The sequence below is a fragment of the Lepus europaeus genome, chromosome 7 (assembly GCF_033115175.1).
Source record: "Lepus europaeus isolate LE1 chromosome 7, mLepTim1.pri, whole genome shotgun sequence".
NCBI lineage: Eukaryota > Metazoa > Chordata > Mammalia > Lagomorpha > Leporidae > Lepus > Lepus europaeus.
The window spans coordinates 57550569-58127284 of NC_084833.1; the positions used below are offsets into that span (position 1 = coordinate 57550569).

Below are 576716 nucleotides of genomic sequence, written 5' to 3' on the forward strand. Positions count from 1 at the left end.
TAACCTTCAATGTCACTGTATGTGACCTTATTTGGAGCTAGGGTCAAGTTAAAAAGAGATCAATGTGGATCCTAATTCAGTATGACCAATGTCTTTATAAAAAGGGGAAATTTGGACACAGGAACATACACGGGGGAAGGCTATGTGAAAGAGAATACACCATCTACAAACCTAAAACAGGGGGCCGGCGCTGTGGCGCAGCAGGTAAAGCTGCAGCCTGTGGTGCCAGTATCCCATATGGATGCTGGTTCGAGTCCCGGCTGCTCCACTTCCTAATCCAGCTCTCTGCTATGGCCTGGGAAAGCAGTCGAAGATATCCCAAGTCCTTGGGCCCCTGCACCCACATGGGAGACAGGAAGAAGCTCCTGGCTACTGGCTCCTGGCTTTGGTTTGGCGCAGCTCCAGCCATTGTGGTCATTTGGGGGGTGAACCAGCGGAGTTCTCTGTAACTCTGTCTTTCAAATAAAATAAATAGATCTTTAAAAAAATAAATAAATAAATAACCTAAGACAGAACCAAGGAACAGATTGTTCCTGACCATACCTTGTTTTGGACATCTAGCCTGCCTTTGTCCATTTTCTATTGCTTTAACAGAATATCTGACACTGACCAGTTTACAAAGGAAAGAAGTTGGGGGGCCAGCACTGTGGCGCAGCACGTTAAGCCTCAGCCTGCAGCACCAGCATCCCATATGGGTGCCTGTTCAAGTCCCAGCTGTTCCACCTCCAATACAGCTCCCTGCTAATGTGCCTGGGAAAGCAGTGGAGGATGGCACATGTCTCTGGGTCCATGCACCCATGTGAGAGACCTGGAGGAAGTTCCTGGCTCCTGTCTTAGGCCTGCACAGCCCCAATCATTGCAGCTATTTGGGGAGGGAACCAGTGCTGGCATCCCATATGGGCATAGGTTCAAGTCTCGCTGTTCTACTTCCACTACAGCTCCCTGTTACTGTGCCTGGGAAAGATGGTCCAAGTCCTTGGGCCCCTGCACCCACATGGGAGACGCAGATGATGCTTCTGTCTCCTGGCTTTGGCCTGGCCCAGCCTGAACATTGCAGCCATTTGGGGAGTGAACCAATGAATGGAATCTCAGTCTGTCTCTCTTTCTGTATCTCTGCCTTTCAAATAAATAATAAATCTTTAAAAAAAAAAAAAAAAAGGTTGGCTTTTGGCTCCTCATTCTAGCAAGTCCAAGGGAATGGCCTGGTGCCTGGTCTGCTTGAGCTGCTTCATGCTAGGGTAGGAAGCTGAGGGCAAGAGGGCCGTGTGCAAAAGACCAAACACGCGCCTTCCAACCGGCTCTGGCTGTAACTACTCCAGTCCTGTGTAAGAAAGAATGCATTTCCACAGGCCATCATCACTCTATGAGTGTTTCACCCTAATCCCTCCCACCAGGCCCTGCCTCCTAACGCTGCCGCATGGAGGAAGTGAGTCTCAGGATGAATTTTGGTGGGGACTAACCGTTTGTAAATCATAGCATACCCCTCGTGCCTTGAGGCACTAGAGGCCTGTTTAAGCCACCCGGAGTGCAGTCGTGTGTTACACGGCCATCCTAGCAAACTACAGTAGGTGGGGGCCGTGTCTTTGCTTCTGTCTCACCCAAGCCCCAGAGGCGGGGATTTACCTTTACCAGTGGAAACTCACTGCCAAGAGCCCGGTACCCACACCCATGCCTCCCGGCTACTGGCCACGCTCCACAACTAGGAGGTGTAGGAAGGGCTGAAGTCTGCACTTCATCACACCTTCCACCTGGGCCCCACCTGGCAAACACCTGCGAGGCGGGTTGAATGAACGGGCGGGCGGAGTGCTCGGGCCCTTGGCCAGCACCCCCTCCTCCAGCCTTGCCACAGCTTCATCAGGCCAGGACCCGGGGAGCTTGCACGGCGGGGGCCAACTGATAAGGTGGCACCGCGACCTGGAGGCCCGCGACTCACCGCGCTGCGCTCTGGCCCGGTACTGCGCGCGGCCCTGGGGGCAGGGCTGGACGGGAGCCGGCGCCACGCGCCAGAAAGAACCTTCCGACCCGGCCCCTCTGCGAGGAGAGTCAGCCGCCGAGGTCCAGCCGCCGCCGCCGCCGCTGCCACCCGCCTCCGTCGGCGCTGGGCGCGCGTCTCCCGGCTTCGGCGCCGCTCGCCGTCCTCCAGGCGGCGCTGCCCGCGCCCAGGACTCCCCGGCCCGCCCCGGCTCGCCCCGGCTCGACGACATGTTGGGCATCTCCCTCCGGGTGTGTCCGGCGAGGGCGGCGCCGGGGCCGGGCGGGCCGGGCGGGGGAGAGGCCAGAGGCGCGGAGACCGGCAGGGGCCCGGCAAATGTCCGACGGGACCCCCGGCAGCCGGAACGGGGTTGGGGGGAGTGAGGCGCAGGCCGGCGTTGGCCGCGGGCGGGCGCGGGCGCTGGGCTGGGCTGGGCGGGCGGCGGACTCCGAGGAGGCGTGGTCCGGGCCACGGGCGCTCGCTCCCGGCCGGCATTGCCCACAGCGGTCGGATCTGACTTGGGTCCGGGAATGAACTGGCAGGCCTTGCGGGGCGCGGTGGCGTAGCTGGGGTCGGATGCGGGGAGGCTGGTTGAGCCCCTGGCAGGTGAGTGCTCAGGCGGCTTCCTCGCCTGGCCTGCAGGAAGAATGTAGGTGAGCCCAGGGCCTTAAGATCCTGGAGCACCCGTGGTCAGGGCTGCCCATCTTTCCCGACCCCTCCCTAGCCTGACCGGAACTGGATTGGGAGGGTGGGAGAGGATGAGTCCTGTCCCCAGCGCTGCTGTGGGCCACAAGTACCCTGGGAGGGCACAGCACCCACATGGGGTCCTCATTCCAGACTGGAAGTCATGTAATTCGCCTCTCCACCTCAAGGAAGGGACTCCTAGCGTTTGTCCTCTCGGCTGTCACCCAGATGAAGGGATATGGGCAGGAGGGGCCTGGTGACGTTGCTACTCCTGGGCCATGTGTCTGCCCTGGTCCAGGGAGCCAGAAACATCTGGTCTGTGTGACCTGCAGCTGACCGTTCCCTCGCGCTCTGCCCACCCTAGGCTCTGCTTGTCTAATGCGGCAGTACCTGTCGCTCTGCCTATTTCTCCTATTTCTATCCTGCACAGCCCAGCTTCTGTGCGTCTGGCCTGACCCCTCCCCTGCCCCCAGCAAGCGAGCCCTGAAGTCCTTTGCTTACCCTGTCTGCAGGACCCGACCCTGCTCCTCGCCATCACTGTCATTGGGGTCACGGTGCTGCTGGTGGCTTTGAAGACCATGGGCTCCAGGAAGAAAGAGCTTATCACCTTACAGGACCCTGATGCCAAGTACCCGCTGCCCTTGATTGAGAAAGAGGTAACGGTCAGCCTGCCCCCTGCCCTGGCTGAGGAGGGAGAGAGGAGGAGTGCAGCCTTGGAGGCAGGGTGGGCAGTCAGAGGTGTCATGGCCTCAAGTTTCCTTTTTGTGTGCTCTGGGAAGGCTGCAGGTGGAACTCCTCTCCCAGGGATCCGAGCTGCCCATCAGGGCTGGCTCCTGGAAGGCTCAGAGTCAGCCTCTGTTTCCTTTCATTAGCACATCAACCACAACACCCGGAGGTTCCGCTTTGGACTGCCCTCGCCGGAGCATATCTTAGGGCTTCCTGTAGGTGAGCCGGGTTTGGGGTCTCCCCTGGGACTGGGGCCTTTGGGGGCTAGGTGCTCTGGTGCTGTCAGCTGGAAAGCTGCAGCGTTCCAATTTCCTGAGGTTTGGAGGTTGCGGTGTGAATCAGGGAGGTCAGCCTCGGGGGTGGTACTGGCCCTTTTGGGCTGACACAAAAGTGGTATTTCAATGGACGTTGAGAAGAAGTGAGCCTAAAGTCAGAAAGTCTAAAGATCTCATCAGAGGTCCCTTGCTGGGTAACCCTAGGCAAGTCCCTCAACCTCTCTGAGCCTTGGTCTATAACATGGAATTGCCCAGGCCTGCCAGCCTGTATCACTTGGGTTACGGTGAGGGTCATGTGATTGACAGATGTGAACATTCAGAGATGGAGAACTGCTGTTGTGCTATAAGTCAGGGGAAAGGCCCAGAATGGGTGGGGCTGCAGGAGGGAGTCGGGTGCCCAACCACTGCTACCACACGGATTCTCTGCACTGGCTTCAGACCCACAGGAGGAGGGGCCCACCGTGGATACCGGGCCTAGCAGGGTGAGAGCTCTGATTACCCATCTCTGATCTGTAACGCCGCTAGACAGCTGAGTCCGTCTTAGTGAGGCAGAAAACCTGTGTGAGACCCAGGGTGGAGGAGGTGTCCAGAGCAGCTTTGTACAAATGCCACTGCTGCCTCCGAATCCACAGCGTGCCTGCCTTAGACAGGGGCCCTGAAAAGTTCATGGAAAATGCGTATTATGAAAAAACTATGCATGGCTTTCACACTTTTTTTGCACCAACATAAACTTGTTTATAAAATATTTGAAAGGAAAAGGGAAGAAATGGAGGGAGGGAGGGTGGGAGAGTGGGAGAGTGGGAAGAAAAGAAAAGAAAAAGAAATGAGAAGGTCCTGCATCTGCTGGTTCACTCTCCAAATGGCTGCAATGGCCAGGGCTGGACCAGGCTGAAGCCAGGAGCCTGAAACTCCATCCTAGTCTCCCACATGGGCGGCAGGGGCCTAAACACTTGAGCCAGCCTCCAGTGCCTTCCCAGGCACGTTAGCAGGATCAGAAGAGGAGCAGCTGAGACTTGAATTGGCGCCCATATGGGATGTTGGCATTGCAGACTGAGGCTTGATTCCTGAATTACTGATTAGCCCCAACTTCCCTGTTTTCAATGTTTATTAATTTATTCATCTACTTGAAAGGCAGTGACAGAGAGACAGAGAAATTGAGATCGATCCACTGATTCACTCTTCACACGCCTCCAACAGACAGGTTTGGACCAGGGCAAAGCCAGGAGCACAGAATTCCCTCTGGGCCTCCCATGTAGGTGGCAGGGCTCCAAGCACTTGAGCCATTATCTACTGCCTGCCAGGATGTCTCAGCAGGAAACTAGATCAGAAATGACACTACGATATGGGATGTGGACCCCATAGACTTATCTTTTAATTCTATTTTCCACAAACTTTTTGAAGTGCCCTCATATACACAGGAAAAAATCTTGACCTTAGTTCTGTTGACATTACACCAAGCAGCCAGCCAGGCCCCAAAGCCTCCTTGCAGCTCCTTCTCACTCCCTCTCCAAGTGTGAGTGCTCAGTGTCATGCTGCCTTCCAGCCCTCTGCCTGGCCTCCCAGGCCAGTCCTGCTGCCAGGAAGCCTGAAAGACGGGGGGCCGGTGCTGTGGCAGAGCAGGTAAAACTGCTGCCTGCAATGCTGGCCTCCCGTATAGGCTCTGGTTCAAGTCCTGGTTGCTCTACTTCCAATCCAGCTCCCTGCTAATGGCCAGGGAAGGCAGCAGAACTGGCCCAAGTGCTTGGACCGCCACACCCATGTGGGAGACCTGGAGGAAGCTCCTGGCTCCTGGCTTTAGATCAGCCCAGCTCCAGCAATTGCAGCCATTTTGGGAGTGAACCAGCGGAAGGAAGACATACTCATTCATTCTCTCTCTCTCTCTCAAATAAATAAATAAATAAATCTTTTAAAAAAATGAAAACCCTGGGTGGGCATTTAGCACAGCGATTAAGACCTAGCTGGGGGTGCTTGCATTCCTATATTGGAGAACCTGGGTTTGAGTCCTGGCCACAGTCTCAGTTCCAGCTCCCTGCTAATGCACACCCTGGGAGGCAGCAGATGATCACTCCAGCACGGTGGTCCCTGTCACCCATGTGGGAGACCCAAACTGAGTTCCTGGCTCCTGACTTTGGCCTGGCCCAGCCCCAGCTGTTGCAAGCATTTGGGGAGTAGACCAGCAAATGGAAGGTCTCTGTCTGCCTTTCAAATAAAATATTTTTTAAAAAAAAATTTTAAAGCACAAAAAACCTTGAGAAATAAGGTGTCTTAGAAATTGCCTTGACCTGCTTGCTCCTCAGCCCTGGTGCACGCAGTGCAAACCAAATTAGCGGAACGAGGTAATTTTGAGGCTTCTGGGAGTCTGATGTGAGGGCTCAGAGATTGTCCATGCTTGCCAGCTTGGCTGCAGTGACACCAGTTAGATGTGGGGTCCGAGGGACCTGCCGATAGCCCCACTTTCCCTGGGGGCACTGCCAGGCCAGGCCCAGGTTGGCTGCACCTGAAAGAGCTTTCCAGGCAGCCGGCTTTAGGCTAACTGTCCTAGGAAGGCTCTGCCTCGGGCACTTGTTCCTGCGTCCCTGGTGATAGGCACACCCTGGCCAGTGGTGGAGCCAGTGTCTGGACCTCAGGCTTTGGGCCAACTCAAAGGCCGTGGCTGTGCTCCTGAGGCAAATTCAGGGGCCCCCTCAGTGCTCCACCTTACCTGCTTTCCTCCCTTCGTCTCAGACTCCTAGGTCTGTTTCTGTCTGCTCTCTGTTCCATCTTCCTTGTCTGTTGACCAGCTTCCGGTGCCTACTGCCTCTACTCCCTCAGAAACTGGCAGAGTCTCCTCTGGCTTCTAGCCCTTAGCATCTCGATTGCAGCTCCAGCCCTTGTCGATAACTGCCTTCGTCACTGAGGTCTCCATCTCAGATGTAGCAGCCCGTCACCTGGCCCCGGGCTGCAATCACAGCCCACAGGTCTCTGGCCACACCTAGGCTGGAGGGGCAGAATTTCATGGTTCAGACTTCACTGCTGCCCCCCAGAGGAGCCCTGGGCCAGGAAGACACGATGGCATGGCTGTGTCTTAGCTGTGAATGTCCAGCCCCTCGGTCTCTTGCAGGGTCTGTGGGCCTAGACCTGCTCCGTACCAGGATTTGGATGAGGTAGCTGTGATGTATTCGCAGACCCCAGCGAGACACCCAGCTTAGGAAGAAACGGGTTTGTGAAGGCAAATGTGTTTTAAGGGAAATACTCCTTTTAGTTGTTTTTAATACTCTCCAACTTTTTTTTTTTTTTTTTTTTTTTTTTTTTTTAGATAGGCAGAGTTAGACAGTGAGAGAGAGAGAGAGAGAGACAGAGAAAGATCTTCCTTCCATTGGTTCACCCCCGAAATGGTCACTACGGCCGGCACGCTGCGCCAATCCGAAGCCAGGAGCCAGGTGCTTCCTCCTGGTCTCCCATGCAGGTGTAGGGCCCAAGCACTTGGGCCATCCTCCACTGCCTTCCTGAGCCACAGCAGAGAGCTGGAGTGGAAGAGGAGCAACTGGGACTAGAACCCGGAATGCCGGTGCCGCAGGTGGAGGATTAGCCTAGTGAGCCATGGCGCCGGCCCAATACCATCCAACTTTAATTAGCTCTTCTCTACCCACAAATTACACCATGATCATGTCTGGATGGATGCATCATCCCCATTTTACAAAGGAAGAGGTCAAAACCTAGAGAGATGAACTGACTTGCCTAGGGAAGCACATGGAGTGTTGAGGATCCAGGCCTCCTGATTTGGGGCTCCTTCCCTCTCATCCACCCCACTCTGTGCCCCTCACCAAAGCCCAGTCCTTTATGGGATCCGGAGGGTTCTGTAAGCCAGCCATGCCCACACCTAACACTTGATGCCTTTTCTGTAGGTAACTATGTCCACCTCTTGGCCAGAATTGATGATGATTTGGTGGTGAGGGCGTACACGCCTGTCTCCAGCGATGATGACCATGGCTTTGTGGACTTAATTATAAAGGTACACTGTGCCCACCACGTCCAGCTGCCTCATGCTCATAAGCCTGTGGAGGGTGGCAGGGTGGAAGGGCAGTGCTTTTTCCCTGGGGGGATGAATACCCTGTCCCTTTCCAGCAGTGTTACCTTACAGTGAAGCTACAGTTAACCCAGTGGTGCCTTTGGGGATTGCTTACACCTGCTGGGAGCAGAGCAGCTGCTCCACAGGGCTTCACGAGGCAAATGCACTTCCCAGTGTGTGGGTCTTGTGCGGACGGTGCTGTAGGGTGTGAAAACTGCACTGTCTTGTTTTTCAGATCTACTTCAAAAATGTTCACCCCCGTTATCCTGAAGGAGGGAAGATGACTCAGTATTTGGAGAATATGAAAATTGGGGACACCATTCTTTTTCGAGGGCCAAATGGGCGCCTGTTCTACAATGGGCCAGGTACTGGGGGACTGCCAGTTGTCAGTGGGGCGGGGCAGGGGGGGAGATTCCTGCAGTGGTTCCATTATTCTAGAACATTCCTCAGATCTGAGTCACATAGGCTTGTCCTTAAAGTCTTCATACAATCACACATAAATTCATTTACAACCACACCTATCATTCACACACCCATGTCATGAGAGTCTAAGCACAGTGCCTAGCGTGTGAAGGGTGCCAGCTAAAGCGAACAACAGATGCATGGGAGACGTCCACACTCGTCCATTTTGTCAGAGATTCATCACTTACTCATTCCCTGCTGCAGGTGAAGAATGTTCTCTGAGGTTCCATATTGACCTCGGTTTGCTGCTCTACTTGTGCGGGGGTGCACTGGGCTGTCCAGGGAGATCACAGTGGCCTGCTTCTATGGCTGCAAATGGCGCATCCAATCCCCTGGGGGGACACGCCTCCTGGGAGTCCCAGGGAAAGTCAGTGACCTTTTGCAGGCTCTCAGGCAAGAGCTGCAGAGGTCAAAAGCATCCTCTATGTCTCCAGGGACTCTCAGAATCAAACAATACAAAACAAGCGAGCCTGAAAAGAAACTGGTCCATCACCTGGGAATGATTGCTGGGGGTACAGGTAAGAGGCATCTGGGGGTTTCATCCAGAGGGTGAGCTGACATTGGAATCATCTGGTGCTGGGAGGGACAGCATGAGAGGCTTCTCCCCTAACGGTGGCGGTGGGAATGTGGAGTCAGTGACAGGTCTTAAAACTGCCCGTGTGCCTTGCTCCGCTTAACCAACAAGGTGACTGCCCAGGAGCCAGGAGGGGCCTCTCAAATCATGCTGGGAGTGGGCACAGGCCTTCCTGTAGCCTCCCAAGAGCTCATGGCTCCAGTTCCAGCCTGACTCTCCCATCTCTGAGAAGGAAGACCTCTCAGAAGAGAATAGGCCTTTCAGGAGACTTGTAATGTGCCAGACACCAATACAGGCACTGGAAAAACAGTCACACTTACCAGCCCTTAATTCTGTTTTACAAATGAGGACAACAGAGAGCTCAGAATGCTCTTTCCATCATGTAAAAATGAGAAAGTGTTTCTGACTTAGGGTCACGTTAGGCAGGAAAACCGAAATGAGGGGCTGTGTCAGGGACTGAAGTGAGAAAGTGTCACTGGGACCATGGCAGATGGTGAAGCCACTGCACACAGGCCAGGGAGTGTGGCATCAGAGCGGGGAGAAAGCTGGCCTGCCCGTTCACTGTGTTGCAGGCATCACGCCCATGCTGCAGCTCATTCGCCACATCACCAAGAACCCCAAGGACAGGACCAAGATGTCCCTCATCTTTGCCAACCAGGTCAGTTCTGCTGAGTCAGCCCTGAACTTGCAGTGGGAGCATGGAATGTTCGCTGAGCTGGGCTCTGCATTCAGTCCTCTCCCATTGATTGGGCGCACGCTGCTTGGGTGCCTGCGGCTGTGGGAGGCCTCTGTGGGCTCAGCTCGAGCCACTGGCAGCCGAGGAAGCTGAGTCCAGGCGCATTTTTTTCTGCTTGTTTTTATTTAACTCTTCTGTCTCCCTGGCCAGCCCTGAGCACTGAGCTCGCCTTCCTAACCTGCACTTCTATGTTCCTCTCAGTATAAAATCATAAACACCCTCCGTGGAAATGTTGGGAAATACAGAAGAACATAAATATCTTACTTGTCTTTTTTCTGTGAATGTAATGTATTTGCATGTATATATATGTATGTATATATATATATATGCATCTATACTGTTGATAGATGATTTTGTTTTTACTCAACATTACTACACAGGCAATTTTTTTTTTAAAAACACTTTGTAAATATTTTCTTAATAGTCTCTATCAATGCATTCTAAGTGACCAAAGCTCTTACATTCGGGTTACTTTCAGTTCTCACAGATATAAATTGTAGTGATGAGTACTTGTGCCTAGTCTTGATTACTGCTAGATTTCCTTAAACAGAATCCCAGGAGTGGAACTATTGGGCCTGGAATCCTGAAGCGGTGTACGGTCCAGGTCCTCTGTATACTAGCTCTGAGCCTGTGATGAGTGACTTTAACTTTGCTCCTCTTTTCTCCAAATGGAGCTCCACACGCCTTCCACCTCCTTCAGATCTCTGGTGTCCTACCATGTGGCTTCCCTACCCCCGTTCATGCCTGGAGGGCCCCAGGCCTGCAACTGTTCCCATTGGGTTTGCCACGTCTGCTGCTCGGTGTGGATGTGGGAGGGGGGATTGGGCCCTCTGGGCAAAGCCAGCCCACTTGTGCAGTCACCACAGCTCTACAACTCCATCCTCAAGAGGGGGTTTGATCTGCAGAACAGCTGCCTGAACCCTGGTTTCCCAGGAGTCTGCGACCAGCACTCAGGCTAAAGTGGTGACAGCGTGGGCAGGAGGTGGCATCTCGTGTCATGCGCTCAGCCTGGGAAGCAAACAGGCTGCCCCTGGAGGAGCTTGTCTAGTGTTCCTTTTTTTTTTTTTTTTTTTTTCTAGACAGAGGAGGATATCTTGGTGAGAAAGGAGCTTGAAGAAATTTCCAGGACTCATCTAGACCAGTTCAACCTGTGGTACACCTTGGACAGGCCGCCTCTTGGTACTGGGATTCCCACTGCCCTCACCTTCATGGCTCAGCTCTGGCCCTTTAGCAACTTCAAGGACTGGCTTCTGTTGTTTTGTTTTTGAGGATGGGGCGGGTGTGTGTGTGTGTGTGTGTGTGTGCAACTCTGGGCTCTGGCTGCCCATGGGAGATGGGAGGATTTGGGATGACCTGCTTATAGGGGCAGTCAAGGGCAGGTATCTGCTATCAGCAGCATTCTACCCATTGCACTGAACATCAGCAGAGACAGTGAGCCACTGGGCTGCCCTGAACATCCACCCTTCACAGTCATCACACACTGCATCCAATAGGACCACTGGGCCCTTCACTCACGCCACCATTCATGCCACCACACCCTCATGAAGCACCTCAGTGGCCAGCAGTCCCCCATGCTGAGCTCTGGACAGCTGCTGCAGCCCCTCACCAGCAACCAGCACGCACATGCACAGTGCACCCTTCCCCTCGCACACTGGCTCGTCATCCAGCTCACTGCCCAGAAGAGGGCGCTGCCTGACTGGGTGGTTCCACAGCACCACAAACTACCCTGATTGCCACCACCCCATGGATCCTGGGGGTACGGAGTTCACCAGCCTTGGCAGTACTTACAGCAGGCAGACACCAGCAGGGAGCCTGGTGTTGGGTAAATGCTTCAGGTAGAGCTGAGATCCCCCCATGCCTCACATCCTCTACTTCTTGGGCTGAGAAACAGCAATGCCACGATTTCCAAAACTTTGTAAGTCAACAGTGCCTCCTGCCTGGTTGAGCAAGGAAGCAAAGTTGGGGGGAAGGGGTGGGCGGCAAGAAGTTGCAGTCAAGGACTTGACCAGGCACCCACAGCCTTTTCCTGCTTCCTTTCAGGCTGGAAGTACAGCTCGGGCTTCGTTACTGCCGACATGATCAAGGAGCACCTCCCCGCTCCCGGGAAGTACACACTCATCCTGGTGTGCGGCCCGCCACCCCTGATCCAGACAGCCGCTCAGCCCAACCTGGAGAAGCTGGGTTATACCAAGGACATGATCTTCATCTACTAATGCTTCCCGCGCCCTTCCCACACTTGTCGGGCCCCTTTCATGTGCTTCGCAACGAGGCTGGCTTCACCACGTTAATCTGGGATATTTTCAGAAATGCCTCGGCATTCCCCCTAGCTCTCCTCAAGATAGGTTCCAAGGGCTGGAAGCAGAGCGTCATCTGAGGCCTCCTTGTGTGGAGGCTGGGAAGAGCTCCGTTTCTGTATCTTTCTCCATGGTTTAGTGAAATAAACTTAAGCACATAGCAGGTAGCCCACGAGGCACTGGCTCTGTGGAGAACCTGCTAGGCCATCAGGAGGCCTTGGCCTGCTCTGCCTGGGAGTTGGCTCCTGCAGACCAAGGAGGGGGTCAGAACTAGCACCAGTGTTAGAGCAGAATTCCAGAAGAATCCAGGGCTCTATCAACTCCTAATCACCTCTCGAACTCCCTGGCTCCAGGGTACTCTGCTTTTAAGGTCATACGTAGTAGAGGACTCAGACACCCTCCATGGGCACACTTCCTTTGGTTGTGAGAGGCCCTTGGGATGGGAATGGGTTTTAAACACACATCAGGGAAGTGAATGCACAGGGTAGGTGGGCTTCAGGATCCATTCCAGACTCCCTACACGTTGCAGGGGGATGGTGGATGCAGAGAGTGCATTTTTTTAACATCCTCTAAGTGCAGGCTGTGTCCTGGAAGGCCAGGGTAGAGATGGCAGTGGTTAATATGGAAGCTTCTCAACTTACAGTTAGCTCCCCAAACATGTGCCATAAATCCTTCCTAATAGCAAAGCCCAGATGATAGAGGTGCCCGCTATTGCTATCTGCTGTTCTTGGCCAGAGGACACGGCTGCCCTCCACCTGTGAGTTCAGAATCCGGACAAGCCAGAGATTCTGTGGGGAATTTGCTCATTCAGCCAGCAGGTGGCAGAGCTGGCTTAAGCCTGAGTCTGCTTCATTCCAGGTCATTGGCCTGTTCACAAAAACTGGCCTAATGGCAGCAGTGTGAACTTGACACCACTGGCTTTTTTTTTTTACCGTGTGTGTGTGTGTGTGTGTGTCTGTCTGTCTGCAGGCATCTGTCTGTCTGTCTGTCTGCAGGCAGAGCTCTAGGGAACTCTCTGCAGGAGAGTGTGTCTTGCGCACTGTAGCCGAACACAGGGATGGTCTCACCCACAGCCTGTGGGAGGGCAGGAGCAGCCAGCTTTCACCTTCCCACCTGTTCAGTGCCTCCTCAGGGAAGATCCTGCCCTCAGATGTTTTCTGAAATGCAAATCTGAGCACACTTGTCATTTGCTCACTCTCTCTGCGTTCACTGCAGTCCATCTCCAGGGCGCAGCCCCGGCCCTGGCTTACGCAGCCTTTCTGGATCTGGCTCCTGCTCATCTCAGCAGATTCTCCTCTTCCCTGAGCCCCCCATACTCATCCCTTTCTCTAGCGAAGTGGTTCTCAAATGGGGGGAGTTTTGTCTCCCCAGGGAACATCTGACAAAAACTGGAAACACTTTGGCTGTCACAGCTAGAAGAGGGTTGCTGCTAGCATCTAGAAGGTGAGGACCAAGGCTGCACTGCCTCCTTCACAGAGTTACACAGCCCAAATGATGGGCGCATAGAGGCTGAGGAACCCTGCTCTAGTCTCTCCAATTGCTGACAGCTGCTGGGGTGCGGGGGGCAAGTCCATCTGCCTGGATGCCCTGCCCCTCTGGCATACCTGGGGAAGCATGCTTAGCATGCACAATCCAAGTGTCACTCTTCTGTAGAGCCTTCTCAGACTGCTACCCCAGACCTCCTTAAACATGACAACTTGCTCCTTCGGGCCGCAGAGACGTCTATTAGAGCATCTGTCACATTCAGCATACTCCCGTTGGAAACAGGCCTGTGCTCCCCTGGAAGCACCAAGGCAGGGACTTTGGCATTCATGCCTGTATCTCCGGCCCCTCCCCAGCCTTCCCAGGAGTGGAAGGTACTTAGCACACCTGGGAAGGAGTAGGTGGGGCCCTAGGAGCATGGACCTCCTGAGCAGGTTGAGGACCAGGACTGGGCCAGCCCACAGCTGGGACTCAGCGAGTTGGTGCTGAGGGTGGACATGGAATGACCACAGCTCACTTCAAGGTGGCCTGTGATGTCTGCCTCAAGGGCAGACGCAGCACTGTGACACAGTCGACCTTCAACTGGAACATGCATGCAGGCCTCCCGAAAGAGAATCTACACAGGGCCTGGCCTCATGAAGGGGACCAGGAGGAAAACGCATTCCACAGAGAGGGTAGGGCTTGAGGAACGGTCAGAGGGAGCCAAGACTAGACCATGGGTTCATCGAGGCTGCGGATGGTCAAGGGCCTCGGACTCTATCTCTGGTGATTCTGTAACTGAGGAGTTCTGAGCAGAAAGGCAACCGACATCCAACAGTGCTGCGGGGAGGTCCCTCTGTTGATAACAGCGCTGACCAATGTGGGGTTGGGGGGCACAGAGACCAGCTGCAGTGACCCGGTGAAAGAGGACATCGGACCTAGAGGGTGGGGGTAGAGGCAGGGGAGGGAACTCTCTGGGTGCTCGGTGGTGCCTCTCCGGTACAGGACTCTGGAGAAGGAACAACGGGCTTGTTTGGGAAGATGCTGAATTGCTATGGTAATGTGTTGCATTTGGCATCACCAAGGGCCTCCCACTAGGGGGAGCTGTTTAACCAGACATTACACCTGCAGCTGCTGAGGGAAGGCCTGGGAAACTGGGTGTGCTGTGTGTCAGCTGTGTGCACGTGTGTTGGGGATGCACACACACACTGCAGATGCGGGTAGCTGGGGAGCAGCCAGGGCAGCAGGAAAGTAATCACAGTGCTCTTGGCCTGCTGTCACCCTAAATACCCCGACGTGGCCAGGGCTCCGAATGCAAACACACCCCCGTGGGAAGCAGCCCCGAAGGTCCCCGTTATTTCACCCAGCACAGTCACTGCAGGACATCAGAATGCCTGTTTCCAGCAGAGGCTTTATGAACTCACACTTCCTCCCCTTTGGTGTGAGAGCCTCCCGGCTGTCCCTGGGAACAGAAGCAGCCATTGAGTCTGTGTTGACAGCTCACTGCTCTCCCTTCAGAAGTGGGCTGTGGTCCACATAGAAAAGTACAAAAGGTATAAAAGCTGCGGTGAGGGGCACAGCACGACTGTAAACACACAGGGACACGGGGGCACCTCCTGGACACCTGTCCACAGCTCTGCTTCGCTCCTGTGGACACCCCGTCTTGAAAGGCCCAGCCTGCAACTTCCAGGCTCTATGGGTGGCTGCGCGCCAGCTCCCACTGAAGCCAAGACGCGGGGCCCTGCACGTGCCTCTCTGGGCTCTCGGCCACGAGGAACGTCATCTCCACTCATCAGAGTCCGGAGCAGCCAGGCGAGAGTCGTTCAGCAGCTGGTCCTGGCTGAGCAGGGTCTGAAAGGACACAGCCAAAGGAGCGGTTTAGCAGGGTTTTGGTCATGGCTGTCCGGGGGCAGCCATTGGGAAGCAGAGGGCACTGGGTGTGGTCTCTGACAGTGGGAGCTGTCAGGTCATGGCATCTCAGGGACCCTGGTATTAGGTCAGAACAGATACTACTATCAAGATAAACAGCTTGTCTTAGAGGTAAAGTTGCTATTTCAAGGTCACCAAAGACCTGTTAAAGACTATAAGGGCACAAGGTAGACAGATTCATTTCAGTGTGTGAGTCAGAAACAAATTGTATACAAATGATCTTGCTTGGGTTCAGGGCCACTCCTGTGCTGGCTTTGATATAGGCTCCATGATCCTTAGCACAGCAGCCAGCAAAGAGTGGAGATGGGGCTTCCATGTGTGCAGACAACGCAGCTGATGGGCTCAGTGATGGAACCTCCAGGGATAAAAGGGCCCTGGGAAGTTAGGGGGCCTCAAACACACATCACTGCCAGCCTGAGTCTGCCTATAAGCATTACCAGGAGGATATTATTTGACTGCCTTATGGGCAACTATGCCACGACTCAGAAAGAGGGAGTGAGACACACACAGGCAGGGTCCCAGAGCTACTGAAAATCAGAGCAGGGGCTTGAACCAGGTCTGCTTCCCTCCAACCTACTGCTCCTCCTCCGAGCCCAAGCTGGCCCCTGGCATGGTCTGCACTCTCAAGCACACCAGGATGCACCCACATGCCTGTGATCTCCATGAAGTCAGTGACGTGAGAGGAAAGGCACGTCTCATGGGAAGAGGGCTGGGCAGCAACCGCTAGGCCAGAGTGCAGGCCTGTCTTCGGGCTGACTGGCCAGTGATCCAGAGCTTCCGAGCATCTTGGTTTCCTCAAAGCTCTGAGGCTGTGGCGAGGACCCAAGACGCGGCACGCTTAGCTGGCTTCTGCTCCGGCCCAGAGGGCCGCTGGGCTGCTTTCTGCCTCAGGACCGGCTCAGGCGCAGGCTTTGATCCCAGCGCCCAGCACCGTCCTGTGCTCTCCCCACACCATGGCACCGCCACACCAACCTCACTGCCCACACCCCCGTGCCCCAGTCCTACTGCAGGGAGAGGGTGACGGTCCTACCGTGAGGCGGTGAATGTCTTGGGAGAGGAGCCCTATCTGCGTCACAGTGCCTTCCGAAGGTGCCATCTGTAAAATGGGCACAGGCTGGTCAGCACCATCGAGCCAGCTTGCGATTCAGAGATGGCATGCAAGTCCAGTCCTGCCGGGCCTGGCTTCTCCAAGGCATGCTTCCCTGGAGGGATGGGCAAGAAGGGTGCCAGGCCCCTGACGAGTAACGGGTGGGTGGGGCACATGCTGTTTCTGTCCCTGGGGAAAGGCACCCAGCATCCTGCATGCACTCTCTCTCCTTGGGCTCCACTTGTCGCCAGCACTTGATACAGAGAGGCAGGGCCCAGGCCTGTCAAAAGCAGCTTTTCTGTTAATATTCAGGGTCCCAGCTATTTCCAGGAGCAGAGAGCAGTGGAGACGAAGGCTTTCAGGATGCTGAACAGGCTGTCAGTTCCCGGGTACCAGTAGGATTCCAGACACCAGTGCCCAGACACTGGCATAGGTGGGCATTCTCAGGAAGCTGCTCATGGGGGCGCCTCTCGCCTCCTGTATGCCTGCTCCTTCTTCCCTAAACGCACTTAGACACTGGAGATTTGGAAGCATCCTCTGTAGACTTCGAGGACCAACTATAACCCCTTGTTTTAGAGGTGGGAAAATTGACATCCACGAAAAACATGACGTGCTCAGGGCAGCGCAGAGAACTCGTGGCCAAACAATTCCATGCAGGGTTTGCAAACAGGCACATGCACAGACTCTCTCACCAGGACATGGAAAGAAGTAAGGGAGAAAGCCCATCCTGGCTGGCTCTCCAACTACCATGGCCAGGTACCAGCCCTGAGGAGCACATTGCTCATTGGCCCTGGGTACCAAGACCAGATAGCAGAGACGCCAGCTGCTGAGCCTGTGTCCACATCTCTCAGCAGCTGGACTTCAGGGGAGGTGGCAGCCTGTAGGACCAGGTCAGGCCCCAGGCTGCTCATCGTTGAAGAATGAAATCTCTTCTATCCTTCTGGGATAGAATTGGAGTGCCACGGTGAGGTCACCAGGCCCCGTCTCGCCATCTAGACGATTATGACGCCGTTATTCTTTCACAGATGAGGCCCAGAGGAACTGGGGAAGCCAGAAGCCTCCCTGGGGCAAACTGGAATCTTAAGTGCAGAAGCCCAGACTGGCACGGTGTATCTCTCCGTCAGTCCCTAGCCAGACAGGGCCCATCTGGAGGACCCATTATCAGCAAGGCAGCCTCTAAATTAAGAGGACAGATCGGTCCCAGCAGCGACGGATCAGTGGCTGCAGCAGTTATGGAAAGCTGGCAAAGCCCAGCAAAGACCAGAGCCCGGCACAGCCGCCCCGCTTCTCTCCCCCACCACCCATTGCCCATGTGGCCGACACAGGACAAAGGCGCCCTGCAGTCAGGCTTGTGTGAGACTTGAGGCTCCCCTCTGCTTCAGGGAGGGAGGGAGTGCCTGAGGCATGGGGCCCCAGAACTCTGAAGGATGCAAGGTGTGTGTGGGGGCTCTTCACTCTACCCACGCCCAACCTCTGGCAAATCCTGAGTATGCCCCTGGCCAAGGACTCTGCTTGGTGCCACTGGCTCTCAAGCTGTGTGATCAGTAAGGATCCTTTGGCAGACACACCCAGCTCTCTTCCCCCAACCAGATTAAGGATATGTGGCACTTATTTGCTTTCTACATAAATATTGTTTTTATTACCAGAAGGAAGCGACCGCCTCTGTCATAAGGCACAACACAATTACACTGTCACCGCGGCAGAAATCCCTGCTGCTTGTTCCTTCGACCTTGGCCAAGACTCTGTGACCCACAGGCCTAAGGCACTTGAACTTTTCCCTCAACAAAAGCACAGGGAAGGAGCCTGAGGGTTGAGCCCCTTGGGATTGTCCATGGTCTCTGAACCTGGGTCCGAGTTCACGTGTTTCCACTGGTGCTGGAGATGGGCATTAAGAATTACTAAAAATGTCTGTAAAAGCATCTTTAGGAGCCTTTCCTCCTGAGTCCACCTTTGGTGACAGTCCCCAAAGGAGCTTGGCTCCTTTGCAGAGGGGTAACTCCAGAGTCTGGCCACCCTCGGGGCCGGAAGAGAGTCTTATCCGGGGGGATGCAATTGCTGGAATGTTCTCTGCAAGTCATGCACGTGTGCAGGGGGTGAGATGCAGTTACATGGTGACACACGCAGTGTTACTGTGAGCTCTCAGGGTGCACACGGGGCAGGTGACAAGGGCATCAACTAATCTGTCCCACCTGGTCCAGCCCATCCAGTTCAGGGGAATCAAGGGGACTGAGGCCCCGGTAGCCACTGTAGACTCTATGACTGTCACCGACGCCAACACTGGGCTCCATTGGGCAAATGTAGTCTGTTGATTCATCAAACTTCTTTTTTCTTATGTTTCCGAAATGTGAAAATCCTAGTTTCTTTGGCTGAAACAGAACAAATGCAAGATTTTGAGAAGCAGATGACCAAGGCAGTGTGCAGAGATAACCTATGATGTTATTTAAAAGTGGGCCCAGAAGAAAGGAATAAGCTAAACTACTTCTAGAAAAACAGAAGAGAATAGAACTCCCATAGGCAGCTTCTGTGCTGGGGAAAGGCTCCTCCAAGACCCTGTGCCTGAAACTCATGCCCTGCTGCCCCAACAGATGGACGAGGAGTCCCTGCAGAATGTCACGGTTGGTACTCATGCTGAGCAAGAGTACTTGCCTCACCACCGCTGCCGGCACCACACAGGGGAACACTTGCTTCCCCTCTATGCACCTGTGCCCTTGAGAGCCACACTGGATGGCCCCAGCTTGGCTTTCCTCCTTGCCTGAGTTTGCCCAGCACTGTCTGGTTTCACTCCCCAGTCACTTGCTGTCCTGCTCTCCTAGGAAGGATGTCTGGTTATGAGACATAGCTGGACCTGCAGTGCCAACATGCTACCAGGGGCAGGCCCAGCCTGGCCTCCAGAGACTGTCTGTAGGCCTGTGGTCAGAGAGGGACATGGCATTAGCACAATGTAGGCCAGGCAGGGGTACCTGGATGACTGGGAGATCTCCACACAGTTGCATGTTTACCAGCTCACAGGACAAGATAAGCAAGACCAAGAGCCCACAGCATGGGAGCACGCTGACAGGAGGCACTGAAGGGCACCTGGACTTTGCAAGATAAACCCCAGCAACACTGATGTGACGGATGAGCTCCCAGCCACCTATGAACTGATGCTTCCTTAATGTGGTTTCTGTGCAAAGAAACCAGCACTGTCTTCCTTGGACTCAACGACAGACAGTGGGACCTGCAGCAGAAGCTGAGGGTGCCCCTTGTCCAGGCTGCACCTGCTGGTGTGGCTCCCGATGTTGGGCCAGCAACATGAAGACCAGAAGGCAGGCCGCCAGGGCTGCTCAGAAAGGGTCTCACAACTCACCCGGACTTTGGCTGTGGTGGTCAGCGGTGTGTAAGCCGGGGAGGCCATTTTCTCACGCTTTTCCTGTTCAGCTTCGGGACCGATCAGGGCATTGAATTTGGTGGTCAGGTGGCGCCTGAGAAGCGTCTTTTGTGGAGGAATATTCAGAAGCATAGCCAGAGTGTCCCCCGTGAAACGTGGCTCCAGGATCTAAGGAGAAACATTAGACAAACTCGGCCGTGGCGACCGTTTGTGGGTGGCACTAGTGGGTGACACTGGGCAATCGGGAGCAGGGCTACAGCTTCTCCACCTCCTCTCTGCCCCATTCCCTTCTGTCTGTCAGGCACCAAGGCTGGCTCTGAGCGGACATCAGTCCATTTGTTGACCGGCCAACTCGTGCTCCCAGACCGGCAGAGAATGGGGCTCTCTTTGATAAATGTCACCTCCCAGAGTCTTCTCTGCATCACACCCAAGCCACCCTCCCTCATTGCCCCCTGGCTCTGCCACTTGACAGAGCTGAGTGGTAATAAGAGACCATCTCAGGGCAAGCAGGAAGTTATATTCTGATGGCCTGTCCCTTACATCCCCGGCCTCCATGTGCCTCTGGGAACAAGTAGAGCTGCCTTAGTTAAGGGTTAATCCTCCTGCAACCCCACTGTGGTGGAATCCTCTAGGTCTCTTGCTTCAGAAATCCTTCCACAAGCCATCTTGTTTCCATGAGGTTTATTAATTCTCAACCACAAATTATCAAACACTTGAGACTCTGAAGTATACAAGGGTTTCAGATAACCTGCATGGGATTTCTATCTGGTCCTTTAGAACTGAGTTTCCAAAGACTCCCACGAACACCAGGGCAGATGGGCATGCCCAAAGAGCCACTCACAATGAGACCTCCATGGACGCCACTCCCTCGAAGATTGGGGGCATACTCCGCCAGGTCCACTGATCGCAACCACTCCATCACCCTGTGGTTGGACCACTGCACCACTTCTGAAGGAGAAAGGTTACTCTGTGAGAGGGATAAGGAGAAGAAAGTTAGGCTTCACAAGGTCTCACCAATGGTCTTCTGTGGAGTCAGCCCCAGATGTCTCACCAGAAAAAAAGACCCCTCTGCCTAGTGACCCAGGGCAGCCAGATCATCAGCCTGAGAGCCTTCCCTGGGTCCAAGGGAGAGAGTTCTCACTGAATCCTGTGGGATCTTCCTGACTGAGATTTCTGAATCCAGAATTTTATTTCTCTCTCAATTTCTGGTTAACTTTGAGACAAATAAAGGAAGGCAAACAATTCAGTCATTCAAGGAGACAACAGAACTCTAAAGATGATGGTCAATTATGAACTGAGTTGTTTGCACATTTGTAAAAGATCTCCCTGGTGTGGCCAAATGTGTGAGGGAGCACACATTAAGATCAACATGCTCAGCATTGTGCCGGACACACACAAGGCATTCAACACAGATTTGATGAACAGGGAGAAACAGGAGATGGTGGGCAGAGGCAGGCATTTTTAATCCCTTAGGAAGCTGAGTTAATCTTTTTTTTTTTTTAATTTATTTATTTTTTTGAAAGGCAGAGTTACAGAGGGTCTGTGTACCTGGCCTGTAGGTCAGTTACTCTTGTACCTACAGATAAGGAAACCTACTGTGAAGTGCCTGGCTCCTTACTGGCCTCTCTCCCCTCACTCTCTTCTGGCTCTCCTCTCCTACGTCCACCTCGACACTCAACTTTCCACTGACTTTCCATTTCCCTCTCCTTGGCACCATTCCCTCAACTTCTTTAATGGTTATGATGACTTTGACAGACCTGTTGCTACTGCCTGCTAGCCAGCCCGCAGTGTGTGTCTCCCCAAGAGAGGGTGGCAGCCAGGAAGTCTAGGAGCTGCTAGGGGACACAAAAGACATGCATCCAAGGGAGTCTTTGGCACCACAAAGCACTAGCACAGGAGAGAATCCCACGTACTGAGGTCCAACGTGAAGCCATTTTGTGATGACGCTACCCTTGCTGCCTCACACCGCATACTGCAGGTGTCCTGGCTCAGGGCTACCTGGATAAAGGCCAGCCAGCCCTCACCTCATCCGCTGGTCGCCGGTGCAGGCAGTGCGGGTTGAACTTGTTGACATGCAGAACGTGAATGGCACACTTGATGCTGAGATGATGTAGCTGGCTGGTGACTTTTAAGAAGAGTAGATCATTCTGGAAGAGAAAGTTTGGCTGGTGAAGCAAAGTTGCCAACGGGAAGGTCTTTCCCAAACCAAACACAGCAAGTCTGAATCCAGAATCATGTTATCGTGTTGACTCCCTCATTTTCTGGTTAACTTTAGGTTGAACAAATGAGGGCATATAGTTCTCATTCAGGAAAGGGCACATGGACACACCAAACACTTTCTCATCACAAAGATTTCTATTCTGTTGCTGGGGACCTCTTACATGACAAATGATATAAATTCAAGGCTGTAAGAATATGAGGGAGGAGGTTGAGTTCAGTTTCAAGCACCACCACAGTTACAACTGAACTGAGTTCTCACAGGAACAATGGAAATATTTACAGAAAAAGTCCTCACCACAGTTAGATACTGCAGCATTCGTCCATCAACTCTGGATTCATGAAACTGGTCCTTGTACTGGGGTAAGCCTATGTCATCAAGCCACCCTGCAAAATCAGGACTCATGAGAATAGCAGAATGCGGATGCCTTGTGCTCCCATCCTGACTCCATCACCAGAAAAACCACAAAAAAACAAAAAACCTAGCCAAGCGTCATTTTGAAGTTTACTTCTATTCCCCAGAAGGTTTAGTAATCAGCTGCCTTTCATAACAAAAAAGCTGGCTTGAATACATTCAACAGTGAAAGACTTTACATTTTTGGGAACTGCCAGAAACCTACTTAATACGCATATGCCTGTCCTTACGTGTCACCCAGATGTGGTCTAGCAGCGCAGACTTCTCCTCCTGCTTGGTGTTGATGGCTTTCACTGCCAAAACCAGTTTCTTTCTGTGAAGTGGGTGCTTAATTCCTAGCTCCTGAAATTAGAGCAGGAAGACCACAGGTAGAACTCTGGCAGGTAGGTTGGCCCTGAGCAGATGCTGTGGCTCAGTGGAGATGCCGGGACTGGGTGGCAGTGCACCACTGCACAAAGGCCCAGGAGGTCAACCTTCAGTTCTGGGGCTCTCTCAGTCTCCTCTTCCTCTGTCCAAGCCCTTGTGTGTGGTGGAGAGGGACCCTCACCTCCCCATGCACTGGTCTGGGGAGAATGAGGATCTTCTCACCCAAGCTCAGCCCTTACCTTTTCCATGTCCTGAGGCGTGGCTGTCAGTAGTGTGTGGCCAGAAGTCACCCACTGCCTGGCAAAGATCACATACTGAGCCAGGCCGAAGTCCTCCAGCCACGCACATACTCGCTCTGTGCTCCACTGGGCAAAGGGGGCATTGGCGTCACTGGGAAGCAAGAAGACAGCAAGCTACTGTCAGCAGGCAAGCCTGAGCTTCTAAACATAACAAAGTCTCATGAGGAAGGGACTATTTTTTAATGAACTGTGGGATTGAGCTGAACAACATTTTATTACAACTCACCCAAATGAACTATACAGGCTGTAAAATTTCCTCACTAACACATGGTCTTAATTTCACATCTCCAGCTCCCTGGAGCATGGAGAGCCTAGACTATCCTCAGGAGTCTGCATTTCCGTGCCTCAGGTCCACGTATGCACACACATATCTCAGACTCGGAGTGTGGGCCTTTAGGAGGAAGACCCACAACTGAATAATAATCCTTCAACAAGGATCAACACTATTTTTAGGAAAACTCATAGAAAACTAGGAAGAGGATCAGTTCTCCAATATTAAAAAACAAAACAACAATGAAAAAAAAAAAATCCAGGGGCCAGCATGGTGGCGTAGCAGGTTAAGCCACTGCCTATGATGCTAGAAGTCCATGGGAGCACTGGTTTGAGTCCTGGCTCCATTTGTGATCCAGCTTCCTGCTAATGTGCTGGGAAAGCAGCAGATGATCAGGCCTTGGCTCCCACGTGGGAGACCCATATGGAGTTTTAGTTTTCTGGCTTCCGTCTGGCCCAGCCTGCGCCGTTGTGGCCTTTTGGGGGTGTGAACCCATGAATGGAAGATATTCTCCCCCGCCCCCCCCCCCCCCAGTCACTTTGCCTTTCAAATAAAATAAATCTTAGAAAAACAAAATCAAAGCATAAACTCCCTCAATCAACAATTAGCTAACACCTAATTTATCCATGAGACACTAGGGGTATCCACATTAAAGTCAGTAACATTAAAGTCAGTAACTCATTATTTTTTTTTTTTTTATTTTTGACAGGCAGAGTGGACAGTGAGAGAGAGACAGAGAGAAAGGTCTTCCTTTTGCCGTTGGTTCACCCTCCAATGGCCGCCGCGGTAGCGCGCTGCGGCCGGCGCACCGCGCTGTTCCGATGGCAGGAGCCAGGTGCTTATCCTGGTCTCCCCTGGGGTGCAGAGCCCAAACACTTGGGCCATCCTCCACTGCACTCGCTGGCCACAGCAGAGAGCTGGCCTGGAAGAGGGGCAACCGGGACAGGATCGGTGCCCCGACCGGGACTAGAACCCGGTGTGCCGGCGCCGCAAGGCGGAGGATTAGCCTGTTGAGCCACGGCGCCGGCCAGTAACTCATTATTAAAAATGAGTTCTAGTTCTCTTCTGATCCAGCTCTCTGCTATGGCCTGGGAAAGCAGTGGAAGATGGCCCAAGTCCTTGGTCCCCTGCACCCACATGGGAGACCCAGAAGAAGCTCCTGGCTCCTGGCTTTGAATGGGCGCAGCTCCAGCCGTTGCAGCCAACTGGGGAGTGAACCAGTGGCTGGAAGACCTTTCTCACTCTCTCTGCCTCTCCTTCTCTCTCTGTAACTCTGAGTTTCAAATAAATAAATAAATCTTCTTTAAAAAATAAGTACTAATAGCACTGGTCTGAGAGTTGAAGCTAGAATAGGAAGTAAAATAAAAATAATATATAGAGCTCTTACAAAGGTAAAAATTAGACAATTTTTCTTTTGATAGGATTGCCTACCTAGAAAATCTAAGAGAGCTCAACAAGGTAGCTAGTAATAAAACACAAACACAGACATGTACATAGCATTATATCATTTAAAAATTGAGGATTTTCTACATACCATCAATGTACAGTTAATCACTCTTGTTAAATACTTTTGGCAATGAAAATTACAAGATGTCTAGGAATTCCCTTAACAAGGAATGTGTGGGCCTTGTGTGACTGTGTGTGGGGTCTGGGGCAGGGGTGTGACAGGAGTAGGGTGATGTGCCAACTACAACACTCAACTGAGAAACAGAAGAAAAAAAAACACACATGAATAAATGAAGAGCAGATCATGTTACAGACACGATGACTTCGTATTGAAAGCCAGCCATTCTTAAATATGTCAATTTTTCATCTAAAGTGTGACTATAATGGAACACTCAAAATCTCTACAGTCTTTTCTAAGGGAGGGGGGGATCGACAAAACAACTATATATTTTTTAAGTAAATGGGGATTTACAGAAGACTAGATATTCAGAAACATCCCTTCCAGAAAGCACAAAGGACGGGTTCCAGGACACTCGACTCTATCCCACCAGATACCAAAACTCACAGGTGTTCAAGTCCCATATATAAGATTGTGTAGCATCTTTATGTAACCTACACATTTTCTCATACACTTTAAATCACCTCGAGGTTACCTGCAATATCTAATACAACTTCCAGGGAAACTACTGTTATGATGTAATATTTAGGGAATGTTGATAGGAAGTCTTAAAGTGTTCAGTATAGACAACCACCACCACTGTAAGCCTAGCTATATTTTGGTGCATGACTAGTTGAATCTGTACATGCAGAACCCACAGATACTTTGGATTAATAAGCTGGATTTAAAAAAACTTAAGGCCTGACTGAGCTATTCATAAAGTGAGGGCATTCCTTAAAAAACAAGGATAACAAGAAAGCACCAGTCTATAACAAATGCTAGAGATGATGTACACCCTGGGGCAGGTGCTAATCATGCATAGCCCAGAGCCCAGGCATTCATGGGTAATAAATAGGTAGTGACCCAGGTTTTATGAGATCTGAAACTTACCGAATGTGGGGTATTCACTTTAAAAAAAAAAAAGCATAAAACTTTAGTATAAAATTAGGAACCAAATGAATATTCATTTAGAATGAGAAAACTAATCGTAAAAAAATCACAAATTTAACCAAACAGAAAAACACCACAGAATCCAGAAAAAGTACTTTTATTAATTAATCCCTAGACATGCCCCTACAGAACTATTTTACTTTCATATTTTGAGTACATAATCTTTGATTGCTTCTTCACAATTCTATGTCCACAATTCTATACTATTCTCTATGAGAAAAGGTTGATTTGGTTTTTCTTCTAGCATGACTGATCAATATTTTTATTATGGTAGCCTAAAAAATGTTTCATTTTCACAATTTATGATTGGTATTGTAAAGTGCATTTTTAGAATCACTTAAATTTAGGAAAACCTCTTTTCTATGTAAGTGGTAAAACTACATAGTAGGGGCCAACACTGTGGCGTAGCAGGTAAGGCTGCCGCCTGCAGTGCTAGCATCCCACATGGGTGCAGGATCGAGTCCTGGCTGCTGCACTTCCGATCCAGCTCTCTGCTATGGCCTGGGAAAGCAGTGGAAGATGGTCCAAGTGCCTGGGCCCCTGCACCCGTGTGGGAGATCCAGAAAATCTCCTGGCTCCTGACTTCAGATCAGCACAGCTCTGGCCGTTGCAGCCATCTGGGAAGTGAACCAGTGAATGGAAGATCTCTCTCTCTCTCTCTCTGCCTCTGCCTCTCTGTGACTCTGCCTTTCAAATAAATAAATAAATCTTTAATTAAAAAAAAAAAAACTCCACAGTATTCAGGTTTTCTAGTGCTGTGGCTAATCTTAAACATTCTTTGAATTTAGCATGAACTTTAAGTTCTTTTGGGTGCTGCAAATGAATAAAAATTTCAATCAAGAAATTTCAGCCTTTGCCCAATGTGTTCACATAATTCACTTTGTATGAATAACTCTGGGAATGTATTAATTACTTCTGATTGACATTTATCTCTTGTTCTCACTGCTATTGGCATGATTTGGAATATTTCTGCTTATAATTTCTTTTTTTAAAAGATTTATTTATTTGAAAGGCAGAGTCAGAGAGGCAGAGGCAGAGAGAGAGAGAGAGAGATCTTCCATCTGCTATTTCACTCCCCAGATGGCTGCAACAGCCAGAGCTATGCCGATCTCAAGCCAGGAACTTCTTCCACGTCTCCCACATGGGTGAAGAGACCCAAGGACTTGGGCCATCCTCTACTGCTTTCCCAGGCCATAGCAGAGAGCAGCACTGGAAGTGGAGCAGCTGGGACTTGAACTGGTGCCCATATGGGATGCCGGTACTGCAGACAGCAGCTTTACCTGCTACCCCACAGTGCCGGCCCTCTATAATTTCTTTCATAATAGGAAAATAATTTCTAATTTCAATGTTCACCTTATTATTTTTGTTTCACATAAAATTGGGTTTTTATTTCATTTATTTTCTTGTTCCTGGAAGTTGAGAAAACACCAAACATACTTATTTAAGAAGGATATTTCAGTTCTAAGGTGAAATAAGTGTTTTTGAGATTTTAATTTGAAAACCTCTGTCTTGTGCAGTCCTGGTCCTCATCTTCAGTAGTTCTCACATTTCCTGTTTGGTGCACCCCTCCTTCTCCTCCTAAGCCTGATGTTGTTCCCAGAGTATCAGATCCAGCTTCTGTACCTCCTCAGTTTCTCTCAACACCAGGGTCTCCCATATCATCAGCCACAGTCATGGTTAAACATGCTAAAAAATTATTTAGTGATGACAGGGAAGGTACCTTTCACATATAGTCACACCTCGTGTTTTATTGACGTGTTCCGAAACGCCTTTCCAAATTGCAACTAAAATTACCTGAGATTTAGCAGATACGCCGTTCCATTGGTAAGGGAAGAGCACATGGCACAGTTATAACGGTATTTACTTCATTAGCCAATCCTGGCAGGAGAGAATTTCAAACCAAATCCCCTGCTTAAAATTTTGTAGATCTCATGACTGGAAAGAATTTCCATACACTAGCGTCTGGATTTCTACATTCCATATATATATATATTTTTTTTCTTTTTTTCCTGCTACTTGTATGTAGTGCTGGAAGACACATTTGTACTGGGACATGACCTCTGGTGGTGCATCAGTGCTGGGAAATCAGAACAATGGGAAAAAGGAATAACCCTGGAAATGCTTTGTGTGCTAGGACGGCTAGTTGACTAAGCCTAATAAAATAAACATGCAATGACTGCAAACCACATATACACATTACACTGAACCCAAACTAAATGGATCCCCACCTAACTTTCCCTCAGGCAGTTCCCCAAAACCCCCATGTCTACTCCAACATCATCTAACAGAAGGAAAATTACAGATCAAGAGAAAAGTTGAACTAAAAAGAGCCAGCAGTCTTTAAAACAGCTTTGTTTAAAATATCTTATTTATGTGAAATTTTCAAAACACCTGGCCCTGTCAGTATACAGACTGGACCTTCTCTGGACCTCATAAAAGTAAGGGCCCTGGAAGCTTAACCTTCCTTATGGTACTAGGAAGCTGATTCTGCCCATGAATGTGCGGAAAAGGCAATAAAAACAGGCCTGAGGAGGGGAGGCGGCTGACTAGAGACCTGTCAGGAAGGGCAATCCACTCCGATCAGCTCAGAAAACCCTTCCAGACAGAGGGGAGATCTAGCCATGTGGCTCTAGAACCTGCTGGCTTCAATATTACACTACTGAATTTTTCTTGAAAAAAGAAATTAAAAAGAAGAACTCCCGTATTAAACTCACATAATAAAATCTGTCCCCAAATAGATTAAACAGTTTTTACAAAACATGGAAAAAATTTAAAATGATCAAAGAAATCACAAAGGAATCGTTGATGACTCTCATTATACATGAACATAAAAAGTCCATATATCAAAGTATACAAACAGAAGTAAAACTCTGCCATAAACTTAAAAAATACTATGTCAAAACTGATCAACTAGGGGCCAGCACTGTGGTGCAGCGGGTAAAGCCTCCACCTGCAGTGCCAGCATCCCATATGGGCACTGGTTCGAGTCCCGGCTGTTCCACTTTCAATCCAGCTCTCTGCTATGGCCTGGGAAAACAGTAAAAGATGGCCCAAGCGCTTGGGCCTCTGCACCAGCATAGGAGACCCGGAATAAGCTCCTGGCTCCTGGCTTCCGATTAGTGCAGCTCTGGCCACTGTGGCCATCTAAGGGAGTGAACCAGCAGATGGAAGATCGATCTCTCTCTCTCTCTCTCTCTCTCTCTCTCTCCCCCCACTGTGGCCATCTAAGGGAGTGAACCAGCAGATGGAAGACCTCTCTCTCTCTCTCTCTCTCTCTCTCTCTCTCTGCCTCTGCCTCTCTGTGACTCTGCCTTTCAAGTAAATAAATAAATCTTTAAAAAAAAAAAAAACTGATCAACTATGACTTAATGTCTTGGTCTGTAGAGAAGAGATATTTATGAGAAAGATATTAATAATTAAATAAAATGAGCAAAATATATAGATAACTCACAAAAGAAGAACTCAAATGACAAACATGAAAACTAAATTAGCAATATAAGTGTAATTTTGTGGAGGTCTGTAGAAGTTGAGAAACGTGAATAAAGAAGAGTTTAAATACTAAATGCTGACAAGGATGTGGTTGTGCAGGTACTCTAGACTGACTGGAATGGAAATCAGTAAAACTTTACCTGTGGCAAAAGACAATAAAATTTTCCTTCCATAATCTGAGAGAATCCCTATAAAATGTTATTATCAAATATTCCCTATTTTTTCAAAATCGCTTCATTGAAAAAAAAAATTGCAGCTGGAGGCTTTCAGTGACAAAGGACTTTTCCTAAAGAATATTAGTGACAATATTTTCAGACGGTTATACACCTAGATAGTAACCACATAATTCCATCAAATTTCTCTTACAAGTAATAAGGCCTTTCTTTTCCACCAGCAAACTCATTTTTGTTAGCACAAGCACACTTAAGAGAAATACAACAATCTCATTAAGACTTCTTCATTGGCATTCTCTTTATCATCTGTTGTTATGGTTAACAAAGCACAAAGACATGCAAACAAAGCAGCCCTGTGGCTGGAACTGCAGTTTTTCCCTTTGGTAAGAGAAAGCTCCTGACATTGGTTACCCCAATCCCAGAGTGACTGGAGGAATGCAAATGGACTCCCTATCCACATAGTTAACCCTAGGACAAAGGCCCAAGGGGGCTAGGAAAATTCTTCTACCCAGACCCAGGGATTCCCTTCTGGAATCAGTATGTAAAGAAATAGCCAGAAGTAAAACAAAGACAAATCATTCAAGCTTCCTGGAACTTGTTTGTTTGTTTGTTTCTTTTTTTTTTTTTTTTTTTTTTTGACAGGCAGAGTTAGAGAGAGAGAGAGACAGACAGAAAGAAAGGTCTTCCTTTCCGTTGATTCACCCCCCAAATGGCGGCTATCGCTGGCGTGCTGCACCGATCCAAAGCCAGGAGCCAGGTGCTTCCTCCTGGTCTCCCATGCGGGTGCAGGGCCCAAGGACTTGGGCCATCCTCCACTGCACTCCCAGGCCACAGCAGAGAGCTGGCCTGGAAGAGGAGCAACTGGGACAGAAACCGGCACCCCGACCGGGACTAGAACCCGGAGTGCCAGCGCTGCAGGCGGAGGATTAGCCTAGTGAGCTGCGGCGCCGGCCCTGGAACTTAATTTCTTCCAACTCAGAACAATCAAACACTAATATCTAAATTTAAAAATTACAAATTAAAATATCTAATTATGGAATATATATATGCATATGAAATTGTGGAAAATATATAAGCTTTCTATAGTTTACTTTTTTTTTTCCCAATGCTTGCTTGTAAAGTTTATTGACAACTGTTTGGTCCCAACACACAAAACAGCACTTGAACCACAAAAAAAGTGTTCTAACAAAGGAGACAGTTAAGAAAAAACATGTCTTCCACCAAGCCCATTTATGGTTCCCTTTCTATTGGCTCTGAATTGGTCTCTGACTTCTCAGACCATGTCCTAGATTCTCTGGGCTCTGACACATCTGCTGAGCATTTCCATATGTGATTACAGACATAACCACTGCCGTCCTGGAGGCTGGTGAAGCCTGTGCAGAAGGGAAACGTATTCTCACCTTTCTTTTCAAGGTACCCAGAGTATGACAGGTCTAGGAATACCCAGCACATCATCATTGGATCTGGTAAAGTCGTAGGTCTCATACAATGGGAGGACCTGGTAGAGCCAGGGTTGGCAAGTATCACACCCACGTGCGAAATAAGCCGAGGCTCCTTTCCTTCTGCTGGAACCTAGATTGCACTGTTTCTGAAAACTAATATTTCAGGTGTGTGTACCTTATCTGTACTGTGCACTGGTGGATGGCAATCTTGAAGGGACTAACTTAAGAATTAAACCCTATTTTTCACCTTTCGGTTATATTTAAAACGCAACAATCCATTCCACAGAAGGCCCTCTGAAGAACTGGTCCTAGCTGAGCCACTCAAAGGCTAGCAACTATTCTGCTGCAGATGATGGTTAATAGGGTCTGCCGGCTGGGAGGAGAGGATATGTAAAACAGTTTCCCAGAAACACTCTTTCTCCAAGCAGGGAGGGAAGGAAAGAGAGTTCAGGGCAGTAAGTTGAAAGTATTCACCGGGGACACCTCTGGACAAGCTAAATGTTTTTTATGCTTTTTTTGTCAGTGCATGATGGGAACAGTTGTGTGGAACTTAAACCATTTTGATTGCAGCACCACACATCCTTTCACAGTCCCTTTTAGGTAACGCCCTTCAGTAAAGTCAGGCACAGTTGGGTGATAAGGCACGAGGGCCCTTTGTAGGAGTCTGTGTGGAAGGAAGGCGCTGGCCTGATGGCCCCAAGTAGATGAGAGAATGTGGACGGCAGACAGCTCATGTAATCCTCAGAAGAACTTTGGTGAAATACCTCGTTTTCATTTACAATCCACAAACAAGGAAACGGAGCAATACAGAAGAGATAGAAACGCACACATGCATGCACACTTGGCTTAGGACTTGCAGCTCAGAAGTGACTGACCAGAGATTCCAACCCAGCTCTGGGATTCTAGAGCCCATACTATTTATTTATCTATTTTAATTTCAGAGGCAGAGACAGAGAGAGAATGTGAGTTGCTATCCACTGGTTCACTCTCCAGATGCCTGAAGTGGCTGGGTCCGGGCAAGGCTAAAGCCAGGAATTCAGTCCAGATCGTCCATGTTGTTGCCAGAAACTCAATTACTTAGCTGAAACTGCCTCCCAGGGTTTGCATGAGCAGGAGCCAGAACTTAGAATGCAATCAATGTAGTCCATGTGGGATGTGGGTACTTAACCAATGTCTTAACCGCTGGGCTAAACAACCACCCCAGAACGTGTATTTATTTATTTATTTATTTGACAGGCAGAGTTAGACAGTGAGAGTGAGAGAGAGAGAGAGAGAGAGACAGAAAGAAAGGTCTTCCTTCTGTTGGTTCACCCCCCAGCGGCCGCTACGGCCGGTGTGCTGTGGCCGGCGTACTGCGCCGATCCGAAGCCAGGAGCCAGGTGCTTCTCCTGGTCTCCCATGCGGGTGCAGGGCCCAAGCACTTGGGCCATCCTCCACTGCACTCCCGGGCCATAGCAGAGAGCTGGCCTGGAAGAGGGGCAACCGGGACAGAATCTGGCACCCCAGCTGGGACTAGAACCCGGGGTGCCGGCGCCGCAGGCAGAGGATTAGCCTAATGAGCCGCGGCGCCGGCCAAGAACGTGTATTTTTAACAGCTGCACCAGAACTTCTGAATCCAGTGTGCAAAGGCATTGCTGAGGATGAGTTACAGGTGTGCAGAGCTACTGCTGGCATTCAGAAAACGATGCCTCAAAAGACTGGCACTGTGACCCAATGACAGGCTTTAGAACCAACCTCAGAATCAAGATTTCTCTGACCTTCCCTTGTTTACCTTCCTCCCAGCACAGCGAGAGGCTTTCTGTGAAGTTCCTTATCTGTCTGAAGTCTGAGCCCAAAAGGAAGAAAACAATTCCCTCTGGTCCCTTGCCTGAGCTTTTCATCAACTAAACGTATCACAAGAAAAAGACCGAAGTCTGTCAACACACCTGGCAATACCTTCCCCACACATTATTGTTCTCTACTTTCATCCTATAATTTACAAACACTGTCCATTTTGTGGGCCATTGTATGTTCTCCAAACCCTTCAAAACCATTTCCTGCCCCCATGACAGTCTCTGTTCTCCCGTGCCTACAGAGAAAGTGGTACACAAACATCTGAATAATGAGCCTAACCCAGTGGCTACCTACACTTCTGCAATTTTCCCCAGAGCACATTAATAAAGTTGTATACCTTTTCTCCTATTTGATCATTGTCAGTTTATTCCAGCGAACCTTCAGAGGATGCAGGCTCTGTGCCTACAGGTATTGAGGTGCTCAGGGAGGCCCTAGGGCTCCGAAATCTCCAACTGTATGATGCCTCTTGCCTTCACCTCTGTGTATCATGAGCATGAGCAATGCCTATGTGTGTCAAGTGGGCAAGTTGAGCAGTTCTGCACTAGGGGCTTCTGCCTTCCATCTCTGGAGATAGACATCCAGACCTCCTTCCTTACTCCACCTTGGCCAGGATTTTATAACATATCTTTGTAGATGGACTGGAGGGGGCCTTACCTTTTCTGTCCCTTGGAGTCTCTGGTCCTAGAGAGCCTTGGCCCTGCAGTTGCCCGGAGTCCACCTCGTCGAAACTCTGCCATCCCTGGTGCATCAGTGTTGAAATTTCCTGACTGAGTTCTTCGGATTCTGAGTGGAGAGAAATCCACAGAGACTGTGAGGGAATGGATGCAGGGCACCCCTTCCCGTGAAGGGCCTTGAGGGCCAGACGTTGGGCCCCAAGATGTCCAGTGCCTCCCTAGAGGTCAAGGTTCACAACCCATAACAGTTCTTCCATCAGACTCAAGCCTCAATTCTAATCCTGCCTCTGACACTGGGGCACTCCCATGAGGGCCAAAATCAAAGTCTATGCCTGGTAAGAGGCCCTACTTTCTGCCTCATTTCACAGACTAGATCAGTTGGGCCAGCAAGTAGTCAGTTTTCTGTATTCAAAGATTTCTTAAGTCACAGATTGACCCTTAAGAAGGAAGAATCCAGACTCATCCTCAAGTCCATGTAAGGTAACCAAGAATGTGCTTAGAGTATGTGGGATGAGTTCATCCCTATAATGAATAATATGTAAGACAACTGGTTATATTTAGTGAGTATCTTTCATACTTGTTGACCCTGAACAATATCTCAAAATATTCTCTTTAAACATGACTGCTCTGTTTTTACTGTTGTTTCTATGTCTGGTGGACTAGGGGCTTACAAAGACTCTTTTCCCAGTCAAGAAAATTAACTCCAGACATACAATTAAGATCATCACCACCAACTTACTTTCCCCAGAATTTCTTGATGCCTTTGGGGCTCCGTTTGCCATCTGGTGTCAGGGGAGACTGGGGTCCTGACTCAGTACCCGATGATGTGGATGAGAGGTCATTGGCCATGGCAGTGTCATCCCAACCACTTTCTGTGTCTCCTGAGGTTGAAAGGATGCAATGATATGGGAATGAGAGTAAGGGACATGGCCTTAGGGACCCTTCTCCCCCAAGCCTGGGCCATCCTTCAGTGGGAGTCCAGAAGAATCTGCCCAGTTCTACCTTTAGGGCATAACTTCACACCAAGACCCCACAGACCACCAGGGACTCAGGCACACTCCAGGTTTTCTCTCTGAGGAGTTAGTGAGCTCAGTGTTTCAAAACTGGGTCAGCTGATGTCTTCACATTCTAAGGGCTTGGAATCCAAGTGCTTGTGGATGATTCCAACAAGGAGCTCACTCCCTTTTCTCAGAGAGAGATGCAGGAATGCAGGCAGGAGGGGACCAAGTGTTAGGGTAGGGAAACAAAGGCATTCTCACTCTCCACCTCACCTGGTACAGGTACAGTACCTAATACGGGGGCACTGGCACTCCTGCCACGATCTCCAGCCAACCAAGAAGCAGAGAAGCCACATGAAGGAACAAGAGAGGCCAAAGTCCAGCCCAACAGTTATGGGGGAAGCAAAGAAATAAACAAAAGAGAATCATCGAGCAAGAGAGAACAACTCAAACAGAAAGGAAAATAATCCCATGAGGAAAAGGACGGGTAAGTGGTCACTGAGTTGGCCCATCGGGTCAAGTGTACTGAGAGGAGGCCTCATGTGAGGGAACCAAAAGCTCTTGGTGTTACTTTGTGGCAGGCTGAGGTGTCCACATACAGGGAGAGAAAGGGGAAAAAGATGAACCCACTTGGCTATATGCACTTCTTATGTGGGTGCCAGGGTTCACTCAGCTCAGACTAGAATGAGACAAAGCTGTGAGTCCAGTCCAAATGTCATTGGTCACACTCATTCAATAGTTTATCTGGAGCTTTTGTAGCCAAAGGCAGACTTGGCCTTTATGAAGTTCCTGGGCTGGCCCAGGGAACAGCTTAGGCTGAGGAGTCAGGGTAAGGAGAACTCTTCTCAGACCAGAACATTCCCTTTTGAGCCCCGCTGAATTTGCTGCTGCTGCTGTTGGGGGAAAGACAATCTATTCTGAAAATGATGAAAAGCTGTAAAGACCTCTGTGGTTTCAGGTCCCCATCACCAAAAGGATACCTGTGGCCTTACATCCTTGCTCCCTGGCCACTGACGCCTTTGCCTAAGGAAATGCTCTCACTTGGAAGAGCGCATACTATCATCCTACTGGGAATAGGGAGGCTGTAGAGAAGACAGAGACAGGAGAGAGAGATCAGAACGACAGAGGGAGGAGGAGACACGGGAAGGGTGGAAAGGGGTGTTCTAAGAGGGAGGGAAAAGAGGAACCCTGGGAAAGGCAGGCAGGGGTTCAAGAGAGGTAGAATAGAAGATGGGAATTAGAGTGGAGTAACCGCAGCTGGAAACAGGATATGCTCACAGCCTGGTTTTCTGGGACGCTGAAGTGTTTACCTTAGAAAATAGCTTTCCCAGATACACAGCCTCTAGAAGTAGGACCACCCTGAAGTCCAACTTGTCCCAGCGCCCACCCCCTTTGTTCTCCAGCTGTGGGCCGTGGCAGTAGGTACTGGGATTTCACATAATGATTGGAAATATCAAGGCTGCTGCTCCGGAGGCCACCGGCCCAGGGGCTGGACACTCACTCAGCTTCGGCAGGCTGCTCCCTGCGGCGTCAGACTGGGAAGCGGTGGAAATGGATTTGGTAGCGTCTCCATTGGGTGTGGCTCCTGAAAGCTTCCCAGGTAACGTTGGGTATTTGTGGTCTGTGTGAAGTGGGTTATCCTGGTGGGAGAGGAGAGGGAGAGTTGGCTGAATTAATCCTCAGTCCCAGACTGAATCCCAGTTAGGAAATCTTTGGATACACGAGCCATTTGCACTTAGGTTGATTCACAGATCTTTCAAAGATCATTTAGGGCAGGCGAGGGGACCAGAGTTCTGAAAAATGAAGAGACTTGCCCCAAGACCACAGACTGAGACAGGGACAGTTAAGCCCAAATCCAGGGCTGACTACAGTTGCCTCTAAGCAAGAAGTAGAGGTGTCTTGCAAAGCGGTATAAGAAAAAGTTCACAGAAAATGTACATTATTAAAAAAGCCATGGATGAGTTTTAAAGAAAAATGTTTGCACCAAATAAACACACTTTAATTCCATTTTCCACAAACTTTTTTGAAGCACCCTTACCTATATGTGTATATGCTCATACACACATGCACAATACCACCAGAGAAGACTAAGGTCAGTGTGGTCTGAGTTTCCCTGCTCTCCAGACTGGTATTTCAGGCCAGGGCAGCTTTCTGCAGGGGTTGGCCAAAGGTATAAATTGTATGGCTCTCATCTAAACAAAGGCTATGCTATGTCACAAGGATTAGCGTGTACATTTGAAGCAGCAGAGACAATGTCTGTATTGTGTTAACAGTTTTTCTAGAAAACATAATGTTAAAGCAAACCAAAGAAAGCACATACTTGGGAGAGATAACAACAGGAAGTGGGCTACAGAGCTACATGCCAGGGCCAGTGCTGTGGTATAGCAGGTAAAGTCACCATCTGCAGCACCAGCATCTCATATGGATAAGGATTCCAGTTCTGGCTGTTCTACTTCTGATCCAGCTCTCTGTTAATGTGCTTGGGAAAGCAGTCGAAGATGGCCCAAGCACTTGGGCCTCTGCACCCACATGGGAGACCCAGAAGAAGCTCCCGGCTTTGGACTGGCCCAGTTCCAGCCATTGTGGCCATTTGGGGAATGAACCAGTAGATGGTGCACCTCTCTGTCTCTCCCCCCCTATCTCTCTCTAACTCTGCCTTTAAAATGAACAATCTTTTAAAAAAGATTTTATTTATTTATTTGAGAGGTAGAGTTACAGTCAGACAGAGGGAGACAGAGAGAAAGGTTTTCATCTGCCGGTTTGCTCTCCAAATGGCCACAATGGCTGGAGGTAGGCCGATCCAAAGCCAGGAGCATGGAGCTTCTTCCAGGTCTCCTATGCAGGCACAAGGGCCCAAGTACTTGAGCCATCTTCTACTGGTTTCCCAGGCCATAGCAGAGAGATGGATTGGAAGAAGAGCAGCCAGGACTAGAACCGGCACAAATATAGGATGCTGGCATGCTACAGCACTGGCCCCTAAATAAATAAATCTTAAAAAAAAAAAAGAGCTACATTCTAACGAGAATTCCCTAAGGAACTTAGGATAATCATCTGCATGAGATACAGTTTTAATGCTATAGACCCTTTACTTGGACCTTGGCCATGAAAAGGGTCCTAAATGAACAAGCTGATTGGTAAAAGAAGCATTTAATCGGTCAAGAAGCATATAATGGTCCCTAAATCTGCAAACCTGAGGGGAAAACATTGTGAGAATGAGAATAAAAGAAAAGAGAATTTGAAGCAATTTCACCAGAAAAGCAGCAGGAAGACACATTTCAAAACTGGCAAGTCAGAACAGAAATGGAAGACTTGCCATGACTGAGACAGGTTTTGAAATTTCATTTAGCTAAGGGTTAAATGTCTAAAACACTTCGGAATTCAGCTTAGCTTATAAATGAAAGTCTTAGAAACCAAACTTCAGTTCATTCATTGAATATTAAACATAACCCCATACAAACAATTGCATAAAGGAGAGAGATGAAATCACTAAAGAACTGACCAGTGACACAGAAGTAATGAGAATCTTAAAGGATGAAGACTCTGAGATTTTCAAGTTCATGATGACCCAAGATGTAGATTTTGGACATGATCAAACATATGGTCAATTGGCCGGCACCGTGGCTCACTAGGCTAATCCTCCACCTGCGGTGCCAGTACACCAGGTTCTAGTCCCGGTGGGGGTGCCGGATTCTGTCCCAGTTGCTCCTCTTCCAGGCCAACTCTCTGCTGTGGCCCAGGAAGGCAGTGGAGGATGGCCCAAGTGCTTGGGCCCCTGCACCCGCATGAGAGACCAGGAGGAAGCACCTGGCTCCTTGCTTTGGATCGGCGCAGCATGCCGGCCGTAGCAGCCATTTGGGGGTGAACCAACAGAAAGAGGATGACCTTTCTCTCTGTCTCTCTCTCTCTCTCTCACTGTCTAACTCTGCCTGTCAAAAACAAAAACAAAAACATATGGTCAAAACCAATATTTCCAAATGCTAAGCCCTGCACTGGATGCTCATATTTACCTGGGGCACTTGCAGAACCAACATCAATTTCAGGTTCCTCCCCAGTCCCACGATCAGCCTCTCTGGATGCACAGCCCAGAGGTCTCTTTTTTTTTTTTTTTTTTTTTCAGTTGTATGATTTATTCAATCATTCATTTGAAAGTCAGAGAGAGAGAGAGAGAGAGAGAGATAGGAATGAAAGAACTTATATTTGCTGGTTCACTCCCCAAAGGCCCATAACAGCCAGGGCTGGGCCAGGCCCAAGCCAGGAGCCCAGAACTCCATCTGAGTCTCCCATGTGGGTGGTAAGGATCCAAGTACTTGAGCCATCATCTGCTACCTTTCCAGGGACATTGGAAGGAAGCTTGATGAAAAGTGGGAAGCCAGAACTGCGATCAGCACTCTGTGATTTGGGACATGGAATCCCAAGTGGTGGCTTAAACCTATCGTGCCACAATGTGCATCCCCAGGAATCTGTATTTTTAACAAGCATCCTAGATTATTATGACATACAGGCAGTGTTGGAAACACTGGCTATGGAAAGACCCTGTTCAAAAAGTTTAGAGAATGAAAGGCCGTGTTTCCAAGTTCTGTATTACATAGGAAATGCAGGAGGGAGAAGGGTTCTCATGAACACATTTCTGGTTGTGTCATCACACAGCTCTCCCAACACAGAGCAGAGACAGTGAAAGAACCTGGTGTGGGCCACCTGGGGAGCTCCCGCAGGAGCTGAGATGCAAAGAGAATATGCACCTAACAAGGGATGGGGTTCAGAACAGTTCAGTGAAAGGAAACAAGGGCGTCCGAAAGGCCTCTTTGAACTCTGTTCAGGTCAAGAAAGGAAAAAAAAAAAAAAAAAAGCTGGGAAGAACTCACTCACTGCTGGAGAAAGTAGTATGTTGTCAAGCATGACATGGAGGAAACAAGAGTGCTCAAACACAGCCTTGTCTCTCCTGTGTCCATGAAGAGTAACTCTGGCTATGGGGAACAGATATGGCAGCCATGGGAGCAGCACACAGCTGATTATCCAGCTGCTGTAAACTAGAAGGGAGCAGCCTGCCAGAGTGGAACAAGACCAGGCTTAGAGTCAGACATGGGTAAGGCTCTGTAGGCTCTCAGAACCTCTGCTTTATCATTTCTGAACAGGGAACAACAATCTCTGCCCCAGGACTGCCATGAAATAACCTATTCACAGAGCCTAATGCATAGTGGGCTGTGTGTGAACAGAATCACATAAAATATCACTGTCTTGAGTCCTAGAGTTACAGCAACATGGAGGAGCAGTGCCTAGATCAAGGAAAGTACAAGTCAGACTACATCTTGACGGTCACACTCAAGTCTGGCCCAGAGCACAACCTAAAGAATGCATTGAGAAGCTGGTGCTGATCCTAAGCTGACCAAATCAGAGCTCTGAAGACTGTGATCCATATACATAAGGGGATGTGCAGTCCAGAGAACAGAGCACTCAAAGGGAGCTCAAGGGAATTAAACTGCAGAGCAGTCAGGACTAGGGGAGACAGATTGACTCTAAAGGCTCCACAGAGAGAGCCAGGATCAGTGGATACACACTCTAGGGAGCACAGGGGACATGTCTAATAGAACTGGAAAAGATTCCAAGGGTGTCCTACAGGCTCTGGGTCACAGAAGGCAATGGTCAGACCCCAAGGTGAGGGGATGCAGCAGATAGATTCGTGTATCTGTGGGACAGTTCTGGGGAGGACAGTGGTATATGCGCATGTGAGTAGAGGGGTGGCCACATTCAATGAGTTGAGGTTGCACGAGATTGTGATTATAGTCAAAGCCATAAAAAAAAAAAAAATCAGTCTTTTAACCTGAAATTTTTTTCTTCATACACAGAACCACATCACTTGTATTCTTTGGTAATCAAATCAACATCTTAAGCTCGAGCCTGTGAGCTAGCTGTGCTTGCAAAGAAGCAGGAGTCGCTTACAGATGAACTTTAGAAGCAATATGCATCTGACAGGGTTAGGGGACTGCTGGGTGAAGGATGGAACAGAGCAGCCTCCATAGGAAGCTGAACTTTCAGTTCATCAGGGGACCTTTCAGTTTAACTTCAGGCTCAAAGGAATGTGTGTTCAGAGCACCTGGACAGGGAGGCAGACAGAGGACTTTTGCTCTATAATCCAGATAGTTTAACCAATAGCTGCTCCAATGAAACACCAACTACCATGAATATGGAAGTGCAGAGAAGCCTCTTCTATAGGTGTGGAGTGCAAGAAAGACTTTCCTCTTACACAGAGTTGCACAGGCAGAGATGCTCCATTCTGTCATATTAATATGAAATCATAAAGTGACCCTTGGGCAAGGCTGGCGCTGCGGCTCCCTTGGCTAATCCTCTGCCCGCGGCGCCGGCACCCTCAGTTCTAGTCCAGGTTGGTGCGCCACATTCTGTCCTGGTTGCTCCTCTTCTAGTCCTGCTCTCTGCTGTGGCCCGCGAAGGCAGTGGAGGATGGCCCAAGTCCTTGGGTCCCTGCACCCGCATGGGAGACCAGGAGGAAGCACCTGGCTCCTGGCTTTGGATTGGCACAGTGTGCCAGCCATGGCAGCCATTTGGGGGGTGAACCAATGGAAGGAAGACCTTTCTCTCTGTCTCTCTCACTAACTCTGCCTGTCCAAAAAAAAAAAAAAAATGACCTTCGGGCAAATGTCCAACTGCTGTGAGACCCTATGTCTCACATAGATGGCATGTCTCACATAGGTGGCAGAGGACACAGAAGGGACATGTCATTGGCCTCAAAATACATTTCCCATAAAATGCTTCCAATTGTGTTTGGGTGTGACTGAAATTCTGCTAATTATATAAGACTTCAGTTCATCATGAGGTCAACATTTGTACATGGACCTGGAAACTTAGTCCTCTTCTACAACAGGCTTCCTGGGAGAAAATCAGCTCTAATTAAAAAAAAAATTTTTTTTTTGGACAGGCAGAGTTGGACAGTGAGAGAGAGAGAGACAGAGAGAAAGGTTTTCTTTCTGTTGGTTCACCCCCCAAATGGTCACTACAGCCAGTGCGCTGTGCCGATCCAAAGCCAGGAGCCAAGTGCTTCCTCCTGGTCTCCCATTCAGGTGCAGGGCTCAAGCACTTGGGCCATCCTCCACTGCCTTCCCGGGCCACAGCAGAGAGTAGGACTGGAAGAGGAGCGACCGGGACAGAATCCGGTGCCCCAACTGGGATTAGAACCCAGGGTGCCGGCACTGCAGGCGGAGGATTAGCCAAGTGAGCTGTGGTGCCAGCCTCTAATGGAATTTTTTACAACATGACTTGTTCATTAGAGGGAGACTGAGTGTACTCTGTGTTTTGTAAGCATGACATATCAGCGCAAAAAGGATGAGAGCTGTCACAACCCTCTAATTGTGTGTTGAAGTCATAACATCCTCCTTTCCAGTAATTAAGTGTGGACTGCTTTGTTAAAGATTAATTTTTTTGCACTTACAAAATGGAGGTGATAATAATAAATCCTATCCTACATATAATGGTGGTAAAAGCACATTATACAGTTGGGTGACATAAAAATAAAGTGAGGAATAAGGTTGTATGTTTCCTCTTGCCTTCTTACTGCTTGTGATTAACATATTCTAAAGTTACAAAAGTTGCATCTTGCTAAATTAAAACACTCTAGAAAACAATGCAACCATAAATAAGTGATGGGGACATGAATTTAATGTACCTTGGATCCTGCCACCAGGGAGAGTTGGTTCCCATCGACACTCTATGGAGTGATAAGAAATGGTTCCAGTGATGTGGAGACAAAGAAACCTGTGTTAGTCACAAACAACATCTACCCAGGACCACCAGCCTGCTTCAATCCTCATCTGCATGTCAGAAAATCCCCATTCATGGGAAGAAACACGAGTCCTTTTCCAATCCCAGGGACAGATGTCCTGGGCAGTTGCCAGCAACGTGACCAGGGGGAGCAAGAGGCACATGACCGTGGGAACAAAGACACTGAATGAGTCTGTGGCTCCTGACTGGAGCTTATGCAGTTCTGGCTGGCACGTTGCTGGAGACCAGGGGAGGGTAGGCAGCATGGGCTCACTGAAGGATTTCTATCAGGGCAGGATTCCGTAGTGTCTCATGACTAAGCTCAACAGCCTTTGACCCTTCCTTTCTGCATGGAGTCCACCCACATGATCAAGGGCTACCCTCATATAAGGAGCCACAGAGCCCTTCTGTCTCTCCAGACTCTTAAAACAACTCCCAGTCCAATATTCTAAACTAATCCAGACCTTAATCCTGGGGTCATTTCCTTTACCCACATCACTTCCTCACTCCAAACCTCTGCAATGCCTCCAAGGGCCCTGGAGAAGTAGGAGAAGTATTTAAGATCTCTCCGGGTGTGATCTGATGCATGCCTCTTTGTCTCCTGCTCCCCACCATTTCCTAAAACCTGCCTGTGTCCCTGCACTTCCCCATGCCTTGGCCTAACGTAACTTCTCTCATGAACTCCAGGCAGCCATGCCTCTACAACGTCTTGAGCCAGAGCTGCCTGGTTTTCTCAAAATGTTCATGTGACTGCTGTCTCCCCAGTAACCGTAAAAAAGCTTCACAAAGTAGGGACCAAAACCTTGTCTCCATATCCCAGCATTGTGCTGGGCCTAAAGAAGTCAGTCATCCTAACAGATAGATGTATGAGCTGACCTTATCCATAGATTCACTTCTCAAGTCTTCTAGGCTACAGGAGAGTTTTCTCTGAGCCCTGGAGAAACCCAAAAGAAAATAAAGAAATAGTTACTAGAGAAGGAGGTACAGTACATGGGATCATTCACATTGATGACATTTCAAATGCTTAACCAGTAGTTTTTCTTAGGTTTAGGGACAAGGTCAGGAAAAACATCACCCTCTCACAACGGCCATTCTATGTAAGATGGGTCCACTCTGACAGTGTATTATTGGTGAGGCCATGTGAACATCACTTAAATCTCAATAACATGTCCTTGGCATTGCTCAGAAAGCTAGAGTATACTTAATTCTGTTGCATAATGGGTGGTGACTATTAAATAGTTATAAAAAAGATTTATCTCTTCAGAGTTAAAAACAAAAACAAAAACAAAAACAAAAAAAAAAAAGGAAAAGCAACGATACTGGCTTGTGTGTGTCTAAGAATTATCCAGGGAAAAGGGAGCTTAGCATGGAGATGAGCATGTAAGTCAACCATAGCTCCAAAGCAGCACTTGCTGGGATCTCCAACCCTCTGCTCTGGCTCTGCATGTCCACAGGAATTCTGCTTACATGGGCATCATTTGGCAGAGAAGGATACCAAATGGGGGGAGGGGGTGCAGAGAAGGGGCAATGCCACCAATGGTCACAAGGGTCACCTTGTAACAAGTCTCCTTGGCCGTCATTGTTCTCAGTTTATGTGAACTTCTGTTCATACATCAGTCTATGGGTCTGATCAGCATGAGTCCCTCAGTGTTGACTTCTCCTGAGTGAACTCATAAACCAAATTTCTTACTGTGCAAAACTAATGACTGGCCAGTCACCCTCTGCCATTGCCATTATTCTCTGAGGAACAACCACTCTCAGGGTCAGCACCATTTTGATGAGACTTCTGTCATGCTTGTGGCCATCTTCCCCAGACACCTTGGCTGAAAGAGCCTGTTGGTGGTGGTGAAATCTCCATAGCTTCCTTACACAGGTCACAACTTGGAAGCATATTTCAAGGAGGTGACATAAGAACTGGAAATGAAGTGATCCCATGAGCCCGTCCATTAAATTCAATGCTTTGTGAAGCATCCCCAAAGCAACTGGACTCACTTCTCTGGGAGGAGACTTGATCCTCCCTAGAGAGCCTGGGTGGTCAAATGTCTAGATTTACTCTGGGAGTGGGAAGGATAGTACCAAGGGACTGATGGAAAAGACAGACACATATCACAGGATGCTCTCAGCTCCAGAGAGCCACTCAGGGGCGGGTTGCGGGGAGGCATGAATGAGTTTGCAGCCTCCAGTCCTTTGAGGCTCCAACCCCTTTCCCTGGCCAGTTTTTTCTCAGTGACAATGCTCCAGACCTTCATCCTGTGGGAAGGGAAGTACCTGTGCAGCCAGGAGAGAGAGACCTGGCTGGTGACTATGAAAGGGCAGGTGGGGACAGGGTGCCTGTGCTCATCCTGCATGGCCAATATCTACTTCAGGAGCCCCCAGAAGGAGCCTAAGAACACAGAGGCTCCAGAGAAATGCCCAGACCTCTTACCTGGTTTCCAGTGATTTCTGTGGAAGTGGAGGAGGCCCCACTGCAGGGGAGCTACATCTTGGAGGTATCTGCACCAGAAACAGAAATGTTACCATGGAGTAAAGTTACTGTTTGGGAAGTATCTATCACCCTTTCCCCTTCTTTGGAAAATTCCTTTGGGGAGCCACATTCTGTCCCAGGGTGGATACATCAATATTGGCACCTGGATCTTTCAAGATGCCAAGGGGTAGGCATATCATTCTAGCTAATTCCGCTTCTTCCTGGGCCCCAAACCTTAGACAAGGTTCATATCCTAGCAATACAGTCCTGAGACCTAGGTTCCTGGGCTTTTGCTGCTCCTGCCCTTCCCGTAGTTTTGCTTTTCCTTTTATTCCATGAGTCCCTAAATACCCTCCCCAAAACATTCCCTTTTGGCTTAGGTTACTCAGAGTCAATGTCTATTGCTTGCATTCAGAGAATCCTAACTGATAAAAGTCACTCAACAAACAAGAGCAACATCAACTGCCTGCCAGGCCCTGCACTAGGTGTGCATCAAGCACTCCCCACTGCTGGAAGTTAGATAAGCAAACAGGATAAATCAAATAATGTAACATGTCCTTAATGGCTTTAACACTTTTAACATAATATAGGAATAGACGAAAGGGGCTTCCTTCCACTCCTCACTCATGGGAAGGTTGTGGAGGCTATTGGAAGGGAGAAGACTTGAGATGAATATGGAGAAATGAGAATGGCCTCACCAAGAAGGCAAGAAAGAAAAGCGCAGCCCTAGTGGAGCCGGCATGAACAGTGGTTGTTCAAAGAACACAGGGCTATGTCTTCAGTGTTCTGCTGACCACAACGACTGCTTCCTTACAGCCCCGGATCTTGTTGATCTACTATAGAAAGAACACTGGCAATATAACATAGTTATTAAAAGCCTGGGCTTTGTGGTCAGATAGCCCTAGGTCCAAGTCCAAGTTCTGCCATCTACTTACTGTATGGTCTTGGGTAAATTACATACCTTTCTGAATCTCACAAGGACCCAAGTGGGGTGTCATTAGGAGAATAAGAGGTGAGCCACATACAGTGCTCACTGCGGTGACCACACAAAAGCAGTAAGCAAGGTTTGGTTCCTGCTATTTTGTAATCGCCAGCAACCTGGGGTACTTGTTCTGATTTGTAATTAGGTCACTGGATGACACATTTGCTCCTCTCTTAATTAAAATGCTTTGAGCTATAGCTAAATTCTTTTTCTGTTTGATCATTCTCCATATTTACAAATCTTTTTTTACAAGTTGACCATAAGCTGAAGCCCTTCCTCTACCTGAGGTCTGGATCTATTAGCTTGTTTGCCTATTGTGAGATTCATACAATAAGAGTCGATTTTAAATAAACAAACAAAAGAAAGAAAAGTTGTATGTTGGTTATCAAGACTGCAAGGATATGTGCAAAGCAGAGATGTCTCATTTTAGCAGTTAATTATCTCTCTATATGAGCAAGATGCATGGTTAAGTCAACAAGTATGTGTTACATCCTACTGAGGAGGAGGCAGTAATGCAAACCATAAAGAAATGGTGGTAAACAAAACAAATGCTACCTTTGGTCTAGATTTACATTCCAGAGAAAAGAGACAAAAATAAACAACCTGATTGAAAAGGAAAATTACAATTCTTGACCATTCCACCATCTATCATGCTGCCCCAAACTAGAATACAGGCCTGAGTCCTGGTCCCTCCCCCCATTTTGCTCCCCAAGGCTTGGAACCACTCCCTTGACTTAATTATTCATTGGTCAAGATGTGTCCCTGACAGATGTCTGACTAGATCTTCCCTTCACCTAAAGGCAAGCTCTGACAACTGATGAAACCCTACATTATGGATGGAAACAGGTACCTCTTGTTTAAATAATTCTTCAGGGTCTTTATTTGAGGTGTTCCACTTTCTGAAGCTTCCCTCCAGATCTTCTTCATTGATGGAGAGAGTTCTCTCTGAGGGCCCTGGAAGCATTAATACAGATGAGGTGGATCATTATTATGTGAACGATTCAGAAACTGTAGTTGTCCAACAAAATCCCCAACATTGTTTCTCCTTCATTAAGAAAGACCAAGAAATACACAGAGGGACATCAAGAGTTTGATTCATTAAATGCTTGAGGGCATCTGAGCAAGGCCTGTTATGAGAGTCATTTCAAGGTCAACACTCACCTATGAAACTAAGGCAAGGCCCCTTTGGCCACAGGCAATTAGGTCCTAATAGTGACTTGACCCAAGATCCCAAAGGATTAGAGAAAAGAGGGCTAGGATGTGTGTGTGGCAGTGGGCAGAGATCCTGGGCACAGACTAGTCAACCACAACCCTGCAGAGGCTTGGTTTCTTCCCATGAAGAGGCAAAAGCTCAGCCAGAATCAAAAGTTCCTGAATAATCCCTACCTAACAAAGCAGCCCTCTTCTGTGAAATAGCTGCTTCTGCAGGATCTGCAATGGGATCCCAGGTCAAAAGCTTGAACACCAAGCTGCACAGCCTGGTGTACATACCATGGTATCACAAGGACATAGATGACGCCTACATATCGCATTTCGTTGAGCCAGAAAATACAAAACACAACAGCTATCCCTGTCTTATGACATCCTGTGGGAACCCAGATACACAGAGACTCAAGCAGGGGTCCCAGAATGTCATCTGAGCTGCTGAAGATTTAGATTTTCTAGGAGGGGCCAGTGCCGTGGTGTAGAGGGTTAAGCCAACACCTGCAGAGCCGACATCCCACATGGATGCCAGTGCGAATCCTAACAGCTCCACTTCCAATCCAGCTCCCGGCTAATGGCCTAGGAAAGAAGTGGAAGATCGCCTAAGTGCTTGGGCGCCTACAGCCATGTGGGAGACCCCGAAGAAGCTCCTGGCTCCTGGCTCCGGTCTGGCCCAGCCCTGGCTGTTAGTGAACCAGCAGAAGGAAGGCTTTTCTTTCTCTGCCTCTGCCATTCTCACTCTCTAACTCCACCTTTCAATAAATAAATCTTTTTTTTAAAAAAAAGATAATTGAAATTCTTCTTTAAAAAAAAAAAAGGCTCTCTTGGAAGAGAACAAACTCTATCCCCCAGTGAGAGTTCTGAGTATATTTTTGATCCAAGTTTGATTTTACTTGCTGTTTGTAAGAGATATCCTGGAAGTTACAATAGAGGATTCCCACCCCCCGCCGCAAGGGGATGAAATTGTGACCACCACAAGGGGATGAAATTGAAAGTTCTATTTTCAGGGTGATACGGATAGTCCCTGGAAGTTCTGAGCTGACTACCACTTGACAAAAACTTCTGGAAATCTAGCCGGCACCGTGGCTCAGGAGGCTAATCCTCCGCCTTGCGGCACCGGCACACCGGGTTCTAGTCCCGGTCGGGGCACCGGTCCTGTCCCGGTTGCCCCTCTTCCAGGCCAGCTCTCTGTGGCCAGGGAGTACAGTGGAGGATGGCCCAAGTGCTTGGGCCCTGCACCCCATGGGAGACCAGGATAAGCACCTGGCTCCTGCCACCAGAACAGCGCGGTGCGCTTACCGCGGCAGCCATTGGAAGGTGAGCCAACGGCAAAGGAAGACCTTTCTCTCTGTCTCCCTCTACTGTCCACTCTGCCTGTCCAAAAACAAACAAACAAACAAACAAACAAACAAAAAACACTTCTGGAAATCAACAGTGGCCAATTTCCCACCATCCATGGATAGTGCAAACAGTCTCGAGTAGGGGATCTTCTGCAAATGGAGGTAAAGAACTTTCTCACAGGACTGCCCTTAGATTCAACACAGTAACAAAGTAGATAGACTATGTTTGGGAGAGAATGGTAGGACTGCCTTTTGTCTTACCTTGAGTTGCCATCACAATCTCCTTCACCCTCCGGTACTGGTTTAGCAGCCCAGTGAGCTCTTCTATCCGACGATCCTATCATGGTGTGAGGGCAGATTTAAACACACTAACTTAGATGCTGGGGCCCAGGCTATGCTCAGCAGATACCCCATGTGGATCTAAAGAGTACCTCAGAGGATGTCCAGGGCCACCCAATGAACTGAAGTCCCAGTGGTCTGCCTCAGAGGCAGCTGTCGGCACTCATGATTAACTGAAGGTTATGAGTCAACAGTCACTGTGTAAGATGTGCTTGGTGGGGCTTAACATTCCCAGAAGCATGAAACTCACTGTCTCCTTACCTTTCTGAAACAGTCATTGAAATTAGCCTCCTCGTCCTGGGTTACCCTCTGAACCTCCCCCAAACACACACACACACAGACTACAATAAGGTTGTCTTCTTTATCTTAATACACCCACCTATTCCTCAGGAGTCTGAGAGACCTTATACAACAAAGGAAATTCCCAGAGGAAATTCTTTCTTTCAAAGAAGAGACCTAGGAAGTTGAGAGGCCACATGTATCCTGGCATTAGACAAATGTGGGTATGATCCCTGGCTCTGCTGTCTACTCATGTCCATGCTTCAGGCAAAATTACTTAAGCACTTTGAGTCTGTTTCTTCATTCATAAAATACAGGATTGTGATCCTTAGAGATGATGTTTATGTCAGATAGGAGCTCTATATTTAGAGATGAATATTTTATGATTATGCAGGAATTCTATGGGAAGAATACAATGTGGTACGGTACTGCATGCTTCCAAGTGTCTCTATGATGGTTCTACACCAGATTATATATATTGAAGGTTGGTGGCCTATTCCTGAGTTTGGCTAGTGGTCTCAACAGGAGCTATGATACTGGCAATAACCAAAAGAGTAACTTTTCCCCAGACTAGCAGGAATAGGCAGGGATCTAATCTGTTTTTGGAAGATTCCATTTAGGCAAAGTTCCCAGGCATCAAAGTCACAAACAGGTGAGTGAGGCCAAGTCCCCAGGATGTAGAAACCATTCTCCTGATCCTTGTGTCAATGGTTTGATGGGCATGGCACTATTCAGAGTATTGGAGACCAGTGGGGACTATACAGAGCCAAAGCTGTCAGCACAGGGAAAGGACAAAGCTGATCAAAGACCATCTTACCTTATCTTCATTGGCAACAAGCAAAGTTTCCATCCCCATTTTCAGGCGTTGAATTTCTTGGTCTACAAGAATTGAAGTATAGAAAGAATCACTGACATAAATGCAATCCACTGATCACGCATGCTAAAACATTACTTAAATTCAAACTTGAAAATCTTCCATCTGAATATGGGCTTCATTATTTCTCTAAAGTGCTTAAGATAGTATCTGGCATAGGGTCAGTCTCATTACATGCTTTTTTGGACTATTAAATGAAAGAACCTAATATTCTGCCTACTGTTCATAGACATTTAACAGCAAAATCAAAATGCCATTTACTCAAGTTGACACAGAAGAACCCAAAAATCATTCACAACCAACATCTCCCAAGAACACAGATAACATAATGTCTACTATAGAAGAAGACAGTTCTTATCCTTTATAACTTGAGTAGCCATGTACATGGACTGATTATGGAGAAAATCATATAGGTCAACAGAATTATAAGCAGAAAATTTCAAATAAAAAAGAAAATTCTACAACTGAATAAAGATTGGGAAAAATTATTTAAAATAGTTTGGCAGTTGGCTTAATATAGGCAGTTTGTATAGTCAGAATTGACTAACCAATGTTTAGATGTGTCAATAAATGTTAAAACAAATACTATGGTTAAGGGAAAATAAATTTATCATAAACTCACAGAACTTCCCTGTGGTCTGAAGAATCTGTCAGTCTGTGGTGAAAAACTCATTTGTTTTCTCTCACTTTGGACCCAACAGGGGCTCACTGACTTCTTCCCAGACTGGTCCAGAGATCAATGTCAAAGACCAATGCTTAAATGAGCAAGAGGTCATCTGCCATATACTTAGAGTCTAGAAATTGGCACACAGCTTTTTTCAAAGAAAGACCTACACTTATGCTTAAAATGAGTATTACAAAAGGAATATGGTTGTCTACGCGAGTGTAAGCGAAGTACAGAAGACAAGGAACTAAAGTATAGGCACCAATTTTCTTTTGGAATGCTTGTTACATCAAACAAGAAAAACAAGAGATCTATGGTCTTTGTGTACATAGCTGTAGGCACTCTTTTTCAGAGTGAAATGGAGAGTACTTGCTCATTATCTTAGGTTTCTGGCAGATGATATCAACTCTGTAGTCCAGTTTATGGGGGGCAGAGTGATAAGCTCCAGATAGATGGACAAATCTCAATTAATTGGTCAGAACCCAGCCTAAGCAGCAAATGGCCAAAGGACCAGTTCCAGGAGGTACCCAATGATGGAGTAGGGTAGAGCCCAGATGGCTTGGAATGTCAGGGAGCATGGAGTAGACTTGGAAGGCTGCCTGACCTAAAAGTCACAGCACGGGGAGCTCTCTGCCCAGATCTGGCATTTCAGATAGTGTAGGATATCTCTGTGGGACTCAGCCTCCACAGGTAGGTAGGTGACACACCCAGTGGTTTGGGAAGACACTAAGAAAGGCTGGGAGAGGGATGAGCATGGTGTTCACTAATTTCCCTCTCTAGCCTAAGCCATCATTGTATGGCTCCCACAACCCAGGTGGGGATCCAAGCTTAGCAGCACTAAGGCCAAGAAGAGACTGTGTTGTGGCACCAATTCATGGGACTATATGATCCCTTCCAGCATTACTCTGTAGTCTCTTAGAAAAAGTTGAAAGATGTATGAAAATTTCTGTATACACAGCAAATAACCATAAATATAAAACATTTGCTAATCAGCAAGACTTGAACATCTCAGAGACCACTCATCATCCTTTCCCTTATCCAATAAGTATTTCTTAGGTGCCTAGCATTAGTTAAATATTGTGCCGGGCTCTGCAGATATGGGAGACACTCCCTGCCCCAGAGTGGTAATGACAGTCTGTACTGTAAGATCTCCCAAAACAGAGTACTGAAAAGTTAAACTAAGTGCTATGAAGGGGAAAAAAAAAAATAGGAGGATGCTGAGATAAGAGAATAGGACAAGGGGCATCTACTGGAAGTAGAATGGCCAAAAGGGTCTCTCTCAGAGATAACATTTGAGTTGAGATCCAAAACATGAAAAAGAACTGATTTGTTTTTGTAACCTCAGGGCCTTGTATAAGTATCAGGCAGGTATCCATGAAATGACTGAACTGCTAAAGCCCGTCCTTTGGTGATAACATGGAAGCAAGGGTTTTCAATTAAATGAAAGTTGTATATTTCCTCCATTCTCAATAAAAGCTCCAGAGATGGTTGCGCAATTAACAGAGCTCCAGTGAACACTGTGTACTTAAGAAAAGTCTTAGTAGCTGTCTCTTGGGTAAGGGAGGGGGTCCGTAGCCATGACTCTACAATAGAGCTATGTTTTATAATGATAAGTGTGCACACACACACATGCATCCATTAATTCACAGTGCTTGCACACATACATACATGGACATATGTAAAAGCATACCTACTCACACAACCATACACACACTCATTAGTAGACATACATGCCCACTTTTAAGAGAGGGTCCAGGACAAATGTACTTAGTCAGAGTCAAGCCAGTCACCTCTCTCTGCGTGTTCACCATGGAGAGCTGCAGTCCGGGAGAGCTGGCTGTGCAGACGCTCAATTTCTGCATCTTTCAGGGCCACCTGCTCTTGCAGCTGGGCTACCTCAGCCTGGAAGAGCAAGAGGATCCCTATCAGGTCAGAAGGTGTGGTCAACCATGATGAAGTGGCTTGCGTCAGAACCCAAGACTACTTATCTACATACCCCAGGACACATCAAAGATTGAGAGCAGAGGGGAATAGTTAGAGGGGCACACTGCCTCTCCCCAAAGGGTGGAACTCTGCTGAATTATCCTTCTCAGTTCTTCTGGCCCTGTCTACAGATCTAGCCATCAATCCGAACCTTCCAGTGCAACCTGCTACTTGACCAGACTTTTTTCTGCCCTGCCTTATAAGACTCAGACATCAGTGAGACCAGGGGGCTGAGGCTGAATGCCTTAGGAGTGCTGTCCTTAGTATAGAGGTTCTTTCTAAATATGGGTTTCTTTCTCCAAAACAGCCACACAATAGCATTTAGATACACTACTCTAACAAATGCATGCAGTTTTCATCTTTCCACCCCATACAGGAAATGCAACGGAAATCAAATCACTCCTGGTGGTGGAATTCTCCCTCCCTCAATGCTCCCCCACCTTTTGTGCATAGTCACTGCTTCTGCATCCTCACCCATATATAAGTACACACAAGAATTCAAGTGTGCTTGCATATATACTTTCACAAAACAAGTATGCACGTGTAGCACACAAGGGTGCACACATCTTCGTCTATGCATCCACGCACACGGGGAGCTGCATTACATGATGTTCACGTCTCCATTAAATAGAGCAGGTTAGGTTTCACACACAACACTAGGTGTGGTTGTGCATGCTTTCCCATACTCATTAAAGATCAGGACTGTGTAGAGAGGCACCTTGACTTTGGCATCAGGCAAACCTAGATTCTCTAATTTTCTAGTTAGGTAACTGTGGGCAAGTAAGATAACCTTTCTGAGTCACAGCTCATTTGTAAAACAGGGGAAAAGAACAGCTACTTCCTGAGACTGCAGTGAGGATTAATACAATAGTAATGAGCAAGTTAGTCTAATATTAACCGTATATCAAGTGCTCAATAAATGCTATTACCATTGTTCTCTAAGTCAATGGAATACAATACAAAGGATCCTACTCTGGCCATATCTCCCTGTGTGCTAACAAACCAGTTGTCAAGGTTTTGATATGGACTGTCCTTTCCCACAGAGGCCCATGTTAAACGCTGAATAACTTCAAAGTACCAAATGAGCACTGGTCCTGTCGGTGGTTCCTTCTGCACAAGGGGCGTTGTGTTCGGTTTAGCACCTCTGCCTCAGCCTCTGTGCTCTCTTTCTTATATCAATCCTCACAAGAAAGTAACCCCTCACTGGGAAGAATACAGAATTTGTGCAACATTCAATGTCAAAGTGAAAGAACTACTCAGTGACCAGGCCAGGATGTAAGCCAGGCCGGCCGGCCTGCCCAAGGCAAGGGCTCCACCAACCCCAGATGTAATGGGACAGATGAGGGCCATTCTTATAAAGCTTGGGGTCCCTGAGGCCACTTTCTCTAATGGTCCCCCAAATGGGACAGAGACAAGCAAATAAAGGAAAAAAGAGCTGAGGGGTATGTTTGCTTACTCCCCTATTCACTGTAGAGCCTTGTCCCTCTGACCTGCTCTATTTTATTTTATTTTTTTAAGATTTATTTATTTACTTGAAAGTCAGAGTTACACAGAGAAAGAGAGGCAGAGAGAGAGAGAGAGAGAGAGAGAGAGAGAGAGAGATCGATTGATTGATTTCTATCCACTGGTTCACTCCCCAATTGGCCATAATAGCCGGATCTGCGCTGATCTGAAGCCAGGAGCCAGGAGCTTCCTCTGGATCTTTCACACAGGTGCAGGGGCCCAAGGACCTGGGCCATCTTCTACTGCTTTCCCAGGCCACAGCAAAGAGCTGGATCGGAAGTGAAGCAGCCGGGACTCAAACTGGTGCTACACCATGGCGCCGGCCCCTGACCTGGTCTTTACAGAGGCAGACAGCCAGGTCTCTGTGCTAAACTGCTTGTTAAGACATGCAGCCTTGGAGTAGTCTTTCATAGCTCACTCGGGGCCCTGGTGCCCACAGGTTTACAATTAACAGTGACAGTGGCTTCTGAAAACCCTAGCCTAGGGGCTCTCAATCCAAACACCTATTTCCATGAGAGACTCTTTGGAAGATATTACCATAACCTTCCTTATGTCTCTCTATGCCCATTTCTCCCTTTCTTTGCAGACTGGATGGATGCTGGTCTCTGTTAGGAATCTACACGTCTAATGCTTGCTGTAGGTCCCGTGGTAAGACTTTAGTAAGTGGGACTGTTGAGGCAGCCTAGCACCTCGTACTAGGAGGTTGCTTCCAGCCCTGCCTCCAGATGGAGTTACCTTTGTATGTACTGTGGATCTACAGACTATGTGACGGGGCCCAACCTCCCTTGTACCGATGCCCACAGAATAGGCCAGAAACTACCAGATGTTCTGTTAGAAGTCAGCTGCCCACACTGCTAGGATGGCCAACAAAAGCCCAGAAGCTCTCATCTGAACATGAGGACAAAGTAATGCTGCTGCCATCAATGCCACAGTCACTGAGGCTAGAGCTGTGTGGCAAGAGGCTTGACACAGCCACAAAGACTGGCAGGTAGGCAGGTACAGATGCGTGCTCTGGGTCCCCACCAGTGCTGGGCCTCATTAAACTCATGGACCAGGGCTGGCGCCGTGGCTCCCTTGGTTAATCCTCTGCCTGTGGCGCTGGCATCCCATATGGGTGCAGGGTTCTAGTCCCAGTTGCTCCTCTTCCAGCCCAGCTCTCTGCTGTGGCCCAGGAAGGCAGTGGAGGATGGCCCGAGGGCTTGGGCCCTGTACCCGCATGGGAGACCAGGAGGAAACACCTGGCTCCTGGCTTCCAATCAGCATAGCTCCAGCCATAGCGGCCATTTAGGGGGTGAACCAACGGAAGGAAGATGTTTCTCTGTCTCTCTCTCACTGTCTAACTCTATCTGTCAAAAAACAAAAACAAAACAAAAAAACTCATGGACCATGGCCTACTGACACTGTACTGGAAGATGGTTCACCTTCAGGGACTCAGAAGCCTTCAGCAAAAACTGAAGAACTTTCAGAAACAGTGTAGGTTTTTACTGCAGGAAATTGGAATGATATAGAAAAGAGCAGGAGAATAGGGGAGCAGCATAGACTGGATCTGAACCTCGCCTTGACCACTCTGAGCCTCTGTTTCCCTACAGGTAAAAATGAGAATAATGAAGTATACTTAACTGAGATATTTTATGGATTAAATGATAAAATACATGCAAAGGACTTGGTATATCCTGGTATGTAGGAAGTGCTTCACACCTGGTAATTATTAAATAACACTTATCTTTTCAAATTTCTACATGCTAAGGCAAAGAGTTTATGTAACTTAAAAAGAAAAGAGTTATTTGGTCTTCTAACAGAGGTATGTACACTTCAAAGGTTTCACCAAGACAGGACTTGGTTGACTGAAGCACCATAATGGAACAAAGTTCAGAGACAATGAACAAAGCAATGCATCCGAGTGTGAAGTACAGCACACACAAGGGTGTTTCAAAAGATTCTAGGAAAACTGGAATTAAAGATAAATTTGTTTGTACAGAAAAATTGAGATCATATATAGACAAGGTCTTCAAAAATTTCATGGAAAATGAGTATTATGATAAAAACTGCATGAAATTCAAATTTTTTTTACTAAAATAAACATTTTACATATATACATATTTTATGTCTTTATACATAAACATTTTAATTCAATTTTCTACAAATCTTTTGGATTATCTTCATACAAGGCTATATTCAGCTGGTTGGTACTATCTAGCTATCAGTTCTTGAGAAAGTTTATCTGTATCTCAGTTTTATCATCTGTAAAATGGTTAAGCAAATTATTTTACATTTATTTTCTGGAATTCTAAGTACATATTAACATCATGTTTAGCATTTTAATAAAATGGAAATCAAAAAAATTTAAATGAAAAAAGCATGGTATAAAACTGCATATAATTGGTAAATACCAGAAATTAGGAGAGACAGAAAGACCACAAAGACAGAGAAAAATACATGGGAGGAAAAAGTAATAATGACCGCTCTAAGGTGATTTAGTCCTTTAATTTTCCTTTTATGGTTTGAAATTTTTCTACTATGAGTATTAGGCTGTGAGAGCTTCCTCTCTCAACTCCACCCAACAAAAGAATTTATTGTGTCCTTTAAGCAGAAAGCTTCCCAGGTGAATTTGATTGGGGAAAAAAAATGATTTAAATCATTTTTAGGAATGCATCAATTGTCTAAAATAAAGTATGCCTATCTTTTTTTAAAAAACTAGTTATAAAAGGGACTGCTATACTTAGCAAGATGAACCCAACATAACGCCGAAATTCATCTGTCCAGGACTCATCACCGCTGCACACTCCCTAGCTCACTACCTAACGGTGTGCCCACTGGCTCATTTGCTTGATCACTCAGCCCTCCTTGGTCCACCTTCAGTCAGGTGCTGTGGGACTCGGCAAGGGGAAGGAGACTCAGTTACTGCACTTCAGCAGCTCAGAATCTCTCAGGCTTTCCCCTTGAGGAGTGTTCGTGGATCAAGCCTTGGTGCTGCACTACCTGAGCACCACTGCATGTCCACACAATAGGACTGGCTTGCACTCTTCCTCCCTCCCTCCCTCCCTCCCTCCCTCCCTCCCTTCCTTCCTTCCTTCCTTTCAAAGATTTGTTTATTTGAAAGACAGAGCTGCAAAGGGAAGGAGAGACACAGAGAGAAAGAGATCTTCCACCTGCTGGTTTGCTCCCCAAATGGACACAACAACCAGGACTGGGCCAAGCCAAAGCTAGGAGCCTGGAACTCCATCTGCATCTCCCACATGGGTATCAAGGGCCCAAGAAGTTGGGCCATTTTCTGCTGCTTTGCCGGGTGTGTTTGTGGGGCGCTGGATTGGAAGCAGAGTGACCAGGACTTGAACCAGCACTGTGAAATGGGATGTTGGCGTCACAGACAGCAGCTTGACCCACTGCACCACACTACCAGCCTAGTTTGCGTTTTTCAAATTTAGGCTCCTGGAAACTCTGAGTCTGACCTTAGACCCTCCGCCACAGGGCCTCTGTGCTGTCCCCATGAACATCAGCCCCGCCTTTTACCTTAGTGGCCTTCAGCTTCCACTCGTACTGATTCCGTTCATTCTCCAGCTCTTCCACTTTGATTTTGAGGTGTCTGAGCTCTTGCAGTAACTCCTAGAAGGATCAGGGAGACAAAGTCCTTATGGTTAAAAGCATGTGCTAGGTCGACAAGCCTGGTAAGCTCATGCACATGGGATGCCGGGCAACAGCCACGTCAAGCTCTACACTTCAGCCTTAATCTTGAAATCTGGTCTGTGTTTCAGAAGCACTGACAAACACTAGGGAGTTCCAGACATGAGAGAAAGAAAACGGTTCTTTTTTTAAAAAAAAACAAAAAACTATTCCACCTGCCCCTTCCTCTGACATCCGTGTATGCACACATCATGCACAGGTGTGCTGGGGGCCAGAAAGGTAAGGATTGGAAATGGAAAGACAAGAAGTCCTAATGAAAGGACACAGATGGAGTCCTCTCTCTGTGCTAGGGGTAGAGGAACCTGGAGGAGGAGGTACGTGATTGTAGAAGGCTTCCCAGAGGAAATCACAGCCAGAAGCACATAAATGAATCAGTAAAAGAACAAATGCTAGGTGCCATATGTGGACATCAAAATAGGTACTCCAGTTCAGAGGAGCAGGTTGATGAAAGAGGGCGGGCGAGGGCACACAGGGAGGGGGAGAGCAGGAGACAGCACAAGGGAGGACTGGAGGATGAGGTCAGCACGAAGTGGAAGATGGGGTGGGGAGGCTAAGCTGGGGGCTCTGTGCAAAGACTTTTATATGAGAATATGGATTCTGATGCTACTCACTGGACAACAGGGAGCCAGGGAAGGTTGCTGAGTGGGGGAAGTGTTACTAAAACAACGTGAGCATGTTCGTGCAGCTAATAAATGGAGGAGCCAGAATTCAAGTCTGTATCATCTGACTCCCGAGCCCCTGCTTTTTAAACTCCCCTTTCAATAAAGAAGATTCCACTAAGTATGGTGGCCGTGAATCAGGATTCCCTTAACCAATATTTGCTTCTCCTGACCAGTTCCTACCAGAATTGGCCTAGAGGTAATTATTTACACAGGCTTTCTGAACTCCAAACTCACACTGTTGACTTCCTGCTCAACATCTCTTCATGGATGAAACCCAGCCATCTCTGAACTGTCAGGTCCCAAGTGGGACTCTCAATTCCCAAATCACCCATCTCACTAACTGGCATATTTAAGTTGTCTAATCGCCTGGGCCAGAAACCTGAGGTGCATCTGTGGCCTCTCTCCCTCTTCCCCTATATATGATTCAACCCCAAGCTTTATCAATTTGTATCTCCAAGAATATAACCCAAATGTCTCATTTCCTTCTCATTCTACCACCACTACTCTGCTCTAACAATGAGTGTTGGTAGCCTAGGCAATCCCTTCATTGGTTGCTCCTCTGCCCTGGCCCCTTCAAATCCATTGACTCTTAGGACACCAGGGGAACAATATGATTTAAAAAAAAATCTGATTCTGGCATATGAAACTTCAACCCATGACCATTACTGCTTGGCCTGTTCCAGGTCCCTGTTTGCTTCTTTATCATCCTTTCTTCCTAGTTACATTTCAGACAGACTGCAAAGTTTTTAGTTCTCTTTCCAATTTGCATCTTCCATCTAGAACTATCCACCAGGCTACTTCCCGTCTATCCTTCAGGTCTCCCTGAGCAAAGCTACCCGACCTCCACATTATATCAAGTCCCTCTGCTAGGCCTTCTTTTTTGTAATCTGTGTATCTTGTACCTAACTTGCACTCAAACCTTTATGTATATGATTGCTTATGGTTAATTCTCCCCCTCTTTCTGTAAGCTCCTCCAATCATCAGCAGTGCCTGACACAGCAGGTATGCGTCATACATCAATGATCACCCAAAACTCAAGTCATTATTTATCTTGCCTGGGACTCTGAATTCTGAACCAACACACCATGAAGTGCCAGTGCTTACACCTGAATGTGGTAATAAATTATTAATATTGCCTTAGAGTTAAGGTGAGCATCTGCTAATGCCTGTTAAAATTTTTTTTTCTAAGTTAAGGTTAATATACATCCATGATCTGTGTCACTGGACTTCAAGGCCTTGGTCACCTATTTTGGCTATCAACTGATTAAGGATCATTTTCTAGGAACTTAGGTAGCTCTGCCTGAGGGGCTCCAACACCTAGAAGTTAGGGGTTCCTCTGTCCATGCTTGTTTCCTTGCTCAGTCCTGAGACTGAACTTGGCCTATTGATGGCAGAGTTGTAAGTGTATGGGTTACCATTGCCTGAAGACTGTCATTGTGGGGACACACAGATTATGCCCTCCCAGTTCTTATGCCTTGTCTGGTGCATGGCTTAGAGGTTGTGAAATCACCCTAATATGATAACATGGGGGAATTTTTCCTTGAAATTCAGATGATGACTTAATTGTTCACAGCAAACGTAAACTTTTGTTCTATTTTTCTCACAGGGCATAAATCTCTTTAAACATAAACTTGAAAGGATTCTTTTCCATGATCCTTTTTTGTGGCACATAATTTTATTTGATTAGTACATATTCTTGTGAAATGTTATGTCAGTTTTTTTGGCAATTCAATTTGTATTTTTAAATTTATTTATTTATATAAAGGGAACTGATTTCAGGCATTTTATATCATGATGCTTTCTTATGTAAAATAAAGGATCATGTGAAAATGAAAGTGCATTTAATCTAACCATCCAGGAGAAAAAAATCTCATACTGGGGTTTCTTTTGCATAAATGCCCCATCAGTCTTAGCATCTGACACACTTCATCTCCGGTCCTAAGGGAGATGAGTACTGCAACCTGAACAGGGGTTGGCTTCACCTGGTCAGATCCTGGTCAGTAAGTGTCCAGAGCTCACCTCACATCCCAAGAGGAATGAGTGAGTCCAAGCTCTGCCTGTAGGTAACAACAGATCCATGCTAAACCACAGCACTCGGTTCTGGTTAGTAAGAACCCCAGCCCCTCCATCAGGGAAATGCCCCACACACGCATGCTCTGATATACTTAAGTGTGGTTCCTACAGGTGACCCCTCCCAAGGGGCACAGTCCTGGCTGCATGGCTGGGGCTCGGCTGCACCGTCACCAGCCGCTGCCTCCTCGGGGTTGTCCCTACTGAGTAACAGGCGCTCTTGAATCTGCCTGTGGATGTCCAGCTGCAGCCTACACATCTGCTCCTGCAGCTCACTGATCACATTCAGAACCGACTGTAGGAAGGAAAAGAAAGGAGAGAAAAGCACTGAAGCTCAGTCAATGTTCATACGCACCAGGCTTAAGAGAAAGCACAGAAGGAAGGAAGGAAGTGTACAGAGGCTGGGCAGCTGCTGCCTGGTGGCCCGCAACAGTCACCTCCCATGGCCAGCCACTTTCTTCACAGGAACCAAAAGCATGGCATTCTCCCTGAGGCTGCCCCATCCATGGCCTGCCCTACAGCTTGGACAAACATACAACAGATCCCTTGTGCCATACTCGACGGCCAGCCTTGCAGGTTGACATCAGAGGTGCAGGGAGTAGAAGAAACTCTTTATCTAAGCAGAAACAATAGCAGATATGGGTGCACAACATGCACATACTGACATATCTCCTCCACACACATCTATACATACATGCTACCTCCTCCACTCATACATCAATGAATGATGTATGAGATGACACATGTGGCACACACCACATTTGTACATGATAACACATCTCCAACTCTAAAATCATTCAATAACAACATGCCTATTTTAGCATTCATCCTGTATTTTTCCATCGTGTCCACAAGACTATGTTAAGCAGTGTTACTGGACCACCTCCCTGAAGTATGAATTTACCAGATCTACTGCTATACAGTGTGGATTTCCATTCCTGGCCAAATCAAGGAGGTCAGTCAGAGGCAACTCACTTGTGGTGGGCATGGATTCCTACTTTGTCCATTACGTTTGGGCAAACCATCATAGAGTTAACCTCAAACTTAAGACTCACATTTTATAGAACTAACTTGTTCTGTCATTTTGAAGATAAGGAAAAGATGGCTCATTTCCAGTTTTTAGCAACTCATTTGGTTTTCCTGATTCCTTAAAATCTAATTACAGCAAGCATTCTAGAGACTGTTGTTGTAAAGTCTTTGCACCAGTCACAGGCATCAGTGGAATCAAGTCTATTCTTTTTTTAATCTTCTTATTAAGAGCTTTAAAAATGGCTTTATGGGGGCCAGTGGCGTGGTGTAGTAGGTTAAGCCCGCGCCAATGGTGTCGGCATCCAATATGGGCACCAGCTCAAGTCCTGGCTACTAAACTTCTGATCCAACTCTCTGCTAATGGCCTGGGAAGGCAGGGGAAGATAGCCCAAGTTATTGGGGCCCTGCACCTGTGTGGGAGACCTGGAAGAAGCTCCTGGCTCCTGGCTTCAGATTGGCACAGTTCCAGCTGTTGTGGCCCTTTTGGGGAGTGAACCAGCAAATTGAAGATCTCTTTCTGTGTCTTTAACTCTGCCTCTCAAATAAATAAATAAATCTTTTCTTTAAAAAAGTGGCTTTCTGTTGTACCTAGCATCATACTCTTGTTTGGGGTTTGTCCTCCCTGATACTGGCCATGCAGGTGCATTTTCAAGTGTCCTTATTACACGTCCTTTCTATCCTTTCAACAAGCTCCTTTGAAAATTAGTTTTCCTCAAGGTACTTCTAAGCTTCTCCTTTTTACTAGTATTATTTGTGAGATGTCACAGTCAGAATTATTTTAAAGCAGTTCAATATTCTTGAGTTTACTGTACCAACATTATGATTTACAAAGCCTACAGTGTGTGTCCATCTATGTCTAGTTTTCCCTTTAATTTCAGGAGCCTTCAAATACATTGACCACTTTGTCTCAACATACCTATCATTTTATTTCATGAGCTACTTTCTCCCTTTGCTTCAATATTTTTTTTAAAGATTTATTTATTTATTTTAAAGGCAGATTTAGAGAGAGAGAGAGAGAGAAGGATCTTCCATCCATTGGTTCACTCCCCAAATGGACACAATGGCCAGGTTTGAGCCAGATCGAAGCCAGGAACCTGGAACTCTATCCAGGTCTCCCCATGAGTCGTAGGAGCCCAAGTAACTAGGGCCATCTTTCATTGTATTCTCAGGTACATTAGCAGGGAAATGGATCAGAAGTGAAGCAGCCAGGATTCAAACCAGCAGCCTATTATTTGCCAATGTCACATGTGACAGCTTAACCCACTGTGCCATGATACCAGCTCCTGCTTCAATATTGGAGTTAAAACAGCAGTTTTCTCAAATTTGTTTTCTGCCTTCTGAGTAAACAAGAAGCAAGTGATTGGGCTGGTGCTGTGGCGAAGTGGGTAAAGCCGTGGTCTTCAGTGCCGGCATCCCATATGGGCGCCAGTTTGAGTCCCAGCTGCTCCACTTCCGATCCAGCTCTCTGCTGTGGCCTGGGAAAGCAGTAGACAATGGCCCAAGTCCTTGGGCACCTGCACCCACGTGGGAGACCCAGAGGAAGCTCCTGGCTCCTGGTTTCAGATTGGCACAGCTCCAGCCATTGCGGCCAACTGGGGAGTGAACCAGTGGATGGAAGACCCCTCTCTCTCTCTCTCTCTCTGCCTCTCCTTCTCTAACTCTTTCAAATAAATAAATAAATAAATCTTAAAAAAAAAAAAAAGCAGCAGCCGGCGCCACGGCTCACTAGGCTAATACTCCGCCTTGCGGCGCCAGCACACCGGGTTCTAGTCCCGGTCGGGGCACCGGTCCTGTCCCGGTTGCCCCTCTTCCAGGCCAGCTCTCTGCTGTGGCCAGGGAGTGCAGTGGAGGATGGCCCAAGTGCTTGGGCCCTGCACCCCATGGGAGACCAGGATAAGCACCTGGCTCCTGCCATCGGATCAGTGCGGTGTGCCGGTTGCAGCGCGCCGGCCGCGGCGGCCATTGGAGGGTGAACCAACGGCAAAAAGGAAGACCTTTCTCTCTGTCTCTCTCTCTCACTGTCCACTCTGCCTGTCAAAAAAAAAAAAAAAAAGCAGCAAGTGAGGAAAACAAACTTTCACATTTGTCAGTCTTTATCTGCAGATTTTAGGGTCCATCCAAGTAGTTGCTGCTTCTCTCCTTCCATTACCACCCCTGGTCTTCATCAGTCTGGGATCTCTATCAGATATGCATCCAGGTTCCTTGTCTGTTCAGTGTAACTACATGGTGCAACTCCAAAACTCCTAGGCCACTTTTCCTTAATTCTCCATAAACATAATTGCTGTTTTCCAGGATGTGCCTACTGTCAGGCTTGGTATTTCACCTGACTTTGTAATTCTTATCTCCAGGGCTAACCACTTCCGGTAAGGCAGGCCCCTTTGTAGCTCCATTCCATTTTTGGGTCCCTCATCGTGAAGTCCATGGGATATAGATTTGAGGTTATAATTGTTGCTCTGTGTTGTAATCTCAGCTTACTTTGTTAAAAGTGCTCTTTTGTCAATCATTAAGGATTTTTCTCTATGTGAAACTCCTAGGCACCTCCCATCATCTTAAGTTGTTTTTACCCTTTCCTATTTCGTACACTTGTTCATAATTTTACACAGTTCTTTCACTATGGCATCATTTTTTAATTTTTTAATTTGTTCATTTGAGAGAGCAAGACTGGTAGACAGAGAAAGAGAGAGAGAGAGAGAGAACAAGAGCAAGTGTTCCCATCCACTGATTCACTCTAGAAATGGCCAAAATGTTGAAGTTGGAATTGCAATGAGGTCTCCCACGTGTCTGGCAGTAACCCAGTCATTTGAGCCATCACTGCTGTCTCTTACAGTCAATATTAGCAACAAGCTGGAATTGGGAGCCGGAGGTGTGAACTGAACCCAGGTACTCTGATATAGGACATGGGCATCCAAACCAGGAGCTTAACTGCTACCAAACACATACTCTAAACATTTTTTGTAGTACCAAAAACTTGGAAACAACCATAACGTCCATTGAAGGAAAACAAGTCAAGTTAATTAGGGCACAGTCAGAGAGTGGAATATTATGCAGACATAAAAGAATGAAGGAGTTTCTTTTTTACTGTTCTTGGTATGAAAAGAACTCCAAGACCACTGCTAACTTTAGAAAGAAAGGTCTAGAATAGTGTGTACTTGCACAAAAATAAGGGAAAGAATGTGGGTGTGTCACACACACACACACACACATGCAGAATATATATCCACATGTGTTTGCTTGTCTATTCCTAAAATAACTCTGGGGGATACAAGCATATTGATAGCACTGGTCCCTGACTGCTGACCAGAGAACAGATGTAGAAGATTTTTGCTATGTATATTTTTGAACTCTTCATTTTAAAAAAAGTTCATTTATTTATTATTTTCATTTGCTTAAAAAGCAGAGTAACAGAGAAAAAGAGACAGAGATAGATAGAAAGAGAAGATATCTCCCATCCACTGGTTCACATCCCAAATGCCCAAAACAGCCAGGATGGGCCAGGCCAAAGCCAGCAGCCAGGAACTCCATCTAGGTCTCTCATATGGGCGGCAGAGACCAAGCACTTTGGCAATCACCTGCTGCAACCCTGGGCACATTAGCAGGATGCAGGATTCAAGCCGGCACTCCAATATGAGACGTGGGCATCCCAAGCAGCAGCTTAACTCACTGCACCACAATGCTCTCCCCTGAACTCCTCATCTTTTAACTGCAGGAGTATATTTCCTATACTAATGAAAATAAGTAAACAAATAAAACAAAAACAAGAATAATAAAACTCCCTGTCAAGCCAACCTCTCTGAACACACACAGTCTTTTTAGTCCTTGCTCTGCACTACACACCCATCCTCTGGTTGCCTTAGTTCAGAAATTAGAATCCCTAAGGGGAGGGTTGCGGTGGGGGGGGGGAGTTATTGGGGGAGAAGCCATTGTAATCCATAAGCTGTACTTTGGAAATTTATATTCATTAAATAAAAAAAAAATTAGAATCCCTTCCTTCCAAGGTCTTCACCACAGGAAGAAAGAAGGGATGACGGCACCACCACTTGGGTTGAACTAAATTCCATTTTCTGCCAGGAAGTACTAAATAAATAGTCTTTCTAGGTCTCTTCCTGCTAATGTATATCCTGATCAACTGGGAAAACTATTGTTTCCAGCAAATCCTGGATTCCTGCTCTGGGAACCCTGGGGTCCCACTCTGGGATCCAGCTGCAGGCCCCCCACCTCATACTCCCAATGTGCAGGAACCCCAGACCCCCTCCCCTGAGGACAGCCTTCTGCTCTGTGTGCCTTTGATCTGGTGTGCCACACAGAAGTTTTCCTTCACTTCTGCATCTTTCTTTCAAATTCTATCATCCTAATTCTGGTATTCATTTTCTATGTAAATCACTATTCTGCAATCTAGCTTTTCAAGAGTAAATACAACTGATTCAAGTTTGAGTACCTTATGGCCCAGAACCATTGCAGCTGACAAGACAAGTAAACAGGAAATCCACTATTTACCTGTATCTCATGTGAGTCACTATTAACTAACTCCTGTGCAAGACTGGACATCAAGAAATCTGTGACTTGGGGCTGGCGCTGTTGCATAGAGGGCTAAGCCTCAGCCTTTGGTGCCAGCATCCCATATGGGCTGGTTCATGTCCTGGCTGCTCCTCTTCCAATCAAGCTGCCTGCTAATGGCTTGGAAAGCAATGGAAGACAGTCCAAGTGCCAGGTGCCCCTGCACTCGTGTGGGAGACCCAGAAGAAGCTCCTGGCTTCGGATTGGCCCAGCTCTGGCTGTTGCAGCCATTTGGTGAGTAAACCAGCAGATGGAAGACCTTTCTGTCTCTCCCTCTGTAACTCTACATCTCAAAAAAAAAAAAAGAAAAAGAAATCTGTGCTTCCAAGTTCTCAGGTGCTTGAATGACCACACCACAACCAACCATTTTTACAACCCAGCTGGCTTAGGGTGTGATCATAACCATAGCAGAAAGAGCAGTCTGCAAAGCTCTTGTTTACAGCATCCTCTTTTTTCATTGAAACATGAAATGGAATTTGAGGATAAAGCCTAAGCTACACTGAGTAAGTTTACTTTGGATCTAGCTACTTCAAAGGGGAAAAAAAAAAAGTCCTGCTTTTTTAGCCCTTAGGCTAAATACATTCTCCAGGAAAACAAACAAACAAACAAAACCAGCAGCAACATAAGATGGGAGGCAACATTCCCTTTATTCATGCAACTGCAACCCCTAGTGACCTTAGGAGAAACATCTCCACGTATGCTACAGTGGTGTGGCTTAAGCAGTACCACATGGTGGTAAGCCCCTGGTGCTCCTGACAGTCACAAACAGAGGCAAAGGTTCTGGGCCTACCAGCGAAGACTATGCTCAACTACAAGAATGAGGAATTTGTTTCAGGTCATGTGGCTGCTCACTGATTATCACAGGTTTGAACAGCCTGCAAAATTCCTGCACATGGAAACCTAATATTTGTACTAGCAACTGGGAAGGGCTGTTATCTGGTAGGGTGGAGGCCAGAGGCCCAGGATCTATGTTGTCTCACGTAAGAACAGCCAGATAGAAAACAAAAAATTCAGCTTCAAAAACAACCTTTCAGAAAATAGAAGGAAAGCAAACACTAAAATGCCTGTTTAGCCCCAGAAGCTACTGATGGCCATCTTTGTCACCATATGGGGAGAGCCTTCCTGAGAGTAAGGCTAAAACAGAACCAAGTAACACAGCAAGACTTACTCTGGTCACACTGTGTGATTACTTGGACTCATACTGGTTATTTTAAACACTGCACTTCCAAGTCGTGTGATCTAGCAACTCCCCTCTCTTTTTAAATGTGGTTTTGAGTTATCTTTGCCTTCTCACATAGTTTATTGAGTTCTGCCCCCCAAAGCCCTAAAGTATATAAACATGTAATCAAATATCTCGCAACACCGGCAAAATAACTCCAAACCAGGAGAAAAGTCACTTACATCTCTCTGAATGTCTTAGAAACAGTCCATTCAACATTTCACACAAATCAGCTTTAATCTGTGTGATCCTGGAGTGTATAAACTATGAATCTAAGTCTACATTTCCATTTCCACCACACTTAACAACATGACCAGTAAGTGATCAATAAAAGCTGGTTATTGCCACGTGTCCAGCACTATGCTAAGGATTGTACATACTCTACAGAACAACCAAAGCAAGGGGAAATACTACTATCTACATCTTAACAGAAGAAACAGGGTTGGGAGGTTAAATAACTTGTTCAAGATCACAAAGCTAATGAGTAGCTGAGTTGGATTGAAGATGGAGATTCATTAGCCTGCATTTTTATCATGAGAAGCTATTATCTTCAGCTCACTGGAGATTATCTGTTTTGGCAACCACACAATTTACTAATGATCATGTTCTCAAAAGCAACATAAGGAGTGCGCCTCACACATTAGAAGTGTCCTAATCACCAGCATTTCCCCAGTCAACAAAGAAATATGGCAGGTGTCAGTGAACCATAATGTTGGCACTTATCAGAAAGGAACAATATCCATCTCTAAATTTTGGAGACCCTTAAATGGAGGAAGGAGATGACCAAGCACCTATGAAATGTCAAATATGCCAGGTACTTAATTTTTGTGATTTTATTTGGACTTGACCACAGAGCAATTCATTTTACAGACAAAGAAATTGAAGTTCAAAGAGATCAAGTAGCTAACTTGTTGAGGTTCACAGAGCTATGAAATAGTTACGCCATGGAGTAAATGAGTCATGGGGCTCCAAGCCTAAAACTTACCTCCTGTCATATCTCATATTACCAGGAATGAATATTAGGATCTGAAGGTAGAGGTACAGGAAGAGAGTTATCTAGAGTTAAAACAGGCTGCCTTCTCCCAAACAAAGGAGGCTAAAACTCTCTAAATATTTATTCAGAAAGGGGTTGGGCATACTCTAGCCAATGGCATACAGAGCCTGAAATCCAAAAAGCAGACCCAGGAAACATTCTCTATGAGAAGGTCTGTGTATGGGCTTACCTCTTATCATCCACCATGAGAAAGGAAACTCATCCCCTGGGACTTCCATCTGGGTCAGTGAAAGGTTCATCAAAAAAAGTGTTGCCAGAGTCCTTGGATATGGTGACAGTGACCTACTGGGCAGCCAACCAGGTTCCTGGAAATCATCATTACCTTGGTTCTCACAGAAGATGTCCTGTGTCCTCAATGTTTTGCCTGATCCTTTCCTCACTACTGCTTCCCTATCCATCCTTGTCAGCAGTTTGAGGGAGGATAAAGCCTGAAAGCCAAAACTTAGTGGTTTGGGTATTGCTGAAAAAGTTGCAGACATAGCAAAACCTAATAACTTGGTATTAACCAAACATTCTTCCTCTAGTGCATAGATATTCATGGCACTCAAGGGCTGCCAGGCTTGGGGTTGATCAGATGGCCTACTCCACATTAGGATAGCCTCCCCAGGTCTAAGTTTAGGACAGAATAGACACTCCCCAGAATTTGGCACATCACACCCACCTCTGCTTTTCTTTGCTTCTCCTCTTGCTCCCTCTGCTCCTTCTCCATGCCAACCAACTTGAGTTTCAGCTCAGACACTTCAGTCATCAAGTCAAGCTTCTGAGTCTCAAGAGATGTGCGACTTAGCAGCTCCTGCAAGCAAAAAACTGAACATGAGATCACCAACCATCATGTCAACAAAGACAGCTCTAGCTCTATTTATCACACATAAAGCAACAGCCAAGTCATATGTTGGACAATACAGAATTGAAACCTCTGCGGACTGGCTACGGGCCTATTATGGATGGGCCTGCAATGACACTGGGTCACTCAGATATAGCATAGCCTCTGACATTACCCACTGTGTTTTGGAAGACAAGGTGAGTTACATTTCTCAAAAGACATATTTGTCCACAGAAACCATTATTCATTATTTCCAAGTAAAGAGAAATGGATGAATACTGTCAAAGAACAAATTTCTCCACCTCTATTTTTCAGAAAAAGCAGTAGATGTTTTCTGATTAAACAAACAAATAAACTCATGTTGACAATATATTTTCAAAACCAAAATTTCTAGATCTTCTTCTGAGCTCAATAAATATTCAGCCCAGTCTTTGACACATGTCAATATCAGATCTTACTGCTATGAACCTAGACAGGAGTTAAAACATAAAGCATGTATTCAATGAGTATTCATTGGGTGACCATTTGGAAATTTTATTATACGAACTTGATCTTCCCTAGACTGTGCCAAATTTAAAATTTGGCCACTTTGGGAGGTAAACAAGAAGATAGTTCTTTCCCAACTGTGGGGAGAAACAAGGGAGGTTATTACTAGTCCTGTCATCACTAGAACAGTGGCAAGATACATCCAGAATATCCTGGGTCCTCAAAAACACACTTGTCATAAATATATACTTAGTAAGCATAAACAAGGAAAAAAACAAAGGTGATAGGCAAGACATCTGCTTAAACTAAATAATTATAAAGGACTTCAAAAACCAGGAAAATTTCCCAAAGTCCAGAACTATGTATTTTTTCATTAACAAAGCCAATGTTCTGTAAAGTCCAACATCCCAGCACATGGTGGACACTGGCTACACAGGTGCCAACAAAAAGAGTATATAGGAACTAGGTCAAGTGAATACGTGGAAAAGACACAATATCCTGCCATGTCTGAACATTTTGTATCATCTTGCAACCCAACTCCAGTACAGGAATGGTGCTCTCAACATTCTGACTCAATAGCTCTGACTTCACAAATTCGGAACTTTCCTCAGATCATAAATCAAATCACATAAGACAGAGATCTGTTGTTTTTTTAAACTTGGAATACATGATTCCCCAACTCAAAGGCCCTCAGGACTTGGAATAGCTAGGCTACAAACTTTCCATCTGCTAATCTGAGGGGCAGATATCTAAAAGTACAATAGCTGAGCACAACGAGTTCTCTGAGCACTGGGCCAGCCAGACTTGAAACTGGCTCACAAGGCAGAGGCAGCAGCACTGCCGTGCCAGAATTGTGGGCTACTTGGCCACATGGAGCCAGGCAGATGAGTATGTCCAATGCAATGAGGGAACTTGGATGTATCGAGTGTCTCCTCTGTGCCAGACACTGCCGCGTGCTTTAACATACATCGCCTACATAAACCCTCCCAAGGATTTGGCAGTAAATATTATTATTATTCTGATTTTACAGATGAAGGGATAAGTGCAGAAAGGGTAAATAAATATTTTGCCAGGGGTCACATACCGATCAGCAGCAGAGTTTGTTTTCAAACCAAGTATTGTTTGACTCCAGAATTCATTTCTGCCTAATGTATCATGTTGTTTACCAAACAGAGAAAGGGAATTTAAATATATATTTTTTAAAAATACAGGGAGAAAAGGCAATCAACAAAATTTTCACTGAGCCCAAAAAACATCCACTCAAACTAACAAGATTTCATTGAGTACAAGGTATCTACAAGGGCCTTGTGCTAAGGTTATGTAAGCCATTCCTCTCTGGCTGTGGGCACACAGACATGGTGAGTTCTCTGGGTCTTGAATACCCAAGCACCTTAAGATGTAATTCTCCCCGACAGAACCTATTCTTTTCCAACCTTCCTTCCTAACTTTCTTATCTTCCTCTACCACTTCATTCTCTCAGTCTCACCACACTTACATCTACCTGCTTGGTTCTAAACACGATTTGAGACAGTTTGCAAAACAGATATTTCAAGTTAAAAGAAAAATCATAAGGCTGGCGCCATGGCTCAACAGGCTAATCCTCCACCTTGTGGCACCGGCACACTGGGTTCTAGTCCTGGTTGGGGCGCCGGATTCTGTCCCGTTGCCCCTCTTCCAGGCTAGCTCTCTGCTATGGCCCCGGGAAGGCAGCGGAGGATGGCCCAAGTCCTTGGGCCCTGCACCTGCATGGGAGACCAGGAGAAGCACCTGGCTCCTGGCTTCGGATCAGCGTGATGCGCCGGCCGCACTGCGCTGGCTGCAGCGGCCATTGGAGGGTGAACCAACGGCAAAAAGGAAGACCTTTCTCTCTCTCTCTCTCACTATCCACTCTGTCTGTCAAAAAAAAAAAAAAATTTAAAAAAATCATAAAAATTAAAGCAGCTAGGAAAAGAAGTTGAAGTCAGAGTTACAGTAGGTAGAATATCACACTGTAAAGTTCTATAAACAGTTAGAAATGGACTATAATGTATATTTGGGATTCTCAGCTGCTAATGCAAAGAGGAAAAGGAAAAACTACACAAATTAAGGTCCATAAGATAATAACCATTACTTTGGAGTATTGAGATCTAAACAACAAAAAACTTCATTACACTTCATTTATTTAACAAATATGTTGTTAAATACCTCCTACAAGCCAGCATCTAGGGACATAACAATTAATAAACACAGCCCTGTTGAATTCTGCTATATATTAAGATAACATTTGTGCAGTTCTGCCTACTGATCAGCATTCAGCCTTTTGCTTTGATAGATTCAAAAAGCCCTCAGAATGTATTTCTCCCAAAAGCTAAGTCTGTTCTACTTCCATTATTGCCAAAAATCTCTCCAACTATTTTAACTACCGGGTTTTAACTGGTCATGCCAATGTTCTAGCTGATGAAGATAATTTTTAATTGATTCCAATAGCCATTTCAATTGGTCATATCAACATTCCAAGTGGCAATCCAGTTGAAGACACCACAGTTTTAATCAGAAACCGGAGGTGGCTTAATTTCATATAGTTAATAATAATAAAATGTACACTTAATGTCTCCTAGCTTATATCTATTAGCATGTGCTTTTACCTTTTATAATCATCTCCCCTTGGTTTTTGTCATTAGTAATTACTGTTCTAGTTCCTGTACTCAAAAGCAGCCTCAACAGACTTATCCCAACCCAGCTTGACTTCCCTACCTTCATCCCAGCAAGGCCCCCAGCACTTACGTATGACAATCCCTAAGTGTGTGTCTCAGCAGGAATTTACCCTACATCCTCAATTACTCCTACCTCCAACATAAACTGGATCTTGCCTTCTGTGCATTAAGATGCGTTCTTCCCAGTCATTTCAAGTGGACAGCTCTCTGCTTCCACCAACCCAATTTACAGAACAACTTTGTGTGTCACGACTGCTTCTAGACCACTCTTTGTCCCCACCAATGCTCCACATCTACCCTGCCTTTCCAAGGTAGCCCTAGCCAGTCAACCTGTTATCCCCAAATACCCAGCACCAAGACAGTCTTACGTTTCTTGAGGCTCTTTTCTTTTGATGAACAGCTTCTCTACCTACTGTAGGCGCATTCTGTCTCCTCAGCTACTTCAACATCCTTGTTAATGTCGCTTCCCCTCAGTATCCACTGTGGCTTCACATGGATCCCGGCGCCAATAGCTTTGCTTCTACTTCCTCTCAGCCTTTCAGCAGCCATGTGGCCGTCATCTTTACCCAGAATGTTTTCTCTGCTTCTAAAATTTCAGCTATGAAATTCTCTCCTCTAGATACAATCTACTGACCTTTCAACTGTCCCACTTGCTTATCCAATCTTAAATTTCTCCTTGTGTGGCCACTGGTTACTTAATAACTTCCCATTTTCCTGGTTTATCAACTTCCTTTAAGCTATATTTGTTTCCTTATCCGCTCTATACCTTAAAGTTAGTCATTTCAGTTGTACTCAAATCTATGCTGGAAAAATATTCGCCCAGCTCATCCCTGTCCCCAGGCAAATGTATGTTTGTTTACCAGAGTCTAGTTCAGCCAAATCTCATAGTCTTTTTGTCCATGTTTTCACCCTGCATGGCCTGAGAATAGCTGGTGAAAGTCAATGAATGATGCCAATTGGTTTCAATACAAATTTATGCTATCTAATTACAGCTTATCATCCAATATTTCCTAGTAAAAGTTGTACTTATCTCTGGGTGATTCCCTTCAGAGATTGTTCCAAATCTTTTCTATTCTCCTCAAGTCCTAAACCCCAGCCTACCCCCTTTCTATTCTCCTCAAATAACCTCTCCTCCTATTTACTGAAAAGATAAAAATTATCTTGTTATTCACTGCATTTAAGTTCCATTTCAAAGTTTCCCAGAATCCTCTTATTCATCTCTCTTAAATCCCTGTCTTACAGAAAGCGAGCACACAGCTCCTTTCTAAGGCAAATCTCCAAAATCAGACGTTTCCATCTTTACTGTCAGGTTCTCTTGCCTTTCAGAGGTGTTTCCTAGCCCAGTAAGCTTCCAGGTCACACATAAAAAGTATACATCAAAGGACATAATGCCTCCAGAATTTGTTCCTGGTTGCCCCTTGTGAATGACCTTCCTGTTTATGAACAGTTCTCAGTCTCCGGGTTCTTCATATATCTTCACACAACACGATGAGCCGTAAGGTTATCTTTCTGGCTGAGCAGCAGCCTTTGGCTTTGTTTTCCAATGCTCCAGTCCTGTTTCTTCCTCTGGCTGTTCTCCAAATGACTCTCCCTCACCTCTGGACCATCTCGGGAAGTTCCCACCAAGCTCTGCTACTCTAGGGTGGGACCATCAGTCATGCTCTCTGACAGGCATTAATCTCTCCCTTACCATCAGCTTCCATTCCTCAGGCTATACACATGATCAAATTTCTGACATTCTAAAGAAATGTCCCTCGTGACCTTGTCTTCCCCTTAACACCCGTGTCCTATGCTGTGTATGTGTGTTTCACCTTCTGTACATTACGATGTGTAAGTACTGTCTCTCTCTGCTTTCTGTCCCTTCCTTCTTCTCTTCAAGTTAAGCTCTTAAAAATGGATATTTTATTTGTTTATTTGAGAGGCAGAGTTACAGAAAGGGAGAGGAAAGACAGAGAGAAAGGTCTTTTATCTGTTGGTTCACTCCACAAATGGCCACAATGGCTGAAGCTGGGCCTATCCGATGCCAGGAGCCAGGAGCTTCTTCCAGGTTTCCTACACAGGTGCAGGGACCTAAGGACTTGGGCCATCTTCTATTGCTTTCCCAGGTCATAGCAGAGAGCTGGATCCAAGAGGAGCAGCCGGGACATGAAGCGGTGCCCAATATGGGATGCAGGCACTGCAGGCAAAGGATTAGCCTACTATGCCACAAAGACGGCCCCTTCAAGTTAAGCTCTTAAAAGAATAATCTACCCCTGCTGCCTCGTCTTCCTACCACCCTTCAGCAAGATATCTGTCTGCCCACAGCTGGCTTATGCCTTCACCAAGTAGGACACAGAAATAATTTTGGTTGTGGATACCAATGTCCAGACTCTCAGATGTAACTTCTACTCCTCAGTTCTTAACTGACTCATACTCCATCCACTCCACATGAGCTACTTCTTGTCATTCTATCTTGCTTGTTCCATATATTCCTGATCTTTCTTTCTTCTCCTCCATCTCTTTTGCTAGCTGCTTTTACTCTGTCTATCCTTTAAGGAGAACACTCTTCGGTTCCTAGATCTCATCCCCAAGACCCATGTCAGTGCTGGATCCAACCTGTAAGTACCCTTGGCAAGCAAGGCAGCATAGGATCCTGCTGGGATCTCTCAGAGTCAGGCAGCCTGGGGAAGGAAGGTGAGGGAGGCAGTGGGCCCAGGGAAAGGGCTAAGGTTTCATAAGCAGCTTTCTGCTTTGGTTCCCAGTTGTTTCAAAGTTGCTTGTTTGATGGTACTTGAAAAGGCTCGTGGAAAAATGATATTACAAGGTAAGTTTATTTGGGTGAAAAAAAATTTGAAATCTACATATAGTTTTTTTCGTTATATGCACTTTCCGTGAACTTTTTGAAGACCCCTCATATAAATAAGAGATGGACAAGGAGGGTGGTTTGTTTTACTCACTGCAAAGTCCCATGAAACTGGGTAATAAAACTTTATGAAAAACCAAAGGACAAAATTATCACTCACCCTTCTCACTTCATCACTACCACTAACCGCTTCCAGAAGGCCAAATACCTCTCCTTTCTCGGAGATGAAAGAAAGTTTACATCTCAGAAAAACCCGCCATTTCCTTTTTCCAAAGCTCAGATTCTGACCGGAGCTGATAAAAATAATTTGCCTTTTAACTTACTCTCTCCTTAAAGGGCCACATCTTGAAGTAATTACCTCCATCTTCAAGTGTGGAATATGACCCAGGGAATTACTGACCAATGACAGAGGACTGTAGCCAGACTGGCAATCTGAAACCAGAATGAAAGAAGGGGCCATGGAAAGACATGAAAGGGAAAATATGTCCCTTTGCCCTTTGAAGTAAAAGGCCCAGGCCTTGCCTGCCGGAAAGCCCTTTTCATGCAAAATACCCTGCAGACAAGTGGGGCTTGTAGTCAACTTAAGTTGGAGTCCAGACTCAGCCCCAGTGAACTAAATCACCTCTGAACATCAGCCTGATCTGTAAAAAGGGGTGAAGGCATCTGCTCCACACCGTGATCCATAAATCCAACATCAAATGAGATAAACTTGAAGAAACTGGTTATTCCAGTCTCAGAAATCTTCCAGAGGGAGTTTGAGGGATGACTTGGAAAATTCATGTTTTCTTCACTCGTGATTCAGTGCCTCAACTCCTCAAACAGATTTGTGCTTCCATGAGGTCATGTCCATAGCTGTTTAATATTCTCTTTGAGAAAATAACACCCTAAAGGTTCTGAGAAATTTCTTCTGGGGACCAGGCCTGTGCTTAAGCCCCATGATCCCTGCTGGGTGTCTGACTCACACTGACCATTAGTGTGATAGTTCACTTCTTGTCAAGCAAGAAAACAGGTTCATTGACTTTCCCAGACCAACAGCATGTGGTCAGTCTGCAGAAGCCCATTCCCCTGGCAGTCAAAGCAGTGAAGTTGCCTACAGCCTGAAGCTCTGGGTTGGGGGGAGACTGAAACACAGGCTAGTGTCCTCATCACAAGGACGTCTGCATCTTTTCTTCCTCCACACTGTGCTCCTTTATCTTGTCTTTCCGCTGACAATGACATCATTTCTGTTCTTTTTTGAAGGTTTATTTATCTATTTTAAAGGCAGAGTAACAGAGACAGGAACAAGTACACATACACATGCAAATACACACACACACACACAGAGAGAGAGAGAGAGAGAGAGAGAGAGAGAGAGAGAGAGAGAAAGAATCTTCCAACCATTGGTTTACTCTCCTAATGACTGCAACAGACTTAAGCCAAGAGTTTGGAACTCCTTCAGGGTCTCCCACATGGATAGCAGGGGCCCAGACCATCTTCTGCTACTTTCCTAGATAAATTAGCAGGGACCCAGATCAGAGCAGAGCATCCAGAACTCACAACAATACCCATATGGGATGCCAACATCGGAGGTGACAACTTAACCTGCTATGCCACAATGCTAGTCCACGTTTCTGCTCCAGCTAGCATCTGGGAAATGCTCCATTTGACTACCAGCTGCGTAAAACCTTGTATCGACTGAGTAGTGTCAGATTCTTTCCTGAGATCATCAACCTCTGGACCCAAGAGAGTCCATTCAAATACCCCAACAGACCAAGGAGGGCTCTCTCCATGATGCTGGTCCGAGCCAGTCACAAGGAGGTCACTGGTCCATATCTGCACTCCTAAGGTGTGATTCTGTGTCCTGAGCTCTGATGGCCTCAGTGAACAGATGGGCAATGTTTTGACCTACTTAAGAGCCAGAGAGGCACAATCCAGCAGTGTGAGCTCAGGAACCCAGGCTCAGACACCTAGACCCATAAAAACTGACTCAGCCTGTACCCCCTTAAAGATCCATTTTTAAATTTTCTGAGGAATGCTTTTAATGGAGAAGGTTTTTTGAAAATCAAGGCATGCCCAATAAATCTGAGAGCATGTCCGTGTAGGTGCTTCCAAAGGCAGACTTGCAAGAAGCTTGTGGCTGCCCTTCCTCACTCCATATCCTGCAGAGAGCTGCAGACAAGAAACATGAGTTCGCCCACAAATGTGGTCACAATCTATGTGTGCTCATGTGGACCTGCACTGATTCTCTGTTCCAGCCTTGCCTGTCTAATCCAGAGAGGTCTCCAGAGAAGAGAGGTCTCTTCTCTCCTTCTGGAGGTTGGATGAGTTTATGTGTAGATGAAAATACTTGCGAGCAAGATCAGCACTGAGCAGGAGCTGGGCCAGGCTCAGCCATGCTGAGAAGTGCATGGCTCATCAGTTTAGGCTACTGGAGGGAGGTTAACATTGGTCAAGAGGACAGCGAAGGAGAGAACTCAGTGAGTTTGGTAGAGGCCACCCAAGCACAGGGTTTAGGCCAAGCTCATTGGATTTGAGTTTCCTTAAGTCCTCCTAATGCTATTCAGTCACAAGGTGGGAGTGGGGTGGGGTGGAGGCTGCGAAAATGTAGAGCAGAGGTTGCAAACTGGAGGCCTGCAGGCCAGGCGTGACTTACAGATGCATATTATGTGATCCACACAGCCAATACTTTTTTTAAATGGAAAGACATCTTTAAATCTGGATTACCCATATCTTTTAAAAAATAGGAATATCTAGCATTTGGGGACAGCCAACTGGAGTGGAATAGTAGCTGCCACCTTTAGATAGGACGCATTCAATGTGCAGTGTTACCACGAGCAGCACACAGGGAAGGTCCCAGGCTGAGACAGGGAAAGGATCTCATTCTAAGTTCCTTAGGCCTTTGAGCACTTAGGCTAGGCTTGGCCTTGGGCAGGAATGGACTCTGAGGCTGACAGAAAGAGGCAATTGTTTGCCTCCATTCTCTGTCTGTAGGCCATGAGTCACTTCTGCTCCTACCACCAGTGGCCAAAAGCCCTGCAGCCCAGGATATCTCAGTCAAACCAGACACGTCTCTGCCTGCCCTTCCTGCAGAGGACTCTTTATACTCCAAGCTACAGATGACACTGCATCAGCACTGAGGTGTAAGATCATCTCCTTACAAACAATATCAAGCAAGTTTCAGGAAAGCAGTAGCATGCGCAGCTGAACACTCAACTTGGGATTTAAAACTGGGAACTCAGTGATCTCAAGTTCTGGCAACAACAAGCCTAGCAAATGAATGAGGGAAAGCTGAGGCTCAAATGCATCCCAAGACTTGAACTCATAATTTACATTCCACATACATATCTTTTTATCCTTGAAATATTGAGAGGATACGGTGAACGCTTAGGAACATAAGAATACCTTGGTCAAGTTCAGAAAGATCTTTAAAACCCAGATAAGGCAAACAAAGAGCTACCATACTCCAAAATATACCAGGTCAAAACATCCATCTCTTTGGCACATGACACTTGCAAACTATATGTTTGATACCTCATTCACAGAACACAAACAAGAGGATTTAGGAAACATTAATTGTGAGTGCTAAGCTATAATTAGATAGGAGAGAGAAGTTCCGAGGTTCTATTGCACAGTAGGATGAATATAGATAATTATAATATATCATATACTTTCTTTTTAAAAAGCTAGAAGAGGGGCCAGTGTTGTGGCATAGCAGGTTAAGTCTCCACCTGCCTGCAACACGGGCATCCCACATGGGTGCCAGTTCGAGACCTGGCTGCTCCACGTCCAATCCAGCTCCCTAATGCACCTCCTAATGCACCTGGGAAAGCAAAGAAAGAGGGCCCAAGTCCTGGGCCCCTGTATTCATGTGGGAGAACCAGAAGCAGCTCCTGGCTCTTCCTGGCTTTGAGCTGGCCCAGTCTTAGCTGCTATAGCCATTTGGACAGTGAACCAGCAGATAGAAGATCCTTTTCTCTGTCTCTCCTCCTCTCTCTGTAACTCTGCCTTTCAAATAAATAAAAAAATAAATCTTTTTTTAAAAAAAGCTGGAAGAAATGACTTTGAACATTTTCACCATAATGAAATAATAATGAACTGATTTGAACATTATATATTTATGCAACATGGCAAAACAACATATGGTACTCCATAAACATGTACAATTTTTATGCATCAGTTAAAAATAAAAAATAATTGAGAAAGGAAAGAGAACTGAGAAAAAACAGGATATAAAAAGTAATTGAACTTTGCACTTCCTACAAAGTCTAAAATACCATCATCCATGGATAACCCCTGAAGGGACAAGATAGCCTCTTAGGTGGTGCTGGGCACCAGCATTGGACTCCTTGTCACAGTCGTTCTTGACAATGGAGCAGAAACACTGCCAGGGAGAGATTGTGCAGCACTCCGGAAGAGAAGCCGGAATGGACAGACAGGTAACCCAAGGAAGCACAATGCAACTATTCTCTGTCCTCCTCCCATTTCCTTACATGGCCGCTCTCCAGGTTCCCCTTGCCTGAAACATCAGCCCCCTGACATTTTCCTTGTATCTTCTGGTCTACATTCAATTTTTCTTAGCCTCTTTCTGGATTGCTTACAACACTCCATGATCTTCTTCCCTTACCCTTCCTACTGCAAAACCACACCTAGTACAGACAATGTGGTGAGTTATTTTACGTGTTCTCAGTGAAAATTATTTTGTGCCCTTTGAGATTGTTCCCAGTGGGCTATTTTCTTTTCTGGGCATTCAAGATATTTGATTTAGAAAAGAAAATTCAAGCCCTTTTGCTACTCAGATTTTTGGGTTTATCATGAGCAAGGGAAATGGAATGCAATCTAAATAGAAAATCAAAAGGAGCCAAGCATTTGGTAACTTACTAATCAACGATGAAAAGATAACAAACAGCTTCTCAGCTGTTGGATCTAGTTTTTATGAAAACATACATACAAAACAAGACTGACCTGCCTTTTTTTTTTTTTGAGTTGTCCGAATGCACTCAGTCAAAACTAACAAATACCAGAAGTAAGACATTTACCCTACGACCAACTATAAAATGCAAAGTTCATTAAATTGCTGCCAAGAAAAGAATTTTAGTCTCATGTTGATCACAACAATAAAAAAAAAAATCACTGCTTTGGAGAGACAGATTATAAGCAATCCTTTAAGTGAATCTATTCATTTTAAGAGGTTGACTTTTGTTCTTATATAACTGATGAGCATCTTCTGTGCCAGGTATTATATCAGAGGCTATGAAGTATACATTTCAATCATGGTTTGATTTTCAAAATAAGAGAGCATATGCAAGACTGATTTAAGTTAGGGAAATCTATTAGTTCTAAATGTCATATTAATAGATTTCATTTAAAAATCTACTTAGCTTCTCAACAGATTTTGGAAAGACTTTAGATAAAAATGCAATACCCCTAAAAAGTGCAACTCATTATTTACAATACAAGAATGGTTACTTCAATTATGATACTGTCACTTTAAAAAAAAAGACAAAACAAAAAAGCCCCTATTATACATGGTAGTAAAGATAACTGTACAGGGGTAGGTGTTTAGCAGTTAACATAGTGACGTCCCTTATAGACTACCTAGGTTCAATACCTGACTCTGGCTCCTGGCTCCAGCTTCCTGGGAGGCAGTGGTGATGGCTCAAGTAACTGGATTCCTGCTACCCACGGGGGACACCTGAATTGAGTTCTCGGCTCCAGGCTTCTGCCCCGGGTCAAGCCTGAGGGATTTTGGGGGAGTGACCAAACGGACAGGAGCCCTCTCTCAACACATAAATAAATAAGAAAAAAGAAAACTGGGGAAAAAAAAAAAAAGAACTATGCAGCAAAACTTAAATCTGGAAAAAAAGTAATTCTATCGTATCAAAGATACCAGATGTGAGAAATAAATTGCACCTCTGGTGTGACTACAACTTTGTAAATTCTACGTACATGTAACAACTAGCAAAATGAAACAAGTAGAGTGGTAGAGAAGCGGCTAAGTATTTTTTCATATTGCTGTCTACTAGATTATATTAAAATAGCATGTATATCATAGTCTTTATCAAAGAAAACTACAGAGTGGAAAGAGGCAGAATGAGACTGGGAATATGGGCACCAAATAAGCTGACGAATGGACCGTAAACTGCACATGCCACCAGCTGTCAAAGCGTGGTTCCTGTGATAACACCAGGGTGCCAGCCCAGTCAAGCCTCTCTCCGCACCAAGCCTGGAGAAAGTGCTGCCTGGGAACTGTCTAACCAGCTCAACAGGTTATTTGTCTTGGGCCAGCCCTTCCCTGCCCTACCCGCTCTGCACTCAATGTTCAGACCTGGTTTCACCTGCTGTATAAACACTGCACACTGAGCCACCAGTCTCACCTCTAGCCAGCATGAGAAAGCAAAAAAGCGCGAGCTGTAGCCTGGGTACAGAAAGGAACTTTAACACATGAGCAGCTTCAAACTCAACAGCCTTCAGCCCCACCTGCCCTTACCTGTTGAAGCATTTCTTCAGCAGCATTGAGTTTCACCTGATGTCCTTCCAGACACACTTCCAGGTCCCGAATCTTCTCTCCTTGGGCTTCCACTTGATCTGTGAGCACACTCACCTGTTCCAGGAAACAGAGCAATGGTGGAGGAGCAGGGACTCTGCCTGGGGCAGGACAGCCTCCCTACTTCAGGTGAGCGCTGAAACCACAGCAGTGACTTGCACATGCCAGGAACAGCTTTGCTTTCCGGTGAGCAGCAGGTCAGGGAAGTGGTCTGGGCGAAGGCAACTCCAGCTGGATTCTCACCTTACCAAGGAGTTCCAGTCACTGTCTGAATGATGTGATCACATGTCCTGCTCTTGACAGACTCAAGAGAAAAACAGCCAACAGCCACAAGAGCTGCCTCTGGGCTGGACTCCTGCTCCTTATTCCTCTTATAGGGCGGCCAGACCTCAAGGCATATCTCAGTTGGCTTGCCAGGGCTTCTGCCACCTCACGTGGCAGTGCAATCCAATGACCTTACCTGTTTCATAAGAGTATGAGGACTGCTCACCTATCAGGCAAGTGTTTTGAAGCAATTAAGGAATGTGGGACGTAAAGGGCATGTAATAGCGCTGTCAAAACTTGGCTCCAGAGAGGCTTTTGTGCTTCACAGGCCAAAACATGACTCCAAGTCATAAATACACAGAGGCCACATTGCACATACAGTGGCAGAAAGAAGTTCTCTTTCTGAAGAACCCTGAGGATCTGTACTGAAACATTTAAAAGACAAAAGTTTCAAAGTTATACTTCCCCCAGGATTCTTTTGTCCTTTTTAAAAGAAAAGTCAGGGGTGGACCTTGTGTCACAGCAGGTTAAGCCACTGCTTGGGACGACCACATCCCATACTGTAGCACTAGTTCATGTCCCAGTATCTTCACTTCTGATCTAGCTTCCCGCTGATGTGCCTGGGAAAGCAATGCATGACAGCCCAAGAGCTTAGATCCCTGCCACCCACGTGGAAGACCCAGATGGAGTTCCAGGCTCCCGGCTTTGGCATGGCCTAGCCTTGCGTGTTGTGGGCATTTGGGGAATAAACCAGCAAATGGATCTGTCTGTCTAGCTCTCTGTATCTCTCTGTGTCACTCTGCCTTTCAAGTATATAGAAACAAACTTTTTATAAGAAATTAAAAGACAATTGATTTAAAAAGAGAGAGCTTAAAACAGAAAAATGAAGGAGAATGAGTGGTCTCCAAATAGTAAAACAATGGTTGGTAAACTGAGATCCCTCAGACCCTTTTGGTCAGAGTCACTGCTGTTCACATATGGACCACCCTAAATTATTCCTGAGTCTATAATGGAGTGATAGATGGAGCAGAAAAGATTCAGTGTGAATTCATTTATGAGTGTTTGAATCAACTTCATAAATTTTAAGGCTCGTGTTAAAAAAGGAACTAAATTAACATTGGAACTTTAAGTTTTTCATTTTTATGTTCCCAAATCACACATGAATTATTGAAGTATATTCCTGGAGTTGATGCATTATGTGCTAACTTTTCAATTTTAAATTAAAAAAAACAAATGGGCTCTTTCTGTCAACTTGTCACTTAAACATAACCTCCGTGAGTTTTTCGTATTTGTTTTTGTAATCCTTGTCATCCAACACTATCAGTGGTCCTGGCATTTTCAACTATTAATTCCACTTTCATTAGGGCAGGATCCTATAAGGTAGGCCCTGCTCCTTGGGATCCAGGCTTTCTGTCTGGGAAGAATGTTTCCTAAGGACCAGCACTTACAAGGTCTGCACTACATGCTGGGGCCATGAGCTGGTGGCAGACAGGGAACAGTAGCACATGGTCTCCAGCATTCTGTAGTTCCTAGTTCACAGGGCCAGAGGGGCCTCGAGAACCTCAACACTGATCTCTGTGTTATGAATGGAGGGAGTAGAAAATTGAGACAAAATGTACACAGATGCAAGAATGTGACCTTCAGTCTATAAAAAACATTTTTGAGCCTCTTCTGCTAAGCATAATTTCAGGCACTGGAAGAAACAGACAAGAGAAAAAAAGGGGGGGGTTATAAAATTTCTTGCCTTGAGGAGTCATAAGATATAAAAGACTTTGCTTCCAATTTTAACTAATATTGGAAACAAAGTATTTTATTATGTGTGATTTGCCTTGTTCTTTCCCAAGTAGACTGAGGGAAAGAAAGACTCTGGGCCAAAAGCTCCAATTAACTCAGCTTGGGAGAGAGGCTGCGAGAATTGAGCAAGAGTTTACCCTGCTCTTGGGGGCTGGCCACTCTGGGATGGGAGTGATCACAGAGCAGCAGCCTTGAGAGCTGTGCATGGTCTTCTGGAGGGGCAGAAACCACTGGAGACAACCTTTGGCTTTACTGCCAGGATTGTGTTAGAATTATTTAAATAGGGTTCATTCAGAATTTTACAGAATTCAGAATTTCACAAAACCATGACAATCAAAGAGAGTTTTATGACATGCGGCTTCTTTATTAAATTATGATCCTCTCCAGATACGATCCTGACTCGAAAGTTGGCAATTTCACACTGTTTGCTGCAAAATCCTAACTTGGAAACCCTTTCATTAACAATGTCATCAGGATCAAGTTTCAAATCACACATCCTTCAAAACACCTTGAGATATAATGTGCTCCCACCAAAAAAAGAGATATAATGTGCCCTAAAATCTGTGCCCCGCTACCTCTCTGAAGGCAGCTCCTGCCGCATCTCTTCTTAGGCTCCCTGTCACAACGGCCCCTTGCTGTTCTTGCCACACACCAAACACCCTCCTGCCTCAGAGTGTGGGCAGGACGACCACCTCCTCTGCCTGGAATGCACTTCTCCACTATCTTGTGTGGCTCCTGCACTGGCTTCCTCTTGCTGGCAGGGAGGCCTTCCCTGACTGCACAATTTTTACAAAGCTTGATTTTTCTCTACCATATTTACCACTGCCTGAAGTACTATACATACTGGTTTGTTCAATATTCTCTCTCTCTCTCTCTCTCTCTCTCTCTCTCACACACACACACACACACGAATGGAAGTTCTACAAGCACAAGGACTGTTGTATTCATTGTGACATCACCAGCATCTAAAACCAGCACCTGACAAGTCATGGACATTCAATTACTTTATAATGAGCAAATCAATGAATTGGGAAAAAAAACTAGGATACAAAATTGTATATCTGGTATGAACTCAATTATTTAAAACAGAAGGATAGGAAAAACTTCTGGACAAATGGCCAACATGATAACTTGTTTCTTTAAATTCTCTTAGTATTCCAAAGTTTCTAAAATAATTTATCACTCTCATGTTTTTAATATAAAATGAAAAAATAAATAAATAAAAGGAAACAAGCACACTGCTACCTCACAATTCTAGTGTTCCAAGTCTACAGCCTGGGGAAGGTGTCAGCCCCACCTCCATTTCACCACAGTCTTATTCACTACCCTTTAAGCTCTTTAAGGAGTTGGAATTAGGATATTAATATTTATATTACCCATATAGTGCATTAACATCTGATGTGCACGAGACCTGAGTAAATACTTCCTCAACTGATTTACACATTTGAGAGCTAACACGGCAAAGAGCTCCTGCCTCAGTACTTCCTGTGAGGATGCCTAACTTTCTGTTCTACGGAAGAACACCAGCTTTCAAGGTAGAAAGGTTCCTTTGCCTGTCTTTCTCCATGGAAGCTGTGGAGTTTCTCTCCTTCAAGCAAGAAAGCCATCAAGGCTTAGTTAGCCCATGTCACTAGCTCCAGGGGATCTGGCATTCCAGTGATCAGTCTAGATAGGCTTCAGAGGATTTGGACTTGACTTCATTGGCAAGTCCCCACGGGAACCCTTAGGCCCATATCACAGCCCTTTTCTATTGGTGACATGAGGATGCATCTTATCTCCCTTACAAGGCACCTGGGCTCCCTGAGGAGGACATTGTTCATTCCTAGCAGACAGCAATCAGCCTGGCCACAGGATTTCCAGTGTGTAGAGGCAGGTGCATGGTAATGCATGACAAATAAATAAAATCGTGATTCCCAGAGCCAATCCAGTGTTAAATAGTGCCCTCAGTTACTTTCTTCTTTGTTTTAGGAAAAGTCTACTTTGAAAACACATACTTTGGGAACAGGAAAATTGAGAAAAAAAAAAAAACAAAAAACAAACAAGAATCCTGTACTTCCCTCCCTCTTAGGGAAAGCAACAGAGTTTGAAATAAGAGAATAAAATGGGAGCTAGTGTTGTGATATAGTGGCTAAAGGCACTGCCTGTGATACTGGCATCCCATACGGATGCTCGTTCATGTCCTGGCTGTTCCACTTCCAATCCAGCTCCCTGCTAATGACATGGGAAAAGCAACCGAAAACAGCCCAAGTCTTTGGATGCCTGCCATTCACATGAGAGACCAGGACAAAGCTCCTAGCTCCTGGTTTCACCCTGGACCAGTTCTGGCCACTGTGATCATCTGGAGAGTGAACCAGCAGATGGAAGACCTCCACTCCCCCCTTAACTCTGACTTCAAATAAATAAATAAATAAATCTTTGACTAGATATTAAAAAGAGAATAAAATGATTCTCATCAAAAATGACTCACCTGTAATATGAGGGACTCTTTATCTCCTTCTAGACGTGCCAAGCGTTCTTGGTAGGTTTCATTACTAGCAGCACTGTGGTGATTTACCTGGGAATAAAGGGAGGGAGGAAAGAAGATACTTAAGAAGTTGGCTCTCTCTTACCAACTTCCAAATGGAGTATGCAATGTATGCAATTTGTGAGGACAGTTTCACTGATTATATGTGCAAAACCATCCACCATAGCAGGAAACCACAAGATTTCAAAACTACTATAAGGAAGACCAGACCACATGCCATTGAAAGGTGTGTCCTGGAAATTGGCACAGCCACCTTTCAGATGACCTCATCCTTGGCCGGGAGGGTCTTGATGGAGCTTCAGACCCAGCAGTGTTTGACTTGACTGGACTTGCCAGGTCTGGTTTAGCTAGAGCTGCAGAACAGTAACAACGGGGGTGGGGTGGGGGGTGGGGAGGGTGGTGGTCTCCTTTTTGAGAAGACCAAAGAGCTGGTACCATTCACCAAGGAACCCCAAGGGAGCAACTCCTAAAGAGCAATCACTGTTTCCAAACTCTCATACCAGAGTTCTCTGTTCTCCAGAGTCAGGCACATTTTGTAGCATGAATGCCCATTATGAGCATCACCGTGAACACGGAGAAGGCATGATACTAAGTACAAGCCCCTTCATCTGCTCAAAGATCCCTTCCTACCCAATCCTACCCCAGACAGGGCTTGGGCAGCCAGGCTGGGAGACTATTTTTATGGAATGAGACCTGAGAGATGCAAGCTAAGATTAAACACCTTGAGAAGAACCTAAATAACAGACAGAGGAATTTCAAAATGTAAGCAGATGGCAAACACAGGAAATGTGAAGTAGCCAGAAAGTATAGAAAACAGGAAATGGAGAGGGTGTGAGATGACAGAGGAGAGAATGCCCTGAACTAGAGATGGGAGCCATCACTTTCTAGGCATGGCTGACCTCACTGTAGGCCATGATGAAGGAAGAAGCTGATAGCTGGCCCCAGGAATATCAGCGCTCCATTCCTCCAGGCTGAGTGGAAGGTTGAGACCAGAGGCCCACCATAGGCCATCCAGAGGCTGGGCAGGCTGAAAAAGTAAGTAGATCTTATTGCTAAATGTGAAAGCAATTATCATGATAATGTGGGCTGGTCCAGCGAAACCAATGCTACAATATTCATGAGGCAGGTGTCTACCAGCCCAGAATAAAGTCATGAATGTACAAAGGAACAAGTCAGAGAAGCCCAGAGATGACCCACCCTTGTCTTGAGCCCATTTTTCTTTTTTCAGCTTTGATCATGGATGCTTCAACCTCCTATCATGATAGAAAGGATAACTCTTCCTATATACTATCCCTTCCTAATATACCACCCTAGGTGAGGGCAGGTGACAGAGCCGCACCCAGCTCTAGAACAGAAATGGGAACTAAACATCCTGCTTCCAGCTTTGGGATTTCACTGGTGAGAGAAGAACTGGTTGTCTTTTGATGACACAGTGAGAGGGCAAGTCCAGAGACCAAGTCCCAAAGCAGCTATGCCAGGTAGTCTGGACGGCACCAGGTCCCACAGCTATGCCACTGTCTGGTACTCCAGCCTCTCATAAGGCAGTGTCCTGTTCATTATTGTGGGTACTATTTCATAGCACAAAGGGCCTACTTAACGATCACAAGCCACTTCTTTGCTGATGATAGTTTATTGTTGTTACAGCAATGAATATTCTAGTTCTCACATGGTCAAATTCTCTGACTAACATACAAGAAAGAAAATCAGAAAATCTTTTTTTTTTTTTGCCAGGCAGAGTTAGACAGTGTGAGAGAGAGACAGAGAAAGAGTTATAGACAGTGAGAGAGAGACAGAGAGAAAGGTCTTCCTTCCGTTGGTTCACTCCCCTAATGGCTGCTACGGCTGGCACTGCGCCGATCCGAAGCCAGGAGCCAGGTACTTCCTCCTGGTCTCCCATGCAGGTGTAGGGACCCAAACACTTGGGCCATCCTCCATTGCCCTCCCGGGCCACAGCAGAGAGCTGGACTGGAAGAGGAGCAACCAGGACTAGAACCCAGGGTGCCGGCGCCGCAGGTGGAGGATTAGCTAAGTGAGCCATGGCGCTGGCCAAAAATAATTCTTTTATAGCAGATTCTTGTCTGCTAAAGATAGTGATTTTTAGTTGGTAGCAAGAATAGAAAATAACCCATGCATCGATGCTAAGCTCTACATGTCAGATCCCAGGCCCAGAGTCAACGTGTGCATGAGACTGCCCACCACTGGCAGTGTCATTTCTCCAGCAGGAAGTGAAGGAGCAAAGACCAAAGAGAAGATCCTTCCCCAAGACTCCAGCAAGCCACTCCATCCACCGTACCTTATTCATGTCATGAGGTGCAGTAAGCCTCTCACTGTAATAAAAGGTCTACCCATACCCAAAGTGGCAACTGTTTTTACTAGTTGACAAAAATAAGGATAAGAAAGTAAGCAGGGATCCTAAGTTCAATTAGTACACAAAATGTATGCCATAGAGCCCATAAAAAAAATCCAGATCTACTCTAGCAGCCAATGGGAAAAGAGAAGCATGATCAGTTAAAAGATGGAAAGATCAATACAGAAAATCAAATTGACTGCTTAGAAGAAGCATAACTATTCCTCAGCAAGGAAGAAACCACTTTGTGTAATGGGACAACAATATCCATGAGGACACCTTTGCAGCACAAAGACTCCACATTTAAGACATTGGTTAGGATGCCTCTGTGTCCCACTGGAGTATCTGGGTTCAGTTCCCAGTTGAATCTTCCAGTTTCCTACGAATGCAAACCTTGCGAGGCAGCTGTATTGGTTCAAGTAATTGGATTTTTGACAGCCAGGCAAATGACCTGAATGGAACTCCCAGCTCCCAGCTTTGGTTTGGTCCAGCCCCAGTAGTTGTGGATATCTGGGGAGTAAACCAGTGGATGGGTGTTCTCTCTATATTCATCTGTTTCTCTTCTCTTCTTTTCTCTACTCTTCTCTAATAAGTAAATAAGTAAATATTTTACAAAGAGTTAGGACATCGATGTTTTGATCTAATTTAAATGCTGGGTGGTCATTTGGAACAGTGGTTAAAAAGCTATTTGGGATGCCCACAGTCCATAACAGAGTGCCTGAATGTGAGTCCTGGTTCCTTCTTCAGATTCAAGCTTTCTGCTTAATGTGCACCCTGGGAGGCAGCAGATGGTGGCTCATGTACTTGGGTCTCTGCTACCTACATGGGAGACCCAGAATGAGTCTGGACTCCTGTCTTTGGTCTGGAGCTGTTGCAGGCATCTGGAGAGTGAACCACCAGATGGAAAATTTCTCTACCTTTCAAAATTAAAAAAAAATTAAAAATACAAAGAGGTTGTTTTGCCAGAGGGTTTGCATGCTTTCTTAATTCAAATAGTGGAATTACAATAGAAATCTTGGGTCAGTACTGAGTTTATATATCTGGGTTCCTGAGTAATCAGACTTGGTGAATCTCTGACAAGTCTTGTCTATATTCTCTATGAGGTAAATCACTTGAAAGAGCAGTTGTCCAGCATGCAGTCAGATTTACAAAATCATGCCAGAATTCCATTGAGCAGAAGAAAGTCAAATCCAATTCTGAAGGTTGCTAATGCTAACTTTCTATTTCTGCCTGCAATGGAATGGAAAGTGAATGCAAAGGTGAATTTGACCTTGTTAAGGATGCTTGTTCCACAAGCAAATATAAATTAGAGTTTTTTTTTTTAACTCACTGGAGGATGTAAGTCCTCAGTTAGAACTGTCCAATGGACTGATTTTGTAAACTTTATTACCGATTAGATCAAATACTTTTCTCTTCAGTTTGGCTGTTATTGCTACAAAGGTGACAGAGGGGAAAAATCAACGTTCTCTTTTAAACATTCCAGGATTAGAATTGCTCTTCATACTAAAATTCAGTCTACTTACCTAAAAATATTATGGAAGCTATGTGACTTGTGTACCTATGGAAGTAAAATGTTGATTACAAACTAACATTTCCATATCCTCTGGCATTTTGGTTGAAGAATAATGGAGTAAAATACCTCTCTTGTTTGCAGAACTGAACCAGGACAAGGAGTTCTTGAATGTATACTACCAAGAACTCAAAAATTTAGCAATGATTATTAAGCTATACCACTTTTGTCTCTATCAAGCTTGGCTCTCAAGAGACTAGGAAAAGTCTGGGATACCAGGAACCCATACTCTAAAACCCAGATTCTTGAAGGCAAATATAAAATACAGACCAGAATTGTCCAATCAAGGTCATTCCTAGGTCTTGGAAGTGATGTTCGAGTGCCCTCAGGAGCAGTAACAACATAGCTCCCTGCCTCTTACAGGTCATTTCAGAATTGTGCGCACACACACGCACACACACAGATATATAAATTGCTATGACTACCACAGCTGGGCAGACCTACTGCAAAAATTGGGCAACGAACAGCCTAAAGTGGGGCTATTTTCTAAGCCACCCCTAAGTGAGAGAAGCTTTAAGAAATTGAAGCAGCTGTGTAGGGTGTTCTACTCCCATCGTTGGGGATCTTGGAGTTGATCACACCAGTTAATCATCTTCAGCAATTAGGAGAACAAAGAGAGGAGACAGGACTGTGTGCAGCCGGGAGGGACAGGGCTGACTAGCAAGATTACAGCTGGGGCAGCCTCTACATACAGGACAGTTTAGGCTATACACAGACATGAACCTAATTTAAACAGAGTCCTATCCCACTTCTCCCCTGGGTCAATGAGTTTACTCTTCATAAATTCCTCAGACACAGAGAGCTGGATATTGGCAGATTCAAGGAACACAGTAAATCTTCAGATCTTGGGTAACACCATATTTTACTGAGGGATGAGATTATCAGGGACATTTAAGCCCCAAAGAAGAAACTTTATCAATTGTGGAGAACCCCAGACTAGTCAATTTCCCCTTATTCTCTTGCTAAGGCAAAGGAATGGAGAACAGTACCAGTCCTGGTGGGGCACCCTTCTGACCTATACTTTAATGGAATCCATTGTTTGTCCAGAGTAGGTTAGGGTCATCACCTTAACTGTAACTATATGGTACAAATGAGGGCTCCATCCTCTTATAGACAGACTCATCTCCTAGCCATATGGCCCAAGCTTAGCTGGTTGAAATCTTTCTTCTGAATTTTCGAACTTGGGAACACAAGTTTGGGAACTGTGGTGCTAGAAGATTCTGAGGTTGTTGTGGCCAAGTACTCTCTATGTGGAAGAAGCTGGTTTGCAGCGGATGTCAGTTATGAAGATAACATGCATGGAAACGCAAACAAAAACCAAAGAATTCAAGGATGAAGATCAATGACATTTTCAAACCTGGTTCATGCTGTCTAAAGGCAGAGAAATATCCTGGTCCTCCCTATTGGTCCCCTATAAACCTGTACTAGTTTAAATTCAGTTACTGTTATTTGCCACCAAAAGTTGTTTGCTCATTGGCTAATTCATTTGTCTCAAAGAGGGATCAATTGTCTAAAATTTACTACTTTGGAAATAAATGTAAAGCAAAGCATTCCTATCTGGATACAGTATCAAATTACAAAGGAATTCTACCTACCATTGTTTGACTGCTTGAACTGTTAATTCTAAGGCAACTATAGCTGAAATCAGGATTATCATCAAGGGCTAATGAGGATCTACTTTGTGGCACAGGATATGTCTATGTGGGAAGTACTGGGACAAACAGGACACCCAGGCTCCTGTGTGTGTGGAACGGATGGCTTTCTACCCACCAGCTGTTTCTCTATTCTTATTTCCCACAGAAAGCAAGAAATCTAAGACAGGGAATGAATACAACATGTGACAGGCCCATGGGTGCCACCAAGGTGGTGGGACAGAGAGGGGAGGATGTAGGATAAGGAAAATTAAGTTAAAACAAGAAATAAATAGTAGTCAAAGTCTAAAAGACAGGGGCTGGTGCTGTGGTGTAGTGGGCTAAGCCTCCCACCTGCAGTGCCAGCAGCCCACATGGGCACTGGTTCTTGTACCTGCAGCTCTTCTGGCCCAGCTCTCTGCTACGGCCTGGGAAAACACTGGAAGGTGGCCCAAATGCTTGGATCCCTGCACACATGTGAGAGACTCAGAGAAGCTCCTGCCTTCTGGCTTCGGATCTGCCCAGCTCCAGCTTTTGTAGCCATTTGGGGAGTGAACCAGCGGATGGAAGATCCCTCTATAACTGACTCTCAACTAAATTAATAAAAGATCTTTCAAAACAAATAAGTCTAAAAGACATAAGGGGGAAAGGGAGAAAAATAAATGAGGGAGTAAATTACAGCACAAACATCTTAACAGCTATTTTAAGAGTTACGTATCATACACGACAGTTTACATGGCAGCTCTGGGTGCTGGGAGGCTTAGTGCCCCTGATTTCCTGCTCCCTACTGTTTGCCTAGCTGGGCTTCAATGTAGAGAGGATCCATGGAGACTGCGTTGGGGAGCTTTTGTTATCATTTACAGAATTCCTGCAGAATCTCCTCCCTACAGCACAGTCTTCTCTGCAGAGAGAATGATTAGGAGTCTGGGGCTGAACTCAACCCTGTGTGAGATTTCCAGTAACTTACCTCACTTCAGGTTTTCCATCCTCCCAGTAGAGAAAAGTTAGATCTCACAGCGCCTCAGAGAGGATCGGTTAGGTCAACAAACATGACAAAGTACAGAATGCTCTAATAATTCCTCTGGTTATATAAACAGTTTTTGAAGGATCACAGGAATGTAGAAATCATAGAAATGGCTTTAAGCTAAAAGACCAAAGTTCGGCTAGAACTAGTTCAATCTTTCTACTAAAAGTTTTTTCAAATTCTCTCTCTTTTCTTTTAAAGATTTATTTAATTGATTTGAAAGGGCAGAATGAGAGAGACAGGGAGAGAGATGATAAGAGAGAGAGGGAGAGATCTTCCATCTGTTGGGTCACTCCCCAAATGGCCACAACAGCTATGAACCAGAAATTCCATCTTGGTCTCCCCCTGGGTGAGGCAGACCCCCAAGTACTTAGAACGTCTTCTGCTGCTTCCCAGACACATTAGCAGGTAGCCAGATCAAAAGCAGAGCAGCCGGGACTTGAACTGGCACTCCGATATGGGATGCTGGCATCACGGTTGGCAGCTTAACTTGCTGCATTATAATGTCAGCTCCTAAAAGTTTTAATTTACTCATTCTTTTTGTCAAGAGAACAAAAGAGGCAATATTTCTGGTCAGGACACCTAAGAATTATCTATAAAACTCTGTACAGACTACCTAAGGGAACAATAGCTGAACTATTTTCAGACTGTAAAGAAAAAAAAAAAAAAGAAGAAGAAGAAGAAGAAGAGAAAGCCTGTGTGGCAACACACAACCCAGTATTAGCCAACAGCCCTATAATCATGCCCTGGGCACACACAGCTAAAGATGTGTTCACTTTTCCATTGTCCCTGAAAAGATGCCCACATTTTGAGTCATATCTTCATAGCCACATTTTTTTTCTTCCTCGTGTTTTACTACATGTTGCAAGTACTATGCATGCATGTTCATAATGAGTGCATTGAGAATTTTAATAGCTAGTAATGACAAATCACAAAATCTTGGACTTCTATTTCTTCCAATCTAGTGGTTAGGTCAAATTTAGGTTAAACATGAACTTCTGAGACAAATCTGCTGACAGCTTCTGCAAAGCCATTGCCCCTGACTGTAGCAGTTGGTCAAGTTCCATGTTGCCTGGTCACTCCTGGCCTCATCTCTCCATTATAAAGCTTGGCCATGGGATAGGCAAGTTAGGCTCTCCAGAGTTCTTGATGGGGTGTGACTGCTTGATGCTATCATGGAGGGCCATGCAGAATCTCTTACAGCCTGGCTGGCACCTGTGAGGAGAACACATCCTCCTATAAGTTCTGGTATACTTGCAGGGATGCTGGATGAGGGCAGTTCTGCTGCATTTTCTGACTAGTATGTCCCAGGAGATTTCCTGTAAGTACTGTTCTTCCCTGAACTTGGGGAAAGGATGGGTTCCAGAGCAGTCAAATAGAGCAAGGGAGAGGTCACAATGGGAGTATCATCTGGCATGCAAGCAAGGAGTGTGAGAAAATCCCAAAATAGCCAGATCACTGGTATGACAGCTCTAGTGATCATGTTGGTTTTCTGAGCCAAGAGTTGCTTCTCAGAGTTCCTGCCTTGGGGTTCTCAAAATATATCTGCCCTCCTTTTTTAATACCAACTTCATTATGGCCAGGTAAAAGAGTAGACTGTCCTTCAGTATTTTTTTTTTATTTGACAGGTAGAGTTACAGACAGTAAGAGAGAGAGAAAGAGAAAAAGGTCTTCCTTCCATTGGTTCACTCCCCAATGGCTGCTACGGCCGGTGCTGTGTCGATCTGAAGCCAGGAGCCAGGTGCCTCCTGCTGGTCTCCCATGCGGGTGCAGGGACCCAAGCACTTGGGCCATCCTCCACTGCCCTCCCGGGCCACAGCAGAGAGTTGGAATGGAAGAGGAGCAACTGGGACTAGAACCCAGCGCCCATATGGGATGCCAGCACTGCAGGCAGAAGATGAACCAAGTGAGCCACAGTACCAGCCCTCCCTTCAGTATTTTCAATAAGCTATGGTTTCCAGGTCCTTCACTATCTTTGCTACAGTACACACTCTGTCTCATCTGGTTGGAGCATGCTAAAATACTATGGCAGCTCTTTGCCTATAAATAGGCTGAGATTTTGGACATACATACTGAGTAAGCATTGTCCCTGGATACACCTTGGAATGGTTCTTCCTCCGTTAGCCACTTAGAGGACATGCGCTTTTAGCTGAATAACAAAATGTATAGTATTTCTAGGCTGCGTTGTGAAGGCAATCTTACCAAATCCAGAAAACCAACTTCAAGTGAACCATGGCTTCTAGGTACAGGGCTTCAGGGCAGATGTCAAAGTCACTAAGGCTGTAACTCAAGTTCAGAAGCACCACTCACATATTAGCTTTTTAGAAACTCTGAAAATATATATCTTAAAATAAAATGGCCAAAATAAAAAAGTAAAAATAAGTGGATCATAAAGGCTAGTCAATTCATATTATATGGCTCAGGTTACTCATCACCAAAGAAATAAGCAGTGTGAGTATAAGCACGTGCTTGTAAATAGGCAAACTGTCTAGATTCTTTAGTTAAGGAGTTTTAGGGCTTTCTGGCAGTTATTACAAACCTAATCATTCCCAACAGAAGTTCTACTTTTTTTAGGTGAGAGATGCTCAAGTCAATCTACTCTCTTTGGCCTAGAATTAAAGAAGTTTCTTCTAAACCCAGTATGAATAAAATGCAAGCAGTAGTAGGAATCCAGCAAGAGAGATCCCATGCTGCTCTCCTACTCTTGGTTTGAATTATGTACAAAGATGGAGTAAGTGTTGCTGATGGGGTTATCATTACCCAAAATCTATCTGTCCACTTTTAGAGAAGAACAAAGAGGAGTTCACAAGTAGTGAATTAAACAGCTTCTTGATGCATGCCGCCATACTTTATTCATGTATTTATTCAATGACTTGAACATTCCCAATTGCCTACCAAGTTCCATTCTCTGTACTAAGCAATGGTTTGGTCCTGACTCTCAAAAAGCTCTGTAGTCTTGAGGGAAGAAGAACAAAAATGCAAAATAAATCAACCTTTAAAGTAGGATGTAATAAGTCTATCATACATATTTGTATGTACACCACCAGCAGGGGCACAAGGGAGGGACAACTGAATTTTACCTTCAAAAGAAAGGAGAGACTTTATAGAGGAAGTACCACTTGAATGAGTCTAAAAGCTATAGAGAAATTCTCCCAGGAGAATGGGAGAAGAGCATCTTTGGAAATCCTCTGCCCAATAAAGACAGGCTATCTGAAAAGCCATGACCATCACTACCCTTCAGATAGGTGGGTCTGCCAGAGCCAACAGAATACCTTGAAGACAGAGCTCTGCAACCAAGGGCTGCTGTGAGGCTTGTAGCTATCTTCTCCGAGAGCTAGACCTGAAGAAATACATTTGATTTACCAAGATTTTTTTTCTCAAAATTATATCGTTGGCTAAGTTTCATCACAGCTAAACTCTCTTTATCAGGCAGTTGAATATATAAGGAGCTTAGAGCACCAGGCTGTAGAAGCGCTATGTGTGCTGCTATCCTGTGATGGGAAATGTGAAAGCCAGGAGGGGAGTATAAAGAGGAGACTCTTTGAAGAGTTTTCTCACCTTGCCAACTCCAAGAGACACACTGACTCATTATTACTGAAGATATTTGCAGAGACAGAGTGGCAGCATCTGGTACTAGAACTGGGGGTGGCGTGGGCACGGTGACTATTGCAGCTCACCTGGAGGCATTTGAGCTAATTGTCTGGTGCCTCTTAGACTGCCTATATCTCCCATGTGAGGAATCAACAATCAAACAGGCAAGAAAGACCCAATACTGGAGAACACAGAACGAGGCCAGGGTCAAAGTGAGGACCTACTCCTTTGGACACAAGAATGCCAGCAACCTGACAAGATTCCCAAATGGGAATGAATTCTAGGGAAAATGGATGGGAAGGATTGCCTGGGAAGTAGACACAGTAAAAACAGTGTAGAAGGAATTTTAAAGCTGACTGTGGGGACAAGCACAGAGTGCCGTGGGTTTAGAAGTGAGCAGAAGGAGTACACATGGTGAATTTTAGACTGCTTTTCCAGGAACACTAATGGTGAAAGGGAGATGTTATGATGCAGCATGAAGAGGAAAGCACAGGTCATAGATAGTTTTGATTTGTTGTTGCTTTCTTTTTCTCCCCTAAGAAATCAAGGAGAAGCCTTTATTTCCAAGGGCAAGAGGCAACTAGGCACAAAAAAGTTAAGAGAAAACATGAGAAGAAACAGTCAGTGGATAGGAGGAACTGAACAAAATTAGGTCAAGAGAACAGGATGTTGGGATATTCCCTAACAGAAGGGACTCTTTGTTGGTGGAACAGAGGAAGTTTAAAAATGATACTGTAAACAAAGCTACACTTTGGGGTGAAGGGGAGGGAAGATAGGAGAGTCATCTCAATTTGGTTATTTTTTTCTCCAGTGAAATAGGTAGTCACATCGATCGAGAAGGGAATACAAGGTTGGAAACAAATGGTAAACCATGAAAAAGTGCTAGAGTATGGGAGAGAGGAATGTGGGGTTGAGGCAAAGGGTATTGCTGCCAGCTCACAACTGCCAAGGCTGTGTTGCCCTGGGTACTCAACCAGCTATTCAGCAAATGACCTTTATATGATGTCATGTAATTAAATGCCACTAAGTAAAAGAGGCCCAAGGACCTCTCTTCAAGGAGCTTGCAGATAGGATTCACAGGTGCTAGGGCTCAGAAATGGTAGACTCATAGCTTCCAGATTATATTGGGGAATCTGATGGGTAGGCACATGATGTGTACTGGCTAGAAATGGGAGATGCCCACAGGAAACTGGACAGCAAGAGAAAGCTCTTGAGTAACCATTCCCATTGTTGCCCTCCGTATAGTCTTGGAAAACCTTTCTACTCAGAATCAAGGCTGTGTGCATGGCTCTGGTGTAACAGGGGTTGTCAGTCGTGACTGATGTCCTCAGCCCCATAACATAATTACAAAGTGCTTTTTAAGCATTTTGCATTTATTGGATTACTTATCCATATCTGATAGTCAAGGAAACTGAATCTCAGGAGGTTAAATAAATTGTTCAAGGTCACATAAAGCTAAGAAATGGACTCAAGGAGTCTGGATCTATGATCTGTACTCTTAACCAGGAGCTTTCACAGAAGCTACTGCCTACTTCTCCAGCATCCACTGCAGTTCAATATGAACGCAAGGTGACGTCTGGAGTTAGGATGCTTGTGCTGCTATTTGTCTTCCCACCTGAGCGACCAGCACCAGATGACACAGAAAAAAATCCCACATTACTAGCCTGAGTTCATTCCACATTCTACTGCAGAACCTGAGCCAATTACAAGGTGGACCCATGGCAAATCCATTTTCTTCATGACTCAGGTTTTGAATTTGGCTTAAAACACACACACACACACACACAGAGTGGTGGAAGCCAGTGAGCAATGTGAAGATGCAGACAGTGCTGTGGTTTCTTTTCCTGGGAAAATGAGCTCCTGCTCAGAGGGCAGTGCGTGGGCCCCAGAGACCCTGCTGGGAGCTATTTTTAGAAACTCTCTCAAGGTTGTGTGGGTTGGATCCACTGAATTCAATGCAGGACAGGTGGGAGCTGTTTGACTCAGGAACCAAACAGGCAAGAGAGCCAAGACTGTGGGGTACATGTGGCAGGAATTACCTGGTTCCAAGGCTTTATCTGTTAGGAGAATAAAATGAAGGATGGGCTGGAGCCAGGCTTCATCCAGCAACCACAGCCAAGCTGTCCAAAGCCAATGGGGCCTCTACCCACCAACCAGGGGGTCAGGTTACAGCTGCCTCTTCTATATGCTGGGTTTGGGACATCGGGTTGGAATATGGGGACTGAAAAGGCTAACATGCACTGCTAGGAGAGAACCAACCTGTGCTGCCTCTTGGTCTTTCAATCCTTCCCCCTCTTCCTGGAAATAGCCAACAGCAGTCAAGAGCAGTGAATAGTAGATGTTTCCTACCCGCATGATACTACACTCAGCATTTTACATGCATTACCTTAATGCTCACAAAATCTGTGCATGGCAGACACTATCGTCCTCCCTATTTCACAGACTTTTGAAGTAATCTACCTGAGACCACACAGCTGGAAACCGTGCAAAAGCCAGGATTCTCATGTAGGCCTCACTCCACAGTGCGTGTTCTTAACCGTAACAGTACACACTATCCTGTCCCTCACAAGCCTCAGAAGGTGTTTTTTGGTGCTTGGGTTTTCTCCTGAGCAAATATTTCTCCTCAAGCTCTGTGCCTCCCTAAACATAGGAAATGTAGGTACCTCCCCCTTGGTCCTGCCCTTGCCCTTCAACTAGTCCAGTAAGGATCCTGGTGGCACAGCCTGCGGGTCTTTGTGGACCAGTCAAAAGGGCCCTGTGCACCAGGTCACACCTCATCCAGGCATCTCTTCTCCTAGAACTCACTTCCCTCTGTAAGGATGAATGAAGATGACAGTATTTTCACTTGAAAAATGTGGGTCCAAAGAAACCTGCTCTCCCTAAGGAATCATGTGAGAAGGGGTGGGTGAATCTGACAGATGGGAAATGCTGCAGACCTGGGCAGGAGGAGCCCCCTGGAGGGATGAAGCCAATAAAAGATTCATGGCAAAGTAGCAGATGAGATTGAAGGGGTCAGATTAAGATGGGAATTAGGGGGATGGAGAGCTTCTGGGTTACAAGCCCCCAAATGGGAGGGAGCAGGTTCGGGACCTCGAGCAAGTAAGTATGAAAGGTAAAATGAAAAAGTTCAGTTGATCCTGGGTTACAAAGGCTTTCAAAGGCTAAGCAAGCTGAGCAGCCTGTGTTTTCTCTTTCGGACTAAGGGTGAGTCCTAGGGGTTCATGATCAGGGTTACAGGATGAAAGGGGAATTTTTTAATTTTTAAGGAAATTTTAAGTCTGGCAGTAGTGTAAAGAGTAAGGTTAAATAAAAGAAAAAAAAAACACACCCAGAGCATACTGCTTACAACAAGGTCCAATATTTTATTCTGCTTTCTACTAATACTCTAAAATTCCCAAAGGTTTGGCTTGTTAAGATGCCAGTTAAGAGGCTCTCCTCCCATTTTTGATCACCTGGGTTCAAGACCGGGCTCCACTCCTGACTCCAGCTTCCTACTATGCCCTGGGGTATGGCAGTAATTACTCAAACAGTTGGGTTTCTGCCCCACATGGGACCCAGACTGCATTCCAGACTCCTGGCTTCAGCCCCCCAGTCTGGGGCTGTTGTGGACATTCGAGGAGTAAACCAAATTGGGGTGTGCTCTCTTTCCCCCTCTCTCTGTGCCTCTCAAATAATTTCTTTTTAAATTTATAAAAGTAGAAGACAAATATCTGTTTTACTATTAGTCATCCTGGAGGATTCTAAAGTCTCCTTGCTTAGAATTTCTCTCACAAGCTTCTTACTGTCCATAGAAACCAGGGCTCCAAATCTGGCAAGCACACCATGGCTGAATGGACCTGTTAGTTAATAGCTGCTTCTTTTCTTCTTTTTTATTTATTTTTTAGATGAGAAAGACTAAATGGTGGGAGGCACACTTCTCACATATTTCTCCCTAGGATCTCTCTCACTGGGCTCTTTTAAAAGCTTAAGATTTTGCAAACCTTTGCCAAAATGTTGGTGATCTCAGTGTGCTCTCTGCTGGTTGTGATGTCCCCATCCCTAACTAGGCAGGGGCTGAGTGCACGCACAGGGTTGCCGCTGGGTTCTAAACCAATAATTTGCTACATATTTGGCAGAGGACATGAAGAAAGAAAACTGGACTGAGAGACAGGCAACAGAGTTCAAGACCAGGCTGCACCACTAATAGCTATGACACTAATAACAACGAAGTTCTTAGCCTCTCTTGGGCTTTGTTAAATGAGGGGTTTGCACTAGTTGGTCCCTTCAAGTCCTCCAGCTCTCTAATTGTGTTTAGCTGCCTTACTTTTCCTAACATAGCTAACCATATACCACATCACAGCTAAGATAATTTTCTTAACACAAAAATCGGACCCTCCAGTGCGTCCCAAGTCACTTTCCTGCTACAAGTCCCCCATCATACATGCCACATCACCCACAAGCCTTGCGGCAGCCGTCACTGTCCTGCATGGCCTGGCACCGCCCGCCTCTCCCCACTGTCGCTGAGCTGAGCCACGCCGGCTTTCTTCCGGTCCTGAAACCTGCCAGGATCCCTCTTGCCTTAGGACCTCTGTACATAACATCTCCTCCGCATGGAATGTTCTTCACCCTGCTTTTCACCTGACGCATTCCTCCTGCTCTCTCGTGTTTCTGTGAATTGCTATTTCTTTGAGACTCCTTCCCTGACCTGCCTTCTCAATCAATATCGGTCCAGAGCCTTCTGTTGCTCTTTGTCTGCACTTATCGATTTGTAACCTGAGGTTTATTTCCTGGGACTGTTTAACCTCCATTTCCTGAATGCTTCTACTTTGTCCGCCACTGTATACCCAGTGCCCAGAACTCAGTATTTCCTGAGGAAGCTCTGCAGAGGGCACACACAAATACCATCCTGCCCAGTGTTTGGGAGCTGGGGTCTGGGCACCTGCACCCTCTGCCTGAGCCAGATCTCCCCTGGCCCTCCTCCTGTCCTGCCGCAGTTACAAGGTCAAATCTCTAATGCTGTCTGCTGCTTTGCCCTTTCCTGCCTCTGAAAAACAGCCTAAAATTTCTCAGCGTGAAAATAAATGCAAATCTGTCTTAGCCAATTTAACAGCAGCCAGAAAAAAAGGAGTCTGAGTCCTGTGAGCAAGCTCCCAGCACTCACTCATTCATTCGTTCATTCATTCCTCGCTCCGACCACACATTCACATTCAGCCCCAAAAGAAACACCAGCAGCTTGCAGCCCAAACCCTCGGCTTCAGAACACTGAAGAGAACTGGCCTAGAGCCTTCCTCTGGAAATACAGACGTCCCCTCCACACCGGGTAGCACCGGAGCTGAGAACGAGTTCAACAACTTCCGAATTCTGCACGTAGTGAAAGGCTGCAGCTTCCTCTCTGGGTCCCTACACCGAAAAGCAGTGGACACCTTTGCTTCCCCGGCCACAGGGTCGTCTGGAGTCTCCGACTACTTAACCGGCAGCATGAAAATAACTCAACTTTCCTCACTTCATTCTTGCCTTTCTGCACAGAGGCTCATTCACCAGACTGTCAGTGGAGAAACAAAGACAGCTGCCTGTTTTCTCGCCCTAGTGCCTATAATTAGATTCTCATGAGTCCGGACAAATAGCTCCCCTACCACACACACACACACACACACACACACACCCATACCCCACAGCCCAGAGTGTCTCTCCCCTGGCTCATCTCCACGGAGACCCACACAAAGCCGCCAGTCACTTACCCTCTTCAGCCAGGAGAAATGCTTGTAAACATCAATGTCCCCATCCATGCTGGGCACCCATGTCAGCAGTTAGATGCCGGTGGAAAAGGCCCTTGTTCTGGCTGGAGACCAACTTCTCTCCTCTTCCTTGTCGCTGCCCCCTCCCCCCGCAGGAACGCCAGGCTGTGTTCAAGTTTCCCCACTTGCCTGGCCCGTGTCCTTCAGCCTTTCCCTAAACAGTTTCAGATACACAAGAACTCAGGCAGACGGAGCCGCTCGCCTGTCCTCCCCCACCGCCCCCACAGGCACGCGCGCGCACACACACACCCTAGGACTGGGGTTCAGCGCCCCGAGGAGCAATAAGAACTAACAAGAAGGTAGGGGGAACGACTTGGGCAGAGTTGCGCGCACACACACACACACACACACACACCGTTCCCCTCCATGATAATACCAGAGCCTGCCAGAGGGAAAGAGTCCTGAAGAAAATTCCTCGTCTGCCTTCCCCCTGCTGGAGTGGCTGGAACTCATTACCGAGAGCCCCCGATTTCCTGTCTCTGCTTCACTCTGCGTTTACCCACGGGCTCCCAGCTGCTCTCAGTTTATTTGGGACCGGGGAGAAGACTAAAAATAAGTGCTGCTCTTGGAGGAGCTTGCTGGTTCCCACACACAGCCTGACCCCCCGCCCGAAGCGGCGCCTACCCCTCTTCCAGGCAGCAACAGGCTGTGCCCCGAGGAAAGCTGTCCTTTCCAAAAAGGAAGACTCAGAAGGAACTCCAAGTCCGGGTTCCTGGCCCTGTGGTATGCCAGGTCCCGGGCAGGGGTTTGCTCTCCCTGGCGCTGCTGGCGCTGTCCTCCGGAGGCCAACTGCTGCAGCTCGGAGACCTTCGCCACCCGCAGGGCTGCCAGCAGCCGCCACCACAGGGCTCCCTGCACCCAAGGGGGTACTGCTTCTGGCTGTTCTCAGCCTGGAAAACCTGCTCTACACGTGAAGGAGGTGGACAGCACGTGTGTTTCCACGAGACTTGGGGAGCAGCTCTGGGGGAGGAAGGAGCTGTAGACCAGCTGGCGGGGGCAGGTCACAGGCTGGCTTTCCAGGGTGCCCCACTGCCAGCACTCCCCAGATACCACCCCCTCCTCCACCCTCCCATCTCCTTTGAGAGCTCCCCTAAAAACTGCTTTTTTCCTTTGCCTGGCCCTTAGTGTGCGGCCCTTGGCAATGGCTGATTACGAAAGTGAGCTTTGATGTGGGTGCAGCGGCAGCTGTGGTTACATGCAAGGGCCCTGTGCTCTGCTCTCCTAAATGGCTTGCAGACGCACATCTTGTGACTGCCATGGGCCTCGCAGCTGACCAGGGCATTTCCTGGAAGACCCAGCCTGCAGAGGAGGCTACTAGGTGCCACTGTGCCCCTCGGCATGGCTCAGAAGCAGGGCCCAGTGCCCAGCAGTACTGTCCAGGCAGGCTGGCCCTGCCCCCAGAGATCACAGAGGCGCAGGGAGGGGAGCTCTGGGCAGCAGCTGGCATGAGGGGAGGAGTAAATTCCTGCAGGCACACCCAGCTCAGAGGCCAGAAGGGGAGGGAAGAGCAGGCTGGGCTGCCCTGGCTCTGAGCTCCAGAACCTCTTCCTCCCCTTTGGCCCACTTCCAGGGCACGGCCAGGACTCACCCAGCAGGGTTCCCCGCCCCCAGACCACAACACCATGTGCCAGTGAGAACATCTTTCAGGGTGCAGGGGGAGGTATGTTTTGTTATTATTTCTCTTCTCTGTCTAGAAGCCTGGGAAAGTCAAATGAAGTAACGCATTCAGTCAACACACATGTGCCTAGCATTCAAGGCAAATGAAAGCGACTTCCTACCCTGGGTAAATAAAGAATGACCACACAGGATGTGAAGAAGGTATACCTGGGGCTCCAGGGAAGGAGGCTCGGAGCTGACGTGGGGGCTGGGCTGGGTGAGGAGGGCGGAGTCTCTGTCCCTGGAGGGTAGGAGAAAGCCTTGGGGGAGCTCAGGGCCCTTCTTTAGGTTCTGGCACAAGAGAGGAGGACAGGGGTGTGGAGGTGGCCACGTGACTGCCCATCACAAGCCTGCTGCCTGCCCCAGCCCTGCAGAAATGGCTCAGGTACAGCTCCTGCAGGAAGCTTTCCCAAGGGATTCTCCCCTACCCTCTCCTGGGCATCCACTCTCCTCTTCGCTCCACCTCTTGCCCTGACACTGAAGCATGGCTGACGGTTGTCACATCTGACTGCTGCCAAGTGCATCTAACTTCTGACTCACTTCTCTAATTTCCATGCCTAGCACAGTTTCTTGGTACACAGTAGGAGCTTAAACATTCTCTGAATGAAAGAATGAGGTTCAAATGGTATGACTGGCCAAGTAGAAACAGATTTTACTTGGAGAAAACAGACTTGCAGGTCTGCTTCCCCAGGGAAAAGGTGCTTCACTCCAAGAGGAAAGAGGGGGCCAGTTGCATCTCCTAGCTCAACTCCTGTGTGAGGAACAAAGGGCAGAGGCCTGGAGGGAGAGAAGGGGAAGGAGCAGCGAGGGAGGCAATCCGGCCGAGCTGAATTCTTCACATATTTTTAGGGTATCCTCAAGTAGAAATTCTTACTTCAGCCTTTTTTTTTTAAACACCCAAAGTACATTTATATTATAATTTAACTCAGCAACCCACAACATAACACTCTAAAGCTCTAGGAGCAAGGCAGCACCATCCATCCCTGTAGCTGGCAGGAGGGAGAAGGGTGGGGAGAGGGAGATGCAATGAACTCAGGAGCTAAAGGCACCTCAGCATCCAGACCCGGTTCTGCTTGCCCGTCACGCTGAGGCCACCTCACAGCTGTGCCACGCTCACCTGCAAGGCCGTCCTGGCCAGGGGCTCTTCCTGGTGGTCCACAGATGGGCTTCAGGGGTAAGTCGCTGAAGATGTTGACAAAACAGACACAAAGTGCTATTTGTCTGTACAAATCTCTATTTCTGCGAAAACAGAGTTTTCATCAGATTCTCAAGATGACCCCCGATTCCCAGGAACTGAAAAGCCTGGGTTTTATCTGGCCTAAGCAGCTTCTCTGAACGATGAGCGCTGCCCCTCCTGTGGGGGGAGGAGGGACGGAGGGCTTCAGGCTTCCATCACCCTGCTCCTGTGAGGGGGCATCTCAGAGAGCCATCTCTGAAGAGGAATCCGCAGAAACCTAAACAGGGTACAGTCACAGTGACCCTGATATCCACTCATCTGCACCCAGACTCCACTGAGCACCGTCTAGAGCATGAGGCAGCCAACCGAGGGCAAAGGGCAGAAGCTGAGACCATGTCCTGGGAGAAACAGCACAACCAAGAGGCCAAGGTCAGGTTTGGACAGAGGGACCCATGGTGACCTGCCCCTCCCTCATCCTGGGTCTGGAACAGAGCCCCGGGAGTGTCACCTACCTGAGTGGAACTCCAGGTGCTGCTGGCACTGGTTGAGAGTCCCTGAGGTTTTTTCCTGCTGTATGTCAGCAGGCAGGACTGTGGACTGAGAGAAGTCTTGTGGGTCATGTGCCATTCTGCTGACCTATCACCCACACCCTAGTCTCTACTCAGCCCTGAGCCTTGGCCTTTGGGCCACAGCGATAGCTCCCAGGACACCTCCCTGTAGGCTCAACACAGGCCCATGTCCTTGGGCAGATGTGCTGCCCCATGGGCCTTGCACTAGTGAGAAGAGGGAGTGGGGAGGCAAGAGCCCAGTGCATGAAGCCCTGACCAAGGAGTCATATCCTGATCACCACAGTGCCCAAACTTGGAGACCCCACCTCCAAAATGGGTTAGGACAAGGGTCGGCCAACTTTTCCCATAGAGGACCAGATGTTAAATATTTCAGGCTCAGTGGTTCATGAAATCTCTGTCATAGCCAAGTCTGCTATTTACAGTGCAAAAGCTGCCAAGCCAACATCTACACGGACAGGTGTGACAGCGTTCCAGTAAACCTGTATTTATCAACATTGGAATTTGAGTATTACAGCATTTTCACATCACAAGATCATTTTGTGACTTTTCTTCAAAATGTAAAAATCATTATTAGCAGATGGGATGCAAGACACAGGCAGCTAAGCAAATGCAGGCTGTAGTCTGCTAACTCCTAGGTCAGGACAAAGCTTTCCCACCTACAATGAACTGTCTGGGCTGGGGGGTTTCTAGTACAGAAGTAGATTCTGACCCAGTAGGTTGGGGATAGGGTTTGATATTGTGCACTGCTACCAAGTTCCCAGGTATCGCTCCTATTGCTGGAGTAGTAAGAGGGTAGGCAACTGCTCTCAAGTGGGCCTTGGATTGTTGGGTCGGAACTGAATAACTCTGCCAAAAAGCATGAATTCCCCAGAGCCCACCTGCCTGCCCACTTAATAGGAGTGCCTGAAAGGGCAGAGACTTTTGGTGGTGTGGTGAGTGGATGTCTACATGCTCAGACCTCAAGTTATGCTAACCTGGCAACATTGCCCACCGTGTCTCCTGGGCATGAAGCAGGAAATTTAGTGGGGAAGGATTTATTTGCTCTTTCACAAATGTTTGCACATTTGCGGTCATTTATAAACATTGATTCTTACAGACTGAAGTAGTCTCCTTAGGTCAGGTCTGAAAGAACCCAGGTCACTAGAATTTAGTAGGTCACAATTTGGGAGGAAAAAAAAATCAAAATCCAGGAAAATTAAAATTGCTAAACTTGTAGTGGTCGAAGGCCCCCAAATCTGGGCTTCTATATGTGAAAAAGAAAAAAAACAAAAGAAAATGAATGGAAAATCCTCCAAGACACAGGAAGCTTCTGTAGGGCAGAGCCTGACAGATACCTTGGGCCAGGAAATAACCTCCTGGAAGAGAGACAGACTGCCCACTGGCACCCAAAGGCACTGCACTCAGGAGTTTGGAGAGGTTTTCTTGCCATGGACAATGGAAGGTCTGGTCTGTGCTCCCAGGACCAGCACTCAGCCCTCCCTGTCTCTTCTCCCAACTCCAAACAGTGGAGGCCTCCCCCTGCCTGTGCTTTGTCCACTGCTTTCCAAGAATGGAAAGAACTCTTTCCCAGATGACCCAGGTGCACTGTCCAGCAGCTGCATCAATGAGAGGTGCTTATGTCATCTTTCTAATCTAAAAAAGAGAGGCAAGAGGGAAAAAGCTACTTTCTTATATAAAGCCTCTACCATATTGCTTGGGATTTAACTTCCCAGCATTTGTCCGTGACTCCCATCTAGTGGCTTCTCTCAGTACTGCACAGGGACAAAGAACTGCCCCGGGGTTCTGCCTTGCCTGAGAAAGAAAGCGCCCGTCATAGGGACAGGTAGGAAATATGCTAGACATTTGCAAACTCAAGCTCTACTTTTTTCTTTTCTCAAAAAATAGGCACCAAATTTCCTCTTATCTTGTTTAAGATCCAGAGGAAAGGTCTTCTTACACAACTCCTGTCTAGTTTTTGGGGATTAAACTGTTCCCCCCCAAAAATATATATATATGCATATATATATACATATATATGTTTTTGTTCCCTACCCTAGGTGAAGAATGGAGATACAGAAATTAATCACAAGGCAAGGAAAACTCAAGCTCACATTTTATAATTCATAAAACAGCTTTAGCTCCCCACCTGTTTTTCCCAGCTCCTCTGGCTTTTCAATATGGTAAACAGATTTGTCTCTTTGGCAAGAATGAAAGAGTGCGACTGACTCTGGCAAGAACGCATGTGCTTTGTTTGAGAAGCTTGGAGCTGAAGAAGCCACCATCTGTGACAGGGTGGTTTGCAGCTGAGGAGTGGGGTGGCCACAGTCCCTGCTCTCGTTCTTTGTCCCTTAAAACACTAGCTAAAAAGGTAACAGAAGGGGCCTGAGCTGAGTGCTGGGATGCGAGAGGTGAGTACACACCCTGGATGGGGCCTCTTCTCCAGCCTGGCAGGGCCCGAGGGAAGCTATCCATTCAGGACAGGCCTCTTCACGGCTCTTGAGGTAGGAGCCTCAGCTGAGCCCTGATGTAGGGCAACAGTACTTACAGATGCTTCCTAACCTGCCTCCACTTTGGAAACCAAGAGGCCTGGGCTGAGAGAGGCAAAGACTGGTACTTACAAAGAGGCCTCTGTGCACAGCCCCTAGAAGAAACTGCAGATTTGGAATGCTTGGCCAGATCTTGCAGACTTTGTCAAACTCAGCTGCCAGTTCCAATAGAGAGACTGAGTCCCAGCGGGCAGAAGTCCACCCAAAGCCACATGCAAGTTAGTGGACAAGGCAGGGTAGAACCCTGGCCTTTTAACACACCCTTGCCTTCTAGGCTGCCTTGCCCTGGTTCAGTTTGCTCACACCTGTCCTAGCACTCTGATCAGGACACCTGCAACCTTGCAAGGCAAAGCCTGGGTTCCTGCTGGGTGGCCCAGCCTCCTCCAGGTTCCCTAGCTCCAAAGAAGAACCCCAAGCACGGCATCTCTATAGGTTCTCCTGCCAAGCACTGCCCCCACCCCAGTATCTGAGTGCTGCATTGACTTGCTCTTACTCAGCTGCTATTGCTAGATTTGCCTGTCCTTTCTTGGACTTCACCTTGGACCTTCACCAAGGATCCTATTGGCCCATATCCAACATATTAAAGCAGCCAGACAGACGGGTGGCTGGGGAGTATGTACCAGACTGTTGGAAAAGCATTCATAGCCACTCCATCTGGGCACTCATTTGGCTCTGGTATCTTTTGAGCATCACCCAAAGACCTGAGCCACTACCGACACTTTGCACTAGGCTGGGTCTACTCCCTCCAGCTTGGTGGTTGCCTCCACCCTGTACAGCTCATGTGAATCTGGCTAACTAACCTCTTATGGGCTCCAGGCTAGCCCTGGATCTCCTAACTAACTTCCACCCAGTCAAGCCAAGCAGATGTAGAGGGGTAGAGACACCCCTTCCAGACCATGGGAAAGCCCTACTCACAGCCCAGCCAAAATCCAGTCGGTGGTTGTCGTGACACCAGCTCCTTCTTGCCCATGGGACATGTCAGGGCCGCTGATGACACCTCTCTCCTTCCTGGCCTTCAGGAACATCTGGTGAGGTTCAGGGGTTCTTGCCTGAAGCAACCACACTCTCTTGAGGGTATCACATGCTGTACTTCACTGCAGCAAACGATGGGGGTGGAATGGATGGGGGTGTGCAGGGAGGAGAAGGAAGCTGCTCCTTTCTGGAACTTGGTTCCATTCCAATCACAACAAAGACTCCTCAGGCATCTACCCAGGACCTCAGCTTCATCCTCTGTGAGCACTGACCCTGAGCTTGGCCCCATCTCCCAAACATGAAAGACCACCTTCCTTCCTCCTGAGAATAATGCTGTTCTGCTGCACAAAAGGGCAGGACAGCCTCACGGACATCTGTCTGCAGGCCAGGCCCCAGCTCCCCTTAGACTCCAGGAAAGCCCCTTTAAAGAGCCTTATCCTCCAACTTTCCAGGTGGACAATCCAGACACAGACACTGCTCCTAGACCAAGAGAATACAGACCCTTTGTTCCTTGCCTCCCTAAAACCTCAGAGGGTGTCCTCAGCTTGGAGAGCCCCCACATGCCTTTCCAGGCCTGGAGTCCACTTCTCCCTACTATACAGCTAGCCTCTGTATCTGTGGTTTCAACAACCCACGGGTCAAAAATATTCAGAGGGGCTGGCGCTGTGGCGTAGTGGGTAAAGCCGCCGCTTGCAGTGCTGGCATCCCATATGGGCTCCAGTTCAAGTCCCAGCTGCTCCACTTCTGATCCAGCTCTCCGCTATGGCCTGGGAAAGCAGTAGAAGATGGCCCAAGTCTTTGGGCTCCTGCACCCACGTGGGAGACCCGGAAGAAGCTCCTGGCTTCTGCCTTCGGATCGGCACAGCTTTGGCCATTGTGGCCAATTGGGGAGTGAACCAGCAGATGGAAGACCTCTCTCTCTCTCTCTCTGCCTCTCCTTCTCTCTGTGTAACTCTGCCTTTCAAATAAGTAAATAAATCTTTATTAAAAAAATTTCAGGAAAAAAATGCATCTACACTGAGCAGATACAGACTTTTGTCATCATTCCCTACACATTATAGTATACCTACTTATGTAGCATTTCCACTGTATTAGGAATTGTAAGTAATTTAGAGGTGATTCAAAATATATATCAAGGGATGACTGTACTTATTCTCAAGGGACAGAGCACCAGTTTAGGCTCCAGAGCTTTGAATACTCATTGAAAACCCGGTACCACTGAATCTTGGGTAAATCTGTTCAACTTGGCCATTAAAAAACAAAAAAGAAAAATTTGCTTATTTTAAAGGCAGAGTTACAGAGAGAGGTGGGGAGAAACACAAAGAAATCTCCCATCAACTGGTTCACTCCCAAAATGGCCGCAATAGCCAGAGAAGACCAAGTCGAAGTCGGAACCAGGAACTCCATCCTGGCTTCCCATGTGGGTCAGAGACCCAAAATTTGGGCCATCTTTGCTGACTACTGAGGTTCATTAGCAGGGAGCTGAATCAGAAGCGGAGCAGCCGGGACTTGAACTGGTACTCAGATATGGGATGCAGGCATTGCAAGCAGCGGCTTAAACCACTGGGCCACAATGCTGGCCCCTCTACTTGGTCTTTAGGATGAGTCTGACCTGTTTACACCCATCTCCAGATAGTGAATCCTGGCCAACAGGGTTCCTGTTTCAGCTTTGCCAAGACCCAGCTGAGAAGGAATTAGCCTCATTCCAAGGAGATAGAGCCGCCTACAATGATGCACTAAGACCAAGGGTGCCCTGGTCCCCGTAAGACACAGAGAGGGCCTGGGACTAGTGTTCTATCTGTCCTACCAACCACACCCACCACTGTCTCCTTGCAGCCCGTTTTTCTTGTGGCTCACCCACATCTGAGGAGCAGTAACAATGGGAGACCACATTTCCTACCACATGCTCCTACCCCTCTGGCCATCCTCGATGGGCCTTTGAGGGTCACCTGACCCTTCCCCGGGCAGCTCATCCATAGCTGTGCCAAGTTAAAATAAAAACCTTAAATTCTGATTTCTTTTGCATGGACCAGGAGGGCTTAGTTTAAAAACTGAGTTAGGCCACTAAGTTCTTTCCTTTAGGAATCTGAAATTTTGTTTTTGTTTTTATTTAAATACATATGGAGGAAACATGGCCAACAATAAAAAACTGAAAGACTGTGGTGACGGCTACTCCAGCTGTCTTCCTACGGGCCCCTCATTTCCCCCACCTTCATCACCACTCTTTTCTGATACAGCCCACCTCCTGCTGTGGCAAATGGATGTGGCAACAGTTCTTTCCCCAGACTCCTATGCACATGCGAACAAACCCTGGCCACTGAGACTCAGTGGAAGTTTGCTGGGCAGTTTCTGAGGAAAATTTCCCTACCTCTAGACACAGCGGTATAGTTGTACCTGTGTGGGGCTGCCTGGAGCTCCAGTAACCATCTTGCAAACTGCGGGAAGCTTTCTGAAGAAAAGCTGACATCCTCTAAGGAGAATGAGACGGAAAGATAGGAAGAACCAGAGCCCTTAAGGTCATCCAGAGCCACTGATTTAATCCTGGGACCACCCCAGCCTCTGGACATCTTGTAGTGATGTACAAGCCTCCTGACTATGTATACTACTTTTCTAGATAAAGTACCTCACTGATAGAGACATGAGGGGAAGAGGTGGACTGCGCAGGCAATGTTGTAACAAGGGATTCACTCTGAGACACACAACAAAGTTGTCTATAGAGGAGTCTATAGACAAAGTGTCTATAGAGGAGAATGCAGCCAACATGTAAGATTTGCACAGACATTACACATGAGATGGCACTGGCCAGTCCTGCCCAATCCCTCAAGCTGCCTCATTACTTCCAACTCCAATCTTAACCCACATGTGGTTTTTTTAAAAAATAAAATACAAGTGAGTCTCTGAGGTTTAAGGGGGTTCAGAAGTATATGGTGGGGATCCACATTGTTTCACAAGCTACTAGTGGATACCAAAGTTACTGGGACATAGACCAAAGTTTGAGTAGCAAGGGTTTCAGATTGAAAGTACCAATTTAAAACACAGCTCTGAAATGTTTCCATATGGATAAGACCTCGTGTGGAATGTGTACACAGCCAGAGAGTAACATGACTTTAGGTCAAGGCCTGTAACACAGGCCATTTCTGTTGAGAGTCAAAACCTTAACATTAGCCTTCCTATCTTGGAATGTTTATATGAACTTCTGACCCTCTAAAAGTATACCATTCACAGGTTTCTGATGGCCATGATTACTCTAAAAGATTTATGAATGTGATAATTGTCAGGGAAGTCTTCTATCAAAAGGAAGGCATCCCTAAACCATTGCAAATAACCCCCATAACAGATCTGCAAATCTAAACAGCTCTGCAAATCTAAACGCAAGATGTTTTCTGGAAGGCGTATTGGCTGCCTTTGGCTGAAAAAACTATTGCTAAAATTTTTCAAAAATATTTCAAAAGTTTGATCCATTTTTCATACCACACACTAAAAATATTGTTGATGAATCTGCATTAACTATGAGAAAAAAATTAAATGATAAACCTACTGGAGGAAGATACAGATGAATAGTAACTTGATCTGAGCTTGGCCTGTCTAGTGTTAACAGGAAAAGAGGAAACCAAAACAGGAAAGCCCCTTAGAGTTAATCATAATCTAAAACCACACCTCAAAAGCACCATAAACAGCATTTTTAAAGCAAAATGAGAACAGTCTATGCCCCCCAAAAAGAAAAAGACAACATGGAGGTCATTCAAATGCATAAGAAAAGCACTAATGGAGAAAAGAGCACAGGATGTGAACAGACTAAGTGAGGTAGGCCCACCCAAGGGGGTCAACGTGATCTCTGGGGGTGTGTGGGAAGAAGATATTATAACTATTTTTTAACCCATCCTTTAAAAGACTTCCATCTTGGAATGTTTTTTATAATTTACATTAGGAAAATACTGCATATGTGAACATGTAAAATAGGAGATTAAAAGTTTAGAGAACATACAAATAATTTAGCTTTCCTACTAAACAAAGAAATGAAAACACAAGCAGAAAATAGTTTCCCTGTGAAATTAGCAATGCTTTTTAAATTTCAGTGACTGTTGTTGATCAGGATGCACATGATAGACTTACCTCACACCCTGCCAACAAAAATAAACAGATAAAATCTTCTGAAAAGTGGAGAATGTGTCAAAAGCCTTAAAGTTATTAATACTTTTGGATTAGAGTTGTCAGACTTAGCACAGCATATGTGGCATGCTTTTAAAATTTACTTGGGGAAGCATTGTGGTATAGTGGGTACAGCTGCTGCCTATGATCCCAACATCCCATATAGATGCTGGTTCATGTACTGGCTGCTCCACTTCCAATCCAGCCCCCTGCTAATGGCCTGGATAAGCAGTGGAAGATAGCTCAAGTATTTGAGGCCCTGTCACCCAAGTGGGAGACCCAGATGAAACTCCTGGCTCTTGGCTTTGGCCTGGCCCAGTGCTGGCCATTGCAGCTATCTGGGGAATGAACCAGTGGACAGAAGATTCTCTCTCTCGCTCTGATTTCCAAATAAAAAATTCCTTAAAAAAAGTATTCAAAATTAATCTATAATCAACTTCAACTGGGCATCTTATATTTTACCTGATAATTTAACCTGAATTCTGTACTTTTAGGAAATATCTAAAGAAAAATATTTCTGGACAAAGATTTTGACTGCAGCAATGCCATATACTAGTGAAAGATTAAAAACAATCTGGGACAGGGAGCTGGCGACGTAGTGTAGCAGGTAAAGCTGCCGCCTACAGTACTGGCACCCCATATGGGCACCGATTCGAGCCCCAGATGCTCTACTACCCATCCAGCTCTCTGCTATGTCCTGCGAAGACAATAGAAGATGGCCCAAGTCCTTGGGCCCCTGTACGCATGCGGGAGACCTGGAACAATCTCCAGGCTCCTGGCTTTGGACAGGCCTAGCTCTAGCCACTGTGGCTACTTAGAGAGTGAACCAGCAGATGGAAGAGCTCGCTCGCTCGCTCTCTCTCTCTCTCTCTGCCTCTCAAATAAATAAATCTTAAAAAAAAATAATCTGGGGGCTGGTGCTGTGACCTAATAGGCTAAGCCTCTGTCTGTGGTGCCAGCATCCCATATGGGTGCTGGTTCTAGTCCTGGCTGCTCCACTTCCAATCCAGCTCCCTGCTGATGGCCTGGGAAAGCAGTAAAAGATGGCCCAAGGGCTTGGGCTCCTGCACCCGCCTGGAAGACCTGAAAGAAGCTCCTGGCTCCTGGCTTTGGATCAGCTCAACTCTGGCCATTGCAGCCATTTTGGGAGTGAACCAGCAGGTGGAAGACCTTTGTCTCTGTCTCTCCCTCTCTCTGTAACTCTATTTCTCAAATAAGTAAATACCTCTTTTAAAAAAAAAATCTGTTCATTTAGAGAAATGGACACATAAAGTACATCCACATAAGACAAGTAAGGATAGTCACAGGCATGATAAACCGTTCAGTGAGGGAAAGCCACTATGTATTCTCTGCACTACAGTAGTTGGGGCTTTTGTTTGAGGAGGCAGTTCAATGAATCTCTTGGTTTTTTGACCAAGGTCCTGAGCAGACAAGGTCCTCAGAGAAAAAGATCAGGTTCTGCAACTCTATAAAAGGGTCCAGGGAACAGTACTGAAGGGTCTTACAGGGTCTCTTGTGATTAGGTTGGGCACATCTGCAAAATCCAAGCTGCTTCTCTAATTAGCTCAGCTAGTTTGCAAACTTGATACCATCTGCAACCTTCCAACTGAGGATGTAAACTAATATATTCACAAATTCTGGCAATCAGTAAACAGACATCTTTGGAGACATATCACACTGGTACAGGTAGATTATACAGAACACCAGGCAGACAGCCCATCTAATGGAAATACTGAATAACACATATAATGGATATGATGGAGAATTGTTCAGAGTTCAGAGGAGGCATGGAGATGAGACTGTCTTGATAGAAGTGCCCAGAACAGAAATGTCGGCTGCAACATCTGGAACATAGCCTATCTAATCACAAGTGACAAGGCCTCGGAACAAGAGTGTCTAAACCTCCTTATGACGTGATCTGCAGCATCAGCCTTTCCCTCCCAATTTAATGCTCCTGTTCCTGCTCTCCTGCCTCTATTCAAACTTTCCAGTTTTGAATCAGATGTGCAGGACACTAGCTTTAGCAGACTGAATCCCAGTCTTCATCCACAACTCAGTTCAGGTAATCACACACTTTCTTCCTCTGGCTTCCCAGCTTCTTCCCCTGAGCCTTCAACTGGTTGCATTCCAGATCACCGCCTCAATGGGCTAACCCCTCACCTTGTCCGTTCCCAGACAAATGAGTCATCAGACCTGGCCAGGATGGCATTCCTGGTAATTCATGATTGCGTTCCCCAGAGGTTCCCCCAGTCAGGCCATGGGCCTACTCACCAAGTTCCCCTCAAACCACTCCTTTATGTAGGCAACTGTTGGGCCAGGGATCTGGCTCAAGAGGGCTGATCTCTCCTGAGGAAGTTCCAACATCTCCAGGGCCAGCCTCAAGTCCTCGACGAGATGAAGCACTGGGATGGGGTTCATGTAGGAGGCTGGGGAAGACAGTCCAGGATCACAGGTACCATCACTAATATCTGCACCTGTTTTAGTGCCTGAAATAAGAGAGAAAGGTGGGGACCTCAGTAAGAAGAGAGGATTCCACTGATGAAGAACAAAGGTAGTAAAAGGAGAAGGGAAAGGACCAGATAAGAAGCCAGGAAGACCACTTCTGCCTTGGCAAAAAGTCACTCACAATGTAAACTGTGCCGAAATCATCTTTTTCTAATCTAGGCTGAGCATGGTCAGAGGTAGGTGGCTATGCTTATTGAGACTCACCTATGAAGCACAAACACTTAGGCAACAGAGCCAGCCCTTGCCAATGACCACAAATGTGCTGGTTAAGACAATAAGATTCTATTCTTCAGGTTTTAGATTAATACATATGTTTTATTTTAAGTTAATGTGGTAGACTGCACAGATGGCCTCCAAAATATTCCTCCCACCTGTGTATTTAACACTCCTCGCATGCTGAAATGGATCTTGATCCCAGACTGGTCTAATGACTTGCTGTGATCACTAGAATGCAGTGAATGTGAGTGTGCCCATGCTGGGCCTGGCTCTTCAAAGGCCTGACAGTTCCCATTCTTCCCCTCCTCTTTGACCTAGACTACCATGTAACAAAGCTCGGCTATCCTGCTACAAAGACAGCCTCAACTGCTCCAGCCCTCCAGTTGCAGTGGCAGATGTGAATAAAGCCATCCTGGGCCCTCTAGCCTCAGCTGGAGCCATGTGGAACAGGGAGGAGCCATCCCTGATGAGCACTATCCAAGCCACAATTCTAAAGCAATAAAAGGGGATGGTTGTTCTAAGCCACTGTGTTTAGGTTAATTCATAGACAACAATTACTATATTCACTATACTATACTGGAATCTTTCTGGATGTTTCCAGTTGGGAGATCTGTATACCCCCTGACATACTCATGCTTTTAAACTTACATTCATTATTACTTACATCCACATCTCATCTCACTCTTAGAGGGTGTGAAGTCTCTGAGAGCAAAGTTCATGTCCTACTTAGCTGAGTTCCCATCACCATGCCCTCCATTCAGATGTTGATATGGAATCTGACTGAATGCTTCCACATGAGTGATAGCTAGAGAGAACACTTGGATTTCCTCAGAGATTTGGGATGCTGGGTCAGCTCATTCTCACTTGATATGCCCCATATAGAACTGTTCCCTTCTAAACCCCATCACTTAACAACAACAAGTCTTCTTTCCATTAAGTACAGTAATATATTTTTCAAACCCAAACTGGGGCAACATGGACTAACAAAGGATTTCTGTGCTGTTTTTTTTTTTTCATCAGTAAGAAACATTTTTAGAAAATTGATGGAGGCATTTCTAGGGCATTTGGATTGTTCATAAGGCAAACAGGATAAACTATTTGAAACCAGGACCCTGCTGGAAAATGTGAGCTGTAGGGCCACCACACTGGTGGCAGCCTATGAGCCTGACGTCTAATTCCAGGTCACTGTGTTTTTCTAGAGGCCAACTTCCACTTACCAGGCAATTTGGGAAAGAGAAATCCACACAGAAGGAAACAATTACTACAGTATTTGATTACTAGTTAGCTTTCTGAAAATGCATGATGGAGGGAATCAGAGATCACAATCCACAAACAAGTCAGCGGCTCTGGGATCTAGGGACCTGTCCAATTTACCCACATTCTGAAGTATGCTCAGTACTTTCTGGCTCCTACAAACACAATTTAGAGTTGACTGGGAAAAGCCACAGCCAAACCTCAGGGAAGAAAATGGACAAAATCTAAGCAAGACCTTCATTCTCCAAACATTTGCTGAGGAATCTCTCTCCATTCTGGACACACATTAATTTCAAACAGCCATACAAAGATATATAATAAATTAACACATATACACTTCGTACATGTAGAATATGTCAGGCTAGAAGGTGTGGGGAAACACTGATGTTTTCTTACATTTAAAAAAAAAATTTAAAAACATAGATTTGACAGGCAGTGAGAGAAAGCAAGAGAAAAACAGAAACAGCGGCCAGCTCTCTGGTGTAGTGGGTGAAGCCGCTGCCTGCAGTGCCAGCATCCCATATGGGTGCCAATTTGAGTGCCGGCTGCTCCACTTCCGATCCAGCTCTCTGCTATGGCCTAGGAAAGGAGTAGAAGATGGCCCAAGTCCTTGGGTCCCTGCACCTGCATGAGAGACCCAGAAGAAGCTCCTGGCTCCTGGCTTCGGATCGGCACAGCTCCAGCTGTTGCGGCCAACTAGGGAGTGAACCAGCGGATGGAAGACTTCTCTCTCCCTGCCTCTCCTCTGTGTAACTCTGACTTTCAAATAAATAAATAAATAAATACTATTAAAAAAAAAAAGAAAAAGAGAAACAGAGGAGATCTCCTATCTGTTGGTTTATTCCTCAAATGCCCACAACAGCTGGGGCTTGGACCTACTTAAGCCAGAAACCAGGAACTCGAGGTGGGAACTCAATCTGTTGTTTCTCAGGTAGCAGGGACCCAAGTATTTAACCTGCTGCCTCACAGGTATATTAGTAAGAAGCTGGAATTGGAAGTGAAGCCAGAACTTAAAGCCAGAAACTCTGATATGGGATATGAGGTCCCTAGTGGTATCTTAACCACAGTGCCAAACATCAACCTCTCATTAACTTTTTATCACTGTGCAGTCTTGAAAAACTGCTTTCCTTTCCCTGTGATCCTCCCTGCTCTAAAGCGCTGGGATTCTTCCCTGCTACTTCAAGGGTGTATATACCTGTATATGGGTGCACATGTAACTGTATTTATCTTTACAGGTATATGTGTATATGCATAACATACTTTCATTTCTATTTTTTGCAACTTATATTCCTTTTATTACTCTATCAAAATAGCCAATAGATGCTAGATGAGGGAGGTAAAAGATAACAATATATAATCTTTCCCCCAGCTACCTGTAATGGAGTGACAACAAGGCCTCAGATGATAAACTCCACTTGACTTTAAATTTAAGAGTCAAATATAGTCACAGTACAAAAAACTGAAAGAGGTAGCTTCCAGAACTATCCTTGGGTTTGGGGCTGTAAATGACAAAATGATATGGAGCAGGGAGGCATGATGCCAGGGGAAATAGAATGACTGTAAATTTCCTCTCCTACAATAAGAATGTGGTAACTAGCTGCCAACATGCCTCTTAGTGTCCATACTTCTTAGAGAGTTCCCCTCCCTTATTGTATCAAGGTTGCTTTGTGTGGCCAGTAAGTATGGCAGAAGTGATGGAATGTCACATCCAAAGCTAGGTCACAAAAGACACAGTGATTTCTGCCTTGTGCTCTCTCAGGTCACTTGTTCTGGAGGAAACCAGCTGTCCTGCTTTAGGGATACCTCATCATTGTTTTGGTGAAGAACTATGAATATCTGACAATAGTCGGAGAGCTGAGCCCCTCCACTAGCAGTCATGTGAATGAACTGGTTGGGAAGCAGATCTGCCAGCCCCAGCTGAGCGTTCAGGTGACTGTAGCTCCAGTCAATATCATTATATATTTTAAATTTATTTATCTAAAAGTCAGTGAGAGAGAGAGAGAGAGAGAGAGAGAGAGAGAGAGGTACACAGGCAGACACAGAGAGATCTGCCATCTGCTGGTTTACGCTCTCTCTTTTTAAGATTTATTTATTTATTTGAAAGCCAGAGTTACACAGAGAGAGGAGAGGCAGAGAGAGAGAGGTCTTCCATCCGCTGGTTCACTCCCCAGATGGCTGCAATGGCGGGAGCTGAGCTGATTCAAAGCCAGGAGCCAGGAAAGACCCAGAGGAAATTTTCGTGGGAGACCCAGAGGAAACTCCTGGCTCTTGGCTTGAGATTGATGCAGCTCCAGCCTTTTGTGGCCATCTGGGGAGTGAATCAGCAGATGGAAGACCTCTCTCTCTCTTTCTCTGCCTCTGCCTCTCTGTAACTCTGCCTTTCAAATAAATAAATAAATCTTTTTTAGAAATAGGGCTAGAGACACTCTTTTAAAAAGATGTAAGTAACTGAGCATCACATAAGAGAACATAAGTATGTTGACATAAAAATAACTTCTGGACATTAAAAACAAAAAAAGAAGACAAAGTACAGCCAGCAAAACCTACTTGTAACAATAAAAACAAAAGATCAGTATACTCTTCATGTAAAAAAAAGACAATATATCAATAAGAAAAATGTTCCAATCCACTTCCCACACACAAAGTAGAAATCGGATTTTATATGGGCATTCTGGGGGAAAAAAGTAGGAAATATAGGAAGGATATTTTCTCACTAATAAATTGAATACTTAAAATGATACTCAGTTTTTCACCTGTGAAGTTTTTCAAGTTGAAAATGCAATGATATTCAACATTGGCAAACGCGCAGGTAGATACCTCCTACGTTTTTAACAGACATAGAAACCAACTCAATCTTTCTGAAAAGCATTTAGGCAAAACACAGTAAAAATAGTCCTAGTAATTCCACTTCTAGAAATCTAATCTAAGGAAATGAAATCAGACATGGAGTCAAATATTTATATATAAGAATGATCACATGGGACCAGTGCTGTGGCATAGTGGGTTAAGCTGCTGTCTGTAGCACTGGCAATCCATATGGGTGCCTGTTTGAGTCCTGGCTGCTCCACTTCCAATCCAACTTCCTGCTAATGTGCCTGGGAAAGTAGTGGAAGATGGCTCAAGAGCTTGGATCCTATACCCACCTCAGAGATTGGAATGAAGCTCCTGGCTCCTGGCTTCAGCCTGTCCCAGCCCTGGCTGTTGCAGCCATTTGGGTAGTGATCAGTGGATGGAAGATCTCTCTTTTTCTCTTTCTCCCTCTCTGTCTCTGATTCTGACTTTAAAATAAATAAATCTATTTAAAAATTTTTTTAAAAAATGATATCAGCTGTGTCTTAATTGTGAAAAAGTAGGGGAAGGGGAAATGTCCCCCAAAAGGTGAATGTTAAAATAACTTCTGGGACATCCAAAGAATAGAATGAATACGCGATATAGAAAACAAATGCCCAAGATTCAGTATCATGGAGAAATACCTGTCTTACACTATCCAGTAAAAATAGCAGTATAATGAAGACCTATAGGAGTCTTCGTATAAAGAAACACACATATAAAAACGTACATAAAGAAATATACATATATAAAGAAATGCAAAATGTTGATAAAGATCAATTTTCATTACTTTTATAATTTTTTTCTTTTAAATCTGTAGAATAAGAAAAAAAGTAAGCAATTCAAATTTGGCATTTAATTCGCACAGCTACTCTAGGTTCTACTGTGCTTTGAAAGCTCCTAAGGGGTCCTAAGCCATCTGGGAGGATTCAGGTCCTTCTTTGGGCAAGAATTAAGGGAGCCAACACTGTATTCTCCTCGTGCCCTCAAGAAACTCCTTCACCCAGTAGTTGTGCAGGTGAAAGGGGGAAAATACCCTGATAGTATTTTCATAGAGCAATTATTTCAGAAAACCTCAGACCAGACCACATAATATGCTAGAAAAAGCGTTCAGTGGTTAAGGGGAAGACTTCTGGCAACAGGACAGATCCAACTGCCAAGCTTTGCCTTCACCACAATAAACAAATAGAAAAGCTGAAAAGGGTAACAGCCACCTCTCTGCCCCCCGCCACCTTTTTTTTTTAAACCTTGTGTGCCAGAAACAAAAAGCAAACTCAAGGTGAAGTAAGTTCAAGCTGACTCTGGAGGAGCCCAGGGCAAAAATGGAGGTACAGAAAGATGTGGAGTTGGGGCTGGGGCTTGGGGTTTTAACAGTCCAGTCAAAGCAGTAAAGTCAAAGTGAGACCCCCTATGGAAAGACAGTAGTAAAAGTAGACACAAGTACCACTGTTTTATAAAGAGGAGTCTGAAAAAAATTCCCTCTATAGCAGGGAAGTGTGCAGTATGCAAGGGAGCCCCCTGTACGTTTATAAAACCACACACGCATGTACATATACCTTGTGAGAAATCAAAACTAAAGGCCTCTGCATACCACAGGTGCAGTATCAAATTTCCACCACGCACTTACTACTAAATCCCAAACCTAAAATGAATGTGTGCGCGCGCACACAGGTTCAGGATGCTGCAACACCCAAGGCCCAGCACTCACAAATGTAAAATCTTCCTGAAGGCTCAACTCCACGCTCTGCATGTACTCCCTGTACAAATGATTGGCTCCCTGTACAAATGATTGTAAAAACTACAACCACATAGGGAAGCAAATCAAAACAACAAACAAAACAGAGAGGCACGGCTGTGGTGCAGAGGGTTAAGCTGCCACATATGGGAGGCCCCTATCAGCGTGCCAGCTGAATCCCAGCTCCTCAGCTTCCTATCCAACTTCCTGCTAATGTGTCTGGGAGGCAGATCACGACCCATGTACCTTTGTTCCTGTCACCCACATGGAAGACCTGGATGGAGTTCCTGGCTCTCTGGCTTCGGTCTGGCCCAGGCCCAGCTGCTGCCAACCAGCAGATGGAAGATCTCCCCAGCTCTCCTTTCTCTCTCTGCATTTCAAATAAACAAATAATCTTCAAAAAAAGTCTCAAAAATAACAACATACAACAAATAAGAAAATGTATGCCCTAATACCTGGGATTAACAGAACAACGTAGGCCAGCGCCGCAGCTCAATAGGCTAATCCTCCGCCTGCGGCGCCGGCACTCTGGGTTCTAGTCCAGGTCGAGGCGCCGGATTCTGTCCCGGCTGCCCCTCTTCCAGTCCAGCTCTCTGCTGTGGCCCGGGAAGGCAGTGGAGGATGGCCCAAGTGCTTGGACCCTGCACCCGCATGGGAGACCAAGAAAAAAGCACCTGGCTCCTGGCTTCGGATCAGTGTGATGCGCTGGCCACAGCGCACCTGCCACAGTAGCCATTGTGGGGTGAACCAACGGAAAAAGGAAGACTTTTCTCTCTGTCTCTCTGAGGAAAAATTAACACTGGGCATGACTAAATCTAAGGCAAGAAGTGAAGATTAAGATTGAGTAAAGAGAGAGACTAGATGGGAGACCTCTGCACAAAGTCAGGATGCAAAAGGACCAGAGTTTCAGTAAACCAACTAGAAAAAAGCCACCCCCAACAAAGAAATTTGGGTTTAGATCTGGAATAAAAATGTACCACAGGCAATTCAATGCTTTAAAAAAGACAAGAAGGGTAGAGGAAAGTACAGAGTGACTCAAGAAGAAACAACAAAATAAAGTGGTTGGAAAATGTTCAGATAAATTAGCAATCAAAATAAAGGTGACAGGTTAAACAGATCAGTTAAAAGAATAACAGCAAATTGATTAAAAACTAAAATTCGGGCCAGCATTGTGGGATAACCCATATGGTCACCAGTTCAAGTCCTGGCTGCTCACTTCCAATCCAGCTCCCTGATGATGACCTGGGAAAAGCAGTAGAAGATGGTCCACGTAATTTGGCTCCCTGCCACCTACTTGGGAGACCTGGAAGAAGCTTCTGGTTCTTGGCTTTGGCCTGGCCCAGCACTGGCCATTTGCAGCCATCTGGGGAGTCAACCAACAGATGGAAGATTTCTCTCTAACTCTGGCTTTTAAGTAAGTAAACCTTTAAAAAAAAAAAAAAAACTAAAAATTAATCCACATTCCATTGACAAAAGATATACCTAAAACAAAAGTACACTGAAAGGAAAAGGGCGGATGATTATAATATCAAGGAAACAACTAACCAAAAGAAAGCTGAAACAGTCAGATTAACATTAGGCATAATATTCCTTAAGGCAAAAAGCATTACTAGACTGGAAGAATGATGATGAAAGATTCCATTCTCCAAGAAATTATCATTCAAAAGATGCATTCATATGATAAAAGTACAGCTTCAAAATACATAAGGCAAAATATCCATAATTATTAGAGAGAACTTTTACCATTTGTTAGCATAATAGCCATTTTTCAGAAACTAATAAGATCAAGCAAACAAAAAAAGAACAGAGAAGATTTGAACAAGTTAATTAATTAATTGAATGTAATGGGCAAATAGAGAAAACTTCACACAACATCTGGAAAAATGGACTGGCCTTGTAAGCACACATGAAATCTTACTGAAAAATGGCAGTGTTTCAGTCTAGGTTATAAAGCAAGTATCAATAAATCTCAAAAAATAAATATCAGAGCCCATTTAAACCACAACACAATTTAACTTAGAAGTCAATTTAAAATATATATTATTGTTTGTTTTTAAAGTGGGGTTTTGATAGAGGATAGATTCATCCAAGAGAATAGACATAAAATGAATATAGAAATGAAATATGAATATATATAAAGTATAACTATATAATATATACATATTTATATATAATTATCCCTTAGGATCCATAGGGGATTGGTTCCAGGATCTACCACAGATACTGAAATCCACAGATGCTCAAGCCCCTTACATAAAATATTATAATATTTGCATATAATCTATACATATCCCATGTGCTTTATTTTTAAATTTATTTGAGATGAGGCCGGCGCCGCGGCTCACTAGGCTAATCCTCCGCCTTGCGGCGCCAGCACACCAGGTTCTAGTCCCGGTTGGGGCACTGGATTCTGTCCCGGTTGCCCCTCTTCCAGGCCAGCTCTCTGCTGTGGCCCAGGAGTGCAGTGGAGGATGGCCCAAGTCCTTGGGCCCTGCACCCCATGGGAGACCAGGAGAAGCACCTGGCTCCTGCCATCAGATCAGCGCGGTGCGCCAGCAGCAGCGTGCCTACCGCGGCGGCCATTGGAGGGTGAACCAATGGCAAAAGGAAGACCTTTCTCTCTGTCTGTCTCTCTCTCTCACTGTCCACTCTGCCTGTCAAAAAAAAAAAAATTTATTTGAGATGTAGAGAGTGCTTCCATGCCCAGATTTATTGCCCAACTGCCTGCAAAGGCCAAGGCTGGGCTTCAGCCAAAGCTGGGGGCTGAGAACTCCATCCAGGTCTCTCATGTGGGTGGTGGGAACCCAATTACTAGAGCCATTTCCACTATCCCCCAGGATCTGCATTAAAAGGAGGCTGGAGTCAAGAGCTGGAGTTGAGCATCAGTCCCAGCTACTCCGATATGGGACATAAGGTCATCTGAACCACTGGGCCCATGTTCACTCCCATGTGAGTCACCTGCAGAATAATTATAATACCTAATACAATGTAACTATTATACAAGTGGCTGTTATTCCCTAAACAATAGGGAATAATAAGAAAAAAAGTCTATACACGTTCAATACTGGTACAATTCTTTCTTTAATATTTTCAAGCTATAGTTGGTTGAAGCCACAGATGTAGAATTCATGGATATGGAGGGATAACTGTCTCTCTCTCTCTCGTGTGTGTGTGTGCGTACATATCATAAATATGTGGCTGGCATTGTGGCATAGCAGGTAAAGCAGTTGCTTGCAATGCTGGCATCCCATATGGGTATCAGTTCATGTCCTGACTGTTCTTCTGATCCAGCTCCCTGCTAACGGCCTGGGAAAAGCAGCAGAGAATGGTCCAAGTGTTTGGGACCCTGCCTCCTATGTGGGAGACCTGGAAGAAGCTCCTGGCTCTGGCCTGGCCCAGCCCAGGCTGTTGTAGCCTTCTGGGGAGTGAACCAGTGGATGGGATATCTTTCTCTCCCTCTTTCTGTTTTTCCCTCTCTCTCTGTAACTCTTTCAATAAATCTCTTTACAAAATAATACACATACACACACACAAAAAAAATGAAGACTAATCAACAAAGCCAAAGTCAGTTCTTTGTAAATAACAATAAAGAAGATAATCTCTGGCAAGAAGGATTAAAAACAGAGAGAAGGCACACATAAGCAAATTTCTAGAAAAATATAACTTGCCAAGTCCCAAATAAGAAGAAATTAAAACCTAAACAAAAAGAAACAAAGAAAGAAACTCCTCCACAAGAAAACACTAGGTCTACACAGCTTTGCAGCTTGGCTCCTATACCTACAACCATAGCAAGTATTTAAGGACAACATGATTCCAGTTTTATCCAAAGTCTCAGTGAATATACATGACAATACACCTCCCAAATGGAATGGGCTGTGGGCTCTGCAACAAGGGGAAAAACAGGAAGAAGGCTACTGAAAGCAGTTGCCACAGTAGCCAGTCTGACCTTTATATAGAGGGCGGTCTTTGACATTCCTGGTCCTGGACACCTTTGACCTCTACTACAACTTTCTTCTGAACAAATGGTTAGTGGAGCTCTCTCAACCTAAGTCCTGAATGAATAACAGGCAGGTTTCAGCTCTACTACTCTCACTGATGACTGCTCTGTGCTGATCCACCTCAGTGAACAGAGCACAAGATCAACTAAGGACTGTGGGTAGCATGGACTCATCCCCAGCCTTCCACCCTGCAGCTGACATCATGCGTGAGCCAAGGTGAATCTCTTCTTCTTGATTAGAACTTTCTGTGCCCCCATTTTTCCCCCACTTTTAACCAACCCAGACAGTAATCAGAGTTGGCAGAAAGACCCAGCAGACAGGACAACCTTGTTATTGACTGTCATAAAATAGACTCCTCTTAACTATGCTCCTCAATGAGCACAGCTTGTAGATAATTGCATGAGTAGCATCCTGTCACAGCAGAGGCCTAAGTGGCTCTCTGTGTTCTATGTGGTTCTCTGGACCTCTGCCAGAAGTGGTCTGATAGATTAGCCGCTGAACCTGTTATCTACAAATTAAGCCCTATGCAAAACTAGTATTTGTGGCAGTTGCTCTGGGCCATCCAGATAGACATAATTAAGCAATATATAGTTCAATTTCAACTGCAGACAGTGTAACTCAATTAGAGTGTTATTTGTGGGCAGAATCACAGGGACTAATCAGCAGGAAGATTAGATCAAAGGTTAACATCCTATTGGAAGCTGTAACAATGGTCTTTTGTATTAGAAACAAATCATTATTGACACAGGTCCTGGGTGGAGGCTTTAACAGTCACCTCTTTTCTGGAACCCAACATTTCTGGGGTTCTAGGCAAACCCAGATACACCTGGAATATACCCATTCAGATTTCAAGGGTCCAACTTGATGAAGAGTTCTGTTTCTAGCTCTGCTTCTGTTTATAAGGCATTTCCTTTTGCATTTAGAAGAGCCAATGTCTATCGCACCTCCCAAGCTGCTGACTACCTTGAGATGAAGGCCATCTCGCTGTCTCTGGAGGGCTATTCGTTAGGATGTCTTCTCAGAGCACTTCTGGTCTGTTTACAGCAGTGACAATCCCCTGCACTGTTTGCACTGACTGGGGAAGACAGACACTTTTTTTGCATTAAAGGCTAACTATAAAAGCACTGATATCATGTGCCCGATGTGCACCATTTTTTGGAAAGAGCTTTGGAAAGTGAATAGTAATTCATATTACAGAGTAAAATAAAAGAGGAAAATTCCTTGTTATGTCATGTTATGATTATCAACAATCATTGAAGAAATTGTGTCCATTTTAGTAGGGTTCTGTGTTGTTTTTATGGTTACTATTTGGTGAAGGTAGCCCACAAAAATCTTTCATGGAAACATATATTTTTAAAAAATGAGAGAATACAATCCTTGGGTTCATGTTTGAGTACTACAACAGATGCAAAAACAGCTATGTTTTGGTATTGGGCATTCCTTGACATTGTTGAATCTCAAATAAATAAGAGGAAATAGAGGGAGATTCAGATGTCCACAAAATGTGTTATTTCTGCAGGATCTGTGGCATCATGAGGTAGAGTCACAGTTTTCAAGCTTTCTTTCAACTGCGCTACCCTAAAAGCAAAGAAACCCTTGCTTAAAAGGAACATTGTATAAGAGAAATGGGAACAAAACCTTTAGGGTTAAGGGAACGTGAAAGAGGACAGTATTCTCTTACCTCCTCCCAGTAAGCTCCACACTCTAACATAAAATCAACACAAGAGTGCCTCAGTTCAAGTCCCAGCTCTGCTTTCAATCTAGCTTTCTGCTAATGCATACCCTGGGAGGCAACAAATGATGGCTCAAGTACTTTGGTCCCTGACGCCTGTGTGGGAAACCCAAATTGAGTTCCAGTCTCTGGGCTTTGGCCTAACCAAGCCATTGTTGCTTTGGGCATTTGGGAAATGAACCAGTGAATGAACCAGTGACAGAAAGATCCATTTTTGTCTCTCTTTATAAAAAAAAGATTTATTTACTTATTTGAAAGGCAGTTATAGAGACACAGAGAGAGAGGAGAAAGAGAGAGAAACTATCATCTATCTGTCTGCTGGTTCACTTCCCAAATGGCCTCAACAGCAGGGGCTGGGCCAAGCCAAAGCCAGGAGCCAGGAACTCCATCTGGGTCTCCCACATGAGTGGCAGGGGCCCAGTTATTTTAGTCATCTTCTTCATTAACAGAGAACTGGATTAAAAGTGGAACAGCAGGATTCAGATGGGCACACATGTGGGATGCTGGTGTCACAGGTGGTGGATTAACCTGCTGTGCCACAATGCCAGTCCCTCTGTCTTTCAAATTAATATAAAATTACTAAGATAACTATATACATACATACCCAGGAATGCCTGCAAGAGACTCTGATGGTCTTACATTCAAATCTTAGCTCTGCCATCTACTAGCACCATGACTTTGGGTGATAAAAATATTATTATTAATACTAGAATCAACAAATAGTAACTTGTACCAACTGACCACTTATTCAGACTATTCTAAGTGCCTTATTTGCATTAACTTAATTGCAACAGTAGTATCGGATAGGTAATTTTAAGACCACTATTTTGGAGCTGGTACCGTGGGTTAAGCTGCTACCTACAGCACTGGCATCCAACATGGGCACTGCATCGAGTCCCAGCTATTCCACTTCTGATCCAGCTTCCTGTTAATGTGCCTGGGAAAGCAGCAGAAGATGGTCCAAGTGCTTGGGCCCTTGCCAGCCACGTGGAAGATTCAGAAGAAGCTCTTGGCTTTGGCCTGGCCCAGCCCTGGCCATTGCAGTCATTTGCGGAGGGAACCAGCAGGTGGTAGATCTCTCTCTGCCTCTCTCTTTCTGTAACTCTGCCTTTCAAATAAATAAATAAATAAATCCTTAAAAATGTAACTATTTTATCTATAAAGAAATTGAGCAATTTGCAAAGGCCAAATTAAGCAATTTGTCTCAAAATTTGAGAACCAGTAGTAAATCCCAGGAGTCTAACTCCACAGTCCATATTAATAGCTACAAAAGTTCCAGCATAGCAGGTGGAGGCTCAACCTACTATGCCACAGCACCTGCCCCCTCAGCTCCATTCTAATCTACCTTTGTGTAGTAGTACATGGACTGAAACCTCAGGAGTCATGTGGCTGTTGTGTCTACTTTTCTCTAATTTCAGGGTAAAGGTTCTCAGGAATGAGATATTTCTTGGTTAGCTAGCCATGAAAGTTGTTTTATTGCTGGACTTGAAGTAACTTTGTCACAACAGTTTTAATGTTGTTATTTGAAAATATATGCATGTGGGACAGGCAGCACTGTGGCATAGCTAGTGTCGGCATCCCATATGGGTGCTGGTTGGAGTACTGGCTGCACCACTTCTGACCCAGCTCTCTGCTATCACCTGGGAAAGCAGCAGAGGATGTCCCAAGTCCTTAGGCCCCTGGACCCTTGTGAAAGGGAGAGCTGGAAGAATGTCCTGGCTCCTGGTTTTGGATTGACCCAGCTCTGGCCACTTGTGAACCAGAGGATGGAAGACTTCTTTTTCTCTCTGCCTCTGCCTCTCTGTAACTCTGCTTTTCAGATAAATAAATAAATCTTAAAAAAAAAAAAAAAAAAAAAAAGTTCCCAGCCTCCTTTTCTCAGAGTAGCCCAGCCATCTTGAAAATGAGAATGATGGAGCCGGCACTGTGGCGCAGTAGGTTAACGCCCTGGCCTGAAGCACCAGCATCCCATATGGGCACTAGTTCAAGACCCGGCTGCTCCACTTCCAGTCCAGCTTTCTGCTATGGCCTGGGAAAGCAGTAGAAGATGGCCCAAGTCCTTGGGCCCCTGCATCTGCATGGGAAACCCAGAAGAAGCTCCTGGCTCCTGGCTTCAGATTGGCACAGCTCTGGTCATTGCAGTCAATTGGAGATGAAACAGCGGATGGAAGACCTCTCTCTCTCTCTTTCTCTCTCTGCCTCTCCTCTCTCTGTGTAACTCTTTTAAACAAATAAATAAATCTTTAAAAAAAGAAGAAAATGAGAATGATATTAATAATCTTGAGGAAAAGTATCCTGAACAATGGCAGTCACAGATTAGAATTCTTTTCATCAAGAATAGCATAAAAATTAAGTTATTTGTCACTCCAAAAGAATCATCCAAACAAATGTATAGATAAAATAAATGAAATTCAGTGTGCAGCCAGATAGAGGATATATACAGAAACCAGTAATTGCCTCCTAACCAATGTCAAAGAGATCCTATTCTGAAAGTAAATAAAGTACATGAGGAGTCTTCAAAAAGCTCATGGAAAATGCATATTATGAAAAAAAACTTTCCAATAACTATGCTATTTTGTACCAAAATAAACCTATCTTTAAATCCCATTTTCTATGAATTTTTTGAAGTGCCCTTGTACATGTGGTAAATAGTTTTTAAACACCTTGTATGTGCCACAGGCTAGTGGAGGCACTAGAGATAGGGCAACAGAGCCTCTGTCCTCTTGGAACTTATATTCTGGGGTAGGAGGCAGACAATAAACAGACAAGCATGAACGTAATAGGCCAGGGGGCGATAAATGCTATAAAGAAATATAAACTGGAAACCAGGACACAGTAAGGTAGGGATGCTATGTCAGACAGGCTCAGGGAAAGCCTTCAGATATGGAGAGAGCTGAGCAGAAACCTGGGTGCATCTGGAGGGGAGCAGTCCAAGAGAGGACCTGAGATAGGGCGCAAGGCCAAAGTGAGAAAGATGAGGAAAGGAGCTGCAGCCACAAAGGCAGCAAAGGCCAAATGACATAATGACACCGCTGCCCAACATGAAGACTCTGGATTTTATCCAGGGATGGGAAGCCACTGAAGAGCTTTGGAGAGAAGAGTGATACGATTTAATGAACATTTCTGGGCTTACTCTGCCGCTCTGTGGAAGGCAGTCTGTAAGGGGCAAGAACAGAAACAGAGGGCAGTTAGCAGACTATGCGTCAGTCTAGTAGAACCCTGGCACGTCTAATGAATATTCAAGTCTTATACAATGAAGACCACAAAACTCGGATTCAGAGACATAAAGACTTGAATGAATGAGAACTCTGTTGTGTCCCCAGAGAAGACTCAACATGATTTTTTTTTTTTCTCCTCATTGATTTACTAAAAACGAATGATTCTTAGCACTTACTAAATGCCAAGCAGTACTCTAAGTACCTTACATGAGTTAACACAAGTGACTCTCTGAGCTGGGTACTATTATTATTCCCACTTAAGTAGGAGGAAACTGAGGCACACACCATGCCAGTAACTTGTTGTAGAGCTGGGATCTGAACTAAGTCTGGCTACAGCATTCCTCCCTATCAGTCAGCAAAGGACACACCTGCAAAGAATTCTTCTCACATTCATTCCAGACAGAGAAGCCCAGGGAGCCCCTCCTGATGGAACCTCCAGCTGGAGGACTAAGGACATGGAAGGAAACGCGCGTTGTGGTTCAGCTGGCTAAGCTGTGGCTTGCGATGCTGGAATCCCATATCGGAGTGCTGGCTTGAGTACTGGTCACTGCATTTTTGATCCGGATTGCCACCCACATGGGAGATCAGGATGGAGTTCCTGACTTCTGGCTTCAGCCTGGCTCAAATCTGGCCGTTGAAGCCACTTGCAGACTGAACCACCAGATCGAAGATCTCTCTCTCTCTCTGTCACTCTGCTTTTTGAATAAATAAATAAAATATTTTTTAAAAGAGGAAACGAAAGAAGTAAGAAGCACTTTGTGTTGAGGGGTCAGGAGGATAGGTCTTTTATATTTCAATTAACCTATATTTAAGGTATCTTCCTACACACCTACCCCAGATCCTAAATTGCCAATCCTGGGTAAAGGCAAGGCCTTGAGGATCCAGCTACATAATCTTTCAGAGACACAAAGGAGCATGGCAGAGGCTCTGTCATTTTAGGAATGCCCATGTGGAGAATTAGGAGGCAAGAAGAGGCACTGACTACACATAAGGCTGACTTCTTTCAGAAGTGTATCATCAGAGGTTCAATATTATCAGTATGTCAGTTCTTCTCAACATGATCTATAAATTCAATGCAATCCCAGTCAAAATTATTTTATGAATATCAACAAACTGACTCTGAAGTTTATTTGGAGAAGAAAAAGACCCAGGCTAGCCAACACAATATTGAAGGAGAAAGAAAAGCTGGAGAACTAACATGGTTTGATTATTTTCTTTAAAAAAAAAAAATAAAGAACTTATTTATCTGAAAGGAAAAGAGATAAAGGACACAAAGATCTCCCGTTCACTGGTTTACTTCCCAATTGCCCACAATTTCAAGGCAGGGACAGGCTGAAGCTATGAGCCAGGAACTCCATCTGGGTCTCCTACTTGGGTAGCAGGGACTCAAGTACTTGAGCCATCACCAGCTGCTTCCAAGGTAGTATTAGGAGGAAGCGGGATGACACGTTCTGATTTTAAGAATTATAAAGCTACAATAATCAATAGTGTGATACGGTAAAAGAAGTGACGAAAAATCAGTGGAAGAGAATAGAGAGCCCAGAAATAGACCCACATAAACACAGTCAGGTGATTTTTGACAAAGGAGCAAAGGCAACGTAACAGAGAAAAGATGACTTCCCATTCAGCCTTCACAACCATCCAAGAGCTCTGCCAGAGGCTCACTCAGTCTCCTCCCGGCTCACCGGCTCGGGGATCAGAAGTGCTGGACATTAGCTCCTGGGAGCTTCCATGGCAGCCTCTCTAAAGGAGTGCTAGGAACCCACCCTCTTGATTTTCTTCTCCATAATGCATCAGAGTCTGTAACCTAAACAGGATTTCCCAATCTATGAAGCCTCTGGAAAGCAGAAAAAAAATCATGGCCTCTTAGGGGCTCTTAAGCTTACTGAAAAATTAAAAGCTTGATAGATGAAAGCTAGACCATGTTACAGTGGCAGGAACAGCATGAAGAAGTTTGAGACCGACAACCTCACTCACCCCCCCATCCAAGCTCAAAAACCCAGAACCTCTGGGAGTCAGATGTACCCCTATAAAGGGACAGTGTCAGGTTCCCTGTGTTCTCCACAGTCGCCCCATACCTTCCTCCCCCATCTCCAGCCATAGCTCACACCACAAGGAGCAAAGTCTCAAAGAAGCACATCCTCTCTAAATCAGACTGCTGAGCTGTGCCAGGTTAGCACAGGAAGATGGCCTGGTGCCTTTTGGGAAGATTTTCAACAGCAGGTTTGTTATCACCAATGTGGGCTTTGGCTGCCTCCGTCAAGGAATTAATCAGCCTGAGCAGCCCATTCCAATAACCACAGTGTTGCTGGGTCTTTTCTAGACAAAGTCCCCTACCAGCTAAGGCAAACATTGAAAGCAAACACTTGAGTTGCATTTTTTAATGGCATAATGAACATTATAATCGTTAGATGAATCAATACAAAATTACCTCCCACCTCTAGAACACACTGGAGATCAGCTGGGGAAGTGAGCTGACACCTGCCTTAGTTGGCAAAGTCTGGTAGATTTTTAGTTTCAGCTCAGCTGTAATTAGCCAAGATGTGCTCTGAAAATTTTAGAACAGAATCAATCTCACTGCACACAAATTGCCTCGCAGCCAGGATCCAAACTGTGACAGTTACAACCATGCATGTGGTACATCCACAGTGTCTCCACAGAGACATCCAAACTATCACACCAAACAGCACAACTCTACAAGTCTTTAAAGTGAAACAGACGAAGACTGTTTTGGGGAGGGGCCAAGATGGTGGTATAGAAACAGGATGTTCCAAGTCATGCAGGGTAAAATAGATAGTTATCAAGGAGAAGGGATCCAAGCCAGTGACAGAGCCATGAGACATTCACGCAGAGAAGCCCAGGAGTGCAACAGAGCCTGGGCAGCCATGCTGAGGGAGCAAAAAAAAAAGGGAAGTGGCGGAGGCACAGCAGTGGCATGGCAGAGCAGCTGAACGGGCAGACTGGCGCCACCCCTCCAGTGGACCAGGTGAGACGGGAAATCATGAGTCCACGGAGCTGCAGACAGCTGCAGACAGCTGCAGCAGTTCAGCAGAGCCTGCTGAACTGTGTTTGAAGTTCCAAGCGGGAAGAAAGAGAAGGTGTAGGGGAACAAACGTAAAGGTTGGCCATGCCCCTGTCCATCTATGTTTCCTCCCCTCCCCTCAACGGGACCTGCAGCCAGCTGCGAGAAGCCATGTTGACTGTTTATATCTTCGAATGTAAGCAGGGGACTACCACATTTACCTCCTGTGCACACACCCATCAATTGAGGGGGACCACCTCACAATACCCCTGACTCAGGAACAAAGATCACAACTTTTCAAAGTCCTTTCCTCCTCACCACACAAGCTTTACAACAAGGAGAAGTCCTAAATTTTGAAAACTCGAGCTTGTTCCATGCACCAGTGAGAAGCAAACCTGAACCAGTAGGCAGGGCTTCGTGTACAAGTGCTCGCGTACCCACCCCATCACGATCTAGAAGCCAGCAGGACCCCTGGAGGTGTGGCGGCATGCTACCACTTGCAGTGCACAGACATAGCAGCTCATAACAGAGGGAAATCTCACCACAACCACAAAGATACAAGTTAAAGAGAAAAGCAACCAGAGATGCCAAAAAACAAAGAAAAACCCTAAATAAGGATAAGGAAGACACTACGAGCCTCTCAAAGGAACACTACACCTCTTCAGTAATAAAGCTGAAGAAGAAGAGATTGAGGAAATGACAGAAATGGAATTCAGAAAATCAATCATCAGATTACTTAGAAGCAACCAGAAACAAATTCACAATCTAGATGAAAAGAGCTCCCAATAAATTGAGATATTAAAGAGAAGTCAGAATGAAATACTAGAATTGAAGAACTCAATAGATCAAATAAAGAATGCAGTGGAAAGCCTTAACAATAGAATAGGTGAGACAGAAGAAAGAATATCAGAACTAGAAGACAAATTTATGGAAATAATACAGTCAGACCAAATAAAAGAAGAAATTAGGAAATTGAAAAACATGGTTGGAGAGCTACCAGACTCTATCGAATGACCCAATATATGGACCCTAGGAATTCCGGAAAGCATGGAAAAAGACAAAGGATTAGAAGGCCTTCTTAATGAAATAATAACAGAGAACTTCCCCCATCTGGAGAAAGAGAGAGACATCCAAATACAGGAAGTACACAGAATTCCCAATAGACAGGACCAGAAAAGATCTTCACCACAACACACTGTAGCAAAACTCTCCTAAGTAAAACATAAAGAAAAGATTTTAAAATGTGCACAAGAGAAAAGACAGATCACATTCAGAGGAAACCCAATTAGACTCACTCCAGACTTCCCATCACAAACCCTACAGGCAAGGAGAGAATGGCGAGACATACTCCAAGTCCTAAGAGAAAAAACTGTCAACCCAAAACACTGTATCCTAAAAAACTATCATTCATGAATAAAGGAGAAATAAGGAATTTTCATAACAAACAAACTGAAAGAATTTGTAACTACTTGCCCAGCCCTACAAAAGATGCTCAAGGATGTCCTAAGCACAGAAACACAGAAATAGGAACATTACTACAAAAGTAGATGAACACAGAAAATGACCCAAAGTACAAATGAAATCCAAAATATATAAACAGGACTATTTACAGAAACATGGCAGGGTAAAGTCAGTACTTAACAACAGTCACATTGAATGTAAATGGTTTCAACTCCCCAGTTAAAAGACACAAATTGGCTGAATGTATTAAAAAAGAAAACCTGGCTGGCGCTGTGGCTCAGTGGGCTAATCCTCCGCCTGTGGCACCAGCACTCTGGGTTCTAGTCCCGGTCGGGGCGCCGGATTCTGCCTCAGTTGCTCCTCTTCCGGTCCAGCTCTGCTGTGGCCCAGGAAGGCAGTGGAGGATGGCCCAGGTCCTTGGGCCCTGTACCCGCATGGGAGTCCAGGAGGAAACACCTGGCTCCTGGCTTCGGATCAGCGCAGCGCGCTGGCCATAGCAGCCATTGGAGGGTGAACCAACGGAAGGAAGACCTTTCTCTCTGTCTCTCTCTCTCACTGTCTAACTCTGCCTGTCAAAAAAATTAAAACGACAACAACAACTATTTGCTGCCTACGAGAAACACATCTTGCCAATAAAGATGCATGCAGACTGAAAGGAAAAGGGTGGAAAAAGATAATCTATGCCAACAGAAACCAAAAAAGAGCTGGTGTGGCCATCCTAATATCAGACAAATATACTTTAATACAAAAACTATTAAAAGAGACAATGAAAGACACTATTAAGGGATCAATTCAACAGGAAATTTTGACTATTATAAATGTATATGCCCCTAATTACAGGGAACCTGGCTATAGAAAAGGAATCTCAAGGGATTTAAAGGGTGATATAGACTCAAATACAATAGTAATGGGGGACTTCAATACCCTACTTTTTAAAATGATTTTATTTATTTATTTGAGAGGTAGAGTTACAGACAGTGAGAGGAAGAGACAGAGAGAAAGGTCTTTCTTCGGTTGGTTCACTCCCCAAATGGCTGCAATGGAGGAGCCAGGAGCCAGGAGCTTCTTCCAGGTCTCCCATGCAGGTTAGGGGCCCAAGCACTTGGGCCATCTTCTACTGCTTTCCCAGGCCATAGCAGAGAGCTGGATTGGAAGAGGAGCAGCCAGGATTAGAACTGGTGCCCATAAGGGATGCCAGAACCGCAGGTGGCGGATTAACCTAACTGCACCACAGCACCAGCCCCTCAATATCCCACTTTTAACAATGGACAGATCAACAAGACAGAAAATCAGAAAAAAAAAAAAAAAAAAAGCAGAGTTAACGGGCACTATAAACCAAATACACCTAGCAGTTATCTACAGAGCCTTCCACCATGCAGCCACAGAGTACACATTTTTCTCACCAGTACATGGAATTTTCTCTAGGATTGACCATATGGAGGCCATAAAGCAAGTCTCAGCAAATTCAAAAAAATTGAAATCATACCATGTATCTTCTCGGACCACAATGCAATGAAGCTGCAAATCAACAACTCAGGAGTCTCTAAATCATATGCAAACATATGGAGAATGATCAACATGTTCCTGAATGAACAGTGCATCATAGATAAAAATCAAAAGAGAAATTAAAAAATTTCTGGAAACAAATGAAGACAACAACATACCAAAATTTGTGGGATACAGCAAAAGCAGTGTTAAAAGTTTATAGCAACTCATGCTTACATCAAGAAACTGGAAAGGCACCAAAGAAAAGAACTATCTATGCACCTCAAAGATCTAGGGAAAAAAACAAAAACAAAAAAAAACATCAAACCAAACCCAAAACTAGTAAAAGAAATAATTAAAATTAGAGGAACAATCAACAAAATTGAAACAAAAAAATACAAAAGATCAGCAAAATGTAGAGCTGGTTTTTGAAAAAATGAACAAAACGGATACAACATTGACCAACTAACCAAAAAAAGGAGAGAGAAGACCCAAATCAATAAAATTAGAGATGAAAAAGGAAATGTAACAACAGACACCGCAAAAAAAAAAGAATCGTCAGAAATTACCTCAAAGAGCTGTATGCCAACAAATCAGGAAACCTAGAAGAAATGGATAGATTGCTACACACATACAACCTATGTAACAGAGCCATGAAGATATAGAAAACCTAAACAGACCCATAACCAAGATGGAAATTGAATCAGTAATAAATACCCTCCCAACAAAGAAAAGCCCAGGTCCAGATGGCTTCATTGCTGAATTCCACCAGACATTTAAAGAAGAACTAACTCCACTTCTTCTCAAGTAATTCAAAACAATTGAAAGGAAGGAAATACTCCCATATTCTATGAAGCCAGCAGCATCTTAATTCCTAAACCTGGAAAAACAGCAAAAGAGAACTACAGACCAATTTCCCTGAACATAGACACAAAAATCCTCAACAAAATTCTGACCAATCTAATCCAACAACACTCATTCATACAGACCAAATGGGATTTATCCCTTGTATGCAGGGATGGTTCAACATTCGCAAAACAATCAATGTGATAGATCATATTAACAAATTGAAGAACAAAAACCATATGATTATCTCAATGGATGCAGAGAATGCATTTGATAAAATACAACACCCTGTCTTTTTTTTTAATTTTTTTTTTGACAGGCAGAGTTAGACAATGACAGAGAGACAGGTCTTCCTTTTTCCATTGGTTCACACCCCAAGTGGCCGCCACAGCTGGCGTGTAGCGGCCTGCGCGGTACGCCGATCCGAAACCAAGAGCCAGGTGCTTCCTCTTGGTCTCCAATGCAGGTGCAGGGCCCAAGGACTTCGGCCATCCTCCACTGCACTCCCGGGCCACAGCAGAGAGCTGGACTGGAAGAGGAGCAACCGGGACAGAATCCAGTGCCCCAACCAGAACTAGAACCCGGGGTGCCGGCGCCACAGGCGGAGGATTAGCCTAGTGAGCTACAGCGCCGACCACAACACCCTTTCAAGATAAAAACTCTAAGCAAATTGGGTTTAGAAGGAACATTCCTCAATACAATCAAGGAAACTTATGACAAACCCACGGTCATTGTCCTATTGAATGGGGAAAAGTTGGAAGCATTCCCACTGAGATTTGGAACCACACAAGGATGCCCACTCTCACTACTGCTTTTCTTTTTTTTTTTTTAATTTTTTATTTATTTATTTATTTTTTTTTTGACAGGCAGAGTGGATAGTGAGAGAGAGAGAGAGACAGAAAGGTCTTCCTTTTTGCCGTTGGTTCACCCTCCAATGGCCGCTGCGGCCGGTACATCGCGCTATCCGAAGCCAGGAGCCAGGTGCTTCTCCTGGTCTCCCATGCGGGTACAGGGCCCAAGCACTTGGGCCATCCTCCACTGCACTCCCGGGCCATAGCAGAGAGCTGGCCTGGAAGAGGGGCAACCGGGATAGAATCCGGCGCCCTGACTGGGACTAGAACCCGGTGTGCCGGCGCCGCAAGGTGGAGGATTAGCCTGTTAAGCCACGGCGCCGGCCTCACTACTGCTTTTTAATACAGTCCTGGAAGTTTTTGCCAGAGCTATTAGGCAAGAAAAAAAAAGGGATTCAAATCAGTAAAAATGAAGTCAAACTATCCCTATTTGCAGATGACATGATTCTATACATTGGGGACCCAAAAGACTCCATCAAGAGACTATTGGAACTCATAGAACAGTTTGGTAAATTAGCAGCACATAAAATCAACACACAAAAATCAACAGCCTTTGTATACACAAACAATGCCACAGCTGAGAAAGAACTTCTAAGATCAATATCATTCACAATAGCTACAAAAAAATCAAATACCTTGGAATAAATTTAACCAAGTATGTCAAAGATCTCTATAATAAGAATTATAAAACATTAAAGAAAGAAATAGAAGACGCAAAAAATAGGAAACCATTCTTCCAAAAGTAATTTATAGGTTCAATGTGATACCAATCAAAATACCAAAGACATTCTTCTCGGATCTAGAAAAAATGATACTGAAATTCATTTGGAAACACAGGAGACCTTGAATAGCTAAATCAATCTTATACAACAAAAAACAAAGCCAAAAGCATCACATTACCAGATTCCAAGACATACTACAAGGTAGTTAAAATCAAAATGGCCTAGTACAAAAATAGATGGATAGACCAATGGAACAGAAAAGAAAGATTAGAAATCGATCCGAGCATCTACATTCAATTTATATTCAAACAAAGAGCTAAAATCATTCCCTGGAGCAAGGACAGTCTCTTAAAACAAATGGTTCTGGGAAAACTGGATTTCCACATTGCAGAAGTATGAAGCAGGACCCCTACCTTATACTTACACAAAAAAATCTATTCAAAATGTATTAAAGACCCAGATCTGCTGGCGCTGCAGCTCACTAGGCTAATCCTCTGCCTGCAGCGCCAGCACCCCAGGTTCTAGTCCTGGTTGGGGCGCCGGTTCTGTCCTGATTGCTCCTCTTCCAGTCCAGCTCTCTGCTGTGGCCCAGGAAGGCAGTGGAGGATGGCCCAAGTGCTTGGGCCCTGCACCCACGTGGGAGACCAGGAGGAAGTACATGGCTCCTGGCTTCAGATCAGTGCAACGCGCCAGCCATGGCAGCCATTTTGGGGGTGAACCAACGGAAGGAAGACCTTTCTCTCTGTCTCTCTCTCTCACTAACTCTGCCTGTCAAAAAAAAAAGACCTAGATCTACGACCCAATACCATCAAATTACTAGAGAGCATTGGTGAAACCCTGCAAGATATTGGCACAGGCAAAGAATTCCTGGAAAAGACTCCAGAGGCACAGGCAACAAATGCCAAAATTAACAATTGGAATTACATTAAATTGAGAAGTTTCTGTACTGCAAAAGAAATAGTCAGGAAAGTGAAGAGGCAACAGATAGATTCGGAGAAATTATTTGCAAACCAAGCAACTGATAAAGGATTAATAACCAGAACATATAAAGTGATCAAAAAAACTCGACAACAACAAAACAAACAACCCAGTCAAGAAAATGGCAAAACATTTAAACAGACATTTGTCAAAAGAGGAAATCCAAACGGCCAACAGATACATGAAAAAATGTTCAGGATCGCTAGCCATTAGGGAAATGTAAATCAAAACCACAATGAGGTTTCACCTCACCCCGGTTAGAATGGCTCACATACAGAAATCAGCTAACAACCGATGCTGGTGAGGATGTGGGGAAAAAGGCACACTAATCCACTGATGGTGGGAATACAAACTGGTAAAGCCGCTATGGAAGACAGTTTAGAAATTGATTATAGCCCTACCACATGACCAAGCCATCCCACTCCTTGGAATTTACCCAAAGGAAATTAAATTGGCAAATAAAAGAGCTGTCTGCACCTCAATGTTCATTTCAGCTCAATTCACAATAGCTAAGACCTGGATTCAACCTAAATGCCCATCAACAGAAGACTGGATAAAGAAATTATGGGATATGTACTCTATAGAATACTATACAACAGTAAAAAATGCAATCAGGTCATTTGCAACAAAATGGAGGAATCTGGAAAACATCATGATGAGTGAAATAAGCCAATCCTAAAGGGACAAATATCATATGTTCTCCCTAATTGGTGACAACTAACTGGCACATAAAAGGAAACCTATAGAAGTCAAATGAACACTGTGAAAAACAATGACTTGATCAGCCCTTGTCCTGTCAAGGAACAACTTACTATTTTATTCCTTTGAGTATTTTTTTGTTCTACTTAATACCATTGGTTGAACTATTTAATTAACACACAATTATTCTTAGGTATTTAAATTTAACTGAAAAGTGATCCCTGTTAAATATAAGAGTGGGAATAAGAGAAGGAGGAAATGTACAGTTTGGCACATGCTCACTTGGATTTACCCCTAATGGTAGAGCTAGAAACATGCCAGGGGATTCCAATTCAATCCCATCAAGGTGGCATGTACCAATGGCATCTTCCTAGTCAAAGTGATAGGTTTAAGTTCATAACTCATCATAATGATAGGATTAAGTGTCAAAGGGATCACATATACAAGACTAGTGTCTGCTAATAATAACTGATAGAATTAAAAAGGAGAGAATGATCCAACATGGGAAGTGAGATACACAGTAGACTCATAGAATGGCAGATGTCCTAAACATCACTCTGGCCTCAGAATCAGCCCTTAAGGCGTTTGGATCCAGCTAAAAAGCCCATGAGAGTTTCTCAGGCATGGAAAGCCAAGACACTGTGGCAAAAAAAAAAAAAAAAAAAAAAAAAAAATGTAAATGTAAGATCTCCGTGAGTGAGAGCCCAGCGGAAAGAATGGGCCATCAAAGGAGGGAGGAGAGAACTTCTACTTTGACTATGACCTTTTCTAAAGAAGGTCGAAGTTTGTGAACTCAAGAGGCCTCCATAGCCTTGGCAGCTTGTGACAAGAGCCTTGGGTGATTACTGACATCATAAATAAGAGTGTCAATTGTTAAATCAACAACGGAAGTCACTGTACATTTACTCCCCATGTAGGATCTCTGTCCTTAATGTGTTGTACTATGTGAATTAATGGTAAAGCTAGTACTCAAACAGTACTTTATACTTTGTGTATCTGTGTGGGTGCAAACTGTTGAAATCTTTACTTAGTATATATACAGAAGATCAACTTAGTATAAAGACAATTGAAAATGAATCTTGATGAAGAATGGGATGGGAGAGGGAGTGGATGACGGGATGGTTGCGGGTGGGAGGGAGGTTATGGGGGGAAAGGCCGCTATAATCCAAAAGTTGTACTTTCAAAATTTATATTTATTAAATAAAAGTTAAAAAAAGAGCCTAGGGTGATCACTGACATCATAAATAAGAGTTTTAATTGTTAAATTAACAACAGGAGTCACTGTGCACTTACTCCCCATGTAGTACCTCTGTCTTTAATGAATTGTACTATGAGAATTAACTGTAAAACTTATTCTCAAACAATACTTTATACTTTGTGTGTCACTGTGGGTACAAATTGTTGAAATCTTTACTTTCGTATAGAGTTGGTATTCTGTATATAAAGTTAATTTAAAATGAATCTTAATTAAGAACGGGATGGGAGAGAGAGTAGGAGGTGGGACGGGAGTGGGGGTAGGAGGGCAAGTATGGGGGGAAGAACCATTATATTCCTAAAGTTGTACCTGTGAAATTTGTATTCATTAAATAAAAGCTTTCTTAAAAAAAAAAAAAAACTACACTGTATCCTTGAAATCTGTTCTCTTTATATTAATGAGTCATTTAAATAAAAAAAATACGAGACAGAAACAGAGAGAGTGTGTGAGCATGTGCAACTAAACTATTTGAAAATAAATCTAACCAGGAGCTTCTCTCTATTCCAAAATAAGAAGGTAAAATGAAAGAAAGTTTCTGAAATGTGAGAGATGAGACATTAGCCAAAGGGATTCCCTAGGCACACCTGCAATGATCCCGTCCATCTGTTCCAGGGCAGCTTCCAGCGCATGACTGGCATCAGAAGCCATGATTCCTTTTGCCTGCGTAGTCTGCTCCTTCTCTTACTGAAAATGTGAAAACAGAACAAAGGAAAATTACAGAGAGTTTCTCATTATTCACACGAGACAGAAAACACTTTAATTCCACCATCATACAATGCGCTTTCACAAAAAATCCTACTAGGAGCAGGAATATAGTTTCCTATATGTCTATGGTCTCTCCCTTGTGGCATGGGTGCTCTTTTTCATGAATCTTCAGCACATGAGCCCATTCACTTCTGCAGTGAAAAGCCACCAGAGCTCTCCAGAGTCACTGCAGCAGCCAGACAGATTGTTGGGAGGTGCAGGCCCAGGCTCCAGGAGCTCCAACCACCCCCTAGGCAAGGTTCTGCTGTCTGATCTCTGCATTTGCTCCACGTCTGCAATGCTTTCCTTGCACAGGTAAGATCCAAGCTGAGAGGCTTCCACTGCCACTTGTGCTGCTCCAAGTGGGCCTGTGTGCTCCACCTAGGATGGTCTCGGGCACAATGATATGAGAAGACACTGTCCCAGGAGCACTGTGTCTGGCCATCTCATTTGTAAAAATTTATTTTAAGATCAGAGAGACAGAGGCAGACAGATGAACAGAGTTCTCCCATCTGCTGGTTCACTCCTTCAAATGCTCAACAACAGCCAAGACTGGGCCAGGCCAAAGGTAGGAGCACAGAACTCAATCAGAGTCTTGCATATGGGTGGCAGGGGTATAAGTCTTCTGCTGCCTCCCAGGGTACACATTAGTAGGAAGCTGGGATCAGAAGCAGAGCAGGGACTCAAACTCAGGTTCTCCGAGGTGAGACAGGAATGTCCCAAGCAGGCTCTTAATTGTTACGCTGAACACCCACTCCAAATATCTGACCATCTTATATCCTTTGTACCCAACACTATTCAAGGATCAGAGTCCCATCCTCTCTGGGATGAAGAATATCTCCAAGGATACATAGTCCATCCACTCCCAAATGCTGAGTCTCACATGAGGAATGGGGAACTGCCCACACTGCCCTGCGGCAGCTATTTCCATCTCTGACAACTCAGACTATTAGAAAAGTCTTTTTTTTTTTTTAAAGATTTATTGTCGGCTGGCGCAGTAGCTTAACAGGCTAATCCTCCGCCTTGCGGCGTCGGCACACCGGGTTCTAGTCCCGGTTGGGGCGCCAGATTCTGTCCTGGTTGCCCTTCTTCCAGGCCAGCTCTCTGCTATGGCCCGGGAAGGCAGTGGAGGATGGCCCAAGTCCTTGGGCCCTGCACCCGCAAGGGAGACCAGGAGAAGCACCTGGCTCCTGGCTTTGGATCAGCACGATGCGCTGGCCGCAGCAGCCATTGGAGGGTGAACTAATGGAAAAAGGAAGACCTTTCTCTCTATCTCTCTCCCTCACTATCCACTCTGCCTGTCAAAAAAAAAAAAAAAAAAAGATTTATTGTCTTCATCTGCTGGTTCACTCTCCAATTGGCTACAACGGCCGGAGCTGTGCCGGTCCAAAGCCAGGAGCCAGGAGCCTCTTCCGGGTCTTCCACACGGGTGCAGGGGCCCAAGGACTTGGGCCATCTTCCACTGCTTTCCTAGGCCACAGCAGAGAGCTGGATGGGAAGTGGAGCAGCTGGGATTCGAACCGGCGCCCACACGGGATGCCGGCACTTCAGGTGAGGGCGTTAACCTACTGCGCCACAGCGCTGGCCCCCAGAAAAGTCTTTAAGTTAAACTGTCTTTCTGTAGCCTGCAGCTGGGTAGCAGGGAGGAGCTTACCAGTATTTGTAATCCCGAGACTTAGCTTATGTCTCTAAACTGGGCACAGGGCTTGTTTGCTTGCTCTCAGCCAAATGGGCACTAGTGCTGTGGGGAAACACAGGCATGGCTCCCGTACCCAAGCATGATCCTAGCCAGGAAATGAATGATTCTAGGGTTCTTCCTTGTTTTCCCTGTGAAGCTGGACTTTGCAGTGAAGAGAAGAAATTGGGCACCCATTTGGAGGGACTTTGGGGATTGTGTGAAAAAGGATCTCAGGATCACAACAACCATATTGGACTGTACCAGGTAGTACCGGTTACATTCCCTGGATCTAAAATCAGATAGCCTGGGGCTGGCACTGTGGCGCAGCGGGTTAACACTCTGGCCTGAAGCGCTGGCATCCCATATGGGCGCCAGTTCGAGTCCCGGCTGCTCCACTTCCAATCAGCTTTCTGCTATGGCTGGGAAAGCAGAAAATGGCCTAAGTTATTGGGCCCCTGCACCCGTGTGGGAGACCTGGAAGAAGCTCCTGGCCCCTGGCTTCGAATGGGCACAGCTCTGGCCATTGCAGCCAACTGGGAAGTGAACCATAGGATGGAAGATATCTCTCTCTCTCTCTTTCCCCCTCCCCCGCTGACCTCTCCTTTCTCTGTGTAACTTTCAAATAAATATATGAATCTTTAAAAAAAATCAGATAGCCTGAGTTCAGACCAATTTATTATATGACCTATGAGCCTCAGTTTAGCCATCTATAAAATGGGACTAACAGCAAGTAACTCACAGGACTGACGTCATGACTGAGGGGTATATCTCATAGAGGAGACTAAGCACATTTCCTTACAGTAAGTACGCAACATATATTAGCTTTTCTTTTTCTTCTGCTTTTAAGAGGAGATAACCTCAGAACATGTTTTTTCTAGACAGTTCACCAGATGAGAGTTTAAACCAAAATACAGTAGTCGCAGAGGGCTTGTCCATCTGGAGGTGAGCGTGCAGAGGACGACAGGCAATTAAGTGTGGAGAGTGCAGAGATTCACCACTGCGAAGGCCAAGAGAGGTTCAGAAACAGGCATTCAGCCTGAAAACCACTGCACAGCTTACAGGGAACTTGGGGAGTGGGATGGGGTGCTGGGGGCCTCGTGGGCATCAGAGGCCCCTAACAGGAGCAAAGCAAAGCTGCAACAGGACCAGAGCAGCTCCAGGGTGAGAAGAGCAGCTAGACTGCTCCGAAACATCCATGATGTGGCAATCTTGGGGTCTGAAAGAAGTGAGCATGGGTCAGGATAAAAGAGGCTGCAAGAAAAAGGGAGGCAGCAGAACTAAGGCAAAATCCTGCAGATTCTGACCTGCTCATCCATAAGGTGGATTAAAAGTTAAAATACTTTCCCTTAAAAAAATTCCCATTGCTCTTGAGTAAATAAAAAAATAAATCAATCAAACTCTTAAAACTGGAGGCACAAAAGAGGTGCTGCAGGCTCTGGCTGGCCAGTCTCCCATGGCTCTCTCCACGGCTCCTTAGCTCAGCAGCGCTGGTCCTGTCTACTGGTCCTGAATACTCCCAGACCATTTCTTCTCCTGCAAGTTTGCACCTGCGAACCTCTGTGCCCTGCGCTCACTCCCAGCTCTCTGCACGGCTGGTTTATTCTCATCCTTCAGGCCTCAGCTCCAGAGCACCTTCTCAGAAAGGCCTTTCGAGCACACTCCCCAGCTAAAGCAGCTCCTTCGAAGCCCAGTGATTCCAAAGTACCTGATCCGTATATTTGTTTCCTTGACAACTGACCACCTTCTCCATGGGGGCGTGGGGACTCGGACTGCTTTGTTCACTCCTGTGTTCCCATTTCCTAACGGAGGGCCTGACACAAGGAAGTTTATGACTAAAGTCCCGCAAATAAATGGATAAATCCATGCAACCAATATCCTCTGAAACCCTGATATGCTGGGTACTGGGGGGAGGGGAGAGCCTGGTAAATGATACCCAGTCTCCACTCCCACGGGCCATGTGGTCTAGTGGGAAGACAGATGTATGAAGAAATAATTATGACACAGCGTGAGGTGTGCCAACATGGGCAGGAATGCAATTTCCCTGGGTCCTGAAGGGTGAGTAGGAGCTTTCTCAGACACTAAGGAGGAGAATGCTATTCTACACAGAAGTGGAGGTACGTGAAAGGCAGGGGAGCATGTAAAGGCAGGATGCACTTGGCAAAGGTCAAGGTAGCTGGCAAGATTATACAGGAGTATCCAACTGCTCAAGATGAGTCAAAACCTTCCATGGAACTCACATAAGCGGGACAAGGGCAATTAATGAGAGCGGCTCGGGAATCACACCCACTACTCCAGGGTTCTGGCTATCAGCGCAGAACAAAACACGAGGCCCCAGATGAAAAACCTCACAGAGATTTTGAAAAGAAAGACCTCCTATCTCAGCAGACTGGGGCCACTGGTGAGCTGTGCCTGCCCCTTATTTTGGGGCCTTAGTCCCAGTGCAAAAGGTGGGAGGGAAGTTAGCCAGTGCTAAGCCCGGACAGCCTAGGCTACGTACACCCCCCTACAATGGAAGAGCCTTAAAAGACCATGGGCCTGCTGCCCAGTGATGAGCTCGTACTTGGCACACAGCAAGCTGGGTGGAACCGTGGGACCTGGCCTCAAGTAGAACATGAGTCAAAGGTGTACCCTAGTCACAACCCAGGAGCTGAGCAATGAGATTGGGAGTTCAAGCCTGGGAGCTGCTCTGGGCAGAGTTCTAGAGCTGCTGGGTCTAGGGTGACAGCAGGACACCTGGGTAAGAACACGTCACTGCCAGCTCAGCTGCAGGGCGGCTGTGAGGCATTGGTGGTGCCAGGTGTGGACGGCTTGATACATCAGGCCTCCTGCCCCCATCTGTGGACTTGGACAATCTTACTGTTAAAAAACAGAACAAAATAATACTGTTTCTTCTACTCACATTTCTGATAGCAAATATGAGTGGGGTTTTTTCCCCCATAGGAAGCAATTCTCTGCTTCTTGGCAGACTCCAGCTGAATGTGCTACTACTCCCACACTATTTACCTGGGGTGAGTGTTAGATCTCACAGGCTGAGGGCTCAGTCTTCCAGACCCCTCCAACACCCCTCCCCATACGCTTCAGAATCCAATGGCAAGTCCAGGCCGCCCTTCTAACTGGCGGAGGGCTCTTACTGAAGGTTCCCACACCCACTTCCTTGGGTTTGGTAATTTGCCAGAATGGCTCACAGAACCCAAGGGAACATATCACTTCTCTTTACGAGCTTATTATAAAGGGTACATCTCAGTAACAGTCAAGTGGGAGAGAGACACACGGTAAGTGGTAAGCGATGGAGGTGGGGATGCATGGAGCATCCATGCCCTCTCCAGGGGCATCATCCTCCCAGCGCTTCCATGGCTCAACAGCCCAGAAGGTTTCCAAGGTCCTTGGTTTAGGGTTTTTTTTTTTTTTTAAATGAAGGTTCCAGAGCTGGTGCCGTGGCTCAACAGGCTAATCCTCCGCCCAGCGGCGCCGGCACATCGGGTTCTAGTCCCGGTTGGGGTGCCAGATTCTGTCCTGGCTGCCCCTCTTCCAGGCCAGCTCTCTGCTGTGGCCTGGGAGTGCAGTGGAGGATGGCCCAAGTGCTTGGGCCCTGCACCCCATGGGAGACCAGGAGAAGCTCCTGGCTCCTGCCTTTGGAACAGCACGGTGCGCCGGCCGCAGCGCGCCGGCCACGGCGGCCATTGGAGGGTGAACCAACGGCAAAAAGAAGACCTTTCTCTCTGTTTCTCCCTCTCACTGTCCACTCTGCCTGTCAAAAAGTTAAAAAAAAAAAAAAATGAAGGTTCCATTATGTAGCCATGGTTGATGAAACCATTGGTCATTCAAACACTGGCAACTAAACTCTATCTCCAGCCCGTCTACTCTCCCTAGAGATATGAGATAGAGGGTTGCAGAGGGTGCTGAAAATTCTAGCCTTCTAGTACCAGGATTGGTTCCTGTGGTAGCCAGCTCCCATCCTCTAGCTGTCACTTCATTAGCATAAACACTGATAGGATTTGAAAGGGGTTTATCATGTGGCACAGAGGGTTATCAACCTGACCTGAAGCACCGGCATCCCATATGGGTGCCGGTTCAAGACCTGGCTGTTCCACTTCTGATCCAGCTCTCTGCTATGGCCTGGGAAAGCAGTAGAAGATGACCCAAGTGCTTGGGCCCCTGCACCCGCATGGGAGACCCAAAGAAGCTCCTGGCCTTGGATCGACGCAGCTCTGGCCATTGTAGCTGACTGGAGAGTGAACCATCAGATGGAAGACCTATCTCTCTGTAACTCAAATAAATAAATAAATATTTTTAAAAAATTAAAAAGGGGGGTTTATCATATCATGAATCAAAAAAATGGTCTACCACTGTCCAAGAGTTTTAGGAAAAAGACTATACACACACACACACACACTCCCAATAGCAGACCCGTTATCTGACACATGTAATTTGTTTTTTTTGTCTTCCATGTCTGTTCCTCCCCACAGGGACCCAACATCTTCCTTCCTTGGGAGCATGAGTTTATCAGGGAGGTTGGGGCTCAAGTGCAAGAAGCCCTAGAGGCAATATACCTGGAGCCCTTCTGGAGAGAAGTAAGGTGAAGAAGCCAGAGAGAGCACTTAGAAGAGACAACAACAGAGAAGCCAGCAGAGAGAGCCAGAACCAGGTCAAAATCCAAAAGAAAGAGTCAAGAGCGACCTCTAAGCAGATACTAACAATGAGAGGAGCTATAGCATCCAGTAGGGGGCCTAACACAGCAGACAAAACAAAGGCATGAACTGTGGGGACTCCATGGAGGGGCACCAGACAGCCCAGGAAGCTGAGAAGGCCCTTGCTCTTAACATGCTAAACACAGTGACAGTTGTTATGTGCACAAAAGCAGTTTTCATTCTCTCTAGACACTTAACACAGCTCTGCATTTGACCCTGATGAGCAGGCAGGCTCCTTGGCTCATCTCCAGCCACAGAGATAAGGCAGGGTTTATTGTTTAGGAAAAGGTGCAGGGGCCAGTGCTGTGGTGCAGCAGGTAAAGCCACCGCCTGCAGAGCTGGCATCCCATATGGGTGCCAGTTCTGAAACCGATCTGCTTATTAATATTTCTGAAATTAATAAGCTGTGTGGGTTCTTGCCACAAATTCAGAGAAGAATTTTGAATACTGGCTCAAATAGACCAGACGACATGGTACGTTTGTAAGCTTTTTATTCAGTGAGAGAAATGCATAGGAGAGTGAGGGCTCTATGTAAAGGAGAAAGGGGAATCTGGAAATGAAGCTGGAATCCATACTGAGCAGAAAGCAGGCCAAGCGCCACGTGCAGCAAGCGTTTGGTTATTAGCAGCTACTAGCAGCTTATCACAGGCAGCGAAGCAAGGGCAGAGAGGTAGGTGGCCCGAAGGCCACACACCCTGAAGGCGCCGGGCAACAAGGGGACCCAGGGCAGCGAGGGAAAATAAGGGCCAGGCCCACCATGTTCCAGATCTTTTATCCACTTCCAAAGTCACATAGCCTAATTTGTAGGTGGGCACACAGGTAGGATCAGGTAGGGGGATGAGATCACACAGAGGGCGTGGTGAAGGCGTGGTCTTCCAGCTTACAAATCTAATCAATTTTATCCTATCTGCCTGCCTACATCAGTTTGAATCCTGGCTGCTCCACTTCCAATCCAGTTCCCTGTAATGCATCTGGGAAAGCAGATAGATGATGGCCCAAGTACTGGGGCCCCTGCACCCCCATAGGAGAACTGGAAGAAGCTTCTGGTTTCTGGCTTTGGCCTGGCTCCGCCCTGGCTGTTGCAGACATTTTTGGAATGAACCAGCAGATGGAGGATAGATCGATCTCTCTCTCTCTCTCTTACATTCTCTCTCTTCTTCTGCCTCCCTTGGCTCTACCTTTCAAATAAATAAATCCTTAAATGTATATATAATAAAATAAATTTCAAAAAATAAGAAAAGGTACAGTCCATTCATCATTCGTCTCTCACTCACAGGCCTCTGAATGCTGTCTTATTCCCCATGTGATGGTGTCTGGGGCCCCAGCTAACACAGGCCTTTACTCTACTCTTTGCTACCAATCAGAGAAAAAAATGAGGAAACCATGGCAGTGTGAGGTAACAGATGTCAGTCACAGCATCTCAGCTGTGCCACACACAGGCTGTGCCACACACACAGCATCTCAGCATGGTTAGGTAAGAGCATGTGCTCTGAAATGCAGCAAGTGAACCACCACTGGCCACCCATCATCTGTCATGCTCTGAAACAAACAGTGATTTAGATACTCTTTGAACTGCTTTCATGTTCAGCAAAAGAGAATCAAAAGTAGGCAGGAATCACCAGACAGTATAAGCCTGGGGCAAGTAAACCTGACTTATCTTACCCTCTTACCCAGTGCATTGTAAGTTTTCTTTTTTTTTTTTTTTTTTTTTGACAGGCAGAGTGGACAGTGAAAAGAGAGAGAAAGAAAGGTCTTCCTTGGCCGTTGGTTCACCCTCCAATGGCCACCGTGGCTGGCACACTGCGGCCGGCGCACCGCGCTGATCCGAAGGCAGGAGCCAGGTGCTTCTTCTGGTCTCCCATGGGGTGCAGGGCCCAAGCACTTGGGCCATCCTCCACTGCACTCCCAGGCCACAGCAGAGAGCTGGCCTGGAAGAGGGGCAACCGGGACAGAATCCGGTGCCCCGACCGGGACTAGAACCTGGTGTGCCGGCGCCACAAGGCGGAAGATTAGCCTAGTGAACCGCGGCGCCGGCTCATTTTCTCTTTAAGATTTATTTAATTTATTTTAGAAAGCAGAGTTACAGAGAGCAGGAGAGACAGAGATCTTCCATCCACTGGTTCATTCCCCAAATGGTCACAATGACTAGGGCTGGGCCAGGCTGAAGCCAGGAGCCTGGAACTCTATCTGTGGTCTCCCACATGAGTGGCAGAGATCCAAGCATGTGGGCCATCTTCCACTGCCTTCTCAGGCCCATTATCAGGGAGCTGCATCAGAAGTGGAATAGCTGGAACTCAAACCTGCACTCATATGGGATACTGGCATCATCGGCAGCTTAACCGCTGTGCCACAGTGCCAGCCCCATTTTCTTTCCTTTTTTGATTTATTTATTTACTTGAAAATCAGAGTTACACAGAGAGAGAATGGGGAGGCAGAGGGAGATATCTTCCATCTGCTGGTTCACTCCCCAATTGGCTGCCACAATGGCCATGGCTGTGCCAATCCAAAGCCAGGAGCCAGGACCTTCCTCAGGGTTTACTCATGCAGGTACAGGGGCCCAAGGACTTGGGCCACCCTCTACTGCTTTCCCAGGCCATAGGAGAGAGCTGGCTGGGACTTGAACCGGCACCCATATGGGATGCCGGCACTGCAGGTGGCAGCTACGCCACAGTGCTGGCCCCATCAGCCCCATTTTTTAAGCTACTTTTCTATCAGCAAAAATGGTTAGCATTGTGATACTGTTTGGGACAGGCTCATACAGGCCCAAAAGAACAAATGCATTGGGAACTGATCTAGGAGTCCCCACTGCCTCCTGCTCCTCTATTTCCTGTGCCCATCTTCCTCTATGTCCCACATCTGCTAGTCCTGACTCAACAGCTGCACCCAGACAGCAGCCAGCATCCCTGTGCAGAAGACAAGGCCTGGGGGGAGGCAGTCATAGCCAAGAACCTCACTTGTACCACAGAATGTGGATTCTTCTCCCTCTTCTCCCTTCCCCAACTGGGCAACAGGTAATAATGAAATGTTGGGGCCGGCGCTACAGCGTAGCAGATAAAGCCTCTGCCTGCAGTGCCGGCATCCCATATGGGTGCCGGTTAGTGTCCCTGCTGCTTCACTTCTGATCCAGTTCTCTGCTATAGCCTGGGAAAGCAGTAGAAGATGGCTCAAGTCCTTGGGCCCCTGTACCCATGTGGGAGACCCAGAAGAAGCTCCTGGATCCTGGCTTTGGATCGGCGCAGTTCCAGCTGTTGTGCCCAATTGGGGAGTGAATCAGCAGATGGAAGACCTCCCCCTCTCTCTGCCTCTCCTTCTCTCAGTGTAACTCTTCCAAGTAAATAAATAAATCTTAAAAAAAAAAAAAAAAGTAAATGTCACCATATCACAAGAAACTGAAGTCTTCCCCCATTATGTACAAGACCCTATAAACCACAGATGCTCTTAAAAGCTTATTTTAAGAAACACCTTTTGCTATGCCTAAGCTTGGGAAACAGCTTCCTTTTAAGGATATAAGAAACTTGTTTCTTTGGGACAGTAAGAGCAAGAAGGTGTTTCGTGGTATCAAAAGGAGGAAGAAGTGGAGGAGGAGGAAGAGGAATGGGAAGAATAAAGAAGGGAAGGAAAGTGATGGCAGTGCCTAAATTCTCAACCACATCCCATAGCAACCAATAACTACTTTCTTATTTTTGTTCAAGATGTTGTGACCAATTTAAGAAATTTTTTTTTACAAAATTATTCATTCATTCATTTATTTGATTTATATGTAAAAGGGAGAGATGGGCAGACAGACAAATGCCCACCACAGGCTGAAATGAGGCAGGATGAAGTTAGGAGCCAGGAACTCAATCCAGGTCCCTAACGTGGGTGGCAAGGACCCAATCACTTGAGCCATCACCTGCTTCCTCCCTGGGAGCACATTAACAAAAGCAGAACTGGGACTCAAACCCATTAACTCCACTATGAGATGCAGGCATACAAAGCTGTGTCTTAACCTCTGCTCCAACTTTCTGTTTAAAGAACAAAGGGAAAAGAACATAGGTTTTATAGCCAGACAGTTGGGAATCAAAACTTGGGCTCTGCTGCCTAACGGCTCTGAGTCTTCAGACAATTGATTTAACGTCTCTGAGCCTTAATTGTGTCCTGTATAAAATCAATACAAAACCAATCTCACTATGGGCAAAAGTAAACAAGAGAGACTTCAGGTAAATATAGCAGACTGAATCCAAACATTTAATTTAGCTACCCACTAAAATAACAATAGAGGAATTTACTTTGAAAAACAAAAACCCACAAGTGAATGGAGAATGCTATAGGGCGCTTGGGTGACAGCTATGTAGCAAGCCTGGAAGAGCAGCCTGTTCAAAAGCTCTGGGGGAGACTATTTTACTAATATAAAACAGCAGAAACACCTGATACATCTGAACCTCTTAAGAAACTTAACACAGTGTAGAACTGTTTAATTCAATGATAAGGAAACAAGAAAACAAACCAAAAAATGACAAAAGGACTCCACGGAAACTAAGAAGTAGGTAGAATCATGATCCTTATAACGAAATGCCACATACTGATCTCACCAAAATCGCACTGGCAGAATGCAGTGGTTAGCAAAGTGCTGTGGGTGAAGGGGGTAGGAGTGGAAAGAGTGCCGGATCCTCATCTTATAGGGTTCTAAAACACGCAGAAGTCACTAGATAGCGCAATTCAGACAAATAGCACAACATTCTTTGTTTGTTTTAAAGATGTAGGTGACAGATGATAATACTACAAGAATTTTAAGTGGCTGTATCTGAGGAAGAACAATGGGGTGACAGGTGCAGAGATGGACATTTTAGCAAACCATGTGCAATTATTTGGCCCTTTAAATTTATGAATATATAGTAATTATAAACATTAAAACAAACATGTTTTATGCAACAGGTTAAGCTGGTGCTTAGGATGCCCTCAACCCATACTGGAGTGCCTGGTATCAAGTCTCACCTCCACTTCTTTTTTTTTTTTTAATTTATTTTATTTATTTGAAATTTAAAGTTACACAGAGAGAGAAGGATAGGCAGAGAGAGGTCTTCCATCCACTGGTTCACTCCCCAATTGGCTACAATGGCCGGAGCTGCGCCAATCCGAAGCCAGGTGCCAGGAGCTTCTTCCAGGTCTCCCATGCAGATGCAGGGGCCCAAGGACTTGTGCCATCTTCTACTGCTTTCTCAGTAGAGCAGAGAGCTGGATTGGAAGTGGAGCAGCCGAGACTCGAACCAGAGCCTGCCTATATGGGATGCTGGCACTGCAGGCTGCGGCTTTACCAGCTATGCCACAGTGCCGGCCCCCACCTCCACTTCTAATCTAGCTTCCTGCTAATGTATACCCTAGGAGGCAGGAGATGATAGCTCAAATACCTGTGTCCCTACCACCCACATGGGAGACTCAGATGGAACTCCTCGCTCCTGGCTTTGGCCTGACCCCCACCCTATTGTGGGCATTTGGGGAGTGAACCAATGGATGGAAAGTCTCTCTTGCTTTCAAATAAAAATGAAAAAGAAATACATTTTAAAGAATTAATGCAATAAAAATGATTTTAAATTATAAATGTTATGTGCATTGCACAAAGCCAAGATTCTATTACTGTGTGCTCATTTCTCCTCTCTAGCTACCATATTCATAAATTGGGCATGTATACATTAACTATTTACAAGGATTTAGCCAACATTATCTCACTTAATCCTCACACATTATTTAGGACTTACACTTCTTATTTAGCAAACAGATTAGGAAACTTGCCTGAGGAAGCATGCCTTTCTTCCTCTTGTTCTTCCATTTCCCTGAGACAAGAATCCACTTTGAGCAAGGAGTAACATGATCTTTAAAAGGGTCACACTGGGATGATTGGAAAATAGACTTCAGGGGACACAGCCGTGAATACAAGAAAAAAAGAAATGAAGGCAGCTTGGCCCAGAATGAACATGTAGATGTATTAGCTCTTTGTTACAACAATGAACTATCTGAGAAGCTGCTTATAAAGAAAAGAAATCTATTTTAGTTCGTGGTTCTAGAGATTCACAGTCTAAGATCATGTGGCCCTACTGGTTTGACCTCTGATAAGGTCAGAAGGCAATGGAGGAGCACTTGTAGAGGAAGGCCCACATGGTGAGCCAGGAAGCAGAGACAGCAGATGGGTTCAACTCTCAAGCTTTTGTAACCAATCCTATTGCATGAACTGCCTTCCCATGGCATACCACCAACGACCTAAGAACCTCCCATTAGACCCATCTCCTAAACACCATAATTGGACTAAGTTTCCCACCTTCTTAGTATGACTAATTTTTTTTAAATTTATTTATTTATTTGAAAAGGTAGAGCTACAGAAAAGCAGAGAGAGATTGAGAGAAAGGTCTTCCATCTGCTGGTTCACTCCCCAGATGACCACAACGGTTGGAGCTGCACTGACCTGAAGCCAAGAACCAGGAGCTTCTTCTGGGTCTCCCACATGGGTGCAGGGGTCCAAGGACTTGGGCCACCTCCCACTGCTTTTCCACGCTACAGCAGAGAGCTGGATCAGAAGTGGAGCAGCTGGTGTACGAACCGTTGCCGACATGGGATACAAGCACCACAGGAGTCGTCTACCCGCTATGCCACAATGCCGGCCCCAGTATCACTAATTTATGACCTTGCAGTTTAGAGTTCCCACCTTCTTAGTACCACTAATTTATGATATTGGAGTTTGGGGATCAAATCTTAGTCAAACCATAGCAGTAAATGTTCTAATTCCTGGTATATGTTGAGGGCAAAGCCAGTAAGATTCACTGGTAAATTGGATATGAGCATGAGAAAGGAGTCAAGAACAACTACAAAAGCTTTTCCCTGAGCCCTGGAAGCAAGGAGAGGCCTGCAACAGTGGGGGAGGGGGTGACATCAGGGGACTACTTTTGGAAATTTCCATTAACAATGACTAACTGTACCTGGAAGATACACTGAGTAGTCATTTTGAAATATAAACTTGATGTTCAGATAGAGGTATGAATTTAAAACAAATGCATGAGGTAACTTAAGACACAGAGGGTGGGGGGCCAGTATTGTGGTATGGTGGGTAAAGTCCTGCCTGGGATGCTGGTATCTCCTAGGTGCACTGGTTTGAGCCCCAGCTGCTCCACTTCTGATCCACCTCCCTGTTAACAGCCTAGCAAAAGCAGTGGAAGAATGCCCAAGTGTTTGAGCCCTTGCCTCCCACATGGGAGACCTGGATGAAGCTCCTGGCTCCTGATTTCAACCTGGCCCAACCCTGGCCATTGCAGCCATCTGGGGAATGAACCAGTGGATGGAAGATCTCTCTGTCTCTCCTTCTTTCTGTAACTCTTTCAAATAAATAATAATCTTTTAAAAAAAAGATATAGAGGGAAGGAGGTTGGGAGGAGGGGGGAAGGGGAGAAGGGGTGAGGGGGAGAGGAGAAGAGAGACAGAGAGATAGAGAGAGACTGTCCCCAGGGCTCTCTAGAGCATTCCAACACATAACCACCAGAGAGAAGAGGAACCAACAAAAGAGACTGAGGAGCAGCAGCCGGGAGGAGTGTGGTGCCCAGAGCCAAAGCAAGGGCTTCAGGACAGAGGATGCAGCCAGGTGTGCCCAATGCTGCTGAGTCAGACCTGAGAACACCTCTGCACTCTGGTGGTGATCTCATCTACTCCTGTTGCCTCACTTGTCCTGGCATTACCTCATCTCAGAGGACTGCAATCACTGGCAAACTGTCCTCTCCACTCACCGGCACTGAGGCGTCACCTACTTCCGAGGCCTTCCAGTACCATTGGTTATCAGACTCACCTGGAGAGCTCACCAAGCACTGAGACCCAGCCTCGCGTAAGTAAAAAGAAGGTCTGGCCTTTTTAGTTGACTGAGCTACTCATGTGACTCTGATACCACACAGCTGGGGCACTGGATGCAAACACAGCCCTGCAGCAGGCATTCCTACCTTTGGAAAGTCTCAGGGGCTTGCCACCAGCCACAGGGTAGACTTCATGGCCTTTTATCATGCAGACTCAACAGTGATAACTTCCCTCAGATCCCTTGGCAGACCTCTGCCCCATCCCAACCAAATGCCTTATCATTAAAGGGCTGATCCTAACTGCTTTACTTGGCTGCTCTCAGTTGCCTCCAGCTTTTATGCTCTTTCCAGCATCTTTCCCAGTTACACTCTCATCTTCCCATCAAGCCAATTCTTCCAGAAAATCATGCTCCATCCTGCCCACCTACATCTCATCTCCTCATCTCCTGCATCCTGTAAGAAAGGGGATGACGAGCGTTGTACACAGATACCTCCCCTGCAGCCCTGCTGTGTGTCTGGGGTGCTTGCAGATACCCCATTCAGAAAACCCTGGAGAAATGTTTGCAGATTTATTGATGATATAAATTGGTCACTGGCTGTGGGATGCTAGAGCCTGAGATAGTGGGTACTGGAGGGAAGTAGCAGCAGGTAAACTCCCACTCCTGCCTCCACTTCCTCCCACACCTGATACTCACCTCCCCTGTCCCACCCTCACACTTGGTGGGCACCAAGGTCAGGCCACCACAGTCACCAAGCCAGAAACCTGGAGGCATCCCTGGGTCTCTGCTTCCCTCACCCACATCCAGTATCTGGTAAAAGCTCCTTCTTTACCCCTTCTCAGATCTGCACCTGCCCTGCTGTCATCTCCAATTAGAATGAATGCTCTGCCTTCCTAGGGAAGAAGGTGGGGCTCTGTAGTCAGACGCACTTTCAGATCCAAGTTCTTCCTTCAAGAGCTGTGCCCTGACAAGTTCCTTAACATTACAGAAAGTCATTTGCCCTGTTTATAAAATCTGTGTGAAAATACACACATCGTGGGATAGCAGAGACTCAAAACTGTGTGGGAGTTCACAATGACAGCAGTTAGAGTTCTCCTAGCCTCACCTGGCTCTTGCCCTGAGCAAGTCAAGATACTGTCTACAAGCTATTGCCAACTCTTGCGCTTGGGGCTCCCTCAGTATGAGTTAGCACAAGATCCTCATTCCACCTGCTCAACTCCCAGTCCTCTTCTGACATCCCATCCCAGCATTATCTTCTTTAGGGGTCCTCTTCTGTCCCCCATATGCACTCAGTCCCTTCTCCACTCTCACAGCTTTCTCGGAGCACACAGACCTCTCTAGGACACTGGCCACTTATCTCACTCCTTTATCTCAGTGGTATGCCCCTCACGGGCAGGGCTATGTCTCTTACATGTCTCAGCTCATCTATGCTGTTGGAAAGGACATACCAAACAGCTGCCTAAATTAGGAGGCAGCTGGAGGCTGAGCAGGGGCAATTTTTCTCTACTTGTAGAACTGAGAGACAAGTTATCTGCCTCCAATATACAAAGATAGAACAGGTGTAGGGTCAACGTCCACATTCTAAAAGGGAGAATATAAGAATCAAGAGATCACTGTGGCACACTTGAAAGGCTCTGGGGTGGTAGCCTGTGTCCTCTTCACCTTCTGCCAGGAGCCATAGGCTGTCCCTGGGACCTCGAGGCCTATCTGAGGTCCTACGTGGTCTTGAAGTCATATCCCCACAGGCTAAGGCCAGAGGCTGAAGAGGAGCAACAATACAGCTGGCCCAAGAAGACACCCTCAGAGCGAGAGCAGAGGCAGGGATAGTAACTTTGTGTCGTGATCCAAGGACAATGCCACAGTCTTGCCTTTCCATCAGGACAGAGGAGCTAGACACAACTAGACACTCTGTTGTGACAAGGAGTTGGGGCCAGCGCTGTGGCACAGCAGGTAAAGCCTCTGTGACACTGGCATCCCATATGGGTGCCAGTTCATGTCCCAGCTGCTCCACTTCTGGTCCAGCTCCCTGCTAACAGCCTGGAAAAAGCAGAGGAACGTGGCCCAGGTATTTGGGCCCCTGCTACCCTTGTGAGAGACCTGGAAGAAGCTCCTGGCTCTCTGCTTCAGCCTAGTCTGGTGGGGCAGTTGTGACCATCTGGGGAGTGAACCAGCAGATGGAAAATATCTCTCTGTGTGTAAATCTTTCAAATATAAATTAAAAAAAAAAAAAAAGACAAGGCTTCACAGCAGGACAGAGGGATCAGCATGCTGAGAATGTTGCTATCAGAGTCACTGAATGCCTTCAGTAAGTATCTGAGCCTAACAAAACTGAATGGTCAGAGCTTTAGTTTCTTCTGTCAATGAATAGCACTTCAGCAGCCTAAAAAAAAAGCTGAACAGGAGCAATAAGAATGTCATCGAAGATGAGCAAGCATGCTCAACTTGTCCCCATTTAATCATGGTGTCAGCAACTCCCAATAGCAAATATTTGTTTAAAAGCTTTACATTGTCAAAACTGTTTTTCACACACAAGGCTTCTCATTCCCACCTGAACATCCCAGGTCAGACTGCTCTGATTAGTTAGGCAGCTAAGCAGCAGGCAGTGGGACCTGAGATCCACCAGCATTGCTGAAAGGGCCCTAAACCTGGGTGCAGGCTGGCAGTGCTGGGTGGCGGCAGGGGACTAATGCAATATTTCTTGCTTAGCGTCTTTTTCTCGCTGGACCAGGTTACTGAGCTGAATGCACTGGGCATTTCCAGCCACTCCCTGCTGGGTGAGTTCCAAGAGATCCCAAAGAACATTTGTGCAGGATCCCAGCTCTACCGAACCTTCTAGGATTCCTTTCACTTTCTGGCTCTTCCAATTAAAACCCAGCCCAACTCCCATCACATGTCCCTGCTCCACCACCAGCCACCTTTGGCACAGCCAAGCCCAGGTGCTTCCACTTAAGCACTCACCCAACAAGCTCAAGCCCTTTGCACCAAACCACAACCTTTAAACAAAGCTCCACGATCCCCAACAGCTTCTCCAACAGCAGGGCTCTCGGTCACAAAGCTCAACACCCTCCTTGAAGAGTGCAGAGGACAGTACCACGCTCTGAGACCTCACCTCCAGGTGCCACAAGGCCAGATGTCCTACCAGTCTCAGAGTCCCACAGCCTCAGGAACAGGAGTGACATCCTCCATCCTACTGGAAACAGCAAGCTTCTTAAGAGAAACACCACCCCAAAGATATGAGCAAGAGACACTGCGAGTGGAGCCCAGCCCACAAGGAGGAGCACAGGGTCTGGCCAGGAAACGGGTGTCAGCTAGAGGTTTGGATGGCTCACACCCAAACAGCACGTCAACCTGGCTACAGGGACACTGAGGAGCTGATGTTTCCTTTAATGTCCTTGCTAAGTATTTGCAAACACTTGTTTCACATCCCTCTGACCATTCTCACCTTGCATTTCTGCTCTTGACATTCTGCTTCCGTCCCCAAGTTGGTCATTCTCCCCAGTTTAAGTGCTAGCTGTGGTAAAGGGGCCACAATAATGTCAGTGATCAAGGCCATGGGTCTTACCCCCAGGCCTGCCTAGGAAAGCTTTGGACAGACCTCAGAGGAGTGGCAATGCAGGTGCCCCAACAAAGGCAATGCTCTGGGGGACTAGGAGAGAGGTAGGAAAGCAATGCAGGAATCTGTGCCTTTGGAAAGGATGAGGCAGGGATCCAGATGCTGTCCAGGGAGCAGAGCACCAAGTTCCCCATCAGCTTGACCTTACATACTGTTAAGACAAGTACATATGTGTTCTCATGGGGCTGGGGTTCACAGAAGACCCCTTGGAGAATTTAAAGTGGAAGGTTCTTTCCTTTCCTTCTGAGTCTCGGGAAGAGTGGATCTGAGAAGTAAATGCAAATCAGAGTTTACCCTTCGAGGCTGAGATGTGAAGGACCAGGACAGAATGAACAACTCACAAACTCTGAGATCTAGCAGTCTGCCCCTAGCCATATGGTTGTTTACTATGTATCAAAACAGCGGCAGGGGCCAGACGTTGAGGCGCAGCAGCTACGCCACTGCTTGAGGTCCCCACCTGCATCTCCTGAGAGTACCTGGGATCAAGTCCCACCTCTGCTTCTGATTCATTTCCTGGTGATGTGCCTGAAAAGCAATAGGTCATGGCCCAAGTATGTGGGATCCTGTCACCCACGTGGGAGTCCTAGATGGAGTTCCTGGCTCTGGGCTTAGTCCTGGCTCAGCCCTGGCTGTTGCAGGCATTTGGGAAGCGAACCAGTGGATAGAAGATCTGTCTCTCCCTCTCTCTGACACTCTGACTTACAAATAAATACATAGATAAATCTTGTAAAACAGTGGCAAATTACTTGGCGCCTGGAAATTTCCATGCCAGTAAAAATGGTCTGGTCTGGAAGTTCACAGCAGGCTTCCTGTCTCCTATGAGAAGAGTAGTCTCTGTCAAAGACTTCATCCTCATTATCTCATAATATTTGTGATAGTTCTGTGAGGGATATAGTCTGCCCTCTGCAGCTGCACATTCAACAGCTATGGCTTGAAAATATTAAGGGGGCTGGCGCCATGGCACAGTAGGTTAATCCTCCGCCTGCAGCACCAGCATCCCATAATGGACACCGGTTCTAGTCCCAGCTGCTCCACTTCCAATCCAGCTCTCTGCTGTGGCCTGGGAAAGCAGTGGAGGATGGTCCAAGTGCTTGGGCCCCTGCACCCACATGGCAGACCAGGAAGAAGCACCTGGCTCCAGGCTTTGGATCGGCGCAGCTCCAGCCGTTGTGGCCATTTGGGGAGTGAACCAATGGAAGGAAGACCTTCCTCTCTGTCTCTTCCTCTCACTATCTGTAACTCTACCTCTCAAATAAATAAATATCTTAAAAATTCAGAAAAAAACGGGTGTCCTGAGCATACATAACTGTTTTCTGGTCAGCATTCCCTTAATAATACACTACAGTAACTATTCACATAGCATTTACATAGTAGTATAAGTAATCTAGATGGCTAAAGTACATGCAAGGCCATGCACAGTTACATGCAAATATTACACTAGTTCCTATATGGGACTTGAGCAACCATGAATTTTCACATCTGCAGAGGCCACAGAACCAATCTCTTGAGAATACTGGGGGATGACTGTGTAATAGTCTTCAGTTTTACTTTACAAAGATGTAGCTCTGTGGCCAGAGAACAGGGAGAGAGTGACAGCAAAACAAAACAAACAAACAAACAAAACCTGGGACAGGTTGGGAAGGGTTACCTCCTCTCACCCTCAGAACTTGGCTGTATCCTTCAGGGAACAGGCACCAAGGGAACTACCAGAAAGCCACCCACTTTCCCCAGCAAAAATGTAGGAGGGGGGCCTACACTGTGGCATAGCAGGTAAAGCTGCCTCCTGCAGTGCTGGCATCCCATATGGGTGTCGGTTCGAGTCTCTGCTGCTCCTCTTCCGATCCAGCTTTCTGCTATGGCTTGGGAAAGCAGTGGAAGATGGCCCAGGTCTTTGGGCCCCTGCATCTACATGAAAGACCCAGAAGAAGCTCCCGATTCCTGGCCTCAGATCAGCCCAGCTCCAGCCATTGCAACCATCTGGGGAGTGAACCAGCGGATGGAAGATCTGTCTCTCTCTTTCCCTCTCTCTCTCTGTCTCTGTAACTCTGCCTTTAAATAAATAACTAAATCTTTTTTTTAAAACTGTAGGAGGATGCAAGGAGCTAAGGAAGCAGCCTTCTCAGGCAATCTCAACTCTCTGGATTACCCCTCTCCAAGTATGTTCAGGCATGGCAGCCCGTCCCCTCTAATTGCCTACCTCAGCTCCCTGCCTGTACCCTCCCCACACCTCTCTTTGACCCCATCTTCCACCACTCCATTATTTTGGACAATGTGGGACCTCTCTACCCCTGGCTCCATCTGCCCTGCCTCATGTCAGCAGTCAGTATGTAGGGTCCTCTGCTCTCTCCAGCCATCTCGCAGCTCACCCTGACCTGCTCCTTAGTGCACTCTGCCTCCCTGGACTCAATCTACCCTTACTCTCCCTCTATTTAGGAACCAAGAGTCAGCTGTCCCTTCCTTCTGCCCTCAGGATGCTGCACTTTAGACACCAGTGTGCCCAGGATGTTCTTTCATTTATTTACAAGGCAGAGAGACAGATGAGAGGGAGCTTCTAATCTGCTGGCTCACTTCCCCACCCTAGATGTCTCCAGTAGCAGGGCCAGGCCTGGGCTGAAGCCAGGAGCCAGGAACTCAATCTGGGTCTCCCATGTAGGTGGCAGGAATCCAATTACTTGAGCCATGACTGGGTCCATACCGGTAGGAAGCTGGAGTCAGGAGTCAAGAGTCAGGAATAGAACCCACGTACTCTAGTGTGGAACCCATTTTAATCCCTAGACTAAATGCTTCAGCCTCTGCCCCACCCAATTCATGTTTAATTTCATGTTTCCTTCTCTGCAAACCAACATGCAACTTTCTTTGATGAGAAACAGAACTCCTTGATTCTCTTTCTCTGCACTACAATCTTCCCTCCAACCCATGGAGGAGCTGCCTCTCCTCCCTTTGATGCCCGATTTATTGTCACAGAGATCCAACCTCTCGGTTACCCACCTCTAGGCTGAATCTGCACCTCTCCTGCTCCTGTCTCTCAACCCACACAGGTACTAGGGTACCTCAAAAAGTTTGCGGAACATGAAATTATGAGGTGAGTTTGTTTTGATGCAAAAGAATTTTGAAATCCATGCACTTGTTTTTGGTAAGATGCACTTAGAACTTTGTAAAGATCCCTCATATGCATGGATCTTAAATTATTTTGCACCAAAATAAACTTATCTTCCAATTCCATTTTTCCAAGAACTTTTTGAAGTGCTCTCATATTAAAACCTCTGCTATCCTCAAACACTTCCTATGAGTCCACAGTCGCACTCCCTGATTACTGTTTCATGTTTCTCCTTGGCGTCAAAGCCCAATGGCTTACTTCCCATTCGCTCTGATATTAGAGCTGTGAGCACTCCTGTATGCACATGTGCACGCCGCTGCTCTAGTGCTCTATCTAGCTGCTGGCATCCTTACTCCATTAAAAAAAAAAGTTTATTCAAAAGGCAGAGTGACAGGGAGAGACAGAGAGAAAGAGATCTTCCAACTGCTAGTTCACTCCCTATATGCCTACAACAGCTGGGGTTGGGCTGGGTAGAAATCAGGAGCCAGGAGCTCCAACCAGGAGCACTTGGGCCATCCTCCATTGCTTTCCCAGGCACAGTAGCAGGGAGCTGGATCAGAGGTGGAGCAGCGCTCTGATGTGGGATGTTGGTGGTGGCTTAACCCACTGTACCTCATGCTGGACCCAGTTCTTTCTTCCTTGAGAGGCAGTCTAGGGTTGGGTTAAAAGTGCAAGTTGGAGTTGCCCACCTGGGTGAGAAGCCTGATTCTGACAATCCGTAACTATATGCCCTAGGGTGAGACATTCAACCTCTGTACCTCAGCTTCCTCATATACAAGATTGAAATAATAGAAGTACCTACCTAAAGGGTAGTTGTGAAGGTTAAATGAGTTAATTGGGTAAAGCTTTTAGGTCAGTAATCAGGCAGCACCAGCTAGGATTGTCTTCCTTGGCAACTCCGTGAAATACCGTCCTCCTTTGGCATCTGGGACAAAGCACTCTGGGTTCCTTCTGGAACCATGTACACTACCTTCACCTGTGACCCTTCCCCTGGCCCCTCTGTCACCTTCAAACAATGTCCAGGCCTCCCTGGATCTCTCTCTGCAAGGATACTCTTCTCTACCCCATCCTTCCCACTTCCACTGCACAGCCTGGGTTCAGGTACTCATAACCTGGAGACCTGAGGGTCTCCTTTCACTTGAGCAATACCTAGCCTCTCCCTCAGTGGTCCAAACTCAAGAGTTGGCACTAACACATTCTCAACTAACCCAAACCGTCCTGGACTAGTGCTGGCAATGACAACGACAGTTACTTATTAAGCACTCACTCTGCACTGAGCTAAGTATATTTATGTATTTCATATCTCAATATCCATAACTTTTCATCCAGATTTTACAGACAAGGAAACTGGAGAGGTTACGCAAGTTGGCTAAATCACATATCCAGAAAGCAGCAAAGACAGAATTGAACCCAGGGAGCCTGATCCTAAGGTTGTGTTCCTAACCACTGTGCAGCTCCCGGTTACCAACTTCCACATTCTTCTGAGTCCCGGATGCTTTTAGCCACAGGACAGCAGTTTATGTTACTGCACCCTTTTCATGCTGTCACCTCAGCCTAACAGCCTTTCCTCCACTCTCTGTGCAATAAAACTAAACATTCAACAGCCAATTCTACATTCTCTACGACACCATCCCCAACCGAATCTGTCCAAATGAACTTCTGCCTTCCTACCACACAGACTCAAGTCTTCATTTAGTTTGTTTCTTGTTGTCATGGAGATATCTAAGGGGAAAACACTGACATCCTCTCTTTTCAAGACTTCCTCCCCTGGGAGACAGTAGGAAGGACTAGTAGGAAGGAGAGAAGAAACTGAGCATGTGCAGTAGAGGCAGGCAGGTGAATTCAGCAAAGGGATATACTGGGAACCCTATGGACCACATTCTGTAATTACCTTTATTAACCAAAAAGCTGATATCTTGGTCTCAGAGGAATCTTGGTTTTGTTTTGCAATTGATGCTAAACTCAAATGGCATTTATTTGAGTGGTATGAACAATTGCTATACACCAAGCCAAGCCACAACTAGTGAAGGACAAAGCAAGAGAGTCTAGAGCAGGACTGGTCAGTGTTGGTCTGCATGGCACACTGGTTTGAGCACTCTCACTAGCTAGGAGGCCCACTCGCAACCTGGGTGACGCACCTACAGTCTACATGGTGCCCTCTGTCAGGAGCTTGGCTCCCCAGCAACCTGCAGATGATGCCATAATTCACTTTTCCATATAGGGCAATGTCAAGAGGGTGGTGTGGGAGGGCAAACATTTGCATTGTCGCCACTGGACAATGCCTGCCAAAGTAAATTAGTCCACTGGTGTCTGGTTTATAGATCAGCATTGTCAGGTTGGCCAGTGTGAGTCAGGTCCTGGGAAAAAAGCACCCTCCACAAACTGCCCTACCAGCAGCCATTACCTCCATCCTCTCCCCTGTCCACACCTCACCTGCCCCCACAGCACCTGCCTGCCATAGAATACAATCTTCAAAGAAAGCGACCCCCATTCTCCTTCTCACAACAGAGAATACACACACACACAAACACCATTTACCTGCAGGGCAGAACCAGTGGATATAAAGTCATTTTACTGTCTCAACCTAACCCCAGTAGAATCAGATAAATGTTTCAAACGCAACCTAAAACTGAATGCTTCCCTAAAGCTTCATCTCAAAATACAAGCAAGAAGTTATTGTTGAAATTGGGTGATGGATTAGAGGATTCATTATTTTTGTAACTTCAGTGTATTTTTTAATAATAAAAGGTTAAGCTGGCGCCGCGGCTCACTAGGCTAATCCTCCGCCTTGCGGCGCCGGCACCCCAGGTTCTAGTCCCGGTCGGGGCGCCGGATTCTGTCCCGGTTGCTCCTCTTCCAGTCCAGCTCTCTACTGTGGCCCGGGAGTGCAGTGGAGGATGGCCCAAGTGCTTGGGCCCTGCACCCCATGGGAGACCAGGAGAAGCACCTGGCTCCTGCCATCGGATCGGTGCGGTGCACCGGCCGCAGCGCCAGCCGCAGCGGCCATTGGAGGGTGAACCAACGGCAAAAGGAGGACCTTTCTCTCTGTCTCTCTCTCTCACTGTCCACTCTGCCTGTCAAAAAATTTAAAAAAAAAAAAAAAAAAAAAAGGTTAAAAGAGGGAATGGTAGTGTGGCACAGTGGGTTAAAGTCATGGCCTGCAGTGCCTGCATACCATATGGGCACCAGTTCAAGTCCCAGCTGCTCCATTTCCAATCCAGCTCCCTGTTCAATGCACCTGGGTAAGCAGTGGAGGTTGGCCCAAGTGCTTGGGTCACTGCACCGACATGGGAGACCCAAAATAAGCTCCTGGCTTCTGGCTTCAGCAGAGCCTAGCTTTGGTCATTGTGGCCATTTGAGAAGTGAACCAGCAGATGGAAGATCTGTCTCTCCTTCTCTCTCTAATTCTGCCTTTCAAATAAATAAATACATCTTTTAAAAAAAAAAAAAGCTTAAAACAAAATACCACCATCCCCCTTTTGAATAATGTAGATATTTAATAATATACTTAATAATCATACACTTTTTGGGAGAGGATATATTCTATCTTCCCATCCAGCAGAAACTGAAATTTCCAACAGACTGAGATTCGAACCTAAATTCTTGGTGACTCAGTGTTCTTTCCATAGTGCCATTTCAGATTCACTGAATAGGTTTTAATATCCAACTAAACCTTCCCCACCTCTCATCTCACCGTGGCTTAGATCTTCATCACAATACTGCCTCCTCTGAGCTTCCCAACTCTAACCAATTCCCCCTCAAGCCACCTTTCCCAGTACCTGCAGGGCACGCTCCACAGGGCTCCTGATGTTACTCCTCTGATCCCAAATGTTCCATGGCTCCCCACTGCTTGTAGGATAGATGCTGCATTTCGTAGCTGGGTCAGAATGCTCTGACACAGTCTCCTTTCCAGCTGTACTCCTCACGAGGCTCCGTGTTCCAACCACACTGGACTACTTCCTAGCCCCAAAATATAAAGGTTTTCCTGTCTCTGTTTTCTCTATTTCCTCTACTTGGAAAGCTTTTCTCCATCCTTACTTTCAAACCCACCCATTCTAAGGCATTATCCAAATGCACTGCCCAGGGAGTTTTTCCTGACACCACTAGGCCCAGTCCCTGAAGATGCCTCCACTCTGCACCTGTCATACCACCCTTATCACCTGAGCTGTCTACATTATTCACAGGGATAATAATTTATATTATTTCTCAATTGATCTGTTCCCTGTTCTAAATTTAGCTGACTGAGAGGAATATGTTTTATTCACCTCCGTATCCTCAGAGCCCAGCAAAACAAACCTCAAATAGGTGGACACTCAGTAAATGTTTGCAGACAAAAAAAAGATTGTTTAATGTTTGGGTATCTGAGTGGAGAGTGAAAGGGAGAAGGGATATGTGACCTTGGTGATCTTCTGAAATAAGGGTTGTGGACTGTGACAGCCTCTCCTGACAACTCTCTCCTAACCTGAAGTTCCTTTCTTACAGTCTGATATTCAGAGGCAAAGGCAATTCCATCATAATGGAACTCAGCCATGCTTGGGCCTGGCATGAGCATAAATGATGGATGCAATTATATTCCCAAAGGACAACAAGAGAAGAGGATGTATCTTTCCTTTGACAGATTATAAAACCAGGCATTTCTCCTCATTCTTTTATTTAAAATTGCTAAGCAACAAGGAAAAAGAAAAACAGATCTGAATTGGCAAGTTTTCATTTATTATCTAGAGTATTCAGGGCTTCATGCATAACTTTAGCCTACAGTCAGCTACATCCTACAAGTCTCCCTAGCTTCCTACATCGGGACAGGCCCCAGAATTTGGTAGGCTTGGGGCCAGCGCTGTGGCATAGCAGGTAAGCTGCCGCCTGCAGTACTGGCATCCTATATGAGTGCTGGTTCAAGTCCCAGCTGCTCCACTTCCCTTCCAGCTCTCTGCTATGGCCTGGGAAAGCAGTAGAAAATGGTCCAACTCCTTGGGCCCACACACCCACTTGAGAAAACCCGGAAGAAGCTCCTGGCTCCTGGGTTCGGATGGGCGCAGCTCTGGCCACTGGGGTCACTTGGGGAATGAACCAGCAGATGGAAGACCTCTCTCTCTCTCTCTGCCTCTCCTTCTGTTTCTGTGTAACTCTGATTTTCAAATAAATAAATAAATCTTAAAAAAAAAAAAGAATTTGGTAGGCTCTAGGTAAATACAAATTGAATTCATCAAAATTTATTCTGTATTTTGAACCTTCATTTTGGCACTTCTTGCACAGTTCAATTTTGTTTCAATACAATAGATTTTGTTTTGCATTTAAAAAAATAAACTAGTAGGAGATCAAAGAATGTCCTTAAATACTGGCCTGTGTACATTTTCAACAACTGCTTGACTCTTGCTTGCGCCAAGGAAATGGGGGCTTCCCCTGCAGGCCCTGGCCTAGAGGGTATTAGCAGCTGTCTTCACCAGAGGGCCACATGGGAGCCACATGAAGATACTGCACAGAAAGCCAAACTACACATAAACAGCTTGGCCAGAGCTTTTCTGGGCTGAGCCCTTGGACCAGGCTGGTCAAACCTCCACTGGCTGGGCTGGGCCTGCCCTGCTGGGCTGCTCCCAACCTTGGCAGGACTAGCAGTGAGTACCTCTCCAAATTCACTATCCTCCTGAGCCTTGTTCACTGAGGATTCTGGAAACATCTCATTATGGGCTGAATGGTGTCCCTACCTCCCAAATTCGTATCTTGAAGTCCTAAGCCCAAGGACTTCAAAATGGCATATTTTGAAATATGGTTTTTAAAAGAGGTAATTATGTTAACACAAAATCATCAGGGTGGGCCCTAATCCCAAATGACTGAGATTAGGATACAGATGGTAGCAAGGGAAGGCCATGTGAAGAGAGGAACAGGGAGAAGAGCGCCTTCTGCAGGCCATGCAAACAGTCCTCAGAGGAAACCAACCTTGCAGACATATTGACCTTGGACTTCTGGCTTCCATAATAGGGAGAAAACACACTTTGTTGTTTAACCCAGTCTATGGTACCTGGATGTGCACACCCTCATCTTATGGACATAACTGGGCAAGTCCTTGCGCTACTGGTGTCTGCCCAGACACACCTGTGTTCCCCTTCCCTCTCAGTCCAAGAGGCAGCCTTAGACCTTAAATGGCATCCAGGTAAGGGCAGTTCCTAATATTCATTATCAGTCAGCTGAGAGTGAATCACGCCCGATGACCAAGACCACTTAGTGAGGCCAGATTTTAGGATGCTATTGGAAGGAAACCCTAAGACCCAGCCGCCTGGCCAGGGGTTCAACTGCAAGAAGGAGGCAAGAACCCTGGACCCAGCCCTCTTTCCTCCAGCACAATTCAACAGCTTGAGCCTGTGAAGTGAGCAGGCAGGAAAAGGCAGACTGGTCCCCTAACCTCAGTCACGAGACACCTGCCACTCAGATCACTTCCATTCTCTGGCCTTGAGGCCAGAGGGTGGTTTAGGGACTTTCCCAAGAAGGACCAGTCTGCAGAGGAACTACACAGCTCTCATGTCTTCTCCCTGGGGGCCCAAGCAGTCTTGTTCCTAGAAGTTTGTCAGCTGGACCCCAGGGGAGTAGGAGTGTCTAAAATTCTCCTGGAGGTCTTGTTCTGATCTTTCTCACTTCTTCTTTTACATAAAACAAGGCCTTTATTCTCCTATAGAAGATACCCAGTTTCTCAGACTCAAAGGAAGAAGTGAAAGGTGCAGTGGTCCTTGTGACTCAAAAAGGGCCACAGAAGGGTTCATAGTACAGATATCAGGTCCCTGCCCCCGAGTCTTCTGAGGTTCATTTTTTGCCAAATGAATTAGGGCTTCTTCTATCGAAGGAGAGGAGCAGGTGCCGTAGAAAAAGTCTCAACTTAGTCCATCCGGGCTGCTATAACAAAATTACCATAAACTGGATAGTTTATAGACCACAGAAGCTTATGTCCAACATCAAGGCTTCAGTAGCTTCAGTGTCTGAAGGCCTCCATTCCTGGTTCATAGATAACAACTTCTACCTGTGTCTTCACACAGTGGAACAAATCAGCTGGCTTTTTCAGGCTTCTTGTATGCAAATGCTAATCCTAATGATGACAGCTTCACTTTCATGACCTAATCACCTCCCAAAAGGCCCACCTCACTCTATACTCTTGGGGTTGGGACTTCAACACATAAAGGCACTTCTAAAAATTCATGGAAACTGGAATTAAAAGATAACCAACATTTCCATGGAATTTTTGAAGAGCCTGCATATGAATTTGTGGAAGACATAAACATTGAGGCCGTAGCATAGTCATGTGGGCTTGAGTTTAAATCTCTCTACTAGCACTTACAGAGTGGGTTAGTTTTTTATTTTGGGTAATATACATTAACCTCTCCGGTTACTGTATAATGGACATAAAACCTGCCTGCACGGTGCTGGTCAAAGGGTTAAGAAAGAGGAGAGAATAAACTACCCAGCTCAGTGCCCAGTAAATATGCAACACCTTGCCTCTCCCCACCTGGAGAATATAATGACCCAAACTGCACTATTTCAGAAGATGGATTTGTCAAGACCTTTATCAGGGCCTAAATGTTTTTTCTTTGAATCTGTACCATATTTTCTCCATGGCTATGACTGCCTCCCTAGGTGGTCTTCTCAGGCCTTCTCTCTGGCATTAGGCAAAACTTCCCTTTAGAAAGCCTGAAGGACCTAGGTCCACCTGAAGACAGAAGCAATCTGGGTTCTGGGCTCCAGGAAGAAGGCCAAGCTGGACAGAGGACTGGGTCCAGGGCAGACCTGCTCAGCTGTAAGGGCTGGTCAGCTCTATAGGATACAGGAATAACCCCGATTTGAGCAGGCAGCCCCCACAAACACCCACCTGCTCAGAACCTGAACGTGCCCTCCATGGAAACAATGCTCTCTTCTCATGCAGGTGTCCCAGCCCACTCCACAGCCCTGTACAAACAGGACTCAGCAAACACTGACTGAACTGTATCAGTCCTTCCTCTCCACCCCACAGCACTGGGCTACTGCCCAGCTTTCTCTGACTCCCACATCTCACCACACCCTCCCAACCCACTTGGAGCACAGCTCTAGCTAGATGTCCTTCAAGGGTTCTCACCTGGGGCCCTAAACACGTGAGGCTGCTGGTAAGTAATGTGTTACTAACAATAACGTCGTGAAAGCAGAGGCTTTCCATATAAATTAGAGATCAGGGTTGTCTTGCCCCATTCTAATATACTTTGAGTGGGAGAGAAAATAGAGGAATTCCATCAGGAATTCAGAAATTGCCAATAGCAGTCAGGAATTAATAATTTCTATGATACTGTGAATAATCATGCAACATCCTGCTGTATTAGAGCTTTCTGTCCTAAATACACGCGGCTATGCATATGTGTTTCCTAAAGCCAGCATGTGTGCCATGACTACCTGGCCAGGCCCACACATGCCTGTCAAAGGTTGAAACGGCCTGACACACACTGACGGAGGTCTTCCTACCTCATCATGACAAAAATCTGGACTTTAAATGTGGTAGCAAAACAGAGTGGAAGGAGCATGAGTCTGGGTCGGGGAGACGGGATTGAACCTTGTTTCAGTCACTCACCACCCAGGGAGCCTCGGCAAAGTCGTGTATCCTCTCAGAGCTGTTTCCTTCTCAGGTAAAGCCCCAAGGGCTGCTGGGAGGCTGAAGGGAATGCAGAGTCAATGCTCAATGCCTGATGCATAGTGGGTACTTAATAAAGGGTAACCCTCGATCTCTGGTGCCCTGTTCAACCTCATTTATTCCTCAGCACCTGTTTCCCACACAGTTGCCCTTTAATTTACAACCCCTAGGCCTTTCTTTGTGCACAGCTCTTCCCTCTGCCAGGAGTAGGAAGGGGTGTCCCCGGTTCCTGTCATTACTTCACGACACACTTCAAATGTGTCCTTCACAGCAAGCCAGGTACCCCAACCTCGTTTCTCTGAATACTCACTGCATTTCTCAATGGTTATTGCGGCATGTTTTGAGCAAGGGGCGCATCCCTTAAGTTTCATTCAGGCAGGGGACATGTCCTATTAATCTTGTGCTCCCACCACCCCAGTTCTCAATACAGGATGGTTCAAAAATTCTTTAGCGACTGAAATAATTAGTGAGGTCTTGAGTCTCCTGATTCCAGAGTACTTAAGAATGATATTCTGCCGGTGTCATGGCTCACTTGGCTAATCCTCTGCCTGCGGCACCGGCACCCCGGGTTCTAGTCCCAGTTGGGGCGCGGTTGCTCCTAGTTCCAGTCCCAGTTCTAGTCCCGGTTGCTCCTGTTCCAGTCCAGTTCTCTGCTGTGGCCCAGGAGGGCAGTGGAGGATGGCCCAAGTGCTTGGGCCCTGCACCCGCATGGGAGACCGGGAGGAAGCACCCAGCTCCTGGCTTCGGATCGGCACAGTGCTGGCTGTGGCGGCCATTAGGGGAGTGAACCAACAGAAGGAAGACCTTTCTCTCTCTCTCTCTCTCTAACTCTGCCTGTCAAAAATAAATACATAAATAAATAAATAAATAAATAAAATTTTAAAAAAAGAATGATATTCTACCTCTGCTCCAAAAAGGGTGGGAGTTTCCCCAGACTTGGTGGACTGGTTCTGACTTTGGGGTTGCCATGGCCTCCCTACAATCTTGCAGAGCTGTCTGTCACCCAGACCAGGAAATCATGCCCTTCGGGCATCCACAATGCTTAACCACAGCACTCTCCATTCTCCCATCTGCTGCTCCCCACCCAAAACCTCAGCCTACTTACTAAATGAGGCCCTGGGTACTCACAGCCCTTCCACACCTCCTCTTAGTGCTGGAACTGTTGTCAGTGATCCAGGTTGCACACAGTCAGACTTCCCAATGCTCTCCTGGATCGTACCCTCTATACCCACCACTACCTCTTTTTTTATTTTTTTATTATTTTTTTGGACAGGCAGAGTGGACAGAGAGAGACAGAGAAAGGTCTTCCTTTTCCATTGGTTCACCCTCCAATGGCCGCTGGCGCACTGTGCCAATCCGAAGCCAGGAGCCAGGTGCTTCTCACAGTCTCCCATGTGGGTGCAGAGCCCAAGGATTTGGGCCATCCTCCACTGCACTCCCGGACCACAGCAGAGAGCTGGACTGGAAGAGGGGCAACTGGGACAGAATCCGGCAGCCCGACCGGGACCAGAACCTGATGTGCCAGCGCTGCAGGCGGAGGATTAGCCCATTGAGCCGTGGCGCTGGCCACCACTACCTCTTGAATGCTGTGAGCCATGTGCCTCAAACCACATACCCTTGTTCTCCCAGCCTCAGAATGCCAAGTTCTCAAAATCTTCAAGGGGTGGCCCGGGAATCTGAAAGAGCCCTCATGCCCCAGTCAGGTGATTAGGCCAAGCAGAGAATACTGTATTACTGTCTCTTCTAGGGGGAGATAACCTCAGAGGTATTTGCCAAGAGCCTTTCCAGCACTAAGTGGGATATCCAGCCTGTGACTTGGGACAGAGGAGCTTCTACACAGCTTTCAGGTTGCCCTTCCTCAGCAGCCTCCCACCCTCATGTTACAAGTCATCTTTGCTCAAAAGCCGCTAATTATTCCTTATGAGCAACAGCAAAAAGTCCAACTTCTTAGTTTGGCATTCAAGTCTTTTACCCCTTATTGTCCCAGCTTCTTTGTTCAAATTTTAACCATGGTAGGAGCTACTTAAGCTGGTTCTTTATTAGTTCTTAAGTCCACTTTGTAGACCCAGCTTTCTATGCCCTTAACAAATGATGTTTTATCAACTGGGATCCTCACATTTTCATTCCACACGCACACACACAAACCCCACCGGCCCTAGTAGGTGCAGCTGTGGTTCCAACTCCTCGGGATCCAGTAGAAATTGGTTGATCCACAAAGCCTTCTCTGTGCCAAAGTTCTACAGTTCTTTTAGTCAGACCTTTGGCCTTTGAGCAAACCCTGCTTCTGTTATTTCATAACTTGCTTTCTAGCCAATATAGCTGACAATACCCTTTTCAAGTAGACATAAGTCCATGCTCTGAGACAGCTGCTTGGCCCAAGAGAAAAGCTTGAGTTATTTGGAATGCCTTATATCATGAAAAACTAAATCTGTCTCTTCTTTAATCCCCTCTACTATCATTATGTTGAACCCTCAATCATCCTGAGCAACATAAAACATAGTGGTTCCCTCGCCCCAACCCTCCCAAAAAGAGTAGTCAGGATCCTCCAAATTCTGCAGGATAAGGACCCCAACCTTGCAGTATTTGGAGTCCCTCATCTACCTGTCTCCAAAATGTGTATGTGGGAGGTTGGGAGCATGGGACAGGGCAGCATCTCCAGGTGTGGCCATTCTTGGCCAACGCAAGGAAAAGATCCGCTGCTGTCTAAAAATGATACTTCTACTAATGACAATTTATGTGGGCCTTTCCACATGGGCAGGTAGGATACACACAAATTGATTTTGGAAGCCTAAGGCAGGACTTTGCACTTACCTGCCACGTCTCATCGAGCTGGTTTGGGCTCTGAGCTTTGTGTGCGCCACCCTCATCCTGCATGCTGGGGTTCAGTCATCTGAAACCAGGCTGTTCCCTCCCATGTTGTGCACTTTTGCCTCCTGGACTTTCCACTCACTTATCTCAGGGCTGTCTTTCTGCATCACACCTAGAAACCAAGAAAATACTCTCTCCCCCATGAACTTCAGGGCAAGCCCTCTGCATGTTAACCACTGCTCCTAGCAAAGTATTTTTCTCAGGCTTCCTGAGGAGAGAATAATAATAAATTCTTTATTGACCGCCTAAGTTGTGCCAAGCACCATAGTCACCATTTTACCATCTCAGTTAGTCTCCACAGCAGCCAAGGGAAGTGGGCTTGTTACTGCTCTGCCACCTCTCCCTGCCAAACAAAGAAAAACACAGATGAGGAATCTAAAGCTCAAGGAAGTCAAGAGACTTGCCCCAGTTAGCAGCAGCAAATCTGTTCAGAAATGGGATTGAAACAGAGGACTGTCTGATTTAAAGCCACACTTTACAGCTACCAGGGTCCTGGAGGGGCAAGGAGGCCAAATCCTCAAGATGGAGAAAACCTGCTGTCTGCCATGAAAGACTGAGAAGGTGGGGTGGGCAGGAGTCAGTTTCCTCATTGCCAGCAACACAATAATCCCTGCCTGAGGCATTGTGCAGCTCCAGTGAGCCAGGGCAGTGAAAACCTAGACAGACCCAGGGCTGTTGTTGCTGTTACCAGGTAAGCAGCACTGCGTCAAAGAACCAGATGTCTTGGCTGGTCACAGGAAGGGCTTATGTAATCACTTTTTCATGACATCCAAAGTCAGGTGTCAATGCCAAGAACGATTCCTTTGCTTTGCTAAAATGTTGAATTAGAAGAATCTTCCATTCCCATCCCAAATCATTCTAACCACTCCCCTCTCCCTGTGCCAGTTCACTCTCCCCTGTCCACCTCCCTTTACTGCCCTGTTGCTCTCAGTATTTGGAGTTTGAACACTGGTTTGATAACACACACCCAAGTGTGCCTGAGAGTCCTATCCCACAGTCCATGCAGTTTAGTTTTCATCCACCTTCTTTCACTCTCAAAAGCACCCAGTTTGGACAATTAAATATAATGCTCTTAAAACTTCAAAAAATTCTCTTCTCTGGCACTTCTCTCCCACAAAATGAGAATAACGCACCTCCTACCACAAGAGGCAAGTCCTTTGTCAAACCCACCAAAGCTGGAAGTTCTGCTCTATCCTCCCCTCTGGCAGCAGCTTTCTGTGGGGCCAATCTGTACCTCTGTTGCCTCCATGAAGCAGCACTGAGCTAGCTATTCATGCCAAACCTCTTGGATTCGGGGGAAACAAGGCCTTGTGTTCCCTCTGTAGAGAAAGGAGTTGCCATGTACACAGGCAAGGAACACAGGACACACGTTTTTGGTTCTTCTAGCTTAAGCCGTGGCTTGGCCCTTTTCCTTTAGTCCTTACAACAGACTTCTTGGCTTCTACCCAACGCTGCCTCTCTCTCTCTCTCAAACATACACACGTGCACACACACACACAGAGAGAGAGAGAGAGAGAGAGAGAGAGGGAGGGAGGGAGGGAGGGAGGGGGAGAGAGAGAGAGAGAGATGTCAACTGAGGAGTTCCTTTTGGCAAGGTTCTCAAGGCCCTGCTGCCAGGAGTAGGCTGGACAAATTTTCTAAGAAGATCTCTTGGAATACTCAATATAATCACAGGAGTGGCCCTCTAGGCTAGAGAGGTCCCTGTCCAGCCTGAGAGGCTCAGCTGCACATGACTGGTATATTCCAACCATGCACACAATTGCTATGGAATTACATCTCTACTTTGCATAAACAGGACATGAGTTGTGACTATGCCCTCCCAGTGATCAGCAAGCAGATAGGCAGAAAGGATCACCTCTTTCTCTACACCTGTTCTCATGTCAGGAGGAAACAGATCTAACACAGTGCCACCTGTGAATGCTCCAGCAGCTGTAGGCCAGGGAAGAGGTCATGCAGGATCGCTTCCCTGTAGGTAGCTTCACCTGGGCTACCTAATCTCTTCTTGGGAATTAACTCACGGGCTCTCCACCTGACTGACTCTGCATAAGTCTTTTCTAAGACATGGACAACCCAAATCTCAAGTCTGCACTCCATGGCTGTCTCTGAGACTTCACCATGAGCAAGCAGGCTAGTGTATACATTTTTGTCTCAGTAGGAAAAAATAAAACAAAAACAAAAAAATTTCAGAACAACAGGAAGTAGAAATTGGCAAGACCCAGCTATATAGATCAAACATAGGCTTGACAAATTTTCCCTTGAAGTTGAATGGCAGTACTCCAGACAGTAATCTATATGTTTCACACGTATTCACCCAGCCCTGCCTTAGCCAATCGAAGGGACCTCTGTGCCAGAGTATAAGACAAAGGCAAGACTCCATCTGGGGAAGCTGGAAGCTGACAGCTTGGTTGAGCAGAAGTGTGAAGGGAGGGGTGAGGAGGTGAGGGGAACTCCAGTCTCAGAGCCATTGGGTCTCTTGGCAGCAATGCAGATTCTAGATGAGGCCCTCTCTGCTCATCTGACATATGTGGCCCTCACTCAACCATCTGGACCCCTGACCTTGGATCCATACAGGTCTCTGCTTAAAGGACATTCTGGCTAATTGGTCGCCTTCCCCGGCTAACTGTTCCCCTACCCCATTTCCCTCCCCCAATCTATTACCATACAGGCAACTTCACATGTACTGGCTATATCCCTAAAGTTTGGGGGAAAATGGGATTTAAGTCTTGGAATACAACTTCCCACAGGGATGATAAATTGATTGCGGGTTGCATTCCCAGAAAAATCCAAGTAATACACATGTAACCACCATAATCATCAGGAGTATAAGTGCTGATACCATACAAGCCCTCCCCACCTGCACAGCCCCATACAGAGCTAGACCACAGAACCCAACAACAGATCTTTAAGCCTTCAGGTCCATATTGGAACTGGCTACCAGCAGACACTTCCCCTCTGAGTCCTTGACCTTGAATGTTGTGCCGACTGAATTCACCCCAAACATGGTTTCATTCCCATTTTTCATTGCCTAATGGAATCTCCATCTGGACCTTCTGGCAGCTTTCTTCTGGCCAAATTCACTGCCACTATTCAGAGGCCTGAATTCTGCCACCAAGAACTGACCTTGGCGACCCTGGGTAGATTTCTCTGGGTTTCATCATTCGCGTAAGTAAAAATACAAAGGACAAGCAAAAACCACCCAAAGTTCCCTTCTGATCCCAAAAGGAATCACGCACCCCCACGTCCCTTCCCCCCTCCAAGAAGCTCCTCCGTGCTCTCATGCCACTAACAATCGCCTCATTCTTCTCCCAGAAAACTAGCACAAAATGTCAATGTCCAATTTGATTCTTTTCTCTCTCCCTCAAATCCAATCAGTCACCAAATCCTGCTGGATTTCTTGGCAAGCTCACGGGCCTCTGTTTCCTCCTCTCCATCTTATGGCTGTTGCCTTGATTTAGGTCCCAACTACCTCAATAAATCACTCCAGCAGCCTGTTCTCACTGCAGTTCCTTCCTGTCCCTCCAACCTGCCCACCTCACTGCATAAGCCTCTTGACGACAGAACCTTCAGATGTCATCAGAACAAAATTTAAATTCTTTAGCTCCAAATTTCAAGACCGTCCATGACCTCTCTCTAGCCTGAGGCTCCAACCTGTCCTCTCCAGTGTCCCCTGCCAAAGCCAAGACTCTCGTCTTATGGGCCCACTCCTGTTGGACCGATCCTTCCCTAGTCTTTCAGCTTCTGCTTCTATTCCTCCCCTCATCTTCCACACTAAATAACCCTCCTCTTTCCCTCTATACTGAGACAAACATTGCAGTGTCAACCAGCTCAATTCCCTTGTCTACCACAAACTTTGCCTGGACATCTGCAAAGTGTGGAGCCACACAGGCAAATGGATGCAGCCCCAAAATAGTTCAGAGACATGCAAATAAAGTGATGAAGTACATAGCAGAGATCTGTACTTGTTACAATATGTCTACAATATTAGAAGAGTAAAAATGACTTCAAAAGTTTGATCTGCATCTGAAAGACTAACACGAGTTGATCCATCTTGCAGAGCAGAGACATAAAGGGCCTTCCCAGAGGAGGAAATAAGTGTATGCAAAGGTGGGGAGGTGCCAAAGAATGGAAATTGTTGAGCTCCTCTCTGGGAGAAACAGTGGAAATGCAGCTGATAGCTAAATTAGGGCTGGCTCCTACAGAGCCTTGAATGCCACACAAGGACATTATACTTCATCCTACCAGAGAGGCAACCCTACCCCCTCTGTGTCTAGGCCTCTCATCTACAGACATGGTATAGAGGACAAGATTACTATATACCATTGAATAAGGTGATTAAAAGCAGCTCTTGGTGTACGTAAATGTGTCTGCATGAATGTGACAGGGAGGAAATGAAAGTAAGAATTACCAAGGAGCACCAAACCAATGACCATAAGGCTAAGAGAAACTAAAACTAGACTGAAGACAGAGCTCACAGTCAGCAGCTCTGAGCTGGAACTCAAGAGGCCTTGAGGAGATCTGGGCATAAAGCTAAACAGATTGGTCCAGGGCAGCATTTCCTCTAAGATTATTTACCAGATGTGTGAGGTGAGAGGGGACCATGTGAAGATCCACGAGGTCAAATAAGACCTGGCTTTAAGAGTCTAAAAGGGATGCCATCCATTTTTCTTAGACTGTGTAGATTTTTGTGAAAAGACACATAGTTGCCTTCAAGTACTGAAACCAAGAATGATGCTAGGAAACACATAGATGAAGGGAAGAACTCCCCTAAGGAAGGAGGAAGAAGGAAAACAGTGACTCAGGACAAAACAAAACTGCCAAGAGTTTTCACCTAGCTGTGCCCACACCAAGTGGTGACTCTCAAGCTTGAAGCGGGGAACATAGTCTGTGGCACTTAGTGTTTAAATACCTCCCCAGTTGTGTTTATATTAGCTCTTCCTTCTCATATTTTGTATTAGAAGATCCACCAATGGATTTTTAAGCAGGAGACCATCATGAAATATTTGTATTTTTTGAAATAAACAAAACAAACAATCCTAGGGCCACGTGAAAAACAACTTCCAATTTTTACCCCAAACATAAAGGGCACACCATTCCTCACTGTTCCTCCCCCTCCCTTCTCAGCCTGTTCAATCAACCCTGACACCTGACATCTCCCACTCTCCAGTGCTCCAGATTCTCCTACCGGTACCATAGTCACCTCTCTCACAGGCCCATCACTTTGACTCTGAATTGGCCCTCGAGGCTCCAACTGGCCCCTCTCTCCAGTGTCTCTTTGGTCATTACTTCCCATAGCACTGACACTGCTCACCACAGCAAATCCCGGCTGACTATCATCAGAGTCACCTGGGGGAACTGTGAAACAACATCCCAGATGGAACTAATCTGAATGGTTTACAGAGCTCCCCAGGCAATTCTGAAGCATAGCCAGATTTGCAAGATACTGCTCTAAACCCTTGCTACATCGAAGTGGTCAGCACCCTCCTGGGAACCTGTTAGAAATGCAGAATAGCAGGTCCTTTGAAGGAGATTTCCACAGGTGATTATCGAGCTTGTTAAAGTTTAAGAAGCACTGATCTAAAGTGTTGTCTTACCATTCCTTTCACAAATATTGACCAGATTTTCTCTGTATCAGGTTGGAGGTTGGAAGGGTCAAGGGCCAAGGTCTCTGAGTTTGAGATGATCACGGGACCATCAGTCAATTTCCCTACTTAAAACTAGTTATTGACTCCTATGCCTTCAAAGTCCAGACTCCTGCACTTGGCCTCCAGGGCTGCCAGGACAACAGTCCCTTCTAGTTACCAGCTTAAATGTCCACCATTCACCACAGGAACCAAACTAGACCCCTGGCCACTTCCCAAAGGCAGTCCAAGCTTGCCTGCCTATACAACTTTCAGTCAGGCCATGCTCTGCCTGCCTCTGCCTGGAGAAACCCAGGAGCAATCCTTTGAGTTCTAGCAAACACATCCGCCTTCTTGAAACCGTCCCAGATTTCCCCTGTTCAGACGAAACCCAGGAGTTCCCCACAGCTGTTTCTACCTCTTTCATGTCATTTATTTCATGTCATTTAGTATTAAAATCATAGCACATCTGCCTTAACTACTCCATTTGAGAAAAGACCATGATACTCAACTTGTCTCCCAAATAACAATAAATAACTGGCACATCATTATATCTCAAAGTAGTACTACTAATAACTAAAATATAGTAAAGAAAATCATGGGTGAATGCAGTAAGTAAAAAATTTGCCAATCTCCCTCATCACCCACTTCAAATTCAGTTAAATATGAATTTAAGCAGAATCATTAAATATGAATTTAAACAGCGGGCTCTCTCTTAAACCTGAGAGAAATAATTTCTAAATGGGATAGCATTCAGTGTTTCCCATATGCCAGTGGAACATGCTGGAGATGAATTATGACTATGGCAACTACTTTTCCGTAGTTGAGCATCTAACTTTACAAAATAACTATAAAATTTGGAGACATTTTGGATTTGTATTATAATCAATTACAGAAGGGTGGAGGAAGGAGAGAGATGCAGAAAGCAAGCCAAAACACAGAAAGGGAGATGGATCTACACCAAATAGTTGCTCTAAAATTAAAAATAAAATGGGATTTTTTTTTTTTTTAAAGAGGATTAAACACTGGCTAGAATGCCTGCTTCATTCCTACCCAAACTTTGGAAGTTCTGGTATTTGAGTATATAATCATCTCAGGAAACACTGTGGGTGTGCAGTCGGGATGTTCTGAAAGAATTTTTTAAATAGGGCCATGGCATTTTGTAGTCCCTTGGACCCCGTGGCTGGAGCTTTAGAATAGCTTGCTAAGGTTTTGCGATTACAGTATAGAATTGGCTTCAGACGACGCACTGCAACTGACCCACGCGCTGTGGAAGAGATTTGCCTGGGCTAACAGTCCCACGACACCATGGGCTCCCCAGTTTTCACCACCGCTCCCAGGCCGTGCAGGGCTGGACACAGCCGCACCGCACTCTGAGGCACCAACCACCGTGCGCATCTCCCCGGCCATCCTGGCACCTGTGGGAGCACGGTCCGCCTGCGGATCCCGCGCAGCGTGGGGTCGGAGTCCCCGCAGATACACGGGAGTTACACCCCCCTCCCATTCTTCTCGCCAGAGAAGGGGAGGAAGGTCCCCGTCCTCGCGCCTGGGGCACACTTCGGGGCCCCAAGAGGCCCTGCTCCTCGCGTCCCGTGTGGTTCTTGGGGTTGGGGGCTCCCGGTTCCCCCAAGTAACGCCCCTGTCCCTACCGTGCGGCGAGCCGGGGCCGTGAGGGGAGCCCACTGACCTGAGCGCGGGGCTGCGGCTCCTCTCCGGGTGCCTCAGGTGTGTGGGCCGCTCGCGTGTCCCCCCCACCTTGGAACATGAGCGCGGAGAACCGAGCCGCAGGCCACTGGCCCCTTGACCAACTGCCGGACCAACCAGCGGACCGACCGGCAGCGGCCGGGCCGGCGCCCACGTGACGGAGGCTCGTCCCGGAGCACCCGCTCCCCCGCCCTGAGACCCTCCCTTGGGACCGCCCCGGGTCACGCCCCCTGCCTCTCGGGCTTCCCAGGGTCCCGCCGGAGCCGGTGCGCCACCGTTCCCGTTCCCCCGGGCCCCGTCCCATCGGCCCCGCCCCTTCCAACCTGCCTTCTCCCCACCCCCTGGCCGCGCTGCGAGTCCGGACCCAAGCCCCGCCTCCCTCAGAAACCACGCCCACCTCGTAGCCCCGCCCCCTCGCGGCCCCTACCCCGCCCGCTCCCCTTTCGCTGCAGGGAGGCTCGGGGCGGTTCTCAGCGCTGGAGCTCCTAATCTGCTGGGTGCCTCCAGCCCTTCGGCACTGCCCCCGGCGCGGACTAAGGGCAGGAAAACGAGGAAGCAGAAGGAAACTTATGTCGAGGATTGTGGAGAAAGAAGCATCCGAAACTCGTGTTAGAGGCACCCCCGGAGCAGCAATCCTTCCGGGCTGTGGGACTTCCCGGGCCCGGGTGCAATTCCTTCGAAATCGAAGCTGGCCTGAGGGCAGCCTCATTCCTTGTCTCTGAGCCTCCCCTTCCCCCCACCCCCCCGCCCGCGCCCGAGGTCAGAAGGGTCGGAGTTACCCTAGGTCCCGCCGCGCCAGAACCCGCGACCTGGAGCCTGAGGTCCCTCTAGCGGTTGGCGCCGTCGGGTGAACACAGGAGACCCACCACCATCACCTCCCTGTGCCCGACGCCAAATCAGGTATGGGCAGGCCTGAGAACAGAGCTGTCGGTGTCACCACCGGAATGGATTCTGGAATCTGGGAGGACTGCGCCCTGGAGCCCTAGTCCAGCACCTACCCCCAGTGCCTGACCTGAATCCGCTTTGGTTGCCCTGCTAGGTGGGTGCCCTGCCCGGTCCTCCCCGGACCAGCTGCTCAGTCGGGCTGATTAAAATCCCTGTGGGCCTCAGGTGGCAGCGACACCAGGGACTCTGGCACAGTCCCCAGCTCTGGCAAAGTCACCACAGCGCCGGCCTCCAGTTCTCTACGGGCTGGAGTGCTGACAAACCAAACTTAGCATCGCGGTCTAAGTTGCCAGTGCCCGGAAGACTTTTCTATGTGAACACAACTTAAGCCACCCTGGCAAATGGCAGACACGTGGCCGCTGCAGGAACCCGGCCAGCAGTGGGCGAAGGGCAGAGCCGGCAGAGGAAGGCTGGGGCCCACAAGAGTTGTGTTACAACAGGACACCCTTCAGTCCTCTTTCACTTCCTTAAAATAGCAGCCCAGAGGCTCCTGTCGACCAGCCCGCCACAGTTCACACAAGTTCATGGCTGTTTCCAAATCCTATATGTATTGCCCCAGCCCTCAGAGCACTAGCCTTTCTTAAAACTATACAGTTACTTTTTGAGTTATTGTAAGTCACAGGCTCTCAAGCTTATTTGCACTTTAGAACCACTTCGGGGGGGAGGCTTAAAAAAGCAGTAACACTGGGTCCCATTGCCAGAAATCCTGATTTAATGACCTAGGGATACTGCCTGCCTGAGCATTAAGACTGGCAAAAGCTCCTAAGTGATTCTTATTTTGCAGCCAATTTTAAGAACCACTGGTGTAGGCTGCAAATGTGTTAATCCTCACTTACATGCAAAAAGAGACCTCAGAGCTGAAAAGTTCACCTGAAAGGGACCCCAGAAAGTGTCCCCAGGCCTAGGTGGCTGCCCTACCCTGGCTCTCCAGAAGCAAGTGCACATTAGCAAGGGGCTTCCTGGAAGAAATGTCTTAACCTAAAAGAGTGATTCTAGCTGCAGGGATGTAAGGTACCAGGGTGAGTTGTTAGGGGCAGTGTGCTCTGCAGAGCTGTCAAATCAAAGCCTGTCACTGGGACCAGCATTGTGACACAGCAGGTTAAGCCACCGACAGCAATGCTGGCAATCCCGTATGGACTCCACTTCTGATCCAGCTCCCTGCTAATGCTCCTGGGAAAGCAGCAGAAGATGGCCCAAGTGCTTGAGCCCCTGCATCCACGTGGGAGAGCCAGATGAAGCTCCTGGTTCTTGACTTCAGCCTGGCCCAGCCCAGGCCATTGAGGTCATTTGGAGAGTGAACCAGGGAATGGAAGATTTCTCTCTCTCTCTCTCTCTCTCTCTCTCTCTCTCTCTCTGACACTGCCTTGCAGACAGAAGCCAGGCAGTACATTACAGGCATTCTCTCCTTTGTGCCTCCAAAGGATTCACTCCTGTTGATAACTCCACTCCACCTCCCTCAGTGAGGCAGGCCACATCCCCTAGAGCTGTGTAATTGGTAATGTTGTTTTATCCATGGGGTAGGTAATGGCACTGAACCCCTGGAGTGGGTAATATCACAGTTATTTATTCAACTGTGCCTCGTTCCATAAAGGATTTGGGCTTTCTGTGCCATTCTATTAGAACTGTGGGTAATTACCTGTATCCATAGGCTGAGTAATTCCATTCTCCCATTGATCTGACAAGACCAAAAAAAAAAAAAAAAAAGAAAAGAAAAGAAAAAAATCTTTCTTCCCTGCTATGTCTCCGCCTGGGCTTGGCAAAGAAGGGAAAACAGCTGCAAGCGCACAAAGCAAATCCTCTCATGTGATCAACCTGGAAAGACGGAGGCCTCAGCACATGACACAGGCTGGCACCACAGCCTGTGCTTGGGGCCTGCACTCAGCTGAAGCGGACACACATGTGGGAAACACTTTGCAGCAGCCCTTCTGGAGAGGCACACAGCATGCCTGCCGTGACAGTCGCTTGCCTGCAGTCCGGCCCCCATGCAGATCCCAGGATATTTACCAAGGGCCTCAGTGCGTTGGGGATTGTTCACAGGAAACTCAACGCAGCCAGCACTCCCTGAATGCTTTTATAGTGAGGGTATGTAGGCAAATATAGCCTGATGAGGTTATTTGCTTAATGTCACTTTTATTGTATTTATTTAAAGCAAGAAAAGAGAAGCAGAGGACAGTAGACACGATGAGGCTAGAGGTGAAGTCCTCAGCCTCGGGCAAGTTTTCTGGGGGAAGTGGCTTTTCAAAGGCCTATAGGCAGGACAAGTGCAGACACGAAAGCTGACTAAAGGGACATACTGTTGTTTTTAGGCTGAACTGATGAACACATTGATTATAGAAGGCTGGATGAACAAACATACATATTTGATGCTTCCTTGGGCAATGGAATTACTATGCAGTGTGTAGTATTTTCTGGCTCGCTTTTTCATCTTACAGTTGTATTACTTTGAATAACTCACCTAAATGCCCCTCATCTTTAAATGACAGTTATAAAGATTTTTGTGCATATCTCACAAGGGTGAGATGAAAATTAAATGATGTGCAAACACTTTGTAACTGCAAAGTGGTATTTAAATGTTAATGTTTTCATTGCATTATTGCATCCACCTAGCTTGGAGGAAGTGCAGGGTTAGGGAAAATAGGGATTAATCATCAATAAGAAATAGTACTTTAGTTGGGCAGTAAAAGTGGGAGCATATCAATAGACATTTGAGACCTAGAAAAGAGCTTGAGCAGAGGCCAGAGGAGAGAGATGCTAGTGGCATGCAATCCCAAATGTGGTGTGGAGGAGAGCAAGGAAAGGCTGGAAGGAAACTGAATCAGAATGTGGAAAGCCTTAAAAGGCAAAAGGTTTGGATGAGTAATGGATGCTGTTGAAAACTGATAGAATCTTATCTAAACTCTTGGAAGACACCAAAGGCAGTGGCAGCTGGACAAGGATGCATGTGTATTCCCACTTCCAGACCATATTGCTGTGGTGGTTAAGGGGGTACTACATAATGAAGGGGCCGTGTTCTCAATGTCCTGGACAGCAGCTGCCAAAGCAACCATGCTGTCCCACTGGCTGTGATGCATTACTCCAGAGGCAGCTTTCTCTTTGTCTGGAGTTTGTAAATGATCTGGTTTCCTTCATTCCAGGCATAGAGCTGCTTATCTCTGGGGTTGTAATGGATCATGGAGTGACTTCTTGGCCGCCTGGGGAAGAACAATTTGGGCAGGTCTTCTTCGTTAATAGTGCCTAGTGGATCATAGACACAAGTGATGCGATGAGGGCCCTGGCCCCCAGAATTGTAGACCACATAGAGAACCCCACACAAGAGGAACGAGGCTTCAGCATCCTGGCTTCTGCATGGGGTATCCCAGGAATGCTCTACTCCCAGTGTCCCAGGATCAATTTTTGTGAGAACCAAATGGCCCTGGGTGCCTGGCCCTGTGTGGATGGCCCAGAGCCCATGCTCATCCACAGCCAGGTCAATGTAGATGGAGGGAGAGTGCTGGTAGGCTGGTGCTCTGCCTGCCCCTCCTGGGAGTAGCATTCGATCTTCCACAGTCCTCTTCTGCAGATTATATTTGATGATCTCATTAGCAGTCCCTTGGTTATGAAAAAAAAGAAAACCTTTGTAGATCACTTGGCCTGATCCCTGCCAGGGAAGAGTTAGGATTAGCTTTCGGGGGGCTGGCTTGGTGCTGTCCTCCATGAATGCTCGCATGTTTGCAAATTCCCAAACCGTGTTGTTTCTGGATCCAATTAAGAAATACACCTTTGGAGAGTCACTGACAGTATCTTTCATCCAAGAGCCATCTGTGTTCATAGTCTTCTTTACTATTTTCAGAGACTTGATGCCCATCAGCATGTTGTCACAGCCTGGCCAGATAGGAGGGAAGAGAGAGATTACTTTAGGAACAAAAGATGTCTGCTTTTTGGAAGGCTCACTATGCCTGGTACATTCTGTTTCCTTTCAGCTCTAATACTGATAGAGAACATTCTCAATTCTACTGTGAAATGATGGTCCTTAAGGAAGAGTTTACCTCAGAAAATTCTGGAGTGAAAATAGAACTTCAGTATGCATTTCATCTTTTTGAAATAAAGGGCACTTAAATCCCAGCAATAAGCCAAATTATTCTTGCACTTCCTTATTCTTACAGATTGCTTTTCTTCCCTAGTGTCTAGAATAAATTTATTATACATGGATAAATCATAGTTTGGGATATAATTCAATGAATCAAAGAATGAATGGGTCTCTTTTAAGAGAGTTGCAATGCAGTTCTACAAGTTAACACTGTATTCACTTCAGGATATAAACAGCTGTTTGCTACGACACAGACCCCATTCATTCTAGAGAGAATTTGGGATTGACACAATAAGAATGACTTAGGTGTGAAGACACCTCATTCAATTCCATTCACCAAGATTCAATATGATTCTCTTCTGTGTACTTAGCTTACAGTGTTCCTGGAACAGTGCTGAGTATTGAGGATAAAAAACGCAGTATTGACCCTAAACCTTCAGGAGATAGTCTTCTAGCAAAGGATTCTTGCCTTTAGCACTACACTATAACATTGAAGAGCTCTACTCATCCTTTCTAGATGGAATGCATTTAGTCAGCAGACATGGGATAAGATAAGGGGGTGTCATGGGCAGGGGTGCAATGATAAATTAGGCATGGTTCTTTCTTATTAGGTACATGACCAACTAGTATATAGTGCTTCAAATGGAACTTTTGTAAGTGAGGCAGGGAAGAATCAACATTGGCATTAGCCCTGAAAGAACAAATGGAGTTTGAATATTCCAGAGGAGTGGCAAGAGCATCACAGATAGCTAACAAAACCATTTTCAGGAGACCTCTGCAGACTTAGGTAAAGTAGTCTAAAATGTAAACATATACAAGATAAATACTCGATGTTGCCTGAAATAGATGCAAAGCAAAAACAAACAAAAAACACAAAGCAGTAGATGGAAGCCATCTCTATGCTGGAATCTTAAAGGTGGGGCTAAAGAATTTTAATTTTATTCTAAAGGTAGCTAAGGAACTACTGAAATTTTTGAGCAGGAATGAAGGCCATCAAAGCTGTTCTACAAGTTTAAGCTAGTAGTCCTGTGTGTATAAGGGGATAAAGACCAAAATCAGGCAAACCAATTAGGAAGTTATGTATTTCTGCAATCCAAACAGGCTCATAAGGGTTTAAACAGGGCCAGCATAGTGGTAAAGCATTTAAAGTCACCACCTGCAATATTGGCATCCCAGCTGCTCCACTTCTGATCCATCTTCCTGCTAATGACCTGGGAAAGGCAGCAGAAGATGGCCCAAATGTTTAGGCCCATGCCATCCACATGAGGGACCTGGATGAGGCTCCTGGCCCCTGACTTTAGCCTAGCCAGTGCTGGCTGCTGCAGCCATCTGGAAAGTGAACCAGAGGATGGAAGTCCCCGCCCAACTGTCTTTCCTTCTCTCACTCTGAGCTCTGACTTTCAAATAAATAGATCTTAAAAAAAAGGGGAGGAGGGTTCTAAACTAGATAGAGGAAGTGCAAAGAAGAGGTTTACATTCTTACATTTTTCTAGCCCCTCATTGACTTCAGATGCTGACTTGAGACAATTTTCTTCCACCTTCAAGCAAAAACTCTTTCTTCGTTGTGCCTTATGCTTTGTGTCTCATTCTACCACCTCCTCCTAGTCTCAGTTACTGGTTTTCTCCAAGATACCACCTTTTCAACTCCTTGGAGACTTACATTCAAAGGACTTCAGCAACCCCCTCCAAAGCCATGCTCTCAAGCCCCTATGCCCCAGCACTGTTCCATCTACAACTCCAATATTCCACCCTCTGCAACAGTATATTTTCCTTCCATATTTCATGCCTTTGTTCTCATCTCTTCTGCACTTCTACTTCCTCATGGCCACCAGTCCTTGGCCTCAACTTTCTTCTAGGCCATCAGTCCTCTTTTGACTTTACTCCCTTTCTTATTTAGCCTAGGCCACTATAACAGCTCTTACACTGGCACCATCACCCCCTCAACACCTAGCTAAATCACAATATCCACCATAAAAAATCCCTTGGTTCTCAGTCAGTTCAAACATCCATCTGCCTCTGTCCTGGAGAGTTGAGGGTTGAAGAAATCCCACAATGGTGCATACTGGTGCCACTACACATAAGTAGCCTCCAACCTCTGTTGAATCCTCAATACCACACTTCTACCCATAGTGAATCCCCCATCTTCCATATAGTAGCTACTTTATATCCTTTCCTACCCCAAACCCTGGCCAGTCCCTTCATTAACAATAGACTAGGCTGATGCCGCGGCTCACTAGGCTAATTCTCCGTCTGCAGCGCCGGCACCCCGAGTTCTAGTCCCGGTTGGGGCGCCGGATTCGGTCCCGGTTGCTCCTCTTCCAGTGTCCAGCTCTCTGCTGTGGCCCGGGAATGCAGTGGAGGATGGCCCAGGTCCTTGGGCCCTGCACCCGCGTGGGAGACCAGGAGGAAGCACCTGGCTTCTGGCTTTGGATCAGCACAGCACACCGGCTGCAACGCGCTGGCCGTAGCGGCCACTTGGGAGGTGAACCAACGGAAAAAGCAAGACCTTTCTCTCTGTCTCTCTCTCTCTGTCTAACTCTGCCTGTCAAAACAAAACAAAAAAAAAACAGACTAACTCTTTTGAACAAATAAATACCATTGGATATAAACTCCCTCCACTTTCGTGCCTCAGTTATAAAGTTTTCTTCAGTTCTCACCACTGCTGTCCTACACATCTTAGAAAAAGCTATGCCACTTCTCTTGGCCCTTGGCCAAAACTAATATATTTACCTTTGCTCTGATATTATCCTTTCCTGGCTTCCTTTTTTTTTTTTTTTTTTAGGATTAATTAATTAATTAATTTAAAAGGCGGAGTTACAGAGAGGGAGAGTCAGAGACAGAGGCAGGTAGAGAGTAGTCTTCCATCTGCTGGTTCACTCCTCAAATGGCCACAACTGCTGGAGATAGGTTAATCTGAAGCCAGGAGCCAGGACTTTCATCAGGGTCTCCCACTTGGGTGCAGGGGTCCAAGTATTTGGGTCATTTTTCCATTGCTTTCCCAGGCACGTTAGCAGGGAGCTGGATCGGAAGTGGAGCAGCTGGGACTCAAACCAGCACCTATATAGGATGCTGGCACTGTAGGTTGTGGCTTAACCAGCTGCACCACAATGCTGGTCCCTCCTGGCTTCTTCTAGAGTTCCTCAATAGCTTATCCTCTTTCTATCATCTTTATTTCTCCTTCAGTAGTAGCTCCTTAACCTTAGACTGCAAGTGTCTTGTCTATATTAAGGGAAAAATTCTCCTTCAACTTGGCACTCTTAAGCAGTTACTTCACTATTTTCATAATGTTATAGTCAGCTTCTCCTACATACAAGTCTATACTCTCTGTATCTACTTCCTCACTTCTTATTCTTTTACTTTACTATCACTCCACAGGAACTACTCTTCATTATGTTACCAGAGACACTAACTGAAAACTCAGATAAGCCTGATACATATGTCCATATCTTACCTGGCCTTTCTGCACCATGACAGTACTGATCAGTTCCATCTTGAAAATTTCTTCTCCCTAACCTGTGTGTCACCACTGTCTGGGTCTCCTTTTTTTCCTCCTCTAAGGTACACACAAAGCTCTGATAATCAAAAGCCACTTTCATTTTCCTCTTCCTATTTACACATAAAACTACATTTCACAAGTCTCATTCATTGACCTGTGTTCTGTCCAACAGGATGTGGACAAACACGAGAACCATTTCTCCTCGTCCTTAGAATCTTGAAATTCTCATGGTTACCAAATTCAAGAGGGATATGGGTCAAGATGAGATCATCTCTCTTTATATCATTTCAGAGAGGGTGTGCTTGGGGACTTCTTGTTGAGACTGCTCTGTTAGACCATCAGCTATGGAGTGAGAAATGTCACGGGGGGAGGGAGCACTGACTTTGCTACAAGCAAGAAGAACCCTGTGGCTCTCCCTCAGATCCCTCTGAGGTCTGTATCACGATTGGGAGAAGGTAGATGTGCCAGCAGGTTGTCATTTTCTTCTTAATAAATGCTTAGGCTCTAAAGGCCATTTAGAGGCCAACTGGAATCTATTTGCCTGTTAGCATATTTCTTATTCGAAGAGTCAAATCCTCCTCAGCAGAATGTAAACTCCATGAGAGCTTGAGCTTTGTCTTATCTCTCATTCACTGCTGTATGTCTTACTTCTTAAACTCCAATCTGGTGCAGACTAGCTCAGTATTTGCTGAATGAATGAATGAATTTTCTAACCACCAAATCCAGCAACCAACTGCACCTGTACCCATATTCTGTGCCTTCTTCCTGCTTCCTTTACTTTTTTTTTTTTTTTTTTTTTTTTTGACAGGCAGAGTGGACAGTGAGAGAGAGAGAGACAGAGTGAAAGGTCTTCCTTTTTTGCCATTGGTTCACCTTCCAATGGCTGCTGCGGCCGGCGCATCTGGCTGATCCGAAGCCAGGAGCCAGGTGCTTATCCTGGTCTCCCATGGGGTGCAGGGCCCAAGGACTTGGGCCATCCTCCACTACACTCCCGGGTCATAGCAGAGAGCTGGCCTGGAAGAGGGGCAACCGGGACAGAATCCGGCGCCCTGACTGGGACCTGAACCCGGTGTGCTGGTGCCGCTAGGCGGAGGATTAGCCTGTTGAGCCACGGCGCCGGCTCCTTTACTTTTGCAGTGTATCTCTTCCCCTCTCACCTACTCAAAGACTAATTGTCTGAAATTATCTCCCCTCTCCCACCTCAACACGTTTCCTTTTCTACCTGGGTCATACCCATCAGTAAACACGTAGGCTCTAAGATCATTCATCCTGGAAAAATGCCTATTGTGGTTGCATTTCTCTGTTTCACTTTACCATAAAACTCCTTGAAAGAAGTTTCCTTGCCTCCATTTATCCCTGAACCATTCTGATCAGGCTTCTGCTCTCCACTGGTCTAAATTACCCTGTCCACATCACTGAGTCAGGTCCTGACAAGGTCACCAACAACCTCCCTGTTGCCAGATCCAAGGATCAATTCTCAACTTCAGCAGAATTTGATGATTTGATCACTACTCCCTCTTGCCACTCTTTTTTCTCTTGCTTCTAGTACATCCCTCTAGTGTTTTCCTTCTATCATTATGGATTTTTTGCTTTAGAATCCACTGCTGGTTTCTTTTCATTTTCTCCCTTTAAGGATTCTGCCCTTAGGTTTCTTAATTTCTCTAACTACAATGACTTTCTAAGACATCTCATTCTAACTCATGGTTCTGAATATCAGGTAAATTCTAAATAATGATGGCTTCCAAATGTGTTTCTTCAGGCCCTATCTGGATGTATATTTAGTCCCAGACTCATTTATCCAACTGCCTATTCAACGTCCCTACTTGGATGTCTTTAATCTTAACCTGTCCAAACTAGCATTCTTTTCCCTTTATTCCTACTTTTCCCTTTTGAGGTCAGGATTTCAGTGGAGTTTCCTTTCTAGAAGTCATTCTTGATTTCTTTCCTTCCATCCTCCTGAACCAGCAAGTTCTAATAGTAAAAGGTACGTTGAAATTATGATGTTATACTTAAATTCAAATATTCACCTCATTTTCTGCTCCCTCCTCTTCCTTTACACTCTGTGAATCATCATTTTTGCCTACAGTAGTCTCTAATTTGTCTCACTGCATTTATTCTTGCTTTCCTATAGTTAGTATTCCTCAAATCAGAGTGGTCTGTTTAAAGGCACAAATTATGTGGCTGACATGCTAAATCCTTTCTCTACCACACTTGTAATAAAACCCCAAGAACAGGGTCTTTGTCTTCTTTCTCAGTATTGTACACTAAAGCCTAACCCAGTGCCTTGAGAGTTCCATAAATGTTTGTCGAATGAACAAAGAAAATGGCTTCATTTAAGTAGGTATTTTTTTAAGGGTCTAAATAGTGCTGCACATCCGGAGTTCTGATTGCAGGCTCATCTTACTAATAATTTGTGAAGAAGTAAAGCTTTTAAGATACTTTCAAACCCCTTATTTCATTTAAAAATCTGACCTAAGGTTCTCATGAAAAGGACACAAACACACTTTTTGTGGCAAAAGTGGGAGTGGTGAGCAAACTTAGCTTGGATGAGTAGAGTCCCAGTCAATCCTTTTAGTGGTCATGTCACATGGCCTGGCCACACTGAGGGAGCTGCAGTGACTCAGCCATTGGTTGTCACTATGTCCCCCTGCTGACACGCTGCATCAGCCTGAGGGTTTGCTTTCTGGTAGCCTCTGGACCAATGTTATCCTGGTTGGCCAGACCCCTAAGAAGCCAAGGCCCTGGGAAAGTGGAGAAGCCTTGGCCAGTCAGGTGCTATCTTCTGCAGTGTAGCAGCAGCTAACACAAGGACCCGTAGCCACACTGAGCTCCTGGGGGACTACAGCTGTAGTGGGGAAGCCTAGGAATGAGCTTCCTTCTTTTCCAGGGCCCCATCTCTGCCTGAGCCCAGAAGATCTTCTTTCATTTTCTCAAGCTGAATCTGTCTCACGTGAAGCCTCTGCATCATTCCCAGGTTCCATGCTGATCACAGAGGATCACCGAGAGATTAAATCTGTAGGTGACCATAGAGGACTCTTGGGGGAAGAGGGGTCCTTGGCCATTAGACAAGGCCAGAAGGCACAAGCACAAGGTCTAGAGAAGATAGGAAATGCGTGACAAATACATATAATTCATATTGTGACAGGCACTTTATTTATACTGACTCATGTCATTCCTGTGATAATTTTAATTGGTAGATATTTTAACCCTTATTTTCCAAGTGAAAAACAAAGTAAGGCTTGTATAAGTGACTTAGAAGGCAAAAAGTGGTAGGGATGGGGTTCTCTGAGCTCAGTGTAAACTGGGAGGCAGTTTCAGCCAGGACACTTTTAAGCCAGGCCCCAGGGTCATAGTGATGGGAGTGTGTGTGTGATGGGAGGGAGATTCCCATGTGCTTAGAGAAAGATGGGTGAGGGCAATGGCCTCCCTGTGACATAGCACAGGGTGAGCGGACATCTGCCTTGCCTAGGGAAGCCCCAGCCTGCCGGTCCCCGCTGCATCAGAAGAAAGCCAGCAGACTCACAGTGGAACTATGGAGGCACATTAACATCTGACTCTTGGCCGGCACCGCTGCTCACTTGACTAATCCTCCACCTGTGGTGCCAACACCCCGGGGGTTCTAGTCCCAGTTGGGGCGCTGGATTCTGTCCCGGTCGCTCCTCTTCCAGTCCTGCTCTCTGCTGTGGCCCTGAAAGGCAGTGGAGGATGGCCCAAGTGCTTGGGCCCTGCACCTTCATGGGAGACTAGGAGGAAGCACCTGGCTCTTGGCTTCAGATTGGCACAGCACGCTGGCCGTAGCAGCCATTTTGGGGGGTGGACCAACGGAAAGGAAGACCTTTCTCTCTCTCTCTCTCTCTCTCACTGTCTAACTCTGCCTGTCAAATAAAAATATATATCTGACTCTTAAGAAAACATTTGCTTAAGATACAGCAGAAACAAACGTACACGTTATTCCTTCTCCTCCCATTCCTCCTATTTAATGTGGAACACTTGGAGAAATAACAAGAGATTATTGACATATTGCTTTGATCAAGGAAACACAGTTCTGGGAAAAGCCACTGAATTTTCCTCATGTCCTCATGTCCTCTTCTGCTTCTCCTCTCCCTTCCTTTGCAGATGAATCTGGCACTGGGAGTCAGAATGAAGTAGGCAGGCTTACAGGTTAAGATTGATTAGGACTGTGAGCTGGAAGACCACACCTTCACCACACCCCTGTGTGACATCACACCCCAACTGATACCTTCGCTACACCCCGTGTGACCTCATGCCCCTACCTGGCGCACCTGGGTGCCCACCAGCCAATCAGGTTAATTAACAACTCCCCTTTGGAAGTGGGTTAAAAGCCTGGGACCCGGTGTGTCCCACCCCTTCTTTTCCTTGGCTTCTTGCCAGGAGGGGGCTGGCTGTAGCCCTGCGCCTCCAGGTGCATGGCCTTTGGGCCATCCGTCCTAGGCTTCCTGGCCTAGATGCTCTTCCATGTGCCTGGATCCTGGTGCTGGGTATGAACCCAGACTTATCTCTTCTTCTTTACCCTGGCCTCTAGCCAGGAGGGGGCTGGCTGTAGCATGGCCCTCAGGCCACCTGCCCTAGGCTTCCTGGCCTAGATGCTCCTCCACATGGCTGGTTCCTGGTATTTGATATGAACGCAGATTTACCCCTCTTTCTCTTAGATAAAGCTCTCACTCTCCTATGCATCTTTCTCAATAAATAAAAGCTTAAAACGTACCATGCTGCCTCATTTATTTATGCCAGTATTTAGAATTCTTCTCTAAATATTAGGCAAGAACCCTCTCGGGCTTATTAATATTGGGGACTTATTAATAAGAATATGGTGATATCAAGATATCTAAGGGCTATAAACTTGACCCCTGGTTCTCTCTGTATCCCCTTAAGAGTTATTTGGTCAATCAGGCCTTATTTTTTCCAATGTAAAACGGGAGGTTTAGCCTGGATGCTCTGTATATGTTCTTTAAGGCTGATCGTCTATAAATTTTATAAATTTCTCTGTTGGAATTTGGGGAGAACACACTTGGAGTAAAAAGGTGGGTTAAAACTCCCTGCTGTGCTTCTCTTGAGAAGAGGTCATTAGTAAGAAGAGAAGATTGAGGAAGGATCAGAAATAACAAATTTACAACCTTTCAGCCCAGCTAAGATGCAAATGATCCAACTGAGACAATGGCATGCCAGGCTCCACCTGCACACCAGAGCATGAAAGTCTGTGTTTCTCCCTCTGGCAGAACTGCAGATGAGCAATTAGGATAGAACTTGGCCCCAGGCTTCACAATGAATTTATAAACACAATTCACTTACTTGAATCTTTTTAATGCTTTTCCCCTTATTTAAAAGCAACACTCTCCAGACCTGGTGAAACTTGTCCCTCTCTATGGGTGTAACTTCATCTGAGTTATGTATACAGAAACACTGGTCTGGCTGTTGATAAAAAGTGGCTTATTGTGGAGCAGGGAGGAGTGGGTGCACGGGAAACCAGGTAATGAGTTTGGAACTGTAATCCACATTTGCTATCCCAACTATACTATGCGTATCCAAATAGTAATGGGCATGAAAACAATAGTATGTGTTTAGGAGCTGCTACAGAAAAGTCAGGTCTTAGTGAGGGACTAGCTTGAAGAAGACAGGTGACAACAGACAAGACTCAAGGTGAGGGGCCGGCGCTGTGGTGCAGAGGGTTAAAGATCTGGCCTGAAGCGCCGGCATCCCATATGGGTGCCGGTTCTAGTCCCAGCTGCTCCACTTCCAATCCAGCTCTCTGCTATGGCCTGGGATAGCAGTAGAAGATGGCCCAAGTCCTTGGGGCCCTGCACCCATGTGGGAGAACCAGAAGAAGCTCCTGACTTCTGACTCCTGGCTCCTGGCTTTGGATTGGTGTAGCTCCAGCTGTTGTAGCCATCTGGGGCGTGAACCAGTGGATGGAAGACCTCTCTCTCTGTCTCTCCCTCTCTCTGTAACTCTGTCTTTCAAATAAATAAAATGAATCTTTAAAAAAAAAAAAGGATGGGGTGAAAGGATGTATTTGACAGTAACAGAGAAGGGAACATAGTTTTCTTGGTAAGAGTGATGAATGTTTTTAAAAGAAAAGAATTCCCCTAAACCAAGAGCATTTTGACTGCTTCTTGAAATTCTGTTATAAAACTTTCAATCACCTGAATTGTATTCATGTTAAACATTTGTCAACACTATCAAGTGCTAGGTAGGATGTTAGACACTGGATGACAAGAATGACAGCTTGCAGACTACTAGTCAATTATAAAATTTCACATTATTACAATAAAATGTGTCAGTGTGGATGTAATTATTCTAGAAATTAGGGCTGTTTCATGCTTTTTGCTGCAGAATAAATTTCAGCTATCTCATCATAGCATGCAATGCTATCTGACTTCCTCTCTTTTTAAATTTTTTTTTTTAATTTTTAAAGATTTGTTTATTTAGGGGCTGGCACTGTAGTACAGTGGGTTAAGGCCCTGGCCTGAAGTGCCGGCATCCTCTATATGCGCCAGTTCTGGTCCCAGCTGCTCCTCTTTGATCCAGATCTCTGCTGTGGCCTGGGAGAGCAGTGGAAGATGACCCAGGTCCTTGGGCCCCTGCACCCACGTAGGAGATCCAGAGGCGGCTCCTGGCTCCTGGCTTTGGATTGGTGCAGCTCCAGCTGTTGCGGCCATTTGAGGAGTGAACTAGCGGATGGAAGACCTATCTCTCCATCTCTACCTCTCTCTGTAACTGTCTTTCAAATAAATAAATCTTCAAAAAAATTTGTTTACTTATATGAAAGGCAGAGTTTCAGGGAGGCAGAAAGAGAGGGGGAGAGAAAGAGAGAGGTCTTCCATCCACTGGTTCACTCTCCAAATGGCTGCAACAGCCAAAGCTGAGCTGATCCAAAGCCAGGAGCCAGGAGCTTCTTCCACCACACCACAGCGCCGGCCCTTGATTTCCTCTCTTATTACTGCCCCAGCACAATAATAGGTTTGCGACTAAGTCACTAAACTGAGCAGGGCCTCTCACAAGTTTTAGATTTGGCCCATACTTTTCCCTAGCCCACTTTGCCTAACTTGAGATACATCAACTCAGCCTTCAAAACAAAATTCTCTGACTCCTGCAGAGCGTGACTTGTTCTTCCAATGTGCCCAGAGCATTCTGTGCAGCCCTCTTCCAGGGCAGTGACCACAATGAATTGGAATTGCTGATTCACTTTATTTCATAGGTTGCAAGCACGTTAGACAGGGACTGCGTCTTATTTGCCTTTCTATTCTCAATGCCTGGGACACAAAACAAATGCCTTTCAACATTCAAACCCTTACTGCTTACGCTCCAAACTTAGGAACCAATTGGACTCAGATACCACAGTATATTTCTCAGTGTCCGTATGTGCTATCCCAACTCATACTGTGCTTTGAAATCAGATAGATTAGCAAGTGCTATTTTGCGATCTGAGTGTTTCAGTGGCAGGCCAGTAGGAAAAGAGGGAGGCCAGAATGATACCTATACTTTTTCACTTTCATCCACAGTTTCTGGTTCATCACTCTCTTCATAAAGCAGGACATTAGAAACTGGAATTTCTCCTTTCTGGGCAGGTCATAGAAACTCACATCTTCCCTTGCCTGTCTTGGAAAGAAATCCTCCGTACTACCCTAGACTGACAGTGGTTCACTTAATGCCCCTCATTTCAGAGGGCTCCTGCCCTATATCCTGGAGGCAGGAATCTACAGAGGCCAAGAAGCAGGCAGGCCTTGCTGGGTTCCCTGACATTGCCTATTAGCATTAGATCTTACCTTTTCTGTCCAATTACATTTCTGCATGGATGGCTATGCGTCAGCCATGCTGATCCAATTAGGTTTCCAGAAAAATCCATTAGGGCTGGTTTTGGAGAGCTTCTGTGTTAGGAAACTGGCGCAGTTTTATCCAGGTGGCCGCATAGCCCAGCTACCTGAGCCAGGCTCCACCCCCATCCTAATGGGATTTGCTGCTCCTGCTTCCCTGCCCGCCCTCAGGCAAAGTTTTTAAAAGGGCCTGTTCCTGAACACGTCCTCTCTTGGCTCTGCTCCCTGTTCTCTTGGCCTCTCTCCTCCTCTCATCTCTCTTCTCCCTCCTCTCTCTCTCTCTTACAGTCTCCTCTTTTTCCTTCGCCGCCCCTTCACTATGGTCTGTTGGGTGTTCCCCAATAAACCCTTTCCCTTACTCCGGTGTCCGGTGTGCTTTGCGATGGCTAACATTAAGATATAACATTCTGGATAGTCAAATACATGGAGGTTGTGGAGGGTAGCACCCTGGGGAGGGCATGGATGCTCTGCTTGCCTCCTCCCCTAGCTCACCTCGTATATCTCTTCATCACCTTTGTAACATCCTTTACGATAAAGCAGTAAACATAAGCTACACATTTCCTTCAATTCTGTGAGGTGATCAAGCAAAGCAATCCAACCTAAGGAGGAGGGTGTAAGAACCCTCACTAATAGCCAGTCAGCCAGAAGCACAGGTGACAGAGCCTGGGGCTTGCAATCGACATGTGAAGAGAAGGGGCGGGCAGTCTTGAGGACTGAGCCCTCCACCTGTGGGATCTGAAGCTGTCTCCAGGTAGGTAGCATTAGAATTGAATCAAATCTAAATGAATTGAATTGAATCCAGTTGAATTGAATCCGATGACACCAGCTGGTGTCCATGGTAGAACTGATTGGTTGTTTGGTATGTGTGGGGACCCCCACCCCCCACCCCGCGCCCTGGTGTCAAAAGTGATCTGTGTTGTGAAAGCAGAGCAAAAAGATTCAGTCTGAATTTCAGTTTACTTTTTCTTTAATAGCTTTGCACAGTTGGTTGGTATGAAATGGAGCCATGGAACAATTTGGCATTGCAGAAGGACTGTGAATGCAGGATTGGAGCTCAGGGTCTGGTGTAAAGTTTAAGTGTAAGTGTCAATAAGTTGGGTTTGGCGAGTCATAGGGAAACTTTTAATAAATCCATATCATAGATTTTTCTAAGTTCCCAGCACTAATTCAAAGTACTCCATGGCACCCAGTATTAAACCCTGAAAGCTTTAATGGGTCATCAGGTCTGGCTTATGAGAAAAAAAAACAAACTAGATGCCTGGCTCTTTACTTGCATGGCTGTCTCTTGCTCAACAATGAGTTGAGATCTTCAGGGGAATGTCTGGAAGCTGGGAAAATGTGTAAGGTACAAATGTGAGTCCAACCTATTTCCACAATGGGGTCCCCACAACTTCCTCCAATGCCTCATTCTGGAAGAGGCCAGCTGTCCATAATCCTCTACCTTATCTTAGTTCATTTTTCTTTGTAGCTTATTTATATTTTAGTATTTTTTAAGGTTGATTGATTTATTTGAAGTCAGAGTTACAGAGACAGAGAGAGAGAGCTTCCATCTACTGGCTTACTCCCCAGATGGCCGCAATGGCCAGGTCTGGGCAAGACTGAAGCCAGGAGCCAGGAACTTCATTTGGGTCTCCCACATGGGTCATTCCTCCAGTGCTTTTCCCAGGCCATTAATAGGGATCTGGATCTGAAATGAAGCAGCTGGGACACCAACCGTTGCCCACATAGAATGCTGGTGTCACAGGCAGCAGCTCTACCTATTGTGCCGCAATGCCGCAATGCTGGCTCCCTGTCTGATATCTTATAAACTTGTTGAAAGCTTCTTGTTTGACTCCTCTTCGTAAAATGTTAGCTCCATGAGATCAGGGGTTTTGTCATATTCCCTGCTACATGTCCTGTCCTAGAAGAGCAACTGCTACATGTTATAATTTATCTCTTTTTATTATGAATATAGTCAACATCAATAGATATAACTGACCCAAATGAAATCTCTTTGGGGTCCTGAATAATTTTTAGAACTATAAAGGGTTTCTGAGACTGAAAGTTTCAGAACTTCCAGCATCCAGACTAGCCAACATTCGTGAGAAGTAAAGCATAGAAATGGTCAGTCCTTGGGGAATTTCTGCTCAAACAATGTCCATTTTTTATCAATTATCGTATTGTTGCAACATCATAAGTGTTCCATGGTTATATAATAAATTTCTTATTTTTATTTCTTATTTAAAGACTGAGCTAGGCCGGCGCCACGGCTCACTAGGCTAATCCTCCGCCTTGCGGCGCCGGCACACCGGGTTCTAGTCCCGGTCGGGGCACCGATCCTGTCCCGGTTGCCCCTCTTCCAGGCCAGCTCTCTGCTGTGGCCAGGGAGTGCAGTGGAGGATGGCCCAAGTGCTTGGGCCCTGCACCCCATGGGAGACCAGGAGAAGCACCTGGCTCCTGCCATCGGATCAGCGCGGTGCGCCGGCCGCAGCGCGCTACCGCGGCGGCCATTGGAGGGTGAACCAACGGCAAAAAGGAAGACCTTTCTCTCTGTCTCTTTCTCTCTCACTATCCACTCTGCCTGTCAAAAATAAAAAAAAAAATAAAAAATAAATAAATAAATAAAGACTGAGCTAGGTTTTTGTTGTTTGCATTTTTTGGTATAGTGTTGTTTTTTTCTGTGATATTCTTACCAAACTAAAAAAGATAGAAAATTCCTAGTTTCTAGCTGTGTTAGTATTGTTATCCTAGGAGGCTTGGTAGGAAACACAGTAATTTTGATGTTTCCTCATGGATTCTTCCTGTGAAATAAACCTTACTTCATCAAAGTGTGATGGTCTTAGGACCTGGCATTGCCTTAACCATCTCAAAACTATCAATCATATTGACTGCTTTTTTTTGTTGTTGTTGTTGTTTTTTTGAAAAATTTATTTATTTGATAGTCAAAGCTACCAAGCAGAGAGTAAGAGAGAGAGAGGGAGGGAGAGAGAAAGAGAGAGAGAGAGAGAGAGAGAGAGAGAGAGAGAGAGAGAATGACTTCCATGTACTGGTTCATTCCCCAAATGGCCACAATGGTCAGTACTGGGCCGAACTGAAGCCAGGAGCCAGGAGCTTCTTCCAGGTCTCCCACATGGGTGCAGAGGCCCAAACACTTGGGCCATCCCCTGCTGTTTTCGCTGGCACATAGCAGGGAGCTGGATTGGAAGTGGAGCAGCTGGGAGATTTGAACCAACACCCATAAGGGATGCCATCATCGCAGGTGGTGGCTTAACCCGCTATGCCATCATGCCAGCCCCTGACTGCGTGCTTTCATAAGACATTTCTATACTTAAAAACCAATCTTGATAGTGTTTCTACAAACATCAAGGCCAATGTCTTCATGGATACAACTTAGGGTTATGGTGGAAGGGTGGGCTCCAGAACCAGACTTGGAACTTGCTTTAGCCAAAAGAATGTGGTAAGTTACCAGGCCAAGCCCCTTGTGTGCTTCTGTTCCCTCTCTCAGATATCTGCCTCCTGAAGGGTCAGAGACCACGTGCAGAAGCTGGCCTTCCTCAACAAGCCAACCCTCAGCAATGTGCAATGATTGCAGATGCTCCAGTGCACCAAGCCTGGTCCAGATCAACAGAACTGCCCAGCCACTCTGAAGACCCCTGAGACATAATAAATGACTGTTGTTTTAACCCACCAAGTTTTGGAATAGTTTGTTTTGCACCATTATTGTAGCAGCAGATAACTGATATGGGATGGCAGGATGGTAAGCAGGCATGGAGAAGAGATGGATCTAGCATGTCTGTGGTGGTGCACACTCCTGGACGAAGCAGGCATGTGGAGGCAAGACGAGGCTCTGCAAAACTCTCTGAGCCAGTCTTCCTTCCCCTGAAAAGGAATTGTAATATGATCTACCTAGCTGACTTGTTGTAGGCACTGGGTAAGTTAACAGATAGAGGAGATTAAAGCAATCCCTGGAAAGAGTTGCCTCCTCTTCCTGCTAAACTACTATCTAGGGTCAGAAAATGCAGGCACTTTTTAGACTTGGGGAACAAAGCATGAAGTGTGCAACCATGCGTAAGTGTATTTTATGTATTCAGCATAGCAGGTCAAAAAGATATCACAGAGCATCAGTTGCATGGGGAGAAGCAGCAGTGGCACAAGAGGAAGCTGAGAAGTGTTAAGAGTGCCTGTGTTCCATGGGCCCAGCCCTTTTCTTGGCCTTTTGCCATTGCAGGGCCCATGCTGCCCTGTACCTCCAGGGCGCATGGCCTTAGGGCTACCTGCCCCATGCTTCTTGGCCTACATGCTCCTCCATATGGCTGGCTCCTGGTACTTGGTATGAATCTAGATTTCCTTCTCTCTTTTAGATAGGGCCCTCATCTATGCATTTCTCTCACTGAATAAAAAGCTTAAAAAAAAAAGAGTGGCTGTGTCTGATTGTTGGTTTCTTATCTACTATTACAATAAAAATAAATACAACATATATAATGCAACAATGCAAGGAGTCTTCAAAATTTGGAAATCTTGTATTCTGAAAAAAAGTAGATATTATGCATAGATTTAAATTTTTTTGCACGAAAATAATTTCATTTTTCCACCAACTATTTTTACATTCATGGTTTTATTTAATTAGCAGGTATTACTTTCATCAAGAAAAATAAATTTTTAAAATAAAGCTTGGGTGAGGTCAACCTTTATGGACTTTCTTTATCTGTTATTTTCTAGGATTTGCTTTACCCTGTAGGTTGCAGTTGTCATTGAAGAGAATAAAGCGATGATACGAGAACTTAAGCAAGATTGACTCTGGAGGCAACATAGGATGACGGACCCAGACAGGGAAAGACAGGAGGCAGAGAAGTCAGTTAGGAAGCTCTTACAGTAAACAGTACCACTGACAATGAGAGAGTGGTGCAGATCAAAAGAATACATTGAGAGACAGTCAGAAGGAAGGCTACCAGATACGGTGATTGGTCAGATGAGGGCCAAAGGGATGATCCTGAGGTTTCTAGCACAGGAAAGTGTGTGTGAAATGATTATGTTGGCCGGCGCCGTGGCTTAACAGGCTAATCCTCCGCCTTGTGGCGCCGGCACACCGGGTTCTAGTCCCGGTCGGGGCGCTGGATTCTATCCCGGTTGCCCCTCTTCCAGGCCAGCTCTCTGCTATGGCCCAGGAAGGCAGTGGAGGATGGCCCAAGTCCTTGGGCCCTGCACCCGCATGGGAGACCAGGAGAAGCACCTGGCTCCTGGCTTCGGATCAGCACGCTGTGCCGGCCGCAGCGGCCATTGGAGGGTGAACCAACGGCAAAAAGGAAGGCCTTTCTCTCTGTCTCTCTCTCTCACTATCCACTGCCTGAAAAAAAAAAAAAAAAAAAAAAAGATTATGCTAACAGAGCCAATGAGGGGAAAGTAGAAAGCCTTATTTCTTAAGTCAATAAGGAAGAGGCAAAGAATTTAAAAGAAAACAGGTTGTGCTGGCAGTGGGGGAGTTAAGGTGGGAACTAGGGAAGGAAAACTTAGGCTTCTTCACCAAAGCATTAAAGAATGACTTCAACCAATCTGAGTGGGACTCATCAAACCATGAGAAGGGGCGGTTTTAATACTGTAACCCACAGCGAGATCAGAAGCAGTGACCTTCAGGCCCAGGCACCGACTCTCCAAACAAAGGGCTCCTACCTGTGTGCCTCTGTGACAGCTCTGGATATGGGCTCCCTAGCTGAAGTTTCTCCCTCCCATAGCCCCTCAATTTCCCTATTGCTAGTCTGTTCTGTACCAGGGCCATAATGGTCTTTCTAATGGCTCCATCTGCTCCCTCATCCCTCCTCAGCAGAACAGTGTCATAGCAGGTGTTAGTATGTGCGGAACCAGCCCCGAACATCAGCCCTGCCATCTATTAGCTATGTGCAAATAATGGCTTGGGCAAATTACTATTCTGTCAGCATCCTGGTCTCCTCATTTATAAAACAAGGGATAGGGGTCCGTGTCATGGCACAGGAGGGTAAGGCCTTGCCTGCAAGGCTGACATCCCATATGGGCACTGGTTTGAGTCCCTGCTGTTCCACTTCCAATTTGGCTCCCTGCTAACAACCTGGGAAAGCAGTGAAAAATGGCCCAGATATTTGGGCCCCTGCTCCTCACATGGGAGACCCTGGTGGAACTTCTGGCTCCTGGCTTCCACCTGGCCCAGTGCTGGCTGTTGCAGCCATCTGGGGAGTGAACCAGTGATGGAAGATCTTTCTCTGTCTCTCCCTCTCTCTCCCTATAACTCTTTCAAATAAATAAGTCTTTAAAAAAAAAAAACAACAACAACAAAGACAAAAGATATTTATAATGCCTGTTTCATACTGTTGTTATGAGCATTACGGGATATAGTCCAATAAGATATACAAAATGCTTAAAGATTACCCAGTCCATAGTAAGTACTTAGTATTAGCTGCTGATTCCCAGTAGTCTCACTCCCTATAACTTGCGAGAGTCAACTAGCTTAGGGCAGAGCAGCCTAGCTCTTGCCTGGTTCTTTCATCTATTCTCCTTCCCCTTTTACCTTACAGAGCCCGATTATTTATGCCTTTATGCCACCACATGCTGTTCCATTTGCTTGAAATGCCCTTTATTCTGTTCTCCATTTAATTAGCTCTTTTTCCAAGATGAAAACTCAGCTTGAGGGTTACTCTCCAGATTCCATAGCCCCCCTCCCCATCTCCATGGTAACCCTGACTCTATCCATCTAACGCCTGCTCCTTGTGCTTCTGTGACAGACTATGTATCTCTGCACCAGAGCAGTCAGCACTCTGGGCTCTTACCTTGGGCTTCTTTCTCCATTGGGCTGTAAGCTTTTTTGGGGGCACAAATGTTATCCTAACTAACATTGCATCTCTAACACCAGGCCCAATGCCAACATATATCTGGAAGTCAATTAGATGTTTGTTGAACAGATGAGTTGCAGAGAGAACTTAATGAATATTCATATCCCTTGGAGCCAAAAGCTAGCAGGTAATGCAACTCCCGGACCTTCTGTTAGTATCTATGGTGCTGTGACTGAGGGTGTCTTCCTAGACCACAGGCTTTTCAGGAAGATAAACGAGAAGTGCCATGTCCAAAGGCCTTTCTGGACCCAAGAACAGACTTCCCAGGGGAATCACAGGATAAGGTGTACTGGCCCCACGCATTCAGCAACTTTTGTGTGTATGGGCCCATATACCCACTCACACAAGTACCCCTCATGCTCTCCTGTACATACACCTGCAGGTACATCTTCAATCCCCTCTTGGCAGTAAATACATCTGTTGCAAATTAGTAGGACTTTCTTTTATTGTTTTGTTCCACTCATCAAAAACTACCGGACCTTAGGAGTTGCCTCACAGATATGTTTTATTTGGTTTCCTGTGGGATTTTGTTTAAGTTGTTTTGTTTTGAATGTGCATCCAATGCTACCTGAAAGGATCCCAGAGGCATTTAAATATGCAGCAACAGACTCTCTTCTTGGAAACATGATCTAACAAAAGATAGGAGTTATTTAATTCAGCAGGGTGAGGGTTACTTGAGGTTATGTGTGCACACTTGCAATAAAAGGAGCTGCGCTGAAACAGGAAACAAAATGAAATCTGCTATCGTGGCTTGTTTTGACTGCCTTGAGAATTTTCTTTCACAACCGATTTGCAAGTTAAAAAGAGGTTAATACTCTTATCTGCCCAAGAATGTGGCTTGTGGAATCTTCCAAAGACTTAGCTGAATCTGTTCTCTATGGGTGTCTGAGGCAATTTTGCTTTCCTGTAAATTTCCAAGTGCAATGCAAAATTTTATTTTAATAATAACAGTTACAGTACTAGTACCAGACTTGGAATGATTTTTAAATATGAGTTAGACTTCATTCTAGTAACTTTCACTCACTTGCATTCTAAATTGTGTATGTGTGTGAAAGAGAAAAGAGAAAGAGGACGAGTTAGAATTAAGATTCTAAGTTTTTTTTTTTTTTTTAATTTTTGGAAAGTGGGGGTAGATAGGGGGAGGGGGAGAAGGAGAGAGAGAGAGAGCCAGTGAGTTCTCCCACTCCCTGGTTCACTCCCAAACACCTGCCATAGCTGGAGATGTGCCAGACTGAAGCCAGGAGCCAGAAACTCAAATCTGGTCTCCTATAAGGGTGCCATGGATCTCATCATTTGAGGCCCCACTTACTTCCTCCCAGAGGCAATGATGTTGGTCTCATTTAAAAATTTGATCTAACCCCCAAACATTGCTAAAATAGAGATGCTCATGTGGACATTATTTGGGCATCCTTTTTAAATTAAGGCTGAAGATTTGAGAATGGGTTTATAGGAATCACTTAATTATGTCCTACAGTATTTATTATCCCCAGTACCTGGTCCTTAGTAGTTGCCCAACTACTAATAGGTAATAGTTGAGGAGGGATCCTCCCACTCAGAGATAATGAACCATTTTGTTATGAACCATTCTCTAAGGTTTATATTTTACTGTCTTGAAGGCAAACTGATTTGAGGTATTTGCTGTTTCTGCAAATGTATTTCTAATAGCTATTAGTGCAGTCATGCACATGTGACAGATTTTTTTAAATCACCTTATTGCTGTTTTTAAAATGATGAAACTTTAAATGGGATGCTTGCTAAGATTTTCTTTTCCAAACTCACTTTTGAAATTATGGATATAATGTCACTGCAGCAAACTGGGAAAATGTAAGGGTGCAAAAGGAATGTATTCTTAGAATAAATGAAAACAGGGACTGTCACTGTGGTATACTGGGTAAAGTCGCCCCCTGAAATGCTGGCATCCCATATGGGCGCTGGTTCAAGTCCTGGCTGCTCCACTTCCGATCCAGCTCTCTACTATGTTCTGGGAAAGCAGTAAAAGATGGTGCTTTGGCCCCTGCACCTGCATGGGAGACCTGGAAGAATCTCCTGGCATCCTGGCTTCGGATCAGCACAGCTTCAGCCACTGTGACCATCTGGGGAGTGAACTAGCGGATAAAGACCTCTCTCTACCTCTGCCTCTCTGTAACTCTGCCTTTCAAATAAATAAGTAAATCTTTTAAAAAAAAGAATAAATGAAAATCAGTTAGACTAATACTGTCACACATAATGGTGTTTTGGTCAATGACAGACTGCATATATGATATGATGGTTGCATAAAATGGTATTTTTTAGTGATATAGCTGTTTTAGGTCTTAGTTCGTGCAACTCTACGATGTTTGCACAGTGATGAAACTGCCTGAGAATGCCTTTCTTAGAAAGTGTTCTCTTTGCTAGGTACCCCATGACCATATTAGAATTTCCTGGAAGTCTCTTGAGACACAAAGTTCAATTTTCCAAGAAAGTTGCATCATCTACTCTAGAGGTTTTCTAAAGCAACTCTCCAAGACAGTATGTGTGTATGAAAGAGACCTTGTGATCTGACCTCTGGTAACCCCTCCCTAGCCCATCATCCTGAGATGTTTGCCTACACAAAGGTTCTGACTTGAGTTTGTAGGAATTCTGTGAAAGTTCTGTGACCGGCACAGTCTCCATATGGCGAGATTAGAAAAGAGGAAGACCAGGGCCTTCCAGGGAGAAGTTGGTAAAAGTGATTACTAGCTAGGGTTAGAGTAAGGCACTGTGATAGGCAGAATTCTAAAATGATCCCCAAGATGTGATCACCCTGGTATATAAGCACTATATGATTCACTCCCCTGGAGCATGGGCAGGATCTGTGCATTTGATAGGCCAGCATCCTGCATTGCATCCTGCAAAAGTGAATGGATTTCACAGATATAAATAAGGGCCCCAAAGAGTTGTGTGTTAGTCAAAAGGATGATTGTTATAGGTAGGCCTCTTAAAAGAGGGACTAAGTACTTCCAAAAAAGATGAACTTTCCCCATTGCCTTGAAGGAGCAATAGCCATGCTGTGAGCTACCCACAAACAGGGGAAGCCTTGGCCCTACAACTATCAGCAGAGGACCCAGCTAAGCCATGCATAGACTCCTGACCCGCTGAAGCTCTGAGATCATAAATATACATGGTTTTAAGCTGCAAAGTCTGTGGTAATTTGGTGTAGAGCATTAGAAAAACTGGCACAGGGCTCGTTACAGATATGGCAAAAGAAAAAAAAATGCAGGGGCTATAGCAGGTAAAATACAACATAGCACAGAGTAGGGGAATAAGTTGGCAAGCAAAAGCCTACCCTTGAATAGAGAACCTCTGTATACAAATAGGTCAAGAAAACACTAGTCATTCAATTGTTCACAGGTTCGTGTTTCCCAAACCAAGCTCTGGGGGAATTCTGCCCTCAGTATTTATTCTAGAAAAAATTCCTATGGCCTTCTCCCTGGGAGGCCCTGACCTAGACTCTGAATACAGAAAAGACGATGTCAATTCCTCATGGTTAAGGAGTCCAATACACACAGGTATGTGTGGTTGAGTACATTAAATGCCCATATGTACATATGAACATATTAAAATCGCAGCTGCATGGAAGTAAGTTGGGAGAAGCAGCAGCTGGAGATTAGCTTAAGCCACCTTGTGAATGGCCTTCTCTATGTGAGAGGCAAGGAAATTTACATGGATTTTTGTTACTGATAATTGGTAGTGAACAAGAACAAAATCATTCTACATGGAGGAGTAATAGGATCCATGTTGTGTTGTGGGAAGGTCTCCATGACAGCAGACAGATTCCAGGAGTCCAAAGCAGCAGTAAGAAAGTGACTGCAGGATCCAGGCATGTCTTACTGTGTCTCCACTGTGCAGCTCAGGGCCATCTAGGGGAGGGCCTGCTGAGTCATACGCTGACAAATCATCAAGCAGCAGCTGCAGAGGCAGCAGGCATGAAGGCAGCAAGCTCGGAGAGGTTGCGAGAGGTTTTCCTGCACCAGGGAGCTGAGGTAGGGAGGGAATAGTGTAGGCCTCCAGGGTCTGAGGGATGTGAAAGAAGATGGCAGTTCCAATCTCAGAGCCTCTGCTGAACTCTGAAGTGGAAAGGGGTAACCTCATGGCTGGAGAGCCTGAGAGTGTCCCAGGACCAGGAGCAGTTCAAGGATCCAATCTAGTACCACTCATCAAGACTGAGGTCCTTTGTACCCCTCTGCATAAAAGGACAGGTGCATTCTAGATCAGGCCCCATTAACACCCAGTCCTCCCCACTGGCTTTGTAGGCAGCCCTTGTTCATCCTCTGCTCACCCATTCTTGCTCTTTCCCTCTTCTTTTCTTCATCTCATGCTAACCTCCAGCTCCTCCCTATTAGGGGGTTCATCTCTGTGATGTTAGAGCTGTTAGAGTGACAAAAAATCATCCACTTGACCAATGGCTTCCTATTATACATAAGACATCCTCCTTTCTCTTTTCTGACCCAGGAGGAAGATCCTCTCTTTTTCACCAAATTCTAACCAGCCCTTCTGCCTGTGCCAACAATCCTTCCATCTATTTATTTATTTTTCACTGAAGATTAATTACTGAAAACAGACCCTGTTCTAGCCACTGGGACCACAGCATTGAACACGAAATGGAGGATCCAAGCTTACACAGAGCTGACATTATAGATGAGGAGGTAGAATATAAGCAGGGAACAAATAAATGAAATAGAGAGGCTGGAGCTGTGGTGTAGTGGGTAAAGCCATTGCCTGCAGTTCGAGTCCCAGCTGCTCTACTTCTGATCTAGCTCTCTGCTGTGGCCTGGGAAAGCAGCAGAAGATGGCCCAAGTCCTTGGGCCTCTGCACCTACATGGGAGACCCGAGAAAACTCTTGGCTCCTGGCTTCGGATCTGCACAGCTCTGGCCATTGTGACCATCTGGGGAGTGAACCAGTGGATGGGAGACCTCTCTCTCACCCTCTCTCTCTCTGCCTCTGCCTCTCTGTAACTCTAACTTTCAAATAAATAAATAGATCCTTAAAAAAATTTAAAAAGTAAATGAAATAGGGTATTTCAGTTATAAGCTGCTATGGTTTGAATGTGTTCCCCAAAATCTCATGTGCTGGAAACTAAGTCCCCAAATTCCTATGTCAATGGTAGATGGAGGTAGGGCCTTTGGGAGGGAATCAGGATTAGATGAAGTCATGATGGTGGGGCTTCATTAGCTGCTTTATAGGAAGAGAGACCTGATCTAGTGCACTTGCTCTGTCTCATAGTGTGATAAGCCTCTACTATGTTATGAAGCGGCAAGAAGACCTGTCAAACAGATGCCAATGCTATGTTCTTGGACATCACAATCCCCAGAACTGCGAGCTAAGTAAACCTCTATTCTTGATAAATTATCCAGTGCTTGGTATTCAGTTATAGTAATAGAAAACAGATTAACACATATGTGCTGCTCTGAAAAAAATAAGAGTAGTAAGTATTCTCCAATTCCTCCTGGGTTTATGTCTCAATATATTTCTTTTTTTTTTCTTTTTCTTTTTTTCAGGCAGAGTTAGACAGTGAGAGAGAGAGACAGAGAGAAAGATCTTTTTTAAACTAATTTTTAAAAGATTTATTTATTTATTTATTTGACAGGTAGAGTTACAGACAGTGAGAGGGAGAGACAGAGAGAAAGGTCTTCCTTCCGTTGGTTCACCCCCTCAAATGGCCACTATGGCCATAGCTACGCCGATCCGAAGCCAGGAGTCAGGTGCTTCTTCCTGGTCTCCCATGCAGGTGCAGGGGCCCAAGCACTTGGGCCATCCTCCACTGCCTTCCTGGGCCACAGCAGAGAGCTGGACTGGAAGAGGAGCAATCGGGACTAGAACCCGGTGCCTAAATGGAGTTCTGGCGCCTCAGACGGAGGATTAGCCAAGTAAGCCACGGTGCCGGCCCTCAATATATTTCATACCAACCCTTCAATAATCATTCAATGACCTAACTCCAAAACCCAGGAAGTATCCTGGACCCATCTTTCACTTTTAATTATCCAAAACATATGGGTTCCAACTCTTAGTAGCTCTCAGATTCATCTAGGCTTCTGTCTTCCATGACTCTTGATATCGACACTGTCACCTGTTGCCCAAATTATTGCAGGATGTCCCCAACTAGTTTCCTCCCTCTAGTCTTGCCCTCTTCTTTCATATCATGCCTCTGCCCAAGCAAATCATCATGGTTCTCAGTAGTTCCTCCAGTTAAGTTCAACTCCCATAGTTTAGCATGTAAGACCTTTCATTATGTGGGGTCTTCTGAACACTTCTATCTTTTCCCTACACTTACCTGCCCTATATAGCATTCACTCAGCCATATTTACAAATCTGCATGTCAAGGTATATAGCCTTGATACATTGTGCCTTTGATATCATGCCCCTGTACATTGTGCCCTCACTGGAAATATCCTCGGCCTTTCTTCTCTCACTTCATTGTTCAAATCCCCCATCAAGTGTCATCTTACTTAGGAAGAGCCTTCTAGTAAAGGCCCATGGAGTTCTTACAGATTACATTGAGAAGATGGATGAAGCCCTTGGCACAATGATGACACTCAGCTTATGTCTTGCTTCCCTGATGGAGTTTCTTGAATTTGGGGCAGATATAATTAGCATATGAATAGAGTTTTCCTATTTGCAATGAAACCATCTCAGAACACAGACTCCAAGGAGGTGGAAGATTTGTCTCTCTTACTGTCTTAATGAAATGGGCTCATGAACAGGAAAATTTTCTTCTCATTTATATGTCTGTTGCTTGATGCTTTTTATTATAATTTGAACTTCTTAACATTGTTTGTAATGGCCTAGAAGTGATTCTGATGGATTACAAGATTGGAGACAAATCCTCTGGATACCACCATCACAGACAGCACACATGGTAATAACTCATTGCAGTCCCCAGCCACGAAGGTTAGACAATTTTCAATTCCCATTTTCAATTTCAGACTGTTGGTTGGCAAATTTGCAGCTGTTTCCTACTCCTAGGGCACAGAGTATAGAATTCGCCTTACCTTCCACACACTGTAAGGATTTAGGACCACATGCTTCCACAAAACCAGAGCCTATGAGAAGGTGACCTCTGCAGGCTGATCTCTGACATTGTAGCCCTGACCTTCTACCAGGTCTTTAGAAACCTCCTAGGAAAGGAAAAGCTGCCTTCGGAGTCACCTTTTCCCTGCACAAATTTCTCTCGCACCACATGCACAAAAGGCACATAGGCACACCTGCTCTTCCCTCATCGCTCCATCAGGCTCCTTCACTGCACTAAGTCCACGTCTTACTGAGAGTGATGGTCCCTAGGAGGGGTAATAAAAGATGTGGTTCTCTTACTTGCATTCAACAGAGTCCGGATCTTCTTCTCTTCTTCCGCTTCTTGAAGTATCTTTTCTGCCAGGGTCTTGTCCTCTGATTCGACGCACACGTCAGCTTCTCGGAGGTATTCTAGGTAGTCGATCTCCCGTTGGGCTCGTTCAACCCTCAGTGCCAGGTTATTTACCGCACTCTTATACTCACTTGTGTGGGTCTGACATCTGCCCAGCATAACGGTCATGTTCTTTGAGAATTCTCGGAAGTCTTGAATATATGCCCTCGTAGCTTGTGTGCATTTTTCCAGCCCTTGCTTCAGTCAAAAAATACATTTCCAAGTTACTGTTGGTTATTTAAATTACTCAAGTAATAAAAATAGCTATCAGTCATAGAGAAGTATTTTATGAATAATTAAAATAGCTATCAGTCGTTGAAAAGTATTTTATGAATAATTATAAAAGTATTTTATAGTATTTAAAAGGGGAAAAGTAAAAACTCAAAATTCTAATTTCAAAGGTATTATTGATAATTTATCAATTTTTAAAAGTTTTTCTATATATTAAGTGATACTTATATATTTTTCAAGTATTATTTTACTGTTTTATAACATATTTTAACTTGCTGATTTATTGTGACTATATTACCAATTAATATATATGTAAGCCACTTTTTTCTTGTGATGATAGTGTCTTTTTTAATTGATAAAATATTTATTTAATTGATAAAATAATTTTATTTACTTAGGTTATACAACATGATATATATGTAGACTGCAGTATGATTAAATCAAGCTAATTAACATATGCATTATTCCACATACTTATTATGGTGAGAACATTTAAAACCTCTTAATTTTCAGGTATACAATACATTGTTATGAACTCTAGTCACCATAATGTACAACAAATCTCTTGAACTTATTCATTCTAAGTGAAATGTTGTGTCCTTAGGCCAATCTCACTGACTTCCTCACTTCTTAGCACCTCCCCCATGACCACCATTGTATTCTGTTTCTATAAGTTTAATTTGTTAGATTCCACATATAACTGAGATTATGCAATATTTATATTTCTTGCCTGGCTTATCTCAATTAGCATAATGTCCTCCAGATTCATCTATGGTATTGCAAATGACACAATATCCTCTTTTATAAGGCCAACAGTATTCTGTTCATATGTGTGTGTATACATATATATATATAGACTATATATATACTACATTTTCATTATCTGCTTATAACTTTAATGAGATGTAGCATTTTATTGAACTGATATCTCATTATTTATTCTGTTTCTTTATTTATTTGAAATGTCGAGTAACAGAGAGTCAAAGCTATTTTGAAAGGAGAGAGAGAGAGAGATTTTCCATTTGCTGATTCACTTTCTAAATGCCTGCCACAATGAGGGCAATCAGGGCTGGGCCAGGCCAAAGCCAAGAGCCCTAAACTCAACCTGAGTCTCCCAGTGGATTGCAGGGATGCAAGTACTTGAGCCATCATGTGCTGCCTCCCAGTGTGCACATGAGCAAGAAGCTATAACCAGGAAGGGTTGGGTTTTGATCCTAGGCACTCCAATATGGGATGTGGGCATCCCAGACTGTGACTTAACTGCTGTGACAAAGTGCCTGCCCTAGTCTGTACCTTACACCCTGTTCTGCAGACCAGCGTTGAAGGACGATTGTTAGGGATTTGGCTGGCTGTATTCAGGGCAAGTCAGTACTAAGTGCTGAATGTAATTCTGCCAGGTTTAAGCAGGTGAGACTGGGGAGGCGGTATCTGAAAGTAAGCAAGGGAAGAAGCTGTGTAGCAGATAAAGTGATGGCACCTGTGATGCCAGTATCCCATAAGGGTGCCAGTTTGAGTCCCAGCAGCTCTACTTCCTATCCAGCTCCCTGCTAATATGCCTGGGAAAGCAGCAGCAGATGGCCCAAGTGCCTATGTCCCGGCACCATGTGGGAGACCCAGAAGAAGCTTCAGGTTCCTGGCTGTGGCCTGGCACAGATCTCTCCCTCTCTCTGTCTCTGTCTCTGTAACTCTGCCTTTCAAATAAATAAAAAAATAAATCTTAAAAAAAGGAAAGCATCAGCAAGAGGCCACTGGCCTGGGAACATATATTTCATCCATAGTCTCTAGACCTCAGTATGTATGGCTGGAGAATGTTGGGAAATGTTTTCAGCCTGTTTTATGGAATTATTTTACCCTGGCTCTAAAACTAGATGATCAGATAATTTGGACTTAACAATTTTTCAAAAATATATATAGAAAATAAGTATTGGAGATAAGAATTTCTTTAAAACAAGATACATAATTTATCAGTTAACTTGTACATTAAGTATGAAATAGTTAATGCCAGTGCTGGGGTGTGGCAAAGTCTAGCATGGAGCATGACATTTTTCCTTGGGAGCCTGTCTAGGCTGCAATCTTAGAATTTGCACGTTTTAATGAGGTGGCAGCCCACATGCTTTCTCTCTATTAACACTGCCGGAATCTGCTCATTTCTAAGTCCAATTCCAGATTGGCAAGAGCAGCAAAGACTTTGCTTCCTGTTACATGGGTATTGGGACTGTTTACAGTGACCTTATGATTTTTCATAAAAAGATAATGATAAAATTCATTCTTATCTTGATACAGTAAACATGAAGAAAAAATGACCCAAATTTTTAGTTTTCACATTTAACTCAACAAACTATTGAATTTTGGATGTCCAACATTTTGGATATTTACCACCATCCAAAAATTCTAAGTATGCATTAATTTATTACATCTTCAGGATAGCCTTAGAAGAAAAATTCCATTTTTATCCCTATTTTACAGATGAAGAAAACTTCCAGATTAGAGCATAGAGTGAAGCTAAGCTCAAGGTCTGGGAGTGGAACAGGCAGGACTGTGGAGCTGGTGCCTTCAACTGCTCGACTATGAACATTTGTAAACCGTAATCTTAGCAACGTGGTTGTCATTTCCTATCTGGGAAACATGCATCCCGGTAGCTATGGAAGTGTGGGTAAAACAAAGTGGCTTCTGGGAGGCGTGCACAGATGCCACCTACCTCCAAGACTCGAAAGCGCTGGTAGATGTAATGTACCATGGCAGGGTCCTGCGCACACTGTGGTGGAGGCAGAAACGCTGCAAGGAACAGAAGCAGAAGGGCAGAAACTCGCTGAAGGACCATCATCCTACAGACTTCCGGGCGTGAAACCCCTTATGTTGTGATTCTAGAAGAGGACTCGGGGTCCAGGTGGTGGTTCCAGCTTTGTAGCCGCTGCTGTGGCAAATCCTCAGAAAACAACTTCTTGCACAGCCGCAGAGCAACGGTCACTTGTTGTTCCACCCAATGCATGATCTCAGTCTGCAAGCTGGTGATCAAGTCCAGCTGTTGGTAAATCGGTCCCTGGAGGCCTTGCAGGCCAACTTGGTGCAGAGAGCTCCCTGGGTCCAGTATCTATTTCCCTCACCCTTGACACGCAGGGATCCTCCCCAGGCTAGTGACTGTGGGCTGCTTCCAGGCCTGAGGCTGTGGATGTGCATATTGGGGTGGAGGTGGGGAGATCATCCAGCCCCTATTCCCCTCCCCCAGCTACTGCCTTTTTACTTCTGCCTCCAGCCTCCCTAGTAGATTCTGCAGTCCAATCACAGGCCTGATCCAAGACAAACCACCCCCTCCTTCTTGGAGTTGGAATCTCCTTGTAACTTCTGGCAAAAATTCCCAGGATACTTTTCCCAGAAGTTCCACTGGGAGGGAGACCCCACCTCCCTTCCTGATTTCCTTTGCATTCCTGCAGCTCTTAAAGGCACAGCAAATAATTGAATACCGATCTTTCCCTATCTCTGAAAAACTATTGCATGGGGCAGCATGGCTCCTTGGGCAGAAAGGTACAATGGGCTACAAGCCTGACTGTCCAGGTGGACAGCTGAAAATCTCAGGGTTGAGCTCAGAATTTTCTTAACAGAATTAACAACAATTATTCAAACTGTAGTGCTTCCAGAGCAAAGCTATCAGGAAATGAAAGTCCTTTGTGAGGAAGTGCTAGAGTTTTCTCAATCACTAAGGTCAGAATTCCTTTCTTAGAATTGCAGGCCAGAAATGTGTCCAACCCCTACGGAAGGCCCTAAGCCAGTTGAGATAAATCATATCCCTAGGACAAAGTGGTAGAATCTTCCATTTTTGCCTTTGCTGTCCAGTTCTCTGCTTCTCTGAACCTCTCCTTTCCTGAGTGTTCCCAGCTCTTAAAGGCACACCGGAGAAATGGTTCTTTCTCGATTTCCTACCAAAGTGGGGAACTGTGGGACATCTATGGACTATGGAGAAGGCTCTGACCAGAACTCAGAGCCAGGTTTGCATTCAGTCTCTGAAAGAGATGCTAAAGACTGAGAATTTCCCACTTGTCTCCTCTGAATGTGGATGTTTCTCTCCACCTCTCTTTCATACGGTCTAAGCATTTGGGGGCTGGTGCTGTGGCATAGCAGGTAAACCTGCCTCCAGCGGTGCCAGCATCCCATATGGGTGCAAGTTCCAGTCTTGGCTGTTCCACTTCCAATCCGGCTCTCTGCAGTGGCCTGGGAAGGCAGTAGAAGATGGCCCAAGTGTTTGGGCCCCTGTACCCCTGTGAGAGACTCAGAAGAAGCCCCAGGCTCCTGGCTCAAATTGGCCCAGATTTGGCCATTGCAGCCATTTGGGGAGTGAACTAGTGGTTGGAAGACATCTCTTTCTCCTCCCACCCCCCACAACTCTGGCTTTTAAATAACACATGCATTCTACATTAATGAAGTTAAAGAATTACCTGGGGGTGGGTGGGGAGGGAAAGAACACAGCGAGAAGCTTCAGTCACAGTGCAGGGCTGCTTCTGGGACAATGGCTGCATCTGTTGGATGGGCTCAAAAAAGTTTCTCCAGCCCTGACAGGTACCTTGTCTCTGGTCACCAGTGATTGCCAATCCCCACAGCACCTGCTCTGCATTCATCAGGTTTATAGGTAAAGTCTGGCAGCTTTTCTTTGATTGACCACACCTGGTCTTCGTTGGTGAGTTTTATTCTTTGCCATCCCAAGTAAAGGCAGCAAATCCCACAGTTGATACTCCTAACCCATTAGAATCAATGAGCTATGGGGTAGAGCCAGAGTGGAAATCCTCATGTTCTTATAACCAGTTTTCAAAAATACAAAAACCAGGTGCTGGTGCTGTGGTGTAGTGGGTAAAGCCGCTGCCTGCAGTGCCAGCATCCCATATAGGTGCCAGTTCAAGTCCTGGCTGCTCCACTTCCGATCCTGTTCTCTGCTATGGCCTGGGAAAGCAGTAGAAGATGGCCCAAGTCCTTGGGCCCCTGAACCCATGTGGGAGACCCAGAAGAATTTCCTGGCTCCTGGCTTCGGATCTGCGCAGGTCTGGCCGTTGCGGCCATCTGGGGAGTGAACCAGCAGATGGAAGACCTCTCTCTCTCTGCTTCTCCTCTCTCTCTGTGTAACTCCAACTTTCAAGTAAATAAATAAATCTTAAAAAAAAAAAGACAAAAACAAAACTCATTTTGGAGATAGTCACATCTTTCACGGATGCACAGCGGCCATGAGCTATGGTCTTCTTTATCTACTGGGAGGGAGCTGTGCTGGTAAGGATGAAAGAGACAGCTTGGTGCACAGTAGGCTGCAGTTGGGATGAAGTCGTTTACTTTGCTCTGTTGTCTGTCTGGCCTTTAACCTCTGGCCGTCACCATTGCTATAGCGCATCAGTGGGGATAGTGATTAAGCACAGAGATCCCTCTTTTCTCTGCAAGTGTCTGATCCTTCTGCTTTGCTGCCTCAATATCCCCAGAGGGGAAACGTAAGCCCTTTGATATTCACTGTTTCTTCCTTACTGTGGATAGATCCAGGTCACCAGCTCTGGTTCTGTAAGCCCAGTCCTGAGCTGAATGATTTCCCCAAATGGCCAGCCTGGTTAGCCTACAGAGGCAGACCTCAACCAGATCTCCCATTCCTCCTGGAGTTCTTGGCCACTTCCACCACTGCTGCTCTCTTTGCTAATGTGTCTCCATAGTAACTGACCCTTGGATTTTCTAGAGCCTTCTGGACTCCCAGTGTGGGGGGAGACTCCCCTTTACTGAGAGGTGCTAACAGCTCTGGGATCCTGTGAGGGGGCAGAGCCCAACTCAAGAGCAACCCATCTGGATACCAGAATTCATTTAGATATGAACAGGGCATCTCTTTTCTCTTCACCTCTCTTTCCTCCTTTATCTTTTATTTGCCAAGCCTGCCTCCCCCCCTCACCTAATAGCTGTTTGTCTTAATGTCATCCTCACATCTGGCAGTCTTGTGTATCTCCAGTAATTGCGTTGTTTCCTGCATGAGTGACTGTGGCAGCCTTTTATTCCCCATCTTCATCTCTTTAGATAAAGCATCGGCTGATCTTTTGCCGAAATGAAAGCGTTTACAATGTGACCTCAGCCAGCCTTTCTTGCTTCAGCTTTTACCACTGCCACATTCATTCTCCACAAGAGCCCCCAGCTCCCCATTAAATTTACTATCTTTCTTTGAGGGGACCTGGTAGCCTAGACTATTTCTCCCTTTGGTGACTGATGAACTCTTACTCAAGCTTCAAGTCTTCCTACCGCCTCCTCACCTTCATCCCAGGCAGAATAAACTCTTCTCGCATCTGTTTCTGTAACATGTGGAAGTCTCAATCTTGGAAGCTTGAGGGGAGGGCTAATCTACACACTGATGCTCTGCTACAGAGATGTGGGCTGGCAGCCTCTGAGAACGTCTTCAGAAATAAGTTTTCAGAAAACAGTTTTGTTGTCCCCTGGAAAATGCCGAAAACATTTTTTAAAACCCTAACCTTGGTGGAAACTTTCCCAAGCATATCTCAAATGTTCTTATTTCTAAAAAGCCATTTATAATTTTCTCGGTGATGTAAAGTGATTATTATGAATATTGGCTGTTGGATCATGTAAAGAAACCTTTCAGATTACTGTGTAGTGAAGTTTGCCCTGGTACTTACTGGAAAAGAATAGCTGGGGTTTTAGTTTCTGAGTCTCCATTTCCCTTCCCTTTTTTGGCTCCACCAGACCCTTTTAAATAAAAGGTGCTCATTCTGACATTGATACCTCCAGAGCATGAGAGAAAGCTACAAGTGGCATTGGCTTTTAGCTTATTGGAGACTGCATCCCAGTTTGCCTACTTGGGTCTTCTGTGTCTTGCTCTCCTGAGATCATGACCTGTTTCAGTGACTTGTCCTGGCTCTCTTCTGTAACAGGACCTGTAACCGGATTTGGGCTCATTCTGATTTACTCCAGTCTCCTTCCAGATCATGGCCCCTGGACTGTATCCTCCAGGTTCACAGCTGTTAGCAGTGAATAGGGGACACCCTATTCCTGTGACTGCAGGAACCTTTGGGACCCACCCTGGCAGACCATCGGTGGATTCTCAATTTCACTTTCTCTTGGAAATCTCATTTTGTTCTCCTCATCTCTAAGTCTGCCCCAACATTGTCTTCACCCCCAACCAGGCTCCACCACACAGTTGCCCCCAAGGAAAGAACCGAGTTTTGACAGGGAAGGTTGGAAAGGACTTTTAGGGTTTGAGTTCACCTTATTTCTTTTAGGCTGTAAACAATCTCTCTTTCTTGAATATTGGGCATATCTGAGTCCACGTGAAATATCAGAAACTCTTCCATATTTCGAGGGAGGAGAGGTGAAATTAGCTTCCTTTCTACCTTTTTGCCATCAAAACGGGATAATGAAAGAAAAACCTGAGGGGGCCAGCGCTGTGGTGCAGCGGGTCAAAGCCTCAGTCTGCAGTGCTGGCATCCATGGGCGACTGCTTCCAGTCCCGGCTGCTCCACTTTCTGATCCAACTCATTGCTATGGCTTGGGAAAGCAGTAGAAGATGGCCCAAGTTCTTGGGCCTCTATACCCACATGGGAGATCTGGAAGAAGCTCTTGGCTCCTACTCTTTGGATTGGCGCAGCTCTGGCTGTTGAGGCCATCTGGGGAGTGAATCAGAACTTGGAAGACCTCTCTCTCTCTGTCTCTCTCTGTCTCTCTCTGTCTCTCTCTCTCTCTGCCTCTCTGTAACTCTGCCTTTCAAATACTTTGAGGCAGTGGATAAGATGCTGCTTGGGAATCCCGTACTCCGTATTCAAATGCCTGGGTTTGAGTCCTGGCTGTGCTCCCAATTCCAGCTTCCTGCCAATGAACACCCTGGGAGGCAGTGCTTGATGGCTGAGGTAGTTGGGGTTCTAACACTCATGTGGGGGACCTATTCTGGATTCTTGACTCCTGGCTTTGACTTGTCTCAGCCCTGGCCAGTGTGGGCATCTGGGGGAGTGAACCAGCAGATGGAAGATCTCTGTCTTTCTCTGTTTCACTGGCTCATAAATAAATAAATAAATCTTTTTTTTTTTTTTAAAGGAAGAGAAGCCTAAACATTCCAGCTTCTAAGATGACTTTCTTTTTTTTATTTTTTATTTTTTTGACAGGCAGAGTGGACAGTGAGAGAGAGAGACAGAGAGAAAGGTCTTCCTTTTGCCGTTGGTTAACCTTCCATTGGCCACTGCGGCCGGCGCACCGCGCTGATTCGAAACCAGGAGCCAGGTGCTTCTCCTGATCTCCCATGGGGTGCAGGGCCCAAACACTTGGGCCATCCTCCACTGCACTCCTGGGTCACAGCAGAGAGCTGGCCTGGAAGAGGGGCAACCAGGACAGAATCCGGTGCCCCGACTGGGTCTAGAACCCGGTGTGCTGGCGCCGCAAGGCGGAGGATTAGCCTATTGAGCCATGGTGCCGGCCCTAAGATGACTTTCTAGGGAGGACATTGCAAGATCAAATCTTATACATGCAGACCACTTGATATGAAAGAGGGGGTGCTGAAATACCAAATTGTTAAAATTTTCATGGTTAGTAACTTTCAGTGCACAGGAAAATCAGAGGTAGAGTCATTACAAGACTGCTTTTAGTGACAGAAAAGAGTAAGGATGGTTTGTAAGTGTGCCAGGTTAGGGTATGTTTCTTCACTGACACCTCGAGCCAATGTGCTATGAAAATAGGACATATCTCTGATCATAGGAGCTTGCAATTTGCTAGAACAAACATATCTACAAGCAGAGGCAACATAGGAGAGGATCCCATTGTGAGGGTTGGGGTTGTTTGCACATGGGTGAGAGGGGATCAGGGGGCTTGAAATAGATGCCTTTCTTAAGTACTGTAACGTTCCCCTAGATGTATTGATTACTTACTCATCAAGTTACTGTTGTCTTTTCCTATGTTAGGATGAGATGGAGATAGGAGTTAAGGAAGAGGGAGTGGCCTGTGGAATTTCCTATGAACTAAAGGCTGTTTCAGGATGGAATAAAAAAATTGAAGGTTGTATAGGGATTTAAGTTAGATATTAAGAATTTTCTGATTGAGATTTTGAAGATAGGAGTTTGTTGAGATAGTTGATATTTTTCTACTGGATAATGAAATATTTGGGAAACCATTTAAAAATCTTTACATATTTGTGTGAGAGCATAGGAAGTCAGAAAAGAACCTGCTAGAAGGCACTACACAACTGATAAAAAGACAGTCATTAGTCAATACTTGTGATATCTCCAATTATTGCCAGATACACCTTTAGTTACCTGCTTTACAACCTCACATAACCTTTCTGTGGATCACCAATTCTCTGCATCTGTTTGGCCTACTGTAACAAAATACCATGGACTGGGTGACTTAAAGCACAAATAGTATTTCTCCTAGTTCTGAAGGCTGAGAAGTCCAAGATCAAGGTGTCAGCAGATGAGGTGTCTTCCGAAGACCCTTGCTCTACTTTGCAGATGGTTGTCTTCTTACTGCAATCTCATATGGTGGAGAGAGAGGGTTCTGGTCTCTTTCTTTCTTTCTTTTTTTTTTCTTTTTTATTTTTGACAGGCAGAGTGGACAGTGAGAGAGAGAGAGACAGAGAGAAAGGTCTTCCTTTTGCCGTTGGTTCACCCTCCAATGGCCGCCGCGGTAGTGCGCTGCGGCCAGCGCACTGCGCTGATTCGATGGCAGGAGCCAGGTGCTTCTCCTGGTCTCCCATGGGGTGCAGGGCCCAAGCACTTGGGCCATCCTCCACTGCACTCCCTGGCCACAGCAGAGAGCTGGCCTTGAAGAGGGGCAACCGGGACAGGATCGGTGCCCCGACCGGGACTAGAATCCGGTGTGCCAGCACCGCAAGGCGGAGGATTAGCCTAGTGAGCCGTGGTGCCGGCCTGGTCTCTTTCTTATAAGGACATTGATCCTATCTGGGGCTCCATCCTCACGACATCATCTAAACCTAATTAGCTCCCCCAGGGTCTCATCTCCAAATGCCATCACAGCGGAGGTTAGGGCTTCAACATATGCATATGGGGGGGAACACATAGAGCTTCAGTCAATATCACCAGCCTTCTCATTTTTCAATACTGTCATGATTTGACAGGAGAATTTCCTAAGATGCTACCTTCATCCCCTTTGACTTTTTTTACCCTCCCCCATCCCTTGGTCTGAACCTACCCAGAGCACAGTCTTCTCAGTTCTTACTGGAAGTCCTGTCTGGCCAGCATCTGCTCAAGTGGTTGGCAGTGCTATTGTTCTCTGCCGACTTGGAGAGCCTGGCCCTGCCTTCTCACAGTCCCAGGATGGAACCTCTGCCTGCGCAGCATTTGGTAGAAAACCCTCATTCTGCTCTTTGAAATAAAAACTGTGTACACCAGAGTCCCTAGAACCTGCAAATCTCTCATTGTGATCCTCCTGGTTCAACTTTGGAAATCCTCCTGGGAAGTTTCCCATGAACTGATTCTCCCTGGAGGCACAACTCACAGGCTAGGCCCAGCAGGTATGACTGGTTGAGGTCAGGTAGCGTGCTCTGTGTCCCTGTTCCCTTAGTGTCTGGTAATCAAATCTCCACCAAGACTTCACAGCTCTCCCAGCCAGGGCTTGGGGATAGAGGGTAACCAGACTGCAAGGGAAGGAACAGATTAGTGAGAGTCACTAATGGGGCTGGGACATGGGTTAGTGACTTTTGGAGGTGTGGGCAGTGTGGCTGCAGCTGCGCAAGACTTGGTAGTCACAGATGGCTCCCTGTTGCTTGATGGTTGCCTTCACCGGCTCCTTCCTTTACAAGCCACAGGGCCAGTGCTCATAGGCACTGGTGAGGAAGCTGGGTTTGACATAGTCCCTGTGTCTTCCTGCATGGAGTGGTTCTGGTCTCTGCGGGCAGATTCCTGGGGGAACTCTCCAGGGTTTCACAAACATTTAGTCCACTGGAAACAGAGCCCCAGGACTTAAAGCTGAGGGTTTACCCACCATTTCCAGAGAATGCCTCCTTGGGTGGTCTCAGTTTAGTGACTCAGGCCAATTTTTGTACAAAAAAAATTCTTTGGCGCCTTTAGCCACTAGAGGGCAGAGGCTTTTCAGGCAGTCATCTGACCATGACCATGGAGTCCTTTTCCTTTGAAGGTTTGAATGGGAATGAGTTCCATCTAGAAAAGTACCTACAAATCTCCATTTCCCCTCCTCAACTCCCAGTTTAGTTGATATTCCTGCCCAAACCGACTGGGTGGTTTCCTTTTCAAAAATGCAGCCTGTACAGGGTACAAAGATTTGTTCTTTGTACTAGGCCCCAGAAATCCTTATCTCAATCCAGTGCACACAGCGGCCTGGTAGGTGGGCAGTGCTGACTTGTGTGAGCTGTGCAATTTGTAAAAGGAAGGTGCTCGTTTTGGATCCTTGTGACACTTCTGTGTTAATGTCACGAGGAGCACAGAGATGAGGGGGGTGGGCTGTGGACAAATCCACGAGCTTTCTGGGATAAAGGCTTCCCTTGCAGCCTGAGGCACGGGATTTCAGGCTGCTGCTTCCAGAAGTGGGTCAGGGAGAGAGGCTGTTCGGCATCCTCCCTCTTTCCTGCCCCTGACTCTGAACCATCCATGCACGCTGTCTTTCCCTCTCTCCTTCCCCCAATATCTACTTCTTGTCAAGAAGCTCCCTTTCCAAGAAGCACTCTGCTGCCGCCCTCTTCCTCCCCCTAGCTTACTTGAAAGCCTCACAGGAGCTCTGCGGGTGTTTTGAGAGGACCTGTTAGGGCATTTAATTCAAAACGAAATTTCCTCTGCTCAGAAAGTGCCAGTCCCAGTTCTGTGATCCACACTCAATATCACTAGTTATTAAAAGGACTTTCAGGCCGGCGCCGTGGCTCAACAGGCTAATCCTCTGCCTTGCAGCACCGGCACACCGGGTTCTAGTCCCAATTGGGGCGCCGGATTCTGTCCCGGTTGCCCCTCTTCCAGGCCAGCTAGACCTTTCTCTCTGTCTCTCTCTCTCACTGTCCACTCTGCCTGTCAAAAAAAAAAAAAGGACTTTCAGGACATTTTCAAACTCCTTTCAGATCACTTGATGGAAATGAAAACCCACTGAAGAAGGAACAGAGAAACTATGGAGGGGATGGGGAGATGGCTGATATCCCGCAGAAATCACGAACCCTCCTCCAGGGCTGGCCTGCACTTGGGTTTCTGTGCAGCCTGTGTTTAAGACTAGACAGGCCCCATTCCAGATACCCTGCTTTCCCAGGGAAGGGCAAAAGCAGTTCCCTAGAGCCCAAGACACACAGACACCAGAGGAGGAAGAATAACAGAGCACATTAGGTCAACCCTTCTTCATGTGAGAAAAAACAGGGACCAGAGGGGCAGCCTCAGCATCAGAGGCAGGAGCAGAGCTCTGGCCCAGGCCCAGATCCTGGCTCTATGCACCACCCTCTGCTTTGCATTGGTGCTTGCTCAGCACCCCTCAGGCGAGGAACTCCAGCTGCGAACACTGCATGTGAATGGCATGTGAACCTCTCAACAGAACGGATGTCCCTGAGAAATGCTTCACAGGTAGTCTCCAACATGGATCCTTTCTTGAATTCATATACTGGGGCTCTGGAGGAGCTAAGTAAGCTTTTGGGACACTTTTCTCACTGTGGAACGGGTTGTGGAGGCTGGTGTCATACAGACTCTTGTATAAAACGAGGAGGGAGAGGCACTATAACTGAAGGCTGCAGGTATCTAAGGAGACAGGAGGCCTCTGAGACAAGGCTACCTGTGCCAGGTAGACAAGGTGCATTCATGAAGCCTTGCCTTAGCTCTGCCATTCCCATGCAGCACTTTCTAAATTTTAAATTTATTTTTGAGGCTGGCATGTGGCAAAGTTGTTAAAGCCACCACCTGCAATTCCAGCATCCCATTGGGTACTGGTTTGTGTCCTAGCTGCTCCACCTGTGATCCAGCTCCCTGCTAATGGCCTAGGAAGAGCAGTGGAAGATGGCTAAAGTGCTTGGACCCCTGCCACCCACAAGCGAGACCCAGAAGAAGCTCCTGGCTCCTGGTTTTGGACTGGTCCAGCTCCAGCCATTGTGGCCACTTGAGGAGTGAACTAGCAGATGGAAGGTCTCTTTCTCTCTCTTTCTGACTTTCAAATGAATAAATTAAAATTTTGTTTTTCACTTTATTTAAAAGGCAGAGGAGAGAGGAGAGAGAGGGAAAGAGAGGGAGAGAGAGAGAGAGAGAGATTTTCTTCCATTTGCTCATGCAGCAATTTCTGTAAGACCCAGACCCAGAGAACTTCATGTTGAAAAAGAGACACACAAGCCTCTGGCTCTGATGAGATTGTGTTGTCTGCCATGATTTTCCTCTGCATTGGAGGGACAGGAAGCCCAACACCAGACTCACCTAAGCTGCTCCTGCCCATAACTGGACTTGTGTGTGCATGTGTACAGTGACCTGAGGGTGCTGAGCACCATGACCAGGTAAGGGCTGGCCAAGGCAGGAAGTTCTAGGCAGGGGCTTCCCCCAGCCATGTTTCTGGTGTGTTTGAGCCCTTGAAGATTGCTGAAATCCTTGTAAGCCCAGAAGAGTGGGAACCAAGGACAGCCCCAGGTGTGGTACTGTTTCTCCCTCAGGTGTGCGGGAGACTTGGTTGCACCAGGCGCTAATGGACTCCTGGTGGCTGGGTGTATAGGAAGGTGAGGCCTGGAGCTTCAGGGCTGGTCACTGGCAGAGTGGGTCCTCAGCCCCACCACGGGGAAGGAAACTCTCCAACCTGCACTCTGCTTGGAGTCAATTCATTTTGGGTCATTCTGCGTCTTCCAGGGCCTAGCTGGTCTCCATCACTAGTTCTAGCTGCCAGAATAGGACAAATATTTCAGGGATAGAACCCAAAACAGTGAGATCATGCACTAAAATGGTGTCAACTGGGAGGTGAAAGTTTAACAATCTTCTTTCTCAGTCTTTAATCCCATATAAATATAGCATCAAGTCTGAAATCTACCTTTCCCAGGCTAGTGATTCTATATTGTACCCTGCTGTCAAGGAAGGCCATGATTGAAGGTAAAAGGGGGAATCTTTCCTTGTTTACATAAACACCTTCTTCTCATGGAAACTCCAGAAGACTTGAAGGCTGTGCCAGTTTCCTGAGCCTGAAAAGGCTCACCAAGGGCCAGTGGATCTTACTGAGGCTTCATGCATAGGGGAGGTCTTTTAAGAAGGCAACTGTCAACAGCTACTTTTACATGGCCTGGGGAAATGACATAGTGCAGTCCACTAGCCAAATGCCCAATATTTGAAATAAAGTTTAATATGCTTTATTTACTTATTTTATTAAAAAGAGGAGGAGGAGGAAGAGGAAGAAAGAGATCGATCTTCTATATGCTGGTTCACTCTCCAAATGCCTGCAGCAGCCAGGGCTGGGCCAAGCCAAAGACAGTAGCCCAGAACTCATTCTGGGTCTCTCACATAGTGGTAGGGACCCAAGTACTGTGTGCCATTACCTGCTGTCTCCCAGGATGCATGTCAGCAAGAAACTGGAATCAGATGTGGAGCTGGTATTTGACTCTGGGCACTCACTCCTATACAGGATGTAGGCAGCCCAAGCAATGTCTTAACCACTCTGCCTGATGGCCACCCTGAAGTGCCAATGGTTGATCTAACAAATAAAATAAGCATTTGAATAATTTACTAAACTTTTCTGGGACTCTTCATACAGTTATGGTCAGAACCCTTTGGTTTCCTTTGAGTCATTGTTTACATTTATTGAAATCTTACCTTTATTTTTCCTGAAAATTCAAGATCAATAGTTTAAAACAACAACAACAAAAAGTTAGGGATATTGCATCTGTGCTGGCTTTAGGTGATGTTTTCCTTTTCTGCCCTGCACACATGCAACATAAAAGCTCAACAAAGAAAACCATGAATTGTGTATTCTAAAAGAGAAGCCCATGTACTATCATCTCACCCTGTTTGGTGACAGGTTTGCTCCTTTGCTTTGCTGTGATTTTAGGGAACAGGAAGCAGGACGGGCACCTTCCACAGTCAGGGAACTACAAAAGACTACAATAGTCACTGCCAGAAAGCCACTGCGTTGACCTAGAGCCCCTAGGGGCTTGACTGCTACAGCAAGGTCTGTCTCATCCATCAGGCAGTCCCAGTAAAGGCTCCGCACTCCTGAGGGCCCAGGGATAGGCAGGCAGCTTCCTCTTATTGCACCTCACTCATGAACGTCACTGGAAGTTCAAGAGTGGAAAACATCAGATGGCAAAACTCAATGTCTTCTTGTTAATTTTTCACAAGCAAATAAATTGCTTCAACCCAGCAGTGCAGTTCAAGGGGATGTAACTTAATTTTGCATAGAACATATGTTTTAGAATATATTTGGTTGAATTGCCTTGAACCTCAAGAGTTCTAAGATGGAAAACAGCCAAAGCACCTACTTTGCCCTTGGAGGCTTTGGTACAGGGCTGCCCGAGGCCTTCATCTCAACAAAACATTTAGCGTTCACTCTTTCTATCAGGAAAACAAAATCAGGAAGCACCGACCATAATCTGGGCCATCATGCAGATTCACTGCTGAGCACAGAAGGCCCCTGAGCCTTGGTAGGGCCAGCAGAGTCCACAAATCCTCAGCAGAGTTCTCGTCTGAGCTGCGGACACACAGGCAGGCAGAGCACATTTGTGCCCCTTTTAGTAAAAATGCACCATCTTCGGCAATCCAATTCTGAGCTTTTATCTTGCTTGTGTTTTCTAGTGTGCTTTTAAGGTATAATTTTAAACATAAAAACTGAAATTTAGTTCTGAAATTCCTCAAGGGAAAAATAAATATTTGGGGGCTGGTGCTGTGGCGTAGTAGGCTAAGGCTCTGCCTATAGTGCTGGCATCCCATATGGGTGTATGGGTGCTGGTTCATGTCCCAGTTGCTCCTCTTCCATTCCAACTCTCTGTTATGGCCTGGGAAAGCAATGGAAGATGGCCCAAGTGTTTGGGCCCCTGTGCCTGCATGGGAGCCCCGGAAGAAGCTCTTGGCTCCTGCTTCAGATTGGCCAAGCTCTGGCCGTTGCGGCCATTTGGGGAGTGAAGCAGTGGATGGAAGACCTTTCTGTCTCTCCCTCTGTCTGTAACTCTACTTGCCAAATAAATAAATTTTAAAAAATTTAAAAAGAAAATTATAAATATTTTCAAAATCACTGTATTTTTCAAATGAAGGAACAGTTTATTTCTGGAAAGCTTATTTGTCAGTTAGTACAGTTTATGCTCTCATCACTCAATCTCTGAATCCAAATGTCTTCAGCTATTTGAAGAAATGGTTTTATTAGTCTTTGGAGGTTTTGAGTTTGTCATACTGGAGGAGTTGCCATTCTTTGATAAAATCAAATCTGGATAAATTAAAAATCAAGTCTTGGGTGCTGTTGCTATGCAAAAGTAATTCTCATATAAATTGTGAGAAAGTCAATGTCTTAGAGATAAAGTTCACTTGATAGGAAAAACCACCAATATCCCTATGTCAAACGCTAGTTTAGAGATAAATTTAATGCAATGGATAATCATTGGGATAATAACCATGATACATGCCAACAAGAAATTAATATTTTTGTAACTATCTTCACTGTTTGCAATTGTAAGTTGAATATTCAAATAATAAAGAAAATGGATGAAAGCCATACCATGTATTGTTAGCTAGAAGATGCACTTTTACATCAGTAAGTTTCGTATTGATAAAATGCTTTTTAAATTGTCTGACAATGCTTACCAAGCTTTCACGGAGTAATACATCATAGGATGTCATTCAGGGGATTAGTACCCTTGACTGCAGAGGACAGTCTCTGTGGCCCAGGTCCCTTTGTCCTGTTCTGCCCTTCCCTACTGAGAGGATGTGTCATGAGAATCACCAGTTGCTAGGAAAGTTTGGAACTTGCCTGTGGAGGAGTTGAGGGCGCTGATGCCACTGAGGCTTGGTCAGGGATGACTGGGCTGGTTGCTGATCCCCTGAGGCCTGGAGAGTCACTTTTAATCTTAGTTCTTAATTCTTCTAGTGCTCCTGGCCTAAAGAAGTGAGGTGGCAGAGATGACCATACAGCTAGTAGAATTTTGCAGCCCATATGCCCAGAGAACCTAGGCAGCATTTGACAATTAAGCATTTTGAGTAGAAGATGGATGTGAGTTTCTGCCGTAGTCCTTGGGAAAGGCAAATACTGGGCAAAGGGAGAATTACACCTGCCACAGGGGACACCCAAGGCAGGGACGTGGTCCTGTACAGAGCTTCTTGCCTCATGTGCATCCTAGGCTTAGATTGAAGACCAGGGCTCACTGCCTGCAGCTCTGAGCATGCCAGCCACCCTCTCTTCCTTGCTTGATTTGGAGTTGTCCTGCAGGTATTCCCTGATTTATTCAACTGGCAGGACAATTTTTCAGATTATTTCCTTTTCTCCAGCTTCTAAATTTTATCTCTTCCACAAAGCTCAGCCTCTTTTGGAGTATAGTTAGATTGAAAGTGGAGTAGTGAATGCTACACTGGAAAGGCCAACTCACACAGGCCTCTTCTCTGAAAAGGGCATCTCAGAGACACATCAGGAATCCCTGAGACTGCTAGTGGCTTCTCTTTCACTTAGAAGACCCCAAAGCAGTACCTGTGTGGCAGGGTCTATAGTGATAGATATGCCCATAGTAAATGCCAAAGGCTATTGGCGAGGGTGGAAGGGGGGCTATCACTCCTCCTAGGGTCCCATAAAGTTCGGTGTTCCACGCCAGAAACCAACACAGGAATACTGTGTGAGAGAGACACTCTTCATAGGGATGTAGAAGGGGACAGTGAAAATCAGGTGAGCTATCCTCTCTGGCTTGACTGTGGGTAGCAATACCAGAGGCTGGACACCCCTAGGATAGACACTCTCAGTAGTTGGAGGTGGCCTTCAGTGAGGTGAGTAACCAGGGCCAGTGCATAGTCTGTAGCATCCTTAGGACTATATTGCCAGCAGACATTGTTTTGGGCCATGTGCATATCTGAAAGTGTGTCCTTTTCTTGGTTCATTAAGTCACTTTGTGAAACCTGGTCTTGAAAGTTCTAGCAAGGTAGTTTAATTAGCAGTGGGCCAGGGTGCAGAGAAGAGCAGTGGACTAGACCCTGACTTTTCTAAATGGCAGGCTGATGCACAAGAAGAATTCATGGTTACACTAGTGATGTGGGGACCTCCTATGCAAGGGGGCAGCTGGCAAAGAACCACTTCAATTCAAATTTGATTTGGGAAAACCCTTCTCTCCTCATTAGTGGTGATTCAGAAGCACATGCAATAAAGGCAAAAATAGATAAATGGGATTACTTCAACCTAAGAAGCTTCTGCACAGCAAATGAAACACTCACCAATGTAAAGAGGCAACCAACAGAATGAGAGAAAATATTAGCAAATCAGGATATATAAGGAACTCAGGAAACTCAACACAAAACAAACAATCCAGTTAAGAAATGGGCTAAGGATATGAACAAGCATTTTTCAATGAAGGAAAAACAAATGGCCAATAGACACATGAATAGATACTCAGGATCACTATCCATCAGGGAAATGCAAATAAAAACCACAATGAGGTTTTACCTCACCCTAGTTAGAATGGCTATCATGCAAAAATCAAAGAATAACAAATGCTGGTGGGGGAAAATGTACCCTAATACACTGTTGATGGGAATGTCAACTAGTATAGCCATTATTTAGGACAGTATGGAGAGTTCTCAGAAATCTGAAAATAGATCTACTGTATGATCCAGCCATTCTACTCATGGGAATTTAACAAAAGGAAATGAAATCAGCATATGAAAGAATTATCTGTACCCCTATGTTTATAGCAGATCAACTCATAATAGCTAAGATATGGAATCAACCCAGATGATGTCCATCAATTGATGACTGGATAAAGAAATTGTGGTATATATACATGATAGAATATTACTCACTTGTAAAAATGAATGAAATAGGCCGGCACTGTGGCTCACTTGGCTAATCCTCTGCCTGTGGTGCTGGCACCCTGGGTTCTAGTCCCGGTTGCTCCTCTTCCAGTCTAGCTCTCTGCTGTAGCTGGGGAAGGCAGTGGAGGTTGGCTCGAGTGCTTGGGCCAAGCACCCGCACGGGAGACCGGGAGGAGGCACCTGGCTCCTGGCTTTGAATCGGCGCAGCACGCAGGATGTAGCAGCCATTTGGGGGGTGAACCAACAGAAAGGAAGACCTTTCTTTCTCTGTCTAAATCTGCCTGTCAAAAAAAAAATGAATGAAATATTTTCATAACAAAATGGATGCAACTAGAGGCCATTATGCTTATCAAAATAAGCCAGTCCCCAAAAGACAAACAATGTATGTTTTCCTTGATTTGTGATAACAGAGTACAAAAAAGTAATGTATATGTACAATATTGACATTTTGAGATTATTATTCACAGTCCTTATCTATACTCTTGAGGAACAATGGTCTTCCTACTTACTACTTGTTGAATTCTTATTTAGTGGAGAGTTAAGTTTTTGATTATAAACAAAACTGAAAGTATGTCATTGTAAAAATTAAAAGAAAAATAAGGAGAAGAGAGGGTGGGAATGAGGGATGGAAGGAGAATAGGGTGGGAAGTATGCTCTTAAAACTGTATATATGAAATACTTGGAATTTGTTCCCTTTATATAAATAAAAATCACAATGAAAAAAAGGGACAGATGAACTCTACTTAGAATTTTTAACTATACTCCCAAACATAGGAATGTGCTGTTTGCACCTTTACTTTGGATCAGAGGTAAGGGTACAAGAAAGGCATCCAACTAAAACTTGAGCTGTTAGGATAATGAAAATAATCAAATTTTTCCTCCAGGGATTTTTTTGTGAATTTATAAGCACTATATCAGTCATAACAAGTTGCTTTTCTTTAGCTTTTGCATTATTTAACTGTTCATGATTAGCCCTTCTTCCCTACACTCTCCATTATTCCCCATTTTCTACACTTATTAAGCATTGCACATGCTTTTAAAGTGACAGCTATCTAAGAAGTCCTTTGACTAAGTAACTTCCCATAACCTACTATGTCTGAAGATGGCCCTGAAGAGCCAGACTTTGTTATTCAGTTCTTGCGTAATCCCTTCCCCTTGAATCTTGGCTGGCCCTGTGACCAATAGTGTTGGAAATGACTCTGTGTGACTGCAGAGATTATTTAGAAGAAACTTGTAGCATCTAACTGGATTTCTTGTAATGCTAATTCTGTGGAAAGGCAGCTGCTTTGTAAAAAGTCTATCTTGATCATCTTCACATTGCGAGGAAGCCCAAAAGAACCACATGGAGAGAGACACCCAACCATTCTCCAGCTGTTCTAGTCATCCCAGTTGAGGAGCCAGACGTGAGTGAAGAAGCCATCATGGATATTCAGCCCAGCCAGGCATTCAGCAATCACCTACTCCCAGCCAATCCACAGATGCATGAGATAACGCAGTTTTATTTAAACCACTATGTTTTGTAGTGCTTTATTATGTAGCAAGAGATAATTGGAATACCCACCATTGCAGGATAAGTTGGCCTTGAAAACAGCAAGTCACTTTCCATATCTATCTTTTGTCAGTCTCCTTGGCTAAAATGTGTTAGAATGAGTTTCACCTCTTCATATGAAATGAAATGCGGTTCTATTGATGGCCATGAAAACTAATTCCACTTGTAGTCATGATTGTTGGAGAATTTTGTGAACATCCACGTTATAGAAACCACTCCCTACCCACCCACTCCTGTTCCCTTCGCACACTTCCTGGACATTATACTGCCTACTGAATGTGCCTGATTCACTCTCTAGAAAGTGCTGCAGCAGAGATACACTCCACATGTGTATCTCCTTGAAGATAGTGGCAGGAAGAGGAAGAAGATGAGAACCAGTGTCAGCTGGGTTGGGGATGTCTGGTCTCTCCTTCTCTCTTGGTAACAGCTTTCCCCAAGGTTTCTCTCTGAGATTGACATTGAACCTCTATACAATGTCTTTGCTGTGGATATGAGATACCTGCAGGCCCTAGTCTCCCACAGCCTCATGCAAATCAACATCTTAGTAAAATGGATTCACTAAGTTGAGAAAGAGTCCTTTATCTCCACTATATGTAACATCTTGAGGTTTAGTCTTGTCTCCAAGGTTTTTTTTTTTTTTTTTCTGGAACACCAGGCCTTGAGCAAGAAAGTACTACCACCTGACTGACTTTGCCATCATCAAAATTCCCCAAAGAACTTGCTATAACTGACCATGTGGTCATGTAAAGCAACAGCATTGTGAACCAACCAGAGGTCTATACAAAGCTGATCACTCACCTCTCAATGCCAACTTCATTCTGTAAGATCTCATACTCTTAACCCCTTGGGGAGTCTGGGAACTAAGCCATGGCTCCCCAGCTTCATGTCTGGCATTTTTAAAATAAATACCTGTTTTCATCACCCTGATGTCAATGTTCAGTTTGCTGTCTGAATGGACTCAAGTGTTTGGGTTTTTATAAGAGGATGTGCTCAGGTGTTTCCCTTTTTACTGCACTTCCATCTTTTTTTCAGGCACTTTATTTCCTTCACTATCTGGGAAAATATGGTGGAGATTCCCATCCCCCCAAAATTAAATGAGACAAGGTTGGAATTTTTCAAAAGGAACATTTACTAGGAAACTAAAGGGAAACCAAATAGAATACAAGAGAACAGAGGCAGAGTTGCAAATGGGCTGAGGGAGTTCAAATGTATAACCAGCCTCTGGCCACAGCTGTACTGGTTAGACAAAGCTTTCTAGACACAAATCCACTTTCCTGTCTGCCCCTGCAAAGTCACTTTCTCTTCCGTATCAACAAGCCAGTAGCATACTCATTGGTACTCCAGGGATGCTAGCTTCCTGGACAGGAAGGTCCTGGGGTGGGGACTAATAGGCACAGCTGCCTCTGGATCTCCAACCCAGGGTCCCACGGCCAAGGACGTGTCACAGTTTATTGACATGGCTGCCTGATATCACCTGACATCATTCTGGTTTCTCTGGGATCATTCTTCTGGGTTCTTATGTCTGGCTTTAGAGACAATTTTCCTGCTTACTATCCTGTTGGCACTAGCCCTTCGTGCTTTGGTTCTAAACCCTGATATGATAGAGGATGCCTGATGGGGAGGGATGGGCAGAGGGGAATTTTGGGCAAAGAAAGCTGAACTTTTCTCATGTCATCAGATATAGGCAGACCTTGGATTCCCTTTGAGTTTCCATGGTTGAAAGCCAATAAGAGATGGAAATGGATCAGGCAGTCTGGGGAACACATGAAGCTTGAGTGTGATAACACTGCCTCACACAACCAAAGGCCTCCATATGTTTTAGATCTGATCTCAGCATAGAGTCTTGCACTAGGTAGCTGAGGCACCAAGAACTGTCTGAAGACATGCAGTGATCCTGCTTCCACCCCATTAGTACCATGTTGGAATGTTAATTGAAGTGAAGGTAATGTACTTTCCAGGAATGTAAACTACAATCTAACTCTCCATTCTGCTGCAAAGAGAATGTATGAAAAGGGACATGTTAAACTGGAGTAGTGGTGCAAATATGTGGAAGGGGTGCGTTGCACCTGTAATGGGAGACAGAGGACAGCTAGGTTACTGCCCCCAGTCTTCCCAGGGCACACTGAGGCCTTTGGTTTCATCCTTGTGGAGGGAAAAGCAATGAGGATCATGCAGTGGATTGGCAGACTTAGTAGCAGAGGAAGCAAAGTAACGAATGAGATACCCGGGGAGAGCCCTTGACCTTCACTCTTGTAGGTATTTCCATTCCCCAAGTGCTGTGAAAGTGATATATGTGTTTGCAGTGAGAAGGAAACCTCTGTCTGTGGCTGCCCAAGGATAGGATCTGGGCTGTTGCATATTGAAATACCCCAGAAGGCACTCAGGCCAAGAAAGCCCCAAAGCTTGTGCCTTCCCCTAAGGGATGGCTGTGTGGTGTTTCCATGATCTCATGTCACACAAGGCTACATCTATTTCTGAGGCTGTTCCCTCAGTCAACACATGTGCCTGGGGAAGGATATTCCAGAATGCTTATGCCATTGAGACATGTTCCTCTCTAACAGGAATGACAGTTTATATTCATTCTAATAACACCACAAGTTGAAAGGAAGTGGCTGCTGGCTACTGAAAAATTAGTGTTGGGGTTTCTTACTCCTCAAAATCTCATCTTATCAGAAAAGAGGGCCATGATCCACTGGTCCTCTCTGCCATGTGCGTGGAAGGGGGCAGTGAATTTGCTGTGAACTATCCTTCCTTGCACTAGATTTTCCTCCAGCGGAATGGCCTGGTTGTCCTATTATTTCCTGGATTATTCTTCCCTAAGCTAGAGCACTTCTTGGGGTGAAATTATTTTCTGGAGACAGTCATTAGCTCAAAGGTAGTCAAGTGTGAATTGAGATCTACTGCCTGTTTAGCACCTGGATGTATTTTTAAATATTCTGTCCTTCCAGGGCATGCAAGCAAATAACAACTTGTCAGAGTAAGTGACTACTGCCAGGGCAGGTGCTATGTCCCCATCACCAAGGACCTTAATCATTAAGAGTCCTGGTACTCTGGTACTTTCACGATATCACTTAGTTTCTTTCATAGTCCAGTCTTGGTTCTTGGCTGTGAGAGACGTGCTTCCCGCGCAGCACATCACTTTGGGCCACCAGAAGAAGGTAACTGGACCATTCAGGTTTACCAAACCCAATTTGGAAAGAGGGCCAGTTATTGCTGTGGTTATAGCTGAGCATTTGGTCACTAGAGTCGTCCGGATGTTGCTGGATGGGAAGTTACTTAAGATCTTTGTAAGATGGTAGTCCTACTGTGTCCTCTGCACAAGCAATCCTCTTATCCATAGTCACCGTTTCTGTAGGGAGAAGAAACAAAGAGTGGTTTGGTTTTCAATAATATATTTTTAATGTGTACCAAACAAGTGCCAGGCACTGGGATAGATGCTGGGAATACAAAAACCATGAATAAGATACTCCTCTGTTTTCAAAGGACCCATAGAGGGGGAGGCTGAATAATAGAGATGTGCATAAAATGTAGGAGCAAAAAGAAGGGAGAGGTTCGCTTCCAGGGGAATGACAGGGTCTACAGAGAGGAGTCTGAAGGATCGAAGGGGCAAGGGGCATTCTGGCAGAGGAAAGAACATGTACAGGCACAATGCCAGGAAAGGGCATGGTGCACTGGAGGAATCACCAGCATTTGATATGATTGGACTGTAGGGTGAAGAGTGGAGTGGTAGCAAGTAAGGCTGGGGTGGAGATGGCGGTGTGAGCATGCAATATCCATTCCTTGTTTCCAACTTGTAAAGGATGAGTTCTCTTAATGGAGCCACATATGTAGAATACCAGTGTCTCTTGCATTTCACACTCATCTCAGCATCCAACATAATTTAAACTCAGGGCATATTCAAGTACAGGGCATTAACAATGTAGTCACAGAGAGGAAGAAAACCGAAGTCATTTCCATGGATATGGTGATAACACAAAAGTTACACATAAGCTATGAGAGAGCAGCAAACATTTTCAAACTGAAATATTTGGACTGTGTTTCAGAAACCAAAAGTTTACATGTGAGGCTACAACTTAAGTAATAAAACCCAGAGCATACACTGTAGTGGGAAATCCAAGCCTGACAGGGACCCTTGGCTCTGAGGAGGGACCACAGGTACGCGCGCGCACACACACACACATACATGCACACATACACATCCCTGAGAAAAGCAGAATTAGTTTCTGAGACTAGCAGGTAAGTATGTATGGATGTTTTCCCAGACCAGTTGCTACTCTGGAGTGTCCTACAAATGGCTCTACCTTCTATCCCATCACCCACATCAGGTCCTGGGCCCCAGAGTCCTTCTCCGTGAGACTCAGACTTAAAAGCCCAGTTTGTCAGTTCCTGAGTCCTTCTTCACCAGGGAAGGCAAACTGTCAACAGGCTTAGGGCCACCAACAAATGCGGTCTGAAACTGTTGTGTTGCCTTTAGCCAAAAGGCCGTGTGCCACATTCTGTCATTTTTGACATATGTCATGTGTTAGGATATAAACTTTACAAATCCATAAAGAACTTATGAGGTTCAATGTTTTAATGTTCTGCAGCATGCTTTATTATTATTATTTCGGAGGTAGAGGGGGAGACAGAGAGACAAAGAAAAAAGTGTGAAAGTGAGAGTGCACCCATTTACTGGTTCACTCTTCAAATGTCTTGAGAGCTGGTAACTCAATCCAGGTCTCCACATGAGAGGCAGGAACCCAATTATTTGAGCCATCACTGCTGCTTCCCAGGGTCTGTGTTAGTGGGAAGCTGGAATCAGGAGCTAGAACCATAAAGTAAACCCAGGTATTCTGATAAGAGACACAGGCATCTGAAGTAGCATCTTAACCACTAGGCTAAATGCCTGCCCCACTATGAGGATCTTCACTAGAGGACAGAGTTGTAGAAAGATTTATGCAAAGCCACACTGTGACCAAGTGTCAGAGCTGGGGTTTAAATGCAAGACTTTTAATTTCCAAGCTTTAGGAATTATATTATTCCTTTTTTAAAAATTATATTATTCCTAATCTTACCCTGTAGGCCAAGACCACATATCTGATGTACCAAAATATATCCATCTCCTTTGGCTTTCTAGACACTCTAAACACACACTCTAAATATAGTCAGATGAATGGTCATTACAAAACCTAGTTCAAGACAGTAGCATGTAGCAGGTGTTATATCCTATTTACCAAGGCTTCCTAACTATTTATTGCTCGTCTCTGGATTCCTTTGGCTAGTGACCTGTGTATCTCATGTGTCCCTTTAGTCCTATGTACAATCTTATTATTTCCTGTTATGAGTTTAGGTTGCAGTGTTCCATTTGAGCAGTTCCTTCAGACTGCTGTGGTTACAGCTCTCCCAAAGTGCCTGCCTAAAGAACCACCCCATACCTGGTTTGTTATGACTCTGAAGCCTGTGTAGAGGGCGGACCTCAGCCAATTTTTTTAAAAACAGATTCCATACCTAGAGATACCACTGGCAGAGGCCATGCTGCCAATGGCCAAATCATAGCACAGCTCCAATTTGACCTCCATTGCTCCTTTGGTGAATTTCCTTGTGTATGTAACTAGCCACCGTCAAGCTCAGCCACTGAAAATACTGCAGTGGCCTACTTGTCTTCTTCCTCCAGTGACAAATGTCAACTGCATGAATTTCCTAGGCCCTGATCCTATATGGGCTCAGCGTCCTTTTGTCCTCTGCCTGCATAATATCACTATGCTCCCAGATGCTAGCTGTCAGGGACCAAACCATAGTGGAAGGGTCAAGGAGTGGTCAGTCATCTCTACGACGGGGCTTACAAGAGAAGCTTCTTGGACAAACTTAGTATTCTATTTTTTTTTTTACCATTTACATTTTTAATTTATTTTTTAAGGAATACAAATTCCATAAATACAACTTTAGGAATAGAGTTATTCTTCCCACCATACCCACCCTCCCACACAACTCCCATCCCTCCTCTTACCTCTCCCCTTGCCAGTCCCATTCTCCATTAAGACTCATTTTCAATTAACTTTGTACACAGAAGACCAACTCTATACTACAAACTTAGTATTCTAAAGGAAGTCAGGTGTACAACACAGAATGGAAGAAACTAGTTCAGGTGTCTCACAGGAAAAGCAATTTTAAATATGGTCATAGATGACTTGTGCTGTCACTGAATCCTCGTGTGTGTGTGTGTGTGTGTGTATGTTTGGGGAATGGGATAGGAAGTACTGGAAAAACTCAAGCGAACAAAATTTTTTTAAAAAATTGTAATAAGGGGGCCGGCGCTGTGGCACAGTGGGTTAAAGCCCTGGCCTGAAGCGCTGGCAACCCATATGGGAGCTGGTTTTAGTCCCACCTGCTCCTCTTCCAATCTAGCTCTCTGCTATGGCCTGGGAAAGCAGTACAAGATGGCCCAAGTCCTTGGACCCCTGCACCTGCATGGGGGACCCGGAAGAAGCTCCTGGCTCCTGGCTCCTGATCTGCGCAGCTCAGCCCCATGTGGCCAATTGGAGAGTGAACCAACAGATGGAAGACCTCTCTCTCTCTCTCTCTGCCTCTCCTCTCTCTGTGTAACTCTGACTTTCAAATAAATAAATAAATCTTAAAAAAAATTACAATATGAGTTGCCTAGGCTATGGAAGCCTTTAGGGTTCGCCGACTTCGATCTTATTTAGACAAGGTCATAGTCAAAGTGGAAGTTCTCTCCTCCCTTCAGAGAAAGGTACCTCCTACCTTGATGGCCCCATTCTTTCCACTGGGATCACACTCGCTGAGATCCTTCATTTAGGTCTTCTTCTTCTTCTTTTTTTTTTTTCCCCAGAGTGTCTTGGCTTTCCATGCCTAAAATACTCTCATAGGCTCTTCAGCCAGATCCAAATGCCTTAAGGGCTGATTCTGAGGCCAGAGTGCTGTTTAGGACATCTGTCATTCTATGAGTCTGCTGTGTCTCCCCCTTCTCATGTTGGATCCTTCTCTCCCTTTTTTGGTTTTATCAGTTAGTATTAGCAGACATTAGTCTTGTTTGTGTGATCCCTTTGACTCATGACTAGAGCCTACGGAGATTACTGATGCCATAAACAAGAGTGTTAAATTGTTAAATCAACATCAAGAGTCACTGTGTACTTACGTCCCATGTGGGATCTGTCCTTAATGGGTTGTCCAAGGTGAAGTAATGATATAGCTAGTACTGAAACAGTATTTGTACACTTTGTGGTTATGTGTGGGTGCAAACTGATGAAATCTTTACTTAGTATATACTGAAGCGATCTTCTGTATATAAAGATAATTGAAAATGAAAAAAAAAAAAACCTTGGTGTTAAATTGGAAATTACATAGAAAAGTAATCAATCTTTTTAAAAAAATATCATGCAGGATCTCTGCCATTAATGTGCTGTACACTCTTATTTAATGCTATAACTAGTACTCCAACAGTATTTTTTCACTTTGTGTTGCTATGTGGGGGCAAACTGTTGAAATCTTTATATATACTAAACTGATTTTCTGTATATAAAGAGAATTGAAAATGAATCTTGATGTGAATGGAAGGGGAGAGCGAGTGGGAAAGGGGAGGGTTGCGGGTGGGGAGGAAGTTATGGGGGGAGGAGCCATAGTAATCCATAAGCTGTACTTTGGAAATTTATATTCATTAAGTAAATAAAAAAAAGAAAACCTAAAAAAATTGCAATATGTACACAATTCCTATAATCTGCTGAGCTATTTCTCATCCAAGATTTTTGGAAAATGAGGTATGAAGAAAGATTTCTCTATAATTTAGAAAAGGGCTGACACAATAGGATATTGTTGGGGGGGATGGGATTCTTCTATAGATACAGAAAAAGGTTGATGCAGTAGGGATTTTTTGGGGGGAGTAGGATGGGGTGGTAGATGCTGTGGCATCAACACCAGAGAAAGCAGTGTGTTAAGCACTGTGGCTATCATGCTTGCCTAGCCAGTCCAGCGCCAGGCCCATTTCAGGGGCAGAGCAGCAGTCCTTATTATCAGACTTTGTGGCCTCCCAGGTGGGAGCACACATTTAGAAGGTTAACAGGAACTTCAGAAACATCAACAGGAAGTAGTGGTTACAATCCTATCTGAACAGAGGGGATTTTAAGTGAATTCAATTGTCCTAAGACATAGGGATCTGATCTGAAATAAACTGAATTGAAACCAAGGATGAGAATTGTCCTAATGAAAACTATAATGTGAAGTGACATTTCGATCACAAAAAATGACAGCTGATGTGAGACAGGCCATTGTAACTGACCCTAAATTAAGAACATGAAAAGACTGAATGGAGCATTAGATAATATCTCCCTGTGAATTTGAAAATGGGTTTTAATTGCAGGAAGTATTTGAGGGCTTTGGACTAAGAAGCTTGTCAAAAATTGAAGTGATTCTTATTACATGATTCAATTTTAAAGGTACTTCATATTGTTATACTCATATTCTCAAATTTTATTTAAAAACATCAAAAATTATGGGATTTTGTTGACTGTTTATTGCTTAGACAGCTCTGCAAATACATATGTTAAGAAAGATAAATCTCTGCCTACTTAGAATCTGCTTAGCTTCTTCCTTTCCCCAAAGACAGCATTCTCTTTTATTTCTATCCCCCCTTTTCACATTAGAATCAGTATTGTAAAGAAATAAAGCAGTGTGAATGGAACCACCTTGCCAGTCAATAGCACGGAATATGAAAGAGTCCATCTGAGTAACTACTACTTCTTGAGCACTTGTAAGCACCTGGCTCTATCCTAAGAGATTTGCATACCTTACTTCATTTGTTACTTCAACTAACAGACATTATGATTCCATTTTTGCTGATGAGATAAACCAAATCTGAAAAAAAAAACAAGTCATAAAGTTAGCCAGAATCCTCCACCATGCCTTTATGGAACCAAATGCCTGCTCTTAAGTACTGTGCCCAGGATGGCAAACTAGTGTGCTGGAAATGCGAATCACACTACAGCTCCTTTCTACAAAGGACTCCCAGTCCAGAGAAGAACTCTGAATAATCCAGACTTCAAAAGAAAGTATCTTAAGATTTGTCATTAAGTTGACCTTGAGGGTAAATGTGGCAGATGGTGGCATGTGTGATGTGTAGGTTGTTACAAGGAGTGGTGATTGAGAAGCAATCAGTGAAGACACATTCAAAAGGAAAAAAGGGGTATTACTGTAGGGCAAAAATGACTCTGCCCGAGGAAGTTAAGTGGAGTGGGGGCTATTTGGAATCTGTTACTTCCAATTTATATCCATTGCATTTATTCATTAATTCAACATCTATTGTACAGTAGACATCTGCATTTAGTACTAAGGACACAAAGATGAACAATGAACACTCTACTCTTAAAGAGCTCACAGTAATCAACAGATGATGTAAGGATCATGAAAGGTGAAAAAGAGAATAAAATGAAATGTCAGCAGGAAGCTATGACTGTAACTGCTGTGTGTGTGTGTATGTATGTGGGTGTGCACACAAAATTCCATCTAGTCAAACCAGAGAATAAGAAGGAAAAAAGTTGTTATAATAAAAAAATTGAGTTAAGGCAAGAGTTGAAAGATTCCTAGGATACAAGAGATGCACTGGTTTGTGAAACAAAATTCCATTTAAAAATCCTGGGTCTTTACACTACCCATTGGTAGTACAGCACCTGGGAGCCAACTAAGCCAATTTAGAAGGGACTTGGCCTTCTTAATTCATGGATCTAGAAAAATTCCCGTGGGAGGCAACCCATGCCCTGTTCCGTATTGGTGCACAGCTTCCACTTTTCTAATTTGGGACTCAGATATTTGAATGTCTATTACAACTGGGGACCCAAACTGAGAATTCTATTCCTGTTACAGTTACTGGAAAAGTAATTCTGTGACATCAGAAGAGAATAGTAAGAAATATAAATGATCAAATAATGATGCTTTTGTGTAAGTTATACTTCTATTTATTCAAGTGCAATGTATATTTTGTTATCACAGTTCAGTTTTATTTATACTTTGCTTGTGTTTCTAAGATAAATCCTTAGCAATCTTAAATACTAGAAAATTACTAGATTTATTTATTTTTTTATTTGACAGGTAGAGTTATAGACAGTGAGAGAGAGAGAGACGGAGAAAGGTCTTCCTTCAGTTGGTTCATTCCCCAAATGGCCGCCATGGCCGACGCTATGCCGATCCGAAGCCAGGAGCCAGGTGCTTCTCCCTGGTCTCCCTTGTAGGTGCAGGGGCCCAAGGACTTGGGCCATCCTCCTCTGCCCTCCCGGGCCACAGCAGAGAGCTGGACTGGAAGAGGTGCAACCAGGACTAGAACCTGGTGCCCATATGGGATGCTGGCGATTAACCAAGTGAGCCACGGCGCTAGCCCCTAGATTTATTATTTTAATGAATATTCTTAGGACAATTGAACTAGTTAAATGTATGGCAAACATTTAAATGCTTGGATAAGTCCACTATACTACATTTATAAAGTTCACTTTTTAAAAAGATTTATTTATTTAAGAGAGAGAGAGACAGAGACAGAGAGAGAGAGAGAAATATTGATTCTATTCACTGAATCACTTCTCAAATGCCCACAACAGTTAAGGAGCCAGGAGCCAGAAACTTACCCTGGTCTCTCCTATGGGTGGCAAGGGTCCATGTACTTGAGCTGTCATCTGCTGTTTTCCTAGGCACATTAGCATAAAGCTGGATTGGAAGTGGAGCAACCGGGACTTGAACAAGCACTCTGACATGAGATGCTGGCAACTCTGATATGAGATGCCAACAGCAGAGCAGCAACTTAATCCACTGCACCACAACTCCCACCCCCAAGCTGATTTTTTTAAGATTTTGAAATACTTAAGATAATTTAATCTAAATCTGTAAGATTTTATTTATTAGCATTATAAGAGTTGTCAGGTGCTTCAGAACAATCCTGTTTAAACCTTATCATGTTAGATGTTTAGTATTTGGTATACTTACATTTTTAAGCTTTTCTTTTCTTTTTCTTTTTTTAAAAGATTTATTTATTTGAAAGGCAGAGTTAGAGATAGAGGGAAAGTCAGAGAGAGAGAGAAAGAGATCTTCCATCAGCCGGTTCACTCCCCAGATGGCTGCAACAACTGGAGCTAGGCTGATCTGAAGCCAGGAGCTTCTTCTTGGTCTCCCACATGGGTGCAGGGGCCGAAAGACTTGGGCCATCTTCCACTGCTTTCCCAGGCACATCAGCAGGGAGTGGGATCAGAAATGGAGCAGCTGGAACTTGAACTGGCACCCATATGGGATGCTGCCACTATCAACAGCAGCTTAACCTGCTATGCCACAGCACCAGCCCCTGTATGTTTACATTTTAAATGTGTAGTTTTAGTTTGAAATGTGCAAAGGAATTTAGATAATCAATTGATTAATCAATATTTAAATATTTAGAAAAAAAATTTTATTTGCTAGATTTATAAGATTTTAAAATTTTGTTTCAAAATGCTTAGAGATTTAGATAAAGTGTGAAATGCATGTTTAAGAACTTCAGGAAAATTTAATCTGTCAAATTAATGAGCTAATTGAGAATTAAAGAAACAACAAAAATGAGTAAAAAATGATTAGCTTTATAATTATTATAATAGTTTATATAGCATTTGTATATACTGGTCTCAGAATATCATCCGTAGTAGTAGTTAATTTACTGTTCATCCTAATTCTCTGAGGTAAGTACTATTATTATACCCATTTTACAGAAGAGGTAATAGAGGTAAAGAAATGTTAAATGACTGCTTATAGGGTCCATTCTTCTGGGGGGGGAGGGGATGGTGAGGAGTTAGATGGGTTAATAGGCAGTCAGGGTGGGTTGCAAAATGCTTCCCCCAAAAGGTTATCTTTAGCAAGATCAAAAGTGCCTGCCCTACTTCCTTAAGGAATCTCCAGATTTACCATGAGAATAGCAAGGGAATAGGGATTCCATCCTTCTGAGCTCCCAGTCTATTGTAAAATAAATTAGGTATCCACCCCCCCCCCCCCCTTCTGAGGCTCTTTATCTTGAGGAAGCCAGACTGGGTAAAATGATTAAAATATAAATCAGGTCTTTTGATCAGTTTGTCTCTACCTTGTATTAATTGAGTTTCTTCTTCAAGATTGTGCTTAAAACCCCCATTACTACCAGCCCCCCCCCCTTTTTTTTTCCTGTCTTAGAGCCCCCCTTCATGCTGCTCTGGCTGGAAGTCTTGGACTCTAATTTTGCTTTTAACTTAAATAAATAAAGAACTGCTTGTTAGGGTTTCCATCACAAAGTGTGACAAACTGAAGGCTTAAAGCAGCAGAACATTATTCTCTCACAGTCCTGGAGGCTGAACTTCTGAAACCAGTACCAGCAGGGCCTTCCTCTTGAGGCTCTAGGAAAGAATCCTTCCTGCGTCTTCCTGGCTTCTGGTTCCTGGCAAAGCTTGGTTTCTATGAGTAGCTGCAGTACCCCAATCCCTGCCTCCGCATGCATGGCGTTCTCCTTGTGTTTCTGCATCCACAGGTGGCCTTCCTATTAGGACACTAGTCACTGGATGTAGGCCCTACCCTCATCCAGTTTGACTTTACCTAAAATAAGTATATCTGCAAAGATTTTACTTCCAAATAGGGTCACATTCTGAGGTTCTGGGTACATCATAATAATTTTGGTAGGACATTATTCAACTCAATACTCTCATGATCATCAATATCTAGTACACTGATCAAATCAATGTCAGTTATCAATCTTTGTCTTATTTTTATCTTGATACATCTGGCCATTTCTTCCTCCTGGAAATGATTTTTTTTTTTTTTTTTTTTTTTTGCTTTCTAGGACACCAGACTCCCTTGGTTTTCTTTCTTTCTTTTTTTTTTTCTTTTTGACAGGCAGAGTGGACAGTGAGAGAGAGACAGAGAGAAAGGTCTTCCTTTTGCCGTTGGTTCACCCTCCAATGGCCGCCGCGGTAGCGCGCTGCGGCCGGCGCACCGCGCTGTTCCGATGGCAGGAGCCAGGTGCTTCTCCTGGTCTCCCATGGGGTGCAGGGCCCAAGCACTTGGGCCATCCTCCACTGCACTCCCTGGCCACAGCAGAGAGCTGGCCTGGAAGAGGGGCAACCGGGACAGGATCGGTGCCCCGACCGGGACTAGAACCCGGTGTGCCGGTGCCGCAAGGCGGAGGATTAGCCTGTTGAGCCACGGCGCCGGCCCCCTTGGTTTTCTTACAATGTCAGTGACTTTCTTTTTCTCAGTCTCTGTTAGTTTCTCCTCTTTGTCCTGCTTTTAAATGTTGGGATGTCCTAGTTCTTAGTCTTTGGATATTTTCTCTTCTCTATTTACAACTCCACCATCTTTACAACTAAAGCTGATCTTTCTCTGGAACTCTAGGTTCCTGCTTCTAACTGCTACTTGATATTTTCCTATAGACATCCAAAACGTGCTTCAAACTTAGAAGGTCTGACTTCTGATTGCCCCCCAACAGGGACACGATCTCCCTCAGCCCACTTCACGGCAGCTCCATCCTCCCAGCTGCTCAGGGTGAAAACCTTGAAATTACCTCCCTCATATGCTAAAGGAAATACCTTAAAAATAGACCCAAAATGTAACCACTTCTCCCCAGTTTCTGTTTCTACGCTGGCTTATGCCTCTATTATTTGCAGCTGGATCACCGCTACAGACTCTGAATGAGTATTCCCAATTCCACTCTTGTCCCTACATGACAGAAGAGGAACCTGTGTAAGCTGACATCATGTCACATCTCTCTGAACGTTTTCTGAAAGATCACTGTTTATCTCAGGGAATGGGCCACAGTACATATGAATATCTAGCAGGCTCGATGTAATTTGGGAGCTGCCTATCTGGTACATTTCTGATCTCTTCTCCTCCTTTCTCTCTCCCTTGCTCTCATTCTTGTTCTCGTTCTGTACCCCCTACATTGCTTTCCTCACCATTCTCTGTGCAATTTCCTTAAGGCCTTTGTATTGGCTGTTCCCTCAGCCTGATATGAATATATATGGTTTTTCTGTCATCTCTTTCAAGTGTTTGTTCAAATATTTCAATTCTCTTTAAGCCCTACCATTACTTCCACCAAAATTAACTCCCTTTAAACAAACAAACCAGACTATATTCAATACCTCCCACTTGCTGCATTTTTCATACTACTTATTACTTTCAATATCATATAACATGCCCATTTACAATGTTTATTTTCTGCATCTCCCACTAGAATGTAAATACTACCAGGGCAAATATTTTGTGTCTATTTTTCTTACACAGATATATCTTCAGTACTCATAGCAGGTATTCAATCAATATTTGCTGAATAAATAAATGGTTGAAATCCTGAGTTTCCTTCTGCAAAAGCATTGTTTTAAAGGAAATGAATCTGATCCCTATTGGAGCAGAATGCCACAGTACAGTGAATGATGCACTGCACACAGGCATCTCGGGAGACTGCTGAGATCAGCTGACAGCAGAGCAGCCAGCATGGTGACTCCAAGCACACAGGGATCTTGAGCAGTCATGAGTCTCCCAACATATTCTTTAAGCAAAGATAGGTTTCTTACGAGAAGTGTTTGAGCCTTTGTGCCGCTGCAAATCTCATCTGAGATGATGACTTGGACCCTGACTGTCATTCTTAACTTTTATGGGTATTTTCTAGGGCTTGGGCCATTCTATGCCAGAAAGAAGGTAGGGTTCCTTTAGTGCCCAAGAAAAAGGAACTTATTTGGTTTGTAGAGTGGAACTCAGTTTATTTTATGCCTTAATAGAACCACTATGCCTAAAGATTTGAAAAATTTACATGTAGAGTCTAAGAAATCAATAATTATTTCAAAGTTGTAAGATAGAAGAAATTGGAATTCTAGTCAACAAGCCTTTATTCAATGCTAACTTTGTGCTGGACATTTTGCCGGGTACTACTGGTTATACAATGATGAATAACAGTCTCCTTCTTCAAGGAGCAGCTGGATGTGCTGGGGATGACACGAACACAGATAATATCAAGTGGCGCCAAGTGCTACATTAGGGGTAGGCACAGGGTGCTAGAAGATAGCACAGACAAGAAACATTTTAGCTGACAGTAGAGGATATTCAGAATGCTTCCTGAAAAAGATGACAACTGATTAGATGCTTCAAAGGTGAGCTGGATCTACTCAGATAAAGAGGAGTATAAAGGCCAACACAAGAAGTTAAGGCAAGGGCAAGGGCATGAGGATGAATAAAATGCATTGTGTGAACCAACAGCAACTTGGCCTGTCCCCGACACAGGGAACTCAGTCTTTATCTTGTTTAGGATAAAAGGCAGTTATTCAAAGATTTTAGTAAGGGAAGAATATGTCAGATTTGTATTTTAGGACCAGGACCTTGGAAACAGTTTTAAGATTACATGGCACAGCAAGGAAGCCAATGTTGAGTGGCTCCATGGCAACATCTGGAACATCCCTCTTGACTTGATAGGCCCCATTCACCTTGGCCTTGTGGAAGTGAGGATGGGAAGGAGGTCATTGGTTTTGGCATTTGAGAGTCCTATGTGACTGGTTCCACAATAGAGCCAGAGTTTTTCCTGAACAGGGACAAATGGAGCACTGAAAAAAACAAATATAATTGAAGAATTCCTATATCTACCTCAATCTTCAGTTGACCCTGAATTTAATGCATAATAAAATGGACATTTGGTCTGTTCACTTGTGAACCTGATTTTATGTGTGGAATGCCTACCACTACTATCTATAGATGATGGGCAATTTCTGGCTAATGAGCAAGACTCCAAGGTTCTCTAGCTCTCATTCTAGGGAGACACTGGAGGGAGGTGAACCCATCTTGCTGCATACATGGGTGTGCTGCATCTCTTCTCTGGGTGATCTGACCCACTGAAAGCACAAGGTATCTTGTCTTAATCTTCCCTTGGACACTTTCACGCTGACCATTTCCCTCCTGCTTATTGACTATCATACACTGGAAATTTCTGCATGAACCAGAGTAAAGCCTCAGTCACCAGCATTACAATCATGTTTCAAGACCTCAAAGGGTTCACAGGTAAGAGGGAAGACAGGTGAACCTAACCATAAAACAAAAACCAGAGGCTAAGGAAGGATCAGGAGAAAGCGTACAAGTTAGCAAACTGACTTAGGGACTGGACACAAGGATGGCCAGGTGAGAGCCTGTGAAAGGCAAAGACGTGGTCAAATTCGAAGTCTTCTTCATAAGAAGAGAGCAATGACTGAGGGGTTGTTGAAATCACATCTGAAGACTACCTGAGGAAGACAGGACACCGGGTGTCCTCCTTCTTGGGCAGACATGACCCTGGGGATGGTGTTGCCCAGTTTACAGAGGGCAAAGAAGGAAAGCAGCTGGAGAATTTGTAGCCTATTACAATATCACAAGGGCAAAAACACCAGCCACGTGAAGGCCTCAAGCAGCAGGCCGCACACACCCAACAGCCCAAGGCACTTCCTATTCCCTTTTCATTTTCTAAGTCTGATTTATGGGAAGAGATCTCAGAATTAGTTTCAGCATTTGGAATAGTTGTATGGAAAAAACACACCTGATAGGTTGAACAGAACTTATTTTGAAAAGTCAATTTAGTATTTAAGATTTATCTTTATTTATTTGAAAGGAAGCATTATAGAGAGGGAAAAAGAGAAATATCTTTCAAAGGCTGGTTCCCTCTCCAGATGGCTGCAAAGGCCAGGGCTATGCCAGATTGAAACCAGGAGCATGGAGCATCTTCTGGGTCTCCCACCTGAGTGCAGGGGCCCATCTTCCACTGCTTTCCCAGGTGCACTGGCAGGGAGCTGGATTGGAAGTGGAGTAGTCAGGTCTCAAACTGGTGCTAATATGGGATGCTGGTGTCACAGGTGGCAGCTTTATCTGTTATGCCACAACATCAGCCCCAATTCAGTATTTTTTCATGTTGGAATATTTTCAAATTCCAGACACTGTATCACTTAATCTATTAATATGTACCAATGCATCTCTAATTGAAAAAGACTTTAAAATAAGTAACCATAAAACAATTATTGCCCCTGGCAAAATCCACAATTCCTGACCAACATCTAATTTGAGTTCCAACTGCCCAGTTGTCTCAAAAGTATCTTTTAAGTTTGGGTTGGACATTGAACATAGCTAACATGTCTCTTGTCTCAATTTCCAAACAGCTTTCCAGCTTCTGGATAACCTTCATGGCATCTACTCTGTAGAATTCCCCACATTCACAGTTTGGCTACATTCTTACACTATGGTTTAATGTATTCTTCTATCCCCATATTTACTTTAAATATGCAGGTAGATCAGGAGGCCTGATGTAATTGAGATTTAAACTTTTTGGAAAAATATTTCATAGGGGGAAGTGTTGGTTAAAGCAAGAGGCCCATTATGTCTGGTTGTTCTATTTTTGCTGATTCTAAGATGGATCAGTGGGTTCCTCACTATTTCCCTAATCAGTTGCGATGGTTGCTTAGATGTTCCAGCCTTTCTACACCAAACCCAAGAGAACCACAGACTTAAAGCAGAGTTGCCAATCACACTGTTAGCTCCTGGCCTTCTCATCTTTTAAGTTACAAAAGGCATTCATCCGTTCTTTAAAGCAACTTGGTTGGGTTTTCTCATCTCAGAAGTCCAAAGCAAACTACTTGACTCAGGGTATGATAACTGTCTTCAGTCAATGTGCTCTGGGCATCTGGTTAGTTGAGGGTCAGCCCAGCTCTTCAGTTTGGGGTCCACTGGCTGTGTTGGTTGGGATTTATGCTCCACTTATGGACTAGCTCTCTGTTATAGCACTGTGGGAAAGGCAAGTGCTCTGATTTGCAGACCTTCTCCAAAACTTACCCCTCATATACGTACATATAACATATATTCCAATAACATATTTGACCAAAACAATACATATAACACAAATATATATGACAATAACATACATGTAACATACGCGACTGTACGTTAATGGGTATTTGAGAGATGGGGCTTTTAGGAGGTGATTAGATCCTAGGGGCTCTACTCTCATGAACAAATTAATCCATTCATGGGTACACTGACTAATGGGTTACTGTGGGAATAGCTTTGTTATAAAAGTGAACTGCCTCTGGCCAGCTTGATCTGTCCTCCATGTGACATCCCATGCTGCCTCGGGAATCTGCAGCATCCCCACAAGCAAGAAGACCCTCAGAAGATTCAGAAGATGCAACTTCTCTTAAGACTCCCAGAACTGTCGGAAATCAATTTCTTTTCCTTATAAATCGCTCAGTCTGTGGTATTCAGTCATAGAAGTAGAAGATGGACTAAGAAAGCAAGCAGTAAAGAAAAAAAAGCACGCTGGGGAGTGAGAGGTTTAAAGCCATCTCAGTGGACGCAGCAGGACCAACTCGAGGAAGCTCCGGGAGGTCACTGTGACTGTGGAAGCCACACTCCCCCAACAAGGGCAGCTTCTTGAGAATAGCCACTGAAGATACCACACAGGGGGTGGGAGAAGACCGACTTTGAGACTGGTGCAACCTGAGTACCCACAACCCGTGGGAGAGAAGCAGTGGGCAGAGGTAGGCATCAGCTCTTCAGAGTGAGCAGAACTATGAGTAAAGAGCCAGGGGTGAAGAGACCTTCAGTTTTGAAGGTGGACTGCCCATGGGGTGCCTAGCAGTTGGTCTGCTATCACAGGGTTTGGTCTGTGCTCACGAGGAAGGGAAATCTTAGCTGAGACCTTGGAGCCAACACAGCCACAGACAGCAGTACTGGCAGGTAGATTTTCTAGGTGTTAATTGCTTAAAGTCATTATACACTTGGATTTATTTCATATTTGACTTTAATCTGTTATTATAGTTTCTTAAAAGTTTTTTTTTTTAAACTATAATGCTGTTAGTTTTTTTTATACTTAGTTACTTAGCGATCCTTGTTCCTTGATGTCTCACTCATGGCTGGTAAAGCCACCGTCTTCAGTGTCAGCATCGCATATGGGCACTGGTTCGAGTCCCGGCTGCTCCTCTTCCGATCCAGCTCTCTTCTATGGCTTGGGAAAGCAGCAGAAGATGGCCCAAGTGCTTGGGCCCCTGCACCTGCATGGGAAGACCTGGAAGCAGCTCCTGGCTCCTGGTTTCGGATTGGTGCAGCTGTGGCTGTTGCGGCCAATTGGGGAATGAACCAGTGGATGGAAGACCTCTTTCTCTCTTTCTCTCTGCCTTCTCTCTCTGTGTAACTCTTTCAAATAAATAAATAAATCTTAAAAAAAAAAAAGAATTGGGATAACTGTGTATTCGTTTCTGCTTTTGCTTATGAACAACAATTTTGTAGCTATTACTCTCCCCAGAGTTCAAATTCTGGCCAAGAACTGCGTTAGATTTGTTTTTGTTGGTCATGGCATACATGCTAGTCCCTTGCAAGCGACAGCTTCAGGCAGTGCTGGATCCAGATGGCCAAGCAATGTTGTCAGGACTCATTATCATGTTCTCCACCTCTCAAATTTGCTTTCTTTTGTTTGACTCCATTCTGGGGTGGGTCACCTGCTGACAGGATGGTAAGATAGCAGCTAGCAACTCCACATTTACACCCTTACAGCACCAAGGCCAGTGGAAAGGTGTGACTTTTCCTAATAGTTCCAAAAACAGTCCTGGGCCTAAGCTGGGTCACTGCCTAACCCGACCAATCCCTGACCCTGCCTGGGGAACACGGAGCCACTCCTGGACCTGAGGGTATGGTTCCCTGTACATAAGCCATATGGACAGAGGGGGAAGGTGGGGGAGTCCTCAAGGAAAATGGGGTTCTTTTGTCACAAAGGAACAGAGTAGCCCTGCATCAACAAATTCATGCTTCATTTCAGGTCTTCTCAAGCTAAGATACATACAGAAAATCATCCTCTGTTTTGTAGAAATCACATTTTTGCAACTGCAAAGTTCAGTCTTATCAGAATACAACACTTGAAAATATATTTGTGGAAAAACTCAGAACATAACTATTGCAATTAAAAAAAGGATATTCCATTAGCTTTTAGAGTTTTAAAAACAAAGGGATTTTAGTTAATTTTACTGCATATTGTTTACTGCATGTCCTACAGGACTTGGAAATTAAGGTTATGTTGACAGAGATGATCAGGAGGGGAAGACACAGAAGAAGCAAAACACCTGAAAGTAAACCAGCAGACTGACGTCACAAGTCATTTGGAACTGTGAAGTCACGAAGGATAGTGAATGGTGCCAGCAGAACTGAAACAAGTTTCCCTGAAAATTCTCAGGCACTGTTTTAGTTGTCCTTGCTGAGTGAGCTGAATAATAAAGTCAGAAGACAAAAATCTTTAAGAACCCATGGAGCTAAGGGATCCCTCAACTGGCCATATAAGAAACTGGTTGTGATCAATTGTGAACTGAAATTGATCACTTGGACTAGTGAGATGGCATTGGTACATGCAATCTTGAAGGGATTGTATTGGAATCCCTGGCACATAATTGATCATACTGATAGGTCTAAGAGTCAAAGAGATCACACAAACAAGACTAGTGTCTGCGAATACTAACTGATAGAATCAAAAAGGGAGAGAACGATCCAACATGGGAAGTGGGATACACAGCAGACTCATAGAATGGAAGATGTCCTAAACAGCACTCTGGCCTCAGAATCAGCCCTTAAGGCATTCAGATCTGGCTGAAGAGCCCATGAGAGTATTTAGGCATGGAAAGCCAAGACACTCTGGCAAAAAGAAAACAAAAACAAAAACAAAAACACAAAAACCTAAATGAAAGATCTCTGCGAGTGAGATCCCAGTAGAAAGAACGGGCCATCAAAGGAGGAGGTACCTTTCTCTGAAGGGAGGAGAGAACTTCCACTTTGACTATGACCTTGTCTAAATAAGATCGAAGTCAGGGAACTCAAGAGACTTCCATAGCCTTGGCAACTCATGACTAGAGCCTAGGGAGATTTCTGACGCCATAAACAAGAGTGTCAACTTGTTAAGTCAACAACAGGAGTCACTGTGTACTTATTCCTCACGTGGGATCTCTGTTCTTAATGTGTTGTTCAATGTGAATTAATGCTATAACTAGCATTCAAACAATATTTTACACTTTATGTTCTGTGTGGTGCAAACTGACGAAATCTTTACTTAATATATACTAAATCGATCTTCTGTATATAAAGATAATTGAAAATGAATCTTGATGTGAATGGAAGGGGAGAGGGAGCGGGAGATGGGAGAGATGCGGGTGGGAGGGAAGTTATGGGTGGGAAAAGACATTGTAATCCATAAACTACTTTGGAAAATTATATTTACTAAATAAAAGTGTTTATAATTAAAAAAAAGAGCACCTAAAAGGAAAGAAAAAAAAAAGAAACTGGTTGTGCTCTAACTGCCATAGCGGTGTCATTTTCAAAGCTGCCTGGAGTGGAGAGGTTTGCTGAGATGGGTAGCCACGTGCAAAAATTGTTCCAGAGAGAGGGCCAGAGGAGGAAAAGAAAAAATGCAACTGGGACATCTACAGGCTGTGGTATTCCTCTTGAGGATAAAGTGATGAAGAGGGAGAGAGCCTTTCTGAAAGGGTGGAGAGAAGTCCACATATGGATTCAATCTGCTGCAGCTTGGGAGCCATGCCCTAGAAATGCTGGAGTGGCAGAACACTGTGCATTTAAAAGCACCATAAGGAACTGGAGAGATGGCAGTCCAAATCTGCATTAGTCAGCTCTGGCCACAATAACAAACAACCCCCAGATCTTTGTCACTTAGAACAATAAACACTAACTTGTTGCTCATGGTTTGTGGGTTGGTTGCAGCAGAGGTCTGCTTCCGCATCTTCTGAGAATTGGGCTGGAGGAGCCCAGCTATCCAGGGCATGCTAGTCCCGGGACAGATGTCCAAAGCTTGAGTAGGTGACAGAACCATGCAATGCTTCTTGGAGGCCTTGCTTGGAACTGGCTCACCCATCCATCATCCCATCCATATCTTACTGGGTTGTGGCAAAGCCACTGGAGGGCAAAATAGAAACCCCTAGAAGACCCTGTCTCCTCCCTACGGTACTGTCACCTGGTCAAAGTGACACACTCATGGCAGACACTTTCTTCCTTAGGGTGGTAGGTGCTGGTTCCTTGTTCTGCTGGTGGCACCCGCAGCTGGGATTTGGAGACCTTAGTGGAGCAGACCAGATCTGCACATGCGCTGTCTCTATACACAGCCCATTGAGCAGGGACCGTCAAAGGCAATGACGTCTCCCTCCAAGCCTCAATCCAGGTCCCAGCACCCGACTAGGGCCTCCCCCTCCCCCAGTGTAAAGGCTGCTTCAGGAGTAGATGCGAGAGGAAAGCAGATGGTTCCGAAGCCCTCCGGAGGCCAGCCCTCTGCACCCTCCTCGCCTTCTTGGTCTCACACACAGTCACTGAGTCATCTTGAAATGTGAATCCACTGGACCCGAAGCCCAGCAGTCCTGCATTGTGGTCCTTAAAAGCTTAAAACCCCTCCAGAAAGGGAGGGCTCCTGAAGTTAGGCAAAACACGCGATGCTGTCTGTGAGAGTCTTCTCTATGCAGCTTTTCAGTGCCATGGAAGTTTAACCATGCCATCCTCTGAAACCATGCAATTATGGCCAGCAAAGGCTCTCGATCTGTGAGGTGGGAAAGGGCTTCACACACTTCATGCTGTGCACGTGGGGAAGCTGGCCCTCCTTCTCTCCCTTCCTTTTTCTCATTCAGCTGGCACTGGGCACCCACCCATGATGGTTAATGCTCACTGGAGTCTCACAGAAGGAAATGGAGGGTGGCTCCGGGAAAGAACGAGGAGGCTGAGGCACAGGGAGCAGCAACAGCGGCAGAAGCACAGTGACACCATGGGGGCTGGCGTTGGGTGTAGCAGATGAAGCCACCGCCTGTGACTCTGGCATCCCATGTGGGCGCCCGTTAGAGACCCGGCTGCTCCACTTCCGACCCAGCTCCCTGCCAATGTACCTGGGAAGGCAGCAGAAGATGGCCCAAGTGCTAGGGCTCATGCACCCACATGGGAGACCCAGAAGCTCCTGGCTCCTGGATTCAGCCTGAATCAGCAGCTGGAAGATTCTCTCTCTCTCTCTTTCCCTCTCTGTAATTCTTTCAAATAAATAAATAAATCTTAAAAACAAAGAGAAATCACAGAGCATAGTGTTGTCAGGGTCCTAGATGTGGCTTGTGTGGTGTGACTGGGGCATAAACTATCAAGAGGCAGAAATGGGTCATTTCAGAGAGGGATGGCTGGGAACACGGTGTACACTCCAAGGAATTTGGGTTCTAACCTGAAAAAGGCAGCCAGGGAGGTCAGGAACTAAGGGAGATAAAATCAGGGAAGAAGGGAGTACAGGGTGAGTCTGTAGTCAAGGGCTCCTGGGCAAGCCACTCCTGACAGAGGTCAAGGTCTGACAGGGCAGTGGCTATGACGTCCAGGGCTGGACAGTAAAGCCTGGGGCATGGCTCCCAGGGCAGCACCAGCCCACAGCTCCACGGCTTCCAGGTGCCCTGGGATCTTGCAGAAGCACATTTTTGGACACTTTGATTCTCCTTTCTTCTCTCCTTCCCCTGTACCTACTATGAACTAAACAACCTTGAGCGTTAAAATTGACCGTCACCACTAAGTGCCAGCTATGCTACATTCATTTCCTCTTAAGCCTCATAGCAGTTCTACTAGGTAGGATCAATTGTGTTGTTCAAGAGCTGAGTAATCTGAAGTCTACAGAAATTCAGAAACTTGCTCAAGGGCACACAACTCAGACATGATGGAACCACAACTTGAACCAAATAGGTTTGACTCTGGGGCCTGTGCTTCGGAATATCACCCTTTTTCTTGGGTTCCGAAGGGAAGAGGCTCTGAGTTAGAGGGTGGGAGCCCTAGGGCCTCTGTAGAATCCCCACAGGGGAGGACCTTCCTGGAAGTTTCTTGGCAAAACAAGCCACCCTCCTGACTACCCCCAGCCAAAATCTCAGTGCTAATCCCTCTCTGGAAGATGTGACCTCCTTGGGAGATCAAAGGCAAAGTCTGGGCTCCTGCCTGCCAACCAGTTCACGCTTGGCCCTTCCCGCTCTAGTGCAGGCTTCCAGGGAAGCAGTGACCACAAGACAGGAGATGCTGTGCCTTCATAGGGTAAGTATCCTGCTGGCTATGGAAATTGGGCAATTTTTCACTTAAAACCATCTGAAAACAAACTTCAATGCCTTCAAAATTATATATTCACAGAACATTTCTAGACTCTGAAATAGGATTAGATGGTAATGATTTAATTGATGGTTAAGTGTGTAGATAAAATGAATGTGCTGGATCCTTTCTGTAATTATCTCTCCAAGGAGCCCCGGCAGCTGTAATTACTGACTGAGGCCAAAATTACAAACCAGCTGTAGTTCTAAGCAGAATGTGTTGCAGCCCCTGCTGGATCTTTGAGAAAAGTTGGTCACTACCAGCTAGAGGACCACTGGGACCTGCCAAGGAGGGGGCACAGCCTTCAAAGCTCAGGAAAGACATTCTCACAGAACTCAAGATGTATGCGTTCCTGCCCCTCATTGTCACCGCACACTGCTCTGGCCTCTTTCCCTTGCTGCTGGAAATCCTTCCTCCTGCCCTGTCTTTCCCAGGAAGGTTTCTGAGAGGTCAGCTCACACTGATCCTTCACCTCAGGAGCCAGAGTACAGGCTGAATGAAGAGGGGCCCTCTGACCCCTTAGCTCAAGGCTGATGGAATCCTAATCGGCCCAGCAGTGGTGTTATCCCTATAACGGAGAGGCTACACCCTGTTGGTGGCAACAAGGTCAAGTAAGGTTCTACATCCACTTCCAGTTCCAGTTTGCTGGAGTGATGGCTGCCTCCATTGATCCAAAGACCTCAACCATGACCAGATTCTTCACAGAACCTAAGCTCCTGCCTGAGTAATTATGCAAAATTTGTGTGTTCATTCAACAATACCCCACAGCATTCTGGACTTCCTCCTGTGTGCCAGGTACTACGGGAAGGATTGGGTACACATTGATGACTGCAGAGGACAGTACTGGACAGGGGCTCTTCAACTGCCCTTGACTTGACTTCGAACCCACCAACAGTACTATCTGAGACTTCAGGATCTGCATGTGAGGGGAGGTGGCTGGGTAGAAGGTAGTTTCAGGATGAAGATGGCATACTACAGGTGAGGAGAGCACATAGTTTGAACTGGCAATTTCAGGCCACACTGCCTGGAGACACTGGCCTTGGTCCTAGGGGACTTCTCTGATTTGCAGCCTTTCACGCACTCGACACTTCACGAGTGGCCTACCACACGTATACTCTGCATTCCTCTGTGGTTCACTCCTTCTACCCCCTAAAACCTGGGTCCCACGGCCCTATCCTTGCTGTGCAGAATTCTTTCTGGGTATGAATAAATCAAAACAGCACCAGTAATACTTACCCTGTTATTAAACTAATTGTTTATTCATGCCCCTCTCCTTAGCCGGTCTGTAAATTCCATGGGGGAGTGGACATCATCTCCTTTTTGTATGTCCAGTGCCTGGCAGAATGCTTGGCACCTGCTCAGAAATATTTGGTTTACAAATGAAAACCAGTCCTAACATGCTAGGGAGGAGGGAGGCTGATGGGAACTAGCATACTTCATTGACGAGGAGGTCAAGGAGCTCCAGCTCTGCCCCCGAAGGGAACGAGTGCTCAGTTCCAAGACCATTTTTCTGGTGAAGACGTTAGGCAGTGAATTCTGCAGAATGATGAGCAAATCCAGGCTTCCAGAGGGCATGCACTAGAATTCACTCACTTCCATTCTCATCTCCATTCTCTCTCTCCCCCTTTGTCCTCACTCTTCTGTGTACTCCTGGAAGGCACACATGTGTGTTTTTATCACTGAATCTTCAATGTTTGCACACGTGTGGTACAGATGGGCTGGCTGAACTGAGTGTTAATGTCAACCCATCAGTGAACTCCTCAGAGCCCTGAAGGCTCACCTGCGGTGATGTCAATGGCCAGCGGAGGGCAGCAAAGGGTAGCACAAGTGATGAAAGGGGCCCTAGGAAAGCACTACTTGCTCTTTGGGAGATAGGAACTTGGCACTGGGGGCAAGGGTCTCAGTACCCAGGAGAATATTTTGGGACACTGAGGGTATCAGGATTGGAGAAAATGACTTACAGGAGTCCAGTGAGGCCCAGTGTCACAAAGGAGGGAGACCGATTTGAGTAGGGGAGCCAGAGACTTGGTGCCCAGTGTGTGTGGAGACAGAAGCTAAAACCCTAGGGTTCCACATGAGGTGATCCAGGGGTACAGCATGGGCAGCACAAGCCCTGGACCAAGTGCCCCTGGGAGTTCCAATCATGCCCTTGGGTCTCTGACTCTTAGGTTCCTGAAATTACAAGTGTCCTGAAAGTGAAGCCTGGACTACCTTCTGTTCTGGATCGGGCTTAGGAAGAGAGGTCGCAGGAGAGGGCCACGAGCAACCCAGAGATGTGGAGGGGAGTTATCACCCATCGCATGTATGGGAAGTGGAAGGGTTTGGGTCTTCAGAAGAAAATTTCCTTATCCCAGTCATTGTCACTGAAGAGCATAGTGTTGCCGACAGGTACAGTGGTGTGGCAGGTGGCAGTGGGGAGGAGGCTGTCAGACCTGCCAAGACCATCTTTTACCTGAAAAGCTTCTCAGTGGGAACTACTGGTTGGACAAGCTTTGAGGTCCAGATTTGATGTGCCGTCCTGTGGTGACTGTATTGGCTGCAGTCTTTTGGAATTGGCTAGAAAATGATTTGTTTCCAGGAGGCCAAATGGTGGAGTCCGGAGTTGTTGTGGCAAACAGTTTGGTGGGTGGGGCCAGAGTCATACCTGGAAGGCTACAATGGTATTGCTAGGGGAGAGGAAATGGGGTCTCAGAAAAAAGTGGTTCAAACTCAGTGTTGGACTTGTTTGAGCCACATAATCCCAGTCCTTTTACTCGTGAAAGACAGCTGTGGGTTTGAGGAATGTTTTCCTTGCTCCCGACCTTCAATTTGTGGAAGTCTGATCCTCAGGCTCCCTGCCTCTCTGCTCAGCCTCTCCAGCCTTCAGTCTAGCCCCAGCCTTCAGTCTAGCCGGTCTGTTGACTTGTGCGGTTTGGCCTGGGGTCCAGTCCCACAAAAGGACCCCTGGTAACCTTTGCAAGAATGGCTCTCTGTCCCTAAGCACCGGCTGTCCCACTGGCATTAACCTGGACTATGTGAGATTAGGCATGCTCATCTTTTTTATCAGTCCGTCTTGGCTTCTGCACTGGCTCCTCAGCCTCATTTTCCTTGTTTCCTGAAACAAAAAGTCTTTGGTTTCCTAGAGGGTTCACATTCACATTCTAGGTGAAGGTGTCACCCATCGTGAAACTACAGTGGTTTCAGCAACTTCCTCCTCTCTTCTCACTTGTGTGCCTTTCTCTGGGCCCCTACTAGCTTCTCTGATCCTAATTTATATCATTTATTCCATTCTCCCCTGAAACTGTCTCCATTAAACTAGGTTTTTAGCAACATTTTTAAAGGCTGCTTCATCCCTTTGAATATCTGGGGGTTTGTCTGAATGAAGCCAAAAGAGTGCAGTGAGTGGTTGCTTTGAGTGGTGAGAGGTAGCTTCTTGCATCAGCATTGGGCCCTTCAGAATCAGAATAAATGCTCAAAGAATGCTCACAGTTGGACTCGCTGGAAGTGAATGGAGGTGGGGGCTGAGAATTAGACCTGGGAGGAGAGGGATTAGCAACAAGAAGCTTCTGTGTCAAGGGCCAATGTGAAATCAGAGATGAAGTCTGAAGAGAAGTGTGGCATCCAGTTGTCAGGGGCAGAGCGTGGCGGGTGTAGGAGACGACAGAGAGTGGGGCTCTGAGCTGAGAGGGACAAAGTGCAGAGCAGAGCGTGAGGGAGTGGCTGGGTCATTCTAGACAATCTGATAGAAGTTGATGGAAGACTGAAAATAGAGTCTGATGTTGTAAAAGGCTCTGCAGTACCAAGGTGAGGAAAGAGGCCCTTTCAAAGCTGAGTTGGTGGGAAGGGGCAGAACTGCTTCTGGAATATACCAGAGTGTGGACTGAAGATGCAGAGAAAACCTGGACACCAAAAGACTCAGAGGCAGGAAGCTGGGCCTTGGTTCCAGTAGCTGGAGGAGGTGGCAGGGTATTACATTAATGGTGGGGCCTCTGCCCTCGTATTGAGAGCAGCACAAGGTACTTTCTAACCTTGCCTGTGGAATAACGCCATGGAGGTACGATGGTACCACGGTGGGACTGTTGCGGGCTCTGACCACATGGCCTCCAGTCAACGTCCACGCACCAATTATTCTCTCTCTCCTGTGTCTTCAGCCTTTCCTTCCCTATCAGCCTTTCCTCGGCCCAGTAAAATGCTCACATTTCTTGCTTCTGAAAAGGAAAAGTCCTCTCCCACAGTCCTTTTCTAGGTACTAGCCTAGGTCTTGCCTTCCCTGCCAACTTCCTGGAGTGGCCCATATCCACTAACTGGAGCTTCTCACTCTAATTCCCTGCTCCCTCTCTCTTTCCAGTCAGGAAGCCACCAGATACCATCACCCCACTGAGACTGCTCTCCTCCAGGGCACAGAGACACAAACACTTGGGGCAGTCAGCCCAGCCGAGCCGTGCACAGGGAGGGAATGCAGTGTCGAGGAGGGATTTAAAAATATTGTTGTTTAATTCCAACTTGATGTGGCTGGATTTTGCTGGGCCTCCAGCTCGCCCTGGCCTGTTCTGTGGCCTGATAGTGACTGTGCAGCCGCTGTTCTCAGGACAGCCCCAACTGTCCCACGTCTCTCACTGACACTTGCTCCGGCGTGGAGGGGCTCAGAGGCAAAGGCCCCATCTGTCTGAACAGAGGCTCCGTCTGGAGCCGTCTCACTCGGACACCTGGGCCACGTGGGGAAGCCACAGCCTCCCCTGATTCAGGCACGCTTTTGTAAGAGAGGCTCCGTGCTTCCCGACAGGCTGTTCCTCATGCAATCTGGGCCCCAAAATTCAGGCTAATTGGCCTTGTGTCACAGATTAGGGGCAGAGGAATTTTCATAGTCTCGTGACCATAGGCCCAGAAGAGAATCTGACTGGCTGTCAGCTAAGAAAAGAATAGGAGGTAAGAGCTGTGCATGTGTGGTGTATGGGGGGATGGTTAAAATCTAAGTAGCTTAGCTGTGAACTCAGTACGTGTTAGAGAGCATCTTTTAGAAAGTAATGAGTAATTGGTACGTTTTATCAAGTTCTAATGCTCTCGGGACACACTGAATCTCACCTCTCTCTGTCAGCCCCTCAATACGTAGGAGAAACCCCCTGTCCCTTATCCACCATTCTGTAGCCCAGTAAACAGCAGGACCTTCCATCTGGTCAACATGGAGGCCTGGCTGTTATCCCAAACTCCTCCCTCTCTCTGACTGCTCACTTGATTTCAGCTCATAAACCCTGGCCATTCTTTCCAGCCCATTCCCTCTACTTCTGCCCCTCCAGGACGGAACACGGTGCATCACAACCACTGCGGCTGCTTCTGCCTTCTAGCTCATCATAACCATGGCAGCTGCTCCCTCCGCCCCTACATCCATTCTTCTCCAGGTGGTCAGCATGGTCACTTCATTTAAAGCATCAGTTTGAACAGGCTGCAGCTCTTCTTAAAAGTATCCCGAGTCCCCCTCGCTGCCTTAGCAGAAATCCCAAACTCCTTATCAGAGCTCAACAAGTCCTCTCCTCCCTTTCTGGCCTCATCACCACCCCAGAGTACGTGTGTTTCAGCCATCTGAGTTCCTTGGTGTCCCAGGCACTGGGCTTGCTCCTCTACACATGCATACGTTGGAGCACATTGATTTTTCTTCTCACCAGTCCTCTTCCTCCTTGCTCAGCGGGAGGGTGCTTGCTCATTGCTGAAAGCCTGCTCACGGAGGGTCAATGTGCATCTCTGGTCATCAGTCCCTTTCCTCTGGGGGACCGGGAACTCTCCCACCTACGCTTCTATACAAATTTTGAAAATGGCAATTATATATTTTACAATATGATACCAGGACCATTTACTGTCAGACTCCCCCACCAGACTCCTTGAAGGCAGGTGCTTTGTCCTCACCCTGCATCTGCAACACTTAGCGTGGTAGCTGCCCTCAACCCCTCACATCCCCAGGAGTGGAGTCAAGTGCAGTCTATTGCCTGAGGAAACTCTTTCAAAGCAGTGACACACACCTTCATCTAGGGTCGCCTCATCCCTCCTTCTGCGGCTTCACACAACACTCTTCTTTAAATATAAACACACAGTTGGTGCCTGTGCTGCTTAGCATAGTAAGGCTAAGCATAGCTTCAAACCCGAATGTTAAATATTTGTAGTAAAAATAAATGATTTGTGCTCATGCAAGTGTGGCAGCACAAACTCCAGCGTCAGCCTCTCGTGCAGAAAAGCCAGCACCAAGGACTGGTGTTGCTGCCTGGTGAACGTGTGTGACAGAAAGCCAAGAATTCTGGTCCTTCAGAGAAAAAGCACTCTGGGCATGCGTGTTGTGGCACAGGGGGTTAAGCTGCCACTTGGGTTGTTTGTATCCCTTCTCAGAGGGCTGGTTTGAGTGTTGGATACTCTGCTTCCACTCCAGCTACCTGCTAACATGCTTGGGAAGCAACAGATGTTAGCTGGAATACTTGAGTTCTGGCCAATTATGTGGGAGATCAATATGGAATTCCTGGCCTTTGTCTTTAGCTGGGCTCAGCCCTGACTATTGTGGACTTTTGGGAGCAAACCAGCAGATGGAAGATTCTCTTTCTCTCTTACTCCCTACCTACCTCTCTAACTCCGTGTGTGACTCTGCTTTTCAAGTAAACAAATAAATACCTTGTTTACAAAAGTTTAAGACAAAAAGCACTCTGGATGGACCTAAAAATGTCTATATGAGTTACAATTCTGCATCTCCTTCTTCATGTGCCCATACTCAATCAAAATTACCTGTGCCCTCTGAAAATATGTATGAGTTGTTTTTCATCTGGTGGATAGTGATCCACGTCATGACATAAAATGTATTTCTTACTGTGAGTCACTGCCAAGAACATTTGAGGCATATTATTCTACTGCATGTATACTTGGGAACTTACTGGAATACTGTGCAACACCTTACATTCTTAAAGTCTTTGTGAAACATCCAACATTCTAAAAACCAGAGACATGAGAAGCCTAGGTTAGCCCCAGGAAAGTTATCTGTATGGAGCCTGCCAATAGCATCACCACAAATCAGCTGCTGAAAAGCATGGGTGGAGTTACATTTTTCCAAGATTTTAATTGGCTGCAAAAAGGAAACAAACACTTGTTGAGCATCTTTCCTGGCCAACTCCTATGCGAGATGTTTTTGGATATGTTATATTATGCAATCATCAAAGCAGGTGTTTAAAATTCCCCATTTTGTGGAAGGGGAAACTGATCCTCTGAGAGATTAGGTAATTTGGTCAAATGCAGCAGTTCTGAGTGGCAGAGCTGGCATTCAATTAGACACTGGTAAAACAGCACAGCTGGGATGGTCTACCAGGAAGCTTAGCTGGAGCACACTTTGTTAGATTAGATGATTTCACTCTCCTCCATTTTCACCTGCTTCAATCACAGTAGCTCCTGCAGTTACCTGTTTCACACATTCAGTTTCAAATTAGCTTTGACTTCAGAAAAGAGTTCAGCAAAAAAAAAAAAAAAAGTAAAGAAACCTGAGATACCACTGTATTCAACAATTAATTTAAGCTTTTAAGTAGTCTTATCTATGGTGTGATCTACACCATCCTAGGCTCTAGCTCCCACCGCCATTGCTCGAAGCCAGGTGACCACATGGCCCAACCACCGGTGTCAGCTCCACCCCCATCCTAATGGGATTCGCTGCTCCTACTTTCCTGCCTACCTCAACAAAGTTTTAAGAGGACCTGTTCCTGAACACATGGCTCTCTGTCTCCTGATCTTTCTCCCTCCCTCCCTCTCTCTCACTCTCACTCTTGATCTCTCTCTTAACGCTCTTTCTCCCTCTTTTTCCTTCTTTGCCCCTTCCCTCCAGTCTGTTTTGTTTCCCCCAATAAACACTCTCTCTTAAGGAAAGAAAAAGCCTTTTTGTATTTGCTTAAATTTGCTTGAATGAATCTAAATTTGTACATATATACATATATGTGCACATAAACAGATAAGCAGATTAGACATGATCTAGGATCAAGTAGGACCATCACAGATCCTCCAGTCAAGGGTCAGACTCAGTAAACTCTCATTTTACAATCTAAATGCAAACCCATTTCAATCCTATTGAAGATACTGTAACTCCCCTCCCCGCAGTGCTACCAAATTCCTTTCCCAAGGCTGGCTGCTGCTCTAACACTTCTCTTTCTTCCAAACCTGCTCTTTCTTTAGCTTCTTCAGCCACATGAAAGGAGCCTAATATAACAACCTCCCATCTCACGCCACTCAATAGCTGTTCAGCAAGCATGTTCTGCTCAGCAGTACAAAGCCTTCAAATCAGAGGCACCTGATGTTCTCCGAGTACAGAGAGGGAGGTGGTGGTCGAGGGGCTCAGCCATTCACTCGCCCTCCTCTCTCGGCAGGATGGGAGTGGGTGAAGCCTTGAACCTGGACCAGCTGTGTTTTCTCACTACTCTGGCTCATGGAGTCCGCTTCTGGTCTTTGCACCTGCTTGTCAAGTCACGGAGCAGTCTGTCCTGTCTACAACTGCTCAGGGACTTTCTATGCTCAGAGACCGTCTACCTCAGTCACAACTGGGCTCAGCACCATTTCCCCAGATCTACTGCTATTAATTCTTGTCCCTAGTTCCTACTACCGAGGCAGTCATACTCAGCATGGCTGTCTCCTGGGCCCCCATGAGTTCATGTACTATCTGTAAAGACAGTGAAGGAAGCCACATCTGTGCTTGGAGACCGTAGAGAATTACTGGCTTGAAGCCTTAAGAGCAGCTTCTCCTGGGCTGAGTAGTCCTTGAAGACTCCCACGTGATTCAAAAGTCCCTTTCTTCCCTATTATTCCCCCTCTTGCTTTCAAGCATCTCCTCTGGTAGCAGCAACTGGAGCTAAAAGTGATTTCTCCTTTTTTAAAAAAGAACAGCTTTCTCAAGGCCTTTGTTATTAACTGGTTCATGTCCACGGACATGTGGGAGAAGCAGAAGGGCTGGCGTTGATGGTGCACTGTGTTGATAGCTTAGATTCTGCCTGCATTGAAGCCACGTCACTGATGGCAGTAGCCTCGAGTTCCCCTTTGTTATCCAGAGTGCAAGGTTTCTCTCAGTTACTGTTTATTTCTCTGCATTCTCATTCCTTACATAAGATTTAGTTCTAGGGAAACCCAGAATGACATGATGCATGGTTCTATACTTAAAGGGCAATGGAAATATCACATTACGGCCGGCGCCGTGGCTCAATAGGCTAATCCTCCGTCTTGCGGCGCCAGCACACCAGGTTCTAGTCCCGGTCGGGGCGCCAGATTCTGTCCTGGTTGCCCCTCTTCCAGGCCAGCTCTCTGCTATGGCCCGGGAGTGCAGTGGAGGATGGCCCAAGTGCTTGGGCCCTGCACCTGCATGGGAGACCAGGAGAAGCACCTGGCTCTTGGCTTCGGATCAGCGCGGTGCGCTGGCCGCAGCATGCCGGCCACGGCGGCCATTGGAGGGTGAACCAACAGCAAAGGAAGACCTTTCTCTCTGTCTCTCTCACTGCCCACTCTACCTGTCAAAAAAAAAAAAAAAAAAAAAAAGAAATATCACATTACATGTAGTAGGATAAGAGCCATTTGTCCTAATCCTGGGAGTGGGCATGTACAACTCTGTGTGCAAAAGGGACACAAAATTAAAAATGGAATTAAAAGATCCAGTTCTATCTCCCCAAGCACTTTCCCATGAATCCCTTATTGATGTCATCCTGCAGGCTCTGGGTGGAGGTGCAGAAATGCCCTCTGTCTGCCCTCCCGAGCATGGGGGTCCTGTGATACAATCTTCCATAGCCAAGGAGCCTTGGTTGTCAACTCATTCTGGACCTGGACCTTGTATGTTAAAGTGAATCAAACTCCCACAGCTTTCACCTTCTCCATCTGGTTGATTCAGGCTGCCAGACAACCTTGATCCTTAATGCTTTCCATGAAGGGTTCTACCATCACCCTCTCTAAAGCCAGAAGCCCATCCTAATCCATGCCTGGATCCTGGTTTCTTCATTAGAGTGCATCGTTACCACTGAAGGCTCCACTAAAGTCCCTTTAGAGAAGCTGCCAGGGCTAGGATGGGAGCTCTGGATGCCTGGCTTTGATATTTTATTAGTGGATTCTGTGGGACCCTCTGCAGCCACGAAAATCCCTGTCTTGCCCTAGTGAGTATGTGTTGCTGCTCCATCTCAGCCTTAAGTTTCTTGATAGGATCCTCACTCTCATCAACAAAGAGTCTGTCTTAAGGGTTGCTATAACAAAATATGTTACACTGGGTAACTTATAAAGAACAGAAATTTATTGCTCACAGTTCTGGAGGCTGGGTAATCTAAAACCAAGGCACCAGCAGAGTTGGTGTCTGGTAAGGACCCACTCTCTCCTCATATGTGGCAGCTTCTTGCTGCATCCACACACGGTGCATGGTGGGAGAGGCAAAGGCATGCCAGCTGGCATCTTTTAAAGGGGCATGGTCCTATTCATTAGGGCAAAGCCCTTCAAGACCTGTTTCTTTGCTCTTTTTTTTTTAAGAGTTATTTTATTTATTTGAAAGACAGAGTTACAGAGAGATATATATAGAGAGGTCATCCATCCACTGGTTCATTCCCCAGATGGCTGCAATGGCCTGAGCTGAGTTGATCCAAAGCTAGGAGCCAGGAGCTTCCTCTGGGTCTCCACATGGGTGCAAAGGTCCCAAGGACTTGCGCCATCCTCTGCTGCTTTCTCAGGTGCATTAAAAGAGAGGTGGATCAGGAGTTGAAAAGCCAGGATTTAACTGGCGCCCAGACAGGATGTCAGCGTTATAGGCTGGGGCTTTAACCCGCTGCGCTACAGCACCAGCCCCCGTTTCTCACTCTTAATATCACATGGGGGATTAGGTTGCAATATGAGTTTTTGGAGAGATGCAAATATTCAGACCATTGCAGTAGGAGAATGAACATCAGGTCCAGCAAAACGCACAAACGGATGATGTGAATTTATTTGGATCCATACCACCATGCCTCCTTCATGAAGCATTAATAATAGGATGGAAAATCCAGAATGTTTACATTTTAAAACTTAGTTAATCTTAATCCCTTTGGATGGGATGTATTTTCTTGAGCGGCTTTCTGGCCGTTCACTAGTAAATTTTGCCAGTCTGAATATTTACTATCGGTATGTAAAGTATCTAAGTATGCACTGTTCAGCTTCTTAGCTTTGGAGTGAATAAATCACCCTGTGGCTTTCTCGCCTTGTTCATAAATGATTCTTTTTCTGAGTACAACTCTCTGAAGTATACTTGCATCTGAAAGTTTCATGCAATTATTCATTGACTTATAAAATTCCCCTTGCTTTTTAGGAAGCTCCCTTTCTTTAAGGCATTTCAACAACAGGTACCATCACATTTTGTGCCCTGAATTTTACTTAAGATGGGAGGAAGGGTGTTATTCTACTACTACTTACTGCAAACTTTAAATATATACTTGAGGTTTACTTAAAACTTAAAGAAATAACATAGTAATAAAAAGTTAATTACTAAAAACTAGTTAAAAGTATATGGGTTTTTACTGTTAATGAAGGAATCTCAGTACATCATAGGAAGCACTGATGGGAAAGTAGCTACATGACTTTCTTCACATGTGAGGAACTGAGTCTTATCAGCTCAAGAGAGAAATAAAAAAATACAGAGCTTCAACTCCATATAGGATTTGAGTTCCTTCCTGGAAAGTAATATCTAAGTACAAAAGGAAAAGATTTTCCTTAACTCTATGCAATATTTAATGTGCCATTGAGAACTAAGTGTCTCTTGTCCACGATTGTTTCAACATGCAAGCTAATTAACTGGATATCAATAATTTGTTTCATTAGGAAAACTTTGCTGAGAGTGTACCATGTGCCTTGAACTTGTAAGGTACCAGATATACTGTACTGGGCAAGACAGAAGAATACCTCTCCTGGCAGCTTTGGGAATGGTTCTCTTCACACTAAAAGAACATCATCTGGAGTGGGGAGGGTGTCTGCCTGCATCCCATAGAAGATATTTTTTGTTTTAGGTAACAGAAATCCCATCTAATATTGCTTACATAATAAGGTGCATTTATACATTTATATGCTTACATACTCATAAAGGCCAGAGGTAAAACTATATTCAGGAGAGGCTTGATCCAGTAGTTCAACCACATAAGTAAGTTTTTTTTTTTTTTTAATCTTTCTATAGAGTTGGTCTCAACTTAAGCCTGGCACCTCTAAAGAAGCAATGCTCTAGCTGGACCTTGAGTATTTATTTCTTGGTTTACATCCAACAAGAGAGCACATCTTTGTCCAAGCATTCACAGCAAATGTTTTATAACACCTCAAATCAGTTTATGCACTATAGTTTAGTCTGGGACTAGGTCGTATACACATCAGTGGAGCCATGGATGAATCCAGGTCCCTAGAATCACCAGTCAGAAATCAGGGCGATCAGAAAGGAGGGTTGATGCTGGGGAGGCATCTCATAAATGTTCACACTATCAGTGTGTGAGTACAGAACGAGGTAGGAACCTTGGTGAGCTCTGCTGCTCTTTGTTCTCATCTACTTCAACATAATTTATTATCGACAAAGTAGATACTACATTTACTTGACTTTTTTTTAAATCTTTTTGACAGGCAGAGTGGACAGTGAGAGAGACAGAGAGAAAGGTCTTCCTTTGCCGCTGGTTCACCCTCCAATGGCCGCTGCGGCCAGCACACCACGCTGATCCGAAGGCAGGAGCCAGGTACTTATCCTGGTCTCCCATGCGAGTGCAGGGTCCAAGGACTTGGGCCATCCTCCACTGCACTCCTGGGCCATAGCAGAGAGCTGGCCTGGAAGAGAGGTAACCGGGACAGAATCTGGCGCCCCGACAGGGACTAGAATCCGGTGTGCTGGCGCCGCAAGGCGGAGGGTTAGCCCATTGAGCCATGGCGCCGGCCTGACCTCTTAAACTATTATATCATGATCTTTGCCCAGAGCCCTCAAAGCTCCCCACTTCCCCACCTCATCCCCCTACTGCATTAAAAGACCCACCTTAGGGGCTGCTGTTGTGGTGCAGTGGGTTAAAGCCCTAGCCTGAAGTGCTAGCATCCCATATGGGCACTGGTTCTAGTCCTGGCTGCTCCTCTTCCGATCCAGCTCTCTGCTATGGCCTGGGAAAGCAGTGGAAGATGACCCAAGTCTTTGGGCTCCTGCACCCGCATGGGAGACTGGGAGAAGTTCTTGGCTCCTGGCTTTGGATTGGCACAGCTCCGGCTGTTGCGGCCATCTGGGGAGTGAACCAGCAGATAGAAGACCTCTCTCTCTGTCTCTACCTCTCTCTGTAACTCTTTCAAATAAATAAAATAAATCTTAAAAAAAAAGATCCACCTTAAACCATGCTTCAAAATCTCAAGATCAGACCTTGCCTTGCCCTTCCATTACTAGGGAAAGCAATAACGTCAGCTTTGTCTCAACAGGTTGTTCTGGTAATCTTTGGGAGGCGGCATTTGACAGCAGCCTCTCCTCAGACTCATTCCCAGTAGTCGCCTTCCTGGCTGTCCTTTCTCAGGATGTTCTACCTGTACCCCAGGCCTGGTAGGGGACTACCAGGAGAGGGCACGGTCCTTTCAGAGAATGGCATCAACCACTCTGGTTCCTTTCATCTCTGGGGAAGGAATCAGCCCATTGCACTAGTGATCACCTTTAAATACCATTCCTGGAGATGGAGAGAACTGAAGGCTCAAGCCCATTGTCATCCACTTTCCTTGTTAACAACCATTCAAGTGTGCAGCAGGGACGCTCCAGGGCACCACTCCTGGAGCAAGGTCATTTGTGAGTAAGAGGAGGGTCAAGATGCAGTTGACTTTCTGTGCAGGCAGAAATGTTATTTTCCACCACATTGTTATCATGTATACTCCGAGTGTTTACCCTAAGTGCTCCCATGTTTGTGTGATTATTATCTCTATAGACTTTCAGAAAAGTCGCTGGTTTTGTAACCCAGCTAAAGATGAGAAAATGTTAGCATCCTTCATTTTTTTGGTACTGATAATTCAATACTAGAAAGAAGACCTGCTGGGTAAGTGAATGTTTTTGGCTTTCTTTGCTGGCCATACCCCCCGCCAGCTGGAAACACAATGCCCCATTAACTCTGGCCCTGCTGGCTTGTCCACACTGCATTCTGGCCACCTAAATCAATTGGCACAGATTCTAATGGCTTTCTTAATAAGTTTTTAAGATCCCAAACATCTCACACATTTTTACATTCGACAGACCAACTGACGTTTTTGGATACTGGCATGCTAAATCCACCATTAAAAATACTTTGTTTTTGGTAAAAATAAAATCTCAAAGCTAAGTAGTTGGAAAAAATCCTTTCCAACAATTTTCCCCTTCCTTATCTTCACAGATAGTGGAACAAATCATTACCCCATGTAAAACTATTGTGAAATATCTTCTTGGTGAGAAAAGCCAGGTTGAAGGCCAATGTCTGTCACTTCCTAGTCAGTTTTCACTTGGGGTGCAGCAGTCTGCCTTCCACCATTGGGATCTCTGTGTCCTCCCCCTCTGTTCTGAAGGGCAATACTGAAACATGCCAGGACCTGGGGACCTTTATTGGCTGGAGGGGGGCCTTCATGCTTTATGTGGGGGTCTTGGTTATTCTAAACATTTCTCAATTATACTCAAAATGCAAAGTCATTGCTGGCACCTGGCAGTTCACAGGAACCAAAGGAGGATATGACCTCTTTTATGTCATTTTCCTAAGTGGAGAATAGGCAATCAAAGTTTGGGACTTAATAAAGGCTATCCCCATTTAACAGCCTACTGCAGATTTATTCCCAATACCTTTTACATCTTACCCTGAATTGAATTCTATTTTGGACTCCACTGCATGGGGGAATTCTGGATAAACAGACCCAAGTTGTCCAATTATACGTCTCATTCATTTATCAGATACTTATTTAATACCTATGTAGCAGAGTTAGCATTTTTATTGTCTGTAAAGCATGTTGTCCCACACTTTGAATTAACACACATACTCCTGCAAGCTGAGAGCAGAAAACATAACATTGTTCAATGAACAGCCAATGCCCCATGAAAAAAGAGCCTTAAAGCCAGGTCTTGTTGAGAGAAAAGAGACACTTATGCATTCCAAATGCTTCCTGTACCTGTTGAGAGGAAACTGGAGATGTGAACCTAAGTCCTCTGTGACAAGGAATCATATACAATACAAAGTTTCTCTCAGATGGCAGAACAGAGGGAGTGAGGAGGAGGAGAGTTTCTAGTTTCACCTCTCAGGCTTGAAATATCCAAGTTCAGTTGGATTTAGTGGGGCAGCCGAAGATAAATGTGGCCCCAGGGCCAATACACGCTGGACAAGCAAGGAAGCAATGACCATGTATGTCTATAGGCAAGAAGAGAGTAAGGTGGCTGTAATGGCCCCAAGGCTCCTATAGCTCCCACGAGTCCTGGAGAATCGCTCTGATTTCCTAAATCTGTTGTGAATACAACCTATCCAGAGTGTTAGACCTTCTCACTCCTTCATTTCAAAATCCTCTGGAAAGCAGTTGTGTTCACTTCAGTCAATTTTCCTGTCCTGCAAGGACCCTTTTAAGGAGCCTACTCCCAACACTCCTGAGGGAGTGGGTACCAGGTCACATTTCCAGGACCATGGACCTAAGGCAAACTGGGTCAGGAGTGGACACCTAAGTCAACCTGGCCAATAGAATGCATTTTCTTGGGGATGGGTGGACCTCAAAGACTCCAGGTGGGCTCTTCCAGGCACTTAATGGATGAGACCTAGAGATGCCTTAAAGGGGCTGCTGGTATAATCCCAAGATAAGTCTGGGTAACTGCTGTTTACTTTAGTCTTAAAGTTTGAAGCCTATACTCTTATGGAAGCTGAGGTGAAAAGGAGGACCCTGTTCAGGCCAGGAATGGCCTGGACCATAACTGCCCATTGCCATGCTGGGGATTTTATAACCCTGAATGGAAGAGGGGCAGCAGCTGAGGGGTTAGTGAGCTGATCCCAGCAGCCAGAAATCCCAAGGCAGAAGCTTGTTAGCCTTAAGCATACAGATTTACAAAGGCTAAGCTTGGAGAAAGGAAGATTTATCCACAATTGAACACCGCTGGTGTAGGGACTTTGGGGTTAGAATCTTGCACTTTTGTCAATCAGGACAATATTGTTGATCTTTACTATATACTCTGATTAGATTCTCTTCCTCTTCCTTAGAAAAGTAAAATTTGATTTAACCAAATAGAGCCTGTATCTGGTCTTTTGCTTCAAACCAAGTTTATCACTCATTAATACAAAAGCTATACAGAGCTCTACACAAGGCAGTGGAGGAAACCTGGAACTATGTCGTGTGATTCTCCCCAGGCTCATGATGTCAGTCGGCTTGACAGGAAGGATACCATGATATGGCCAGGCCATCCCCATCTCCTCCTGGATATCTGAGGGAGGGGCTGTGGTAAGGGAGCTTATGGGGCTCTGTCATCTCCCAAGGGCCACAGAGGGGATGCTTTTATCCCCAGTCCCAGCAGCCTGCTCTGGGGGAGCTCACGGAGCTTCACAAGCCTTTGACATCGTGGAGACTAAAGGGAGAAGCATTGGCTGACCTTTGAGTGTGCAGTGAAGCCATCCAGAATCCCTGAGAGAGAAACGGATTTTTGAACTCATTGGCTTTGAAGACTCCATCTGCCACCTGTGCTGGCAAGGTCAGGGTATACTGGATGCAGCCGCAAGCAGGCTGCCAGGTCTCTGCAGCCCTCAAGGTCTAGTCCTTACCTGCTCCCTTAGTCCCCAGGATTGAAGCGCTTCTGCCAAGCCAGGTTCCCCTCACGCTGAATCCCAACTCCCCCATATTTATTGTTTCCTAGAGTTTTACACACACACACACACAGGCCTGGGAGTTCACTGCTTTTAAGCAGAAATTTGAAAGGTTCTTAGAGAGTGTAAGAGCAGCTTATCTTCAAGGCCAAAGAAAAGAAGGCACAGAACTTAACCATGGTGTGCATCTATGTGCAGAGATCTTAATGACCCCTTCCCCAAAGCTGAGACAATGGCTCACTGAAATGCAGGCATGCAAGCTTCCTGGCCTTTCACTTATTTTCCACAACAATGTTACCGATGATATTTCTTTGTGTGACACAGCCTCATGGGCCACACCTCAGGATGTGGGACATGCATCATAGCAGCTGTCACTGAGGACTTTTCTGAGCACGTACTATGAGCCAGCATGGGGCTGACCCCCACACTGATCGGATTATTCAACCCTCACAGGCACTATATGATGCAGGTGCTGCTATGACCTCTTGACTGATGGGAGAACTAAAGGAGAAAAACACAGGAGTAGACAATGGCAGCACAGCAGCCTGCATCAAGGTCTCTCCAACTCCAAAGTAGATGTCTCCGACCACACAGCCCACCACCTCCTCCATCCTTACTGGGCCAGGCAAGCAAGGCTAGCCTCTCCAATCCTGCATTTCATCCTGTCTGGTGCCAACAGAGTTTTAAAGGACCAGCATTACTTCCTCTCTTGCGGTGGCTCTGGAGCACTGCATGTGTTCTTCAGAGATGTGAAGCCACAGGGAAGGCATGCCTCCGCTGTTCTGCCCTTCCAACAGCAGGAACGGACACTTCGTTTCTGAGTTCTGTTGCAACAGTTGAGAGATGTCCATTGTGTTAGGTGAAGTAATTCCACCTTTTGCACAAATGACTCCCAAGTTTCAGTGGTGTAACCCTAAGGAGATTTATTTCTCACTGTTGTAACTGCTGACCATAGTTTTTGCAAAAAGCTGGGTTCTTGGAGTTTAAGGAATAATCTCCCAGGTGACTAAAGTCCCACAATGCTTTAGCCTCACCACAGAAGGAATGGTCCAAGGCCTGCCTGCCATACTTTCTTTTCCATCAACTGTTAAATTGATACACAATTGTACAGACAAACGGGGAGAATGTGGTTTTGTAATAGACATATACAATGTTTCCATGCTGTCCTTTGTGCAACACTTGTACACATAGCTGCAGAGGGCCTGGTGTACAGCACCCAGCCAAGGCTCACTCCTCTGCCAAGGTCACTGGAAAGAACTGCTTGTGCATGAATCTGGTTCGTCTCTCAGTCCTGCACTACCATCTCATCCTTTTTTTCCTGATACTTTATATTTTTCATGTGAATATAATATTCACACAGAGAACAGGGACACTGTAGTTCAGAGCTACAATTACAATATAATGATGTTCCCTTCCACCTTGCCCCCTTGACTCTCTTGTTTCTTTCTTTCTTTACCTATATCATCCTTATTCCTCTTCCATTTTCTGCTTCCCGTGAAGCACAGAACTTTGATACTCTTTGACACTCTGCATTACAAATAAGAATTAAAGTTACATGGGTGTAGAAAGTCTGTTACAACTGCTCTAACTGCCATCGCTAGTGACAGGCCTAGACAGTTTAATGAGCCTATAGATGGACTCCTGTGAGAATTCTACAGGAGTTAAAGAAGTGAGGCACAGTCCAGTTAGTATCAATTCCCCAGCTGCTTTTCAAGTGCCTTGTGGGTCCAATGGGCCTCCCTTAGGGATTAATTTTGAGTCCAGGAAAGAAAGAGTCTTAGATCTATGGCCCAGGGCAGAGATAACCTTAGGGATCTGAAAATTAGGGGACTCTGGGCTCTCCTTGAATTTACCCAGAGGCCTTGATGCCAGCATCTTTCTCTGGCACCATCTCCTACAAAGATGTCGCCTCATCTTCAGGCATCTGCGCTGCGTGTTTACTTCCTTCAACTCAGGTGACGCTGACCGCAGAGGAATCCCGACACCAGGCAAGGGATTCTGGCCTTGGCCTCTCGGGATGCTCCCATCAGAGAGCAGAGCTTCCTGCACTGGGATAACAGAGGAATGTTCTCTGCCTGGAACCTACACACCCACAGTCAATAACTGCTGCCCATTTTCCGACATTCCCAATCCTGGACGCTCAGTTCTCTGTACTCACCATGGGCAGGAGGAAGCAAGGCTTCCCAGACAAGCTCCTCTCAACGCAACAGACACCGTCTCTATCAGGCTCCGGTAGCACTCTGTGTGGACGATGGTGCTTACGACTGTGCACTTAGTGACAGGTGTGCGTGCCAGCTTCTGTCTCTCTCGTGCTGAGTTGTACAGGGAAGGGATGCTTTCACACACGCTTACATTTTTGTACCTATTATGGCACTCAACCCTCAGAAATGTTACTGAGTGTGTGTAAATTATTTTTGAGAGAATGAATTAGTAAATAAGAGAGTAAGTTGATGAGTAAGATGAGTGGGGAAAGAATGCATGAGAACTATGTGATGGGAAGCGAGACAATGAATGGTGGGGTAAGTGGCAGAATGAGGGCCAGTTGCCTCCAGGCATCCATTCTCCTCTTCTTTCTAGCAAACATAACCTTTTCTGTTGTTTCACTTCTTTAGTTTTACACATTGTCACCCAACAAAATAATTCACTTCTTACCTTCTCTTTGAAACTAGACATATCCATGTGACTGAGTTCTGTGACTAAAGTAGCAGTGTTGCATGAGACTTCTAAAAGAATACTTAATAAAGGGGGTGTGTGGTCTTTTGATTCTTGCTATTTCTATCTTTTTTTATGGCCTGGAAGATATCTGATGGTTGGAGCCTAGCAGCCATACTGCACAATGAGGTGACTTCAAGGGAAAAAAAACCACACTGGTACAGCAAAGAAGAAAGAATTCTAGGTCTTTGTTGCTCAGACAGCCACTATAATATCCTACATTGCCTTTTGGAGGATCTTTTGTAAATAAGGGTGAGATAAATTTTTGTTTCTTCTGCTATTATTTTTTTTTATTTTTATTTTTTTTGACAGGCAGAGTGGACAGTGAGAGAGAGACAGAAAGAAAGGTCTTCCTTTTGCCGTTGGTTCACCCTCCAATGGCCGCCGCGGTAGCGCGCTGTGGCCAGCGTACCGCGCTGTTCCGATGGCAGGAGCCAGGTGCTTATCCTGGTCTCCCATGGGGTGCAGGGCCCAAGAACTTGGGCCATCCTCCACTGCACTCCCGGGCCACAGCAGAGAGCTGGCCTGGAAGAGGGGCAACCGAGATAGGATCGGTGCCCCGACCAGGACTAGAACCCGGTGTGCCGGCGCCGCAAGGCAGAGGATTAGCCTGTTGAGCCACGGCGCCGGCCTCTTCTGCTATTATTGTGTGTGTGTGTGTGTGTGTGTGTTAACATGGAGCTGAACCTGCCTGCCATCTTGCCTGAAATCACAGGTTATTGTCAGACAGGATCTGCTTTTCCAGCCTTGAGCCATTTCCAAAGTCAGGCTCAAGCCACGAATATGATGCTCTGAAACTCCGCACTCACTCAGATCCTGTAGATGCATGCCAAATGCCTACTCAAAACCACACCATGGAATGGGAGAATACTGATCTCTTAGGAAGACAATCTAAGCAAGGGGAAGTCCTTGATCAATGTTCAAAGCCATCAGTTTGGTGGGAGCAAAGGGTGGATGAAAGTCCTCTCAACCACAGGAGATGCCACCAGGGAAACCTGACTGTGAACACAGACGCTGGTGTCCTCACACTTCACCAGGGAGTCATTTCCCCTCCGTGCAGTGGGGGTAGTCTTACCTCCATGAGAGAATGCCAGTGCGCGATGGGCTTCCGAGGACAGGACAGCATTTCACTCCAGTGGTCTCTGCCCAGTCTCTCAGCCTCGTTGCCTACTTGACACACGCCGATGATCTCATTGTGACCTACACTGTGAAAATGGCCCACAATAGTTTTTTCTTAAAATTTTGGTACCTAAGAGCAACAGCTTCTCAATGAAAATGACAGTGGAACTGGGGCAGTGGTGTTTTTTCACTGCTTAATTTAAAACTACAGGCCAGGCTTAACAGCCAATACGGTTTGGGAACCAATATTGTACTTTCTTAACACCGACAAGGGTTAGCTTGTTTCCAAGAATCAATCTTATGTTCAAAGAATTCCCTGATGCTTGCTAAAGATGCCAACCTCGTTCTGGAACTAGGTTGGCCTCCAAAACTATGTCATGAGAAGGAAGCCACCTGAGAGGCATTCCTCTAATAATGGCTACTTAACTTTCCACAACAGCCAATCAAAGTCTGGTGAGGGAGTAGTTCCATGTCTGGCAGTCATGGGTCTCTGGCCCACAGAAGGGACAGAGGAGGGGAGTCTCGTGGCTCTTCCTGCTTCTGGTCTCACTAAACATACCACTGTCCTTGCTTTCCAAGGCCAGCACTGCTTCTGTGACCCGACTTGATTTCCCAAGTGTAGAATGGTACTTGATTCCTTTAACCTTAACACTATTAGCCTTTCTAAAGCTTCCCTTGGATAGGTCAGCACCCTGGGCCATTTTTTTTTTTCTTTTACCTTGGCAGTTTTTGTTAAAAATCTTTTGCATATGATGGGAATTAAAGCATGGAAATGATAGGTCCCATTGATGAACGCTTTGGGATCCAAGTGCACATACTTTCTCTCTTTTTCCTTCCTGCAAAGATAAGTGATTCTTCCTGTATTTGTGTGGGGGGAAGTCATGAGGAGGTGGTGGAGGGGAGGTGGGAGAAGGATATCTGAGTCTATGCTCTTTAGACTCCGATGCATGCAGAATCCCATGGATTCTGCCATGGAGTTGTCAGCCAGATTCATGAGTTTCCTGAGAATTGAATTGAGGCAGAGCTCACATAATCAGATTTGTTAATGCAGGAGACTTGGCAATCGTTTGGAAAATGCTGGCTTAGCTACTGCAATTGGTGGGCAACGTCCCCTCACGGGGTCTGACATTATTGGTGCTGTGTGTCTGCCAGAGATGGGACAAGGTCTACTGCCCAGCATGGGCTTTCACACCCATGAGCAGCCGGGCTGGACAACGGTCATGCTTCATGCAGACATCTGCTGGGAAGAACACTCAGGTCACCGAGGCTGCCTACTGACATTTCAGAGTTATGTGGGAAAATGTTTAGCTATAAATAATGTTTATAAGATTCTATTAAGAATCACAATGATTTTTTTATCATCATGCCCAGACCACGTGGGAGGTTTCCAATTAAAAGGAGGCTTTGCATTTCAGTCTAATGACTGGTTTAACATGTATAATTCCCTGTTGGTACTTCCTTTGCATATTAAAATAACTGTTTTTCTAATCTGTCCTTTAAACACACAATTGGCTACAATGTGGGCTATAAATATACCTTCAGTGCTGTATTAATTACAAAGTCGAGCGTCTTACACATTTTAATGTATGCTGTCACCCACACCGGCTCTAGCATTTTCAAGAGAACATTTCTGTGTTTGCTTTCAGACTTAAGTGGATGGAAATGATCTTTGTTAAATATGTTGTGAGAAGAAACAATAAAGATTGAAGTTATGTATTTAGGAAGGCTGATGGTCTGGCTAAAGTAATCATTCTGCTACTTGGAGTGGGATCTTTCCCCTGAAGGGCACTCAGCATTGACTGACAGCAGGTAAGACCTGTGGGGCCACCATTCTTTAAGCCAAGATTCCAGAAGCTATTCAGAGAGGGAAGGGGTGGGAATGAGGACACAGGAGGGAAAGAAACAAAGAGGGAGGAAAGAATGAGAGAGCTGAGAGGCAGCCGGGGAGTCTGGCTTCATGGCCTGTTTGGAATACGGTGACTCCTTGTCCATCTGCTGTCCATGCACTGCTGGTTCACTCGCTGCCTGTGGCAGCCTGGGACACCAGCCAACAATCTACGGCTGCGCCCACTGGCCCTCCCTGCCCAGGGAACAGTGGCCTTACACTGAGAAAGAGTTCCAGGTATCTCACCGGTCGTAGTCCATGACCGCTATGGACAAGTGGATTTGGTCAATGTTTTCAGGAGGGACATCAAAGACTATGGCTTCGTTGTAAACTGGATTCAGTGTGTTCCTTTTCGTGGATGTTTTCCTCTTCTTCAACCGTCTGCCGTCACACATCAGTGAGACCTTCACGTAGGGATCTGTACAGACCACGAGAAGCAGGGGGACTGTGAGGATAAATGGGGATCCAGGCCGCAGTGATGTCACTGTGGGCGTTCATGGGCTGGGGGATGCAGAACACCTCTCCCTGCCTGTGGACTGGAATCCAAGGATTTTAATTAAGATGATAGCCAGGCAGTGACTAGAGTTGCGATAATTAAGTCATTCACTCAAGAAAAGCCCAGGACACTGTCTCCTCAAAATGCATGAAGTTTAAAAATAGTGAGAAAACATCTGTTACCAAATGAGACGACATTCCAGCTAGCATTCAAGACCCGCCCGACTGTGATAGGAGGAGAGCTGCCCAGGTGCTTCCAGGGCATGCGAAACAGGTCCCAAGCCCCCCAGCTCCGAGTCACCTTTGAGCACCTTCCAAAAGATTGGGGTCTTTGAGCAAAGAAACTCCTGCCTTTCTGGAATTTCTGAATTCCTGGGGAGCATGTCTGGGGTCGATGTCCTGAGTACAGGGACCTGCTGCCCTTGGAATAGCCGGCAGTTAGGTTGCAAAGGGAGACGTCAAGGAGAGAAAGGACGCAGAATTGCCGGAGGGGTGACGCTGCGGTGACGGCAGGAGGGGCTCTCCTGGGCCCACCAGCACCTCACCAGCCTCCTCTCCATGTGTCCTCTTCACCTCCATGACCGGGCATTGCCCTGACTGCTACGCACAGTCAAGAAGGGACTCAGAAGGCCAGGGATGGGAAGGATGGGGTGGGGTGGAGGGGGGGAAGAGCATATTGTTGTTGTTGTTGTTGTTGTTTTTCTGCTTAGAATACACAGGGGTATAGGATGTAGAATATATTGTATCTGATGCTGTTTGATTTCAGTGGCTGTGAGTCAGTGGGTCCTGGGTATTTTGTGGCCACATTTGGAGAGCCCCTGCAGAGGCAGTTTGTGAATCTGTATAATAGAAACTGCATATTGAGACATTTTTTAGGCTTCAGTTGGAATTTGAATGTGCATGCTTAATTCCCTGGAAAAACCAAACTGTATTAGGAGATGGGGTTGTTTTCAATCTTCAATAACCCTGGGATGGTGATTTCTGAAGAAAGATCCAATTAGATCAGTTATGTCAGCAGGTGCAAACTATTAGGTCCATTCAGTTATGAAGACCCAAGGGAGAATGATAAAACCTAATAGTTGTAGCGTTTAAAACATATCAGGCCATGTTCTTGAGGTTTTATATATGCTAGTGCACTTACTCTTACAACAACCCACTAAGTCAGATATTATTATACCTTCGTTTTACAGATGGAATCTGGAGCCCAGACAAGTTAAGTGACTTTCCCAAAGTCACACAGCTATTAGTGGTGGGGCTGGGATGAAACCCAAGTTTGGTTCCAGAGCTAATTACTGTACTAGAAGCTTGTTCAGGTGCCACATTAGAACTGGATGAGGAAGCCTGGGTTTGAGAGTGTCCTACCTGATGCTCCTGTTATGTCCATTGCCTTTAAATTCCGAGCTTTTATAATGGTGATGGTCAGCCTGCCGGCCGTGGGAAGATAGCAGAGGGAGAACATCAACTCTCCAAGATCCACATTGTCCTGTTGAGAGAGCACAGACTAAAGTATTAGAAAGTGCAGCCAGGCAGGCGGCAGGCTCGGCTGCAGGGCAGCGCAGGGAAAGGCCACAATGCTCGGTTTGCTCCACACAAGCACTCCTGGGGTCTCTTCCTCATAGCAGTCACATGGAGAGGAATAAGCTTGTCTTCCTAAGGAGGCAGAGCCCGTCTTCAGATCAAAAAACTCCGAGGTCTCCAGAGCCTCTGCCAGCAGTCACAGGCAGCCCAGCCCAGCCTCCCACAGGTCCCTGGAGTCCGGAACACAGGCCCCAGAGGAGCCACCTCCACAGCCTGGACAGCCTTGCGTGTGGCTCCACTCACGGTCTTCCTCAGGCCACAGAAGGGCTCCCAGGACAAAGCTGCTGCTCAGAGGACCCTCGCAGTGAGGTGCACAGTGGTGGGCACAGCTCTGACACGCTTTGCCTGCAGCCCCACGGGGCATGGTGCCATGTTCCAAGCAGGTACCCACACTGCCCCATGCACCTTCCTGTGCCCTCCCCTCAAGTTGGCCACAGCATTTCCAACAACCCCTGCCTACCCCAGAGCCCACGACCCCGGCACTGCAGAGCACTGCACACAAGCTGGTCACATACAACCTGTGCAGACCAGCACCCAGTTCCCCCAGACCCCAGAAACATGCGGTCCTCCCATAGCTCCTGATGGGCCACTGCAAGATCTTCAGAATGCAGCCCAGGACTCCACACACCTGCAGCCCTGGACACATCCAGACACCCACTCGGTCGCACACAGCCTGCATACAGGCAGAGGCACAGACCCCAGCACCCCTGGGGTGCCTGCCCCCAGAGCCCTGCTTGCTGCAGCTCAGTCCTCCTAGGAGCCCCCAAGGAGCCTGCATTGCCCTCTGCTGGAGAAGGCATCTCCCCAGGCACTGTGCAGCCATTCAAATAGGTCAGAAGACACAACTCTCTTTTTCTCTTTTAGCCAGGGAGAGTGTTACCAGAAAAGAGAGAAAAAAAAAAAAAAGAAGAAAAAGAAAACCCGTTGATTTAGTTTCAATTTCTGAGAGATACCTGAGGTTACTGAGCCGGTGCCAAGGTCTAATTAATACAGTGTCACACTGATAATGCTCTGGGGAGTCAGGTTCCTGCCCTCCACATCCACAGCCTCCCCTCCCCTCTCCCTTCTCCAAGGATGCTTCTATTTTTAGAAGCACAGATTCTGCTCTGGAAGGTCACCTCGGCCAACCTCCCTGCCTTGATTGCTTCCACGGGAGGGTGAGGGGAAGGGTTCTGTTTGGTCACTAAGGCAGATGGATGGCACTGTGCCTTCGCGCATTGCTTGCCTCCTGTAAATAAATGACTTCATCTTGCAAGCCAGGCTTTCCTGGCTCCTGAGGCCCTGAATCCCATGTCCCAGGTGGCTGTACCTTTCCCTCTGGGGAGAGGGCAGGGGTCGGGAGGCAGACTTTTACGGCAGTGGGGGCATCACACACACACCCAGCCGGTCTTAGATTGCTCTGTGGTGCTGGGTTCCCTGTGATGGGAGCAGCGGCTGTCAGTGAATAGCCGGGATCTGACCTGGCTTTGTGCTGGTGACTACCAGCAAGCAGAGGTAACAGCTGGCCCATAGCCCATGCACTTGCTTCTTCCTTCTTCCCTGGACCACCGATTCCTGTTCTTCCCCGAGACAGCTTTACACTGGTCCTTGCTCTCCCCTCTCACCTCATCCTCTTAGAAAATCTTGGTTAGACAAAGTTATTAGAGAAGTAACCCAAATCACACCTATGGAACCTCCTGATCAATTCTTTCAACAAGTATTTTCTGGGGACCACATGGTGCACACACTTTGTAAGGTCTGAGATGTGAAAAGGCTTGTAGAACAGTCGCTGGCCCCAAGGCTGATGCATGTAATTAAATGTAACCTGTCAGAGTACTCAAGTGCTAACTAGACAGACTTCCCCCAACATAAACCCCACTCACAAATATGTGTGTTATATGGTTATTTGCTCATGAGATAAAACAAAATCAAAACCTGGACTTGGGGGTATATTCAGAATGTTAACCAAGGCTAAAGTCCACATTTGTACTTTCGAAATTAGCAAATTGGACAAATAGTTATCAAATAAAAAAACGCTTGGTTTGATTTGCTGGTACTTTAAAAATAATTTTTTTTATGTACCCCATGTGAAGAGATAGATAGGTCTGGGCCTCTTAACTTACAAGGCCTAAAGCCCACCAGATTATTATCAAGCCCCTTCTGTCAGATTCTATTTGCCTCTCAATCAGAAAACTTAATTGTAGCTTAGATAGCACCTTTCTTAGCTCCTCTAATAATGACTCTGTCCTTTGTTCTAGACCCAGTCTAGCGCACTTGGGCCTCATTCCTTTGTAATCATAGCCTCTACTCTACCACCAATGGCTCTACTCCCAACCTGTGTATACTGATGGTCCTCTTCCCCACTTAATGCTGTGTAATTGTTCAGAATTTCTCTACAGACAAACCCCTCTACCTACAAAAGATGAGTAACTTTTCTCCCAGTCTTGGCTGGAATCAGCTTTAAGCCACATCCATCAAACTGTCCCCAGAAGGGTCCAGAGGACCCCCCACCCATTTCCTCTCCTCTATGAAATCCTCTCATTACCTGGTTAATGCCACTCTTAGGATCATTGGTTACTATTCTCACCCTGTCTTTTATACTACAGTGTCTAAGTGTTTACAGCAGGTTATAATGGAACAAACAAAGGCCTTCAACAACCAGGCGGTCAACCAAATGCTGCTACAAGGATATACTCGGCTCCCCACCCAGGAGACAGCAGCCTAAGACATCGCCCCATGCCAGCGAAGAGTACCTCGTCGCCCCATGTCAGCAAAAAGTAGATCTAAAGACAGGTCATCGTCCCTCTACCACTCCTGGACTTTTGGGACTAATGTAACCCCATACAACTCCTGCTTTATAAAAAACAAAAGGGGGGAATGTTAGGAAACTGGGGCAGTTTTAGCCAGGTGGCCGTATGGCCCAGCTACCTGAGCCAGGCTCCACTCCCCATCCTAATGTGATTCACTGCTCCTGCTTCCGTGCCTGCCCTCAGGCAAAGTTTTAAAAGGGCCTGTTCCTGAACATGTGCTCTCTCAGCTCTTCCCTCCTGCTCTCTTGGTTCTTCTCTCTTGGCCTCTCTTGGCTCCTCTCGCCTCTCTTCTCTCTCCTCTCTGCTCTCTCCTCTCTCTTAGCTCCTCTCCTCTCTGTTTCTCTCTTATACTCTTTTTCTCTCTCTTTCCCTTCGCCACCCCTTCACTCCGGTCTGTTGGGTGTTCCCCAATAAACCCTTTCCCTTAAAAAAAAAAAAAAGAGGGAGGTGCCTTTCTCTGAAGGGAGGAGAGAACTTCCACTTTGACTATAACCTTGTCTAAATATGTTCAGTCGGCGAACTCGGAAGGCTTCCATAGCCTTGGCAACTCATGACGGGAGCCTAGGGTGGTTACTGGTGCCATAAACTAGAGTGTCAATTTGTTGGGTCAACAACAGGAGTCATTGTGCACTTGCTCCTCATGTGGGATCTCTGTCCTTAATGTGCTATACATTGTGATTTAATGCTATAACTAGTACTCAAACAGTATGTTTCACTTTGTGTTTCTGTGTGGGTGCAAACTGTTAAAATCTTTACTTAATATATACTAAATTGATCTTCTGTATATAGAAAGAATTGAAAATGAATCTTGATGTGAATGGAAGGGGAGAGGGAGCAGTAGAGGGGAGGGTTGCGGGTGGGAGGGAAGTAATGGTGGGGGGAAGCCATTGAATCCATATGCTGTACTTTGGAAATTTATAGTCATTAAATAAAAGTTAAAAAAAATAAAAGTAAAAAAATTTTAAAAACATTTTCTAAGTTATAAAAGTAAAATGACATAAAATTCAAACATAGACTTTTTTATGTCCAATAGTTAAAATACTCCCTTTTCTTGTTTTTGTAGCCATCCATGTCATTCCTTTCTCCTTAGTAACACAATGAATAATTGTCTAGACTTTTTCTTTTCATTCATCCATTCATCCACCTATTCACTTACTCATTCATTCACTTACTCCTCTAACGTTTGTTGTGGCTGTTGTAGCTGAATCTGCAGTGAACAAGAGACACCATCCCTTGAAGGGGATGAGATTTTGGGATATGGAACAGGAATTCTGGGTACCGATGCAAACTCTGCTTTCTCCTCATTAGCTGATGCTGACTTGATGTCTGTCAACATTCCTTTAAACCAGTGGTTCTCAAACAGGAGCCATTTTGCTCCCTAGGGAGACATCTGACACTATCTGGGTCAACTTTTGATTGTCACAAATGGGGAGAGGGATGTGTAACTGACATCTAGTGGGTAGAGCCCAGGCATGCTGCAAAGCACCTACAGTTCACAGGGGACTTGTTCACTACAAATAACTATCTGGTCTCAAATATCAACTGGTGCCAAAGCTGAGAAATCCAACTTACACAGCAGTGCTAAGATTCTTAGTAAATATTTTTCTAGGATGCTGATAAAAGTAAAATACAAAGAGGTGGTGGCATATTTGGCTTCTTTTTCAGTTTGACAGGAATCAGAAATGCAGAAGTGTCACTGGCAGTTGAGGGCCCTGGAGGGTACAAGGGGAAGGAAGATGCCACACAAAGAAACGCTTCATTTGCTCCTGCTTTGTGTGGCCAAGTTCAGCATTGTTGGAGAGGCATATTGGGAATTCACAGCAAGCGCGTGTGAGTTCCCTACCTGCCAGTCTGTAAACTCCGTGATCTGTCTGCCTGCGGTGGCCTACAATAGCTGTAGTTTTTTGTCTGACCAGCGCACTTCTGCATTCCTCTTTCTGTGTTCTCTTGGTGAACTCCTTCCCAATTCCATGAGGTTCTGAAAACGCAGCTGCAGGAATTGAGACTGAAAAAACTCATGGATCCATCAGTGTTGTCAGGGAAGGCTAAGAAACCCAAGCAGGACCACTGAGAGTACCTTTAGGGGCAGCAAAATTGATGTTGAGAAAGAGAAATTCTTATTTTATTAGGGTTATTCACGGGGAAGATATAAGACTAAACTCTCACAAGGTTCCATGAGTATAAGTAGTACAAGAGACATAATATCATCACTACAAGTTAACTATGGTAAGGTAAACATGTATGCTATAAATTTAAATAAACAAATAAATAACAGAACAAGGAGTTATAGCTAGTAAGCCAAGAGAGGAGATAAACTGGGTACTTAAAAATACCTAATTGGCCGGCGCCGTGGCTCAACAGGATAATCCTCTGCCTAGCGGCGCCAGCACACCGGGTTCTAGTCCCAGTCGGATTCTGTCCCAGTTGCCCCTCTTCCAGGCCAGCTCTCTGCTGTGGCCCGGGAGTGCAGTGGAGGATGGCCCAAGTGCTTGGGCCCTGCACCCCATGGGAGACCAGGAGAAGCACCTGGCTCCTGGCTTCAGATCAGCGTGGTATGCCGGCCGCAGTGCGCCAGCCATGGCGGCCATTGGAGGGTGAACCAACAGCAAAGGAAGACCTTTCTCTCTGTCTCTCTCTCTCACTGTCCACTATGCCTGTCAAAAAAAAAAAAATTAAAAAATACCTAATTAATCCAAAGAATGCAGGACAAAAACAAAAAGAGAACAAGATCAAAAAAGGGAAATCTGATAGAAATAGAAAGCAAACACTTGTAGTAAGATGATATATTTAAACTAAACCATTTTGATAGATTAAATTTAAATGATATAAGCCTCTAAATAAAGGCAAAATTATCTGATTCAATAAATAGCAACACCAAATCATATGTTGTTCACAAGAAATTTACTACAAATGCAAAGATAAAAATATATTAGAAGAATAAAAAAGATTTGCCACACTAACACTAGAAAAAGAAATCCGGAGTGGCTATATTAATATCAGACAAAGCACAGGTCAGAACAATGAAATCAAAGAAAGTTATTTCATTAGAATTGAGGGGTAAATTCATCAAGAGTATAAAAAATTCTATGTTTATGCTCCTGATAGCACACCCTCCGAATACATGAAGCAAAAACTTATAGAATTGTAAGAAGTAGACAAGACCACATGAAATATTTAATCAATCTTAGTATTCATTGATAGTTGAATGGATAAAAAAAGTGATATTTATACACAACACAATGTTAGTCATAAAAAAGAATGAGATCCTAACATTTCACAGTAAAATGGGATGAACTGGTAATTATTGTATTAACTGAAATAAGCCACACACAGAGAGTCAAACAATTCATATTGTCTCTAGTATGTGAAAATTTAAAAATACATACAGAGTTAGAAAATTGATTACTAGAGGCTGGGAGGGGTGGTGGGGATACAGAGGGGTTGGATAAGGGGTATTAAACCACAGTGAGATGGAAGTCATAGGCTCCAGTGTTCCATAGCTCGGTGGAGTGACTACAGTTCATAATACTGTGTCATATGCTGTATAAAGCACTGGATCAAGAGCTGACAGTCCCCAAACAGGGAGGTAGAGATGTCGCTTGCCTGGTTTGATCGGTTTACACTGTGTGTTTGTTAAAGGATTGCACTGTGCCCCATCAAGATGCACAGGTAACTAACCACAGTCAGAGATTTGAGTACTCAGATAAAACTAAATTAACTTGGCCTAGCTAATAGTAGGCCAAGCAGCAGGAAAATACATATTCTATGTAAATGCACTCAGAGCACTGAGCAAGATAGGTCATAAACCAAGTTCCATCTAGATACAAGAATATTCAAATCATGCAAAAGGTATTTTCTTACAACAGTGAAAACTAATTTCAAATAAATAGCAAAAAGATATCTAGAAAATCTCCAAATATTTGGAAACTAAGTAACCAAATAATCCATAGGTCAAAGAAGAAATCAAAAGGAAAAGTAGAAAGCATTTTGAACTGAGTAAAAATGAAAACATAACATATTAAAGTTTGTGGAGTGAAACTAGAGCAGCAGTTACAAGGACATCTATAGCACTACAATGCCTATATTAGACAAGAAGAAAATCTCAAGCCGACGATCTCAGTTGCTATTCTAAAGAACCAGAAATATAACAACAAATTAAATCTAAAGCAAGAAGAAGGAAGGAAATAATAACTATTAGATAAAGGTATATATTTTAAACACCAGACTGAACACTGGAAAAACTAAGTATATTTAGGCTGGCGCCGCCGCTCACTTGGCTAATCCTCTGCCTGCGGTGCCGGTACCCCAGGTTCTAGTCCCGGTTGGAGCGCTGGGTTCTGTCCCCGTTGCTCCTCTTCCAGTCCAGCTCTCTGCTGTGGCCCAGGAAGGCAGTGGAGGATGGCCCAAGTGCTTGGGCCCTGCACCCACATGGAGACCAGGAGGAAGCACCTGGCTCCTGGCTTCGGATAAGCGCAGCGTGCCGGCCGCAGCGGCCACTTGGGGGGTGAACCATTGGAAGTAAGACCTTTCTCTCTGTCTCTCTCTCTCACTGTCTAACTCTGCCTGTCAAACAAACAAACAAACAAACAAACAAAAAAACCCACAACAAACTAAGTATATTTAATAGGCTATTATTAGGTAAAATGGAATAATAAAAATTGTTCAATCCAAAAGAAAATAGGAAAAACAAGAAAAGTACAGATGGAACAAAGAGAAAAGATAGATTTAAATATCTTCATACTGATAATTAAATGTATATACCTAATAACTTTAATTAAAAGGATAGAAACTGTCAGGTTAGATAACAGAGCAAGGCTGAACTATACACTGTCTACAAGAAACCCACTTAAAATATCATTATTAAAAAGGATGAAAAAAATTAGGGCATGTAAACAATAATAAAAAAGGTGTCTTGGCCCTTCTCTCTACTCTATCTTCTCTCCTCTGTCTCTCTCTCTCTTATACTCTCTTTTTCTTTTTCCTTCGCCACTCCTTCACTCCGGTCTGTAGGGTGTTCCCCCAATAAACCCTTTCCCTTCAAAAAAAAAAAAAAAAGTGGACTGGCTATATTAAATCAAAGATATTTCAAAAATGCGGGAGTAGCATTGTGATGCAGTGGGTTAAGCTGCTGCTAGAAATGCCAACATCTTGTATCTGAGTACCAATCAAAGCCCTGGCTGCTCTGCTTCAGATCCAGCTCCCTCCTAATGTGCCTGAAAAAACAGCAGCAGGTGGCCCAAGTGTTTGAACCCCTGCCACCCACGTGGGAGATAGGGATGGAGTTCCTGGCTCCTGGCTCTAAGGCAGGCCCAGTGCCAGTTGCTATGGCCACTGGGGAGTCAATCAGCAGATAAAAAAATGCTCACTGTCTCTCTGTCTCTGCCTCTCTCTGTCAGTCTGCCTCACAAGTAAATAAATCTTTAAAAAGTATTTAAAAAAAAGATTATTTCCCAGGAAGAAGGTGCTATTTCATTGATAAAGGGTCAAATCTCCAAGAGGGGCAAATAATCATAATAAATACATCTAATAATGCATTTTCAAAACACATTAAACAAATCATACAGAAATTAAGAAAAAAATATGTAAATATACAAGTAGAATGAGAGATTTAAACACTGTTTTGCCAATAATAAAGAGGCAAGCTGAAAAGATTTGAACAACATTATCAATCAACTCACTGATATTTACTCCACCCATCAATACTCCATCTTATGACTGCAAAATGCACATTTTTATACTTAACACTCACCAAGATAAGTCATATTCTGGGCATAAAGAATCTCATTAAATTCATGAGCACAGAAATCAAAACAAAGTATGTTCTCTGACGAGAACGAAATTAAACCAGAATTTAATCATAGACATCTGGAAAATCCCCAAATATTTAGAAACTAAAAAATTTCTAAATTTCCCACAGGTCAAGTAGAAAGGAATTGCCATTAATGTACATTTCTCAATATACAGGAGAAGGAATTGGGCTATATGAGAGAACAATTCAGTTTTGCAAATGTTAAATGTGAGATGTGTATTAGACATCCAAATGGGGTTGTTGAGTAGCCAACTAGTTATGTGAGTTATCTTTTAGGAGAAAGATCCAGATCGGAGATACAAATTACCAACTCCTAGGAGGAAAAATAAGAGAATGCAATCACAGAGAACAACATAGTTCAGCTATAAATGAACAATGATATTAGCTTGAATAATTATCTCCACAAATGCATAACTATTTTGAGACATGGGAGAGGAAACTATAGTATATATGGTGTATATGGGTGCACATTTAGGGAATTTTGGAGCTAAATCCTTATCTTCCACAATAAAATTAAATAGAAATCTAAAAATTATAATAAATTCAAACCAAGCATTTTTATTTTAAACATTAATGCATATTTTACTTTGTTTTTAAAAATCTTTTTAAATTTGACTTAAAATTATACATATTTCAGGGTAGGTGATTTTTTAAAAAAGATTTATATATTTGTTTGAAAATTAGAGTTACACAGAGAGAGGGAGACACACAAAGAGAGGTCTTCCTACTGCTAGTTCACTTCCTAGATGGCTGCAAAGGCTGGGGCTGGGCCAGGCCAAAGCCAGGAACCAGGAGCTTCTTCCAGGCTTCTCACATGGGTGGCAGTGGCAAAACACTTGGGCCATCTTCTGCTCCTTTCCCCAGGTCATCAGCAGGGACCTGGATTGGAAGTGGAGCAGCTAGGACAAAATTGGTGTGCATATGGAATGGTGGCATTTCCTGCAGTATAATAATGCCAGCCCCATATAAAATACTTGTATTTTGATACATGAATTTATTACGTAATTGCCAGAGTAAATAAATTTATCTCTTCAAATGTTTCACATTCCTTTATGTTGAAAACATTAAAAATTCTACCTTCTAGTTTTTTGTTAATAGAGAAAAATATATATGTCTATATATATTAGTATTACCTGTAGTTACCCTACTGTGCAATAGGTTGATTAATGTGTACTAAGTTACAGTTAGAGAGGAGTAAGAAGTTCTGGAGGCATACCTTCAAAGAAACAGGTAAAGTAGTTAAAAGTACTTTTTAAGAATGGGAAATGAGGTTAGAACAGAAACATAAAGATGACCTCATTTGTATTTAAAAGCACATGAAGCCTATACACAGAGTGCAAATGAATGAAGCCGAGTTCAAGTTTGGTGCCTCATCTAGCCACTCCCCAACCTTACATAAGCTACCTAAATTCTCAGTTTCTCAATTCTTCGTTCTCATTTATCATTTGAAAAAATGGTTTTAATATCTACAGGATATGGTTGATAAAAGGGAAAAGATTAAATAAGAAAGCACATCTGTATAGTACACACTGAACATGAGGGAGCTATGATTACTATTGCACTGGACTATCTGCTTTTCTCTCTCATCAGTGCTGGGGCTCCTAAGACCATGCTAGAGGGCGGCTTGGTGGTGTGTGGAGTACTTTGAACTGAAGGGCCCTGGAAGGGCCTCAGAAGAAAAGTCTCTTTCTGACTTTCTCTTGCTCAGGTTTCCCTTGCTTCCCTCTCTCCCCCAAGGATGGCAATAGAAAATAGAACTATTGTTCGCCAAGGTGCATCATAGAAACTAGAACTCCTCTGCCCCCAAACCAGCCATAAGACCTAGAAATATTACTTTCATCTTTCCCTACCTTTCCTCGTAAGAGCAAGTCACAGAGAAATTCTCTGACCTACCGCAACCGATCGTGGGTCACAGCACCCTCATTCCAGAGGGGTCCTGCCACATACCCAGGAGAAAGGAATGTCACACAGAGATCAAGAAGAGGAAGCACAGACAGGCTTCGCTGAGTTTCTCTATTCAGTCTGCCGTCATGAGACCATTCTCTCTTGTCCTGTCCCATTTCTACATGGCTACCCATTCTTTATTGAACCTAAGCATAAAAGTAGTGTCCTCTGACTCTTTGGGTCTTCATTTCTCAAGGCTCCAATGCCACATGAAACATTCATTAAGTAAATGTGTATTTTTTTCCCTGTTAATCTGCCTTTGTCAATTTTTGTTTCAGACTTAGCCAGGAACTCTACAAAGGTTGAGGGAACTTTTCTTTCCCTACGTCATTCTGTGCACTCCTCATGGGGAAGACCCACTTACCTACCTCTCTCAGTCAATAGAGCTTGCATTGGGTCAGGCATTTGGCCTTGTGGTTAAGATGCCACTTGGGATGTGATGCCCACATCCCATACTGGAGTGCCTGGATTTGAGCCCTGGCTGCACTCCTAATTCCTGATTTCTGCTAATGTACACTTGGGAAGCAGCAGGTGACGGTTCAAGTACCTGGGCTCCCTGATACCCACTGGGAGACCCAGAGGAAATTTCCAGCTCCCAGCTTTCACCCAGCCTAACCCTGGCTTTTCTCTCTCCGCCTTTCTCAAATAAATAAAGTATTTCCTGTGTCAATGAATTGTGATGCACAAAAATAAGGAGGGGTGGTCCTTGGGTATATATTGTACCTACAGTAGACTGGCTTCCGGAGGCCTTTGGATCTAATGTCTGGTGAGCCACAGGCTATGGGACATCTGGTCTCCCAGTCCCACCCCCACCCCCATGTTCCCCAGCACTACTGTCTCAGTGAGAAATCCTGTTATGACACAGCTTCTTTCAAAAATAAAAGCCCTTCTTAGATACAGCAGCAAGAAATCATTCATTTGATACCCGGAGAGGAAATTCTAATTCCAACATTTCTTTTTTTCCTTAATCCTCACCTGTAATAATCACATGGATGGTTCAAACCTGGTTCATCTGGAAGCTGTTCATGATTTGATCATCCTATTTTCTCAAAACTCCATGTGTATTTTTGATATTTTCCCCAGACATGACAAAACTGGCAAAACCCTTCTTCAGTCACGGATCCTACCAATAATTAACATGCACTGTTAAAGTAACTGCTGGTTGCACTTTATTTATAGATATTAACATGATTAATTTCATTGGAAGAATGCCTGAGGGATGACACTTTCTGAGCTGGTGCTGGGGTATGAGTGAGCCCCACAGTCCCAATAGGTTAGTGAGAGTGGGTGTAGGACCAGTCTACTTCTTTTCTCTTATTTCTCCCTCAAGTCATTTTAGGGCTAATTCCATAGGACCAACCCCACTTTAGAAATTGTTTTCTTTCACCAATGATGCATTCAGCTAGGAATGGAGAAGATAATAACATCGCCTTTGTGTAAAGTTTTCTATGGCCAACAACAAAAAAAATCACTTTCTAATCTGATCTTACCCAGCTCCTTGGTTTACTGTACCCCTTATTTAGGGATGACTCCAGTATTTATATCTGCACCCCAGCCTCTTCCTGGTGTCACACTCAGATACCCAGATTCCTTCTCTAGATTTCTACTTAGTTTTCTAATAGGCATCTCAATATTAATATTTTAAAAATGGAGTTGATTTTCTTTCCCTGTCTTCAGCCTTCTTAGCTACCTAATCTTGACCTCAGTTTAGTAAAAACATCCTCCCAGCACTGAAGCCTGAACTCTGTCAGTCACCACATCTACCTTTGTATTTTCTCCCACATCCACAAGTCATGACATTTCTTCCTCCAGAAGTATCTAGAGTCTGTCCAGTTTTCCCTTCTTTATGGTGCTCCCTGTTTCAATATTCCATCATCCCTCATAGGTACTCCTACAGAAGAATGAAGGCAAACAGAGATGTGAGCCGAGGGGGCAGGGAGACTGCTAGGATACACTCACATCATAGAATTCTATTTCCTACCATAGATTCACAGCTGCTCAAGGTAGAAGGAAGTCTCTGCTGCTTGCTTCCTTGTCTTCACGACTACTCTGCAATGTGACTCTGAATTTGGGGTTCCCAGTCTGCTCTGATGCACTGGGGGAGCACTCAAACTTCAGCAAAGTGCTGGCTCCCCATTGCTGTTCCTCTCCTCTTCACTCCACTGGAGTTTTTCCCTCAAAGGCAACTAGAGTAGGCCAGTGGCTACAGAGCTGTTATATCTCTGCTGCCCAGGGAGCTGGCTGTGTTCTAGCACTGTACTGGCAGATGGGTTTGATGATGATAATAACACAAAGAAAAAATTTAATGTTAATAATGATGCTAATGGCTTAAACTGAGCAACCTCTTTGGTTTTCTATAAAAAGAGGTAGCTCTGGCTTGTCTAGAATGATTTGATAAATGGTATTGTTCTGCAGGGATTTGAATCTTTTCATTTTTCAAAATATCTCCAAAGCAAGGTAGAAGTGGTAAAGTTGTTAGATATTCTCTTCTATGACATACTTGGCCAACAATATCTCACTGAGGCTTACCAGCTACCCAGCTTTCCCCAGCACTGCAGGGCACTGGCCACTGCCCCATGGGAGCCCACTCTCTCAGATCACAGGGCAGAGGTCGCTGCTGGGCAGTGGTTGGGGCCCTCACCTGGCACAGATGGAATCTATAATCCCAAGTGTAGAGAGTAGTGCCCTTTTGCAAACTATGCAACTGATACAAGATTAATACCCAGAATCTATAAAGAGTTCAAGAAACTTAACAACAACAAAACAAATAATCCAGTTAAGAAATGGACAAAAGACTTGAACAAGCATTTTTCAAAAGAAGAAATTCAAGTGAAAGAAATGCTCAGGACCACTAGCCATTCGGGAAATGCAAATCAAAACCATAATGAGGTTTCACCTCACCCCTGTTAGAATGGCTTTCATACAGACATCAAGAGTCCACTGTTGGTGGGAAGGTAAACTGGTACAGCCACTGTGGGAGACAGTATGGAGACACCTCAGAAATACAGACCTACCATATGACCCAGTCACCCCACTCCAGGGAATTTACCCAAAGGAAATGAAATCAGCATATGAAAGAGTTATCTATCCTTGGCCAGGGCCACAGCACAATAGGCTAATCCTCTGCCTGCAGCTGCGGCACCAGCACCCTGGGGTTCTAGTCCTGGTCAGGGCACCGGATTCTATCCCAGTTGCCCCTCTTCCAGGCTAGCTCTCTGCTGTGGCCCAGGAGTGCAGTGGAGGATGGCCCAAGTGCTTGGGCCCTGCATCCGCATGGGAAACCAGGAGAAGCACCTGGCTCCTGGCTTCGGATCAGCGCGGTGCACTGGCTGCAATGCGCTGGCTGCAGTGGCCACTGAGGGGTGAATCAATGGAAAAAGGAAGACTTTTCTCTCTCTCTCTCTCTCTCTCACTGTTCACTCTGCCTGTCCAAAAAATAAAAATAAAAAAAAAGAGTTATCTGTATCCCCACATTCATTACAGCTCTATTCACAATAGTTAAGATATAGAATCAACCCAGATGTCCATCAACTGAAGACTGGTTAAAGAAGTTATGGTTTATGTACACTATGGAATATTACACAGCGGTTAAAAAAAAGGGAACTCCTGTCATTTGCAACAAAATGGATTGAACATGTGGCTGGAAGATCTCTCATTCTCTCCACCATTCTCTCTGTAACTCTGACTTTGAAATTAAAAAAAAATCATAAAAAGAAAAGTATGGTTTCTGGGGTAAGCAGTTAAAAATGCCTCTTTGGATGCCCATACCCTATATGAGTGCTTGCGTTTGAGTTCCATCCCTGCTCCTGATTATAGCTTCCTGCTAATGTGCACCCTGGGAGGCACTGGATGTTGTACTTGAGCATTCGATATTGGCTCAAGTACTTGGATCCCTGTTAACCATTTGGAAGACCAGGATTAGCTTTTGGATTCCTGGCTGCAGCCTGACACAACCCTGGCTTTGCGGGCATTTGGGGAGTGAAACAATGGATGTAAGATCTGTCTTTGGCTGTATTTATCCAATTTCATACACACACACACACACACATATATATATATGTATGTGTATATATATATATGGTTTCTGAACTCCAAAAATCACTGAGTCTTAAGGTGATACCATACTAATATCACTTCCTTTTTTGACTTAGGCCACTGAATTTTCATATCAGGGAGTTTTGTGGGTGTCAATAAATGTGGGCCTTGGCACAGCAATGGAGAAGCTATCTCCTGGGATCTTCACAGATGATCTGGATAAATTTAGGCCAGATGATAATAAAAAAAGGCAATTTCATATCTAGTTTGATAACCATACATACAGGGTGCCAATTACTGATTCGGCAATGTGTGTATTATCTGACTCTGTAATTTTGTCAATAGTTTAGAGAAGAAATAGAATTTTAGTCTGACATAATGGGCACACTAAGTACACTAGAATCCAAAATCAAGGTCCACAAAAATTGTGACAGAGAGTTGAGATGGATAAAGCTTAATAATAGACATTTATCGAGATAAACTTATTTGAAGGCTTAGAAAGTCAATGATGCAATCTCTAAAGGAGATGCAACTCAATGCATGTGAAAATAACAGGCTTACGGTTTAATCATATTTTAATCAAAATGGAATATAGAATCCAGAAACTAATTTTGCTTTAGGCTGTACCAATAGAGGTACATTAGTCTAAAGAGAAAGGGTGTCGTAACACACCTGAAACACTGATTTTGTTCTGTGTATCTAGGATCTATATGAGAAGTTGGAAGCTGGGAGCCAGGATTGTGGTGCAGTAGTTTCAGCTACCACCTGCAGTGCTGGCATCCCATATGAGCACCTTTTTAAATCCTGGCAGCTCCATTTATGATCCAGCTCTCGGCTAATGCACCTGGGAAAGCCGCAGCTGACAACCCAAGTACTAGGGCCCCTGCCACATACATAGGAGACCTGGATGGAGTCCCTGGCTCCTGGCTTCCACCTGGTCCAGCCCTGGTTATTGTAGCCATTTGAGGAATGAAATAGTGGATGGAAGCATTCTCTTTCTCTCCCTGTGTGTGTGTAACTCTTTCAAAGAAATAAAGGAAATATATATATATCTATTTTTTTAAGCTGGAAGCTTGAGATAGGAGCAACCTCTATGGGAGAGGGTGAGGCTACATGAGGAACAAAAAGGGACGATTAAGCTTTAAGAACAATATTCATGAAACACAGCATTTTTGTCATTACATATTTAAAACCATGTCACAGGGAAGAGGAATTAAACTTGTCCTGAATGGTTCCAAGAATTAGAATAAGGACCAATAAGTGGAAACAACAGGAAGACTGAGAATAGCATCACAATCCCAAACCATGAGTTGTCTGTCTGCTAAGATAGCCAGCACATTCCTCCGCTTTACAGAAGACTCAAGTGTCAGTCGGTGGCTGGACGAGCAGAGTCTTCCGCAGTCCTCCTCTGCTGTAACTCCCTATCTCAGATGTCAGCTTGTAGGTTGGGGTAGAAGCAACTCTGATGCGAGACAACTGCATTATCAGAAACGAGATTAAGGAAGTAGGGTTTGGTGGAGTGTGCAATTCCATTTGAGGGGGAGATCTGAGACAGTGAGGGATGTGGACTAGGAACACTTGACTCAGTATCCTGGGCACACGTCTTCTTTAAAGGAGGACATGAGAAAGAGGAAGTGAGTTCCAAGTCTTAGAGCACCTGGATAGGAATCTGGGCTACTGAAGCCTTCATATTTTTCTTCTATACGCTTCCCTGATAGACTGAGATTCACGTGTGCTTTTTAAAAATTCCTTGTATTTCCCCAAGGAGTAGGTCTAGTCAAACAAAGGGAGTTCTTGGTCAAAACAAAGGTAGCAGTTTTTTAAAATTAAAGGGCTACAGAAAAGGCTTTAGTGTTTAATTTGAACATTTGGTAATCTATTCTGAAGAGACTTTACGGATCCATCAGTTCTGAGTAGAAAAAAAAAAGTTACTGGAGACAAGAATTTGTTCTTATTTAAGGGCTGTGAGAATATCAGAGCATCCACAGAATTGAGCCTTGTGTGCTGGCTCTGCAGGCTACACTGTGCCCCACTGGCTTTTGAAGAAAAGAAAACATTAAGGAGTTGGAAATAAATTTGAATTCACTCCGCATTCTCAGCATCCTTGTCATCCTGAAAATTTCCATCAAGACTAAGAATTCATGCGGTGCACAGGATATGGGAGGATGGGATTCTCCAGTAAGGATGACCTCTGCAGAGAAGGAGGGCAGCAACTGAATTCAATCAGCATGCTCAGGGGATGAGCGACCACCAAGGAAAACACAGGATTTTAATTCTACTGTGGATGGAAAGTCGGCCCAAATATACTCCCAGGACTTAGGGAGTTTTATGTATATAAGGCGAACAAATTTTATGTATTTCATATATACAGATTCAGGAGCATAGTTATACTTCCTACCCTCCCCTCCCTCCTGCCCAAGCTCCCACCCTCCTTCCTCCTCCCTTTCTTATTCTTTAATTTTTATGAGGACATATTTTCAAGTTTTTTAAAAATTTATTTTCTAAAAAAGATTTATTTATTTATTTGAAGGGCAGAGTTCTAGAGAGGTAGGCAGAGAGAGAAAGAGAGGTCTTCCATCTGCTGGTTCAGTTCCCAGATGGCTGCAACAGCTGGAGCTGCGTGGATTCAAAGCCAGGAGCTAGAAGCGTCTTCCAGGTCTCTCACATGGGTGCAGGGGCCCAAGCACTTGGGCCATCTTCTACTGCCTTCCCAGGCCATAGCAGAGAGCTGGATCAGAAGAGGAGCAGCCAGGATTCAAACTGGCGCCCATAGGGGATGCAGGTGCTGTAGGTGTGGCTTTACCCGCTATGCCACAGCGCCAGCCCCCAGTTTATTGTATAATCATAAGATTAACCTTCCACTAAGTAAAGAATTCAACAAATAGTAAGAAGAAAAAAACACTGCTCCTCAACAGTAGACCCAAGGGCTGTAAACAATAATCAATTCTCAAAATGTCAAGTTTGCTCATATACATTACATATTTTTTTTGTACTCTATTAGTTACCACAGATCAGTGAAAACATATGGTATTTGTCTTTCGGAGACTGGCTGATTTTACTAAGTACAATAGCTTCCAGTTGCATCTAATTTGTTGTGAAAGATATGATTTCATTCTATTTTTTAAAAAAATCTTTTATGGGAGACAAGCACCATGCCTTCCCCATCCCTCTTCCATATCCATCCACTACTGTTTCACTTAATTATTCTGTAAATCCTCGTGTTTATTAATGTTGGGGTCACCAAGCATGCTGCATCCAAAATGTGTGTGTATGTGAGTGTGTGTTTTAAATATTTATTTTATTTTTTTGAAAGGCAGAGTTATGGAAAGAAAGGGAGATCGGGGTGGAGGAGTTGGGGGGGGGGGGAGTGGAGAGAGATTGACTGATTTTCCAAAATGGCCACAACAGTCAGGTTGGGGCCAAGCTGAAGCCAGGAGTCAGAAGATTCTTCTGGGTCTCCCACTCGGGTTCAGAGGCCCAAGCACTTGGGCCATCCTCTGCTGCTTTCCCAGGCACATTAGCAGGGAGTTGCATCATAAGTGGAGCAGCTGGGACTTGAACTGGCACCCATATGGGATGCCAGAGCTGTAGGCAGCAGCTTTATTTGCTGCACCACAGCACTACTCCCTCAAAGTGTGTTTTGATCACAACTCCTCTTGATTTCTTTTGTACCAGTCTCTAAAAGATTATTTGGGAGCAATTTATGTCTTCTAATTCATCCATCTTGTGAACATGGATCTCATCATTTTCCACCTTGCTTAAATTCATCAATGGATCCTGATACTCTTAGGTTAAAATCCAAATCTTTAGCATATCCTATAAAAGATGGCTTCTCCAGCTGCTCACCTGTTATTTTTCCTAACATGCCCAATTCTCCAGTCAGTCTAGACTATTCTTAACTTGCCCCATACACTTTCTCTTTCATTCCTTTGTGTACTGTATTTCCTTCCTGCATGGCTCCTGCTGGCTTCTCTGTTGGCAAAATTTTCTTTTGTGTCTTTGATGACCCAGCGTGTCAAGTCATTTCCTCTGCGCAAACTTCAGGGTCTCTCCAAGCCTGTGCATTCTGTCTTGGCTGCTCTTTGTATTCCTATTACTGCACAAAATTAGAGATATTTGTGACTCTGCAATGCTGAAGGCATTTTACAGAGGAAATCCCAGAGTCAGAGAGACTAATTGCCCGAGGTCACACAGTTAGTGCTGGCATCACACCTCAGAGGACTGCAGGACCTGTAGCACTCCCAAGAGGAAAGTCCCTGCGTGGTCCAAGAGACTCTCAGGCATTTGTAAAGGGAAGGTAGGCGAATTCTCATCTCTTACATGGTGGAGACTTGAGGGTACTTGGAGGAGCCAGACTGAGAACTGCAAGTGTTCGGATCATTTCCTTTGCTTCACAATGTTTCCACACCTAGGGTTGACTGTCTCTTCTATCAGCAGGAACTTGCTTTCACTTTTGTAGCTAGCAGGGACAAGAGAAAAAGAGAGAGAAGCTACCTCGACTGAATCCTATTTGAGAACTAGGCCAAATGGTGCTTTAGCAAAAGAGGATCTGTCTTCCCTCCAACACAAGCATCAGATCACCTCCCTCAGTGCCCACCACAATTTCCTAGCACTCTTTAGGGAAATAAGATATTTTGTTACAATAAAAGGTAGTGGGTAGGTGCAATCAGGGGTCATCTCAGATGAGCTTAAAATAGAGACAACAGTAATACTCTCTCTCCAATTAAATGAACTAATATATTAGGATTTCAGAACAAATCTCCCACTCCAACTCCCAGGACGCAGCACAGGGCCTGCACTTTCTCCACCCAATGTTTCACTGGAGATTCAGCACTTAGCACACTGCCTAGAATATATGTAACTCATTACCTGTGTTGTCCCCACATCTTTGTGCCTTGTACAGAGAGAGTCTATGATTAATAAACCCAATGCATCAAGGAACAAACAACAGTGGTCTCTCAGGAAAGGAAAGATAAAACTCATCAGAAACAATTGAAAGCAGGGGCTCACTCCACCAGCTCCATCCATATTCAAAGATATTCTATATCCTCATCTACAAGCTGGATAAAAGAGACACAAATGTGCTGGAGCAATTTCCTAGGCTGTAGGCAGATTTACACAGGAAAAAAAAATCAAGTTAGATATCATTTTAAAATGACATGGCTCTGGGGGCTGTAGCGGATTACCAGATACCATCAGAAAGATAGAATGATTTGCCCCATGATCACAGAGTTCACCAGTGGCTAGCATGGGTATGGGAAATATTTCATATCCCCTCTCGGACCCTAAGTATTCATTTTCAAAGACGGTGATTTTATGAATGTGTCGGACAATCCTACAAAACTGTCAGAAAAATTCTCCCCTCCAGCTTCCAGGATTCAGCAGTCCGCACGGAATACCCCATCAGAGACTCACAGGCCTTTCCAGGAAGATGGAGTTAACCACTATGGGTATCCACTTCCTGGTCACAGCCCAAGGCCATCCCATGTGTTGGGACAGTGTGGGTGACACACTGGGCCACCACAGTTTCCATGATGACCTTGGGAATTCCTTGACTCTTAGGGTCATGACTTAGTGCGTGGTGTGTCGGAATCTGTTCTCTCTGCAGAGACAGAGTATAAGAGCTAAGGCAGTTATGAGAGAGGAGAGGGAAAAATCTGGACATATCGCAGATAGAGAGAGGGAGAGGGAATAGAAAGAGAGAGGAAGGGAGGGAGAGAGAAAAGGGAAACGAGCTAGGAAGGGAGGGAGGGAGGCAATCTTCATTTTGAATGTATTCATTCTTGGGTATTAGATATGGGAAGATGTATGGGGCAACTTAGACAATAAACTAAATAAGTAAATTACATTATACATTAAATGGTGAAAAGTGTTGCCAGAATACTATGAATATGACTACTATTAGTAATGATAACAACAGAGAAAGGAGCTGGTGGGAGGAAATGCTGTTTTAAACAGGATGGTCAGGGAAGAGCTCAGAGATAACAACATCTAAGGGAGCTGAGGAAAGTGAGAGGCAAGGCGTAAGGGTATAACAGAGAAGTAGTAGGGCAGAGAAAAGGGCCCTGAAACAGGAGTGTGTCTAAAAACCAGCAAGGAGGCTAGCACAGCCAGAGTGGAGAAAGTGGGACGTAGGAGGAGAGGTCAAGGATAATGTGGGAAGAAGGGCACCAACCCCACAGGCTTTGACTCTGATGAAATGGGAAGTTGTTGGAGGATTTCTCGGCATTTCATTGCCTGACATTCACCAATCATTTCATCAATCACTATTTTAAATGTAGCACTCCAAGTTCTATATAGAGAACATGACTGGGAGTAGAGTTGAGCAAATTAGGATCTGGATAATCACTTACGAGGACACTGCAATAAACCTGAAACTATACTATATTATTTGAGCTTCCACTGCTTTTGGTTACATTCTTGGCAATGTCTTGGATGTTATAAAGTTGCCTTATCATAGAAAGCCCAGAAATTAATCCACATACATATAGCCAACTAATTTTCAACAAAAGTTCTCAGACTATGCAGTGGAATAAGGATAACCTCTTTAACAAATGGTGCTGGCAAAATTGGATCTATATGTGTAGAAGAATGAAATTAGATCTACACCTCTCACAATTTACAAAAATCAACTTAAGATGGATCACATACCTAAATATTAGACCTGAGACTATTAATTTATTAGAAGAAAACTTAGGGAACCACTCCAAGACATTGGCTTAGGGATGATTTCACAGATAAGACCCCCAGAACATAGCCAACAAAAGCAAAACTAAACAAATGGGGCCATATCAAACTCAAAAGTTTTTGCATAGCAAAGGAAACAATCAATAGAGTGAAGAGGCATCGAACAGAATGGGCAAAAATATTTGCAAACCACCCATCTGACAAATGGTTAATATCCCTTATATACTAGTAACTTAAAAAACTCAACAACAAGAAAACAACACTTCCAGTTGATACATGGGCAAAGAAATTCAATAGACAGTTCTCAAAAGAAATACAAATGGTCAACAAATGTATGAAAAAATGTTCAACATCACTAGCCATCAGGGAAATGAAAATCAAAACCACAGTGACCTCACCCATGTCAGAATGGCTAAAATCTAAAACAGAGAGAGTAATATGGATGTGGAAAAGGGGAACACTTACACACTGTTGGTGGGAATGTAAATTAGTGCAGTCTCTGTGGAAACATTGTGTAGACTTCTTTAAAAACTAGAAATAGACTTGCCATATGACCCAGCAGTCCCACTACTGCATATATACCCAAAAGACTTGAGTACAATGTATCAAAGAGATACCTGCAGCATCATGTTCACAGCAGCACTGTTCACACAATAGCCAAAATTTGGAACCAACCAAGGTATCCATCATCAGATGACTGGATAAAGAGAATGTAGTGTGTGTGTGTACACACACACAATGGAATATTTAGCTATAAAAAAAGAATGAAATTCTACCATTTGCATTAAAATGGATACAATTGTAGGATATTATATTGAATGAAGTAAGTCATACCCGGAAAGACAAATAGCACATGTTCTCCCTCATGTGGGAGCTAAAATTTTAAAAAGAAACAACAATAACAACAAAAAAGAAATGTCTGTGTGTATCAATATTGCTGCAAATATAGTTTGGGAAACTTTGTTTTATATCTTTGTCAAACCAATGGTTAAGAATGTTATACTACTATAGTTTTAATCATCTGTGATTACTTTAAAATTTACTGTATATGGGTAAAATAGTCAGTTTTCTATCCAATTATTATTTCTAGCCACTTCCTATATTCTCACTAAACTAAAGTCTTTTGCTTTTTACTTGTGAAACTTATTATTTGGTGAAGTATCAGCTCTTTTTACTGTAATATAAATTTAAAATGTTATCTCAAAAACTTAAAGAGTGAAAGGGCGAAGAAAGGAAGAGGGAGGGAGAGGGAGATGGAGAGAAGAGGGAAGGGAGGAAGGGAATATCATTATGTTCTTAGAATTGCATTTGTAAATCACATTGAATTTGTTAAAAATTAAAAATTAAAATTAAAATTATTAAAAGAAATACGTGTTTTAGTTGGATTTTGAGCTAGCTGCTGCTTTCACCCTAGACGTGCTTCTACTGTTCATCTGATCAGAGGCTGCAGTGTGAAGAGGAAGTCGTGTGTTTAGGAAAGGTCCCACACTAGGGACCTAATGGAAAATTCTCCCCCAGGAACTCAGGGTCACCGAAGCAAAAATCCCCTGAGAGAACGCAGAGGAATGTGAAGAGAAGGTTGGAAATGTTCATCAGGAAGGCTCCTCCCCTGTCCACAATTACACCCAGGGCAGGCTTCTCTCTGTGAAGTCTCAGAGAGAGGAAGTGAAGGATTTTCCAACCTCCATGTGCTTCCACACAGCTGGGAGGAGAGATCCCAAGTATTAGGATGGATTATCTAAAACTACCATTTGTGTACACTGAAAATGGTGGAATGTCTGTCATTTCACACAGTTCAAGTGATTGCATGGCTCATGGTCAGTAAGACTTGTGCTGACTGCTGCCCTAGATGTCCTCACTAAATCCCCTCCCACCCTGCCTTAGTTCATGAGAACTTACTCCAAAGTAAAATGCAAACCGGAACAACTCAGGGCAGCCAGGATTGCCATCAAAACCGATACTTGGGGTTCTGGAACCAAGAGCAGTTGCCACAACAGGTAGGATGGGTACCTCGGGAAGCTCTGTAGCTCAGGACAGGGAGTAACAACCACTGGAGCATAGATGTAGGCTCAAGATCACAACAGGTTAAGACAGATAGGAGAGGGGGAACAACCAGATAATAGGTGTAACTGATCTATTTAAAAATATACTCCAGAAGTTACCCTTCTCTGAGGGGAGGAAAGAACTTCCACTTTGACTATGGCCTTGTCTAAATAAGGACGGAGTTTGTGAACTCAAGAGGCTTCCATAGCCTTGGCAGCTCATGTCAAGAGCCTCAGGTGATTACTGACGTCATAAATAAGAGTGCCAATTGTTAAATCAACAACAGGAGTCACTGTGCACTTACTCCTCATGTAGGACCTCTGTCCTTAATGTGTTGTACTATGAGAACTAATGGTAAAACTAATCTTCAAACAGTATTTTATACTTTGTGTGTCTGTGTGGGTGCAAACTGTTGAAATCTTTACTCAGTATAGAGTTGATCTTCTGTATATAAAAATAATTAAAAATGAATCTTAATGAAGAATGAGATGGGAGAGGGAATAGGAGATGGGATGGTTTGTGGGTGGGAGGGTGGTTATGGGGGGAAGAACCACTATAATCCAAAAGTTGTACTTTCAAAATTTATATTTATTAAATAAAAGCTTTCTATTTTTTTTTTAACTTTTATTTAATAAATATAAATTTCCAAAGTACAGCTTTTGGATTACAGTGGCTCCCCCCCCCCATAACTTCCCTCCCACTTGCAACCCTCCCATCTCCCCCTCCCTCTCCCATCCCATTCACGTCAAGATTCATTTTCAATTATCTTTATATACAGAAGATCAATTTAGTATATACTAAGTAAAGATTTCAACAGTTTGCACCCATACTGAAACACAAAGTGTAAAGTACTGTTTGAGTACTAGTTATAGAATTACTTCACATTGTACAACACGTTAAGGACAGAGATCCTACATGAGGAGTAAGTGCACAGTGACTCCTGTTGTTGATTTAACAATTTGACACTCTTGTTTATGGCGTCAGTAATCATCCAAGGCTCTTGTCATGAGTTGTCAAGGCTATGGAAGCCTTGAGTTTGCCAACTCCAATCTTATTTAGACAAGGTCATAGTCAAAGTGGAAGTTCTCTCCTCCCTTCAGAGAAAGGTACCTCCTCCTTTGATGGCCTGTTCTTTCCGCTGGGATCTCATTCACAGAGATCTTTCATTTAGTTTTTTTTTTTTTTTTTCCAGAGTGTCTTGGCTTTCCATGCCTAAAATATTCTCATGGGCTTTTTAGCCAGATCCAAATGCCTGAAGGGCTGATTCTGAGGCCAGAGTGCTGTTTAGGACACCTGCCATTCTATGAGTCTTCTGTGTATCCCACTTCCCATGTTGGATTGTTCTCTCCTTTTTAATTCTATCAGTTAGTATTAGCAGACACTAGTCTTGTTTATGTGATCCCTTTGACTCTTAATCTTATCATTTCTTTTTTTTGACAGGCAGAGTGGACAGTGAGAGAGAGAGACAGAGAGAAAGCTCTTCCTTTTGCTGTTGGTTCACCCTCCAATGGCTGCTGTGGCTTGGTGCGCTGCGGCCAGCGCACCGCGCTGATCCGATGGCAGGAGCCAGGTGCCTATCCTGGTCTCCCATGGGGTGCAGGGCCCAAGCACTTGGGCCATCCTCCACTGCACCCCTGGGCCACAGCAGAGAGCTGGCCTGGAAGAGGGGCAGCTGGGACAGAATCAGCGCCCCGACCGGGACTAGAACCCAGTGTGCTGGCGCCGCAAGGTGGAGGATTAGCCTAGTGAGCCGCGGCGCCGGACATAATCCTATCATTTCTATTGAAACATTTTAAAAAGCAGAACTGAGAAAAAATATGCTGCAGAAGAGAAAATAGGAACAATGTTCCAGTTTACTTCTAAGTTTGGTACAAAGCAAAGATGCACAAAATAAGCAGGCCTCTCCACCAAAACTGTAACAAGCAACAAACAAACAAAACTACAGGGCAGTTCTCATATGGATCCTCTATAATGTATTAACAAATAAATTCTATTGATAATAGGGTTTATTCCAACATGTACCAATGCTTCAACATTAGTAAGAGAGGAGTGTAATAAATAATTTTAATGGATTTAAGGAGTAAAATCATGTAAATATTGTCATAGAAAAGATATTAAATAAAATTTAATATCCACTCCTAATACTTTTTTGTTACAATAAGCTTTGTAACAACTATAAAACTTAATACTGTAATACTAATGTCATTTTCATTAAATTTAGGATCAGAACTATAATTCCTGCTATCACTCCTATAATTTAACAATTTGGGAGGTCCTAGCCAATGCCATAAAATAAGAAAGATCTGTGAAACGTAGAATTATTTTTAAAAAGGAGCATATATATAACTCATCAAAGAGGATACTATTGCATATTTGTAAATCCAAGATAACTGAGTAGAAACTGTTGAAACTAATGAAATAGGTATACCAAAATTAAGAAATATAATTCACAAACACGAAGATAAATAACCAAATTAAAAATAGGCAAAACTGGGGAAAGAGTTTGGCACAGTGGTTAAGATACCAGTTGGGACATACACATACCATATTGAAGCACCTGGGTTTAAGTCCCAGCTCCACTTCTGATGCCAGCTTCCTGATAAAATGTACCCTGAGAAGCACCAGACAATGGCTCAAGTAGTTGGATCTCTGCCACCATGTGGAGACCCAAATTGAGATTCAGGCTCTTGACATCAGCCTGACCCAGACCTGGATGTTTTGATCCTTTGAGGAATGAGCCAGCATATAAAATACCTCTTTGTCTGTCTCTGTTTCTCTCCCTCTCTTTATGACTTTCAAACAAAATAAAAATAAATACTTTTAAACAGCTAAAAAAAACCTCATCAATTTAATAAAAGAAGAAATACGAAAAGGTACTCAACATCATTAGTCACAACAGTAAATTACAATGAAATACTATCACTAAGATATTAAAATAAAAAAGTTGACACCATAAAATATTGACAGGGAACTGGAACATATGTATATTGCTTTTTGAAAAACTATTTCTGTTTCCTACAACCTTAAATCTACCCAATAATCAAAGAATTCTACATATAGGCAATGACACAAGATTAATAAAAACAAAGGCTTGTACAAGATATTCATAGCTACCGAGTCAATACTAATCAAAAATCAAAGAAAAAAAACACTCCCAAATTGGAAACAACCTAACTGTCCATGAACAAAGGAACAGATAAACATATTCTGGTATATTCACACAGTGTAATATTATTAAGCAAAAAAAATTTTAGGGGCTGGTACTGGGGTTTGCATTGCCAGGATCCCATATCGGTGCTGGTTCAAGTCCTGGCTGTACTACTCTGATCCAACTCTCTGCTGTGGCCTGGGAAAGCAGAAGATGTCCCAAGTCCTCAGACCCCTGTTCCCATGTGGGAGACCCAAAGAAGCTCTCCTGGCTCCTGGCTTCAGATTGGCCCAGCTCCTGCCATTGTGGACATTTGGGCAGTGAACCAGAAGATGGACTACCTCTCTCTCTCTGCCTCTGCCTCTCTGTAACTCTGCCTTCCAAATAAATAAATAAATCTTTGAATTTTTTAAAAAAGAACAAACTATAAATACACACTACAACATGGATGAATGCTCAAAGTATTATGTTGAACAAAAGAATTCTGCCCTTCAACAGCAAAAGTATGAAGAAGAACAAGAAGTCATAATTACTGAAATCAGAAAACAACCACTTTGGGAAGATAAAGGCCATGAGGGACCTTGTGGATTGAAGGAAATGTTCTGTACCCTAACTGAGATGAGTGGTTACCTGTGTGAACACAAATGTCAATGCTCATGAAATGGAGCATCCAAACAGCTATGTGTCATATTAAATGTAAACCATATCTCAATTTTAAGATATCTGTTTTCTACATACATCAGGATAAAAAGGGATTTTAAAAAATAAAAATAGGGGTGGGTGTTGTGGTGTAGTGGGTTAAGCTTCCGCTTATCAGAGTATGTTCAAGTCCTTGCTATTCCACTTCTAATCCTGCTTCCTCCAAATGCACCTGGGAAGGCAGCAGCTGACGGCCCAAGTACCTACATGGGAGATCTGGGGGGAGGTCTGGGCTCTTGGCTTTGGTCTGGCCCAGACCTAGCCGTTGCAGGCACTTGGGGAGTGAACCAGTGAATAGAAGATCTCCCCCCTTTCTCTGTCACTCTGTCTTTTAAATAAAATGATAAAAAACCTTTATAAAATAAAAAAATCCCATTTTCAATGGAAGCAAAAATTTAGAAAATATGTCTTGATAAAGCAATTTTATGAAAATTTATTAAATGATTTTTTAAAAGAATGGGATAAATGGAGATATTCCAAAACCCTGAGTGGGAATATTTACTATTACAAAGATGTTAATTCATATTAAAATTTTATATAAGTAAGCACCAGAGAAACATCACAATTCATTTTAAATACCTTTTCCTTAATGTCTTAAAGATTTACAAATTAAATGAATGAAATGACTAATGTGTTCGCTTTTATTAAGAATAAGACAGGGGATTTGTCACCTTATATAGTCAAATGTATTATTAAGAAGCCATAATTATAATATCAGCATTTTGCTACCAGAAAAGTGATGATCAATGGAAAAATACATGAAGTATAAAAATAGATCAAAGTACATAGACAGTATACTACTTTGATACAAATTATTGTATAAGAACATGGAACACAAATGCATAAAAACTGAAGAACAAACTTAAGATATTATAAAGGGGACTTATTTCTCCAGGAACTAAATACTCTATTTAAACACCAATCACATAGTATTTTAGCACAATATTTTAGAACAATATGTTCTCAACACTTTCATTCACAATAGACATTGTAGTCAACAGGCTTACTGTAAGAGAGCATCTGAGGACAAGAGAGAACAGCTCTCAATTTCTAGTTTTCCACATTTATCTCAATTTTATTGCATTTTTCAAACTTATACTTTAGGAGTAATAGCAGCACTTTTAAATTTCCTGTCCTCCTTGTGTGTGTGTGTGGTTTTTTTTTTATATGAGGTATAGGGTTTTTTTTTTTTTTTAAAGAAATTGCTTTGTTGAGACATTATTCATATCTCATAAAATTCACCTGTTTTAAGTATAAAATTAAATGAATTTTAACATTCCTAGTGAATTTTATGATCACTATCACAGTTTAATATAAGGATATTTCCATCACCCTAAAAAAAGACATAGCACCCATTTACAATCACTCCTATTCCCACCCCCAGTCCTAGAAAACCACTCATCTATGTACTCTGAATCATTGTAAGCTTGGTTTCTCTGAATTTTGTAGGTTAATGAAACACATATTGTGTGTTCTATTGTGCCTGGCTTTGAAATAATGGCAAAATGAAACACAACCTTGGAAAAGTTATATCAATACTACTAATCTGATGAAGACAAAATTCTGCTCTAAGCAACCCATTTCAGCAAGGCCACTATGACGTAGCTTTTGAGAGCCTCATCAGCTGCTGCATCCAGTGTTCACCTTGAGAATAAAAAGTAGTTTAGTGATGCCTATTTATGATATTCAAGTGTTTAGACTGCTAACACTAGAAAGTATGAGTAGTTGTTATGTGATAATATTGGTACTTTAGGAAATGTTGGTTTACTCAGATACGATGGAGATAAACTTTTTGGTGAAAATCTGTTAAGATCTTTAGCATTGGGCCAGTGCCGTGGCTCACTTGGTTAATCCTTTGCCTGCAGTGCCGACATCTCATATGGGCACCAGGTTCTATCCTGGTTGCTCCTCTTCCAGTCCAGCTCTATTCTGTGGCCCAGGAGGGCAGTGGAGGATGGTCCAAGTGCTTGGGCCCTGCACCTGCATAGGAGACCAGGAGGAAGCACCTGGCTCCTGGCTTCGGATTGGCGCAGTGCCGGCCGTAGCGGCCATTTGGGGAGTTAACCAACAGAAGGAAGGCCTTTTTCTCTGTCTCTCTCTCTCATTGTCTATAACTCTACCTGTCAAATTAAAAAAAAAAAAAGATCTTTAGCATCTATGCACATTATATTAATTCTAATGGATTCCAGTTTAAATGGAGAGATTGTGGTTTTGAGGGTGGCCTTTAGAGTAAGACTATCAGGATTTGGTTCTGGGATGTGTCACTCACCATGGGACTATGAGCAGGTCACTTAATCATTTATGATTCTGTTTCTTCATTTGTAAAATGAGTTATAATAATATTATGTGTCTCCTAGGGTTTTTGTAATAGGTAAAGGAGATAGTACATATAAAGTTCTTAGAAGAGAGCCTGACAGATGGTTAATGTTAACTCAGGGAATGTTAGTTCTTACTGCTGTTGTTAGTGTTAATATCAGGCAGATTTCACAATCTTGGAAATGAGGGTGTAGGTTGGCAGGACCTTCTAAGCCTAACTCCAAAGGAAGAACAGCCACTAGAAAAACATTTTATATGAGAACACATAAAAATTTGACAATGTTGGGACTGGTGCTGTGGCACAGCAAATTAAGCTGCTGTCTGAAGTGCCAGATCCTACATTAGAGCTGGTTTGAGTCCTAGCTGCTCCACTCCCTGCTAATATGCCTGGGAAAGCCGTAGAAGATGGCCCAATTCCTTGGGCCCCTGCACTTAGGTGGGAGACCTAGATGAAGCTCTTGGCTCCTGGCTTCGGCCTTGCTCAGCCCCAGCCACTGTGGCCATTTGGGGAGTGAATCAGTGGATGGAAGATCTTTCTCCTCTCTCACTGTAACTCTGACTTCAAAATTAGCAATTTTTTTTTTTTAAAAACAGAAAATGTCAAAAAAACAAAGGCTAACATCTTTCATTTAAAGGAGATGAAAGTTACCAAAAAGAAAGCAAACTTCAATACAAGTGAGTAAAAGAAACAGGCAAGCCATAAAAGGAGAAAAACAAATGGTCTTTAAACTTACAAAAAGATGTTTTAAATCATCAACATAACAAGAAACACAAATCATGTCAAGAAAATCATCATGCCATCTTTTGATTCTTAGCAAAAGAGAGAAAGAAGGAAAGAAAAAGAAGGAAGGAAGGAAGGAAAAAGGAAGAAAGAGAGAGACAGAGAGAGGCAGAAATAGAAAATAAAAGGCCTGGGGGGGGGTGGATCTACATTAAATAAAACAGTGAGGTAGGCGAGTGGTACAGTTGCTTAAGCCACCTCTTGTAACCCTGCATCTTCTATCAGGCTGCTGATTTGAGACCCAGCTACTCTGCCTCTGATCCAGCCCCTTGCTAATACATCTGGGAAGCAGCGGATGATGGCTCAAGTGCTTGAGTTCCTGCTGCCTATGTGGGAGACACAGATGGAGTTCAGGGCTCCTAGATTCAGCCTGGCCCAGTCACAGCTGCTGCAGCTATTTTGGGGGCGGGGAATGAAACAGAGGATGGAAGATTTCTTTCTGTGTTTCTCTCTCTGTTATTCTGTCTTTAAAATAAATATATATTTTTAAAAAACCTAATAACTACAAAAACTATAAAAAGGTATATATAAATAGTTGTAATAATGGTTTCACCTGAAAGGAGGAGTGAAGATGGTTATTTATTTTCTTGTTTCCACTTGTGTATACACCAGAGTCTGAACTTTCTATAAGAATCAGGAACAATTTCTGTAAACCATTAATTATATATATGTATATATATATATATATGTGTGTGTGTGTGTGTGTATGACAGAATACATTAAGGCTAATCAATAGCAATAATATTTATGAAGGAATAATAAAATTGGCACTGAATACAATTTGTGGAAATGTAAAATAGCAAAATTAGACCAGAGGACAAATTGGCTATATATATATAAAAAGGCATAAAATACATGTACCCTTTGGCCCCAAATTTCTACATCTAGCACTTCATCTTGATAAAATAATTGTGCAGTGTCAAAAATGTAATTAGGAGGATTTGCATCATAGTGTAAACCAAAAATTAGTAGCAACTCAAATAATAATCAACAGAGGATGGCCTAAAAACATTATGCTACATCCACACATGCATTGGAATAATCACCAGAAGGAATTTCAGTTAAGATGAAGATGTGGAAGTCTATTAATTATTATGGAAAGGATTCTCATTAAGTGAAAAAAAAATCAAAATACAAAGGAGTGTGCATGAACTGATTTAATATTTGTTGAAAATAAGTGTGTGTGTATCTGTAGGTTTTTTTTTTTTTTTTTTGACAGGCAGAGTGGACAGTGAGAGAGAGAGACAGAGAGAAAGGTCTTCCTTTTGCCATTGGTTCACCCTCCAATGGCCGCCGCGGCTGGCATGCTGTGGCCGGCACACCGCGCTGATCCTAAGGCAGGAGCCAGGTGCTTCTCCTGGTCTCCCATGGGGTGCAGGGCCCAAGCACTTGGGCCATCCTCCACTGCACTCCTGGGCCACAGCAGAGAGCTGGCCTGGAAGAGGGGCAACCGGGACAGAATCTGGCGCCCTGACCGGGACTAGAACCCAGTGTGCTAGCGCCGCTAGGCGGAGGATTAGCCTGTTGAGCCGCGGCACCGGCCTCTGTAGGTATTTTTAAAAAATCCTAAAGTATATACACCAACATATCAGTAGATTATTAGAATAAGACCGTCTGGGTGGAGAGAGCCAGGACCCAGGAATTCAATGGGATGGAAGAAGAGCCTGCTGGGAAGTGATCCATTTGTGGATGAAGGTCTTAGGCCCAGGGTGCCAGAGCTCAGAGGCTGCTTGCCATAGATGGACCAAGATGAGGTCATGGCAAATCCTCGTCTGACTTGGCAGAGCAAGGAATCAGGGGCGCTGGGCTTGGAAAGTCATGCTGTCCGTTGAGGAGCACCATTTCAGTCTCTTGAAAGGAAACTGACCAAGGCAAGCAGGACTTCTTTCAAGGGAGATTACAAGACTACAGGGTACATGAGCAGAACACAGGTGGTTAGTATCAGCACCTCCAATCAGATGCACAGGGCCTCAGCGTGATATAGCACTGACCCCACAGAGTATAGATGGGAATGGAGGAGAAGCCTGGTTTTTATCAATAGTGAGCATAGTCACAATGACTTCCAACCCTGTTCACATAGTTCAATGCTTTAAGTCATTGTGGTAAGCACAACTACAACAACTTGAAACATCAAAAATTAAAACAACTATGAGACGCCCTCAAATGTCAGTAAAGAGAAAGTAAGGAGACCCAGAGGCCAGTGAGATCTGCCGGTGAGAATACTCTGGGGGGAAAGTTTAATTAGCTCATTCATTGATTTATTTAAGAAAGTGCCACCCACCAAGGTGCCAGGCTTTGCATGAAGCAGCGGGGTGTGGGTGAGCAAAGAGGAGCCCCGCTATCCCCAGACCCTGCAGAACTCCACTCTATGTTTCTCAGAGGTGCACATAAAATATCTAGTATGCTTACATAAGCTTAATGCACACCTTATCAGGATGGGACATACTATCAAATCTTAAAATACCTTACAAAGACAGAAAATGAGAAATTTGAGATTTTCTTTATCTCTAGCTGAGAAAGTATAGTTCTCTTTTTCACTAGTAGGAGGCTAAAAGGTGTTTTTTTTTTTTTTTTTTTTTTTTTTTTAGCCAGAGTGCTTATTTTCCCGAAAAATTATTTGTTTGCTTTTCCCTATCCCATCTTGAAGCTCTGTAAGTAATTTCATTAATTTTTTAAAAATTTAGTTTAGTTTTGTTTTGCTTCACAGTCATGAAGACAAAATGCTTGTGCTCCATTCTCATAGCTTTCTACTTGATAAGCCTTCTGGTTACGGAGGGTTTCACTGCACAGGGAGTCAAGGGTGGGATAAGCATATGGTGGGGCTACGAGGAAGGGCGTCTGGATGCCTGGGGAGCACCTCCCTCAGACCAGCAGGGACACCAGAGACCCCGGGCAATCCATAAAACCTGTCTGCGAGGAGAGTCGTCGCTGCCTGGCTGCAAGGTTCAGTTTAGGACACATTCTTTTTCTTTCCTTTCTTCCTTTAGCATTTGCTCCTTCATCCATCTGTCACAGCTGCAGAGTTCCCCAGCCATGAAGGAGTCTGACCCCAAATTCTATTTTAGTCCTAGTTAGGCCTTGCGTTTATCAGAAATAAATGCAACTGCAGAAGACAACCAACTCTGCTCGGGCAGGTTAGTTTTTTTCAATGGGGTCGTGAACAGATCTTAACTATCCCTATGAGCTACAGACAGGTCAATAAAGGGACACTGGAGAATTTCCTGTATGCAAGTAAAAAGATGGGGGAGCTCATTTCTGCTTTGTCACACTCCTTTAATTCTGCAAATTACTGTACACTTTAAAGTAGAATGGATCTGGGGATCCCTCCCAGCTCTGCCACCTGCATGGCACCCATCCCAGGGGATTGTGTTAGCGTAAATTACTGAACGTTTGTTTCCATATCTGTGGAGCGACAGTAATGCCATCTACTGTGGTGTACTCGGTGGGTATGAGAAGTAACATGCCCCTGACACTAGAAATTCAATGACACTTGGACATTATTATTTACTGACGGATTGGCCTTCCTATTCACTTTCACATCTCTGATCTTTATTCATCAGAAAATGCTTCCTAATGCATGGAGAAAGCAGAAGTCATTAGAGAGGAACTCCCTTCACTTTCTGCCAACATCATTGTAAAGAGATCTGTATCTCTGCCCTCCTTCCAGTATTGGAAGGTGTGTGTTCCCCATTCTGTCCAATAGAATGGATACCCCAGTACTGAAACATATTCTCCATGTTTAAAAATAAGCTTCTCCCTTGAAACCATCACCCTCCCCTACCTACTGCCTGCCAGTTTCTTATCTGGTCAAACTTCTCTAAACACTGCTTTGAGCAAAATAATTCTGGTTCTTTATCCCCCACTTCATCCTTAGCCCACATGCCAAGATAGTACCCAAACTGCTGTCATCAAGGCACCCTCCATGGATACCTCTCCATCCTCATCTGGGCTTTTCACTCACTCACTGTGAAAATGCTTGCTTCTCCTGGATTCCACAATGTTATCCTCTTTCTCTCTTCCTTCTTTTTGACTCTACCTTTCCAGTCTCCTTGGAGAAGCTTTTACTCCATTGGACCTTTCAATGTAAGAAGCGAGGGAGGGTGGGAAGTATCACTATGTTCCTGAATCTGTATATAGGGAATACATGAACTTTATATACCTTAAGTAAAATTAAAAACAAATGGAAGAAGTTTTCATGGTTTGGACCCAGGCACTGTTTGCTCTGTACTCTACGTAATGTACAATCAACATGCTCAGGCTGGCCCTGTCTTTAAGCTTCAAATCCATATGGATGGCCTACAGACAGCTCATATTCACCACATATGAAACTGAATTTCATGGGTTTCCACTGTAAACATAGTTCATTTCTAGAATCCTGCATTTCAGTGTTGGTGTCATCATTCACCTAGACGCTAATGGGAGAAATCTAAGTAGCATCACTTTCCCTTTACGAACTCTTGGTGTTAAAGAGTGCTCAATTTTGGGTGGGCATTGTGGTGCAGTGGGTTAACGTGCCATTTGGGATGCAGCTGGAATGTAAGAAAGTCCAAGCAAACAGGTTGGATACTATGCATGAAGTTTTATACTGTTATCTGTGTTTCTATGGCAACCAGGCAGGCCTGGTAGCAGATACATTTTCTGCAGATACATTTTCTGCTACTCAGCAGGCCCAGAAAGGCTGACACATTTTCTGCTGGATAACTACTTGGCTAGTGGCCACGATTGTGGAACCCCCCTAAAAAGCCAATTCATACACTGTGTGTTGGGCTGTTACTGTTGCTGCTGCTGCGGTGCTGGCTGAATAAAGGATGTCTCATCCACCTACAACTCCACAAGTGTCCCAGCCCCACATGGCTGAGCTTGGATGGGTCAGCCACCCACATGCCATGTCAGAGTACTGACTTGAGCCCTGGCTACTCCACTTCTGACCCAGCTCCCTGTGAATGCATGGGAAGGCAGCAGATGAGGGCTCAAGTCCCTGGGTTCCTGACACCCACGTGGGAGACAGGGATAAAGTTCCTGGCTCATGGCTTCAGTCTGGCCCAGCCCCTGTTCTTATGGCCCATTGGAGAGTGAACCAGCAGGTGAAAGGTCTCTCTCTCTCTCTCTGCCTTCTCTGTCATTCTGCCTTTCAAATAAATAAATGTTTAAACAAAAACATTTTTAATTGGGTTGGAACATGTGAGCAAGTATAGCAAAAATACAGGTTAGCAGTTTTCCTATTAATTTCTACATGTAACCCAGTGAAGCCATTCAGAAACGGCAGCAAAAAATGGATCCTAGGAGGTTAATTAGAAGGTTATGCAAACAATTCGGCAGAGAGATAATAGTATCTTGGGTCAAGGTGGTAGCCATGGAGATTCAAGTCAAATGTACAAAATGGGATTTACAGACCCTGGTGGCTGATGGAATGTTTGAGGACAATAAGGAAAGGGCATCAAGCACTGTTCCACGTTCCTAACAGAAGTAAGTGGTGGGAAAAGGGTGCAGTGCACAGGCAAAAACAGTTAATTCAGAAAATTACAAGAACAAAAAAGGCAAAAAATTTTTAAAAATGTTAACTAGAAAACAAAAATAAAATGGTAGAAATAAATTCATATATATCAGCAAGGGCAATATATATATAAGTAGATTAGATTTTTAATTGAAAGATGACACAGATTAGATTTAAAACTTAGATCTATGCTATTTGAGAGACTTCTAAAATGTAACAATGTTGAAAGCTACAAAAAATATATAAGATAAATACTAATATACCAACCAAAAGTTCATACAAGATTGGACAGCATGGTCAATGTGAGAAGCATTTTGGGGGTTAATTTGTATGGGCACATTGCTGATTTTATAGCTAATATTCAATCTCCTTTTTTCCTGACTGATGGAAATCAAATTTTGTTTGGGGTACCAATGGGCCCAGTAAAAAATACTCAATTTTCTAGATTCTTTTGTAGAAATGGATTGCCAGTGACCATTTCTGGTCACAAACGTGTAAGTGGAAATCTACTGGGTGGCATTGACAAAATAGTCTTCCCTGGCATGACTTTCATCCTCCAACTTCTATACCATTGTCATCATTTAAAAAAAAAAGATTTATTAATTGTTTTGGAAGTCTGAGTTGGGGCTGGTGTTGTGGTGTAGTGGGGAAAGCCTCCACCTGAGATGCCAGCATCCCATATGGGCATGGGTTCAAGTCCTAGCTACTCTACTTCCTAACCATTTCTCTGCTAATGTCCTGGGAAAAACAGAAGAGGATGGCCCAAGTGCTTGGGACCTGCCACCACATGGGAGACGTGGAAGAAGCTCCGGGTTCCTGGCTTCAGCCTGGCCCAGTCCCAGCAGTTTTGACCATCTGGGGATGAACCAGAAGATGGAAGATGATCTCTCTCTCCTCTCTTTTTCTGTGTCTCTCCATCTTTCTCTGTAATTCTTTCAAATTAATAAATAAATCTTTTAAAAGGGAGAGTTACAGAAAGAGAGAGAGAGAGAGAGAGAGAGAGAAAGAGAGAGAGATCAATCCTCTATCTGCTGGTTCACCTCCCAGATGGCTGGAATGACTGGGCTATGCCAGGCTGAAGCCAGGAGCCAGAAGCCCCATTTGGGTATCCCACTTGTGTGGCGGGGGCCCAAACACTTAAGTCATCTTGGGCTGCCTTTCCCAGGCCACCAGCATGGAGCTGGATCAGAAGTAGGGCTGTGGCAAGGACAGGAACCAGCACCCACATGGGAGGCTGGCATCTCAGGCCTCAGTCTAACCCACCATGCCACAACACCTGGCCCTCTTACCAACTTACATGTAACACAGTGTTAATGTTGGAGATGGAGGAGCCATTCAGTGTAGCAGACATAATGATATTAGGTACAATTTTCCAGGATGACACAATGACCCTGAACCAGCAAAAATGTGTTTGAAAAATAAATCAACAAATTCATAATCATAGCTGGAAATTCTCATACTTTTTAAGATAATGACAACACAATCAGGCAATGCACTTGTATATAAGGATATAGATTATTGAAGAATGCAATTAACAAACGACCTAAGGGACACTATATTTAGAAAGCCCTGAATTTAACAGAAGGAGAGAACACATTGCTTTTTAAGGAATCATGAAAGAGTTGCAAAATCTGGCCCCATATAAGGTTACCAAGTATGTCTCAGTAAGTCCAAAAATTTACATTCTTCAATGTTTTGTAAGCAAAATGCAGCAAAAGTCAAAGATAAAAAAAATCAAGTCCACAGATTTTGAAATTCAAAAACACCCTTCTAAATAATCAGCCAAAAAAGTGATTATGATGGAAATTAGCTCTTTAGAACTGATGACTCATAGGATGCAATGAAAGGCCACATCAAAAAGTTAGAAAAAAGACAAACATCAAAAACCAAAAACAAAAGGGAAAACATAAAAAATACAGAAAAAAAGATGAATAGTACCAAAAGCTGGTTCTTTGAAAACTTCCTACAAATTAGTTAAATCCTTGATAAAACTGATTAAAAAAAAAAAAAAGGGATACAGGAGAAATAAACAAAGTTGGGAATGAAAGAGACTGGGCCGGTGCTGTGGTACAGTGGGTTAACGCCCTGGCCCCAAGCACCAGCATCCCAAATGGGCGCCGGTTAGAGACCCAGCTGCTCTACTTCCGATCCAGTTCTCTGCTATGGCCTGGGAAAGCAATAGAAGATGGAGCAAGTCCTAGGGCCCCTGCACGCGCATGGGAAACCCGGAAGAAGCTCCTGGCTCCTGGCTTCGGATCAGCGCATCTCCGGCCATTGCGGCCATCTGGAAAGTGAAGAAGCAGATGGAAGACCTCTCTTCTCTCTCTCTCTCTCTCTCTCTCTCTCACTTTTTCTGCCTCTCCCCTCTGTGGAACTCTGACTTTCAAATAAATAAATAAATCTTTAAAAAAAGGCAGACTATAACTTTGCTCATGTTAGGAGCTTTATAAATATTAGAAAACATTCTGACTGAGGTGGCCACGTGGTACAATAGGTTAAGCTGCCTCCTGTGATACCAGCCCCTGATATGAGTGCCAGTTTGTATCTCAGCTGCTCCACTTCTGATTCAGCTCCCTGCTGATGCACTTGGGAAAGCAGGGGAAGATGGCCCAAGTACTTGGGTACCTGCCACCCTTCTGGGAGACCCAGATGGAGTTCCTGGCTCCTGGCTTTGGCCTGGCCTAGCCTTGGCTGTTATGGCCATCTGGGGAGTGAACCAGTAGAAGATCTCTCTCTCTCTCTCTCTCTCTCTCTCTCTCTCTTTCTTCCTCCCCCTTTCCCTCCCTCCCCGTTTTTCCCTCTCTTTCTGTAACTCTGCTTCTCAAATAATTAAATTAAATAAATATTTAATAAATGAATAATACTATGACCAAGTTTATGGCAAGACATTTGAAAACTAAATAACGGAAAATTCTGTAGAAAAATGTAATTATCAATATCAGAAACAAGAACAGATAACTTAAAAAATATACCACTAAATAAATCAGATCAGTCAAATTCACCTCAAAAAGCCCTTTGAGACACATAATTTTATATGAAGACATGAACAAATCTTCAAAGAACAAATATTCCCTATCTTGTACAATATTTTTTGGATAATAAATATTCAAAAGGAATTTTCTCCAATTCATTTTATAAAGTATAACTTTGATATCATAACTAGACATGGACAGTACAAGAAAGGAAAATTATAGGCCAATTGCATTTATGAACATAGTTGCAAAAATTGTGAAGACATTTTAAGCAAGCAGAAAGAAAGCAATATATGAAAAAATATATCTTGACAAAGTAGGGTTTATTTCTAGCATTCAAGGATGATTTAACATGGGAATTTAATAGCATTCTACCACATAGCATAATGGAAATGGAAAACGGCATTATCATCTCAACAGATTAAAAAACACTAAAATTTAACACTGATCACGAAAAATATATTTAGCAATCTATGAATTTTTGATCTGATAAAAGGTGTTGACCATTCACCAAAAACATCAAGCTTAATGGTGAAAACCTGGGAACTCTGCCTTTGAGAACTAGACAAGACTACTTGTTTGGTCAGAGCCGTGGCTCACTAGGCTAATCCTCTGCCTGCGGCGCCAGCACCCTGGATTCTAGTCCTGGTTGCTCCTCTTCCAGTCCAGCTCTCTGCTGTGGCCTGGGAAGGCAGTGGAGGATGGCCCAAGTGCTTGGGCCCTGCACCTGCATGGGAGACCAGGAGGAAGCGCCTGGCTCCTGGCTTCGGAGTGGCCATTTGGGGGGTGAACCAACGGAAGGGAGACCTTTCTGTATCTCTCTAACTCCGCCTGTCAAAAATGTAAATAAAAAAGACTACTTGTTCCTGTGATGTCTGTACAGTATTGCACTGGAGCATCTAGTAGCACACCAGGTAAGAGAAACGGCAATGACAGGAGGACTGAGGATAAACAAAACCGCATTTTATAAAATGACAATGTAAAGAGAATCTCTTAACTAATTTAATAACCAAATATAAAAGTTTGCTGGATATAAAATCAATATTGAAAAATCAATAGCATTTTCATTCACCAGGCCTTGACAAAATGCAATTTTAAAAGAAAACAATTTTATACTAACATTAAAAACTATATTCTATACTGAGACATAAATCTACAAAAATTATAAATGACTTTGAGAATATTATTGAATGACAGAAAAAAACACCCTATATAAAAGTATTCAAAACTATCATTCTTAACCATTTCCACACCATTTCTTCTTCTTTATAGCAATCATCTCCTAACATACATTTTTTATTTGTTGTCTGCTTTCCCCACCAGAATATATGGTTCTCAGAGCTAAGACTTTGCTTTCTGTGTTCTCTGCTGTACAACGCATCTGGAACAGTGCCTGGCACACACTATGGTTCAATAAATGTTTTTGGAGTAAATTAATGAGTATCTAAAATCAATAGAGAAATAAATTACACTGATAGGTAGAATAAATCAATATTATAAAGATTTCAGTTCAATGAAATTTAAATAAAAATGCCTGTGTGGTTCTTCAAGAAGCTTAAGCTGATCCCCAAATTCTTCTCCATTTTTTTAAAAAAGATCTATTTATTTATTTGAAAGGCAGAGTTACAGAGAGTAAGAGGCAGAGGCAGAGAGAGAGGAAAATCTTCCATCCACTGGTTCAATCCCCAAATGGCCATGACAGCCAGGGCTGGGTCAGGCAGAAGCCAGGAGCTAGGAGCTTTATCTGGGTATCCTACGTGAGTTCATGGGCCCAAGCACTGTCCTTTGCTGCTTTCCCAGGCACATTAGCAAGGAGCTGGATCAGAAATGGAGCAGCCTGGACTCGAACTAGTGCCCATATGGGAAGCTGGCACTGCAGGTGGTGATTTAATTTGCTGTGCCACAGCACTGGCCCCTGACCCCTAAATTCTTAAGGAATAACAAGGGGCTAGAAATAGCCAATTCATGTAAGAGGGAGGAGGAGAGTTGAGAAGGGCATCGAATGGGTTCCATTCTACTAAGACTGATGGAATATAAACCGACAGAAGAGAAACGAGTTCTTAAAAAATATCCTGTGAATACATGACGACTTGTCAAATGTCAGAGGTAGAATTACATATTCACAAGGCAAGGATAGCCTATTCATAAATGATGCTGGGACAACTTGCTATTAAGGTAAAATGATGACAAGAGTGGCCCTGCCTTTCTGCCCATCTCCTTATACAGTCCAATTGTAATGTGGCATCTCAGCTCTTTCAGAAAGAAGGGTTCTACTTTCTCAACCCTTGAATCTGGACTGACCATACAAATTGCTCTAACCAATAAAATGAAGCTGACTTGACTGTAAATTCCAAACCTTCCAAAGGCCTTGCAGGTTTCTATTATAGGTCTTACCCTTGAGCCTTGGTCATGAGAACAAGTATGGGGGACCATGTGGAGCACAGCCAAGAACAGCAATCCCAGAAGAAACCTCAGACAAGTTAAAGTACCCAGCCAAGATCAGCATAGCTTCCCAGCTGACTCCAGCAGATAACAGACCCACAAGTCAGGCTGTTGGACTCAGATCTGCTGGGTATGCTGCCAAATACGTGAACAACACACATATGTCACCAGGATTTCCTGGTTCTTTGTTGTGCAAAATTATTGTGGCAATAAGTATGGGAATCCTTATGGAAAAGACAGACTTGGATCCGTAACTCACAAACTATAGGCATGAAAACAAAAGCCAGTTAGACTAAAGAATTAACCATAAAATCTAAACTTCTAAAGTTTTGGAAGATACTCTAGGAGGCTCTTTTTATGATGTTGGTGTAAGGAAGACTTCTTACAGCAGAGTTTAAAGCTGCAGAACTGCACACCATAAAGAATGAAGAGATAAACTGGATAATATTAAAATGAAAGCTTCTGTATGACAAAAGATGCAACATTCAAAGGTAAAAGCTAACCTCTAGATTTAGAGAGGGTATTTGCAACATGCAGAACTGAAAAATGAATTTCTATAACCAGAAGGTAAAAAATCCTAACAACTGATAAACTATACTTAACAACCTTCAGAGAAAAATATCCCAACTATCAATAGGCACAAGTTCTACTGGCACACATACATAGGTATATATGTTCAAATCTTGTTTGTTATTAGGGAAATATAAATTAAAATAACAATGAGATACAACTTAATGTCAGGTTGTAAAAAATTAACCAAATTTGGGGGACCACACAGATACTGAAACCCATTCTTTTTATTTTTTTGTTAAAGATTTGTTTGTTTGAAAGGTAAAATTACAGAAGAGGGAGAGACAGAAACTGAGTCCCCAAATGACTGCAATGGCCAGGGCAGGGCAAAGCAGAAGCTAGAAGCCTGTAACTTCATTTGGGTCTGCCACATGGGTGGCAGGAGCCCAAGTACTTGAGCCATCCTCTCTGATGCTTTCCCAGGTTCCTAAGAGGGAGCTGGCTCAGAAGTAGGAGTAGGACTGAGATCCCCGATTATCCATCTACCTGCCACTGATACATCCTGTGTGGACATTCATTGCCTTCCTATCTTTGGGCCCTCTCAGAGAAGCTGGGGTCCAATCACTGCTGCTTCAGCTGCATTACCTTGCTTGGGAAGACCAAGGAGAGTAATACCAATAATTGAAAATAGTTTTGTCATCAGGTCTTGAAGATATACAAAATTCGTATTATTTTTGACTGATGCTAACATTTACATCATGTATTGCTAATCAGTCAGACATTAGCTCCCTTTTCCTAATCTCTCAAGGTAAGACAATACAAATAGAGTCCTTGACAATTTCCTTTACAACTCTTTCAACATAAAAGCCAGAGGGTTATTTCAGATGTGAAAAGATCATAGCATTCCCCTAAAAATCCCTTAGTTAATTTTCATTATTGTTTGGAGGAAAAAATTCCAAATACTTAACAAGATTTGTTTTTCCATTGTGAAATGCTCAGCACGATTTCTCCTTGGTCCTCTTCTGGTTACTTTCTACTCACACTTTGGCCTGAGCATACACTAATTCTTTTGTTGTTGTTGTTGTTTTTGACAGGCAGAGTGGACAGTGAGAGAGAGAGAGACAGAGAGAAAGGTCTTCCTTTGCCGTTGGTTCACCCTCCAATGGCTGCCACAGCCAGCGCGCTGTGGCCGGCGCACCGCGCTGATCCTAAGGCAGGAGCCAGGTGCTTCTCCTGGTCTCCCATGTGGGTGCAGAGCCCAAGCACTTGGGCCATCCTCCACTGCACTCCTGGGCCACAGCAGAGAGCTGGCCTGGAAGAGGGGCAACCGGGACAGAATCTGGCGCCCGACCGGGACTAGAACCCGGTGTGCCGGTGCCGCAGGCGGAGGATTAGCCTATTGAGCAGTGGCCCCGGCCGCATACACTAATTCTTTGGAGAAACTTTCCGTGATGCTTCATATCAGATTTTGCTCCCTTGTTACAGGTTCTTGGAGTACTTCTATTTTCTCTTGTACCACTCTGCACTATTTTAATTGAATAATAATCTGTGAAATTCTTCACTTACTTATCTGTCTGCTTCCTAGTTGAAACATTGTGAAGGCAGAGAACCTAGGCCATAACAGCACAGTGCCTGGCACATACAGTAATCTTCCAACATGCAATTGTGGAATGCATGAATGAGCATATTCAACATTACAACTACAAACAAGGAAAAATAATTATTCTCCAAATACTAGAACTTGTAAGTGGAGCTTCAATCAGTGATGATTACAATTGCTTATAATTCTATCCACTAAAGAATGTGAGCACTGCTCAAATGCTCTCAAGTCAGGAGCATCAGCAGAGATGCTCCAAAGGAGGGGTAATGCATGGCAGGGCATCCTCTACTGCTCTTCCCTCTCTGGGGGGCTCGTACCACAGGGAGTAAAGGCAGTGTGAGGAGGCAGAGAGGAAGTGCAGAAGGGACAGACCCCCAGACTGGGCAAAGGGTGCTGAGGCTACAGCCTTGATGGGGCTGCTCCTATTTTACAACACTGAAGTACAGAAGTAGCCATTTCACCCACCCAAGAGACAACCCAGATGCCGAATGCCTGAGTTTTAGAAAGGTACAAAAATCCACCTTCAAGAACTAGTAAATCAACTCAAGCTTACAAATGCAAACGGTAGACTTATCAGTCCTTTTTCTGTGTTAGTACCAAAATCAGGATCCAGACAATTAGCCTATTGGGACTGCTTCCTGCACCCTTTGATAGGTTCCTCATCACTTGTTGACCTTAAATACAGTGACGGGTCTCATTTCCTGGACAAACACATTATTACTTATCTTTGCCTAGATCTGAGGCAATTGATGAATGGGGAAATTACTGTCCTATCTCTAGAATGATTTAGGTTTGATTCCCAAATGAACACCAAGGGAAAGACCTGAGTGTGAGCAATTGGGTTCACTTAAGAAACATTTCATGAGGGGCTGGCGCTATGGTGCAGTAGCTTAATCCTCTGCCTGCAGTGCTGGCATTCCATAAGGCTGCCAGTTCTAGTCCTGGCTGCTCCTCTTCCAATCCAGCTCTCTGCAATGGCCTGGAAGAGCAGTAGAAGACAGCCCAAGTTCTTGGGCCCCTGTACCTGTGTGGGTGACCCAGAAGAAACTCCTGGCTTTGGATTGGCACAGCTCTGGCCATTGCAGCCATTTGGGGAGTGAACCAGCAGAAGGACTTTCTCTGTCTCTCCCTCTCACTGTCTGTAACTCTACCTCTTAAGTAAATAAATAAAATCTTTAAAAAAAAAGAAACATTTCATGAGTTCCTACTTTGTGCAGTGCCCTGGGTCTGGTTCACTGTGGCACACACAAATCAACCAGGAAAGAACTGGGCCCACAAGGAGCTTCTGGTATAATTGTAAAAGAAGACACAGATTCCAAAATGCAAATAGCACAATTGTGGGCTAGTTACTAGAATCCTGAGTTCCAACCCCAGCTCTAAATGACATTAGGGAGTTTCACCAACTTCATCATTTGGTCAGATGATCTCTAAGGTCAATCCCAACAATTCTACTGCCCCCTCCCCATTTTACAACCCTGCAATAATGTATGGGATGTCCCAAGGCAGTAGTTGACTATCCATTTAATTGTATAATCAATGGATCAGACAACTGCAGGAGAAGCACGTGGGGGAAGGTGAGTGACTTGCAGAGGTACTTCTATTTCTTCTGGCTGAGGAAGGCAGAAGAGAATTTAAAGGGAAAGTGGGATATGAGTTGGGGCCAGAAAGATCAATGGAAGAGCAGAGGGTACTTTTTTTTTTTTTTGACAGGCAGAGTGGACAGTGAGAGAGAGAGAGACAGAGAGAAAGGTCTTCCTTTGCCGTTGGTTCACCCTCTAATGGCCGCCACGGTAGCGCGCTGTGGCCGGCGCACCGCGCTGTTCCGATGGCAGGAGCCAGGTGCTTCTCCTGGTCTCCCATGGGGTGCAGAGCCCAAACACTTGGGCCATCCTCCACTGCACTCCCTGGCCACAGCAGAGAGCTGGCCTGGAAGAGGGGCAACCGGGACAGGATCGGTGCCCCGACCGGGACCAGAACCCGGTGTGCCGGCGCCGCAAGGCGGAGGATTAGCCTGTACTTTTAACACAGTACTTCCCTATCTGTAGTAAACACCAGGGTAAACCAGCGAGGTGAGGAGGTAAGGCTGGAAATGAACGGAGCCCACCTGGCCTCTCAGAAAGCTCAGGAGAAATCAGTTTCTTGGCACACCTGTGTGCCATCTGTGGCACACCTGTGTTCTGCAGCTGACACACCTGTGCCATCTGGGAATCTCAGATCCAGGTGTCTGATGGCAGGAAAGAGTAAATTGCCTCTTTCAGGCTCTAGATGTAATCAGGTGGGAGTGTGTGAGGACAGTAGCAGGCAGAAACCTTATGGTAATGTATTTTTATCTTGGTTGTGGACCTTGAAAATAACAGTTCATGTTTATTTATGTGCCATACAGTAAATAGTTTATTTATAAGTACTAGTCCAAGCACTAATGATTTTTTTACAGCAACTCCATGGGTAGATGTAAGTATTAATGAGAAAACTGAGGCATAGAAAGAAATGGTGAGCACAACATTTAAAGCAGGGCAGTCTGGGAGCTGAGTATTTGTCAGAGGCAGTGCTGTCATTGTGGGCAGCGAGATGATGGATATATTTCAACAGCCCTTGCATCTCAAAGGTTGGCACCTCCACTTCTGGGGAAAAAAACTGCAAACACCACGGTGGGTCCAGCACATAAGCAGCTTCTTGCCGAAAGCAGCAGAGCGTTATGTTGGAGAAGTGGGGGGCACTGTGGCACAGTGGTACAGTGGGTTAAATTGCTGCCTCTGGCACCAGCATCCCGTATCAGTGCCGGTTCGAATCCCAGCTGCTCCACTTCTGATCCAGCTCTTTGCTTATGACCTGGGAAAGCAGCAGAAGATGGCCCAGGTACTTGGGCCCCTGCACCCATGTGGGAGACCCAGAAGAAGCTCTTGGCTCCTGGCTCCTAGGTTCAAGTGGCCCAATGCTAGCTTTTGTGGCCACTTGGGGAGTGAACCAGTGGATAGAAGTGCTTGCTCCCTCTCTGTCTCTGTCTCTGTCTCTCCCTCCCTGTCTTGAACTCTGCCTTTCAAATAAATAATTTTTTTAAAGGAATGAATGAGACTTTTTTTAAAAAGGAATGAATGAGAGATTTTTTTAAAAGGAATGAATGAGAGCCCGAGCATGGACCCGGAGTCATTTCAGAACTGAAGAGGTCACATGTTAAAGTTCCAGCTCCAGTCCCTGAGTTCCAGTGGGGGCAACTCTTATCCAGGACCCCTCAGTGTATGTTCCCCACCTCAGGCATGCTTGTGGGCTGAATGAGGTAGGTAAAGTGATTGTGGAACAAGACACACATTGGTCCTGCCAGAGCTTGAACCAACAGATTCTCTAAGGTCTAAGCACACGCACATCTGCAACTGGTGGCCAGCTCAGAATGGTCCAGGTAAGACCTGCAGTTTATAAGAGCGAGAGGGAGTCAATGACGTGCTTAAATCAAGAGAGCGGCATGATTTTCATGTGGATTACTATGGTTGCAGTGTGGGAAAAGGACTAGAAAGGAGACTCAGAGGTGGCTTAGATCAGGGATGTCCAAAAAAGTCCAAGCGCCTGAGAGATGGGCAACATGGTCCTCTGGACTAGGGAGAGGAAATGAAATAACTTCTTGCTATTTTTTATTTTAAAAATAGGGTCTGCCCTTACTTACACAGACATAGGCATTCCCATACAATCCTAATTGAATCATTATTCAAAATGTAGACATTTAAAAGAGAGATCGAGTCTTTTCCTTCAATACATTGCAAAGCATTTCTCAGGGTCAAAGCCCCAGTCATCAGAAACAGTTTATTGCATACAATCATATTTTTAAAATAGTGCAGGGCCAACATTGTGCTGGAACATGTTAAGCCACTGCCTGTGATGCCAGCATCCTGTATAGGAGTGATGGTTTAAATCCTGGCTGCTCCACTTCCAATCCAGCTCCCTGCCAACGTGCTTGGGAAATTAGTAGATGATGGCCCAAGTACTTGGAACCCTGCCATCCATGTGAGAGACCTGGATGGAGCTCAAGGCTCCTGGCTTTGGTTTTGTCTAGCCACAGCCCTTTGAGGAATGAACCAGCAGATGGAAGAGCTCTTTCTACCTCTTCCTCTCTTTCTCTGTCACTCTGTCTTTTAAATACATGAACAATATTTAAAAAAATAGTGTGGGCATGACTGAGGTTCACACCCACTTTCCACGAGGGTGAGAGGGGGAGAGTCAGCTTATCTGAGAGCATTACCAGCTTTTGGTGACAGAGGGAGGGGACCAGTTCTGATGCTCATAATCGTGGTGGCACAAGTCCCCACAAACCAGGGCCTCATTCCCACTGCCTACTAGAGTAACTTCTGAAATGTACTCCCAGGCCCACAAAATGTAGGTATTTATTTACTGTTAGTCAAGATTAACCATGCTTGGTCTATATTGTTATTTGAGAGATTTGCTAATGAGAGTAGAAAGCCATTATAATCAGCAGTGCAGTTGAAATGCAACATTTCAAATATAAGCTTTTGCCTTTGTCGTATGAAAATTTTTGCCATTTTAATAGGCTCATGAAAATTAGTAAACCAGTAAATATAACTGATAAACAGGAAAATACACATATATTGGCAATGCACATTCAAAATATTTTTACTAACAAAGAAGCAATGAGTCAGTCTAGGCCCATTTGGGGAAGAGAAACTATCTAGTAATTTGGAAAGGGAAAGTTTAGTATAAAGAATGATTCACTATAACAGGATTGATGTAGCAATGGACTGGCTGGCAAGAAGGGAAACAGAACTCTAAATACCCTAGGAGGAGGCTGGTGCTATGGTGGGAGTCCTAGCTGCTCCACTTTTTAAAAAAATTTTAAATTTTTATTTTTATTTATTTTTCTTCCTAAATAAAACTTTTATTTAAGGAACACAGACTTCATGCATTTCATAAGTACAACTTTAGGAATACAGTGATTCTTCTCACCATTCCCACCCTCCCAGCCACTCTCCCACCCTTCCTTCTCCTCCCTCTCCTATAACCAGTCCCATTCTCTACTAAGATCCATTTTTTATGAACTTTATACATAGAAGAACAACTCTATACTAAGTAAAGGCTGCTCCACTTCTGAACCAGCTCCCTGCTGATGTGACTGGAAAGGCAACAGAAGATGGCCAGGCTACTTGGGCCCTTGCACCCATGTGGGAGACTGGGACAGAGTTCTAGCCTCCTGGCTTTGGCATGGCCCAGGTGTTGTGGCCATTTGGAGAGTTAACCAGTGGATGGAAGATCCTGCTCTCTTTCTTCTCTCTGATTCTGCATTTCAAATAAACATGTCTTTTTAAAAAAAATAAAGACCACAGGAACAGTGGATTTGAGGAGCAGCTGTTTCCCCTTGGGCTAGGGCAAGGTACCCAAGGAAGTGATGCTCTCTGCCTTCAAGGAAGACTCAGACAGCCACCACTCACTGAACGGCAGGAAAGTCATTGTGGGCCATGCCAGCAGAATTTACTGGAAACCCACCACCTTGGCATTTGCCAGAAATCTGCCATCCAGGTGCCAGGAAAAACTGTTCATGAGAAGTCGTCTCGTTAAAGCACTCTGCTACAAACCACCCAAGGGAAGCTGCTGGGCTCTGGGTCTGCTGGCTGCTGTGCACTACAGAGGTTGAGAGCTGTGCAGGCTATGTTGCGCAGCTGGCACTGAAGCAGCTGCCCACACTGTAGGAGCTGGGCGCTGGGTGCCTAAGAGAAGCTGTGGTTCCCTGCAGAAGCCTGAGGAGAGCACACCAGAACTGGGATGGGGAAGAAAAATCCACCTTCCTCTTACAATGCCTCTCTAGTACCCTCTGCAGACAGGAAAAGGAAAAATAAAAATTTCCAACTTGGACATCCCAGATCAGGCAATCAACAGTGAATCTGAAGCACAGAGGAAATAATTTTTTTAAAGATTTCATTTTATTTGAAAGAGTTACAGAGAGAGGCAGAGACAGAGAGGTTTTCCATCTGCTGGTTCACTCCCCAGATGGTCACAACGGCCGGAGCTGTGCGGATCCGAAGGTAGGAGACAGGAGCTTCTTCTGGGTCTTCCACATGGGTGCAGGGGCCCAAGGACTTGGGCCATCTTCTACTGCTTTCCCAGGCCATAGCAGAGAGCTGGATCAGAAGTGGAGCAGCTGGGACTAGAACCGGTGCCCATATGGGATGCCGGCGCTTCAGGCCAGGGCTTTAACCCGCTGGGCCACAGTGCTGGCCAGGAAATAAATTTTTAACTGGCATATGAATGTCAAAATATTGAGAGGTAAGTAATTTAGAGATTCAGTATAATTCCCATCAAAATACCAAAGCCGTTCTTTATAGAAACAGGAAAAAAACACTAAAATTTGTAAGGAACCACTAAAGACTGAATAACCACAGCAATTGAGCAAAATCAAACAAACAAGTAAACAAAAAACAATACTGGAGGCATCACAATGCCTGATCTTAAGACATACTACAAGGCAACAATAACCCAAACAATATGGTATTGGCATAAAAATCAACTTACTGACCAAAAAGAGAGAGAGAAGAGAGAACCCCCAAATAAAAGCACACACCTATAGCCTATTGATTTTGGTCAAAGGTGTCAAAAACATGGGAGAAAGGACCATAACATCAGTAAATAGTGCTGAGAAAATTGGCTATCTACATGCAGAAGGAAACGAGACTGCTATATCTCACCGTATAAAAAATCAACTCAAAAACTTAAGTGTGAGACATGAAATTATGAAAATACTGGAAGAAAACTAACAGAAAACACTTCAAGATATTGGTAGGCAATGGTTTTTTTGGATAAGACCTCCAAAGGCATAGGCAACAAAAATAAAAGTAGACAAACAGATTTATTCAAACTAAGAAGCTGCATAGCCAAGAAAACAACAGAGGGAAGAGACAACCAGCTCAAGAGGTAAAAAGATTTGCAAGCTATTCATCTAACAAAGGATTAATATCCAGAATATACAAAAAACTCAAAAAACAAGGAACCAAACAAACACTTTAGTTAAGCAATGCGGAAAGGATCTGAAAAGACATTTCTCAAATAAAGATATATTAAGCTCCAGCAAGTATACGAAAAATGCCAAAGAACACTAGTCAGCAGGAAAATGCAAATCAAAACCACAGTCAGATATCATCTCACCCCACTTGGAATGGCTATTATTAAAAAGACAAAAAAATAAATGCTGGTGAGGATGCAGAGAAAGGAGAACTCTTATACATTGTTGGTGGAAATACAAATTAGTACAACCACTGCGGAAAATGGTACAGAGATATCCCACAAAATTAAACATATATATATCATATGATCCAGCAATCTCACTTCTGGGTATATATCCAAAGTAACTGAAATCAGCATATCAAATACATATTGCATGCCCATGTTTATTATGGCCTTATTCACAATAATCAAAATATGGAATCAACTGAGATGTCCATCAGCAGATGAAGGCATAAACAAAATGTGCTATAAATGTATACATAATGGATTATACAACCATAAAAGAGTGAAATCCTGTCCTTCGCAGCTAAATGGATGGAACTGGAGGATTCTAAGTGGAATAAGCCAGACACAGAGGTAAATATCACATGTTCTCACTTATAAAGCATTGAGCTCCAAGAGAGTAGAATGTTGAATACCAGAGGCCAGAAAGGATAGGGGTTAGTGAGGATACAGAATGGTTGGATAATGGGAACTGAAATACTGTTAGGAGGCCGGCGCCGTGGCTCACTTGGCTAATCCTCCTCCTGCGGCGCTGGCACCCCAGGTTCTAGTCCCAGTTGGGGCGCCAGGTACTAGTCCTGGTTGCTCCTCTTCAGGTCCAGCTCTCTGCTGTGGCCCGGGAGGGCAGCAGAGGATGACCCAAGTGCTTGGGTCCCTGCACCCGCATGGAGACCGAGAGGAAGCACCCAGCTCCTGGTTTCGGATTGGCACAGCGCCGCCCATAGTGGCCATTAGTAGAATGAACCAATGGAAGGAAGACCTTTCTCTCTGTCTCTCTCTCACTATCTATAACTCTCTGTCTCTCTCTCTCACTGTCTAACTCTGCCTGTCAAAAAAATTTAAAAAAAATACAGTTAGGAAGAGTAAGTTCTAGTGTTCTACAGCACAGTAGGGTAAACACAGTTTATAGTATAGTATAGTGTAGTATATCTTATGAAGAACTAGAAGGGATGAATTCAAAGGCTCTAAGCACAAAGAAATTATGAGGAGATGGAAATGCTAACCCTGATTTGATCACTGCACATTGTGCATTTATATTGAATTATTACATTGTATACCATAAGTATGTACATTATTATGTGTTAATTAAACAGAAAACAAAGTCAAAAAAGTTTTGGGTATGTATCTTATATATTCATATATATATATATATTTACTTACTGACAAATTATATGATGTATAGAATCCTAACAGATTTTATATATGTAATAAACATAAACAAAAAGAGAAACAAAGATGAGGATATATAAATAGAAGTCCTAATATCTTATTTTTAAATCCCACTGCATGTCCCCTCCACCCTACTTTGGAGATCATTTTACCCAGTCCTAATCTTCAGGGACCAGCACCAAACTGCTTACTCCATGATGTCTTCCACCTTCATAGCTCACAGCAATCTCTGTATTTTATGTATTTGTAGGCACTCTATTCTGAATTGCTAGTTGAGTATTTCATAGTTGAGTCTTATCTTCACTAACAACTGCGGGGAGCACATGTCACATTACTTTATAAGATTTCCTACAGGACTAGGCAAAAATTACAAAGCCTGGGGCTGGCATTGTGGTCTAACAGGTGGCTGTCATCCCTTTTGGGCACTAGTTCACATCCTGGCTGCTCCACTTCTGATCCAGCTCCATACTAATGGCCTTGGAAAAGCAGTGGAGGATGGCCCAGGTGCTTGGGCCCCTGCCACCCACATGGCAGACCTGGGAGAAGCTCCTGGCTCCTGATTTTGGCATGGCTCAGGTGGCTACAGTGGCCACCTGGGAAGTGAATCAACCGATGGAAGACGGATGGATGGATCTCTCTCTCTCTGTTACTCTGATTATCAAATAAATAAATATTTAAAAATAATTAAAGGGAGCTGCCGTTGCTTGCTGTGCCAGCATCCCATGTGGGCGACAGTTCTAGTCCTGGCTGCTCCACTTCTGATCGAGCTCCCTGCTGATGTACCACTGGGAAAGTAGTAGAAGACGGTTTGGGCCCCTGCACCAATGTGAGAGATCCAGAAGAAACTCTTTGGGCAAACTCAGCACCAGATGTTGCAGCCATTGGGGAGTGAACCAGTAGATGGAAGCCATTCCCCCCCCCCCCCCGGCCCTGCCATCTCTCTGTCTCTCCCTCTCTCCATAACTCTTTCAAATAAACAATTCTTTAAAAAATAATTTAAAACAATTAGGGAGCCACTGCACTGATTCAATGACAGGTCTTATAGTACACCAGTATCTACGTTAGCAGGTCGTTTTTGTTATTGAGATCATAACAAGCTGGAGGCATCCTATGTTCCAAACCTTAGAGATCTCTGGGTCTTATGGTTATCCAAGGTATGAGGTGAGTATGTAGAGTTCACTCACTGATGGCAGCATGGAATAACTGTCGCACAACTTCCTGATGAGTCCACATAAACCCTCCGTGAATCACAGCGCCCATATTCAGAACAGCTGCACAAACCTGCTGCCTTGCTAGACAGACATTTTCTCTTCTCTCTCCCTGATGTGCCCAGATCACAGTGGTGTAGAGACTCTTGATTCTCCGTTTCTGCTTCTTCAGGAAGGAAAAGGCCCACTTCCTTTGAAATCCTTTACGGCAGAAGTCTGCCTGCGGCAGAGACTGCTCCACTCTGGATAGACTCCCAGCACTTCACAAGCACATGCAATTCCCAGCCCCCTCAGGGATGGTCACTCGTCTGTCGAGCCATTCGGGGTTTAGCCAAGAAGACACACAACTGCTCACCATCTGGGCCGTCCTCAGGCTGATCACAGACCTAGATCTGCAAAGGAAAACAAGGTGTTCCCTCTGCCCCCTTGCACCCTCTCGCGTGCCCAGCTCTCCTAGGGGGTTTGTGTCCTGGGAAACATCCCAAGCTGGTCCGGTCGACACCAGCTTGCCCTTGGAGCAGGCTCTGCAACAGAGTAGTTGCTTGTTACTCATTATTTTCCCCTTGCTGTCTCCTTTCCCAAATATCACACTCCTGACGATGTTTACAAAATGGAATCCTCCCAGCCCTGGGTATTCAAATACCAGACTATCTTCCAAGTAGGCCCACTGCTTCTCTGAGAATACTCTGCTTACTAGAGCAGCAAAATGTTGACAAAACATAGCCTCGTCTCAAGTTTCTACTTCCATCTTCGGAATCGATGAGGATTCTGGAAAGTGCATCATTAATCCCATTACATCATCTTATTGAAGACATTGGGATGGTGTTTACAAAAGGGAAAGCTTTCTTTCCCCATAAAATCAATGATGACAGGGTAAGGCTCTGGGCAGGGAATGAGCAGTCTGGAGCTCCGGCCAGACACATGAGGAGCCGGTAACTCAGGAGCCACTCTCAAAAGTAGGCCAGCCTCACTGTGAATCTTGCATGAGGTAGTTGACCCAAACCCCAGGACCCTTGTGCACTGACTGTGGGAGCTTGACCCTGGCTGATCACGTGCCCCACCACTTAGCACTGACAGTGGAACCTAGAAAATGTAACCACTGCTGCAAACAAAATGCAGGCAATCCTTGTACAAAGATCCTGGGAACTACTAAGGTTTTAGTTTTCTTTTCTATCAAAGCTCATATTTCATCTTTGAGAAATAGCAATATATACCATTTTATTGTTTTCAAGGAAGCAGAAAATAATTTAAAATGCTTAAAAAAACCTATTTATATGTAGTGATATATATTTATGGTGGCCATTCTGATGTCAATATTTCTAAGACAGAAGCATTGTATCATGGTTGTTATTCCCAGGACGATGCCTACTCCAAGCCTGACCCCACAAGTCACTGTCACCCCCAAACAGGATGGAATTCAGTATGGGGCCATGGTTGGGAATAATTATTTTATATATTATTTAGAAAAAAATTTAAAAGGTAAAAGTTTGTCTCCTGTTTTTCTGCATTTATTTGCTCCCTCTTGCTCAAACCTCATGTCTTCTGGAAAAATGATGTTTTCAGGTTGAAAGTTGGTGGTGACAGCCACAGCAACGCCAGTGATGAATGTGGGAGCTGTGGCCATGAACATGGAGGGGAAAGTGGATTGGGCCTGCAAGACAACAGAGAAACCCACCGCAGGAGCCCTGAGATATGGCAGAGGAAGCATAGTCAGCCAGACCAGACCGTGGGACTGCATTTCAGAGGCACCTGTCTGTGAGGCAGAGGCTGAGATGCAGGAAAGACGGAGTGAAGACTCCTGGCCTGCAGGACAGAGCCATGTGTGTGGACAACTCAGGGGGGAGTTGCCTTTGGCTGTCTTTCAAACTTAAATCACTTCAGTACCTTGTTCAGTGCTTGCAGACGAGAAGCTGACTGCTCTGATGAGTGGAGACAGGATCGCTGGAGGTAGTACTAGTCTCTTTTTCTTTTTTTAACCACCCAAATAGCTCAGTCCTGACGTTTTCAGTGGACTGGACTTACCCCTTCAGAAGACACACTCAAGAGCACAGTCTACAACCAGAGCTATTTGGGAATGTCATTGGTTTCCCAAGTGGCCTGTTGAAGTATTATTTCCAACTGCAGGTAACCTTTTCCCGGAAAGAAACCATGACTCATAGTTTCCTCCACCTTAACTCTTTAGTACCCATTATCAATGAGTTCTCTAGAAATCTGGCCAGCCTGCTCCTTGTTCGGGCTCTGACGTATCATCTGCTCAGCAAGATCTATAAAGGGGGTTCAGCGTTTTGCAGGTGGGTCCCACAGGAGGGATGAATTCACAGAGGGGAGTGTGATAAGAGCTACAGAAAACCAGTGGCTCTCGTAAGTGTGCTGGGTTCAAATCATCAAACAAACTCACTTGTATTCTAGCATTGTTCAAAGCACGTTTATATACCAAGATAGATAGCCTGGAGTGTGGTATAATGGAGGAAAAAAGCCCTAGAGGATGTAGAACACAAAATTTAATAGACTTACGTTCAAATGTTGTCTCATCCCTTATTATCGTGTAATCTTAAACAAGCAATGATCTCCTCTATGCCTCAATTTCCTCTTCTGTAAAATGGGGATAATACCTATTTCACTTTTGCAGGAATTAATTAGGAAACATTAAGAGCACTGCAACTGGGGAAGTGTGCATTCCTCCCGACTCCCCTCACTCCTCCCGCACACCTGGCTGGGGAACCCACCCAAGCACACAGTCTGAAGCCTTCAACAACCCTGCAGCTGTTTCTTGACTACTTTGAAGATTTATGGAAAAGAATAAACTTTTTCTTTAATTTAGATTTTTGTTAATTTTTTCCAGTGGGTGTACTCAGCCCCCAGGAGAGAACCTTGCAGTGGGATGGTGAGCGGTTTGAATTAGGGGGAAGGAGTGGACTGTTTAGGACACACGCTGGTAGGGTGGCGGGTGAGGGAGTCTGGCAGGGATCTCATTCCTGTGCCTAGCCCAAGGCAGGGACAGCTCTGCCTCTGCACTCAGCTCATTTGGAACAGGGCTCCGCTGTGCTGACTCCACGTCTTTTTCCACACCCTGGTAGTAGGTTATGTTTAGTCTGTTTTGTGTTTTGTATATTTTTGTTGTAGAATGATATATATATATACACACACTAAAGTTTACCTCTTTAACCATTTGTAATTTGTATACAATTCAATGATTTTTTTTGAAAAAAGATTATTTATTTGAGAACTAGAGTTACATAGAGAGAGAAGGAGAGACAGAAAGGTCTTCCATTTTTTGGTTCATTCCCCAAATGGCTACAATGGCTGCAGCTAAGCTGATCTGGAGCCAGGAGCACTTGGTCCATCTTCCACTGCTTTCCCAGGCCATAGCAGAGAGCTGGATGAGAAGAGGAGCAGCTGGGACATGAACCAGTGCCCATATGGGATGCCAGCACTGCAGGTGGAGACTTAGCCCACTATGCCACAGCACTAGTCCCAATTCAGTGACTTTTAGGTATATTCAAAGGTTGTACAACAATCCCACTACCCACCTGCAGAACTTCTTGCATCATCCCAGACAGATATTCCGCACCCATGGAACAATCTGTCCCACTACAGCCACCTGTCACCCTGTTAGAAGTTTTTAATCTCTGATAAGGCACATACGTGGTCATGATTGTGGGCAGGGGCCTGCTCGAAATTTCCTATTCTAAACCCACTTTTGAATCTTCTGAGCCCTTTAGAAGTGACAGCCCCAGAGCTGTGGGGAGCTCAAAAGTGCATTAGAGTGTGTGGCCTGTCCCCGTGAGAGCCCTGCAGTACCCCTGCCCCAGGTGTGGCCATGTTACTTCCTCAGCCTGTAGCAATCAGCTGTCCTTTCCTTCTCTAGGATCAGTCAAACCAATCTCAGGTACTTCTGTGACTGCTAGAATTGAGAAATGCACGGACCAGAGCCAAGAAGTCCATGCCAGGTATGAAATCTAAAAGATGGTAAAAGAAAACCCCATTTTTTAATAGGATCAACTCAAATCCTAAAAAACCACCCGTCCACAATGTGGAAATACAGAAGGATTTTCTTCCGTGTGTGTCTGCTTTTAAACGAGGTCTGATGGCGCTGATACCTGGAAGGGATTAAATGCTAAAAATAGCTCCAGGTATTGAGAATGCTGAGGGAGTGCACGGTTCCTGAAGCTGAGGGCAGTAGGATCGGGTATGAAATGCTAACAAGAGAGGAGTTCTGAGGAGAGGCCTGGGACCTGTGAGCCACTGGGGCTGCCTTTCATTAACTGTAAAGCCAAATTCTTCTTAGCAGCAGGACTGTGGGGCTCGCTGTCCAGCCCAGTGTGCTGAGAGAGCTCTGCACCCCAGTCAAGGGGCCCAAACTCATTGGAATAAAGGAAACGGACTATGGATTGGCTCCTCTGACGCCTCCCTGTTTTGGGTGAAGCCATGCTGATGGCCAGGTGACATCTGCAGAACCATCTGGTGACATTTCTTCTTGGAAGAGATGAAAGAGACTAGGGAGGGTGGCAGAGTCGGTACAGGGTCCAACACAAGACTCTCAGGTGGCTTCCTGGAGCTGTGGACATCTTTACATGGGGGAGGTTCCCTGCTTTTATCCTCGCAGAATATGGTCAAACTAATTATTAAACATTACATCACCAGGTAGGGGACTCCTGCTCAGAAATAGTGTCTAGTCAGAAGGCACGAATTGCTGTGAAATCCAGGTATTTAGGAAAATCCCTTCCTAGAAAATTATGTCTCCTCCCTCCTCCCACTCTTCCAAGGCAAAAGGGAAATAAGTGCGGCTGGATCGGAGTTGTTTCTTTATGGAATTGCTTCCAGCTCTGCTACAGATTCAGCTTCCTCCTTCGGTTTCTATGGGCAACACAAGGCCTAGCATCAAGCCTGTCTACTGAGAGAACGGATGCCTCCCTGTGCCTTGGACCACTCCCTCGTGCTCTGCCTCACTGATCCTTGATCCCGACTCAGCATGGCAAGACTGTAAAATTCCCTCTATTCTGCTTCCCATCCCCTTCATCAAGCTGCTGGCCACATGCTGTTGTGTAGGAAGAGGACCCATGTGAACACACTTATCTGCGAGCTTCCTTACTTTGCAGAGCACACAACAATATTTCTTGCAGAAATGCTGGCTCCAAGAGTCCTGAAGATGCACAAGAGACTCCTAGTTCCTGACCCTGTAAGCAATGCCCTGATTGGATTGAAATGCTTTGAGGGAAATTCTTTCAAAGCGGTATTGGTTAATCGATCAGTTCCAGCTTCTTTTCCAGACACACTGACGGTGACCCCTCAGGCTCCACAGAGAGAAAAAGTCTGAGCTTTCTCCCATCCTAGGCCCAACCCTGCTTAGGTTTCAAGATCAGATGAGATCAAAGCCAGAGCTTTCTCTGAAGGCTGTGCACTAGATTTTGCTTACCCAGGATCACCTGGCTGGGAGGGAAGCTCTGCCCTCAGACACACAAACAGAAGGTACTTTAAGGCACACAACTATATGTTCTACTTTTTTTTTTTTTTCCTTAAATCAATTCAAGGAAGCAGGCAAAGAGGTAAGTATTCTGGCGCAGTGGGCTAAGCCACCTGTTTGGATGCCTGCTTCTGATCCAGCTTCCTGCTGATGTGCATCTTGGGAAGCAGCAGAAGATGGTCCAAATACTTGGATTCCTGCAACTGACAGGGGAAACCCAGATGGAGTTCCTGCTTCCTGCCTTTAGTTTGGTCCTGTCTCAGCTGTTGTGGGCACCCAGGGAGTGAACCAGTGGATGGAAGATCTCTTTGTCTTTCCCTGTTACTCTATCACTCTGCCTTTCAAATAAATAAATCTTAAAAAATTTAAAACAAGCAGGCAAAATATGAAGATCCATAGACAGAGATTATCCAGGGAGTACATATCACAACTTTAACAGTGGTTATTCTGGGGGCAGAGAAATTATGGGTGACTTTGTACTTGAGATTTTTGACTGTTCTGTCTGTAGTCAAGTTGTCTGCATCAAACATATTATCTAATAAAGGACAACTTTTTTTTTTTTGAAAAGTAAACTATGTTCTAATGTTTAAACAGACCAAGGTTAAAATGAAACTGAGTTTAACAAATAATAATTTTTGTTACTATTAAAAAATCATCAGGTCAGTACACACCAAAGGACAGTATGCTTTCTGAAGACAGGGGCTATTTCTTTCATTTTTAAAAAAGATTTCTTTTTATTTATTTGAAAGGCAGAGAGAGAGAGAGAGAGAGAGAGAGAGAGATGATGACACACACACACACACACACAGATCATTCATCCCCTGGTTTGCTCCCCAAATGACCCCAACAGCTGGGGCTGAACCAGGAGCTTACTCCAGATCTCCTGTGTGGGTGCAGGGGCCAAGCACTTGGTTCATCCTCCGCTGCTTTCCCAGGTGGGTTAGCAGGGAGTGGGATTGGAAGTGGAGCAGTTGTAACTTGCACTGGCATCCATAAGGGATGCCATACAGGAGGTGGCTGTACCCACCATGCCACAGTGCTGGCCAGTGGGCTATTTCATACTCACTCTCAGCACATAGCCCTCTGTCCTCTTTCACAAACAAGATAGGGCATCAGGTGGGCCTGTACTTAACTTCTTTCTCTGGATCTCAAATGCATCTGCACTTGTTTTGGACCTTTCTCCTTCCTGGTTGTGACATATATTATCAAAAGCCAATCCACCAGCTCTATCCCAGACCCCACTGTCCTGCAGGCCTCCATGACGGGGCCTGCTCCCTTTCTTACATGTTTGGGGTGCATCATTACACTGGCTCCTATATGTCAGTGTTTATAATATCAGATCCCTCCCAACTCAACAAAACCCTCTCCAACCTTTCAGTCCTCTCCTCTTTGCAAGGCAAGGTATCACAGATATGGATTACAATGGCTTCCCCCCCCCATAACTTCCCTCCCACCCGCAACCCTCCCCTTTCCCGCTCCCTCTCCCCTTCCATTCACATCAAGATTCATTTTCAATTCTCTTTATATACAGAAGATCAGTTTAGTATATATTAGGTAACGATTTCAACAGTTTGCCACCATATAGCAACACAAAGTGAAAAAATACTGTTGGAGTACTAGTTATAGTATTAAATAACAGTGTACAGCACATTAAGGACAGAGATCCTACATGATATTTTTTAAAAATTAATTTTCTATGCCATTTCCAATTTAACACCAGGTTTTTTTTTCATTTTCAATTATCTTTATATACAGAAGATCGATTCAGTATATAATTAATAAAGATTTCATTAGTTTGCACCCACACAGAAACACAAAGGGTAAAAATACTGTTTCAGTACTAGTTATAGCATTACTTCACATTGGACAACACATTAAGGACAGATCCCACATGGGATGTAAGTACACAGTGACTCCTGTTGCTGACTTAACAATTTGACACTCTTGTTTATGGCATCAGTAATCTCCCTAGGCTCTAGTCATGAGTTGCCAAGGCTATGGAAGCCTTTAGAGTTCGCCAACTTTGATCTTATTCCGATAGGGTCATAGTCAAAGTGGAAGTTCTCTCCTCCCTTCCGAGAAAGGTAACTCCTTCTTTGATGGCCCCGTTCTTTCCACTGGGATCTCACTCGCAGAGATCTTTCATTTAGGTCTTCTTCTTTTTTTTCTTTTCCATGGTGTCTTGGCTTTCCATGCCTACAATACTCTCATGGGCTCTTCAGCCAGATCCGAATGCCTTAAGGGCTGATTCTGAGGCCAGAGTGCTGTTTAGGACATCTACCATTCTATGAGTCTGCTGTGTATCCCACTTCCCATGTTGGATCGTTCTCACAGAGCTCTTTAAACACATCACTCTCCTGTTCTCTCTCATTCACTCTGCAGTATACTCCATGCTGACTTTGGCCCTTATGTCTTGCTCTGGTTGGAAGATAGTTTGCCTCCTCTCAAATTCATCTTGAAATATGATTCCCAGTGAAATGGTATTGAGAAGTGGTGGAGGCATTAAGAGGCAATTAGGTTACTAGCAGGGATTAATGACTTCTCACAGAGATGGGTTCAACTTCACTACAGTAGGCTGTGACAAAGCAAGCTGTTTCTGTGTTTCCTCTTCCACACAAACCTGCTTGCCTTCTGCTCTTCCCACGAGCTGAAGCAGCAAAAGGCCCTAGCTGGTACTCTTGGGCTTCCCATCTTCTAGCACCATGAGACAAAATAAACTTCTATTCTTTTTGCACTACTCAGGTATTCTGCTATAAAGGAAGAAAATGTGCCAAGATATCGCTTTACAGAAAGCTGCATGAGAGTCACCCAGGACTTTTCATGTTGTAGGATCCAATTTTTTTCAGTTCTTTATTAACTAACATCAATGTAGCTTTTGACCACCTGACAATCACAGTTCCTTGAAACATTTTCTAGTGACTTCTGTGATGCAATTAATTAGTGTTATCTTTTGGTTGTCCCTCTTCAGGTTACTATACGTTCTTGTTTTCTAAACTCTAAATATCAGTAGTCCTCAGGAGTTGGTCCCATACCCTCTTTCCCTTTTTGATCTACATTCCACTATTAAGTAACTTTATCAACTTCTATCACTCAGATACCATAGCCAGTATATGTTGACAAATTATAAATTCAAATTTCCAACTCAGACTCTGCTTCTGGGCTCCAGCCTAGTAGATCCAACTGATTTTTGCTTTGTTTTTTTACACTTGAATGTTGTACAAATAGCACAAAGTAGATGTGTTAAAAGTAGAACACCTGATCTTACCTATGCCAAGAACAAAACAACACAACAATAACCCTATTCTTCACCTTCACCTAATGCTTCCTGTCTCAGTAAATACCAACTTTCCTTCAGGTGCTCATGTTGGAAGCCAGAAATCATTCATCTTCGATCACTCCCTGTCTTCAGGTATCAAAGAAATCTCCATCACTTTTGACAATGGTGGAGAGAAAGGGAATGAATTTGCTCTCACATCATAAACAACTAAAAATTCAGAAAAACCATATGAAACAATGGTTTCCAAGACATTGGACATTAGGCAATGAGGATATGTGATGTTTGAAGAACAGGACGCAAATGAAGTAAGTCCTACCACAGTCCAGCTCACTTCCTGGAGTTTCCAGGACATCGCAAAGACAGATGGGAACCCAGGAGCAATCTAATGGGCTTCCTCAGTTAGAGAAATGAACTTGGGAGTCCAGAGTTCAACTCAGCCAGCATTTGCAGACTGGAGTACTAGGGAGGACAAAGATGAACAATGGGAGAGCTCCAGAGAGCTATACTACAAAACACTTTCGACACTGTTCACAGAAACTAAAGAAAATGTATTAAATGAAGAGGTACATTTTGTGATTAGGAAGATTCAATGTTTTTAAGGTTTCATTTTTTTTCTAAATTGATTTTATATTCAATGCAATTTCAATAGAAATACCAAGATGGTTTTATATGTGTGTAAAGAAAAATGCTGATTATAAAATTCATACAAAAATATAAAGGGCCTAGAATAACCAGAAAAGCTTTCAAAAAGTAAGGTATAGTTGCAGCATTTATACCACTTGATTTCAGGAGATATAAACATAGAACACTCAAGGCACTGTGGTATTGGAGTAAAGATAGACATTTAGAGAAATTGGTAAGAGTAAAGTCCAGAACAGACCGATATACATGATCAACTGTTTTTCCTCAAAAGTGAGAAAGGCAATTATATATAGAGTAGTTCTCTTTCAACAAACGGTGCTAGAAACCTTAGACACTATATGCAAAAAATAAAAATGAAAAAGAATTTTAATCTATATTTCATTCTGTATATAAAATCAACTTAATCAATCATAAATGTGAGAGCTAATTTTTTAAATGTTTAAAATTCTTTTAAAATTTATTTGAAAGTTAAAGAAACAAAGACAAACAGATTTTCCATTGCTGGTTTACTCTCCAAATGCTTACAACAGTGAAGAGTAGGCCAGGTCAGATCCAGGAGCCCAGAAATCAATCTGAGTCTCCCACATGGGTGGGGGAGACCCAACTATTTGAGTCACTACCTGCTTCGTCCTTTTGCATATTAGCAGAACCTAGATAAGAAGTGGAGTGTTGACTCAAATGCAAACATCCTAATATGGGGTTTGGGACATCCCAAGAAATGTTTTAACCACTGTGCCAAATCCCTGCTCCTAAAATGATAAAATTTCCAGTAGAAAACAGAAGAAAATCATACTGTAAAAGTCTACATTAAGTGGCTGGCATTGTGGTGCAGTGGGTTAAAGCCTTGGCCTGCAGTGCTAACATCCCAAATGGGCACCAGTTCAAGCCGCAGCTGTTCCACTTCTGATCCAGCTCTCTGCTATGGCCTGGGAAAGCAGTAGAAGATGGCCCAAGCCCTTGAGATCTTGCACCCACATGGGAGACTGGAAGAAGCCCTGGCTTCTGGCTTCGGATTGGTCCAGCTCTGACCATTGGGACCATTTGGAGAGTGAACCAGTGAATAGAAGACCCCTTTCTCTCTCTGTTCCTCTCTAACTCTATCTTTAAAATAAAATAAATCTATAGTATTAAGTAGGACAAAAAAATACTAAAAGGGATAAAGTATTAAGTTGTTCATCAACAGTCAGGACAAGGGCTGATCAAGTCACTGTTTCTCATAGTGTCCATTACAATTCAACAGGTTTCCTTTTTGGTGCTCAGTCAGTTGTCACCAATCAGGGAGAACATATATTTGTCCCTTTGGGACTGGCTTATTTCACTCAGCATAATGTGTTCCAGATTCCTCCATTTTGTTCTAAATGACAGGATTTCATTGTTTTTTTGCTGCTGTATAGTATTCTATAGAGTACATGTCCCATAACTTCTTTATCCAGTCTACTGTTGATGGGCATTTAGGTTGATTCCAGGTCTTAGCTATTGTGAATTGAGCTGCAATAAACATTAAGGTGCAGACAGCTTTTTTGTTTGCCAATTTAATTTCCCTTGGGTAAATTCCAAGGAGTAGGATGGCTGGGTTGTATGGTAGGATTATATTCAGGTTTCTGAGGAATCTCCAGACTGACTTCCATAGTGACTTAACCAGTTTGCATTCCCACCAACAGTGGGTTAGTGTCCCTTTTTCCCCACATCCTTGCCAGCATCTGTTGTTGGTAGATTTCTGTATGTGAGCCATTCTGACCAGGGTGAACTCTGTAATTAACAATTATTCTTAGGTGTTTAAATTTAAAAGAAAAGTGATCGCTGTTACATATAAGAGTGGGAATAAGAGAGGGAGGAGATGTACAATTTGGGACATGCTCAAGCTGACTTGCCCCAAATGGTAGAATTAGAAATGTGCCAGGGCATTCCAATTCAAACCCATCAAGGTGGCATGTACCAATGCCATCTCACTAGTCAAAGTGATCAATTTCAGTTCATAATTGATCATAATGATAGGTCTAAGAGTCAAAGGGATCACAAAAACAAGACTAGTGTTTGCTAATACTATCTGATAGAATTAAGAAGGAGAGAACGATCCAACATGGGAAGTGGGATACACAGCAGACTCATAGAATGGCAGATGTCCTAAACAGCACTCTGGCCTCAGAATCAGCTCTTAAGGCATTCGGATCTGGCTGAAGAGCACGTGAGAGTATTTTAGGCATGGAAAGCCAAGATACTCTGGCAAAAAAAAAAATGATCTAAATGAAAGATCTCTGCGAGTGAGATCCCAGTAGAAAGAACGGGCCATCAAAGAAGGTGGTACCTTTCTCTGAAGGGAGGAGAGAACTTCCACTTTGACTATGTTTGACTATGACCTCGTTTAAATAAGATCGGAGTCGGCGAACTCAAAAGGTTCCCATAGCCTTGGCAACTCATGACAAGACCCTAGGGTGATTACTGACATCATAAACAAGAGTGTCAATTTGTTAAGTCAACAACAGGAGTCACTGTGAACTTACTCCCCATGTAGGATCTCTGTCCTTAATGTGTTGTACAATGTGAATTAATGCTATAACTAGTACTGAAACAGTATTTTACACTTTGTGTTTCTATGTGGGTGCAAACTGTTGAAATCTTTACTTAATTTATACTAAATTGATCTTCTGTATATAAAGAGAATTGAAAATTAATCTTGATGCGAATGGAATGGGAGAGGGAGTGGGAGATGGGAGGGTTGTGGGTGGGAGGGAAGTTATCAGGGGAAAACGCCACTGTAATCCATAAGCTGTACTTTGGAAATTTATATTTATTTAATAAGTTTAAAAATAAATAAAATAAAATAAATCTTATAAAAATCTAGATTAAACAAAGATTTCTTTGATGTGTCAGTAAAATGTAGTAAGCAACATAAAGGACTTTTACCATCTAAAGACAATGTTAAGAGACTGAAAATACAAGTCATAGCTTGGGAAAACATATTTACAATCACATCTTTGATAAAGGACTGGCATCCAGAATATATAAAGAATACTTATAACCAAATAATAAGAAAGCAAAAAAGTAAACCCCACAACTAAAAACAGAGAACATATATGAAAAGTCACTTCATCAAAGAAGCTAACAATACGACAAATAAGTACATGAAAGGATGCCCATCACTGTAAGTCATTACGGAAATTATGAAAAATCACAATGATATTCCATTTCATACCTGTTAGAACAGATTTAAAGATCAGCCTTACCACATGCTGGTAAAATGTACAGCAACTTCAACTTTCACACACTGCTGGTGTGGGTGTAAAATGGTACAACCACTTTGGTAAATGATTTGGCAGTTCCGTAAAAATGCAAACATATACCTAGCATATGATCAAGCTGTTCTATTCCTAGATGATTATGCAAGAAAAAAGAAAGCATATGTCCACACAAAGCACATGAGTGTGCATGCCAGCTCTGTTCGTGATACCTCATACTGAACCCAAATATTCATCAACACACAATGGTACGCCTGCACAGGATAACATGTGTAAGTCATTATCTGTATGCCTTTTTGTTTACTATTTGTCCTTTCTTTACACATTCCCATCTCACAAGATCAGAAGCACCAAGGGAGCAGGGACCATTACGTACTTGATGCCCAGAGTACAGTGAGTAATCAAAAATCTGTTCAATAAATGACAGAAACAGGATTAGAACTCCCTTCCTGACCCAGAACCCAACCCCTGACTTCCACATTTTATTTTTCTCAATCTACTCAATGCAACAAATCCATTCTTCTGAGTCTGATAGTGCTTCTCCTATAGTTATTTAGGACTCAAACTGGTAAGCATTGAGAAATCTAATAGAAGAGTATCTTTAAGTCTTAAATACTTTAAAAGCAAGACTTACAAAATCAAAGGTTAACAATGCTTAACAGCGGAATTCATAGATCAATGGAAGAGGTGTCTTACAATGAGAATCACACTCATGTTAATGACACATTTATTCCATAAGTTCATACCAAGCCAGTTAACAAAGCAGAAAACCAGACAGATAAGAGGCTAGAGAGGACGGGTTTTACTGGCAATGAAGCCCAACTGACCAGTGATCCAGCACCACCACGTCTTTAGCAAAGCACTGGCCTAGATTATCCACACAGTGGAGCATGTGAGGGGGAAGATAAAAGATTGCAAATATGGCCTCTTTCCAAAGCAGCTTCCTAAGAAACAGCTTACCTTCCCCCCGCCCCTTCACTCCCCCACTATGTTTATTTAGACTCCCCTTAATTAGAGCATTTCAGCATGGAAGTATAATCCAATGTGAAAGAAAATTTCCCTGGAGAGCCATCTGTCAGAATTAGACTACACTTAGCTACTGGACAGTTCGGCTGTATTCTAAATACCACAGACTGCTTCGATTCGTGAAAGGCTCAAAACTCATTTTCCAAGCAAGCAGATGCCAATCCATGGGACAAGGTTTTCAGTCAGGAAGCTGGCTGGCTATTTTGGACAGCAACGCCTCCATAGGTAGAAGCTCATTAAAAGTAGTCCCACGGGCACGTTCTACCTGGCTAGTTTTACCTTTCTTCAGAGACGAAATTGCTGTCCTTCACAATCCTATTAAGTTCTCCTTCAGTTGTTCCAGGTGTGTAGATTTTTTTTTTTCAGCTAGTCCAGTTCTCCCCACGTACAAGGGCACTTCAGAAAGTTTGTGGAAAATGGAAGAAAAGATCCATTTATTTTTGTGCAAAATGTTTTTTGAAATCCATGCACATAAAGGGTCTGTAAAATACTGATGGAAAATATATATTATGAAAAACATATGCATGGATTTCAAAATTTTTTGCACTGAAATAAATTTATCATTTAATTCTATTTTTTTCTAGGAACTTCTGAAGTACTCTCATATTAAGCTGTAGAATAATTGAACTGTGTAAGGGGGACCTAAGTGGAGCCCACTTTAGCAGCCTGCAAAGCCAGCCTCCTTCTCAAGAGGCTACAGCCCGCCAAGCAGACTCCTGCATTTGATACCCATGTCAAGGCAGCAAGTAGACTCTTGCCTAGAAAAGGAGTGTACAGGGTGCGATACGGAGAGGAAAAGCATCCTTTCTCTCCTCCATCATTTGCCTCTGTATCAGAGGTTACATGACTCAGGGTTCTTCCTGCATCCCCAGCCCCTTTCCTTTGTTCTAATACATCAACTGTACTAGACTCCACTGTGCTCTACCTATATCCCCCTTGGTGAGGCTTATGTACCTATTCATTAGCTGCTGTCACCTTATGACTGCATTCTTCTTGGGGAATGTCCCCTCAGTTGATGAGAGGCACCTGAACAATGGTTGCGAATGTGTACCCTGTCCCCAGGAGTGGCCGACAGCCAACGACAGACAAGTACAGGTTGAAACTGCAGCCCCACGGTCTCAGAGTGGGATGCCTCCATGGAACCCATCATGCTCTGAGCCTGTGGGCTCAGACTCACAATAGACTTTAGCACCCCCGAGCCCCCAGTGTTTGTCTGTTTCCCCTAACCTACATGCTTTTCTTACTTCCTTACAAGATTCACTTGAGAGCAGTCTCTCAATAAGTCAGTTGCGTAAGACTACCTCTTAGTCTCTGCCTCCAGGAATTCCAATTTAAGACATATGCTATATTGGAGCTATTCTTGTTTTACTCATTCATCCTTTCAAAAAATGTTTACTGTTCACATCTTAGATTAGGTACTGAGGATACAGTGCAGACTTTGTCTCAAGGAGCAATTGGTCTAGCAGGGTAGGCAAGACACAGACAAGCAAAAATCTAAGGTGCGACCGGCAGTGAGGAGGTATCTGCAGGATGACTAAGTGCACTCAGGAGCACTTAATCTGCTCTGGGTGGATGGAGGGAGGGTTTGCTTAATGAGGTAGGGGCCAAGCATGGGACTTAACAGCCTTCATTATTTAACTTCTTAGTTAAACAGAGGAATAGAGAAAATAAGGTTACTGAAGTCAGAGAGTGGTGCATGTACAGAATAAATACGAGATTACATTCAATGTATAAGCTCAGAAGGGAATTGGCTACCCAAAACTTGTGCAGACATTGCTACGGGATCCTGGTTTTCTCATTTGCTGAGCCTTAATGTGGCTTCTAAACCCTTTTTAACACAGTTCATTACTCAGCCACCACCTGTAGATCGGAGTGGCTCCACAGTGCGAAACATATTGCCGCACATGTTTTTATTTGCACATGTTTTTATACGTGTTATCTTAACTACTATCTCCAAATCTATATTTGTTCCCATCCTTTTCTCAAAACCAACAGTTTGGAGGCCAAAAGCTTAAAGTGTTAAGAAAAAATTAATTAACCAAATAAGACTTGTATAATCATGTTTTTCTTAAGGCTAAATGTAAAATGGTGATATTTACAGAAAAATAAAAATGAAAGGGTAGAAAAAAATACAAATATACTATAATAATTACAATGACACAAATGGGCTAACCTAAGTTGTAAAAACGCAATTGTTTCCACAATGCATTTTTTTAAAAATCCAGCTATATCTTGCTTACAGCATTTATACTTAAAATATAAGTATCAGGAAATGTGCAAAAAAAGAGCAAAAATTATAAGACAAAATTAACTAAAAGAAAGATTTTATAACTGTATGAATACCAAAGTACTCTTGAAGGTAAAAATAATTTATCTAGAACATAAAACAAATTTGATCATATATCAACTAGTCTGTAAAACATAGTCCACATTACCTTATCACATTCTAAATGAGTTAGAACAAAAACATTTCTAAGGAAACTAAAAATTAAAAAAACCACACATTTAAGGAATACACAGATCAAAGAAATACATTCATACCTGACATTAGAAACCACTTAGATAAGAATGGTAATAAAAAACAAAATGTTCAAATTTTTGGACACAGAGTTAAACAAGTACTTGAAAAGAAATCTATGATCTTAAATGCTTATTGTTAAAAAGTTAAAAAGGCTGAAAATTAGTAGCCTAAAACTAGAAGTAGTCAGAAAAAAAAAAAAAAAAGAAAAACAGAAACAAATCATCTTTACCAGAAGTGAAGGAAAGGACAAACTGACAGATGATACAGAAAGTAAAAAGAAAATACTGTAGGATCCAGGATGGCTGAATAGGGAAAAGATATGATGATTTTGACCACAGGAAGATAACAGAAGAAAAGCAGAATAATGGCATTCCCAGGGAGAGCTGGAGAGTAGCCTGCAGTAGAAAGTCTACAGAAAGAAGAGAGAGAGATGCTGTGGAGCAGCATGGACAGGGACACCGCCAGGCCTCCCACTGCCAGGGACTGGAGGAGACACCATCTTCTTGGGCCAAGGTGAGAAGTGACCGCTGCAGCCCAAGTCACTGGTGATACTGCCTGAGGGAGAACCCTGCGGACAACACTGGCTTCTAGTCTAGCCTGGGGCACTGGCAGGGGGCAGGCTGCCCACATAACTCAGTGAAGGGAGGGCACGTTTCTTTCTCCCCTTCCTCTCAAGCAGGGTACCCAATGACTAGCAAGGAGGAGAACCATCTTAATAATGCGACTAGAGGCTGCAGCAGCTTATTTGTGGGTGACTAGGTGATTATATCAGAGGGATAAGTAGAAGTCCCCATTGACTTTAAGTCTGGACTGGAGAGTTGGCAGGGTGCCCACATAGGCCTCTGAGGTGCTCCTGTCTCCCCACTCTAACACAGGTGCCCAGACTCAAACTGGGAAGGTGGTGTACTGGTGGGCAGCTGGCTCTGGGAACATCTCTGCTCTCTCCAAGGATGGGGCAGGCTTGTGGGGTGAGTGGATCCCCTGCTCCCTGTGACTGTGGGAGCCTTGCATGCTATGACTGTGGGGATGCTGTTACTGCATGACAGGGCATGAGATGCAGCTGAATCTCTGGGCAATCAGTGGGTCTGGCTTCAGAGGCTCAGAGTTCCCAGAATGCCTGGGTCACTGGGGAAGGTTCCGTGTTCACACTGAGGATCACACGGATCCTTTGTGTGGCTCATGTGCCAGCACGGGTAGGGTGTGTAGCCACTGGGGGCTAACCACAGGCACAGATCACCTTGGCAAAGAGGAGGTGAAGCTGTGATGTAATAATGCTATCACATGATAGCTGATGTGATAATACCCTCCCCGCTACTGACAATTGAGGAGATCTACTTTGCCAAACTTGTGTGTCATCCTAGACTCTTGCCCCACTCTCAAATACTGCCAGGAGCTCTCTGGCCACACCCAGCATAAATCTGGATCTCCACTGAAGGAGCAGACACCCCACTATGCCATACTTCAAAGACAAAAACCATCAGAGGATAAATCCAACAAGTGTTTCCACAAATGCTTAAAAATAAATGTATAAACACAAGAAACATGAATGAGGAGAATATGGCTCCCCAAAAGGAACAAAACAACATTTCAATATTAGAATGTGAAGACAAAGAGATTGATGAAATGCCTGAAAAGGAATTTAAAAGAATGATAGTAAGATTACTCAAAAGCACAGAGAAACAAATACATGAAATAAAGAAATCCATACATGATATGGATAAAAAATTCTGCCAGGAGATAGATACTGAAGAGAAATCAAACTTACATATTAGAAATGAAGAATTCAACATCAAATAGAAAATACAGTGGAAAGCCTTAACAGCAGACTTGTTGAAGCAGAAGAAGGAATATCCAAGCTATAAGACAAGTCCTTCAAGTCCTTGGACATATCTCAAACAAAAAAAAAAAAAAAAAAAAAAAGAAAAAAATTAGAAAAAAAGTAGTGATTGATATTTATGGGATACTATCAAATGACCAAACACATGTGCTTAGGAGTTCCTGAAGACGTGGAAGAGAGAATGGATTAGAAGGCCTAATCAGTGAAATAATAACAGAAAACTTCTTAATTTGGAGAAAGAAAGAGACATCCAAGTATAGGAAGCACAGAGAACTCCTGAGAGACATGATTAGAAAAGATGTTCATGTCCCAACAAAGAAATAGAACTATAGACCAATATCATGCTGAACATATTTGCAAAAATACTCAACAAAATAATCAAATCAAACAACACATCAGAAAGATCATTCACCTGGACCAAGTGGGATTTATCCATGATATGCAGAGTTAGTCCAACATTTGCAAAGCAATCAATGTGACACATCACATTAACAAATTGGAGAATAAAAACCATATAAACCATATGATTATCTTAATAGAAGCAGGAAATGCACTTGATAAAATATAGCATCCTTTCATGATAAAAACCTTAAGCAAATTGGATATAGAAGGAACATTCCTCAACATAGGCAAGGCAATATATGATAGACCTGTATCTAGCATCATATTGAATGGGGAAAAGTTAGAAACATTTCCACTAAGATCCAGACACACAAGGATGCCCACTTTTACCGCTGCTATTCAATATAATTTTGGTAGTTTTAGTCAGAGCCATTAGGCAAGAAAAAGAAATCAAAGGGACACAAATTGGGAAGAAGGAAATAAATTATACCTCTTTGCAGATGACATGATTCTCTATATACGGTAACCAAAAGGCTGCACTAAGAGACTACTATAACTCATAAGAGAGTTTGGCAAAGTGGCAGGATATAGAATCAACACAGGAAAATCAATAGTTTTTGTATACACAGACAATTCCATAGCTGAGAAAGAATATATAACATCAGTCCCATTCACAACAGCCTCAAAAAGTTTAAATGCCTTGAAATAAATTTAACCAAGAAGGTGAAAGACATTACAATCAAAATTACAAAACATTAAGGAAAGAAATCGAAGAAGGTACCAACAAATGGAAAAATCTCCCAAGTTCATGGCCTGGAAGAATTAATATAATCAAAATATTTATACTACTGCAAGCAATTCACAGATTCAATGTGATCCTAATGAAAAATACCAAGGACATTCTTCACAGATCTAAAAAAAAAAAAAGGCTAAAATTAATATGGAATCACAAGAGATTCCAAACAGCTAAAGCAATCTTAAACAACAAAAACAAAGCTGAAGGCATCATACCAAATTTCAAGACATACTACAGGGAAGTTACAATCAAAAACAGCCTGGTACTGGCATAAAAATAGACATATAGACCAATGGAACAGGATAGAAATCCCAGAAATTAATCCATACATGTACAATCAACTAATCTTTGACCAACAAGCTAAAATCAATCCCTGGAAAAAGGACAGTCTTTTCAATATATGGTGCTGGGAAAATTGGATCTACACATGCAGAAGTATGAAACAAGAACCTACCTTACACCTTATACAAAAATCAACTCTAAATGGATCAAGGACCTAAACTGATGACATGATAGCATCAAATTACTGGAGGAATACACTGGGCAAACTCTGCTAAACACTGGCATAGGCAAAGAAATCTTGGAAATGACTCCAGGAGCAACAGGCAGTTACAGCAAAAGTAGACAAATGGGATTACATCAAGCTAAGAAGCTTTTGTACAGCAAAGGAAACACTCAACAAAGTGAAGAGGCAACCAACAGAACAAGAGAAAATATTTGCAAACTATGCAATTGATAAAGGATTAATATCCAGAATTTATAAAGAGCTCAACAACAAAATGAACAATCCAATTAAGAAAAGGGCCAAGGACATGAAGACATATTTTTTAAAAACAATGAAATTCAAATGACCAAAGTGACATGAAGAAATGCTCAGGATCACTAGCCATCAGGGAAATGTAAATCAAAACCACAGCAAGTTATCACTTCACCCCCAATAGAATAGCTATCATCCAAAAATCAAAAACCATAAATGCTGCAAGGATATGGGGGAAAAGGTATCCTAATACACTATTGGTGGGAAAGTAAACTAGTATAACCATTATGGTAGACAGTATGGAGATACCTCAGAAAGCTGAAAGAGATATACCATATGACCCAGCCATCCCACTCCTGGGAATTTACACAAACAAAATGGAATCAGCATGTGAGAGTTATATGTACCCTGATGTTTACTGCAGCTCAATTCACAATAGCTAAGACATGGAATCAACCCAGATGTCTATCAGCTGGTGAATGGATAAAGAAAATGTGGTACAGATACACTATGGAATATTACTCAGCCACAAAAAAATGAAATCCTCCCTTGCAATAAAATGGATGCAAATGGAAACCATTATGCTTTGTGAAAGCAGTCCCCAAAAGACAAATATCCCATGTTTGCTCTGATATGTGGCAGTTAACATAGAATACAAAAAATATATAGGAATGAAATGGACATCTTATGATATGATTATCATTTTTATCCCTCATTTATACTCCTGTGGAACTGTGGTCTTTCCACTTTTTACTTGTTGAATATTATGGTTAGTGGTAAATGGCCTTTCATTATAGAGAGTATTGAAATTATGTTTTTGCAAAAATTACAGAAAAAAGGAAGGAAGGCTGGATGGGGATTGAGGGTGGGAGAGGAGGAGGAAGGGAAGTATGATTATCTTTGTAGAACTGTGTGAAATACATGAAATCTGTTCTCATCAGATTAATAAAAATAAAAAGGATGAAATACTATAAAGAACTTCACCTCACTATATGTAAAACAGAATAGGCAACTTTCTAGAAAAATCTAAATCTAAAACAATTCATAAAGAAATAAAAGCATCCCTCAGGCTTCTTCCACCTAACAATAAATATTTCCATAAAAAAGAAATAAATGTTTACGTAGCCCAATAAGCATCTTAGGCATTTCATAAATTTCTCCCAGAGTAAACAACTGACACAGAAAGCTGCAAGTGCAAGCTCTACTACTCTTTTAGGGAAAAGATTATTTCATACTTATATATAATCTTTAAGGTGCTAAGAAAAAATAATGTTCTATTTTGAAGGATTATATATCTTTGATTATAAAACCAGATGAAGAAATGGTATAAAAATAAATGTACAGGCCAATTTCACTCATGAATTTAGTTGTAAACACCATTTAACAACATACTAACAAGGAGAACAGCTGAGCACAAACACTCACCCATTTAAGAATATCCATGTACGTCAAAAATAATACATCATGGGGGCTGGCGCTGTGGCGCAGCAGGTTAAAGCCCTGGCCTGAAGCACCGGCATCCCATATGGGCGCTGGTTCTAGTCCCAGTTGCTCCTCTTCCAATCCAGCTCTCTGCTATGGCATGGGATGGCAGCAGAAGATGGCCCAAGCCCTTGGACCCCTGCACCCGTTTGGGAGACCTGGAAGAAGATCCTGGCTCCTGGTTTTGGATCAGCGCAGCTCTGGCTATTGCGGCCATCCGGGGAGTGAACCAGCAGATGGAAGACCTCTCTCTCTGTCTCTACCTCTCTCTATAACTCTTTCAAATAAATAAAAAAAATCTTTAAAAAATACATCATAAAAAATTGGATTTATCCCAGGAATACAAGTTTTTTATCAAACTTAGAAAACATCCATATAACTTACCACATTGAAAGATAAGAGGAGCGAAACATACAATCATCTCAACAAATTCAGAGAAGTCATCTGATAATAATCAACATCTATTCAGTTTTCATACAGTCCACAGTCACATCCTTCTTAGTGATGAAATAGTAAGAGCAGGAGCCTACATTGTAGTGCAGGAGTTGGTTGGCTGCTTGAGGCACCAGCATCCCATATCAAAGTGTTGTTTTGAGTTGTGGCTGCTCTGCTTTTTTTTTTTTTTTTTTTTAAATTTATTTTATTTGTATGAAATACAGAGTTACAAAGAGAGGCAGAGACAGAGAGAGGTCTTCCATTCACTGGTTCACTCCCCAGATGGCCACAATGGCTGGAGCTGAGCCAATCAGAAGTCAGGAGCGAGGAGCTTTTTCTGGGTCTCCCACGCTGGTACAGGGACCCAAGGACTTGGGCCATCCTCTACTGCTTTCCCAGGCCACAGCAGAGAGCTGGATCAGAAGAGGAGCATCCGGGACTAGAACCGGCACCCAAATGGGATGTCAGCACTTCAGGCCAGGGCTTTAACCCGCTGCACCACAGCGCCAGCCCCACTGCTCTGTTTCTGATCCAGTTATCTTCTAATGTAGTGGATGATGGCCCAAGTACTTGGGTTCTTGCCACCCCTGCTAGAGACAGAGATGGAGTTCTGGGTTCCTGTGTTAGGCCTCATCCCACCCCCTAGATATTTGGGGAGTAAATCAGAGGATGAAAGACTAATCAACTGATCACCTCTCTCTCTCTTCACTGAACTCTTCCCCAATCACTCTGCCTTTCAAATAAATCAATCTTAAAACAAAAAATTGTCAAAGCATTCTTTTTAAGATCAGGAACAGGGGCCAGCTCTGTGGTGTAGTGGGCTAAACCTCTGTCTGCGAGGCTGGCCTCCCATATGGGTGCTAGTTCATGCTCTACTTCTGATCCAGCTCTCTGCTATGGCTTGGGAAAGCAGTAGAAGCTGGTCCAAGTACTTGGGCACCTACACTCACATGGGAGACTCAGAAGAAGCTCTTGGCTCCTGGCCTTGGATTTTGGCCCAGTTCTGGCCATTGCGGCCATCTGGGGAGTGAAGCAGTGGATGGAAGACCTTTCTTCCTGTCTTTCCCTCTCTGCCTGTAACTCTACCTCACAAATTTTTAGAAAAAAAGATCAGGAACAAGCCAAGATTACTCTATTGGCCTCTATAATGGTGATCATATTAAATGCAATGAAATAAGCAACAATAACAAACAACAGGAGAAGAAAAGAAAAAGATGGGGAGAAGAAAGAAGTCAAAGGAACTGAAAAAAAGGAAAAAAACAAAACTCCCTTTATTTGTGCATGGTATACAAATATGCAAAACACAAAAGACGCTATGGCCAAATTATTAGAGTACGTAGCAACACCAAGTATTAGAACCAGAGATGAGGATGGGCCCATATACTGTTGAAGGGACTGTAAATTGATCAGATCACTTTCAGACAGACTTTTCTTTGACCTAGAAACTCCATATCTAGGTACAGACCCTAGAGGAATTCTTGTATATATTTATTAGGAGACAGAAAATTTAGTAACAGAGTTTTATGAAAAAGAAAAACCTTAAATTAATTCAAATCCATTGACATTAGAATAAATGAATAAATTATGATATGCTATATAATCAAATGCTAAGAATACTGCAGAAAAAGAACTACAGTTACGTACATGAGCATAATGATTCCAATCTACAAAATATTGAACCTAGCAGTTTTCAGAGGAATAATACTGTAATTCCTTTTGCATAAATTCAAAAAATATGCAAAACTGAACAACCTACTCTTATGTAGAGGAATTTTAATAAACGAAGGAACTGTAGATACACAAAACCTCTGGGGAGTTTGAGGGACACAGAGGGGCACAAAGGAAGGGAGCTTCAAAGAGACTGAAAATATTCTCTTAGTTCAGCTAAGTTCTGAATTAATCAATAATCATTTCGTTATTGCTTTCATGTTTGTTTATTTACTTATGAGGGAGTGGTGGGGAGAGAGTAAGAGAGAGTGTGCCCCATTCACTGGCTCATTTCCCAAATGTGTGCAATGGCCAGAACTGGGCTGGGTCAAAGTTGGGAGGAAGAAATCAATCAATGTATCCCATGTAGGTGGCAGGGACCCAATCACTTCAGCCATTATCACTGCTTCTCAGGGTATGTATTAGCAGGAACCAGGAGTCAGGTATCAAACCCAGGTACTTTGAGATGAGATGTGGGTGTCTTAACCAGTAGACTAATGTTGATTCCTGTTATTTTTATAAAATACATATACATTACAGATGCTGTTACGTGTGTCTTATATTTGATCTAAAAAATCAAATGCTTTATTCTAGCTCCCATACTAAGATAGAGGTTATTAAATTCTCTATTGGAAGAAACCTCTAGCCCCACCAATCCCCTGCTTCAGGTATTCTATTCTGCTGTCCTGTCCCCTTCAGTCCCTCTGAGGAATCCGGATGGAGGAGGATAACCTGTCTGAGGGATCATGCTGGAGAAAATGACAGGGTAGATGCAGCGTGCTCTCCTGACAACAGCTCAGTAGACCCCGGTGAAGGCCAGCGTCCACCCACAGCTGCATTATGGAAGGAATTGGGCTTCCCTCTCAGCAGCTGGAAACCAGGGCTTTCTACAGGGTTTTCCAAATTGCTGATTTCTTTAGGATCAGGTACCAACCAGACCTTAGCGTTTTCAGCACTACATACAGTAGTGTGCTAGAGCTGGCTCTTATCGGCTGGCACCAGCTCAGACAGCTGATTGTGAGCATCTTTTGCTAATTCTGCCGTTGATGATGCCACATTGGCAACTTGAAATCAGTCCCGCTAGGAGTACTTACATGACAGAAATCAGCCAATTCCACAATTAAGGTCTCCCTTCCCACCTCTTCCTCATCCCGCTCCACCCTCGCCATCTACCAGGGCACCAAGGAATGTGACACAGCTGCAAAATCACACAATAATAACTGCGGCACAGAATGAGATGGGATTCAAATGAATAAACCTGTATCTCAGAGCCTGCCTGGCCCATTTGTATTCACCTCTGAGAAGCAAGCATCCTGGAATTCCCTGAATACTTAGAGCTCCCCCCACCCCGCACTGGCCCCGGGGAGGTTCCAGATGTCCACTTCTCTCAGGTTTGGGAATGGCCCCTAGACCATGGGAGACAGGATAGGGAAATTCTCAAATCAATGACTGCAAAGCACTGGGTTTGGTATACTGATTCACAAAATCCAGTTTTCTTCTTCTTCTTTCTTTTTTTTTTTTTTTAAGATTTATTTATTTACTTGAAAGAGTTACATAGAGAGACAAGAGACAGAGAGAAAGAGAGAGAGAGGTCTTCCATCCAACGGTTCACTTTCCAATTGGCATCCCATCCATATGGGATGCTGGCCCTCAGGCCAGGGCATTAACCCGCTGCACCACAGTGCCGGCCCCCAAAAACCAGTTTTCAAAGAAACACAAGGTTTTATAAATCCCTAACATTAAAAGAAAGTCTGTTGTTGTAAACTGCACTCTTTTCTGAACTGGAATCCATTTTGACATAGAAGAAATCTCATTATTTCTATTGTTACCACATGAGAACTCAGCCAGTGCCTCCAAATCAGAGTATGAGATGGCCAGAGGTCATAGAGAGGCTCTCTGAACCAAGCAAAAGATTCCTGAAGTACTTAATGCCTATTTGCCAAGGAGTATACCAAAAATGCCAGGGTATACCAAAAATGCCAGGAAGAAAGGCCTGATAGCCAATATTTACCCAAACCACTAAATTCACACTCTCCAAAATTCTGATATTTCTCCAGATGTTATCTTTTCTCTTGTTGACTAATGAAATTCCCATTAGGATGCATTATTGATTGATATGGCTTCAGTAGCTGAAAGGCTTAATTAAACTGCCATTTTTTACATTCTGTATTTGTTACTTTGTTCCTTCACAGGAAAGCCTGAGGATTAATATTTATCTGAATGCTAACATTTATAAAACTCATACTACCTTTGGAGAAACAAAAAATAATTTAAAAGATTATTTTATGGGTCCAGCTCTATGCAACTCTCACCAACCCAATTAGTGCCTAGAGCCTTTACCGATTAGTCCCTAATGAGTAGCTTTGTTTTATTCATCAAGTGTTTATTAATATCTCACCTTCAGAAATCACTCTGGAAACTGGACATCAAGTCATGAGAGTGCCAAACTGGTTTTTGCATCTATCGGATTGTCTCCTTGGTAAGAAAGAGAATTAAACAAATACATAAATGAAGGAATGATGAGTCGTCATGGAAATATAGAACGCCACAGAAGCAAACACCAGAAAACCTATCCTAGTCCAGAGCTCAGGAAATATCTCTCTGATAAAGTGTCATTTAAAATGGGATCTAAGAGTTTAGTAGGAGTTAGCCAGGTGAAGAGAGGTATTAATTGGCATATATGAAATTTTGAGCCACCTTTTCATGAACAGGCTGAATTGGCTATTGAAAAGCTTAGGCTTAATTTCCACTTGGCCATTGTTCAGCTATGTAATCTTGAATCTCCTAATGATCCTGCATTTCAATTTTATCCGATAAGTGAAGATTTTAAATTGTAGATTCCCTAAAGTTCTATTCAGTTGCAAGAGAAACATATAATAGGTATATTACTGTTGAGTTAGGATAAGTAGAAACGACTCAGTTGAGCAAGCTTCAAAAACAGAGTGGACTGTTTCCAGCAATAAGGTGGATGCTCACAGCAACTCACCTATATGGTAAAATCCTTTGTAATCTGTGGCAGAGCTGATGAGACAAAAATGGAGTTTTTCAGTGTCCAGAAATAATAAGAAAGCATGAATCCAGAGACAGGTATGTTCTGGAGCTGAAGCTTGAGTGGACCTAAGGGCACATCAATGGTGGCTCAGCACCAGGTTTAGACAACTGGAGGAGAATCCTGCATAAACCTGAAGGTCACATTCTTACAGAAGAAACGAAACAGAACTGCTTTGCATAAGCAGATATTGGAGATACACTTACACGCCTATCTTGGATTTGCTGTATGTAAAGGAAAACTAAAATGACTCTCTAGCCAGTTTCTTTTATTTATTTTATTTTATTTATTTATTTTTTTTTTATTTTTGACAGGCAGAGTGGACAGTAGAGGGAGACAGAGAGAAAGGTCTTCCTTTTTTCCGTTGGTTCACCCTCCAATGGCCGCCGCGGTAGGTGCGCTGCAGCCGGCGCACCGCGCTGTTCCGATGGCAGGAGCCAGGTGCTTATCCTGGTCTCCCATGCGGGTGCAGGGCCCAAGGACTTGGGCCATCCTCCACTGCCTTCCCGGGCCATAGCAGAGAGCTGGCCTGGAAGAGGGGCAACCAGGACAGGATCGGTGCCCTGACCGGGACTAGAACCCGGTGTGCCGGCGCCGCAAGGCGGAGGATTAGCCTACTGAGCCGTGGTGCCGGCCCTCTAGCCAGTTTCTAACCATTAAAAACAATCACAAATCTTCTTGAAGGAATGCACTTTAAATATAGGTCTTGACAATTTCTACTGACAAAGTTCCAAGCTAGATAAGTCCACAATCACAAACCTCCAAATACAGGAGGCAAGAAGGCATGAAGAATTAGAGTCAATGGAAGTACCACACAAGAGTCACAGTTGCAGAGATTACAGCTGTAGGAGTTATGAGGAACAGAACACAATCATGTATGGAATGGTTAAAACTATATGAAAGGAAAATGTGAAGAAAAAAGGGACTGTCACACATATGAAGAAAATGTGAAAACATACCAATTTAATACTTCAACAAATGGAAAGAAATAAATGGCTGAGAATTTTTTAGAGATGATCAAAAGAAACAAATTTGGATTGAGAAATCCCAATGCATCACAGTCAGGATAAATCAAAAGAAATACCCAGTTAGTGATATTATAGTTAACCTATCGAACACTAAAAAGGAGGGGCTGACATTATGAGTCAGCAGGTTAAGCTGCTGCCTATAACACCGGCATTCCACACGAGCACTAATTTGAGTCTTGGCTGCTTCACTTCTGATTAGGCTCCCTGCCAACACACCTGGGAGATCCAGATGGCGTATCAGGCTCCCGGCTTTGGCCTGGCCTAGTCCTGGCTATTGTGGCCATTTAGGGAGTGAACCAACAGATGGAAGATAGATAGATAGATAGACAGACAGACAGACAGACACATAGATCTCTCTTTCTCTCTCTCTCTCTCACTCTCCCTGTCTACCCCCCCCCTTTTTTGTTTTAAATAAAAGAGTACTAAAGAGGAAAGTAAGATCTTGAAAGAAATAAGAAAAACTAGTACATACAAAGTAACGGGAAACTAAATGTTGACTTCTCAAAAACAATTTGAAGCCAAAGACAATGGAGTAATAGTTTTACAATGTTAAAAATCAAAGTAACTGAGTCTTATGCTCCTATATTTTTATTACCAGATAAACAATATCTTAAGAATAATAGCAAAGTAAAGATATTTACAGGAACTGTTCCTTTCAGTTGAAAGTTATTGCCAGCCTATGGATGCCCCAAGAAATAGGGGAATAAATATCCTGACTTTAATCTCCTCCCTTCCTCATTGTCTGAACCTAAGCCGAAGCCAGATACCAAGAGAGTTCTTTCAGTCTGAAGAAAGATAAACAAAAACCCAAAGCCTCCAGGAGCACTGAGCAGGAGGAAATGGAAGGAAGCCAAAAGTAATTCCCCAACTAATTTTATAAAGGAAGGATTACCTCAATTCCAAAGCAGACAAGGACAGCACAGTAAATTACATGTATCACCCATGAGCACAGACGTAAAAAATGCCAAGTGAAATGTTAGCAAACTGAGTTCAACAATGTATAGAAAAGATAATGTGTCAAGACCAATCTGGAACATTATAGGGATATAAGATTGGCTCAAAATTAGAAAGCAATTAATGTAATTAACTAAAACAGTAGATTAAAAGGAAGGGGATCTCACAGGATCATAGCATTTGGTAAAGCAACAATTATTATTATTATTATTATTTTGACAGGCAGAGTGGATAGTGAGAGAGAGAGAGAGACAGAGAGAAAGGTCTTCCTTTTGCCGTTGGTTCACCCTCCAATGGCCGCTGTGGCCGGCGCATCTGGCTGATCCGAAGCCAGGAGCCAGGTGCTTCTCCTGGTCTCCCATGCGGGTGCAGGGCCCAAGGACTTGGGCCATCCTCCGCTGCCTTCCTGGGCCATAGCAGAGAGCTGGCCTGGAAGAGGGGCAACAGGGACAGAATCCGGCGCCCTGACCGGGACTAGAACCTGGTGTGCCGGTGCCGCAAGATGGAGGATTAGCCTGTTAAGCCACAGTGCCGGCCAGCAACAATTATTTGTAATAAAAAGTTTCAGTCAACCAGGAATAGAGGGATATGTTCTTTTGTTTCATAATAAAGGATGCTAATTTTACTAAATTTTGTTTGAGAAACAGACTGACAGAAAGATAGTTCCCATTTGCTGCTTTACTCTCCCAATGCCCACAATGACCAGGGCTGGACCAGGCCAAAACCAGGAGCCCAGAATTCAGTTCTCCTATATGGTTACAGGGACCTAAATATCAGAGTCATTACCTGCTGCCTCCCAAGGTGTGCACTGGCCAGAGCTGGAATCTAGAACAGAGGCAGGACTTGAACATAGTAACCTGATATGACATACACACACCTCAACTGGCATCACAATCACTGGGCCAAATGCCCACCCTGGGTACATTCTTAACAAGAAGACATCCATAAAATATATAGATAATAAAAGTGCACTCTACAGAAATGTGGAGCATTTCATTTAACCCAATGAAGAACTGGAAGGATGACTACTACCATAAATATTGTTCAGCATTATACTGGAAAGCTTAGTCTGTGAATTAAATAACAGCAATTATAGAATGTAAATAAACAGTATGCATATCAGAAAAAAAAAACAAGTAATAAGATTGAAGCAGTAATTAAAAGTCTCCTATCAGGGGCTGGTATTGAGGTATAGCTGGTAAAGTGACTGTCTGTGATGCCAGCATCTCATACAGGCACCAACTCGTGTCCCGGCTGCTCCACTTCCAATCCAGTTTCCTATTAATGGCCTGGGAAAAGCAGCAGCAGATGGCCTGTGCAGCCCACATGGGAGACTCAGATGAAGCCCAACATTGGAACTGCAGCCCTCCAGGAAGTGAGTGAGCAGAGAAGCTCTCTCTTGTTCCCCTCTCTCTCTGTAACTTTCAAAGTAAATAAATAAATCTTAAAAAAAATCCCCCATCAAAGGAAAGCCCATGGTCTAATGGCTTTTCTGCTGAGTTCTACAAAATATTTAAAGATGAACTAACTCCAATATTTTTCAAACTATTCCAGAATATTGAAAAGGATGGAACTCTGCCAAATTCTTTTCATGAGACCAGTAATATTCTGACCCCAAAGACACAACAGAAAAAGAAAACTATAGACTGATATCCTTGGTGAACACATAAAAATTCTCAATAAGATATTAGCAAACCGAATCCAACACTACATCAAAAAGATTATACATTATAATTAAGTGGGATTTATCCTAAGGATTCAAGGGTGGCTCAACATTTTCAAATCAATAAACATCATAAATCACATCAAACAGAATGAATAAGTAATTATATGACCATCTCAATAGATGCAAAAGCATTTAAGATTCAACATCCCTTTGTGATAAAAACTCTTAAAAAATTAGGTACAGAAGGGACATACCGCAAAATTATGAAGGCTATGTGACAAACTCACAACCAAAATCATGCTGAATGAAAAAAGTTAAAGCATTTCTCCTTCCATTGAGTACAAGACAAGGATGTCTACTTACTTTTTTTTTTTTTTTTTTTGACAGGCAGAGTGGATAGTGAGAGAGAGAGACAGAGAGGAAGGTCTTCCTTTTCCGTTGGTTCACCCTCCAATGGCCGCTACAGCCGGTGCGCTGCGGCCGGTGCACCGCGCTGATCCTAAGGCAGGAGCCAGGTGCTTCTCCTGGTCTCCCATGCGGGTACAGGGCCCAAGGACTTGGGCCATCCTCCACTGCACTCCTGGGCCACAGCAGAAAGCTGGACAGGAAGAGGAACGACCGGGACAGAATCCGGCACCCCAACCGGGACTAGAACCCGGTGTACTGGCGCCGCTATGTCTACTTTTACCACTCTTATTAAACATCGTGAAGTATTAACAAGAGGAACTAGGAAAGAAAAATAAACGTCTTCAAAATCGGAAGAGAAGAAGTCAAAATACCCATATTTTCATATAACATAATTTTGTGCATGGAAATATTCCATAAAAAAGCTGTTAGGGGGTTGGCGCTTTGGTGTAGTAGGTTAAGCCTCTGCCTGCAGCACTGACATCCCATTTGGATGCTGGTTCAAGTCCCAGCTGCTCCATTTTCAATCCAACACCCTGCTGATGGCTTGGACAAGCAGTGGAAGATGGCCCAAGTGGTTGGGCCCCTGCATCCATGTGCAAGACCTCTAAGGAGCTCCCGGATCTTGTCTTCAGATCAGCCCAGCTCAGGCCGCTGTATCCATTTGGGGAGTGAACCAGCAGATCGAAGACCTTTCTGTCTCTCCCTCTCTCTGTCTGCAACTCTGCCTCTGAAATAAATAAATAAATCTTTTTTAATAAAAGCTTTTAGGACTGATAAAACAATTCAATAAAGTTGCAACAGAGCAAAAAGTAGCATTTTTACACCAATAATGATCTTATTGAAAGAGAAATCAAGAAATAAATTCCATTCACAAGCTACAAAAATTTAATATTTAATAATAAATTTAACCAAAGATGAACTTTTCTCTGAAGGGAGGAGAGAACTTCCACTTTGCATATGGCCCTGTCTAAATACTGACAGAGTCTGTGGACTCAAAAGGTTTCCATAGCCTTGGCAGCTCATGTCAAAAGCCTCGGGTGGTCACTGATGTCCAAAATAAGAGTGTTATTAAATCAACAACAGGAGTCACTGTGCACTTACCTCTGTCCTTAATGAGGTGTACTATGAGAATTAACAGTCAAACTTATCTTCAAACCGTACTTTATACTTTGTGTGTCTATGTGGGTACAACAGTTGAAATCTCTACTTAGTATAGAGTTGGTCTTCTGTATAAACAAGTCAATTAAAAATGAACTTAATGAAAAATGGAATAGGAGAGGGAGTAGGAGGTGGGATAGGAGTAAGGGTGGGAGGGTGGGAATGGGGGGAAAGAACCACTATATTCCTAAAAGCTGTACATATGACATTTTGTACTCATTAAATAAAAACCTTAAAAAATTTAACCAAAGAAATTAAAGATCTCTGTAATGAAAATTACAAAATGCTTATGAAAGAAATCATCAAGAACACACAAAAATAGAAAGACATTTCTTGTCCATGGGTTGAAAGAATTAATGCCATTAAAATATCCATATTACCCAAAGCAACCTATAGATTTGCTGTAGTAGCTAGCAAAATACAAAGGTCATTCTTTACAGAATAAGAATCCAAAAATTCATATGGAACCACAAAAGACCCAGAATAGCCAAAGCAACCCTGAACAAAACAACATCATTAAACTCCAGGCATTACAATATCTGATTTCAAAGTATGCTACAAAGTTATCAATTAAAGCAGCATGGTATTGGCATAAAAATTGACACAGGTCAATGGAATAGAATTAATCCATTTTCATACAGCCAACTGATTTTTGACAAAGTCCAAGAACATCCACTGGAGAATGGATAGTCTTTTCAACAAATGCTGCTAGCAAAACTGGACATACAAAAGCAGAAGAATAAAGCTAGAGCCCTACCTCCCACCATTTACAAACATCAACTCAAGACATATCAAAGACCTAAATATGAGCCCAGAAACTTTGAAACTGCTAGAAGAAGACAGGGGAAATAGTTCAAGATACTGCTACAATCAGGTAACAAAAGCAAAATAGATAAATGGGTTTATGTCATACTCAGAAGTTTCTGCACAGCAAAGGAACCAATCAGTAGTGTCAAGAGACATTCAGGCAGGGAGAGGCGCCGGGCTTGCGGACCGTCAACATGCCCTTGGCTAGAGAGTTACTCCTTCCCTCTTTGGAGGAGGATGAAACATCCCCTCTTTGGAGGAGGAAAAGAAGAAACATAAAAAGAAACGGCTAGTTCAAAGTCTGAATTCTTATTTTATGGACATAAAATGCCCAGGTTGCTACAAGATCACCACGGTTTTCAGCCATGCCCAGACAGTGGTTCTTTGTGTAGGCTGTTCTACAGTTTTGTGCCAGCCTACAGCAGTAAAGCCCCGGCTCACAGAAGGCTGTTCCTTTAGGAGAAAGCAACTCTAGTGACCCACACAACTTCCTGGATTTGTGTTCTCATGGAAAGCCTTATCATAAGTTCAGTGATTCTAGTGAATCTAGTAAGATAATGTAATTTAATTTGATTTTTTTTTTTTTTTTTTTTTTTTTTAGTTTTTGACAGGCAGGGTGGACAGTGAGAGAGAGACAGAGAGAAAGGTCTTCCTTTTGTCACTGGTTCACCCTCCAATGGCCGCCGTGGCTGGCGCGCTGCAGCCTGCGCACCGCGCTGATCCGATGGCAGGAGCCAGGTGCTTCTCCTGGTCTCCCATGGGGTGCAGTGTCCAAGTACTTGGGCCATCCTCCACTGCACTCCCTGGCCACAGCAGAGAGCTGGCCTGGAAGAGGGACAACCAGGACAGAATCCGGTGCCCCGACCGGGACTAGAATCCGGTGTGCCGGCACCGCAAGGGGGAGGATTAGCCTATTGAGCCACGGCGCCGGCCTTGATTTTATAAGGTACACAAATTATCCCCTATTTTGATGTCATTTTTTCAATAAAGTTTTGATTATGGGCAAAAAAAAAAAAAAAAGAGAGAGAGACATTCAACAGAATGAAGGGCAATATTTGCAAGCACTTATTCAAAAAGGATTCTATATTAATATATCAGGCATGTAGACTACTTAACAATAAAAAATAACTAATCCAGTTTAAAAATGGGCAAAGGGCTGTAAGGCCGCCACAAAACGCACCAAATACTAGAGTAAGGGAAAGGGTTTATTGGAGAAAACCCGATAGATTGGAAGGAAGGGGCGAAGAAGGAAAAGAGGGAGAAGGAGAGCTTATGAGAGAGAGCAAGAGAGAGACAGATATGGAGGGAAAGAGAACCACGTGTTCAGGAACAGGTCCTTTAAAACTTTGCCAGGGGGGCGGGCAGGGAAGTAGGAACAGCGAATCCTATTAGGATGGGGGTGGAGCTGATACCAGTGGCTGGGCCATGTGGCCACCTGGCTTCCAGCCATGGCAGGAGGGGCCAGATTCTAGTGTGGTGTCTGGGGTGTAGATTCCACCATAGATAAGACTGCACCATTTTACTAACAAAGGGTGTCAGCATTGTGGTGCAGTGGGTTAAGTCATCACTTGTGATTCTGCCAACCTCTATTGCAGTGCTGATGTGAGTCCCAGCTGCTCTGCTTTCTATCCAGCTCCTGCTAATGTACCAGAGGAAGCAACAGAGGACAGCTCAAGTGCTTGGGCCCCTGCCATCCATGTGGGAGACCTAGATAGAGTTCTGGACTCTGGCTTTGGCCTGGACTGGCCCCGGCCATCACAGCTATTTGGGCAATGAACCAGAGGAGGAAAGCTCTCATTTTTGCTCTCCTTCTGTCTCTGACTCTGTGTCACTCTGCCTTTCAAATAAACAAAGGGTTAATCTTATGATTATAAAATAAACTATAAAAATTAAAAGAAAAAATTGGCCAGCGCCGTGGCTTAACAGGCACCTTGCGGCACCGGCACACGGGGTTCTAGTCCCGGTTGGGGCACCGGATTCTGTCCCGGTTGCCCCTCTTCCAGGCCAGCTCTCTGCTATGGCCCAGGAAGGCAGTGGAGGATGGTCCAAGTGCTTGGGCCCTGCACCCGCATGGGAGACCAGGAGAAGCACCTGGCTCCTGGCTTCGGATCAGCAAGATGCGCTGGTCGCAGCAGCCATTGGAGGGTGAACCAACGGCAAAAAGGAAGACCTTTCTCTCTGTCTCTCTCTCACTATCCACTCTGCCTGTCAAAAAAAAAAAAATTAAAAGAAAAAATAAGAAAGGAAGTAGGACAGAGGGTGGAGTATGGGTGGGAAGTGGGTAGGGAGGGAAGTATCACTTTGCTTCTAAATCTGTATTTATGACATACATGAAATTTGTTCACCTTATATAAATAAAAAATTTTGGCAAAGGACTTGAATACATAGTTCTCTGAAAGAAGAAATAAAAATTGCCAATAAATGTATGAAAAAATATTCAACATCACTGGTCACCAGGGAGTGCAAATCCAAATTACAATGAGATATCACCTCACACTCACATTGTAGAATAGCTATGATTAAAAAAAGAGAATGGATGTGGAGAAAGGGGAACTCTTACACACTGTTGGTGAGAATATAAATTATATAGCCACTATGGAAAACAGTATGGAGATTTCCTAAAAAAAAATTAGAAACAGAACTGCCATATGACCCAGCAATGCCACTATTGGGCATGTATCCAGTATATACGAAATTATTGTATCAAAGAAATATGTGCTCCATCATGTTTATAGTAGCACTGTTCACAATAGCCAAGACATGGAATCAATATATGGAAGCATATGAATAAAGAAAATGTGGTATATATACCACTGACTAGCACTCAACCATGCTAAAGAACAAAATCGTGTTGCTTGCAGAAAAATGGTTGGAGACAGAGACATCACGTTAAGTGAAATAAGCCAAACATGGAAATACAAATAAATGCCACACGTTCTCTCTAATATGTGGGAGTTTAAAAGCCAAAACCCAAGCAACAACAACTTCATCTGAACCCAGAATGGTGATTACCATAGACTGGAAGAAGTGAAAGATAGAGCAGGTGGGTTGTTCCTTAACTGTGACATTATACATGCTATTTACATGAGATGTTACTAATAGGGAAAGCTAGGCATGGGGCATATGGGAACTCATTATACTACTTCACAATTTTTGTTGACATTAAAAACATTTTAAATATCTCATTTAATTTATTTTTTAAAAGATTTATTTATTTTACTTGAAAGAGTTACACAGAGAGATGAGAAGCAGAGGTGGGGGTGGGGGGAGAAGTCTTCTATCCAATGGTTCACTCTCAAGTTGGCTGCAACGGCTGGATCTGCACTGATCCTAAGCCAGGAGCCAGGAGCTTCTTCTGGGTCTCCCATGCGGGTGCAGGAGCCCAGGACTTGGGCCATCTTCCACTGCTTTCTCAGGCCATAGCAGAGAGCTGGATTGGAAGTGGAGCAGCCGGGTCTTGAACCGGTGCCCATATGGGATGCCGGCGCTTCAGGCCAGGGTGTTAAACTGCTGCACCACAGTGCCAGCCCCAATTTTTAAATATTTTAAAGACAGAAGAAACAAAACTCATAATCACAGATGACTGAAAATTTACAAGTCTACAATAAAATTATAATAATAAATAAGAGCTTTATAAGCACATCAAACAGAAAATAAATATGCATGGGGCCGGCACTGTGGCTCAGTGGGTTAACGCCCTAACCTGAAGGGCCAGCATCCCATACGGGTGTCAGTTTGAGTCCCGCTGCTCCACTTCTGATCCAGCTCTCTGTTATGGCCTGGGATAGCAGAAGATGGCCCAAGTTCTTGGGCCCTTGGACCCATGTGGGAGACCTGGAAGAAGCTCCTGGCTCCGGCCATTGCAGCCATTTGGGGAGTAAGCCAGTGGATGAAGACCTTTTTCTCTGCCTTCCCTCTCACTGTATGTAACTCTACTTCTCAAATATAAATAAATAAACAAATAAATAAATAAATAAATAAATAAGATACTGCTTGGGACATCTACTTTCCATACCCTGATTGCAGGCTCTTGCTAATGTACACCCTGGGAGGCAGCAGGTGACGTCTCAAGTCACCTTTACATTCATAGATTTCAATTATTTAAAAAATGTTTATTTGAAAAATCAAACAATGGAGAGAATGACTGATTGATTTTCAATCCATTGCTTCATTCCCCAAATGGCCACAACAGCTAGGCTGGTCAGGCAGAAGCCAGGAGACAGAAAGTATATCCAGGTCTCCCACATAGGTGGCAGAGTCTCAGGTCCTTGAGTCATCATCTGCTGTCTCCAAGGAGCGTTAGAAGGAACTCTGGATTAGAAAGCAGAGGTGGGACTTGATCCCAGGGATGCTGACATGGAATGTGGGTCCCAAGCAGCAGTTTAACTCACTGTACCACATGCCCACCCTGATTTCAATTTTTTTCACCCAAAAATATTTATTTATTTATTTGAAAGGCCGACTTACAGAAAGAAAGAGAGAGATTGATTGATTGATCTGATCTTCCATCTACTGGTTTATTCTCCAATTGGCTGCAATGGCCAGGGCTGGGCCAGGCCAAAACTGGGAGCCAGGAGCTTCTTCTAGATCTCTCATGTGGGTGCTGGGGTCTAAGCACTTGGGCCATTCTCCATTGCTTTCCCAGGTGTATTAGCAGGGAGCTGGATTGGAAGTGGTGCCCATATGGGATGCTGGCGCCGAAGGAGGCAGCTTTAGCTATGCCATAGCACTGACTCCAAAATTTATCTTTTTACTACATTTTCTATGAACTTTTTGAAGTTTTCTAGTACAGTCAGAAATATTGATGTTTATTATATTAAATATAAGAACCTCTATTTATCAAAAGGAACCATAGTCTGAATACAAAGATAGCCATAACCTGAGAGATTATGTTTATAGTACAAAAAATCAATATAGATTTTTATGAGGACTGTAAAGAGTACATATAAATAAATAAGGAAAACAAAATTATAAGAAAAAATGCTGAATAAGGAAGTTGACATTGTGGTGCAGTGGGTTAAGCCACCACCAGCAACACTGGCATCCCATATGAGTGCTGGTTTGAGTCTGGGCTCCTCCATTTATGACCCAACTCCCTGATAATGAGCCTGGGAAAATAGAGGAAGATGGCCCAAGTGCTTGGGCCCCTGGACTCCATGTGGAAAATACAGATGGAGTTCCATGTTCCTGGCTTCGACCTGGCCCAGCCTTGGCAGTTGCAGTCCTTTGGGGGAATGAACCAATAGATAGAAGATTCTCTCTTTCTGTCTCTCTTTCCCTCTTTTTGTAACTCTTTCAAATAAATAAATAAATTGTTATAGTGCTTGATAAATATTTTACTTATCCAGGAAAATGGAAACATGCATGACCAATAAACATATCAACAGATGATCTACCCTGGCAACCAAGGAATTGTCAACAATATTTCATTTTACATGCATGCACACACACATATTAATCAGTGTGACAAGTACAAGAGTTGATGAAGAAGTGGAGCATCAGGAGCTGTCACGTCTCACCATGGGAGGATCAATTAGTAGAGCCACTGTGGGAAAGACCTTGTCACTATCTTGAAAAGTTAAACATGTGTATTCCTTTCCCCTACCAAGAATATACCCAGGAGAAATTATTGTACATATGAACCGAGATGTATACAACAATCTTCCACAATATTATTCACAATCACAAAACACCAATAACATCTTAAATGTCACCAATATAAGAATGCTAATTTGTCATATCAATGCAATATATTAGTATATAGCCATGGAAATACAGAAACCTCTGCTGCTCCATTCATTCCTAGGGTTAAGTACTACCATCGGTATTGACTGACCAAGAAAAGCAAGACAAAGAAGAAATATGAAAAGCAGAAGCAGACAAAACCATAACCTATATTACCTTACATATGAGTGTATTTTGCAACATAACTAAACCTCAGGACTGTGCAAGCACATGGTGAGGTTGGCAATATAAGGGTCAGCAAATATATTTTGGTAATTTTCTACCAACTCTTCAGCTGGGGGTTCACACCTGCTCATTTAACTATTCCTTCATTAATCTGTATATGAATATTACACACACTATATTATATGCACACTGTTACATAAAAATGACTCTTGGCAAACCTCAGGTCTTTTTGAAAATATATTTTAAAGATTTATTTGAAAGGCAGAGTTAATGAGAGGGAGACAGAGAAAGATCTCCCATCCACTGGTTCACTCCCCAAATGGCTGCTATGGCTGGGGCTGGACCAGGCCAAAGCCAGGAATTGAACTCCATCTGGGTTTCCTACATGGATGACAGGAGCCCAAGGACTTGGGCTATCCTCTGTTACTTTCTCAGGCTTAGTAGTAGGAAGCTAAATTGGACATGGGACAGCCAGGCACTTATGTGTGATGCTGGCACTGTAGGCCACGACTTAACCCAGTGTGCCACAATGCTGGCACCGAAACTTCAGATCTTTATGGTCAGTTTCAACACAAAGTCACATTAAACAACAGAAACAACAACAACAACAACAACAAAACATAGCCTGGACCAAAGTTGTAGCATAGCAGGTAAAGCCACCACTTGCAATGACATCCTGTATTGGTGCCAATTTGTGTCCTAGCCTGCTCCACTTCTGATTCAGCTCTCTACTAATGGTCTGGGAAAAGCAGCAGAAGATAGCTCAAGTACTTGGGCCCTTGTCACCCTTGTGGGAGACCCAGATGAAGCTTCTGGCTCCTGGCTTTGGCTTGGCTATTGCAGGTACTTATGGAGTAAACCAATGGATAGAAGACTTCCTTTGTCCCTCTGTCTCTCCCTCTCTTTCTGTAATTCTGTCTTTCAAATAAATAAATAAATTTTTAAGAAACAAGTAAAAAAAAAACAAACCAAAATAGCTCCAAGTCAAATTTTTTAAAATGTAACTTAAAAATGTACGTGGAAGATTGTGAAATAATCTGTAATTGCGTTCTCAGGACCTCTCCTCTCCTGTACCCTCCAGAAGGCCTACGTAAATGCTCAGATTTATTGCTTGCCTGAAGAAACAACTGGGAAATTTGAAGTCATTAGCCCTATGACATTTTCTTTATTGAGAAATAATTTCACAATTTCCTTAACTACAGAAATTCTGGATTTTCCATCAGTGGACAGGAGACCTAGTCTAAGGAGAGAGCTGAAATGAGAGTGATCTTGATCAGAGGTCTCTACAGCCTGGCACCCTATATCCTTGTCCCTCCGGAACCTGCTCAGGGAGACAGTCCCACCAGGGATCAGTTATATCTAGATCTGCATCAGCCACAGTGCACTCAGTGCTGCTGTAGCCATACAGCCCCAGAAGGGAACCCCCGCTGAGCTTTATAATAACCCCCCCCCAGATACTTCATGGAACCATTTGTTCAAAAGATATAAATTGGCATCTCACTAGATGATAGGACCCATCTCTCCTTCTTCCACCCTGAGATCAGGTCTCAGTCCAAGGATCATCACTATGGGTAGCAGTCTGTGTCCCAGCTTCTGTACCCCAGGAGCCCTGCTAAACATCTCAGTGAGGAGGTTAATTCTGGGGCCATTCCTACCACAGTATAAGCAGCCTGTCCATTTTGTTTTGGTAAAGCTTGTTGTGATGCCTCCTGATTTGGGCAATTGGGATTTGAAAGACATCCTTGCTTCCCCCAGCATCCATTTCTGGGTTTGCATATATTATAGCCTCTCAAGATGAACAGGTCGATTTCTTTTCCAGTATCCAAAGCATCTTAGTTTCATCAGTTGCTCTTCTTTGTAATGTCTCATCCTTTCCTTTCTTATCATAATGATAACAGACAGTTCCCCCTTTTCCCATGCTATACTTTGCTTATCTGGATAGCAGGAAGCTGGCACTGGTACCTTGTGGCATGTGGAAAGAAGGTATCCATTACAATAGCCAAAGTGGGGGCAAGTGTTGTGGCATAGCAGGTAAAGTCATCATTTGCAACACTGGCATCCCATATGGGCACTGGTTTGCATCCTTGCTTCTCCACTTCCAATACAGCTCTTTGCTGATGACCTGGGAAAAGCAGTGGAGGATGGCCCAAGTGTTTAGGCCTCTGACATTGATGTGGGAGACCTGGAAGAAGCTCCTAGCTCCAAGCTGTTGCAGCCATCTTGGAAGAGAGCTAGCAGATGGAAATTCTCTGTCTCTCCCTTTCTCTCTGATAGATATAGATCGATTGATCTATCTTTAAAAAAATAGCCAAAGTAGGGGCCAGTGCTGTGGCGTAACGGGTAAAGCCGCTGCCTGCAGCGCCAGCATCCTATATGGGTGCCAATTTGAGTCCCACTCCTCCACTTCTGATCCAGCTCCCCACTAATATGCCTGGGAAAGTAGTGGAAGATGGCCCAAATCCTTGGGCCCCTGTACCCATGTGGGAGACCTGTAAGAAACTCCTGGCTCCTGGCTTTGGATCAGCCCAGCTCTGACCATTATAGACATTTAGGGAGTGAACCAGAGGACAAAGACCTCTCTCTGCTTCTGCCTCTCTACAAATCTGCCTTTCAAATAAATAAAGAAATCTTTAAAAAAATAGCCAAAGTTTAGTTGAGCCCCCAGTTCATAAAAAGTGGCAATATTTGGTCACTGGAGAAAGATTCTGTGTGTCCTCTTCCTAAGCAAAGTGACAGTCTTTCCCTCAATAGTCTCCAAACTCAAGCTGAATCAGTGACTGAGCTGAGTGTGGCAGGTGGTACTTGGTATCTTTGGATACCAAGGAAGAGGAAGAGAGCTACGCTGTCTTTGGAAGGGCTTGTATTTAAGAAAACAAGCTATCACAGTTGTCTTGGTGGGACCACGTTGGTGAAAGAAACAAGTGGTTTTAAACTATCAAAGTTACATAAGAAAATCCAATTTTCCTTTCTATTTCCAGTGTGTCAATACACCTCTGTAGGATAGAGAAAAGGATGTGAATTGAGTGAAAATATCACCCCTGCGATCTTATGTCTGAAACGTACATATGGATTTATGGTACCACTACACAGTGCCCTGCCTTCTCTCCTGTGCTCTAAGCTGAACAGATCTTCCCTAGATTAGCTTTGTCACTATATGTAGATTTTTTCCAGATTGGTCTCCTTGTGACTTTGATTCTGTGAATTTCACATTTAAAAATGTGGTGCCCAGTCTTCTTAACTACGTTTGCTTCTAGGGTTGAACTTCAGCATCTGATCCAAGAATTCTATTGAGCCAACTTGAGAACACAGGCAAGAATTTAGAGCTCCTAGAGTCAGGCATCGGTCTCCTAGCTGCAGACTCCAGTTAACAGAATGCCAGGATCCACTTAGCACAAGCAACCTAAGAAAGCTCTACAGAAAATGTGATACTAAGGTCAGGTCCTATCTGCTATCTGTTAGAGAACAGCTACAAATCAGAAAGTAAAAAAGAGACAATGACAGTTACTCCTTAATATTGTTTCCATGAATAATTCTTAGAAATTTCAAAATGAGTATCATTAAAGACCTTGTTTTAGAACAATACAATGACACTTTAAAGTAATAGCAACATGTATATTGACATGAATTTTTTACTCTGTCCCCCCAATAAAATAATGTATAAATAATCTGTTTCCAAGCCCACTGCACCACACCCCCAAATGAAGAAATGCTGGACTCACATTGGTGACATATTCGATATCCTTCCAAAGGATGCACTCTCTGGGGAAATCGGCCAAGTCTAAGAAGTGTTCCACTACCACTTGTCCAATTAAGTCGTGGCGAGAGAACCTGTCAAAGTCGTACACAGAGAAGTGAAGCTTTCGTGCTTCGAGGTCGTTGTAGGGAACCGGAAATAAAAACACTTCATCAAAAACAGGGTTCAGGGTCTTTCTGTGAACCTTAGTCTGGTGTTTTGTTTTCCGATCAGGAAGCAAATAGATCTTGACATAAGGATCTGAAGTCCCAGAAAAGTCCTTGGCCGGCAAATTGACAGCTTTGTGAATCTTCACTATGAGCTGCTCCAAGTCACAGTCATATTTTAAAATGAAGTTCAGTTTTCCACAAGCTTTGCTGTTACTCCTTCTCCCATCATCATTATCCAGTGACCTCTGCTTATATAACTCCGGTTTAATTCTACCAATTCCAGTCAACTGCTCCTGCTTTTGAAGCTGCTGGATATTGAAGTCTGGGTTTGACAGGTTGAGTTGTCTTCGGATTGAATTATGCCTTGAATGAAGAGCAAGACAGAGCCAAGTTATAACCTCATTAGCTATGGGTCTTTTAGAAACTTGTGTCTGGAATGTAGGTGGACTGTTATGTTATGGTAAGAGCTTAGATCTGTGGACTTTTTTCTCTTTTGGCCTAAATTCAAAATGCTCATCAATGTGAATAAGCCGCTCCCTACGGCTTGAGGCTCAAAATTGAGGCCTGGTATCAGGAAATGAACTTACTAACATGTGACCTTGGAGCTTTAAAGGTTTAATGCACTTTCTCAACTGTCTAATGTGCCATTAAAGAAGCTTATCTGGCTGGCAGAATGTAAAGGTTGTACAAACTGCTTTAAAAACAAAATTATCTACTCATATATAATATTCTGAAATTCAAATAGTTAGGTAAGTTTTGTCTTGGGAAAGATGAATCGTTCTCTAAATTACATAGAATTTCTTGTCACTGGCTTACAGCTTTATAAGGATGTGAATTCTTAGTTCAAATTCAAATCAAAGCATTTCATCACAAGAAGAATTTTTCCTCAGGTGAAAATATATGTGACTGGATGTGTCTGCTTATGGTGGATTGTGTTGGCTTTGACAGGTACAAGAGACAGCTCTGGAATTGTGTTTTGTTGTTGTTGTTGCACTATGTGGGTGATTAATGATCAAGAGTTTTATTTCTGAAATAAACACTAATGACACAAAAATTAAAGGTGTGCTACCATAAATGCATATAGGGATTCAGTTACAGAAGGTTGTATATAGTTTTTGCAAATTATATATTTGGTAATAGAGTATAAGTATAATGGAATATAATAGGGTATATCCTTACCCTATCAGCTTATTGGTTTAGGTTATAAGGATCCTGAAAGATAGGTTTTAAAAATTTCACTGAAATTTGTCTTGTTTGTGTGGGTCCTCATAAGTTGAAAGAAATAGTCATTACACACAAGGTTGTTTTTAAGGTTATTTTTGTTTGTTTTTAGCCCAGAATTCAGAGTCATTATATTGTGTTACATGTAGTTGTTCAATAACATTAATTAAAATAGCATCTCTGCTAGAAGGTGACAGGGAACAGCCAGGCTGCCTCCGAGGGACGATAAATAGGTGGAGAGGCAGAGTGAATATTTGGGTTTGTCTTCCTTTCTTAAGACTACTTTCTGAAATAAAAAGTAAAAATAGGATTATTAGATCCCAAACATGTTTAGAACTGCTCTCCCTTGTCACCACAGATGTTGTTAGGCTAAACTTCCCTCTTCAGCTTAAAATAGCCTCCTGGTCACTAATCACCCACATGGTACAAGAGTGCTATCACAGAGGGGTCACTGTACCTGCCAGACACAGCACTCTACAGCAAACAGATAAATCTCAGTCTCATAGATTCCCACAACCTTAATGTTTATCTTACAATTTATGGGGGGAGAGGGGAAAGGCAGGAGACACTGTTAAGTGCCTAAAACTGGGCTCTGCACTAGCACATCTAGGCAGTCCCATGTCCAGATGTGGGATTGCTGTGGGGCTAGAATGGAACTTTCATCTCGCTCTACTGGACTTTGTGCATAGAAAGGACTGGTAGAGACTGCAAGTATCCTGTCCATGCAGAGGCCAGATGGGGCTGCTACAAGCTCTGTCTCCCTCTGCTATTGATTTTTTTTTTTTTTTGCAAGACAGATTTAAAAAGCTTCAAAATTTGGTCTTAGTCAGTTCCCAACATTCCAAGAGGGACTTGTTAGTGAGACTAACTAGTGAGGATTAGCCTGGACCACTATGAGTGCTGTTCAATTAGTGCTTCGGTTTACACAATAGAAGTGCTCCCCTTACGTCCTCCTGGATGCTCCTTCTTGGGTCTTGAGTCTATGGTAGGGCAATGATTCTGTATCTACACCCAGGTCCAGGCCCTGCCCCTCTACTTGTCACTTTTCTCCCCAGGGATTGCTGAGCAAACTGTCTGCATAACAATTTACCATTGGCTTTTTTGAATACTGGCTTTAAATTCATCACAGCAACACTGTGTCTTCACCCTTGTCTGCTAAACTAACCCTACCATGTAAATTTAAATATTAATCACAGATGCGAGGATTTGGCTACTTAGCAATGGAACACATTCTGTTTTACATGCACATTTTCTTAGACATGAGATCTGAAGAGAAATTAGTTATACATGCTCAGTTGCTGCTAACCTCGATAGATTGCTGGGGGGTGCTTGAGGAGGGCATTATGAAGAGATTTGTACTTCAAAGACCAAAGCAAGATCCCATTCCCTAGGAACCAATTGCACAGGAAGCCCCCCACCCCAAATCGTAAGACAAATGAGGAGTCTTCTTAAAAACTCAATCATTGAAAATAATTATCTATTAATGTTTTACATGATTAATTCCATTCTCCATCATCCTCACTCCCATTCAGAATCATGCTTACTATCGGGGAAACAGTTCAATCTAACTGTGAGGTAGTGGTGCACTACAGATAACAAAGACTGCAACAAGGCATGACAATTTCTCACTTCCTGGGGCTTTCTTCAGGAGGGAGTTAGAGTTCACTGGAACTGGGGCATGGGTAGAACGGAGAGCGAGAGCAGCCAGAGAACCACAGTAACTCATAACCTCTCTGTGTAACCTCTGCAGCTCTGGGGGTTGGAAATAAGAAAGCAGGGGTGGGAGGCTGCCTCAGAGACATGAAGGAGAAGGTGAGGTGGAAGAATTGGAAAATCAGTATTTCAATATTCTGTAGTTCTCATAGGCTACTCAAATGGAGACAGGAAAGAAAAGCAGGCACGAAGTAGGAAGGGAGACACAGAATAGAGAGAACAGAGTGTTATGGCCTGAATTTTCTCCATCCTGGATGAGGTGGCTATACATGGTCAATGGAAGCGGTGTCTTAGTACAGTGAATAAGCGGCTCTACAGGGCACAAGGGTCTAGAATTCCACTGCCACTGAGTAACAATGACCATTACATTGAGTGAGCATGGCAGGGAGGGATCTGTATTATGAAGCAGACTGCCCTCTGAGTAAGTCTGGGAGTCTTGTATTTTGGTGTCCTCTGGGCTTAAGGTGCATAGTGAATAGAAAGAAGAAAAATAAGAGTGGGCATTGTGATGCAGTGGTTTAAGCTGCTGCTTGGAACACCCACATCCCATAACATGGTATTGGTGTGAGTCTGCTTCTAATCCAGCTACCTGCAAATGCACCTGAGAAGCAGTTCATGATGCTTAGGTTCCCGCTTTCCATGTCGGAGACCTGGATGGAGTCCCTGGCTCCTGGCTTTGGCCGAGACCAGCCACAGCAGTTACTGTTGGAGTCATCTGGGGTGTGAGCCAGTGGGTGGAAGAGAATCTCTGTCTCTCTCTCTCTCTCTGTGTGTATGTGTGTGTGACTCTTGTCTTCAAATAAATAAATCTTATTTTAAAAAAAGAGGAAAAAGTGGACCCCGAGGTAGTAGGGGTAGTGGGGAGGAAAGTTGAGAAATAGGTTCTTCTGTAAATAGTCACGCCCTAATCCTGTCTCAGAGAGGCTGCCTGCTGAGGTTGGAACTCCCAGTGTCCTCCATCTTCCATCCTCCATCAGGGCAAGCCAGACTGTTTCCTGCCATAAAACAGGCAAGGAAGAGAACGTGGGCTGCATTTGGCTACCTGAGACCTGAGTTAGGATGTTGGAGACTGAAGAAAGCTTGAGTTCAAAGACAGTTTACAAAATCTGAAAAGCAGTTTACAAAATCTGAAAAGCAAATTTCCCATAACAAACTCACTTCATGCTGAGTTACCACCATGGGTCAGGAAGGGACAGGAGCCCAGAGGCTAAGGGGTTGTCCTCTCTCCTTTCCTCAAATGTGACTTAACCACTCTTTGTTCTAGTCTCAGTCCCTGAATCAACACCACAAAAACCAACTTTGTCCATCAAATCTAAAGAAGGAGCACATTAAGTACAACTAAATATATTTAGATGTGCAGAGCAACATGTCAAGTGGGGTAGAAGGCCAGAAAGGCCAAGCATAACCATTGCCCTGAAGGAAATGACTTATCAGCCTGGTAACTACAGGGCAGGGAAGAGGAGGTTAAGTACTGACCAAGGTAGCTGGAAGCAGAGAGGGAGGAAGGAACACTCTGGCACAGGAAATTTTCGTGTAGGAGAGGGTACATGAGCTGGACTTGCCTAATTCCCTTGGCCTCATCCTCATTTGCTTCCAGGCTGATGCTGAAGATTTTAGCAGAGAAAGTAACAGAACTTTCATCTTGGTTCCCACTCCCCAGCAGGACAGCATCCTCAGCTCTTCCTCCCCAGCAGCTTTCTCCTGAGTCCTTCACATTTTGGACTCTGTAAGAGTCAGCACCCAGAATCCTCCGCATCTCTTCTATCATTGGGTTTTCTGTGCAACCATGGGCAGGGGTACTCTCTCCTATGTCTCCTCACTTTGATGGCCCCATCTCAGAGGTGACATCCCATGTATCCTTTTCCCTGGTTCTGAGGCACCATTGTTGACTGGACTTCAGGCGCCAAGGAGAGGCAAGAGAGAACTTGTGGTTTCTGAATTGTCAATGATGTCTTGCCTATGCTTAACTTAAGGTAGGGAATTATGGAAACAGTAAAGATAGGACCTTCTTTTCCTTCCCAGAAACACCTGGTGAAGAAGAACAAAGGATTGAGTTTTCCTGGCGCACAGGCAGACCCCAAAGAAGGGAATGTCCAGGACAGGGAAAGATGAAATCATACTACAAGGTCAGGAGGAAGTAGAAAGCTGAGGCTTCCTTGACCTAGGCTTCCAGGATGACAACTGCCCTGAAGGAAATGACTTGTCAGGCAGGTGACTGTGGCCCCACAGTAACTACAGGGCAGGGAAGAGGAGCCTTGGAACTCAGTGGAGGTGTGTGATCGAGTGCACTTGGATTCACAGAAGCATGACCTGCTTCCTCCCACACTCCCCCAAGTTAAAATAGGTTTGACACTTTGGGGTCACTTTCAAATACCTTAGCTTTTATAACCAAGATGAGCCTTTGTCCACCAACAGTTTTCCTACAGCTGCTCTCTTCCTAAGTCTCTCTCCATTCTATTGCTTTCTCTGGCTCCCGTATCCAGTCTTCACTTTTACCTCACATATCTTATACATTCTTTCTGGATTCATCTACTAAGGAACAGTATGAGCACATCAATGTGTATATTTGTTGCTCATACTGGGCCTTTAAGGGCAAGATATATCTTTTTCTATCTTTAATACCAACACTTAATGTAGAATTTTACACATAGCACGTGTGCAATACGTGTATCTAAATACAAGAATGTATGGACAAAATCGTTTCTGATAATTAAAATCTGAGCAGAAAAAAAATACACTTAAATTTAGTTTCAAGGTCTTACGGAAGTTGAGATACAGTAAAACAACTGTCATTATTAAAGCAGTCAGTTTATTAAAAGCTGAAGAAATAACTAACACAGTGATTTAAAAGTTATGTTTTAGATGTTTACACCTCCCCGACGTTCTCAATACACAAAAAATGGCCATATGGACACAGGTTTGAGTCCATGCTACTCTACTTCTAATCCAGCTCCCTGCTAATGTGCCTGGGAAAACAATGGAAGATGGTACAAGTGTTTGGGCACTTGCCACCAAATTGGGAGACTCAGATCAATTCCAGGGTCCAGGCTTCGGCCTGGATCAAACCTAGCCATGCGGCCATTTAGGGAGTAAACCAGCAAATGGAAGATCTCTCTGTCTACCTCTTCCTAACTCTTACAAATAAATAAAATAAATACTTTTTAAACAAAAAGAAATCTGAGGATTTCTTCTAAATCAAATGCATAAAGTATAACATGCATTCTTTGGATGTTACTTATTGGAATTATGGCCAGTAACTGGGCCTAAATTTAAAGGGTGATGCTTATCTCCATCCTGCAATTTTGTCAGTGTATTTCTGTGACTCTATGGATTGTCTAACTCAGAGATTAGGTCAAAAGTCTAAATGATGGGTGCTTAATGGATGTGAGGCCCACGATAAACAGGAAGGCTGCCATGGCCTCAACACAACAAGCCTTCTTCTAGTAAAGCTTCCTAACTGAGTCTATGCCAACCTCTGGGTTGCTATGACTTGGTAACTAACGCTGGCCAGGAGACAAGGCTGAGAAGATCAGACTTTGGCAGTATCATGCAGGGCCCCCATAGGCCTGACAAAGAGTCTGTGGTGTGAGAACTGAGATTTTTCAAGAAACCAAAGTGTTACATAGGAATTTTGAGAAGGCTTAAGTAAACAAGATGAAACTTCACCTTGTAGCATAAACCAGAAAATGGATTAGATGGCCTTTCAAGGTTCACTCTATTTTGGGGATCCAAGAATTTTCATATATTTGGAATAGAGACTTTTATAAAAATCTTTTTTGAAAAATTCCTTAAAAATAAAATATTCATATTCTCAGCACACTAGGTCATTAAACAAGTGGGATTTCATCATAATTGAAAAGAATTAGCAGGAATTTTGGATGGGCCCAATAGTAACTGAGCTCACTAGGCACAGAATCTCAACATGCTCGACCTTGGAAGAACAACAGAAAGTCATCCTGACCAGAAACATTCTTAGGAGATAAAGCAAAGCTCATTTTCAGGATGTTTTAAAAAATGCAGTGATGTGAGCCAAGCAGATGGAAGCTGAAGAGGCCAGGTGAGGTTGGGAGACGGTGAGGATGCCCTTGAATGGGAGTCTAAGTCTTCTGTAAACTGGGCTGGATGGCGTCTTAAGAACCCTGGGATGAGTGTGACTGGTGGTGGATGGATGTAGTTAGATGGCAGTGAGAAAGTAAAGAACATAATCTGAATGGAGACAGAAGAAGTAACAGCTGGAAGAACAGGTTACTTAGCACCAACTAATCAAAGAAGACCTTCTCTTCCCCCAACAGGGAATCAAAAATATTACTTTAAAAAGAATGCTAAAAATGCTTTGGAGTATGAAGGAAAGGTCACTCATTTTTTGAGTTTTCCTATAATGTAATACAGTTTTTAAAATATACTACTTTTAATATGATAAGATCATGAAACAATGATACATATTTCCAGACACAATCCACAAAACTAGGTCAGTAGTAATTTAGGTATGAATGTTCTGAATGCATCACAGGGCAAATTGTCAGTATTAGGTCAGAAGCAGATGGAAGGAGTTTAGTTTTCTTCTGGTAGTTCGGATATTAACTAAAGCTGATTTTGGCCATCAGAAAAATAATTTAATTGCATGCCTCCAAAACTAAAATAAATCTTAGTGCAAAATGCATTTTACAGAGATAATTCCTTTGTTTTCCTTTTATTATTTCCCTTCTCCTCAATTCCCATGTTAGGATGATGTTTCTCTTTAAAATATGCAGAGTATTTATACATTTTTCTAGAATAAATATTATGATAATTGTAGTGATATTATTGGTATCAGCTCACTGGAATTGTGGCAGAGTCTTTGTATCAAATCTGATAAAAACACACAGTATTAACACACTGTGTTAGAGAAACCCAGAAAAACTACATGCAGACTAGGACCAAACAGGAGACAATTTCAATGGTGGCTCCAACAGAAAGGCTCTAATGATTGAAGTACTGAAAGGACTTTATTATGAGTCGGCCACCACCCCACGAACTCACGACAGCATCAAACAGGGCTCTAGTTATATTTAAGTCCTAAATCTGAAGAGAAATCCTAGTGATTAAATCTGAGGATTTCTTCTAAATCAAATGGCAAACAACCACCCATTTCCTCACAGGAATATTTTAAGTCGAGCTCTTTGATTCAGAATTGGAAATGATGCTAAAATAGGCTTCAGAAAAAAATTAAACCATAAACTGTCATATTCCATCCCACTTAATGTGAATGAGCCTCTAGGATAAACTTTATTAACATAAAAGGGTAAAATCTTATTTCTGTTTCAAGAGAAGAAAAAAAATCTTTTTTAAAAAAAACATCTCCAAACTGTGCTCGTGCGTTCCAGATAATAGCACATGTGATTCCTCTGGCTATTGTGCAAGAAAATATTTTCATTTTAAAGAAAGCTGCTTCCTGTGTCTCTATTCTGAAACTTATTACAAAGCAGTTTTTATATCCAGTGATTCAGAACTAGCGATTTCACCTCGACCTCACCTTTGTTGCAACATCTAAGTCTTGGAAGAGGCTGTCTCAGTGTTAACAATGATGATGATGATGATGATAGTAACACTAAAGAAAAGCAAAGCTCGCATTCTGAGGCACTCACTAGCTGCAAATTTGTCCACAGCACAAGTTATCATTTCATCCCTAAAACCAACTATACGTTGATACTATTATTTTTCTTCTATGAAAGAGGTAAAAGGTGAAGGTTAAGGAAAGCTGACTGATGTCACACAAGTGAGAAAGCCAGCTCTTTGGACCCCAGAGCTCACACTTTTTGTCACTGCACTTAGGTTACTTATCTACTTCTTAAGAGCACAAAGCATCCAGACAATGGGAAGAGACTGACCCTGACCTTGTGTTGCGTGCAGCCTCACAATGCCTTGGAATGCACAAAGCCTTTCAGACACATTGTGGAGCCCACACAGCCTCTTGTGGCCACTGTGTTAGATCAAAGGGACAGTGAAGAAATTCGATAGCACTGGGAGGGCAGCAGGGAAGAGAGGCTGAGTTCTGGTTCTGGTGCTGGTTGAACTCAGGTTCAAACCCCAACCAGGGTACATATTAACATAGAGCTCCTTAAGTTTTTCTCCTACTGGAAAATAAAAATTGTATCCAACTCATACAGTTATAGGCATTAATGAAATGCTGTATATAAAATTCTTTTAGAGTATTTGACTTACGGTAAGTTTTAATAACATCAACTATATTTTTGTCATGAAGGAGACAACAAACAAAACTCAGGGGACTAACTTCAGCTTAAGAGGTCTAGCGTTTTCCCATATTCATGCCTTTGATACCTAATGCACATTTAAAAGGCTACAGACTCCTTGGCTGATCAACATCACTGCTGCCAAGAAAGGGGAATAGGGTGGTCCGAGCCTCTCATTCAGAAACCAAGGGGGCATTACTGACCGAGCCGAAGACGTTGGCTCTGTGACTTGGCGCTGCACACGGATGCCATGGGCACAGTTCTCTTGGACCCTTGGCTGGGTCGAGAGGGGGATGTCAGGGGAGGTGTGGCTGATCTTCATGGAGGAGTCAGGGCAGGGCGTGGGAGGGTCTAAGAAGTCCTCACTGTTCTCCTGCTCATTGGTTTCTGTGTCCGTGTAGTTAAGAGGCTCTTGGTTGTTGTCTTTGCTACCAGAGAGCAGGCCTCGTTCTCTCCATGGAACCCAGCAGAGTTTCCAAGACACGAAGAGAGACACGCCGAAGAGGGCAAGACCACAGGCAGTGACCACAAGGGTCAGCAGGCTCACTGAGATATCTGCAAAGAAGCAAAGATCAACAGTCAGTGTGAGTTGGTCTTCTGTGTACAAAGTTAATTGAAAAGGAATCTCAATGGAGAATGGGACTGGGAAGAGGAGAGGGAGGAGGAGGAGGGGTGGGAGTGTGGGAGGGAGGGCAGGTATGGTGGGAAGAATAACTCTATTCCTAAAGCTATACTCAAGAAATTTGTATTCCTTAAAAAATAAAGAAAGGTCAGTGTGATCAGTCCTCCCGTGCCCACCCACTGCGCAGTGCAGGCAGAACGACCCCCTCATCCACTCATCTCTCAGGAGCCCACTGTGGAAGCCGAGGCTGGAGGATGCTGCTAGGTCACCTGTTTCTGGGGCAGTGACAATGAGGGTTCAGACACAAACCAGAGAACAAAAGCACAGAGGAGGTAGCAGAATATGCAGGCCATGTTTAGAAACAACAGACAACCTGCTCTAGCAGGGAATGGTATATTCAGGGGAACTGGCAATGTACTGCAAGTCAGATGAAACCCTGTCCTACAAGGAGCACAAACCGCTGATTTTTTTTTTTTTTTTTGAGAAAGGCAGTTTAAACTGTCCTAAAAAATTACTGTCATCTCAGAGAGCTGTATAATATAATTTGGGGATCTTTTAAGCCAAAACTTTTTGAAAAAGATAAATGAGCACACTTACCCCTCCCCCCTCCTCTATTTTTACTATGAACTTCCAAGGGTCTAAGCAAAATGCAGTTCAAGTCCTCTGTGGATTCTGTAGCCTCAAGAATACCCACCACTCATTGGTCAAGTCACTGGGATCCAGGGCATAGTGTCATAGTTTGGGTTCCCCAGTAGCAGATCCTGGGACAAAACTTTGAGAATGTGAAGGAATCACAGCAAGCGGAAGATGTGACCCAAAGAAGGCAGCAGCAAATGGTACATTTTCAAGCGAGTAACCATAGTGGAAACTAGAGGTTAAGCCTGCTGGGGGGGGATCCATACACCTTAGAGTTACCCTACCCAAGAGGAAAGGACACGTGCTACTTGTACATCAACTCCCTTCAGTCATTGACTGGAGGGTAGCTCTCAAAGGGCATTAGTACCCTGCATGGCCAACCTGTAACTCAGGTGGGAATAATGAGTGTCAGTGATCAGTAAGGTTCCAGTTGAAATCAATGCAGGGGCCACACTGGAGGTCTGCCAGCATGCAGCCGAGTGGCAAGGGTGAGGAGATGTGGCGAGCAATGGCCACATCTGCACATCGACTATGGGTCTGTGGTTTTCGAATGGTGTGTGGCGATGCAATAGCCAATGACTGTGCTTCTGACTTTCAGAACAGAAACCAGACCCCACCAGGCATCTGTCTCACCCTACAGTAGAGTCAAGGAGGCTCAAGCATGAACCTGAGCTCATTCCTGGTGTTATGGTGGCTGCAGACACCTGACTTTAAAGGACATTCCTATGTGGCCTTACCGTGCTCCACTACACTCAGGGGCCCTCGGGATTCTCCCTAGGGTTTGTCTCTACCGCCTGTCATTAATATATACACTGCTTCAAAGTTTTTTGAATGTCCACTATGTGCCAGGTACTGTACAAGCCTCTGGAGATACAGTAGAGAACATGACAGACACATTCCATACCTTCACCAATTCATGATATGGTAAGGAGAAATTAAAAATTATCCTCATAGTTTGGACTATCCACAGCAGCATGAACATTCTGTGATTTATGACAAGTTGTATTTCAGCTGAGGCACCTGCAAGTCAGTTACCTACTGAGCCAAGCTGACAAACTGCCATCAGTGAGCTTTTCAACGTGACTATGAAGGTACCTGATGATTCTTATAATGATAAAACTGTTTCCTCGTGAAAATTGCTCTGGAGAGAAAACTGCCAGGTGGTCATGAGTCCAACCTGTCTCCTCTGTGTCTCCCGGTCAATCTTTGCCCTTGTGGTGAAACAGCATCATGGATCTGTTTGAAAACACAGGATTCCAGTTCAACAGGAATAACTGAACTCACACCTTTGTCATTTCTGTCTCCGCAAATCCCACTGAAACAGGATATAAGCGATGGAAAACAAGGAATGGTAACATCAATCCATCAGTGAACTAGTGACCGTGAGGAATTTCTGGAATCGTTTTAAACAAAAAGCCAATCAGTGCAGAAAACTTAACACAGGCAGATGAAAGGATACTGGGTGCAGATATAAATTAAAAATCTCAGGTGCAGGGGCCAGCACTCGGTGCAGTGGTTAACATACTGCTTGAGATGCCTGCATCCTATGGGAGAATTCCAAGGTTCAAGTTTCAGCTCCATTTCCAATTTCAGCTTCCTGATAATGTCATTCTGGGGGGTAACGGTGATGGTTAAGTACCTGGATCTGTGCAACCCATGTAGGAGGCCTGAATTGAGGTCCAGGCTCCTGATTTTGACCTGACCCAGCCTTTGTCCTTGGGAGCATTTGGAGAGTGAACCAGAGGATAGAGGACCTCTGTCTCTGTGCCTTTCAAATAAACAACATTTTTTATTTAAATCTCAGCTACTGGGCAATTAGGGCAGAGAAGGAGCATAAGGAGTGGAATAGGAGGTCAAAGTAAAAGGTGCTAGAAACTATAGTTCTTAGAGCCCCTACAGGAGGTGGAGGAGAGCAGTTTCATCTCAGGCTCCACTTGACTCTGATGGCTCCCACAAAATGTGTGCAGACTTCTACATTAGGTGATAGTGCTGGCGGCCAGGGAAAGAAGAAACTCTCCCAGTTTCTCGGGCTACCACAGAAAACATCAATCCCCAACCCCCTCCAACAGAATCTGAAAAGCAAAACACACTCCGCACAGAAGCAAAATCCCTTAATACATTCAGTAATCCACATGGAGGCAGAACTCCTTCCCTCTGTTCTGTTAGTCACTTCGGCTCTGTCCTGACACAGCACCACACAGATAGCATGGGAAAGGCTGGAGGAGCAAAATGCTGGGAAACACTAGAGTTTAAGGAGTGTGATGTGATGGCTGTTTATTACTGAATATTCACTGTCTGCACCACAGTGCCCTCCTCCAAGGGAGAAGCATAAATCCCCATCTGCCAATGCTAGTCTCCACCATGTGACTTCTCTGTCCTGAGGAGGAGAAGTCCATGTGGCCCATGTCAACTCCGAGTACTCGAGCTCTCACCTTCTGCGTGAGAAGACGAGTCCTGAGATGCGGGATTATCTTCTGACTGGTGTGCCACAAAGAAAGGACCTGTAGCATAGGTCTAAAGTCTAAATGAAGAGTAAACTTAAATCTGACCCACATCTGCGGCAGGGCTGCAGGTGACACACAGTATACATGACTAATTTACCGTCCAAAGTTGGGACACTCTTGAGAGGGAGAGGGTTCATATGAATAACTACATGGGGATAAGCTACCTAACCCAGGATTGTCCAGGGTAAACTAGGATAAATGGTCACCTTGCACTGAAGAATCCCACCTGAGCTCTGAACTCACTGGCTTAGTCTCTGGACTCACCCTGGCATAGACAACAACAAACTAAATAAACTGAAGCCTTAGCCTGTGTTTCTCAGTAACCAGGGACCCCAAACCAGGTCAAGAACAACTCCAGGCACAAAGTCAGCCTCCCCTCAAGTCCAGTCATGGGGATCCATGAGAACAGAGACCTTATCCATCTCAACACTGAAAGCCAAATACCTCACAGAGATCCTGACACCTAGTAGGTGTCAATAAATGATGAAGCCTATCTGAGGAGTCCTGTAGCTACCTGCTATGTCTACCTGTAAGCTTGGGGGTAGGGAGGAACATGGATGGGGGATGATAATTGCATTCCTAGTAATAGAATTTCTACAGAGAGCAATTACAAAAAAATAATCTGGCAAATGGCAAGAAAGGCCTCCTCTTATTTACTTGAAGGCACCACGTGAGTTAGCAGTGGGCCTAGGAATGCCTCCCAGAGAAACCATTGGTGACCTGCAGTGCCACTTCAGCCACTAAGTGTAACCATCTGGACTGCTGCTAACGAAGTTCTCAGTGTGCCCTCCACACACTACTTTGTGCTTTTCTCTTTTTTCAGAAACTAGCTCAAGTCACTAAGGCCACACGGCTCACCTCAGATCAGTGACCTCAGCAAACGGAAAGGGAGATCCATTAGAATCACAGAATTTTATTTAGAAGGGAAGAATTATTTCTTATGATAGCTGGCAGGTACAAGGCCTTTTTTATTGTTAATCTTTAGGCTATATATTCTCTGACATATGGTATAAATCATAATTAAAATTGAAAAACAGTGACAATACAAAATGAGCTAACTTTTCTACAGAAAAGGGATAGTGTAATTGGTCCTTTTGTCCAAGGACCAAGGTACTAAGTAGATAGTAATTTAGGGATAAAAGGAGGAAAAGGATGCACTCTTTCTGACCCGGATCTCCACAGTGTTCCTGTGTTGGGTGCTGACTGCATGCAACTGTACCTAGAGCTGCATGGAGTGTGCCCTTCTCACCTGCAATCAGACCCTAGCCACGGCATGTGATGTACAGCAACAACATACTTGCTCATTGGCCACAGTACCCTGTGCCACCATGGGAACCAGCAGACATCCTTGAAGGACACCTGTCAGTCTAGGTGAAAACCTAACTAAAGGAGTGGACTGGTTTTATAGAACCAACAATGATGGGTCTTCAAAAATTTCCTGGAAAAAATGTATATCATGAAAACAACTACGCATGGATTTCAATTCTTTTTCATTTTTATTTTATTTGAAAGGCAGAGAGACAGAGTGACACAGAGGGAAAAATTCCTTCCACTGGTTCACTATCTAAATGCCTATTATAGCCAGGGCTGGACCAGGCCAAAGCTAGAAGTTCAGAATTCAATTGGTATTTCCCACAGGGGTGGCAGGTGTCCAACTATTTGAGCTACCACCTGCTGCTTCTTAGGATGCACATTAGCTGGAAGGTATATGTGGAAGCAGAGGCAGCACTTGAACCCAGGTGCTCTGATAGTGGACGTAGGCATCCCAAGCAGTGTCTCAAACACTGTGCCAAACACCTATCTCCTCAAAATACAATTTTCTTTTAAAAATTTTTAAAACTATATACTTACTTCATTTATCTGAAAGGAGGAGAGAAAGAAAAGGAGAAGGAGATGGGGCAAGAAAGAGGAGAGGCAGGCAGGCAGGGAGAGGGGGAGGGAGGGAGAGAGGGAGATCCTCCATTCACTTGTCACTCCCCAGAAGGGTACAAGCATCATAAACCTCAGATTCATTTGATGCAGATGGTCTATAGATACCACTGAATAAATCTGATCACATGTATACACTCACATATCATACATGCACTCAAACAGACTCAGAAATCAATGCTTTCCTGATTCTCAGACAAATGAGGGCCTAATAAAGATAACACTGGTAAATTTAGTTAGGAAATCAGCCCACGGAAAACTGGAGGATATCACATGGGGCCTTGCAGGGAAGCAGTGATGTAATTAGAGAGAAGGAATGGGAAGGACCAGATAGCTCTGATGATGAGATGTGAAGTGTCCCAGGGAACTGAACCAGTGAGGAGATTGTCTTAGAAGAAACCTCAGGGATCAGCCTGAAGAGCCCACGTCAGAATTTTCTCATCACCATTCTTTTCATGCACCTACAAAGCCTTCATTTAATACTTCAATTTTGGTATTTTTCTTTTTTAAGGAAACTTTTATTTAATAAATATAAATTCCAAAAATACAACTTTTGAATTACAGCAGCTTTTCCCCCCATAACCTCCCTCCCACCTGCAACCATCCCATCTCCCTGTCTCATCCCATTCTTCATCAAGATTCATTTTCGATTATCTTTATATACAAAAGATCAACTTAGTATATACTAAGGAAAGATTTCAACAGTTTGTACCTACACAGACACACAAAGTATAGAGTACTGTTTGAAGATTAGTTTTACTGTTAATTCTCATAGCACAACACATTAAGGACAGAGGTTCTACATGGGGAACAAGTGCACAGTGACTCCTGTTGTTGATTTAACAATTGACATTCTTATTTATGATGTCAGTAATCATCCGAGTCTCTTGTCATGAGCTGCCAAGGCTATGGAAGCCTCTTGAGTTCACAAACTCCAACTTTATTTAGACAAGGTCATAATCAAAGTGGAAGTTCTCTCCTCCCTTCAGAGAAAGGTACTGCCTTCTTTGATGGCCCGTTCTTTCTGCTGGGACCTCACTCACAGAGATCTTTCATTTAGGTCATTTTTTTTTTTTTTGCCACAATATGTTGGCTTTCCATGTCTGTGAAACTCTCATGGGCTTTTTAGCCAGATCCGAATGCCTTAAGATATTTTCATACTGCACCCCAAGGGAGACCAGGAGAAGCACCTGGCTCCTGCCATCGGATCAGCGCGGTGTGCCGGCTGCAGCGCGCCAACCGCGGCGGCCATTGGAGGGTGAACCACGGCAAAAGGAAGACCTTTCTCTCTGTCTCTCTCTCTCACTGTCCACTCTGCCTGTCAAAAAAAAAAAAAAAGATATTTTCATACTTTATAACATGAACATGTCTTAACTTTATAAAATTTTTATTTCAAAAGTTTAAATTTACAAAACAAAAATTGTGATGTAGTACGAAGAGTTCCCATTTACATGACACTCAGCTTCCCTCATTGTTAACATCCTATAAAAGTAGGATATATTTGCCACAATCTACAAACCACATCTGACTTTCCCTATTGACATATTAGTGTATTTGTCACAACCAATAAACCACATTCAGCTTCCCCTATTTTTCCTTTTTCTTTTTTTTTTTTTTGAATTATTTATTTATTTGAAAGGTAGAGTTACGAGGCGGGTGGGAGACACAGAGAGAGAGAGATCTTCCACCCACTGGTTCACTCTATAAGTGGTCACAATGACAGAGTTGGGCCAGACAGAAGCCAGGAGCCAAGAGCTTCTCCCCAGTCCCCAATGTGGGTGCAGGGGCCCCGGTACATGGGCCAACTTTTGCTGCTTTCCCAGATGCATTAGTAGGAAGCTGGATTGGAAGTGGAGCAGCAAATCAGTGCCTATATGGGATGCTGGCATTGCAGGTGGCAGCTTTCCCTGCTGTGCCACAGCTCTAGCCCCTCACCTATTTTTTCAATCCCAAACTTCCTCCATAACTCCCATTCCTATCAGCCTCTAGTAATAAACATTCTCTGTCTGCATTTCTTTAAACTTCTGAAACTTAAAAAGTATTGCTGAAAACCTAAAACTGTTATAAAAACAAATAAGGTCTATTATAAGAGGAGGAGGAAGAAGAATGTTGAGTTCAATCAGCATAGTATTTTGTGGTTATCCAGTGAAGGAGAACTTGGCCTCATATACACTTCAATAGGCCAGGGCATATATTCTGAATGGTGATGCTGAAGCATATTGGATAAGAAATATATATCAGACTTCAGGTTAAAAACAAATGCTTCAGTGTTTCAATGATTAAACTTAAGTTGTGTGAGAAATGCAATTTTGCACATTGCTCTTTAACCACACTATAGGCACCAAAGCATAGCAAGTGTGAACGAACACAGGTTCTAGAATCATACAGTCAAGGCCTGCATCCCACATTAACTGTGTAACCTTCAATAAATCTCTCTGCTTTTGTTTTGTCATAGTAACACTGGGATAAAAATAGCATCCACCTCTTGGGGTTGAAGTGAGCACTTAGAAAGGTACTGGTGCTCAATAATTTCATATATTTTTTATTTTTTCTCCATGAAGTGTCTAAGGATTCGGCTGCTCTGCATGAAGACTTATTCTTACTGCCAGTAAGTAATCACCTTGGTTACCAAATTGTGAGATTTCCTACAGTTTTATGAAATGCGCTTGTATCAAGAAAATATCAGTTGCTCAATAGGTCCTTATTGAACTGAACTACTGAGGACAAGAGAAGGAGTTCCTACTAAGCCACTGATACTGGCTAAGAACTAAACTAAGGGTACAAATAAAAATAGTCCTTGCCCTCAAGAAACTACTGGATAAGCAGCTTCAATAGCTCAATTCATAATTCATGGAGTACTACTAGGGCCCAGAAGCCCAGGGTACATAATCCAATCTGGGATTTCAGAGAAAGCTTCCCATAAGGCAAAGATCTGACACTAAGAAGTGGGGGTGCTGCTAGAACGCAGACCTAAAAATGTACAAGTGGATTTGGAATGGGGTAGAGCCTAGAGAAATATCAAAATACATACTGGATTCACTGCGGTGAATGGACTGGGGAGGGCAACTTCGGTGAGAAACTTACTCAGAAACACAAAGGGAGCTGTAGAGGAAGCCTCCATCTTCTTAAAGAATTCCTAAGTAGTCGTGAACGTATTGCTGGTAGAAGTGTGAATGGTAAAGGCCATTGTGCTGAGGTCTCACATGCAAATTAGGAAGATACTGTTAGAAACTAGAGGAAATTGGGCCTTGCTATAAAGTAGCAAAGAACTTGACTGAATCGGGTTTGTGCTTTATTGTTTTGTGGAAGGTAAAACTTGGAGTGACAAAACTGGGTGCTGGCCAGCGCTGTGGAGCCATCTGTGATTCTAACATTCCATATGAGCAGGGGTTCAACTACTGGTTGCATCACTTTTTTTTCTTTTTTAAAGATTTATTATTTATTTGAGAGGCAGAGGTGCAGAGAGAGAGGTCTTCCATTCACTAGTTCACTCCCCAAATGGCCAAAACAGCCCAACCTGGGCTTATCCAAAGCCAGGAGCTAGGAGTTTCTTCTGGGTCTCCCACATGGGTGCAGGGGTCCAAACACTTGGGCTATCTTCCACTGCTTTCCCAGGCCATTAGCAGGGAGCTGGATCAGAAGTGGATCAGCTGGAACTCGAACCAGCAGCCAAACAGGATGCCAGTACCACAAGCGGAGGCTTAACCTACTATGCTACAGTACCAGCTCTGCTGCTCCACTTTGGACCCAACTCCCTACTAATGTACCTTGGAAGCAGCAGAAGATGGAGCGAATGTTTATACCTCTGACATCCAAGTGGGAGATCCAGACAGAGTTCTAGGCTCCTGGCTTCAGCCTGGCCCTGCCCCAGCTGTTGTAGTCATTTGGGAAGTGAATCAGAGGATGGAAGATCTGTGTCTCTAACTCTGCCTTTCAAACAGATAATTAAAAAAAACAAAAACAAAAAAAAAACCAACTGGGTATTCAGCTAACGCTAATTCTAAACAAAGTATTGAAGGTGTGGCTTGGTTTCTTCTGACTGGTTATACTAAAATTAGAGAAAAGAGAAATTACTTAAAGACAAAATTGTTAAGCAAAAAGGAACTAGTGCTTAAAGGTTTGGTAAAGTCCCAGTCTATCCATATTGCAAAAAATCAGAAAGCATATTCAGAAGAGAGCAGTGGAGTACGGCTAAGGGACTGTTTGATAAGGAGATTAATATGGATATGAAACACAGACTTAATCAGCCATCCCAGCAGGAAAACTGCCAGTCTTAACTGCAGAGGAAGGAAATGGGAAGGGATGGGGGGAGGCTGTCAGATTTGGATTTTACTGGATGGGACCATAAAACTGTTCAGCAGGGAACATGCTCTATTCTTCAAGACAAAGGAGGAATGAAGCTGAAGAACATTAAGAGATCAGGATGTCTGCCTCTCAGGTTTCAAAGGTGGTGGGGGGCACAGCTGTGCTTTTAAAGGTCCACATGGTCTCCACCCAAAGTCCACAGGGACAGGATCTCCTAGAGGTAGAGGAGCAGGTAGCAGGACCCTGGGGGTGCAACTCATGCTTGGCAAAGTTTTGGGGTCTGTGCTACAGGTCCAGAAGGTGTGACCAATGCCCCAGTGGCTCCCAAAGACAAGATTTCAGCCCCAGTGGGCTGGGAGGACGGAGCATTGGACCAAAGAGCATTAGTTTTGAGCTTTAAGTTCCTCTTTTAGCTTGCACTTACTCTGAACCTGCTACTGCTTTATTCTCTCCTATTTCTCTCTTTTGGAATAGAAATATCGGTCTTCTGTTGTTGTTTGATTTCATAAGTTCACAGCTTAAAAAGCAATTTGCCTCAGGATGAATCACACCTGGAGTATCACCCAAATCTGATTTAGATGATATTTAGATGAAACCATATTTTAGACTTTAGAGTTAATACTGGAACAAGTTAAAATTCAGGGAGCTTTAGCAATGTAATGAATGTATTTTGTAAGTGAAAAGGACATGGATTTGAGGAGGCTAAAAGTGAAGTTCATTATAGACTCCAAATTTCGTATGCTGAAATCTTTATTCCCAATGTGATGGAATTGGAAGTTAAGGCCTTTGGGAGGTGATTAGGTCATGAAGGCTTTGTTCTCATGAATGGGATTAGTGCTCTTATAAAAGAGTCTTCAGAGAGTTCCTTTACCCTCCCCCCCCCCACACCATGTGAATATACAGTGAGAAAACGACTATCTGTGAACCAGAAAGCAGGCCCCCACCAGACAGCGAATCTTGTGGCACCTCAGTCTTGGGCACCCCAGCATCCAGAATCATGAGAAGTGAATTTCTGTTGTTTATAAGCCAACGAGACTATGGTATTCTGTTATAGCAGCCTGAACATACTAAGACACCATAGATGAGGAGTGAGTCAAGTCCTATTTATAATTGCTTTTCGTAGACAAAGATCAGAGCCAGGTAGGTCATCTGGCCACGTGGTCAAAAGATATTATTAGGACAAGGGAAAGAACAGGGTTTCTGTCTATGGCTATGCATGTTGTGTAGCTCACAACTTACACAACTTTACATGGTGTGCTGCAAAAGAGCTTGTGTATCTGGCAGGGGTAGAGAATGTCCAGCCTGTGGGCTGAAGGAGGCCAACAAAATCATTTAGCTGACCTGGCCGAGGCAATTGCAGGCAGGACTCAACATTCAATATATTTTACAGCAGACTAATTTTTTAAGTTGATAATTTTGTATGCCATGTGAAAGATGTTATAAATGTGTAAATGGCACTTGGCAGAAAAAAGGTGCCCTATAGCTCAAGGATCTAAGCTCAGCTAACTCACCGTTTATATTTTGTGACTTTGGGTAAGTCGTTGCCCCTCTATAGTCTTCCTCGTCTGTCGTAAAGGGCCTGAAAGTGGCTTTCACACTTATGGTTTTTGTGAGATGCCAAATGACTTGGGTCCATGCCACTGTCTGTATCTAGGACTGAAGACTTTATAAAATAATTCCCTTTAGTTACCAAAGGTCAATAAGCACCATCCAACTAGAGGCTACAGTTCAGGGCTACTCCTGTTTTTCATTCTTAAAGCAGACACGAAGCTATCTTAGCACTGGCTCATGGTGAAAATTGCAAGGATTAAGGGGTATTAACTTGGGCCTGCAGGGGCCACACTATTATTAAGGTACTGAGCCAGGTAAACAGCTCATACAACTGCCTTAACTCTAAGAAATCCAGCAGCTACTAAAATGAATTAGAACATAGAAATTGGCAAATGGCATCAACTGCATTTTTCTGTGATTGGCATAAAGTAAGGAACAGCTACAATAATAGGACTCTGGCGCTCAGATCCTATTCTCAGAAGGCTGCCCAGATGATTCTGCCTGTGTTAACTAAGCAGCTGGCCTAAAATTAGCATTGAGAGAACACTTTCTGTTGCACCTTCTATTTGCAAAGTGCTGTCTCATCAGTGTGATCAGCTCTTCTTCACCCTGGTGTCACCACCTCTGTCTCAGCCAGATGAGGCAGGGGCTGCTGAGGCTACACAGGGGCTGCAGCTATAAACACTAAGAGCTGGATTTTAGCTCTTGTGTCTATAATCCCTTGCTGCCAAACCCTGTTGCTCTGAGCCCCTGCTGGCTACGTAATAATAAGTTTCAGGAATCCTTATCAAGTTTGCTACTGTGTTTCCACTCTTTTTACTTGATCTCTCTAGAAATTATTTAATTGGGGGAAAAAACTACATTAAAAATGTGTTACCACCCGCTTAATTAAAAGTGCTTGCAAAATCTACAATGTTTTCTGTAACAGGGGATTCTGGCTTGTGTAGTGTAAATGCAAACACTCAGGTGTGCTAGGATTCTTGCACAACAATGAGAAGTCTAATGCTAAAGGTTTTTAGATAATGAGGACTTTTTGCAGGAAAGGAACACTATGAAGCAAAACTCAAGAACACGTCGGGACAGGAGATGGGCCAAAGAGATCATCAATATTTCTTGGTGTGTCCATGGGAAATCTAAGCCCCAGCCTGCAGGGGGATGGGAGTGGGCAACTGGGGCTGTTAACTGCTCTCGCATCTGTATGAGGGCCTTTCACAATGTTTCCTGACATGCCTGCTCTTTTTTGTTGTTGTTGTAAGATTTATTTATTTTGAAAGGTAGAGTTTTAAAAAGAGGGACAGAGGGAAGGGAAGAAGAGGAGGACAAAAGGAAGAAGAGATAGGGAAAGAGTGACTGCGGGGAGAGATCGTCCATTCACTAGTTCACTCCCCCAAATGGCTGCAACATCTGGAGCTGGGCCAAGCTGAAACCAGGAGCCAGGAACTCCATCTGGGTCTCCCAAGCAGGTGCCAGGGACTCAAGCATTTGAGCCATCATCCACTGCATTCACAGGTGCATTAGCAGGAAGCTGGATTAGAAGTAGAGTAGTAGGAACTTGAACCTGCATTCTAACATACGATGCAGGCTACCCAAGCATTGACAGTCTGCCAGGCCACAACATCCACTCCACAACATTGTGTTTTCTTGTTTGTTTTTTTGACAGAGTTAAACAGTGAGAGAGAGACAGAAAGGTCTTCCCTCCATTGGTTCACCCCGCAAATGGCCGCTACGGCTGGAGTTATGCCGATCCAAAGCCAGGAGCCAGGTGCTTCCTCCTGGTCTCCCATGCAGGTGCAGGGGCCCAAGCACCTGGGCCATCCTCCACTGCCTTCCAGCATGACACTGCTGCACTGGTACAACAATTCATACCTCCCACAGGGCTCCTTTCCAAACTTTTCAGTTAAAGTCCTTTCCTAGACTGAATCTGGTCTTTGGTTGGATTTATGTTTAAACCTCTCATTTACTTTGTTTATTTATTTATTTATTTTTTGACAGGCAAAGTGGACAGTGAGAGAGAGACAGAGAGAAAGGTCTTCCTTTTGCCACTGGTTCACCCTCCAATGGCCGCTGCAGCCGGCGCACTGCAGCTGGTGCACTGCGCTGATCCGAAGCCAGGAGCCAGGTGCTTCTCCTGGTCTCCCATGCGGATGACTTGGGCCATCCTCCACTGCCCTCCTGGGCCACAGCAGAGAGCTGACCTCTCATTTTCTTTGAGAGACAAGATCAAAAGTTTGCCAACAACCACCTTTGTGAGCCAACATTCAGAAAAAATCTCACAAAGCAACATACAACATGGAAACATTTCTTCCCATTTCTGGCTCCCATAAGGAGTGATTTTCTCTCAGTGTGCTTGGTCACTTCTTTAACTCCTTACTTCTCCAAAAGAGAAATGAGTCACTCAGTTAGAAAGCTGCCTCTCCCTTCTATCGTATCACATGATTGCAACAGGTACGATGCAGTATTGGGAAGTCTGTTGCCACTCTGGACCCAAGAATTAGTCAGACTTTCCCTCTAGGTCCTGTGTCAGACACAGCTAGAACCCTTCAGGACAGGCCGTGATCCTTAGACACATAACCTGCCTGAGAGCGGAGTACACACAGGGTCTCTGATAGCTGGGCCTACGCTGGTATGAGCAGAGGGACCCCAGATTTCTATTGGCACAAAGGGAGTTACATGGATGAGGAGAGATTTTTTTTTTTCCAGCATACAACAGTTGAGCAAGGGACAGAATATATAAGGAATGACCTGGATACAGGCTGTCAACTTGTTTTTAAACACATGTGAGACACTCCCTAGAGTCCTGTAATATTTCTTGAAAGAAGGAGCAGTTTCTGCTGTTGGAGGAAATGGGCCAGTGAAGTGTATGTGTAAGGATCTGCAGACTGTTCAGATCTAGGCCCTTTGGTTTATGATTCTGAAGCAACATTTACTCCTTCAAATTAGAAACATAAAAAAGTCCTATACTCAAATAACTCAGCATTTACATATGATGCCCCTTATGGTCAAAGGCCCTCTTCTGCCATCTGATGAATATGGAAACTACGTCCTAACATTTACATTTTAAGTCTTTCAGTAGGGAACTATGGAAGTTCCACCCCAAATTCGCTCTCCAGTCTCTGCACTGCTTCCAGCCATGCACAGAAGACCCACAGAGACTACCATGTGGCTCCCCCGCCTTTGACTTCTGCAGGAGTTCAGTCAATAGGAAGCCCCTACAGAAAGCCAGACGGTTGGTGGAGAGCACTGGTATTTATGCCCCCAACTCTCTTCCTGCTATGTTATGGCGTTGCACTTGTCTCTCTCCTGAAAACCATAGCTCCTTTCCTGGGTTCTTTCAGGTATATGGGTGGTAATGGTTTCCTACTATCATTAGCCCTGGAGTACTGCACAGTCTTTGCAGGTTTCCTTTAGCCCTGATTATACCTTTGGCAAATGACTTTGCATTGAGCTCTTCTCAAATTACCTGGTTTGACCACATCACCTGTTTCCACTGGACCCAGACTGATTTACTACATAATCAGTTGTTTTCCATTCTGGGCCTTGTTATAGTTACCTGGGTAAATTTAGTGAACCTTTACTCATATCTGAGCCCAAGATCACTAGTACACAAAATGGGATGCAATGAAATAGTAGGGCCATCTGGATCTGTTTCTTAAACTGAGTGAGAAATTTTAAGTGCCTTCTACAACCTGGTACAAGATCTAGCCCACAAGAAGTAACTCCATGTTTGATGAATGGTAAAATTCTAAACAATGTATCATTCCCATTTCATTTCCATTCCTTGCTCCACTAAACCATGTGCTCCTGGAAGAGGAGCTACTGAAGAAGCCATGTGTTGAAGTTTATATAGAGTAAGCATGAGATTGCTTGTTCATAGTGACTGAAAATGATACAATATTTCATGCTTTCCTGAACATTTCAAACTCCATGGGGCAGTGAAGAACAGCAGGAGCATGGGCTCTGGAGACAGGCATCGTTTATTAAATTAGATTCACAACACATTGTGCCGTGCTGCCTCTCATGGAGATGTTACATAATTAAGGGTAGAGGTGACTTATCAAGAATGTGCCAGAGAAATGAAATCCTCAGAAGCTCTGAGAGCCAGCCGATGCCTCCAGATAGTCTTGTCTCCCTCAGCAATGCTATCCCCAGAAGAATCTCTCCTGTGAACACTTTCCAGCCATAAAGCTGCTTAACGTCAGGACAAATTCTTCTACCCTGCCTCATCCCTTATCCGAGCCTAAAAACATAGACACTGTTTGAGGTACTTCAAAAAGTTCATGGGAAATGAAATTCAAAGATAAGTTTATTTTGGTACAAACAGCGCTTGACATCCATGTGTACAAGATATCTTCAAAAAGTTCACGGAAAATGCATATTATGAAAAAACTAAGCATGAATTTTAAAAATTGCTTGCATCAGAACAAACTTATCTTTTACTTCCATTTTCCATGAATTTTCTGAAGTACGCTTGTTTAACCTATTAACAGCTTAGATTATTGTATCCAAAACTCAAATGTACTCCTGGGTCATGAATCTGCCTACTAAACGCATGATTAGGGGGTCAGGCATTTAGCCTAGCAGTTAAGATGTTGTTTACAGGATGCCCATGCCACACATCAGAGTACCTGGGTTTGAGTGCTGGCTCTGGCTCTTGACTCCAGTTTCCTGTTAATGTGGATGTTGGAAGGCAGTAGTAAATGTCCTTTGTGGTTCAGTTCCTGCTAATCTTGTGGAAAATCTGGATTGAGTTTTCAGCCCCAGCTTCGACCTGATCCAATCCTAGCCATTAGGAGCATTTGAGAAGTAAGACAGCAGATAGGAACTCTGTCTCTCTGGTTTTCTCTTGAATAAATAAATAAATAAAAGCACGATCAAGTTTAGGCTACTGGCAATTGGTTAAAAGCTAAGATGTTGTGAGCTTATATTTGATTTGTAGTTAGTTTCATTTTAACAAATATTCCATGCTACCAACATAAAAGTGTTTTCTTTTAAATCACTCATTTTCATCAGTAGCATGCATAAAAATGACATTTATATATTATCAAAATGGTTAATAATCCTGGTATTCGACCAGTAAATATAGTAACTGTTCAAATAAGCACAATAAACAAGCAAAAAACCCCTTAAGATTTCAATATGAGTTACTCTTTAACTGGAAGACACACAGACTACCAAGTCTTCTCAAACTCCTCCTGAGGTCTGCCCTTTTGAGTTGCAGGAGTTCCACAGCACAGACAGTGGACAAAGCTATAACTCTGAGCAGGCACCGATGACTTTATCCTAAGACAGTTCTGCAATCTTCACTTATTCTTCAACTAAATATTTCACAATTTTAACAATGGTGGTGAACTATACATAACACAGACTTTACCGTTTCGAAGTCTACACTCCATTGGTGGCATTAAGTACATTTGCATTATTGTGCTGCCATCACCACTGTCCATCTTCAGAACTTTTCTACCATCCTATACTGAAACTTGGTACCTATGAGACACTACCTCCCCATTCCCTTCTCCTAGCCCGTGGAGAGCTCAGATTACTCAGTGATCTGTCACATTTTAATGAAAATTGGTCACTAGATAGGAGTTTCACCTTGCAGAAGCATACAGAGAACAACTGGAAGCAGAGAGCACAGGCAGGCAGCTTCGCAGATGCTGAGTGACGTGGAGCATCGGGGGCACATATGATCTGGAGACCGAGGTGGGAAGGGCACTACACAGAAGGATTTTACTAACATTCTCCAAATCTGGCTACCCGGATAGAAAGGCATACTCCTGAGGATGCACAGAACTCCTCATAACCTTCTGGGTACTCCTAAACCACTAGGGTTCCAAGCAGTATGACACAGACACTCTCTATACAAGGATGGGCTGATAGAAAAGTGTTGTCCTAAACACTGGAAATAAAACACAGGGAAAGGAATAACTAAAACTCCAACAACAGCAGTAGAGAGGACAGAGTTCTCATACCTAAGGGATGAGAAGAACTCATGGCTGTATCCGTAGTGCTAGGTCAGCAGTGGCCTCTGTACAGAGCAGAGATTGGAAGCCACCACAATGACAAGGGAGAGGTACTCGAGAAGAGAATAGCAAGAACAGTGTAAGACAGGCTGACAAAAGCAGTAGGTTCAGCTGAAAGACTGCAAAGCCAAAGAAGGGGCTCATTTGTGTAAGATACTAGTTTCTACTGCATCATCCATGGAGGATACACAGAAGTGGGAGCAAAGGGCTCCCTCCTATCCCTTGGCAAGTGAAGGCTGAGGATGAGCAAGCCTATGTAACAAATGTTAATGTAGCCGCACCCAGGCCCACAAAGGCATGACATTCTGGATGATTACTGCATTACACAATAACAAACTGAAAAGTATAAGAAATTATTACTATAAAGAGATTGAAACAGTAATAAAGGCCCTCCCAATAAAGAAAAGCCCAGGACCAGATGGATTCACGGCTGAATTCTACCAGACTTAGAGAAGAACTAACTCCAATTCTTCTCAAATTATTCAGAACAATCGAAAAAGAGGGAATCCTCCCTAATTCTTTCTATGAAGCCAGCATCACCTTAATTCCTAAGCTGGAAAAAAATGCTGCATTGAAAGAGAATTACAGACCAATATCCCTGATGAACATAGATGCAAAAATACTCAATAAAATTCTGGCCAATAGAATGCAACAACACATTATCAGAAAGATCATCCACCCAGACCAAGTGGGATTTATCCCTGGTATGCAAGGATGGTTCAATGTTCGCAAAACAATCAACATGATACACCACATTAACAGACTGCAGAAGAAAAACCATATGATTCTCTCAACAGACACAGAGAAAGCATTGGATAAAATACAACACCCTTTCATGATGAAAACTCTAAGCAAACTGGGTGTGGAAGGAACATTCCTCAATACAATCAAAGCAATTTATGAAAAACCCACGGCCAACCTCCTATTGAATGGGGAAAAGTTGGAAGCATTTCCACTGAGATCTGGTACCAGACAGGAATGCCCACTCTTACCACTGTTATTCAATATACTTCTGGAAGTTTTAGCCAGAGCTATTAGGCAAGAAAAAGAAATTAAAGGGATACAAATTGGGAAGGAAGAACTCAAACTATCCCTCTTTGCAGATGATATGATTCTTTATTTAGGGGACCCAAAGAACTCAACTAAGAGAGTACTGGAACTCATCGAAGAGTTTGGCAAAGTAGCAGGATATAAAATCAATGCACAAAAATCAACAGCCTTTGTATACACAGGCAATGCCACAGCTGAGGAAGAACTTCTAAGATCAATCCCATTCACAATAGCTACAAAAACAATCAAATACCTTGGAATTAACTTAACCAAGGACGTTAAAGATCTCTACGATGAAAATTACAAAACCTTAAAGAAAGAAATAGAAGAGGATATCAAAAATGAAAAAATCTTCCATGTTCATGGATTGGAAGAATCAATATCATCAAAATGTCCATTCTCCCAAAAGCAATTTATACATTCAATGCAATACCAATCAAGATACCAAAGACATTCTTCTCAGATCTGGAAAAAATGATGCTGAAATTCATATGGAGACACAGGAGACCTCAAATAGCTAAAGCAATCTTGTACAACAAAAACAAAGCCAGAGGCATCACAATACCAGATTTCAGGACATACTACAGGGCAGTTGTTATCAAAACAGCATGGTACTGGTACAGAAACAGATGGATAGACCAATGGAACAGAATAGAAACACCAGAAACCAATCCAAACATCTACAGATAACTTATATCTGATCAAAGATCCAAAACCAATCCCTGGAGTAAGGACAGTCTATTCAATAAATGGTGCTGGGAAAATTGGATTTCCATGTGCAGAAGCATGAAGCAAGACCCCTACCTTTCACCTTACACAAAAATTCACTCAACATGGATTAAAGACTTAAATCTACAACCCGACACCATCAAATTATTAGAGAACATTGGAGAAACCCTGCAAGATATAGGCACAGGCAAAGACTTCTTGGAAAATACCCCAGAAGCACAGGGAGTCAAAGCCAAAATTAACTATTGGGATTATATCAAATAGAGAAGTTTCTGTACTTCAAAAGAAACAGTCAGGAAAGTGAAGAGGCAACCGACACAAGGGGAAAAAATATTTGCAAACTATGCAACAGATAAAGGGTTGATAACCAGAATCTACAAAGAAATCAAGAAACTCCACAACATCAAAACAAACAACCCAGTCAAGAAATGGGCCAAGGACCTCAAGAGACATTTTTTGAAAGAGGAAATCCAAATGGCCAACAGACACATGAAAAAATGTTCAAGATCACTAGCAATCAGAGAAATGCAAATCAAAACCACAATGAGGTTTCACCTCACCCCAGTTAGAATGGCTCACATTCAGAAATCTACCAACAACAGATGCTGGTGAGGATGTGGGGAGAAAGGGACACTAACTCACTGTTGGTGGAAATGCAAACTGGTTAAGCCACTATGGAAGTCAGTCTGGAGATTCCTCAGAAACCTGAACATAACCCTACCATACAACCCAGCCATCCCACTCCTTGTAATTTACCCAAAGGAAATTAAATTGGCAAACAAAAAAAGCTGTCTGCACCTTAATGCTTATTGCAGCACAATGCACAATAGCTAAGACCTGGAACCAACCCAAATGCCCATCAACAGTAGACTGGATAAAGAAATTATGGGACATGTACTCTATAGAATACTATACAGCAGTCAAAAACAATTAAATCTGGTCAGTTGCAACAAGATGGAGCAATCTGGAAAACATCATGCTGAGTGAATTAAGCCAGTCCCAAAGGGATAAATATCATAGGTTCTCCCTTATTGGTGACAACTAACTGAGCACCAAAGGGGAAACCTGTTGAAGTGAAATGGACACTATGAGAAACAGTGACTTGATCAGTTCTTGTCCTGACTGTTGATGTACAATGTAATACTTTATCCATTATAGTATTTTTTTGTTTTAGTACTAGTTGTTGAACTCTGTAATTAACACATAATTATTCTTAGGTGTTTAAATTTTAACTGAAAAGTGATCCCTGTTAAATATAAGAGTGGGAAAAAGAGAGGGAGGAGATGTACAATTTGGGACATGCACAACCAGACTTGCCCCAAATGGTAGAGTTAGAAACGTGCCAGGGGATTCCAATACAATCCCATCAAGGTGCCATGTACCAATGCCACCTCACTAGTCCAAGTGATCAACTTCAGTTCACAATTGATCACACTGATAGGTCTAAGAGTCAAAGGGATCACACAAACAAGACTAGTGTCTGCTAATACTAACTGATAGAATCAAAAAGGGAGAGAACGATCCAACATGGGAAGCAGGATACACAGCAGACCCATAGAATGGCAGATGTCCTAAACAGTACTCTGGCCTCAGAATCAGCCCTGAAGGCATTCAGATACAGTTCAAGAGCCCATGAGAATATTTTAGGCATGGAAAGCCAAGACACTCTGGCAAAACAAACAAACAAAACAAAACAAAACAACAACAACAAAAAAACAGACCTAAATGAAAGATTTCTATGAGTGAGATCCCGGTGGAAAGAATGGGGCTATCAAAGAAGGAGGTACCTTTCTCTGAAGGGAGGAGAGAACTTCCACTTTGACTATGACCCTGTCGGAATAAGATCAAAGTTGGAGAACCCTAAAGGCTTCCATACCCTTGGCAACTCATGACTAGAGCCTAGGGAGATTACTGATGCCATAAACAAGAGTGTCAAATTGTTAAATCAACAACAGGAGTCACTGTGTACTTTCGTCTTATGTGGGATCTGTCCTTAATGTGCTGTCCAATGTGAAGTAATGCTATAACTAGTACTGAAACAGTATTTTTACACTTTGTGTTTCTGTGTGGGTGCAAACTGATGAAATCCTTACTTAGTATATACTGAATCGATCTTCCGTATATAAAGATAATTGAAAATAAAAAAAAAAACACTTGGTTTTAAATTGGAAATTGCATAGAAAATTAATCAATTTTTAAAAAATATCATGTAGGATCTCTGTCCTTAATGTGCTGTATATTGTGATTTAATGCTATAACTAGTACTCCAACAGTATTTTTCACTATGTGGAGGCAAACTGTTGAAATCTTTACTTAATATATACTAAACTGATCTTCTGTATATAAAGAGAATTGAAAATGAATCTTGATGTGAATAGAAGGGGAGAGGGAGCGGGAAAGGGGAGGGTTGCGGGTGGGAGGGAAGTTTGGTGGAGGGGAAAGCCATTGTAATCCATAAGCTGTACTTTGGAAATTTATATTCATTAAATAAAAGTTTTAAAAAAAAGAAATTATTATTATAAAGAGAATCATCTAAGGGAAAATTGGTACAGAGTTAGATTTCTGCGTGTGTGTGAATCCATGTAACTCCACAGTTTTACTAAATACCATAATATCCAGGTATATAATCCTTCTTAAGCCCTTCAGCCAAAGCACTCCCAGAGTCTAGGGTTCTCTCCCAGGAGCTCTGAGGCCCCTGTCAGACATATACATATTTCCTAATATTATGACTCTGGGAGTCTATATCAGAAGACTCTTGGATAATCTTGCAGAATTAAATGCAGGGAGCATCTACTTCTGCAATTTGTTGTCATGTCACAGTGCTTCTTTCTACCATGAAATATATGGACTACTCTATCACATGAAAAATATGGTATACTGAAGCTAAGACAATGCCATTTCCATCAGATAACTTTTAAAATATTTAGAAGAAAATGGGATAAAATCATAAGGTGTTTGGTTGTCTGTATAACTTACATATTATTTTGGGAATTTTGATAATTTTATTGCCTTTTAATTTGTTAGAAACTAGAAGAGAGTCTGCACTCACTGTTCCAAAATGAGAAAGAATAATGTTGCAATTAAAAACCACCACTATTAATCACTTGGGTACAAAATTGGGTTGTAAATTATCTCAAGGGAAGAAGTGATGGCCAGGTTATGGGAAAGGAGACTGACCATGAGAGAAAACCATTCCTACCCCCTAAGATAGGGAATGGCTCAGTTTCCATTTAGATCATTGAACAAGTAAAGATAGAGACCACAATCACCACTGAATTGAGAAAGTGTGGGTAGTAACACTTGATGATTGCTTAATGTTATCTTCAGAAGACATAGACTTTGCTGAAAATGCTTCCTGATTGATTTTGGTCAGAGGTCTGAAACTTTCAGGGACTGTTAAAAAAAAAAAAACAACTTTAATACAGCATTGAAATAAAAGTGAATCCCACCTTCTCTTAAGCCCACCAATTCCTTTGAAATAGGGACAAGGGAAAGCTAGGCCCCTGGGGAGGTGACAAAAAAACCTGGTGGTCTCAGAGAACTCACACTGAGTTGTCCCTTTGTGTCTCAATGCACAAACTCCACAGGTCAGTGAGAAGGAGGAGGTGAAGAATGGTGGTGAAAGGGTCATGTAAATGGAAAGGAATACGGAGAAAATGAGTGAGAGAACAAAAGACTCACTCACATTCAAGTTTTCTGAGCTAGACCTTTGCCTTCCAAGACGCTAAGAATACACAGCAAGGGGTAAAAAGCAATAGAGAAGTTAGAAAATACAGAGGATTTATAGTGGAGGTCATTGAAAGAGAAAACTGAGAAAATGCAGACAGGAAAAAATTATCATAAAAAATAACATTTCCCAGTTTGAAAGAAACATGTAAGGTTTTTTTTTTTTTTTAAATAAATGCCATAGGAAATGCTGAGTAAGATGAATAAAAAAGAGCACATATTGAGATACATTGCTGTAGAATTTCAAAACTCCAAGGCAAAAGAGAAAGCAATAATCTAGATCTAGAGGCAGATTATCTTCATATTTCCCTTCAGCAATTCTAGAATGTCAGAAAACCATGAAAAAATACCTTTAAGATTCTAAAAGAAAATCATTTCCATCGTGGGACTGATGCTCAGGTAAGTCAGTTACAATGAAGTTGGCCTGGTGGCTGGCCTGGTGGTTAAGATGACTGTTGCAATGCCTGCATTCTCTATCACAGGGCCCGGGTTCGATCCTCAGCTGCAGCTCCCGATTCAGCATCCTGCTAGTGCAGATCCTGGGACGCAGGGGTGATGGTTCAAGCGGTTGATATCCCACCACCCATGTGAGAGACGTGGGGTGAGTTCCCAATTCACAGCTTTAGTTGTCCAGCCCCTGCAAGCACTTGCTGAGTAAACTAGCAAATAGGAGCTCACTTGATCGCTCACTCTCTCAAAGAATTAAAATTAAGAAAATATGAAAGGGGCTGGCACTGTGGCATAGCAGGTAAAGCAGCCACCTCCAGGGCCAGCATCCCATATCATCTCCAGTTCGAGTCCTGGCTACTCCACTTCCCATCCAGCTCTCTGCTGTGGCCTGGGAAAGCAGTAGAAGATGGCCCAACTCCTTGGGCCCCTGTACCCACGTAGGAGACCTGGAGGAAGCTCCTGGCTCCTGGCTTCAGAATGGCAAAGCTCGGGCCAATGTGGCCAGTTGGGAAGTGAACTAGTGGATGGAAGATTTCTCTCTCTTTGCCTCTCCTTCTCTTTCTGTGTAACTCTTTCAAATAAATAAATAAATATTTTTTTAAAAAAAGAAAATATGAGATCAAAATAAAATAATTTTTAGAAATGCAAAGGACTGAATATATCCTATGTCCTGCTTCTGAAAAAAAAAAATAACTACCTAAGGGTATATTTGAGCTAAATGAAGAAAGGAATTCTAAAAATAAAAAGCAGGAAAACTAATAATGAGTTACCTAACCTTTAAGTGCCAATGACATTATATTTCAGAACCCAGCTCTGCACAGAGGAGAATCTTAAAAGAATATTTCCAGGAAAAAAGTGGGTTCCCAATACTAAATGTACAATCAAGAGGCTGGATGTATTAACAATATAGTGAAGAAATGCGCTTCTTTTGTTTTCAAAATATTCTAAGTATTTTAGGAAGGAAAATATTACAGAAAGTATTGAGATACAAAATACATAAAAGAAACAGTAAAATATCAAGTCAATTAAAATATGACAAGATTTTGAACAATTAATGGAATATAACTGAAGACTTTGGCTACAAGGAACTGAATACTTAAGGAGCAAAAGATTCACAGAGAACTGTACTTCCTTCCCTGGGGATCCAGTCACTTTTCTCAGCTCAGTAATTACTAATTTTTCTACAAAATTATAATATTGTAATAATGATAACAGTAGCTCCATAAGTGAGTGCCTAACACCTTCCAATGCTGTGAAAAGGTAATCCATTGATCATGAAATCTCTGATTACCACAGTTTAACCGCTAAGGAAATCTAAGCATTGAAAGGTGAAATCGTTTTTCTGATGGATACTCTTGATCACTGTGCATTAACATCAGAAGGTCCTTGTAGCTAACGTGATTGGTACCAGTTAACTGAAAAAGTTGGTTAAAGCAAAAATTCCAATCCCTTTAAGCCTTATTTTAATACAAAATTATTTCAACTTCAAATGTAATTCACCAATCTTGTGACAGAAGGCATTGTTCTTTTCTTTGGATCTTCCTCCTCTGACTATAGTTTTGTGTCATCTTTCTTATGAAAAATACTTAAAATGCAATTTCTCTGTGTTCAATTTGCATTCCTTTAAAGTAGAACAAGGAAGTAAAAGATATTTGTGAAACAATTTGAGAGAATACTTCTAGAATATTACTTACTATTATTTTCAATTTTTCACAGTTGCCTCTCCACTCCTAACTCATCAGAATTGTTCAGTTTATTTGTTTTCATCTACTTGAAAGAGAGAGGGGAAAGAGAGAGTCAGAGAAAGATCTTCCATTCACTGGTCCACTCCCCAAATGCCCACAACAACCAGGGCTGGGCCAGGTTGAAGCCAGGAGTCTAGAATTCACTCTGGGTCTCCCACATGGGCGGCAGGGACTTGTGCATTTAAATCATCATCTGCTGCCTTCCTGGATGCATTAGTAGGCAAGCTGGATTGGAAGCAGGGTAGCCAGGACTCGATCCAGCAGTCTGATATGGGATATGGTATCCCTAGCAATGGCTTAACCCACTGTTGCACAAGGCCTACTCCTTATTATCATTTAAAAAAAGGAACTTGCTTAAGAAGTATTTCATTAATACTGAGTCTTAAGTATTTCATTTAGTTTTCACAGAAATAATTATTTTGGGGACTAGCATTATGGCTCAGCAGGTTAAGCTGCCACCTGAGACGTTGGCATCCCATACGGGTGCTGGCTAGAGTCCCTGCTGGTCCACTTCTGATACAGCTCTTTACTAATGCACCTGGGAAAGCAGCAAAAGATGGCCCACATGTTCGGGTATCCACAAGTGAGACCCAAAAGAAACTCCTGTCTCCTGACTTCAGGCTGGCCAGCCCTGGCTGTTTGGGGAGTGAACCAGTGGGTGGAAGGAAGATAGATAGATAGATAGATAGATAGATATAGATATAGATAGATATAGATAGATAGATAGATGTCTCTCTCTCCCTCCCTCCCTCCCTCCCTCTAACTCTGCCTTTCAAACAAATAAATATTTTTAAAAAAGAAAGAATTATTTTTTAGTATTCATATTTCACCAGTACTGGCATTTGCAACATTTAATTAAAGGATATAATTACAATAACAAGTATAACAGAATGAACAACCCTGGTAAAAAAGTTAACTTCCTCAAAGTAAGCATTTAGCTTAACTTATGAAAGCAGAAATAAATGGGAATAGTAGTAAATCTTCTCTGAGGGGACCTCAAAATGTTAGCAGGAAGATAGATTTTTTAAAAAGTGTATGATTGTCTTTTACCATTATGCATCCATTACTTGGATAAATGTAATTAAAAACTGTCCATAAAACATAGGGACATTAACATGATATAAAGAAAATTTAAGTTGGGAAGCACAAACATTCTTAATTATGACGCAGGAGGATCATTAAGTGAGCAGGGAGGCTCAATCTCAAGGGAAGCAGTCGACAGAAGGCACACGGGAGTCCCTCTGCAGCCTTCTGTCCCAGAAGCTTCCCACGGCGTGGCCTACGGGTCACCCTGTGGTGGAGGATCCAGAAGGCGCCTGCGCAGTGCCCCACAAGAGGCACACCTGAGGACCTGTAATCAGGCACAGCCTGTCATGGGACACCATGGAGCCGACCCGCCTAGCCTGCCATCTGTCTACCTGCTTGCCTCTGTAAATCCACACTTTCATGCTTACCTGGCCACTGGATATTTTATAGAACCCCTCGGTCATGGTTCCATATTTTTGCACGACTCAGAACCATGGAATCAGCTGCAAATACATGGAGAGATCTTTTGCATACCGTGGACTTAGCTTGAAGGGAAAAATGGAAAGATGCCATCATGCTCTGAAACAGGCTATGTGTCTCCCTCCAGCCAAAAGGATGTTTGGTTGTACTTCATATTTTTCATAATATGAAAAACAATATGGCTTTTCATTTTATAAATGTGTAACTATTAAGTATTAGGAGAGACATTTCCTTACCCAATTAAGAATCAATGGACTCTAACAATTTTTCTTGCAGTAGTATTGAGGGGTTATAGAAGATCTCCTGTGGCTGAGGTAGAGCCAAATTGCTGGGTCATAGCCAATGTCCACAGCAGGCAAGAACAATTAGCAACTTCAAGCAATTTTGTGTTCATATTTGTTTGGCGAGCAAAGTTCTGTTTTAGTAGGCCCCTGTGCTGTAATTACAAGGGTCAGTACAGAAAATATTGATAGAGGCCAGGTACCTACAGTGGGAGATTCAAACACACTCAGGAAATGTTCTTGGGGAGTAGAATAAAATTATTTAACAATTTGCTTGTAAGCACAGCCACTAGAAAACAGGAAGAGAGAACATGATTATGCACTGGAGACATACTGTTTGCTCTATGACTATCCAAAAGTTCTAGCAAAGGAACACTCCACAGCACTGTTTTTAATAAGAATTTACATAAGGTTGTAGCTTCAATCCTTTCTTTGCATATGGGAGATAGTCCTGAACTTTCAGCTCCAAAAACTTAAAAACTTTCAATAAATCTACATTTGGCTTCAAGCAAATGGATCTAGAAATCTACTCTTGTGGTTACAGTCAGGGTCCCATCAAATTTTGATTACAAACTGAATGCCCTTGTATAAAACAGATGTAGAAGAAAGAAGATGGAAAAGTAAAAAGCAAAATGCAACGTCATCGTATTCCAAAGTGTTGTGGAGAGTGACAAGGAATCAAAAACAGTTTTGCCAAAATCAGTAGGGTGTGAGATAAGAAAGATACCCTTTACGTGTCAGAATATCTACTGATGCAAAAACAGAGTTAGCAAGAGTAAGAGTCATACACAGCTTCCCAGACATGATAGGGGAAACCTATTCCATTGGATCTGACTTCATCTGTTCGGGAATTCCTCTCCACTCTGACGTCTGGGGTGGGACATATCTGTCAGGCATGATAATGCTACGCTCGGTTTAGAAGAGCTGCACTTTTAAAGTAAATATGAAAATGTGCCTGGGTATTTTACCTGTGCTCTGGCAGAAAAGCAGAGCCACGCCGTGTCACGTATCTACTGAGTTCAGAAAACGTGACCCTATTCATTAGTGGAATAGAACCAGCACAAAGAAGCTCATAAGAACCAATAAATTTTCAGAGCTAGTTATTAAGCAGACATTATTTTAAAAGTTAAGTGTACAATTAAATTATATTGAAATAAAGGTAGTAAAATTCATTATACTGCATTTTACTATGCTCTTGGGCTATCTGCATCTACCTTATCCATGTGATGGAAATATTAGATAATGAAATGCTATTTTATATCTCTTAGCAACTCTGTGTTCAGTAAGGCCAAGTTGGTAGGTTGAAAGTGGCCACGATGGGAGCATTCACACCACAGAAAATCCAAGCGCCACAAATCAGGGATTGAGTGATGATTTTCTTGATATCTTAGAAAAGTGATGTCTTATGAACATATTATGAAAGTGATGGATGAAGTGTTCATAGCATGAATGAAAAATGTGTCATGTCTATAGCCATTACATTGTGAGAAGCACCAAAAATTCAGGATGTATTCCTTCCACATTCAAAAGCTATGATCTGATTCAACTAAGAAGTTGCTCATGTTATTGACAAATAAGCAAGGTTCTCATATGTGCCATTATTATTCCCTTTTTTTATTTATTTATTTTTAAAGATTTATTTTTTTAAATTGAAAGGCAGAGTTACAGAGAGGCAGAGGAAGAAAGAGAGAAAGAGGACTTGCATCCGCTGGTTCACACCCCAAATGGCCACAATGGCTGGAGCTGTGCTGATCTGAAGCCAGGAGCCTGGAACTGCTTCTGGTCTTCCATGTTAGGTACAGGGGCCAAGCACTTAGGCCATCTTCTACTGCTTTCCCAGGCCACAGCAGAGAGCTGTTTTGAAAGTGGAGCAGCTGGGACCTGAACCGGTGCCCATATGGATGCCAGCACTGCAGGCGGCAGCTTTGCCCACTACACCACAGCACCAGACCCTCCATTTATGTTTACATAAATGAAACTATCAACGAATGTTGGGCCTATACTCATTTATCACTTGCAATCAAAGATTGGTATGGATATAGAAGACTAACAAAAATCAAGGGAGCCATTGAGAATCAGTTGTAATGTAATCAATAAAGTACACTCTGTATTTTATAATGAATTGCATGCTATACACGCTTTAAGTGAGTAACATTTAAAGTATGATTAAGTGTGTATACGTAAGCAAGTGTTTTTTTTTTCATTCCAGAGAACTGGCTATTGTGAGGTACCAGTACATCACTGGCCCTAATCCAGGCAGCAGGGAGACCAAATTTTCTAAGGAACTGTGCAAAACTAGTTTTCTTCTAATATGCCCATTGCCCTTTATCTATGGTTTTTACCTGATGTCCATTTTAATGCTCAAAATATTTACTTTATCAGCCTTGCTTTTGCAGGATAAGTGATGATCATCAGATGGCAACAGGGTTACACTTAACCCTGGGCAATTTGATGCAGGAGATCAGAAATTTTAGATGTACAATGTAATACTTTATCCTTTTTAGTATTTGTTGTTGTTGTTGTTGTTCTAGTACTATTGGTTGAACTCAGTAATTAACACACAATTATTCTTAGGTGTTTAAATTTTAACTGAAAAGTGATCCCTGTTAAATCTAAGAGTGGAAAAAGAGAGGGAGGAGATGAACAATTTGGAACATGCTCAATCGGACTGGCCACAAATGGTGGAGTTAGAAATGTGCCAGGGGATTCCAACACAATCCCATCAAGATGGCATGTACCAATGCCATCGCACTAGTCCAAGTGATCAATTTCAGCTCACAATTGATAGCTCTGATAGGTCTAAGAGTCAAAGAGATCACACAAACAAGACAAGTATCTGCTAATACTAACTGATAGAATCAAAAAGGGAGAGAAAGATCCAACATGGGAAGTGGGATACACAGCAGACTCATAGGATGGCAGATGTCCTAAACAACACTCTGGCCTCAGAATCAGCCCTCAAGGCATTCAGATCTGGCTGAAGAGCCCATGAGAGTATAGCAGGCATGGAAAGCCAAGATATCATGGAAAAAAAAAAAAAAAGACCTAAATGAAAGATCTCTGTGAGTGAGATCCCAGTGGAAAGAACGGGGCCATCAAAGAAGGAGGTACCCTTCTCCAAAGGAAGGAGAGAACTTCCACTTTGACTATGACCCTATCGGAATAAGATCAAAGTCAGCGAACTCTAAAGGCTTCCATAGCCCTGGCAACTCATGACTAGAGCCTAGGGAGATTACTGACGCCATGAATAGGAGTGTCAAATTGTTAAATCAGCAACAGGAGTCACTGTGTACTTACATCCCATGTGGGATCTGTCCCTAATGTGTCGTCTAAAGCCAAGTGATGCTATAACTAGTACTGAAACAGTATTTTTATACTTTGCGTTTCTGTGTGGGCACAAACTGATGAGGTCTTTACTAATTATATACTGAAGTGATCTTCTGTATATAAAGAGAATTGGAAATGAAAAAAAAAAAACCTGGTGTTAAATTGGAAATGGCATAGAAAATTAATTAATTAAAAAAAATATTATGTAGGATCTCTGTCTTTAATGTGCTGTACACTCTTATTTAATGCTATAACTAGTACTCCAACAGTATTTTTTTTTCACTATGTGTTGCTATATGGGGCAAACTGTTGAAATCTTTACCTAATATATACTAAACTGATCTTCTGTATATAAAGAGAATTGAAAATGAATCATGATGTGATTGGAAGGGGAGAGGGAGTGGGAAAGGGGAGAGTTGCGGGTGGGAGGGAAGTTATGGGAGGGGGAAGCCATTGTAACCCATAAGCTGTACTTTGGAAATTTATATTCATTAAATAAAAGTTTAATAAAAAAAAAGAAATTTCTGGGTTACAATCATACACACACAAAAAATACATATACATATAGGATAATTAAAGATTTTCTGTACTTCTCTAACTGGGTAACTTTCTTCACAGCAAATGCCCTTATCTTTGAAACAATAGTTCTGCAATTGTGCTTGTAATTGCCTGTGAAGCTTGTCAAAAGTATAGATTCCTGGGACTGGTATTATGCCACAGCAGGTTAAGGCACAGCTTGGGATGCCAGCATCCAACATGAGCATCAGTTTGAGTCCCAGGTGCTCTACTCCTGATCCAGTTCCCTGGTATTATGCCTGGGAAACCAGCGGAAGATGGTCCAAGTGCTTGCACCCCTGCCACTTACATGGGACACCTGGATGGAGTTCCTGGCTCCTGGCTTTGACCTGGTTCAGTCCCAGCTGTTGCAGCTATTTGAGGAGTGAACCAGCAGATGGAAGACCTCTCTCTCTTTCTCTGTATGTGTGTGTCTGTCTCTGTCTCTCCCTCTCTCTCTGTACCTCTGCCATTCAAATAAATGAATAAATCTTTTAAAATAGCATAGATTTCTGGGCTGTGCCTCTACAGAGCCCAATTTTGGGTGAGGTCCAGGGACCTACATTTTTAATAAACACCCCTAACTAACTCTGAAGGCAGGAGGTAGCTCACGGCTCACAGTTTGAGAAACACAGGGCTGTAGGACACTGTGAACATACAGGAGGCAGCTCATCTATACACCCCCTGCTTTCTCAGCAGACTAACTGGCTCCATCAAGCTGGCTGTATGGAGAGGAAGCTTCCTGCCTCTCTGGCTTTTCTTTTCAGCTGGCATGGGCCTTACTCCACCCACTCTTTCCTAACTCAATTTTTTTTTTGTTCCTAGTGAAAAAAGGACATGTGTTGGTTATCATAAACAGCCTAATGAAAAATCTTGCTGAACTCAAGAGTGACTCTGTCAGTAAAGGTAGCACAGGAAGTTTACTATGAGTTGGTTTTAATAAGCTAATTCTGGAGCACCTTTTCTAAGGACTCACAAACCATCTGCTAAACTGGCTTAGGACTTTGCCAAAAATGGACACCAAGCTCACAACCCTTGAATTTCTAGATTCCCTGTATCCTCCACTGTGAGGACTGGGCCACCTGCCCATCTCTATCTGCTGGCATTACTCCTGCCTCTATTGGCTGTCTCCAGGCATCTGCTATCATCACTCCTTCTCCCCAGGCAGGAAGACAACTTCCCTTTGGGTTTTAACATGAATTAAAATAACAAGTTTCTGATTATCCCTTGAATGTTTCCAAAACATTTGGTATTCCTGAAAATATCTTCATAGAATTTGCCTCCTTCAAGTTCCCAGATGTATGGCTGCCTGGCCTCTTGTTTCGGAGACGGCAGGTCTCCTTTTCTTCACTAGAAAGATTAGAATGTGAGAATATGAAAGTCTCTTCATATTTTCCATTCCTCTTGGAAATCTGGAATTCTACTTTATACCTATTTTCTGTTTTATACCTAATTTTATTCACTTAAAAATATTCCCATATTACAGAATACAAACCCAGCTACATCTAGTCAGAACAAGTCAAAAATAATATCAAGTGAATATGATAAAGAACCATCTTCTATATACCAAATACTGGTTGTTGCTCTGCTTGCAGTGGGAATGAGGTACAGCTTCAGTTTCACTCAAGTCCACTTCCATGTGGCCCCAAGACAGTATTTCAGAAGCTCCAGGCTCAGTAAAAGTTTTAAAACTACTCTACAGATTCAAACATTTACTTGGCTCTGGGGCTGGATTTCTCTGCCATTTAAGTAATGCGCAGCAATCTCAGCTTCTTACAAGCCTACAGCATCATTGGCACAGTGCCTTTCTTACTGAATCTTTACATGCCACAATGATTCAATCATTCAACTGAAAATATTCTGGGCATGATTTCCAACAAGTTGATGATAAAGTTCGGCAACAGAAGCATTTGTTTTCACATTGAAAACTCAAAATCAACATGTACTCTGGAGGAAGGAGTATTAAATTTCAACTAAGCATACAATAATCCTTAAGAAATTATCCACAGAGCCATACTGCCCATGTGCCTAACATAATTCATATTATAAGAACACAATTACTTTACTACTGCAAAACTGCCCCTTTATTCTAGAGAAAACCCTTCAGATTCTTAAGATACAAAAAATCAATGGGTGTAATTTTCCTCTGCTCCTTTTATGTCCCTTTTTAGTTATAGCTAGGCTGACTTTTGGTTTTCATAGGACAACAAGTGAGGTAAGACATGGGTACTTTCTGACAATTTTGTGGCACAGATCACATGACAAATTCACATTTTAAAGATATACTAATATAATATTTTCACATTTTGAAAATGCAATTCCACACCATAACTTGACAATGATGACCAGAATTTAGCCAGAAATACCCATACTGACAAGTTATTCAGTTTTCTTTCATCTGTTCAAACGCTCACCAAGTGCCTACTATGTTTCAGCCACTGGGTTAGATGAAGGGAATAGAGTGATGAATAATACATAGCTCATTCACTCAATGAGTCCTCAGTAGATAGTTCAGTGTTTTAAGTGTAGGTACAGTGTTTTAAGTGCAGAATAGCACAGAGAATCCAGGTGACCCTAAGGCTGAGATTAATAGTAATGAAGAATTTACCAGAAGGTACTGAGGGAAGAACAAGAATTATTCCAGCCCGGGAAGACAATCTAAGTATGGACAAGAGAGCATGCAGCACTGTTAGCCTAAAGCAAGGGATGATTATTGTACAACGTCATACAAAGGATCTGACAGCAGACTCGAACTGCTGAGTTTCACAAAGGAAAGCTGCAGGATCAGATCTGCTTTTAAGAAGGACCGGCCTGGCTTCCGTGAAGGCTGGATTTGGTTGATTAAACACAGAAGCAGGAAACACATTAGGGGCTGCAGTAAAACAGGAGAAACGTCTGATGGCCTAAAATAGGGTGATGGTCATAGGAGTTAAGATGGGAGACAGATTTGGGAAATCATTATGAGGTAAAGCTGGCAGGAATTATTATTTTTTTTCTGGATGTGGACAGTAAGTGGTATGGTGATAACAGAAGTTTCTGGAATTACTCCAAATTTATGATGTGAGTAGGCAGGGGTAGTACTATCCACTGAGATTAAAAAATACAGAAATCAATAAGGGATGGAGATGATTTACTTATTCACTTAATATTTGGCCAGCAGAAATTGGTCCAGGTGCTACAAATATGATAGTGAACAAGGCAAATAAATATAACAGTCTAGTCGAGGGAGACAAACAATAAAGAAGTAAACAAAACTTTAAATTAGAAATATATGATCTAAAGAAAAATAGAAGCAGGAGAAAAAAAGGCATACAGGAGGGGTCTCCAAAAATTTATGAAAAGCCTGGATTTGAAAATATTTTTGCATCAAAATAAACATTTTTTAATTTCATTTTGTTCCTGAACTTTTTGAAGCTCCCTCATAAAGGGATTTTTTTGAGAAGGTACTGACTGATAAGAGAAGCTAAATGAGGTGAGGGTGAGCCACATAGGACCTGTGAGAGGAGTATTTCAGGCAGAGAGAGAACACTAAGTGTAATGGCCTAAAGGGCAACCCTGGTTTTGACCCTGGTCACTTCTATCTGTCCAGATGGAGATGTCCGTGAGGTGGTTTAACACAGGTTTGATGCTCAGCACTCTGGACTGGAATGTGGATTTGAATTATCAGCATGTTGGAGGTGAATCTTGATATTAGAGTAGACACTTGGGAAAAATGGCTAAGTCAGAGAAGCAGTTGGTTAAGCTTAATAACATAAAAAACATTTGAAAGGCAAGTAGAAGGAAACAAACCCATGGAGAGAAAAAAGAATAATGGGATTTGGAGTTTAAAAATTCACGAGAAGAGGCAGCAGTGATCACTGTAACAACATGTCAGGAAGTGAAAGGCGCCCAATGGGAGCTGCAATTAGCAGGGTCACTGATGACTGTGGTTAGTGCCGCCTCAAAGGAGTGTATTTTGCAGAGGGTAGGGGAAGAAGCACAGCAAGAATAAGACATCTTGGGAGCAGTGTGTCAATGAGAAGAGGCCATCTGGACAGGTGATGGGCAGCAGAGAGGACCCTCCTCTGGCAAAGCACAAGGTCTGGAAGTCAGGGAGAATCAGCGGCAGCAGTGCTGGCTGGCAAGGCAGCATGCTTGGAACTACAGCAGAGGCCATGCTCTGCCAGCTGGCCGTGTGCAGTCGTGGCTCCCAGGCACTAATTCCAGGCAATGATCTGAACTTTACAGGGCCAGCATGGAAATGCAAGATCACCTGGTACTGCTTATTCTAATGGAAGTTCTCTCAGAATCTGTGTGAGGGATCTGATGTGACAGGATATGTTGCAGTCAAAAGAAAATGAACAATGTTTGTCAGTAGAGGGACTTGGCCATGAGGAAGGAATTGGACATCCACTGCTAGGTTTCTTGAGCAGGTGGCCTTCTGTGTGCTACTGTATCCTGTAAGGAAACTCCTCATTCCTCCACCGATTCCATTAAGCAATAACCTCAGAAGTTCAAGGTTAGGTCCAATTCCATGCCATCACATGTGATGGGAAGTAAAGAAAGGAAAAACCTGAGTAGTGATGGAGATGCGGACCTAGCTCTATGGGAGAAACTAAACAATCATTACTAAAAACTGAACATCAGAGAGATTAAAGCAGACTTTACAATCATGACCGAATATAGAAATATAAATGTGGTCAGCAAATCTTAAAATACAAGCATCAGGGGGCTCACGGCAAGCAAAGAAGTCAGGTTCTGACTAATGAAAGGTACTTTGGGACTGGCAGCGTGGCGCAGTAGGTTAATCCTCCACCTGCAGTGCTGGCATCCCATATGGGCACCAGTTCTAGTCCCAGCTGCTCCTCTTCCAATCTAGCTCTCTGCTATGGCCTGGGAAAGCGTGGAAGATGACCCAAGTGCTTGGGCCCCTGCACCTGTGTGGGAGACTGGGAAGAAGCTCCTGGCTTCAGATCAGCACAGCTCAGGTCGTGCGGCTATTTGGGGAATGAACCAACAGAAGGAAGACCTTTCTCTCTGTCTCTTCCTCTCACTGTCTGTAACTCTACCTCTCAAATAAATAAATACAACCTTAAAAAAAATGGTACTTCTACTTAGACCAGCAGGGAATAATCTCACCATAGGAACTTATCTCTAATGGCATAAAAGTCAGAAATAAAAATAGACTCCAAACATTTCAGACAAGTCCAAGAACAAAACCATGGTTGTCTGTAAAATGTAATCATGGAGATTGAGTTTAGGTAGGACAAGACCTTTCTTACCATTTTTCTTTTTTTTTTTTTTTTATTAAACTTTTATTTAATGAATATAAATTTCCAAAGTATAGCTTGTGGGTTACAATGGCTTCCCCCCTCCCATAACTTCCCTCCCGCCTGCAACCCTCCCCCCTCCCGCTCCCTTTCCCCTTCCATTCATGTAAAGATTCATAAAAGTCTCAATGGCATTTGTGCATTTCTGTGGGACTGCCATCAGGTCATGGGACTCACCTTTTTTTTTGACAGGCAGAGTTAGACAGTGAGAAAGAGAGACAGAGAGAAAGGTCTTCCTTCCATTGGTTCACCCCCCAAATGGCCGCTACTGCTGGTGCGCTGTGCTGATCCGAAGCCAGGAGCCAGGTGCTTCCTCCTGGTCTCCCGTGTGGGTGCAGGGCCCAAGCATTTGGGCCATCCTCCACTGCCTTCCTGGGCCACAGCAGAGAGCTGGAGTGGAAGAGGAGCAACTGGGACTAGAACCTGGAATGCCGGTGCCGCAGGTGGAGGATTAGCCTAGTAAGCCGCGGCACCAGCCATGGGACTCACTTTTTAAAATGGCACTTCCACTTCTTGGAAAGAAGGCAACCTTCAAGTTTCTATAAGTAACTCTTCTGATATCCAGAAACTAAACACTCCTGATTTTATTATACCTTGATAGGAAATGCACATTGGATTTTCTTCCACATGTGAACTGTGTTCTTCTTGCACTTTGATTTCTCTTGGATGCGTACAGTTGGGCCATAATTACTTAACTACATGCATCAAGCTGTAAAGGAGGCCAGCGCTGTGGCATAGTGGGTAAAGCTGCTGCCTGCAGTGCTGGCATCCCATATAGGCGCCAGTTCAAGTCCTGGCTGCTCCACTTCCGACTCAGCTCTCTGCCATGGCCTGGGAAAGCAGTAGAAGATGGCCCAAGTCCTTGGGTCCCTGTACCACGTGGGAGACCCACAGGAAGCTCCTGGCTCCTGGCTTCAGATCAGCACAGCTATGGCCATTGTGGCAAATTAGGGAGTGAACCAGCAGATGGAAGACCTCTCTCTCTCTGCCCCTCATCTGTGTAACTCAGACTTTCAAATAAATAAATAAATCTTTTAAAAAAATGTAATCAACAGAATCACATTTTCTTTAAAAGTAAGGACTAAGATCAGAATTGGCGAACTCAAGAGGCTTCCATAGCCTTGGCAGCTCATGACAAGAGCCTCAGGTGATTACTGATGTCATAAACAAGAGTGTCAATTATTAAATCAACAACAGAAGTCACTGTGCACTTACTCCCCATGTAGGATCTCTGTCCTTAATGTGTTGTACTATGTGAATTAATGGCATAACTAGTACTCAAACAGTACTTTATACTCTGTGTTTCTGTGTGGGTGCAAACTGTTGAAATCTTTACTTAGTATATATTAAATTGACCGTCTGTATATAAAGATAATTGAAAATGAATCTTGATGTGAATGGGATGGGAGAGGGAGTGGGAGATGGGATGGTTGTGGGTGGGAGGGAGGTTATGAGGGGGAAAAGTCACTATAATCCAAAAGTTGTACTTTGGAAATTTATATGTATTAAATAAAAGTTAAAAAAAAGTAGTGGCTAACAAATACAATCACTATAACTTCAAAATAAGACTTGAAACTAATTTTTTCAGACTCATATTTGCAACAACCACATACCTCAAAACACATCTCTGAAAACCCAATTCTCTTTCATTACCTCAACCTGATCCTACATCTGTGTTCTGTTTGACCCCACTGCCTAAATTAGAAACCTCAAACTTTGTTGATACTTCTCTACTATTGTATTTGATACCTACGGATTCTATTACATAGATCATTATTATCATTCATATAAAATTCAAATCTTATCAAGACCCACAAGACTATCACTTTACATGACTTTATCATTCATCACCAAAACAACCACACTCTAATCTCCAATTCACCCTAAACTCATTCAGCTTCCCTAAGCTCCTAGATCATCTGAGGCACTGAAACCTCTGTACTATATTGTCTTCACAAGAAATTCTCCTTCCCAAATACTCAGTTCCATAACACTTCATAGTTTATTTATTTCTTCTTTGGGTAAGACATTCTTGACACCACTCTTTCAAAGTTTGGTTAGGCACCCCTCCTCTGAGCTTCCATAATGCATTATACTTTCCCTTGTTGCAATGAATCACCACTGCCTGTTTACTTGTCTTTATCCTCTATAAGAAGGTAATCTCTTTGCTGAGTGTTTCCTTTGCAGTGCAGAAGCTTCTCAACTGATGTAAAGCGAGGCAAAGGACAAATGGGAGAAAATATTTGCAAACTATGCATTTGATAAAGGGTTAATATCCACAATCTATAAAGAATTCAAGAAATTCAGTAACAATAAAACAATCCAGTTAAGAAATGGGCAAAGGGCTTGAACAAGCATTTTTCAAGAGAGGAAATTCAAATGGCCAACAGGCACTTTTAAAAATGCTCAAGATCACTAATCATCAGGAAAATGCAAATCAAAACCACAACGAGGTTTCACCTCATCCAATTAGAATGGATCTCATACAGAAATGAACAAACAATAAATGCTCAAGAGGATGTAGGCAAAAAGGTACCCTAATCCACTGTTGGTGGGAATGTAAACGGGTGCAACAACCATGGAAGGCAGTGTGGAGATACTTTAGAAATTTGAATATAGACCTACCATGTGACCCAATAATCCCACTCCTGGGAATTTACAAGCCAAAAGAAATCAGCATATGAAAGAGTTATCTGTAGCCCAATGTTCATTGCAGCTCAATTCACAATAGCTAAGGTATGGAATCAACCCAGATGTCCATCAACTGATGACTGGATAGAGAAATTATGGAATATATAAACTATGGAGTACTAGTCAGTTATTTAAAAAAATGACATGCCATATTTTGCAACAAAATGGATGCAACTGGAAATCACTACTCAGTGAAATAAGCCAGTCCCAAAAGATAGATATGTTTTCTCTGATCTGAGGTAACTAATAGAGTACCTAAAATATAATGTGTTGGAGTAAAATGCACATTTTGAATTCTATAATTGTTTATAGCTCTGTCTCTACTGCTGAGGAACTGTTTTCTTCTTTTTACTTGTTGAACACTTTACTTAGTGTATGAGTATAAAGTATACTGAAAATATGTCTTTGTAAAAATTAAGAGAGGGCATAGGAGAGGAAGGAGGAAGAAGAGTTGGAGCATTGGTGAGAAGTATCATTATGGTCCTAAATCTGTATAAGTAAAATGCATGAAACTTGTACAAATTTTATACACACACACACACACACACACAAAAGAAGGTCATCTCCACATGTATGGTGTCAACTCTCACAATGACTCCAGTAAAAAGGACAGTGACTGGTAACTGGTAGGTTCTTCTTAAACTTGATGAAGAGTAGATTACAATCTTACTTTTACAAAAACAAGGGGAAAGAGCTAATAACAAGTGTGGAAGATAAAATGAAACAAAAAGGGATAAGATGAAGAAAAAGGAAAAAAAATATTAGTGGAGTAGGGCGCCAGAAGGTGGGTGGGGAAAAAGAAAGAAAGATTAATGGAAGAAGTAACACGAAGCAAAAAATAAGGGATAAGGTAGAAGTCACTTGCATAGTTTTTTTATTTTTTTTTTATTATTTTATTTATTTGAAAGACAGAGTTACAGAGAGAGATAGAGACAGAGAGGTCTTCCATCCACTGGTTCACTCCCCAGATGGCTGCAACAGCCAGAGCTGCGCCAATCCAGAGCCAGGAGCCAGGAGCTTCTTCCAAGTCTCCCACATGGGTGCAGGGGCCCAAGACTTGGGCCATCTTCTGCTGCTTTCCCAGGCAATGGCAGGGAGAGCAGCTGGGACCAGAACCAGTGCCCATATGGGATGCCGGAGCTTCAGGCCAGGGCTTTAATCCTCTGAACCACAGCGCTGGCCCCAGTTTTTGTGAAACATAAAAAGAGCCTATACTAAAGGGATTGGTAAGGAAACCAATATTAATTGATCTCTAAGTGTCAGGCCCTATCTGAAATACATAACCTTGTCTGTACTTTACAATTTCTCCATAAACATTAGCATCCTCATTTGTAGACAGGAAAATTGAGACAACAAGAAGTTAGGTAACTCTCCCAATTAAATAACTATCAAGTGGTAAAGCAGTCTTTTAACCTAGTTTACAGGGACTGCCCAGGATATGTGCTCGCTCTTGGAAGTTTTCATCTAGAAAGTATGTAAATGTAGAGGAAAGGCAGTTTTAATGGTTTTTAAAAAAAGTTCTAAGCATCCAATCTTATGAACAAAGCTGTGACTTACCTCCTTATATCTCAGCTCCAGCATCTTTTCCCTCTAAATGTCTACCTTACAGTTCCTCCAAGAATAAGCTGAATATCCTGAAGTCAGAAATAGTCAAAATCCTAAATGGAACTGAAATCAGGAACAGCCATTCCTCTTCATCCTTTCCTTCAAGCCTAGGCCAGGGACTTGGGACACCTATGTGTAAAATGTGTTGATCTTATGCATCCTTTGCTACAGACCCAGAAGGCGATGGCAGTACTTCTATCGAACCAATCAGAAATCATCACTACACAGTCCAGCACTGACTTTTCCATATTCTAGAAACATCCTCAAAAATGTTAACTTCTGAGAATGCAGAGTTCTGTAGCAGATATGGCCCTCAGGTAAGGCAGCTATCAGGACTCAAAGAAAATGCTTCCTAAATTGACATTAAAAATGAACCTGAGGGTCCTGCTTTGTGGCATAACAGGTTAAGCCACCACCTGTGATGCAGGTATTCCGTGTGAGGGCCAGTTTTAATCTTGATTTGAGTCTCACTTTTGATCCAGCTCCCTGTTAATGTACCTGGAAAAGCAGTAGAAGATAAGCCAAGTTCCTGGGCCCCTGCCACTCATGTAGGAAACCCAGATGGAGTTCCAGGCTCCTGGCTTCAGCTTGGCTCAATCTTGGCTACTGCAGACATTTTGATAGTGAACCAGTAGGTAGAAGTGTGCTCTCTGTCTCTCCCTCTATGTAATGCTGCCTTTCAAATAAATTTTCTAAACAAACAAACAAAAACAACAAAACGGGCTGAGAGCTAAAATTTAAACTGCAGCATTTTATATTGTACAAAATTGTGTTCTCTATGTTTCCCCCAAAGTTCCATAACAATAAAATCGCTTTGTCATGACAGTGTTGACAGAGGCGAGGGAGGGAAGGCTACTCTTCTGGTTAAACAAAAGCTCACACACTGGCTCTTGTGCCTCAGGTTTCTTTGTTTACGTTAATTTTCCCTAAGTAGAAAGAATCCTTAAAGGCAGGGCTCTTTGCAGCCTTCCTTCATCTTCCCACTTTTTGAATTTACTAGGTTTTGCATATTTTTATTTACACATAGTCTTCACATCTGATGATTCTCTCTCTCTCTCTATATATATATATACATATATATATACACACATACATATATATTCATACATATACATTCATACATATATTCATATATATGTGTATATATACATATATAGATGTACAGTCTTATAAACATCAAAGCTAATACCCCCTCATGGAGCATATTTTCACAAGAAATTAATTTTAACTGAATCAATTCATCATCTAACAGCGGTTACCAAGGATACCAAATAGCCGAAATTACTTGGCTCCAACTTGCTTGTGAAATCAGAAGATATTATCAGAAACCTGTGAAGAATTGCTGTTGTCTAAGTAATCTGGCCAGCAACAGTGACCCTTCCCAATGTTTTCAAGTCCTGAACTCAGAAACATTACAATCTATTCTAACTGCTAAAAACATTCAAAGACTTTTTTAGGATTTGAAATTCAGTGATTAGTATTTAGAAAAAATAACCACTAATGGTTTCACTTTAATTCATTTCCTGATGAAGCACTAAACTGAGAATGGCTACTGATTTGATCTTCTTATCAACCTGAAAGCAGACAATTCTCACTATAGGAGTTAATTGAGCATTTAGGTAATCTAGCTGAATCGGTTCTAAATCAAACAATCCATCACTGTACAATTATTAATACTGGGTAGCATTTAACAGATGAACCTACAATGTGCCCTTGAAGGGCAGATAATTAAAAGGAAAATGCTTGAAACGAACAAAAAAGCTTCCTCTTGCTAAAAGGTCCATATAGTTAACAACAACAAAAAAGAATGCAAGACTAAACACTATGTGTAATGTAATATAGTACATTTAAAAAGGAACCAAATAATTGACACTTTCTCCAAAAGGCACAGGCAATTAAATTTCTTATTATTGTGTATATTTCTGTACACTTTAAGAATGTTAATTCTATGTCACTCTGTTGTTGTTATTTTGTCTGACTGTGTGGCTTTCTTAATTTTGTTTATGATGTCTTTTGAAAAGAAAAATACGTTTCTATTGTTGTGTTTGTCAAAATCTGTCAACCTGTGTTTTGCAGTTGTTGACTTCAGGGTCATGCTAAGAAGGGCTTCATCTACCTCAAACATGACAGAAATTGGTAGTTACCACCAAATATCTGTTTTTCTCTTTTCAAAAATAACAGAACTTAAATTGGACTTGGAGTAACAATATATCAAACTAAAAGGCTACATTTTTCAAGCTTCCTTGTAGCTACAGATGGGTATATGACTGTATTTTGATAATAAAACAAAGGTACAAGTGTTGAGTAAGACAACATCCAGAAAAGTTACTTAAAAGTGCAGACTCAGGTTAGAAGTAGGAATTTTTTACTTCTCCCAGCATTGCAAATATGAATATTGGTCATATTAACCTATGAGGTGACTGAGTTAGAAGCCATGCCCAAAAGAAGACAAAATAGGAAGACAAATGCAATCTATCTGGAGCTTATGACCACCTAGAGTCTCCCAGACATGGGCAGCCTACTTTTATATCTCTTCAGATAAAAAAATTTAAAAATTCTACCTATTATTATTGTTTTGCTGTCATATGTAGAAAATTATGATAATAAAATGATTACCATATAATTTCTTTGGAATTTTAATGGTTTTGCTTTTTGTAAAATTTAAACTACCTAAAAATTTTGAGAGCAACAATATGAAGGTACTTCAAACAATGCATGGAAAGCTAGAATTAAGAGATAAGTTCAGGGGTTGGCACTGTGGCATAGTGGATAAAGCCGCCCACCATGGTGCTGGCATCCCATATGGGCACCAGCTGTTCCACTTCCATTCCAGCTCTCTGCTACAGCCTGGAAAAGCAGTAGAAGATGGCCCAAGTCCTTAGGCCCCTGCATCCACATAGGAGACCGGAAGAAGCTCCTGGATCCTGGCTTCGGATTGGCATAGCTCTGGCCATTGTAGCCAACTGGGGAGTGAACCAGTGGATGGAAGACCTCTCTCTCTCTTTCTCTCTGCCCCTCTTTCTCTGCATAACTCTGACTTTCAAGTAAATAAATAAATCTTAAAATCAAGACACAGAAAGATAAAGGCTAGCACTGTGGCCTAGTGGGTGAAGCTGCCACCTACAGTGCCAGCATCCCATAAAGGTGCCAGTTCATGCTCTGGCTGCTCTATTTCCTATCCAGCTCCTTGCTAATGACCTGGGAAAGCAACGGAAGATAGCTCAAGTGCTTGGGCCCCTGCCATCATGTAGGAGACCAGGATGAAGTTCCTAGCTCCTGGCTTCAGCCTGGTGCAGTGCTGGCCATTGTAGCCATCTGGAGAATGAACTAGCAGATTGAAGACCTCTGTCTCTCCCTCTCTCTAACTCTTTCAAAATAAATTTTAAAATATTCTTTAAAATGATAAGCTTGTTTTGGTGTAGGATATTTGAAATCCATCCAGTTTTTCCACAATAGGTATTTCCCCTTAGCTTTTTAAAGACATCCATTAATTTCCCCCCCCAAATAACCAAATATCTCACCATCATCTACTGAACAATCCATTATCTCTCCCAATGATTTGAAGTACCACCTTTTTCAGGTACTTTTCCATCATCTTACTTTGCTTTTATTTCATGACTTTTTTATATACTCTTTATGTTCTCTGAGAAGCAGAAAGTAGCTATTCAAAGAAAGCACAAAGTAGAATAGAGCTCCTGATCAGCAGGAGAGGGGCAAGAAAAGGCTAAATGACAGGGAAAGACCAGGAAGCTGCTCTGAGGGCCAAGGCGACACCAGAGTCTCCATATCACAGCCTAAGGAGTAACAGAATACGGTCTGCATTCAGAGCCTGCATTCAAATTCCAGCTCCATAATTTACTAGATGTTTGTAGTCATCGAAATCACCTAGATTGCCTATGCATTGGTTTCCTCCTCTGAAAAGCGGTACTAACACCAGAACCTACCTCAAGGTCACTTTTTTTTCAAAGATTTATTTGAAAGTCAGAATTACACACAGAGAGAAGGAGAGGCAGAGAGAGCGAGAGAGAGAGGAGGAGAGGAGGAGAGAGAGAGAGCGAAGAGAGAGAGGAGAGAAACAGAAGAGAGATCTTCCATCTGCTGGCTTACTCTCACAGATGGCTGCACTGGCCAGAGCTGTGCCAATCCAAAGCCAGGAGCTTCCTCCAGGTCTCCCACGCTGGTGCAGGGACCCAAGGACTTGGGCCATTCTCCACTGCCTTCTGGGGCCATAGCAGATAGCTGGACTGGAAGTGAGATGCTGGCATTGCAGGAGGCAGCCCCACCTGCTACACCACAGCACCTGGCCCCAAGGTCACTTTGTTAAAGGAGTTATTACATAGAATCTTAGGACAATATCTGGCACTAAGTTCCACTAAGAATCCTCATTATTAATAATAGTTATAATTATCACTGTCATCATCACCATCAGCCTTATCATATTAGACAGATGTGTTTGTTTCCTAAGGTATTATCAAGAGTAACGCTGATTGATCACATGCTTCTGAGGTACCACTTGAGAAGACTGTTTCTCCAAAAACTTTTAGTGTCAATGAAGTGTTTTCATACCAGTTACAATGGCTATAGTAAACATGACAAATAATGACAAATGTGTGCAAGGATTTGAAGAAATGGGAACCCTTTTAGAGTATTGGTGAGAACGTAAAACACTGCAGCCATTTGGGAAAACAGCTTGGTGCTCATCACAATCTTAAACAGAGTCACCATATGAAAAGGAAACCCCACTTTTGGGTGTATAACTAAAAGACATGAAAGCACAGTAGTATATTCACATAAACTCAATGTTCTTACCAGCACTACTAATAATAGTCCCAAGCTGAACATAAGCTAAATGTCCATCAACTGGTAAGTGGATAAATAAAATGTAGGATATCCATATAATACGACACTAATAGGTAATAGGAAAGAATAATATATGCTCCAACAGAGCTGAATCTCAAAAACATTCTGCTAAGTAAAAAAAACCCAGCCTCAGGAAAGATCGCATATTGTATGATTCCACTTACAGGAAATATCCAGAAGAGGTAAATTTACCGAGATAGAAAGTAGATTAGTGGTCTCCTGAGACAGGGATTAACAGTGAATGGACATGAGGGATATTTCAGGGGTGATAGAAATGTTCTAAAACTGATTTATAGTGATGCTGGCACAACTGTAAATTTACTAAAAAAATTTTTTACTGGGGCCAGCCTGCTGACATATCAGGTTAAGCCATCATTTGAGATGCCTGCATCCCATATCAGGGTGCTGGTTCAAGTCCAGGCTACTCTGCTTCTTATCCAGCTCCCTGCCGATGTGCCTGAGAAATAGCAAATGATGGCTCAAGTATTTGAGTTCCGGGCTCCTGGCTTCAGCCTGGTCCATCCCAAGCTGTTGTAGCCATTTGCAGAGTAAACCAGTGGATGAAAGCTCTCTCTCTACCCTCCCCCACACCTCTTGTGTCTTTCACATAAATATGCTTAAAACTGCATTATATACTTGAAATGTGTACATTATATTATATATAAAATGTTTCAATAATTTATTTTTTAAATGAGGAAATGAAATAAATTGAGGAAAATGTATGAAGTTTGTATATTATTTTGTGAAAAGTCAAATTTATATGTATACACACACACTTGTATATATATATATAAACAACATAATCTCTATTAGCATAATAGGCTTCCTAACACTTAGCCATTCTTGCAATTATAGGACATGATTCTTTTAATATAATGCCATATTTATTTTATTATTAACAAAATATGTGCATTTATATGTTTAACTGATACTGACAGCAAGATTTTTGTCTTTGTCAGATTTGCTATCAGTATGATACTAGACTCATAAAGTGAATTGGAATGCTTCCTATGTTTTTCTATGCTGTCAAATAATTTTAAAAGTATATGAATTCTTAAACCTTTCTAAAGCATAATTTGATATTTTTGAATCAAAATATTTAATAGGTATAAAGCTAGATCTGGCAATTCTACTTAAATTATTATCTGGAATTCTTCCTAAATAGCAGTGCTGGTGACCTTAATTTAACTCTTGCATTCATTAAATTTTTTTTACAATTAGAATTTAAAAATTTACAATTAATATTAAAATAAGAGGGATGATACATTATTTGACATTTTGCTAAACTTGAGCTGTAGAAATACCTGGGCCCAAAGTTTTTTATGTTGAAAGTTCTTTGACCACTTTCCATTTTCCTCTAAATGCTTTTATCCCTTTCATTCAATTTGTATTTCTATATATTTGGAATATACAATGTCTTCCTGTGTTGTTTAACTTCTTCAATAATCTCTTGTATATCCTCATTTCTTCTGCTTTACATTTGAATTTTCTTATAGAGAACAGCAAAATAGTTAGTTACGTGTATTTCAGAGATACACATCTTGGTTTTATTAATACTACTTTTTCACTCTCTAATTCATTGATCTTTCTTTTGGTTTTACTGAGGACTTGCCCCTATGGGGGGTTATTTATTTTTTTTTCCATGTGTAGGCCTTATAGTCAATGCTTTATTTTTTCCACTGATCTATTTATTTAACACAGCAAGTTAGAGTTAGAAATCTTCATCTAAATATAGTTTTGACTGGACTCCATAATTATGACATTCATGCTTTTATTTCCATTGTTTTCTCAACACCAATAATATCAGTTTCCATTTCTGATTTTTTAATGTAACTCAAGGGATGTCTAAAAGAGTTCAGTTTTCAGGTGTTTAGAGTTTGGGTATTATTGCTGTTACCTATTATTCAGTCATAGATCATCTTAGTGCATTACAGTCAGTAGATGTGGACCATAGAGTTTTTACCTTTCAGAGTTAATGTTTCCTTTTTATAAAATGTTCATAAAGGAGTTGGTGTTGTGACGTAGCAGGTAAAGCTGCCACCTGCAACAACAGCATCCCATATAGGTTCTGGATGGAGTCCCAGCTGCCCCACTTCTGATCCAGCTCCCTGCTAATGCGCATACCTGGAAAAGATGTGGAAGATGGCCCAATTACTTGGACCCCTACACCCATGTGGGAGACCAAGAAGAAGCTCCTGGATCCTGACTTCTGACCAGCCCAGCTCTGGCCATTTGCAACCATTTGGGGAGTGAATGTGCAGATGGAGGATCCCTCTCTCTCTGTAACTCTGGCTTTCAAATAAATAAATCTTTAAAAAAAGTTCATGAACACAATTTTTTTCTTGGCAGGTATTTCACAAAAATGAAACTTTTAACTATACTATTTCTATCCTCTACTTGTCTGATATTGGATACATATTACTAGTAAAGTATGGCTGTCTCCCAATATGATTCTGACTTTCCTAACTTGTAAAATATTAACTGACTTGTTTTTTTTTAAACAGATAGGAATCTAAAATATCAGCTTTATTCAGACTATATGCTTTATCTCTTTAAGATTTATTTTATTTATTTGAGAGAGTTTCAAAGAGAGGTCGAGACAGAGAGAGAGAGAGAGATCTTCCATCTACTGGTTCACTCCCCAAATGACCACAACGGCCAGAGCTGAGCAGATCTGAAGCCAGGAGCCAGGAGCATCTTCCAGGTCTCCCACACAGGTGCAGGGACCCAAGGACTTGGGCCATCTTCTACTGCTTTCCCAGGCCATAGCAGAGAGCTGAATTGGAAGTGGAGCAGCCAGGATTCAAGCCGGTGCCCATATGGGATGCTGGGGCTGCAGGCCGGGGCTTTAACCGGCTGTGCCACAGCTCTGGCTCTCTGACTTGGTTTTATAAATGTAAATATTACTTCATTCATTTAAAAAGTTTTATTGCTAAGTCTTTATTGTTTATTGTAATATTAACAAACCTAAGATGTCTCATTTAATGACTTAAATTGCATTCAGTACATTTATCATAGGAATGTTAATTATTTTCCTAAGGCATAAGGGTTTAGAAAGAGGAGAAAGACAAAATAAAAATCAGACAATATTTTGCCTTTATTATTTTAATATATTTAGTGAAAATGTCTTCTGAACATTTTAATTTGACAGGCAGAAAGCAAACTCAAAGAGAGGAAGAGGCAAAGAGAAAGGAAGAAGGAAACAGAAACAGAAGAGACAACAACTCCCATAGAATGGTTCACTCCCCAGAAGCCTGCAACAGCCCCAGTGACCGAAGTCAGGAGCCAGGAACTCAACCCTGGTGATTCAGTTACTGGAGCCATCACCACCGCCTCCTAAGGTCTACATTAGCAGAAAGGAAATTAGGAATGGAACTAGGCATCAAACCCAGGCACTTCAATATGGGACCCAGCTGGGTTAACCTGCATCTTAATCATTGCTCCAGGGGCTTGCCCTGATTTCCATTTTCTTTTTAAGATTTATTTATTTGACGGTCAGAGTTACAGACAGAGAAGGAGAGAGAGAGAAAGGGAGAGGGTTCTTCCATCTGCTGGTTTCACTCTGCAGATGGCTGCAATGTCCAGGGCTGGAGCTCCATTTGGCTCCATTTGGTCAGAGTTGGATTGGAAGGGGAACAGCTGGACATGAACTGGAGCCATAGGGGATGCTGGCACTGCAGGAGGTAGCTTTACCTGCTCTGCCACAACACAGGCCCTGCCCCTAAACATTTAAAGTATCAGGTACTGTAGAAATAACTCTGACCCTCTTCTGACAATTCCTCATCTGTGTTTTTAAAGATTTTTATTTACTTGAAAGAGTTACAGAGAGAGGTAGAGACAGAGAGAGAGGTCTTTCATCTGCTGGTTCACTTCCGAGATGGCTGCAATGGCCAGAGCTGTGCCGATCCGAAGCCAGGAGCTTATTCCAGGTCTCCCACACTGGTGCAGGGGCCCAAGGACTTGAGCCCTCTTCTACTGCTTTCTCAGGCCATAGCAGAGAGCTGGATTGGAAGAGCAGCAGGGACTAGAACCAGTGCCCATATGGGATGCCGGCGCTTCAGGCCAGAGCTTTAACCCACTGCACCACAGCGCCGGCCCCAATTCCTCATCTTTCAAACTGCATTCCTAGGGCCACTATTTACTGCTGTCCTAGAGTTTCCCTGGATCAAATCTGGTGATTGTTTCACTACACGGTGTGAAGCAAACCCTAGGACATCATCTTTTACTATAAAGGCAGATGCTACAGAGCTTTGGTTTTGTGAAGCTTCCCAATTTCACTCAATTCCCATACACTGAGGCACTGGAAAGACAGCTGAGATTGGGCTACTGAAGCTGAGACAACATAAAAATTAAAAGATCAAAAAACCAAAACAAACGTAATAGAAAAGAGCTGCCGTTTTAATCTTTATCAGCCTGCAGAGTAGATCCTCTAAAACTGAACCTGCGGGGATTAGATCTTGCCCCAGAGAAGCCTACAGTAATCCACACATAAACGGCCTCTGAAGCAGTGTGGAGTGACAACCAATGGATGCTTCCACCAACAGCATATGGAAGAAAAAAAGAAACACTTTGGGAGATTTTATAGTTCTCTTTGTAGACTCTTTCTGAAATAGATTGTATAATGTGATGAATTTTAGCTCCTTGAAAATTAAAGTAATACACACAAAGCACTTTAAAAGCCCCAGAAGAAGGATGACCTATAAATTCGGGATATTATAGTGACATTAAATCTGAAATAACAGTCACATTGGAACAGATTAAAGAAGAGCAAGCACCACTATTTTCTTGTTCCCTCTGAATTTGGGAAGCCTTCAGAGGTAACTCAACTATGCCAAAAACTGACATCCATATTAATTGAAAAAAAAAATAAAAGTATGTTTAATCAGATATTTTCTGAATCAACTGTTGAAAGCAGTTCTAATGCAGTCTCTTCAATCATGTATAGCATACTTTCTGTTTCACAGGTTTTTCTGACAAGTGAGCACATTGGCAAGGATGATTTATAGCCTACAGGAACAAGCAGCCATGTTTATCTGTAACCTGATGGCCTAGTTAAAGGGAGTTTATTTACCATATGGTTATCCTAAATCAGGAACAAATGATAATCATATTATATGTCCAGCAATAAAAAAATTCATGGTTCTACTTGGTGCCAAGATACTATAGTTACATCCTATGACTATATTTTCTACAGAATTTATTAGCTGCCAATTTATTATCTACTAATAGCAACTGTAGATACCAATAACCTCATTTCTACTATAGTTAACAAAAAAGAACCAATGATATATAAAAATACAATTTGTGTTTGATTTCCTCACCTAAGATATGATAAAGTTTCATTTCAAGGGTTTGAACATTTATTTTGACAATGGGGCTATAATCCACGAAAGCCATGAAAACCATAAATGCATGTCATTTATCAACCTGGGTACAAATCAGTCTAATGTGCAGAGATATTTTAAGTGTCACTCCTGAGGACTGACTTAGTCACTCAGGGGATAGGGCAGTTGCATCTTCAAAAGTTTCCTGAAGGCCAGCGCCGCAGCTCACTAGGCTAATCCTCTGCCTGTGGCGCTGGCACCCTGGGTTCTAGTCCTGGTTGGGGCGCTGGATTCTGTCCCGGTTGTTCCTCTTCCAGTCCAGCTCTCTGGTGTGGCCTGGGAAGGCAGTGGAGGATGGCCCAAGTGCTTGGGCCCTGCACCCGCATGGGATACCAGGAGGAGACACCTGGCTCCTGGCTTCAGATCAGTGCAGCAAGGCGCGCCGGCCTTTTGAGGGGTGAACCAACGGAAGGAAGACCTTTCTCTCTGTCTCTCTCTAACTCTGCCTGTCAAAAAAAAAATTTCCTGATTATGATGCACACTTGGAACTGAGAAACACTTTCCCCAAACCTTCAAGTTATGAAGTGCTTAAGAATTCAACCTTTCCTCCCTCAACTTGATTTCCACTAACTTCTTCACAAAGGTCTAACAGTTAACTGCCCTGAACACCTGTACCAGATGTAATATAATACACTCACCCTTAAATTGTTAAAAAGTGATTTGTTAAAGAAAAAAAAAAAACTCGACTTCTGGTAGTAAACCTAATAAATCATATATCCACCCTCCCTTGTCAATCAGGAATCCCTATTTCGTATCATTGTATCAACTATTTTATCACTTAAATATCCTTAAGGCATCTTTATTATCTTAAAATATTCCTTCAACACTTCTGCCTAGGCAAAAGCTAATAGTCTCCACCTGTTATTGTTTTTTTTCCAAAATCCCCTAGCTCTGAATCTCATATTGCTTGATTGCACCTCCATATTCCAACTTCCCATCTTTATTGCAAACATAGGTCATTCCTCAGATGGCTTCCACCACTCCTGACCTAGCCCATTTGCTGGCTTATTGTCACGTTCTCCAAAACTACTTTTGTCATAATTCTTTGTTATTCAATATCCATGTAGATAACACGTCACAAACCTTGATCCATCAGTTCTTTGAGTTCTTAGACTAATTTGTCCTCCATCCTACCTTATAGTCTTACTCTCCACATCATGCCCTGGACCTGGTCATACCAACAACTGCAGCTCTTTCTTCATGTTGACTTCAAACAGCCTACTCTCTGCCCCCCTCCTTTTTGTTGCATTTCCAACAACATTCTTACCCACCCCAAGGGTCTATAATCCATTAACCCTACCACCTTGTTACTATTCCTAATCCTCTTCTGTGTCCTATTTTCTCTCTCTCCTCACTCCAGTGACAATTCAAAGTCAATCATTCCATTCTACATAGCCTTAACTCTTCTGCTACAATTTCATTGTTATAAAAACACACCACTCTAGTTTAAACACAGAGTTCTCTTGGGACTGGGCCCATGGTGCAGCAGCTTAAGCCACTGCCTGCAATGCCAGCATCCCATATAGGTGCTGGTTCATGTCCCCGTTGCTCCACTTCTGATCCAGCTCTCTGCTAATGCACCTGGGAAAGCAGCAGTTGGCCCAAGTGCTTGGGCCCTTGCTTCCCATGTGGGAGACCAGAACCTGGGAGTTCCAGGTTCCTTGCTTCTGCCTTGTCCAGCCCCAGCCATTGTGGCCATTTGGGGAGTGAATCAGCAGACAGAAGAACCTTGTCTGTCTCTCCCCCACTCCTTCTCTCAGTAACTCTGCTTTTCAAATAAATAAATAAATCTTTTTTTAAAAAAAGCCCACTAAGTTCTCTTTCCCTCCCAGGTCTATACAAACAGTTGAATATGGTGGAAGAAAAATGCACACCTCTGTTGACAGACATGACTTTAAAATCAAAATCACCAACTCCAAGAGGGCCTTTAACATTGCCCAACATTCACCCTCTAGTTCCCTAATGTTGTTTCCACATCCCCAGTCAGGCCCTTGTTCCCAACTCTCTAACACAAGTTCTTGCCAATTACTCACTGCAATGATCTATAGTCCTCATTCTATTTGGCATAACAGCAGCACTTGCCAGTTGTTTATTCTTTCCTCTTAGATACAACTTCCTCAACAGTGTTGCTTGGATTTTCTTCTTCATTGCTGGTCCAACTTTATCATTCTTCCTTGTGATTCCTCAGCTTCTCTCTAGCTTCTCAGTGTCGGAGAGTTCCAGAACTAGGACTGGTCTCTCTCTCCTCTATTCATACTGCCTTCCTTGATGATTTCAGCCAGATTCATTTTATTTTATTGTTTTTTTTTTTTTTTTTTTTTTTTTTTACTTTCAAGATCTATCTATCTATTTGAAAGAGTTACACAGAAAGAGAAGGAGAGGTGGAGGGGGTTGGTCTTCCATCCACTGGTTCATTCCCCAATTATCCGCAACAGCCAGAGCTGTGCCAATCCGAAGCCAGGAGCCAAGAGCTTCCTTCAGGTCTCCCACGCGGGTGCATGGGCCCAAGCACTTGGGCCATCTTCTACTGATTTCCCAGGCCACAGCAGAGAGCTGGATGGGAAGTGGAGCAGCCGAGACTTGAACCAACTGGTTTAAGAGATGCCGGCACTGCAGGCAGCGGCGTTATCCGCTATGCCACAGAGCTGGCCCCAGCCAGATTCATTTTAAATATCATCATCTATATGCCAACAACTCTATTGATATCTCCAATCCAGTCGTTTTTTGGGAACTCCAGGTTTATATATCCAGCTTCATGGTCTGTATCTACATTTGGCTCACTAATGAGCATTTCTAACTCATACGTCCCAAACTGAGCTCCTAGTCATTCCTCTGAAACTTCTCCTGGAAACTCAGGCCAAAATCTTAGAATCATTCTTGATCATTACCTTTCACTCTCTTCATCCATCCCAAAGTCAATCCTGTCAGCTCTATCTTCAAGCTGCCTAGCATCTGACCACTTCTCACCACCTCCATTGCTTCACTCTTGTCCAAGCCACCACATCCCTCACCCACATGATTACTATAATCTAAAAACTGCTCTGATTCAATCTTTCCCCTTCTACAATCTAAGTCAGATGTTAGCCCCATTTTGCTTAAGGCTTTCCAATGGCTTCCTGTCTTAGTCTGAATAAAATCACCTTCTTTCAAGTGACTTAAAGGCCTTACTGTCAGCTGACTATCACCGCTCTGACCTCACCTGCCACTGTTATTCTCCTTGCCACCTTCACTATAGTATCCCTGGCTAACACCTAAATACAACAGGCATGCCTCTGCCCCAGGACTTCTATATCTGCTTATCTCCTGCCTGGAATGTCCCTCCTACTGACTTGTGCCCATCTTGTCCCTGCATCTCCCGACCTCTTTACGCATACATTAACTTCTCAGTGATGCCATTTTAGCCTCCATGCCTTATTGTCTTTCCATGTTTCATTTTTCCCTCAGCACGCATTAGTATCTAACATAGCACATGGTTAATGTAGGGATTATCATTTTACTCTAACAAACATGTAGGCTACATGGTGTCAAAGTTTTAAATTTCTGTTCATTCAATGCTACTGTATGAACTATGACCTATATACACACAATGCTGTATCTGGGTCTTTAGGAAATGTATATACAGTCATGTGCCCCACAATATTTTGGTGAGCAGCACATTGCATACATCACAGTGATTCTGGGAGATTATAATGGAGCTGAAAAACGATTGCCTAGTGATGTTGTACACATTTTAATGTCATAGCACAATGCATTACTCTCATGTTTGTGGTGATGATGGTCTAAACAAACCTACTGAGTTGCCAACTGTATGAAAGTAAAGCACAATTTTGTGTCACTCACAATACTTGATAATAATCAACTATGCTACTGATTTACGTATTTACTATGCTGAACTTATTATTAGAGAATATTCCTACTTATCAGAAGAAAAGCACTTAACTATAAAACAGTGTGTTCTGTTACATTGGCAGCAGCCTTGTGTGCCTCATATTTAGTGCATCTCAATCATACCAAGAGGCCACATAGAGTGATTGACCTGTACCATCTAAGTTTGTGTAAGTATACACTGAAGTGTCCATGCAGCAACAAAATTGCCTAGCCATGCCTAGCCATGCATTTCTCAGAAGGTATCCCTGTGGTTACACAATTCATGACTGCATCTAAGTTACAGGCACACAGGAAATGCTCAATAAACAGAGAATGAGTAAATGAATGACAGCCCCCATTATAACCTCTACAGTCTACCTCAACCCAGGCTCCAGAATTACCTGATTAAAAGGTAAATCTGATCACCTCAATTTTCAACTCAAAGCCCTTCAGTGTTCTGCAGTGCTATAACTGATTCAAACGAAAACATCGTCAGTAGCCAGGGAGGTCCTATAAACGTGATAAGCAAAGTGCATGTGTATACGGTGGGGAAGGTACTCCTACAAGGAGTGCACAAGGTACACAATGTGTGACTCACCCAAGGGCATTCGATTCCTTTATTTTAAAGAACTGTGCCTGTTACCTGGCACCCCCCCACACGGAATAAGTCTAGCTTATCTCCACAGTCTAGCTTGGTGGGCCCTTTTGCAGGCCTACCATGCTTACTTCCTTCTGGGCCCCCTAACATCAGAGAAAACAGACTGTGAACATCCACAGACTGGACAACTGCAACTCAACTGAACACATTGTTTTTTCATTATTAAATAACCATGCAAGGAAGCAAGATGTCACTTTTGGCATAGTCAGAAATTATGTCTGGAACCCAGATGTTTGAACCAGCTGACTTCATTTGCTAAAGGCGGTTTTTACAACATTCTGGGGAAATCGCACTTGAGTTTCAGGCTAACATGACGATAGACCTAAATAGGTATTCTTCCAATTAGTGACGCCAACATGCCAGGACCTTAACTTAGGAAGAACATAACTGTCTCCAGCTGAAGTCCACTTCCCAGGAAGATTTGAGACGCTGCACCCACAGAATTTCCTCCTCCTGAAATGTGCTGTTGTACTTTTCTGAGAATGGATCTATTGGGCTCACTGAAGTATGCTGTATTTATTTTCAAAATTTCTGTGTCACAGTGCTCCAGCCCAGTCCTCAACAGAACTTTGACAATGGCATTCAAAGACTTCCATGATCTGACCAGTGTTTACCAGAGCAGATTCACCTTTCAACATCCTCCACACATGAGTTCCTATTATCAAGGTGCCATTCTCTCCTGTCTTCTCACCTTTGTCAACTCCTAGAATGCCCTTCCTACCCACAAGTTCCAGGCAAGCTGCTCCACCCAAGGAGAGGCTTCTCTGGAAAGACTGCAGATCCACTCAAGTCAGATAATTACTTTGCTCCTCTTCCTGCACTGTATCCAGTACATATCTTTCTTCCCAGCTTTATTAATTGCAATTATTGTTTTATCTCAATTCCATAGGGGCGGTAAGCATGTCTAATGTATCTCTGAATTGCTGATGCTTAATCTAGTACATGGCACTTAGGAGGCACTCAGTGACTATTTCCTTGAATTTAATTTAATTATAATTAGAAAAGATTGACCAGATCACTGTGGATAGAGTAAAGGACATGTGAGTCCAGGATAGGGCTGTGTGGAACAGGGTGGGAAAGAAAACAAAAAAGGCAGGAGTAAAGTTATAGAACAATATTTTTTCATATCCCAGATAAACTAAGAGAATACTTTGCATTGGAAAAGAATGTTACAATGATTATCCATTTACTTAAGTCCCCTTGAACATTAAGTGGCTGTCTAGTATAACAGACTGATTATAGACATACAACCTGGGTTCATTCACCATATAGTCCTCCTTCCATATACTAGCTTAATAGAATACCTACATCCTAACTAATGCAAATTAAGAAAAACGTTAAGATAATCAAAAAAATATATTGGTACATGGTAGAGAATAAACAGAAATTTTACATGAGAGGAATTATAAGTAGATATAAAATACTCTGATTTAGACTATGTTCCTATATAAGGCTTCTGCCTATGCCAAAGTGATCTCACCATGCCTAACTCCATGCTATTTTATCCGATGTTATCCACTTAAAATGCCTTCTTGGGGCAGGTGTTTACTTAGTGATTAAAATGTTGGTTAAGGTGCCTAAGTTCTGGGGCAGGTGCTGCAGCACAGCAGATTAAAGCCCTGGCCTTCAATGCTGGCATCCCATACTGATTCTGGTTCAAGCCCCAGCTGTTCCACTTCCAATCCAGCTCCTTGCTGATGCGCCTGGGAAAGCAGTGAAGGATGGCCCAAGTCTTTGGGGCCCTGCACTCTTGTGGGAGACCTGGAGGAAGCTCCTGACTCCTGGCTTCAGATTGGCCTAGCTGTGGCCATTTGGGGAGTGAACCAGCAGATGGATGACCTCTCTCTCTCTCTTCCTCTCTCCCCCTGTCTCCTCTCTCTGTAACTCTTTCAAATAAATAAAATAAATCTTAAAAAAAAAAAAGGATGCCTGTGTCCCACATCTGAGTGCCCAGGCTGAATACCTGGCCGTTGTTACTGACCGCAGCTTCCTGTTACTGCAGACACCAGAAGGCAGTGGTGATGGCTCAATGAGTTGGGTTCCTGCCACCCAATGCATTCCCAGCTCCCAGCTTCAGCCTGACCCAGCTGTGGTCATTGTGGGTATTTAGGGAGTGAACTAAAAGATAGGAGCTCCGTCTGCCTCCAAATTGAAAAAACAAAACAAAAAATGCTTCTCTAGTATAGTCCTTTTTTTTTTGATAGGCAGAGTTAGACAGAGAGAGAGAGAGAGAGAGAGAGAGAGAGAGAGAGAGAGAGAGAAAGGTGTTCCTTCTGTTGGTTTACTTGCTATGGCCCGCGTGCCGCACCGATCTGAAGCCAGGAGCCAGGTGCTTCTCCTGGTCTCCCATTCGGGTGCAGGGCCCAAGCACTTGGGCCATCCTCCACTGCACTCCTGGGCCACAGCAGAGAGCTGGACTAGAAGAGGAGCAACCAGGACAGAATCCGGCGCCCCAACTGGGACTAGAACCCGGGGTGCCAGTGCTGCAGGTGGAGGATTAGCCTAGTGAGCTGCAGCACCGGCCCTAGTCCATCATTTTAATACCTTTTCCAAGCTCTCTTGTTTTAAGACTATTTCCCTTTTCCTCCTATTCTGCAGGATTGTGTCTTTCTTGATGTACTACTCTGTTCTTCAATTGTGGAATTCATCTGGTATTCATATTTGGCATTTGGTTTAAAAAGTTTTAGCATAATTTCTAGTGTTCTATATATCATGTATTTGCAAATTATAAATTACTTGAAGACTGGCAATCACATTTACTTCTTTGTGAATGTCTGTGTTACATGAAATTTCATGAATAATGGGCATTAAATAATGAAAACTGAAAAAAATCTATTAAAAAGTTCAGTTCTCCCAACAACAAAAAATATAAATTGAAACAGGAACCTGTTAGTTACTTAAATCCTGTTGAATTAGAAACCTTTTTTCACATTACACCATCTAATATTAGTGAATTTACTGTTAACATGTAGAAGGGTTTGCTGGCACAGAACTGGAAAGCAATTTGCACTCATTACTGACCATGCACCATTAAAATTTTTCCAAAAAGCAAGAATGTAAAAGGAGATGTAAGATATGATTTATTCTAATGAAAAATTAATACTAGTCTTGCCCCACTAAAAATAATTAAGGGGCCAGCAGTGTGGCTCAGTGGATTAAGCTGCTGTATGCAATGTCAGCATCACATATGTGAATGCCGATTGGAGTTCTTGCTGCTGTACTTCTGATCTAGCTACCTGCTAATATGCCTGTAAAAGCAGCATATGGCCCAAATGCTTAGACCCCTGCCACTCATGTGGGAGACCAGGATGGAGTTTCTGGCTCCTAGCATCAGCCTGGCCCAGCCCAGGCTATTGTGGCCATTTGGGAAGTGAACTAGCAGGTGGAAGGTCTTTCTCTTTCTAATTAATTAATTAATTAATCTTTACTTCTGAATATAGTCATTACAATAATTTCACAATGACTGTCAATCATGTTAAAATAATAGTAACAATGGCTACTATTTATTGTTTACTATTCTTTTTCTTTAAACGATTTTATTTATTTGAAAGACAGAGTTAGAGAAAGAGGTCTTCCATCCACTGGTTCACTCCCCAGATGGCCGCAAGGGCCAGAGCTGAGCTAATCCGAAGTGAGGACCCAGGAGCCTCTTCCAGGTCTCCCACATGGATGCAGGGGCCCAAGCACTTGGGTCATCTTCCACTGCTTTCCCAGGCCATAGCAGAGAGCTGGATTGGAAGAGGAGCAGCCGGGACTAGAACTGGCACCATATGGGATGCCAGCACTTCAGGCCAGGGCTTTAACCCGCTGAGCCACACCACTGGCTCCTACTATTCTTACACTATATATAGTGTGAGAAAGATACTAGTGTAGGTTGCCAGTTTTTGGCATACAAAAATACAGGATTCCCAGTATAACTTGATTTTCAGGTAAACAAAAAAATCATTATTTCATATAAGCAAAACCCAGGCAATACTATCCACAGATTATTTGAAATTCAAATCAAATGGACTTCCTTTATTTTATCTGGATACTAGTATCCCAGATACTATCCTGTAATTCACTTTACTGTAAGCCTTTGGGCCATGACTGAAAGGAAATGTGGGCAGATGATACTTCCAATGGTAAGATCCACTTATGAGCATTTACTTGAGCCCTATGATGTAGCAACCTTGCACTCCCATTTTACTGGTGAAGGAAATGAAGAATGAACTATTTGGCTCAAGGTCATTAAGCTAGTAATTGCAGGATCAGATTCTGACACCAAAGCTCTTGCTTATTGTACATTGTCATCTTGACTTCCTGGGTGATTTTTCTTTCAGGTGCACTTCTGTCAATGTTGATATAAAAGTTTGTGTGTGATAAAATACATGCACAAGGACATATGAATATTTCAAGGAGCTCTGCAAAGCCTAGTCTTTAGGGTTTGCTTTGGTCTAAAGCCAATACTAGAGCCAACCAAACAAAACCCTTCCCTTGAAAGGAAATGTGATGCACATTTACGGCTGCCAAGAGGATCAATTAGCACAGTGAAAACTTCTCCCCAGCTCAAAGAGTGGTTTCACTCAGAAAGTGGCATCACATACTCCAGACTCACTCTTTGAATAGTATGACTGCTCTCCCACTTATGCCTCACTAAGCTCCTCCCCTTTCTCTCTTTGCTTTACCCTCTGAACTTGTTAGTTCCCTCCAGTCAGTTAAGAAGGGATTATGAATTTTTTGTAAACCAACCATATGGGAAATTGCACATGCACACACAAATACAAAAGTGCCAGTGTGCTTTATCAGCGAAAGCAATGCCTATGCTCCATACATAATAGGGAATTTCAGGGTGATTTCCCCAGAGGTGTCAGCTTAAGTGTTCCCTGAGAGTTTAGCCCACATCAAAGTTTGTGATTTTGATTGTTTGTTTTGGAAGAGGCAGCTGGCCACAGGGCTGCTTGTGATGCCTTTACCACACTTTGCTTTTGTTTTTCCCTCCTGATAATTGCCTCATGACTAAACCACTCACTGGTCCATGTAGAGGAATCCCACAGAGATGAAAACACACTTGCTTAAATAAAATATTTATGAAGAAGCCCTAAAATGTCACTGAAGTAAATGCAAATTAGTTCTTCACATATTGTGCATCCAATATGCCACTCATTCCTTAGAAGACTCTATTTCCTGATTGCAATTAACATTAATTTTTAAAAATTAATCCCATTTTGCATAATCATGCCAATATCTATTCACAAAAATCCAGTGTTTTAAGAGTGATTCTCGAAAGAGAGACAGATTTTCTACCCGCTGGATACCTCCTGAAATGCCCACAATTGCTGGGGCTGGGCTAGGCTGGGGCCAGGATCCAGGAGCTCCATCTGGGTCTTCCACGTGGTGGCAGGAACCTAACCATTATAGCCATCATCATCTGCCTCCCAGGGCGCACACCAGTATGAAGCTGGATCAGAAGTAGTGGTGGAGGGCCGCTGCCACTGCCTGTAGCACTAGCATTCCACATGGGTGGAGGTTTGAGTCCCAGCTCCTCCACTTTCAACTCAGCTGCCTGCTAATGTGCTTGGGAAAGCAATGAAGATAGCCCTTTGGGCCGCTGCACCCGCGTGGGAGACCTGATTGAAGTTCTTAGCTCCTGCCTTCTGCCTGGCCCAGCCCTGACCACTGCAGCCATCTAGGGAGTGAACTAGCAGGTGAAGTGTTCTTGTATTATAATTCTTTACCTTTCATTAAAATAAGCATGCAGCTTGTTACTATCCAAGGTATAGCCTTCGTTTTTCCTCTCCATTAATTTCTTGTAATGGCTCTCCACGTCTTTCAGTTACACATGAGAAAAACAAAAGTAAAATCTTGTTAATAAAAAAAGTGATTCTCTTTGACTGTCTTAGAAAATTTGAATTGACTAAAATATTTAATCCTGATGGTTACTTTGGAATTTTCCTTAGCAACCATAATTATTATTTTACATGCACATCTTTTAATAAGTAATTTCATTATAATTCAATACAAGGTGACATTAACAAAGGTATCACATTCTAGCCTTTCAATGAAATACTATTTGGACAAGGTTTTCTTGATTTTTTTTTCTTTCCTGAAAATTGGGAGGATCCATAATATTTTCAGAGCTCTTTTTATTTGACAGATAGAGTTAGACAGTGAGAGACAGAGAGAAAGGTCTTCCTTCTGTTGGTTCACCCCCAAATGGCTTCCATGGCCAGTGTGCTGCCTTGATCCGAAGTCAGGAGCCAGATGCTTCCTCCTGGTCTCCCATGCGGGTGCAGGAGCCCAAGCACTTGGGCCATCCTCCACTGCCCCCTCCCCGGGCCACAGCAGAGAGCTGGAATGGAAAAAGAGCAACTGGGACTAGAACCCGGCACCCATATGGGATGCTGGCACTTCAGGCAGAGGATTAACCAAGTGAGCCACAGCGCCGGCCCTCAGAGTTCTTAAAATAAATCCTTGGGATGATATTGTCCAAAGAAAGTTAGGAGGCCAGCACCGTGGCACACTTGGCTAATCCTCCGCCTGCGGCGCTGGCACCCTGGGTTCTAGTCCAGGTCGGGGTGCTGGATCTATCCCAGTGGCTCCTCTTCCAGTCCAGCTCTCTGGTGTGGCCCGGGAAGGCGGTGGAGGATGGCCCAAGTGCTTGGGCCCTGCACCCGCATGGGAGACCAGGAGGAAGCACCTGGCTCCTGGCTTTGGATCGGTGCAGCACGCGGGCTGTAGCAGCCATTTGGGGAGTGAACCAATGGAAAAAGGAAGACCTTTCTCTCTGTCTCTCTCTCTCACTGTCTAACTGCCTGTCAAAAAAAGAAAGAAAGAAAGAAAAGAAAAAAAGAAAGTTAGGAATCAGTTGATATGTCTACTAACTGTACAAGGGGTAACAGGTTCCCGGTTCTTATTACCACCTTTCCTGATTTTGCAAGAAAGAAATGTGAGCTGAGCAAGATTAGGTAGATTTGTCCTTTACCTGATGGCCTTGAAAGTTGTCTTCCCTATGTGACTTTTGATCAAAATAAAAAGATGCAGGGCTTCTAGATCAGAAGGACCACCTGAAGTTAATGTTGTCTGAAATGAGCGTCTTGATTCTCCTGAGGTAGAACTGGAAGCCTTTCATACATTGGAACTCTACCTGGCTTTGAACCAACTCCAGAATAAAAAACAGCTGCCTCTTCTGAACACACCACTGTGCTACTGCTGTAGAATTCAAGAGCTTGCATGAGGGAATTCACTGTAAAAGGGGTGAGAGGGAGAAAGACGGAGGGAAGAGGAAAGAGGGAGGGAGGGAGGGAGAGAGAGGAGAGGGGAGGGAGGGAGAGAGAGAGAAAGGGAGAGAAAGAGAGAGAAAGGGGGGGGGGAGAAAGTGGTCTTCCACCTAGCTGCAAACTATAATCAACTGATGAACTTAAAAACACCCTGATACAAGCCCTTCACCCAGAAATTATGATGTAATCAGTCCAGAATACAGCCCGGTCATTGAGAGCTTTTGGTTTGTTTCATTTTGTTTGCTTGTTAGAGTTCTCTAGTATTTCCATTGGGCAGCCAAAAGGAAAAACCACTGGTCCAGAGAAAGCTATACTTGACTGCAGTAATTTTAACTTGAAGAGAGGCATCACTGAAGATGAGTCCTAAGGTTCGCTTTACACCCTGAAATGGTGAACATTTTCTAGCCCTGGGTGCAGACACTGAGAGCATGCAGAAATATCTGCAGAATATAAAGTTGGAACATGAGCGTAGAAATTTCTATCCTGGATTACAGAATTCATAGCCAAAACACCAAGCAGAATCTTATAACTAGAGATTTTAACCTACTTGGGGATTGAATCTATTACACAAGCACAGAATAGAGAAAGTAGGTCTAAGGGTGGCTCTTATGAAAAATACCTAGGAAATGTTTATTGACAATAACTCCTCAATTCTTAATACATGTGGTATAACTGCCTAACAAGCTACTTTGACTTAGACCCAATTCTTTTCTTTTTTCTTCAAATGGAATCTATGGCCTTGGGCTAGTTCGCTGCAGTTCAGACAGTCTACTCATATATATCCATTACTTTTAGCCATGTTTCTCAAACGTTAATGCGCCTATGCCTCACCCAAGATTTGGAATTTGCAGACTCACATGCGGTAGGTCTGGGGCGAGCCTGAGAATCTGCATGTCTAACAACCTCTCTGAGGCTGCTGCTGCTGCTGGTCTTAGAAGGCTGTTAAGAGGACTAAGTGAAATGACCTACATACAGTGCCTAGCACAGACACACTCGGCACCCCACAGAAGAAAAGGCCTACAAGGAAAATGATAAAACATGTTTAAAACCTAGAAGTTCTATGATCCAATCATCCCTTCTTTTTCAGCTGGAAATAGTGGGTCCAGAGAAGTTATCTCCTAATAGCCAAGGGTATATAATGTAAACAAGGGATAAGAGTAATTCTTTTTGACTGTAAAAAGTATAATCAAGATCCATGAGGAGAAGTTTAAGAGAGCTTTTAATTCCCCACAAAGGAAAAACCTTCCCCAAATAAGTGCTGTTCTATAACCAATTAGCTCTCTTGATAGTTAAGTATCCAATTACAAAAGAGGAGTTAAAGGAGATATTCAAGAGTGGATGTTGGACCTGGGGTTCAGACTCTGGGTGGGATCCCTGCACTCCATATCAGAGTGCCTAGGATTGAGTAGCAGCTCTGTTCCTAATCCCAGCTTCCTGTTAATGTGCACCTTAAGAGGCAGCAGTGATGGCTCAACTCTCACCCACGTAGGAGACCTGGGTTGCATTTCTACCTCCCAGCTCTGGCTGTTGCAGACTTTAGGGAATGGACTACCAGATGGAGGGATCTGTCTCTCTCACTCTTCCTCCCTCTTAAGTGTTAAAAAAATATATTATAAAATATATTATATCTTAAGTCACTGCTCAAGACATTTTGGCTAACAAGCTACCATACATTTAACACGTACAAAAAGTGAAAAACCAAACTGGTATCCCTCCCTACTCCACTCCTCTTCCTGAAACCTTGCTCTGCTCAGTAAATGGATTGCTGAGGTCAAAAAACCTTGCAATCATCCTTAACTCATCTTCCCTAATACTCCATGCCCCTTTCATCAATAAAAATGAGTGGATGTACCTTCAAATTCTGCCTATAAACCAATTACTTCTCACCACCTCCATTACAACGATCCTAGTTGAAGCCACAATCGCTCCTTTCTGGATTCTTGAAATAGCTTCCTATCAGGTTTCTGTCTTCATCTTTTCTCTTCTACAGTATTTTCTCAACACAGCATTCGGAGTGTTGCCATTTTGGGGCTCAATACCTTCTAATGGTTTTGTATCTTGTTCACAGGAAAAATCAAAGTCCTTATAATGGTTTACAAGACCCTACATGATCTTCCTTCTGCATCCTTGACTGTGTATTCCTTGCCACTCTCCATCATTTTCACTTGTGTCCAGCAACCCCTTACGTCAGGGTCTTGAGTCATATCAATGGTGCTCTGACCTTAGCACCTTCACACTTAGGCTCTCCTCTGCTTAAAAGGCTATTCTCTGTGATCTGCAAGTGTACCTGCCACACATGAAACAACATGAAGACACTCAACAGAGCACTCTAATTGCTCTCTATGGACAAGAGAGCTCGCACACAGTTTAAAGATCAGCAGTTTACTTTCCACAAGTTAGTATGGATGACAGACTGGCATTCCAGTTCCAGTTGCAACTTGGGCTCACTCTGAAAAACTGTACTTCCTGAAGTCCTCTGTTAACAGAGGACTGGTGCTACATTCTCCTTCAGGGAACTACAATCACCTAGGCAAATAATAACCCTTTTGGTGGATCAGATCCATTGATCTGTGATCCAGCCTTACCTTACTCTTGAAAAAATGAGCCAACATCCTAGAGGTAGTGACAGTTCTGCTGTCCACAGGGAATTTTATCTGCTTTTCTCCTTTGATAACCAAAGCCCTTAATGGATCTTGAGAAAACCTGGCTACCACTGGGTGGCCCTGGATGGAGAACGGACAGAGAGCTGCCATGTGCCATTCAGGTGGATTCCTTCACAGAAAAGGATGTCAGCCAATCCCAGGCCACTCTCTCTGGGAGCCATGCCCCAGACCTGCTGCACATGGTTGTTCTGGTTTGCACCACACAACAGCAGAGATTCCATTCACATAGTGTTGTGTGCTGCAGCATCTCCAGCCACTGAGCTTTCAGGGCTCAGAAAGTCGCCCCTGGCTTGGACAAACAGCTCCCGAGGAATGGAGATAAATGCACTTGATGCAAGAGTGAATGTGAGCAGGGCAGAGAGGAGGAAAATGAAGGCTATCTGGCTTGAGCTGAAGTGGCCTGCAGGGGAGGGTGCGCTTTGGAGGTCATCTTCAGCCTCTTTTCCTCTCACCTTGTACTGTGCAGTCCTCCACGCCCATCTCAGGAGCAGGCTACTTTCCCACACAAACCAAAGGGCCAGAGGGGCCTGCGGCTACCTCAGAACCCTGTGCCCTAGTTTGGAAAACACATACACACAGTGCTGCTTTTGGGAGCTTACGGAGCAGCTAGGCAGAGTCTCCTCTACAGCTATTTCTCAGATTTCCTCTCCCAGTGGCCTGCTTCGTGTCTCTCCCTCAAGGGTTGCCCAGGGCAGGGGCCGAGAACCTGAGTTCACACCCTGGGTTAAAAGGGGGCAGAGGCAGAAAACGGGCTCAAAGGATGCAGAGTTGCGAATCATGCAATTCAGGGCTAGTCCTCATCCATCATTTCTGATCAAGCCAAAGACCAGAGGTCACACAGGACACCAAGGAGCACCTCTGGCAGGGTCTCAGGCAAGCAAGCGAGGTGCTTCAGCTCCAACACTGGCTTTGCGGGAAGCCCAGCAAAGAATGGGCTCATTGCTGCTGCTTCAGGACACAGCTCCCCCACATCTTCTGTTTGTACGAGGAGGAGCCCCAATTCCCTCCTGGGGTCCACACACAGGCTGGACGGGAGACCTCCAAGGAAAGCCCCGCATCAGTGTTTCTTAACTTCTTCACTTTGAAAGAACACATTAGTGGCCGTTTCATAAGCTTCATTAGCACAACCACACGCAACGGGGAGCAATCTTTCTTCTTCAACAGGAGGGAGAAGCCTCAGAATAAGGAAAATCTGATTTAAACTTTCAACAGATGACCTCACCAAACACACCTATTTTGAATAAACTCTCAAGGGCACGCTATTTAAGTCAGACTCAGTGTGAATTTCTTTATGAATCAAATAATTCTCCAACTTGTCCCTTGGGTAAGTGGATTTTTTATGTAATAGACTGGATAAAATGAGGTAAATTGTAGCCGGATACTTTGCACAGTGACAGCTTACAGGAATATCAAGGGAAAGGCCATTTTCTCATCCCTTCTGTAACAGCCCATCCACAATATGCTTCCTCTAAAAGTACTTAGGCTGGGAGAACACTCGAGAAAAGCAATTCTCCAGGTGAGAAGCATTTCGAGCTCACATGTGAAAGGAGTCTGTCTTCTTCCACTAACCAGTAAGGGATGAGAAGGCCTGGGAGAAGCAGGGCCCAAGGGGAAAGCAATGGCTCCACTACAACGCCCTTCTGCAACCTTAATTGGTCCAATGCCAAAATAAATGAACTTTCCAAAGTTAGGAGCTCCATAACTTTCACCAGGGATAACTGCAGGTGCACAAGCCTTGACCTGGGCTGCGGCCGCTGGTCGAGACGGACGCCCAGGCTCAGGCCGCCTCCGCTCCTTGAGGCCAACAGAGCACATCTTCAGGCCCGGCTGCCTAGGACCCGTGGCTCCCTGTCCCCGACCTCAGGGCAGGTCTCCTCCTGCCCTTTTCACCCCAGACCAAGGAAAGGAACTAGACGCCGGGGAGGAGCAAGGACGAACAGCGCCTGGTGGGATTCGGCCACAGACGGGGGCGTCCCCAACTCCCAACTTGCCAGAGTTTCCTCCGGCCTCGTTCCCCGACTCTGCGCGCTCGGGAGGCCGTGGCGGCCTCTCCTTGCTCAAAGCCAAGAGCCCAGGGAGTGGAGCGCGTAGCTTGGCGCCCAGGAGCCGCCCCCAAGAGCCCGGGTGACGGGAGCGCAGGTGGCGGGCGTGGTCCCTCCAGCCCAGCCCCAGCTCACCCAGACTCGGCCTCCCGCAGCAGTCTCTGCCCGGGTCCCCGCCCGGTTCCAGCATCAGGCCAAGGCGCGCTGGTTCTGGTTCTATCGTCTGCTCGCTGACTGCCCCCCGCCCTCTCCCAGTCCGTGTCGCTCTCCTGCCTCAGGCCCCGGTGCGGCCCCAAGTGCCAGCCCAGGGCCCTTCCGTCGCGGCAGGCACTCACCTGGGTCGCGAAGCCGGGGTCTGGCACGGTCCCGCAGGTGGTAGATGAAATCCTGGCAACTGTCGTGCTCCAGGGCCCCACGGGCACAGAGCTCGGCCAGCAGCTGCAGCGCCTGGTGACAGAGCGCGTCCCTGGCCCCGGGCATCGCCCCCCCGCATCCTCGGACCGCGCCGGGCAGGCGGGCGCGGGAGACAGCCCTCCGCCTGCCAGGTCAGAGCCGCTACCTCCGGGCCGTCCGCGCTCGCCGCCGGGAACCAGCCAAGAAGCGGCGGGAGCCCCAGCCCCAGCCCCAGCCCGCCCGGCCTCCCACCGGTTGCATGCAGCTCTTCGCCAGCCGGTCGGTCGGGCTTTCTCTCTCTCCCGCCCGGCCCCTCTGTCCCTCCCCCGGCTCTCAGGAGAGGCGGCGCCGCACAGCCCCGCGCGCTCCGCCCGCCACTCGCGGCCGCCGAGGGGCGGGGCCGGCTCGGGGGTGCGCGCCGCCGGGTGGGATCTGGGCCGCTCCGCTCCGGCGCCAGCCCGGGAGCGGGGGGCGCTCGCCGGCTCCTGGCGGAGCACGGGACTGGGCTCCGACCCTAGCGCGGAGAGCGGCCGCGCCCAGGCTCGGAGCGTACGAGCGGGTGCGCGCCACCCCGGCCCTGCGCCCTGAAGCCAGCCAAGCACTCCCGCCCCTATGCCGCGTGTGTCCGAGACGCGGTCTCGGGTGCTTGGCGCGAAGGCTGTAAACCTGACCACGCCCGTCAGATGCGGAGAACCCAGACCCTGCCTCGAACTTGGAAAGCTTCGTCGGGATGTAAACCGTGGGCCTCGAGGTGCCAGACTCCCCGGTGCGGGGTTTGGAGCGAAGATGCGCCAACAAAGGAAGGATTTTCCAAGCGCAGGCCCCTTTTGACTGCTGTGATGTTTTGGAGAAAGCGGAGGCAGTCAGATTAGAACTAAGGTCAAATAAATAAATGACTTCTGGAGAAGACGGGGAGGCTTACCTGGAGCTCCATGGGTCCGGACTAGTGGTTTTCTAAGCAACTGAGTGGAAACCAGGGGTTTGCAAACGAATCTCCAGCACCCCAGGAAGAGTATCACAGAATGTTAGGTGTTCCGAAGGGACCACAGGGCACCTCCCACTTCCCCATCTCTTCAGCCTTTTAGGCAACAAGCCCAGAAAGAACCACGAAGTACTGAATTCTTTCGTGTGTACGTGTCTGCAAGGCAGTGTGCCACAATCCTTTTAGATACCTAATGTCATTTAAGTCTCTGGATAGCCCAACAAAGTCTGGATAATTCTTATTCCTATTTTACCAAAGGAAAACCAGGTATTCAGAAAGGTGTCACTTTTCCAAGTTTACAGGTAGTAAGGGGAGTAAGTTGATTTTCTTCCTTTTTCTTTACTTCTCTTTCTTGCTTTTTTTTTTTTTTTTTTGTAGTGCCCAGGTGCTGCTCTAGAACAATTAAAGTGGAATCTCTACAACTGGCAACTATCCCTCTTAGCCATAAGCTTGTGCTGCCTCTAGGGGCACCTGATAGCCAACCACTTTGTGCAGCGAGAGAATTTGGGATCTCATGGAGTGTTCCTTCACCCAACAGGCAAGCTTTGAAATCCCGCTGTGAACGATGCTAGGGGCTTACATGGGAATAGCAGAGAAAATGCAGTGTTCCTAAGGTCAGGATAATTCCGAAGTGTCGTGAAAAGACAGGTAGATGCTCCGCTAGAGGAAAACTAGAGGGAGAAGAAACCAGCTGGGAGGGAGCTTGGCGAAGAGGTTGAGCAGATGCTGCTCCTTGCAAGAAGGGAACACTGAGAGAAGGGGGAAAAGGTCCTACAATGGTGGAAGAGGCACCAGTGAGAGAGTTATGCTAGGGCCAGCACAGTAATGGTGGCGTTAAAGCATGGAGAAGTACAGTTCTATGCCACCACTAATGCTGAGAGGAACTGAAAGTGCCGAGTTCAGTGTGGCAATGGCTTCCATAAACCAGCTAAGATCTGATGAAGGCCTAGCCTGGGTCAAAGGCTGATTGCCAGAAACATCCAAATTTGTAAAACACTTCCAGTATTGCCTATGGGGCTGGCATTGTGGTGCAGGGGATGAAGCCCATACTGGAGTGCTGACTCAAGCCCCAGCTGCCCTGCTTCTGATCCAGTTACCTGCTAATATCCCTGTAAAGGCAGCAGAGGATGGCTGAAGTATTTGGGTCCCTGTCATGTATGAGGGAGACCAGAATAGAGTTCCTGGCTCCTGGATTTGGCCTGGCCCAGCCCTGGTTGTTGCAGCCATTTGGGGAGTGAACCAGCAGGGGGGAAGATCTCTTTCTCTCCATCTCTGTCACGTGGCCTTTTTTTTTTTTTAAAGTATTAATTGACTAGATTGCAACCAATGGAACGAGGAAGAAACAAAAGACAGAAGTTTGAAAAGATGACCTGGGTCATATGTGATGAGACTTTGATAACAATTAGAAATGCAAGCCCAGAGTTTGGGAGAGAGGGGAGACTGATGATCTGAATAGAAGGGCAGAAATTGAGTTGCCACAGTGAATGGACTGCTCCAAGATGGAAGGGCTGGAGAAATGGGAGCGTAGTTTGGCAGTTACAATGTGGTTTAACAAGTTGGAGATTGCAAAGGAGCAATCGGAAAAGAAGGAAAAATGGATTGAGGGGAGAAATGGGGTCCAGGGAGGAGTGTTAGAAGAATGATCAGCAACAACAACTTTAAAACAGACTTTAAAGAAAAAAAAATAGCAAATGTCCTTTGGATGTAGCAGGAAGTTTTTCTCTCAAGATTTAGAGAGTTCAGTTACTATGCAACCAGTCTTATGCAAATTAACATTTTTGTACCTAGGGTTTCTAGGCAGATGACACTAGTATGTGCATCATTGGATTGTTACAAACATTAGATAAGGTGATACATTTATCATTTGTGAATGAAGGTGAAATTAAGACTTTTCATAGAAAACAGAAACTGAAAGAATTTGTTGCCACTCATCCTGCCCTGCAAAAGATGCTTAAAGATGTCTTACACACAGAAACACAGAAACATGGTCACCAATATGAAAGAAGGTAAAGGAAGGAAACCTCACAGCAAAAGATCACAGGAAGCTCAATTTCTCTTTGACATAGAATTAAACTCTGATGCTCTGTTAAAGCAATGTGTTAAAGTAATCTATTATGTTCTCTTGATGTCTGTTAAATTCTAATTGTTCAAAAACAGCTGAATTTGTATTAAGAGCTATGGGTTATTTAAATATGTGCTTTTTTCAAAAATTTGAATAATCACCTTGTAACAATGATCAAATTTGGTCTATGTTATGTCATGATTTTAAGAAATCTTATTTCAACCAGATATTTTGGATTTTGAGCCTTCTTGGCATTCTTGACAGGCATTCAAAAAATCAAAGTTTCAAACAATCTGGTCTCTAAAATTTCCAGTAAATCCTGGACTTTGGTTTTTCCAGTTTGGGCCCAACTGAAAAAATCGAAGGACCTATGTCTCTCATCTTATAGAGACACCAACTAATCAGTCTATTTGGAGTATATTAGAAGTACTGTCAAGATGTGATGTGGTACCAGACTTTAAGTTTCTATAATGGAAAATGCTATTAATACAAATGTTTGAGAATTAAAAAGTCTAATGATCTTGTGTTACTAGACATGATAGTTATCTTAATGAGAAAGCCCCAGAGGCTTAAAGGGTTAAATACTTGTAAAATCCTACAGGTGCTTTCAAAAATACTGTGAAGTAAGCAAGTGCCTCTTGTTGGTTGATGAGTTTATAATTTTAAACATGGCGACTTAAAGTCTTTTGTCATCCACAGTTATATATGATCTGCTGCTCATAAAACTAAAGCGTTGTTGGTTCTGTGTTTAGCTGTCCTCCTATAGGTTCCTATGGACTTTTTCCAGCCACTTTTATTGTATTCAGTACTTTGGGATGGCTCTGTAAACAGATGAAGCCAATAATGTATTAACAGTACCAACTGAGAGAAAGTATGGTTAACTGAGGTTACTAAAAAGAAAAAGCAATTCAAATCAATTGGCAATCTACAAAAAGAGTTAAAGATTTTAAAAGCTATTATTAAAATTGCTATATTGGTCTATTATGCTATATTATATGTGTGTACATATTGTATGTCCACATGGGGAAATTTTATTAAGAGTTTTATTTTAAATGGCTTATAGATAAGATTGTCCATAAATTTAAGCTGCTAAAATCAATCAAAGATACATTTTAATTTGTGGGACCTGAATCTGTGTATCATATGTTTTAGACTTGTTGGTAGAAAGAAACTAAAAACATTTTAGATGGTTGTGCTTAAGTTTACTGGCTAAACAAACTACACCATGTTAGATATTCAAGAGGTGTTTTCAAATACATGATTCTTAAAATTTATAGAAGGCATTGGACCTTCTGGTAAATGTTTTATTAAGTTGTTATCTAATGGTTGAAACGGTTTGCTAAGTATTCATGTGATATTGCTATTGTCAGCAAGCGATCTAGGACTTGCTCCCTCATTTCTCTATTCTAAGCCCAACTTGTTCTTTCATTTCTCTATTCTCTTCAAGGTAGGAAACTAATTCTATTATGAAGGAATCTGTAGGATGCACAATTTAATCTTTAGACCTTATAAAAGAGATGGCTAACATTTTTCTGCAATAGCATAGCCAAAATAAGAACTTAAATAATAATCTCATAGCTAGATTCACTTCGCCATCAGCGAAGTATACAGTAAGTAGAAAAAACCTCCCTTTCAGACCAAAGGGAAAGAAAGTTTTAAAGTGAGAATATAATTTTCCTCATGGGCATTGTCTACCTTAGAAAAACTACTACAGAACATGCCTGTGACTATAGACTTGTAGTTCAGGCCACCGAAGATTAGAGATGGGACTTGGGCACTCCCTTGACTTGCATCCTCTGGTCTGCTTTAACACAAACCAGGAGGAAAAGATAGCTTGGCATCAGAAGCAATGGGTGGCAGGCCTATTAATGGCTGATCTGTACAGTGATCTGCCCTCAAGGAGACCCAACAGGCCAGTCCACTGCAGTGGCTTTCAATGTGGTAAGCCTGGGCTTCAGCAGAAGTCAGCTTGTGAAGAGCCCTGGCAGCTCTGCCAAGAGTTGGATCACTGGAAATGGACCTGGCCTGGAGTCGAAGGATGCCCAGGTCAGAGCCACAGATCTTATTGGCTCTAAGCTGAAAAGCCCTTCACTCAGCCCAACTTCCAAAGTGACCACTGCAGCTGAGGGTATGGTCAAGTAGGGTCAGCAACATTGAAGGCAGAACTGTCAATTTCTTGTTAGAGATGCCACCTGCCTTTACCTGGCCAGCTCTCCTCCCAGGCCAGCCAAGTAATGAAAGTCAACAGAGTGCCTTCCCCTAGGAGGTTCACACCTCCCTTAGGATATACCCTATGTGAAGAGATAGATAGGTCTGGGCCTCTGAATTTACAAGGCCTAAAGCCCACCAGATTATTATCAAGCCCCTTCTATCAGGTTCTATTTGCCTCTCAATCAGAAAACTTAATTGTAGCTTAGACAGCACCTTTCTTAGCTCCTCTAATAATGACTCTGTCCTTTATTCTAGGCCCTGTCTAGTGCACTTGGGCCTCATTCCTTTGTAATCATAACCTCTACTCTACCACTAATGGCTCTACTCCCAACATGTGTGTACTGATGGTCCTCTTCCCCACTTAATGCTGTATAATTGTTCAAACCTGGTAAATGCCACTCTTAGGATCATTCGTTACTATCCTCACTCTGTCTTTTATGACCTTGTCTAAATATGATCAGAGTCGGCAAACTTGGAAGGCTTCCATAGCCTTGGCAACTCATGACGACAGCCTAGGATGGTTACTGGTGCCATAAACTAGAGTGTCAATTTGTTGGGTCAACAACAGGAGCCACTGTGCACTTGCTCCTCATGTGGGATCTCTGTCCTTAATGTGCTGTCCATTGTGATTTAATGCTATAACTAGTACTCAAACAGTATGTTTCCTTTTGTGTTTCTATGTGGGTGCAAACTGTTGAAATCTTTATACTAAATTGATCTTCTGTATATAAAGAGAATTGACAATGAATCTTGATGCAAATGGAAGGGGAGAGGGAGCCGGAGAGGGGAGGGTTGCGGGTGGGAGGGAAGTTATGGGGGGGGGGGAAGCCATTGTAATCCATAAGCTGTACACTGGAAATTTATATTCATTAAATAAAAGTTAAAAAAAAAAAGGTGATACATTTAAAGCACTTAGAATAGTGCTGTCACATAGTACTGATGATGTTATGTATGTACTACAATGTGTTAGGTTCTAAACACACTTTAAAATTTTTATTTATTTGAAACGCAAAGAAATAGAGGGAAGGATTTTTCACACACTGGTTCATTTTCTAAATGCCTGCAACAGCCATGGTTGGGCCAAGCCAAAGCCAGGAGCCCAAAATACAATCTAGGTCTCCTACCTTGGTGGCAGGTACCCAACTACTTGAGTCAGCACTTGTTGCTTCTCAGAATGTATATGTATTAGTAAGAAGCTGGAGTCAGGAGTGGAGCCAGGACTTGAACCCAGGCACTCTGATAGGGGGTGAGGGTGTCTCAAGCAGCATGCTAACCTTTATGCCAAACAACAGTCCCTAAACACACTTTCTTAATCTATTTGTCACAACATCTCAAAGAGGTAGATGCCATTATTTCCTGTTTTACATGTGGAGAAGTGAAACCAAGTGGTAGATTTTTTCAGCCACAGCCATCCCTCCCATACCACAAGTCCTTTTGCAGTGCAAATTTACCACTCCTTCCATCAAAAATTCCAGTCTATTTCCCTTCTCCTTGAATCTAGACTGTCCTGTGACTCAATGTAATCAACAGAATGTATGCAAGTGATATTCTGAGCTGAGTCCACTAAGAGGCCCTGCAACTTTTGCAGGAAATCCTGCTAAAGAGAAGCCTAAAGAATGAGAGCCAGTATGGAAAGCATTGTCATACAGAAGGGAACTGAGATACTATTGTGCCCTAAATTGTGTCACCTCAAAATTCTTATGTTGAAGCCCTAACTCTTAATGTGACTTCAGGGACAGAACTTATAAGGAGGTAATACAGGCTAAATGAAGTAATAGAGTGCAGCCCCAATCCAAGAGGATTAATGTCCTCATTTAAAAAAAAAATTGCCAGAGGGGCCAGTGTTGTAGCACACCAGGTTAAGTTGCTGCCTACGAAGCCGGCAGCCTGTATCAGAGAGCTGCTTTAAATTCCAGCAGCTCTATTTTCTATCCAGCTTCCTGCTCATGTGCCTGGGAAAGCAGTAGAAGATGGCCCAAGTGTTTGGGCCCCTGCCACCCATGTGGGAGGCCAGATGTAGTTCCAGTCTCTGCCATCCATGGGGAAGACCGGATTGGAGTTTCAAAGTTCCTGGCTTCAGCCTGGTCCAGTGACAGCCATTGTGGCCATCTGGGGAGTGAACCAGCAGATAGACGATCACTGTCTCTCTTTGTCACTCTGCCTTTCAAATAAATAAGTACATAAATAAATAAATCCTTCGGAAAAAATCACCAGAGTGTGTGTTTCTCCCTGATGTGTAAGGGTACCCTGAGAAAGCAGTTTCCTATAAGCCACAAGGAGAGCCCTTACCAGAAGTCAAATCAGCTGGCACTTTGATTGTGGACTTCCCAGCCTGTAAAACTGTGAGAAAATAAATTGGCTTTATACAAGCCACCAGTTTTTGTTATGCTATTTTGTTATGGCAGCCTGAGCTGACTGATACACACACCTCAGCCAACAGCCTGCACAAGGACCACACATGTCAGTGGGGCCAGGGACCTTCTAAGCTTGTACCTTCCAGTCAGAAAGTGAGCCCAGCTAACAATAAATGGGGCAGAGATGAACCATCCCCGCTAAGCCCTGACCAAATTTCTGGCCCACAGAAGCATAGGCAATAAAGTGGTGGTTGTTTTAAGCCATAAAGTTTGTGAGCAATTTTTACTGAAGCAATACACAATGAAACAGACACCACGTCGATGTGTCTCCAATGCCTCTGCTTTTTTGCTACTAGAGGGTGAACACAGAACCAGTTGAACAATCGATTAAAGAGTAACTGAGGGGGTCAGCGCTGTGATACAGCGGGTTAAAAACTTGGCCTGCAGCGCCAGCATCCCATATGGATGCTGGTTCTAGTCCCGGCTGCTCTTTCGATCTAGCTCTCTGCTATGGCCTGGGGTAGCAGTAGAAGATGGCCCATATCTTGGGCCCCTGCACCCGCAGGGAGAACCTGGAAGAAGCTCCTGGCTCCTGGCTTCAGATTGGCACAGCTCCGGCTGTTGCAGCCATCTGGGGGAGTGCACCAGTGGATGGAAGACCTCTCTTTCTCTCTCTGCCTCTCTTTCTCTGTGTTACTCTTTCAAGTAAATAAAATAAATCCTTAAAAAAAAGAGTAATTGAGGAAGTAGATTTGGCTAATATATGCTATTCTTCACAAAGATTTATTGTTTTTTTTCTGCTAAACAAATGCTTACTAGGTTCCTTCTGACTCAGGAAGCATTTAAGGCCCTGGGCATCCACAAAAACAAGCAATGATTCCTGTTATCTAAGGCAGTGCTTCTCCACCTTGAACTTGTCATGGTATAGTCAGAAAATGAACTTCTTATAGTACACAGGGGTAGGAGAGGAGGCCAGTGGTGGCCAGAAGGGCCTGAGGCTGAGGGAGCCACATCTCAGTCCAGAATAAACCCTTTGTGGCACACCACACTTCCTTGGTGTCCTGGTTAGGAAGCCTCACTGTTCCAAAGGTTGGCCTTGAAAGAAGGAGACAGAAGGCAGTGATAAAGAAGAAGCACAGAGGGAAAGCTGGGTAAGGACACGAGAGACTTCAGATCATTTATAGCAGCATTTCTTTCTTTTTTTTTTTTTTCTGACAGGCAGAGTTAGACAGTGAGAGAGTGAGACAGAGAGCAAGGTCTTCCTTCCGTTGGTTCACCCCACTAATGGCTGCTATGGCCTGTGCTGCACCAATCCGAAGCGAGGAGCCAGGTGCTCGCTCCTGGTCTCCCATGCGGGTGGCAGGGCCCAAGCACTTGGGCCATCCTCTACTGCCCTCCCGGGCCACAGCAGAGAGCTGGACTGGAAGAGGAGCAACCGAGACTAGAACCCAGGGTGCCGGCGCCGCAGGCGGAGGATTAGCCTAGTGAGCCGCGGTGCCAGCTTATAGCAGCATTTCTGCAAGCCAGGTTCATTGGCCCTCTGCTCCAGGGTTGCCCACGTTTCTTCCTGAAATGTTAGTTCCTGGGATTCACCCAGACCTACACAATTATTTCCTAAAAGGCATCCAGAGTGCTATATGTTAAATTCTTATTCTCTGAAGCTCATGTTGAGATTTGTCATTGTAGCAGTACTAAGAGGTGGAGCCATCTAGAGGTGATTATGCTAAAGGGCTCTGTCCTCCTGGGTGGTTTTCATGGCATTAAACAAGGGCAAATTGGACTTCCTTTGTGTCTCCTTGCCTCTCTGCCTTCCACCATATAATGATGCAGCAAGGAAGCGCTAGCCAGATACCAGAGACTTGTTGCTGGACTTCCCAGCCCCTAGAACTGTGAGAACATAAATTGCTGTTATTTATAAATTACCCAGTCTCAGGTATTCTGTTATAACAGCAAAAATGGACCGAGATGCCACCTAATACTTATGAACACAGAAATTTGAGAATCTCCGGTTTATATGCCATAGAAAAGGGCCTTTGGAAAGAGATATGGTAAGCCAGCCATTATATCCCTGAGTTATAACATTGATGATTTCAACTGATAGCCATTGAGCATTTGTTATATACCATGCACTTTATATTCCTTACTGCACTTAATTTTAACCACCTGACAAGGTATTCATGATGTTTCCATTTTACAGATGAGGAATCAAACTTAAGGAGGCTTAGTCATTTCCCCAAGACTCCACAGCTTATTATTGACAGCCAGGGTTTCAATTCAGGTGTGTCTGGCTCCAGATCCTGTTTTCTTTGCCACGCTGCCAGTCTTACACCTCTGGCATAAGAATATCCAAATCTTTATCCACTCCTCGTTTATTGCTGTTCAAGTCCTCTCTTCATCCTATTCACTGTCTTCTCCACGTGCTTCAGTCAGCTAAAATCCCTTGTGAAATGAGGCTCCTGAGCTGAGCCCAACATTCCGGGTCGTCATTCAGCATTTAGCATCCAGTGCTTCCTGCTCCCTCTGTGCCTTAGGCTTCTGAGTTACAGCATCTCCACACAGTGGGTGGAATTCCCCAAGTCTTTCATGCCATACTCCAATCATGTTTTCACTCCTACTCTCAAGACCCAGATTGTGGACTTGGGAAATTGCTTGAGATTCCTCATAGAGAAATGTCCTATTAATTGCCATTTTGTTTGATTAAGTTCCCTGCCAGATAGTTACCTTCAACAAAAGAAAATAAGATTCCTTTGGCCTGAGTGGCTCTCAATGATGTTCCCTCCTACTGATTAGCATTCCCATTAGGATGCACACAAACCTCCCGCTTAATTATCTAAAATAGGCACTGATCCCTTACATGTGCTTTACAGCTGGAAGTATAATTCACCTGGACGAAGAGACTACTGCTGACTTAGAGCTCATGTCCTCACAACCGCCCTCTCATTTTGGTCATCAACCCCCTTCCTCCTCTCCTGTTGAGAAATGAAGTGGAAGCAGAGTAGCTCCACTTGGCCCGTGTGTCTGTGCACTGGATGCACCACTTAGCTGAGAAGCAGCTAGTTCCAGTATGTTCAAAACCTGAATTCTTCCTTCCTGGACTGTGTGAGTGCCTTTGTGGTTTTATGATTGACAACTGCAAAATCTTAACTCCCTTTTCTTTCACTTTAAAGAAAGTAGAGATTTGTTAGCTTTCACATTTAAAAAACACTCACACTAGGACTCTATTGAAAGGAACAGAAGGCAATGTTCCAGGTCAAAGGGACTGGCTCCCTTCTGTTCTGTCTTCTTAGTGGTCACTCATGGTTCTACATTTGGTCATCTCTTCAGGATGAGGTCAACAGAGAGACCAGAGGTGAGGTTTTGATGACAGACACTGAGAAAAATCTGGACCCCAGCACCCTCCACCAGCAGATGATTTTATTGTAAATATTCATTGCATCCCTTGAGCTGTCCTTCACAGTGGCTTATGCCCCTCACACTATGCAGTTCTGTGTAACTGCTGTGGTCCCTCCAAAGAGGGAGGAGATTGATGAAATTCACAATTACCTAGCCTGTGCCATAACGGTTGAGGAATACCCTACTAACTAAAGAGATGCCAAAAGAAATGGTTCCTTATCTTCCGCAGCAGGCTTTCCTCCATCCCCTGTGCAGAAAATGGATCTACAGCAGATCAACTTACACTCAAATAGCTATTTATTAAGAGAAGATGTCAGTGTGCATGTGAATGGGTAATATGGGCACTAAGTACTTAAAAAGGGTTTCGACAATCTCTTTCCTGATCCTTTGCTTAGTAACAAATGACGACGATAAAAATTTAACTACACACAGAGAGAGGGGAGTGACTAAGGAGGAGGTGTAGGGGTGTGTGGAGGAGAGAAAGAGAGTGTGAGTGCCTTTTTGGCCTTATTCAGAAGACCATCGGGAGTAGGTGTTTGACAAGTGGTTCAGATGATTCTTGGGATGCCTGCATTTCATATCAGAGTACCTGGGTTTGAGTCTCAGTTCCACTCCATCTTCCTGCTAAGGCACACTCTGGGAGGCAGTAGGTGACAACTCAAGTACTCGGGTCCCTGCCACCCCTGTGGGAAACCAGGATTGAGTTCCAGGCTCCCAGCTTGGGCCTGACCCAGGCAGAGCAGTTGCAGGCATTTGGGGAGTGAACCAGCTGATGGAGATCTCAATCTCAGTAGCTTTATCTCCTCCCTGGGACCTTTCAAATAATTAAAAAATCAAAACAAAAATAAAAAAGGAGACCACAGGAAAACCATGTTTGTCTTGCTCCTCACCCTGTCCAAATAACCAAGATTCAGATGATCTGTTTAGTACTTAATTGCATTTAATCAAGCAATCAATGAATCAAATGTCTATTGAGTGTTAATTAAAAAAACAAAAGTTTTTGATCTAACTTCTGGATTGGATCTTAAATTCCATATTTAAGCTTTCTTCATCTTTTTATACATTAATTAAGTATAACTACAAAATAATGCCTGTTTTATCACACAAATATTTTCCTCTATTTTTCACAAATATTCAAAACTTTATCCTCTTAATATTGGTTACATTTTGATCACTATTGCACATTTTCTTGACTTTCTTTCCCCATGTCTAACATATCTGCTCCTTATTTTCTTCTTTCTCATTTTCTTTCCATAAATTCATTCTGTAAAGCATTTTTGAGAAAGCAAAGTTAAAAACTGGAAACCTGGAAGTATGTTTTCAAAGTTATTATTATCATTAGTATATTGAAATTATTTTTATTCTAGGATTTTCGGGTTCAAGCTATGTGTCAGACACTCTAAACACTTTACTCATAATTCACATATCAACCCTTTGAGGAGGGTATTGTTATTAGTTATCCTCACGTTTCAACTAAGGAAACATAAGCACAGAAGTAACCTGCCCAAGTTCACACAGCTTGTCAGCAGCAGAGATGAGCCATGTGACTCCTGAACCCTGCTGTTGATTACCCCTTCCTCTGCAGGTGGGCCCAGGTCCTAAGCTGAACAGGCCCAGATGGTCAGTAAGAGCAGAGCTGGCCTTCTGCCTTAATCAAGCCTGTTGGATGCAGTAGGATCTATGCCATAATTGTGTTCTCTGCTTGTGAGGAGAGGAAAGATCTGACCAGTGTATGTGTGTGTCTGGTGTGGTCTTTGCAGACTGGCTGTGCATGCATTTCGAGCTGGCATTTATTGTGTAATGGATGTGTATTCTGTACTTTACATGTTTTTAATTTGATTGCTACCACAAGCATTTGAAATTGTTCTTCTTATATCCTGACTTAATAAATGGAAACACTGATAATAAGTAATAAATAAATAAGTAAATGGAGACATATCATCTGCCTAAGGTCACACAGCTAGTAAGCAATAGAACAGATTCAAATCAACGTCAATTAAGAGTCCATAGACTGATTTTTTTTTTTTTGGACAGGCAGAGTGGACAGTGAGAGAGAGAGACAGAGAGAAAGGTCTTCCTTTGCCGTTGGTTCACCCTCCAATGGCCGCCGTGGCTGGCGCGCTGCGACGGGCGCACCGCGCTGATCCGATGGCAGGAGCCAAGTGCTTATCCTGGTCTCCCATGGGGTGCAGGGCCAAAGCACTTGGGCCATCCTCCACTGCACTCCCTGGCCACAGCAGAGAGCTGGCCTGGAAGAGGGGCAACCGGGATAAAATCCAGCGCCCCGACCGGGACTAGAACCTGGTGTGCCAGCGCAGCAAGGCGGAGGATTAGCCTAGTGAGCCGCGGCGCCGGCCCATAGACTGAAATTTAACCACGACACAATATGCTTCCCCATGAACCTCAGATCAAAACTGCCTAGCAGAATTTTTCAAATTACATACATAGTCTTTGCAGATTCTTATGATTCTAGTAGATAACTGAAAGAAAACCTAAGTAATAAAGGACCCATTAAAGACCAGGTGATGATACTACAAGTTATGGGCACACATTGTACTCTGATGATTTTGCTAATTGAATACCACCTGGTTAAGAAATCGGAGCTTCCACTATGGACTGCCTCCTTTCCAGGCTTGCTCCTGGTATGCATCTTTGGCTATTTCTGCATTTCTGCCTCTCCTGTTCCTATGCATTACAATGAACTTCTTCTAACACAAAGGCCTCATTTTCTCTACCTGTAACTCATCAAAGTTCAGATTGTTACATAGAGATTTTCCACTAACTGGACATACCTTTTCCTCCCCCTTGAACTGAAAATAAACACTGCCTTTATCACACAAACATTCCCTCTTCTACCTGGGCAGGACTTGACTAAATTTTTTTTTCTCTCCTTTTTCTAGGGATCTCTAAAATATATATTTCGTGTGTGATATAAATAACATTTGCTTTCTTCCTAGGCAAAGAGTTAGTCTCTTCTGGGCTTTGGAAGCAATGGATTCTCTCTGTTACAATATAGAACAGGGTCCCGGATGCACATGGATAAAAGCAGATAAACTTCCCTCCCCACCTTGAACCATTTTATTTCTGTGGAAGAACAGTTGTTTCTGAGAAGGGTTAGAATCCCTCAGTTTAATTAGATCCCAGCAGTGAGGCAAGCTGAGGGCTTCTTTTTCAGTTCTTGAAGGGTATTCTGCTTTCAGACCTCTTTTGAAAGAGTACTGTATATTGAAAGAAAGGAAACTCATCAAGTTCAGATAATAAAGGCTTTATGCAAAATTTGAACTTTAATGAACTTTAATGACTACTTGTCTTTGAGGATTAAGTTAGAATAAGAGGTGTGCCTTTTAAACTATAACTTTAATCCCCATTGATTTAAATCAAAACATATCCCTTGGTTTTGTTTTAGAAATAAGAAAGTGCACCATGATATACCAATTGCCCTATTTGAAACAGTTCTGTTGAGAGCAACATTATGTTATTTGTGAACTGATTTAAGCAAACAACCTGATTAAAATGGTAAGAGATGGTCTTGTTCACTCTTTGTTTCAAAATGTTCAGAGTATAAGATATATTCAAAATTTGGTGTATAAATAACAATTGATAGAATTAAAAAGGAGAGAATGATCCTACATGGGAAGCAGGATACACAGCAGACTCACAGAATGGCAGGTGCCCTAAACAGCACTCTGGCCTCAGAATCAGCCCTTAAGGCATTCGGATCTGGCTAAAAAGCCCATGAGAGTTTTGCAGGCATGGAAAGCCAAGACACTGTAGAAAAAAAAAAAAAAGAATGATCTAAATGAAAGATCTCTGTGAGTGGGATCCCAGCAGAAAGAATGGGCCATCAAAGAAGGCCCTTTCTCTGAAGGGAGGAGAGAACTTCCACTTTGACTATGGCCTTATCTAAATAAGATCGGAGTTGGTGAACTCAAGAGGCTTCTATAGCCTTGGCAGCTCATGACAAGAACCTCGGGTGATTGCTGACATTATAAATAAGAGTGTCAATTGTTAAATCAACAACGGGAGTCACTGTGCACCTGCTTCCCATGTAGGACCTCTGCCCTTAATGTGTTATACTATGAGAATTAATGGTAAAACTACTATTCAAACAGTACTCTATACTTTGTGTGTGTGTCTGTGTAGGTGCAGTCTGTTGAAATATTTCCTTAGTATATACTAAGTTGATCTTCTGTATATAAAGATAATTGAAAATGAATCTTGATGAAGAATGGGATGGGGAGGGAGTGGGAGATGGGATGGTTGTGGGTGGGAGGGAGGTTATGGGGGGAAAAGCTGCTATAATTCAAAAGTTGTACTTTGGAAATTTATATTTATTAAATATAAGTTGAAAAAAAACTTGGTGTGTGTATATGTGTGTATGTGTGTTAGCCTTTTGCTGTGACATTTATGAGGAAAATGTCTTGTAAATATTACCCAGGAAAGAAAAGGTAGACAGGTTTTTTTGAAAGTGCTGGGATTTTTTTTCTCAATTATGTTCCTCTTTTTCTTTAATCTCTAGTGGTTTTCTAGCTCAGTTGACAGAAACTTCAAATACAAAATATAAGTTGAAGTGTAGAAGATGGCTTTTACCTTCATATCCTCTTCCAGGTGGAGTGGGAAGCTGGAGGACAGCTGCTTGAACCATTTCACTGACTTCTGAGATCTGCCTGCCTCGGTTTTCTTCTTTTCTCTTTCATTCTCCTTTCCTGGCTTCTCTTTTTCCTGCCCTCTAACTGCTGTAAGTACCCCAGAACTTGCTACTCTTTTCCCTGAGGGATTTGGTCCAGTCCCTCTATGCTGATGACTCAAGCTTGTGTCATCAGCTATGATCTTCCTTTTAGTTCCAAACCCAAATATTAAACTGCCTATGTGGCTACCATCTAAATGTGTAATTTCACCTTAGCCTGTTTATTTCTAATCATTCTTGTTTAAGGACACTGTTCATTAACCTGTTTAGGTCTCCCAGGGGTGGGGAGCCTTTTTTCTGCCAAGGGCCATTTGGATATTTATAATTTCATTCATGGGTCATACAAAATGATCAATTTAAAAATTGGCCTGCTATAGATTTATTGAATTTTGAGTTCTGTTTCTGCTGCCTTAGCATGGCCAAATCAAATGATTTCATAGGTTTATATGGCCCATGGGCTGGACATTCCCCACCCCTGAATGTATCACTCCCTATATCTGTTTCCCTGTCCCCTCTCTCTTAATCAGATATGCCAACAAATCTTATTGTTTTTAGATTTGTAACATATCCCAGAACTGCTTCCTTCTCTCTCTCCCTCACTCCATTACCCTAAAACAAACCACCATCATCTTCTTCCTGGACCCCAAATATTCAACAGTGGACGATACTGGTTGCTTATCCAGCAACTATTAATCTCCAGAAAACCCCTATTATACTTTCATGTAGCCACTTTCTCCCACCTAGCCAGGTGTCTTTGAGGAAATCTGGATTCTTCTCCAGGTTCTGGAGGTAGAATTGACTTAATCTCAGAAAATGGAATGGAATAATACTAGCCCCTTTGTAAGTAATTGTGTTAGAAGGAACAAGTGACCAAAGTGTGGCCAATGAAGTACAAAGGAAAGTCTATAGAGGGCTCCTGAGTGAGGGGCCTCACTCTCAGAAATGGACACGAGGAATATAGATCCGCCTTTTATCTCTGTTAATTGTCATACACAATCTGATCCTGTACTGTGAATTGCCATAGTTAAATCACAATAAGCCAGAGAGGATGACACAACAGCACAGAAAAGGGCACAGTCTTGGGTGCTCTAGTGAAGTGGAGCCAGTCTTAGCAGCATGCCTCCGACACCTCCTTCCTCTCTACCCTACGTATGGAAGTGAGGTGACTTCCCTCTGACCTGAGCCACGTTGAGGCAGTACTTCCTGTCAGTTGCTTTCAGAGGCTTCTGATTCAGTCTGAGTTCCTACTTGCCAACAACAGAGCCCATTAGGCCTTTTAAGCAAAACGTGTGAACGAATGGAATGTCCTGGAGTAAATCAATCCTGGAAGCCAGGCAGCCAGAAACAATCACCATGTTCCATCAGCAGACAGTTCCAATGGTGGCTTCACCACTTCCACTGCTGCTTGGGGCAGGCACAGCTGTTCACCTGGATGGAGTCTGGGCCCCAGATTTACCAGGAGCAACTTGACCACAGCCTCCTCTGAAAGCTGAATCTCCATCACCTCCACCAGAATTCATTCTCTGCAGCATCCATTCTTCATATCACTTCTTCCTAAACTGAAGTCTCTTGATGGATCAGATTGGTGAAGCTGAGGTTATTTGCCATTACAATGGAGGCCAACAAAGAGGGTCTTTGGCTTCTACATTTGGCAGAGCTGAAAAAAGGGATGCAATTATTATCTGTTGCAACTCAAGCCAAGTAACTTATAAGAAAAACATGTTATTTCACAGTTTGTAAGTGCTAGGAATCTGGAATCAGTTTAGCTGAGTGATTCTTGCCTCCTACAACCCTTCCTTCTCAGAGCATCCATAGTGATCTTTTAATTCATGAGTTAAATCACATGGATTTACTGCTTAAACCTCAAATCTCTTCCAATTGCATCAGAAATTAAATACAAACTCTTCTGTTTGATCTGTAGTGTTGAGCATAACTGAGCTCCCCTTTGTCTTCCTGGCAGCAGGGTGTACTACTCAATTCCTTGCTCAGGTGGTCTCAGTCATTTTGTTCTCTTTATCTCCCCAGATGCAATCATCTTGTTATCAGTTAACTGATGTTTCCCTTGCTCTACCTTAGATACAGCTCCTCAGTTGACTCCTTCTTTTAATTCATACATTAGTCTAACATCTTCTCAAAAACCCTTCCATTCTAACCTTACCTTACTGTTGAATTTCACATCAATCTATTTCCTTCATATGACTTATCACTATCAGAAATGATCTTGCTCATTCCATCAAATTACAAATATTTATGGAGCACTTATCATGTATCAGGGACTATTCTGGGTACTGAGTATCTCCTGCTTGTTGTTTATTGCCACTTCTCCCCTAGCCCCCTCTTCCAACTCAGTTCATGAGTGTAGGAACATTGTCTGTCAAGATAATTGAGAATCCAACATCCAAGATGATGCCAGACACATAGGAAGTGTCCAATAAATGTTAAATGAAAGAAAGTAGGTAATAAAAGCAAATTCAGATCCAGGTGGGTCAGGGTACTCGTGAGAGCATGGATTAGGAGTTTAGCAAATACCTAAGAACCAATGTCATGCGACAAAGAAGCATATGAATCTGGATACAATAATCCAAGTGAGTATTCTGAATCTGGATATGGGCAGGACCAGGAATAGAACTGTGAAGAGTCAGCAGGAAGGTAAGAAGAACTTGACCATGCATGAAAAGTTAAGCTTCCCCCTATTAACATCTCTTTTACTGTCAGTCTTATCAACACAGACCCAAGGTAGCAATGACAGCTATGATGGGTGGAATATACTTCCTCCCCAAAGTCATGTCCATCTGCAACCTCAAAATATGACCTTATTTGTAAACAGAGCCTTTGCAGATTCATTTAATTAAGCATCTAGAGAGGAGATCACCCAAGATTTAAAGTGAGCTTAGTAAATTCAAAGACTGTTGTCTTTAGAAGAAGAGACACAGAGAGATGCACAAGGAAAACAGAGGTAGAGATTAGAGTAATGCACCTATGAGCCAAGGAATGCTAAAGAATTGCCAGGGGCAACAGAAAGCATAGGACCCATGGGAAAGATTCTTTTAAAAAATATGTATTATATATTTGAAATGCAAAGTTACAAAAAGAGACCGAGAGACAGAGATTTTATATCTGCCGGTTCACTCCCTGAATGGTTGCAACAGCCAGAGCTGAAGTTAGGAACCTAGAACTCCATCCAGGTCTTCCACCTGGGTGGGTAGCAGGGACCTGTGCTCTTGAGCCGTCTTTTGCTGTCTTCCCAGGCACATTACCAGGGAGCTGAATTGTAAATGCAGCAGCTGGTATTCAAACTTTTACTCATATGGATGCCAATGTCACCTTCTGGGACACAATGTTGACCCCAGGAAAGATTCTTTCCCAGAGATTTCAGAAGAAGCATGACCCTGCCAAGAACTACAAGAGAAAATTCCGTTGTTCTAAGCCACCACAGTTGTGGTAACTTGTTGCAGCAGCCCTAGAAGCCCAATTATTCTGGGTTTTTCCTGGGCAAAAAGTAATTGTCCAATAATTCAGCCAGTCAAGTTTGTAGCCAACAACTTGCCCAGTATTTGACAAGCAGTAAAAGATTAAACATGCTTACTGAAATAACTGTTTGATGTCTGAGTGACCTGGTGCAGTTTTTTATTTAAAAAAATATCAAAAACTTTTAACAATTTTGTCTGTAACTATGCAGAGCTGAAAATACCTGAGAACCTGACCTTTTCTGCTGGCTGAAATGAAAATGCATTCCCCTTGTATATAAAATTATACAAGAATAGAGGTTGAAATGGAAAAGAAAACAAAGGACTTGGGAACAGGTCTTTATTTTTTATGCCAAGTTTGAAATATCTTACCCTGAATTTGTATATATGATTTAGTTTTTTACTACCTGTGCTACCTGGTGTAATGAAGAGTCCTGGACCAAGAGCAAGTTTACCTGGACTGTTGCCTCTGCTCCTTTCAGATCACTTTTGCTGATGAATTCAGTACTTCCTAGATAATCACAGCCCCTCAGTCACTGTGGGATCTATGAATGTGTACAATGAGGCTCTCAGACATGGGACATCACAATCCTAGAGGAGAGACAGATGGGGTGGGCAACTCGTTAAAACACTGGGTGATGTTAAAGACTTTTATGAAGCAACAAAACATTGCAAAGGTATGTAGAGTACGTCCATCTGAGAAACTGGGCCTATTATCTGGTTGTGTGGCCATAAGAAAGTTATTTCATATCTCTGGATATCAGTGTCTCACTTGCAAAATGAATGTGTTTGATAAGTCTTTTAGGTGTCAAGTTTCCCATTCATTCTGGATTAGTCTGTTCATGTGTATCCATCTCATTCCTCTGTCAGACTACGGTGGACAGAAACAGTATCTCAATCACCTCCTTACTCAATGCTCAGGGCAATGTCTGACCTATAGAAGGCATCAGTTGAGTGCATGCTGATTGGTTGACTGAAATCCACCTTGTTCTCTTCTATTTCAGAATCAGGTAGAATGTATCACTCAAAATTGACAGGCTTCAAAGAATTGAATTTAAAAATAAATATTAAATGCCTGCAGAAAGCTATCTCCAGCCTAGCACATCACCCTCATGAATCCTACAATCTATCAAAAAGTTCCCTATTCAGAACTGATGTAAACCCCTCACCTTTCTCTTGATCTCTCTTAATACCTCATACATGTGACCATCATGGGTCTATTTGTGTGTATGTCTTGAAGAAGTGTTTAAATGTGAGAGGTGTGTGTGTACATGCACACACACACATGTACAATATTTCTAATAGAGACTCAGTGTTTGCTTTAGTGTGTTGTTTAGTCCAATAAATTGCCTTCCTCCCAGTTACAGAGTTCATCCCAGAGAACAAGTAAGAGGGTGGCCCCCATGCCTCTTGCTTGACACTCCTTGGGCATTGATTGCCTATTCCTGAGGGAGGATTCTGTCCACTGTGAAGCTTTAGATAGAGATGACTTTTGGGAAAGCTACCAGTCTCAGTCTTTCTCCTTGGAGTACTGAAAACTTGGATTTCTGTCCTTAGTAGATGTTTTATCTGTCAGAATGACTGTTGTCTGGAAAGTTTTTATTTTTTATTTATTGAGATAGTTGTTTAAAATTTACGACTTGCTCTACTCCCAGGAGGGCAAAAAAATCAATGATTTGTTTTTCAGCAGAAAACATAGACCCATAAAATAATAAATCATGTCCCAATCAGCAGATTCTTCCCCACCCTCAACCCAGTTTAAGTCATGGTTTCTTGAGTGAACATGTATGAATTAAGGCTTAACAGGGCTAAGGTGTAAGCAGGTCCAAACGTGGGCCTCCAGAGACTATCTCACAAGTACTAATATTAATCTGGGATTTACAGAGAACATAAAGGAGCCTAATGTCACACCACTAACAGTGTTTCTGGGTCAGGATGACTCCTCAGGCAAAGAGACTTCTCTGCACTGGAGGTGCTTAAGGTTTCCTTTCCTGTCCACCATCTCCCACCCCCACCCTCCTGCAGCATTGGCTGTTCTATTTCAGAGCTAAGAGCAACATAGAGGAAGCCCATTTCTGGAGCTGCTGCTGTGCTAAGCACTTTACAAGCATTAACTCATTGATTCCCCACAAGAGTGACATAAGGTAGGTGCTGTTATCATCTCCCTTTTTCTAGGAAAGAAACAGAAGCCTGGAAGATAGTAGATCACTTGCCCATAGTGACACAGCCAGTAAGTGGAACAGCTGGGGTTTGAACCCAGGTAGTCTGCCTAGAGATTGCTTTATTAACTGCAATACCACAATATCTGATTGGCAGGAAGTTTCTGGAAATGGACTTGCAATGTCAATATTCAATAAAATCACAGTCTAAATAGAACAGGATTTTGGCAATTATTCATTTGGAGATTGATTAATTTTAAGGATTTTAACAAGGCAAATACAAGGATGGAAATCAGCCCAAACCATTAAAAAACATACTGACAAGAACAAGGAGACTTCAATGCTTTCTCTGCCTCTACATTTTATATTATCAATTTGATATCTGCAGATACAATGCTCCACCATCTGTCTACACCCACTTCAGCTTTGTTGACTGCTGGGAATTGCATTCCTTAAAAGCATACAGAAAGAGACTTATTAATGAGTAGACGTGTGTGGTAAGAGAGAAAAGTACCAGGTGAGTGGTTCCTCTGCAGCCTTTTGTAGGTGAAGCTGGACCTCTAAGCCTCCTTCTCACTTAGGCCCATCTATATTAGTGGGTTTACTTGGGATCTACCTAAAATCATTATTTCTTATACAACTCTCTGTGTTTTCATGTTAGGTCATTGGGAAGCAGCAAAGACAAGTGGTCAGAGTTGTCTAGCAAAGCTTCATCTGAGACTTTGTGTTGTTTCTTCTAAAACACATTTGCTGGGGTGGGTGCTGTGGCATAGTTGGTTAAACCTCCACCTGCAGCCCTGGTATCCAATATAGGCACTGGTTCGAATCCCAGCTGCTCTACTTCTGATCCAGCTCCCTGCTTATGGCCTGGGAGAGCCGTGGAGCTTCTTCTGGGTCTCCCCCATGGGTGCAGGGCCCCAAACACTTGGAGCATCTTGCAGGCCATCAGCAGGGAGCTGGATCAGAAGTAGAGCAGCTGGGACTCAAACTGGCACCTATATGGGATGCCAGTGCTGCAGACCAATGCTTAACCTATTACACTACAGAGCCAGCCCCAGCCCTGGCTGTTGTGACCAAATGAGGAGTGAATCAGAGCAGGGAAGATCTCTCTCTTGCTGTCTTAGTCTTTCTCTCTCTCTTTCAAAATAAATGAATAAATCTTCAAAATTTATTACCAGGAAGTAAAACAAAGGCCTGTGTTCTTATGGGACTTTTACTCCAGTTACATTGCTTGCTAGACGGATGCATTTAAAAAGAAAATAGGGATGCCTGGTCAGGGGAATCTAGAGGATAGGAAAGGGGATAGTCTGGTTACAAGCTTCAAATGAGAATTTAGCAGTAGAAGTAAAACCCTTTAGTAAAACAAGTAAATGATATATATGAAAATAATATTCTCAGAATATTATGCAGATTTTACTTTCAGAAAATAAGATTTAGAGGTGGAGCAAGATGGTGGCTAAAATGATCCAATAACAGTCACCCCCTGAGACACCGATTTGTGCAGCTATTCATACACCAAACCATGTTCACCAGAGCTGAGGAGGAGATCACAGTGCCTTGTTTTATTACAATAATAAGAAAAGATGTATTGAAGAAGGCAGGAATGAAAGTGTTGTTGATGGTCCCAACCTTCCTCCAAACCCAAGCTGCACAGCATGGAGCGACCTTCGAGAGAGAACTAAGTTTAGACCTTGGACTTTAAACCTCTTATCAAGCTTACTAGAATAAAACCCAAGACTCCTGCTCCAGACCAGTACCTGCCTACTGATCCTCTGGACCTCCTTATCCAGGTGTCCAGGGAACTGCCTCCCTCTCACCCTCACCCCACAACCTTGGGTAGACAGCAGAGCAAGGCTCCAACCTCTAGGGAATAGAGCAGGAGCGTGAGCACAAGACTGCCTTGCAACTCAGTGCTGAGCCTGCTGAAATGAGATCCAGCAGTGAAGACCCCACACCAAGATGAGCTCCAGGCTCAAAAATGGCACCTCTAAATCCATCCCAGCATCAGGCCAAGACCTGAACCCTGGTGGGATGGACTCATGTTTCAACCTACATCACTGTCAGCTGTGTGTGTCCACTCCCCAGCCTGCATAGGGCCCTGCATCTGTGAGACTCAGGTACGACCTAGCTCAGTGTCAGTCTGGGTAGCCAAGAGGCTGCCTTCACCACCTCTTCCCCAACACTGGGAAGATAGCAAGGAGTAAAATCCAGTCACTCAGGGATAGGACAGGAAAATGAGCACAGGACAGTGTCTTAACACTCAGTGTGAAGCTGGTAAAAACCCAATACTGGGCAAATTCAAATGGTTCTTGTCCCCAGGCAAGTGCCTGTGGGTGGAGTCCCTGGGCTTAACCCAGGGCCAAGTTGCTCAGACCACCTGTGGCTGGTTGTAGGGTTCTTGAGTTATAAGTCCACCTCAGAAGCAGAGAACTCATAGGTAGCATGGCCATTGGTCCTGCTGCTCTGATCTTGGCTCCAGTTATGATTATAGCACTGTGATGTTGGGGACCATGGGTCTGCCCATCCCATTCCTCCTCCAGTCTCAGGCAGCACAACACAGAGAAAGTAACGGCCCACTTGGGGAAACTAGAGAGGTAGACAGCAAGTCATCTTGTAGGAGCTTAGGCCTGGTGCCTGTGATACCCAGAGTCAGGCATAATTCTGTGGTGCTTGACCACAGGCTGGTGATCATGGATGAGACATCGGGGCCTACCTCAGCTAGAGAGGGGCTTACAGGCCTATCCTTTTTATCCCCCTGTTCATTCTGAACAATACATCATTAGGGTTTGGGGCACCCTCTAGTGCTGAAACATTGACAATACACCAACAGCAGACTCATGACAAACCTGGACTTAGGGTATCCTCTAATGCTGAAATAGCAGAAGTCTTCAGTCTCAGAGAAGAGAAGCAGACCACTTGAATTCCTTGGGACAGGAACAAACAAAGGCAGATTACAAAGTGTGTAATAAATTCCTAATCTTTCAATGCACAAATGACATCAACAAGAGCTTACATGTGTGCGTGGGGGTGGGGGTAGGAGTTAGGACAGTGGCTAAAGTCACCACTTGGGACACCCACATCCCATATCAGAATGCCTGAGTTCTAGTCCTGGCTACTCTACTTCTGACCCATTTCCATGCTAATCCATACCTGGGGAGGCAGCAGATGATGGCCCATGTGCTCAGGTACCTACCACCTATGTGGGATACCTGAATTGGGTTCCAGGCTCCTGGCTTTGGTCTGGCACAGCACTGGCTATCTCAGGCATTTGGAGAGTAGGCCAGTGAATGCAAAATCTCTCTCTCTCTCTGTCTCTCTCTCACACTTTCAAATAAATTAAAAATGAGTAACAATAGTAATAATAATAATAATAATAATAATAATAACAACACTCAGGGAACCATGATCTCATTTAACAAACAAAATAAGGTGCCAGAAACCAATCATATAGCCACTGATATCTACAAACTTTTGCATGGAGACTTCAAAGTAGCTGTTTTAAGAAAACTAAACGTGTTTCAAGAAAATGCAGTAATACTTCAACACTCTAACAGGGAGATTTAACAGAGAGACTGAAGTAATTTTTAAAAATCAAACAGAAGTCCTTGATCTAAAAAATATACTACGTAAAAGTGAAAGCATGATAAAAGTCATCAGTAGCAGAATAGATCAAGCAGAAGAAATAATTAATGAAATTTTAAGACAGGTTATTTGAAAATAGACAGTCATAAGAGGAAAAAGAAAAAAAATAATCTGTAGGAATGAAGAAACCTTATGAGAATTCTGACACAGGATTGAAAGAGTAAATATCCAAGTTAATAGGGTTCAAGAGGGAATGTCAAAAGGGTAGAATGCTTATTCAAAGAGGTAATAATAAAACTTCCCAAATACAGAGAAAGATACACCTATTCAGGTACAGAAAGATTAAAGATCACCAGTCAGACTCAATTCAACCATGTCTGCCCCAAGATGTATTATAATCAAGCTGTCCAAGGCTAAAGATAAAGAAGATATTCAAAGCCTCAAGAGAAAAGAAACAAATAGCATAAAAGAGTATCCCCATTCACTTGACTATAGACTTCTCTGTAGAAACCTTACAGGCCAGAAGAGAGGGTCAGATTTTCATAATACTGAAGAAAAACAAAAGCCAAGCAAGATTACTGCTCCCAGAAAAACCATCCTTTAGATATGAAGGAAAGATAAATGACATTACTAGCCAAACAAAAGCTGAAATAATTCATCACTACCAGACCTGTCCTACAAGAGATGATAGCAACAGGTGTGAGCCCTAGTGGTTAAGATGTTCACTTAGCACATCACAGTATCTGGGTTTGATCTCCTGCCCTGGCTTCCTGCTAATGCGGACCCTGGCAGGCAGCAGTGACTCAAGTAATTGGGCCCCTGCCACTCATAGAGGAGACTTGGATTATGTTCCCAGTTCCCAGCTCTGGCCATGTTGAGATGACCAATCTCTACAATGAAAATTATAAAACATTGATGAAAAAATCAATGCTATCAAATTGAGAAGTATCATACTATTATCTCAATAGAAAATAATGGAAAAAGAATATGGACAGATAATTCACCAAAGAAAAAGTATAAGAAGCCATAAAATATGAAAAAATAAAATATTTGTCCTTCTTATCCATAAAAACAGACTATAGTAAAAATGAAGCAATGTTTTCCTGAGTCCAAGTCTGAAAATAAAATAAAGTAAAACAATAATATTCAGTGTTAGCATTATATTAGCACTGGGCACAATGCTATTTCTAAGAAATTATTTTAGAAAAGTATATCAATGTAGTTAGATGTTAATTTCCATCGACTTACATACCTTTATGGTTTTTTTTTTTTAACTTTATTTGACAAGCAGAGTTACAGACAGTGAGAGAGAGAAAGAGAGAAAAGTCTTCCTTCCATTGGTTCACTCCCCAGATGGCCGCCACGGCCGGCGCTGCACCAATCCAAAGCCAGGAGTCAGGTGCTTCCTTATGGTCTCCCACATGGGTGCAGGGGTCCAAACACCTGGGCCATCCTCCACTGCCCTCTGGGCCACAGCAGAGAGCTGGACTGGAAGAGGAGCAACCGGGACTAGAATACTGTGCCCATATGGAATGCCGGCGCCGCAGGCGGAAGATTAACCAAGTGAGCCATGGTGCCGGCCCCCAAACCTTTATGGTTTTTTTTTTTTTTTCAAAGACTTATTTTTTTTTTTTTTATTTATTTGAAAGAGTTACAGAGAGAGGTAGAGACAGAGACCGAGGTCTTCCATCCACCGGTTCACTCCCCAGATGGCCGCAAGGGCTAGAGATACGCTGATTGAAGCCAGGAGCCAGGAGCCTCCTCCGGGTCTCCCATGCGGGTGCCGGGCCCAAGGACTTGGGCCGTCTTCTACTGCTTTCCCAGGCTATAGCAGAGAGCTGGATCAGAAGAGCAGCAGCCAGGACTAGAACCAGCGCCCATATGGGATGCCGGTGCTTCAGGCCAGGGCTTTAACCCACTGCGCCAAAGCGCCAGCCCCATCCTTTATGTTTTAAAAACAGCAGCTATCATCACCCACTGATACATGTATTGATTATCACACTGTACTTCATAAATACATGCAATAAACATAAGGGTATTTGAAGAGTTTAACTATGAAACAAGCGGAAGAATAGTTAAATATTGATGAATTAACAGTGTTGCATTTTTACAGTAATTACAAATAAAATTCTCATGGAAACTATTTAATGCTATTGAACTACTTGCAATGTAAATAAAAAGTTAAGAATGAAAAATTTGTTCATATGTCATAAATTTGAGTTTATCTACACACATGTACCAATACCAATACATGTACCTACATAAAAATGGGGAAAAATCTAATCATGTCTTTCTTAGTGGATTATGAATTCTTTTGTTCTTTTAATTTTTTTATGATTTGAAAATATTAGGTTTTTATAACAAAGTAGTATTGAAGAAAGGTAAGGGGAATACTTCTAGACCTAACACACTGGCTTATATACTCATTCAACAAATTTTTGCCAAGTATCTACTACTGCCACATACTTGTTAGACCTTTAGTAGATAAAGGATAAACAACAGGTTTGATTGCTTCCCCAATGACTTTTCAGTCCTTGTGATTCTCAAGGTTTTTCTTTTTGGGTTTCAAACTCTATTTTTCTAATATTATCTCAGAATAAATAGGTTGTATTTTTCTCATATTCAGCAAAAAAGAAAAAAGAAAAAGAAAGGAAGGAAGGAAGGAAGGAGAGGGAGGGAGGGAGGGAGGGAAAGAGAGAGGAAGGAAGGAAGGAAGGAAGGAAGGAAGGAAGGAAGGAAGGAAGGAAGGAAGGAAAAAACTAGCCTGCTTTCCTGCAAAGAAAACCTAGCAACGGCTTCTCTTAACTTCCTATCCTTTTGCTCTAATAGGCTGCCCTCCCCTGGAGCTAACTTTTTTTGGTGAAAGAGAGATTGTCTCATCAGTAGCAGTCAAATTGCCAATGATACCTTTCTGATGTGCTACCAGCCCAGAAGCCCAGTGTGGCAGAAATTTGTGCTGAAGCCTATAAAAAAATGAATTATTTTAAATAAGTTCATGATGAGCTCTAGGAAGCTAGTTTTTTCTCTCCCCCAATTTCACAGTTGTTTCTACAATAATGTATCTGTGCATGAAGCATTAGTGCGTAGGTGCTATATGCTTACTATACAAGTGTACAAGATTTCTCCAGTAAAACTTGTGATTTATGGAAAATAGACTGAATAAATGATTCTAAAATTAGCCTTCCATATTGTTGTTGCTTCTTTAATCACTGATTACCTGGGCAAGAATTTTAAAGCATGATTTTTCCTGCAGTAGAAACAGCTTCTATCAGCCAGCCATTCAGCATTCAGTGGATCCCTTTGAAGTGACAGTAATGATCCTAGTGACTGGGAATATTGAGATGAATGAGGCACAGTCTTTACCCTCCATGCCCTTACCAGGTTGAGCAGAGGTGTAGAGAATGTTACAATTCTGTGAATCTAGGGCTATGTACAAGAAGCTTTGAGAACCAAAGGAGAGATCATTTAATAAAATATTTTAAAATATGCTGTCTGTGCTAAATTTGCAAAGATATATAGAACTCTGAAAGGTAGCAAAGAAGGGCACGTGAAAAGTTAAAGAACTCTGGAGGAATAGGTTAAGTGTGTAGCAGAATAATTTATTGACTCATTTAATCACTGTCTTGTTTTTGCTGCTATTAAAGAATTGGAAAGAAGGGGAGTTATTTAGTGTTTTTCTATCTCTCCCTTCCTCCACATTCTAACAAGTTACCAGTTACTACTCTAAATCCTTTTTATAGCTGTTAATTCAGTAAATCCCCATGATCGCACTATGAGCTACAAACTATTATTATCTCTGGATTATAGATGAGAAAACAGAAGCACAAAGAAACAGAAACTTGCTGGTTGTTAACAAACCAGAATCCCAACAGAGTCAGATCGGATCCAACCCTAAAAGCTACAACAACCATCTAAACAAAGGATTTATATAGAGAATGTATAAATAGCCCCACAAGTCAATAAGAGAAAACATTTTTTAAAAAAGTCACAAGTTAGAGAGCTCATGCAAGTAATCCAGGCAATAAGCTGCAGACGAGTGCCAACTTCACTTGGATTCTGTGAAATGCAACGCAAAATAACACTGCCTTTTTCTCTCTCATAAAATAGGCACATTTAAAAAAGGCTGACAGTATAGATTATTTGCAAAGACTAGGGGGAAATAGAATTTTACACATTCCTACTAGGATTATAAATTGATATAACCATTTTATATTGGCAGCAACTAGAAAAATTACAACTACACAAACTTTATGATCCAGAAGACTATGTGTAGCTGTGAAAACTAGAAAAAATTCTCACACATGTGCACCATGAAACACGAGTAATGAAAGTAATTAATCTAGTGTTTGTGATACCATAAAGCTGACAATGTGTCTGTTACAGAGGGAATAGATAAATACAGCGTGATATGCTTGTACTTACAGAATGAAATACTCACCAATGTGTCGAAAGTTTGAATGATATTTGTATGGTTTACATCTGTCTGTAAAGACCCAGTCACCATTTGTTATTCTTTGCTTTTCCTTGTCTTTAAAATTTCTTAGAAAGAAACAAAGAGCAAACTGTCTTCCTACCTGCACTGGTGTAAATCCCACAAGATAACTCAAATGTCTCAGATACTAGCTGTGTATTTCCCATTTTTTGCCACTTCTTGACCTTTGTAGAGGCTGATAAGTAAGCTTTTGCATTTTTATAATTTTGACCCTCTCTCATTCCTCCATGTGTTAGATCATTGTCTCTGGGGCCAAAAGGCCTCTCTTCACAAACCATATGCTATTTTATTTGTGCTGTTTTACTATTTTCAGATGAGTCATCTTGAACCAAAGCTTACCTTTTTTTTTTTTAAATTGCAGGATGTTTATGATGGGCACCAGCAATAGCAAAAGTCCATCATCACCCTGACACTGTTTCAATAAGGCCCCTGAAACCCCAGCACTTTATCAGACTCAAAGACCCAGCAGACAGGAGTTGAACCAGCTACTGCACAACCACTTCAACAAAGAACACCAAGTTCTCTGTGAGGGGGCCTCCCTACCCCTCTCTCTCTGCTAGTTCTGTTCTTACAAGTCCCCTCCACCCCCGTATAATTTGGTATTAGTTAAGATACTTTAGTGGGCCAGCTGGTAAAGCCACTGCCTGCAGTGCTGGCATCCCACATGGGTGCTGATTCGAGTCCTGGCTGCTCCACTTCCAATCCAGCTCCCTGCTATGGCCTTGGAAAGCAGTAAAGGATAGCTTAGGTGCTTGGGCCCCTGCACCCACGTGGGAGACTCGGAAGAAGCTCCTGGCTTCAGATCGGCACAGCTCTGGCCGTTGCGGCCATTTGGGGAGTGAGCAAGCGGATGGACGATCTCTCTCTCTCTCTTCTGCCTCTCTGTAACTGCCTTTCAAATAAATAAACAAATATTTGAAGAAAAAATTTAGTTATGTTAGTTTGAAAATAACATAACTCCAAGGGTAACTATATTAAACTAAAAATGTGGTGCAGTGGTTCATATACTTGCAAAGTCAGGGGGTTAATGCTTCCTTCAGGCATGGTTTGATCCAGAGGCTTAAATAATCTTATTTACTATCTTTCTTCCTCCTCCATTTTTCTACCACCTCTTCCTTCTAGTTTTTTCCTTTCTGCTACTCTTCTCTATGCAGTTAGGGAAAATGGTTGCCAGTGGCTGCAGGTTTATACTGTGTGAAGTTAGTAGCCCCAGTGGAAGGATAGGTATATTTTTCTCAGGGCCTATAAATCAATCCCAAGAACAGGTTCTGCTTCCTTTGTTTGGGTCCTGTGTGTAGTGCAGAGAGTGCAGCAGGCACTCTGACGATACCCTACCAGATCAAATGGAATGGGAGTGATGGGAGTGAGTGCTGCCACTGTCGGACGATGAAGAAGAGGTGCTGGATAGCAAAACTGGTCCCACACAGTCACCAGACATCCTATTTAGCTGTCTCTATACTTTAGTAACATAAAACTTCCTCCTGTGAGTAGTTCTCCAGAGATTTTTTTTTTTTTTTTGACAGGCAGAGTGGATAGTGAGAGAGAGAGAGAGACAGAGAGAAAGGTCTTCCTTTTTGCCGTTGATTCACCCTCCAATGGCCGCTGCGGCCGGCGCATCTCGCTGATCCGAAGCCAGGAGCCAGGTGCTTCTCCTGGTCTCCCATGCGGGTGCAGGGCCCAAGGACTTGGGCCATCCTCCACTGCCTTCCCGGGCCATAGCAGAGAGCTGGCCTGGAAGAGGGGCAACTGGGATAGAATCCGGCACCCCAACCGGGACTAGCTGGCGCCGCAAGGTGGAGGATTAGCATATTGAGCCACGGCTCCGGCCTCTCCAGAGATTTAAGATGGGACTTTGGGGAGCAGCCTGTTAGCTTGGCAGTTAAGATGACCATATGCCATATCAGAGTACCTGGGTTTGGTTCTGGCACTGGTTCCTGACTCCAGCTTCCTCCTGGTATAGTTTCTGAAGGACAGTGGTAGTGACTGAAGTAATTGGGTTCCTGCCATGGATAGACCTGGATTGAACTGCCAGCGGCTCCTGTCCCAGCCCTGGCCATTATGGGCCTTGCAAAATAAACCAGTACATGTGGACTTTTCTCTCTCTCCCTCCCTTTCTCTCTCCCCCAAAAATACTTTTCTGAAAAAGATGGAAGGAAGACAGGATCCTCTGAATCATCTCCCCATGGACGTCGACATGGAGACAGCAGGATCAATGAGATGGAGAATGGCAGTTCCAAAGCTTCATTTAGGGGTCTCCAGCAAAGATGCCTGTGGGAGCGTATGCTATGAAAGTAAGTATGAGGAACTAGATGATTATAGAGAATTGTACAGCATGAATTGGCCCGGTAGTGTATGCGAAACAGCTCCTACTTTCCCCCAAAATAGAGAAGGAATAGCTTTGGGGTGGAGACAAAGAGATGTCCTGCTTATGTGCTTGAGAATTTCAGGTAGCATAGCTCACAGCTTCCCTCACTTCCCTCTCTCCCTACCTCCCTCCTCCTCTTCTTTCCTTCACTCTTTTTCTCTGTTCCTTCTTTCATTCTCCTCTACCTTCCATGCCTTCTTTCCATCTTATCTATTTGTGTTTTTTTGGTTACATAAAGTTTAATTTTAAAAATATTTATTTATTTATTTGAAAAGTAGAGTGACAGAGTAAGAGTAAGGAATTGAGGGAGGGTGAGAGAGAGAGAAAGAGAGATCTTCCGTCTGCTGGTTCACCCGCCAAAAATGACTGGCTGTACCAGCTGTCCCTGGGCCAGGCTGAAACCAGGGGCCACGAACTCCATCCAGGTCTCTTACATGGAAGGCAGGGACCCAAGTACATGGGCTGTTATTTGCTGCCTTTCCAGGCACATTAGGCAGAATCTGCATTGCAAGCAGAATAGCTGGGACTTGAATACTTACTATAGTATGGGATGGGGGCATCTCAAGTGGAGGCTTAACCAATCCACTGCATCACAACGCCTGCCCCCACAAAGTTTAATTTGTTGGCAAGACATACCCACAGACAGCTCACAATTCCTGGGTGCAGCTTTTGTTCCAGGGTCTCTATGGGAAAGACCAATGCACAGCTTTCCTCCTACTATCCACTGACTTCATACCTCTTTAGTCAAATGGAAGCATGAGCACTTTTTAAAAATTCTCCCAGGGGAAACATCTGCCCTCCCTAAATGTGGCCATGCTGTGAAAAGAGATTATAGAGTATTGCTCTACAGCCTGCTTCTCCAGTGGCAGATCACCAGGCAAAATGTCAGAGCAGCTGGTGCTCATCAATTCACCCTCTGTGATTGCAGATACCAATTAGGGTTGTGAACCCTTAATTGCCTCATTTCTAGCCACATTTTAAAGTAATTAATAAGTAATTGAGTAATGTGTTAATAATAGCCTTAATCATGTTTCTGATGATCAGTTCCTGCACATAGTCATCTTTATGACCTACAGGAAGCATTGCATCTCAGGCCATATCTTGTTAATAGCTCCCAAGCTGTAAAGCAATCATTTCTTACCAGGGAAATTTGCTTTCCTCTCCCAAAGCAGACCCAAAAAACAAAACAAACAAACAAAGAAACCCAAAGGAAAACAAACAATAAAACCCTGCAAGATTCAACCTGCAGTGTGTCAGACCTTTGGTTGCCTTTTTTACTTCTGCTTGCACATTCTGACCTTTCCTCTCATCCAGTTTATTCTTTTGGAACCCAGAAGGGGGTGTCAACATCCAAGAGTGATTTCTAATTATAATGAATTGTTATTGCATGCTCACTCCTAAGCATGCACTTTCTTCATTCATAAGAACACTTATCTGGACTCGCAGCTTTATTTAAAGATAACTATAGCTTATACTTAGCTGTTAGATACAAAGGAACTTATTAACCTTTTTTGGTGAAAAGCAGATCTTGATTCAAAGGGAAGTATCGACACTGAAAAAACTACCCAGACCATTAGGCAAGAGCTACAGAGTCACAAAAGATCCCTAGAATAGGTTGAAGCTTGCTCTCACGACAATCTTCAACAATTGACAGCCAGGAAGATCAAGGCATTTAGAAATGGGTCAGAAAAACATTCAAAATCTCTAACAAATTTCACCAAACTTTGATCTTAGGTAGTAGGAGTCTGGGACAGGAAAAAGATGCTGAATAAGAGACCAGCTCCATGGGAGTGAAGAAGAGATAATTGGATAATAATTTATAGAGCTTGGTTGTTATAGGTTCTTTTTCATGCCAAGTGGTTTTTAAAATTAATTATTTCTTCTTATTCTTTGATTTATAATTTCTCTTTCCACTACTCTTTTTAATCTGGAATACAATTATACTAAAGCATCAAATATCTCTCTCTCTCTCTCTCTCTCACACACACACACACACCATCTCTTCCTTTTCCTCCTCCCTTCCCTTTAGCAACTACCTTACCTCATCATTAGGCTTTTCATACACAGTGATCTCTCAAGATAGGTCCACCCCAATGTGCAGGGAGTCTAGTCATCTTTAGAGTAGTGTTTCTCAAGGAGGTGGTGGGGTAAGTGTGAGGTTCAGAATTTGAGGAAAAAAGTATCAAGGGTAGACACAGGTGAACACAGCCATAGTACATGTTCTCCCGCATCTAAGTCAATGCTGTTAGTTAGAACTACTGTTTTAGGCCGGCGCCGCGGCTCACTAGGCTAATCCTCCGCCTTGCGGCGCCGGCACACCGGGTTCTAGTCCCGGTCGGGGCACCGATCCTGTCCCGGTTGCCCCTCTTCCAGGCCAGCTCTCTGCTGTGGCCAGGGAGTGCAGTGGAGGATGGCCCAAGTCCTTGGGCCCTGCACCCCATGGGAGACCAGGAGAAGCACCTGGCTCCTGCCATCGGATCAGCGCGGTGCGCCGGCCGCAGCACGCCGGCCGCGGCGGCCATTGGAGGGTGAACCAACGGCAAAGGAAGACCTTTCTCTCTGTCTCTCTCTCTCACTGTCCACTCTGCCTGTCAAAAAGTAAAAAAAAAAAAAAAAAAGAACTACTGTTTTAGAATTAAGTCATATTAATTTCTCATTTTGGAGTCTTTTGATCAGTCCTCCAAATGATGAGATCAAAAACTGTGTTCCCACAGTTAGAACCAAATCTGGGAGACACAAAGCTGATTATAATATATATGCGAGTACTTCAAAAAGTATATGAAAATGAAATTTTAAAAGATAAACTTATTTTGGTACAAATATTTTTTGAAATAAATGCATAATTTTTTCATAATATGCATTTTTCATGAACATTTGAAGTACCCTTATATACTCATTCTCTTAAGTTGAAGTCCCAAGAAATACTCTGCAACCAAGATTTGATGCAGGAGGTTTAATTGAAATAGTTCTTGGGAATGATATGTATAAAGAGATAAGAGAAACTGTATTCTGCTGAGGGGGCTGGTTTAAAGCTGGATGTAGCTGCAGTGAGGTTTCATGGTGTCTCTGAAGCTGAGATGTCCCTTAGGAGATGTCGTGAACTGTAACACGGAGGCGAGGTCTAGGTAGCCATGTCTTGACTAGTCATTGAATGACTAGGCATTCAGTGCATCCCAAATGAATGGGAATGGAGGCAAACTCTCAACAAGTATCATTTCTAGAGAGGAACTTAGTCATTAGCAACTGATATTCAACTTTCCTGGTAGCTGTAAGAGTGAGTGACATATTCCTGGAAGGAGGATCTAGATGATATACCATAGCATCCAATGCATTCATCAAACCTATTAAGGTATCTCGGGGGCGGAGCCAAGATGGCGGATAGTGAGGATGTGTGCCTTAGTTTGGGAAAATAAACTTTCAGAAAAGTGGAATTACTGTAGCCTCAGGAAAAGACTCAAGAAAAAAACTGCAGAGGAAACGCTTCCGGATCTTGTGGATGAGACACAGAGGACTTACAGGGAACCCACCGCGTGGAAAACCAACCGAGACGAGCCGAGCAGCAGCGGGAGAGGAGCCAGAGCCACAGAATCTCGCCAGCGCGGGAACGGAGGACGGTAAGACAAAGACCTGAGAAGTCCGAGACATTGGGGGGAGGGGGAACAGAGGCCTCTCCCTTCACTCACCAAGCAAAACAAAGAGCACCGCGATTTTACATATGTAAAGCTCAGCCAAACTCAGTATCTTTAGCGAAACTGGAGAACACATTGAGGGCTGCATAAACTCTGTGTGTGGTCCCAGGGGTAGATCAAACGAATACTCACAGAGGCCAGATTTCAACTACCCTCAACTCCACTCCCAACTGAGTCAAAAAAAGAAAAAAAAAAAGAGAGAGAGAGAGAGAGAGAGAGAGAGCGAGCCAGCAAGGAGCAAGTAATCTGGGAGAGTCGCTCTTTACACAGCCTTAAACCTCAAGAAATAAGCATAGCTCTCTGGCCACACCCAACACAGCCCCTAAGGCTCCAACAAAGCAGACAGCTCACTTAGAGGCATAGTATAACGAGAGAAAAAAACAAAAACAAAAACACCACAAATTATCTCTAACATGCCAAGCAAGAAACATAGAAGCGGAGGTACCAAAAACAATGAAGGCACTATGACGCCCCCAAGTGAACAAGACATGCCAATGTAGGATTATGAAGATGAAGATATAGAGGAAGCAGATTTCAAAAAAGTGATAAGAACATTAAGAAGTTCTCAAAAACAAATTCTTGAACTACAGAAATCCTTAATGGACAAGATAGAAAATCTCTCCCGTGAAAATGAAATATTAAGGAGGAATCAAAATGAAATGAAAAAACTAGTGGAACAGGAATTTGCGATAATGAAAAAAACCACAATGAAATGAAGAACTCAATAGATCAAATGGCAAACACATTAGAGAGCCTTAAAAACAGAATGGGTGAAGCAGAAGAGAGAATATTGGAATTAGAAGACAGAGAACAGGAAAGGAAACAGTCAAATCAAAGAAAAGAAGAAGAAATCAGAAATTTAAAAAATACTGTCAGGAATCTACAGGATACTATTAAAAAACCCAACATTCGGGTTCTAGGAGTTCCTGAAGGCATGGAAAGGGAGAAAGGATTAGAAGGCCTTTTTAGTGAGATACTAGCAGAAAATTTCCCAAGTTTGGAGAAGGACAGAGACATCCTAGTACAGGAAGCTCAGAGAACCCCTAATAAACATGATCAAAAGAGATCCTCACCACGACACGTCATAATCAAACTCACCACAGTGAAACACAAAGAAAAGATCCTAAAATGTGCAAGAGAGAAACGCCAGATTACTCTCAGAGGATCTCCAATTAGACTTACAGCTGATTTCTCATCAGAAACCCTACAAGCCAGGAGAGAATGGCGAGATATAGCCCAGGTACTAAGAGAGAAAAACTGCCAGCCCAGAATATTATATCCTGCAAAGCTCTCATTTGTGAATGAAGGTGAAATTAAGACCTTTCACAGCAAACAGAAATTGAAAGAATTTGTCGCCACTCGTCCAGCCCTGCAAAAGATGCTTAAAGATGTGTTACATACAGAAACACAGAAAAACGGTCACCAATATGAAAGAAGGTAAAGGAAGGAAAACTCACAGCAAAAGATCACAGGAATCTCAAACCAGATATTAGAAAATATCTTTGGCAAATGGCAGGGCAAAGTTACTCCTTCTCAATAGTCACATTGAATGTCAATGGCTTGAACTGTCCAGTTAAAAGACACCGATTGGCTGATTGGGTTAAGGAACAAAACCCATCCTTTTGCTGCTTACAAGAAACCCATCTATCCAACAATGATCCATACAAGCTGAGAGTGAAAGGCTGGAAAAAGATATACCACACCAACAGAAATGAAAAGAGAGCGGGCGTAGCCATCTTAATATCGGACAACATAAACTTTACCACAAAAACTGTTAGGAGAGACAAAGAGGGGCACTGTTTAATGATAAAGGGATCCATTCAACAGGAAGATATAACGATTATCAATGTATATGCACCTAATTACAGGGCACCAGCTTATTTAAAAGACTTGTTAAGGGACTTAAAGGGAGACTTAGACCCCAATACAATAGTACTGGGGGACTTCAATACTCCACTCTCAGAGATAGACAGATCAACAGGACAGAAGATCAACAAGGAGACAGTAGATTTAAATGACACTATAGCCCAAATGGATCTAACAGATATCTACAGAACATTTCATCCTACATCTAAGGACTTTACATTCTTCTCAGCAGTACATGGAACCCTCTCTAGGATTGACCACATACTAGGCCATAAAGCAAGTCTCAGCAAATTCAAAAGAATTAGAATCATACCATGCAGCTTCTCAGACCACAAAGGAATGAAATTGGAAATTGGCAACTCAGGAATCCCTAGAGCACGTGCAAACACATGGAGATTGAACAACATGCTCCTGAATGAACAATGGGTCATAGAAGAAATTAAAAGAGAAATCAAAAATTTTCTGGAAGTAAATGAGGATAACACCACAACATACCAAAACCTATGGGATACAACAAAAGCAGTGTTAAGAGGAAAGTTTATATCAATAGGAGCCTACATCAAGAAATTGGAAAGGCACCAAATAGATGAGCTTTCAAGTCATCTCAAGGATCTAGAAAATCTGCAGCAAGCCAAACCCAAACCCAGTAGGAGAAGAGAAATAATTAAAATCAGAGAAGAAATCAACAGGATTGAATCCAAAAAAACATTACAAAAAATCAGCCAAACGAGGAGCTGGTTTTTTGAAAAAATAAACAAAATTGACACCCCATTGGCCCAACTCACTAAAAAAAGAAGAGAAAAGACCCAAATCAATAGGATCAGAGATGAAATGGGAAACGTAACAACAGACGCCACAGAAATAAAAAGAATCATCAGAAATTACTACAAGGACTTGTATGCCAGCAAACAGGGCAATCTATCAGAAATGGACAGATTCTTGGACACATACAACCTCCCTAAATTGAGCCAGGAAGACATAGAAAACCTAAACAGACCAATAACTGACACAGAAATTGAAACAGTAATAAAGGCCCTCCCAACAAAGAAAAGCCCAGGGCCAGATGGATTCACTGCTGAGTTCTACCAGATATTTAGAGAAGAACTAACTCCAATTCTTCTCAAACTATTCAGAGCAATCGAAAAAGAGGGAATCCTCCCAAATTCTTTCTATGAAGCCACCATCACCTTAATTCCTAAGCCAGAAAGAGATGCAACATTGAAAGAGAATTACAGACCAATATCCCTGATGAACATAGATGCAAAAATTCTCAATAAAATTCTGGCCAATAGAATGCAACAACACATCAGAAAGATCATCCACCCAGACCAAGTGGGATTCATCCCCGGTATGCAGGGATGGTTCAACATTCGCAAAACAATCAACGTAATACACTACATTAACAGACTGCAGAAGAAAAACCATATGATTCTCTCAATAGACGCAGAGAAAGCATTTGATAAAATACAACACCCTTTCATGATCAAAACTCTAAGCAAACTGGGTATGGAAGGAACATTCCTTAATACAATCAAAGCAATATATGAAAAACCCACGGCCAACATCCTATTGAATGGGGAAAAGTTGGAAGCATTTCCACTGAAATCTGGTACCAGACAGGGATGCCCTCTCTCACCACTGCTATTCAATATAGTTCTGGAAGTTTTGGCCAGAGCTATTAGGCAAGAAAAAGAAATTAAAGGGATACAAATTGGGAAGGACGAACTCAAACTATCCCTCTTTGCAGATGATATGATTCTTTATTTAGGGGACCCAAAGAACTCTACTAAGAGACTGCTGGAACTCATCGAAGAGTTTGGCAAAGTAGCAGGATATAAAATCAATGCACAAAAATCAACAGCCTTTGTATACACAGGCAATGCCACGGCTGAGGAAGAACTTCTAAAAAAAATCCCATTCACAATAGCCACAAAAACAATCAAATACCTTGGAATAAACTTAACCAAAGACGTTAAAGATCTCTACGATGAAAACTACAAAACCTTACAGAAAGAAATAGAAGAGGATACCAAAAAATGGAGAAATCTTCCATGCTCATGGATTGGAAGAATCAATATCATCAAAATGTCTATTCTCCCAAAAGCAATTTATACATTCAATGCAATACCCATCAAGATCCCGAAGACCTTCTTCTCAGATATAGAAAAAATGATGCTGAAATTCATATGGAGACACAGAAGACCTCGAATAGCCAAAGCAATCCTGTACAACAAAAACAAAGCCGGAGGCATCACAATACCTGATTTTAGGACATACTACAGGGCAGTTGTTATCAAAACAGCATGGTACTGGTACAGAAACAGATGGATAGACCAATGGAACAGAATAGAAACACCAGAAATCAATCCAAACATCTACAGCCAACTTATATTTGACCAAAGATCCAAATCTAATCCCTGGAATAAGGACAGTCTATTCAATAAATGGTGCTGGGAAAATTGGATTTCCACATGCAGAAGCTTGAAGCAAGACCCATACCTATCACCTTACACAAAAATTCACTCAACATGGATTAAAAACTTAAATCTACGAACTGAAACCATCAAATTATTAGAGAGCATTGGAGAAACCCTGCAAGATATAGGCACAGGCAAAGACTTCCTGGAAAATACTCCAACAGCACAGGCAGTCAAAACCAAAATTAACATTTGGGATTGCATCAAATTGAGAAGTTTCTGCACTTCAAAAGAAACAGTCAGGAAAGTGAAGAGGCAACCAACAGAATGGGAAAAAATATTCGCAAACTATACTACAGATAAAGGATTGATAACCAGAATCTACAAAGAAATCAAGAAAATCCACAACAACAAAACAAACAACCCACTTAAGAGATGGGCCAAGGACCTCAATAGACATTTTTCGAAAGAGGAAATCCAAATGGCCAACAGACACATGAAAAAATGTTCAAGATCACTAGCAATCAGAGAAATGCAAATTAAAACCACAATGAGGTTCCATCTCACCCCGGTGAGAATGGCTCACATTCAGAAATCTACCAACAACAGATGCTGGAGAGGATGTGGGGAAAAAGGGACACTAACCCACTGTTGGTGGGAATGCAAACTGGTTCAGCCACTATGGAAGTCTGTCTGGAGATTCCTCAGAAACCTGAACATAACCCTACCATACAACCCAGCCATCCCACTCCTTGGAATTTACCCAAAGGAAATTAATTTGGCAAGTAAAAAAGCCATCTGCACATTAATGTTTATTGCAGCTCAATTCACAATAGCTAAGACCTGGAACCAACCCAAATGCCCATCAACAGTAGACTGGATAAAGAAATTATGGGACATGTACTCCATAGAATACTATACAGCAGTAAGAAACAACGAAACCCAGTCATTTGCAACAAGATGGAGGAATCTGGAAAACATCATGCTGAGTGAATTAAGCCAGTCCCAAAGAGACAAATATCATTTGTTTTCCCTGATCGGTGACAACTGAGCGCCAAAGGGGAAACCTGCGAAGTGAAATGGACACTATAAGCAACAATGAACTGATCAGCTCCTGTCCTGACTTTAGATGTACAATGTAATACTTTATCCTTTTTAGTATTTGTTGTTGTTGTTGTTGTTCTAGTACTATTGGTTGAACTCAGTAATTAACACACAATTATTCTTAGGTGTTTAAATTTTAACTGAAAAGTGATCCCTGTTAAATCTAAGAGTGGAAAAAGAGAGGGAGGAGATGAACAATTTGGAACATGCTCAATCGGTCTGGCCGCAAATGGTGGAGTTAGAAATGTGCCAGGGGATTCCAACACAATTCCATCAAGATGGCATGTACCAATTCCATCGCACTAGTCCAAGTGATCAATTTCAGCTCACAATTGATAGCTCTGATAGGTCTAAGAGTCAAAGAGATCACACAAACAAGACAAGTATCTGCTAATACTAACTGATAGAATCAAAAAGGGAGAGAAAGATCCAACATGGGAAGTGGGATACACAGCAGACTCATAGGATGGCAGATGTCCTAAACAACACTCTGGCCTCAGAATCAGCCCTCAAGGCATTCAGATCTGGCTGAAGAGCCCATGAGAGTATAGCAGGCATGGAAAGCCAAGATATCATGGAAAAAAAAAAAAAGACCTAAATGAATGATCTCTGTGAGTGAGATCCCAGTGGAAAGAACGGGGCCGTCAAAGAAGGAGGTACCCTTCTCCGAAGGGGGGAGAGAACCTCCACTTTGAGTATGACCCTATCGGAATAAGATCAAAGTCAGCGAACTCTAAAGGCTTCCATAGCCCTGGCAACTCATGACTAGAGCCTAGGGAGATTACTGACGCCATGAACAGGAGTGTCAAATTGTTAAGTCAGCAACAGGAGTCACTGTGTACTTACACCCCATGTGGGATCTGTCCCTAATGTGTCGTCTAAAGCCAAGTGATGTTATGACTGGTACTGAAACAGTATTTTTATACTTTGCGTTTCTGTGAGGGCGCAGACTGATGAGGTCTTTGCTAATTATATACTGAATTGATCTACTGTATATAAAGAGAATTGGAAATGAAAAAAAAAAAAACAACCTGGTGTTAAAATGGAAATGGCATAGAAAATTAATTAATTTGAAAAAAATTATGTAGGATCTCTGTCTTTAATGTGCTGTACATTGCTATTTAATGCTATAATTAGTAATCCAATGGTAGTTTTTTCACTCGATGTTGCTTTATGGGCAAAATGTTGAAATCTTTACCTAATATACACTAAACTGATCTTCTGTATACAAAGAGAATTGAAAATGAATCTTTACATGAATGGAAGGGGAAAGGGAGTGGGAAAGGGGAGGGTTGCGGGCGGGAGGGAAGTTATGGGAGGGGGGAAGCCATTGTAACCCATAAGCTATATTTTGGAAATTTATATTCATTAAATAAAAGTTTAATAAAAAAAAAGAGAGAATAAAAACAAAACAAAACAAAAAAAACAAAACCTATTAAGGTATCTCAGGATTGCCCATCCCTTCTTATACATAGATATGGTGGACTCTTCCCAATACTGCAGTGTCTTCAAAGTTTACATCAACCAGCTCTGTGGCAGCAGGACTTGTTCCACTTTTTCCTTGCCTTTCCAGGAGTTTTGCTCTGTTAACTTCCAAAGATCACCAACCTTATATTTTCTTCTAAGAGAATTCCTTCTAATATCAGAAACCTCCTCCAAACTTTGTTCAAAGAGTGACTAACCAAAGTCAAATGCAAATGTGAAGAAACAGATGGGAACTCTTCCATGCACATTGTCTTTCACTTTAATTAGAATATTAGGGACTACCTTACTGATAAAGTTAAACTGGCACTTTTAACCCTCAACTTGCCTGACATCACTAGAATATGACTTCATTTTACACTTTGTAACTTACTTATCTCCCTTCCTCACATGTTTTAACTCTTCATGTTGAAGATTTCTTCATATTCAGTTTATCTGTCTGGCTCTTTTCCCTGAGATTCTAAACTCCTCCTTTTTGTCTAACCCTAAAACACCAATATAGTACCTAGGCCATACTAATAACCCCAAATTGTATTTAATATTATTATTCATTATTTCCATCCTAATTGTATGCTTTTAATGTCCATATCTATAGATCTGGCTCTTATGTCCTTACTGAAAAATTTTACTATGTAAGTTTTATAGGTGTGTATATTGGACATATTTGGATATTTATAGTCAAGTGTCTTCTTTATTCCCTCAACCTGATACTTTGCCTACATTCTCTGCTTCAGGTAATGGCATTACCAGACACACCCATCACCCAGCCATTCTAGGCTCTGACTTCTCTTCCTAATCCCATATGTAATCAAACACCAAGTGTGTTTTTTTTACTTGCTAAATAGCTTTGAAATCTCTCCACTATTCTCCATGTTGCTATTGACTCTAGTAGATGCTTCATAAATTCTCACCAAACCTCTTTAATAGCTTCCAAATGGGTTTCCTCGATTCATTTTCCCCTTCTCCAACTCATTTCCCACACTGCTGCTAGAATGATCTGCTTAAAACATGTCTAATTTTATTTTTCGTTCCTTAAAAGCTTTCAACTTCTGATTGCTTTCTGGATAATGTTCAAACTTCTTCATCTTGGCATTGGAAAAACTCATGATCTGGCCACCACCCAACTCTTAAGCTTAAACTCTTGCCACACTCCCTTGCAGACATACTAAATATTTTGTGACTTCCAGAATCCATCATGTTTCTCATACCACCAGGTCTTGTTGCTGCTGATCTATCTGGAACATCGTTTCTCAGATGTAGAGACCGTTTTCAGAACTGAGTTGTTTTTACAGAATACCTAATCTTATCATATTGTCCAAAGAAAATAACTATAGCAATGTGGCCCAGATGGGAAGCTTGACATGGGCATTTTATGGTTCATATCATTAAGAATGGAGACTATGATCAATTCTTACAGTCAAAGAGATATACCTCCATTACTTCCAAATGGAAGCTAGAAAAAACTGTAAAAGATATTTAGAATTTTGAGAAAACAGAAACCTAATTTCAAATTGCTATGAAGTTAATGCAACCAACATTGAAAGAAAATTGCATCGAAATTAGTATCATTAGAATACAGAAAGGTTCATCAAACAAGGTTCATTAAAAGATGTTAATTGGAGCATGGATTAAAGGACAAACATATACCCACTTTCTGCCATTAGTTGCTGAAGACAGATAGACGTTGGCTAGGTGGCAGCTCTCTTGGCTTGCTTAAGTCTGGCCAATCTGTGGGCACCCTGCATTTTTGGAAACAAACAAACAAAAAAAAGCTCTGAGCTAAAATTTCCCATAGATCAAAGTAAGTGCTTGGGATCTGCCTATCTCTTATCTATGATCTTTCAGAAAATAAATCCAACTGCAGTTTCTATAGGTTTATAGATGTCTGATCATATTGTCCTTTATAGATGTCAGGATTACATAGAATTTGAAGCACTTCATCTCAATGAAACAAACAAAATCTATGTAGCACAGACTCATAGAATGACAATTGCCTTAAGTAGCACTCTGACCTCAGAATCAGCCCTTAAGGTATTCTGATCTGGCTGAAAAGCCCATGAGAGCATTTCAGGCATGGAAAGCCCAACACTCGGGCAAAAACTGTCCTATATGAAGGGCCTATGTAGAGACCCCAGTAGAAAGAAGTAGTCACCAGAAAAGGATGTACTTTTCTCTAAAGGGAGGAGAGAATTTCCACATTGCTTATGGCCTTGTTGAAATACTGATGGAGTTTATGAATTCAAAAGGCTTCTATAGCCTAGGTAGTGCATGTCAAGAGCCTCAGGTGATCACTGATGTCAAACATAGAGTGATAATTGTTAAATTAACAACAGAAGTCACTGAGCACTAATTTCCCATGCAAGCTTCTGTTCTCAAAATGTTATGTTATGAGAGTTAATTGTAAAACTTGTTCTCAACAGCCGGAGCCACAGCTCAATAGGCTAATCCTCCACCTAGCGGCGCCGGCACACCGGGTTCTAGTCCCGGTTGTGGTGCTGGATTCTGTCCTGGTTGCCCCTCTTCCAGGCCAGCTCTCTGCTATGGCCCGGGAATGCAGTGGAGGATGGCCCAAGTGCTTGGGCCCTGCACCCCATGGGAGACCAGGAGAAGCACCTGGCTTCTTGCTTTGGATCAGCGCGGTACGCTGTCTGCAGTGCGCCAGCTGCGGCAGCCATTGGAGGGTGAACCAATGGCAAAGGAAGACCTTTCTCTTGTCTCTCTCTCCCACTGTCCACTCTGCCTGTCAAAAACAAAAAAACAAAACAAAAAACTTGTTCTCAAAGAGTTATTTAGTTTTAGTGTATTAAGTGGAAGATATTATGTCTCATAAGTTATAGTTGTGTCTAAGTGCTCACAAATGATGTATCATTCTTGGGTCCTTCCTTAAAGATAATTAAGTTTCTCAAACCTGAAATTAACTTAGAGATGCAATGACTTTGAACAGCCTTTGTCTGGACTCTTGAGGAACAGTTTTTTTTTTTTTTTTCCTTTTTCTTTCTGTTTCTTTTCCTTTCTCATACAAAGTGTTGAATTCTTTCCCTAGAACAGAGGTTAATCTTCTGTGCATAAAGTTAATTGAAAATAGATCTTTGTAAAAAAATAAGACGGGAAATAGGAGAGGGAAGAGGACGAGGCGTGGAAGTGTGAGAGGGAGGGCAGGTATGGTGAGAAGAATTACTATGTTCTTAAAGTTGTAGTTTTGAAATGCATGGAATCAAATAAATAAGTTAAAAAATATATAAAAAACTCAAAATCTACATAGCTTTTTAAGTGTGTGTTTTGGGGACCATGAAACAGATAAAACAAATCAGCACTTTAAAATAGAGTATTAAACTGAGAAATCAGGGAAATTGTGCCAATATTTTTTTTGAAGAATTAACTAGGGAATAAAAGAGTTATCAAAGGATTCTAAATTCTGTTCTCTGATAATTGAATTTTGCTTTGATGAGACATAGCAGGCTATCATAATACAGAACAATTTGATAATAAGACAGTATTTTCTCAATGTAAAAACCATATTTGTAAAAATAAAAAATTTGGGGCAGGCGCTATGATGTAGTAGGCTGAACTTTCACTTGAAGTGCCAGTTCGTATCCCAGTTGCTCCTCTTCCAATCCAGCTCTCTACCTGTGGACTGGGAAAGCAGTGGAAGATGGTCCAATGCTTGAGTCCTTGTACCTCGTGGAGACCCAGAAGAAGCTGCTGGCTTCAGATCTGCTCAGCCCTGGACTTTGCAGCCATCTGGGGAGTGAACCAGTGGATGGAAGACCTTTCTCTCTGTCTCCATCTCTCTATCAGTAACTCTACCTCTCAAATAAATCAATAAAATCTTTAAAAAAATAAAAAAATTCAAAAGAGGCAATGAACAGAAGAATGTACGTTACAAAAAGTAAGTTAAGGTATTCAGTTATTGAAGCAAATAATTCTCCAATTGGACAGAGCAAGACCATAAAGTAACATTATAAGATAACTCCTGGAGGACAAATCCTGGTTCTCTAATATCTAAATGATGGGAAGGTTTAAAGAAAAGTGCTGATGGAGGAAAAAATGACAATAAAAATTTGAATGGAAGAAAATTTCTATAAGCTAAATAATAAAAGAGTAGGCAACATATTTGAAACATATCTACATATACTTATGCATATCCCAGTGATATTTTGGAAACAAAAGATAAAATTCTAAAAAATTCCACTGGGAAAAAGCGATTACCTTAAGAAAAGACGATCCAGATTGGCTTTAATATGATCCTGGAAATACAGTGTCAGTGGAGCCGTATCTGTGAATATTTAAGAAAAGGGATGTAATTCTACATTACCATATCCAATCAAATTTTCTTCATTTATAACAACAAGAAATTCATATTTTTAGACATGCAAACACTTAGAAAGTATCACACCCACATTTCTTTTCTAAAAAAAAAAAAGAAATCCATCAAAGTATCTAGCCAGATGAAAATTGCATTAGCATAAAGATCTCAAGATGGCAGAAATTTAATATAGTAGACACAGTAGCAATCAATGAGACTAGTGTGATTTAATTTAAGTAGCAGTTGGTTTTACAGTTCTGAAATATGTGGGAATTGTTAAGAAGAGTTCCTGAAACAGAAAAAATTCAATTCAAGAAAAAAATGAAACAATGTAAGTAAATTTAGGAACACAAGTTCTCAAGTTTAACTCCTACTTGTATCACTTCTATCACTTCCATGGTGTTATGATTAAGGACAGATTAGCCTGTTGGCCCAGGGTTTTTTCCTCAGCACAACAAGATTGATGATAGCGTCAGATTCATGAGGTTGTTCTGAAGAATAAATGAATTAGTACATGCTTTAGCACATAGTATGTGTTTAAGAAATATAATCTATTATCATCAAAGTTATTATTGTAATTATAGAATTGAGAAGGCAGAAACACTATTTTTAATACCTGTAGGAAACAAAAAATGTTCAAAATTTTCACTTGAATTAAGTAAACAAGTAGAAAAAGTAGATTACAGAACTTTGAAACCAATGGAAGAAAAGGGAGAACAAAGAGAACTTGATTAATCCAGTGAACTAACCAATGTGATAAACATGAGGGCAGTCCATAGAATTAAAAGATAAGATTATTTTTGTGTAATTTTTAAAAAAAATTCTTATGTATTTTTCTTTCATAATACACATTTTCCATGAATTTTTGAGGAACACTCAGGCAGTGCAAAGAGGTTGTTTGGGAGATAATTATAACCTCAGTTTTGGACACACTGAATTTGAGGGGGCTAATTGGATACAAAGGACTCAATCTAAGTGAGGGATGTGAATTAGGTTATATATTTTAGAAAATAAAATTCACGAATGTAGTTAAAGCATGAGAAGACATCGCGAAGAAGAACTAGGGTAAAGTATAGCAGAAGTTTGGATAAAATAGTTTGAATGGCCTTGAGGAGATCACTGGTAATTTGGTGAGAAGCAGCCTGATTACAGTGGATTGAGACAGTATGGGCTCCTGGCAGCAGGGAAAATCAGATGGCTACATTGAATGTTCGTTTCTGGGAAGTGCTAAGCTCAGGGAAAAGCACACCTGTTTCTGTGCAGAAGAAACCCACACACAGGCAATGGTCATGAGGCGGAGGTAGTTCATTCAACACATATCTATTGAACACATATCCATTGCTGTGCTAGCTGCTGGTATTCAGTGGTGAATAGAAGACAATTTCTCTTCCTTTTAATATCATGGTGTATGAAAGTCTATAGTCACAAAAAATGAAATCTTTCCTCAACCCACAAAAAGAGAGGTTTCCTTCCAGATATTTATTCGGCTCCAACTTCTTTCTTTACTTTGTCAGAGAGAACTGTTTCTTTTTTTCCTTAACCAGAATCTAGTCCACTTTGAGTTACAAAGTTGACTGTTAACTGTATTAAAGCTTGTGTCTCAGTGTCCTCTGCAAGTGGTTCCCTTTCATTAGGGATGGAGGACATGGTGGGGAGCACTAAAACCTAAGGTATGCACAAAGCTCAAAGGGGACATGAACCCGAAGAGAGCCAGAAAGAACTGCCCTAAAGTTGTGAAAGTCTAGTGAGATCAGCATTGGGCTATGGGTACAGAGACAAAAATCAGGGAAGACGAAAGCAAGAGGGTGAGTACAAAATTGCTTTTATGACACTGCTTACAGTTTAATTGGGGAAAGACTGACAGTTTCTGAGGTCTGTTGAAATTGCATGTGACTTAATGAGAATCAGGTAATCTTCTTGGAATATGAAGTCAGAGTAATTCTATGTGGATTATTGAAAAATTGAGAATATAAATTTAGGATATCTCCAATATGCATCCCTTAGAATCAGTCTGCTGGCCGGCGCCGTGGCTTAACAGGCTAATCCTCTGCCTTGCGGCGCTGGCACACCGGGTTCTAGTCCCGGTTGGGGCACCGGATTCTATCCCGGTTGCCCCTCTTCCAGGCCAGCTCTCTGCTATGGCCCGGGAAGGCAGTGGAGGATGGCCCAAGTCCTTGGGCCCTGCACCCGCATGGGAGACCAGGAGAAGCACCTGGCTCCTGGCTTCGGATCAGCGAGATGCGCCGGCCGCAGCGGCCATTGGAGGGTGAACCAACGGCAAAAAGGAAGACCTTTCTCTCTGTCTCTCTCTCTCACTATCCACTCTGCCTGTCAAAAAAAAAAAAAAATTAAAAAAAAAAAAAAAAAAAAAAGGTAGAGTCAGGAGCCAGAGCAGGAAACTGAACCCAGGCACTCTGATGGGGGATGAGAGTATCTTAACCACCAGGCCTGTTCAAAAAAAAAAAAAAAAAAAGAATCAGTCTGCTATAATTTCCTGGAAAGTTACTACTGGTGGCTGCGGAATGGATACATTATCATGAGTTTAACCATCCCTTTATTACTGAAAATTTACTTACACTAATATACTCTACTGATATCTTTGTTCATGTATTCATATTTCTATTAAATATTACTCTATGTCTTTAAGGTAGATAAAGTTGCAGAATTTTAAGAAGGAATGCAATCTAATTAGATCTGTATCCTAGAAAGATAGTTCCAATGAAACTATTGGTAATAACTCAGGTAAAACATAATTACTGAACTACGGAAATGACAGGGCCAATGACAGGAGGAACTGACAGAAGATACGTTTAAGAGGATGTAGTAGGAAGACAAAAAGGAATTTGAGTAATTCCTTGGTGTCTAGGAGGAGAACTTATTGAACATAAGGTCCCTTAAATTATGAGATACCATGAGAGAGGTACTGAGTGACTGGTTGAGATGCACAGCTCTAGAACACAGGAGATTTATGAAGCAAAAGACATGGTTGCTATCTGTCTGCATATAGGTGATAATGGAAACTTTAATTGCATAGACATGATTATCCAGGAATATCATGCAAACAGGGCAAGAAAGGGCATATTCTTGACAACCTCAAAATAGTTCAGGTGGACAGGGGGAAAATTACCTTTAATTCTTCAAAGTAGGGGTGATATAGAAGAATCAAATAAGATGGTATTAGGGAAACCAAATAGGAGAGCTTCAAAAATGGAACAATAGTATTTCCTGTTGCTAAAGACAATTCCAATGTGATAAGGTTTAGCAAATAAATGGCATTAAATTCCTTCTGACTCCTAGAGTTTTGCAGTAGTTCTTGTTCCCAAATGAGATAGAATTATATTATTAGTGAATTACTGGGAAGAAAATGTATACTTATAAGTGAAGTCTAGTCTATCACTAAGATTCACAAGTGTAATTCTCTCAGGTGTTCACCTGGCTTACTTAGTCCAGTGCACTTTTCAAGATTGCTGAAATGCCGCTATCTCATTGATATCTCCCCCTTCCCATCTCAGAACATGCAGTCTCTCATAACCAGTTCTGAGTCTGATAACACATAAACTGCACTACAATGATTACCTTTTATCAGAATTGCAAAATTCTTGTGGATAGAGAATTTTTAAAAATTTTTTCATCAATATATCCCAGCACGTAGTATAGTTACAGCCATGTATTCAATAAATATTTGTTGAATGAATTTTCTCATTTGTTCTCATAATTTCTGGGGGTTATTTTAAAAATATTTATATATATATTTATTGGAATTATGGAGAGTGAGAGAGAGGGAGAGACAGAGAGAGATCAGCAGATTCACTCCCCAAATGGCCACAACAGCCAGGGCTGGGTCAGGCTGAAGCCAGGGTCTTCCATGTGGGAAGCTGGGGCCGAAGTATTTAGGCCATCTTCTGCAGCTTTCCCAGGAGCATTAGCAGGGAACTAGATCAAAAGTGGAGCAGCTGAGGTTGAATTGGTACCCATATGTGATGCTGGTGTCTCAAGCAGTGGCTTAAACTGCTATGCTACAACATTGGCCCTTAAGTCTCATAATTCTGTCAGGCAAGCATTATCAATTTCTTTAAGTTATAAATTAGAAAACATAGACTTTGATGTATTAAGTATATGGCCCATATTCAAGAAGCTGTTCAATGGCGGAGCTTAAATTCAAATTTACTAGTATGTTAAATTTCATTAAGATATGAGCCTTTGATTACAACAGACAAATTTTTTTTCACATAACCCTAATAAAAAAATATTGGGTACACACAGTTCTGGTGCATGATAATGATTTCTTCCAAGGGATAGTGAGGTTGTAAAAAATTGATTACAATGATTTGAAGTAGTTGTGACCAGTTTCTTCTTATCACAAATTAATGAAAATCATCATAGTTAATCATGCATGTCTTTCAGAATATTGCTTAGTTAATAGGTATAGTCAAGTAGAAAAAGCTTCACATTTGAAACTGAAAATTGAGATAGGGTGCCACTTGTTAGAGGAAAACTGTGCTGAACTAATATATCTCTAACATCCCTTGCATTTAGGCCCAAATACTTAATATGAACTCTGTCTAGATATCTGAGGCAAAGGAAGTTGGAAATGAACAGAAACAGTGAGTGATTTCAAACTTTGAAGGACAGTGAAAATGTTTGTTGTACAGTAAGGCTATAGAGCAGACTCAAGTCCAGAGATAGGTGTATGTTCATGGAAAGTTCAGGGCTTGGTTCATGGAATGGGGAAAGTGCCACTACAACTTGGTTGGAAAGAAAAGTTGGGAAAAACATGAAAAGGAAGGACAATGATACTAAGCTATTCCTTTAGCTATGAGAAACTTTGAATTTTTTTTTTTTGAGTGATGTGATGCAATGCGATGCGATGCAATGTGTGTGTTAATTGTAGCTGTCAATAACCAAAGGAGAAGAGAGGAGGTTAAACTGTGAAGTTTCTTAGTGCCCCTAAATGATCTTATGCATTATCTTATTTACCCTGATTCTTAGTTCAAAACAATAATTTCAGAGATAGTTGGCCAATAGGCCATTGCTGCCTTTTGGAATGAGGAAGGCAAATGCTGAGATATGTTATAGAAAGTAAGCCACAGTCAGTTAAGTAAATGGGAGCAAAAAGCAAACAATGTAAAACATAAGCCAATACACTAGAAAGAAACGCAACCATAACCAGCTTAGGTAGGTGAAGCACACACATAAACATGTGCAGACACAAGGATACCACGTCAATGTGCATTACTAGAATGAAAGGATTAACACATTATAAACTGTCCTGGTATATTCAGACTTCCACAAACTAGTTGATGATAGTCTAAATTTGTCAATGAATGTACAGAACAGCTCATGCTGGACTGTTATAGCATGCAGTGGCTGTGTATGAGAATGGCAGCTAATAGACCTGGGGCTGCCACAGTGTATATAGACTGTTAAATTACAGTCAGGCCAATACATGCTTGGTTGTCATGAGGCATTCTTCTCTGCTAAGATATGTAGTATGTACTAGGTTGCCGTGATGAATATAGAGTGACACAAAATGCTTCTTCCTTCCATGTGATTCATTCAAGGTTGTCATGATGTATTCTGAGCTGTCAAGCAAGGCACATACAGATGACTGTCATAGTGCACACTGCAGATAGATCCTGGACCACCACCGCTTACACTGGCTATCATAATTTATACATTCTGGTGTACTCTGGGCTGTTACAGAAACATGAGTCTTTCAGAACGTGTGAGACTGACACAGTTCTTCTGCATTGTAAAATGTATCTGCAAGTATCAGAATTCTTCAAAAAGTTCACGGAAAATGCATATTATGAAAAAATTGTTTGGATGTCAAAAACTTTTTGCACCAAAATAAACTTACTTTTAATTCAGTTTTACATGAACTTTTTAAAAAAAGATTTATTTATTTATTTGAAAGGCAGTTACACAGAGAGGGAAGAGGCAGAGAGAGAGTTCTTCCATCTGCTGGCCCACTGCCCAATTGGCTGCAATGGCTGGAGCTGGGCCAATCCGAAGCCAGGAGCCAGGAGCCTCCTCCTGATGTTCCCGTGTGGGTTCAGGGACCCAAGGACCTGGGCCAACTTCCACTTAACTCCCAGGCTATAGCAGAGAGCTGGATCAGAACTGGAGCAGCAGGGACTCTAACCAGCACCCATATGGGATGCTGGCATTGCAGGCGGTGGCTTACCTGCTATGTCACAGTACTGGCCCCAGTTTTATATGAACTTTAAAAATTTTTCATTTATTAATTTATTTTTGAGGCATAGAAATAAGGTAAGAGAGACAGACACAAGTACACACACACACACGCATACACACAAACACACATGCACAATCTCCTATGCATTTATTTGCTTTCCAAATGCCTACACTGGCTGGAGCTGAGCCAGGGCCAGAGTCTGCAGCCAGAAATGTATTCCAGGTCTCACATTCCCAGGATTTACATTAGCAGGAAGCTGAAATCAGGAGTGAGAGTTAGAGTTAGGAATTAAACCCATATACTACAATACGAATACGTACATCTTAATTGGATCTTAACCAGTATGATAATTTTTTCATGAATTTTTGAAGTTCCCAAGTAATATGCAAGCTGATACTATACTGTCATCTGCACAACTGGTTGTCATATTCCACACAGACTGACACATGGGGCTGTCACAGTGTATAATGGACTGGCATTGTGTATACATGTTGGCATATAGGCTAATATAGAATGTATGGAGCCATTGTGGTACACATAGGAAAGTATGTTGGTCTGCTTTAATGTCAACTGTTGTCATGGTGTGAGCAAGCTAGCACATCTGCACAGCTATGGTGTTTATGGGCTGCTAGCACGCAGGCAAACGAACAAGTAGTTAGCCAAGCAATTTCCCATTTCATGTCCCAGTGATTCATGCCTCCACCTCCTCTACTCAACAACCACAGAAGTGCTAGTAATCTTATCCTGAGTTCGAGTTAAGCTGTAAGGTGCATTAAAAGAAAGTACTCAAAGCACTGAGCAGTAATATTCCTTTCTTTATGGATAATATCTTTGGTTTTCATTTCTCCTTAAGTTCTTGATTTAGATATATTTTACTTATCCAGGCAAATGGCAATAAACATATTGTGTTTTCCCTAACAGATAATTTGGTTTCCTATACAAAGAGTATAATGTGCTTACACCAATACATCACTATATTTATCTTTCACTTCTGAAGGTTAAATATATTTACAATATTTGAAGAAATTATTGATTTTAAAGGGTTTTAATTTTCAAAATAAGATAATAGAATAAAGAGTTTAGATATGCAAACTTAAAGATATAGACTAATAAGAAAATACAGGATAATATAATGTCACGTGGTTTAAATAGCAGTCTGTATAAGAACAAAATATAATAAAATGGAATGAAGAATGCAAATTATAATATCTCATCTGTTAGGGGTTCCTACAACCTGACCTCACTTTTGTGTCAGCATGAACACTGGATTTGCTTATGGAATTTACATCTCTACTCTGGTGGTAAAATTTCAGTTCTAAAACTAAGCACATCTGGAAAAACTGGATATTAATAAGCAGAAAGTGAAACAGACCTATATCTCTCACTAACTATATAAAAATCAACAAAAAATGGACTAAATGCATAAGTGTTAAGACCTGAAACTATGAAAATAATAGTAGAAAATTTAGATACTTCTGAAATATCATTTGCAAAAATAAAATGTAAACATTTGTAAAAGCAAAAATTTTCTGGATGAGACCCCCCAAAGCACAGACAGCAAAACCAGAATCAAACAAGTGGAATTCATCAAACTAGGAAGCTTCTTCACAGCAAAGGAAACAGCCCACAGAGTGAAACTCAATCTATAGATTGGATGAAAGCATTTACAAATTATTTATTCAATGAGGGATTAGTATTCAGAATATGTAAGGAACTCAAACAGCTCAACAGCAAGAAAACCCCAAATGATCCAATTAAAAACAGGCAAATGATCTGAATAGACATTTCTCAGAAGTCATCCAAATGGACCACAAGTATATGAAAAAAATGTTCAGCACTATTAATTATCAGGGAAATACAAATCAAAACCACAATGAGACACCATCTCACCCAAGTTAGAATGGCTATCAAAAAGAGAAGAAAATACAGGTGAAGACAGAATTCTTATGTTCTATTGTTACGAATGTGAAATAATACAATCATTATAGAAAACATTATGGATGTTCCATAAGACAATATGGAGTTTCTTCAAAAACCTAAAAATATAATTTCCATTTGGTCCAGCAATTCCATAACTGTATGTGTATGTGTACATATATATATATATGAAATAAGTATATGTATGTACACATATATGTGTATATATAATGTGCTTGTGTATATATATATATGAAATAAATATCTGAAGAGATACCTGCACACTCACATTTGTTTACTGCAGTAATATTTGCAATATCCAAGATATGTAATCAACCATGATTCTATCAATGGATGGATAGATAAGGAAAATGTGATATGTATGCATATTGACTACCACTCAACCTTCACAAAGAGGGAAATCCTGTCATCTGCAGCTACATGGAAGAGGCTGGAAGATATTATAATGTAAAGTAAGTCAGGCAAGGATGACAAATACCACATGTAGTCACTTATGTGTGAAGCTAAAAACTTGATCTCACAGTAGACAATAGAACAGTGGCCACCAGTGATTGGGAAGGGTGAGGTGGAAGGCGAGTAGGGAGAGGGAATGGTTAGCAAATACAGAGGTACAGTTGAATAGTTGGAATAATTTCCAATGTTCTATAGCACTGGAGAGGAATTATGGTTGATAACAATTGTATATTTCAAAATATATTTCAAAATAGGTAGCAGAGGAGATCTGAATGCTTCCAACACAAAGAAATGGAAATGTTGGAGGTGATGGGTATGCTAATTACCCTGATTTTGATCATTACATATTGAGTGCATGTATGGAAATAATAGACCATTAGTGTCACAGGTTACTTCTATCTTGTGGTTTCACCTTCCTTTGTGGCCTCAATACTCATTATTTGTCCAGAATATAGAAAGTTAATGGGCAGATGTGGAGTCTTTTTTTCTGACACCAACTAGGGATCCAACAATTCAACTCAATTCTGACACTGACTACCTGGAGTTAGTGCAGACTCCACAGGCTCAGGGCTAAGTCTCACAAGACTGTCCCCACTCCAGACATTAGTTGTCTCCTAGTACATCCACCTGAGTGAGAGACATTACAAGTGACCACAGCCCCCTCCGAATAGTTGATAATTAACGAGAATGGTTCACAGCACTCAGCAACATGCTTTATTTATTGTTAGCCCTTTATAACAGTGAAATGGAAGAGATGTGCAGAGAAGGATGTGTGGGGAGGGTGGCATGGAGCTTCCATTCTCTGTCAGGCCATATCATCATCCTAGCAACTAGATGTGTTCATCAACCCAGAATATTTCTGAATCCTGTCTTTCAGAGTTTCATATTAGTTTATTTTCCATTGTGATTGCAAAATACCTGAAACTGAGCACTTGTAAATAAAAGGATTATTTAGCTCACAGTTTTAGAGGCTGAAAGTCCAAGGTTGGACAGTTCCCTCTTTTTAGTCTCTGGTGAGGGACCTCTTGACTGTGTCACATCATAGCACATGGCGTTACAGTGGCAGCGTGTGATGCAGAGAGAGCACATAGGGAGACAGGAAGCCAGAGAGCAGAGAGGGGTTGGTCTTGCTTGATCTTACTTACTTGTAACAACTACCCTTGAGGGAGCTCATCAGAGTTCTGTGAGCACTATCCTAGTCTCTTCCTAGGGCAACACCCCTAGGTCCCATCTCTTAGAAGGTTCCACCTCTTCACATTGCCTCACTGAGGACTAACCTTCCAACACATGGAACCTTAGGGGATGCTTCAGATCATATCCCACCCATAGCAGGTTTTTATGGAAGTTTCATTACACAAACAGGATCAATTAGATCACTGACCACTGCTGAGTAACTCCATTTCCTATATAGGTCAGGATCTGGGACTGAAAGTTTCAATTGTTTAACCTTGTCTTGCTCTTTTTGTTCACCAAACCCCTTCCCTAAGCTATGTACATTCCTTCCTGTCCAGCCATCTCATTAGCATACGAAAGACACATCACTTAGGAAATTCCAAAGTTTTAGCAGCTGTTTGCCAGTAACCCAGCACAAAGACCAAATACGTATTTTCACTTACACCACAGGCAAGAAGGTTTGTCTGGTTCTTAACCACTTTATCCTGGAAAAGACACGTATGATTTGAGCTCCCATTTCCTAGGTGAGAACTTGTCATGTGGCCATACCTAACTGCAGTGGGGGCTGGGCAGTAGAGAGCAGCAGTGTGCACAGACAAGGGAGGAAATAGGTTGATTGAAGAGTTTGAAGTCTCTGTCACAGTGCTAGGACATAATCCTTTTGTACTAAGGTTGTCCTAGTATACTGGTTGCTTTAGTCCATGATTCCTGTCCCCTGATAATAACTGCAGTACTAAATAGAGATTATAAACTGTGACATAAATGATTCTTCAGTTTATAAAGGCATAACTAAAATAGTGTTCATGTTATGGGAGGGAAAAATCAGGGAGAACAAATCCATGTTATTTTTTAGTGAATTGAAGATTCCACACAACGGATCCCTAGGTCTGCTGTACCCCAGTTTTGCAAAATCTGCACTACATCACATGAAACATGTGTCCTAGACTTAGGCAGTGCATTGTTTGTGCAGCTACAGACTGCATAACTGCCCTCTCTTCCAGATAAATAATTAGCAGAAAGGAGAGAACATGGGACCTATGTCTAGAAACTACAAAAAGAAAAACTTAAGAGGCTGTTGTCACATGGCACAGAAGGTTAAGGTTCCACTGGTGATGTTGGCATCCAGTGTCACTGCTCTGTTGCTGATCCAGCTCCTTACTAATGCTCCTGGAAGGGAGCAGAAGATGGCCCAAGAGCTGAGCCTCTGTCATTCACGTGGGAAACCCAGACAGAGTTCTTGGTTTCCTTCTAGTCCAAGCCTGGCTGTAGCAGACATTTGGGGAGTGATCCAATGGACAGAGGATCTCACTCACTTCCCCACCCCTACCCCCACTGTCACTCTGCCTTTCAAATAAATAAATAAATATATATATATATATATATATATGAAAACAACTAAACAAATAAATCTTAAAGGCAAAAAAGAAAAACTTCAGATCCTAACCTTCTCTGTACTGTTAGTACTCTCAGGGAAACTAGAAGACATATATCATTTGAATCAAAACATAAGTAAACAGATTAAAAGATCAAAATGAACTTAAGAAAACTGATAAGGAATTAGGAGATCATGACATAGAAAGTTGTTTCAGCAGTCAATATGACATTTTATTGAAGGTGTAAATTCACAAAAGTATTTGAGAAGGTGTCTTAAAGAAGAAAAATAAGAAGAGACTTGCCTAGTGGATGTAAAATTTATTATAAAATAAAATTTAAAAAAACATGATGCCAGTGTAAACATGAGGAAATTAATCAATGGGGATAGAAAAGAGTCCAGAAACAGATCTAAGCACAAATATTATTTTACTATTTAAACAGTGACATTTAAAGTCTGCGAGAAAATGACTGCTTATTGGAAAAATGGCTTTTGAATATTTGGCTCTCTATTTGGGAGAAGGTGAAGATAAATCTCTATAGAATATAAAAATAAATTTCACTTGGCTTGATAATTTAAAAAAAGAGTTCAAAATTGTGCAAATACTAGAAGAAACCAAAGAGCAATGTTTTATCTTAAAGAATGTCATAAGACTGAGAGGTCATGAAGATTGACTAATAAAGTTTTCTCAACTGCTTAAGAAATCACACAAAGTGACACGGTAAATGACAACTGTAGGAATGATCAATAATGGCTAGATGTTTTACAGTAACGCTTCTCACAATTAATTGTCCCATTATGAAGAAAATTATTATCTATACTTTACAGCTATGAAAACTGAGATTTTGAGGGGGTTAAATAACTTCCTCAAGGCTGCTAGTTAGACATTGATTCCAAAACTTATTATTTTAACCAGTGTACTACATTGTCTCCTTGATACCCAAAGAATGGAAAAATAACTCCATCATAAAGTGTTCATTGCAATAACATGTATATTGTCCATAGAGCTCCTACATTTCATTTAGAAAGAGACAAATTAATTAAATATAAAATGTGAGCAAAAGAAATAAATAGAAAATTAATAAACAAAATTAATATATAAAACAAAAGACTAATATATATTTTAAAAAGACAACCTGGTAAAAAGCAAATAAATGCAAATGAGATAAAAATGAAAATCAGATTTTCTTTCTTTGTTTTTTCTTTTAAAATATATACTTATTTGTTGGAAAGTCAGAGTTACAGAGAGAGAAGCAGAGACACAAAAATAGGTCTTCCATCCGCTGGTTCACTCCCCAAAAGGTTAAGACAGCCAAGGCTGCTCCAGGCAAAAGTCAGGAGCCAGGCGTTTCTTCCGGGTCTCCCACATGGGTAGCAGAGTCCCAAGCACTTGGTCCATTCTCCTCTGCTTTTCCCAGGCCATTAGCCGGGACCAGTGGAATAGCTGGGACATGAACCAGCACCCAAATGGGATGCTGGCATTGCAAGCGTTTAGGCTTTACTTGCTATGCCACATTGTCATTCCCCAGGTAGATGTTCAAAAAAATCATTTGAGACACAGAGAAATAAAGACAGCCAATCCACTAACTCACTTCCTAAAGGCCCACAACACTCAGGCTAAAACTTGAGGCCAGGAACTCAATCCAGGTCTCCCACATGGGTTTCAGAGATCCAGCTTCGAGCCATAACTGCTGCTGCATGTGGTACACATTAGCAGGAAATTGGAATCAGGAGCAGAGCCAGGATTTGAACCCAGACACTCTGATACGGGTTGTGAAAGTCCCTACCAGCAGTCTAATAGCTAGGCCAAATACCTGCCTCCAGATAGGTTTTAAAATATGTTTTACTTAACCAGGTAATGTTGTGGACAATTAGGTATTATTATTTGCCACTAAGGATACACACTGGTGCATATTGCCATCACTTAAAATGCAAGGGTACTGCACAAAGTTTGTGGAAAATGAAATTAAAAGATAAGTTTATTTTGGTGCAAAAACTTTTTTAAAATCCATGCAGAATTTTTTCATAATAGGCATTTTCCATAAATGTTTTTGAAGATTCTTTGTGCAGTAACGTCCCAAATTTTCAGTTCTATAAACATACCCTAGAGAAATGTAAGACTTTCAAAGATTTCTGTGCAATTCAGTTCATTGCAGCATTATTTATAATTATGAAAAACTAGAAACAATCTAAATATCTATTAGTAGATGCTGTTAAAAAAGATGCTATACATATAAAATGGAAAATCTGGGGCTGGCAATGTGGCACAGTGGGTTTAGCTGTTGTTTGTGATGCCAGCATCCCATATAGAAGTGCTGATTCAAGTTCTGGCTGCTCTGCTTCCATTCCAGCTTCCTGTTAATGTGCTTGGGAAGGCAGCACAAGGTGGCCCACGTGCTTGGACCCTTGCCACCCATGTGAGAGATCTGAGGAATTCTTGGTTCCTGCTCAGCCTGGCCCAGACCTGGATATTGTGTCCATTTGGAGGGAATAAATCAGAAGATGGATGATTTATTTCTGTTTCTCTCTCTCTGCTGCTCTGCCTTTCAAATAAATAAATATTTAAAAAAAGGAAAACCTAATGTATTTAAAGTCAAATGTCTTATGCTGTTCACACTATGCTGTGAAAACAAACAGAATGAGCCAGAAGCACTTTGGTATAGTAGGCTAACCCTCCGCCTAATAGCCTGGGAAAGCAGTGGAGGATGGCCCAAGTGCTTGGGCCCCAGTACCATGGAGGAGACCTGGAAGGGGCTCCTGACTCCTGGCTTAGGAATGGCCCAGCTCCAACTATTGCAGCCATTTGGGGAATAAACCAGTAAATGGAAGACCTTTCCCTTTGTCTCTCCCTCTGTCTGTCTGTAACTCTGTCTCCCAAATAAACAAAATCTTAAAAGAAAAGAAAAGGAATTACACCCACTCACTAGTCTGCCAAAATGCAAGAGAGCAAATATCAAGTTTAGGGAGAATATGAAAGAAGCTGTGGAAGGGGAAAATTAATCCCTAAAGAGTGGCTGGTAGAATATTTTAGTTATGTTCTCTGGGGAGATATTTACTTTAAGAATTGGCTCACACAATTGTGGAGGTTTCTAAGTCCCAAGTCTGCAGAACTGGCTATAGAAACTGGCAGGCTGGAGACTGCGGAAGAGCTGCAGTTAGATTCTGAACGCAGTCGGTTGACAGGATGCTCTTTCCTCGGGCTTGCAACTGATCAGACAAGACCCACCCACAATGGGGTGAGTCATCTGCGGTACTTAAAGGTTACTCATTTAAGTGTTAATTTCATCTAAGAAATACTTTCACAGAAACATGTAGAGTAATATTTGACTAAACATCTGGGTGCTGTGGTCTAGCAATTTGACACATCAATTAACGAGGTATAAATGGTCTCTGGAAAATGACTTTGAAATGTATACCAAAGCTGAATATTATCATGCTCTTCAATCCAGTAATCCCATCACTTGTTTTTTAGTCAACAGAAATGCACATGCATGATTCCCAAAGGACACACACAAGCACGTTCACAGTAGCACTGTTCACAAGAACTCCAAACTGGAAATTACTCCCAAATCCTTCAAAACTGCAAGGAACAAGTATGTTGAGATATGGTCATGCAGTAGGAAACTAGACAGCGATGAGAATCGACGAGCTATGATTCTGCACAGCAATGTGGATGCATGTCAGGCATAGGACAAGGAGCAAAAGGAGGCTGACACAAAATCACACGTGCTGTTTCATCATTGTAGTTGTTATCATTACATTTACTTAAAATACAAAGTAGCTAAGCTTATCACTCAGGTGGGAGTCAGCACAGTCAGAGTAGCAACTGGAAGGAAGCACAAGGAAATCTCCTAGGGGGCTGATAATGTCCTAGGTTATTTTTCTTGGTGTTTTTATCTCCATATCGGTTACCCAAGTGTGCTCAGTTAGTGAAAACTCATTGAGATGGATAATTGTGGTATGTGCACTTTTACATATGCAAGTAATACTTCCATAAATGATTTTAAAGTAGCAAAACCATATATGTCTCTATATAATTGTATCTCTATATCTACCTACATTAGCATAAGAGTAGATGTGGATCATAAGGACTTAAGGTTAGAAATGAAATTGTTATGGCTGTTTTTGTGATGTAGCAGATTAAGCCACAGCCTGTGACACTGGCATCCCATATGAGTACCTGTTCAAGCCCTGGATGTTCCACTTTTTTTTTTTTTTTTTTTTTTTTTTTTTTTTTTTTTTTACAGGCAGAGTTAGACAGTGAGAGAGAGAGAGAGACAGAGAGAAAGGTCTTCCTTCCGTTGGTTTAATCCCCAAATGGCCGCTACGGCCGGTGCGCTGTGCTGATCCGAAGCTAGGAGCCAGGTGCTTGCTCCTGGTCTCCCATGCAGGTGCAGGGCCCAAGCACTTGGGCCATCCTCCACTGCCTTCATGGGCCACAGCAGAGAGCTGGACTGGAAGAGTAGCAACCGGGATAGAACTGGCGCTCCAACTGGGACTAGAACCCGGTATGCCAGCGCCGCAGGCGGAGGATTAGCCTGGTGAGCCGTTGTGCCGGCCGCTCCATTTCTGATCCAGTTCCATGCTAAGGCATCTGGGAAAGCAGTGGAAGATGGCCCAAGTGCTTGGGACCCTCCTACCCATGTGGGAGATCCAGATGGAGTTCTAGGTTCCTGGCTTTGGTTCTCTCTATAACTATTTTATTTCACTGTTTCAAATAAACAATTCTTAAAAAAGAAATGAAATTGTTAACATTGCTTATCTGTGGGGCAAGTGTTATAGGGAGTCAGTGGAAAAATGAGAGAAGCACTTTGATCTTTTACTTTGTGTATTTTTGTACATTTGATTTTTTTTATACATGAAACATGCATAGCTATTTATTACCTTTTTTTGGAAGGAAGAAGGTGGGAATTCTTACAATCAACTGTCTATTCATAAGGAGGCATAAAACCTATCATTAGTATTTTATACAGCCTATATTCTGAAACCTTTATTTTCCGTTCAACAAGATATTCAGTAAACATAGAGTCTGTGTTTCCGAGCTGTATGAAATGTCTACATTATAATTTATTTTGCCAGTCTGTTATTGATGGACATTACAGCTGATTCACATTTTCAGTGCTGTAAACAGAACGGTAATGTGCACACACATCCTTAGGGTAAATTCCCGGAAGTGTGCAGTACAATAAAGTAGTTTACATTCTAACAAATACTACTGCACTGCTTTCCTAATCTGATCTGGTTGTGTCAGACTCTCCACAACGCTACATGACAGGAATTGCTGCCCCTCACAATCAAAATTTCGGGTTTGTCAATAATTGCAATCTGTGCCAATCTACTAGAGGAGGGAAGAATTCACATTTTCCTAGCACGGCTTTGATTATTCATGAGACTGAACATTTTCACATGTCTTTGTCTTTCTTTGGTGACCTGCCTCAGTTTTTTGGCCCATTTTTTCCATTAAAACATTAAACATTGTCCCTATTGATTTAGGAGCTCTCTATTTATCTGAGCTATTGATTCTTTGTCTTCATTTTACCACGTATTATTTTCCAATTTGCCTTTTACCTTTCAACCTTTTATGGTGTTTATTTTTACACAGAAGTTTCATTTTTTTAAAAAAATGTCAATTCTACTAATCTTTCCTCTTAGGTTTTTTGACACTCAAGACAAACTTAGAAAGGTCTTCCTTAACCCAAGTCTATTATTAGTATTTTATAGTCTCAGTAAGAATTTATTTTGGAACATTAAGTGAGGTAGGAATCCACAACTGTCTTTTTCCAAGCAATGAGCTTTATTAATTTTTGTTTACTAATATTTTCCTTCCATTAATTTAAAAATCTACGCTTATTAGACATAAACTGCCCATAGACGGTTGGCTCTAAGTCCAAAGTTGTATGCTTTTGTCATTCTTTATGTTTTGGCACCAAAACCATGTATTTTTAATTACTCTAACTTTATAATGCATTTTAAAAAGATTTATTTATTTAGTTGGGAGGCAGAGTTCCAGACAGAGGGAGAGACAGAGAGAAAGGTCTCCCATCCACTGGTTCACTCCCTAAATGGCTGCAATGCCAGAGCTGGGCCAGTATGAAGCCAGGAGCCCAGAGCTTCTTCTGGATCTCCCATGCTGTACAGGGGCCCAAGCACTTGAGCCATCTTCTACTGCATTCCCAGGCCATTAGCAGGGAACTGGACCAGATGTGGAGCAGCTGGGACACGAAATGGTGCCCATATGGGATATCAGCACCCTGGGCAGAGGCTTAGTCTGCTATGCCACAGCGCTGGCCTCTATAATACATTTTAATATCTGCTAAGGCAAGCAACTTCATTAATTGTTTTTAGACTTTTTGAGTAGTTTTATTTTGTTTTTATAAATGTTGAAAAGATCCTTTTGAAAGTCAATGGAATTACAGTGAGTATGTGAGAGTATGTAGAATATTGATCTCTGTTTTTACAAATTACTTCTATCCTAAATAATATGGTCTTATTTATTTATGGTCTTAGGTAAAGTTTTATAATTTTATAGATTTTATTATTCATTTATTCACATTAATTTGTATTACTATAATTATTTTTATTTTTCCAGTTTTTATGATAAAATATGAGTACTCCCTTTTATATTTTCTATTTGGCTCTTATTGGTCAATGCAAGATACAATGATTTGGGTACATTAATTTAGCAAACAATTATCATACTTATTTTTTATTACTTATTTTCTTGGGTTTCTAGGAAATATAAGATATATTTCCACATTTCTTATTTCGCTGTTATGTAATCGTGCCTAACAATTGTATTACAGTAATGTACAATGGAAAACAATGAGTCCAGGAAGCAGACATCCATATCTTATGGCTAATTTTAATGAAAATGTTCCAATGTTCACATCAATACTGACATTTAGGTTAAATTTAGATATATGTGGATATACATATGTTCAAATGAGAATGATTCCTATGGGAACTAGTAACTGCAAATGTAGGTATCTTCTTCATATCAAGGCAAGAAGACATTATTGAATATGGCATGGCAGCAGAGGGCAGAGTTTATGTATGAGCTCAGCAATACATATTTCCTCTCATTAAGCTGAACTGGTTAACATTAATGCCCCTCGATTAGTGTGCTGACAACAGAAGGTGATATCAAGCCCTAAAGGACGCTTTCTTTGGAGGTCCCAGGCAGTTCCCTGGGGACAAGATGGCAAGTTGATTACTCTGAATTTCTTCCACCAAGGACAGGTCAGAGATTTCTCATAATTATAGACTTAAATTCTGGGTCTGAATTTGTTTTCCTTCATCATACCTTATCAACACCATTTGTGGACTTCAGAATGTCTTATTCATTGCCATGTTATCCTACACAACATCACCTACAAACAATGAATATATTATGGCAAAGGAAGTGTAGCAATGAGCTGCAACCACAGAATTCACTAATTTTGCTGTGTTCCTCTCATGTAGAAGCAGATGGTCTGCTTGTCTAAAGCCTATAGACTCAATGATCATAATAGTTAAGGACAACGCTCTGTGAGGTGTGATACCATTTAGTGTGATATGCTATATGCATTAACCCAGGATTCAACATAAACATATATAAGCATATAAACACACACACATATATTTACATATAATCTTTCTCTTTCTCTAGGAGAACACAAGGCATTGAAAACCAAGAAGCTAAAGAGGAAGATCCTCTAAGCTTTATAACTTTCACCCTCTTAGAGAATTATTATTTCTGATTTGTTTTCTGTCCTCTGTGCCTAGCAGTTGTCAGAGCTTCCTGCTGTTAGTGGCTGGTGTTTCGCATCTCTTATTGATTCCCTCATGAGACTCCCTGGAGTAAAACCTTTTGAGTGTGCCATCTGTTGACTTGTGGGGCCAGCTGCTGCAACCTCCTTTTTGCCTGGAGCAGCACTTCCTATACCTCTCTGCTTTCAGGAGTAATTTTAGCAGTTGCAGTTTGGTATTATGCCTCACCTCATTCCCTCCTACTAAAGTTTTAAAATTATAAATTCTTCAATAACAAGAAGATATTTCCATAATCTATTTTAGCTTACTTTTAATTACTATGTCAAACATTGTAATAATTTTCCTTAATCAACTGAAAAGACGTAGTTCTATTGGATATGACACCTGTCTTACTAACTCAAGGATGTACAGAGGAAGACAACTTTACAATTAGGATTATGATGCAAGAGCCTGGATTCCTCCAAAAGACAGCTCTTCATGTTGGCTGGTCTTGATTTATCCCCTGGGCAAGGATTTAACATGTCACCACCCAGATAGCAATTCCTCTTCTGCAGGGAATCACCTGGATTTCAAATGCACTGTACAAAAGACTTCTTTACTTAAAGAAAGAGGACTGAATGCAAACATAAAATTAAATATTCACATATTCAGTTACTATAGCCTCATTTCAAGTATCAGATAATCACATGTAGCTACTGGCTGTTATATTGAGAACCATATATAAAATGTTTCTATAATCACAGGAAGACCAAAGGACAATACTTCTCTAAATTAAATTCTTAAGCAATTATAAATAATTAAATGTTCAAGGTTATTCATTTAGACTTTATAATATCTAAAAGATTATGGGTAATAAAATTATCTATCCAAAAGGGAGTGATTAAGTCAATTATAGAAATATTCATTCTTTGATGTAATAAGCCATTATTAAGAATGATATGGGGCCGGGGCTGTGGCTTAACAGGCTAATCCTCTGCCTTGCAGCGCTGGCACACCGGGTTCTAGTCCCAGTCAGGGTGCCGGATTCTATCCCAGTTGCCCCTCTTCCAGGCCAGCTCTCTGCTATGGCCCAGGAAGGCAGTGGAGGATGGCACAAGTCTTTGGGCCCTGCATCCACATGGGAGACCAGGAGAAGCACCTGGCTTCGGATCAGCGAGATGCGCCGGCCGCAGCGGCCATTGGAGGGTGAACCAACGGCAAAAAGGAAGACCTTTCTGTCTGTCTCTCTCACTATCCACTCTGCCTGCCCCCCCCCAAAAAAAAGAATGATATGGGGTAATTCTAATTGTTAATTTTGGCTTTGCCTGCCTGTGCCTTCAGGGTCTTTTCCAAGAAGTCTTTGCCTGTGCTTATATCTTGCAGGGTTTCTCTGATGTTCTCTAATAATTTGATGGTGTGGGGTCATAGATTTAGATCTTCAATCCATGTTGAGTGGATTTTTGTGTAAGATGTAAGGTAGGAGTCTTGCTTCATGCTTCTGCACGTGGAAATCCAGTATTCCCAGTATCATTTGTTGAAGAGACTGTCCTTGCTCCAGGAATTGGTTTTAGATCCTTAATCAAATATAAGTTGGCTGTCTATCCATCTGTTTCTGTACTGCAAAAGAAACAGTCAGGAAAGTGAAGAGGAAACCGACAGAAGGGGAAAAAATATTTGCAAACTATGCAACTGATTAAGGATTAATAACCAAAATCTACAAAGAGATCAAGAAACTCCACAACAACAAAATAAACAACCCATTTAAGAAATGGGCCAAGGACCTCAATAGACATTTTTCGAAAGAGGAAATCCAAATAGCCAACAGATACACGAAAAAATGTTCAGGATCACTAGCAATCAGGGAAATGCAAATCAAAATCACAATGAGGTTTCACCTCACCCTGGTTAGAATGGCTCACATACAGAAATCTACCAACAACAGATGTTGGCGAGGATGTGGGGGAAAAGGGACACTAACCCACTATTGGTGGGAATGCAAACTGGTAAAGCCACTATGGAAGTCAGTTTAGAGATTCCTCAAAAACTTGAATATAACCCTACCATACAACCCAGCCATCCCACTCCTTGGAATTTACCCAAAGGAAATTAAATTGGCAAATAAAAGAGCTGTCTGCACCTTAATGTTTATTGCAGCTCAATTCACAATAGCTAAGACCTGGAATTGGCCGGCGCCGCGGCTCACTAGGCTAATCCTCCGCCTTGCGGCGCCGGCACACCGGGTTCTAGTCCCGGTCGGGGCACCGGTCCTGTCCCGGATGCCCCTCTTCCAGGCCAGACCTGGAATCAACCTAAATGCCCATGAACAGAAGACTGGATAAAGAAATTATGGGAAATATACTCTATAGAATACTATACAGCAGTAAAAAAAAAAAAAAAGTGAAATCCGGTCATTTGCAACAAAATGGAGGAATCTGGAAAACATCATGCTGAGTGAAAAAAGCCAGTCCCAGAGGGACAAATATCATAGGTTCTCCCTTATTGGTAACAACTAACCGAGCGCCAAAAAGGAAACCTGTTGAAGTGAAATGGACACTATGAGAAACAATGACTTGATCAGCCCTTGTCCTGACTGTCGAGGAACAACTTAATACTTTATTCCTTTTAGTATTTTTTTGTTCTACTTAATACAATTGGTTGAACTTTTAATTAATGCACAATTATTATTAGGCATTTAAATTTAACTGAAAAGTGATCCCTGTTAAATATAAGAGTGGTAATAAGAGCGGGAGGAGATGTACAGTTCAGCACATGCTCAATAGTGTTAGAAACATGCCAGGGGATTCCAATTCAATCCCATCAAAGTGGCATGTACCAATACCATCCTACTAGTCAAAGTGATCAGTTTCAGTTCATAATTGATCATAATGATAGGATTAAGTGTCAAAGGGTTCAAATAAACAAGACTAGTGTCTGCTAATACTAACTGATAGAATTAAGAAGGAGAGAACGATCCAACATGGGAAGCGGGATACATAGCAGACTCATAGAATGGCAGGTGCCCTAAACAGCACTCTGTCCTTGGAGTCAGCCCTTAAGGCATTTGGATCCAGCTAAAAAGCCCATGAGAAAATTTCAGGCATGGAAAGCCAAGACACTCTGGCAAAAAAAATGACCTAAATGAAAGATCTCTGTGAGTGGGATCCCAGCGGAAAGAACGGGCCATCAAAGAAGGCAATACCTTTCTCTGAAGGGAGGAGAGAACTTCCACTTTGACTATGGCCTTATCTAAATAAGATCAGAGCTGGCAAACTCAAGAGGCTTCCATAGCCTTGGCAGCTCATGACAAGAGCCTCGGGTGATAACTGACATCATAAATAAGATTGTCAATTGTTAAATTGACAACAGGAGTCACTGTGCACTTACTCCCCATGTAGAACCTCTGCCCTTAATGTGTTGTACTATGAGAATTAATGGCAAAACTAATATTCAAACAGTACTCTATACTTTGTGTGTCTGTGTGGGTGCAGTCTGTTGAAATCGTTCCTTAGTATATACTAAGTTGATCTTCTGTATATAAAGATAATTGAAAATGAATCTCGATGAAGAATGGGATGGGAGAGGGAGTGGGAGATGGGATGGTTGCACGTTAGAGGGAGGTTATGTGAGGAAAAAGACACTACAATCCAAAAGTTGTACTTTGGAAATTTATATTTATCAAATAAATGCTAAAAAAAAAAGAATGATATGAGGGGGCGGTGCTGTGGCGTAGTGGGTAAGGCAGCCAACTGTAGTGTTGGCATTCCATATGGGCAATGGTTCAAGACCCGGCTACTCCACTTCAGATTCAGCTCCCTGCTATGGCCTGGGAAAGCAGTGGAAGATGGCCCAACTTCTTGGGACTCTGCACCCACATGAGAGACCTGGAAGAAGCTTCTGGTTCCTGGGTTCATATTGTCCCAGCTCCAGCTGTTGAGGCCATTTGGGGAGTGAACCAGCGGATGGAAGACCTTGTTCTCTCTATAACTCTACCTTGCAAATAACTAAATAAATCTTTAAAAAGAAAAAGAGTGATAGGGGATGGGGTGGTTGGCACTGTGGCATAGTGGGTATAGCTGCTGCCTGCAGTGCTGGCAACCCATAGGAGCACTGGTTTGAGTCCTTGGGCCCTTGAACCTGCATGAGAGACCCATAAGAAGCTCCTGGCTCCTGGCTTCAGATTGGCCCAGCTCTGGCCTTTGTGGCCATTTGTGGAATGAACCAGTGGATGAAGATTCTCTCTCTCTCTCTCTCTCTCTCTCTCTCTCTCTCAGTTTCTCCTTCTCTCTAGCTCTGGCTTTCAAATAAATAAATAAATCTTTAAAAAACATGGTGTGGGGGACCAGCATTGTGATGAAACATGTAAAGCCACTGACTATGATGTTGGCATCCCTTATGCATGCCAGCTCATGTCCCAGCTGCTCTACTTCCAATCCAGTTCTCTATAATGGCCTGGGAAGAACAGTGGAAATTAACCCAAGTGCTTGGGCCCCTGATACCTACATGAAAGACCTGGAAGAAACTCTTGACGGCTGGCTTTGGTGAGCCCTAGCACTGGCCACTGTGGCCAACTGGGGAGTCAACCAGCAGACAGAAGATTTCTCTCTGTCTCTGCCTCTCTAGCTCTGAATTTCAAATAAATAAATAAATAAATATTTAAAAAAATGAATGATGTGGCTTTCCCTTTCACAATACCTATAAAATTTGAGTCCTGTGGAATAAATTTTACCAAGGATGCAAAAGATCTCAATAATGAAAATTATAAAACATTAAATAATGAAACAGAAGAAGATACCAAAAAATTCTCCATGCTCATGGATTAGAAGAATTAATATTATCAAACTTCAATTATCAAAATTAATATTATCAAAGCACCCAAAGCAATTTACAGATTCATTGCAGCCCCCAACAAAAGTCCAAGGATGTTCTTCATAGAACTAGAAAACATTCCTGAAATTTACATAGAAACAAAAAAAAGACTCTGAATAGCCAAAGCAATATTCAATTAGAAAACAACGCCAGAGGCCTCACAATACCAGGTTTTAAGATATACTATGGGGCTGGCACCATGGCTCAATAAGCTAACCCTCTGCCTGCGGTACCAGCACACCAGGTTCTAGTCACAGTTGGGGCGCCAGATTCTGTCTCGGTTGCCCCTCTTCCAGTCCAGCTCTCTGCTGTGGCCCGGGAAGGCAGTGGAGGATGGCACAAGTCCTTGGAACCTGCACCCGCATGGGAGACCAGGAGAAGCACCTGGCTCCTGGCTTCAGATCAGTGCGGTGCGCCGGCTGCATCATGCTAGCCACAGTGGCCATTGGGGGGTGAACCAACAGAAGGAAGACCTTTCTCTCTGTCTCTCTCTCACTGTCCACTCTGCCTGTCCAAAAAAAAAAAAAAGAAAAGACATACTATGGGCTATTATAATCAAAATATCTTGGAACTGTCATAAAAATAGACATGTAGACTAATGGAACACAAGAAAAAACATCAGAAATAAATCCACACATCCACAACCAACTAATATTTGATAAACCTGCTAGAAACTTCCCTGGAGAACAGTCTTTTCACCAAATGGTGTTGGGAAAATTGGATTTCCACATGCAGAAATTTAACTAAAGACTCCACCTAATGCGCTATACAAAAAACAAAACAAAAACAAAAAACCTCAGAATGGACCAAGGATCCAAACTTGCAGCCCAAAACTGTCAAACTACAAGAGGCAAACTACAAGGGGAATCACTCAGTGATGTTGACGTAGGCAAAGACGTTTTGAGCAAAGATCCCAAAAACAAGAGCCCATGAGAGTATTGTAGGCATGGAAAGCCAAGATACCATGGAAAAGAAAAAAAAAAAAGAAGAAGACCTAAATGAAAGATCTCTGTGAGTGAGATCCCAGTGGTAAGAACGGGGCATCAAAGAAGGAGGTACCTTTCTCTGAAGGGAGGAGAGAACTTCCACTTTGACTGTGACCTTATCGGAATAAGATCAAAGTCAGCGAACTCTAAAGGCTTCCATAGCCCTGACAACTCATGACTAGAGCCTAGGGAGATTACTGACGCCATGAACAGGAGTGTCCAATTGTTAAGTCAGCAACAGGAGTCACTGTGTACTTACATCCCATGTGGGATCTGTCCTTAATGTGTTGTCCAATGTGAAGTAATGCTATAACTAGTACTAAAACAGTATTTTTACACTTTGTGTTTCTGTGTGGGTACAAACTGATGAGATCTTTACTAATTATATACTGAATCGATCTTCTGTATATAAAGATAATTGAAAATGAAAAAAAATACCTGGTGTTAAACTGGAAATGGCATAGAAAATTAATTAATTTTTTAAAAAATATTATGTAGGATCTCTGTCTTTAATGTGCTGTACACTGTTATTTAATGCTATAACTAGTACTCCAACAGTATTTTTTTCATTTCGTGTTGCTATATGGGGGCAAACTGTTGAAATCTTTACCTAATATATATAAACTGATCTTCTGTATATAAAGAGAATTGAAAATGAATCTTGATGTGAATGGAAGGGGAGAGGGAGCGGGAAAGGGGAGGGTTGCGGGTGGGAGGGAAGTTATGGGAGGGGGGAAGCCATTGTAACCCATAAGCTTTACTTTGGAAATTTATATTCATTAAATAAAAGTTTAATAAATGAAAAAAAAATTTCTGTCTTACACTACTATGATGTTAGCTGCGGGCTTTTCATATATGACCTTTACTATGTTGTGATAAATTCTTTTTATAACTAAAAAAAAAATCCCCAAAACAGGCAATAAAATGCAAAAATAGACAAAGGGGAGCACACCAAGCTAAGAAGATTCTGCACAACAAAGGAAACAATTAACAAAGTGAAGAGACAACTGACATAATAAGAGAAAATATTTGCAAACTATGCATCTGATACAGGATTGATATCTAGAATATATAAAGGCTCAAGAAACTCAACAGTAACAAATAAACAATCCATTTAAGAAATAGGCAAATTATACAAGTAGATATGATCTAATGAAGAGATACAAATGACCAACATGCACATGAAAAAATGCTCAGGTTCTAGCCATTAAGGAAATGCAAATAAAAATCACAATGAGATATTATCTCACTCCAGTCAGAAGGGTCATTAACAAAAAATAAAAAAATTATAAATGCTGATGAAGTTGTGCAGAAAAGGGTACCCTGACACATTGTTGGTGGGAACACAAATTAGTACAACCATTATGGAATAAAGTAATGGAGATTCTTTAAAAACCAAAAATTGGCCCCACCACATTACTCAGCTTTCAGACTTCTGAGAATATATTCAAAAGAATTGAAATCATATGAAAGAGATATCTGAACTCCCATGTTCATAGTAGCCTAATTCAAAATGACAAAGATGTCTATCAACTGATGACTGAATGAAAAAATCTGTGTGTGCATGTGTGTGTGTGTATGTTGGAATATTACTCAGGCATCAGAATATGAAATCCTGACATTTGCAACAAAATGGATGGGATTGGAAATGGGTGGGGTTAAATGAAATAAGCCACATGCAGAAAAACAAATATCACATATTTTTTCTTATTTGCAGAAGTTATTATATAGGTAGTATAAAAATTGTATGAACATCATATTGCTTGGAATATAAATGTTGCTTTACTGAATTATATCATACACATGATAGTATACCCTCTTTTCCCACTTTATGGTCACTATCAGGAATCCCACATTTTGTGACATTAATGTCTCTGTTTTTAAGAAATAGTATAGGGGCCTGTGCTATGAAATTTTCAAATTAAAAAATGAAAAAAGTGATATAATCTTTTATGTACTACTATGAAATTATATCTGAGTAATATAAAATATGTATTTTATTAAGAATTTAAGTTAAAACATTTAATACTTAAATATATGTAATATAATTTTGTCTTATGTTCAAAGCTATTCCCTTGCTTTTATCCTAGGCAGGAAAAACTATCTGGAATTTGATGTATATCCATTCATTTCTATTAAACTAGACAAATATAAACACCTAAACAAATATACCACAAAAATGTGTAATAATGTTGAATGCTCCCAATGTTTAAGTGAATGATAACTGATACTCTTAGATTTTATTATGTAATTTCACTCAGCAGTACCTCTGTCAAGGTCTGTCAAATTAATGTGAAGATGCGCCTTGACTAAAGATGCGGTTACATCTCTATAAAACCACTATAAAGTAAGACTAATATTATGTTGAAAAGCATTTAATAGAACCGACCAACCGAACATCATTACTTAGCCTAGGCTACTGACCTCAGGACACTTAGAGTAGGGCTAGCACTGTGGTGCAGCAGGTTAAGCCTCTGCCTGTGAAGCTGGCATCCCATTTCACTGCACCAATTCCAATACCAGCCTCCCTGTTTATGATCCAGCTTTGTGCTAATATAATGGGGAATGCAGAAGACAGCCCAAGTACTTGGACCTTTGACACCCTTTAAATGCCAAAAAATCAAAAAATATTGGATTCTTTGATACTGACCAAAAATATGTGAACCCATAGAAATTTCATCCAGGGTTATAGAAGAACTCACTGAAATGCAGCTTTGAAGGTGTGGTGGTACTAAAATTGTCTTCCAATTGTACTCTATAAGGTCCAGTTCATCCAGTAAAACTTAAGTTAACCTGTGATATTTTATGCAGTGGAGCAATTAATACAATTTAATACAGTAAATGTGTCAGTAATATTCTTTCTTATATGCTGTTCTAAGAAATTCTTTCCTGTGCCTGTATTCTCCTGTATTTTATCCTCAAATTGTAAAGCTTTGTTTTTAACATTTACATTTTACAGGGCCAGTGCCATGGCTCACTTGGTTAATCCTCTGCCTGTGGCGCCGGCATCCCATATGGGTGCCAGGTTCTAGTCCTGGTTGCTCCTCTTCCAGTCCAGCTCTCTGCTGTGGCCCAGGAGGGCAGTGGAGGATGGCCCAAGTCCTTGGGCCCTGCACCTGCACGGGAGACCAGGAAGAAGCACTTGGCTCCTGGCTTCAGATCAGCGTAGCTCTGATTGTAGCGGCCATTTGGGGGGTGAACCAACGGAAGGAAGACCTTTCTCTGTCTCTCTCTCTGTCTATAACTCTACCTGTCAAAAACAAATTTACATTTTACTGCACCAGAAATTTATTTATTTTGTACATAAAGTGAAATAACAAACTTAGTTTTTTGTATGGATTTTCAATTGTTACAGTTTTGTTATTCAATTACCCATCATTTTCCCTACTGATTGATAATGCCATTACTGCAACAAAGTTTTCTATACCTGCTTGGGTCTATTTCTGGATTTTTTTTTTTTTACCTTTTTTAGAAAATATCAAAAATGCATTCATTTCTTAGATTTCTAATTATAAACACAATAGAAAATCTTATACCAAGGCCGGTGCCGCTCACTAGGCTAATCCTCCGCCTTGCGGCGCCAGCACACCGGGTTCTAGTCCCGGTCGGGGCACCGATCCTGTCCTGGTTGCGCCTCTTCCAGGCCAGCTCTCTGCTGTGGCCAGGGAGTGCGGTGGAGGATGGCCCAAGTCCTTGGGCCCTGCACCTCATGGGAGACCAGACTAAGCACCTGGCTCCTGCCATCAGATCAGCGCGGTGCACCGGCTGCAGCACACCTACCGTGGCGGTCATTGGAGGGTGAACCAACGGCAAAAGGAAGACCTTTCTCTCTGTGTCTCTCTCTCACTGTCCACTCTGCCTGTCAAAAAAAAATAATAATAAAAAAAATCTTAAACCAGAAATACATTATATATTTTCATAAAACAAAGAACACATGCTGTTGGCAATCTTAAGAAAAAAACTTAACACATCATTTGTGGCAAAGATGTCAAGTGTCAAAAATTATTAACATCACATTGATAGAAGGGGATGTTAAAGTCTCATGACATAACAAAGAAAGATTTACTATAAAGAGGAACTCAACTCCATGTATCTAGACCAACTAATCACAAGTTAATCCAGATTCAGTAATCCCAGATGTTCCAGATAATAATACTCCTTTTTTTTTGAGGCCTGAAGAATAAATGAGAATTTAGGAAGGAAGGAAAAGTAATAAAATCTTGAACTTCATCTTTAAGATAACTGTAATAGGAAATCAGTATAATGGGGTAAAGCACCAGGGGTTAAGCTGCCACAGGAAAGCCCACATCCTATATGGAAGCATGAGTTCAAATATTGTTTACTCTACTTCTGATCCAGCTCCCTAGTAATGGGCCTGGAAATACAGATGAAGTCTCAACTCTGAATCCTTGCCACCCACAAGGGAAACCTGGATGGAGTTTCTAGCTCTTGGCTTCAGCCTGGCCCAACCCCAGATGTTGGAGTCATTTGGGGAATGAACCAGTGGATAGAAGATTCTCCTTCTCCCTCTGTCTTTCTCTCTCATCCTCTTTCAAATAAATAAACAAATCTTCTAGGAAAGAAATCAGTATACCATTTCTCTCTTCATCAACAGTTTACATTTGTAAATTTCTCTGATTTGATCAGTATACACTGTTTATATGTATTGAAATGTCACATAGTTACTGCATAAATATATTCAATTTTTGTCAGTCAAAAAAGTTTTAAACTGTTTTAAAATATGGTAAATAAAATACTTGAAAAACTAAGTCAGTTTAAAAATTAAACAATTTGTATATCAGAAATTAAAAATCAAAATTATAATGAAATACTATCTCATGCATATTAGGGTGCTTATTATCAAAAAGATAGGCCATAGTAAGTGTTGTTGGGAGTATGGAGAAGATGCAATCCTTGCACACTGTTAGTGGGAAAGCAGATTGGTGCAGCCATTATGGAAAGCAGTATGGATGCACTCAAAACATTACAAATAGAACTACTTTATGATCCAGCAATTCCCCTGCTGTTTGCATACTCCAAATAAATGAGATCAGGTCCTTGTGGAGATACTTTTATTGACTGCAGCACTATTCATAATAGCCAAGACAAGGAAACAAACTAAATATCCATCAACAGAAGACAGAAAAAGAAGATGTAGTGCATGTTCATATACACAATGGAATATTATTCAGCCCTTAAAGAGAAGAAACTCCTCTATTTACAATAACATGGATGAATCTAGAGGGCATTGTGGTAAGTGAAATAAGCTAGAAACATAAAGAAAACACTGCATTATGCCACATGCATATGGAATAAAATAAAACAAAACAAAAATCAAACCAAAGTTAAATACATAGAAACTGAGAAGAAAGGTGGTGCAAGGGTATTGAGGCAGTGGCACAGAATGGGAAATGCAGGTCAAAGGGTACAAAGTTGCAGATACGTAGGATCAGTAAGTCTAGAGTTGTAATGTACATCAGAAGGGCAACAGCTACTAATATTGTATGGTACACTGAAAGTAAAAACGTAGATTTTAGCTATAATAACCCTCCTTCAAAAGTGGTAATTGTATGATATAATGGATGTAAATTAGATTGACTGTAATAATCATTTCACTGTGTTTATAAATCAAAATACTGTGTTAAATACCTTAAATATATATAATAAGAATAAAAAATTTAAAATCCTGGTACAAACACTTTATCCTCAGACTCTCTGAGGATATTAGCTTTATAATGACTATACTGCATGTGCATTTTGATGGATTTTTGAGATTTTAAAGCATTTAAGAGGCTTTGATATATTCAAAGGCATCCTAATTAAAGATTTAGAAGTGTCTGATTAAGTTTGCAATCAACATTTAAATGTTTTGGCAAACTTAATCTGTGCATAAATTTGACTTAATAGTTTGTGTACATGCTGTGTAAATATTAAGTGGAATGTTAATATTTAAATAAATTATAGATTCATATGATAAATTGGAAAATAAACTAATTATAAATAATAATATGTTTTCCTTCTATAGAAATTATTTTGACATAAAGTAACCTTACAATAATAAGTCATATTTTTCCTAGTTGTTTTTTCCAAAATAGCTTGTCTAATTTTGTTTCTTACTTCCTCAATAAGCATTTTAGAATTAGCTTAGTAAGTTTTGTAAAAGTACCCTGTACTTACTTTAATTGCAATTGCACTGAGTTTTTAAAAAGTGGAAAGAGTGTAGTCTCAGGGAAGAGTTAGGAAGAAAACAGCAGAGGAAACTCTACACAAATTGGAGGAACACAGTGGACCTACATGGAGGGAAAGGATGTGCACAACTTTGAACTACAGCAGCCGAGAGCTCTTGCACCAATTTTGGAGAGTGAGATAAGATCAGACTGCAGCAGCCCAAGCCACCAGCGAAAAAGCTGCAGGAAGATCATAGAGGGAATCCAGCTTGGAGCTCTGTGCAGGATAGTGTACCCACCAAACTAGAGGACAAAAAACAAAGGAGGAGCACATTTTCTCTCACTGCCCAAACTGCAAAGGCATCCTGTAACAAGCTGACAGAGAGCAGTCTTCATTTGGACATATGTAACAGCTGTACCAGCTCATGTCCCCATCCAGCAATGAGCTAAGCAGAGACTCCTGAGTGGTAGGAGAATATAACAGTGGGGGCTGGTGCTCAGGACTGTGGGAGGCTCGTGTGCCAGGACTGTGAAACACTGAGGCTTAATGGGAGGAATCAGGGTGTGGCTGCGACACTGAGAACTCACTGTGGGAGGCTCCACACAATCAAGGCTTCCTAGTTACCCGGGGAGGGAAATTTCTGAGGAATCTGAGCTTACAGTGAGGACTGCACAGAACCCGTGGCAGAGCAGATGAATAATATACTCACTGGGGCTAGTGCCCAAGCACTGGTATCCTTTAAGGAGAGGAGCTCAGCTGAGTCTATGCCAACAGACAAGAATAAATCTTCCCTCTGATTAAAACAAAAAGGAGATTTACCACGACAAACCTGGGTGTGTCACCTCAGAGACTCTCTCCACCCTGGAGCATTGAACAGTTCCCAGGCCACACCCATCACATGCCTATAGTTATTCCCTAAAAACTGACACTCAACTAATCTACTGAGACATAGTCTAAAGGTAAAACCCAACACATTGAAAAACAAAGAAACCAACAAGTATTTTCACAAATGCCAAATCATAAATGCAGCAATTCAAGAAACAAGAATATGGAAGACAATATGACATCCCTAAACTAACACAACACTTCAATACTAGATTGTGAAGATGATGAGATTAAAGAAATGCCAGAAATGCAATTCAAAACACTGATCATAGGATTATTTAGAAATCATTAGAAGCAAATGCATGACCTAATGAAATCCATACGTGACATGAAAGAAAATTTCTTCCAGGAAATTGAGAACTTAAAGAGAAATCAAAATGAAATCTTGGAAATGAAGAATTCAATAGAACAAATAAAAAATACAATGGAAAGCCTTAACAACCGAATCAGTGAAGCAGAAGAAAGAATATGCAACTTAGAAGACAAAGCACAGGAAATTATAGTTAGACCAGACACAACAAGCAGAAATTAGAAACTAAAAAAACACTGTTGGAAATCTACAGGATACTATCAAATGACCCAACATACAGATTTTAGGAATTCCAGAAGGCATGGAAAGACAGAAAGGATCAGAAGGCCTTTTTAGAGATGGGAGAGGGAATGCAAGGTGGGAAGGTAGCAGGGTGGGGGCATGAGGCAAAGAACCACTGTATTCCTAAAGTTGTATCTATGTAAAAATGCAATCATTAAATAAAAAAGAAGAAGGACATTTTAGTGAAATAATAATAGAAAATTTCCCCAATTTGGAGAAAGAAAGGGACATCCAAGTACAGGAAGCACATAGAACTCTTAATAGACATGACCAGAAAAGATTGTCACCACTACACATTGTAATCAAACTCTCCATAGTAAAGCATAAAGAAAAGATGCTAAAATGTGTACAAGAGAAATGCCAGATTACTTTCAAAGGACCTCCCACTAGACTAAAAAACACATCTCACTAACAAAGATGCATGCAGATTGAAAGTGAAAGGATGAAAAAAGTTATTCCATTCCAACAGACTCTAAAACAAACTAACAACAACAACAACAAAACAAAAACAAAAAAAAACCACTGGTGTAGCCATCCTAATGTCAGACAAAATAGACTTTTACACAAAAACTGTTAAAAGAGACAAAGATGGGCACTATATAATGATTAAGGAATCAATTCAACAGGACAATCTAACTATTATAAAAGTATATGCAACTAATTACAGGACACCTAGGTATTTAAAAGAAATGTTAAGGGATCTAAAGGGAGACATAGACTCAAATACAGTAGTAATGGAAGATTTGAATACCCTACTTTCAGCAACGGATAGATCACAAAAAACAGCAGAGAAAATCGACACTATAACCAAATGGACCTAACAGATATCTAAAGAACTTTCCATCCTACAGTTGCAGGATACACATTCTTGTCACCTGTGCATGGAAACTTCTCTAGGGCTGACAACATGTTCAGCCATAAAGCAAGTCTCAACAAATTCAAAAAAATTGAAATCATACCATGCATCTTCTTGGACCACAATGCAATGAAGCTAGAAATCAGCAACTCAGGAATCCCTAGAACATAGGCAAACACTTGGAGACTGAACAACATGCTCCTGAATGAGTGGGTCATAGAGGAAATCAAAAGAGAAATCAAAAAAATTCTGGAAACAAATGAAGATGACAAAACAACATATGAAAACTTATGGGGTACAGTAAAAGCAGTGTTAAGAGGAAAAGTTTATAGCAATAGGTGTCTACATAAAAAAATTGGAAAAGCACCAAATAAATGAGCTATCAATGCACCTCAAGGATCTTGAAAAACAACAGCAAACCAACCCAATATCTAGTAGGAGAAAAGAAATAATTAAAATTAGAGAAGAAATCTACAAAATTGAAACCAAAACAATAATACAAGAGATTAGCAAAATGAAGAGCTGGTTTTTTGAAAATATAAACAAAAATGACACACCATTCGCTCAACTAACCAAAAAAAGGAGAGAGAAGACCCAAATCAACAAAATAGAGATGAAAAGGGAAATGTCACAACAGATGGCACAGAAATAAAGAATCATCAGAAATTACTAAAAGAGCTGTACCCCACCAAACTGGGAAACCTAGAAGAAATGGACAGATCCCTGGACACATATGACCTTCCTAAATTGAGCCATGAAGACAGAAAATATAAATAGATCCATTACCAAGACAGAAACTGAATCAGTAATAAAGACCTTCCCAACAAAGAAAAGACCAGGACGACCAGGACCATATGGCTTTCTTTCTGAATTCTTCAAGAAATTTAAGGAAGAACTAACTGTACTTATCCTTAAGTTATTCAAAACAATTAAAAGGGAGGGAATCCTCCCAAATTCTTTCTATGAAGCCAGCATCACCTTCATTCCTAAACTCTAAAAGATGCAACAAAGAAGATGAACTACAGACCAATTTCCCTGATGACCATAGATGCAAAAATCTTCAACAAAATTCTGGCCAATTGAATCCAACAACACATCAGAAAGATCATCCATCCAGACCAAGTGGGATTTATTCCAGGCATGCAAGGATGGTTCAACATTTACAAATCAATCAATGTGATAACCACATTAACAAACAATGAACAAAAACCATATCTTTATCTCAATAGATGCAGAGAAAGCATTTGATAAAATACAAACCCTTTCATGATGAAAACTCTAAGCAAATTGGGTATAGAAGGAACATTCCTCAACACAATCAGGGCAATTCAAGAAAAACCCAAGGCCAGCATCATATTGAATGGGGAAAAGTTGGAAGCATTCCCACTGAGATCCAGAACCAGACAAGGACATTCACTCTTTCCATTGCTCTTTAATATAGTCCTGGATGTTTTAGCCAGAGCCATTAGGCAAGAAAAAGAAATCAAAGGGATTCAACTTGGGAAAGAGGAAGTCAAACTATCTCTATTTGCAGATGACATGATTCTATATATAGGGGATTGAAAGACTCCACAAATAGACTATTGGAACTCATAGAAGAGTTTGGTAAAGTGGCAGGATATAAAATCAATACACAAAAATCAATAGCCTTTGTATACACAGACAACACCACGGCTGAGAAACAATTTCTAAGATCAATCCCATTCACAATAGCTAAAAAAAAGACCAAATACCTTGGAATAAATTTAACCAAGGATGTCAAAGATCTCTACAATGAGAGTTACAAAACATTAAAGAAAGAAATAGAAGATACAAAAAAACCAATATCTTCCATATTCATGGATTAGAAGAATCAATATCAATAAAATGTTCATTCTTCCATAAGCGATTTAAAGATTAATTACAATATCAATCAAAATATCAAAGAGAATCTTCTCAATTATAGAAAAAATGATGCTTAAATGCATATGGAAACACAATCTTATACAACAAAAACAAAGTTGGAAGCATTACAATACCAGATTTCAAGATATACTACAAGGCAATTATAATCAAAAGAGCCTGGTACTGGTACAAAAACAAATTGATAGACCAATGGAGCAGAATAGAAATGGCAGAAATCAAACCAAGTATCTACAACCAACTTATTTTTGACTAAAGAGCTAAAACCAATCCCTGGAGCAAGCACAGTCTCTTCAACAAATGGTGCTGGGAAAACTGGATTTCTACATGTAGAAGTACAAAGCAGGACACTTACATTACACCTTACACAAAAATTCATTCAAAATGGATTAAAAACCTAATATATGACCTGATATCATTTAATTATCAGAGAATATCGAAGAAACCCTGCAAGACATTGGCACAGACAAAAAGTTCTGGGAAAAGTCTCCAGAGGCACAGGCAATCAAAGCCAGAATAAACAAATGGGATTACATCAAGTTAAGAATCTTCTTTACTGCAAAAGAAACAGTCAGGAAAGTGAAGAGACAACTGACAGAACAGGAAATATTATTTTCAAACAATGCAACTGATAAAGGATTAATAACCAGAATATATAAAGAGATCAAGAGACTCCACAACAACAAAACAAACAACACAGTGAAGAAATGAGCAAAGGGCTTACACAGACATTTTTCAAAAGAGGAAATCCAAATGGCCAATAGACACATGAAAAAATGTTCAGGATCACTAGCCACTGCTGGTGGGAACGTAAACTGGTAAAACAACTATGGTAGTCTGTTTGGAGATACCTCAGAAATCTGAATATAGTCCTACCATATGACCCAGCCATCCCTCTACTGGGAATTTACTCAAGTGAAATAAAAGAAGCAAAGGGTTATCTGCATATCCCTGTTTATTGCAGCTCAATTCACAATATCTAATACATGGAATCAACCTAAATGCCCATCAACTGAAGATCGGATAAAGAAATTATTAGATATGTATACCATGGAATACTACATAGTGGTCATTTACAACAAAATGGATGAATCTGGAAAACATCATACTTAGTGAAATAAGCCTGTCCCAGACGGACAAATACCATATGTTCTCCCCTTTCTTTGATAACTAATAGAGCACCTAAAAGGAAATCTGTAGAAGTGAAATTGACACTTTGTGAAGCAATGACTTGAACAACCTTTTTCTTGACTGTTGAGGAAGAGGGTTTTTTATTTTTTTATTTTATTTTTTTTTTCTGAATGGAGAATGGGAGTGGGGATGGAAGTGGGAGGAGGAGGTGGAGTGGGAGTGGGGGTGGGTGGATGGGTATGGTGGGAAGAATCACTATATTCCTAAAGTACTTATGAAATTACTAATCATTAAATCAAAGGTTTCTATGGAGGAAAAACCCCATAAAGGTAAATTTTTCTCTGAAAAAAAAAAAAAAGAAATTGCACTGAATTGGTTGATCAATTTGGAAGAAATTTTTCTCTTTATGAACATTTACAGTATTACTTCTGCTTCTGTATCAAAAAGAAATGCTTCTACTATCTTCCCAATTAGGATGTTGTCTTCTTGCATTCAATGATGGGATGTGAAATCCAATGTCAATTTTATTCTCATTCATTTGCACAGGACTCAGAACAAACTCTTTTTTTTTTTTTTTGACAGGCAGAGTGGATAGTGAGAGAGAGAGACAGAGAGAAAAGTCTTCCTTTTTGCTGTTGGTTCACCCTCCAAAGGCCACTGCGGCCAGCACATCTCATTGATCCGAAGCCAGGAGCCAGGTGCTTCTCCTGGTCTCCCATGCGGGTGCAGGGCCCAAGGACTTGGGCCATCCTCCACTGCCTTCCCGGGCCATAGCAGAGAGCTGGCCTGGAAGAGGGGCAACCAGGATAGAATCCGGTGCCCCAACCGGGGCTAGAACCCAGTGTGCCAGCGCCGCAAGGCGGAGGATTAGCCTGTTAAGCCATGGCGCCGGCCTCAGAACAGACTCTTAAGAGACCCATAGGTTATAAATATTTTCTCCCATCTGTAGGTTGTCTTTTCAATTTATATTGTTATTTGAAACATAAAAGCTTTTAAGTTTAAGGAAATCTAATAAAATTATCCATTTTTTTCTTTGGTTTCTTGTACTTGTCCTGTCCTTAAATACATTACCTAGTCCAACATCACAGATTTATTGCTATGTTTTCTTCTAAGAGCTTCAAAATTTTAGTTATTACATATACATATACATATAGGTCTTTAAATAACTTTGAGGGTTTTTATAGATAGTATGATGCAGGAGTCCAGATTTACTCTTTTGAACGTGACTATCCACTTGTCTAAACCCCATTTGTTGAAAAAAATTTTTTTCTCCTATTGAATGGTATTGACAGCCCTACTTTAAATGGTTGACCACAGATACATGGCTTTATTTCTGGACTCAATTCTTTTCCATTTATCTACATGTCTATTCTATGCCTGCACCCGTCTTGCAATGTTATGCAGTTTTAGTTTGAAAGTTTTAACCCTTCTTTTATTTGATTTATTCCTCAGTAATTTATCCTTTTTAAAAAAAATTTTATTTATTTATTTGAATGTCAGAGTTACACAGAGAGAGGAGAGGCAGAGAGAGAGAGAGAGGTCTTCTATCCAATGGTTCACTCTCCAGTTGGCTGCAATGACTGGAGCTGTGCTGATCCAAAGCCAGGAACCAGGAGCTTCTTCCAGGTCTCCCACGCAGGTGCAGGGGCCCAAGGACTTGTGCCATCTTCTACTATTATCCCAGACCATAGCAGAGAGCTGAATTGGAAGCGGAGCAGCTGGGTCTCGAACTGGCGCTCATATGGGATGCCAGCACTTCAGGCTACATCCTTTTTAATGATACTATAAGTGGAATTATTTTCTTAATTTCACTTTCAGAATATTCATTGCTAATGTATAGAAACACAATTGATTTTTGTACATTATATCTTCCAAGCTTTTTGAATGTGTTTATTAACTCTAATAGGTTTGAATATGTGTGGGCCTCTCAGAATTTTTTTTTCATTTTTTTTAACTTTTATTTAGTAAATATAAATTTCCAAAGTACAGTTTATGGATTACAATGGCTTTCCCCCCCATAACTTCCCTCCCACCCACAACCCTCCCAACTTCCGCTCCCTCTCCCATTCCATTCACATCAAGATTCATTTTCAATTATCTTTATATACAGAAGATCAATTTAGTATATATTAAGTAAAGATTTCAACAGTTTGCACCCACATAGAACATAAAGTGTAAAATACTGTTTGAGTGCTAGCTATAGCATTAATTCACATTGAACAACAACATTAAGGATAGAGATCCTATGTGAGCAGTAAGAGCACAGTGACTCCTGTTGCTGACTTAACAATTGGACACTCTTGTTTATGGTGTCAGTAATCTCCCTAGGCTCTTGTCATGAGTTGCCAAGGCTATGGAAGCCTTTTGAGTTCGTAGACATCGATCTTATTTAAACAAGGTCATAGTCAAAGTGGAAGTTCTCTCCTCCCTTCAGAGAAAGGTACCTCCTTCTTTGATGGCCCGTTCTTTCTACTGGGATCTCACTCCCTGAGATCTTTCATTTAGGTCTTCTTTTTTTCTTGCCACAGTGTCTTGGCTTTCCATGCCTGAAATATTCTCATGGGCTCTTCAGCCAGATCTGAATGCCTTAAGGGCTGATTCTGAGGCCAGAGTGCTGTTTAGGCCATCTGCCATTCTATGAGTCTGCTGTGTATCCCGCTTCCCATGTTGGATCATTCTCCCCCTTTTTTATTCTATCAGTTAGTATTAGCAGACACTAGTCTTGTTTATGTGATCCCTTTGACTCTTAGACCTATCAGTATGATCAACTGTGAACTGAAATTGATCACTTGGACTAGTGAGATGCAATTGGTACATGCCACCTTGATGGGATTGAATTTTAATCCCCTGGCACATTTCTAGCTCTACCATTTGGGGCAAGTCAGCTTGAGCATGTCCCAAATGGTACATCTCCTCTCTCTCTTATTCCCACTCTTATATTTAACAGAGATCACTTTTCAGTTAAAATTAAACACCTAAGAATAATTGTGTGTTAATTACAGAGTTCAACCAATAGTATTAAGTAGAACATATGTGTACAAGTCATGTCACCTGTGAAGAGAACTGGATTTACTTCTTCCTTTCCAATTTGTAAGCCTTTGTTTATTTTTCTTGTCTAATTACCCTGGCTAAATTCTTCAGGATAATACTGAATAGAAATGGTAAAAGTTGACAGCCTTGCTTTATCTCCTTATCTCTTAATAAATATACTTTTACATGTTTGTTGTACATTTGTATTTCTTCTTTTGAGAATTCTCTGTTAAAGTCCTTTGCTCATTTCTCAATGGAATTAATTTTTATTGTTGTTGTTTTTTAAGTTGTTGATATATTCGGGATATTAATCTTTTGTCAGATAGGTGGTTTGTGAATATTTTTCCCATTCTGTTCAGTGTCTCTTCATTCTATTGATCATTTTTCCCTTGCTGTGCCAAAGCTTCTGAGTTTGATATAGTCACATTTGTTTAGTTTTGCTTTTGTTGCCTGTGCTTTGGAAATCTTATCCAAGAAGTCCTCCCCTACAGCAATGTCTTAGAGTGTTTCCCCTATGTTTTCTTCTAGCAACATCATAGTCTCAGGTCTTAAATTTAAGTCTTTAAAAATCTTGAGTTGATTTTTTTATATGGTGAAAGGTATATCTAATTTCACTCTTCTACACATGTATATCCAGGTTTACCGGCATCACTTGTTGAAGAGGTTATCTTTATTCCACTGTATGATCTGAACAGTTTTGTCAAATTTTTTTTTGTCAAAAATCAGTTGGCTGTATGTATATGGATTAATTTCTCTGTTCTGCTCCATTGATCAATGTGTTGCTTTTTAAGTCAGTACCACGCTGTTTTGATTACTAAAGCTTTACAATATGCCTTTAAGTCAGGTGTTGTGATGTCTCCAGCTTGATTTTTTCTTGTTCAGGATTATGTTGCCTATTATGGCTCTTCTGTGATGCCACATGAGTTTTAGGATTACTTTTTCCAATTCTGTAAAGAATGTCATTGTGGTTTCAGTGCTGTGGCACAGTGGGTTAAAGCCCTGGCCTGCAGTGCTGGCATTCCATATGGGTGCTGGTTCAATTCCTGGCTGCTCCACTTCTGATCCAGCTCCCTGCTAATGCACCTGGATAAGCAGTGGAGGATGGTCCAAGTGCTTGGGTCCCTGCACCCATGTGGGAGACCGAGAGGAAGCTCCTGGTGGCATAGATCTGGCCATTGCCCACATTTGGAGGAGTAAACCAGTGGATAGAAGACCTCTTTATCTGTCTATACCTCTCTCTCTGTAACTCTGCCTTTCAAATAATAAAATAAATATTTTTTAAAATAGAATGTCATTGGTTTTTGATAGGTATTGTATTGAATCTCTAGATTACTTTAAGTAGTATAGACGTTTTAATTACATTGATTCTTCTGATTCTTGAGCAAGGAATATCTTTCCATTTTTTTTTGTTCTTAATGATTTCCTTCATCAATGTTTTATCATTTTAATTGTAGATATCTTTCACTTCTTTGGTTAAATTTATTCCTGAATATTTGATTTTTTGTGACTAATGTGAATGGGATTTATTTCTTCATTTCTCTTTCTGTAAGTTCATCAATAACATACAAAAAGTCACTGGTTTTTGTATGTTTATTTTGTAACCTGCAACTTTTGAACTGCTGTATCAGTTCTAACAGCTTTTTGGTGAAGTGTTTAGGTTTTTCCTTGTACAACATCATGTCATCTACAAACATGGATAATTTGACTTCTTTTCTAATTTTGATGCCCTTTATTTCTTTCTCCTTGCTTACCACTCTTGCTAAAACTTTCAATACTATATTGAATAAGAGTGGCAAAAGTGGACATCCTAGTCTTGTTCCAGATCTGAGGGGAAATTCTTTTACCTTTCCCCATTCAGTACGATATTGGCTGTTGGTTCATCATATATAGCCTTTATAATTTTGAGGAATGTTCCTTCTATACCTAATTTGTGGGGGGTTTTTATCATGAAGAGGTAATAAGAATCAATATTCTTATCAAATGCTTTTTCTACATCTATTGAGATGATTGTATGGCTTTTGCTCTTCAATCTATTGATGTGACTTATGATGTTTATTGATTTAAGAATAATGGACCACCCTGCATTTCTGGGATAAATCCCACTTTTTCATGATGTATGATCTTTTTGATGTGGTTTTGGATTTGATTTACTAGTATCTTATTGAGAATATCTGCATCTAAGTTCATTAAGAATGTAGTTCTGTAGTTTTATTTTTGTGCTGTGTCTTTGTTTGGCTTTGATATCAAAATATTGTTGGCCTCATAAAAAGAGTTTGGCAGAGTTCTATCCTGTTCAGTGTGTTGGAATATCTTAAAGAGTATTGGAGTTAGAATGGCGTTGTGGCATAGTGGCTTAAGCTGCCACCTGTGGTGCTAGCATCCCATATGGGCACAAATTTGAGTCCTGGCTGCTTCACTTCCTTTATAGCTCCCTCCTAATGTGCCTAGAAAAGCAGCAGAGGATAACCCAAGTCCTTAGGCTCCTGCACCCAAATGGGAGACTTGAGGAGGCTCCCAGCTCTTGGCTTTGACCTGGCCCAGATCTGGTTGTTGTGGCCATTTTGGGGAATGAACCAGCAAATGGAAGACCTCTCTTTCCATCTCTCTCTCTCTCTGTAACTCTGCCTTTAAAATAAATCTTTTAAAAAAGAATATTGGAGTTATTTCCTACTAAAGTTTTGTAGAATTCAGTAGTAAAGCCATCAGGTCCTGGGCTTTTCCTTGATGGAAGACTTTTGATTACTGCTTAAATCTCATTGATTGTTATAGGTTTATTTAGGTTATCTGTATCTTCTTAATTTAGTCTTGGTAGATTATATGAATCTATGAATTTATCCATTTCTTCAAAGTTTTCCCATTTTTTAGCACATAGTTCTTATAGTAGTTTCTTATGGTCATTTGTATTTCAGTGGTATCAGTTGTAATATCTACTTCTTCATGTCTAATTTTATTTGAGTTTTTTCTCTTTTTTTCTTTGTTAGCCTGCCTAGAGTTTATCTTCTCAAAAAAACCCAACTTTTTGTTTTGCTAATCTTTTGTATTGCTTTTTAGTTTCAATTTCATTTATTTCTGCATTGATCCTCCTGCTGATTTTGGGTTTGGTTTGTTCTTGTTTTTCTAAGCCTTCAAGATGCATCATTAGATCTTTGAGATATTTCTCTTCTTTCAATGTAAGCACTTAATGCTATACACTTCTCTCTTAATACTGCTTTTGCTGAATCCCACAGGTTTTGATATATTGTGTTTTCATTTATTTTAACAAAGTTTTTATTTTCATTTTATTTTTTCAATGATCCATTGATCATTCAATAGCACATTGTTTAATTTCCAATTATTTATGGGTGTTCTGTTGATCTTCTGGTTGTTGCTTTCTAGTTTTACTTCCCTTATGGTCTGAGAAGATACATGGTCTGATTTCAATGTTATTACATTTGCTGAGACTTGATTTGTGCCCTCATATTTGGTCTATCCTTGAAAATAGTCCATGTGCTAATGAGAAAAATGTGTATTCTATAGCTGTTGGGTGAAATGAGAGTTCATATCACCCCTGTCAGAATGGCTAACATACAAAATGCAGAGAGTAACAAACACTGGTGAGGATGAGTACAAAGGGGAACACTTACACACTGTTGATGGGAATGTAAATTAGTGCGGCCACTGTGGAAAACAGTGTGGAATTTCTTAAAAAGCTAGAAATAAACTTACCATATGATCCAGCAATCCCACTACTGGCTATACACTCAAAAGCCTTGAATACAATGAATCAAAGAGATACCTGCACCATTATGTTTTTAGTAGAATTATAATATCTGAAATTTGGAATCAACAAACATCTGTCCATGGTCAGATGAATGAATAAAGAAAATGTGGTATATACACAAATGAAATATTATTAGGCTACCAAAGAATGACATTCTACCATTTATAGCAAAATGGATGCAACTGGAGGACATTGTGTTGGGTGAAACAAGCTGGACCCAGAATAACAAATGCTATATTTTCTACCTTATATGTGGGAGCTAAAATTTAAAAAAAAAATGAAAAAGAAATGTCTGTGTGTATCAGTATTGCTGCAAACACTGTTTTGTAAAACTTTGTTTTATATAATCAATCCAATGGTTAAGAATGTTATACTACTATAGTTTTAATGATATGTGATTACTTTAAATTTGACTGCATATGGGTAAAATGGTCATTTTCCCATTCAATTATTGTTTATAGCTATTGTCTGTATTACCAGTAAACTAGATTCCTTTTGCTTTTTACTTGTTAAACTTTTGATTTGGTGAAGTATTAAGCCTTTTTACTGTAATGAAAATTTAAAATATGTTATCTCAAAAACTAAAGAGGACAGAAAGAAAAGAAAAGGAAGGTAGGTGGGAGGGAGAGAAGGTGAGGGAAGGAGTGAATATCATTACGTTCTTAGAACTGTATCTACAAATCACAATGAAACTGCTAAAAACTAATAAAAAAGAAAGAAATATGAATATAAGGCACACAATATTTATATTAATTTGTATTTGTATAGATAGACACTGTATAGATCCAAAAGAAATTAAGACAAGAACAAGACAGAGTGGATATATATCGGTTTATATATATGTGTATAATGCAGGGGGAATCATATAAGACTTTTCAATGTGTATCCTTTTACATCATTATGGTTTTAAAACCTCATGCATTAATAATACAAATATAGAGATTCCAAAGTGGCTGAATAGGGAAAAGATGTACTGCTTTAGGCTAGAGGAAAATAGCAGAAAAAAAAGCAGAGGGAGTGCATTCCCAGAGGGGAGTTGGAGAGAAATGTGCAGTACAAACTCTACAGAAAGAAGGATGTTTTGGAACAGCATAGATGGTGCAGGTGTACAGCAATGAGTGCAGTCACCACACACAAACCCCACAGCCAAGAGTGGGAAGATACAGCAGCTTTGGAGAGCAAGGTTAAGAGCAGAATGTGGCACCCGTCCCACTGATACTGCCTGAGGGAGAGCCTTTTGAACTGTGCTGTCTTTGAGTCTGGCCTGGAGCCTTAATGGGGGCAGGGTTTCCAGCAAATCCAGCAAAAGAAAAGCACATCTCTTTTTCTCCATCCCTTGACAAGGGTGCCTGGTAACTGGTGAGGAGAGGGCACCATCTTGACAGCCGTAGTGGCAGAGGCAGCTCTTGTGCATGTGTGATCAGAGGATTTTACCAGAAAGAAAAATCCGTGATCTCCACTGACATAGAGTCTGGATGGGATGGTTGACAGGAGACTGGGCACCCACATAGGACTGTGAGGTGCCCACATTCTCTCAAAATATAACAATCTCTGGGGCTCAAACTGCCAAAGCAGAGGACCCAAGGAAACCCAGTTCTGGGAACATCTCTGTTCTTTCCGTGGATGGGACAGGTTAGCAGGGTTGAGTGGATCCTCTGCACCCCATGACTGTGGGAGCCTTGTGTGCTGTGACTGTGGGAAGACTGTGACTGCATGAAAGGGCACAGGGAATAGCTGGATCTCTGGGGAAACACTGCGTCCAGTGCCAGAGGCTCAGAGCTCCCTGTTTGCCTAGGGTGGGTCACTGCAGAGGGATCTGTGCTCACACTGAGGATTGCACAGATCCTTTGTGTGATGTGGTAGTGCAGGTGAGTGTCACATCTACTGTGGTCTAACCTTGTGCACTGATCACCTTGCAAGAGATTAGGTGAATTTGTGATTATGCCACCAGAGGTGATTAGAACTTCTACCTACGAACAGTGGAGATCTATCATGCCCAACTTGGGTATCACCCAGGATACTCCCCCCACCCTGAAGTACTAACCAGAGCTCCCTGACTACACCCAGCACATGCCTCTGAGTATTCCCTGAAAGCGCAGACACTACACTAAGTCACATAGGAATAGTTCAAAGATAAAATCCATCAGAGGAGAAAACCAACAAGTATTTCCACAAATGCCAAAAAATAAATTCAAGAAACAAGAATAAGGAAGACAACAACGCAACTCCTTCAAAGGAACATAACAGCATTTCAATATTAGAATGTGAAGATGAAATGACTGAAAAAGAATTCCAAAAAATGATCATTGTATTAATCAGAAGCAATGAGAAGTTCATACATGACATGGAGGAAAAAGTTTCCCATGAGATTGAGAGATTTTGAAGAGAAATCAAACTGAAATATTAGAAATGAAGAATTTAACATGCCAAATAAAAAATATAGTGGAAAGCCTTAACAACAGATTTGGTGAGGCAGAAGAAAGAATATCCAAGCTAGAAGACAAATCTTTAGAAATATCTGCCAGACCAAAGAAAAAAGAAATTAAAAATAATGTTCAAGATTTATGGGATACTAGCCGGCGCCGCGGCTCACTAGGCTAATCCTCCGCCTTGCGGCGCCGGCACACCAGGTTCTAGTCCCGGTTGGGGCGCTGGATTCTATCCCGGTTGTCCCTCTTCCAGGCCAGCTCTCTGCTGTGGCCAGGGAGTGTAGTGGAGGATGGCCCAAATCCTTGGGCCCTGCACCCGCATGGGAGACCAGGGTAAGCACCTGGCTCCTGCCATCGGATCAGTGCGGTGTGCCGGCCACAGCATGCCAGCCGTGACGGCCATTGGAGGGTGAACCAATGGCAAAGGAAGACCTTTCTCTCTGTCTCTCTCTCTCACTGTCCACTCTGCCTGTCAAAAAAATAAAATAAAATAAAAAAAGATTTATGGGATATTATCAAATAACCCAATATGTGAATCCAACAACACATCAGAAAGATCATTTACCTTGATCACTTGGGATTTATCCTTGGTATGCAGGATATCAACATAAGAAAATCAACAAATATGATACAACACATTAACAAATTGAAGAATAAAAACTAAATGATTATCTCAACAGATGCAGAGAAAGCATTTGATGAAATACAACATCCTTTCATCACAAAAACCTTAAGCAAATTGGGCAGTCTCTGCTTGCTAGAATTCTCTTCAATGAAGATCTTTTGCTTTAACCATTTTCTTTCCCATTTCTGCTTGTTTGGTGATTGGTCATATCCTTTTGACAGTTTTCTTGATTCCCAGTCTGTGTTTCCTGGGAAGTTGTTTATTATTAGTATTATTAATTTGATTCTACTTAGACAGTTCTCTAGCCTCTCCTATCTCTCTTCCAACTCTAGGTCACACAGCTCCAGCCAGAATCAGCAGGTGTCGATTTTCCCATTTTTGAATGGGTCATGCTATATTTGCTCAGAAGTTTTATTCATATTTATCAAGGTTTTTTTCACTAAGAAGTGGTATGTTATTTTATTCTATTCTATTTCACTTTATGTGTATATGTGTCTATGTATATTGTATTGAAGGAGGTCTTTCCCTATTTAGAATTTCCATGTAGTATTAATAAACTAGATTATGATTGATTTATTTGTTTCATCTTAAAATATATCTCCTTCATTAAAATTAATGCTATTAGTTGTTGCCAATTCTTGAGATTTACTAATTATACAGACATTATCTATAGATAATAAAATGTTTGAATTTTTCCAGTATTTATTGCCTTCATCTAAGGAAGAAAGACAGTGCAGTATCACTGGCCAGACATTACATCCACAAGAGTGAGCTCTGATGCTACTGATGATGACAAAGCAGCTTCATTAGCATAATGTGGGCTATTGTGGTACATGAAATCCATTGACTCAGCAGACATTTAATACACACATGTGGAATATTCACTGGAAACTTTCAGAAATAATCCAAAGGGAATTTGCAGAGTAGAGAATTCCTAATGGTAGGTAAAGACCACAGCTAGAGAATCTAGTTGACTGCTGGGGATATATCACTGGTCCTTCATGACCAGAGGATTGTGGATGAACAGTATCAATTATGAAAGTATATAAGAACCAATCAGTTCAGTGAAAATGAACAATGAAGAATTTTAAGAGAAGGGCAAAAAAAAAAAATCGGCCCTCAAAATATAAAAGTTAAATCTCAATCCTAGAAAAATGAGAGACAGATTAGAAAGCAACAGGGTCTAGATATCAACTTAGAAAAAGATGACAAAGATTAGTGTTTCCAGGCACCTGAATTTCACAAATTGTTTTTTTCCCTCCTTTTAAAAATTTTGAGTACTGATTTAGTGTTATTTTTCTTTAAGCAAATTAATGATCTTAAAGGAAAACACATCATTATCATTTTTTTTCACAAAGAAAAGAATATTTTATAAGCAAGAATTTAGGAATGATAAAGTCTCATGATAAATAACAGTTTTATATTTATACTTATTACAAACTAATTTTATTGCACTGATATTTCTCACTGAGTAAAAGATAAATGCAAACCTCATCAAGGATTGGCACTGGCCAGCGCTCACTTGGCTAATCCTCTGACTGCGGCGCCGGCACTCCGGGTTCTAGTCCCGGTTGGGGTGCTGGTTCTGTCCTGGATGCTCCTCTTTGATGGCCCAAGTGCTTGGGCCCTGCACCTGCACAGGAGACCAGGAGGAAGCACCTGGCTCCTGGCTTCAGATTGGCACAGCACACTGGCAGTAGCGGCCACTTGGGGGGGTGAACCAATGGAAGGAAGACCTTTCTCTCTGTCTCTCTCTCTGTCTAACTCTGCCTGTCCAAAAAAAAAAAAAAAAAAAAAAAAAAAGGATTGGCACTGGCTCACAGATTAGTATAAATTTACCACAGAGGATATTTAGAATACTTACAACGTGAAGAGTCAGAATAGGTGACATCACTAGAATAGATGTCAACCACACACAGTCAACTAAAAATCAAACGTGACTAAAAAACATCACAGATATAAATCGATTCTGTGTGGAATTGTGGTACCAAAAGAGATGTGAAAAATTAAAACATCATAAATATGAAGCTAACCTAAAACAATTTTCCTGACTTGATAAAAGGCAGTTACTCCAGGGTTTGAGAAAGATTTAACATGTCTTACATCATAAGCATCAAAGGAAGCACAGAGTCACCAATATTTACTTAATTTCTCAAATTACAATTTCAAAGAAGTTGAACTTCATGAGAGAAGACTTAATGTTCAAAGCTAGGGAGAAAAGAAAGTTTTTACTTTCATAACTCAAAAATGAGAGGGCTGAAGGACTTGGGAAAATACTAACAGAGCACTTATGGGATATGTTTGCTCACCACAGGTCAATTGTCTTGATAAGTTACTGTTGTCTTTGAAAGAAGAAAAGCATTTCTAAAACCACAATAACATAAATTTCCGTGTTTCTGGTGAACACTATGATTGATGAAAAGATAAGTAGCCAACATCTTAACATGTGTGGGACACATAACAAGAGACAAATGTGGAGTAGAAAGTATTCTTCAATAACTACAGGCTCTCGGAAAAGGAGGCAGAGACAATTTTAAGATTATATTAAGAAATTACAAGGAAGATTGGATGCAGGTGGCAGTGAACTAAAAAAGGTGAAATAATAAAAAATACAAGAAACTCTAGTTCTCCAGATGGTTGTGTAAATAGGTTTATTCTTTTAAACTTTTGACCATTAAGAAATTTAGATGTTTAACATTGTCATATCACTCACATGAGAACAAATATTGTAGATTTTAGATTCCATCACAATTTACTGAGATTTTTGTAGCTAATTCCTTACATGACAATATGCAACTACACTTTTTCTAATACTTAAATTAGTATCTTATGCCAAGATATTTTTCCAATCATGTTATTTAAGATAGGTATTTCATATTATAGGCATTAAATATTTTATTTAAGAATAGTTTCAGGGGTTGGCACTGTGGTACAGTAGGTTAATTCTGACTGCAGCACTGGAATCCCATATGAGTTCTGGTTCTAGTCCCGGCTGTTCCTCTTCCTACCCAGCTTTCTGCTATGGTCTGGGAAAGCAGTAGAAGATGGCTCAAGTCCTTGAGCTGCTATATTCACATGGGAGACCTGGAAAAATTTCCTGGCTCCTGGCTTAGGATCAGCCCAGCTCTAGTCATTATGGCCCTTTGGGGAGTGAATCAGTGTATGGAAGACCTTTCTGTCTCTCTCTTTCTCTCTATGTCTATAACCCCACCTCTCAAATAAATAAAATCTTAAAAAAGAATAGTTTCAGATTTACAAAACAAAAATTTTGAGGTCATGAAATAGAGTTCTTGTGTAGTCCAATCCAAGTTCCACCATTATTAACATATTAGTATCTTATCCCTCTCCTCCATCCTAGTCTCTAGCAATCAATATTTTGTATTCAGATTGAGGTGTTTTTTAAATTTTACCTCCCACAATAAGGCAGAACATGAGGTATTTGCCATTCTGTGTCTGCATTATTTCACACAACATGATGTCCTCCAGTTCAATCTATTTTGCAGCAAGACACAGGGTTTCATTTTTTTGTAGCTGAATAGAATTCCATCATGTCTGTGTACCATATTACTTAATCTGTTCATCTGATGATGGACATCTTGGTTGATTCCATATTTTGGCTATTGTGAACAGTGTTGATATAAATAAGGTGGAGAAGATACCTTTTTGAAATAATGAGTTCATATCTTTTGGGTATATACCCAGTGGTGAGATGCAGGGTTACATGGCAATTCCATTTCTAGTAAAGAAATCTCCATAGTATTTTTCACAGTGGGTGCACTAATTTACATTCCACAAACAGTGTTTATAGGAGTTCTCAAGACATTGCAAAATGGAAAAATCTTCCATGTTCATGGATTGGAAGAATCAACATCAACAAAATGCCCATACTACCAAAAGCAACTTACAGATTCAATGTGATTCCAATCAAAATACCAACAACATTCTTTTCATATCTAGAAAAAAATGATGCCAAAATTCATACAGAAACACAAGAGACATGAATAGCTAAAGCAATCCTATACAACAAAAACAAAGCGAGAGGCATGACAACACTAGACTTCAAAGCATACTATAGGGCAGTTATAATCAAAATAGCTTGGTAGTGGCACAAAAATAGATGTGTAGACCAATGGAACAGAACAGAAACTCCAGATATCAATCTGTATATCTACAACCAACTTATCTTTGACAAAGGAGCTAAAATCAATCGTTGGAGAAAGGACAGGTTCTTCAACAAATGGTGCTGAGAAAACTGGATCTCTGTGTGGAGAAGTATGTAACTGGATCCCTACCTTACACTTTACACAAAAATCCACTCAAAATGTATCAAAGACATAAATACAATCAAGTTACTAGAGAACATTGGGGGAAACTCTGCAAGACACTAGTGTGGGCAAAAAAACTCTTGGAAAAAACCCCAGAAGGGGTCAATCAAAGCAAGAATTGACAAATGGAATTACATCAAGCTAAAAAGCATCTTCGCTGCAAAGAAACACTTAGCAAACTGAAGAGGCAACCAACAGAACAGGAGAAAATATGGCAAACTAGGCAACTGATAAAGGGTTAATATCTGCAATCTATGAAGAGCTCAAGAAATTCAACAGCAACAAAACAAATAACCCAGTTAAGAAATGGGTAAAGGACTTGAACAGGCATTTTTTGAGAGAGGAAATGCAAATGGCCAACAGGCCCTTGAAAAAAATGCTCAGGATCACTAGCCATCCGGGAAATGCAAATCAAAACCACTTCATCCCAGTTAGAAGGCTGTCAGAAATCAACAAACAATGAATGCTGGCGAGGATGTGGGGGAAAAGGTACCCTAATCCGCCACTGTTGGTGGGAATGTAAACTGGCAGAGCCACTGTGGAAGACAATATGAAGATATCTCAGAAATCTGAATATAGACCTACCATTTGACCCAACCACACCACTGCAGGGAATTTACCCAAACAAAATGAATTTAGGATAAAGAGAATTATTTGTACTCCCATGTGTATTGCAGCTCAATGCACAATAGCTGAGATATGGAATCAACTCAGATGCACATCATCTGATGATTGCATAAAGAAAATCTCACTCCACACATCCACATAGGAGATGAGGAGATTCATTTGTGGGTGAAATATCTGAGCAAGACAAAACACCTGTACATTGATACTTTCTGGTTTTCAAGTGAAATACATTTTCACTGCCTATCCACACAATGCAAAATTCCAACTGTGTACAATACTTCTAGGCACAAAAAGCTTCCAATTAGCATTGTGGTATCTCACTCACTCTATTTTTTTTTTAAAGATTCATTTATTTATTTGAAAATCAGAATTAGAGAGAGAGAGAGAGAGAGAAAGAATTTTTCATATGCTGGTTCACACCCCAAATGGCTGCAACAGCTGGGGCTGGGACAGGCCAAAGCCAGTAGCCAGGAGCTTCTTCTAGGTCTCCCACATGGGAGCAGGGGCACAAGTACTTGGGCCATCTTCTGCTGCTTTTCCACGTTGCATGAGCAGGAAGTCATATCAGAGGCAGCTGGGACTTCAACTGGCATCCATATGTATATAAGAGAATATATTCTAGTCATAAAAGAAGAAGAGGGAGTACATAACTGTAGGTTTTCAGTTGTTTAGAGAACAAAAAAGGTATCCTTGGTAAATATGATGAAAAATGTCTCTGAAAATGAAAACAAAGAATATGGAGGGAAATAAGTTCTCAAGGAATTAAGTTAAGAAAGTTTCTAGGCACTGAAAGACATGACTTTCCAGATGAAAAGACTCATTAGGTGCACAGTGCAATAGGTCAAAGACAATTCAAACCAAGGAACATCATTGTAAGCAGTCTGCGTATTGACACCATCTGAAAGGAAAGAGAGGCCCCATACAGAGTATCAAGTATCAGAGCACAATCAGATTTTGAACAGCTGATGCCACATGAATGAGACAAGTTCAACAAAATCATGTTTAAATGCCTCAAGTGGAGTTTCTGAGCCATATTCTGTCTAGTCAAAGATTTCACATATGATAGGAAGGTTATCAGTAATCTACATTAGAAACATCTTTCTTTTTTAAAGATTATTTATTTATTTATTTATTTGAGAAGTAGAATTGCAAGCAAAGAGAGGGAGAGACAAAGAGAAAGGTCTTCCATTCCACTGGTTCACTAACCAAATGGATGCAATGGCTGGAGCTGGACCGATCCAAAACCAAGAGCCAGGAGCTCCCCTAGGGCCTCCTACGTGGGTGCAGGGCCCCAAGCTCTTGGGCCATCTTCCACTGCTTTCCCAGGCCATAAGCAGAGAGCTGGATCAGAAGTAGAGTAGCTGGGACATGACCCAGCACCCTTATGGTGCCTTTTAGATAATGGACAGGCAGGGTTCCTTGGGGTTCATTAATGCTTACTGATGGTTCAGGTTCTATTTTCTGTTCCAACAGCACTGTTTGCTTCCTCAAAAGCCAAGAGGGAGACTTCTTGTTAAGGTGGTTGTTCAACCACAAGCATTTATCTTCTCTACTTCCTAAGGTCCTACTAAAATGACAATGAAAGAATAAAAAAGTTTTTAACCTTACATCTTTTTCTCAAGCTTTTTTCTTTCTTTGACATAATTGTCTGCAATGTTGTTTCTGTTCCCTGTTACTTTGTAATCCATTTCACATCTCTCTCTAAATCTATTTTAAGATAGGTAATGACTTTATTTATTTTTTATATGCCTTCTAGCTCTGCTGGCTGCTTGTTGTCTAGGATTTTAGAATCTCTTTTCAGTTGTATTACAGAGTCTATAATGTTTTGACTTTTCTTTAACACACAAAATAGCTGTTTCTCAAAGGTTTTTTCTATTCTCTCCAGATTAATTTTCATGCATCTCTTTACATCTGTAATTTTGCATGTGGTGCTTATTTATTTCTTCATATGTCACCAGATTTTATACAGATCCTGCATTTTGTTTTGTGGGGTGTCTTTTCCTTCTTCATACCTACTGTTTGTCTAAAGAATGCTCTTTCCTTTTTCTCTAAGCCCTGTCTTTAGATCTTACATTGAGACGACAAACATTTTCTTGGAAGTTTCCTGGGCTGGTGAGGGAAGAAAAGGAGCTGTCATTGTGAACAATTTATTTTGGAAGTCTTTGCTTTCTGTTGTGGTCTCTGAAAAGAGTCACCATAGTTCAATTCACATAGCCTATTTTCTCATTGGCTTGACCACTTAGTGATTTCGGTGTTTGATGAGATAACTGAGTTATAAGAATTAAACTATACTTAGAAATGTCATTAAAGGGTTTGCATAGAGCCAAGGGTAGAGAAACTTTTTAATTACAAGGCCTACTTTGATATTTATAATATCATTTGCAGGCCATGCAAAATTATCAACTTAAAAATTAGCCTGCTACAGATTTATTGAATTTCGAGTCCCACCTGTGGCTGCCTTGGCAAAGCTAGACCACATGGCTCTGGGGGCCTCATACAGCTCACTCCTGGACCTTCAGAAACTCACTGGAATGATTTGCTTGGTTGGCAGAGTGCCAATTTTTGTTGGTGATTCTATTTTTCCAGAGCTGCTCATGAATAACAACTGTAGGCCTCTACTCTTTGTTGGAATAAATAGAGATTTTGAGTCTAACAACTGTTCCCACTGACTACCAAATATTAGGTAAATTCACCAGCTTTAGTATCCTTGTTCGTCCATTCATTTATAGATTCTTGTATTCAGAATCTCTTGGTAACAGGCCCTGAGGTAGATGTTGGGCACATAATGGAAACTGAAATAACATCATTGTCTTCCTGTAGATTATTGTCTTTGGGACAGTAGTCACATAAACTAGTATCTTCATGACATATTTGCTCTAACTGATCCATAGGAAGGACTTGAAGGAAGTACAGAGGATGGTACTCTTAGCCCTAAGAAATCCAGAGAAAAAATTTGGGAAGAGGTGACACTGAGGTGGGTCTCTAAATGTAATGCAAGAGTTGATAAAGCTGGCAAGACTATGATAGAAAGAATATCGTGAGTAAAGTCTTAGCTTTAAGAAGGATCAAATTTAGTCTGGCTTGACTATAATTCACAAAATATGTTGTGGAGAGAGAGGAAATGAGTATGGCAAGATATTCATGGCAAGCCTTTAACAAATTTTATATGTCAAGACAATGATATTGGAATATTGACTACAGATCATGAAGATGCAGAAAGACTTTTTTAAAAAATAAAAGATGATTTCAGGAATGTTAATGTCCTTTGATCTCTTCAAAAGATAGCCTAAAACAATCTATGTCTAAAATAGGCCAATTAAAAACTTACTCTGCATTTTTCTAATGTTTAGTTTTATTTGATAAAAGTTGTAGTTTATCAAACATGTATATGGTCTACATTATTGACAATTGGTATATTGACAAAGACCCTCTCCTTGAGCAAATTTCAGTCAGGTTCCCCTGAGCAAGTTCCTCCAAATGGCCTTGATCTTGGCCCCCATTCTGCTGAGCCCAAATAATCCAGTTTTAGAAAGAATCCTGCTAAGTGAGTTTAGAGAGAATTCCCCATCCTTAATGTCTAATCACCTTGGTTTGCCTTTAGTTGGGCACCAGGTTCTAGTCCCAGTTGCTCCTCTTCCAGTCCGGTTCACTGCTGTGGCCCGGGAAGGCAGTGGAGGATGGCCCAAATGCTTGGGCCCTGCACCCACATGGGAGACCAGGAGAAGCACCTGGCTCCTGGCATCAGATCAGCATAGTTCCAGCCGTGGAGGCCATTTGGGGGGTGAACCAATGGAAGGAGGATCTTTCTCTCTGTCACTCTCACTGTTTATAACTCTACCTGTCAAATAATTTTTTTAAAAAAAAAGAATACCATTAAGGCAGTTTAGCAAGAACCTCCCTACCTCTGATGTCTCCTTAGTGATTTCCCATGCACTAGACCCTTCACTCTGCTGGCTGGCTGTAAATCTAGGTCTTTGTTGTATCTGTATTGAGCCCAGGTCTATTCTGATGTCTTTATTCTCCTATTTTAATAGTTCTGAATAAAATGCTTTATAATTTTAAGAACTGTCCAGCTGTGTTCCACTTTGACAGTTACACCCAAGAGTTCATTTGTTTGCTGTAAAAAGAAGACAAGTACCACTTTATTTTAAACAGGACCATTGCCTGTGCCAGCTAGTTTTGCAGTTATAGGTGTTGCTAATCTCTCTATTTTAAAATGTTTCCTTTTGTGGGCATATAGATAAGCAGATAATAAGTATCTTCATTGCCTGTGAGGCAAGACTTCCCTTCCAGATAGTCATGAATTAAAGTTAGAGGGAAAGGATCAACCATTTACTTAATAATCTAGGCAATAAATAATAATGACCTGAACTCAGGTAGGTGTACTGTATGCAGTGGGAATTGAGATGAGGTGACAACATTTTCAGAATTATTTAACAAAATGGAATTGGCAACATTTAATAATTGTAGAACTAAAAAGTAGGGGCAAAAAGCTAGCATAATTTCCATATTTTATTTTCTCTACCAGATGAATAATAATGGTGTTACAAAAAGAGTTGGGAATATAAACCAAGAAGCAAACATTATGATTTGGGAAAAATATCTGTGATAGACTACTGTGAAAAATGTCAGATAAACACATTTAAATATATATTTATTGTCAGGGAAGACATCAAGACTAAAGACCTGTCTGGGAATTGACAGGTTATTATGTAGTAATTGAAACCATGTGCATGAATGAGATCATTCAAGATAAGTACTTTAAATAAAAATGAATCAAAAAACAAGATGCTGGTTAATATAAAAATACAACTGCATGAAGAAACAGGATCTAGCATAGAACCACACAGACATAAGAGAAGAAATAGAAAATGGTTTGGGGACAACAATAAGGAGAGCATCTCAAGGCAGAAGGTCTTCTGTACTATTGTGAAAAGAACTGAAATGGGTTTATAGAATCTGGCCATTCAGTGGTGGTTTTTGAAGTAGCAATCATCATTTCAATAGAGTAAAAACTGTGGGTAGAGGCCAGCATTGTTGCCTAGTGGGTTGGGTATCCTATATGGGGGCTGGTTCAAGTCCCAGCTTCTGCACTTCTGATCCAGCTCCTGGCTAATGCTCCTGTGAAAGCAGTGGAGGATGGCCCTTGTCTTTGCATCTCTGCACCCATGTGGGAGACCCGGAGGCCTGGCTCCTGGCTTTGGTCTGGCCAAGTCCTGGCCATTGTGGCCATCTGGGCAGTGAGCCAGCAATTGAAAGACCTTTCTCTCTCTGTTTCTCCCTGGGTCTCTCTCTGTAACTCATCTTTCAAATAAATAAAATAAATTTAAAAAAAAACCCTGTGGGTAACAGACTATTGCGATTTGTATCTTGAATGGGAGATGAAAAAACAGAGAGGGTCAAGTAGACTTCACTTCTAAGAAATTTACTTATGAAGGAATAGAATAACATAGGATGTCAGCTACAAGGAAATGAGGGTCAAAGTGAAACGTCTTTAAAGCGGAAAACAACCAAGAATGATTAAAGACTATATGAGAAAGAACGTTTCAGTACACTAAGAGTTAACAAGTGTCACTATATCATACTAAAGATAGCTTAAGAGCTGGCAATGTGACACAGCATGCTAAGCTGCTCCTTGTGACACCTGCATACCATATCAGAGCTGCTCTATTTCCAATACAGCTCCCTGCTAATGCACATAGGAAAGCAGCAGCAGATCACCCAAGTGCTTGGGTCTCTGCCACCCACATGGAAGACTCAGATGGAGTTTCTGACTCCTGGCTTCAGCCTGCCCAGCCTTGGTCATTGCAGTCATTTGGGGAGTGAACCAGTGTATGAAATATTTCTTTCTCTCTCTGTTTCTCTGTCTCTCTCTGTACTCTGCCTTTCAAAAAATAGAATTCATGAAATTAGGTAGAAGTAAGCCTCACCGTCTAGACTATACGTAATATTCACAAAAGGCAAGATATGGACTCAACCAAAGTCTCTATCAACAGATGAATAAAGAAAATATATACACACAATGAAATGTTATTCAGCCATAAAAAGGAATGATGTCCTGTCAATTGCAACAAAATGGATGGAACTGGAAGATGCATTAAATGGAATATGGCAGACATCTCTCTCATTTGTGGAACCTAAAAAATGACAATATGAAAATGGAATAGAGATTACTAGAGGCTAGAAAGTGGGACAGGAGAGAAGGAGGCTGGATAACAGGTACCACAGTTAGAACAAAGGAACAGCTACTAGTGCTCCATTGCCCAGTGGGGTGATTATTATTCACAGTAACATTATATGTCTTATTAAGAACTAGAAGATAAGAGCTCAGAGACTTTAAATATAAAGAAATGATATAGAAATAAAAATGCTAATTGCCCTGATTTGATCAGTACATGCTGTATTCGTGTGCTGAAATGTAACACTATCCCATAAATAAGTACAATTATTATATGTTCATCAAATCAATTTTAAAAATTACCACAATAGTAAAGTAAGGCTGACTTCTTTCAGGACTATCACAACTATAACAGGTTCAGGGACTATTGTGACAGAGTTTTACAGTAAGGGATAGAGACTGGCTCACTTCCAAATACAAGGAAAAGAGGGAATCTATAGCCAAGCAGCAGTGTTGAGGGGATATGCGGATGGAAAATTACTAAGTGGAAACGTGATGGGTAAGGGAGGATTCTAGCTAACTCAACCTAACAGGGTTCTTGCTATATGAAAGCTGGAATGATCAGATGTCACCTGGATGATTAGCAAAAATGAGGGACCCAGATGTCAAGAGCAACCAGATATAAGGATGGGATATTCTGTCTAAACCAGCTCAACAGAATTCTTACTAAAATTGGGCCATACAAAGACACAGAAGTCCAAAAGTCAGGGCCTCCTTGAGAAGAGTGTTTAAAAGAATCTGACTAAAACTTGATAAAAGAGAAGCTCCGGCTGGTGCCGTGGCTTAACAGGCTAATCCTCTGCCTTGCGGCGCCGGCACACTGGGTTCTAGCCCCGGTTGGGGCGCCAGATTCTATCCCGGTTGCCCCTCTTCCAGGCCAGCTCTCTGCTATGGCCCGGGAAGGCAGTGGAGGATGGCCCAAGTGCTTGGGCCCTGCACCCACATGGGAGACCAGGAGAAGCACCTGGCTCCTGGCTTCGGATCAGCGTGATGAGCCAGCTGCAGCGGCCATTGGAGGGTGAACCAACAGCAAAAAGGAAGACCTTTCTCTCTGTCTCTCTCTCTCACTATCCACTCTGCCTGTCAAAAAAAAAAAAAAAAAAAAAAAAAAAAAAAAAAAAAAAAAGAGAAGCTCCTACATGTTTCCCTGTCCCAGGTAGAAAGAATACAGGTGCAGAGCAGATAATTTCTCATGTTCCCCAGAGAAATATATCCAGTGTGCTGGCCTTCAAAGGCCTAAAATGAAATAAGCTAGGCATAGAAAATACAAATACCATGTGGTCTCCCTTGTATGGGAAGCTAAAAAAAGAGTCAATCTGAACTTAGAATAGGGATTACTAAGAGACTGGGAAAGGGTTGGGGTGGGGAACAGAGGGACACTGGATAATAAGTACCAACACACATAGGAATAATTTCAAGTGTTCCTCAGAATAACAGGGTACTAGAGTGCCAATAGTGCATTTTACAGTGTGAAGATTTGATCAGTATGTGCTGTGAATGTTTTAAATATCACACTGTAACTCATGATGTGTACACCTGTTACATGTCAATCAGAAATTAACAATGAAAAAGAAGCTTTAAAGGATCTGTACTTCCTGCTCCATAACTCCCACCAAAGACCTCCACCTTCAATTCCCAACCACTTTCCTTTTACAAACCGTGCTACAACCTCCCAGACATTCCTAGAAGACACCAAGTCCCTACTAACTCAGAAATTTGAATTTCATGTTCTCCTACCCAGAATGCACATGTCACTCTCCATGCTACCCACTTGGCTCCATCTCAGCATCTCACTTAGCTCTGAAAACTGACCACAATTACATAGAGGGGGATTTCCATTAATCCAGAAGAAATGCAGCAATACAGTAAGGAGGACTCCATTCCTATAAATGTGAATTTTAATGAGTCACATGCTTAGGTACACATGTGTGTAAACTATATGCTAGCATATGGAAATGTGAAGTAGGAAGTCTTCCCAGTCAGAGACAGACTCCTGTGGAGAAGCACCCTGCAGAGTATCTTTCTATGGAGTTCTATTAACTGACCACCAAAATGAAGAAAGTAGGTAGAGATTTATTTTAAAAATGTTTCCTTAATAAGAAATAGGAAGAGAGTGCTTAGCTTAACAATTAGGATGCCTGCATCCCACACTGGAGTGTTTGGGTTTCATTCCCAATTTTGGCTCCTGTTTTGGTTCCCAACCAATGCGCTGGGAGGCAGTGGTGATGGCTCAGGTAACTGGGTTCCTACAACCCATGTTGGAGGTGTAGACTGCATTCCTGGATCCTGGCTATGACCTTGTTGCCAACATTTTGGGAATAAACTAGTGAATGGGAGCTCTCTCTGTTTGTCTTTCAAATAGATATATTTTTTAAAATTTTTAACAAGAATTAACAAGATACACTGTAGAAAACTCAGACAAAATTAGAAGAAAAAGAAGAAGTGATCAGCAACCAAGAAATACAAGACCTGCTGTGCCACAGATTTAGGAGACAAAGTAGAATATTCCAGGGAAAGTAGCTTGAAAGACAAACTGTAGACACTTGAAAGGAGAATTAGCACAGGTTTTGTTTCCCTAGCTGAAAAGCAAATCAAAAAAAGAAAGCTGACAGATTTCTCACTAGCAGTTAAAGGGGAGCAACATTTCAAAATATTAGAAAAGGGATAAGGTTTGCCCCTACACTTATACATGAGTAGTTTTCTCCATTAATCTTATGCAAGATCCTTTTCAGCTAGACAGAGTAAGTATGAGGTAGACAAGGCAACCTAGCACTAAGAAATGCTATCCACAAGTCAGTAAGCCAGATAATCCAAATGTGTAATTTGGCATAAGGACCCAAAAATGAAGATCCTATTAACTTAATCATTGGGATCTACAGGGTTATCAGAGACATATGTCAGTGGGCAACAAAGCACTCCAGTGAAAGTTGCAAAAATGTTAGAAGACTGATAGGTATTCACAAACTATGCGACAGCATGGAATGACTAGCACCCGGCGTGCAGAAAGAGATCTGTCTGAAGTTCTTCACTTTAAGCAACAGGGTAATTCTGGAAATAGGTAGAGATCCACATAGCATGTTATGAAAATGCTAGATTTACACTTGAAATGGGAGTTTTATACAGAACAGCACAAAGAAAAATTGAAGTGACCAAATGGCTTGTCATATCTAATTCCTCTTATGAATCTAAGAATAAGAAATGTACATGAGATGAGGCCTTCTTGGATTTCAGTAGTGACATATATCACTGGCAAAGACCAAGATGGCCTAGTGAACTGGACGATCTGCTGCAGCAACTTTCTACAGATGTGGGAGACGCATGAGTTTTCAGAAAGTTCATGAAAATGCATATTATGTAAACTATATATGGATTTCAAAATAGGTTTATCCCAGAGCAAACTTTCCTTTTAATTCCATTTTATCACAAACTGTTTGAAGTACTCTTGTATTTTGGGTCTACCTAAAGATTCAAACTTTAAGAGGTTGCTCCACTAATTAAAGCATTCCACTGGCTCCGCCTTTCAGGTAATGGTCCATTATTACTACTAAGCAGGCTGATTCTTCTCCAAGTCACAGAACTCTAAGCTCATGTCATTCAAAGCTTAGTTATTTCTTCCTGTTTCATTCCCCTTGACTTAGCTGCTTGCTTTCAGTTTTGTGCATGAAAAATTTCGAAGTAGGCCAAAACTTTGCTACAAAGTCATTTCATTCTGAGGGATTGTAGAGCCTTTCTCCTTTGCTTCTTTTACTTTCTGACAGCTCCTGCCTTTGCATACCCCTCTGGACTCTGGAAGCCTGTCTGTTCTCAGATCCATCCTGTTATCTTTCTCTTAATATCCAGGATACCCTAGTTACAGATCCTGGCTCTCCTTGATCTCTTGTATATATGTGATCTGGTTACCATCTGTGGTGGATCCAATGATGCACTGCTCATGACCCATTTCAAAGAAGGACTTGCTGCATCAGCTTCCAAGAGAGCTGTCTGTGACAGCTTTCAACTACCAGCTTTTTGGGGAAAAAAGGCTGCAGAGAACTGACTTGGTCAATGTCTCATAGGCCACATCCATTGAGTCACTGATGTGAGAGTATAATAAAGTCCTGGCTACCTAGGCCCAACTTCGGACAACATTAAAGGGCCATTCTAGCTCATAAGACCCACCGAGGCCCAATTCTTTTTCTGGGGGATGGTACTGAAAATGATGCTGTGTATTTTTATTGCTACTGGGGTAATGTTGCTTCTAGGCCCATTTAGATGACATAGTAAAGAAATATATGTTTTTATACTAACCTGTATCTATATACACATATATAAATATTTCTATGTATAATCATCTGGATCTATATGAGGGCACTTCAAAAGGTTCACAGCTAATTCATGTTATGAAAAAACTACACACAGATTTCAAATTGGCTTTTGCACCAATAAACTTATCTTTCAATTTTATTTTTCCAACAACTTAAAAATTCTCATATTAAGCTAAACATGGTTTCATACTGGTGTCCACAGCTCTAATCCATTACCAAATGGATCTTGTTAGCTGCTTCCTTTTGCTTGTGTGTAGCCTCCCACTCCAACAGTGAGCAACCTAGCTCCTACCATCTGCCATTAATGTCCTTAATTGTTCAAGTCCAGCATATGTATATGATGGTTTCTGAAATATTAATCCATATGCATTCCGTGTGAGTACCTGTTTGAGTCTCAGTTGCTCCACTTCTGATTCAGGTCCTTGCGAACATGCCTGGAAAAGTAGTACAAGATAGCTCAAGTACTTGAGCCCCTGCCACTTACATGGGAGACCCAGAAGGAGTTCCAGTTTCCTGGATTTGGCCTCACCCAGCTCTGGACATTGCAGCCATTTGAACAGTGACCAGCAGATGGAAGATTTCTCTTGCTCCTTCTGTCTCTCCATCTCCTCTCTGTAAGTCTGCCTTTAAAATAAATAACCAGATGTTAAAAATAAAACAAATGAACCAAGATAAACAACCTATTAAAAATGGCAAAAGGACATGAACAGTCATTTGTTTCAAAGAAAATATAAAAATAGCCAATAAGAACAATAGATGCTCAACATCATTGCAATAGGAAAATGAAAATCAAAACAATAATGAGATACCACTTTGTACCTACCAGGGTATTTTTAAAAAACAGAAAATAATGAGTAATGGCAAGGGTGTGGATTAATTGTTGTTTATTCTTGGTGGGAATTTTAAATGGTACAGCTGTTGTGGAAAAGTTTGGAATTTCTGAAAAAAGTTAAATGTACAATTACCATAAGATCCAGCAATTCTATTCCTAAGTATACACCCCACATAATTGAATACAGATGTTAAAAAAAACCTTGTATATGAATATTCAGAGCAGCCACATTACAATAGTCAAAAGATGTCAATAATACATATGTCCATCAATGGAGGTATTTACAAACAAAATGCTGTATATCCATACAACAGAATATTATTTGGCCATAAAAAGGAAGGTATTATTAATATATGTTATAGCATAGATGAACCTGGAAAATAGTATGCTATGTGGGGCTGGTGCCATGGCACAGGTTAATCCTCCACCTGTGGCACCGGCATCCCACAAAGGTGCCGGTTTGAGTACCAGCTGCTCCTCTTCCAGTCCAGCTCTCTGCTTGGGCACCTGCACTCATATGGGAGACTGAGAAGGAGTTCCTGGTTCCTAACTTTGGTTCAGCGCAGCTCCGGCCTTTGCAACTATTTGGGAAGTGAACCAGTGGAAGAAAGATCTTTCTCTCTGTCTCTCTCTCTCTCACTGTCTGTAATTCTACCTCTCAAATAAAATAAAATGTTAAAAAAAAAAGAAAATAGTATACTATGTGAGAGAAGCTAGTAGCAAAAGACCTCATATTATGTGATTCCATTTACATAAAATTCCAAAACAGAAAAATCTATACTGATGGAAAGTAAATTAGGAGTTACTTAGGACTGGACATTTTGTGTGAAAATGAAGAATGTCTGCTAATTCATATGTGATATCTTTTAGGATGATGAAAATATTCTAAAATAGAATGTGGTATTGATTCCATATATTTATGAATATATTAAAAATCATGACTACATACCTTAAAAGGGCATACAACTTAAATAGGTGTAAGAAAATTATATATCAATAAATCTATTTTAAAATAATACATTAAATATGAAATAAAGGTCAATTTCCAAGTATCTTATCTTATTCACTAGAAGTGCAGGGCATTTTTGCTCTTATAAAATTAATAAAATTATATTTTAATGTTATATTAACTATGTATTAATTTATTAAATTTTAGAGTGATGTTATCTTTTTTAAAAAATTTATTTATTTGAGAGAGATGAGTTATAGACAGTGAGAGGGAGAGACAGATCCCCTGTCTGCTGGTTCACTCCCCAAATGGCCACAACGGCTGGAGCTGTGCTGATCTGAAGCCAGGAGCCAGGAGCTTCTTCTGGTCTCCCACATGGGGTGCAGGGGTCCAAGGACTTGGGCCATCTTCTACTGCTCTCCCAGGCCATAGCAGAGAGCTGGACTAGAAGAAGAGCAGCTGGGACTAGAACTGGCACCCATATGGGATGCTGGCGCTGCAGGTAAAGGATTAGCCTACTGTGCCACAGCCCCAGCCCTGTGATGTTATAATTTTAAAACATCTGTTTAGGGGCCAGCACTGTAGCGTTGTGGGAAAGCTGCCATCTGCAGTGCCAGCATCCTATATGGGTGCCCATTCGATTCCCGGCTGCTCCACTTCTGATCTGGTTCTCTGCCATGACCTGGGAAAGCAGTAGAAGATGACCCAAGTCCTTGGGCCCCTACACCCACATGGGAGACCCAGAAGAAGCTCCTGGATTTGGATTGACGCAGCTCCAGCTATTGCTGCCAATTGGGGAGTGAACCAGTGGATAGAAGACCTCTCTCTCTCTCTCTCTGCCTCTTCTTCTCTCTCTGTGTAACTTTGTTTCAAGTAAATAAATAAATAAATCTTTTAAAAAATCTGTTTAACACTTTGTAATATGGTGATAAAGAGCTTGGTTCTAAGCTCCATGAGTTCTATTAATGGTGTTCATGAATGAAAATTATATCCCACAATAACACAAGGGTCCAAATGGTATAACTGTTTCAAAGGGAGTCAGTTTCACTGGCTTTACTTAGTAAATCATGAACACAAACTTCCTGTCCTCTCCAACATCCAACAGAATATTTATTATAAATTTGGGAGGAAAATACCCTTAGCTGGTCTTGGATGTGAATGAGAAAAAGATGAATTTATATACTTTACATAGCTGAGTTTAAAACTGAAACCTGTCAGAGTACTTTTTGACTGTTATAAAATGGTATCCAGATTTTAAGGCATACAAATAGTAGAGTTTTATGGGTGATATATTACATTTTCAGTAACAATCACATAGTGGAAATATTACCAATCATTTTTAAAATGTTCACTCCACCTCTTGAAATTATTTCATTAATAAAACATCACCTTTTCCTCGAAGAAGAAATTGAATGAGTTTAGTTTTTCAAGAATATCTACTAGGTAACATACTAATTTCACCCACTTGTCATTGCAGAAAAGGTCAGCCAATGTGGAATGTTTGCTCTTTTAGAAAGAAAACTGTGCAGTTTGGCTTCAGCTTTGAGAATTACTTAAATATTCTTTGTCATGAAATAATGTATGGATCTTAAAGTGTTTTTATAATCATTTTTTATTTAAATTTGTTTTTCAACTGTTCCATTAAGAAAAATATTCTAGTTAGGTAGGCTCATAAACTCCAATATGTCACAAAAATCAAAAAGTAAAAGAAAAACGTGAGGAAAATTCATGAACCCCATCACTCTGTTTTTGGATACAACTTAAGCCATATTTTATTTTCTGACAAGTGGGCTGGTTACAAGCTCATTGTCAGTCCACATAGCACATGTAAATATAAGAACATTGTAAAGATGACAAAGTAAAAAATGGAAAGTTCCTGGATCCTTGAAATCATTGTTCTGAGTTAACTAAAACTGGGATCATCTATGAACAGGTTCTTGTGTGAAATCCTAAGTCTGTATTTTTTTTTTTCCACAGGCAGAGTGGATAGTGAGAGAGAGAGAGACAGAGAGAAAAGTCTTCCTTTTTGCCATTGGTTCACCCTCCAATGGCCGCTGCAGCCAGCGCATCGTGCTGATCTGAAGCCAGGAGCCAGGTGCTTATCCTGGTCTCCCATGCGGGTGCAGGGCCCAAGCACTTGGGCCATCCTCCACTGTCTTCCCGGGCCACAGCAGAGAGCTGGCCTGGATGAGGGGCAACCGGGATAGAATCCGGTGCCCCAACCGGGACTAGAACCCAGTGTGCCGGTGCCGCAAGGCGGAGGATCAGCCTGTTAAGCCACGGCGCGGGCTAAGTCTGTATTTTTAAATCTACTTAGCACTGTGCTTTCTGTTTAATGTAGTCTGTCTCATGATCTTTGTCTTTTCTGTTCCTTCTGATTATAATTTTGCACCAAGAGCTTCATGTACCTGAGTGGTTTTTCACAACTCAGGTCTCTTGGTTTAAATGCCATCCACCTTCCACCTAAGCTAATGTAGCCTTATTTTTACCCAAGTTATTCTCTACCACATTAGGATATGCAATTTTCTTCAAATAATTTCATTTGTGAAACTTCTTGAGTTTCTCATTTTATATTATTTTTATTTTCAGTCTTCCTCATAGGAAGGACATTATCTATCTTGTTCACTGCTGTATCCCAGTGCCAAAAATATTTCCTGGTACATGAAAGCACTCAAAATACTCATTCATTAAGTCTTCAACACTACTTTTTGAAACTTTTCCACATAAAGCAATGCATCAACATGGTGAACTTTTAACAATTTACACAATACAATCTATATTCTCTTGATTCTTTGCCTTTGAATTTTCCATTATTTTTACTTTTATATCTTTTTTCTCTTCCTCAATTCTAAAATTTAAAGTAACAATTTATATGTCAGATACTGTGCTAGGATGCTGGAAACAAGAAGTTAAAAGAAAATTAATTTCCTGCCACAATGAGTACCACCTCATATCCACTAGTGTGGTTATAATCAAAAGATGATAACAAATGTGGCAAACATCTGCAGAAACCGAAACTTCATATACTATTGATCAAAATGTAAAAGATGTAGCATTTCAGAAACAGTCTGGCAGTTTCTTGAATTTTAAGCATTGTATTTCCAAATGATTCAGCAATTCCATCCATAATTATGAGTCTTCAAAAAGTTCATAGAAATACATGTTATTAAAAATATGCATAGATTTCAAAATAATCTTTTAATTCATTTTACACAAACATTTTGAAATACCCTAGAGAATTGAAAACATATCTTCCCACAAAAACTCACATAGGTCTTCATGGTAGCCTGATTTGTGACAACTAAAAAGTGGAAACAACTCAAATGTCCAGTGGATTATGAATGGATAATTAAAGTGTAGTTGATTTATACACTAGGATAGTAGGGGTTTCAAAAATTAGTGTAAAAATGCAACTAAAAGATAATGCATGTTTTCTATGAATGATTTGAACTCCCCTGTATTATTTGGCAATAAAAAGGAACGGCTGGCACCACAGCTCACTAGGCTAATCCTCCTTCTGTGGCGCCGGTACTCCAGGTTCTAGTCCCGGTTGGGGTGCTGGTTCTGTACCAGTTGTACCTCTTCCAGTCCAGCTCTCTGCTGTGGCCCGGGAGGGCAGTGGAGGACGGCCCAAGTGCTTGGGCCCTGCACCCGCTTGGGAGACCAGGAGGAGGCACCTTGCTCCTGGCTTCAGATCAGTACAGCGTGCAGGCGTGGTGGCCATTTGGGGGGTGAACCAACGGAGGGAAGACCTTTCTCTCTGTCTCTCTCTCTCTCTCTCTCTCACTGTCTAACTCTGCCTGTCAAAAAAAAAAAAAAAAAAAAAGAATGAAGTACTGATACATGGTATGATATGGATAAACCTTGAAAATACTATAAGTGAAAGAAGCCCATTACAATGTATCACATATATGAATTTATTGGAAATGCTCAGATACACACATCTCTCTGTGTATACATATGTGTGTGTGTGTGTTAGAGAGAGAGAGAGAGAAGGAAGATAAGTGGTTATCTTGGATGAGGAAGTGATAAGGGAAGTTGGGGTGATGGCTAAGGGGGATGCAGTTTCTTTTGGGGATATTAGATATTCTTTTATTTTATTTTAAAGGCAGAGTTAGTGAGAGAGAGAAAGTCTTCCATCTGCTGGTTCACTCCTCAAAATGCCATAATGGTAGGAACTGGACCAGTCAAAGCCAAGAGCCAGGAGCTTCTTCTGGATCTCCCACAGGGGTTCAGGGGCCAAAAGACTTAGGCCATCCTCTGCTGCTTTCCTAGGCACATTAGCAGGGAGCAAGATCAGAAATGGAGCAGCTGGGACTCAAACTAACACCCATATGGGATGCTGGAGCTACAGGCACTGGCTTTATTCCACTGTGCCATAGCACTGGCCTCTAATTAGATGTTCTAAACTTTTATGTAGATAGAGGATATGCATATCTACAGACATATTAAAAACCCCTGACTTGTATACTTTAACTGGGTGAAATATATGGTTTGTGAATGATATCTCAACAAACCTGTTGAAATAGATAAATCACCAAAAAAAAAAAAAATCCACAAAAACAAAATCTCTGCTACTCCTAGATATCTTTTAAGATTTACCTCTAGCTTTCTCTCCCCAAAGAAGTCAGTTCTGTGTTCTTGCTCCGTTTGACTACAGCATTCTTTAGATGCTTACATTACAGCTCATAACACTACCTGTTGTATGTTTGACTTGTCTCATCCATCATACTGAATGTTCCTTAGGAGTAACATTCCTAATTCCCAAGCGCCTCTATAACACACAGTAGACGCTTTAGTAAATACTGGTTGAGAAAGAATGTGAAAAAGTAATTTGATTAACAACATGACAAAGAGAAGGGTTTTGTTTTGCTTCACAACAGTGAAAAATTGCAAAACATTAAAATCCTAAGAGAGGGTGCAGCAAAAAGAAACCAAGTTCTTAAAGTTAGAGTAGTCCGAAGGGAAGCACACCAGGGATATGAAAGATCTTTACTAATGTGCAGGCCAAAGGTGCTGGACTGTAGGGGCCATGTTGTCAATGGCTCCTGGATAAAGCTGAGACTTGTCATGGTTTGTCTGTGTGTTGCCAGGAAAATTCATCGAACAGATAACAAAAAGTTGGGTACAAAACATCTCAGGAAATGGGGGAGAGCAACAAGGATAAGAAGACAATTCAAATAGAAAGTACAGATTAAAAGATATAGGCATAGCCTTTGCAATGCTGCAGGTATTTTCTTGGAAATGATGAGAATGTTAACTAAATAAGCTTCATAGTTGTTTTAGTAGAGTGTCTATGGCATTGTCCATAGTTCCTTCTAGGTTCTGTGAAATAATTTTGGGTCTGCAGTTATGTTTACAATACCCTTAAAATGTCAAAATATTTCTACCAATTTCTACTGATATTTACCTTTTGTTGCCTTGCTCATTACATCAAATGTCTTGAAAAATAGACAAATGGGATAACATCAAGATGGGATAACATCAAGCTGAGAAGATTCTATACTGCAAAGGAAACAGCAAAGAGGCAACAGACAGAATGGGAGAAAATATCTGCAAACTATGCAACTGATAAAGGATTAATAGCCAGAATCTATAAAGAGCTCAAGAAACTCAACAACAACAAAACAAAGAATCCAGTTAAGAAATGAACAAAGGACTTGAACAGGCATTTTTCAAAAGAGGAAATTCAAATAGCCACTACACACATGAAAAAATGCTCAGGATCACCAGCCACTAGTGAAATGCAAATAAAAAAACACAATGAGGTTTCACCTTACTCCAGTTAACATGGCTTTCACAGAAATCAACAAACAAATGTTGGCAAGGATTTGAGGAAAGAGGTACCCTAATCCACTGCTGGTGGGAATGCAAACTGGTTCAGCTACTGTGACAGTATGGAGATACCTCAGAAATCTGAATATAGACCTACCATATGACCCAGCCATCCCACTCCTAGGAATTTACCCAAAGGAAACGAAATCAGCATATGAAAGAATTATCTATACTCCCATGTTTATTGCAGGTCAATTCACAATAGCTAAGATGTTGAATCAACCCAAATGTCCATCAACTGAATTGTGGGGGCTGGTGCTGTGGTGTAGCGAGTAAAGCCACTGCTTGCAGTGCCCGCATCTAATATGGGCGATGGTTTGAGTCCTGGCTGCTCCTCTTCCATTCCAGTTCTCTGCTATGGCCTGGGAAAGCAGCAGAAGATTACCCAAGTCCTTGGGGTCCTGCACTGGCGTGGGAGACCTGGAAAAAGCTCCTGACTCCCGGCTTCGGATCAGTGCAGCTCCAGCCACTGTGGCCAACTGGGGAGTGAACCGGTGGATGGAAGACCTCTCTTTCTCTCTTTGCCTCTCCTTCTCTCTCTGTGTAACTCTGACTTTCAAATAAATAAATAATTTTTTTTTAAAAAAACTGTGGTATAATCAGCCATAAAAATAATGAAATATTGTATTTTGTAACGAAATGGATGCATTTGGAAACCATTATCCTTAGTGAAATAAGCTAAATGGCAAATATATGTTTTTCCTGAATTGTGTTAACTAATACAGTACCCAAGAAATGTAATGTTTAGCAGTGAAACTGACATTTTGAGATCTGATGATTGTTTACAGCCTTTGTCTCTACTGTTGAGTAACAGTGTTTCTTTTTTCTTACTATTATTTGTTGAATTCTTTACTTAGTATAGGGTTAATATTATGAGTATGAAGCAAACAGAAAGTAGATCATTGTAAAGACTAAGAGAGAGAATAAAAGAGGAAGGAGGAGGAAGAGTAGGAGGGTGGGTGGGAGGGAGGGTAGGGTAGGAAGAATCACTGTGTTCCTAAAACTATATATATGAAATACATGAAATTTGTTCACCTTAAAAATGTTTTTAAGTAAATCAAAAAAAAAGACTATCAGAGTACCTCAAAAATGTTATGGATGATGTATATGGTGAAAGAACTATGCAAGATTTCAAATCTATTTTGCATAAACTTAAAAATATTTTTATAAAAATTTGTGTATTTGAAACACACACACACAGAAAGAGAGAGAGAGAGAGAGAGAGAGAGAGAATGAATGAATGAATCTCTTCCATTCTTGTTTCACACCCCAAATGCCCACAGTAGTCAGGGCTGGTCCAGACTGATGTCAGTACACAGGAACACCACCCAGGTCTTCCACATGGATGGCAGGGACCCAAGCACTTGATCTATTATCTATTGCTTTCCAGAATATGCATTAGCAGGAAGATGGATCCCAGGTACTCTGATGTGGGATGTGGTTGTCCCAACTGGTGGCTTACTCCACTGTGCCACAACACCTGGCCCTAAACTTACCTTTGAATTCCATTTTCCATGAACTTACACTGTCACAAGAATAGTAAATTATCATAACATTTATTGAAGTTTGTCTACCTGTCAACTATATTCTAAGCATTTCACATGTGTTAAGTCTAATCCTCAAAATAATTCTATGGGGTGAGGGCTAGTACCATCATTTTCATTTTTCCTGCAAAGAAAATATACAGAGTGGCTAAGTAACATCAAAGCAGTCTGACTCCTGAGCCCATATCCTAACAAACCACTACACAGCTCCCTGAGTGCTATTTATTCCATTGGTTGACTGGAATGGAAAAGATATTTGTAATTACCTTTGTAATATCTATTTTATACATATATATAATATGAATACACATGCTACTTTTACACAAAAGTAGTATAATCATTGACACTCTAGAGAAATGCTGAGTTGTAACTGTATTATTAGAACAGTATACTAAATGATGACCTGGAAATGACAGTTGAAACTCAGTAGTCTACTTATTGTTCCCTTGACCATTGTGCTTCTATACGGTATTTTTCAATTGCTATCAGTACCCAGAGTGCCTACTCAATATTAATTATTACTCATCCTTTAAGATACATCTTATCACTTCTTCCATGGAAACTCCTCCAATTTGCCCAAGCAGAATTAGTCACATACTTGGCTAGATTATCATTATTTTGTTTACACACTTTTTATACTGCCTATGAATGTTCAGGCAGGAAATAGAAACCCCTCTAAATTTAATTTAACACAGGGAATTAGATTCTTCACAAAATTGTTGCAAGGGTTTTAGGGTGAAATGACTCTTTGAACACTACAGAATTGACTTTTGTACAAGAGTACCCTCCACAGCTGGGACCCTAGGGATCAGAAAGGAGAGTTGGAAAGTTGCTGGTACTTCAGCTGAAATTGCCTCTTCACATCCACAACATTAGTAAAAGACATGCTACAACAAAATAACCACAGTTCCCAGGACCTTGCTTGCCAACAAGAAATAACCAAAGGGACAGGAATTTACCCTTTAACATAATGTGTAAGCACACCTAGTTGGTGGAAACTAATTTACATCCAAGACTATGGCTGAAAAGATGTGTAGGAAACTTAGATCTAGCTTTTCAGTCCTTGCCATCAGCATGGCTCACAAGAAAGAAGGCAACTGAAGCTGAGCAAGCCAATCTGTATCACTCACCATTGCACTTCGCAGACTGTATCTTGATGTATCTGCTTTTGTTAGTGGTTTGTAGAGGAGCAGCAATGTCTTATTTGATGTCTAATTCCAAATGCTTAGCTCAGATGAGGTAACAGTATGTGTTTGTGGAATGAAGGATAATTCTTTATGGGCTCCTATTTTTATTTCTCTGTGCCTACGCTCAAAGGAGAATGTGAGGTACTCTTGTACTTACTGTAGACTTGACATGCTTCATATTTACTGGATAGCAAGTTGATGAGCTGGACTATGCACTTAGAGAGCAGTGGGAAGTTGAGTCTATTACACCTAACCCAGCTACTTCTCAAATGAAAATGAAAAGTGTGCTAAAAAACCACTCTCTGTATTAGAACATGCCCCAGTTTTAGAACTGCATAGTTGGAAATTTGTCTAAGCCAAATTTGATCACAAAAATTCAGGAAAATAGTTAGAATGGGTATCTCGTGAATAGCTTCTGGGATTTGAGAGTAAAATCTCAGTGTTGACACCACACAGAATATTTTGATGTAATTCACATATTCTTAGATTTAACATTTTTTAACATTTTGCCATATTTGTTTCATATATAGACTTCATATAAATAAATATGTTAATACACACTATTTTTTTGCAATCAGAAGTGGTATATGGCCGGCGCCATGGCTCAACAGGCTAATCCTCTGCCTTGCGGCGCCGGCACACCGGGGTCTAGTCCCGGTCGGGGTGCCGGATTCTGTCCCGGTTGCCTCTCTTCCAGGCCAGCTCTCTGCTGTGGCCTGGGAGTGCAGTGAAGGATGGCCCAGGTCCTTGGGCCCTGCACCCCATGGGATACCAGAAGCACCTGGCTCCTGCCTTGGGATCAGCGTGGTGCACCGGCCGCAGCGCACAGGCCACGGCGGCGGCCATTGGAGGGTGAACCAATGGCAAAGGAAGACCTTTTTCTCTGTCTCTCTCTCTCTCTCTCACTGTCCACTCTGCCTGTCAAAAATAAAAAAAAATAAAAAAAAGAAGTGGGTATATTAATATCATGGTATGGGATTCATGACAAAGATCATAATTTGAGGAAAGAAGGGTATTTTAATGGATATACTATAGGTTACTTTTTCACCCTATTGATGTCATTATGAAACATCTTGCTAAAAATAATGCTTGATTTTTACTTATGAAATGTATTCAGTGTTCCCATTTCCACAAAATGCAATTAAATATCCTCACTTTGGCAAAAAAGACCAATTACATGTTTGCTTTGCCATTTTCCTTTCTGGAATGTTCTCTTTTTTCCTTTCTATTTCACATGGAACCCAATTTTCTTTTTTTTTTAAGATTTTATTTTATTTATTTGAAAGGCAGAGTTACAGAGGCAGAGAGAGAGAGAGGGAGAGAGAGAGAGATCTTCCATCCACTGGTTCACTACCCAAATGGCCACAACAGCTGGAGCTGGGCCCATCTGAAGCCAGGAGCCTGGTTCTTCTTTCAGGTCCCCCATGTGGGTGCAGGAGACCAGGGACTTGGACCATTTTCTACTGCTCTCCTAAGCCAGAGCAGAGAGCTGGATCAGAAGAGGAGCAGCCGGGACTTGAGCCGGTACCCATATGCAATGCTGGCTCCACAGGTGGCACTTTACCTGCTATGCCACAGCACTGGCCTCAAGGAACCTAATTTTCATTTTCTATTCTTTATAATCTGCAGTCTAACTAACCTGCCTTTTCTCTGAAGCTCTTCTCTGAGACACAATTCTTTAAAATTTTCCCTTCCACCTGAAATTCTTTTGTCTGTTCTGCTTATTATATATACTTTGAATTGGTACCTTGTTTTCTCCTATATAGCCTGAATTTCATTTAGAACGTTAGCTCCCATACACTAGTTCAGTAACTTAGGTCTTTGTGAAATGTCTGATTGTAGGCAGGAGTGAGATGAAGACATAATTGCAATTTTTAAAGTTTTGCTTAAAGTAAATTTGATTACATAATTTTGTTAAACACCTACTATGCAGTCCCCTCTGACCATTCATTCTAGAAACCTCTGTTCATAAAACACTGAAGGCAAATCTCTGAGGATTTTCCCTGAGCCTCTGCTGAGTTGTACTATATGAATCCATTATAACACTTATTTCATTATTAGCAGTTAGTTTAGTTGTATTAAAAAAGTCAAGGGTGAACACTGTGACACAGTAGGTTAAGCAGCTGCTTATGATGCCTGCATCCTTTACTGGAGTGTGGACTCAAGTACTGGTCACTCCACTTCGAAACCAGCTTCCTTCTAATGCATTCTTGAGGCTGCAGATGATAGCTCAAGTGCTTGAGCCCTTGCTACCCACCTATGAGATCTGAATTGAGTTCCATGCTTCTGGCACTGGCCTGACCCAGTCCTGGATGTTGTGGACATTCGGAGTATAAGCAAGTAGATAGAAGATCACTTTCTCTTTCTCTGTGTCATTCTGCCTTTCAAGTAGATGAAAATGATTAAATATTTTTAAAAGTGTAATAAAATCTCAGTAACTTAAAATAACTTCAGTGACAAAATAATTTCATTTCATTCAGTGGGTCAACAATTTGGGGTGAGTTCAGCAGGGATGGTTCATCTCTGCTCAACATAGTCAGCTGGGTTAACTTATCTGAGAAGATGGTTGGGAAGGCTGAACTTCCTTCTTTCCACATGTCCTCTCATCCTCAACATGGCTGGCCTCAGCTTGTGTTCATTAAGTAAAATGTCCCAAGATAACAGAAGAAGATATTTCAGAAAGTCACACAATGTCATTTCTGCTACACTGTATTGGAAAAGCATATCACAGGACCAACTGGATGCAAGGGACAGAGGAATAAACTTCACCTTTGATGAAAGAAGTTGCAGAGAATCCATGGCTGTTTTTATCTATTAACCCACTATATCCTCCCTATTTATTGTCTGTCTTTGTAACTAGGTAGAGGAATTCTCTTGAGACTTTTCTTGATATTTATTATAATGTGCAGAGGGCTTGGTACAAGGTAAACTTCTCAACTTGAAGTTGAGTAAATATCAGATTGCATGTTAGGCAGTGGTTGGAAAACAAAGATACAGGATACACAGCGCACAATCTCTGTTTCTGAGGATCCCTTAGTCCCTGTCAATATCTGATAGGAAAAAAACAATGCTGTGGCAATTTGTTTTCAAACAATAGGAAAAGCACTATTCCAACAGGAAAATGCTAAACTAATTACCACATTAAGTAGGATACATTAGCCAGAAGAGCAAGCACATATTGAATCTGATGTTTGGGGAAATTAAGACTTACACTATGTTTTGAAGATAGGAAATAGTTAGGCAACATTAGTAGATGGAACATGTGAGAAATATTCCAAGTGTAGGAACGTCAAACTGAGGAGCAGATATTTGGCCTAGCAATAAAGACTTCTATGTCCCACATTGAAGTGTTTTTGTTTTATTCCAGCTCCAGGTCCTGGCTCTACCTTCCTGCCAGTGCAGACCCTTGGAGTTAGCAGTGACAGCTCCAGTAACTGGGGTCCTATCACCCACAAGGGAGACCTACATTGTGTTCCTGGCTCCCAGTTCTAACCCTGGCCCAGCCCCAGCTACACAGACATTTGGAGTCAGCCAATTGATGGAAATGTTTTTCCTGTCTCAGCCTCAAATAAATTTTAAAAATAGTTTGTAGTGGGGCCAGCACTGTGGTGTAGTGAATAAAGCCACTGCCTGCAGTGCCGGCATCTCATATAGGTACCCGTTCAAGTCCTGGCTGCTACACTTTCCATCCAGCTCTCTGCTGTGGTCTGGGAAAGCAATGGAAGATGCCCCAAGTCCTTGGCCCCCTGCACCCACGTGGGAGAACTGTAATAAGCTCCTGAGTCCTGGCTCCTGGATTCGGATCAGCACAGCTCTGGCTGTTACGGTCAACTGGGGAGTGAACCAGCAGATGGAAGACTTCTCTCTCTCTCTGTCTCTCCTTCTCTCTCTGTTTAACTATGACTCTCAAATAAATAAAATCTTAAAAAAATAATTTGTAGTAACTAATAGAGTACAAAAAATGTAATGTACATTAGCAAAATAGACATTTTGAGAATTGGTTGTTGTTTACAGCCCTTGT

The 576716-nt window shown here is 43.3% G+C and overlaps 4 protein-coding genes and 1 pseudogene across 12 annotated transcripts; 2 read left to right on the forward strand and 3 right to left on the reverse strand.

Annotated features, from left to right (window-relative positions):
- Positions 1 to 2173: 2173 nt before the first annotated feature.
- Positions 2174 to 11933, forward strand: LOC133764460 (NADH-cytochrome b5 reductase 2). Of its 3 annotated transcripts, none has more exons than XM_062198137.1 (9): positions 2174 to 2223; positions 3169 to 3312; positions 3529 to 3601; positions 7542 to 7648; positions 7941 to 8070; positions 8602 to 8685; positions 9314 to 9399; positions 10557 to 10656; positions 11518 to 11933. In XM_062198137.1, exons 1-9 carry the CDS (start codon positions 2203 to 2205, stop codon positions 11688 to 11690), a joined length of 918 nt encoding a protein of 305 aa, XP_062054121.1. In that variant the 5' UTR covers positions 2174 to 2202; the 3' UTR covers positions 11691 to 11933. The 3 variants fall into 3 exon arrangements, with proteins under 3 accessions (XP_062054121.1, XP_062054120.1, XP_062054122.1); XM_062198136.1 differs by lacking the exon at positions 2174 to 2223 and adding an exon at positions 2438 to 2578; XM_062198138.1 differs by lacking the exons at positions 2174 to 2223; positions 8602 to 8685 and adding an exon at positions 2438 to 2578.
- A 2849-nt stretch (positions 11934 to 14782) lies between these two features.
- Positions 14783 to 182341, reverse strand: PPFIBP2 (PPFIA binding protein 2). 7 transcript variants are annotated; one of them, XM_062196563.1, is made up of 26 exons: positions 182189 to 182341; positions 142341 to 142440; positions 115222 to 115436; positions 85909 to 85995; positions 81327 to 81440; positions 68678 to 68809; positions 57258 to 57350; positions 52052 to 52163; positions 49541 to 49602; positions 48367 to 48442; positions 46413 to 46516; positions 44542 to 44609; positions 42993 to 43050; positions 42022 to 42063; positions 35848 to 35986; positions 34088 to 34229; positions 33329 to 33457; positions 22853 to 23003; positions 22478 to 22589; positions 22131 to 22219; positions 21640 to 21762; positions 20457 to 20582; positions 19595 to 19783; positions 18438 to 18614; positions 16192 to 16257; positions 14783 to 15083 (listed from the first exon to the last, which is right to left on the reverse strand). In XM_062196563.1, the coding sequence occupies exons 2-26, from the start codon at positions 142402 to 142404 to the stop codon at positions 15012 to 15014; spliced, it is 2742 nt and encodes a 913-aa protein (XP_062052547.1). In that variant the 5' UTR covers positions 142405 to 142440; positions 182189 to 182341; the 3' UTR covers positions 14783 to 15011. The 7 variants fall into 7 exon arrangements, with proteins under 7 accessions (XP_062052547.1, XP_062052548.1, XP_062052552.1 ...); XM_062196564.1 differs by lacking the exon at positions 182189 to 182341 and adding an exon at positions 174827 to 174848; XM_062196568.1 differs by lacking the exon at positions 115222 to 115436.
- A 2942-nt stretch (positions 182342 to 185283) lies between these two features.
- OLFML1 (olfactomedin like 1) lies at positions 185284 to 216349 on the reverse strand. The gene is made up of 3 exons (XM_062198139.1): positions 215729 to 216349; positions 212709 to 212997; positions 185284 to 187011 (listed from the first exon to the last, which is right to left on the reverse strand). Exons 1-3 carry the CDS (start codon positions 215852 to 215854, stop codon positions 186221 to 186223), a joined length of 1206 nt encoding a protein of 401 aa, XP_062054123.1. The 5' UTR covers positions 215855 to 216349; the 3' UTR covers positions 185284 to 186220.
- Positions 216350 to 233750: 17401 nt separating this feature from the next.
- Positions 233751 to 454294, reverse strand: SYT9 (synaptotagmin 9). Its single transcript, XM_062196570.1, has 7 exons — positions 454146 to 454294; positions 386740 to 387091; positions 377189 to 377735; positions 281887 to 282007; positions 280276 to 280447; positions 278101 to 278230; positions 233751 to 236824 (listed from the first exon to the last, which is right to left on the reverse strand). The coding sequence occupies exons 1-7, from the start codon at positions 454288 to 454290 to the stop codon at positions 236816 to 236818; spliced, it is 1476 nt and encodes a 491-aa protein (XP_062052554.1). The 5' UTR covers positions 454291 to 454294; the 3' UTR covers positions 233751 to 236815.
- LOC133764852 (small ribosomal subunit protein eS27-like) lies at positions 367754 to 368034 on the forward strand (annotated as a pseudogene).
- Positions 454295 to 576716: the final 122422 nt, after the last annotated feature.

Bases quoted from the DNA above. Each gene is read 5' to 3' on its own strand.
- SYT9 (XM_062196570.1), bottom strand. From the start codon at position 454,290: ATGCCCGGGGCCAGGGACGCGCTCTGTCACCAGGCGCTGCAGCTGCTG. The intron at 387,092-454,145 runs GTGAGTGCCTGC...GCTTCTTTGCAG, and splicing joins ACCCCGGCTTCGCGACCCAG to ATATCTCAGTGAGCCTGCTG. The intron at 377,736-386,739 runs GTCAGTAATGCC...TCTTCATTCAAG, and splicing joins GAGCCAACGTCTTCGGCTCG to GCATAATTCAATCCGAAGAC.
- OLFML1 (XM_062198139.1), bottom strand. From the start codon at position 215,854: ATGATGGTCCTTCAGCGAGTTTCTGCCCTTCTGCTTCTGTTCCTTGCA. The intron at 212,998-215,728 runs GTAGGTGGCATC...TTTTGACTGAAG, and splicing joins AGCGCTTTCGAGTCTTGGAG to CAAGGGCTGGAAAAATGCAC. The intron at 187,012-212,708 runs GTAAGAGAACCA...CTATCTGGCCAG, and splicing joins CCGGACTCTGTTGAATGCAA to GCTGTGACAACATGCTGATG.
- PPFIBP2 (XM_062196563.1), bottom strand. From the start codon at position 142,404: ATGGCTTCTGATGCCAGTCATGCGCTGGAAGCTGCCCTGGAACAGATG. The intron at 19,784-20,456 runs GTGAGTGGCTCT...GTTTCTCCTTAG, and splicing joins GCGTCCATGGAGGTCTCATT to ATCCTGGAGCCACGTTTCAC. The intron at 16,258-18,437 runs GTGGGACAGATT...CCCATTTTACAG, and splicing joins AACTGGATGGGCTGGACCAG to ATGGCACCTTCGGAAGGCAC.
- LOC133764460 (XM_062198136.1), top strand. From the start codon at position 2,549: ATGCGGGGAGGCTGGTTGAGCCCCTGGCAG. The intron at 2,579-3,168 runs GTGAGTGCTCAG...CCCTGTCTGCAG, and splicing joins GCTGGTTGAGCCCCTGGCAG to GACCCGACCCTGCTCCTCGC. The intron at 9,400-10,556 runs GTCAGTTCTGCT...TTTTTTTTCTAG, and splicing joins CCCTCATCTTTGCCAACCAG to ACAGAGGAGGATATCTTGGT.